The sequence below is a fragment of the Zonotrichia leucophrys genome, chromosome 3 (assembly GCF_028769735.1).
Source record: "Zonotrichia leucophrys gambelii isolate GWCS_2022_RI chromosome 3, RI_Zleu_2.0, whole genome shotgun sequence".
NCBI classification, from domain to species: domain Eukaryota; kingdom Metazoa; phylum Chordata; class Aves; order Passeriformes; family Passerellidae; genus Zonotrichia; species Zonotrichia leucophrys.
The window spans coordinates 108,005,774-108,582,489 of NC_088172.1; the positions used below are offsets into that span (position 1 = coordinate 108,005,774).

The window sequence follows — 576,716 nt, forward strand, 5'->3', positions numbered from 1 at the left end:
CTAAGGAGTCTTTGCTTAAGGATTGTCAAAGGCAAAAACTCTGAGTGTTTAACCCATAGACAGATTCAAAAGCGATTTCAAAGACCACATTGTTTTTTGCACTGGTTTGTTAAAATCTATGGGTCTCAGTTGGTTATTTCATGGTAGTAACTCAAAAACCAAGACAAAACTGAGTGCATGTACTCATTGATTTGGAAGCTGTCCCAGACTTGATGAGTATAAAAGATGAAAGCGACTTTTCTTCTTGCTTTCCCTCAGATTACTATTTCTACAAAAATTCCAGGTTCACTTATAAGTCCCAGAGATGTGGGGGCACTTCAGCTCAACAGACCCACATTGCATGGGCTGTGGCAGTATGCAGGAGGTGAGTGTTTTCTTTGTCTGGTTAGAAGTTACAGCTATGAGAATGATGGACAAATGCAAACTGCCAGCTACTGATTCTATGCCAGCTGTCTTCTCCAAGTGTGCAGGCTGTCACAATTTCATGTTTGCAGTCATTGCTTCAGCAAATAATTCAGGATATGAAAAAAGGAGTTAGAGTGACACTGGAGATGGAAGCCAGTCTTCCACTGGACATACTTAGATATACTTAGTCTTCTGAGTTTGGGAGGGTCTTATATAAGACAGAAAATGTGCCTGAATACACATTGATAAAGATGAATTTGAAAGTTATTTGACTCATGTTCAAACAAAAAAAAATATTTACTACATGGTTTGTTTCTTTGAAATGGATTTTATTTCATTAGAGTGAGTAACTGCAGTGCTTATGCATCTGTGAAGGCAATAAATTTCAGAATTTTGGGACTCCTGATAAGTGGGCACTCATACTTTTGATATTTATTGCTTTCCTTAGGAAATTAATCCTGAAGAAAGAGTGTCTGATTCTGAGCAATATCCTGAAGACCTCTATCTTCATATTCATTATTAGCAGGTGGCATCTGGCTCAAGACCACAGGAGAAGAATTTAGCAGGTGGTCATTGAGGGGACTCATATCAGTTCTGCTTTCTGTTTGTAAGAATAAGGAGGGAGGTTCAGCAGAAGAACAGCTCCTGCCAGGAGGGCTGTGCCAACAGGAAGCAGCACCAGTGCCTCAGTGGGTGGCACACTCTCCATCTGAGCTGGTGCTGCTCCCAGCCATCACCTCAACTGATGGCAGGAGAGGTTCAGAGGTACAGATAGCATCTTGCACACACAGATAGTAATCTGAGTCCTCATGAGCTGTTTTCCTCTCATTATGATTTTTCATCTTATTTTACAGTTAATTTTGGGAACTGATGCTTTCTAGACTTAGCAGATCACTGACAAAATAAAGTTTAGCTACATAAATCTAGCAGGCTACACTGTGAACACCAGAGTATCACAGGATGGTTTGGATTGGAAAGGTCCTTAAAGATCATCTTGTTCTACAACCCTGCCATGGGCAGGGACACCTTCCACTATCCCAGGTTGCTCCAAGTGCTGTCCAACCTGGCCTTGGACACTTCTATGGATGGGGCAGCCAGAGCTTCTCTGGGAAACTTGTTCCAGTGTCTAACTCCTATCACAGTAAAGAATTTCCTCCTAAATCTATTCTAAATTGTCCCTCTTTAAGTTTAGAGCCATTACTCCTTGTAGTGTCATGACAGGCCTTTGTAAATATCTTCAGCAAGACCATGTTCCTCAAAATCTCGTCCACTCTGACCTTGAATGTTTCGAGGCACAAGACATCCACCATCTCTCTGGGCAAGGTATTCACAGATATCCAGATATTCCTGTCTATTCAAGAGGCTTCTACATTGTACAAGAGGACTACATGTATCACAACACAATGGAAAAATAAAAATATATCCTTCAGACCCTTGTTGAGATCTCTTATGAGGAGATCATATTGAAATGTGTTCTTTTCTCCTGCTCTTTTATTCCATGAATGGCTTTTCAATACTTTAAGGGGGCTTTAAAGAAAGATGGGGGCAGTAGCAATACAAGGGGTAATGATTGTACAATAGAAGAGGGAAGATCCAAATTAGATATAAGAAAGAAATTTTTTATGAGAAGGGTTGTGAAACACCGAACAGGCTGTCCAGAGAGAGGGACAGTCCCTGGAAACACTGAAGGTTGGGTTGGAGAGGGCTCTGAGCAACCTGGTCTGTGTTAAGATTCTCTGTTCCTTGCAGGAGAAGAGTGAGTGTAAAAAATGCCTGAAGATGCAGCTGACAAAATAGATATTTACATGAACACAATACAATACAATATGTATATATATATATATATATATACACATATATCTATATATGACTCAATAAAAAAAAAATATACATGAATTATTGTGCTGGACTATACCCAAACAGTTTTTTCTTTCCAGAATGCATATCTGGGATATTTTTGTTCACATCTTTATAGTTTTTATTGGGCGATAATTTATAGGCCAGCTGATGTCAGCATAATCAGAGTTTAGTACAATTTCTTCTTCTTTTTGCTCAGCAGTGCTGTATTTATTGGTCTGTTAAGTTTCATTTCAGTGAGGTGCAGCCTGAGCCAATGGAACATAACTTTGAAAAACTCCTGAAAACAGGGTGTCTCCCTGCACTTATACTCCCCCTCATGCTTTATACTCTCATAGTATATTAAAGGATTCTAGTGTCACCTTCCAAGAAATATCCAACATTTGCTCATAAATAATTTTTAGCAGTTTTGACTTTTCTAAATATTTGTGGGTTTTATTTTTTTTTATTCCCACTTTGCCTGACAAAATGACAAGTTCAGGGGCAAAGCCTGATTGACTGCCCCACATTAGACATTTCACAACTGTCTAAGCAGAGTTCAGATGTCACCAAACCCAGCTGAGAGGCCTCTGCGGAGTTCAGCAGGTTATCATTTTTCTACTGTTTGATTTGTGGTTACTCTGCTTCAGTAACTGTAAAGAAATTAGTTCCCGGCTAGACAGGAACTGGTAAAACGAAAGTGGTGTTGATAGAGGTGTTACTGACATGGGCAGGACTTTTCCCCTGTAAGTGATATTTGTCCTGTCTTGTCCCAGTGCATTTTCTAAAATCATTACTTCTAATGTCTCCACTGGCTTTTTTTTTTTTTTTTAACATGCATAAGTAATCACTTTGCTTAGAAGCTTTTTTCAACCATTTCTTCTTTGCATTTTCATATCTATTTTCATGGTTTGCAGTCAGCTCTCAGTGAATACAGAGCTGGTTTGCTCTTCTCTTGCCTGAAGCTGCTCTTTCATTGTTAGACATCCCTGCATTCCCACACACACCTCGCACAGAGAGGAAATAGATGTGAACTGAGGCTGCAGAGATAAAAACTGCTGAGGCTGACGAAAAGAAAAACTAAATCCAGCTTGCACAAATGAAGTCTGTGTCAGAAAGTTACGCAGCTCCTCTAGCCTCATTCATGGTACACTGAATTTGTCTTATAACAGGACTATTATTTTTTCAAAACATGTGTTTTCAGGGCCATATTTAAACTAAGAGTAAATACAGGTTTTCCAGCAGTCACAGAAAAAAGGCCTTTCATTATCTTGCCTATATTTTCAACCAATTCCTGCTCAAACAATAAATAAGCCAAACAGGGAGGTATTTTTCTCTTCTATGGAAATGTTGATATTTTGAACTTTTTCAGGAGATAAAAATACTCAGACACAAAGCTCACTGTAGTTTGGGCATATTAAACCATTCTTCTGAGAGGAAAAAAGCATCAGCTCCCTGAATTATGGCAAGAGTTCTTTTTGATTTACTCTAATTAGTTAAAATTTGAAAAGACAGCCTGCTTTTAAACCAAAACAGACCAAACCAGCCCAAACCAAAACACCCTTATGATATTTCATTTTCTAAAATGGCAAAAGATGGCATTTGGAATGAGAACACCTTGACACTGGGTGACCTTGTAATGAAACTGGCCCTTCCTGCATAAATTTATGGCTGCCAGTGAATCAACTTTATTTTTTAAGAAGATTTATACAAAAACTTAGAAGAACTCCACCAGACCACTGATATTTAAACATACAGGATTCAAGGATAAGAATAATAATTCTTCCTCATTACTAGGAGTCACTTTTGCTTTGACCAAAGTAAACCCTTTCATAGCATTCAACTATTCCTTGGCTCATCCAGTCCAATTCAATTGGGAAAATGAGGACCTGAGAGTTCACTGTAAGCTGGTTTGTCATCTGAAGTTCAGCTTTTTGTTCTATAGTCTCCTGGTTTGGTGCTGGGTGTCTGCTACTGGGACAGCTGCCACATGGGCATCACCAGGTGTTCAGAAGATCCTCCTCTGTGTCAGGTTCCTGGGTAGCTTGAGCTTGTCTCTGAAGCAATTTAGTGATTTCTGAGCACAAAAAACTTTGTCATATAAGAGGAAGAAATCAGGGAGGAAAAAGACAAAGAAAACTGAAGTTGAGGAATGGAAAAGTCCAGTCAAAAATGACCTGAGTCCATGCTCCCTGTGGTCCCTGGGGTAGCCAAAGGTCCCAGCAAGAGCAGCCTATGCCTGGCAGACCTCAGTGAAACAGCCTGGAGGTCAGAGCTCTGCTGCCCTTTGCATCCTGAGGATTGGCTCTGTGGGAAGGGTTCCCAAGAGCACTGATGTGGCAGAGAACAGGAGTCATATACTCTACACCATATCCTTGCAGTCATTGAGTCAGAGAAATGAGAGATGGAAAATGCACTTAGGTCACTTGGTCCATTCCCCAACTGTTTAAAGGTTGCCCCCTACAATGTGTTCTTCATTGCTTTGTCTAGTCAGCTTCCCCCTTTTCCCTGGGGGTGCCATTCCACGCAGTAATAGACCTCGTTGTTAGGAAAATTTTCCTGATGTGCAGCCTAAATTTTCCTTGGCTCACGTTCATCCCACTACTTCAGTTAAAACCTCCTAGTCAGCTCTTAACTTCTCTCCACCTCAGGCCCTTTTCTTCTATCAGAGGGAACAAATGAGTCTGATGGAGTAAAGCCCTGTGTGTTTAAAAAATAATGACATCCTTACCTCCCAAGAGTGATAGTCCATACAGAATTAACATTAAATGTGCAAATTGCCTTGTTTTATGCAGAAGAAATGAATAGGCCCCTGGAAGCTTTAATCACATGTCTGTTGGCATGGCTTGAAAAGTCCAATGTCTACCAACATTTACTAAAACACATGGAGCCAGGTCCCACCTGGAACAGATCAATCTGCCCTGGTTGGTCAACTCAAGCTCAAAGCCCACTGGAAATTTGTATCACCCAAAGACCTGTGAGCTCCCTTCCCAGTCAAGGCTAGAATAGAACCATTTACCACCTCACTGGTGACACGGACTGTGGGACACCAGGCTGGTGTCACCAACACTTTCACTGTTTTGAAGAATCTGGAAGAAACTGTGGGGTTTGTATTTCCACTCACAGATAGCCAAGTTAAGCTAAGAATCCACTGTACTCTCCTAGCAGAGCCACATGTGCATCTGATGTTTTGATTCTGCTGACAGGGAGAAGAAATGCCATTTTCTATCGACCCAAAATAAATACTGTCCAAAAAATTTGAGGAAATGGGTAGAATAGCAATGCAGAGGAAGCAAAATGCTTCGTTTATTTCTTGAACTACTGGCATGGCTTGATATCTTTAATAAAATAAATATTTAGAAATAGAAACAGTCTTTGGCATTTTTCATACTTTTTCAGGACCCTCTTATTTTTGTTTTGTGACAAATACAATTTGTTACCATCACCATGAATCACCAAGGGCTTCAGCTGGTGGAAATCCACAATTTTCTGTTGAAAATATGTTTTGAATTACAGTTATAAGTAGCAAGCTCTTCCAGAGGGCTGTTTCAGTAAGACCTGTCTCTGAATAAAATGAGATTTCAGCCAAAGTTCAAGATAAATGGGAAACTAGACTGAGTGGTAGATGGGAACGATGTGGACCAAATCAGATGTTGACATTATACAATGTACAGCAATTGTCTGGGAACCACTTCCACAAGAAAAAGCAGTAGTGAGAAGTTACTGTTTCATGCTGTCTTATTTTAGAGAGTCTGCAGCAGAACCTGGCAAGGGGTTGTGGTGCACTTCTGTCTTCAACTTCTACATAACTGAATTCCTCTTTGTTGAGAGGAAGATTTCGGTTTCATACATCACTTGTTATTAATAATTACCTTGCGCTGTTACAGTGTTTAAAATCCCTTTCCACACTAAGTTTTGCATGATGGTGGAACAAAAACCTGCTCCTTGCTCTGAAAATGTAAAGGTTTGGTGTAAAATGGGGGTTACAGAGAGCAATCAGTGTTATAGAGGAGCAGATGGACTCTTTGCTCAGTGCTGCAGTCCTGGCATGCCCAGGCGAAAGAACAGTCTCATCTCTTCATGCCAGGCTGGATGGGGCTCTGAGCAACCTGATCTCATGAAAGGTGTCAGTGCCCATGACAGGGAATTGGAACTGGGTGATCTTTAAGGTCCCTTCCAAGCCAAATCATTCTGTGTTTCTGTGACATCTGAAAGCCCAGAGTATGTCACCTTTATTTCCCTAAATACCAGTACTAATTGCTTCATGTCCTACAGCCTAACTCTGGCTAAGCCAAGAGCAGGGTTTCAGTGTCTGTCAAGAGGAAGAAAAATTCCATGTGGAAGATGACCAGAAACACCTGACCAAGTACAAAATTTGCTGCCTTTTAGCATTCAAAATGAGCTGCCAGCTTGCAGCTGGGCTAATGGGAAGGAATGCACTCTCCCAGGGCAGCCATGGCTGGGAAAGCCCTTGGGTCCAGCTTTATTCAGCTTTTGTCATTCATATGAATAAATCCCCCCTCTATCAAACCACCCATCGCTCCAATCACTACCCCCTGAACCTGACCATGAACTTAAGCTTCTTCGACCAATTTTCAAGCCCATCCTTCCTAGGAATCCCACTAATTCTCATCTCAGTAATATTCCCTCTTACTCTTACTACCTCTTACTACCCTCTTACTACCCTCCCTAGACAATCAATTAATTACTAACTGACTCTCAACCCTCCAGCTATGATTTATCAACCTAGTCACAAAACAACTAAAAATACAACAAATAACAATAATGGGAGCAGTGCTGCCTGCCTAGGTTCTCCCCTGGCACAGTGGGCTCCAGAGCCAGCTGGGGCTGGGCAGACCCTGCATTTCTGTTGCATCCCTGGGTGATGTGAGCAGAGGCTCCCCAGCCCATGGGATGAGTATAGATGGTGTGGCTTTGGTCCCTGGCTGGGTGACTCAGTTGTCCCCTCCCAAGCACAGCCATGACCAGCACAAGCACTGCACACACAGCCCAGGACAGGGACAGCCAGGGCCACAGGGTATCCTTGCCCACACTGATGGTGCAGCATCCTCTGCCCCACGGACCCAAAGAGGATCTCTCACCAGGCTGGCAGCTGTGGCTCAGGATAAAGCCCTGTGGTTATGGGTGCAGCCAATCCCTGGCACAGGTGTCCTGGTTAGTTGTTCACTGAAACACTGAAGAGAAACCCAAAGAACTCTGCAAAATGCTGTAGTGGAAGGTCTGGGAGGAAGCTGCAGGCACAGTCCCTGTGGCTTTGTGGGCAGAGATGGGTGTCCACAGGGGCATCTGGCAGGGGGTACCTGCTTTGTGCTTCCCAGACAGAGCTCAGATGGAAAACCCTCTTGTCTGTAGGAGGGAGCTCATTCCTAGGCTCTGAGCTGCCAGCTTGCAGCTGGGCTAATGGGAAGGAATGCACTCCCCAGCAATGATTCTTTATAAATTATTTTTACTGGAAGATTTGAGTGTCGTTACTGTGAATGTGTGTACAAATATTGGAAGAACAATGTGTGCTAGAGAAAACAAAGTGAAAAACCACCCGGCTTCCTATTTCTCCTGGGTAAACCTGTGATTTCTCCCACCTTCTTGAGTTGCAGTCTAATACAATATTGTACAGCCTGCTGCCTCCTTAAATAATTCCTGCTGGAGCAGCAGACACTGAGTACATCACTCAAACCCCATGAAGTTGTTTAGCTTTCTGTTCCACATCCTCAGGAGTTAATTCTCTGGGAGAATGGAATGACTTGGATGTTCCTCTGGGTGCTCTCCTGGCACAGGATAACTCCTGGCATGGGGCTGGAGCTGGATACTTTGGGGGGCTTTCCAGTTTTACTGTCAGTCCTATTCTCCTGAGTTCCCATTTCCCCTCTTCCTGTTCCTCACACTGCTATTGTGATTCAAATAAATGTGATATATTAATGTTTCACCGGTTTAAAATGAACTGCAATTACTAACAGAGGATTTATTTCATTTACTTCCAGCCACCTAGAAGTCAAGCATCTGGTTTACAGGAGTCATCTATAGTCTGGGGAGAGCCATGGGCATTGCCAGAAGTCAAATGCCTTCCTACCTATTTAAAATACCTTTTTTAGGCTGAGATGAAAGCCCATGGCTGTAGAGGAACTACAAACCCAAGGTTTAGGTGATTCAGGTGTGGTGACTTAAAACCCACCTTCAATATTTGTTCAGAAACAAACTGTGAAAGATGAGATCAGTGTGTTTGGGATTTTGATAGGGAGGCCACAAGGGGTTGTGTTGATCACAATGCTGACTCTAACAACCTGGCCTCCAGCCTTTACATTTTCTCATCCAGAGTGTTTAAGGGTGTTTTAGTAGAAAAGCAAAGCAGCATCTGCCAATTTTAAAGTACATCTTTCCCCAAAAATTCCTGCCTTGGAAAATAACAAGGCTGTGGAAGAGGAAGAAGAAGGAACAACTGAAGATGTCACAAGAGATAAAAGGCCAGCAGGGGATTTTTAATATTTTAACAGCCTCTGGAGTGTGAGATGATGAGATATTTCTAACAGGACTTTGAACACTCACCAAGGCACTGTAACTTTCAGCCTCACACTTTGAGCTGAATCAAAATGAATAATTTAGGAAGAAAGTCTCTTGAACTCTTTGCCATGGGTTGTGTGGATCCGTCACATTGTCATTTCCACAGGTGCTGGGGAACTGTGGGGACACAGTGCCAGCTCTCCTGGGGTTTCAGTCTTTCTTCAGCCATTCTGCTGCCACTTTTAGGGGCTTTAGGAGACTTTTTTGTGGTAAGCGGCACTCTAGCTTTTGACTGGCAGCATAGCACATGTGGAGCAGCAGCTCAGCAGTGCCAGTAAAACTGCTGAGCACACACAGAACAGCAGTGGGGCTGGTAGCACCAAGCTGGATGGGGACAGATGAAAGCCAAGAAGAGCAAACAAACCCTGAGACAGAGTCAACTTTTGCCAGCAAGGTGATGCAGTCAGAACAAGCACTTGCTTCTAGTAGTGTTGAAGTGGTTTAATGAAGTTGAGGGAGTAATTCCCAAAGGACACAAGTAGACAAAACACTGAGTAGAGAAAAATGCACTTTGCTGCATGTGGGTAGGACCCCTTCTAGCATGGCAGAGAAGCCCTTTGTGGCCATGGTGGGGCTGCCCAGATGTACCTGAGCTGTGTTTTAACTCACATGGGCCGGGCACAAACCCTGCAGAAGGCTCTGCAGATGGGGACCTGCAGCATTAGAAGAGCCCTGGCTGGGCTCATGCTGGCTCAGGGTGCAGGGGCTGCCCCTGACCACAGACAACCTCTGTGTGCCCCACAGCCAGTTGCTGTGCCCTGTGAGGGCCAGCAGTGGTTACCAAGTCAATCCAAAAGCTGCTTCTTCTGGCTACAGGCTCTGGTCCTGCTCTGTTGTCAGGATGCTGCAGGACCAGACAGCTTGGAGCCTACACAGCAAAGGTGTTCAGCATCTAATATCTTTGGCTGTGACATCACAGAAATCTCATTCCTTTAGGAAGTGGCTCAGGAATGGCACTTTTCCCTCCCTGCCAGATGGATTACACTCAGCATCTTTGAGAATGAAGAACACTGCCTTCGCAGCTGAATATAGGCAACTTTTCCAGGCTTTTTGTGAATTTGCATGGCATGGAAACTGTTCCCAAATCCCTTAGACACCTAAATAAAGTCAGCTGTAACCTTGGTTTGTAAAGCATCAGCAGCTGCTTTACCAGTAATGCTTTCTGAATTTATAGCTGTATGCCTTGCATGGATCTAAAAAACTCCAGTGACCTTTTCATCAACATTAGGCCATGAAAGGTTACTGCTGGAAAATAACAGGATCAATCAAGCAAAACTATCAACAGTGGGGGAATATGCTATTTATTTACTACTTATGCTAAGATGAAAGAGGGAAAGATGGTAAAAATGAAAATGATTCCTTTTATTTTTTAATCTTGGAGCTCTCCCCTTTCTTTCCTGTCCTATATTTCATAACGAAAGGAGGAAAAGTGATAAACTTCCTCTATTTTTGCTTTTTTAGTCAAAGGAAACTGCAATGGACAAATCAAAAACCAGAATGTTTTAAAGATACTCCTTTTATATTCTTTTGTTAAAACACATATGTAAACACAAACTTAAAAGGTAGTGTAGGGAATCTATGAAATGATTGGGGTTTTTTTCACCTTTTTGCTAAACACAGCAGAGGAAAAAAAATGTCTGATCAGACTAGAAAAAACCCATGATTGAGCAGGACAATTCCTTTGTCTTTCAGGCATAGACTCAAAAAATATGGATAGGTTTATATATAAATACATATGCAGTAACCAAAACCTCAAATTCAAATACACCTGAGCTTTGGGGAAGTTTGTATATTGATTCAATCTTTGTGGCTTAGACTCATCTGTAACAGAAATATTTGCAAATAGACAGAATACTTCCTCTTTAATCTTATCTAGTGATCTGTCTGTCTGGGATTTTCCTAGAGATGGCCTCAGATCCTGATATCTGAGGGATGAGTAGCTAAATTATGGCAAGATCATACACAGCTTCACAGAGACCTTTACTTTCTTCTCTTTGCCATGAGCATGTGTTTTGTTTTAATCCACTGGGATGAAAGGCAGAGCAGCAGCACAGCCTGGCTCAGCAGCCACCAGAACTAAGCTTGGCCCACATTCGGGAAAAGATATTTGGACCACTGGTTCATAAAATCATATAATGATTTGGGTTGGAAGGGACCTTAAAGATCAGGGACACTGTGGACAGGGACAACCTGGTCTGGTTGTTTGTACTATGGGCAGACTTCAGCTGAGATGCACAAACCAGCTCTGCAAGAGCTTTTAGTTCTCTTTCCAGGGGCTCTTCCAGAGCTCCAAGCACATCCCAGTCTTCATCTCCAGCTCTGGTGCCTCCACCCGTCCAATCCTGCCCTCCACCAGCTGCTCTACAAGTCAGACATTTGGGAAGAGCAAATCCTGGATTCACGTCCAGGAGGTTTTTCTCCATCCACCAAGAGGATTGTTCAGGGTTTCACACCTCCAATGCCACTTTTAGGCAAGCTGCTGCACCCTGGCAATAGGGAAAGATTGTGAAATGTAGGATTTATCCACATGTGCCTGGCTGATTGTTGTAAATTAGCTTGGTCTGTTTATGCCCTTGAAGAACCCTGGGCACTGGCAAATAGGACAGATTGACTTGAGCTAAGCACCTTCCTTTTCTCTCTCTTGGAGGGCAGGAGGTGGATGAGGCTGTCTGGTAGCTGTTCAGCCCCACTGCTGCTTAGACAACTACCCTGCTTTATATTCTGAATAATTTATCATGGCTTGTACCTGTGCTGGTAGTTACAATTACCCCTGAGATTTAGTGCACTGGGAAGGGCTCCAACTTCAACAGAGCTGTGCCATTCAACATGGATGAGGATAAACATGGAAATTTTTCAGTTTCATTGTGTCCTTTCCTTTCTGTGTCCCCCCACATTGCCCAGAGTGGTTTTGTGACCGCCTTGAGCATTTTCTCGTGGGTAACTTCCCACCACTTCAGATTCCCAGCATTTTCAGTGTGTGAGACCTCACCGGCTCCTACCAGTGCTCGTGTGGTTAATGGGTGAGAGGAGGGGAGTGAGCGCATCCAAAAGGAACGCCAGAAACATAAACAATTTTATTAACAAGACCACAAAACTATTTTTTAATATATGCAGCCATTTACAAGGGGCAAACAAACAAACTGACAGAAAAACCCACTGGGGAGACGTGGTCAGCGTCTGCGACTGCAGCGAGCTTGCTCCAGTGGTGTGGGCAGGTTTGGGGAGGGTCCCTTTCCTCTGGGCAGCACCACTCCCTGTGAAACCTGGCACTAAGGAGGTGGGGTGCCACCAGCATCCTGCTGGGGTGCCAGGGATGATGCCAGCTGGGTGAGGGCTCGGGCAATGGTGGACAGGTGGCTGTTCATGGTCCGCAGCTCCGCCAGGATGTCGCTGACGTTCGCAGACGCCTCGGAGCCCGCAGGCACCGCTGGTGGTGGGGACGCAGCCCCCGGAGCGCTGCTTCCCAGAGCTGCTGCCTGGGGATTCTCCTCTTGGGAAGGGTGTGGGGCTGGGCTGCTGCAGGGCTTCATGCCTTCCAGGGAGCCTGTGCTTATGGGTGGCTGGTCTTCCTCCTTGCCTTGGATGGTGGCAAGCGTGGCTGAGGCGAGGAAGGGCAGCCAGTTGATGAGGTGGGTGGCACCACTGGGTGGGACAACGGGCAGATAAATCCCAGGGTGCAGGGATGGAGTAGAGGCAGGCGGGGCAGGGAGAGAAGGAAGTCCAGAGTGAACAGTGGCAGCAGAAGTGGATGGTGAAATAGGAGGTGGTTTTGGATGTAGGGCTGCAACACACGCGGGTAACGGTGGTGAAAATGATGCAGTGCCGGTGTCAGAGGAACAGGAGGGTGATGCTGGAGCTGTGAAAGGTCCAGGCTCTTCAGAAGTTGGTGGTGAAGTGGCAGCAGGTGGAGCATCAGGAGTGCAAGGATCTGAATCTGCAAGGAAGATACACCATGAGCCTTCATTCACACATACCCTTACATACAGACTGCTGTCTGCTGTGCCCTCAATGGGACCAAGCCTTCCTTGAGAAAAGGGGAAATTTCACCAGCTGGCAGTGATACTCTCTGTAGGCCCATTAGAAAAGAACAGGTGTAATCTAAGACAAGAGCCTATTGTAGGTTAGCATGAACTAAATATTATAAAACTAAATTATCTTTCCACTCTCATTCTTCATAAAATCTGTGGACAGGCCTGAACATTTTTCTGGTTGACATCTTGTAGCTATGAATTAGCTGGTGAATTACCTACTTGTTTTCCTGGCCAGCCATGGAACCATGGTAATGCCCTAAGTGACTCAGATGTCCTGTGTATATGGGAGGGCTGGACAGCTTCTGCTTGAGCTAAATTGCTGCTTTACAGAGGGTCCCAGTTTTCAGCATTTTGGTTTGAACAGACAGGTAAACACTAGACACAGTAAGGGCTACCTAGTGGCTTAGACCCTTCAATTTTTTTATAATGTGTGGAGACATGGCTGAGTTCACACAATCAAAGTTTGATGTATATCCCTGCCTAGATCCCCTCAGTAACTTCAGATATGGAAATCAAAAAGAAGAGACAGAAAGAAATTGTTGACACTGTGAATCCCTGACTGACATTTGTGCCCTCTTGTAAGTAGTTCACTGGACCTCATCTGATGTCCATTAAGGTCATTAGAAACTTGGATTGAGTCCCTTAGATACAGCATAGGAAGAAAGAGCAGCCTCTGGATGATATAAAGAGGCTTGGAGAGCTACATGACTGTCCAAGGTGCTCTACCCACTGTGCCCAGTTGCTAAATACCATATGGTAAGGATGATCCTGTTTCTACAATCATTCTGAAAGCCAGAAATATAATAGGAAATTTTACCTTTTCAACAGCCTCAAAGATTTGGATAGGTGGAATTACAATGTCACACTGTACATCTTTATTTTAGCATTGGGAACACATTATGCAAGAGGTGGTGAGATGCTACAGGAGTGGTCAGTGTAAAACAGATGTATTTTAAAACTACTTTTGCTGCAATTAAGTGCAAATTTTAAGGCACTGCTGTGGATAAAAAAGACACAAATTAATAAATTTATCTAGGTTAAAACAACCTAGAGAAAGCCAAGTACTGAGGTGTTAACACTATGCTATTATTATTTCTGGCATCTAAAAAATCTGATGTGAGAATATATTTTCATTGCTGGCTGCTTTGGTATTCCAGATAGCAAACTGAAATTCTGACTCAAAAACAAAGGTTTTTCCCTGTCATTCCTAATACCAAACCAGCTGGACATGCATGCAGAAAAAGTCCATCTTTGTCCCACATGGGACTACTATGTTGTTCTTAACTAGACACACATGTTGCTTGGAGGGGATTATGACACAAAATTGAGTTTCCCTTTATGTTCCTGAGATTTTATGGAGAGTTACTGCAGGTTCCTTGAAATGGTTTCCTTCCTTTGTGTATTGGCTTTCTTCCCAATACAAGGTCCCTGCCTACACAGGCACTCAACCCCTGTCCACTGGAGGTGGGCTGAGCATGCTGCATTTTGGGCTTCCAAAGTGCCCAAAATGCTCTTGATTTGCCTTGGGTTTCTCAAGACAAAAACAAAAATAAAGCACAGCTCAACTACAGGTTCCTTTTCCATCCAAACCACCGATGTTTGCAAGGACTGAGATGAAAGTTTCAGGTTTGGCTGCACTGTGGTGTTAACCAGAACAGTGTTTATGGTCCATATATAGTGTGGCTAATCCCTGTCCACACTGCCCAAGCAAATCAAATTAAGTGTAATGTTTTTCCATATATTAGAGAGCAGAGGAAGTTTGACAAACCTTAATGTAATCTGGTTTATAATCTGTGGAAATAACTGTCACAATTGATTCTTAAATAGTAAGAGAGATACTCGAGTTAATATACGAAGAGTAGCAACTTATACAGAAAAAAATAGAGGCAAAAATCTGGACACCAAAGGCTCTTCCATTTGGCTGAAACCTTTCCAAGCAGTGTGGTTTCCCTATCAGAAGCCACAGTTTTGCGATTCCCCTAAACCCCTTTTAAGATTTATTTATGCCATGTAGCCTTTAAACACAACTTGCTCAGCTTGATCAGGCTCCCACACTTCCATCTAAGAAATTCCACATGGGTATCTGGATACCTGCATGTGTATCCTTGTGTATCCAGGACATGTGGGAGCTGCTGCAATGCTCAGATCAGAGAACACAGAGTGACTGATGGCTGGGATGGGTCTGACTCAGCTGCTCAGCATCCAAAGACTGCAGAACCACAGCACCACTGAGCCTGGGAGGGACCTCTGCAGAGTGCCCAGTCACAAACCCTGCCCAAAGCAGTGTCAACAATTTTTTTTCTCCAAGGTCAAAATTGCTGGAGTGCGTTTGAGAGAGTCCAGTTATATGGGAGTTCTGAATAGGATGAAACATGGAGCAAGCAACTACTGTTGTGTATCAGATACAACAGGATGATTTATTTCCTTCCTCTTGAATGCTGTTTTTTTTTTCCCTCTCATTGCAACTCATCACAATTTTAGTGCCTGGTCATTACCACGTTTTTTTGTACAGCCCTTACAAAAAAAGAGTCTTAAACTGGAGCATCCAGGTGCACTGTCACTGCTGATGATGTTCAATCCACATCTAGACAGAGCTGGAGCTAAGTGGGGTTGGATGGATGCCTGCAGAGAGGAGAGATGTTGAACACAGAGTGCTCAGACAGGTACAGTTACCTTCCCTAAGGATATCAGCCACCTGCTCCTGGTCATTCAGCATCCCCCAGTACACCCAGTCCACAGAAGCTGGGTGGATGCTGCAGCCTACCCCCACATGCAGACACTGACTGTTCAAGGCAAGCTTGTAGCTTAGAAGAAAATTTAAATCATCAGCTGGGGGAGTGAATCCAGGGTTGGGATCAGCTTCATCTAAACAACTGAACTAAAAGTGCTTGGTGAAGAAATTCCTTGGAAGTTCCCGCACTTTCCATGCTGTGTATCAAGGGAAAGCCCCCTAAATGAAGGCCTAGACACATAAGGTTTATCTCTCTGAGCAATTTCAAGAGTCACTTCTTTTATATTGAGAGCACAGGCAGCTTTGCCTCATCCTTCAGGAGGACTGTTTTACTGAGATGGGATTCCAGTCATAGAATCACAGAATATCCAGAGTGGGAAGGGACCTGCAAGGCTCATGGAGTCCAAATCCCAAACGGGTCCACCCCCAAAATCACACCATGTCTCTGAGAGTGTGTTGTAGTTTTTCTTCAGCTCTACCAGGCTTGGTGCCATGACCACTTCCCTGGGGAGCCTGTTCCAGTGCCCAGCCACCCTCTGGGTGAAGAAACCTCTCCTAATATCCAACATAAACCTCCCATGACACAGCTTCATGCCATTCCATCAAGTCACCTTTGGCTTGTCTGTCTATACACAGTCACAGCCTACAGCATGGATGTCTACATCTTATCTAATTCCCAAGCCTTTCTTTGCATTCAGTGGATTAAATAGGTCGAGCATCACCTCTGTATTGCTAGAATGAGAGATTTATCTTCATCACTTTGATGGGAATAATGTTGGATAACTAAATTGGATGTGGATGTCATTATCTGAAAATGCCTACATTGCAAAAGGGTGCCATGTACCTGTGCATAAAAATGACTGCCTAGCTTAAAAACATTCCATATCCTCCTGATCTACTATGGCTCTCTCAAAGGGAAAGCCATTGCACATCCTTGTTTTACCTATTTGCAAGCAGGAGGAAACATTTCTGCTCTGCCACCTCCAAGAGGATCTCAGGGTGTCCAAAACTCATGAGACTGTAATGAGAGGGACCAGAGGAGCACCTCCAGGTGGGGATTTCCTAATATTTGTCCTGCTCATGGATGATGAATGTCACCAAAAGATTAATGATCTGCCCTGTGAGAATGGCCAACTAAAGTTATTTTAAATTAATTCAGCTGTATGAGAAGATAATGTACTTCACTTTAGAGTCAGCCTTGGCTATCTAAGCTGCTTTTGTTTGACTACTGATTTTATCTGCCTTGCAGCTAAATTGCTGCAAACTGATTTCTCAGTCTATTGTCAACTAACAAGGGAAAGGTCTGTGAAGAAGAAACCTTGAGGGAAAAGCAGGAGCATGACTTTCCACAGATTCAGCTCATCTAATATCAGCCCTTTAGCTGGCATCTAGCATGAGGCAGTCGTCTTGGCTCCAGTCAAGAAAGAAGCACCTCTGGGGCAAAGCCACTCCAAGCCATCCAGTCCCTAAGTGGGGTGAAGGATCATGCTCTGAAATGTCCCTGCCCTCCCACAACTACTGGTAAATCCACTACCTTAGATGGGCTGAGTATCTTCTAAATGGGTGAAGTTGTGTGAGCTGGATTTCCCACTTTATAGGTAGATGTAACGAGTAATTTCACAGAATCACAGACTGGATCAGGCTGGAAGGGACCACAGAGGGTCATTTTGTACATGCCCCCTGCTCAAGCAGGGCCATCCCGGAGCACAGGGCACGGGATTGTACCCTGATATTACTGGTATATCCCCAGTGAGGTAGACTCTCCATGATTTCTGGACAGACTGTTCCAGTGCTTGGTCACTGCCCAGGAAAGAAGTTCTTCCTCATGGTCAGGTGGAACTTCCTGGGCCCTCTTCCTGAGCTTCTGCCCTCTGCCACTTGTCCAATGGCTGGGCACCACAGGCTAGAGCTTGGCTCCATCCTCTTGGCACCATCAATTTCCTATCAAATCTCAATAGCAGATGGGTAATGCTGCTTCTGTGTTCCCATGGAAAGCACAAACCATAGAGACAAGGTTTAAGATACAGGAGAGTAGAACCTGAAGCCCCTAGAGTGCTTCAAGGAATGAACTTGTGATTAAGAAGGTGATAATCTTTCAAGTGAGTCAGGACTGAAAAAGCAATCTATTTCAATAGTGTCAGTACTTCATCTATTTAAATAACCAGTGCTTCAAGGGAGCTTGAAAAAGTGAGGGACAACAACTTTTAAAGAGGGAAGATAGTGATAGGAAAAGGGGGAAAGATTTTAAACTAAAAGAAGAGAGATTCAGACAGCATTAGAAGAAAGTTTGAGAGATTCAGACAGCATTAGAAGAAAGTTTTTCTCAGAAGGTGGTGAGGCACTGGAACAGGTTGCTCAGAGAAAATTTGCCTTCCCTGGAAGTGTTCAAAGCCAGATTGGATGTTGCTTTGAGCAACCTGGTCTGGTGGAAGGTGTCCCTGCAACGAGTAGAGAGGTTGGAATGAGAAAATCTTTAACATTCCTTCCATCCCAAACAGTTCTATGATCCTGTGATCCTGTGATTCAATGATAAGGATATTGAGATGCTGAAATGAGTCTCTTTGGAGAGACAGTGACCTGCAGGAGGCCTCTGTGCTGTGTCCTTTCTGCTCAGGTTGATGCAGCTGCTCTAAAGCTGTCGGTGTCTGTGTGTGCCCGCGGGACTGAGTGCGTGTGTGCTCCCCCTGCGCTTCACAGCTGCTTCCCAAGAAAGTCTAAATATACGCCTGCCTCCGCTTTCTGGTGAGAAGTGAAACTCCAGTCCCAACAGCTTGTGGTAAATGAGAGCCCAAGAGCAGCATGTGCGTCACTGAGGGCGGTGCTGCTTTTGCATGGACAAAATCCATCTCTGGGACCTGCATCTGAAGCCAACCCTCCTGCGCTGCTCAGGTGTGATTCAGATGGAGTGGAATTGCTTCCCACTGCCAGGCTAAGTCAAGTTTAGAAGAGTTTCAAGCAGGTTTAGAAGGGATTAAGTCACCAGCTTGGGTGAAGAGGCCACGGGACATGACGTGGTGTAGGTCTGAAGAGAAGCATCAGTGTGGGCACTCCAGGATTGGTATTTGCATACATGTGATTTCAGAAACAGAATTGTGCTCTAGATATTATTTTCGTTCTAGTCTAGCCTTTAATTAATTATTTAATGAATCAATCTAAACTAGCTCTGAATACTTGCTTTTCGGTTAGCAGCTTAGAAATGCATAGAAAATTCATAAAAGCATTTAGGCAAGCTTATTGTTAATTATTTTTTAGATAAAGCAAATCACAAACCTGTCCTAGGAACCCACTCCTCTCTTTATAGGTAGAAAAATCACAAAATATTTTATATATCACGATGCTGCTTCCTTTAATGATAGGAGTGGTTTTATGTATTTAAATATGTTTGTTCAAGCCAGGAATTTTGTGCAAAATACTGATTTGAACAAAAAAATAGATCAGAGTATTCCAAATCAACCCTATTCCTCTGGTTTGTGGCTTATTTTTAAAGGGATTTTGCAAATAATTGCAAATAATTGTAGTTTGCGAGAACAATGCTGTAATGGAGCACATGGCAAAGTCTCTTCCAGGGTCCATGGCATTTCACCAAAAACACCCCAATTCTATGCTGTCAAACTGGTTGAGTCATTTCAGGAAGGCTCCTTCCTCTGGCCTCTTGCTTTTTAAACAGCCTAATAACAATCCAAGACCTACTCTACATATTTTAACTCATTTAAAAATTTTTCTGACTTCATAAGCTTGTGCATCTCTTTGTAACTTGCTTTTATTTTTTTTTTTTTTGTTTCAACTGTGGTCTGTTTTGGGGTCTGTTCCTCTTCTTTCAGGTACAGTACACCAGGCTTAGCCGGACTGAGTTTTATGTGACTAATCCCATTATGACTCCTGTGGAGTTGTGCTCTTTCAAAATTTCTTGAGTAATAGTCTGTTATGAGTACATACTTATTCCCATGTCATGCGAACAAATTCGTTCTCACAGTTTGTCATGGGCCATCTGCTTTTTCATCTTTGTCCCTGGCTTAATTTCAGTGAGATTTTATTCACTTCCTGACAAAATGTGTGTTTTTACACTCATTTGGGACCAGATTTTCCAGGAACCTGAGGTCCTTCTTTGACACCTAAGGGACAGAGCCAGACTTTTTGAAGTGCTCTGCTACTCCTGTGATTTCTGAAAACAGAAGAGTCCCTGAGGGTGCCCTGACATCTCAGCGTGGGGAGGGAATGGGAAAAGAGGAGGTAGGCACGTTGGAGAGGTAATATTGTTGGGCAGCAGGCAATTCCTCATGACAGTGCTCATTGCCTAACACATTTGTCCTGCTGTGCTCAAAGCACTGCACAGACGAGTCCCACACTGGCTGCACTTTTTGGGGCCAGACCAAAGCACACAAAAAATTAAATGCCTCGACAGAAGTCCATCAAGGAGCCAGGAGCAAAGGCCACTCTCATCTTCCCCATCATTGCCAATGATGGCTCCTTTGCTCTAAGCCTCTCTTAACACAACTTCTTAAACTGGGGAAAGATTCTTTCCTTCCCCTTTGCAGTACAGAAAAAAGGCACAGCAGAAAAATCTGTTGTGCGTAAGAAGACTGCCAGCCCAGCCCTCCTGTGGCCACACAAGAACATCTCCTCCACCCACATATACTCCCTTCCCAGCAACTTAGTGAGGACAGCAAGTGGCTTGGGAGACATTTTAGGTCCTCTGAAACTAAAATAGGACTGACAACTGCTTCTGGAGAGCCAAAAGAAACAGGAAGAAGAAGAAAGTGGTATAATTGTTCAGACCATTTTGTACAGACTGCCTTGTATTTTGCTTTTATCAATGGTCAATCAACGCTGCCTCCAAGGAAATATCAAAAAAATGGACTAAGCTATACCTTAGTCCATTGTAGGAAATTTTCCTGATGTTCCATTAACGAATCAGGGTTTTGGCCCAGGACAGATGTTTGCACTATCAACAATCACTTTCGATGGAGGCCAACAGATTTGATTTAAGATCAGGCTCAAAATGAGCTGCAACTGCATGGACTGCAGCTGAAAGAGCTTGTGTGTAATTACCTATCTGGATCTGGCCATTAGGTACACCAAAGGGTTTTTCCTGTTTTGAAACAGACAGCTTTTCCAACATGGGTAATTCTTCTGAGACTCTTGTTTTCTTTTCCTAATAAGTACTATTGTCTTTCTAAATGCCCCTATTATGGTCTTATTGGCATTGTAAACAGCACATAATTTTTTTTGTTATTTTTCTTTTTCCTGTTTCTTTTTCCCTTTTATTTTCTCATCCTTTGGCAATGTTTTGGCAATTAACTCCTACAGCAATGGGTTTCTCAGTTTAGTTTTGCACCATGTGGGGAAATTTTTCCATTTATGAGGGAATTTTTGATAATGATAATGCCAAGAGCATTTTCTCTAAAACTACCTGTGTTCCTACTCTCTGGACTTTTCTCAATTCCCCTCCTGCCACACATGACCCTAGAATAAACCCATGATCCCACAACATTCAGCAGGTCCTAAGAGATACAAAAGAGAGTAGTCAAGATGTCTATCTTTTACCTTTAAACCAAAGGATCATAGAATGATTAAGGTTAGAAAAGATCTCCAAGATCATCAAGTCCAACCATTAACCTAAGAGTGTCTGGTCCATCCCTAAACCATGTCCCCAAGTGCCACATCTAAACATTTTTTTGAACACTTCCAGTGATGATGATTCCACTACTTCCCTGGGCAATGTTCCCATGCTGGACAACCCTTTCAGTGAAGAAATTTTTCATAATATCCAATGTAAACCTCCCCTAGCACAACTTGAGGCCATTTCCTCTAATGTTACTCCTTGTTACCTGGAAGAAGAGGTCAATCCTCATTTGGCTACACCTATTTCAGACAGTTGCAAAGAATGAGAAGGCCCCACAGAGCCTCCTATTCTCCTGGCTCAGACCCCCAGCTCCCTCAGCTGTTCTTCATCAGACTTGTGCTCCAGACCCCTCACCAGCTCTGTTGTCCTTCCCTGAACATACTTCAGCATCTCAGGATGAGGCAACCAGGAACATTTACAGAAACAAATCTTGATGGTCCAGATATTTTAGGTTTATTTTTCTTTGCTGGTTTGCGATTAGTTTAATTTCTTAACATATATTCTCTGAAGGCTTTAAAGCAGACTCAAATGTTAATTAACCAAAGATATATTTTCCTGCTGTCTTTTTCCCCAGGAAAAATTTGAGACACACCATGCAATCTTATGGTTTTAGTAGCCAGTGAGTCAAGTCTGGAAATTTGGTTCACATGAGTCAATGAGATTTCAGGTTGCTACAGAGAGTCCAGCAAGGACAATGTCCAGCCAGCAGTGGACAGGCCTCCTTTGCAGACATCATATGGCTTTTCTTGGGCTGATTAATGAAACAGTCCAGGCTTGAACCTCTTCCACACTCTGCTTTTGGATGGTTTGTCTCTCTCAAAGGCTTGGCACAGCTGTGCTCCCCACTGAAACACAGGAACTCTGTATTTTCCTCGTATACAACTGCCCCAGCACAAGGCTTCATAGCAGAGCAGTGGTCTAACAGTCCTTTATCTTGTATCATCTTTCAAGCTGTGTAAACTCATTACTTAAATGGAAGAGACAGTGAGAAAGAGTGTAGAAAGTCCCCTGTCCCATCCCCAGAGCAGAACAAGGATGTTTGTTCTCCTCAGTGAGCAACTTTTGGGTGAAATAAAGGCTGAGTAGGAGGCTATGATTAGACACACCACAAAAGACTGTCTGCCAGATGAGCTTGGCTGTTGTTCTGCCTAAGAGTTTGAAGGCCAAAACCTGCTTGTCAAGCTAAAAGTGGACACCTTGACTGTACAATAAAGAGCCCCTCAGTGATCTGAGGATGACAATGGAATGATCTTGCCATAAGTATGCAAGAAAAGTCGGAACTAACTCATGTAATTGATTAAATTTTCATATATTTCCAAGTATGTTTGATCCCCAGAGGCATGGTGCCATTTTTAGGAAAATAATCTTGTAACAAAAATCCCCTGAAACTGCACAGCCCGAGGTGATTTTTATCATCTTCATGCACCAAGGAACCACAGAGACCATATCTGTTCAGAGTTAATCTAGATGGGAGACAGCCATATCTGAGCACCTGAGCTATGCCAGTCAGGACATGAATTATTTCCCTGAATGACCCTATGACTCCTTTGCTGTTTGTGAACTTTCCCGAGTATACCAGGAGCTTCAGACTGGAGGAGGAATATCTCATGGTTTTTTGTGTTTAGATACTCTGGGATGCTTCCCAGTCTCTTGTGTCAGATGTGGGAGAACTTGTTTACTCCAAGGAAAGGCTTTCAGGAAAGCCCTGAAAGATTCAACTCACTTGTGATCAAATCTGAGTCCTTACTACAAAAAGGGTGAGTGCCAGCCCATGGCCAGACAGGACCCAGGCTGCTTATCCCCTCCCTCAGAGCTCCCAGCCTGGACTGAAACCACTTCCCAAGCCTGAAAGAAGTTTCAAACACCCATGGAGTCAATGCCTTGGAGATGTACCTTTTATCCTTTTTCACTTCAACTGCTCAATATGCCCAGGCAATCGTGGCAGGCATCATGGAAATGCTGTCTTCACAAAGACATTTTGTCTCCAATAACATTTTCATTTTACACCCAAGTCTAGCCGGAGGTGAATTCTTTTGTTTATTGAAGAGCCACAGCTCCTTTGGAACAAAATGTTCTCCTGTAAGCCGGGTGAGACGCTGGTTTTATTGAAGAACAGTCCTGCAGACCAAGACAATGCTGTACTTCACTACCCCTTTTGAATTACCACTCTGTCATTTCCCAGAGGAGCGTGATCGGCCGACCGCTAAACTCTGCTTTAAGATCTTATGCCCGATCTAAATGAGACAGAATGAAGCCCTGGAGAGATTTCAACCCTTGCTTTGTTGAAACAACATTGCTTTGTTTGGAATGTATTTGCCTTTGTACTGGGGAATGAAAATGTAGCCCAGTGCCCAGTTTTGAAATACATAAATACAATATTTTTGGTAACGTAGCGTATATAAAGAGATCCATAGCATATGCTTTTTCTTACGCATCCTTTTTCTGGGAGACCTTCAACCAGTTTTTAAACCATCAAATCCTGAGCTCTGTGACATCTCAGTGGAGGAGGAACATATAATGCCTGTGTTCCAGGCTAGCATGGTGACCCAGTTAGGAAATCTGTAGCAGACATGAAATGAAATCCAGACCTGTGCTTGCGACAATGAACTCAGCCTTCCCTTGTATCCAGTTGGATTACACAAGCTAGGAGCCACCCAAAAGTTCACGACACCCACTCAGAGCTCCAGTCAGTGGTCACCACCATTTGTCTTCCAGGTCTTTCCTGGGCTTTATTTTAGTACTCTTAGATTATAAAGAGATTTACAGTTATGATCCAAATCATCCAACCCAGGCTGAATCCTGAGCTGGAAACAGATGGACAACCAAGACAGTTGGACTTTTTCCTACCCCTTTCTACAAATTCACTGTTACTTCAGTGCATCTTGGGGCAGAGATTTCAGGAACACAGGCCCTTGCTGTACCATTAACTGGTGTACAAAACCACACCATCAGCAGCTATGGAACTGCAGTCAGAGAATTTCAGAGGTGTTGCATGTGATACGAACAGAAGAACTGCACTAGGGGGCTCCAAGTTCCTCATCCCTCCACTTATCCATCCTTCCCACCATGTGTCTTCCTGAACAACTTGATGGAGGAGGCATTTGGACACTCTGAGGGCAAACAAACACATCAGTCCTGCCCAAACAGAGGTGCTCTGTCTCTCCGAGCCCATGTCCTTTGATCACCATAGGCAGCAATTCCTGTCTGATATTTTGGGCTGTGCAGGGTGGGCTTGTTCACTCACTGGGCAGAGGGAAACACCTCGTTAGGATAGGAAGGAGTGATTCAGCCACTCGTCTCTCTGAGTCAATATTTACCCAGTGGCTCTGGGTTTGGGGGAGGGATGGTCTCTCTCCAGGGTCACATTCCCACCCTCCTGAGCGAGATGGCTGGAGCCACCAGTCTGAGGGTGCTAGCAGCCTTCTCCTGGGAGCAGAACTGCTTTTTCTAGGCTGCATTTGGATGCAAACTGGCATGCTGTGGCTATGTCTCTTTTTCTTGTTTTTTTTCTAATTGTAGTCTGAAGCTTTCCTTAATGGGACAGAGAAGTCTTTGAGACTGGAAATGTGCTCTTCTCTTTGTTTCTGGTAAGACATAACACTGTCCTCATGGGACCGCACTCCAACAGGGATATTTTAGTTCTGCCTGGCTCCACTTCTTGCTGGCCCGCGGTCTGATTGCTGTTTGTCACTGGGGCTGCGAGCGCTGGGGAACAGAGACTGCCCTCACTGCAGCTGCGCCACTAGGCTGGAGCCCTCAATTTGGCTGGGCTTCCCAACCATTTCCACGAGGCAAATAGTAACACTAATTTCAGCTGGACACTGTATTCCTTGGGCCCATTCCTAAGGGGCCGTGTTGTGCTGCCTTTGCCTTTTCTCCATGCTAAATGCATTGTAGATTTCACCCTGGGGTTGTTGTGTCCTGCTGGTGGATGATTATATTCCCCTGTTTGAGACATTGAAGATGAAAGAGCAGTTTGAGATCCCTTTTGATAGATGGAGATAGCCTTCTGCCCTAATATAATTTTGTGAAGATGTTGAATATGTCCCATCTTTCAGAACTTGGTCTCTTTTATACTGGTGTGAAACAGGAATAATTCCATTGGCACCAGTGTCATTTACACCAGTGTCATCATGGGAGAAGGAGAAGAAATAGGCCTGCAGGGATTTTTTGTTTCTTTTGGGGGGAACCATGCTGGCTGTAAAACCACAGCAAAATTATTTTTAAATGAGAAAAATTTCTTTAAGACAGATCAGCCTCTTAAAAAGAGAGACAAATGGAATGAAATGCTGCAGTTCAGAAAGTCCTGCGGTATTTGGGAAATGGGGCAGTTTGCTGTAAAGGGAGTAGTAAACAGCCAAAGCCAGGAGAGTTGCAAAAAGAGACAGACCCAGAAAATGTATCTGCCTATGAATTACATTATCAAAATTTCTCAGAGCACAAGAGATGAGATTGTAGAGGCAAGTTTATTCTCAGTACATGTGTGGAAAAAAGTAAACCTCAGTAAGAACCACTGAGTAAACCTGAGAAAAGAAAATGACTGTGCCTGGAAATGTTTAGGGGATGGTGTTTGTCAATTAATGAACTGAGAGGCCACCGTTTGCAGCTCACTACACAGTAAAGGCATGCACAAACTAAGCCCAAAGAAGGAGATTTTTTCTTTTTCCCCAATAAGAGCAATGCAGGGACATTTTGCTCTGTGCTTCATCTGCAATTCGTTTGTTTCCTTTCATAAAACCTGGTGATTATTGAGTAGAGAAAGTTTGCTCCAAGTGACTGGGCAAGGGGTAATGACTACTCACACCACCAGGTTCCCATTTGCCTTCAGGTTTGTTGATTTTGATGACAAGCCTTCACCACTCAGTTTCTCAGTTGTGTCAGCAGCTTCCCCAACAGCCCGGCAATGCTTTTTGTGTTAGGCTGTGCAGACAGGAGAGCGGCTCCAGCCAAAAGCACACATCGAGTTCCTACTCCCTGCTGTAAGGAACCTCAGAGCTTGACTAAGTTTAGATCCAGCCTCATGGCTTGTGCTCATCTCTAATAGAAATACAAAGATATCCCCAACAATATGTTTGAATGGGAAGAGGAAGTTTTCCAAGGACACAATACAAGTGCCTTGTTAGGGAACAGCTCTTCTCCAGGGCAAGAAGCTTCTCTCTCTCCTGAGGGAAACCTGGCAGCATTGGGAATCTTCAGCATGCCAATGGAAGAAATGCCAAAGGATCTGCTGCCTTGTAAAAGGAAAGCTGCTTGATTAACTTTATGGAAAGAAACTGAGCTGTAAAAAGACAGCATTTTGTCTTTAGCACAGACTGCAAGCTGGGAGCACAGCCAGCTGGGTAGTCTGAGCCACACCAGGACTATCAGGAGACCAAGGTCAGAAGGACCCTGGATGCCACCAGGAATGTGAGGAGAGAAAGGCTGGTGAAGGAGGGATGTGGAGGAGCCAAGCTGCTGAAATTTATAAATGACTCAACAGGGAAACAAACTCATACAGGATCCTGATTTACAAGGGAAAGCATTAAGTCTTGCGAGGAAAAAACCCAAAACAAACCAACACAAAACCACTGTGTATCCATCTATAGATCTGTTCCATAGGCTTAACTGAATCATCACAGACAAAGAAGCCCATTACAAGAAAGCATCTCTGCTCAGTCTTTCTGCACCTTGGTAAAGTGGTTATGCTATCAGAAATTACCCGAAGAACTCCAAATAGTCCCTGCATAGCTCAGACTACAGGTAATGCTCTCATTGTAACAGCAGCAGAGGTTTGGACTGAATTACACAGCCCAACACACTCTGTACAACATCAGAAAGAGGTACTGCACTTGGCCAGTCCTTGTGACATTATAGTTAGAGATGGGGTTTGAATCAGCACCCAAATGTGGAGTGGTGCTGTGAGTCAGTTGAGATATGTGCACCAACATTGTCATTATCCTGAATTCTGTCATTTGTAAAAAAATCCAAGCACTGCAGTCTTCAGGGCATTCACAATTTAGTGGAATAAATACCCCAAATTTGGTGCTCATCTCAGCTCTCCAAGGCCCAAAGTCAGTAAATTGTTAAAAAAATAGCTGGGACACATGAAATTTTGGAAGCTGTCCCTGTGAAAAAAGTTTTCTGAAATAAAGCTTTCCAGAATAGAATGGACCTTAATTTTTAGGACACCTGAAATGAGCACATGACCCTAATTAAAGCATCCCTAAGTTGTCCTTAATAAAAAATAATCAAAGGTCCATGTCTATATCTGAGTAGAATGGCTCTGATGAGAGAAGGAAAGTTAATGTGTCACAGAAAAAAAACAAACAGCCAAACAGCAAATAAAAATCTCAAAGAAGAAACTGCTTAAAGTGATTTAAAAATACATGACTGCAGCAGGACAGATGCCAGCAAAACCAAGCATTTTGAAGTAAGATCTGCCAGTCCTGTTGAGCACATCATGTATTAAGAACTCCCCTTTTCATGTTGGTGGAGTAATCCCCGAATAGCAGCATGAGTTAAAAGCGAGTTTTGAATTGTAATCTGAAATGTCCTGGTTCAAACTTCCCAGCTTGTTACTCCAGGTCGAGCCAATCTTTGGGTCTGATGCTTCTCAGTGTAAGCAGGTCCATCAGCATTTGGCCCTTGCACTTTATCCTGAATTTTGCCTCCTGCTTTGAACCCTCCAACTGGTGTTTTATGGACAAATTTGCAAGCAAAGTTTTACGAACTTTTGCCATTATAGAATCTGCACAGGAGATCAGGGGAGCACATATTCCCTCCTTCACTGTTAAGTTAGATTCATTTGAGAACTTCCAAGTCAATTAAAGTGCTTAGTAAAATCTATAAAAAGATAGTTTTTATCCACTGTACAGTAGGAGTGGGATCAGCTGTTAAAGTAACAAATTTTAAGAAAATCCTAAAAGATATGTTGATCAAAGGTGGACCCAAACAACTATCTTAGAACCAATAACCTGAAACAGTGGTGCTTCAAGGTTGTGGGGGCTAGTTTCTCCACTTACTAATGCTGTTAATAATCCTGACAATTCTATCATCATCTGCTGATTGATAAATAGCTCCATGGCCATACTTAGCCATCAACTACACTTGCAAGTTCAAAAAATGTGCTAGAAAATCAGAAAGGTCAAATTCAGCCAAGAGTCAATGAGAGACTGAGGGTAGCATTTGGCTTCAAGACGAAGGCAAAACATTTCCACAGAACACAGAGCATTGCCCAGGATTCATTCTCCCTGAAGAAGGAATGTGTGTTTCCATGAGTTTGAAGATAGACTCAGTTTCATCTTTCTGATGATGTGAAAATGCAGAAAGGTCATTTCTCTGTGTTGTATTTTCTACAGATTAAAAAAAAATCTTAAAATTTGCTGCTGATACTCTTTGCTATAACAGAGCCTCCTGCCCACTTGGAGTACACTTAACTATGGTACATCATAGAATTATAGAATGACAGAATAGTTTGAGTTGAAATGGGCTTTTTAAAGGTCATCTGGTCCAATTCCTCTGCAATGAGAGGGGACATCCTCACTAGATGAGGTTGCTCAGAGCCCTGTCCAACCTGACTTTGAATGCTTCAGAGAGGGGATGATGTTCATGCTATCTCACAGAAGAAACAGGATGTAGTATCCATTTATTCTGGAAGAAATAGTGAGGCTGAAAGATGGAAAATCTTGAGCTATTGTACACTTCAGTGCTTAAGAGGCAGATAAAAAGACAGTCAGGAACATTGATTTTAATTCCTGACTGTCTAATTGGTTTGGTTGGATGGTCTTGGATATCTCCATTGGAGCCAACATCCTCAAGCCACTAAGAGCTTTGTCTGAATGAGAATGGGGATTTGCTTCATAATTTCATTGTCTTTCAAATTCTTCCTCTCAAATACAGTAAGGATAATTGATAATTCTTCCCTCCTACTGATATCGCAATTCTTAAATCCATGTTTGCAAAACTCATTACAAGTTTTGGATGAAAGGTGTTGGAGGGGTGCAAAATAGACTTGACACCTTTTTTATATAGAGAGCTTTTGAGGTTTCCTGTGATTGTCCATGTTTTTGAAGATTAGTCAGCTTTTCTACGGGATTATGCAAAGTGAAAGCCTGCAGCAGCGGGAGGTTGGGATTAGTGACCCAGAAGGCCCTTCCAGTCCTGTGGAGGATTTTCCAAGCTGTACCAAAGATGTTAAACCCTACTTGTGTGGTCTGAATTTAACAACTTCAACACACAAGCCCAGTTGAAATTTTTTGTTGCATCCTTTTAGCAGAGTGGAAGCAGGGCTGGGGGGCCTCTGTGTGAAGGTAAGAGAAAGCACCTGCCATAACAACAATGATGGAGAGCACCATGCAAGCTCACTAACAGCTCAGGATAGGAGGGGTCAAGAAACACCTAAAGAGACACAAACAGCCTCATCTCTGTAGCCCTGAGATGTCACCTCTAGAACCACCACTTGTGTAACCACTGCCCAGACAGTGCTGGACCTCCCTTCTGAAACCCACAGCAGCTGGCAGCAGTTGTGACTGTGGTTTTGTGGTGCAGACACCTGTCCATGTGAAACTAATCTGGGACCACCAAGCTCATTTTCTTGGGGCAATTTACCAGCTTCCCATATGGTAATAATTTTTGGCAGTCATGGTCTTGGGCTGGAATAAAATCAGTGATTACAGTTGATGGAAGCTGCTTTGGTCATGCTCTTTGCCAAGACTGTATTTTACCTCACTGGAAGGTGGACAGTGGTGCTGCTTTCCTGTGTTGGGGCAGGTATGTGTTAGAGGTTAACTCAGATTGTCTCAACCCCCCACACCTCCAAGCCCTTCTGAGGAAACCAACAGTTTCTGATGTTCAAATGCGCTTTGCTAGCCAAATGTCAACCGCATGCCACCTGCAAGGCAGCCACAGTTCAGTGGTTTCACATCAGAGCCACTGGTCCATATTTATAAAGGGCTTTGATACCCCAGATGAAAGGACAGTATATAAATGCCCCATTCATTTGGGTGACATACAGTAGCAGCAAGCAGAAAAATCATTACCCACAGGTTTAGAAAGGCGTATTCCTGTTTATTAATTGAAGACCACATAAAGAATGCTTGGTTAAAGTGTTCCTCTTGGAGTGGACATTTCAGTGCTGGTCCAGTGAATGAAAATAATCCACATGGGCAAATGGCACAAATATCAAGTTTGCACAACTCAAAACAAAATTCTCTTTAGAAATACAGCGAAAATCTTTTTATATGGAACTATCCTTATGCCTACAGACCAACGGGAAGTGAGGCAATCAGTTTTTTTTTCAGGTCAGGACTACAGTGAAATTATTATCCTAGCAAAAAATAATCTAAATTAGAAAAGGAATAATCGTTACAATGTGAGCTGTGAGCACAAGCTGTTTTGCAGCTTAGTATGTGTCACATTAAACCACCTATGGGTTCACCAGTTCTCTCTCTTTTATACATATAACAGAGTCTTTGGATTTCTAGACCTGTATTCTTCACTCCTTTCTTTACCTTTGAGATACATGACCCCATTGCTTCATTTGGAATGTTATGTTAAATAAAACCTTTTCTGTCTGGCATCTCAATATTCAAGTGCTGAGCAGATACCCATTCACAGTCCCTGGGAGCATGCAGAGTCTTTCATATATCATAACCATAAAAATAAATAAATTACAAAGCAGAAAGGAGATAAGGCACAGGTTTAGGCTGCCTTTTGAAGATTTATTAAAACAAACCAATATTTCTTATAATGTGCATGTAACCAGAATATATAATTGACAATGATAATCATTAACAGGTACTAATGTTATTTCAGAACAGAGGATGGAACGAGACAGACTAAACCTCCATGCATGCAGTAGAGGAAATCCAAACTGTGATAATTAAATGCAAATAAAGCCTGGGGGCAAAAATTCCTGGTCTCTCTGAGATAAGAGAAATGTATTTCTACCATCTATAGTTCATTTATTTCTCTTGAAGACTCTAATTTGTTTTTAAGCTAATAGATCAAACATTCTTGTCACAGTTCGTACAACTGTCTCAAATATGTGAGAAGTACCCGCCAGGCGAGGACCACCAGCAATTTTTATGATTTCTTTACACTACAAATATTTGGCAGAACTGAAATCACCCAATAAAATAAACCTGCGGATTCATCTGCAGTTTTAGACTCTCTCCAAGTATTTTTTGGACTCCTTCCCAAAATAACTGATGCTCATGATATTCCAATATCAAATGAAAATATGTCCTAATTTTCATGTCTCACTACCACCATCTGTTATTAAAGAGAAAGTTGTCTTTTTCCTAGTGGGCCAGGTGGTTTGGAAACACCCATGCAGAGATGAGGAGAGCTCTCATCCAGCAGCTCTTCTGGTCCCACACATTGCTGGGTTGGTGAGATTTGGACATTAAAAAAGGGCAGAAGGATGGAGCACTGTTGGTGGAATATAATTTCGTCCAGTACCAGCATCATCTGTCAACTGGTTCCCAAGGAGCACCATGACTCTCCATGTCTCCAGGGGAGAGGAAGATTGAATTTAATTGTGTGCAAGAATGGTGTAAGGAAAAGGTTCAGGTTCCTCTTTGGGAAAACCTTTAACAAAAAGGAATAGATTAAAAATACCAGGTTTGAAAAGTTGGCTCAGCTGTACTGACATGGCAGACATCTTCAGTGAAAGCCACTCAGCAGTACACAAATTTTGAAGTCACTTCTGTGAGGCTGAGATCAGCTGATACTTCAGAAAATCACTGAGCTTTGTAGACATTCAGCCCTTCTTAACATTACATTCATGCTTCAAGTATAAAAGAAAAGTCTTTCTCCTCCAAAGATGAATTAAGTTATAAACCACCCAAACCTTCTGCCTGTACTGTTGCATTTGACAACCAAACCACATCACCGCTTATTCACCCCACCAAAGCATCCCAGAGAGACGTTCCTAAACAGCTGACACTGCTCTTCCCCATTCCTGCAGATATTTTTCTTTCCAGACATCTTGAGCCGTAGTTTTAGCAAGTGCTACTTGCAGTACGTCTTGTAAATCCTACAAACCACTATAAAATCACACAGTGTCAATTTCATGTGTCTTCCAACAGAAAGATCCGTGGATTTTGTTTCTACCAGTCTCTCAGCTGTACAGTGCCTGGTAAGTATTAATTTTTAGGGCCATCACCCACTCTGATTTTTGTAAAGCTCTCCAGTTTTACGAGGTTTGTCTCACACCACACTAGACTAGCTGTCAGCTGGCTAATATTGACTAGGTGGTGGAAGACAAACCTCTTTATTATTATAATGCTGAATTCAAAAACTGTTGTTTCTGTAGATTGAAATCATATTCTTTTAGATATAGTAGTGTAGCAAGTAGAGCCACTGAGAAATTTCCATTTTATTTGTTTCATTTTTAATACTAAGTTTGTTTTTTACAGAGACAGAGTTGCCCCCAGGAAAAGCTTGATTTTCCTGAATTGTTTCCATTTTCCCTCAGGAAAGCTGAAGCAAAGCACTCACTCAGGGTCAACACGATCTGAAAACTGTTCAGGTCAGGTCTAAACAAATTAAAACTCTTGTAGGTCAAGTCAGCCTGACATGGATCTGCTTTAGCTGGATTTACACATACATGTTGGGATCTGCATATCTGCTGTGAAGCAATGGAGATTCTCTCTAACTAGGAAAGCCAGCCAGCAAGAAAACGACAGGAAGAAAACAACTTCACAAGGTGAACAGAGAAAAACTGTAAATACAGCTGAGTGTTGAAACTGCCCAAAACCCCAAAATATTTCAAAATATTTCCCGCATGCACAATAAAATATTTTTCTACAAGTATCTCATTATACTGGAAGTTTCCAACAGCTTGGGATCCAAATCCAAGATGAAAATGAATCTTTAAAGGCAGGACACAAATCTAGATCTTTGTACGGACATGTCTGCTCAGAGACATAAAACTATTTTGTTAACTGGCAGAGAATACTGGATCACAGTGGGATTTGCTGTGTTTCACAATTCCATATGCATTAGAAGATATCATACACTATCATTCCTGTTCCACAGACAGGAAACTGGGACTGCATGAGCACTGCCACATGAGCAATACAGAAAACAGTGCGAGGACATGGGAGGGTATCTAACCATCAGAACTGAAAACCAATCAAGAAAACCTCCCTTTGAGGTAAGCTGTCCTCCAGGACAAGACCACAAAGGCACCACATGAATCTACAAAGTGGAAAATTAGGAAAAAAAAAAGAAAAGAAAAGGTTCTTCACAAAATATGTGGTCAGCTTGTGGGGCTTGTGCAGTGAGACGCTGCACAATAGAAAGTCTTACATGAGGTCAGAAAGTGATCAGTTATTGGCAGCTTGTGTAGGCAAGGGATGAAGAGGAAGGAAGACAATTTTTAAAACCAGGGTGTTCTTCATGATCCTCTGGCTGAACAAAGATCTCTTCAGAAAGGGGAAGACTGTCTGAGAATCCCATCTCTCTAGATCTGGCTGTCTCACCACTTTTGTGCTGTTCTTGACCCAGGCCACTTGAGTCTTGCTCTCCGTCTGTGACATGTTTCAGCTGCTAATCTTGATCTTTAATTACAGGTCTGTGGATGGCTGTAGGGGACTGTTGTGGCCTGAGCCACAAATGTTCTGCAGACACATTTGCACACCATATATTAGCCTGTGATATGGAGGACTGGAAGGGATGAAACACTCTTTTCCAAATTTATATTTCTACTCTCCTGACCGCCACAAATGCAATATTGTTACAGAGGTCTACACCAGGACAGCACTTGCTGAAAAAAGGGCCCTTCTCAGGCCTGGCTAAATGCTGAAGGACCTACTTCCAAGCGGGTGTTGTTTTTCAGGAAAAAAACAATCTCACTGTTCCCTCATCCACTGTCTACACAAGCTGTCTGTGTTTTCTTCCCCAAGTGACTCAAATAATATGTAACAGAAGTTTGACTCTGCTGTATGCAAAAGCAAATGGCTTTATGATAGAGGAAAAGCTCAGCCATGAAGGGACAGTGTAATAACACATGAAGAGCTGAGGAAAACTAAAAAGTGCAGAAAGGGACAGTACGAGCTGAGTATCCTGCAGGTCCAGAACAAAGCAAGCCTACACATTTCAAAACAACATCCCAGTTCTTCTACTGGTTTTTGAGGAACATCATTTGTTTCAGTGCCAGCACCAAGACAGACTTTTCTCCACAGCACAGACATCACAGGTGGAGATATACCCACCAAGTGCCCACCTGGACCAGCTCACTGAAGTCTGGTCTCCTGCAGATTATCTGAATAGAGAGAACCTGCCGAGTGGGAGTTGTCTTGAGTCTCATATCCTCGACAGGGCTCCAGTAACCCACTCACCATCGGGTTAAGCTCCAATTGAACATGAGCAGAGCTCCTTACATGTTGTGCAACACAATGGAAAATTGAGACCATACCATAGATGAGGACATAGGAGTTACGTGGTTTGCCTGAGGCCACACAGTGAGTCAGCGGCTAAATTATAAACTTGGGAGTCCCTGGCTCCAAGTCACTTATTCAATCTATGCTGCCTCTAAGGCATATTACATTGGGGGTATTGTATGGAAATGACATTAACTTTAAAGAGCAGTGTACAGTAGAAACAAGCAAAATAAGTGGTCTTTATTGTGGGCTGATTAAAAAAAAAAAAAGTATGAAAAAAGTGACACGAGCAGTTTTGCAAGCATGCAGTGTAAATTAATTTTGCACAATTTGATTTTGAAACCACCCTCCTGGATTAAAAACCTAAACACCAAGCTTCATCCCATAATGGACTCTTCTTTTCCACTCTTTTTAATTTTTTTTCTTTTTCTGGCAATTCTGTTAACCCCTGAAAATAGTGGTTTAATATGGAAATGCTGACAGCTCCTTAAAGCAGAGCATTGCATTTGCAACACTGTAATTATGCCTACTTCAAAATGCTCCAAAGAAAACAAGATTTTCCTGTTCAAACAAATCTTGAATGGCTGTAGCCCCAGAATTAAATCATTCAGACCAAAAAGGGCCGTGTTAAGCATGCTGAACCAGGGCTGTACCAAGGACATGTGGAAAGAGATAAATGCAAACTGATTTTACAATATTTATGTAATTAGATCCACATCCCTGCTTTTCTCTATTGAATGAGTAAAGACCAGATTAACCTTATTATTATGATGTTTATTTGATTGACTTAAGAATTCCATCTGGATAAAAGAGCGCCTAGATGTCTTTCTCCATGCATGCCCAGCATGAAGCCAATCAACATGCCTCTCTAAGTAACAAATTTGGTTTATGTCATCTATCAGCAAGATACTGTAATATTGGATATAGCTTTAGTTCAATGGATGACTGCTCCTTAAAGACCACGCAGCTTAGAGGTTTCCATCCTGCATTTTTGTGTCCCCACAGAAAATTACTTGTCAGATTTTCCACTCTTGTGATGAGGGTGGTAAGGAAATGTGTGGTGCAGAATGCGTGCATGGCACATTTAGACAAGAGCACAACCAATAGCTCAGCACTGCCTTTTGGTCGAGGATGTTTGCCTGTTTTGCAAGACTTCCTTGCATCCTTTTTCTGCCCTGTAGAACAAAGGCAAAGATGTGGTAGATACAGGATTCCTGTGCCAGTGAAGAGAGAGCAAGAGAAAAGGGAAAGGTTTCCTCTACTGCTCATCACTTCAATTGTTAAAACTGCTTCATGCAAATTCTCCTTCCTAACAATATTTAATACATCTCCATTTAGCATAAGTAATGTTAGACCAAAAACTGGGAGGAATTTGGTGTGAGTCTTATATGGGGAAAACAAAGTTTTGAGTTATTAGAAGTCCCTGCTGATGGATTCATTCTTCCTTTGAAAACTGTCCTACTGGCTAATTAAAAGCACTGTCAGGGACCTTCTCGTGGTAGGAAGCCTCACTTTCCAAACAGGAGAATAACACAGCAAGCTGAGGCTAGGACTGGTTGGATTTATTTTCCAGCTCTGTGTAACCAAGACAGACCCACACAGTCGATCTTTACCATCTCCAACCATCAAAACAAAAATACTAATTTATTCTCCATTTTGTATCAATCTTGTTTACTCAAGTTGCCATCATTTCTGGCCAGAGTCTTCTTTTGACTTCATGCAGGTACAACAGTTCAGGCTGCTCAGTGCAACTCAGGGGTGAGCAACTAATCCAAAGAGATCACGAAATCACAGAATCCCAGGATGGGTCAGATTGGAAGGAAACACAGTGAGTCATCTGGTCCAACATCCCTGCTCAAGCAGGGTCATCCCAGAGCCCATGGCACAGGATTGTGTCCAGACAGTTTGGAATATCCCCAGTGAGTGAAACTGCACACCCTCTCTGGACAATCTGGACACTTGAATCTGACCAAGAACCTTTCTGTTATCAAAGTGGCCATATTGTAACTGTAAATGGACATCTTGCAAATGTTTCTGTTTTATCTGATTTCTCACTTCTTGCTGTAATAGGCACACAGGAATTTGCCATCAGGCTGCAATCTGACACGGTTGGGGTACAGGAGACTCTGTTAACCCTGTTATCTCACCCAGACCACACAGACTTGCTCTTGACTTCCTCTCATGCATTATCACAACAGACTCCAACTTGTGCTTCGCTTTTCTGTTGGGAAAAGATTGTGCAACCTCCAGCACTCACCCAGAAACCCTTCCCCCACAGGGAAGGAAGCCTCCAGCCAAACGAAAGCTTTGATATTAAGAGCAGAGTGATGTGCAAACCCATAATAATGCGCTTGGATGGCAGCTCTCCTTCAGGAAAACAACAAAACAAAACACTTCTAATTTAGGTATTGGCTCAGAGGAGGTACCGAGTCCAAAATTATTTTGACTCCATATGGAATTTATACAGAATGCAACATGCAATAAAAACACTAGTGCGCCCAGATGTGGATGCTCCCCAGCTGTCTGTCTGCCCCCATTGATGGAAGCTACGAAGATCATTCCTGACACAGCCATCTCTGTGGGAAGCAAGAGGTGACTCCTCCATCCTCTCATATCAAATTGGGCAGTGGAAGGGAAATTTTAGAAAGGGAAGGTTTAAGTTTACAAATATAAGTTGCTCTCAGCTTTTCTTTTCTGTGTGTTCACAACAGGGGGCTCTTGGACTTGTGGGTGATGCTTGTGGGTCCCTTCCAGTTCAGAATATTCTGTGATTCTGTGGTTCCTCCCAAACTCAGGGATAGGTCACACAATGCCAAGGGAAATTTTTGGGAAGTGCAGCCTGGGGCTCCCCAGGGTTTCTGCTTGGGGCTGTGGATTAAGATGCTGTTTTCCCCTGCAGCTGTTGGGGGCAGTAGACAATCAATCCTGGGTTTCTGCAATCTGTATGACCTGGGTGTGGATCACATGAAGTCCTCCTGCCAAACAGATTTGCAAACCACCTGGCATGTCTGAGAATATAGGCAAAATGTTAAGACCAGCCTTGAGAAATGGCTGTTTTGGTGGTCCTTGAGACTATTGTGTTCCTGATTGGAGCCAAATTCTGCTATCATAAATTGCAGTATGATTTAGCAAATGCCAATTGATTTTGGCTAGAATTTTCCCATTTTCATGCCATGAGTATACTTATTTTAGATGTAGCTGAATTTCCAAACAAGTTCCAGGAAATGAGTAGTTTAAGCCTAAGAGTCAGTAAAACAGATTTTCTTTGTACAGAGGCAGGAGGCAGATTACAGGCAGAGGCCAGCAAGACAAAATTTTGGAGGTTTCTTTTACACTAATGGTTACCAAAGGTCATGTTTCACCCAAACAATACTTTCTACAGCCATAGGCATGCCAGGCATTGTTACTGCCACAGCCTGTACTGAGGTGCATTTGGGCTGCATGATGTGGGAAGGCCACAGCTCTGCTTGGAGCTAAATGATCTTTAGGGTCTCTTCCAGTCCCTGACATTCTGTGATTCTATGGCATGCAGCAGGAACAAGAGGCTGGGTTCAAATCAGCTATTAATTATTTCACATTTTAGCCCATTGTAGGATTCTCTTTTCTGCACTGATACTCATAACTTTTAAATCATCCAGAAGCCTGGAAGAAGAACCTCCACTTTAGGCCCCACAAATGAAGGGCCTTGTCTCCACCATAAACTCTCTGTAATCATGGGGAGGGAGGCAGCATCAGTGGACAGCTCAACATAAAATCTAATGTCAGAAAAAGAAGCTTCTTTTTTTGAAGGACACCAAGAAACTTAATTAAAAAAATTTCCCTGGAAGTTGCCCCAGGAGGTGTTAGAATCACTGCGTCTGGAATTTTTCAAGAGATGTCTGGATGTGGCACTTGGGGATGTTCCTTCAGGGGGATTATGGTGGTGATGGGTTGGCAGTTGAACTGGATGATCTCTAAGATCTCTTCCAACCTTGGCAGTTTAGTGATTCTGTGATTCTGTTTGTGATGTTTCAGGTGCTGCTTCTTGCAGCCAGCGAGCTTAACACAATGAACAGGGGAGATCTGCAGTGCAGCTGTAGCAGGCTCTAGTTCAGGTTTACACTCAGTCATGAGCATTTCGGGTACAACTCAACTTTCCTAAAAGAAATTGCTAAAGTAACACAGGTTTTGTGAAATTTTCATGGTTTTTAGAAAGCATTTAATCCATGTGCCTTGGCCTGACCTTCTGCACTCACTTCTATCAGAAAGCTCAAGGATGGGATTTTTATCTTTATCTCTAGGCTACTCTTATTCTGAAAAGAGACTGCTCTGTGGCACAGTGGTCCCTGTCATACTGGGGTCCTGCCAGAACATCTCCAGCTGCCTCTGCCCTGGGTAGGGACAGGGAGGTAGCTGGCACACACCAGGGTCTTTCCCCATATGAGACTGTGCCATGGTCAGGTAATTGTACATGTCTGGAACAACAGGTGCCAGAATGCTCCTTTAATAAAAATAAAGTAAGAATAAGAATAAGAATAAGAATAAGAATAAGAATAAGAATAAGAATAAGAATAAGAATAAGAATAAGAATAAGAATAAGAATAAGAATAAGGAGGAATGCCCAGTAGCTAAAAGGCTAAGCCTTGATCCTGAAAATACATGCTCACATGCACAATTATGTGCACTTAGCAGTCCTCCTGCAGTGCTCTGAGACCTTCAGAATGGGCTGCTCCAGTTCCCATGGGCTGTAGCAGGGACAGGACACTCGTGATGTCACCACTCAGGAAGTGACCAGTGCTCCTGGTGCACTGGGACCAGCCCCCCTGCCAAGCTGTACCTCAAATAAACCCCTTTTCAGCAGCAAAAAGGGAGTTCTGTGGGGGACAGATGCCCAAATCAGGATTTTATTAGTTAACAGGACGTGGTTCAAGCTTTTCAGATCCTGCAGCTTCCCAGGTTTCACTGACCTGTGTGATGCTGTGAGGATCGGCCGTTTCTCAGGATATTTAACAGGGATTAGTGGTTCCCATGTTAGACCTATAAACACAGTCCTGCCAATCACTTTCACCCTGCCTATTCATGCCAGGAGAATAATACAAGGTCCTGCTCACTTTCCTCTTAAATTTCACATTCTCATTTAGAATATTTTTCCTTTTTGAAAGATCATCCAGGGATAAGCAGATAGGGGATTATTTTAACAACTGAGCTCCAATACTGGACCACTTACACTGCTTGTTTCTCACTGGCCTTCTTGTTTACAACAGACTGAAATGGTTAATTAAAATTAGTAACATATGATATACCCAGGTGTTTCATACAGTGGCCATATTTTTTCCCCTGTAATTATTAGGTTACTACAAACAGCACTGAAATGGTTGAGTATCTGTATCAGAGAACTTTGAAGAATGGAGAGATTTGACTGAAGGAAAATACTCTAACAAAGGTTTTCCTGTACAGGCAGTTGCCCTCTGACACTAAGACAGCTCCTTATAACTTAACATTTTTAATGATGGTTTTGTGAGCAAAGCTAAGGAAATCTCCAGCCTGGAGAACTAATATTGCAGGGAAGCTCACAGGGTGGTTTCTCCATTCCACCCTGGAGGTAGCTGCTTTTCCACCCAGTGACTAAGTGGATGATACATATTCAGGGCTACATGGGTTTATTTTTCCCTCTTACAATGTCAGAGGAATTCCTCAGCCTGCAGTGGTTCCCAGTGAGTAAAGGACTTTTCTCTTGACGTATAATTATATATAGATACATATGCTGCTGCCTGGTCCTTTGTGGGATCTCAGGATCTGAGTCCTGAGATGCCGAGCCACCGAGACCACCCTTGGGGGGCCTGGGAGTCCTGGAATGTTGCCAGAAGTGTCTGGTGGCAGGACTTTGACCCTACACGGGAGACGACACCTGTATGAAGATAAGAGGACTTCGCCGGGGTGAATGGCGAAGAGATTAGTTAATTAGAGGGTGAGACACAGGGTTTAGGATTTATGTACAGGGGGGTTTAGAGAAGTAAGATGGAGGAATTGGGGTGTGTCCTGTCCTTCTTCTTCTTCTTCTTCTCCTCCATCTTCTTTGGTGATGGTGGCATTTTTGGATTGGTTATTACTGAAAGTGCACCCAGCAATAAGAATAAATGGTATTGGGGAAAAATGATAAATATTGTACACGTAACAATGGGTATAAAGATAGGTGTCTGTACGGAGGGTGGCACAGTGTGCTCATGGCTGACTGCTGAGCAGATCTCTGTCGGGCTGAAAGAACATCTTTTAGATAAACAATTAATAAACATAAAAACTGAAAGAAGAACTGAAGCCTCTTCTCGTCCTTCAATACGCGGGCTGTCCCAAGGCCACTCCGGGCCTTTCCAGGCCCTTCAAACAGCCGCAAAAACCCGACAGTCCTTCTGTTTCTCTGCTAAATAGGATATTTTCATCATTCTTCCTCAGTCCTCAGGATGGTGAAAAAATGGATGTGAGAACTTTTTGTGAGTTAAATGTACACATCCTCTTATTCTCCCAGCTTGCTTAATAATCAGCATTTGAAAGAAAAACAGAACAAAATAAACCAAAAATCTCCAAGATGTGACAGAGTCTGAGGGGTGTTTGTGTAAGTGCAGGATGTGAGTTCATGGATTCCACCTCTCTTTTTCCTTATGCCTCGGGTTGCTGAATGGTTAAGAGCAACCCAGATGGACTCCAGCACAGGAAGACAACCTTTCCACTAGGAATAATGCTGCTGGCCAAGTGTACAACCAATTCTCCTGCTAATTAGGGCCCAAAGTAGAAATTATCATATATTTTCATTACATAAAGCAGAAACTCCTGGCTTGTACCAGCTCTGCCAGCTCTGCAGCACTGACAGAGAATTTCCCTGAACAGGCAGCTCATAGTAGCCACATTTCTTACACACACACACACACACACACACACACACACACGCATACACACTTATCCATCTTATAATCAATACTAAGGACAAATTGCCACTTTAAATAATTTCACTCCTGTTTTCAGAGCTGCCCAGCATGAAGGATTTCTTAGGAGCAGCAGGCAGTGACCCCCATGGTTGCACTGCACTTGGAATCTCAGCAAGTGCTTTTGCAGCATCCCTTCCCCAGGGGACTAAGCTCTCACCAGTGAGGGATGTTTGCTCTCCAGCGAGTAGATTTGGGACAGATTTCCAGCTTGCTGCAGCTCCCTTTGTATTCATCACACCCTAGATGTCTGCACACACGTCAGCATCCTGCTGAATGGGTGACTGCAATGGCCACGTACTTTCAGGACCCTTCAGCACAAATCACTGCAGGAGAAGCCTTGATATTTAGTAATATTTTTGTTTGGTTAGTTCCACCTGAGGATTCCTGCAGTGTTTTTAAGGCCTTCTTTGGCAAATATCCACTTGCACATGTCACTGCCTATTAATTTCAATTTGTGCCAAGTGACACAAATATTACAGGTGTCAGAAATGGTACCTACAACTTAATCACATTGAGTGAAAGGAATAGGAATGGCCTCACTGCATTTCCATTATCTTGTTTGGATTTTTTATATAGAATAAGTCTTTGTCTCTCTACCCATTCATATAATTTAATTACAATTGCTCTTCTTCACATTTCTCTGCTCTTGGTGTCAAAATTACCATAAAAGAAGCTTTGGTTTACTTCCCAGCAGAGGTGTAGAAGGGTTGAGGAGAGAGGACAAGGAAGTGACACAGACCAGTATTTCTCCCTGAATATCAGGACTGAATATCTCCCCGAAGACTCAGGACTGGGTGGTTTAAGAAGATGCCCTCCAGGTCTTTGTTTCTGTGAAGAGCTAGCTATAAAGACATTTTTCTGCTCCTGGGCTTTACTCACAGATAAAGCCTGGAAGTAAGAACTCAAAGGGCTGTAGAAAGTCAGACCTACAAGGAGAGCCAAGCCCTTGTACCAGGGTCATTTTGTACTTTTGCATTTACTCCGCAAACTAAAAATGTCTTTTTCCACCATTTCACGGCACACAGCCATTGCCTAGTCACTCTTAACCATTACTGTTCACTCTTTTAGAACATCAGTGGGGTTTTTTTCAGATCTCTAACCCTCCTATTAAATGTCTGTGTTTTGGATTATTCTTCTCAGAATTATTAGTTTGCCTTTTCCCAGACAGAATCTCATTCTATTTCCTGCTCATATTTCTAACCCCTGGTTCCATTAGTGTTATTTCTCTGTCTTCACTTGGTTTACAGTTCTTTCCAGCACAGTGTCATGTGCAGATCTAGTTAATGTACTTGGTTACACCTCCTTCCAGACCATTAATAAAAGCATTAAATAATGTTGCTGCTAGTACAAATCCATGAAGCACCCTGCTGTTCACCTCCATCATCCTCAAGACCACAGCCATCCATCACAAGCACCATTTATCACGGGCAAACACTCTTTGCAAGCTAAAGCTGTTCTGTTTGAATTGTGACGCTAGCTCTGGGTGAGGAAAAAAGGGAAGCAATGTCAAGTGCTAGTGGTGGAAGGAGGTGGAACAAGGGCTGGTGGTGTCACTCAAAGTCACTCCTTTATCAAGGAATCCAAATGGACCAATGGAGAGAAATGTGATCCCTCTCTGCATCCTGCCATGTCCTGTAGCAGAGGTTTGCCTGATGTGTCGGTCTGGCAGTGCCAGAGACCACATACTTGAGGGAGGAACTATATATTATCCCAAGAGTTGCTCCACCAGCCAGTGCACAACAGGAATAGCAGCCACTGGCAGAGGGGAGATATCTTTGTTCCCACATAACTATGTCCGGTAAGAAATAATCCCCTATCCAGACATGAACTAAAACAAGGAGAATTTCAGAGCCCCTCTGCTTGCTGCTGGGATCTGTGACGAGCTGGTAAAGCTGAATACCAAAAAATCCTGGGCTGGAACAGGCAATTGACTGAGGGCTTCTGTCATTTCTGAGAAGAAGGTTGGAAGGAAGGCAGGAGAGGTTGTTTCCATCCAGGTTTCCTCCTTAGAAAAGCAATCTATTCTTTGTGTGCCTGTCTAGACATGTGGCATGTACGAGAACATAGATGTTGCCCCACCAAATTGAAGACCTGGGGTCCAAGAAGCTCAAAATCCTGCCTCAGAGGCGGCCAGCATCATGTACCTCTGGGATGGGGTGATGCTTTCCTGAAGCACACAGAGGTGGCCCAACCCTGAGAGCTGTCCCGTCCTCCTTGCAGGGATCCAAGAGGCTCCAAAAAGCAAAGACTGCTTTAATCCCTGAAGCATGAAGAGTTGCAAGAACTTGGAATTCACCAGCTAAACCAGAGAAATGTCCCAACCTCATGTGTAGGATAACAGGCCCCCAGAAGTCCTGACAAATGCAATGGGAACAATGGGGGTAAAGTGAGAAAATCCCATCCAATGACAACATGTGTTAACTGGGATGGCTGCTGTGGCCTGACCAGTCAGTTCACATCTTGACTCCTGCACAACATTCTTCTATTAGAAGAGATTTCTCTATTTCTCAAGTGGAATTCTGCTTAACTAAGAAATGGGCCCCAAAAAACCTGTTTCATTGAATGCAGTAGAAAAAAAGGAAAAGAAAGCATCTGTTTTGCTTTGAAATACCCAAACCTGCTCCTGCAGCAATATCTGTGTCCCCAAGCACATTTTACTCAAGAAATCATTTAACAAGTGCAAGTGAAATAAAGAAGTGTATTAGGTAATGGAATTAGGTAATGGAATTTCACTTTGTCTGGACAACAGGTAGCAAAAAGCACTTAAAGAGAATACCAAGTGAAATTATAGTTGAGTGTACACACATCTTTAGCTCTTAAGTTGAATACACTGATGAATTTTAAAGGAATTGGCTCAGCAGCTTACAAAAGCACAGGGAGTTCAGTTTTTTAGCAGTTATGGGCGCTAGACGTTGTAGAACATTCACAGGTGGAAATAGGAGGGAAAATATTGTATTTATTGTGTATTTTTAATTAAAAATAGGAGTTTGAACAACTTATAATTCACTGCTCAGATATTGTAATTATGGTTATAATAAACAAGTCTGAACAGAAAAGCAAAGAGTAGGATTGGTAGCAGAGCCTAAGGTTGAAAAGGGGACAATAAAAATATGAGCTATAGAGAATATAGTTTCAGACAGAGAACAAGAGAATTTCTTCACTAAAACTTCAGAACTGCTGAGTATAGAGCTACAGTGACTAGAGTAAATACAATGAATTTTAGCACAACAGTTTCAAAGAAATAGATCATTTCCTGCAGCAGGTCAGACTCTTCGATTTACATATGCACTCTTGAACCAGTTCTTTTTTCTTTCACAGTGTCAGGCCATCTGTCTGCTTGCAGATCCTGTGCTGTGATAACATCAGGTCCCAGGGACTGATGTGCCACACTACTCACACTTCACAAGAAATCTTTATCCCACACATGTATGAAGTGGCACTCATCCCCTGGAGTCTGCATGCAGCTTTTGCGCACCCCAGAATGCTTTTGGATTAGGCATGATGGCTTAATAACAAAATAATAATTTTTGTCTTTAAATATTTCCTTTGCTCACAGTACTGAGCAACAATAAAAAAAAAAAAAAGGTAAACAGTTTCTTTCATAATTTTTGGTACTGAAACTACCTGTGAGAGAAAAGTGTTAAGTCTGATGTGCTGCCCAAATTCCAGAGGCTCCTTCACCTGCCTGACAACTGCTTCCAATTGCCTTGGTTGAATGTGCCAAGGGAGCAAACCACTCACTCAGCCCACCCTGGGATGCTGAAACATGGAGTGCCAAGAGCAGAGAGAAACATTTTTTCTTGGTTTTGCATAACATGAGGCTGTGGCTACGGTTTGCTGGTGCTGCTATCGATGATGGGCACAACACCAGCTCTTCAGGAGTGAAACTGCTGTGGAGTTTAGATGCAAAAGTATTTGTTTGCATTAGGTCAGACACCAGGGCTGGGCAGGCAGGGCAAAATGAGTAAGCGCTTCCTGTGTTTTCTGGTGTTTTTCTCTGTTTAAACAGGCCAGTACACAGGTGTGACAAACAACAGTGTTTTAACCACTGGCAAAAGGAAGCATTCACTGCTGCCCATCTGCCAGGGGTATGGTTTTCTTTCATGCAAAATTGTTTGCAAAATGTGAATGTGTTGTGCAGGAAATCATGGATGAGTCCACTTCTTAGTTCAAGTCATGCAAAGTGAGGTACAGATGTGTGTGAAAGGGCCTGTGCAGTTGTGTGAAGAGGAGAGAAGGTAAAATAGCATTTCCTAAAGCCAGGAGAAAATCGCTGCTGTCCTCCAGCAAGGAAGCAGGGAAGCCAGGGACACCCTAATCATCCAAAATGAAAAGGTTGTTCAGACAGAAAGGTTGTGTCCTGTTCAATCAACAGCCCAAACAGAGGAAATTGGATTTCTTTAACCAGAAAGCTGTCTGGACCTCTTCTCACTGTTAGGAAATGTAAGGAAAGGTGTGAACATGCAATCTAATACAGAATTTCCTGCTCTTTTCTTTATTCCTGACTCATTTTGGCAAAAGGCAGGGTTAAAATTATAAACTGAGACACACCAAAATTTTACACTTTCTAGAGCAGCTGCAGCTGGCTTGCACTACTGTGCATAAAAATTCTCATTTGCACAACTCACGTTGAATTCACTGTGACGGTTCAGGAAAATTCATTAACAATGCATAAGATGCAAGATCTGGCTGCTGTGTAGGGTGTTTGCTCCAGCATGTTCCAGTAAGAGTTACACAAGGTTATTTACAAATACACATTATAATTTCTAATCTTAAGATATAATGCCTTTGAAGTTTCAGAAGCTGTGCAGGACCAGATCCAGAGTTATGTGGGCACCTAATTCCCATTTAGATCCCAATTGATATAACTGCAGCTCAATGCCTGGGTGCTACTAAGGTATGAACCTTAACAGTAGTATTAAAAATTTCATAGTAACAAATCATAGAATCACAGAGTCATTAAAGTTGGAAAAGCCCTCTAAGATCATCAAGTCCAACCATTAACCCAGACCCGTCTATCCACACCTAAACCATGTCCCCAGGTACCACATCTAAATAACTTTTTAATACCTCCAGGGATGGTGATTTGAACAGATCCCTGGACAGCCTGTGCCAGTGTCTAACCACCCTTTCCATAAGCACATTTTTCCTAATATGCAATTCAAACCCCTCCTGGTGCAACACAACGCCATTTTCTCTTATTTATTGCTTGTTACCTGGACGCAGAGCTCGACCTCCACCTGGCTGCACCCTTCAGTCAGGGAGTTGTAGAGGCTGATCAGGCACCCCTGAGCCTCCTTTTCTCTAGGCTGAGCCCCTCCCAGCTCCCTCAGCTGTTCCAGGTGCTCCAGACACGCCACCAGCTCCACTGCCCTTCTCTGGACACACTGGGAGTGTAGATGTCATCGCACTGCAGTGCAGTCTTTACCCCCAGTCATTTTAGACTCTTTTTTAGTGGAAAGAAGCTGGCAATGCCCCATTTACCTCATCTTTAAGCAGATACCTACACTAGGTAGAAAATTCTATCCAAAAGAGATTGCTTTGTTCCACAGAATATTCAGGCAGCTTGGGATCACCAGCTCAGCTGTGCCCACCTGGGCAGAGCCTCAACCTAACATTTCCAGTTTCATACCAACCCAGGACAGAAAAGCTGGTTTTGGGGGAACAACAATATCTTTAAATAGCTCCAGAAACAAACATGACACAAAAGTCTTCCAGAGTTATGTTTGCGGAAATGCAAGCATATGTTTCTGCATTTGTTTTCATATTAATGTTATTTTAGTATCTATTTCATTACTAGCATTCAAAAGGACTTAATGATACATTGATAGTGCACATTACAGTCCTCCCACGTCAATTGTTCCTGAACACAGAGATAATGCTCTTCCAGCACCATATGCATCAGAAATATTTATTCATTTGCCTTCATGGGAATAGAAGGCAAAGCCTATTAAATCAATAGCTATGCAGAGGGTTTTGTTTTTCCATTAAGTCTCCAAAATAAAACTGACAAACTGATTAAACGGATCACATCTTGCAGTTCCCAAAGTCTGCTTTATGGGCTGGGCCGTGATATTAATCAAAAGCTGAGCCAGAGGAAAACATTGATCAAACTCTTTTAGAGAATAATTGAGTCAGACCCTTCAGTGGTGTAAAAGGGAATAATTCAGTATCTCTATCTCAGTTTATATTGGCTGAATGTCTAGTCCACAGGCTTTACGCTGACAGCTATTTTGAAAAAATCTGTGTATTACACACTCGTATTTTCACTTTTCTATTCACATCATAGTAAAAGATTTAGACAGCAAGTTCTTTGAGGCAAAGATTTCCCCAGCTGTCTACCACAGGCTGTGTGAATATGTAACATCCATACATTGAAGGAGAAGGAGGTTTTCCCACCCCCAAAAGGGTCATTCTTCCTGAAGAGTCCCTGCACCTGTTTTCCATTGTGCTCTCAGCGCGATGTGCTCATCGCTGACTGTAAAAACACAACTTTGGGCTCCTCAGAATGAAACTCTGCATCAGAGCTGTGGCCAGGGAGGAATTTCCCAGAGGTCACAATGATGGGGCTTTTTATCTTTTCCTTTGTGGCAAGTGACATGGTCTGGTTTGAGGATCACCTGAGATTTTGCTGATCTCACCAGCTCACAGGCACCTGTGTTCACCCAGCTGCTGGTCCCACCACCCCTGGCTGTCCCAGACCACAGGGCATTTCCCCAAAGCCTAAAATACAGAATAAAACCCACAAATGCAATGCAACAACAGGAAGAAAATAAGAGATGCAAGGAGCCTAGCAGGTAGTTTTTTCAGTCATGCTTACTTTTATGCCATCTCATCAAACAGGATATCTATGTCCCTGAGAAGTGAGTTATGTATAAAACCACAATGAGAACCAAAAAGAGGTTTGGGCTGGAAGGGTCCTTAAAGATCATCCAGTTCCAACCCCTTTGCCATTGGCAGGGACACCTTCCACTAGACCAGGGCCTACTGGAACTGCTGGCTGGGACCTGGCAGAGCACAGACAAGGGCAGCAGCCACGGTGAGAAAAGATCCTTGTCACCTCAACTCAACATGGAATTTCAGGATGTGTGTAGCCTCATGCAGAAACCCAAATCAATTACTGCCTCAAAAGCGTCCTGTGAATAGTTTTACATAAACTGGTGCTTATTCTCTTATCTCAGCACAATAGGATACATCCAGCACAATAATTAGGAAGACAGATTCCCCTTGTAAACATTTTCTGCACTTGTGTATATTTTTTCCCTGTGGGACCATTAGCAACAGAGCAGTAAATCTACAAAATCTATTCCCCGTATGAGCACGAGCCTCTGCAGTTTGCCAGGTTACAAGAAATATAATTAGGACTCCTTTACCTGACAGATTAATGAGTTGAACAGCAAAGGCCAGATAGCAGTAAATTAAACACCTAAACACTGTGAACTCCACATGTAATAGAATGGTGAAATAGCACATCTTTTGTAATGGCCTTGGCCATTTCAACACATAAATTCCTTATAACATATCAGTTTTATGGTACTTTTTTATTGTACGTTGGTATAAATATTTATACTTTTAGCTTGCCTTGCCAGTAAATATTTAGCATTTTGTTCTAAATGGTGACAGCCTTGGGTTGGTCCACACAAAATGCTGCATGGACTTGTCACGTGAATGCATTTATTGAGCCACTGAGAATGTGCATTTGGCAATAATCACCTTTTAGAAGAACTAACAAATGCTCAACAAGCTGCTTGTTAAAGACAGAGCTTCCAATGTGGTGAGAAGACAGACGTCTGTCCGAGGCCAGCCTGTGTGATTAGATCAGATTAACACGTGCTTGGGGAGGAAAAAATAAGAGACAATGAAGAAACACATCTCTGCTAAAGTGTTTAATCCTGTTTCAACAAGAAGGAGTGGGATTATGTGATTTTAGAGGAAAATTAAATAATAAAAGCCTTGATCCAGCAATTTTCTACTTACAGTGAGGTTTTGCCTATTGATGCCATTAGCAAAACTTAACTATTTTATTTGGGATTAGATACAAAATTCTTGTTGCCTATAGAAGTTAGGAAGAAAAAAGGGTTATGGTTTAATTTTCATCATAATGATGCCAAAAGAACCATGTTAGAGCAGGAGGTGAAAAACTGAATTAGAGAACAAGTTGATTTCTCACATCTCTTAACATTCCCAAACATCTTACCATTCAGGTATAAAATGAGATGCAACAATCTGACTCAGATGACGAACAACCTCAAAGCTGGGTGGTATGGCTATAAGAATGAAAATACCAATAATACCAATACCAATAATAATAATAATAATAATAATTTTTTTTTAAAAAGACTTGCTTGTGGCAATCTGTTTTTCAGTCCTCATCACTCAGAGCGACCCAAAGAGACCCCAGTGTGGTCACGCTCTGTGCGGGCAAGCCCTGTGCAAACACACTCCAGCAACTCATTAGCTACCTTGATTTCCTCAGGGTGGGATTCATCTCACCTAATTAGCCATCCCCACGCCAGCAGTCTGCACAGACCCTTGTCTGCAGGCTCCCCCCAGCCACAGGAGAGCCGGGCACCTCAAGAGAGCGATTTGTTTTGCCCAAAGACGGAGCGAACGCCCCCGAGAAGGCGCCTCCATCTCCCCAGGGTCGTTAGTGGAAGGTCGAGTGATGGTTTTAGACCTGACACCTTGGCTTTAGACAGCTTAGGTTAGGTGAGAGAAACCCTACCCTGCACATGGGAGCTGATCCTGCTTCCCTGTGCGGCCACATTGTTCTGCTCAACAAAAGAGGCTTTCTTTGGGGTGAGGCTCAGAATGGACGTCCAAATGAAGGGAGGCCAGGAGCACTTCCACTGGAAATTGTTTACAGGAAAAAGACCTTTTCCAGATTTCTCACGGCAAAAATGTTCCCTTCAAACTTCTCCAAAAAAAAACCCCAAGCTCAAGGTCAGCATTTAATTTCCCATCCACTCAGAGTCAGGTCCTACAGAGGCCTGAAAGCCCCAAGGGCTCCATGAGAAAAAAAGTGAATTGATGTTCCTTCACATACAAAGTTTCGTGGTTTACTGAGGTTTTCATGCATGTGGTGACAGTGTGTGTTGGGTAGAGCAAAGCAGTCCTTCCAATCCTGCTGATACTATTACCATAGATCACAGAATTAAAATACAGCAATTCTGGTAAAAAGCAGGAGAGTTGCACTTGTGTCAGCCCAGCATGGTATGAACTAGCATAGAATGAAATCACCAAATGATCTGGGTTGGAAGAAACCTTTTAAAAGGTTGTCTTGTCCAACCTCCCTGGCCATGGGCAGGGACATCTTCCATAGATTGGGTGGTGCAGAGCCCCATCCAACCTGGCCTGGAACACTTCCGGGGATGGGGTATCCACAGCTTCTCTAGGCAACACTCAATGCTGTAATTGTACAACAATTTCTTCCTTATATCTAGTCTGAATCAACTCTCTTTCATTTTGGAGCCATTATTCCTTGTTTTATTTTTACAGGCCCTGCTAAAAAATCTGTTCTCATCTTTCTTATAAGCCCTTCAAGTAATGGAAGTCTGCAATAAGGTCTTCTCAGTCCCTTCTTTTTCCCAGGCGGAGCAACCTTAATTCTCTCCAACTGTTCTCACAGGAGAAGTGTTCAATTCCTCTGATCATTTTCTTGGCCATTGTGTTGGTCAGCTCCAACAGGACAATGTCCTTCCTGTGCTGAGACCCCAGAGCTGGATGCAGCCCTGCAGGTGGGGGACTGTCACCAGAGCAGAGCAGAGGAATAGAATCCCTTCCCTGGACCTGTTGCCCACTTTGGATGCAGCCTAGGAAACAACTGGCTTTCTGGGCAGTGCAACATGCACTGCCAACTCATATAATATTCATATTCATATTCATATTCATATCATCATATGATATCATATTCATATCACCAAGTGTTGTCAGCATAAAAACTCTGTAGGCCATTCTAAATCCAGGTTGCTACTAGCATAGCAGGCAGAGAGTGTCATCCCAACAGTTAAAATGACTGAAATAAAAGCCCAAACCAGTCGAGATAAAAATACAATTCAGCAGTACAAGGCCAAACCAGGAACTCCATAGTTTTCATATCTGAATTTCCATCCAGACTTAATTCAATGTAGAAGATGCCTTTCCTCTTATGGACATCAACTTTGGCCACTTTCTGCCCCCATGATTGGTATATCTCTGCAGGAAAAATAAATGAAACTTTATTTGCAAAGCTTATGAGGAACCTTTGAAATTGCCAGTGGAGGGGGATACTTAAAGTATATGTAATAAATGTTGTGGGGATTTTTTGCCATTTGGATATGAACTTCAGAGGATTGTCCCTGCCATGCATTTGGAGTCCATGAAGCACTGCAGAAATGCTTTGAGGCATGTGAGGGTGTGGAAAATGGATGGCTTGGAGCTGAATCCTCTCCAGTTCAGGGGTGGATGTGCCTCCATTCCCCACACAGCGAGGCACTGCACAGCCACCAGGGTGTTTGCAGCACCCTTTCAGCTATAACTGGCACTTTGCTGAAACCCAGAATTCCACTTTTGGAAGTGTTTAGGTGCCTGCTGAGGTTGTCTAGTACAGAAAACACCTGTCTCCCTTTGATGCCACTGGGGTTAGCTCCCCACCTCCACTAACACTGGGTTCTGAGGGCAGCCTGAGGGAAGTGGGTTCCTGTTCCTGCTGCTGTGGGAAGTTCACTAACCACGAGCTGAACCATCTGCTGGAGCCCTCCCAGAGCCAGCAACCACCACACCACAGGCCAGGAGCTGTAAATGGGGGTGAAAGGGGCCCCAAAGCCCTGGGAAGGGGGGAAAGAAGAGAAAAGTAAAACTGAAAGACAAACCCATTGTATATGTGAGCATTGGGGGTGGATGTCTCTAGGCAAGCATGTCTCCTGAGGAGCCCCTCAGGCAGGGAATGCTGGTGGGATGAGGCACCCTGCTGCCCAAGGGTGCTCCTGTGGCTGTGGCAATGCTGTGCTTCAATTTGCCTCCTCAGGGGAGTGCCAGTAGGGATGCATCCAGAGGGATTCAGAGATTCCATGCCATATCTTGGGGTACTCCCTAAGAGACACCACAGCAACTTGCACTGCAGTGCTCTGCTGCTCACTGGCACCAGCAATGTTTTTTGAGCAAAGTGGTTGGAAAAGGATTAGACTATCCTGAGGAAAGAACAGTGTGGGCACCAAACAGGACAGCATTGCTGCTGCACATCCCTCACCTGCACCCATGCACTGCAGAGTCTGCAACCAGCATCCTCTGGCACAAAGTCCATTGGACTCCCCCCAGACAAACAGGGGTGATTTTTATATCCATGACTGCTGTATATAAGGCTGGCTTTAAAAACAGCCTCTTTATCCAGCTGCTGAAAGAGCAAAGGGTGACCACCAGCATTTTAACAATCCTGCAAAACCAGGTGTAGATGGAGTGGGATTTATTCAGCATTTTGCTGAGTTTTTGTGAAATAAAAGCAACCAATCCCCAGACAGAGGCGTAAAGGCTGGCTTTGCCAGCAGCTCCTGGAGGAGGCCAGCCCTGCAAAACCCTGAGCAGCTCTGGTTGTGCTTTCCTCCCCTTTGATGCTGGGATGTTTGCAGGTCGTGGTGGCGGGGGGAGGACGTGTGAGACCTCGGGGCCCTGTTTTGGCTGTGCCCGCGTGGGCGGCCGTGGGTTTCGGTTTGTGTGAGCCCAGCCACACCGGGCCCTGCTGGGGCAGGGGCTCTGGGGAGCGTGGGTGGCACAGAGTGCCTGTGTGTGACAGACTGCGTGGGCTCTGTGGCTGCGGGACCGGCGAGCTTGTCTGCGAGCGCGTCCCGTAAATGCTTCCGCTGTTAAAGGGAACTGCTTCGTAACACCAAGAAAATGTAAATAATAATAATAATAATATGCATTGTCTGCTGGGACTTCAGGCTGGTGCCCAGGTTCTCCCCAGCCCAGACAGTGCTGCTGCAGAGGCAGAACATTCCCCAGCCATAAAGATGACCAGAACTTGCAGTTGTTCCTCCCCAAACCAAAAGCTTGTGTTTGGAAACAAGCAGTGCTTTGTTATATCATCTCACCTTCTGACCTCAGACAGTTTAAAAGCAAATTAGTTAGTGTGCCTTTTTTTCTTTTTTAAATGAAAAAAAAAAAACCAAGTCATTCCATCCTCATTTTCATGAATGTGAAGAAGAATATATTTTCCCCACTTTTGTCTGCTGTCATTTTCATGTAATTGTCAAAGCCAAGAGGGTTCCTTGGACATTCATCAGCACAATTGAGTGGTGAAGTTAAGCTTACTTCTCCTGGGCCTGAGGGCAATAAAACCTCTGCTGGCTCTGCTGAGCAAGGTGAAAGGGAGGAAATCTTTAATTTCACAGTGTGCCCAGATGTTGGGACGGGATTGAGATGAATAAGGAGAGGGGCAACACATCTGAGATGCAAGTGGGCATAGCAGGATTTTGAGGGATGGCTTATCCCTGACAAACCCTCCCAATGCTGGTCCCTTTATTCACCATGAATAAACTGGGAAACCAAGTTAATTCATAGGAGCTAATGCAGATCACTGAAAACCCGAGCACTGAAATACGCCTCATTAATCAGCCTATCTCTGTCTCTGTATGATCTACACGATAGGGATGAATATTAACTTCCTTTGAAGAAAATAAAGCGAAGCAGCCACATGTTTTACCTGGCAAACGTATGCAGGGGTGATTCATTCCAAGAACGCTCTGAAAAATCCCCACCTCACTTTTACCTCTAGGAAATTCCCTTTTCATGGGAATGAAAATCACAGCTCCCACGCCCACAGATCGCAGGGCTTTGGCACTTCGAAAGGCAAGAGATGCTTCACCACAGCCTTGCTCATTGAGACCTCTCTGCAATGAGCAAAGCACCAGCAATCCTTTCCCTTAACCAGATCACATATATATATATAGTTTTTAACCAGCACATTTTTATGGTGGTTTTAAGCAGCTTCCTATGCTCCTGTTGTTGCTTTTAATTTTTTTCATGATTTTGGGTGAAACCCCTGCAGGGGGATGAAAAAAAAAATAAAAAGAGAGAAAGAATAAATAAATAATGAAGAAAATGTTTCTCTTTCCCTCTCAATGTCAGGAATGTATGGAAAGCTTTAGGCTGCAGCAGTATTTTGACACTGCGCACAGTATTGCTCCCCTCCCCTATTCCTTTGAGGTTCATCTTTCAGACCACAGCTCTGTTCCGCTGCCAACTCGTTGGAAGTGTTTAGTGACTGGAGAACTGTTGCCTGCTCTCTTCAGAACTTCACACTTCATTTTTCCAGATCCCTGCGAGCAGCAGCAAATATTTCACCAGCCTGGTTTGCTGGCTACCACCATAAATCAGACTTAGGACCCAAAAAAATATCCAGGCCTGTCAAGGCATTAAGCTTTTATTTTCAGGCTGGATCCAGTGGTAAATGAGGGCTTGTATTTTCATTTAAAACTGTAAAGGGATTTTAAGGATTGTCGTTGGACAATAGCCAGATTCAAAAGATACAATGCAGAGTGTAACTGGTTAGAGGAGATTTTAAAAAGTTTTAAGTATGAAAAATGGCTTTTCTTAAAGGTTTTTCAATGAAATGTGAAGCCAGACTTGAATTTCATAAAGGCTTTGGCACAGGCTGTTTATGAGAAAATCAATTGGGAAAGGGAAGAGGATGATGCTCCTGAGCATTGGAGCGGGTATTTGTCCCAGCCTGCCCCTTCAGATTCACCAGGACGAGATCTGATGCAGATATGACAAGCACAACAGCTAGGAAAAATTTGTCTAATGCTTATTGCTTTGATATGAATCACTTAAAAAATTAGAAATAAAATAGCAGCCTGTATAACACTGTGCATTTGGGGATGTTTGCAAGGCAAAGACACTCAGAAAACTTGCATCTTCACTGCCCAGGCCAGAATTAGATTGCAGTAGGGTTTTTATAGCAGCCTCTCGAAGCAAACAACCCCAATGCCTCAGTCTGCTCTTCATTACCCTAAAGAAGCAATGAATAGGAACGAGGTGGGGAGCCAGCAGCGGGGCTGGACTGCCAGCATTGTCACGGCCCCGCTCCACGGCCTAGCGCCGCTGCGGTTCAGCGCGCCGGGAGCTGCGTACAAACCTCTGCTTTTTGCATGGTAATAACCACCAGACTCATTTACACAATTTAGCTTTAAAGCATGCCACAAAGCTCCGGGCAGAGCAAGGTGAACATCAGCAGAAATTACCAGCTGAGGAACCGACAAGAGGCCTGTGCCACAGTTTCCCTCACATCTAAGGAACAAGGAGAAGAATTGGTGCAGACAAAGTCGTGATGAGGGGAAATGTTGCTTTTCCTAATTGTTCCCATCCAAGACCACCTTCTGACCTGGGGAGAGCAGAAGGCTGCTCCTGTCTTTGCTGCTCCTATCTTTGCTGCATATTCCCAGAATTATCCATAGCAGGTTGGTTTGGTATTCCTGCCCTGGAGGGAGAGTTGTGTCTTTCCCCATGGCCAGGTATTTTAAGGACAAGTTGGTTGACTCCTGCTTGGTGGCGAAGCCACACAAAACTGTCATTAACTCAGCCCTATTTGGGGTTCTTTTTTCTCTACTGGGCAAGTATCCTTTTCCCAGCCTCAACATTAGCCTACACCATCCCATTTTGCACTTCCTGAGATAAAAACTCAGGCTCCTGGTCACAAATGAACCGAGGACAAGACAACAGGTTTTGTATATGGTGCTTCTTTGCCCCTCTTAGTACCTGCAGCATGGCTAAAGATGGGCACTGGCATTCACAAATATCAGCTACTCAAGCCCCAGAAATGCCTTTCCTCTGAGAAATGTCAGCATCCTGCCCATGGTGTGGGCAGAGAGGGTTCAGACATGTAGGGGAAGGACAGTGGCTTAACAAATCTCCCCTCTGTCAGCTGAGCCTCTGTAACTGTCTGTGCATGTGCCCCTGGGCCACCTTGGAGGGGAATTAATGGGATTTAGTGGGTTAACCTGAATTAATGTGAATTAATTTAGTCAATTAATTCACTGTGGGTTGAGGCTGAATCTCCTTGCCATACAAGCCAGGCCGGGTTTAAGCAAATTCAGGGATCATTCCCATCCTCCAGCCATGTGAATGGGAAGGGTTTGATGCCAGCACTGGATTGCATGTCTGAACCATCCCTCTGCACAACCAGGCTTACACAGAGAGAGGTCCTGAAGAGAGCTCCAAAGAAGGATTTTAGTAAGTAAGGAATTTCCTTGGGATGTCAGTCCCCAGATACTTTAGAAGAGTTGAACCACGATAGGTTAGGATAAAGTTTTGGCATAGTCTGACTACAGGCATACTCTGAGAGCTCTTTTTTATTCTGCAAAGATTCATAAAATGAGGGCAAAAGCTTCAAAGCTGTAGGAGAAAAGCCGTGATGGAGCTGTTCCCAGCCCTCTTTCCATTTTTTTCTCAAGGGACTGACTCCCAAGCAGATGGCATGCCTGAGATAAACTACATTATTTAAGATTTCTTTGCAGAGCAAAGATGTTGCTCTCTGCAGTCACAGGAGATGGTCCGTAGGGTGCTTTTTCATGTTCTGGCTCGAGGCAAGGGGCCCTTGGAGACCCCCACCTCCCACAGCGAGCCAGGGGCATTCCCAGCCACAGGCATTGCAGCTCCCCCAATAAATACCAAAGCCTCCCAAAGTCCCATTGCCTTGTCTCCCATGGCTGTGTCTAATCTGAATGGTTTCCTTTTACACTTCCCCACCAGCGCCCGTGTTCTGCTCTGCTTATTGCTCGCTACCTGTCTTGCAAAATTTCCCACCTCCTCTGACCTTGCTACCACTGCATCTTGGGTGTTCTGCATTTGACACTGCTTCAGCAGTAGGCTCTGAGTCAATTAATTTTCCAAATCACAGCTAACTCAGCAAGGCATTCATGAGTGGCAAGGTGGGGAGGCCAGCTGTACACCAGGGGGAAAAAAAAAAGTTTAGTTTCCCAATTTAGCCTGGTGTGTAGCAGGGGTGGCCAGGAACTGGTGCTGGCTGCAAAGCAGGATAATTTTCCAGGTATGTCACGAGCTCAGGCACCACACTCAGAGTAAAACAGAAACAAAAGCACCAGCCCTTTCCTCTGTGGCAGGATCAGACCCCCAGCAAAATTACTTCCTATTCTGGGAGCTGACATAAGACTCCACACTTCCAGGCAAATAAACACCTCTTCATTTCAGTGGCTATCTGACACGGGTGGAACAGAGGGCAGGGAAAGGCTTATGGCTCCTTTATATTTTTAATAGCTATGAACACACTGCTGGTGCTTAAGAAATGTGCTTGTTAATAAGTGATGAGCGTTAAAGGGAAGCTTGGTGGTTAAGGTTAGAGAACAGCTCCAGCCTTGCCTCTGCTGCAGCCTCCTAAAATAACCCAGGGGAAAGTCTCTGTGTACAAACAACTCCCCACAGGGTGGGCTATAAGGGGAGATGCCTTCTTTGCCATCCTAAGAGCATTCCTTGGCCTGCCAACTCCCTGGGAGCAGAGGGCATGAGGACATAGTCCTAAAAATGCCATCAGTACCTGGGGGTAACAAGCACGCACAGGTACAGATGGGGAGGAGAAAGATCACACCCTTGTTTGGCCTGCAGCAACTTTTTTGTGTGCCCACACTCCCAGATGAGCCCTGGTGTGGTTGTAGCATGGCTGGTGTGTCTGCACTGCTTAGCACAGGTCAGCCCCACAGTGAAGATGTGACAGCACTGCTGTCACACTGGGAAAATACAACCTGATTCAAGAAACCTGAAAACACCACAATCTCAAGGGCAATGCCTCATCTTCACAATGTTCAGCCTCAGTAACTTTCCTGGAGCTGGTTTGGTCCAATCATGCTGCTGTGTGCTGGAGTGCAGACACTTTCATCTACCTCCGTTCCTCTCCCTTCAATAATGTTAATGGCTCTCTCCTCCCTACCTGATGTGCTGCAAAGATAAACACATCACAGGTTGGGAAGCACGCAGACATGCTGAGGATAGGGTGCAGCTAAATGCTTTGGAAGGATAACAAAATGAATATACTTGGCCACAGGAAAAAAAAAATGACCAGGGCCCATTCTTTGGACAGAAAGTCAAGAGGCACGGCTTGGCCATGTCCACCATATTCAGTTTAGCCTCCAAATCACAATGATCACATCCAAACTGTCCACTGGGAACAGTCCCTTGCCTGTCCTACCTCCTGAGTGCTGCCAAGCATTTTATGGGGGAGCCTCAGCCAAAAGCTTGCCCAGGCCCCTCCCAACGATTCTGTCAGGGCAAGTCCATGCTAATAACAGTAATCAATGTTTACACTGAATTGTTCAATTTATTAGTATAAATGTCCCTTTTCAGACTGGCTTTCACTATTGAAATTCCTTTTCTTTGGATAACATCTTCATTGTCATCTTTTCACTGCCCATCACTGCTTTGTGCTATGAACATTTACAAGAAAGTGCAACTTTGTGCTAATATGGCATCAATTACTTCTTGCAACCTCCACCTTCTCTCTCAGATGGACCACCTCTTTTCCCCTTCTCCCCACCTCTTTCCCTGATCTAAGGAACGCAAGAATGATTTTTAGTAGAGGATCTGAGACCTGATCATGGTGAGATGGGGTATAAAACCAGAAGAATTGAGGACTGCTTTGAGAAAGTGGCAAAATCCTGTACCACTGTGGCCCGTGGGAGTGGTGAGGAGCTTTAACTCTGCCCTTCTGATTTTGGGAGCCTCAGCACTGAGCCAGTTCACAGCCCAGACCCAGAGCAAGTCAGGTCCTTCATATCTGCCCCATTCATGCCATTGTCACAGACCCCAAGTGGCTTGCTCAGGGACAAGACAAATTTTAACCTTATTAGCTCCAATTTTTGACACTGCAGAAAGCGCAAATGAGGTCGAGAGCTGGAATTTTGTTTCCTCCTAATTTTCTTTTAAATTGGTTTGCTTGTTGAATGTAAATGCATTGAGTTCCTTTCACACACCCTGTGCTAGACAGTCTGGTATAAATACTTGATTTGGAAGATTTTCCATTTGATTTCTGGGATGGGGTGGCATTGGTCAGCAGTTTTGTCATGGTAGTAGGAAGCCCTAAGGTAGAAGGAGATCTAAAACTGGAAAAGGATCCCCTGAAGATGTTTTCCTCTCAGAAACTGTGGTTTATATAGACTTGCACTTCTAAAAATTCCTCTGAAAAGACAGTTTCCTGAAACAAAAGAATTTATATCAGAAATGCCTTTTTCAGAAGGCAAAATAGAAGAATTTTATGTCATACTACATCTTTTCCTTTCTCAATAATGTATTTGAGTAACTGATTTCCTAGTGCCTAATGGTATAAATATAACAGAGCAGAGAGACAAAGTCATTTGATACTGTGACAAGATGTCAAATAAGACCTGGTAGAAGTAGATGAAATAGCCTATTTATTTGTTGTCTATAATTCCATTAAAACAAACAAACAAACAACTCCCCAAAACATAAGAAGCATAATGTTAGCATAAGTAGCAGAGCTTATCTCATTCCTTAAATCAAACTCTAGCCTTTTGGTGATGTCATACAACAGTTTGACTCTGACACGTAGTATTGGCATTTCCTGCTAAATGGAAATAATGAGTGTGGGTTTTGCTGAGCACTTCCTCCACACTCACGTAGACACATGTTTCTCCTCCTACATCCCCACTCTCTGCAATCACTGCCCCGATGAAGTGTGACCAATCTAGAAAAAAAAAATACAGTGTGGGATGGTGGGCTCAATGGAAAATCAAAATTTATTTTCTGCCCAGCAAAATCCTTTTTCTTCCTGTCCTTTGATAAGCCATGGTTTGTGTTCTCTTCAGAAGGCTCAACAATGGCAGACTGTGCCTTTTCATCACTCAAGCGCTTTTGCTTTCGGTCACTCTGCTATAAATAGGAAAGTCTTTGTTCTGGCCCTTTTGGATCACAGGCATGGCCCATGGTGGACACTCCAGCCTTTCCATGCGTCCCAGTTGTGCTCCCCGAGAAAGCAGCCGCACAAACAAACAGGCTGCTCTGTTTGGACTTTCTCTGAAGTCGCAATTTCTTCCCCTAAATGTTTACGCATTCCAAAGGCGAGTGACTGGCCTTGCATGTTGGGAACCCAGTGCTGGGGATTTGCACTGCTTTCAGGAAAATTTGGAGATGTGTATTTAATGGCTTCAGTTAACAAGTTAATTAGCATCCTCTTTATGGGGTTTTTTCTTGAGCTTCTGCTAAAATCAAAACACAGCTAACATTTATTTTGGTGCTAATGGGAACATTTTTATAAACTCCAAATTTAGAGCCAGAAGAAGGATCCTGGCTCAGCACATTTTCAAAGGAAGGACTTGATTCAAGGCTCTTTACAAAGTCATTTTCCCTCTGTTTCAGCAAGTTTGGAGTCAGCTGTCAGTTTAGGTGTAAATGTAGAAAAGAAGCCAATCTCCCACTTAGGGTCCCCAGTGCCCTCAAGCCTGACCTTGAGGGTCTTTCTGTAGGATTTAAGTCAACAACAACAATAATAATAATAATAATAATAATAATAATAATAATAATAATAATAATGGTACCTTCAGTCCCTGATATCCCAGAACTGGATGGTGTGCTGGGCATGAGCTACAGGCTGAGAGGAGAGGGAGCTCCTGAGTATCCTGATGCCTGGTCATGACTGGCTTGGCCCAAGATTGAACCACAGAGCAAGAGGCAAACAATCTGTTCTTCACAAGTGTCTTCCCAGCCTGGCCAACCTCATCAATTACTCATTTGTGAAGCTTCTCCTTTCCTTGCTTTTATTTCTCTGTCAGCTTAGCCTGTTTTGCTTCTATATATTTGTTTATATTTATTTTTTTGTAAAAATGAACTAAATTCTCCAAATTTATCTGCATTGATATCAGACATTGTTCTTTTAAAAAAACCTTGGCATCATTTCTGAAGGTTCTCTATGTACACTTTCCTGTTCTTGTATTTCCATCATCCAGGTATCATCACTCAATAACCATACTGAGGCTGTAATGCTTTTCACATGGAAGGAATTGTGTTTTATTGATGGCAAATGTTGTAATGCACTTTCATGTCAAGATGAAAATCTGAAAAAGAAACTTTTTATAGTGTATGCTACATGAAACCTCTACACTGAACCAGGCTGGAGAGAGGCTGTGTTCCAGTACACATATGCTATGACTATATATAGTAAATTAAACAGCCCTGGCATGCAGGAATGGGCACAGAACATATCCATGCTGCAAAACTTTCAGCATGGGCACAGTCAAGTAGCTCTCCCAAGCCAATTTCAGGCACAGATCATGTGTTAGCAAAGCCAAGAACACTCTGAAGAGGCATTTTGGATGTGGCTCTTCCTTTTTAGGGGCTCCAGGTATTTAGTGTTGTGTACCTAATGAAAAAAAAAAGCCAAGTGGCTTCAGGACAAGAGTGTGAACCCAGGTTTGGTTCGTGCAACCACAGTGATCAAACCTATCATGGCCATCTGGTTATGCCATTTTCTGACCTGCCACCTGATTTCTGTGATCCAGACTCCATGTGGGTCACTTTGATGATGGTTTTATTTGCAAAGGGATGGTTGGTGAAGACCCTGCACCTTACAGAGAGGAGGTTGGAGCAACCTGCTCCTCAGGGAGAAACCTGCTTCCACAGAAGGAACAAATGCTTGGTGTGCAGGGAGAGGAAAAGGGAAAGTAAAGCTAGAGCCTACATGTCTACTGCTAGGTTCTTAGACCAGGGAGAAATCAGGATAACACTACCAAAAATCTCCAATAAACAAACAAAAAGAAATCTGCAAGTAAAATAAGACGATTTTTGCTGGAGACTTCAGGAATCAGTGACTGCAGCATTTGGAGATGGGAGGAAATGCAAGGTCAGACAGGAGGCAGAGCCAGCTGTGAGGGTTTGCTGGTTCCCCAAAATCAGAGAGTTACCCCTTTCAACATTTCCACCAGCAGCACCTCAGCTCATTTCTGAGCTCAGACAAAGGAAAACTTTTCCTGGAAGGTGCATGCACTGCCCTGGGTGGTGGGGACAGGGGTGTGTGACACAGCCAGCCCATGCAGACACCTGCTTGGCAACCAGGGGCTGACTACACAACACAGCTGGGGACAGCAGTGCCTCCAGGTAGTCATTACCCACACCCAGAGGGGCCCTTTGCACAGCTGGGGGATGCCCTTCCCTACCAGTGCTGATGGAAACAAGCAGCCTGGCCAGAGCCCTTGGGTGGATGCCACCTGTACCACAGCTGTGGCTTTTACTGCTGCCAGCATTTCAATCTTTTTCTGGTTATTTTTTAGGTTCCCTCACTCTGGGGATGTTGTGGCTGAAATGCAGAAGACTCATCCTTAGATTGTTTTTGTCTCAGTTCATACCCTGCTGCCACCTGCCATTGGATGCCCTCCAATTCCACCAACATGAGTGAGAGCTAAAATCCTGGAGTGACTTTAGCCCCATGAGAGCAGGAAGGTCCAGACACCTCTTCAGAAAAGCTTGTTGGGTGGTTTCCAAATGATTTTTTTTTTGTAAGGCAAATTGTTTAGCTACACTTTGGGAAAGTATCCAAGTCCATGGCTCCCTGCCGGAAGGAGCCTTGAAGCTTTTTCAAGGTCAGGTTGTCTCCTCAGCTCAGTTGCCATGTGTGCAGTGATATTAGTGAATTTGCATCCAATTTATGTACCAGAGAAACAAGATTACCACCCATTCCAAACAGGGATGAAATGGTCTTCTCTTTCTTTCTCATTTGATTCTTGAAGCTTTTTTCTGTTTGCCACTAAGAGCAATACTAGAAAACCCAACTCCAAAGCCCAGCACCTTATGTATCAGGTCTCAGGTGTTGCTCACTTCTGTCAGTCACTGAGACCAATTCAAAGTCTTTCACTACTAACAGTGAGACTAGCTTCTGTGCTAGTGCATGGAGCTGACAACTTTTTGAAAAAAATCCAATTTTTTGTTCAAAAATAAAGTGCTCTCACTAATTTTGTGCACAACCTTCAATTTAAAGAACTGAAAAATTCAGACTTCCACACCCAGAACTATTTCCCAGCCATGAGGCGTATGAAATCTGCTGGGAAACTGGCTCTAGGGATACAGATTTTTGCACCTTTTCATGATCCAGATTTCAGGGCAGATGCTTCTGAGCTTCCTTCACAGGCAAGAAGGAGAAATATCTTTTTAAGGCATCTCACCCTAAAGTGGGCAACTCCACTGTTTCAGATCAAAGCACTATTTTCCCTCTATTGACCCTAAAGGGAGCAAACATAGGGTAACTATCCCAGATGTGGAAGTCTGGTTTAGATGAGGTAATGCCCATCCTGCTTCTCTGGGCTCCAGCACTGTTCCATTTGCAGCTGCTCTTCCCAAATAACTCCTGCCCCCCTTGGGCCAGGGTTTGGGTGGGATGGCTGATATGTGCAAGCATTAATTAGTCAGGTCCTAGAAAGATTCACACCTGGCAAAACCAAGATGAAAATCACATTCCTGCCTCTTTCCAAGGGCACATCACTGTTGGTATATCTGCTCTCTTTCCACCTTATTTTCTTCCAGGGTTTATAACTCATTATAAAGGAAAGTTATAACTCTCCTTTCTGCCATCTAGCATCAGGCGTGAATGCTCCCATTTTCTCAGCTGGAAGGGGAAAATCAGATTTACACAAGCTCAGCTTTGCTAAGGCAAAGGATCTCTGAAAGAGGAGGTCAGTGTACCAGGGTGGGGGTCCAGGTAGATGTCAAAAGTGCAAAGGACAGGCCAAAATAAGCCCAAAGTGTACAAACAACGAGACAGACAATCCTGATAAAGGAAAAGCCATCTGCAAGCAAGTAGCAGAGCCAGGAGAAAAGATCTGTTCTCACTCTGTATTATTTTCTTATCTAGAAGTCTGGGCTACAGCAAAACCCTTGAGAAAATAGCCAAGCATACGTTGCTGTCAGTTGCTTTTCGTGGATGGAAAAAGAGAACTCGACCTTTTCTGTGAAAACACCCCTCGCTCAGGGTTCCTAGAAGAGGCTGAAGTCTCTGGTTTCTACAGTGGCTGCCTCGGTAAGAGGGCTCAGGCTCATATGTGACTCCAGTTTTAGCTCTGGCCTGCAGAAGATCTGAGGCATAATCCCAGGAGCAGGGCAGGGTGCTCATGGATTCACCACGTGGCTGCTGCTGGTCCAGGAGTATCACATTCCCAAGGATATGGAAAGTGGGAACCCAAATTGTTTTAAATGGAGCATCTTCCTATCTTGCTTCCACGCTGCTGAGACTTTTAAAAATCTCAATTTTCTCCTTTTCTGGCTTCTAGGGCTTGAGTGAGAAGACTCGTCCTTCTATTTTTTAGATGTTTATGTTCAACATCCTGAGTTTATTCATAGAGCAACAAGACTGCCTTTAAAAATCAGGGCCAAATCTAGGTCAAATATGATAAACATTTCATACTTTGCTCTGCAGACTCAGAGGGCTCAGGCACTTGATTGTGTCACTGCAGGTCAGTGACTGACACCACATCACCAACAGGCCATGAAGACCAAAACCCAAAGGTGAGGCCAAAACACTTCAGCTTGAAACCTCTCTCACTGGCTTTTCAGTGCATTTTATGTCATATTTGCCAACAGTAACTGTTTGAGTTGCAGTATTTCAGTGTTTGTAAGACCAAAGGCTCTTCACAAACTCTTAGTTTTCTACACAAGAACATTTTTAGAAGTATTAAGAAGGGACTGCAGTGCAGCATGTCTTGGTTGTTCTCTTTGCTACACAATAAAGGCTCCATCCAAACCAATGCTTGGACAGAAACATCTCTGCTATCCATGGAGACATCATCCTGAAATGTATTCAGTCATTTGGGAATTCTGAAATTACTGTGCTTCACTCACTGACCATGTGACTGAAAAGCTACAGACAAACATTGCCCTTGTGTCCACGCACAGCACAATCCCAGTAGCGCTGTCCCATTCAAAAGGAGGCTGAAAATTAAAGTTAAATGCACCTAAAAGCCTAGGAAAATCCTTAAACTGAAAGAAAAACACTTGCAGTATCACTCACTTTGTCTGCCCTGGGGGTCATGTTCACAGAGCTTCCTTATCCATGCAACAGCTCCAAGCAGCTCAGAGGAGTTGCTCCTACATGAGTCAAACAAAGCAGACACGGGATGACAGAACTATGGAAGCATTAAGGTTGGAAGAGGACTCCAAGATCACTGAGTCCAGTCATTAATTCTGCTAACTCACCACTAAACCATGTCCTTCAGCACCACATCTACACAGCTTTTAAATCTCTCCAGGGATGGTGACCCTACCACTTCCAGGACTAGCCTGTTGCAATGCTTATGTTTCCAGTGAAAAAATTTTTCCCAATATCCAATCTAAACCTCCCCCTGTACAATTTGAGGCCATTTCCTCTCATCCTGACCCTTGTAATTCCAGAGAAAAGACCAAGCCCTACCTGGTTACAATCTGCTTTCAGGGACTTACAAAGAGCAAAAAAAAAGTCCATCCTGAGGCTCCTTTTCTTTACACTAACACCTCCAACTTCCTGAACTTGTGCTGTAGGACCTTCCCCAGCTCCGTTGCCCTTCTCTGGACACAGTCCAGCCCCTCAATGTCATTCTTACATGAGGGGTACAAAACTGAACTCAGGATTTGAGGTGTGGCCTCTCCAGTGTCCTCATGAGGCTGAAGGACAATCCCTGCCCTGGTCCTGCTGCCACACTACTGCTGGTACAAGCCAGGGACCATTGGCCTTCTGGGCCACCTGGGCACACTGCAATCAGGATGTGACAGCCTAGACCAAGTCAGAAAAAATTAAATGCAAATAATGAAACTAGATTCATGTGGTTCAACCCTTTTCCTCTGCAGGCTTCAGTATATTTGCCACACCATGGTGATGGCTGATAAGAAAACAGGGGGTCAAAATGTCAAGAAAACAGGGGTTGTTTCCTTTGCATTAAATTTGAAAAGCAACATCTCCCAGCTTTCTCATGGCTAAGCCCAAACCAGGGAGTGGCTAAACTTTATTCAGGTGCAGCTGAGAGGCGCTGGCTGCACAACATCAGTACAACAACACATCACACCCATTCATATGTTTCAAAGCCTGGGACATCTCATTTTCCCTGGATGCTTTTCTGCCTTGAGCAACAGCCCATGCACCATTTCCTTCACTCCAGTAAAAAAAATAAACAAAAAACAACCACTTGTCAATAATGATCAATGCGCCAGTTATGTCTTTGCAAGAAGAAGACTGATACAAGAGGAATTTGAGAACTGAAAATATTAACTGTACCAGAAACCAATCATTATGGGTACAATAGAAATATTGTTTTTATGGCACTTAATCTTCTCCCTCATCTCTTCCACTGCAAGGTCTCTCTCTGTTCTACTGTCTCAGATTATTTATAAGATTACAGGAAACTTAGAACAATTTTTCCTAGTTTCTCCAAGATGTTTTTTTTATTATTTATTTATAGTCTTAAAATTACTTGGCCAAGAACTTGTCATTTTTTCCAGCTGCGTTGGATGGTCTAGAAAAGATACTGCTTTGTCTCACTTAGATCCAGTGGATTATCTCCAGCAGCAGCACTGGAGTTACAGAGAGGGATCTGTTACAGCTTGAATGACCAAAGCACTGACTGAAGGAGAAGTCTTTCCCCATCTTCTGAAGATCTGAAAATTATATGAAAACCTTCAGTCCTATCACACACACAGTTTTGGGGCCAGGGAGTATGGTCTAGCTGGGGCTCTGCACACAGGAGCAACTCACTGAGCAACAAAGACTAAAAAAATAATAAAAACTGTCATCATTGCCACTACTTTATTATCCAGATGACCTTCAAGTCCAGAGACCAAAATTCTTGGTTTTCCAAAACAGAGATCCTTTCTGCACAGAGAATGGGTCTTCCCATGGCAAACGAGAGGCAAATCCCACCTTTTCAATGGCATTCTCTCATTTTCTGTTTTCCCTGGGAGGGCCAATTTGCCCTGGCTCACACACACAGCTCCACAAACACAGCCAGGTACAAGATGCTGATCCACTCACATGCTCAGAAAGCAAAGATCCCCAAAGCCAAAAAGTGTGTTTTAGAGTGCTTCTCCCAGCAAGGAAGCTGGAATTTCTTATGTTCCCCTTTTAAATATTTGAATATCATGTAATACAACAATAATGCATAAATATATATATATCAGGAATAAATAATAAAAAAAAAACAACCCAGAAAAAATCCTCTCAATAAACTATTTGCCCTAATCTTTAAATCTCAGGGAATTAGCTCCTGAGTTAGGGAGATCACCTTTGAGAACATCTTTGGCTGAACTGTTTTCTCTTGGTCATCTGCATGGTGGGGGGTATCCCTATCCAGCTTCACCTTCTGAATTAATTCTGTGTAACACTTCTTGCATAGTCTGTGAAGCCTTTTGATGACAATTTAGGCATTAAGTTCCTGCTTTTGGAAGGACTTAGCTGTTGTCCCTAGACCTTAACTCACTAGGAGCTATGAGGAGTCACCAGGTAAGAAGTCACAAGCCATGGCATTCAAGGCTCTGCTTCCCATTCTACCTTTGCCTCAAACATTCAGATGGCTTTAATGGCTACAAAAGGAAAACCAGCAGGATTAAATTCTACCATTTATTACCTGAAGCAAATAATTCTTTTGTATATCCTGCTAATAATGTCTTTTAAACCTTTACTATGAACCCAAAGAAAGCAAAGTAGAGTGCACATATACAACAGCTGTAGCAGAAAAAAATTTCTCAAACTGCATCCCTCCTTTTCCATTTAATTTCGATTGGTATTGACCTGCTAAGGAGAAATATGTTTACAGACAAGGTACTGGGCTTTTCTGGAAAAATGGCATCAGAGCCTTTCAATTCCTTGAAATTTTCCTCATCACTAATATTAACAAATGAGTACATATTTTACGAAGAAACACTGATTTCTTAACAACAACTGTAAAGCAGCCAAAAACCCTTGGAAGAAAAACAGTTACTCCATTTTAAGCTATAAAAAAGCAGCTAAATAAACCAGGAGCTACAGGATTCATAGCAAGATCAACTCCCTTGTTCCATGCATACTTTTACCCATTTCCAATACTATTTCCCATTGAATAATATTGATTCAACAAGGTGGCAAATACAGAGGAAAAATCATTTTTGCATTCACGTTCATATCCCATACTTTCACCATACTTTCAGTCTAAAGCCTGACACTAATTTTATTGAGTACCCATCTGCTCTGGACCCTTGAGAAGAGAGCAAGTTTAAGAAAAGATTCTCAGAAGTTAACTCTTTCTCATTCTGGGAGACAGCTGCAAATTTTGTTGTCCCTTTTCTCATATTGCACATGGGTGTGTATGTGTTTCTGAACTTCATGTCTTCCGTCTCTGAGGTTTGTTTTCTTATTTACAGTTGTTGTGGCAAAGAAGCACGGGAGAAATGACTTTGACACTTCATTTGCAAGGCCTGAGGTCTGTGGTCATTCTCATCTTTAGCACCAAACCTTTGCAAATTCAGTATTATCCTTGTCTCTGTTGGGTGCACCTTTTCACATGTCACCAGGACCAAGGGATGCCAGCCTGGCTGCTACAGTTTTCCCCGATTTTGGTCCACAATTCCAAGGTTCAAAGGATGCAGTGGGATGGTAGAAGCCATGCATGTACCAGTGATGATGCCACCTAGGGAAGGGATGGATCCCTTCATGCAGCACCTGTGGGTTTATGACTAATATTTTAACAGGACAGTAACTGAAATGCCAAAGGGCCAATAGTGGCATTAAACCTGGCAGCAAATCTACACTTCCTCAAACTGCAAACTGGTTCCAGTTTTAGCTCTGCTTTTTGACAGAGCTAAATGTAAGATCTGCACACTGACCCTACACATTCAATACTGCTTGGGGAGCTGGAAGAGGGGGAGGTTTCAGGGCCCTACTACTTCCAGTGTAAAGCCAGGATCTGAGCATGGTTGTGGGGTACCAGCAGTCAGTTTTTCTGGGTCTGGATTGAAGGCATTTGAGGCAGTAATTCATGTTCAGACTCAAGTGTTTAATATTTCTTGTCAGTCTCACTACTGTGAGTTGGGCAGCTTTTCATCAGAATGCACAAAATGGCCAACAATCTCTTGTTACAAGGTCTTTTAAGACTAAACTATCAAATTAAGAACTGACACCTAGATTATTTTCCCTTTTAACCCAATAACTGATACCACAGAGCCTGCAATGTGGACTTTTCTGCCCAATTACAAAATGCCACCCAAACCCATGAAGAAAAAGAAGGAAGAAGCATGAAGAAGAAACCCAGGATAACACCCTGTGCCCTCCATCTTGCTTCCATCCACAACATACTAAAAACCCAAAACCTAAATTTCTCACCAAGTGATACCCCTACACTACTCTCTGTAATCTATTTCACACTTTTGTGGATTCAAGTCTATCTTGAAGTCTAGGAAACTTTCTCCATGAATGAGGGTCAAAGTCAGTGCTCCCCTGGGGGTCAGGGCACCCCAGAGCAGACAGAGACATTGTGATTTGCATCTGAGATAACTTTTGTTTATGGTGTACATTCATTTGTCCATGAATGGACAGGGTTTCACCCCTCAGCCCCCAGCAATGGACAGATGCAAGTCCCCAGTGACCTCGCCTGGGCAGCCCTGGGGAGGTGTCACCCCCTGCACACCATGGTCAGTTCAAATACCAGTGGTTTGTGTTTCCTGTCTCTTGACTGTCACACTGCAGGTGACCTAAATTATCTCTGCCTATTTTAAATTTTGTCCAGATGGTGAGAGCTGGTACAGGCAGGTGTCTCTCAGCAGAACATGCCCTCAGCCATGGGCGGAGGATCCTCTTTCCATCCTTCACCAGGTGCTGCCGACACAGGGTGGGCACTGGGTCTGTCCCTCTGTGCCACACACACCTGGCTCTGTAAATCCACAATAATCAGGTAATGCTGCAGAACATCAGCACATTATCTGTTGGTGTTTTCTGGCATGGAGGAGCTCACGCACTGCAGATGCCCACAATAAAATGCCAGTCTTTACATGACCATCCCCAGAAAAACATTCTTTATAAACAAAAGCAGTGCACAGAGAAAAGTCACTGTGCCCCATAAAATGGAACAATCAAAATAAGTTCCTAGTTGTAAACTTATGAAAATAACAACTGGGGGGATCCTTTTGGTCAGGCAGAGACAGGGAGGTTTGAAATAGCACGTACCAAACCTACCCTTGCTGGCAAGGAAAAGGGTTGCACAAGTCTTCATAAACAATTTTATCTGCAGTCATTAGGCAGCAATCCTAAACACTGAATGAGTTTTTCCCATCATTTCACAATAGGTTTTTTTCTGGTTTCTAGGAACTGTTTGTGAGAACTGCCACTCAGCATCTGAGAAAAATGTGTGGCAATGATACACAGTTAATTAATTTTCTTGGGCATTGCCCCATCACAGAAATACAAAATATCACGTCACCATGAACTCTGCTTTTCCCTAACACTTTCAATCCAATACCTATGAGCACATTACAAACATGAGTGATTTTACTATGATTTCAAGTTCCTGTGCTGAACATAAGGAAAAAAGGATTGAAGGGGCAGTGTGAAGAAGAGAGGCACAGGCATCTTCCTTAATGCTCAATACAACGCCTTATGAAAGCCTAATCCTGTCTTTATCAAGTGCTTTGAATTAATGTCTTCCAGACAAATAAAAAATACTGAGAACAAAAACAGGGCAGAGGGGAAAGTACAAAAAAAAGATGGAACAAAAATGCCATTTTAAACCACTGGCCCCTACTCAGCATGGAACCATTTTCTATGGCAAGGAGCAAGTCAAGCAAATTCCTTGTTGAATTGGTATTTTCTACAGCTCCCCAAAAGCTGTGAATTTTGCAGCTCTGTAAAACAGAGGGTGAGATCCCTGCCAGCACTGATCCAAATCCCCAGACAGTGCAGGAATTCCTTCTCCACACAGAGTGACTGATCAGTGAAGGGACAGAAGCACAGGCTGGATATTCAGTCCTGACTTTAAGATCCAGCTGCCAAGTGGCATTGCAAAGACTGACCTCTGGAGATTTCTCATACTTTTTTTTGGCTCATTCTCCTGGTGTGCTCATCTTAACAGAAATCAGCTGTTTTCCTCACTTTTACAGTACTTGCAGAAGAGACTTTAGCATCTGGCCTGGCTATTATTAAAAGATGAGAGCACGTTGCTCTTTTAGGAGAACACTACTACTGGTAATAAATGGACAAAGAGCCTTTGCATCCAGGTTTCCCTAGATCTGTCTGGATTACTTAGGATTTTTATCCCTTCTGCTGAGGCCTGTTCTTCCTATTTCCTCACGTTTGCCAACCAGCCTCACACATCCTGGAGCAGGGATAAAAATTGTGTTTTCCTGGAAGAAGCTGTCTCAGAGTGTTTGGATGTAGCAGCATCATTTTCAGCTACCAAGGATTTTGGAAAACAAAAAGTAAACAAGCTGTGGGGGGTTGAGAAGCTTAGTGTTTAGGCTTTGATTTTATATTTAATAGTGCCCTAAAATCATAGTCTGGAGGAATAATCACAGCACCTTCCAGTACCTAAAGGGACTCCAAGAGAAGTGGAGAGGGACTTTGGAAAAGGGCATGGAATGACAGGACATGGGGGAGTGGCAACCCACTGCCAGAGGAGGGGTTAGATGAGATATTAGGAACAGATCCTTTGCTGTGGAGCAAGATGATCTTTAAGGTCTCTTCCAACACAAACCATTCTGTGATTCTGTGAATACAGCAGAGGGAAAAAGGAGAGGTCATTAAGCACTGGAACCCTATAGATGTGCTTCAAAACGAGGTTTTAAACCCTTATTGCACCTTGTGTGCCCAAGGTCAGAGGCAGGGACAAACCAAACCCTAATGCAGAGGCTGGTGAAAAAGTCACCAGCTGCACTTTGGAAGGTTGGAGGTGGACATCAGGAGAAGCTTGGGGATTAAATGCTCCACTGAAGCCTTGTCTTTATCTCCATGCTTAGAAGACACCAAGCCTTGCTGGGCACAGCCCTGCTGAGAGGATCTGGTGTCTGTGGTCCTGCATTGAACCTCCCTTGAGCCAGGAGAGCAATGGAGACTCCTTCACTTCACTCAACCAGCACTCCAGTGACCCTTCATTGATCACACCCACACTTACGGGTAGGAAAATGCTGTGTCCAAAACCACGGGACTATTATTAGAGGGACATCAGCTGACCTCTCCTGGCGTAATCACCATCTGAATTTGGTCTCGTGGCAAACATTAATCACTGGCAAGCTGCTGCGGTGTATCAACATTAACATGGGCTGTTTGCTTTTCTCTAAGTGTTGGGACATCCCACAAGATCCAGCTGCTCATCCCGAGCGAGCTGCCGGGAGGGAGCGGCCAAGGGCTGCAGGGATCCCTGCTTTTCCTCCTGCCCCACCACAAATCCTGAGTAAATCTGTTGAGGCAGCACAACTTGGCCTTAGCTCCACATTGTTATTTAACCAGATCAGCAGTCTGGAAACTGGGTCATTTTCTTTCTAAACATGTGGTTTAGAATTGTGCTGCTTCAAAGGACACTATCCAATGGTGTGAGACCAAACACTGGATTTGTAGTAAAAAAGCTAAACAACAACAACAACAGTAACAAGCAAAGTTCAAAGATCTTTGTAAACATGGAGCCCATAAGACACCCTGTCACAGTAGGGAAATAACAAAATCCCTGATCTGTATTTAGGGTAATTGAGGCATTAAAAGAGGAGTCTCAAGCTGTCTGGAGAATCACAGATGATGCTGAAATTTCTCAGCTGCAGAAGTAAAACTAATTTGTCTCATATTTGGAAGTTCTTACAAATATACTTATGGGATTTATAAAACTCTCACACAACTGGAGTAGGGAAATTCAAGTCTGCTTGTTATTTAGGTAATACAGTCAACATTTAAAATGCAGGTTGCATGTACATTAGGTAACATATATAATAAATGTGCACAGGAGTAGCAGGGCAGGCCTGAGAACTTCAATTTTAAATTATGTTGTACATCCCAAGTTATTTGTTTGCAGTGCATCAGATCACCAGAAGCTTTTGGAAGATTGGGGTTTGCTCTTTCTTCTATCTTATGGTTTTATCTGTTACTGGCGCCAACAGTTTCCTATTCCCAGAGGGATAAATGCTGAGATTTACCCCTCCAAAGTCATGCAAGTATCACCAAGAGTCCTCATGGGAACATCTCCACACATCCCAGACTGACATTGCACCAGTAGATTTTCTCTAAAGAGAAAAGATAATCACAGAAGGCCCAAGCTAAATATTTAATTTTTTGCTTCAAGCTTGTGCTAAAACTTTTCTTCAAGATGTTAAGAAGAAATGCTCAACCTACTCCCATAATTTGATGTCAGAGTTGTCCCCATCACTTGTCCAAGGATTATGCATTTCTAACAGATTTGTTTATATATTTTAACCCATCCAGCAAATATTTCTAGTGAATAATGTTCTTGGTCTGTGCTCTGCAAGCATCCATCCAAGTGGTGAGTGTCTGAGCTGGACACCCTCACTGCACCCCTACCCAATACATGTTCTAGTGTGACCCCCCACATGCTGCAGAACACTGCTCATCTGTGAGAGGTTACCCAGGGGAGTGCTTTCACCCCAAAATATCAACACATTTCCTCCCAATGATGCAGAAGGTAACTAGGCAGTTCATGTCAATCCTCGGGTATATAACTGAGGTTATTTCCTTCTTTCCACCAATAAACAGCTTGATGAATGTTTTATTTGGTGTCAGAACAAGGTTTGGTGCTGAACCATAAAGTCAGACCCTGCTTCTTCTCACCCCCACCTTCCAAGAGCTTGTTTTAGGCACAAAAAAGGCTGATTTAGGCCTGTGGCTGCTCTGAGCCCTTCCAGTGTTGCTCACAGCCACAGGAAATTAAAAAGTTAAAACTGAGGCCAGCAGGGAGAGGCGGCCTAGGACTGTGTGGGACCAGCAAGGCCAGACTCCAGCATTTCAGAGATGATGTTCAACCCTCACAACCTAAACCCAAGATGCTATTTATTGGCACTGAAAGATGGGGAAAACAACAATCACCACCCCTTGCAGGAAACATCTCTAGCTCTTGTCTCCTAAAGAAGTTTGAGTCTCATCTGCCCCCACCACTCCACATCTCTGTGCAAGGCTGTCCTCCATGTTCACCAGCAGTGGTAAGTTGCCTCCAAAGTGGTTTGGTTTCTTTGCTAAGGCAAAAGAGTTGCCTTCTTAAGCTGCAGGGTAAACAAATCCAAAAATCAAAATCAACATCCCTAGCATGGGGAAGTTCAGTGGGAACTACTGTACTGGATCAGAGGGATGGTTTGGCCCTATCAGGCCTTGTGCTGACCATATCTGCTGCAGATATCCCAGAGAAATGTGCAGAAACCAACAAAAACTGATCTTTAAGGTCTCTTTCAACCCAAATCATTCTATGATTCTATGAAAAGAGAGATCACTGTAACTCCTCAGTAACCTGCCTATGCATGAGTTTAATCTTCTCCAACCTCTTTGCTCAGATTTCATTTAGCTGAATATGTGTTCTCCAGACAGTCACACAAGCAGTTTTTATCTCAGACAACAACCTGCAGGCAGCTCCCAGCCTGCCTCACAGGCCCATGGGATAACTTGGAAAGAATTATGGGAGGTCTCCAGATCAACCTCCTGCTCAAGCAGCCTCAGCTTGGAGGTCAGACCAGGCTGTTCCACGCTTTACCATTTGGGCCCTGTAAATCTCCAGGAACAGAAGTGCCACAAACTCCCATGGCACCTGTTCCAGCACTTCACCATACAAAATTGAGAAAATTTTTTATTTCCATTGATGAGAATCTGGATTAAGTGACCATGAAAGCAAGACTATAATGAGGGTCCCTCTGGGCAGTGGGTAGCTGAGATGGGTTAATCTGTGTGGCCAGAGGGCAGCAGAAAGCCTTAGCACTAATCCTTGTAGCATGAGTTCCCCACAAAACAATTTCTATAGCAACTACACTACAGAACATTGGTTGGTTTGCTTGGTCCCTTACTCTTGGATCAAGCTCCCCTATAATCAGGACTTGGATTATGAGCTGGAGTGAAACAGCCCTTGAGTTTTAACCACCACACAAGAAATGTGTAGGTCCATGGTAAAGCCAACAAGAGCTCCTAAAATCTGTATCAGTGACATTTAAACTTCAGAGTAAAAGGTTTCTCTAAATGAATGGAACCTCACATCTGTCTGTGCTACTATTTCTCTTCGGCAGACTCAAGAAATATCTAAAAAGGATAAGAACTTACTATGAAACCAGGCACAAGCTTGCACACAACTCCTGTCCTCTCCTCCTGCAGACAGCCTAGGGTGAACTTAACCTCACCTTCATTAGCTGCATCTCCTCCTACACCTGACACTAAGCTGGAGGAAAAATAGCCTCCTCCCTCAGTCCCCTCCCAATCCATACATCTTCTGCTGCTTGAAAACTATTCTTGCCTCAGGCCATGCAAATCACAAGATTATCTGGAACTGCATTCCTCAGGTCTGACCAGGAAGAGGTGGGGATAGCTCAACCCCCATCATGGAAAAGCATCACAAATCCAAATCCCTCCCTCCCAGTTTAGAAATCTATCCCAGTTTTCCCTGGAATGTCCTGGGTAATGCCAGTTGTCCGGTTCTAGAGTTAGTGGCCTAGCAAGATGGACGAGAACAGTTTGCACTCCTCTAAGAAACACAATTTTCAATAATTTGCAGGCTCAGGAAAAGAAGCAACATTTGAGAACAGGTTTAGAAAGTGTCTTCCACTACCCAAGGGTCTGGAAACTTGCTTTGTATATTTAGTTGAAAACTGAAGTGCTGCAGAAATTGATGGGTCAGCCACAGATGGCCTGGTCCCATGTCCTACCATGTGCTTGCTTTACCCTTCCTGGTGCCAAGAAGAGACAAGGAAGAAAAAGAAGCGTAGAAGAATGTTAACAAAAAAAAAGCCATTTTATTGAAAATGAAATTAAAACTTCAAATTAATATTACAATCATGAGAAAATGCCAAACAATTCAATTTACAGTTGCAACATACAATACAAATAGTCCCTTTGAAGTTGAAGTAAACCGATCCACAATCATCGTCTGTGGCATAAAGCAGAGTGTTTGTACAATATGTGCATGAAAAGCAAATCTTGGGTGACAGCATTTGAAAAAATAAAAAAATTAAAGCTTGTATTTACACAAAATGCTACAAATATTTTGTTCCAGCGGAAATTCAAGATTGGTAAAGCATATTTAACAACAAAAAAAATTGGAATGTCACTCATATTACCTAAAGTTACTGTAAAAGTATGGTTTTGGCTGATATACTTAAAAGTACTGCATTAAAAAAAAGCAAAGAGTTATCTGTAAACATGGAAGTAAACAAACATCTAAAAAAAGTTCTCAGAAAATGTTAAACTGAAATGCATTCTATTTAAAAACAACAAGAAATTCAGGGGGGCAGAGAATGGGACTTCTTTGAGCTCATGGCTGATCCAGGTTTAATTATTGCTTTTGCTCATGGCTTGCTGCTGCTGCTGCAGCCCAGCATGGGACTGAGCCTTGCTTTGCTTAGGGTGAAAGTGCAAAAATTCTCCCCACTCCTGATGGTACCTGTGGAAACTGGTAAGTCTTTGCTCAGGGGACTGCTGGCAACAAAGGTTCAATGCTAAGAAAGACACAGCAGGTGGGTTTTTAAAGGAAATTATAAATGTCATGTGAATGATGCTGTTGGATAAATAATTTCCTTTACTTTTCTGTCCCAACCCACTGCACCCAATCTGGTTACCCTTAGAAGGAGGGAGAGGAGGATTTAATCCTTCGTTCAGCAAAAGGGACATTGTGCCTGTTGTGCTGTAAGAAAGTCTTTGGTAGGATATGAAGCTGGAAGGTAAAAAAAAAGGCAATTTTTTTTATTTAAGTCTATGACCGGTGCCGAAGATTGCCACTGCCCGAAGGGAAGGGCCGTTGTACCTTTGAGAAAACTCTGTTCTGCAATGCCAAGCACCTCAAAAAGCTCAGATAAATTGATATGATTCACTACATAGCACCGGCTTGGTCTGAAAATCTGATTCAAGAGCATTTCCAAGTGAACTTGAAAGCATTTTCTGAAAGCTCTGATGAGCATCTCTGCCTCAGCCTGTACGACTCCCTCCATGACCAGCCTGATGTACTGGGACATATTTTCTAAAGGCACCAGGAGGGTTCAGGAGCTTGGGGATCTACTGAAAGTCAAGGGGCTGGTGCTCCTCTGTCCACAGGTATTTAGGAAATCCTTTCCTTCCTATCTCAAGCAGGCAGAGCCAGGTCAGACTAGGGCACTGATCTACTTGATCAGGCACGCGTGCCTTGACTGGGCAGAGAAAACATTTTCAACGTTTGTCCCTAAAGGTCCAGTTGAAAAACCGCGGGGACACAAACAGAGTCCTGTTGGTATTGGGCAAAACAAAAGTCTGGTCTGTGCTGGATTTATCCAGAAACAAAAACCAAGTGCTTGAATTTTACAACAAAGTCTTAAGGAAAAAAAAAAAGCAAATCTGGGTTGCTGCCTGCAGCCACTCTTAACAACATTTCGACACAAAAGCACCCTAAAAATTACTTAATATGCATACAGTAAACCTTAAAAAGCCCTTCTCAGCAATAACAAATAATGTACAAATATAGTACCTTTTATTAAATAGGAAACAGCTTGCACTGGCAGTACATCTCTTTTTCTCTTGCTTACTAAACAAAAAACAAAACTGAAATGTGTAACCAGACACTGGTTTTTTAAGTGCTGCTGAGACTAACAAACGTTACTTTACAGTTACAAATAAATGGACAGTGGTATGCTTCAAGCTACCACAAACCAACAATAAATAGAATCAATTACAGCTTCCATCTTTGAAGGAAAACTAAGTATTAGAAGAAAAACAAAGTGTCTTACTTATACTTTAAGCATACTTGGTATACAACCTTTAGAAGGCAAAGATTTTATTAATTTATTATTTTTAAGAGCACGTCATCACGCAGATTGGAGGGCTGTACCATGCTAAGGGCAGCTCGTTAACAGCTTCGCTGCTAATGAGCAGTGGTGTCCGGCTCTGTGTGGCTGTGCCCAACGTTGATTTGCTGCCATACTTTGGAGGTAGCCAAAGATCACCCAAGGAGCAGCTTGGAGGAGGCTGCGGGCAGCGGTGACTGAGGCAGTGGAAGGAAGGAGCTTTGGCCAAGTCCACTGGCCTGTGCTGAACATCCCACTAAGCCAGGCTTAACACCTGCCTGGGAAGAGTGTGGGGAGGATGACTCAGCTCCCACCACGTCCAGCCAATGCCATGTCACTTCCCTGCATGCCATGGCAGCCTTGGGCTGGGCAAAACTGGGGCTTCTCTGCGGGGTAGTTTGGCCACAGACAGATTGGGGTTTGGGTGCTGCTGGCGCCACCCCTGGGAGCCCCAGGGTGGCTTTGAAGGTGAGTTTGTGTCTCCTGTGTGGGCAGAGGTGAGTATTGCTGCCCTTGTGCTCGTCCCTCTAACACGGCAACAGCCACATCAGCTTCGGAGCCACCACAGCATCTGCACGGCTCCCGCATTTAATGCTAACGGGTGGTGACTCGCTACCAGGCAGTTTCTGTCTCAAGTTTGAAAACTTTTAATTCCACTGAGTGGGCTGAAATTGCAAGGGGAGGGGAAAATGTTTCACCATTTCTCCCTTAATCCCACTTCTGAGATATTCAACAATTCATCATTTGCAAAATACGGGCTTTGAAACAGTTTTGATTTTTCTTTGGGAAAAAAAAAACCCTGTCGAAATCCAAATTATGCTGTCAAAATAGACTATTTTAAATATGAATCTTTTCAAATTTTGAAGTTCTGAGAAAAAATCTTTGGAGAAGAAGAAATTAGGGGAAGGGTGGAAAATATTTCATCCTTCCTACCATTTTTCCAGTGTCTCCACAACTACTGATTAAAAGGCAAGACTGTGTTGAAGGCAACCAGACAGCTAATAAAAATATTTTAAACACGATATTTCCTTCATAAGTTATATAAAAAGATCGTACATCCCAAATCATTTGATGTGGATGCATTTAGGTTGGGTTTGTTGTTTTTAAGTCACATTGTAAACTGGTTCACACTGGAACTGCTTTTCAGAGTTGGGTAAAGGTCTGAGGCTTACACTATTGCAGAAATGTAATAAAAAAAAAAACTAAACAAAACAAAAAACACTTTTAGAGACCGAAGTCAATATATCATTACATTAAGAAACGTTTAAAGGGTCCAAATGTCATTAAATAATTATAAATATTCTTTTAAACTTAAATGATGATTCATGTTAGCAAACAACCTCAAATTTTACACATTTATAATTTAAAAAATAATAAAAAAAGAACATAGCCGAACACAAATACTATGTATACCATTTTGGCTCTAGTAATATATATTGCCATTCTCATATTTTGCATAAGTAATAACATTTTGTTTTTTTGTTTTTCAAGGTTTTGGTTATTATTTTTGGTTTTTGGCTAATCGAAGGCAAAACGAACGGATACAAAAGCAAAACGGAAACCCCGGGGTTGGCTCACCTAACTTGAAAACTCATTCTCTTTAAGTACCCAAAAACAAACCAAGAAAGCAATGAACACAGAAATTCCAACCGTTACGCGCAGCAAGGCTCGGACAGAGTTTTTTGGGACAGCTGTTTTCGTCTGAATGGATCATAGCAAAACGAAAGCAACTTGCTCTTTGCTTTCCTTTTTATGTGCACCAATACAAACCAGGTGAATTGCACTACAGGTGTGGAGAGGGTCCCATACGTTGTATGATTGCAACTGTATCTGGAGTTCATGGCTAGTTTTGGTTTTCTATTAAAATAAAAGGGAATGCAGCCTTTGCCTTGCATCACCATGTTTCTCCTGATAGCCAGGGAGTCCGTTCTCTCCTTGTTGGCAAAAGTACTCACTAGTTATTACAAAACTCTAGGGGGAAAAAAAATAGAAGGAAAAATTCCAAAAAAAAAAAAAAAGAAAAAAAAAGGAGGGGGTGATTTTTTTTTTGTGTCTGTGTGTGTGTGTAGGAAGTACATTTTAAATATAAAACAAGGTAAAATGCTTCCAAGGGGAAAAAAGAAAAAGAAAATATGTGCTTTGATTCACATAATCTGAAACATGGGTTGTGGTATGTTGGTAACTCTTGTGTTATTTATGGCCATTATCATCCCATCTACACAGTTGCACATATTGGTAAAATCTGGGTTTTTTTAAAAAAGAAAGAAACAAAAAACAGGCACTTCGTAGTTAGTCGACCATTTGGTGGTTTGGTGGATTTTTTTTTTTGGCTTGCGGAGGTCGGGCCGGCTACGGAAGAAATCTCAGTACGGCCTCCAAACGGACTCATCCATCCTGCCACTAGAATTCAAGACGGTTGGGGAGCTGCTGTGGCTGCCATCCGCCTCCACCCCGTCACTCTGGGTGGGCAAGTTAGGGTTTAGCAGTGTGCTGCCGTTGGACGTGGTGGTGCACGGCGGGAGCATCCTGGAAGGGGAGCGGTCCCCTCCTGGCACCATGGGGAACTGGTATGATCCTGATGAAGTGCCATAGTAGAGATATGGAGTGCTGCTGGTCTGGAAAGGTCCACTTTGGTTTTGGGAAGAGCCAGGGTAGGGTGGTGGTAGGTAGGTGTGGTAGTGAGTGGTTGCGGACATACCCAGTGACATGCCTGAGGTGACTGGCGGTGTATAGGTAAAGGTGGCTGGATAGTGCATTCGTGGGTTGGAGAAGCGGCTCTCAGTGAGGGATGAAATGCTTGTGAACTGCCTGGGATCTGAAAATGGGCCCAGCTCTGAAGCACCTAAAAAATTATAACAAAAGACGGGGGAAAACAATTCTGTAAATACCATTTTTTGTATCACGTGATGATAGAATTTTATTTTTCTAAGATAACCCACTTCTTTTGGCCCCCAAGAGAACAGCAGATCATATCAAGCAACACATTGCAAGGAACAGAGTCACACATCTGTCTTCTGGAAGCGCTGGGCCAAATTCATCCCTGGTCTAACTCCACTGATGCCAATGGAGGGAGCAGCATTGCCATCCTGAAGTGCTCAACGGTCATGAGTCAGGTTGAAGGGAAAAAAAATCTCAAAAATCAAGAGATTGGAAAAGAGCCAAAAAATAAAGGGGACAAAAATTTGATAAAATATAGAGATTAAAAAAGAGCCAAAAAAGAAAGGTGGACTTGGAGTTGATTTGCCTTCTGGTTTCAGAGTTTTGAGGGTCATGTGTCTCTGTTTTTTTGCTCGAGCCTCTTGAGAAACTCAGGTCTGGTTGCACACGATAGCTGAGATTCCCACCTCAGCACAGGCTGTCAGGAGCTGGGGTTTCCAGAAAAGTAGAAATCACTTTGCAACTTGTAGTAAAGCTACAAGAGCTGGCAACACCAAGTTAACTGCACCACTGACACCAGGAGAGTTACACTGGGGGTGACTAAGACCCACTTCTTGCCTTAAAACAATTTATTTAGGTGAGAATCCACTCAGCTGCTTCCTTTGGCCAAAAAACAGTTTGCTGCATCTGAAGGACGGACAAGGCCATTAAGCTGATAGAAAAAATGCAGATTTTACTCTTCAGAGAAGTTGATGGAAAATTACAAGCCCAACACTCTTTTTGCCATTGAAAAAAAATTTGTTTTCGTATGTAGTCTCTGCAGTCTGGTTGAAAAAAAAAGACCACACAGTTTATGACTACTGTGAACGTCTGGATGGTAATGCTGTGAATTGGAGTCTAACGCAAAACAGGGATGGGTAAACTCATTTTGCCTAATTTCTAATCCCACATCAAACACCCAAAGCTTTGGAGCAGAACTGGAAAGCAAACGTTAGCTTGGTGATGTGCTTAGGAGATTGTGGGATGGACAGGAGCAGAAGACAAAGACGGTGAAAGCTCGTACTGAGACCCAGAAGAGTGGAAAACAAAGAGGGTGTGGGAAAAGGACAGAGGGAAAGAGGGAAAGCCTAATGAGGAAGTACAGAGCAGGAGGAGGCAAATGCAATGGCCAGTATGCAGCAGACACATACATATACATTTATAGAGAGCTGAAAAGAGCAGGGTGTAAATAAAGGGGGCAAATTATGAAATCAAATGGACCCTTCCTGCACTTCCTGCTGACACTCCTACAGCTTTACAGCCCTGCAGATCCAAGGGTTCACTCACCTCTTTGTCAGTCTGCTGAACCTGACTTAACTAAAAGGAAAATATGGCATCTTCTAGAGTCAAACTTATGTGCTAAACAGTGAAATGTTCTGTGTATCCTCAGTTTAAGATGAAACAATGATTTTCCTTGTAGACAGGCTTCAGATCTGCCCTGCTGACATTGCTTTGTAAAAGAAAGGTCTTTCCAGCTCTTCTGTTCCTGGTCCACTCTGCTGTAAGCAACAGACCCCACAGCCTCTCTGACCTTGTGTGGCACATTTTGGAATTTAGATCACTAAAGGCCTGTCCTCCCAGCTCAGTGAACCCATGCCTACAATGATATCTAAAAGCAGCAGTGGGGCAAAGCTCAGGAGCAGTTTGGGTTCAGACTGGAGGAACTGGCTCACAGCCAGCCAAGCCTCCAAATCAGCCTGAAACCTGGGGATTATAATCCTCCATCTCTAACAATATTAAGCACAGAACTATAAGTGGGCAGTAAAAGCCCATTCCAAACTCTGATGACAATGTGATTACTATTATCTTTATCTGGGGCTGGATCAGTGACCTATGGGTGAATGGGTCTGTCTCCATCATCAACCCCTCCAACCACAGCTCCCTGGAATGTAATATAACTTGTACCTTTATAGCAAACACTCTACTACTTGATGCAACTTCTTTCGTTCCCAACTGCAAACAATAGCCAGAGGCAATACCACCCAGATTCAAAGCTGTAATTTTGGAACACTATCCTTTATATTGTGAACAGGTCTGATACATATCTGGAAATATAAGGTTAGAACATAATTTCCCCAGCTGCTCAAAATACTGACTTTCAATCTGCTACTGCTTATTCTCTTTTTTTTATTTATTTATTGTTATTGCAACTCTCCCAGCATGAACAGAGTTGCTCTTGGTTTACCCTGATAGAAGCTAAACAAGGTTTTTACAATCAAAGGTGGAATTGGTGCGAGTCTAAGGGTGTAGAAGAGCATTGGTATTTTTGGTTTCTTTGCAACCAATACTCTTTTTTTTCTTAATACAAAGGTCTCCACATAGTTTTACACATTAAAAGGCAATCTCCCTTTCAGAGCTAGATCCAAACATTATCTGCATGGTGCTGCCAAGAGATTATGTCTGTGTGGAATGACTGGGAATGTGCACACCACACGTAGGCATTTCAAATGTGGGGCTGCAGACCTCCTTATGTACCCTAGTAAATCCACACTTGTTTGTTTTTACTGTTGCTTGTAAAGCACAATCGTATTTACCCAAAGGCCAAACAACCATAACCCTGTCTTATCTCACTCATGGCTGTGTCTGCACAGCTCCTTGCATGCTCACTTCTCCAACTCCCCTTTTGCCCAAGTGTCTTTTGCGGTCTCCATAACTCCCTGCACAGAGCTGCAATTTGTTCCCAGCCTTGTTGTATCTCCATTATGTAAAACAATTTTTAAAGATCAGAAAAAGTTCTCTGTTCTAAAGTCTCATTTCTAAGGGAAACCTACTAAAAAGTCATCTCTAAATCTCAGCTTCTTGCCACCCTCACTGATGTTCAATCTTGCTGATGCATTTTCACTCTCCTCCTTTCTCTGTGCTACCTCCTTATGTTAAGGTTGATTTTGGTTTGAACTTGGAAACCCCAGACTCCTATTCATTTATACATGTTAAGCTCTTTGCTGGGCTGGGAAGAGAAGTAGTTCTACTGGGTATGGCCCATCTTTGTATATCCAGCTGTGCACAAACAGTGATGTGGATCAGCAATATAGTAACATGACAGTGCAAGTATATAATAACTATAATATTATAATAATTTATTTATTCCTCCCCCCAGGAGGATTAAAGTTCTATGCTAATTTTTCCTTTGTCAGATCAAGAAAACCATTTGCATCTGTGAATTCCCACTCTCGTGATAGCTTGCACTAAATGGGTGAAGCACAGACCCTCTGCTCTACATCGTGGGCACCACATTGCAAAACAACACTTATATAAAGAGAATAGACTTTATTTTGTGCCACCAGAAAGAGGGACACATCAAAGGGCACAGCAATTGATCTTCTCCTTTACAGTCTCATCAGCTGACTGGGCTTAACAATAACAACAACAACAAAAAAATTAGAAAAAGGTGTATTTTTTAAAAAAACCTAAACATTTTATATCTGAATAAGTCCAGGTTCAACTATTTTTAAAATTTCCAGGCTGATTCCTTCCTAACACAGCCTGGCACTCCAGTTTTCTGAGAGCTAAATGTTTAGAACAGAAAAGTGGTCATGTTAATATGCCAATATATATGCTAACATCCCAGATTCAAGAATACTGCTCCAGTGTGTTTCATATTTAGAATAAGAACAATTAAAATTCCATGTGGCTTCACTTATTTTGATGCAGAAGCCTCATTAAAAACCCTAGACCTGGGCATTTGCCAGCAGCCAGCTCAAATTGTTTTGTGTTCGCGCTTAAAACCCAATTTTACCTGCTGCAGCTTTGCAGCTCCGCCATTCACAGCTGCATGTTTGCCAAGGTCATTTCTCTTTTGCAGCTTAGAGATGCAAGCTAGTGCCAATTAATGCTCAGGTCTCAATTAATAAGCTGCACTTGTGGTTTGCAGAAAATCAGGCAACAAATTTCTGTCAGGTTTACAGCACTTTGGTCAATCATTCCCAATTATTAAAGATCATAATGTACTGTGGACAGATTAACTCCTTGTAGGTACAGCCAGCTGACATATACTTTAAAGACTTACAGGATATTTTTACAACTTAAAAATATTACAATTTGTTTTGTTCTTTAATGCTATAAATGCTCACTAAAAAGAAAAAAAGTCCCCTTGAGTTATTACATATGTTTCATAGGGAAATTTCTAGCCCATCAAGTCAATGCAGAATCTTTCGATGCACAAAAACCAGAGTAATTCTGTATTCACTGAACAGTCTGTCTCCAGGAAATTCAGCAACATATAGTTAAATTTATTTACCAGTAGCTAAATGATTCCCTTGTGTTTCAGGGAAGTTCAGTGTTAAGACATTTGCCGAAGTCAAAACTAGGTTTTGTGGGGTTTTGTTCAACAGTTCAATTCAGGCTGGGACATTGTACTAATTGACCTATTAAAATAGTTTTTTCCTTCCCAACATCTACGTCTCTGAATTATAAGCACAGCCTGGATTACTTACAGCTGATAATATCGCCTTGGATGAAACATGCCACACACTTCACATGATGAGACGATTTCAGTCTCTTACAGCTTTGCCAAACTTTAAATGTTCTGGCTGAAATTGTCCATGCTGGGCGTCTGTCTCAGGCTAAATTTTGATTTATGCATTTATTTGTTTTTAAAATTTCAGCTGAAACTCTTCTGCTGGGAAAAATACATTGTTTTACGAATCTTAAACTCTGAGGAGCCTTCCTTTGAAAAGCTGTACCAGTTCAATGCTTTGAAGTAAGGACTTGAACTTTGGAATAGGAGTGGCTTTTGTGTGAGAGATGTTGTCATGAAAATCCAGCCAAATATGAACAAATCATAAGCACTCTGACTAAAAATGGGCAGAAAAGTCTGTGCCCCTATAAAGACACTTGTCTGGAGACTGGAATGAAATCCAGGAGTCACAAGTCCTAGCATTTTTTCTGCCAACATTGCTGAAACACAGGGACATTGCCACCTGTCCCCATGCCAGCCTAAGAAGGATCAATCCATTGACGGCTCCATTCTTTGGGATGGCAGACCCTGAGTGAAAGGAGACCATAAGGGTGTTCCTATAACATTGCAAAGTAAAATTTGGGAAGGTGGGGTTATTTGGGGTTTGCTTTTTTAAAAAAATCTGAGAAACTCTAAACATAACCAGAGGCAAACAAAGGGATATTATTAAGGTTACCATGTGAAGAGGGAGAAACTTTGGGAACACCAGTATTCAAGTTACTTCTCCAAATGCACTGTGACAAAGCATTCAGCTACACAAGATGCTATTCCTTTCTCATTAACCTGCCCAAGCTGGCCACCTCTGGAGATGCATCTGAGCTGAGGAAAAGAGAAGACCATTGTCTATATATTCCCCAGATCCACTGCTCCAAGAAATCAGAAGGGGTGAAATGAACAAGGCGAGAGAGACCCAATTATTTCCTGAGTTAACTGGATTTTATATGTTTCTGCCACATGGCTCCTACATGACTCAGTTGAAATGTCTCCAAATCCCATTTTCACTTCCCTCATTTTCTGTGTGCAGCTAAGATGTTGGCTTCTGATTTGCACGTGTGCTAAACATTCCCAGCTGCAGCTGAAGCCAACGGGATCACAGGTCTGAATGCAAGGACACAGACAGAACTGAAATTGTGCTGTAGGTGACACACAGAGGGGGCACTGAACGATATGAGACCTTAAGGTCAGTCTCACTTCTCTTTCTAAAGAGGATTCTTTTTTTCTTGGGAATATTGCACTGCAGTGAACTGTATACAAATGCTATGGCAGAAATATTAGAGCAAAGCCAAGCAAGAAATTAAGGATTCCTTCTTCAGAGCAGCACTTAATGCTCTGCAATAAGCAAGGCCTGAGGAAATGCAAAGAACAAGAAGCAAACAAAATATTGAAGAGCTGCTCATTAAGTTAGCACTGTCCATCCTGTGCACTGAATGAGACAGGAATCCCGTGGGAAAAGTATCATGTGATCCTGTAATTAAAATTTGTAATATAATGCATAAACAGAACGAGACTGATTTAAAGTTGCACAGGCAATGTAAGGACTGCGATTTTCTAATTTCTGAGCTCCTGGTTTTGCCAGTCTGAAGGATTCTTTGCAGTGTGTTTTAATGGGGGAGTGATTATTTTCCATCTGGATCTCTCTGGGTTTTCCCCCAGCATCCTTCTTTATCAGGGGGACAGTGTTACTTTGCTCTTCATTTTCTTAAATTCTTGTTCCCGGTTATAAGAGAACAAGACTAACACTTATTAGCAGACAAACTCTGCTAATAAGTGTTTATTGAATCACACACAGCATCATCCTCCAGCTTTCTTCCAGGCAAGCCTCTGTCTCTCCAAAGCTGCTGTACCTTCCCTCTGGAAGAATGGAGCTTGGGACTGCAATTCCCAGGGATCCCTAAAACACCTCCTCCTGTATCTACTCCTACCTGTAGCTATTAGGTTCTGATCTCACAAACCTACCCTGGTGCTCAGCTCCGTGCAGGAGCTCAGGGACATTCCTCCCCCACATCCAGCATCGAGTGTCTAAGTGCTGGGAGGGCAAGTGCTGTGATGCTGTAGCATCACAAAAATGATGCACCGGGCTTCTCCCTCCCTGGTTTGCTTTCCGGATGACCACGTGTCATCTGGATTTTTGGAACCAATTATCATAGGAAATGATATATTTTTAAATGCTCTTTTCCCTCCCTTTACTTCAGGAGAAAAGAAAGTAAAAAAGCATTGACATTATTTTTTTTCTCAATTTCCCCCCCCCCCCCCCCCCCCCCCCCGCGCTCCAGGTCACCCCAGAAAGGTCTCCTGGCAAACAATAGCTGCAGAAAAGAGAAAAGGTGTGAACTGCCCCCCCCCTCCTCTTTTCTTCACCTCAACAAGGTGTTAACTTCAAGGCCTAGTTGGGACCATTTAAAATGCAACATTATTAAGCACAGCAGCCTCACAAAAGTCAGAGGGAGGAAGGAACACTTTAACCCTTTCAGAGCCTCACACACAGCAGGCAAGACCCTAATTCCAGTGCATCACTTCTCACAGTCCCACAGTCCCTCAGTACCCCAGTTCACACAGTAAACTCACACTGGTGCCTCCTGGTATTTAGGTAACAGGTCTTTGGCACCTAAAATACCACAGATTAATTTGCAGATTGATGTTTTCATTGAATTTATGGTGCTGCACCTAAGCCCTTTGCTGGGAGAAACACCCCATAAATAACATAGTTAGTAGTGGCCATTAAAGTACCACTCCTGCAAATAAAGGAGAGCATTTCTCAAACAGAGATGTTATATTGCTTAACAACAAAATTTGAATTTCTCTGCATTTCTTCAGCCTGAGCTCTGTCATTACCTGTCCTGCTCCCTCACTTTTCTGCTGCATGAAGCTGCTTTCCTTCCTTAAGGCACTGAGATCTGCTGGGTGACCTAAAGCACTGAAACACAGGCGGCTGCTCTCTGCACTCCCAGAGATAACTCATCTAAAATTTAGGGAAACATCAATAGGTTGAAAAATGTAACAACCAACCCCTTCTAGATGGACTGTTGGGAGCAGAAATGAAGCTGTGGAAGCTTCAGCCACCGCCATCTCATTTATAGACGTTGCCTCACTTATTCAGGATTTATAAACCTTCCTAATGAGAACCACAGGAGGGGGACAAATGGTCACATTACAGAAATAGATCCTGGGTTGGTGGTTATGACCTGCCACCCGTGGATGCCCGTTGACCTGGTGTGATGGGGAGCCTCTGAACTTCTCAGCATTTGCTATCTCATCTCAGTGACTCCAGTCTGGAGCTGTCATGGGTGATTTGGGTGGAAAGGAACTGGCAGTGTATCAAAAGCCCCCTGCTTGTTTAAAGTCTCAGGCCATCTACGGGCTGCACTGGAACCAAAGAGTAAATAAAGTTTCCTGGAAATAAGTGCAGGAGCTCTGCAGCAATGCGTGGCACAAACACGCACACGAGCGCGCAGCGCTCTCTGCTCGCTCTTCCCCAACTTCTCCTGCCTGAATTTCAGTCACTGCTCTTCGCCAGCCGAAAGGCATCAGCAGGAGCACTTGAGGTTTTTCTTGGAGAGCAACCTCAGAGTGTTGTATACAGCAAGGGGGTGAAACCACAGAGCTGCGGAGTAGGCACAGCGATGGAGAGCTGCGGGACAGGAATCCTGAGTAAATCCAGTGAATGGGAAGATAATATACATCATGGCTCACAGGCTACTTTATTCCTCCTTTTTCTTTTTTTTCTTCTTTTCAGAAAAATGTGCCTTAACTGTCCAGTATAAATATTTGTTTCCAATGTTGTCATGAATTGTACTTTTCCACTGCATGCTACTAACTCAGAAATACCATCTGATCCTCTAGCAGACACAAAGGAACTATGTTTTGCAGGGACAGGGAAGGGGGGGAAACCCTTGGCGTTGCTCTGTTATTTCACCCCTTAAACCCCTCCTTTTCCCTCCCTATCCAAATTTTCCTTTCACATCTTACTCGACTAATGGACATCTCTCCCGAGGACTGAGGATTCCTTGCTGCTTCTTGATTAAGAGTTTTTAAGAAGCTGTGAAGGAAGATATTCTTTGAAACTGGATCTACTGTAGGATAGGAGCCAGCACACAGGACACCGTGTCTTTCAGAGAGGGCCACACACAGTGCCACTCCAGTCATATGACTTCTCTGTCACATCCTGAAGCCATTTCCAGCTCGTGTGCGAGTTTGTACTCCCATTTAGAAAAGGATGGGATATATTGGGAACACACATATGGAAACACTTTCAGGGAATCAGTTTCCATGAAATCCATAATAAGCCAAGTGGCTTCAGATGTGGCAGTGTGCCTCAGATTAGCCAAAAAAAAAAAAAAAAAAAAAGGGAAAAAAAAAGAAGGAAAATTCTTCCCTTTCAGTCCTTACTTCAGTCTCAAGGAGGGGAAAAAAAAGGAAAATTAAAACCAGCTAATGACTTATGGCTACCAAAACAGGGAGTCACAAAATAATATAACTAACAAGAGCACTCCTCCTCCCCCAAATAAGGACACTACTATCAGCATTCCTGCAGCTCCCAAAAAGCTCTCCTGGCATCTGCCAAGCTCACATGGGATCAGCAGAGCCGTGATCCTGCCTGTGCCAGCCTGCATGGGTTGGGCAGGTGCCCACTGTCTGGTAACCTGTGGGAGCAATTTTTTCCTTCCCTTACAAATTTTCCGTCCTTCCCTTTCCTTCCTGCCCTTCCAAAAGCTACAACTCAGTGATAAACTGTCCATTAAGTTAATCTCCTGGGAAATGCCGGATTCAGGAGAGGATATGCCATGGATGGGGTTGGCTGTACCCAAGCCATACTAAAAGCAGGGTTTATTGTGGGATGGTGTATTTGGTTTGCCAGGCAGGGAGTGGATATCACCTGCCTGCTGTCCTTGGAACCAAAGCTCAAGACCAACTGCCAGGTGCCCTCACTGATGGGTACCAGAGAGCAGAACAATCCCAAACAGAACAGAAAAGGATCAGAGGCAGGAGGAAAGAACCCAGCTCATCCAAGCTACTGTGGAATAATTGCACAGCTGAGGAAGTGGGAAGAAGCACAGATCAAGTGGCAGGAGTTCAAATGGGAACTGGAGACATGCTACGTGCATCTCTGCAACAGATACCCGCCTTTTTATCACGAGAAAATAACCAGGAATTTGGCTGCTAATTGGGGCCGTATCCTACAAACCCTACTTTTCCTGACAAACAAATGACTCCACAAATAGTCCCTCTGTTTCCAATAGGGTTATTTGCGGTGGGAGGGACCACCCAACATGCGAGGATCAGGCCCTCCATTCGCTCTCTTCAAACTTCCACAGCCAAATGTGAACACAAAAAAAATACCCACGAACTGCAAAGGCTTTTCCTCACTGCTGCTGGAAAAGCCCTGGACGAGGATGGCTGTGGAAAGGTCTCGTGTGCTATTAATATGATGCTCTTCCTGGCTTCCGCTGCCGAAACGCGGATTTGCCATTTGTTTCTCAGGCTGGTTCTTTCCACTCAAGCCCCAGCACAGTAACTAACTGAAAACTTCTGCATCAAGGAGAAGGTCTCTTTTAAAGTTTGGCTTGGCTTTGCTTTCAAAGAGTTGTCTGTATATTTTAGAATATGTAGAACTTGCCTTTGATTTAAACCTCGCTCTTAACAATAGACAAGAGACGATTTCTCTACTGAACGATTTAAACAAAAACAAACATATTTTGGTTACTCGGCCTTGTTTCTCAAAACGCTCTGTTTTCTTTTTTTTTTCCCAGAGAAAAATCAAACCCTACAAATCGTTACACTTCTGGCCAAAAAAAATTAAATTCACAAATGTAGATAATTCTTTTTTTTTTTTGCCCTGAACAATATCATACACAGAGAAAGAAGAGCACCTCCCCAGCCCCCAGACATCCATAAAACATGAAACCCCCTCATCTAAACAATTAAAGCCATACTTTTCTCCTCCAAAATATCCTCTGCCTTCAAAGGGTTTTTTCAGCCTCGGTCCCTGTCCACAAGCAGGGCCATGATATTGATTTCTGATCCTGCCCAGCACGCAGCCCCGTGTCCCCAGAGGGAGAGCAGCCGCCCCTGGTCCTGCGGAGGCAGCGGAAGGCGGCTGCCTGTGTTGGGAGCTGGGGCTCTGCAGGGGCAGCTGCTCTGAGGGGATGAGGGCACTGAGCCCATGGGACTTCTGGCTACTGGAGAAAGGAGAGGGGAGAAGATACCAAGGAGGCATTTCCATCTTAGGTTGAGAATTTTAGCAGCAGGCGCAATAATGCTGTTGGAGTGAAAACAGTGGAAAATAACCCAGTGACAGACAGAGTTTTTTCCATTATAGTGAGAATACATTTCCCCCAAGTAACACAAACAGTGTAGTGACATTGGGCCCTGTGATGAAATGGTCAAACACGTCAGCGTGACTCAAGGCTCACTGGCCAAGGAAGTTTCAGGAGGCTCAGGGTGAGAGGGAGCCCTGTGGGGAGAGCCATAGGTGAGCACCAAGCTGAATCCTGCTCCCATGTCATGGGGCAGAGTGAGAACAGCTCGGGGATGTCACAACCTTGGCATGGCAGGAGCGAAGCTGTGGCTCTATAGCCACAGAGCAGGACTTGCAGGACCATCACCATGAGCTTCAGGAAGATGGAGGAAAACCTTGCACACAACTGCTGGTCTTTTTTTGCTGGAGCTGCTGCTCTCATAGCTAAGAGTCAAAAATACTGAACTGTGAAGATCCACAGAGGTTTCAGTCCATGGATTTAGGCACTCAGTGCCTGTTTAGATACCAAGTTGCCACAAAATTCAGCAGAACACAGCTAAACATAGCTGTACAGCAGGGCTAGAGGCACTGTATCCCTTCCTATGTTCACTTTAACAACATACAATTTTCAATCTCATTTAATAAAAGCTGTGTAAATCCCTCTGTATATTTTTTTTCATTCCTTTCATACCTAACCTGAGCTTCCTACTAAATTAAGGCGAAATACTGTAAGCAAAGTTTCAATCCATTATAAGATGGTCTACACAGCATCCCCATTCATCAGCTGAGCTGAAGCTTAAACCAGCTAACTCTGAACACCTCTAAATAAATGCTTCTTCTCCATAGTGTAAAGTCTGAATATGGGTTTTATCCTCCCAGGAAGGTGGTGATGAGAAAAAGAAACAGACTTGAGTCTGTAACAGCTCACACCATAAACATGCTGGAGGCTGTTTGATGTACAGCCCCTTAGGCTATACCACTAGCAGCTCTTTAGACCATCAGTAGAGATTTATCTCAGATATGGTATCTTGGATTTTAAGTTCAGATCAGCACTAGTGATGGGGAATAAATAGAAAGCCCACTTAACCATTATAGCTGTTACAAGGGAAAATATGATACAATGCTTTCTGGCTTTTACTATTGATTTATTTTCTGAATTTGGGCAAATAATTTGATCTTTCCTATGTAAATTTTGCTTACTACACAATGTATATTTCAATACTTCATATTAGCCAAATGACAAAACTTAGTACTACAGTTTAATAAATACTATGAAATCCTTTGCTGGAAAATGTTGTAAAATTACAAAGATTAAAGGCAAAACCCAACAGACATTTTTTATAAACTCTTCAGTGGGTGAAGACACAAAAAAAGTGGAGGTCAGACAGAGCAAAGAGAACTTGACTTGAAATAAAATTTCATATGCAATCCTGATTTCTGAGATAAAAAAAGATGCATACAAACTCAGCCTGAATTAGTACCTTCAGTTGCCTTCATCTGCTGAGAAAGCAGCAGCAGAATTGCCTCAAACCAAGCCTCCAGTGCATCTGCAGCCCAGGCCAGTGAGAGCAGGAGCTGGCCCGGCTGAGCACCAGGCGCCGGCTCCAGCCCCACTGCGGCTGGAATGGCTTCCTCCACGGGCAAACAGCCTGCCCAAAAAACAGCTCCAAACCAGTCTGGCCCACCTACATGGGCCAGGCCAAATGAGGAACTGGTTGGGTTTGGACTACCCTTAAACCCAGCTTCCTATCTAATTTTGGAATCTAATACAGTGGCTCCCAATTCGGCTCCGGCGCTGCTTAGATCCTCCTTGCGCGCCTCTTCACCCATAAAAAAGAAAACAACACGGGTTGGCTTTTAGCAGGAATCAAAATGAAAACAAAAACAAACAAAAAAATAATCCTTTTGGAGGGAGATATTTGAGAGAGGAAGAGGGAGAAAGCGGGAAGAGAGGTGCCTTTTTCCCATTGCCAGGATTCCTCTGTGGCTCCTCCAGCCATGCCAGCATCCACATCACAGTTCCCGGGGACTTCCTCTGAGCAGCTTCTGTGAGATGCCTCTTCCAATGAGCCATTTCATCTTGGTCTTATGTTGCAGAGATTTCGGGTCAGCAGCCCTCCTGGTGTTTTGGAGGCACTTGCTTCCCTTCCTATTTGGCCAGCCAGTTACCTTTGCAGAAGGCCTGTTTTTTCAGTGGTCAGCCCCTAGATTGGATCCCAGGCCTTGAAATTTGCACATTTGAGAGTATCTAAATGTTTATGATCTTTTTCACAGAGGTCTCTATACTTTCAAGACTGACAAACCCTGTCCAGCTCTAGTCTTTTAACTGCACTCAAATTAGCTATTTCAACTGTAATTAATACTTCTGGCTGAGGTCCCTTCTTTGGAACATAGTTTTATTTTTGTTTTCAGTGGCAACAACACACATAACTAGTTGGCTCCACTCAACAGGAATCATCTGCAAATGTTTGATCCTATTTCTCCACACAGGAGTACAGATCATATGATCTCACAAGGTCGTTGTCAGTCCAATAAGACTGTGACACTACAGGCTATAGGAAATATAATTGATCCACCAGCTCCTTTGAGGTAATTCCCACCTACCTAAGGGTAAACAGATTCACAGAGCTGTGTCAACAGCTATTAAATACAGAATATATATATATTCTGATTTTGAGCTCCAGGGGAACTGAAGGGCCACTTCTGGCCAAGCTGAGAAGGTGATGGGTCCTGGATGGTCCCTTGGCCTGACCTGACTGACACAATTTGCTTCTCATTACAAGTGTGACAAGCAGCTTTTTCTTTCTTCCCTGCTTGTTCTGAAGCCTGGAAGGAGGTGAAGAGCCCCAGAGCTACCTCAGTACTCTCCTTACAATTTCATTTTTTGCAAAGAAACCAAAAACACCAATGCTGTTCTTTGCAACCCCTGCCACCACCTCGCGGATTCCCTTCATGTTCCAATTCCCTCTTGTACTCCATTGCATGTCTTGTAACCAAGCTGTACTGTACCTAAGAGTGCTAATTCATAGGGGACAGGCTGATTTCTCTTTTTTCCTCCTCCTCTTTCACTGTAGAGTCCTTAGCACAAGGGGGATGAGACCTCCCAACACCATCACAATAGAAACACTCTCTGCAGCCAGCAGTGATTCCAGCAGAGGTTCATTAGCTATTCCCAAATACAACTATTGCTTTGATCACTGAACTGCATTGCTTGCAGGAGCCAAACCTGGATGCCCCAGCTAAAGCCGAAACCTCAACTGATGCCTTGACAAGGGGACTGATCTCCAGTTTGTGGAAGGTTTTCAATCCCACAATCAGCTTTCAACACAACACAAAACATTATTTCAGTGCAAAATTAAATATGGCGAGCTGTGTTTTTACAGACATCTATCCAATAAAAATGATGTGCCTCATAGATTTGGTCCTGTACCTGTGCTTCAAACTGGTTTTCCAGGTAAGCCCATTGTGAAGCCTAATTATAAACTTAACCAAGATGGACATACCTTTAGGTGCTGGCTTTATAAAATTCTGCCAATTCTAAACAGTACCTGTTTAATAGGAAAGGGCATTAAAAAGCAGTGATGCCTATGGATCAGACAGTGATAGCCCAGTTAAACATTAAAAATAACCAGCGGAAACCACACATGTGGCATCACTAGAGCTTGTGTAGGGGCTTTTCATCTCAGCTAAATGAAAGAGGCTTTGTGGGTATTGCTCCTAACCCAAGCATACCACCTTTCACTGCTCACTGCCAGAGATTTGTAATGTTAAGAGATGGAAAGATTGCCATGAGATGCCCTACCCCTCCATTTTGTTTTCAGAATTGATCCTTGGTTTAAAACCTTCAGGCTGTTTTCTCTGCCAATCCTCTCCTATTGCTCCTCTTTCTCACTATTGCTCTTCTTTCTCACACAAGCCCAAGAGGCTTCTTCTAGCTGCCTATCCCAGCACTCCCAAATTACAAAATAACCTATTACAGCTAACACTCACGGCTACCACAGAATAAAAGATTAAATGGATGATTAGAGAGACTTTTGAGAACAGCTGGGAAGTTTGGAGATGACATGGCCCAGACAGGGCTGAGCACACAGCACACTGACTCCTCTCCTCCTCCAAATGCACCTTTAAACCACCACAAAATCCCCTCCATTAAGTGTATGATGATACCTCTCATGACAGAACTAAACTTCTTCACACAATGAGAACATTGCCTGGTCCAAGTAATCCCAAGAGATTAGCACAGATTCAACTGTCTATTTGCAAACTTGCCTGTGGAATAATTAGGATTGTGGAGAGCAAAGAGGCTGCTCTGGCTGGGTGTCTGCTCCCCAACAGGGCCACAGCCTCAGCTCTGAGCTTTGTTTTGACAATGGAAATGCAAACTAAACCTGGGAGGAAAAGCTCTCATGATTATGGTTTTGTTTCTTAAAATGGAAGATTGAACAGTGCAGGAAAACTAAGTGAGGACATGCATCCTACTGTTTTATTCCTTTATCTCCATCTAGAGTAGTGTCTGAGAAATTAAATTCATTTTGTGAGGACTTTGCAATTGGGCAAATACAAGGGCAGAAAAACTCCTAAAGGAATTGCAGAAGCCCACTAAGTCAGTGAAAAATGCTCACCCAGTCCATTTTTTCAGGTGGGTTGGAAAAGTAGAGTGCCACTAGTAATTCAACCAAAAATAACCTCTTGTCACAGATACAGTAGGAGTTTGGCTGATTAGGAAAGGGAACTTCCATGATTTGACAGGTTAGAGTGAAGCCACAGCAAACTGAATTGACCAAAATATTTTTTCACAGTTCCCCTTCAGATTCCTTGCAGGTCAAACCAGTTCTGCCCTGCACCAGCCAACCTGTGGCTTCTGCCACCTCCCTGAGACCACCACAGCCTCCTGTCCTACCCACCTCTCTGTGCCTGTCACCAGCACAGGAACACATGAGACCCTCAGAAATCAAAATCAGTGCTACGTTCTGGCAGACAAAGTTATAGCAAAGTTGTAGCAAGTTCAAATGAGTAGAAGCTAAAGTTAGACAAATTCAGACTGATAGTAAGACCCAAATTTCAAAGTGAGGTCAATTAGCATCTGCAACCAAAGGCTATGATGGGTTTTCCTTCCCTGGAAATTTTTTAATTAAGCCCAACTGAGTGTTTGGGCTTTCTTTTTTTCTCAAAGGCTGCCCTCAAATTCAAATGACAAGTATTATGGGGAAATCTTACGCTTGGGTTCAAAGCAGATGTTCACATGGGTTTCCCTGTACAATAATCAATGAATTTATACATCTGTGGAGATTGGTTTATGTCAAATTATTCTTCCCTGTGCCTCACAGATGAAGCTTCACCATTCCAAAAAATCCTCACACTCCACAAAACTCCTTGCACACAGGAGTACCATCAAGCACCACCTGGGTACAGGGTTGGGTTCTCCCTGAGGGACCACTCCACCACCCGCACACTGCTCCTGCAGACATGGGGAAACTGTCCCAAGCTCAGGAAGGCATCTCCTGCTTTTGATCCCTTCCCTCACTCTCTTTTGAGTCAGTCTGAAAGCAAACATTAAGAGATTTCCAGATTAGTGTCCCCAAATACACTCCCTTTATGCATATGAAGCAGTTCCTTCTCCCTTAATAACATCCTTCGTGCCCCACGTGAAGGTGTGCTCCCGCGTTTTATCTCATCCATCTTCATCTTCTTCACTGCCTACATTGTTTGCTTTTGTACAACCACAGAAAAGCTGAGCCACTTGCATGGCTCTTGCCTTCCCCTTTGTACCAATATCAGCCCAGTATCACCAGTATCAAAGCTCTTTGAAATATGACAGCCAAGCTGGCAGGACACCAGGTTCTTTTCTGCTAAAACATCCATCAAGAGAGGAAGAGATTTGGTCATGAGTAAAATGGGGCCAGCAACCATTACTAAACCACTTCAAAAAGGTGTTTTTGAAGCTCTGCTGGGATCTAACACTCCCTTGCTGACCAAATTCAGTGTGGTCAAATTCTGAATGGCCAGAAATGAGAGGAAATTTCAATGAAAACCAAAGCAGCTCCAGCTATTTCTACCAGCAGCAGTTTTTACCTCTTGAATTGTACTTTTTAGTGTAAAATCTGCAGAATTTAAACCATTCAGCTCCTGAAAGGCATATGATACTCCTTTACCTTACCTTCTACCAAACACAGTCACAGTCTGAGAAGGACCAAATTCTCCAGCATTTTATGGAACCATTTAGTAAATTCATATTGGCCAATTAATCAAACTCAATTCAATGCAACAAAGATACAAGGCCACAAAGACTTAAGGGCAACCTCATAGAATCATAGAATGGTTTGGGTTGGAAACGACCTTTTAAAAGTCACCTTTTCTAACCCTCCTGCCAAGGGCAGCAGCATTCTCAACTGGATCAGGATGCTCAGAGTTCCATTCAACCTGGCCTTGAATTTTTCCAGAGATGGGTCATCCACCCCCTTTCTGGGCAGCCTGTGTCAGTATTTTACCATCCTCACAGAGATGATTTCTTCATGTCTGATCTAAATCAACTCTTTCAGTTTAGAGCCATTCCCCCCTTGCACTGTTCACTACATGCTCTTGTCAGAAGCCTCTCCCCAGTTTTCTTGTGGGCCCGTGAGGGGAGAGCAGTAAATAAGTGGATCTGACCACCCTGTATGTACCAGAGAGCTTCACACATGAAGATCCATTTCCTCTCCACATCAACACACATGTGAGCCTGCCTCAGCTGCCATCGCTGGCTCCATCCTAGGTAGAAAATTAACAGCAATTCCAGAAAGGGAAGGGAGGAATCATCAAACGCCTTTGCAGAAGGATGAAACAAAGAGCTTGATCCCACAGCCTTCCTGTTAGAGGCTTATTGACTTTATTTGGAACACACATCTAGGTAGTGGCTCAGGATCTGTCCCTTTGGAAGTCTGGAATTGAGGACCCGGTTGCCCCACTAACAATTAGCATTCTGTTTACAAAACCCAGCAGAGTCAGTAAGAATAATCATTACAAAACATGCTCAGACTGTGATTCCGGTTTAAGTTAATATAATTTTAATGAGTTCTTCAGAAAAAGCCTGGCACTTATGGAAAATTTCCTTAATTAATATCAGACCCTAAATTAGTAATAAAAAAAAGCCCTGAATATCATTTGGTCTCAAGCTGGAACTAAAGTATGTTTTGGCATCATTACTAACTGTTAGCAGCAAGTTCTGGAAACAGATGCAAATCTTGATATGTGTCCTAAATATAAAACACATTGCAAAAAAAGCCCAGATAAAAATATATCTATACATCCACATATATTTGAGTGTGCTATTTCCTGCCTGTATCAGCAACAAATTTATTCCATTTCAAAACATTCCACTTGTTTCTTTTCAGTACTTTTTAAAATCCCTTATTTCAGGAATAAAACTCCTTCCCTCTGCCTTCATTTTTCCTGTTTATTTCCTCTCCCAACAGCCATTTAAAGTAAATGAAAAGGGCTTAAAGACACGCATTGTAACATTCAAACATCTGAAAATCAGCCCACTTGTTTTACCACCTAAATATGGGCATAGGTGCCTAATTTGAGGCCACCCACGCTAGAAAAATTTGAGGTAGGGATCATGCAACGCATCTTCTGGACAATTACTCCAATGAGAGATTCAGCCCAGTGGAGAGGCTGCTACTGAAAGCCCACAGACGAGTGCCAAGGTGCTGAGATTCCCAGGTGGCACCAAGTGGGCAGGAGACTAAAAATGGAAAACCTGCGGTAAACAAAATAAATAGAACCACTGAAAAATAATGAAAAAAAAAAGGAAAAAGGAAGGCGAGTTACAAGTTTAGGGAAGGCAGCAAAATGAGCGGGTTGTTTCTGAAGACCTGAGCTCCCCCAAGTTCTTTACTTTGCCTTGACTCAGTTTCACCTTGCAGGGAAAGCATTGAACATTAGCAAGGCAAAATGGAGACAGAGACGACCTTCAGTCTTTCGGCTTCCATTTAATTTAAAAAAAAAAAAAGAAGAAGAAGAAGAAGACAGAGTGAAAATTGTTACAGTCACCAAGAAAAACATCCCAGCATAGCAAGCACACCAGAAACCGAGCTGGGTTCTTGGGTTTGCCAAGAGCCTGAGACAATATTGCTGAAGCGTGAACTGCTCATTCATGGCAGGGGCTGCTCACACCAGGGCCATGCTGGCAATAGCCACAGCATTAACTGTTTCTCTGCTTCCCACAGCACATAAAGAAGAATAGAATTGTATTTTGGAGACAGCACTAGTGCCTTCCCTTATGGAAGGTGTTGTCCTGAAATTTTCTTATTGCCCACAACATTTAATCAAGTTAGTGGAATTAAGGGATGAAAGCACAGCTACGTCCATGGCCACAGTTTCTACTTAGTTGCTGTAAAGTTTTCTGAGCTCCTTAGGAGAAGACAAAAAACCTTTATTTCTAAAAGTTGCTTCAAAGACCAAATTCCCCCCAAAAAGGAAAAATCCTATTTAAAAAAAATCTTATGAGTACATGACACTAGCAAAATTCACGGTAATTCACACACATGGTGAGAAACCCAAGATGACAACCAGTCCAGGACCCCAAGAAAAAAAGCCCATCACAGTTAGCCTCTTTCTCATTGACATACAAATACTAAATCCAGAGGTTCAGCTGGAGCTGCTTCCATTGCATGTGGTTTTTTTATTATATGATTTTTAGGCTAACAAGAATGAAAATTAAATTGTGTAAAAAACCAGTATTGTCCCTGATTAAGTCGTGCCTGGCATTGCATTTACACTTGCCAGACATCAGTGAGCTGGGAGAACAGGAAGGTTTCTTAAATTTCAATTTGAAATGAGGGTCCAGGATAGCCCAGAACATTGTGGTGATTTATCTACAGGGCGAGACGAATTAATGGGAAAGTTTGGCTATACACGAACTAGCAAATAGGGTCAGGGCACATTCTCTGGCTCTAAATCCAGTCAGGATGGTCTGGCCACAGAGGTAATGTTAAATCCTGACTCCATAATGGGGTGGCTGACTCTGAGCTGCCCACAGAGGCAGGTTCAGGACTCTGCTCATTTCCAAACCACAGCTGGGACCTGTTTGAGACCATGCTGGCCAACCCCACTCAACACCAGCCTTGCTGACAGCTTAACAGTACTGGTATTTAACAGTCCAGCCCTACCACTGTGTGATTTATTGGTGAAGATACCCCTTTCTGGCCATTTTAGTGCAGAGGGATGGGGCTGCAGACTTCTTTTGTTTAGAGCCTGATCCCAGAATCTCCCTCATCTATCTCAGCATGCCCCTACTCAATAACACAGTAAATATAAAGACAGCAAAGTCCACCCTGCATCCTCTGGGGACTCCAGCTCGTGGGACAGCAATATCTGGGCTTGGTGGCACATCCCCAACTGACAAATGTCTCGGAAGGGTCCTGCCCAGGCCTGGAAAAGGCGGGTTTGGTAATTTGTCCTGCTATTTAGATTCAGTTCTAATTTTCTCATTTGTCATATGGAACCTGTCAAACACAGACAGGATTTTCCACAGTCAGCACGGAACGTGTTTGTGGTACACCTGCAGGACAGGTCCTCCAGCATCTGGAGATCTTGACCCCACAAGTCTCTCTCAATGGTGAAGCAAAAAGAGACTTTTTTAGTCTCTATGTTAACACAGAAGGGTGAGTAGGTCCAGAAAAAGTGTAGAGGAAGAAGAAGTCTTCTCACCTTTCCGTTCTCATGATTCTCAAAAAAATTAAAATCCAGCTCATACCCTTAAACAGTGGAGAAGGTCGAGGTCAGGGTGAGGTAGGGTTAAATCAGGACTAGAGTGTAATTAGGCTGTGATATGGATATGTTTATGGGACAGTTAAACTGTCTCTTAAATCACCTCAGCAAAGGCAGACTATCAGATCATACGTGCCTGTACTTGAGTTACTCACCTAGGCTCGCTTCAGAGACAAACAGGTTCTTCCCAGGCACTGCCAGGGACCAGCAGAGATCACCTGCAGACCAGTCAAGTCCTGAAAATGCCAGTTTGTCCCCTCTGATTCAAAAGGGAGTTGGGGGTGAGCGCCTCAGGAATGGATGTCTGCCCTGTGGACATCAATACCCATCCCTCCTTCCCCTGCCTGGGAGCAGCCCTCTTTTGACTGCAAGAACAACCCGACCTGTACTCCCTGCTCTGAACCTTCCATGTGGGGAGGACTTGCTGGATCAGCCCCAAAGTGTTATGTAAAATGGCTGTGATGTGTATATTTATATGAATCATATACATTAATTACATAATAGTCACCCATGCTCTCCATCCCACATGCACTTTGGTTATGCATAGGACACAAAGACTGAGTGCATTCACTATGAATCATGCAATAAGACTACATCCCTCAGGCAAACTCTCTCTAAAATGACCCTTTTCTTATATTCCCATGGCTTCCACTACAATATTATTTAATTAAGAATATTAATCTGCTGGGCCACCAACTTTCACTGTCTTCTGGGGAAGTCTGAACAGACAGACATTTTAATAAAATATGGGGAATTCTGCTCATTTTATTATTGGAACATTAAGGTAAGGCAATTTCATGGCCTTATGAACTTGTTTCTTTATTTGTTCTTGATATTAATGTGAAACTTCTGGACCAGAAAGATCATTGGTTCAAAAGTTGCATGAGCGATGGCAGATAACATTTTTTTTGCTTTGCTTTTCAGCTCATGCTATTGAATACTGCCCAAATACCTGGGATATATAATTGATTAGCTGTCGGTGCAAACAGAGCACTGACCCCCAGTTGGAGAATATAGAAGATGAACACTTGCAGTTTGGCAGCCATGGGCACACACGTGCACGTGCCTGCAGCATGCATGCAAACCTGCCAGCAGTGCAAGGAAACCCTCTGAGACACTGACACAACCAGTTCAGCTGCATTGCAGCAGCTGCCTGAGGAGCTCCCTGGGGTTGCAGCCTACTGCCCTTTGCTCCTCTCCCATGGGATGAGGAACTGCATGCACTGCTGTGGCAGCACCCCACCACATCCTGTCCTGCAGCCCAAAACCTCTTCTGATGCTCAGCCTAATCTGGGGTTTAAACACAGGCAACCTCATCACCAAAATTCATGGAATCATTAAGGTTGGAAAACACCATTGTGTCCAACCCAGCATCACCATGTTCAACATTAAACCATGTACCTAAAGAAACCATGTACCTAAAGGCCACATCCATGTGCCTTCTGAACATTGCCAGGGGTGGTGACTCCACCACTGCCTTGGACAGCCTATTCCAATGCCTTACCACCATTTCGGTGAAGAATTTTTTCCTAGTATTCAATCTAAACCTCCTCTGGTGCAACTTGAGTCCATTTCCTCTCATCCTGTCACTTGTTACTTGGGAGCAGAGCCTGACCCTCACCTGCTTCACCCTCCTGTCAGGGAGTCGTAGAGAGTGAGAAGGTCCCCTCTGAGCCTCTTCTTCCCCAGGCTGAGCCCCTCCAGCTCCCTCAGCTGCTCCTCCTCAGACCTTGGGAAAGGGTGCTCCAGATCCTTTCCCAGCTCTGTTCCCTTCTCTTGGACACACTCCAGCCCCTCGATGTCTTTCTTGTTATGAGGGTCCCAAAACTGAGCAGAGAATTCAAGGTGTGGCCTCACCAATGCTCAGCACAGGGGGATGGTCCATGTCCTGGTCCTGCTGCCACTGCTGATACAGGCCAGGTGCCTTTGGCCTTCTTGTCCACCTCGGCACACTGCTGGCTCATGTATCCATCCCAAGATGGGGAAGAACACCACCACTTGGCCATAGGATGAGTGTGGTTTTTGTCAAAGGAAAATGATTAAAAGTAGCTCCTGAGGGCTGCCACTGACAATAAACCCAGGAGCCACTTCTGCCTTATTGGATGGAATATTTTCAACATCTGGGTGAGAACAACTTTAGCAGTTGTCCAGGTGAAGCCATGGAGGCTCGTGGAAAAGGGTGGGTGTTGTGAAATTACGGCAGATAGGAAGTTCTGTGCCTGTAGGTGTGACAGCCAAGGCTAGGGGGGAGGTTTTGCTCAGTTTTCCTCCTGCATGATGTTAAGCAACAGGCAGTAAATATGGCATTCATTAACATGACCTTGTATACTTTTAACAGCCTTGATAATCAGATTTCTGCCACTGTATCGGAAAGTGACTTTTTTATTCAAGGCCTTATAAAACTCTAATTTCTCCCTCATGCTTTAAAAACGCCTGAAGTTTTCTAAGGATTTTAGTGTTTCTTTGCAGTAATTTTCTACCCTCTTCAAAGTTCTGTTCTCTTCCTAAATATGCATTAAGCAACTGAATGGAGATTTGCATTTCTTTGAGTGTGAGTGGTAAGCTGCTTGCTGTACGGGGCAACTTAAAACTTGCATTTCTCTCTCTCTTTAGATATAGGAGGTGTTGGATGCTGCCCTCCATCCCTGTGGCACTACCAGTGAAACCCTTGAGAGGCACTGTCAGGTTTGCAGCTGAGGCTGCTAAGTGCCTGCTTGCATCCTGAACACCTGAGTGGGTCCTTCAGCCAGGAATGCCTCTCTTTAATTCTGAATAGATCGTTTCTATTCTGAATTTCTATTTCTGTCAGCAAACACTGCACACAACCTCTGGCACTTGTGGAGGATCGAAGTCCCCTTGTTCACTCTGGAATATAACTAGAAGCAAGATCCCCACGCTGGGAAAGGTCAGGGCATTGCAGAGGCATCTCTCGAGCCCTGGAAAGATGAAGGACAAGAAGCGCGAAGGCAACTGGCCATAGAGCATGGCAGGAAAGTTCAGTCCAGGGCCACACAACGAACACAGCCAGGTCTTTTAGTCACTCCCTGCCTGTGCCCACATGCCAGGCGCTCACGTCTGAATACACACAGACAAGCAAGGGCTGCAGGGCAAGCATGCGGCGTGCAGCTGCCAGGTCCCAGCCGAGCCTCTCCTTCAGGTATTGCCGCGGGCACGATTGCAAAAATAACCCATTCGACAGCACAGAGCATCAGGAGGCTCTGACTCAAAGGGAACCTGTTTCAGGCCAAACAAAGCATTTCCTCAGCATCAAGCCGATCGAGTTTTTTGACCCAAGCCAGAGTGTTGCATGGAGAGCCCGCAGGAACCTGCTCCAAAACCCTCCAGCCCTCGGCCTGCATGGAGATCTTTGGCATCTCTGTGAAGGCAGAGTGCACTAGGGCTGCAGAGGGGTTTGCAGCTGGCTGTTTGAGAAACAAAGCTTCCCTCCTCCAAGATGAAAGAAATCAAGGAGTCTATGCTAATCAAATCCTCCACGCCTGCTGGCTGCAGTTCAGCTTGTCAGGGATGCAGCTCAGTGGAGGAATCAACATTTCCAGCGCTATGAGCTTGGTGGAAGGGGAAAACACAACAGCAAGAAATTCACCTGGCTGGGAATCAAACAGGTGTATGGCAGCAGCATCCAAGATTATAATAATATCTTGCAAACATGCAAAAAATAGATGTAATAAGACTGATTCTTTGGTTTTCATTAATGAATCATAAAGGCTCTCTTTACATTACACATGCTTTTTTGGCATACGCTGCTAATATTTCCACACTTGCAAGGTTGGAGTTTTAAGACTGAGCCTCCCTCCCCTAAGGTTCCTCATTTTTGGCAAGAGGTACAAGGTGACTGTGTGCCATGACAGGCTCTCTCTTACTTTGGGGCAATCAGATTACTTTACACAGATGGTTTTATCACTGAGACCATTGGAGGTGAATTGTGCAATACATAAATGTGCATTTGTTTGGTAAAAAAAAGTCTCAGTTCCTCACTCCTGTCTCGTCTATGTTCCTAAATGTATTTCCTCTCTCCTGCATCATTCCAAAGCACAATTTGGCCAATCTTTGCCTTTAAGTGACTCAGCTTATTTCTGATAGGCTCCTTAAGTACATATTAACTAAGGAAACAGTCTTTCTTGAGCTACTGGATTGAAATACAGGAGAGTGAACCTCAGCCATAACTACTGAAGAAATAAAGGCATCTATTTGTCAGGATGCCTAACAACACTCATACCACAAAGATAAAGCACCAAAAAATAGACAGCATAACATTTGCTTTAAAACACAGAATCATGGAATGGTTTAGGTTGGAAGGGATCTTAAAATCATCTTGTTCCAACCCCCCTGCCATATGCAGGGACACTTTCTACTAGACCAATTTGCTCCAAGCTCCATCCAACCTGGCCTTGTATACTTCCAGGGATGGGGCAGCCACAGCTTTTCTGGGAAACCTGTGCCAGTACCTAATTACATGCAAGTGAACATCCTTTTGTAGAGGAAATAAAAAAAAAAAAGAGAGAGAATTTGTTCAAAGAATCGGGTTCACAATTTAAAAATAATCTAATCCAAAATGGACCTAAAGTTATTCGAGAAAGACATGCTCAGAGCAACATAACAGCTCTTCCATATCGGAAAAAAAAAAGGGATTTTGAGTCCTGCCTGTCATGCAGGAACCCTGGTACCACTGCTGAGGTTTGCTCTCCTTGCCAAGGTTTGTCTGAGGCCACGGAGGCAGCCTCTGCCAGTCCTGTTCCTCTCTACATAATTGTTTTAGGCAAAAGAGGGTCTTTACCTGAGAGGCGTCTGGGCACATCGGTAATGGCTGGAAGTCCCGTGCCTCGAGTGGAGGACAGGGGAGTTGTGGAGTGAATGGACGGTGAAGTCATCTGGCTCAAGTAGGATGGGTAAGACTGGTCATAGGACCATGGCGGGGATGACTGCGCCTGCCTGGGGTCTAGGGGGAAAATAAAAACAAACAAAAAAAAAAGAGATTTTTTTTTTTTTTAAGGAAGAAAAATTTTAGGGTATCAACAGCCTAATTGAAAGAAGTGGGATTACTGAACATACACACATCAGTACTACCAAGAGTAAGAATGTGATGAAACACAACTTGCTCCTCAACACTCAGCCCTTTCACGTCCTGGTCTGTGCTTTTCCCTCCCCAGAACAATTTCTGTGCGAAATGAACAGACCAGAGAGCAGAGTTTTAAAAGGTCTAGAAGCTGGGATGCAAATTCCTGGTGTCTCTCTTCCAACATATTATACTAAGAGATGCCAATCCTCCAGGAATCAGAAACAGAAGCACACAACAAGAATGAGCCCCAGTCTGATCTTAGGAAGTGGACTTCATGGAATCATGGAGTCATTACAGTTGGAAAAGACCTCTAAGACCACTGAGTCCAGCACTTCCAGGTCCACTGCTAAACCATGTCCCTAAACATCATAGCTACAAGTTTTTTAAACACTTCCAGGGATGGTGACTCCGCCACTTTCCTGGGCAGCCTGTTCCAAAGCCTGAGCAACCTTTGAGTGAAGAAAATTTTCGTAACATCCAATCTAAATCTGCCCTGGCACAACCTAAGGCCGTTTCCTTCAGAGGTGGGCAGACTCTACAGTCAGCACTTGGCACGCCTGTCAAGCTGTTATCCAGTTCAAACATCACACAATAGTGTTTTCAGTGCTGAAAATACTAGCCAAGCTGAAAAATGTCATAAATCTTAAAGCGTCTGTCAAAAAAAGTCACATTTGGATGCTGGCCCAATTACTTACAGTACCCTCAATTACAAAATACGAAACCAAATGGTTTGGGATAACTATTGGAAGATAATGATACCTGCTGATATATTTGCAACAGCACACTATGGAGGAAATTATCTTTAGGATAAACACAGATCAATTTTTGCTGAAGCACTGGTAGAAGGAGACCTAGTTTTACCCACTGATGTTTGGATTTATAAACCGTTCACTCTCAGTTAATATGTGATGATAAAGATACCATTGAATACCTCATAAATTATGCTTTTTATTTCCTTACATTGACAAAACTAAAGCACTTTCAGCCCCAAAGTTTGTTTGGGGCACTGCATAATAAACAGAAAACTATCTCTGGACTAGCTCACAGAAATTGTAACACATCCCTTCAAATCCTGCCCACTATTTTCAGGGAAGCTCATCAAGTATACTTGATTTGGAGAACTTGCTCTATCAGAACACTGTGGTAAAGTATTCCTTTGCAGACAGCAATGTGACAGCCACATGGCATAAGCAAAGGCTCTTTTTCAGGAAATTCAACTTTTTTTTTTCTTTTTTTAACTCCTTTCCCTGCTCTTCCACACAGCAAAACCTTGTAGCTTCAGCTACTTCTTGTTTATTATTTCTCTTCAGACATGATTTGTTTGAAGAAATGTCTGGAAAGCAGATACTTCCTTGAAGCAAAATAACTATATAGATATATACATGTAAAAAAAACCACCTTCCAATTTAATTTTAAGAGGATTTTCCTGGAGTTTGCCATTTATATTAGAACTGAGTAATTTAAATGGTTAACATAAACTTCTCAGAAATCCAAAGGACACTTGATCATTAAATGTAATGAACTTCTTTGTTTTAACAATTTCAAGACCAGGGTTGTATAGATTGGCACAGGTTCAAATCTGACTGACTGCTCATTGTTACAGCTGATATTGACATATTTCTCTGCCTCATTCCACTACGATAATTCACCATACAGTCAATGGTAAATGATCTTTGAATGGCCACAGAAAGCCTAGGCTTGCTGGAAAAACAATCTTAAAATTAATGGTGTGTTAGAGCACAATCTCAAATCCAAGATCCTTCAAACTCCAAGACCTTTTCAATCTCTGCTTCTGAATCGAAAACAGGGCCCCTAAAGTTTTGGGGTTAGGTCAGCTTCAGTGTTAGGAGGAAATAACACAGCAGGTAAAGGCTGCAAAAAAAAGTCATAGTACAGGATGTTTTTACATCATTTTGGTCTAAGATGGTGGAAAGCTCAGAAAAAGAGGCACCTTTCTGGAGGCTCATGCCACTCCTGATAGTGTAATCCTCATGGCACAAGAACTTCTTGGGCATCTCTGGCACTCTCATCACTTTGAACACCCATGCCAGACTTGGTTTTATACTTAACACCCGTAATCTAGCAACTGTGAATGTCTGTGTGGGCACAGGAATGACAAATAGCAAAGTGGTCTTTCAAAGGTTCATGTGTTATTTCAAAACAGTATCTCATACTGCATTGCCAGAAGCAGGATATAGGGCTGGATGGACGATTACTTGACCCCAAAAACATAACCACATATTCTTTCAACATCTACCTCAAATACATCAGTCTTCCCAGGGAAGAGGAAATAATGAAGAGGAAGATCTTTAACCAAATTGAACATTAGATGATTCATCAGAGCTCAGTGACTGAGGAGGAGGTCACAGAACCTCAGGGCAGAGGGTTACTGCGGATTCCTCCACACCAAGGCATGGCTGAGGTCATGGTCGAGGCAGGGTGGGAAATATTGCCCTGCGGATGACTGGTTCAAGGTATCTGTGACCCGTTAGGAAACCAGAAAGTGAAAATACAAGTTTCACCAGATCCCAGAGCAAATGCCCTAAAGCCAGCCCTTGCTGCCTGATGGTGGTCAAGGTTTGCAGGGACGTGAGAGAAGAGAGGTGAAACACTGTCACCCTGCCAAGTCAAAGGTGACCTGTGAGACCACAGGGCAAACATCACTGCTCAGCAGCATTGCCCAATTCACAGTGAAAAATGCCACCAGGCAGAGCCCAAAGCTTCCCCAGATAGTCCCTGGAGGTGGACATGCAGATCATGTGGTACCCTCTGGTTCACATGGAGATGGTCCTTGCAATGGTGCTGGAGCACTGACTTCGGCCACTGAGGCCCACCAGACCATCTCTTCTGGTCCCACACACCATCAAACCTCCTGGGGGAAGGAGGGTGCTGGGGGCACCACAGGGATGTGCCAGCTGCCACAGCAGCACTTCCAGGGCAGACCCACACAGATGCTTCTGAGGCAAACATGAGGCCCTTAAGAGGTTCACCTCCTGTTGTCCTCCTCGCTGCTCTGGCCCAGAAGAGGTAGGATGACTCTTTAATACCTACTATTGGGGAAGAAGCTGTGAGGTGATTTGTGAGAGGTTTTCCCTGGCCTCCTACACCACAGGCCAGCTTCCCTGTCTCTGGCTGGTGGGCTCCCAGAGGATCCCTGATAACCAGGGACTTTGCACCATCACCCAAAGCACCACATGCTCTGCAGGTACGGCACATCCTCCCATCACAAAAAAGCCCAGAACAGATGAGAAACCTTAAAGCTCTGAGTGCATGTGGATTCCTCTCTAACAGAATCCCTCCCAACGAAGGAAAAATACTTAATATAAAAATAAAATGAACTGCCCAGGAGAAAGCCACCCTCATTTACATATGGCAGCCATGGGGAAGGGCTAACTGAGCATTCAAAAACAGTGAAGGAGTCAGAGGGCCACTCTGAGCTGGCATTTACACTCGAAAACTTTGGAGTGATTACTAAGAGCAGTCCTCCTTTTGTAAACATTTCTGTTATGCCTGCGTGGGTGTGAGGGGAAGTGCAGCTCTCAGCGTATTCCTTCACAGCAGGGCACATTGTGGGTATGCTGAGACAGCCTGGGCACCGTTCAGCTGAAACAAATCAGCGGGGCGAGGCCTAAACTGATGTGCAAACAGCTCCATCCTGTTTGCACTTCCAGGTGAACCTCCACAAAGCAGGAAACACTGAGTATTGCATATTATTTTGTGTCTAGGTTTTGCTGTCACATTTGTAGTCATGGGACATGCACAGGGTTCTTGACTTTTGTTGTCTCTGACTGACTGCATTAAATGGACAGTTGATATTGATGCTTAATGGACAATAAGAGTCTTTAAAAATTAGTCCAAGAGGAGATGCACCACAAAAAACTAAAATTATAAAGGAAATAAAGAAAGAAAGAGCCCATCCAGTGACTCCTTCTCCCACCAGTAACCCCAGTATCACAACTGGGGTTTGACTTTCCAGTATCTCAACTTCCAGTATGGAAGTGGCTTTCCAGTATCACAACTTCTCTTCTTCCAACAGAAATCATCATAGGATCATACAACAGTTTGGGTTGGAAGGAGCCTTAAAGATCATCTAGTTCCAAACGCCCTGACATGGGAAAGGACACCTTCTATATTCTGAAGTGTCATTGGAGAGAAGCAAAAACCTGCAAATATCCCTGAAGAACAACTTTTTTTCACTTTGGCATTGGATTGTGAAGCACACTAATTTTCTATAGGAAAAAAAAACCAATTCCCCCTTTTCCAAGATGAGTTACGTGACCAGAGCATGATCAAAGATTGGCAGCTCCTCGGTGTATTGTCTCTACTACCCAGACATCACATGCATCATACTCTCATTTAAACCCAGCCATCAGCTCTAGCTCTGGCTGCTGCTGGTTGGATTAGTGCTACTGCCAATAGTAAAAAACAAGCTGTCTGGAGCTATCTTTGGTAAACACTTAGAGCAAATATCCTCACTTCTGATCTTAACAAAGCCAAGATGACTTTCTGCATGAGTAACCCAACTATTGTTGTAACACTAATCCCCTCAGCAAAACAACAACAGCAAAACACAACCTTCTTCCCTTCTCTAACTCTTTTTTAGGCATCTTTAAAAGGCCAGGGCTTCATCTGGATTGCCCAGTTCAATCAACAAAGTCAAATCCATTGGAGTTACACCCCAATGTACAGAAAAGTAATTGAGACCAGATTTTGGCCTGAAGAACCTCTAAATCCATTTCTCCTCCCACCCCTCCAAGAGTCACATTTTTGAAATTAAAAAAAAAAAAAAAGATAAACTCAATGAATCATGCCAGTGGGCATCTAAGTTTTAAAAGGGGGTAGAGGGAAATAAAAGTCAAAAGAATAACAGGAGGGGAGCAAGCTTTATGAAATGGAGGTCCACAGTGGCAACTTGTCAGTCAACCAGAGGATGAAATCAATTTGCATAAAATCTGCAGGCTGCAGATTCCGTTTGCACTGTCCCTGAAATCAGTCCCTGTCTTCAGTGAAGATGTATCCTCTCACTACCTTCCTGCTAAGCTGGCTCTGAAGACTTTAAATCTGCTTTAAAATTATGAGAAATGGAAGCATAACATCCCTGACCTGCATGGAGAAGGGGAAGAGGAAAAGGAGAGAAAGTGAAGGTTTCACAGGACTTGCCTGTGAGGGCTGTTATTTCAGTGATGAAAGTCAGAGGTTGCCTATAGATCAGCCAGTGCCACAGTGGTGATGGAGCATGAAACCTCACTTAACTCCCACTTTGCTGTCCCCACAGCCCAGCCCATGGGCTCCTCACACCAACCACATTCCTGACATTACACCTGTGGCTTTTCCTGGCCTACAGAAGCTAATCCTCACCAGTTGCATCTTAAAAAAAACCCAGGCTTTCCTCGTCTCATACTGGAACACTGATGCAACAGCTCAGTGTCTGAACGGGAATGTAATTGGATACATGAACAAGTTGCACGAGCCCGTTAGGGAAAGGGGAAAAAAATAAAAAAAGCAAATATACCAGTGAACAAATGTGAATGGACAGGATTCCTGATTTACGGGCAGCAAGCAGGGTTCAAATTGGATCTGCACTGCCTCAGCAAAGGCAGCTGCTTATTGGACCATTTGTTTTTTAATCACCCTTCGATGTAGCTTTTGCTGAATCCTAGTTAAAATGCCATGTTGAATAAGGGCAACTCTGTGCCTTGTCCTGCCACAGCCCAGTCCTGTGGTAGGGTAAGGACTGTGCTGTGATTTGTACAACCTGTACTCTGATACTCCAGGAAAATAAACACAACCTAGACAGAGAAAAGAAATATAAGAGTGAACCCTAAAGTGCTGAGTTCTTTCAGACTCAGGTGTGGGTCAGCCAGGCTTTAAATAATATGTCTGTTTAATCATGCAATAGCTATGCAAGGCCTCAAGTGGAATGAAGCAAAATGTGCTTACTAGCAATAATATGGATTTTTTTTTTGTAGGAAATCAGTATTTACTGTTCCAGTTATTAAAAATTTATTATTTTCCCTAAATGATAACTAGGCAAAGAGATAATGAAAGCATGGTATTTCTAAAGGAATGCTTGGTTAATTCCAAGGAAGGTAATTTAAAAATCCTGGTTTTCAGACAGAAGGGTCTATTCCCCTTTTAACATATACCCAAGGCAGTGCTTATGTTAAGAAGCCAGTGGCATTCTGAGTATTCCACCAGAACAGGGAAACTGGTGTTGAAGGACAGCACAAGCACCTCACTCCCTACCACCACAACAAGCAGAGGCATGTTCACCAATTTCCCACTCAGCACCCGACCAAAGGGTGCCTCGTCCATGGCATCACCTTCATCTCTCCTTGGCATGGTTTGTGCAGCAAAGAGTACCCATCCATCCCACAGGAGAGATCCTAGAATAGGAACTGTCTGCAAAAAAGCATCCCAGCACTTTGGTGGAACATCAGAGCACGCTGAGCTTTACAGATTACAGTCAAGGTCCTGAAGAGCACCCAAAAGCCTGGTGGAGAGCCAGTGTAATTCCCAGAGCTTGCACCCATGTAACATGCTCACACCAATCACCCAACTGAATGGGATGACCACCAGCAACCAAATGTAGAGCTGGCTGTTGGACTTTTCTGAGGGTGGGAAACAACATCAGAAATACCATACCAGACCACTTATTCACTAGAGATTCCTACCATTATGGGGGAAATCAGAGCAACTTGGGGTTCTAATGTATCCCATAACCTTGAATTTATCCAACAATAAAAGCACATAATCCACCAGAGATGGGAAATCCAGTCTGCATCCCTCAGCTCACTTCTCTCTGCTTTACCAGCACTGCATCTTCCCTCTCTTGATGAAGTCTCAGCTGGTGCTGCCTTAAATTTGCAGAGAAGGCAGGGAATGCCACACAACTTTGTTTCCAGTCAGGCTTATTGAAAGCTCATCTGAAGCTTTCATCTCCCAGATCTGTAAATGCTGCTGCTGCCTCATAACGAGGCAGAGAAGTAGTCTATTAATCAAAGCCAGCAGAACATTTTCTACAGGAGGCATTTATGTGAAGGGGAGCAGCATATGAGGTTACACTTAGTTAGGAAGAAAATTACAAGGGGATCTCAGTTCTTGTGCTTCAGGGCATAAGCTGATCACCAGATGGGGTCAGGAAGAATTTCAGCCTCTTTCGTTCCTAGATATAGTGTTGCACAATAGGTAAACTATGGAGGCACAAGGAAGAAGGAAAAAAACTGCTAATAGCCTGGATTTCCCCCCTGCTTTCTTGGGAACTACATCTACAAACATTGCTGGACAGAAGACTTGGTTAGAAAAAAATATTGTGTTTTAATTCAGCAGTTCTTACCCAGATAATGATATGCACAAGAGCCCTGACTTCACATGTCCAATGAACAAATCATGAAGCCTAGCCAAAAAAACCTGCTCTGGGAAGCTGGGGAGCAGCAGGTACCATGTAATGGGTATAATCAACATATTTAATATATTATAAACATTTTACACTAGTTAAAGTTAGACTTCTAGATCTGGGAGAACTTTGCCACAGCTCATGGGAATGATTTTTTTTTGCAATTCCTTGAGTGCTTTGGGTTCAAATTAACTCACTTCTCTTTCTTACTGCAAATTAATAAACTGGTTAAACTTAAAAAAAGAAGGAAAAGAGAGAAGAAGAAAGCCACAACACTTTGTTAAAACCACTGAGTTTCAGCTGGTATCATGTCAAAACCACTTGAAACATGAAACTAGAAATCTTCCTAGGTTGACTCAAAGACTATGTCTATACTAGGAGTGCTTTACCAGGAAAGGAATGCTGGTGTAAAATGCTGGCAAAGGACTCTGCTGTGGATACAACTGTCACAGCAGAAGTGAGTATTAAATCTGTCTAGGGAATTGAGCCAAGAGCTTTGTTGACAGACTGGCATTTAGGTGAAGTTCTCCAACAATTCTAGCAATTGGTCAGGGGTAACACCTCTTTACATCCTGGATAGACAAAAACATGTCAGCACAAATTTAGAATCTAGAAATGTCCAAAGTTAGATAGAAGTTGTTTTGAATCTCTTTTGAAAAATTTAACCAGCTCTGACTTTAGAAAAAACAATGTTGGTTTATTTGGTAGGCTTCACAGTTTTGCTGCAAACTTCTGGCATAGCTGCAGTTAAACATCTTATTTCAGCCTTCTAATCTGTGACACATGGTGGGTGCTTTATGATTTCTCTCAGCACAATGAAATCTGTCTCTCAGCATGCAATCATAAATGTTGCATACAACCCTCACGAGCAACCTTTGAATATTTCTCCATAACCCAGTTCATTTATTGTAACCGTGGTCAGCACTGGCGGTGGAAGGAAACCACCATGTGAGAAGATTGTATTATTATTCTGATAAAAAGACCATCAAGTGCTGGCTGCTTCCCTCAACAAGACTGCAAAATAACAAGGCTGAATAAAAATGTTCATTCTATCGTACACTGAAGGTACTATTGCAACACAGAGAAGACAGAGCAACGTGGCAGTTAGAATTTCACCATATCCCTACTCAAATGACCTGGACTGACTATTTTAGATTTATGGCAAAAATATATTAAAAAGAAAAAAAATAACATTTTCAGCTTCAAGCACTATAGAAAAATCCACTTCCCACCTAGCTTTGCTTGGAGAACATCCCCCACTCTGTAACAGCCTCTTTGACTGCAGCTGAGACACAAATATCCATAAGCAATTACTACCAATGCCTGTGCAAGTCAAACCTATGGTTCTGTCTCTTACCTGTAATCTGACTCTGTCCTTGTGGATTAAAAGGACTTGGTGCAGAGTTCAGAGAGGGCCGTGGGCTCTGGGTCGGGACCCCTACTCTCATACTGGGATGAGGAATGCGCCCTAAATCACTGAGGCGCTCAGAGAACAAACTAGGTTTAGAGTCATCAAGCTTCTGTCTGTGCCCTGGAAACAGCAAATCATAAAATAAAAGTGTTAATAACAAGATTTAGTAATTTAACACACCCCCAAAATAACCCCAAAATGGTCTCTAAGGACCTGTTACTAGATTTAATGGATTTACAGGTATCTCAGATACCCCCAGTAACACAGAAATGTTGTGAGGGGGTTGTGTTTTGGACATGGTTGTGCTGGTGAAAGCCTTAACAAGCACAGCTGTGCCCATACACATGTACCATATTACAATTCAAAATAAGCACTTATCAGGACACCCACACAAGGTCTTTTTTGTCTTTTTTTTTTTTTAATTTTTTCTCCTTTAACTACCCAAGGTAGTTAAACAGGCAAGCTTTCCCGTCCAAAAGCAAGCCTCATATGTACCTACAACTTATCAACTGGGACAATTACTCCATGCCTGGTTTAGATGTTGTGGATTTTTGCTAAGAAAATGCAAGCTTTTCTTCTCCCCTTAATTTTTTTCTTTAACTCTGTTATAGTCAGTCATTAGCTTACATTCCTCTGGGAGATTTTCCAGAAAGTAATTAGTCCCTGTCAGTTGAGAAGAGCAGTATCCAAGGGAAATCTCCAAAGCTGCCAGCCAGGACTGGGTCCTACACTCTCTTGCATGGTCAGCCTTCCTCAGTGCTCCTACTGCAGTCACCCAAAACAGGCCAGCTGCCCCTGGATATATTTGGAACACTCATTTAGGGGTGTTTTGCTGATAAAATATGAAGGGGGGAAAATGGCAAAAGCACTGGGATGCCCCTAATGGTCCTGCTTATGTTGTCATTGTGATGTTTCAAGAGCAAGGGCTTTGCTTCTCTAATGGTTGTATTTTTGCTCCTAGGTTTAATTTCTTTCCAAAGGATGCTCCTTGTCCAATGGTGCCTTTGAATGTGAGGTGCAGAGGGTGTTATTTCTATCATTCAGCACAGGGAGAAAAAGGCATGCATAGAGATTAAGGACAGGACTAATTTTACTTAACTTTAGCCATTCATAAATCAGGCATCTAGTCTAAACTCTTCTAATGTAGACTTCCTCTTCGGTTAATGGAAAGAAATAGCTACTTCCAGAGGGCAATTCATCTCATTTGTCTCTGACACTCGCCTTAAAACAGCATGATTCACCTCCTGAATTTGCTTTCTCTTCCTTCTCTGATCAGAGAGGGAGCACACATGACTGGTTTAATTAGACACCCTCGCCATTAGTCAACGTTAAATGGAATGAAGCCTACCCTAAGTTACAGATCAAGGTCATGCAAAAAGCCTCTGGCAGAGCTGAAAGGGGGGCCCAGACTCCTTGATTTCAACCCAGAACCACATCTGCCTCCATCCCTATAAGCAGTGCCGGGGCCCTGGCACAAACAATAATTGGGGGGGATATTTTAATGCTTTTAACAATAGGAAGGGCCTCTGGTATGGTTTGAGCTTGAATCCTTCCAAATAATCACCAGTGGCTTGAGATAATTCGTGCTGTCCCTCAGCAGTATGAATACAGCCATCTGTCTGGAGTCTACAAGAGTTCAGCTCTGCAGACATGGGAAGATTGTCCCATGACAGTCATTGGGCCATAGAACCAATTCCAATGCTGTTTAATTTATTTTAGAAGCAGAAATGAGGCCACTGAATCTTGAGATTGAACTATCAGGCTGCCACTGCTAAAAAAAAAAAATGCTTTTTAATAGTAATTCTCACCACAGTACTGAGTACACAGGTTCCCACCATCAAATTGGTACCATGGTGCCAACAGGACACATAGGCAATGCAATATCCAAACTAAATAAGCCCAGGCTGGATTCAGAGAAATCACAGCTCTAGACAGACAAAGATTCAGGTTGGGAGATGAGGGGAAACTTGATGGGATTTAACTTTGGAGAAGCTTCTCTAGCAATTTAAAAAAATTAATTAGCTGACCCATAATTTGGTACTTTGAAGTCTGGGTTTTCTCCCCCATAATGACTCAGTCTGAAAGCACGGGGTAGGCAGGAGCCTTCTCCTTAGGGAGAAAGTGCTGCTCCATGTTGGAGCTGCCATGGGTGCCTACTCTTCTCTTGAGAAAATATCAACCATTTTAAATAGGGAATAATTTTGAGCTTGTAAAAACTCCATAATAGCAGCTTAATTAGCAGGGTCACATCCAAACTCTACTCTTCAGCATTATATTCTCAATCCATTTAAACTAAGATTTGTACAAGTTGGGTGCTGCCAAATCTGAAGAAATTACTTTTACATACATATGCAGTCAGTGTTCTCTTGGGATTTCTCCCACTTCTTTTCCTCAACAATTTTTATGCATTTGCTTTTCCTTTTGCTAGTTCATATTTTCCACTCTGTTTTCTATAGACATCTCCTTCTCCTCTGTTTTTCTCTTCTGCTCATTCCTGATAATCCTTTGGCAAATCGAGGAACCTGGGATTGTGGAGGTGTCCCTGCCCATGGCAGGGGTTTAGAGTGAGATGATCTTTAAGTCCCCTGTCAACGTAAATCATTCTGGGATTTTGTGAAATTCAAGAGGTCTCAAAATAAGGCAAATGTTATAAGCCCATCTCCAGTCTCACACACGAGAGTCTATTTTAGCTGGGAACAAATTTACCCCCAAAGTGAATTTTATTTAGAATTTCTGTAGAAAAAACCCTGTGCTATGTTCATGTAGTGACCTTTTAACTAAAGAACCACTAACAAACTGGTGCATAATCTATTTCAATTGTCCTCAGGTAACTCAATGAATAATTTATTACACAGGTCACCATCACTCCTGGACTAACCTGTGCCAGACAACCCTCAGCCTTGTTTTCATCACATTCTGTTTGGTTATACATAGCTTTGTTAGAAGAGACTTTATACTTAATTATGTGTGTTATAGCAGAGCTCTGGCTAACGGAGCACTTTAGAATAGGTGGGGGGGGGGGGAAGAAAAAAAAGAGAGGAGAAAAAAGAATGGGCATACAGGAAGAATAAAAAATATTTCCACATCTGGTTGAATTGAAATGATCTATAGACGTGTGGGTTTGGGTGTTGCCGCTTCCCCCCCCCACCCCCACAAGAAAAAAAAAAAAAAAAAAAAAAGTAGGGAAGAGAGAGCTCTATGCACATCTGGAAGACCCCAGGCATCAATGGAACTGCAAGTCCCCAGAAACCAGCAAGGGGCCAAAGGCAGACTTGCCTTCCCCTTCTGGACATTTAAAATTTAGGGTTGTAACACGGAGTCATGTTGTGACAAAGGGATCCACAGAAGGAGCCACAGTCCCTGAGTGAAATATCCCAGGGAGACAAGATGACATTGCAGCTTTGCACATTATGGGTTTCTCTGCTTTGATAAAGGCTGAGACGTGCTCACACTGAAAGTAAGCAGGAAACTCAACAAAACCTTTGTATTCAGGAGGTGCTCACAAAGGCTTGTGGGCAATTTAAATAAATGTCTTGCCTTGATTTCTGTGCAGGAAAAAAAAAAACCCTGTTAAGTATGGAGGAGCCATGAGGTATGGGCTGAAAACACACTAAAAAGACCTTCTGCGTAGCACATAAGCAGCAGGAATGAAATATGTGATACATGTTTAAAACTCATTCCACAAGCTGCTTTTCATCTCTCATTGATATATGTGTCCGTTGACAGAGAAATTCCTGATCCCAGGGGAGTGTGCTAAGAAAAGCTGTATTCCTCAGTCTCAGGACTGAGGCGTAATTTTATTTCAGGAAAAAAGATTAGGGTAGCAAGTGTGGATAGCTGAGGGAGAATCCATGGCCTGCTGCAGCAGTGAGTACATCAAAAAGCAATATAGAAACTATGTGAAGAGTAGAATAAAATAGTGTTATAGCTACCCCAATGGCTGCAACACTTCATTTAGTGCCTGTTGCTCTGTTGTAAGGATGGATTTGTAGAATGGATTTGGCTTGGAGGGGAGAAAAAGTGCTTGTGGACTTAAGCAGACTTGGATGTGAAATGTTGTCAAAAATAAATGGAAGCTGGCCCATCAGTCTCTGACTCAGGATGGGACCCAGAAGCCACTGGAAAAGAACAGGTCACCAGTGAGGAGATGGGAAAGAGATGAGAAAAACTGAGAGTTCATAGTCAAGAGCTAAACAAGCGGTTCTGATTTGTCTGCTGGCACAGTACAAAACACGCTGAATATCAGAAATCCAGTGTTTGCTCCAAAATAACAAGAAATATTCTGATCTTTCACCACTACTCAGCTCTTTCAAGTCAAACACCAACCTGAGTATAAATTTCTGGAGACAGAAACATTGTCATTAATCCTCTCCAGTGCCAATTTTGGTCATTTTACATGAATCAAATCAGTACTCAGAGTGCTATAAGGTCAGTGAAAACTGCAGCCAGCCAGTCAGTGCCTGTGCTGCTGCTTCTGCTCGCCAGCCCAGCACAGCCTCAGAACATGTTCGTGTGGCCCAGGGAAGCTGATGTTCAATTATCACATCCCAGGCATGGCAGAAGATGTGAGGAGTCTTCATCTCCAGCTTAATCATTTCAGTTTAAACTAAGCACAGGACTGTCTTCCAGATCAAAGCTAGGCAATCTCGAGTCTGCTGGATGTGGTAACTGGAAAGGGACGTGAGCTCGTCTCTCATCACTGAACTTCCACCACTCTGCTGGAGGAGGCAAGATGTAAATCGGTCTGTGGAAGAGGCTGACTTGCAGAATGTAAATGTGGTGTTGATGCTTGAAGATTTTTACCTCCTCAGGGAGGAGGGGTGTGCGTTTTTATCTTTCAGCTTGTGGGTGTGGAACTGAAAACTAATCAGATTATGCTACACGTGGCCTTGCCAGATGCTGACACTCAGGGACTCCCTTTCTTTGTACCGTGTACACCACCCACCAGCTTTTTTGTGTGGTTTTTTTTTTCCTGGTACCCAGGAGATCTGGTTACCAGATTTTCAGCATATGCTTTTATCACTCTCCACTGGGCTAGCTATTTTCAGTCATCACCCAGTTCTATCTTTTTCTGCTTTTGCCTTAGCAAGAAGTACTGTGGGAGTCAGGTGTCTCCATAAAAGAGGCAAGGGATGGCAGAAGGGTCATGGCAGTAAGAGCCTGGGTTGTCACCTGCTGGAGACACATTTTCTGGGACATCCCAAGCAGAATGGAGGGTAATGACCCATTGTGAAATGCCACCATGGCTTCTGTTAGCTCTATGTCACGAATATGGCTCAGCACCAGATAGTGAAGTTTGGAGTCATTTCATGGAGTGACTACAGCTGGAAAAAGTAGACAAAAATTATTTGAGCTCAAGAGCTAGTAACCAAGGATTTCTACAGCTCTAGGTTCAGTGAACCAACAGGAAAAGGGACTTTTCTTCAGGTTAAGGGGTGGCAGAAAGTAGAAGAATCACCCAGTTCATGACCTGTGAATTTATATGGACCTCTGTCTCTTGACTCCAAGAGAAATGCAACAGAGATCAAGAACCCAAGTTCTTATTATTCCCACTGTTCTCCAACGGTGAAGTGCTTTAAAAAGGTAAAGAGTGGGCACATTTTTTCCTACTAACTCTACATGTCTTTGACACAAGCCCTCTGATTTTTTCTCTTTTAACCCTGGAACATCAGCAGCATTCCAGTGCACCTTGTAGTGTCTACTTTTCTGCACACACATCGTAGAACACAATTTCACACCACAAAAAAGACAAGTTACATGTCCTCTGAATTTTGCCACAAATTTTCCTTAAATTCTCTCTGCAGGTCTACCTGCATTTCATTCTGTTTGGTTTCGTGAAACCTTCCAGGGGTAACTGGAAGGTGCTGATATGGGCTTGACTGAATTCAGCTAAGGCTGAAGTCAAGGGACCCAGATTTATGTCACAGCAAAGGAGTTGAGACCTGAGCCTAAGGCTTCCTAACAGCTGTTGTGCAGGGACTGAACAATGCTGAGCATTCACCATGAAGCAAAAATATTCACTGTTCTGTTACAAATTTCAGACAATACCTTACTGCAGCAAGATGTCACTCCAAAGCAGTGTCAATGTATGCACTGGAGGTAAACATAAGGGAGCCATAAACCAGAAGACCAAAAGATTCACATTAGCTCTTTGCAAGGAAAAAATCTATGAAGAAAGTCATGAGGATCCCTCTTGTGTCCCTTGTCTTGTGACAAACTGTCATTGGGCTGGTTTCTCCTCACCCAAATCCTACTGAATGCACCCAATCCAAAGTTCATGGAAAAAAACCCAAAACACGAGAGCCAAACAATTTTTGCCCAGGAAAGGAGAAAGCTTGGAACCCTTCCAGTCTCTTAGGTAAAGACAAAATTATGAGAAGAAAAATATAATCCACCCAAGAGACATAATTACATAATTAGGCCATAGGCTGTGCATAGGAAAGGTTCTTATAGTTCATAAAACAAGGAGCTACATAGGTGCAGTAACTGTAGTTAATTCACTCAATGAAGAAAAAAAAAAGTTTGTTTTTTAAATAGCTAAGGGCACCAGTTTGCATTAGACTGGGAGTTTAGTCTTCTGACTGTACACAGAGCCCTGTTCGTGCCAACAGGAGTCACTCAGGCGCAGGCAGAAAACAAGACCCTGTCTCTTTTTGTTCTTAAAAAAGGCATATTTTTACCCAAAGCAGCTAAGACCTGTACCTGAAACTACTGCAGAGAAAAGGAAATAATAAAGACAGACAACTGCGCACTGTGGAGGGGCTCAGTTCCTGTGAAACAGATCTAATGTGTATCCATTTGCCAAAATCCTAATGAGCCCCTCCTCCCTGACTCCTGCTCTGCAGACTCCTGGTATGGGTCCAAAAGGGCCAGGTCCAGATCCTGGGGGAACCAGGGACATTTCCATCTTCCCAGAGCTGTGGCTCCTACCCTGGGTGAGCAGAGGCAGAGGGAGGTTGGAACCTCAGCACTGAGGACAAGCCTATGGAGCTTCCCTGGTGTCACTGGTCGTGTTTCCACTGATTTACTGGGAGCAAAGGAAATTTGCTCTCCTCTCAGCTCATCCCACCAGGACAAAAAGAGTAGTTGGAGGGAGGAAGGGGCAGGAAGGGTGAGAAGAAATGACCCATGGGGGTGTAACCTGTGCCCCTTTGTACACGTGGGAATGACTCTAAAGCTTTGAGGACACTAAGAGCTTTCTAAACTTCAGCTGGGATTCATGAATAGCACAAACCAAGCTGAAGGGTAGACCAAGAGGCTGGGGGTTTTCAGCGAACTGCAACAGCTGCAAAGGAACCTGCTGCTCACAGAATTTCTCTACACAGAGAGGTGAAAAATGCCTCTTTGGAGCAGGGCTCCAGGCTGCTCGTCTGGCAGCTGAGGGACTGATGGGGGCAGGTGGCAGGGGCCAAGCTGGTCAGGCACTGCAAACGGAAGGGTGTGTTAAAGCAGCAAAATTGGAAGATTTAACATATAAAACCAAAATGGTGCTTTGAGAAAAAGGACAGACTGAGCAGAAAAGGGCTCGAGTGGGCTCACTTTAGCACCAGTTCTCTCCTACCTTTCAACTTATCCAGAGCTGAAGGACTTGTGCAGCCCTCTGCTCTGACTCTATACTCAAGGTGAATGAGCCAGGTCTGCCCTTGCTGCAGTGCTGGGGTTATTCCTTTCTCTTTTCTTGAAAAACTTTCTAATTCTAATTAGGTTTTGAGGCTTGATTTGAGCAACACACTGTAGGATAATCAGCTCAAACAGGCCAGGTCAGGGAAGGAGCAGGTGGGACCCCCTTGCTCCACAATGCTGCCTTCACCTTTATCCATCCTTGATGAACATTAAGGAATCTGTGCTCACGTGAGCCAGGAAACCAGCTACACATTGCTGGTATGGCTGCTTGTAGACATTAAAGACAACTCATATAAACAGAGACTGTCACGCAAGTCTCGGTCCCTGCCTTAGCTCCCTTTGCATGCTGGTATCTGTTACACTCCCCCCTCCTCCTCCCCCTTTTTTCATCAGAAGCAGGGACGAGGGAAAACAAGGGCAGTCCCAAAAAGCTCAAGAGCTCCTCATTCTGATTTATTATCCTCATGAACGCAGCAAAGTCTTTGAGGAGCAAAGTTTTCCTCCCACCCCCCTCCAAGAAGGTAGCTATTCTGTAAATATCTCACCAATTTCTGCTGCTTGTTTGCTGCAGCACCAGGCAGTAAAGATCATAGTGAAGAAGGGGGTAAAGGAGGGGGAGAGAAAAAAAATCTCCTTGAACTGGCTTCCCTCCAGCTGGCAGGAGGGGATGGTTTTCTAAATGCTTGTGAAACCTGATTACTTTAAAAGAATAAGAAGGGGGGGGCAATGATGTAAACACAGCCATTAAACCAGACTTAAGGCGCTTAGTTTAAATCTAGTGTAGAGCTCTCGGATGCTGCACTGCTCTCTGGACATCAATAGGTGCATTTTCATTTCTGGCTTTGTTTTCCACCCCCAAAACCAGGAGCACACTACACGCTGAACGCTGCGGTTACAGTGGGAATTCAGGCATAGAAGACACAACAGTTAAGCAATAATGGATGGATGTGTGTGTGTTTGCTATCTTTCAACAGATTGTTTTGCTGTGTTAGAAAACTACTGTGTTTATATCCATGCAGCAGGTTTTAAGCAGACAGTTTAAACTTGAATAAAGCGGAATATTTCTAAAATAACCTTGCTAACACAAGTCAGATGGCTAAAGAAACCTGAAAATGTGGTTAAAAAGAAAAAAAAGAAGCAGTTTCAATCTATACTGGTGGGTAACATGATCTAAACTCTGAAAGAAAACAGTCTTTACAAGTTCAGCTTGAAGGATTATCTTGTGTATCAGCACCCTCTGTGGCAGAGTAGCATTTATCCACGTATCCACCCATGTTAATGCTGTTGCACAATTTACTACAGCCGTGATAGACAGATAATTGCTTTATCCACCCAAGTGTAATAAACGGAGTCTGCTATGTTAATCCTTGTGTTCTTATTGTCGGCAAATGCCAAGTAAGGGAGAGACGTACACTGAAAACTCTGTCCTCTCCTTCCAAAACTACTGGAGTTTACTCACCCTCAGACCTGCTAAAGTGTTCTTACTGCATTCCACTCCCCTGCTTGCAGCGCCAAGTATTTTGAGTAGTATCAAGTTATTGTTATATAAAGGGCACCTACACTCAGGCTATATGGAGGCAGAAGCCAGGATGTAGCAGCCTTTAGGAAAAAAAAGAAAAAAAAAACCACCCAACCAACCACCCTCAAACATCTTTTCCTACTCAGTAAGTAAAACAGGCCAAGTATTTTCTGTTCCTGGGCATAGCACAGAAAGTAATTACCTGTCCTTCTAAAACTGGACATCTATTCAGTTTGTGTGGAGTCTGTCTGACTGCTGAAAAATGTCATTTAGCTGCTGGCTGATCGGTGTTTCCACAAAAATCTATAAAGATTTTTTATTTTGAATGTCAAAAACAGGCGTATCCTTTAAAAGGTTTACAGATTCCTGGCGGCTCCATGAGCTTAGGTTTGTGGCATCAAATTTGTAATGACAGTTTGATGGATGCCTCCCTTTCTTCCTCCTGAAAGGTATAAGGAATTGGTGGTTTCCCAATAAAAATTACACTCAACACTATTCTTTGCTCTTATTTTTACTTGCAAATGCATAAAATGTCTGGTGCTGCTGGCAGTGAGTGGGTTCATGGGGCAACTTTCATGCTACATGAGGCATTCAACTTTCTGTGTACTCAGAGCTCTTGCACAAGCACCTACATGATGTGCAAGTTCTGAGGAAGGACAGCCTTAAGCAGCACATAAACACTGCAGCTGGGCTTAAGAGAAGAAACATTGGCCCGAAGAAGTTGCCAACAATCCTGCAGGTGAGTCGCAGTTTTTAACCCTTGTTATGCTTCACCTCTCCCTGCCAATGCCAGCAGGGGCATTTCTGGCTCAGGTGGAGGCTGAGATGAATTAACTTCTGCTTTAAAGTCTTTGAGAGAAAGAAAAAGAGTAGGTTTAGATTAGATATTAAGAAGAAATTCTTTACTGTGAGGGTGGTGAGGTACTAGAAAATGTTGCCCAGAGAAGCTGTGGCTGCCCCAACCCTGGAAGTGTTCAAAACCAGGATGGATGGGTCTTGGAGCAACCTGGGATAGTGGAATGTGTCCCTGCCCATAGGGGCAGGGGCTGTTGGAATGAGATTTTTTTAAGGTTTTTAAGGTCCTATTGAACCAGAACCATTCTATGATTCTATGATATAAAAGATAAAACACAGCCATAGAGGTTGAATGGATGGGGGCTGGGTGTGACAAAGTTGCCCACTGACTATCACTACTGATATTGAAATGGAAGGTGTTTTATGCATCTTCAGCCAATTAATAGCTGATACTTCCTTTAATAACTTGGATGATGCAGTACAAAGCACAATTAGAAAATCTTTAGAAGGCTTCCAGTAAGGTGGAGTCTTCAGACTTGGAGAAATAGCTCAGAATTCAGAATGAGCTTAGCAAGGAAGAGAAATTGTGCTTGACATGTCATTAGTAAGATGACATGCAGCAAAAGTTAAGTGCTTTGTGTTACACTTTGGAGCAAGAAGCCAAATGCACCACAATGACAAACCTACAAACCAGCAGCCCTGCAGAGGAGATCCGGGGGTGGCAGGGAGTTGCACGTTGAATATGAGTCAATAATGGCATTCTGTTTCTTTTTTTTCTAAAAAATGAAGTAAATGCATTTCTGGGAAAGATTAATGGTCATGTTGCATACAAGACATCTACATACAAGGTATCTATTACAGGCTGCTCAGAAGTGGTGAGACATCAGCTGGACTGCTTTATCCAGTGTGGGACACCACCCTCTAAGAAAGATGCAGACAGATGAGAGAGAATCCAGAGAAGAGCAACAGGAGTGATAACAGATTCAGAAGGCATGAGCAACACAGAAAAGTTGAAGGAAATACATTTGTTTAGTCTAGAAAAGAGACGAGCAGGAAAGGACATGATAAGAGTAAATTGTTTTCTACAGAAAATGGTAATCGATTGATCTCTGTGTCAGCTGAGAACAGCACAAGAAAAAGCTGCCTTCAGCTGAGGTAGAGGAGATTTAAGAGATTAATGTACAGTATTAGCAAATTCCGTTTTAAGTATAAAGGGAAAAAAAAACCACCACAAACTCCAGACTTGGTAAGTAAGTGGAAGGCTCAGTACTGGAGGATTTAAAAATTTGGACAGAAGTCAGTGATGATCTAAGTATATCTAATACTTCCTCTGAGGAAAAATGGACTAGGCCGCCTGAGGTTTCTTTTTAGCCCTACTGTTCTGGGGCTGAGTGATTGTCTGTGCTTGGTGAAGTCACGTACACAATACTTGGAACATGAGTCCATGCAGTCAGCAGCTCCTGCTAACTGAGGGCCTGATGCTGCAAAGAGCTCAGGACCTTGAGCTGCCATGAAAGGGAGAGCAAAATGCAGGCAATGTCTGCTCAGCTCTTCCTGACTACAGAGTGGGGGTTTGGAAATGCTCTTAAACCCTCTGTTCCAGGGTTTCCTACAGCTCTAACTTCAGAACAATTATAATTTCTTTGCCTCAGAGTAGATATTACAAGATTGACTTCATCATTAATTTAGAGAGAAGGACTCTGAGCGTCCACTAGTTTTGAGGAACACACAACAAACTAAAACTAGAATTTTGCACCCAATTTTTGAGAATATTCTTGCAACTCCCAGGGAAGGTCCAGATCCTAATCCATGATTGATTTTGGATTTTGCTTTCTTATCTGTGTGTCTGCTGGTAACTCTTAAGAGAGATTGTCCCACAAAGAGTAGCCCTGGCCATTCTCTTTTAAAATTTCCCTCCATGCCAGTGTGAAGAACAAGAGACACCAAAATGACAAATTTCTTGGGGAAAAATCCCAAACACTAACCCCACAAGCAAAGGTTTTGGACAAGCTATGCCTTCTATGAGAGTGCAGAGAGCTCCTCAATGCAGTGAACTATAAAATCCTGGGATTTTCCAACAAGACAGCCTCATTATTTACATTATTTCGTCCTGAAAGTGTTTAATTCATAATTAGTTCTGTGGGGCTTTGGGTTTTTTGTGGGTTTTTTTTTTTTTTTTTGGTGGAAAGGAAAGAAAAGCTCCTTTCTGCTGTGAGCTACACAAACCCAACTCCCACCCTTGCTACAGAAACTCCATCCCTGCTTACACTCATCTCACACCAACCCCTGAGCCCTAAGAACCTAAGAACGGCTGTGTCACCCCAGACCAGCTGTTTATTAGCACCGTGTCCAAAAATCATGAGATGCACAATGCAGACAAAATCCTGTCCTGATAGGCTCTGCAGGTTGCTAATTCAGTGCCTCAGCCAGGTGTTCAACCTGCTCTGGGGTGATGCCTCCTAGAAAAGCCCCAGGAGGGACAGAGGGGAGGGAGGGGAGTGACACAAACCGCATTTGGCGGCGAGGAATGTGAGATTTTTGTGAAGGGCTCTGACAGGGGGCTGACCCTTCTGCCGACAGTTGTTAAAGTTTGTTTAGTGACGGGGAGCCTCCCATGAACTTAAAAACAATAGGAAAACAGAGTCCTGGAGAATAAATCTCACCCCCTGCGCGGGCTGCCTGCGCGCTTAGCTACCAGAAGGTAACAAATCCCCAGGAATGCGGGGGGATGCGCCCGTCAGGCGCAGCTGGAGGGTGGCCAACACAAGCAGAGGGTGATGCCATTCACAGAGCCCAGAACAGAGCAGATGAACACCGGGAAAAGCCTGGGAAAGGCTGCGGGTACTGCAGGAACCATGTGCCCTCCGGCTGCTCCTGCAGGGAGCTCCTCAGCAGCTCATCCCAAAGAAACCCCAAATAGCTCTTCTACAGCCTCCAGATTTATCAGACTGGGTAGAAAGTGGGGGTGTCCTCAAAGGAGATCAGGCCAAGAAGGACCTGGGGTTTATTTATGAATTCATGAATCTCCCTTGCCCACACACCAGGAGAACTCAGAGGGTTTTAACTTTTGGTCACCAGACAGGACACAGCATATGAGACAAGGAAACCACTGACTTGTCACTAGGACCCTGACCTGCACAATCCTCAACTGGATTTTTAAAGTAGATTATAGTTCATTGGTTCTACTTTTATCCTGCTATAACTTCTTCATTGTTTCACTTATAAACAGGATTTTGCTTGGGCATGACTGGAAAGGGACTTCAGACAAAGGCCTGGAGTGGTAGGACATGGGGAGATGGCTTTAAACTGAAAGAGAGGAGAATTAAATTATATTTTAGGGAGAAATTCTTTCCTGTGAGGGTAGTGAGGCCCTGGCCCAGTGAAGCTGTGGCTGCCCCATCCCTGAAGTGTCCAAGGCCACATTGGTAGGGTTTGGAGCAACTGTTCTGGTGGAAGCTGCCCCTGCCCATGGCAGGGGCTTGGAATGAGATGATCTTTAAGTTCCCTTCCAACCCAAAACGTTCTGTGATTCTATGATGCTGTGGGTGCAATCCACTGGAAAAAAAAAAAAAAAGAAAATCCAAGAAACACAAGCTGTAAAAAACCACAAGTTGTCCAAATGGGCAGCTGTGTAGTTGAAGGCTTTTAAAGATGTACACAAGCATATACATACAGCTGTGTGTGTGTATATATATGTATATATATACATGCCTGCTTCCAGCTTGGAAAGATGTTAGAACATATTGGATCATCACTGTCAGGTGTTTTGAATCATTTCTTTTTTATTAATATTCTTGTGCGTCATTCAGTTTGGACGCCTGCTACAGAGCACCAGTGGAAACCATCCCTGCAATGCAAGAGTGGCAAGGATATTTTATTCTGCTCTACTAAAGCAGGCAGAAATAACATTGAAGTACTTAAATTCTGGAAATACTCATTATCCCCATGCTATTAATATCACCTCAATAGCTCGTTCTATTTAAAGCAAGTTTCTTTCTTTGTGTTTTATTGTGTGGGTGGCAAATCCTTATTTAATTCAGAGGATAAAAATGTATGACCCTACAATTGGAAAAATAGGATTGTCTGGGGCCCAAGCCATCTGCCAGAGCTGTGAACAGAGGCTTTGCCACCATCTTCAGTGGGAGACAGCCTGGCCTTAGAGGCTTTACAGCTTGTACAGATTCAAATTTTAGTACTTGCTTTGATTTTAATGTCATATGACTCATTTTAAAGAATAATATAGCTGCTTCCACTGTAATGGTTACAGTTCTGTGTCTCTGCAGGACCAAAACTTGATCCCTCAGTTATGGAATTTAGGTACAAGGTCTCCAGTCTACCTTTTAGCCCCACTGTTTGCTTTTTTTACACAAAGAAAATAAGGCACACTCCAGCTATTGGCTCCATGGATTAGAGGACAAGGCTTACATAGGAGAGTTTCCTTCTTCTGTAAGTACAACCCTGATTTAATTCCATCAAAGAATGATGGAAAATAGAAGGCAAAGTGTTCTTCCCTTTTGTCCAAGAAAAGTAAAATGAGCAACCCTGGTGATGCTGAAGAAATTGGATATCTTCTACTGGTGCCTTGCCTTGGTTTTTTTAATAAGCAAAACTCATCTGTCTTAACCAATTTAAATGAAGTAAAAAGGCAACAACAGAAAAGAGGGATGGAAAACTTTTTCCAGCTTCAACACAAACTCTGAGGAAGTCAAAGCTTAAAAAAAGAAAGTGATTTTTTCACCAAAAGTCTGCAGAGAGCTCAGCACTATGAAAAAGGAAGAAATCTGGTTTTTAACTCTTCTCCAATGGTAGGATGGGCCATTCCTTGTCCTTTCACTCCAGCTTCCCACAAGGTCCATGGGATTATTCTCCTTTTGGCAGCACAAGGGATTTTGGTTGTCAGTGTCCCCATCCTTGATCACTTTTGAAATCAAAATAAGTTATTCCTTCCTTGACAAAAGGTTCCAACAAAACCCTTTCATCAAACAAATCCCCTTTCATCAAAGGACTGACATTAGACTAGGACTGAACCCAGTTTCTAATGCCTGATGGATTTAGATGGCCAAACTACTGCTAAGGGTATTTGCTGTCAAGTGTAACTCCCAGAAACAGGCAGCTTTTCTGACATGATACTGGTTTAAAATTACATGTCTTGTAGTATGCACTCCCTTCTCCATGATGCTGATATTTCATGGCATCATTTGGACAGGACATCCATCCCTCACTCTCATCAGGTGTGGGGGTAATTTGCTTCCAGCACATCACTCGGATTTGAGACTGAAAAGTGGTTTATCCTGTTTTGCTTTTCTGTGATAAAGTTTCTTGATATGCATCTGAGAATGGCTGGTATTACTGTTTTTTATAATTTTGATTATATTTCTTGCTTTTTTGTTCATTGGGGTATAAATCCTCACAAAAATAAATGCGCACCGCTGCTGGTGAACTTAAAGTGAAGGTCATGGCTTGTTCACTTGACAGTTACAACAACTAAACTGCTACAAACTCTGAGATTTTCACACCTTGGCATTTACAGAATCACAGAATCAACTCAGTTGGAAAAGATCTTTGAGATCATCAAGTCCAAACTATGACCTAGCACCACCTTGTCAACCAGACCATGACACTGAGAGCCACATCCAGTCTTTCCTTAAACAGTGAGAGTGACTTCATCACCTCCCTGGGCATCCCATTCCAATGCCCAATCACCCTTTCTGTGAAGAACTTCTTCCCAATGTCCAGCCTAAACCTCTCCGGGCACAGCTTAAGACCGTGTCCTCTTGTCCTGTCTCTGGTTGCCTGGGAGAAAAGACTGATCCCCATCTGGCTGCACTCTCCTGTCAGGGGCTTATAGAGAGAAATAAGGGCCCCCCGAGCTCCTTTTCTCCAGGCTGAGCCTCTTTCCCAGCTCCCTCAGCCCAAGGTGCGCTGTAATTAAAACCTGCCCTTTGCATTTCCCTTCATGTGTGCATTAAGTGGCCTCATTTAAAGCCAGGTAACATCCTTTCCATTGCTTGTTGTCTCTCAAAATCCCGTTGCCTCTCCCAAGTTTAAGCCTAACTCATTCTGTCTGGTTTCTCAGTGAAGCAGGTCTGCTGTGTACACATGACTGTTGTACATTCCTTCCATGGCTCTGAGTTTGTTCCGAGGCAGCCCCAATTCTTGCTACTTCACTACTCTGAAAGCAAGAGTGTGTGTGTGTGTATGCAAACAAACACACCAGCACCCTCACATGTGCTAAAAATGACATTTTTGTGTCTGCTCACAAGGAAAAAGAAGGATTAATTATGCACAAACATAACAACTTTCTCCAGCTCTGCCTAGAGATGTGAAAGAGAAGTGGCCCTGTACTCACGTCTCTTCTGAGAATTCTGCCATATGGTTTTAACAGAGGTTTATTTCCTGCAGCAAGAGAGGGCTGCAGATTCTCAATCCAACCAAAATAATTATGCAGACAATTTCACTCCATTACTTGCAGTGGAACCCAAGCTGTGTGGTCCTCACATGCTTGCTGACACCTTTAAAGAGACATTAAACCATTTTTACATAAAATTCCCTTAATGGGTGGGATGTAGGATGAATTTCCTGGAAGATTAGCACCTGTCGTGTTGCATAAGGCTTGCATCTGACTGCTGCAGGAATTCCTTTGGTTGGTAGACAGCAAAAATGTGATTGAAGCCTCCAGAATACAGCAAAGAATCAACCAAATCTCTACGGAGGGAAATTTCTCCCCTCGCTGAGGTTTCCTGCACAATTTTTTTACCTCCCACATTTGACCCTGAAATAGCACAGGACATAAGTACAATTGGGTGCCTCACATTAAGTACAAGGAAATGGAAATATAGCTTTACATTTCAGTGTTAGGTTGTGCTGCAAGCACAATACAATGAGTTTTCTGAGAATGTTTTTTTCAGAGCCACCCTGGGATGCAGATCTTTTCCCTCAACTAGTGAGATCGCAGTACAAAACTTCCAATCTTTCAATCAACAGTAGGTAAAGAATCCAGGGAAAATGAAACTGCTTTGACTCGAAACAATAAAATGTGTATTAAAACACCACCTATCCAGCTCTGAATGTAAACCACAGGAATACTGTAAAAACAGGGATGTTAACCAAGACACATAGTGATTAAAGAACATTTTAAAGGGAGAAGGGAGACCACCCTTAAAGCATGGAAATATCCCTTTTGGACTAAAATGCAATCTGTTGTTTTTTGGTTTGTTTTTTTTTTTTTCTTTTGGGCAACTGGGTCTGATTTTCGTTACAGTAGCTCGTTTATGGAATTAGCAAACATACTACATTTCAGACAAGCAAATCCAATTAAATCAGAAGAAAGCACACACATACTTGTGCTGTGCCAATCCGTCTATGGTGTCAGAAAGACACAATTCCAGGCAGCAAGGGGGGTGAGGGAAGTGAAACGGGTTTTTCACTGGATTGCAGAATTTTTCATGGTGTAAAATGCTGATTGCTTCAGATCAAAAAGGTAAATGCAACGATATAAACAACCAGGGCAATGAGAACAGAGCAGGTCAGGTAAATAGCAGCAGCAAACCACAGGGCACGACTGAATGGTGCAGGAGGTTGTTTCCTTGATGGTTTGTAAATCTTGCTGCTGCTGGAGGCCACTGCACGAGCACCTTCCTGTGCCGGGCACGGGAGCTCGGCAACGGTTAATGGCACACGCTGCATGTGTGTGGCCTGAGCAGCGAGGAAACCCAGCAGGAAACATGGTTCTAATCTTTTTCTAGTGGCAATTTCAACATTATGCTACAGATAAATTATGGTAATGTAAATAGCAAAATCCATTTCTCAGTTCTTCGGCTCGGCGCCTGCAACTGCCTCAGGTTTCTGCAGGCAGGACGGGCAGAGGACGCTCTGCTGTGGGGCAGAGGTTTTGGCTCAGGTCTTGACAGCGCCATGGGTAGGGCAGTCTCCTCTCTGCTTTCCCTGCCATGTTTTATCCCCTTGTGTTGTAAGCTCTAGGGAATTTTCTCCTATTTCAAGTCTGGGGATCATGGTAATGAAAAATCCCTTCCTAGCCATGGAGTCACAGAATCACAGGATGGTTTGACTTGGAAGGGACCTTAAAAATCACCCAGTTCCAACCCCCCTGCCATGGGCAGGGATACCTTCCACTAGACCAGGTTACTCCAAGCCTTATCCAGCCTGGTCTTGAACACTTCCAGGGATGGGACAGCCACAGCTTCTCTGGACCACCTGTGGCAGTGCCTCACCAACTTCTGATTAAAGAATTTCTTCCTAACATACAATCTACATCTCTTTTCTTTCACTTTAGAATTGCTCTCCCTTGTCCTATCACTCTGTGCTTGGGTAAAATAGACCCTCTCCCTCTTTTTTACAACTCCCCTTTAAATGCTAGGTTGCAGTAAAGTCTCCCTGGCGTCTTCTCTTCTCCAGGATGAACAACCCATCCTATCCTCACAGCAGATGTGCTCCAGCCCTCTGAGTGCCCTCAACATGTGCATGCCCTTCTTATGATGTGCATCCCAGAGCTGGATGCAGTGTCCCAGGCAGTGTCTCACAAGAGCAGAGTAAAGAATGCTCTCCCTCATCTGCTGCCCACTCCTCCCCAGGACACAGCTGGATTTCTGGGTGTGAGTGCACACATGTCCAGCTGTTTGTCCACCAGAGTCACACACCTTACTACAAAGCTACTGCAGCTCTGATAAAATTACAGAAGTACTGACCATTATCAAACAGTCCTTGCTAATACAACCAAATAAGGTTAGTTTGTTAAGCTCACAGACTTTCTAGGTCCCACATCTGAGCAAAATGCTCTGACTGAGCCTCTCAGCACTGTGAAGAACCACTGAAGATGTCAGTGACGCCGCAGTCTTTCTGTGGCACACTAAAAAAAGCTACAAACGTATTTTGATCCAAGCTGGATTTAACAATGCTCTCTCTCCCCCAAATCCTCTGTTTTCAAAACAAAACTGAAATTTCAGGCCAACGTTTCCTGTGGTGATCATTGTGGTTAAACACTATTTGTCAGTTTTTCATGCTTGATAAGGTCTCTCGGCTCCGTAGCGGAAGAATTGCTGTCAACTGAGCTGTGGCAACTGGAGACAGAGCTTTCACCCAGCAGGAAGGGCCAGATCCAGTTCTCCTCTGAGTTTATGGCAAAACTCCCACTTCAAGAGAAGCAAGATTTAGGCTGATACAGCCATTCCAGTTGGCCTTTGGTTTTGTGGGGAGAAGGGCAGCAGCTTGTGTTATTCGCCAAAACAGGAGGAAAATGTTTGAAAGGATAAGAGTGCCGGGGTTTGGCCAGCTGCACCTACTCTTCACACTACACACCACAAATGTCTAAAGTGGATCTTGGAGGAATTACCCATAGCGGTTTTGAGGTTTTAAGGAAGGACAAAAAGAAAAAAAAAAGAAAAAAATTTGAAAAGAAAAAAAATAAAAAGTACACTCAAAAAGTGCACTGATTCTTGATATAAATTGATTCAACTTTCTGACAGGTTAATAGAAAGTTCAAAGATGCAACCTGGCTTATCAAGATGCAGCTCTGCTTTGAAATCATTTAGCCAAAACAGGTCCCTTCTAACAACAGCCATGATTCTATGAAATATCACCTTCTTTCTTGAGAAAATTTTAGCTCTCTAAAAGCATTACTCATTACTTTTGGAGTATAATGAGTTAATGTATTTAATGCAGTTTCTCTCAGTCTGACATAGAGAAGTAAGACAAAACCTGCACAGAAACCTGTTCAATAGGCAAGACCATGACTATCTAAAGAAATTCAATCTTAGTTTGGCACAAAACACAAACACTCGTGATTTAAAAACCACCAGCAAGAATTGTTGTCCTCACCAATGAATCACATCAGGTAATTTGGGGACTTTGCATGAAAATCAGGAACTCATCAATCAGATCAAAAGGTACTAATCACACGAAGCAGCAGTGAAAATTCTTCCATGTAAGGTTGTACTGGCTGGCATTCACCACCCAATGTGAACATGCTGGTGAAAGTACAATGAGATCTCTGACCACAAATGATAACAGCCTTAGCTTTTGCCATGCCCTGTAGGCAAAACTCTGGGAAATGCCAGTGTTCCCTCTGTCTTTTGTGTAATGGCACAGTCCGTTGTTCCTTATCTTGATGGGGATTTCCACTCATCCTGGTTCTTTAAGATGGAACTTCTGAAGCTTTTTTCCCATGCTTGAACACACTGGATGCCTGTTTACCTGTGGTATTTATATGCAGGTTTGGACCTTCTTGTCCATGCCAGATCCTAAAGAAAGTGTGTTAAAGACACAGAATCATGGAATGGTTTATGTTGGAAGGGACCTTAAGGACCATCTTGTTCCAACACCCTGCCATGGGCAGAGACAGCTTCCACTATCCCAGGTTGCTCCAAGCCCCACCCAGACTGGCCTGGAACACTTCAGGGATGGGGCAGCCACAGTTCCTCTGGGAAACCTCTGCCAGGGCCTCACCACCCTCACTGGGAAGAATTTCTTCTTACATCACAGAACCACAGGATGATCTGAGTTGGAAGTGACCCACAAGGATCACAAGTCCAATTCCTGGCCCTGAACAGGACCAAGAGTCACACCATCTGCCAAAAAGCATTGTGTGAACGCTTCTGGAGCTCTGTCATGAACTGCATGACTTGTAGCACTTCAAAATTACTTGTTAATGCTTCTGGAAAGCCAGAATCCTCTCAAGCAGGGAAAAGTGTTTATCTGTTCTGTACTGAGGTCTACAGAAAATTATCAGCACTGAAAAAAACAATTTAATTGAACATTTCATGAACTAATCTTGAAATGATGGGCTTGTTAGATGTAAGTCTCTTTCCATCACCACTGCTCAGAATTTATTGGCAGGTTCTAGAGCACTTCAGGTTCTGCTCTGTCCCACGTCTTAGATGACTGAACTTAAATCAATGTGGTCAAAACATTCAAAACATGCTGGATCCTGCCCTAACAGCACTAGACACTTAAGTCTACTTTCTCAAAGATTGCAATTTTAATAATTTGCTCTACTTTTCTGTGAACTGTAAGTCTTTAGAGATGGGGATGTGGAGACATCAGTTACTGCTTGGCTGTACCAGGTACTCTTTATGGTTGCACCCTGGCCAACATATATGGAGCAGCCGGAGAGAACTCCCCATTTCCACATTTTTCTCTTCAATGTGAGCTTTTCAACACAATTTGAGTGAACAGGAGGGACGTTCTGGACAGTAACACAGAGAAAGCAGCACACCTGGCATCCCAAATTACTCCCATGTGTTCACTGCTGCTAATGAATGACGAGGTTAGCAAATATGAGAGGCTCCAATTCAGAAATATTTATATAGGCAGCATAGAGAAGTGACAGAAAACGAAGCTATTAATTACAAAAGACAACAAAAAAGGTCATTGCAATACTGTGAGCCACAGTGAAATGGGATTTCACAGTAACTGCACTGGTACCTTGCATTTAGAAATGCATCAAGCCAAACTTTTCACAAACAACTTGACAATTTATTGCTGTCTGTAATGTAGAAATGAAGTGGCCAAATACTGGCTAAAAAAAAAAAAGTTTTTCTCATTAATGTCAGGCTGCAGAATTCCAGATTAAAACAGCCTGGAGGCTTTCTGCCCTCTAATAGATCTCAATTATTTTTCCCCCGTAAGGGAGAAATGCCCAGCAAGGTCTTGAAGCCCCAGGTTTATGGCCAGTACACTGTCAACTTTTCCAAGAACAGCCTCTGTTTTCTGAGATTTCTGACACTGTAGTAGAGCTCACTCAGACTAAAATTTTTCTTTGCCTAACAAACCCTATAAATTTTTAAATAACGCTTTAAAAAATAAATCTTGCTTAGGCACTCAGCTAATGGGAACTGACTTTTTTGGAGCTCACTTTCCATTCCCAAAGCAGAAGCCGATCTCAGCAGGATGTTTAATGGAAACCTGGTCAGTGTCCACTCCACAGCCCCTGCTATCCATCACACAGCTCGGACTTTCTGTCACCTGGGGGGGGTAACGGAGTCCAGCACAGGCAGGGCGGTGTTCACGTGGCCTCTCCAGGCTGCAGCTGTGCCAGCTGCCAGGGTTATCACACCCTGCCTCTCACTCACTCATCGTCCAACACAGCTACTGCTGATTTGGAGCAGCACTCTGCTAAGCCAGCTTGTTTTGACTGATGCTGATAGGGGGGCCCTGGGAAGTGGTGAGATGCTGATGAGCACAGGGAGTGTTGTCCTCCACAGACAGCACAGCTGTGGCTGGAAGAAAACACCCAAGCAGCCCTCGTGTCCCCCAGCCCCTGGGATTCCTGCTGCTCGAGGATGTGCAAGGCAAAGCCATGTGCCTTCCCCCAGCACAGATTTACTGTCATGCCAGTCTACAGGGCTCACAAATTTTCCAAATCCCCTGGAGAGGTGAAGTGGGGACCCTGAGGCACTTATGGCAGATGCCTCCACTGTGACCCTCTCTGCCTTTCCTGTTGTATTCGCATTAAGTTCCAATGTCAGCTTCTCCCACTAGGCATGGCCTTGAGAAATCCTGAATGCAAAGTCCACCTGAGCTCAGGAAGGAGCTGGCCTACCTTCTTCTCTTTTTTCTCCTTTACAAACATCTCATCTTCACCCACAGGAAAAAGTTGGGAGCTTTCCCATGGACATGCATATTTATAAACAACCATGGACTGCCCATATCTACATATAACAAGAACCAAATGTCATTCAGGACACCAAAAATCACTACAGGGACAGACACCACTTGCTAGACAACCACAGAGTAGAGAAAATACCCTGAGGATTAGGAGTTAAGGAACTGGAAATCCTGGCTGTTCAAAGGGGCTGCACAAAGGGCAGAAAGCCATGGTAGAGGGCCTGGAGCTAGATGATCTTTAGGGATGCTTCCAACCCAAACAATCCCATCAGTGGAAATTCTAAGTGGAAAATCCAAACTCACTACTTTCTCAAATCCATTGTCTAAGGAGAGTCATAACCTGTTAAAGAACAGCAGCTTAAGGGTATAAATCCAGAGGTTGCTATAAATCCAGAGGTGCCAGTTTAAATAACTCGCTCTGAGTTGAAACAACTGAATGAGTTCTCATTCACACCAGAAGTCAGGAGCCAGGTCCACAGTCTGCCCTTACACACAGAGCTCAGATCCTGCTCATTGCCTATGTCCTGGAGAAGTGTTGCAACTTCACCCTACTCAGTAAGCAAAATAGGCCACAGGGAATTGAAAAGAAAATGTCTTAAATCAGCTGTGGGTTGCTCTATACTCAATATTATATACAGTGGGAATTATAGAGCTGAATTTAACCAAATGAAGGCTATTTTTTTTGTATCCAGAATATCTAAGCAGTAAAGACTGGTAAAATTTAGGGTCTTAAATACCTGCTAAAGTCTCTTTAAATAGGTCTGTTCCCAAGCAGGCTGAGAAATAAAATAATTTCTGTTTCAAATGAGACCCTCAAAACACCCTTTCATGTGAGTAACAGTGTTGTAGGCTGCAGAGAGAACTAACAAACTGGGTTCATGCAAACAAGAAACCCAGGGATTAAGAGGATTCAACAGGTAATTTTTACAAGAGAATGTTAATATAAGTAAAAAACATTGGCTTGGCAATCACCAGTATAGGGCCATACATGCACACACGGCCACTTCTCAGAGTGGAATGGGTTACCAAGTCCTGATCCTGGATGGTGAAGATCTGCACATGTACTCCCTGCCTTGGTGAATGTGCAGTGATTCCACTTATATGAAGCCTCTTTTATTGAGGGCTAAGATAAATCAAATCAACTTACATTTCTGGGGGCCAAGAACACCTTCCAGGCAGCTGCTGCAGCTCAGCTGACACGGAAACAGAGACATCCCGTGTAACTCAATCGTGCGACTAAGCCCTGAAATTTTCTTGGTATGGGCTCAACTGGAAGCTGAAATTAACTGCAATTTCAGATCTGCTTTCTTGCAGACTGAAGTGAGGCACAGGTCTAGTGTTAACACTTCACAGCAGGGCAAATTCCATGCATACATACCAAAGTTATAATGATTCTGTAAGTTAAATATAATACAAACTGCTTTGTTTGTGTTGAAATACTTGAACATCTATCTACAGGTTAGGAGCCTAAATAAAAAAAGCACACTACTGTACAGGAATGAAAGGATGATAATCATGGAATGGACAACAAAAACTGGTGATACAGTATGCTTTACTCTTATGTATATATATGCATATGTAGGAAAATAATTTAAGAAAAGAAAATGCAAAAAACTCAATAGAACTCCAATAAGAAAAATTTAAATGTTAAAAGTCTGTCTCATTGAATAAGTGAGACTGTGGCTGGAAGTACAGCAAGAGGCATTTATACAAGCCTTCAACATTTCAACCCTCTTTGCAACATGAAAACCAGGAAAAAAAAAGGCATTTTCACGAAAAGGCCAAATTCAAAGTGCAGAGAGTGCTTCTCCCCATCAGGCAGTGCATTCATTATTATTTCACATGTGCTGTGTCTAAAAAGATATTAAAATATTTCAGCATTGTGTGCATCTTTTAATTCTGCATATACTCATCTTATTGTTCCATCAAGCACTAGATCAAAGGTTTTCTTGATGTGCAGGTGTGAAAGGTGTGTACAAATGAAGGAATATCTTCCTGGCTATTCAGTCTGTAGGAGTACATGAAAGAACCCAATTATGACAATCTAGGTGATTCATTTTTACTCTCAACTGGGATCCCTGGGCCACAGAGCTGCTTCTTCCTTCTTTGAATGGCCAAGACTCACAACGATTTCTGCAGGGTGGAAGTGATCTGTTCAAATTTATGAATTTTTTTCATTTCAGGCGGGAAAATTGCCTTTCCCTGCAGTGTGACGTTTGCCAAGGTTCATGCCCTCCCAGCTCCATATGGCAAAGACTTCAGGCAGATATTCTGGCCAGTAGTCTCAAGGCTGGGGTTAAACAAGCAGTTTGTTCCTCTCTTACATAAGCACCGAAAGACAATACTACATTCGAGCTCATAAAAATATTTTAATTGGTGATGATTTCCAGACAACTATGTCAAAATTAACTCAGAGTTGATGCCCACTTGCTTAAATTTCATTCATCTGGGTTCAAATTATTTGCTTAAAAGAAGAAACATTTCCTTTTATACACACTTTGGTTTCAACCTCCAAAACCATTGCTAGAAATTAGTCCCAACCACCCAGTCAGCTGCCTCAGAAACCAAGCTCAAATCCATCACTTTAATGACATCAATAACAAATACACAACTTTAAACCCTATTGTGAACAGTGGCATACCAAGAAGCATGTGTAGCTGTCATCTCGTTAGTCACTAGAAAAACACCAACGAAACCAAAAGAGCCTAACCATGACAAATTATTCAAGAGTTTAACCTGAGACATTAATGAGTGCTAAATAGCTTGTTTTCATGCTTGCTTAAGGAGATTTGTTTAAAATCCCACCAACCTCCCCTGAATGTCGCTTGGCGAAGCCGTTCATTCTTGTCAAGCTGGTTTTCCTATTCCAGCTAAAACAGCAGGTTCCAAATGTTTGGTTAGGGATGGCTGCCTTCCCCACCCCTCAAGACACGCGCACGCCGGCGCCACCGCACCGGCTGTGGAGCTTCCTCCCCTCAGCTGCACAAACGCGGCCGATCCACTTCCCCAAAGTCACAAAACACTCGCTTGGTAAAGGCTTGTGCACCTGAGAGCAGTCATTCACCAGTCAGTGGTATGAGACAAATGCAAGAAGGGTATCCATCCATCCAGGAGTTTCAGCTTTCCAGACTTTCTATCTTGTCTGGTTTTCACCTCTCTGGGCTGGAAAGCTCCTAAGGAGGCACTACAGGAGCCTGGTACCTGCCATTCTCTGAGAGCAGCACCAGGTATTTAACTCTGATTAAGGGCTGGTTTAATGACAGATTTGCTCCTACAAGCCACCTTTACCTCCAGCAATGCCTCCAAGGAGTTAAAGGAAGTAGGATCTGGAGCCTAAGAAAACTACCTTGTTCTGACACAGCAATATGGAGCAGCAGTGTATGGTGAGAACTCACAGCTAACAGAAGAGGAAAAACAAAACCCATTTCTTCCCATCTATGAAATGAAAAACATATATGTAAAGATGTTTCCATTTATGAAAGGAAAGTGAAGATTTCTGACTCATATTTTGATGTACTTTGGACGGGAATATGCCTAAAAACACAAGTTGAGTAAACAAACACCTTGATCTTCACCATGTTCTCATATTCATGTCATTCCTGGAGTAGGGTTGTGTCATTATTCATATTTCACACAGAACTGAAGCCAAGAGAAAGAGGTACCCAGTTTCCTCTGATATCAGCAAGTTTGGAAGGATTTTCAAATGCACTAACATCACAAAGACGTCAGAGACAACAGATGACAGACTTAAAGAACTTGTGTCCAAATGTGTCAGCCACTGAACCACCCTCCTACATCCCTGCCTTACTCATGTGGCCGTGGAGAGCTGGTCTTCCAAATTTCCTGACATGAGACGAAAGGATAGAAAACTGGCAAAAGTTAGGATTGTTTTGTTCTTTTTAAAAAGAAACATTTATTCTAACAAAGAGCCTTTATGCTGATGGTCCAAATATGCTAACATTGCTTTTTGCTACATACACCCTAAATCATCATTCCAAGAAGAACTGAGCAGGCTTCCAAAACAGGAGCAGTCTCAGATGCACTCCAAAACAGTGTACTGTGCTCCAATGTAAAACTGTTCTTCAGTCCATATGGGAGATCTCAAGCATTTGCTGAGTCTGACTTTACATTTAATGGAATTTATGTTGGAGGAACAATTTTATTTTGATCAGTGCAACTTTTATGCCGAATTTTTGGGGGTTTTTTATTTTGAATTTTGGGCCAAATTTCACTTTCCTCTTTGAACAGATGACCAAGTAGACACAATTGTTGCATGTTGCACATGAGCCCTAAAATCTAATCTCTCCCCAGACTGGTGTCCTTATGGAAATGTGAAGCCTTCCCATAACTGTAAGTTGTTCAGTATACTGACTGTCAATTAAGTGAGGGATTTTGGAATTTTTTTAACAACTCATAAAGCTTGGAAATTTTCAGCATGGATTCTGCAACCAAAGATTGGGACAAGCTGAACTAATTTAAAAATGTAAATGTAAAAAAGCTACGACACATAAGTGACAAATTAAAGGGGGACCAGGAGTAGCTTTCAGAGCTCACTGCCCTCCACCACTGAGTGCTTGTACAGCCCAGCTACTCCGGGGTCAGCATTTTCTGGCAGCATCAGACAATAAAAAACGCATAAACTCGCAGTGCAGGGTAAAGCTACTGTGTCTGACATAACACTAACACAGGGGCCCAGGGAGGTGACTGAACCCTGGCTCCCAGCTGCATCAATCCCTGCTTTAATCACCCTCCTGACAACACTTCTCTTTCAGCTCTCAAGCTGCTTGGCTCCCAAGGATGGGAACACCATGAGAGTAAAAGGCATAGGGAAAAGCTTAAATTAAGTTGCAGTGGTGAGGGGAATAAAACTGTGAAAGTGCCTTTTGCTCAGCGCTCAAATCTGTCTCCAAAGAAAATTTTTTTCAACTTAATAAAAACCCAGGCAGCAGAACACTCATCCCTGAGTCAAATTCCAGTGAATGGTTAAGGAGTCAACAAGGAAAACAGTCCCTGTAGCCTCATTTTAGGGGGCAGAGTCAAATAAGAGAGTGTGTGTTTCACAGAGAAGGAGGGAAAGATTTCTGTGCAGGAGCACATCTCAGGTGAAACTTGCAACACTGCCAACAGTGTTATGAACAGCTTTCAGACCTGTTAAAACTCTGGTTGCTGGTTTTTAATGGATCCAACACCTTGGGTCAAGCATTGGAACAGGATGCCCAGGAAAGTGGTGAGATCACCGTTCCTGGAAGCATTTGAAAAACATATGGATATGGCACTTGAGGATATAGTTTGGGGGTGGGGCTGGCAGTGCTGGGTAAACCATTAGGCTTTATGATCTCAGAGGTCTTTTCCAATTTTAATGTTTCTGTGATTCTTCAGCAGCTCTGAGCCATGCAAAAGAGGAGAAGGTAACAAGCAAGTGTTTTTCTGCTGGCTGACATCAGAATACCTGAACATCCCCAGAAGGTGCACCTGGGTCACCTTCACCCAGTCCATTTTTGCAGAAGGTCACAGGTTTTACAGAGCTCCACACCCTTGCCAGAAGGTTTTTAGGAGACTGAAGAGCCTTTTTCTACCCTTCTACCATCAGTGACTCCAGCTGCAGCTCAGCAATGAGATTGGGTCAGGATGGTGCCCACCATGAGGTTTGGACGGTGCCTGGCACAGGCTGTGGGTGCTTCTCCCCTGAGCTGAAAAGAACTCAAGCAGGGTGCAAAGCCAACCCAGGGAGCTTTCAGGGTACAGTTTGGGGTGGTTTTATCAATGCTTATTTCCTGTGGTTGTGGCTCCTAAACACTTGGGGGTGTTTTGCCTAAAAATACTCCTTTTCAGCAGCAGCACTGCCCTCACTGGCTCTGTCAGTGAGACAAAGGGGTGCTGAGGTGCAGAAGGGTTGGCAGTGAGGAGGCTCCACATCTTGGACATATTGAACAGTCCCAAAATACATCTCAAACCTCTCTGGGCTCACACCCCATGTGTGTGTGGGTGTGTTAGAGCCTGCAGTGCCTGTGCAGACCATGCCAATTCAGTTGGAGAGTACGCACCCCAAATTACCCCTCTGGAGAGGCTGAGGGTGGGGAAGCAGAGCCCTGCCAAGCATTGGTGCCCGGGGTCACGCTGCCTTCTAACCCACAACGCCTCCAGAGGCCCTGCTGGCTGCTGTGGCCCCAGTTTCATCTTCTACAAAGGTTGTTGCCTCCTCCAGCACGTCCCTGGTGCACAGGCAGGAGTCACGTCCTGATCTCCAGGGCTGCTGGAGATGGCACCTCACTCATCCCCTGCCTGTCACCAGCCTGACCTGTTGACTCCAGAGCTGCCCACGAGGAGCCCCTGTCAGCTGCCAACTTAATTTCCTACGCAGGATTTCCACTGAAGCTCATGGGTTATTTTTCAATTCAAATTAATAACACATTAGATTGAATATGTTTCAGTTGGAGCTGGTAGAACAGCCCATCATTCCTGTTACCCAACACTTCCCATTACAAAACCCAGTTTTCAGTTGCTCCCAACTTTACTGAACTTTGACTGTTTGCATTCCATTTTTTCTTGCATGAGTATGGAACACACTTCTTCAATTTCAACCAAAATGGTCCGACATTCCTGGAAATGAGTTAGCTCAGGGAAAACCTAGCACCTCGAAAAACATTTCTGGCAATCTTTTCTTGAAGGAGCTTTTTTTGTCACTCTCTTTTGGAGTGGAGTTTTCTAACTTGGCACAGCAGATTGGCTCTTTTTTTTAGAACCTCCATGGAAATTCATCCAGATTTGGTAAAATTATGCAACTTTGAAAACTAAAATTTCATCAAATAAAAATTCCTTAGATTTTATCAGTTAAAAGCTTTGTTTACAGCTTGGCAAAGGTAGCTGATGGCTGACCCAGATTTATGCTTCTGCCACACAATTTTTTGTAGTTGCTGTAGTTAAGTCACTTAAAACAAGGTGCTCTTAGATAATATTCTCTGTGTGAAAAATAAGAGTAAGTGGGTGGATTCCACCCCACAGGATGTTGCTGTCCTATGGATAAACCAGCACACACTCCTACAGTGAAGGACTTTTTCTGTCTCTCTCACACAACAGGCATGAATTAAAGCATTGGCATGTCCCAGTTCTGAGTGCTCATATGTGGACTTTTCCTACTATAAATTTTGTCTGCAGCATATGCACAAACTAAGATGCAGAGCTCGAGGTACCTGCTCTTTAATTTAAAAAAAAATCTTTTTGTTTTAAGTCAACAAGTTATTATATATCTGATGTGTAAGTATCCCCTTTGTCACAGACCTTAAATCTACTGGTTATTCCCTTTTACACCAAGTCACCAGAGGAAAACAGTTCTCATTTAATTTGCATGACATGTATGCAGTTAGTGAGGTGTTTACTTTGCATCCCACATGGATGTAAACACACTTCCCAAAAAACTTCCTTCTTCTTTGAGCTGGGACTAAAAAACAGTCACTGTTATCTGGATTTTGGAAGCACCAAGTCCTTCCTGCTCTCTCCTATAATAAAGACTATCTCTACAAGCCAACTGTTATCAGGTTTCTCTTTTGCTGCCATCTTTCAGGAATAGCAAACATGAAGAACAGTGAAACTAATAACGCAGATCAGTGAGTCTGCAGAGATGCAAAGAGCAGACCCTGCCCAAACACTGAGCTGGAGTGTCCTTGGTGTGCTGGAATCCTGCTGCCCTGATTCCCAGGGAAGTTTATGGCAGTGTTCACACCGCGGGCGATGAATATTGCTGTGTGAGCCTTCTTCAGGGCACTCACAGACATCCCCTGGGCTCACTCTGGCACAGCAGAAGATAAAGGCTCATTAAACTGTCTGACTCTGCCGTGGAGCTGATGAGCATCACGTATGAGAGCTGCTGAGCTGCAGGGGACACAGCTCGTGGGAGAGGAGGGCACCATCAGTGTGGGGAAAGGTGTTTTAAAGCAGGGCAGACACCTCTGCACTGAGTGCCTGTGAGCTTTACCCAAGCAGGCACAGAAGGGGAAAACAAGAAATTTTTAAACCGCATGGTGGTTATTTATGTCTCACAAGGAGGGGTTCACCAAACCCTAAATTCTAATGTGTTTCAGAGAGCAGCCCTTCAATGTGGCTGTTGAGAAAGCAGACACCAAAGCTCCCTTTTAAAAGGTTTAAATAACAATTAGAAGGAGTATGAAGAAGTTCTTCAGAGCTGTGTGCTACTGCTGGTGGTGGTAAGCCAGGCAGTTTGCTTAAACCCAGCTCAAGCACCTGCAGAGCACCCAGTGCCAGTGCAGTGGTCTGGGCTGCTTCACGTCCCCCTCCCTCACTCACATCCACTGACACCTATGGAGGCCTAGGGTGGGATAAACCAGCTTCTAACTCACGCATACAACCCTTCCTTGACCACAGTGGACAGGAGCTGAGTCACTGAGTCACCATATCAAACTTTTAGGCAGCTACAGTTAAGGAGAGTTAATCCATATGTCCCTTTACAAAAAGGATTTTTATTTGGACAGCTTAGCTGATGAACTGAAACACTGAATTATTTACATTCACTGCTCTATTGCTGAGCCCTCTTCTGTAGTCAACAATTCTGTCTACAGAGGTGATGATTTTACTGCAGTGCTGGTTTTACAAACTATTGTCCAAAGACATCAAAAAAGGCCAAAAGTGGAATGGGGGGGGGGACATAGTGCAGATCATCAAAGCCAAAAAGTGTCCAGAATGAAAGAAAAATTCTGTTCCACCAATCTAGAGTCTATGGTGATAAGAGACCCAAGAAATGAAACACAAAATTATTACATTAAATTATTATTGATTTAATTGGTATTCTAGAAATGTGGAACCAACTCTTTTAAACTTCACATATCTACAGTGCTTTATAAATTCACTAGATAACTGAATTATTGAAGCATTTCTTATTGCTTTATAAGAATCTGAATCTGGGTCCTTGATTACACATGTACACAGGCAAAAAACTCCTAAAAGTATTCCATGTGTAATTCCCTCTGAATTGCTAACGTGTGGTTTGTATCACACAGCAACCCTGCATTGTATTTCCAGGTCTCTATTCCCTTCCAGCTTCCAATGATTGTGAACACCATCCCTTTTCAAAGAGTAATCTCTGGCTTTCTGATCCATTTTAATACAATAATTTAAAATCGGGCTTCTTTGAAAATCTAATCTGGGATTTCACATACAGAAACAAAACCAGACCAGAGACTACAATGATGCCTGCATGTGCCTGCTTCTTTCCAAGAAAAAGCTGCACCAATGTGAAACTGCTGAAACTGAAAAAATAATTGTCTACTTGTTTCATGACATCTGAAGTGATACTCCAGAATAAAATTAGTAGGATCCCTGTGTCTAGCAAATTAAAGTATAAATGCAAGAGCTGGAATCATGCATTTCTTCCCCAGCACACTTCTGTGGTGCTTCAGAGGTGATGATTTTCCTGTTGAGCTCTAAGAGCAATGAAACAAAACACCACCAAGTGCCTCTGACTGCACTGACACTGAAGACCATGTCTACTGCTGCAGGAATGCAAGAATGAGAAAGTGCATGAGGATTTAAGGAAGCAGACAACTAATTGGCATTACTCACATGGATTACAGACAGGCAGGAAGCAGATTCTGCTCTTGTAAGCACCCTGATTAATACCTCCTTTGGCACCCTGAATTTAAATGAGCAGGGCTACTAAAGAAGCAGGGCATTATGAAGTGGGAGTAAAGTTCACAAAATACAGTGGGAGAGTTTGAAGAGGGATGGAAGCATGAAACATTTATGCTGGCAATAATCAGGTGAAAGGGTTTGTCTTCCCACGCTGTGGGAAAGATTACATCTCAGAACCACAGGAGAATGGGCAGCATGTTCAGTTTGGATAAGTGAGGAACAATTAATATGTTCTGCTGTGAAGAAGAAACATTGGAATCATGGAGTACTTCCCAGTGCTAGGAAAATCTTCAAATATATTCCCCAATATTCTTCACCTTTAGGCAATATCTGTAAAGTGAATTGTCACCTTTGTAACATTTCTTATGGAGCTGCAACTGCAGTGTGAGAACCTTACTCTGCCTACAGCTAAATAACAGGAGTTTTAACTCAGCAGTTCACACAGCCCAAGCTGAGTGGGGCCTGAGCAGTACTTGACTACTGAAATCCTGCAGGAGGTGATAATGATGCCTTAGTAGATAGCATCATTTCTAAGGTATGTACACTGCACTCATTATGACAGCTGCAGACACACTTCAAAGTCAGCTTTAAACAATTCCTTAAGCTGTCAGAAAAGCAGCAGGGACTGTTCAACACCAGACAAAGCCCCCACCCAAGAAGGTGAGTGAACAGTGGGTTAATCCAACACTGAGCTCCTGCTCCCTGTGACTGCACCCTGGGCTACCTGCCTTACAGCTCACTCGGGCTGTCTGAGCTACACCAGGCTTAGCACACTTTGGGACTACAATATCTGCAAATCTCATCTGATTCCAGCCATCTCCAAACCAGAGTGTCTAGTCTAGGCTAGTCATCAAGCCTCCATTCAGTATCAATGGCAAGGGATGAGAGTCCAAAAGGCACTTCACTGCTCTCTAAGACAAGCATTAACATATGAATCACTCTCTGCAAGGGCCTGTGTCTCTTCATTCATGTCAGAGGAAACCTACTCTACAGGTCTGATTTTTGGAGAGCTGAAAGCCACCCACAGCACACAGCAAGCCACCATAGTGCTGAATAAGCTGGTTTACTGTAGATGAGATTCATAATAGGGGATCTGAGCAGATACAGGCACTAAGGAACCCAGTTCCTCATCTGAGTAGGGATTCTGGCGTCCCAAATATACTGCAGCATGAGATCATTACTCAGTTTCTTCCCCTGAAGTTTCAATTAAGTATGATATTCATCCTCATTTCCTCTTCTGCATTCCTTGTCTGGTTAAATCAGCATCTGTGTTTCACGTCTGGGATGACCATGTTTCAGTGGAGAATGAAGTTTGTATGGAAAATAAAAATAAGTTCTATAAAAACTTTAAACAGAGATTTGGAATAGACAGTAAGCAAGTGCTACCTAAGTACTTCACTTACACTATTCTGATGCAGAGTTTCCAAATATATTCACCCTGTTCCTTATTTCCCAAACCACTTTGGAAAGTGAAGGGAGATGTATAAGAGGTGCTACACTGAAGAGTAAGAAAAAAAAGCTGATATTAGTAGCTACAAGCTAAATGGATTTCAAAAGTGACAATGTCCAACAGTTCCCTTAGGAGAAAATTATGGAACAAAATGGTCTGTGGAAAAGCTACTCTAATGCCTTTTTTAATACCATCTTCCTCCATAGGACCAACATGGAGTAGAGTCACAAAGTTATAAAAAGTCACTGTCCCTGGAGGTGTTTAAGGAAAGACTGGATGTGGCACTCAGTGCCATGGTCTGGCTGACATGGAGCTGGTTGCTTATGGACTGCACTTGATGATCTCAGAGGTCTTTCCCAACCTAATTGACTTTATGATTCTGTGAAATGGTCACCCCTTTTCCTCTCCTCCTAGTCATGCCCTGTGGAGATACAGAATGAACTCACTTCCACTATTACTTCATTTGTTTGATTATAACCCCATTTCCACATCTGTATATAAATGGAGATTACAAGCAAAACTCTCTTATCGTAGAACTAAGCAGCACAACTACACAGAGGGGCCATGATTTTATTTGTAGCTTGGAGGGACACTTTGGATACAAACAGCAATAGCTGGAATATGAAAAAATCCCTGGGATGGCCAAATTACATGCCAAATGTACTAGGAATAGATTTGCTTGGAAGCAAGTGTTCCCTCTACAATGGGATGGAAACAATCTGTTCTGTTGACAAATACAAACCAAAACTGCATTGCTGTTGGTGAGGACATCTTATGGAATGGTTTTATGCTCAGACTGGTGCATTTGTTTTACATAATCGTGTCACCATAACAGTGAATACATGGTCACTCTGTCACCTCTCTGGGCAGCAGTGTCCTCCTATGGAGAGAGTCCCAGTGCTGTCACATAGATTGCTGAGATTTCAGAACTCAGCAATTCTGAGTTCTTACAGTGCATGAATTCAAGCCATCAGTGAACTAAGCAGATTTTGCTTTTGACTCACTCTATGCACTAAATAAGCAGAAAAAGGTAACAACCACCAGAAATTATTTTGTCTCACAGTCTGCTTCTCAGACAATGAGATTTTATGCACAAGCCCCTCTCTAGCCACAGTGGAAGAACTAAGAATGAGCTTGTCCTTGGGATGCAGCTACCACCCCAACAGTCCCAGGTCACCTTGTCACAGCACTATGCATCATGGAGTCATGGAATCATAGAATTGTAGAATCATAGAATAGTTTGGGTTGGGAGAGACCTTAAAAATCATCTGTTTCCAAAGCCCCTGCCATGGGCAGAGAGACTTTCCACTATCCCAGGTCACTCCAAGCCCCATCCAACCTGGCCTTGAACACTTCCAGGGATGGGGCAAACACAGCTTCTCTGTGAAACCTGTGCCTGTGCCTCACTGCTGGTTGAGGTAACTGTAGGGAGCCCTGCTCTGTGGGTTGCACACTCATCTCAAAAGTAACCCTAAACCACTGGCATATGCAGTGTCTGTCACCTTTGGTGGGGAACACTTGAATCATCACACCCAGCTCTTACAACCTCCGGGAACACTCAGGACCTCCAGTACCCAGCTAGAACAGTTCTGTGAAATTACACATGTGCAAAAAATAAACCAGCAGCAAATGATGGTGAGTGAAACTCTGTCTTGCCTTTTAGACTGCAGTGAGGAACTGATGTTGTACCACTGGAAACAGAAACACTGCACTCCTTACTGGGGACCTGGTGACAAGGAAGTCAGGTCCCAGTCTGTAAGTGGACTGTGCTCATACATTAATGATAATCATACATTAATGATGGTCACAGAAAAGAGTCTAAACCTCTCTAAACTATGGCCCTGCTGAACGTCTCTCTGGCTGTACAATCACATTTTGCCTCGTTTCTTACAAAGAAGCATTAGATTGCATACATTAAGCTCTACAAAGTCATTTAGAGCAACTTTCAAACCCCAGACCGCCCACTCTGCCTTCCTCTGCTCCCACAGCCACTGGGATAAACCCAGACCTACCCAGCCAAGCTCAGCAGAGATCTGTCACTCTGAAAGACACCAGAGAGAGCCACGGATTTTCTAACTTGGGTTTGGATGAAACCCCAAGACTCCTCATCACATCTCGGGGTATTTAGCATTGACTTTAATTAAAAACCTCCCCATGCCAAACCACATGCAGATGCAAACCGACGCCTTCAGCGTCTGCAGCGCATCGCCCAAAAAAGCTGCGCTGCTCCACTCACTCTGAGGTAGATGCATGAAGGAGGAACCTGCCTGTAAAATTTCCTCTTGTTCTGCAAAGTCTCTCTCTCTCTCTGCACTGCCCCAGTTTACCACAGTGCAAAAAAAACCCCACAGTCAAATAAATATATCCTTGGGAAGGAAGGGGAGCTGGTAGAGTGGTTTTTGAAGGCAGGCCAGAGACTATTCAGAACGGGGGACACACAGAGTGTTTTAAGTGCTGTGATAATTCTGCATAAAGAGATGGTAAGGCTCTAACTCCTTGCTGTAGCATGCCATGTGTCCCTGAATAAAATTACTGCCATGCAGGCTGTTAGCAGAGGAATGCGTAAACAGACAATGTATCCTTGCATCAGTTCCACAAAATGTTGCACAACACAAATGCCTCTCGATGTGTCATTTCCTGCTTGGCCACCGGCCCAGCTCCTGACAGGCAGTCAACAAAAAAAAAGTGAAAAAAAAGAAGAAAAAAGAAAAAAGAAAGAAAAAAGAAGAGGGAAAAAAAAGGAAAGAAAAAAAAAAAAGGAGAAAAATTAAATAAAGAAAGGCAAACTGAAAGATTTAAAGCTGTTCCACTCCAAAGCACATTCCACTCGCCTCAGACTTATCCCTCCACCCTCTCAGCCTTTGAAAGTAAAGAGGGAGAACTTCCTAAAAACTGTTATGGTTTTAAGTCGAGGAATCTCAAAAATCTCAATCACTTATCTGCTTTTTATAAGCCGGGTCGGCCAAACAGTTAATGTGGGGGCTGAGCAGAACCCCTGGCTGGCTCTCTCTGCCTTTTGCAGCGTGCACAGACAAAAGGGCGATGTGATGTTTGCTCATACCTTTCATCACGTGTGCACCTTGCAAGCAGAGAAACGCTCGGGAGCTGAATGAAGCACAGCACTTTTCTGCCCTGAAACGCTTCAGCTCAAAGCTCAGAGCTGCTTTTCCACTCACACTGATAAAGAAAGTTGGGGTCGGTGACTTTGGAGCCTACCTTTGATTAGAGATAAACTAAAGTTTCTGGAAGTCAGGCAAAATATAAAAAAATACAGACTTCTCCTCCCTCCTTCCTCATGATTCCCCCATGACTGGGTTTGTCCCAGGAGTGGCCAGAAGGGAGGATGTGCCTCCTATTCTAAGGGTATCACTATGGAAGGGCAAATCATTATTTCTGTAGTTGTAATGAGGTAAGGCAAAGGCATTAAAGGGGGCCTTAGGTAAAGATTTGGGTGGTTTCTTTGCTCTTTTTTTTCTTCTCCTTTGACTTCCTTTACAGTAATCTCTGGCTATCTGTCGGTCAGTTATGACCTCATGAAAACTTCTCTGGAAAACTTCTTTCAGCCCTCCCAGCTGGAAGGCAGCTCTGCTGGCTAAGATCTGCATATGGCAGAGGTTTTATCCTGGTTATGAGGAGAGAAAAATATCTGCAGGATTTCCTAATGATTCCCAAAGATCATATACAACCCTGTCTCTAGACTGCATCACTCAGAGTGCAAAGCACTGTCTCAATCCAGCATAGAAACTGCAACACAGAAGATGTCCCTGGACAGTAATCTGGATAGACTGGAAGAGGTTAGGTAAAATGAAATAAATCTTTTCTGAGAAAAAAATCATCAGAAGACCTTTTTTCCTATAGAAACTGGCAAGTTTTCCTAACAGAGCAACCTGACATCACTGTCTCTATTAAAATATTTTCAAATAATAACAGAGAGGCAAGGCAGCAAGCTTCTACAAGCAGATGTTTAATACGACTAAATGGCACTTACATTTAAGAACCCGACTTTCTGAAGTGCTGAGCATCCAAAACACCAACTGGAGTCCCTGCATGCCATGACTGTTCAGCACTCCTGAAGTCAGGCTCTAAATGTCTGTGATGGCTTTGCTGCTGCTGCTGCTGGGAACCTCACAGCTTTCGATTGCTCGAGTCAACTTGCCAACAGAAGGTCAGAGTGCCTTGCCTATAAACAAGCCTTACAAATTCATGATCTAAAGCATGATGTCATGTCTTAAAATGATAAGCTGGCAACAAAGTAAATGACATTTTGTAAAGATGTGCATAATTTTATGTTTACACTCCTCAGAATGAAGGTTCTAATAAGTCATTGGTTGTGTTCCTTTAAAGGGAAGTTTTATAACTGAGATGAATCACAACTGCAAAAGATCAAAGTTAAAAAACATCAATGATGCCATGGGGTACTTTTTAATCTTGTAATGAATGATGATCATGTGCTCTTATGAAGTTGCTCCAACTGCCAACGCCAGATGTGTATATTAAGAAAAAAGTTGTTTGTGATGTGACAGCTCTGGTTGAGCTGCCAGAGAGAGGAAAACTAGGATAACTAGCTTGAAACATTGGAGTGAAATACAGATCCTGGCAGAGAGGGGCACTATTTGCCGATACATAACTTTTAATTCAAACACATTTGCTATCAGAGCTGCTCCTTGAATTCCTTATTGCCCCCAACCACCTAATATTCCTTATGCCACATAGATACCAGGTACATTCACTGAATGATTGCTACCAAACTAATGTATCTACACAAGTGCAGGGTCTCTAAGAAGGAAGGAAAACTTCAGTGAAACTCTCACAGCTCACTGGAACTACTCTTTCCCTACAAATTCAAGTTTAATGATGAACCATTCCAGAGATTTATGAATCCTTTCAGAATTAATTGAAAGGGTAAGATTGCAGTATTCCACCAAAACACTAAAGTACAAATAGACATTCAAGTTCAAATTCTACTTTCTTGATAAAAAAAAAAAAAGAAAAAAAAGGGAAAAAGGAAAGAAAAGAAAAAGATGAAGAAGGACACAATAACTCCATGCAGGCCATAAGAACTCAGTTACTGAGCATTTCTAGGCTCAGCTATTCAAAGACACCAGCAAACAGGTATCCACATACAGAGACATCTGAGGTGAAAAGTAAAAAATTCCAGCAGAACTAGGAGATCTTGTTAAATTCTATGAACACAGACTCACTTTCAATCCACGGATCACCAAAACATCCCCATGCCAGGAGGATCCCTTTCTGTGCTGCACACGGTAATCCACACTACTCTCCACACATCACTTTCAAACCTCTCTGCTCTTTCACCACGGTTGTGTCCTCTGCCAGGAAATTTCCTCTTTTGTAGATGCATCAAAACATGGATGGATCAATACATAGCCTCCAGATGGGAATGGCTAACTGGTATATAACTTACTCCCTGCTTTTTACTCCATGAGTGCAGCTTCCCCAGTGTCCTCCAAGTAAGTTACATGGAGCACCGGCTGCAAGTGAAAATTAAAAATGGGAACTGACTCACAGAGAGAAGACAGAACAAAAATCCCCCTGCTGTGACATCAGAGCACCTCAGCTGTGAGCAGGTAGCACCACAAGTATGTACCTAAAGAAATGTATCCAGAGCTATTTGCTTTTTCTTAGCTGTTCTTCAAAGTGAAACTCTCCCGCCTGGACAGTTCTTACAGGAGCATTTGAGTTCCCACCTCGGTGTAAGAGGAGGTGACTCTGCAGCGTGTGTTGGCACGAGAAACACTTAACTGCATGAATTCTGTCTACATCTTTCTACTTCTGTCTTTGTGGTATTTTAAACTAAACACCATGAAAGCTCCTTGAAGGTCGTGTTTGTATGTGCAGATCAAAGGCAAAATAATTATTTGAGATGCTTCCATTATAAGGATTCTTTTAATGTGGTTATTCATCAAATAATTCTTAATCTCTAGGTGTAATTTAAATAATGCTATACCTAGCTAATCCAATCAATTTAGAGTAATTTCTAGTTAGATTAAGAAAAAACTCCAGAAGTGGCTCATCAGTGATACCCATATGATGTGAGACTGGTTACGAGCAAAATGTGCTAGACAGAGAGACAGCCAGATAAATCCTGATGGATTAAACAGACTTGACTGTATCTAAAAATAAGTGCTACCCATAAAACTGCTAGGACATGACAAAAAACAATTGTCATAAAAGTACAGCCATTGCAAAATAGATAAATCATGGCAAATAGATTCTTAGTGAGCTTGCATGGCTAGAAGATAAATGTGCTGGGTGAAAATCTGCTGGACTATGTTTTAAAAAAATATATTTTCTGTACACAAATAAGAAACAAAGACTATGCTGTTGATATACTGGGTTTTTTATCTTTCTTTGGCCCTGGGGGTCTATGATAAGTCCATAGCTGAAAACCAACTTCAGGTATGATGAGATTAACCAGGTGCATTAATTATCTGATGGCAAAAGAATTTAAGGGCAAACAAAAAGGCACTATATTATATGTTTCCTCTCTATGCTAGGACTGATCCTGAAAGATCACGCTCCTGTTTTGTTCTAAACGTCTTCAGCTGGAAGCTTACAGTAGTTCAGGAAATGCAGCACGTTGCAGGATTGTATCTACTGTGTCTAAATCAGATTATATATAAATACACTGGGTTTAGTTCTCATTTACACTGGCAGATAATGTATCAAGACCTTGATGTGAATGAGAATCAGGTTTGGGATTGCCCAAATTCAGCCAAGCACTTAAGTGAGTGTTTAATGCAAGTATGTGTGTGGTCCAATAGACTCCAAATTAACCATGCACTCATATATTTTACTGAGCAAAAACCAGTGTTTGACAAAGATATACATATTTCATTTACAGGTTTCTATTAAGCAAAATTAAGCAGGCATAAGAGCAAAAAGAAGGATATAATACTCACTTCTTGGCTCTCTTGGCCCATCCACTGTAACCTTTATAGCTCTGTGGTATGTAGCGACTTGGGGAGGATTTGTCAGGACAGTTATTGTCAAAGTAAAGCTCTTCCCTACAAAGAGAAAAAACAACAAGGAATGAGTGATTACAACATGAAAACAGTCACATGCATGTTCAGTAAAGAATCAGTTTAAAATTATTCCCTGTCGTTACCACAATCGTGAAAATTAAAAACATAACTGACCATAGGAGTTTTCCTCCCGTTCAGTTTTACTCTATGTCAAGAATACGTCCATGTGTTGACAATCTAAATGTTTCTTATTTAATAATGGGTCATCATACAATGACAGAACAAAAGTGATTCACTGCTGAGGACAAGCCAAATTCTTTGCTGCATTGAAAGTGGTGTAAATCCAAAGCAAGTCAAATAATTTAAAAATTTACTCCAGTTTCGCAGCTGTGTGACAGAGGGCAGAATGTGACCACATGTTATTTACTTCACACAGTTTTATCATTTCATTTGTTTGACTTGACTACAATAAGATGAGGGAAGAATATATTTTCCTTCTGGGAGATGTTTTAACAAGGAGTCAGTGTCTCTGTCCTTCATATGCCAAGGCTAATATGATGATATCATCATTATGGAACACGCCTTTTTTCCCTACACATTTTCCATCTATGAAATACCAAGAAAGCCCCCAGCTTTCCTTTGAGGGTGAGCAATGTCTGTGTGCACGTACTTTGCTATCGTCAGTCTTCATTGTTGGGCTCTTTTTTTGGTTTTGGGTTGTTTTTTTTTTTAACTTTTCAAAGCTTGAATTCAGGCAGAGATTGCACAAGACCATCTACAGCCTTCAGCTGAATGAAAACGTTAAAAAGAAATAAATAAAGGGAGCTGCCTGCTTCTGAGCACACATTCTCACAGGCCTGGCCCCCGTTTGGGAGACTCACTGACAGTTGTAATCTGTTAGATATGCAACGGTTACTCATGTCAGATAGTCAAAACTGAAAACTGTTTCAAGACAGGAAAAGGTGGGCGTACAACAGTGACTCAATAAAACAGTCAGCAATCTTTGGCCTTCATGCTCATTTAAGCTGCTACTTTACCAGACACTTAAAGCTCTTTTTTTTTTTTTTCCCCTCCTCCCTGGGTGTATTTGTGCATTTTTGCAGCTAGGGCTTTTCCTCTCGCTGAACTCTGAAGGCATTCAATCAAGGCACAAATCTTAAATGCTATGTAACAGCACAAACTTAATGCAGTTTTTTCAGGCCTAATACAGAACAGCTTATATATAAGGCATAATACAGAACAGAGCTTTGTCTGTCAAATCTAGTAATTGGTCTTTCTTTCTGGTCCAAGTCGTATATCCCCAAACCTGCCTGAGACATGCATCATTTATTATCAGGAGTGCAACTTCAAACTGTCCTGGCTATAATTTTCATGAACTAGAATGTGACATGGATTTTTTTTAAAGGAAATACAACTGTCATTTAGAGTAAAATGATTTTCCAGGTGAAGCTGTGCTCCAGCTGTGCCCAGCTCTCTGGGAGATGCTGGTTAGAGGGAAGGTCAGGACCCTGGCAAATAGAATTATAGAATGGTTTGGGTTGGAAGGGACCTTAAAATCATCTTGTTCCAATCCCCCTGCCATGGACAGGGACACCTTCCACTAGACAAGATTGTTCCAAGCACCATCCAAGCCTGCCTTAAACACTTTCAGAGATGGAGCATCCAGAGCTCCTCTGGGCAACCCGTGCCAGTGAGTCACCACCCTCACTATTTCTTTCTAATATCCAATTTAAACCTTCCCTCTGTCAGTTTAAGCATGCAAAAATCTCAGGATGCTGAATTCTGTCCCACTGGCATGGCTGAAGGCGGCTTTCCCATTTTCACTGGAGAAAGGAATATTTCCTAAATCATCACAGGAGCAGAGTTAGGTGTATTTTGGATGTCCAGTCTTTGTCCAGTCCTGCCCACCTGCTGTGCCAGAGGTGAACTGTGTGTCCTGTCAGCACAGGGTGTGGGCAGCCTTCACACACACAGCAGCAGCCCTGCAATGCCTCCACACTGCTTGTCCAGGGCTGAGAAGTGTCTGTGCCTTTTATCCCTCTCCAAAGAGGAATTCAGCCCACTGCACAAATATAAATATATTTATATATATAGTTCTCCAGGCTCAGGTTTAAGGCTTCCTTTGGCGCCAACTTACCATGCCAAAAAGTTGTGACTTTTAAATTGTATGGTGATGACATTCAGATCACAGCAACCCTTAGATGATCACTAGAATATTACTGGTAACAAAGACACTAAAAGGGGCTTTTCTATACACCTCTGAGTGAAGAGTTTGGCCTTCTATGCTATTGTTCTCTTTATACAGCAAATCCCTATAAATCTCTCTTATGACAAAAAAAATTAACTCAACAAAGTATACTATTTGTAAGAACCTTCAAAATCATTCCGTGGAAAAGCACTGCAATATTTTCTACATTAAATATATCTCAACAGGATACAGTGGCTAGAAAAAATGCATTCCTTAATAAAAAGAGCTACATTTGGACTTTGAAAGTGAGAATTTCTGAATTGTCACCTCCCGGCCAGCCTGAGCTAAAGAGGTAAGCAGCTAATTTGAGAGGGAAATTGGTTTTGTCCCCTATCTGGTATTTTACAAACCCAAGTGTGGATGAAGTAACACTGACGAAGCCCCCTCACACTCCATAAACCACAGAGCCCTTCATTGTGGGGAGCTGCACGGCCCTGCCAGGGCACTCCAGAGCTTTCAAGAGATGATTTACATATTACAGGATTAAGAATGAAATAAATTTTTAAGGTCCCCTGTTTCAGTGATGCTGATACCTTCCACAGCTATTTCACAGCTATCCCTTCTCAGCTACAAAAATCCTTTAATGCACTTTTTATCACCTTTCTTTATTGCCTTTAGTCATTTCAACTATCCACTTTCAGAGGTTACAGACTAATTGTAGCTCTCTTTTATTAAATTCCCCAGCCAAGCAGTCATCTGGCACTATTGCTTCAGTGTGTCTAAACTGTGCATTCTTTGTTATTCACACATGTGAGCCGAGCTGACACAGAGGAGGATAAGATGGACATATGCTGAAGTACAAGGCAAACCCCAGAAAGGAGCTTGAAAGGAGACTCAGCAGCTTGTGTGTGCGTGTTGCATATTTTTTCAGTTAGATGCTAATGTGATTAAAGTATCGGGACACAACAAAATTAAGGTTATGATCCTTTGCTTATTGAAGACAGGAATTCTTTCTTCTCTGCGTTGTGGATCAGGCTTGTAAAAGTGAGCTACCGCCTGAAAACCACATACAAACAACTGCTGCATTTGCATCAAACACTCCAGTTACTAACTCTCATGAATCCAAAAAAGGTGTTTAAGAGAAATTATGCAAACAGAAACGTGAAGCTTCTGTCAGGCAAACAAAATGAATATGTATAAAAATCGGGTTTCTCCATTGAGCCATGGGAAGCAAGTAAAAACGTGGGAGAGGAGGTGAAGTGGTAAGTTGATGATTCAGACTTCACAATCAAATTTAGAGATACAGAGATCAAAGCACGAGCTGCTTAGAAAGATGTAAATCTCAAGTCAGGAACAGGTGTGGATTAGTTTCTTGCCACCGAAAAATAACTTCTTTATTAGTTTATTTTTTCCTGTTCTACTTCAGGACTTGTATTTACTGACATTTGTCTATGTAAGGAGCTTTCTCACTTCTGTTTGCAACTACTGATTTTCTTTTCCTTCTGTTTTAAGCAGAGTTCTAAAAATCCATCATCAATGATAACTCTCCTTCTCTCCTTCTCTCTTGCTCTCTCTCTCTCTCCCCCCCTCTCTGTTCTAAGTCTGGAAGACAAGTCTGGACCAATTTCTCCATCCTGCCTCTGGCAGGAGAATGCAGCATTTCAGATCCTCCACCGAGTCCCGGCTGCTTCAAAGGAAAAGCCCTACTTTCTTCCGTTAAGATCATAAGAAATATAGGGGGAGGGGGTCAGCTCTGTTTGGACATAATTACACTTCATCAAAAGAAGCTTTCTTCATCTTCCATGCGTGAAAAGTCTGCAAGCAGTTAAGTCTGTCTTTTTTCTTCCTTTTTTTTTTTTTACTTTTTCTTTTTTTTTTTTTTAAATATAAAAATTGCTACTTGGGAAACTAGCCAAAACTCAGAAAGCCAATATAGTAAAACAGTGCACACCCTTTGTTTTTCTTTGAAGTCTCTTAAATAAATATGTTGAGGGTTTGAAAAGTATACTATCACTTTTCCATAGATTCTACCCAGATTGATCAGAGAAAAAGTCTATTCCAAGTCTGCTAGATAAAAATATAAATTAAACTACTGGAACCAAATTTTAGGAGCTCTGTGTTTGTGTCTGTATCTGTATCTACTGAGGCTTTAGGCCGTCTATTTCATTTCCTATGCTTTAATAAAAAGTATATATCATAGGTTTGAAATGAAATCCTCAGATCAGAGGTAGTGCATCACATTTCAGTCCTTTTTCAGCACTACTAAAAGGCTAATACACTACTGAACTTCTACTGTAAAGCAGTAGAGATGGAGCCAGAGAACTTTCAAACCTAATCCATCAGCAGAATAACAAAGCAAACTGATTATTTAAAGAAGACAAATGGAAGAGATAGGCAGCACCTTATTCACAGGGGGAATAAACTCCATATTTATGTTGTATTACTGTCGGCAAAATTATTCTTTCTTTCAAGTTATTATCTATTATTAATTCTTTTTAAATTCTAAAATGATAAAGAGAATTTTTGGCTTGCTAATTAAAATAAAGAATAGTCACTGTAAGTCATGCTTATGGACTTATTTTCACAAAGCACTTGTAAAAATGTGCTGACTGGTTTGGACTATCTGGGCCTCTGTCATATGTTTAAATGTTTTTTGGACAAAAACTCTTCTGTAGGATGAAGTGCAACTGCTTTCTAAAGAATATCACTGTAAAATTTGCCTTATTGCTAATTTTCCAGCACAATTATTCTGCATATTTTGCTTTGTTTTGTCCCATGCAGGGCTAATTTAAAAAAAAAAGAATAATTACTTCAAACACATAAGGGAAAAAAATATCTCAGTTGGATCAATGTCTGATACAACACTACTCCTGCAACAAGAACTGCAGCACCAGCTTCCTTTGAGCTATCCTTTCAATCATTACCTGAAGTTTGAAAGCTGCTGTGCAACCCTTAAAGAGGAATTTTCACAAATTTGCAATGATTACAACAGCTTTCTATAAGTGCAGTGCAGTTTTCAGATTATAGGAATCTCCTAAAGAGCTGGAAGACAATGACAGCACTCTACATCTTAAAAAAAGAAAAAAAGAAAAAAAATTGAAAGTTACCCTGTCATTTAAAGTAAAGGTTGAAGGTTGAATTTAGTTCATGCCCAAGCTTACCAGCAATTCATAAAAAGTCAACTAGCTTACTCAAAAGAAAAGTGGGGGTGATTTTCACAGGTTATCAACAGTTTGGTTTAAAGGGCAGAAAAGCCACTAGCAAGTTTTCTACCAACAGCTGCTAAGGCTTGAAAGATTTAAGTCCCTAAAGAATACAACCCATAGAACATGTGATATGCAAAATCCCCCTAATTACAGGTCTTCTACAACAACTTCAGAAGTGGCTCTGCTGCTAAAGGGAATTCTCCACCTCTCACTGCCATGGCCCAAAATACACTCCCTGACTCTGCATAACCTGGATCACAGATATTCCCTTTTCCTTCCATCCTTCCTGTGTGATTCAAACAGGGAAGCAGGTACACCCTGAATTGTTTTTCAAAACCTGTCTGATAAAAAGCTACAGAGACTCCTGACCTGCTTTGTGCAACTGCTGAAATTTGACAATAAAATGTGTACATCATTACAAAAAAGAAAAGACTGATAATTTGAAAAACGTGGCCTAGTGGAAGGTGTCTCTGCTTATGGCAAGGAGTTGAGCTTTAAGGTCCCTTACAAACCATTTTTTCCTGTGATTCTATGAACGATGGATTTGTAGGTTAATCAATATTTCATCGTGAAGTTTGACATCTTGGCACCATTTTCACACCATTACCAACACGTAAAAGGCAGCAGCCTACCTCTTCCACTTCTGCCCACAAATCGTAAGTCATTAAATCTGGCCACCTGGTTCTTCATCACGGCAGAAGCGTTTCGCAGCTCTGCAGAGTAGTTCTCATCGTTTCCAGCCATGACAGTCACCACCGTCCCATCAGGCACTTCTCCTAAGGCCACCACCTGCAACAACAGGGAGACAATCACGGCTGGTGAAGCCACACTTTGGAGGTGTGTGCTCCCCTCCCCGCTCTGCAGGCTGCCACGCTCGGGAAGAAGCTCTGTGGTGAGGAGCTGTGCACAGAACAAAGTGCCACATCAAACACAGAGACGTCGTGTGTTGTCTCCGTTTCTCAGAGCTTCTTCACTGTTGCATTTCTTCAGAAACGCTCAACATCCTCGTGTTGAGTGCACGCTTTAATGCTTGCTGAACGACAACTTTGTTCTTAGCAAGCAGGGAGCAGTGTGAGAACACGAGGCAAGGCTTGTATCTGTGAATAATGCACGGGAAAGCATTTAAAGAGAGCATTTAAAATGGAAAGCTAGAAATTAGTATTAGCAGTCTTGTCACCTAGATTCAGTTCTGTTCTGGTTCCACCCATCACCCTGACCTCTGAGCTCCTCAGACTTCAAGCCAGAGGGATCCATGCATCCACCTATCCCAGGAGTGGCACTCGGGGCCCAGCAGGCAAAGCTCTACGCCCAACACGCTCCACAATGGAGCACTTTATGGCTGGAATTCAAACTCTTCATGTGCTATATAAAAGAAAGCTGTATTTCCTTGCAGGCATGTAAATTTTCATAGTGCTTGCAAGAGTTGCATGTGGTTAGTGCTGATACCTCCCTCAAATTCCAGGATGGGTGAACAGAAGATATCAAAGTATTTCATTTCTCCTTGCGTTCCAGCTACCTGATAGTCTCCCTTTCATGCTTCAGTGGTTGTGCAGTGCTCCAACATCTGATTAAATAAATGTCATGAAACAGACAGCTTCTGATTTGAAAACATCAGGAATACCTACAGTGTTAGTGCTCTGTGGCTTCTTAAAGCAAAAAAAAAGTTACAAAGGAATGCTAAGTTACTAGGAAGAAAATATACACACAGGGAAAAAATGTCCACAAAAGTATTAATAAAATAACCTGATCTTCCCCTGCTGGCTAATTCTGATGCTGAAAATAAATTTATAACAAGAAGAAATTCAGAAACATTGCACAGCTGAGCCAGAACTTGAAAAAATATCTTAAGCTACGAAGTGTCCCCGCTTGTAGTTATTACCATTTCACATGGTGAGATATGAGTTTTTATATTATTCAGAGTAATTTATTCTGTCTCCTGTAATATACATTACATTTTATCACATAGCCTTCCTGAAATGTCTTTTCCATAAATGATCACGGCTGAAACTAATAATTGCAGGTTGCAGGTGATATTAATTCAGCGGAAAGAATGAGGAGTTCTGGATATGTAGGGAGAGCATTATGTGGTCCAGTGAACTGTACAATGTTTCTGTAAAACAATAAAGAGGAATTACAATAATATATAAATAGGCCATATTACTGAAAACTATAGCTTATTTTATTTAAAAGAAATATTGAAGAGAAAGAAGCAAGTGAAGCTTAAACCCTGTTTGAAAAGAATTTACCTGCTTTTCTATTTTTGCATAAAATAGCAGTTAATACCACCCAAAACTAAAAACTAAAATTCGCCACAAACTACTGTGAGGTATTCGTGTATCAAAAAAGATTTTACTTTCAAGTCCTATGAAAGTCCCTGAACAGAAAAACAAAGGAACCACCATCGTGGCTAAGATGGGGTCTGGCAGCAACTAGGTCTAACAGCTTCAAAGCCAGGTGTAAGGAATAATAAATAATAATCAAATAACAAATAATAATCTGGTGAACAGATTACAGAGCTGACTCTAACCATTAACAAATGGATACTGGCTTAAACTGTGAAACATGGAGCTTGAGACTACTTATAAACCACTCCCTTCCCAATCTGCAGCAGGTCGCGTTATCTCTGGACTGTCTTGTCATGCCCATCAGCATCCCAGGGAGTTGCACCCTACGCCTTTTATACCTCACAAAACAACAACAAAAAATCACATTAACTACAGAAATGCAAAGCACCTGAGAGTGCAGCAGGAAGCACAAGGCTGCCAGGGGCCTGGGAAGAGGGAGGGAGGTGCCTGAAGCCTCACCTCTTTCTCCCCAGGTACCCACAGAGCATGGACAGGGAGTGCCATCATAGCCCCCTCTCGGTCCCAAACCCAGGTACAGTTTATAACACCTGGCAGGAGGGAGCAAAATCCCTTAAAAGGCTCCCCTCTGTCCTCTGTTGCTTTTCAGAGCTTTCCTTCCTGCCCTTTCCACTCGGTGTCAGTTCAATTTGTCAGCTTAGCCATCAGCCCAGAGCTGCACGTGCCGCTGCTGTCACCGAGCGATCGCAGCTGATCAAGAGCTGCATCGTTCCTGAGAAGCCTTGGATGCAGCATCACTGTTCATCTCCTTCAGAGAGGACCAAAGGGTAAGACAAACAGAAGTCAGAGATGAAAATAAAAACTTTGGCTCCTAAAATAAAGCCCTGTAACATGGGAAGCTCCCTGCCACGCAGCAGGAGTAAAAGGCTTATTTTTTTCTTACTTTGATACTTTCTTACCACAAAACAGCCTAAGACTATTGCACAGGTAGGTAGAAAAAAGATCCACAAAACAAGTCTGAAACCTAGAGAAGCACCCATCATTCTGAGAGTTTTCAAAAGTAATTGTACAAACTGAACGACTATTAGCATACACCCTGATTTGGCAATTTTATGCCACGTATCAATACAAAATTAATTACATATTCTTAGAAAGAGGATTGTAAATGCACTGTGAAATGAGTAAGGATTGTGTTAAAAACGAAAGACTAGAAGTAGCCACAGTGCACATTCCTTACCTATCCTTTAAAACTCAATCTCTCTACTATTTCAAAATCTTTATTTTCCATAGTAAGCTCCCTAGACATTTTGATGATTAAAAGTAGATTTTGCTCTTTTTTTTTTTTCTCTTTTCCTTTCAACTAGAGCTCAGAAAAGTACATGAATCCCCAAAATAAAACTAAAGCAATTCTTATGAGTTGAAAATAACTATGTGTTTTTTGCATAAGACAATTCTGGTTAGGCAACCTGTTTGCCCAGTTTCGGTCCAGCGGGATTTGAACTGGCCAAAGTATGTAGCCTGAAGACGGAAGTTATAAGCACAAAGCAAAACTCCTATACAACAGCAGGTACTCAGACTTTCTGCAGAGTAAAATGCTTGTCTGAAAAAAAAATGGCCAACATTAGTGTACATGCTAACTAGTTCCTCTCAAACATTGATATCTGCCACTTCAAAAGCTTTCTTGCAAAACACTGAATTCAAACAGCCTCTGAATGTAAAATCTTCTGTATTGAGAATGCTTTTCCCAGACATTGCCAAAAGAGCATCTGATACTATTAAAAACATTTCAGTGTCCTGTAACTTAAAACAGAATAACTGATTCGTGCTACTTTTTGTTTCAAATCTACATCTGGGCTGAAAATTTATACAGCAGGTTTCAGCTTGAAGCTATTTAAAACAGCTGAGTTATAAACTCCGAAAATTGGGGTTTGGAGGGAAATGCTGACAGACCCTGAACTACTGTGGTGCTACTGGGGAGATGTTTTAGACTCCACAACCCATTTTTTCCCCAGCCTTTACGTCCACTAAGACTCTCTGCTGCTACTAGCATCATACAGAAGTCACTTCTAACCTCTAACGTGGCAATCTGGGTTTTTATGACTTGCAGTAAAAACTTCCACAGATGGGCCAAATTCTGATGACTCGCTCAAATAAAGTATTGCTGGCTACTGAGATTAAGAAGTGAATACGATGTGGACCTGGGTGAACAATATCCATTTATTTTATTCTGGAATACTAACAGCTAGAGCTGTATTAACAAGTACTCATCAAATACTCTTCCCCACAGAACCAGTCTGCATTAACAACCTCCTTAGTGAGCACACGACAGGGACTCCCTCCCCAGTGTGTGCAAATATTAATACATAAAATTCAAACCTAATGGTAAGCCAACACTATTTCAAAAAATTATAATCAAACCCAGCACTGTTTATAACAGACTTCCTCTCCTGCATATGATTTATATCTGTTTTTTTAAATTAAAACAGTGCTATATCCAGCGTACGTTTTTTGCTTGAGATCGCTGCGAGAGAATTATGACACACTTAACACACCACTCAAAACATTATCATCAACATATTATTTATTGCCAATAAAACTCCACAAAGTGTGTTGTCTGTGAGCTATTTCATTTTCAAGTTATTGTTTAGCTGAGGTTTCTATAGCTCAAATCTCTCTCTTTTTTCCCTTTCAGAGCTGATTCCCATTCTGCTGTAACACAACCAAGTGTTTCACTGTATGACACATGCAGCTCCTTTGGTCTAAAACTACTGGGCAGCTGCATGCAAGTTGCATTTGAAAAATAAAATAGACTTTTTTTAAGGGTCAGAAGTATTTCAAGTGAGTTTCAAATTAATAAACAGGTAAAGAAGGGCATATATAATTTTGGCATATTTTAAAAAGTACATATTGCATATGAAAACACAGCTGCACCCACAGCAGCCTGGTGCAAGGGGCAACGTGTGCCTCTGATGCATCTGAAAATCGGTCAGATCTGCACACAAGACCCACATGTAAGACACATATAAATACATATATATGAACACAAAAAGATTGGGGAACAGTCTGATCCTTTGTCTACCTTTTTATCACATGTAAGCATTCTTATTGTAATAATATTCTAAATACTTCAATATTTTGTTTAGATCTTTCCCTTATTCTAATGAGATGCGACCGCATCCTTTGAATTGCTGTGAGGTAGGAGAAGGCTCAGACACCTCAAATGAGAACAGCAACATGAGCACGATAATGCAACAGCTCCTGCATCTCTGCTTTAAAGAGTAACTATAACACCAACTGAATCTAGTGCTCAATTAAATTATAATCACAATTCTCTGAAAGCTCCTCCTCCTTACCCCACAGCCCCTCTGAATCAGAACCACTGTGATCCACATGTAGAGAGCATCTGAGTGCTACACCAAGCAAGACACCCCACTTTCTGCCATTTCTGCTCAGTCTGACCATCGTGTCCTGCACAAGCAGGCCCTGTGCAAAGGCTTCCTCCCGCAATTCCAGCCTCTCCAGGCTGTTCCCACACACAGGAGCACTTTAGCCAATCCTCACCCGCACACCCGCAACATCTTCAAAGCAAACCTCCATCGTTATCACTGCTCACTTTACCACGGGCTCATTTAACCACTTTCACTATTTCTTCCCAAACAAACGGCCGTGATAACACGGCTGGCACTCAGGAAACACAAGAAAAAGGCGATGTTCTGGAACGCACTGCGTGAGACTGTTTCCAAACTTTTCTGTCTTTTCGGGGATTTCCAGGTGTGTTATTTTTCACAGGAAAATGTGGGTATGTTGAGACCCTCGAAGGGCCACCCCATCTCACTCTGACCCATGCCCTGCTCAGGAAGGCACCTGGGGACACCCCAGCCATTGCCCCCTCCCTACCAAAAGCCACGAGAAGGAAAACTCCAGGGGGAACACTTGGAAATATTGCTAGAGGAGGAAAAGGGCTTGCTTTAAAGCCCGCAATTATTGTTGTTATTATTACAGGTTTTTTTTCTAAAATCGTTTCCTCTCATTAGCGCGCCGTGGGGATGGAGACAGAAAATTAAAAGCAGCATCCCCAGTGCAGAGCGGGGTGGGATTTATTATGGAAATGTGCGACCCTGCCAAGGAGAGCCTCTCTGGGCAGCCACTTCCTCGGTTGTCCACCAGGAGAAGTGAAGGGGCCCCGTGTCCCCCCCTCCAGGTGCTCTGTGTCCCCCTTTCCCAGCCCCATCTCTGTCCGGGGCAAAGCCCCGATCCCACTCTGCCTCTCCAGCCTGACCCTCGCACTCCCCCCGCACGCCTCAGAGCCACCCCAAATGCCCCAGTCCCACTCCCGGGAGCGGAGAGGAGGAAGGGGCACCCCCGTGGGTCAGGGATGGTTTCTCGAGGCGGAGGGGTGTCACACTGAGCTCCGGCCCAGGGCTGAATCCCTCCTTCCCCAGGGCGGGAAAGCAGATTTCTCCAAAAAAAAGCCCATGGGGAGAGTCTGTGGGGAGCAGGGGGTGTCTCCCGTGGGGATGCCGAAGGGGACACAGGGTACTCCTGGGCTGCGGGGGGAACACGCCGGCAGCGCCCCGCGGGGATGGAGATAACGGGATGGCTCCGGGGCTGCGGGCAGAGCATGGGGGGCACCGGGGGCGCAGCGAGGGTGGCAGAGGGGGCAGAGCTGGAGCACGGCGGGCACGGGAAGCGCGGCAGGGCCGGGGGCACGGCGGCCACTGCAGGACCGGGAGAGGGGGGCAAGAGGCACTGCGGGGGCTACACTCCGAGACACCGCGGCACGGGGGCACAGGAGGCACAGCAGGACGGTGACAGGATACAGAAGGCACTGCAGGACTTGGACACTTGGAGGGGAGGGCGGGAACACAGGAGGCATTGCAGGACTGGGGGTCACAGAAGCCCCCCGGGCTGCGGGAGCACAGAAGGCGTTGCAGGATGGGGGTGCAGGGGAGGCATTGCGGGGCTGGGGGCGTCAGGGGGGGCACTGCATCCCGGGGACCACCGGAGACATCGCGGGGGCAGGGGGGACACAGAAGTCCCTGCGGGCCGGTGGGGCACAGAAGGCACTGAAGGACCGGGCTAGGGGGATGGAACTGCGGGACACATCGAGAGAAATCCTTGCGGGCCGCGGGGCACAGACGCTCCTGCAGGACGGGGATCACCGGAGACACTGCGGCCGGGGAGTGGGGGCACAGAAGCCCCCGCCAGCGGAAGGAAGGGCAGGGGGCGCGGGGGGAGCATCCCGGGCCGCGGCGGCGGCGGGAGGGGGGTGTCTCACCTTGAACGCCACCGGGAGGGTCTTGTTGCAGCGCCAGTGCGAGGGCAGCACGGAGCAGAGGAAGTTGGGGCTGTCGGTACGGACCAGCTCGGCGGGGTGGTCAGCGATGATCTCCACCATGGTGCGGTTATCGTGGGGGCGCAGCCGGGGCACGGCGGCCGCCGCGTCCTGTTGCTGCTGCTGCTGCTGCTGCTGCTGGGCTACCACCACCGGGCTGACCTCGCTCATCTTGCCGGGCTGCAGGCTGCTGGAGGGGGGGCTGAACCTCCGGCTGGTGCTGGGATCTACGGGAATACGCATCACAACAGCCACAAGTTAGCGAATTGGGGGGCGGGGGGGGGGAGCGGTAGGGGGATCGCTGGTAGAGGAGGCGTGTAGTGGGGGGTGGGGGTTGTAAAAAAAAATATATATCTAGCGAAAAAAGGGGTGAATGAAAAAGTGGAGGGGTGAGGATAAGGGGCAAAAAAGCAAACCAGACAAAAAACAGAAAAAAAAAATAGGAGCGGATTAAACGCACGAAGAAAAAAAAATCGCAGTCTGTTTTTGGTTTGTTTTGTTTGGGTTTTGGTTTTTTTTTTTTTTTTTTTTTTAAAGAAAGATGGACGGGGCGAGGGGTGATGCCAGTCTGGGGGCGCCTGCAGCCTGGAGCAGCGAGGAGGAGGCAGAGGCTGGCGGCGGGTCCGGGGCTGCCCCTCTCAGCACAGCCCGGCTGGAAACTGCATGGTCCCGGCTTCTGCCCAGCTGCAAAGCGCTGCCGCTTCTCCTCCTCCTTCCTTCCTTCCTTCTCGCACAGTCTCTCTGCTCTTTTCCCTCCTTCTAGCCACCGCTTCTTCCCTCAAGTGCTCGAGTTTCTTCTCTTTTTTCTTCCCCTCCCTCCACGTCTTCTTTTCCTTTTCGGATTTTCCAAAAATTGTCTTGGGAGAAGTAGAACTCGCTGCTGGTTCAGCTTCCTGGGCTGCTGCTGCTGGTGGCCGCCAGAATCGTAGCGTAACTCAGCCCCGGAGAGGAGCGGAGAGGAGAGGGGGGGTTCAGGGGAACGTCCCGGTTGCCTCCGAAGAAATCTTCCTCCTCCGGACACACACGCAGAAAAAAAAAAAAAAAAAAAAAAGAAAGAAAAAAAACAAGGAGCAAACAAAAAGCTCCGCCGGGACAGAGGCGAGGAGCCGCTGGGTTCCCCCGCTTATTGCCTTTGGCTTCAGGAAGCGGGAGCTCGGGTAGGGGCTTGAGAAAAGTGGCTCCCCCCCTCCAGAAAAAAAAGGCGCTCCCGAAGCGATTTCGGCGGGGAAACAAAATTACTGGGGTTGTCGGGGTGAAGAGGAAAGTCACAGGGCTGATAATTAAAAGAGACTTTTTAGCTTGTTCCTTTCGGAGGATCAGGACTTAAAAAAAGTTGAACTTTCGGATTCTCAGGGAAAAAGAAGCGGGGATCATAGCTGAGGAAAAAAAAAACAATCAACACAACAATAAAACACCCCTCCTTAGGCTGATTTCTAAAATATGACCAAGCAAATTCTAGGAAAAGGCAGCCTCGGTGCAGCCCGGTCCTTCACATGAAGTCGCTGCTGGATCCAAGTCCGTTGAGTTGAATAGGCGAACAAAAATCTTGCTGCTTTTTTTTTTTTTCCGCCCTTGATGAACAACAGCAGCAAAAAAAAAAAAAAAATCATTAAAATGTCGCTTTCTTTGAGTTATTTTTCTTTCTGGAAAATCGGGTTAAAAATAATAATTATGAAAAAAAGCAACCAAAAGTTACAAACTTCTTTTGGGTCCCAAGAAGTTGAGGTCGGGGAAGATGAAGGAGCCGGAAAAAAAATAACAAACCCACGCCACAGTTTTTTTGTCCTGAATGTGGTTTTTGGAGGCTGGGATTTCTAATGATTAGGTTTTTGTGGTTTATATATACAGGACTCTCTGGCTAAGGCGATCATTATGCTGATGAGAGTCAGCAGCACGTGGTGCTTCAGTCCTCAGACTTTTGCAGCCTTCAAAATAAATAAACCAATGTGCATCTCCCCCAGGAGGAGAAACTCTCACCCACGGGGAGAGGGACGGGGAAGGGGGGGAGCAGGAGACGGTCTCCGATCTCCACTTCTCTCCGGGTTTTTTCCATTAACACTTTTGGGATTGTTTGCTTAAATTAAAAAAAAAAAAAGTAATGAAAAATCTTGTTTGCAAAAAAAAAAAAAAAACAAGAAGAAAAAAAAAAAAAAGAAAAAAAGTAAGAATAATCTGGTGCCAAAGAGTTTTTTGCTAAGTCTCCGGTAGTCTAAAGCCTAAACCATTTCCTTGAATGAATGAAAGCTATAAAACCCCCTTCAGACTATTAAGGTAAAGGGAGTCTGGTTTGTTTTCTCCCTTAAAAAAAAAAAAAAAGAAAAAAAGGGCAGATCTTACTAAAAACCATTTACATACCCAATGGTATGAAAGTGTCACCGCCTCCCCGCGCAGATAACAGCCTATCACAACCCGCCCTCTAATTTCTAAGGCTTTACTCCGACTTGCTACTTCCACCTTCTTGTAAAAAGTCGGCGCTGCGTGTGTGCTCCTTGCTCGCCGCCTGTGTGTGACTCGGGGCGCTGTGTGTGTCTGTCTGCGCTGGGGGTGCGGGGACGTGGCCCTTCCAGGAGCCGTTCCGAGCGCCCCGACCCAGCCGGGTTTGTTTTCCCGGACCCTGCGGCAAAACCGGGCAGAGCAGCCCCGGCAGAGCAGCCCCGGCGGAGCAGCCCCGCGTTCCGGGCTCGGGGTGCCCGTGTGCGGCTGCCGGGGCCGGGGGCACCTCGGGGGCTGTTTCTGCACCCGCGGAGCCTCCGCGCCTCCTCCTGCCGGGCGGCACCGCTGCCCCCGCGCCTTCCTGCCCCGCTACCCCCAATTTTTGTCCCTCCGTCCGGGGCAAACCCCGGCTGTGCCCGGGGAAGGTGCGTGCAGAGGCGGCGGCGGCGGCGGCTCCTGCCCCGCTCGGCTCCGGAGCAGAGAACAGCCCGCAAGCTCCGCCGATCGGTCACAGGGGAGAGCTCTCGCTCCGCGCACCGCGGCTGCGGCTCCGCGCCCCCCCAGCCCCGCTCCGCAGCCGTACCCCCATCCATTCATCCATGCATCCATCCATGCATCCATCCTGCCTCCCTCCTTCCGCGGCTTTCCCACGCTGGCCGCGGCACCCCGACCCACTGCCTCGCAGGGAGCTGTGCCCTCCGCTCGTTCATTTCCTCCACCGTTGGTTTTTTTGTTTTTGTTTTTGTTTTTTGTTGGGTTTTTTTTTTTTTTTTTTTCTTTCCTTTTCTTTTCCCGGCCCAAGGTTGGAAGGGCTCTGGAAGTTTTCTGTCCTGTTGAGAAGAGGCGATCCATGTGGGTAACGCTGCAAACCCCTCCTGAGCTCGCCCTGCTACTTCCGGCAACCACAGGGATCTGCTGTTCCCCAGAAGTGGCCACAAGTGTTTCCAAGGCACAATTACTCATCACCTACACGGATTAGTATATATGCAGAAGCCCTGGGTTGCTGCGTTTGTGATACAGAAAATAATTTTTTTCATACTTATTTTGGCAAAATATTTATGTCCATAGATTCTTTTGGCTTCCTTCCTCCCTTCTTTAGCTGGCTCTAATACATTCCCAAAGAGCTATTCCAACGACGCTAGAAAGAAGGCAAAGAGTTGTTTTATATCCAAATGCTATATAAGCCTGACAATCGTGATTTATTTCATTTCAAACAAGAAGATACCTTTCCAGTTTTAATTAGTCGCACTAAAAATTTTACAGTCACCTCTCTTCCTACTAAAATAAAATAAAAAGTTAATTAGGATAAACTAAAATAAGTCATTGGAAGCTACCAGTTTAAGGTCACTTAAAATAGTCCAGAGTTATTTATAATGTCAAAATAAAATTTTCCACTGAGTGCCCTAACAAAGTTTCAGGTATCTGGCACAGCTGATTTTCAGTCTCCGTGCAAAAATATCTTTCTGCTGAACATTTACACATTTAACAGGAACATGCTACAGTCTGGAACAGATCACAGCTCAGAGTTCTAGAATTTTATTTAAATGGTTATGGACAAATTAATAAAAGCACCAGTAATGTTTATGGACCTACATAAAAGCTGGATGGGATTTTTCAGAAGAAGTCATTCATGTTATGATATATATAATCTGGAACGTTGGCTTAGATTTGGCTGGAATGGAGAGCAACCCTGCTGCTCGGCTTTCCTCGGGTTTTATTTCAGAACTTCTCGGAATTTTAGCACTGGTTGCAAAATGGGTCATATTTTAAGATCTTAGAGAATTGTAGGAGGTTGGTGAAAAAATGTGCTTGCGCTGCAAGTTGTATCTTAACAAACACCTTCAGATCCACTTTATAATATTGAATTTTCATTAGTAGGGCTGTGCTTGCTGCAATTTATATTGTCTTTTAGCTTTTTCACTTTTAACTGTGTTATGAATACAGCCATAATTAGACTGCTTTTGGACAAAAAGGTAATGTTTTAAAGAGCACTGAGTTTGTTTACCATCACATTTCTAAAACACAGGCCCAGTATGCTCCTGTTGTAAGTACTGAGTGCTAAAGATGAAAAATAATTATCAGATATGAAAGATTCTAACCTGGATGATGTTCCCTAAATAAATAGTTTCGATGCCAGTTTGCTGAGCTGGAATGTGCTGCAAAATATGATGAATACAGAATTTATTTTGAGCCTCTCTGTGTATGTAAATAGCCTTTGTGAAACAGGAATAAATGAATGGGTTCACTGGGTTTGTTGTTGTATTTGATATTTTTAGCCAGGGCGACTACAGCAATGTCAGCAATTATTACTATAGTGAAAGAATTGCCAATATTCTTGTTTCCAACATCTACCTTCCTCAAGTTTTTTATTCACTCATGAAAGTGTGTATCGAGCCAAAATATGTGAACTTAAGTAAACTTAATGCTAGAGCAGGTTTTGCCCGAACTTCCATTCATTTCAATAGGGGCAAGATAAGCTCCAGTGTCTCTTGGCAGCGCTTTACTTTCGCTTTGGTTGGAAGTTGACTGTTTGCCCAGCTATTCTTTGCTTTTTCTTAAGTATGACAAATAGTAACTCCAGATTAGCACGTTATTCGGTCTGCTAAGTAGGCGTGTGGTAATGAGTTCTGTAACTGCAGCATTCTTACTCAGACTGTGGACTGCCATGGTTTGTTTAACTACTGTATCCCTGCCCCACTGGTTTGCAGCCCAGATAAAAGAAGATTCTTTGTGTCCTGAAATTAGTTGAAGCATTTAATATTTCAGCATCATGCACTGCTTTTTTAGCATTTATAGTCCCTGATACAAACAAAAGCATAAAGATTTGATAGGCCGGCTACAAAATGACTGCATTAAAAAAAAAAAAAAAAAAGAACTAGTGAATTTTACTTTCCCTCCAGCATTTTCAGTAGGAAATGAGGGCTGAGAGCTGAGACTCTTGTGCTCTGTCTCATGATCTGATGCTGAATGTTCTGGGATCTCAGACAAGACTTGTAGCAAGTTTTCCTTCAGTATAGAATGCAGCCCTAACTGCTACCCTTATACATTTTGAGATAGGAAAATATGTATATAAATTCTGAGAGGTCCAAAGATGAGCAGGGCTTGGCACCCAATAATACCAAGAAAAAAAATTTGGAAATCTGGTAGGAAACCTGCCTTGTCCCTGCTGAAAAACTGTTGGCTTTTCCACAGCATACAGCAAAACACGGGCTGTACAAACAACAAAGTTTACTGCTTCTGAATTTTTCCTAAATTATATATTTTCTGCTTCTCTTAAGCAGGGACTGCAAGCCCATGGTGTGGGTCTCATTGTAGAGTTCTCCCATTTCCCTCCCTGTCTGCAGCCTCTTATGCCCCATTGGGATTGCACGTATTTCAGAGAGGTTTAAAGCAGCAAATGACAATGTCATCATCATGAGGAGCAAGAAATGTTGGCCTGCTTGTCATCTTGTAACGGTGTTGGAAAGAGAAAGTATGACCTGTGCTTTCTGGCACTAAAAACCTGAATGTGTAGTAGGATTAGAAAAATGTATGGCTTGTCTTTCTCAAATTTTTTTTTTTTTTGATTGCAAAATGCAAACTAAAAATTAGCTTTAGGAAGTTGCTAGGGTTCTCATAGTCAGGGGAAAATTGTCATTTTTCACAGAAAGACCAACTTTGTCTCTTTCCATTAATTGTCCTTCCAGCTTCGGTTTAACTAATTTCAGAGTGAGGAAAAGGTTTTGTTATTTTTCCCCTTGGATGAATTCAGGTGAAATCAGTATAGTGTGTTAGAGATATAAAGGCTAAAAAGTGATAACTTATTTTTTTTTTCCTTATTTCAGCATTTGCAAAAGCAGCATGAGCCAGAAACTGGTTATTTATTCTGTTGACCTTAGTGAAAACTGGTTCTCTTGACTAACTGTGGGGAAAGTGGGTGGTATAGCTGTAATTAAAAAGTGTTTATACCTCTGGAACCTTGCAGAGTCCCTAAATTTGCATGCTGTATTTTAAAAGTCTAATGAAGTGCTCTCTGGCCAGATACAAGCTCCATAAAGCTCACGCAGGAGATACTGCAAGATGTAAATCAGTCTTAAGTGGGAGAGTGGTTTTTAGTGTTTCTAACCACAAGCACAGCACCAGGTCCTTGCATTTACTCTCTCAGTGTTGCAATGGTGACAATTCCCATTGTAAATCTATTTTCAATAGCATGGATGGTGGGAAAAAAAATTCTTTGTTAATAACACAAGACTCAAAGCTGAAGTATTAGAAAAACACTGAATAGTGACAGGCTTGTTCTAAAAAGGATAAAAACAGACAACTATGAAAGAGATAGTGCAGTCTACAGGAGTGAAATAGAAGGAAGCATATGGTAAGGGCAAATATTAAACAAGCATAATGGGAAAAGAAAACCAACATTTTAAGGACCATAACAACTTTTTTTTGCCTTTTCTATCCTGAAAATTCACTCAGGCCAGACCAAGGCATCAAGAATAATCATGGTGTGACATAATGTAATCCTGAAAATGCTGAGCATACATCTTAGCAGAAATATGAGTGTGCCCCACATCAGGTGTGGCTTCAGCCCTTGAGTGTGGGGCAATCCCTCAAGTCAATTGTGGAATTGGCAGCCAAGTCACAGGAGACAACAGTGCCAGTCCCAAAACAAGCCATAAGGACAGGTGACAAAACATTAGACATCACAGAAATTATTCTCTCTAGTAATAGAAGACAAAGATCTGGCAGAAAAAATGTTATAGGTGAAGCTGCCAGCGGTATCTGCAGCTAAACTTGTCTACCACTTTCCAGTATAAGACCTTGTTTTCACTCACATAATGTTGCCAATTTTTAGCTGTTCAGGATGATCTTTTCAATCCTCAGTCTGCCTCAAGCTGAATTTTTTGGAAACTTGCAGCAGAAATACTTTTGCTACTTCTATGATCGGCATTAAGAGAAAACACATTGTTTCACAACATTTTAAGATTTCAGCCCACTATCTATTTCAGAGCTGGGATGGGAAGCTTTACTGAGTAGGAGAGGAATAAAGAGGAAAAAGCAGATAAGTTCCTTTTGTTGTCCCTGACCAAAAGGATCCACCCGAACTTGGCTGAGTTAGAAGCTGCTGAAAATTGTTGAGGTTTTTCTCGCGCGTGCTCAGTACAGATGGAGGAGCTGGCGGCTGAATTTTGCAAAGCCTCCATGGCAGCACTGGGCTTGCTAGACTGGATTGGATCTGTAGTCAGTCAAGTCTGACCAATATTGCCCCTGACAGTAGGCTGCACTGTTTTAGAGGAAAGGATAAGAAACTCTTGAGTCAGCAGATAGAGATGGGATCTATTCCTCCTTTAAGGTCTCATCCTAGTTAATAGTAGATTAGAAAAAATATAATCAGAATGACTGTCAGCAGTTCAGTTTTAAATTGTGTCTTTTAGAAGTCTATAATTCAACCATAAAAATTCCTTACAGGCTGAAATCTGGCTTATACTATTAGTTCAGAAGTCAAAGTTCTCCACAGATTTTTTTCAGTAGTCTGTTTTGAAGTGATAGAAAAAATAGTTATGTACAAATTCTAGACATTTCTTTCACAACACACTTCATCATTCAGCTATGATAAGCATGGTAAGTTCTAAACTATTTGTTTCAAATGCTTGTCTGGCCCTAGAAAGATCAAGAATAATTAAAATCTTCACCTTTAACAGTAGACATTCAAATGTGAACAAGGTTCTCTGACCTTGGGATATTAGGAGCATTATGATATTAGGAGCTTATGTGATGTAATACCAAAACCTGTTATTCTAGTTTACTATATAAATATTTATATAGTTTATTAAATGCACATATTGAAAAGCAAGGGAGAATCCTCTGTCTTCTCACAAAACTCCACACACTCACTAAGATGTTCTTCGATCTGAAATGTAAGAACGACATAACCTGGAAGTATTCAGGAGGAACAAGCAAGAGGTCCTCAGAGGGAGCAAAGCAGATGCAACACCTTTCTTGGAAGACCACAGCAGCTCCCATTACTACCAAGCTTCCCTTTGTAGTAGAGAAGATAGAGGAGCTCTTCCCATCCCTGGAATGCTTTCAAAGATCCTGTGCTTGGCACCCTGAGGTTAGCGCGATTTTTTGAGCAGATAAAAGCCCATTACATGAAAAGGCAGATTCCACCCTCCTTTTTTTCTTTCTTTCTTTCTTTTTTTTTTCTTTAAAAAAAATTGTTAAGAAAAGAGAGAAAATGCTTATTCTGTCTGCAGTTCCACTGATTTCAATGGGAGCCTTCATGGAATAAGGTACTGCTTCCTGTAAGAGAAGCAGAGGCAAGATTTCAGCTGACTTGCTGCTTCCAGTCACTCACCTTATCCTTTCGTATTTCCATATTCAAATGTCCATCTTGGTGAAGAGCATGTTAAGTCTTTCAGATCATTATTTCCACTACATTTTAGAGAGCTGGAATAATTTGTATTTTTAGGCATGAAAAAACCATCTTCCACTCTTTCTGACAATTGAAGAACATGGACTGAGGGAAGCAGAGGAAAGCTCTATTTACTAAACACCACATGTAGATCACCACTGATAGTTTTTCTAACGAAATTTATGACCTGTGTGGAGTAAATAAACTCCGTTTTGGTGAAGAATCTGCAGCCAATCATTCATGCTTTCTTAGAGACATTACTGTTCATGTTGCTTTTATGTGGAAGCCTACAGTAAAGGGTGATGTTATGTCTAAAATAGACAGCTAGCAGCTAAAAATGTAAAAAAAAAGCTATTTATAACATTACTTATCATGAGATTCTTGCTAGATTATGGCACATTTACTCTGGTTCAGGAAAGAAAGAAAAGATAATGATAGGACAATTATAATTCTTGTAACTAATATGTTATCTTCATGCATGCACTTGCATGCCCGGCTTCATTTACTGGCAAGTTATGGCATTTTACACATCTGAAATAAACAGAGAGTTCTCAGTGTGTTCAGAATATTTAGTAAGTCTAAAAGCTGTTTGCTCTGTATCTCAGGGTAAATGAGAATGGGACAGACACTGCTTCTCCTGGTTGCCCATCCTGTATTCCCATCATCATGCTCCTTTCATGCTGCCCTTCCTCTCCCCATTTTATGTTCTGCATCCAATAGAGACAATTTATTGTAACTATTTAAGGCAGTCATGAAAACTAAGTGAGAAGAAGAAGTGAGAAGAAGAAGTAAGAAGAAGGTTTACCACGTTTACAGAAATATGTGTTTCTCGTGTACAAGTAACTCAGGGGCCTTCAGCTCTCCCCCTCTTGATTTACATTGGTGTGAAAGGGGAACTGGGCTGTTATTTAGTCTACCTGATTTAATAGATACACACAATGTGTTTGCTTATTTTCTTCTATCATATGTGAAATTATCAATGCAAACTTCATTAATTCCACATTCCACAGCAAAAGTATTTTGAATTTAACATGAATAAGTGCCTTTCTGAGTGATAATCCTTTGTCCTTAGCTCACCTCACTGTACTTCAGCATGTGGGGCCTGTAATGTTACTGGGGCTCTGCCTTCTCTAGAAGAATGCCCTGTTTTTGATGAGGGGTGTCAAAAATAGTTTTCCACCCTCAAATCCATTCAAGCACTAGTAAAAGTAGCTGCCTCACTGGTGTGGATAAGGTCAGTTAAGTTTATTGCTAACATAGCCCTGTTGAAGCCTGCATGGGATTTGCCTTGGAGTGTACAGAAGGATTTGTTACAATAGGTGTTGAACTCACTGACTTTGCCCACGGTGGATGAGCAGTTGTTTTCAACCCTGCTCCAAGATGTTTGGAGAGTGTGTGGGCGTTTTGACAGCAGTTGTCAAAAACACATTGTTTCTCTGGGGCAGGTACATGCCTACCAAAATATCCATGCTCTGAAAGGCCTGAATCACTAAACCTGGGGTAGTGCAAAGTCCCCTCTGACAGCTTGGCCTGAAAATTTCTGTGCTGATGCACACTTGCAGGATGTCAGATGATGAGCAGGACTTTTAATGTGCAGTCCCTTATCATCTATAGCAATACAGAATTGAAGGCTACAAGCCAATTGCCAAAGATTATGCTAATTTAAAGAACAGTCAGTGGAAGAAAATACCCATGCTGTAAGTAAGTGATCAGAGCTCTCACCATGTGAGGCTGCTGACGTAATAAATAATGCTGAATTTTGCAGGCTCTTCACACACTGTGTACACTTCTGGGCCCATGTGAAAAAAATATAAGAAACTTTTTTGCCAAACTAGACTGGGTCAGGTATCTCTATTTCTTTGATGTTCATTAATAATTGACCAGTTCTGTGGAAGCATCATGGTAAAATCCATAAGAAGTGGATTGTACGAGAGGTTTTCTTTTTCTATGGCATTTATTTTTGCAATTATGCAAAGAATAAGCTGGCATTTGAGGAAGGAAACTGAAGCAGAAGTTATTTTTCAAGTGGATAAAAGAAGATGCTGTTTTGTACAGAACAACTTCTAGTTGACCTTTGCAATAAATGCCATAAAATACTATTTTGGCCACAAATGGAGCAACATTTTTAGAAGGATTAATGTTTAATCTGTCTGTCTGTCTGTGCAGGATTTAAAAAAGGCTGGAGGAAGCTAGCAGTCCACTTTCACTTAAAATTGCATCTGAAAATCTTTAAAACTGTGCAAGATCTTTCTCTGCTGTGCTGGATGCCATTAGCATTAGCATATTACCACAGAAAAGGAATCAAAGGTAGACAGTGAAATTCATAAGAAATCTTCCAAGAGCCTTCTATCCCTCAAAAACTTTAATTCCCAACAAGATCCTGACTGTCACAAAACCCACTAAAATATATGAACTGTTCAGTAGGCTCACAGAGGTGAGTGTTTTTTGATAATGATAAAATGCAAAGATATGTTAGACTGGAGAGAGCAATTTTTGAAGAATTTTGAAATCCTGAAGAAATTTCAGAGGGGTCAATTACTACACTTGTGGGATTTTTATCTTTCTTTTGAGTCGAGATTTTTTTAGTCATTGTCACTTTTTTTTGGCATTGGTAGAGGTTTCTATCACACTGCATGTCCTGTCACACAATATTGCATGAGTACCATGCGGCCATTTCATGTCTTTCCTAGCCCTGGATGGTAGATGAATGTAAACCTTAAAAACAAACAAATAAAAATCCAAAAACAAACCCTCAAAAATCTAAATACTTTACAAATACTTTTAAAAGGAGGGATAAAAGAGGCAGCAAGCATAGAGAAAGAATCTCTCCTATTCAAGAGCTCTGTTTGGCACTCTGTAGACATTTCCCAGTAAAAATGCTTTAGCTGATCCCAGCTGTAATACTGGCTCATTGGAAAGGTTGACTGGGTATGTCCTTTGGCTGATCTGAACACACTGTGTATAGTTAAAATCAACATCCTGACTTTTTCATAATTTAAAAACCGTATCTAAATCATTAGTGTAAGTGTATTTTAAAATGGCTCTGTATTTTCCATCATAATACTGAGTTGAAGCTGGCAGAATGGAAATTGGAGAGAAGTTGCAAAGAAATAAAAAAGTATCCTGCTTCTCAGCTACAGGAATGACCACAGCTGCCAGAGAAGCACCTTATACAAAAGGAAGACTGTCTGAGGAAGAGGTAAGGATATCCTCAGGACCTCTGTTGAAAGCAGTAGTTCTTATCCAAAAGAAAGATGGAAATATGTAATTGTACCCTTCCTTTAAAACCAGGTCTTGCTGCTTTCCTGTGTGTTACAGATCACACGTTATTTTACATTGGAAGCTTGGTGCTAAAATCTAAAACCTAAGGGCCAAGTTCTGCCCTTAGATACACATGCACCAGTCCAATGAGCTCAAAGAGAGCTGTGTTCATATGTTTAGCAATGGAATTTGGCCCTAAATATTTAAATATTTATCCAGAGGGGAAAAAAAAAAGCTTCTCTGATATATTTGTATCTCATATCTAATGTACACAGATTACCACCACTGGGCACCCACCCTGAGAAGTAAGAAGTGTTAGAGAACCATAAACTCAGCATTCTACCTGCTCTGCCTGGTCAAATAACATGAATTTGTTTCAGAACATTAAGGAAATTAAATCTTTAGCAACCTGTGGCTGATGTTATTTATTCTGCAGCCCAGTAGTAATTTGATGCAAATTGCTGGCACTATTCCTACATCTCAAGAAATTACTGTTTTGAATGGACTGATTCTGGAAACTTTCATTATAGGTATATGCAATCCAGAAGGAACTAATGTCCTCTGCTTGTATTTTTTTCTGCAGAAGAAAGCTCAGTGTTCTGTCTAATTCTCACCTTCCAAAGGCTTATGATTGGAGTCCATAATAATCTAACCATGTCATATGGAAATGGTTAATCTGAGATCCCACCTGCTCTCCCTGGCAAATGACCCAGACGTGTTTTTGCTAAGGATACAAAGGATTCAGAAACCTGCAAATTTTCCTCAAGCAATATAATACTCCAAATTGTATATCTCATGTTAAAGTGAAAAGTAACTATATATAACTGCTATTTTCCTTGGACAAATGACAGCTGAAGGAGAGCTGAGTTCCAGGTTCAGACACCTAAATTTGGTTGACTAAAAGTAACTGTTTATATTTATGCTAGCTATTTAAGCTACCATGATACTCAATAGTGACCTAAGGCTCAATTCACTTGCCTAAAATTAAGCTTCCAATGCCATTACAGCTGCCTTGGGCTACCTAAAAAATCGCCATGGATCTGGCACATCTGAGTCAGGATCTGTGTGAGGTGCTTTGGAAAGGCAGGTGGAGAGAAACAACACAGCCCAGAGGACTTGAGCTGAGCTCAGCCCTCACAAATGCAGTCAGTGTCTTCTACAGAGCACATCTCATGACCAAACAAAGAGCTCTGCTTTTGGAGGAACTGTTTTTTTGCCTGCATTGACCATGGGGACTGGGTTCCATTTAAACTTACTCCTGATATGGTAGTTGCCAGAGTAAATCCTGGTTTTAGGGTAATCAGTGTGCTGCCAGTTCAGTCTGGCTTGCCCTACCTTGGTTGTGCATTTTGTGCAGTGGTTCCAGTGAGATGCTGGCAGGCAGGACAGCCAGAGTGATGGGCAGGTGTGATTATAGGGGTGGTGAGTTTCTCTTAATGTTGTGCTTCAGGGAGCTCCTTGAGATCCATTTGGACATCTAGCCAACCCTGCTACCTGCCCCTTAGCTAGAGAAGTCTTTGGCTACTAAGAGTTGGCTCTTTACATTGCCTGGGAGAATTGGCACTTAATCTGCTTTTATTGCTGTCATTTTTAGGTGACAAGGATATCCAGCATACTGCTGGAGATCTCTTTTCAAAGCTGCATTTTTTTTTGGGCACAGTCAGTTTCATAGGAAAGACTCTTCACCAAATCTCACTTTCTTTTAGAATCTTTTTTTTCTGGAGCTCTCTAACCAGAGACGTCATACTTGAATATCTCTGGCTATAGAGGTGCAATGCATGATGTTGCCAAAATGCTGTGACCTCTATGGTAAGAACAAAAGCATTAATAATAATTAATAATCATGGCCAGTTGGGCCTTCTACCCAGGTCTTGCCTCAGTACTAACAAGGTGAGTTAAAAGTGATGCAGGAGGCAGAAATTCGCTGCTACAAATCATGTTTTTGGTTTGCTCTGTGGTTATCTTGGTTGAGATCAAACCTCAAGCATTACATCAGATAACATACAACTATTAGCGTGTGCTTCCTTGATTATGTGTGGCAACTCCCAGCCCCATTTGTGGAAGCCATGGTTTTGAAAAGGGCACAGCAAACAAGTACTATTTAAGGCATAGTCTTAGTTAGGGCAGCTGACTGGACAGGCTGGAGGAGTCAGTGGCTGGGAAAAGGGCCCCTCTCAAGTAGTTTTTCTTCAAGTGCATTGATTCAGATCAGTTGGGAACAAAACCATGCTTTTATCTTGTTTTATGTTTAATTCATATGCTGATTACTTAAGGGTGTGCCTATGGGGCTGGCTTCTGAGAGAACTGTTAATGCATGTCCAAAATGGCTACTACAGATTGAAGGTCTTGGTCACAACTGGATTACACAAAACAAAGCTCTGTCCTCAAGATCACGGTGCTGCCTAATTCTGTCTCTCCAGGTCCTTAACTTCCAGCCATTGGAATTGCCTCAAATCCGTTCTGGCACAGAATACATAATTATTTTCATATTGTGCTAGTCTACTCTCCTGCTTTCATCCCCACGAGCCAGGAGTGAACAAGAGTTGACAACTTTATACTCAAATATTATATTGCAGAGTACACTTTAATCAGCACCCTAATAAATAGCACACCCAATTAATTGGGATATTTGCCAGCAAACCAGTTCCTTTCCCTGTGCTTCAGTGGCTGTAAATGATGGATAAATAGCATTCTTGCTGTTGTCTGCAAACATTTTTATTGTAATTAACAGGTACAAGTTGGTCTCTTCTGGCATGTGTTCCCTCAGTAAGTTGCTCCCTTTTTAGTAGGCTCCCTGCTCCATGCAGTTACTAAAAATAAATAACAGATTTCCCTTTCAGTATTTGCTTAAATCAAGGCAGCTCTTTTGTATTTTAAACAAAAATAAAAGTAATCTATCCATTACATTGCTATATGGTTTTGACATTAATGGTAATAATTTAATTAGCATATTTCTTCTTTAGTTAGTATGGTAAAGAAGTCTTATCCACACCATGGAATAATTTACAATAAAGGAGGGATTTCTGCTGCAGCTCTCTACCTTTTCTGACCAGGGGTTGCACGGTGGTTGGCTTTAAACTGGTATTTCCTTGAGAAGGATCCTCAGAAGTACAATCTATTTTAATAAACTGGTATATGCTATGATTTTCAGTAGACATGTGACAATTTCTCTTATTTGGACATCCTTTGCCAAAAAAGCAAATAAAAATGAACATGGTAAACTTTTTTAATCCCTGCATTCCTCACAGATTGCTTTAGTGGCAACTGAAAAAAAATTGGAAGTAAATGAATATGAAAAGGGAAATGGTACTGGAGAAATCTCAACAAGGGATCTTAAAAACCAGGATGGCTATGGATCAGCAAAGGGTAGAAACATTCGTGTAATTGAAGGAGAACATAATTTGTGGGTTATCTGAAAAAAAAAAAATTGTCAGGGTTGGTATTTACTTTGACTTGTTGGCAGGAGGAAAAGAAACCGCCCTGTACCGCTGCATAAGGTTCCTTATTAGTTGTGGCTTCTGCAGAGGCTCCGTCTCCTCTTTGGAGCATGGAGGATTTCTTTCATTACATAATCTGGAATTTTCATTTTTTTTTTACATAGATTGAATTTTTTTTTCTCCTGTGTGTGCAAATTCTCTTTGCCCCAATGCTTCTATACTGAGGTTATTATGCTGAAGGAATGCAAGCGTCTAGAGTAACAATGGTTCATTTTCCTTTAATGACTTTGTCGACAGGATGGAGACATTTTTGTGGTGTGATGAATTCACTCAGTCTCCCGTTGTGTTTTCTCCACATGCTTTGGAAACTCTCTCTCTCCCTGAGAATTGTGGCCATCCACTCCAGCAAGAGCTTCATTACTTTATATTCATTGTATTTAAATGACACCCCAGTGGTACTGACCTCCTGGGATGACTGATGTAAATTATATGCTATGTAGGGGGAAAATAAAATCTTTTTCTGACTTTTTATGTTCTGCAGAGAAATAAAAAGTGAAAACAAATGACAGAGAAAATCAGGCCTATTCAAAGTGAAACTTTGTAAGCATTATGGTTTGAGCAGACTCCAGTTTGTGAAAGTGCTGAGACAGTTCATAATGACCTCATGATCTGAAAGGTGACCTGAGAAGGGAGAAACAATTTTGTATGTGACCTTTTTCAGTTCTGTATAATACATAACAAAAACTTAATCATGTTTTATTTTTTTTTTCCTCTTTGCAAGTATTTTAAGAATTCAGACCTAAGCAGAGAAGAGCCTCCGCATTTTTACCAGCTAGACAAAGGCACAGTACTAGAAGCAACACCTCAGTGCTCTTTCCTCTTCTCTTCCAGCAGATTTTCTTGTATTGACTTTTTGTACCCAGTAGGTATCTGTCTTGTTCAATTATTCTGCCAGAAGTTATTACCTATAGAGGTGGCAACAGGGGGAATGTTCTCTCATCAGCCCAGCTCATCATTGGGCAGGAGCTTCAATCCCTCATGAACAGGTAACCTGCTGTGCAGGCGAAAGGGTTCTGCACAGCAACACAATTTGTCAGGAAATGTTTCTGTCAGTGCTTTTTCAGGCACCTCACCAAGTCACACTGCCTCTATCCAAGCTCCTGGAAGTTATGCAGCTCACACTGGACATGCTCAACCATATTATCCCAGAAATTCTGGTATTAAAATTACCATATGGAACTGGTATAGTAATTTCTGTTTTTTCTATGTTCTTATATTATTCTGTTCTATCAATTCTGAGATATGTAAAGATATGCATAGAAATGTCAGTAATATGCTGCCTTGCCTCCCTCAGTTTAATGTAAGGTTCTGACAAATCACAGAATTTGGCTACAAACTCGAGTTGCCTCGAGTTTTTCTGCAGTACTTTTCATAACCTGACAGAATGTTTTGATTCTCTTTTTTGCCAGGAAAATGCTTATTGATAATCCCACTTTGGCTGGGGTTGCCCAGATATTTTAAAATGTATAACAGGAAGGAACTGTTCGGGCCATCCTCCTCACAGCAACAACTTAAAACTTTGCTGTGCAGGCAAGAATCAGCAGAGTGAGGCCTCTCATTCTCCAGGATAATATCTTGGTGTTTTGCCCTGTTGCTGTCAGTGCTCAGGCTGGTATCAGCTTTGCTTCCATAATGGTAAGCAGCAGCAGCAGGAGGGAGAGGGGCTGGCAGCACTCAGCAGTGAGTTGAAGAATCACCTCGTCTTTCTGAGGCTGATGTGGGAGGTGGGAACAGGGAGGAAGCAATGCAGAGGGGACTGACAGAATGTTTATATGAAGTAGCAAGAAGGACGGAGAGTGAGTGGTAGCCAAAAAAAAAAAAAAAAAAAAAAAGAAGTAAGGGCAGCAGAAGTCAGCTAAGGGAAAAAGAAAATAAGATTACTTTCTACTAAACTGGAATTCAGATGGTCCCTAGAGTGTTAAGATCACTGAAGTGGTTGCCAGAGCTTTCTTCTTCCTCCCTTTCTTATCCAGACCCCCAAAGAAGTAAAATGCTGATATTTACATAAAATTACAAAGTCTCTAAGCTGTCAGTTTCTTAGAATGAGTCCTAGTAAAATGATATGAATACTGCTTGGTGTGTAGGCAGGAATTTGAAATAAAAAAGGACTAAGGAGGGCAAAGTAAAAGAGCATAACTTTTGAAGTTAAACACCCCACAAACTTTTGAGAAAAGTAAGATTTTTTTTTCAAAGCACAAATAATTACTCCATTTACCTCTGTTGGTCTCATTTATTAGTTCTACTTTATACCATGGCACACATCAGCCTGTCTCCCAACAAACCTGCATGTGACGAGCAGAATGACAAAACTAAACTCACAGAAGCCTACGATTAGGAGGTGTCCAAGGAAGGAAAGGTTGAAAGGAAGAAAGGAAAGGTGGGTTAATGCTCCAGCTCACCTAGTCATGCCCTTCCCCATCAACCTGTTGAGCTGGCAAGATATAGGAAGAGGAAAGTCACCATTGCCAGGAATTAAGAGGAAAACATGGGTATGTAACCACACCAATGCACTGAATCAACTCAGCAAAGAACAGAATATTTCAGCTGGAAGTAACCTACAACTATCATCCAGTCCGACTGCCTGACAAAGTCAGGACTGACCCAAAGTTAATGATATTGTCCCAATGCCCCTTATACACTGAGAGAGGCCATCAACCACCTCTCCATAAGCCTGTTCCAATCTGACCACCCGCTCACTAAAGGGATGTTTCCTAATGTCCAGCCTAAATCTCCCTGGTTTAGCTTTGAACTATTAATGCCATGGCTGAAATAGTACAACTGGGTATTGCTGTAGCAGGATCCATTGGTGTTTCCAATAAAGATGAGAACAGGTCGGTTGTTTGCGCTGCTATTTCTGAACACCTGTACAGGGATGTGGCTGCAGAGACGAGGGTGTGCTGGCACCTGTGCTGAGACCAGACACCTGTGTACGCCCACAGCTGTCTCTCCCAAAAATCCCCTGGCTTTTTGGACTCACACCAGCCCTGAAGATCCTTCCTGCTGCCCTCCAGCAATGCCTGGGGATGAAGGGGAAGGAAAAGGTGGTCATGGCCTATGAGGCAGCACTTGCAACACCATTCCTGGAGGTGTTTAAGGGAAGACTGGATGTGGTGCTGAGGGAAATGGCCTGGCTCACAAGGTAGTGACTGGTGCATAGGTTGGACTTGACAGCCTCAGAGGTCTTTTCCAACCTAACTGATTGGTTATTCACAGGACCACAAAATTGTTAGGGTTGGAAGAGACCTATGGAGACCATCCAGCCCCTGGAGCAGGTGACACACGAACGCGTCCAATTGGGTTTGGAATGTCTCCAGAGAGGGGCAATCCACAAAATCCCCAGGCAGCCCGCTCCACTGCTGTGTCACCCTCAACGCAAATAAGTTCTTACTCATGTCTAGGTGGAACTTGTGTTTCATTTTACAGCCACTTCTCCTCGTCCTGTGGCTGGGTACCACTGTAAAGGGCCTGGCACCATCCTCATGGCAGCCGCCTTTGAGATATTCACACGCACTAACACGAATTCCCAGCGAACGGCGGGCCGAGGGGCACGGCAGTGGCGGGGGCGGGAGGAAGCGGCGGCAGCGGCGGCAGCCCCGCCTCGCCCCGGCTCCTCCCCGCGCCCTGGGAGGCGCCGCCGCCCCCGCCTCCATCTGCGGGGCGGCCGTTGTGGCGGAACCGGCTCCTCCCCGGCGCGGGCGGCGCCATTTTACCCCCCCTCCCTCCCTCAGCGGCCGTGGCGGTGGAGGCGGGCGGGGGGAACAGCGCGAAGCCGTCGCCGCTTTTCCGTCCCCCTCGTTTCTCGCCTCGGTCCAGGCAGCGCGTGGAGGGGAAGGACCGAGGTTCAGTGCCTGCCCCTCGCTTTCCCCTCTCGGCTGTCCGCACACGGGGTGGGGGGACCGGGCACCACAAGCTGCTCCCACCTTCCTTCCATCCTTCCTCCCCTGCACATCTCAGCCTCTTCATCTATCCATCCATCCATCCCCAGGGGTGAGCCTTTGAGTGAGTCACCAGAGAGAGCACGCAATTAGAGAGTGTGTTGCTATTAATTAACTTAGCGAGGCTGCTCGTTGTTGGGGCCTTCAGGAGCATTAGCGGGGCGGTTCCTGCCCGCGGTACCTGCGGGGCGGGGGCGCGGGGGGCCCGGGGGCGCGGCGTTTGCTGGTGGCCTTCAGTGTTACCTTGGACCGTGCCCCATGCTGTTCGTTTTGTCGTCTTGCAACTAATCCAGGAGGTGTTCCTAGGACTTTTTAAATATAATTTTTAAAAATACTCTTTAAAATGATGTGACAGCTTGCCCTGCAGTACACTGTGCACTGCTGGGTGTTGTTAATTTCTTCGTGTCACTCTGATGTTGTGAAATATGACTAGTTTGTAAATTTCACCTGGAGGAAATGGATTTTGTTTGTTTTGCCTGAATAGGTGTGGTAATTCCCTAACTGGAATCCTGTGATACTCCTTATTTGGAGTCCTATGCATTTGGCTGCTCATTCTTGATGAGAAATTTTGGATGCATACATTGCTGCCATAGTTTAATGGTGTTCCTGATATGCCAGAATATTCTCATAGGGTCTATAGTGTTCCTTATAGAAAGTATTAGTCCTTACAGAAATTACTGGTAAATGCTAAAAGCTTAGGAGTGACAGTCCAGAAGATTATTTCTCTGTGTTAGCTGTAAGTGATTTTTCCACTTTAGAATATTTTTATATTTCCTGTTTACTGATCAACTTCTTCTAAGTTCCAAGAAATTGCACAAATGGATGATTTGCAGTCAATGACTGCAAAGCACATATACATGCAAAATATATATTACTGTGTTTGTGGAGTGGGAGCAGGAACCTGGTGTTGCAGACAGTGCAAGTTTGCTGTATGGCATTAGTGTTAGTGATTTATTATGAGACACTTGATTTCCTACTAGTGAATCTGCTTCAAGGTTTGCAGCCGTGTTGGTGTTTTGCTAAAATTTTCTTTTGAAGTGTTTTATGTAACTCCCACATCAATCTCTTCCTTGATACAGGCCTGGCTTTCCCTTTGGTATAAGGCAGCAGTGCTTACTTGGCAGGATGCAGTGCAGCCACCCTCTCTCCCTTTTTGCATATCTTTCTTCACTATTGGCCAGGTCCAAGTGGTGTGCAAGGCAGTGTCAGTCCTTTTGTTGACTTTGGTGGACTTTACAGAGGCTCCTATTTGCATGTTACTTATATACAAATCATATTTGTTTTTAGTTTGGTTCCTTTTTATCCTGTGTGTTGTTGCTCTGTAGGTGCGAATGTTGATGGCCAGAAGTAGCATTTCCAACTGTAACAGGATAAAATTAAGTGTTTCTGAAAGCTCTATCTCTGCTTGTGGAAGTTTAAAAAAGTTAGTTTTCAGTTAGATAAAGAGATTCTTAGTTATGATGATTCTGAAGAAAAGCTTGAGGTCTAACCAGAATCTGCTGAAACTGCAGGAGGAAAAGCTCAAAGTTTTGTCTCTGAGAAGTAAACAAGAAATCCTTTAGTGGCACTTAACTTGTGATTTTTAAATCTATGGATTTGAAGACATTTCTTAAGGTTTCTGTGTCCTTTAGAGCCTGTGACTGTCATAACCTCCTGGGCTCAGTTCTGGGTAGCACAAAACTGTTTGAGAGTTGATTAGTAGCTTGTCAGCATAAGCAAACTGTAATTTAGCAGGCTACAAGCGTTTTAAGAATTGCCTATACACAACAGAGTAGAGCAGCATTGTTCAGGTCGTTGGTGCTGTTCTGCTGTGATGCCCCCGGGCAGTGAGACCAGCTAGACGGTGTCTTTCTAGGTCATCACTCACTGCAAGGGTGTTCTAAGGCAGCAGGCCAAACCCAGGCAGCCTAATTATACCGTAGAAAATAACTGAGTTAATGCTCTTGTTGCAGTTGTGAAATACCCAAATGTGCAGATAGACAAGCATGTAAAGAAAAGGAAATTAGTTAGGCCTATGTTCTCATGGAACCATGCAGTGGTGACTCAGAGTACAAGCTTATCTGGAGCTGATCAAAAAAATCTGCCTGTCAAAGGTACTGAAAATGGTATTGATTTGATCTGCTATCTGTGTTTCAGGGACTTGGCATTCATAGTACTATGTGGAGTCATTATTAATTTTAAGTAATTGTAGTAAGTTCTTTTGCAAGCTATCACAGGTGAAATTTCTATTTATAAATAATCCTTGGCTTTTCTCTAGCCCTGTATTTTGCATATGTTTGAAGTATCGTGTTTGATTACAATCAGACTTTCACAGTCAGCTGCAAAGTTTCTAGTTCACACAGCTCCTTAAGCCATCACAGTAGTAGCAGTAATGGATAAAAGGGGCCAAGAGCTTGTTTGGAAGATGTGATTTCCAATAGACTTTTGCTGAAATGTAGGCTTTTTTACTTGAACTGTCACTCAAACATATGATTTTTTAAAGCATTTAACAGTGAAGAGCTATATTGATAATTCTTCTGATTTCTCCCAGGTATACCTCAGTACTGGGCTTAATGTTTATTTCTGAGTAAACAAGAATGCATTTTAGCAGGAACTTACTGGATATCATGTGTAAGATCTGTGAAAGGGGTTGGGTGGCCTGAATGTTACTGACATGTTTTTAGACCAACTTCTAAAGATCTAATTTTCATGCTTTGGCCTTAAATTAAAGCCATGGCTGTTTTTCCTGTAGTTTTAATTGAATTTGTTGAATAGAGGAACAACAATGGAAGTAGACGTTTTCTCCTCCAGAGAATTTATACTTATAGTGGCAAGCACTGATTTCTGCAACAAGAACAGCCCTACAACAAGAATTTGGAATTTTTTTTTATAATCTTAGCTATAGATTTGGCTGCTCGTTCCTGATGAGGAATTTTAGGTACATATGTTAATGCCATAGCTTGATCATATTCCTGATATGCAGGAATATTCAATTAAGGTCAGGGTGGACCTACATTATGAAATGATTTTAATTATATATCACATGGGGAATCAAACACAGCTCAGGGTGATATGAGAGGAGAAGGGTTGATGTAATCAGTGTGATAGGTTGGGAAGATGCCATTTTAAAAGGAGGTGAAGGTTTAGACAGAAAGTTATAACAAGGAAAATACAGTTTAAAGGTAATGAAAACTTGGTTATGCTTCACAGAAAATCCACCTCTGTTAGTAAACCCTTAAATTTTAATTTACTTTAAATAGAGCTAAAGACAGATGGAGACCCATGCTCACTGAAGGAGTTGCTTGCTGGCCAAAGAGCAGTGAAACATATTGATGGGGCTAACCTGACCTCTGCATATTAATACAGGAATGCTTTACTTGTCAGAAAAAGCAAAATACTGAGCAAGTCATTATTGGGCCTTGTTCATCCTTACATGCTGACCTGTGAATATACCTTGGATTTGCTTCACTGAAAATGACCAGTGGTTCCCATGGGGAGGTCATGACCACTGAATTGTGTCTCTGTACAATTATTAAATCATTCATATAGAAGGTTTGTTATACCAGTGTATTAAGAAAAAAAAACTGTAAGTTGAAATAAATTCAGGGTTATAGGAGTCAGATTCTGGAAGCTGTGAGAACTTGGCTGTTAGTTTCAGGTTGTTTGGTCTTTACACTGTTTTCTTAAATCAGTTTTAGGCAGGAAGGAAAAAGTCATTTGTGCTTAATTTACAATGCTATTAACTGCCAGTGTGGCACAAAGCTCTACAAAAAAAGTGTGCACATTCAGTTCAGAGTGAGGTGGGTGTATATATTAGATTCATTTTGCCTGCTTCCTTGTTAAAAACAAATGTATCACTTCTGGAGAAGGACAGAGCTCTGATGAGACTGGAGTTGAAACTCTGGGAAGTGTTTGTAAACACCTCCAGATGGGAAGGCAGAGCTCTCATGTAAAATTCTTCTCTGTATTTCCCAGTCTCAAATAGAACAGTCACATCTGTGTATTAGTATTCTTTCAGCAGTCCAGACCATTCTGTGGTCTGGTTCAGAAGAAGCTTTAAGTAATTGTCATGTCTGACATGGGGATGGACAAATAATAGCTTGAAGTATGAAGACATGCAGAGTCATTTTGAGTAAAACACAGCAGTTGTTGCACACAGTGGAGTCAGAAGGTTTTATTTTAATCTGAGGTTGGTTTAGTGACTTTTCTTTCCTTGCTAAGTCAATGAGAAAGTTGTGCTTGTTTACTGCTTCCATGTAGGCTTTTCAGTAAAAATAATGCACAAGGACACCAGGAAGGATTGTTTTCTTAAGGGATGTTGAACAGGACAGTTCTAAAGATAAAATCATCAGGATATGTGTTATTCTTTGGATGAAAATCCACACCTACGTGTATTAGAAGATTTTTTTTACCTGTTGCTATCAGCCATGCATGTTTCTTCTCTAACTTCTACATGGTAATGAATGATTTAATTGCTTTTAAATGGACTGGGGAAATTATGTTCAGTTGTGTTCCTTGTATTCGTGTGGGCTTTCCAAGCATGTTCTGTTCCAAGAGGGTGTCATGGTTAAAGATGAGATGCTTATTTGTCTGGGTGGTGAAAGCTGGGCTGTGCATTGACAGGTATAAGATGAATTTTTCTTTCTGGTATTCAGTTTAAAATAAAACTACCCTAAGAATCTGGTCTATCAAGTAATAAATGGAAGCAGCTGCAGCAGATGTAATGTGTTATCCTTAGAATGAATAGTGCATGCATTCTGCTTTGTGGTACTTTGTTAATTAATTAAAAATGAAAGAAAGCTGAGATTGCAGCCCGAGCTTTGAACAATATTCTTGTGTGCAGACCTGGTGCAGATGTGTCCCTGCCTGCCCACAGGTTGTTTCTAATCCTGTATTTGGCCTGGCTGTTCCCTGGAAGTTTGTGTCTTTATCTGCTTGGCTTTTTAAGATGCTGTGCTTAGACAATATCAAAGTTATTCATCCTATTTCCTGTAAGCAAAAACATTTCTTATTTGTTGCCCATAAAGCTGGTAGTTTTGACCTGAACAGGTTAGAGGATGATACAGTAATTTCACTGTATACTATCAGTCATTATTTTGTTATTCCTAGATCACACATGCACTGTGCTTATCTGAGACCCTTTAGAGTGTTTCTAGTTCCAGCCTGCTTGAACAGCTCAGGAGTACTTAAGGACTTCACACTTTGTGTTTTAATTTTCAGTTAATTTGTGCTGCTGGGAGAGTGGGTGACAAGCAAAACAAAGTATATGTGCTCTTGCATTTAGTTATGGGGTATTGGGTGTTTTTTAACTTTATTTTTTATAAGAGTTTTGAGCATACGCTCAGCCAGTCTTGCATGTGTTCAGCAGGGTTATGGTGTGTTTTTGTTTTTTAAAAGAAGAGCAGTATCAAAAATCTGTATTTCCTGTAGTTAATTAAGTTCTTACATCTCCAGTCCTAGAAGACTTATCCTATGCCCTCTTGTCAGCTGGTGAGGCCATGAAATACTCATTGGTAACAGACTAGTTAATCTAATTACTCTGAAGTAAAGGGTGTGGAAACAAAAGCATTAATTTTGATTTTGTGTTAATTCATAGTTATATTGGTTTTTCGTCCTGTTTTGTTTGAGTTTATAGAAATGAAAATTTGTCAGTCTTTAAATTTTTGCATGGTTTTGGGTTATATGGAAATGTATTTATGAAAAGACTGATGTGATAACCATGTTAGATATATGCTTGATGAATTAAATCATTGTAGTGGTAACTTCTACTCTGTGTTATTTAATGTAAAAATTTTTGCAGAGATGCTGCTATTCTGTTGTAATCCTGCACCTTCTTTAGCCTATAAACAGACATCAGAGAGAATCCACAAATTCATATTTGTTTTAAACTGACCCAGTGCAAATTTAGATATTTTTTTTTTCCTATGGTGAAGTGAAAACTGTATTACTATTAACTTTTGCTCTTCCTGAGTGCGTTTAGATCAGTTTAGATCAGCTGTCATTCTGTCTGTTAGAGGACTGTCCTGTGGTGACTCTTTGGGTGCATCTTTCTCCTTGATCTTCAGTGACATTTCAGCAGTGGGGATTGGCGGAGGTGTCTGAGTAGAGTCTCAAAAGCCTTGACTGAGTCTCTGCTGTGCAGCCTGGAGAAGGGGAGACCTCACAGCACCTTCCAGTACCTAAAGGGGCTCCAAGAGAGCTGGAGAGAGTGTGCAGTGATGGGACCGGGAGGAATGGCTTGAAGCTGCCACAGGGAGGTTAAGATCAGACAAAGAGAAGCTCTTTGTTGTGAGGGTGGTGAGGCACTGGAACAGAGGAGTGGTGTCAGCCCTGTCTCTGGAAGTGTCCAAGGCCAGCTTGGATGGGGCACTCAGCAACCTGGTGTGAAGGAAGATGTCCCTGTACAAGGCAGGGGGTTTTTATATATGCATTTACATGTTAATACAGGATATTGCCTGAATGTATAACCCTTACATCATCTTTTAGGAGCACTGGAATTCCAATTTTTATGTCTCTGAGCTGGATCTTGAAGAAATACATGAGTTATACAGATCACTTATTAATTGTAGGAAAATTAGTGTAAATTAATATTGCTTGGTAATTTCAGAGTGGATATGAATATGAAGGAGGGTTATGAAACAGAAATCTACCCAGGTATCTTACTGTGGTGAGAGGGATGGGCTTAAACCTGATGAGAAATGACTTAAAATTTGTTTCCCTCCACTGATAGCTTATGTTCTGCTGATTCATATGGAACAAATGTTTTCTGTTATGACTCTTCAGTGTAAAAGAGATAGAGATTACAGTAGATGCTTTTAAACATTTATGTTAGTGTTTATATATACCTTTGAATGTGTGTATTTTACTATGCATTTGGTTGCAATGTTTTACTTAGGAGAAAAGTATTTATAAAAGCTGAGCCTACTTGCGTAGGAACTCAAAATTACCAGTCCAAATAGTGTTAATCAGAAGTTATCTTCTTGCTAGAGTTCATGATTAAAATGCAGCACATTGAAATAATCTGTGACTTAATCTGGACATCTGAATTCATTTTATAGAATATGGCAAACAGCTGCATTTCAGTTTGGAGCTAAAACAAATACAGTGTATCGACCCATTGAAGATCACTGTAGGCTTTTCAGTTTCATGATAGCTGTACTTACTGAAGAAAATTTGTTTGAGAGTGCTTCTGCTTTTGAATTATCTTTTATTTTATTTTTTTTTAATGTCCGGAAGAAAGGAAATAGAACATACGGAGGATGGGGCTTTGATGTGTAAAGAAGTTAATTATCTAAACCATCAAACAAAATGTGGGCTGTGGAAGTAATTATTGTAAAGGGTCTGATGAAGCCTGACAAGCTGTTGGTTTTTTATGTCAAGAAAATGCTGTACACCTGCTTGATTTGAAAGTTAAATTGTTTGGTTGCAGTAGGAGGACTCAAGTTTGTACTGAAGCAGTAGCTGATAAGCTTTCAAGCCACTGAGATGTAAAGTCTTCACATTTTTTTAAATTGAACTGTTCTTGTCTACTTGGAAGGCAGGAAGCTAAGAAAGGATTTGCTCTAGAATAGGACATGCACAAATCACAGGTCGTATGCTGTGAGGAGGCAGCTGTGGAATTGGGCCCCATGTTTTTTGGGAATTTTGGGAGAATGTTTCATAAATTAGCAGAACAGAACCTCATAGATAAAGCACAATCTCTGTCATGGATGTTCAGAGAAAATAGTTATATGCTTCAAATGATGTAATAAGTTTTTAAAAGCTCTAAATTAAAAAAAAAAAACCTTCCTTAAATCTTTGAACATTATTCTTTTTTTAATGGATACACTGTTAATTCTCTATTTAGGAATATTGATACTGTGGCATTGAATATAAAAATATTCAAAAATTAAAATTTTAGCTACTAAAATTAATCCTAATTGCTCCCAATGAAGTGATGGGCAATCAAATACATATAAATTTCTAAATCTTTAGGCTGTTTCTGCTATGGTGGGTACAAAGGCAGCTTCATCTTAATTCTCTTCCATGGATATATGGAGCTTTCCTATAAATACTGGTACCTTTCTTTGTTAAATAGGGTTTTTACTTGTTTTTTATTTTTTAAATTCATTCACTAATTTACTGACTGTTTAGGTTAGATGACTGGTAACTGCTGATTATGGCAGGATCCTGACAACAGTTAGGCCTTGTGTGTAACTACTCATGTGATTAAAATCAGACTTGAGTGGGAGTAAACTTGTGATTCAAGTTACACATGTGCATAAGTGCTTGCAGGATGGGGACCTAAATTAGAATCTGCCTGAAGATGAACTGAAGTCTGATAATCTACATGAAAGCATTAATAAAAAAATTAAACTTATGACACCAAGCTGGGTGGGGTAGGGAGGCTGTACAAAGGGATCTGGAAGGGCTGGATTAATTGACCAAGGCCAGTTTTATGAGGTTCAACAAGTTCAAGTGCTGGATGCTGTATTAAGTAACAATAAGCTGGTGCAGTGCTGCATGCAGGGTGGCTGAAAAGCTGCTCAGTAGGAAAGGACCTGGGTGTGCTGGGGACAGCAGCTGAACATGGCCCAGCTGTGCCCAGGTGGCCAAGAAGGCCAAAGGCCCCTGGGCTGTAGCAGCAATGCAGTGGCAGCAGGGCCAGGGCAGGGACTGTCCCCTGCGCTGGGCACTGCTCAGGTCACCTCCAGGGCTGGGCCCAGTTCTGGGCCCCTCAGTTCAGGAAGGACATTGAGGGGCTGGAGCGTGTCAGGGAAGGGAACAGAGCTGGGGAAGGCTCTGGAGCACAGGTCTGAGGAGGAGCAGCTGAGGGAGCTGGAAAGGGGCTCAGCCTGGAGAAAAGGAGGCTCAGAGGGGACATTCTGGCTTTGCACAACTCCCTTACAGGATGGGACAGCCAGGTGGGGTTCTGCTTTTCTCATGTGTACAAAGCTATAGGAGGAGAGGAAACAGCCTCAAATTGTGCCAAGAGAGATTCAGATATTGGGAAAAGCTTCTTTCTTCACAGAAAGGGTGGTCAAACATTGGAAAAGACTGCCCTGGGAAGTGGTAGAGTGGATTTCTATTCTAAAAAACAATCTTACCCTTTGAAATTTGAAATGGAGAGAGATAAATCTCTTACAGAACAGCAAGCTATAGCAGTATAAAGTTTTTATGGTTGCTGCTACTAATAGTGCAGGAAATGAGCAGTGCAACTCAATTGTTACTAGTGTGTAGCAAACTGGAAGACTAACAGATATAGTGAGAATAAATCTTGTTTATATGGGGACTTGCACAATATGCAATTTTGTATTAATTTTTTAAGGGAAAAATGAGACTCCCTTGTCCATATTAATGGAGTTTTCCATAATAAAATTTTGCTTAGTCAGTCCTTTAGTAAATGAAATTATTTTTTCAAATTAAATGGCTCAAGGCCATTTGATGTAGAAACCCTGTAGCCGCATGCTGCTACAATTTGACTTGCATATTGTTAAAGAGCAAAATATAGATTTATTAATTACTTCATAGAATATAAGGAAAATTGTCCTGGATTTGCTTTGGAGTCCTTGAATGAAATATTTATATGGAAAAGCTGTAAAATACTTTGTGTAGAGATACTACCTTCAGAGCTATGAGTATTGTGATGGTGGTTGGGTCTCACTCTTTTAGTGCATTTCTGTTTTAAGAATTTGTGTGTGTGAAGGAGGTGTTTTATAATGGAAGTTTCTGATCTCTGTGTTCATAAAATTTTAGCTGGCTTTTTGTGAGAATCACTTTGGCCTTGTTGGAGATGGTGTAGGTATGATTTACTGGTGGTTAGGATATGCAGGAATATAAGAGGATGATTGGGCAGCAGAGATTCGATGTCTGGGAATACCATCTATTCCAGAGAAGTGGTGTTTTTATCTTAATGCTTGTAAACATTGGTACTTTTTAGGATACTTCTAAATCGTTATTTTAGAAATAGTACGTTTCCAATACTTTGGTTACAGTAAACATCAACTCAAGCTTTCTGTTGCCTCACATAGTCTTCTTTTTTTGCATGCAGACCCTTTACCTTCCATATTACTCCAAGTATCTTTTCTTCCTTTTAAATACCTAGTGTGAAGCATACATCTCTTAGATGTGTGCTCTCTTGGAAATGAAATACAAGTATTGTAAGTGCTGTTATTTCTTTGTTTACCCAGATGAGCAGCACCGTGGCCAGCCCCATGTCGGCAGTTGCCTCTTCAAGCAGTGGAAGAAGATCAACGAGCTTTGCACTTGAATTGCAGAGTATGATGTGAGTACTCAGTCAAACTATCTGGCAGCATCTGCATTGTGTATTCATCTTTTAGCTGATGTCTTAGAATGTGTGAGTAAGGGTGATGGAGGGAAGAAGAACAGGTGTTAGTGATGGAGCTGTTAGTATTTTACTTCTGATTTGTAAAACATTCAGAGATGACTTGAGTAAATAAAACCCACATCCTCTATTGAAAGGAGAGTAAATGCTGCTGAGTAAAGAAATGTGTCTTTAATATTTACTTTAGAAGTCTTTGGAGTCCTGTATTTCTCAGCTCTTCATCAAAGAAAGCTAAATTTCCTTTTGTCATAAATATGTTTTTAAATAAATACTTTTTATTAACATCCTTCAGTGCTAATACAGAGAGATAAATTGCTGAGGTCATAATATTGATGATGAAATTATGATATGGAATGCTTATAAATAACTGGGGTTTGCCAGACAGGAAGTAAATTTGTTAGAAAAAGAAGTTATTCTTTCAAATGAACACTGGATTCTCAGAAACACAGGTTCGAGCTGTGATATTATATGATTTTGTAATTTGGTAGTGAGAGTAAAAGCTGTGCTGCTTCTAGTCATGTGTTGTAGGTTTGCCTTCGCTGTTGTATAACAATTTCTCACGTGATTTACTACGTGGGCAGTAGCTGCATAAGGAGTTACTTGTCTCCATTTAAATTCTACAAAGAGTTCCCTTTGCAAAAGTGGAAGATGCAATTTGTTTTCATATGTGTCCTTATGAGATTACTAGATTGTTGTCTAATGGATAATGGGATACCTTCCACTGAGAGTATTTTTCAGTATAATGTAAATAAGAGTGTTGCCTTGAGCATTGAATCTTGTAATATAGATGAGTACATTGTGACAGACCCAGTGTTCTACTGCATTGAGTTTCCTTTGGATAGAATAATATTACTGCTCTCCTTCAAGAGACTTCTGTTCACATCTATCAAGGTAATCTATTCTGAAAAATAAAACTATTGTTCTTGGTTGAGAAAAATAACTGTAACTGTATTTAAAAAACAAAACTTCAGAGTCAAGTCCTGTGCATCAATTTGAATCAGTATCTGGGGAGCCTGCATTTTATTGGATTGTGGACTTCCTGATAAAGTGTTTTGAAACTCCCCTTCCCCGCCAGTGTACACACGATTCTGTCAGAATGTAGAAGTTATTGTTGGCCATATAAATGGAAGGAATAGATATTTTCCTTTTGCTTCAGAACTGGTGCAGTTATCCTTTGAAAGCTGTGCAAACAGATCATCTGTGCTCCAGAGTAACATATTTCACAGCTTCATTAAACTAGTAGGAGCTGAGGAAATTCCTTGACTGCAGTGAGCACATTGAAACTTAAATTTTTATTGTTTGCTGTGGAAAAAAAAAGGAGACTTTTGAAAATGATAGAGTGCCAGGGATGAACCATGCAGAAAAAAAAGACAACTGTTTCTTTTGGCCAGGGCCATAAAATGAAGTTATGCCTTTAAAAGAACTTTCTGTGCTCTGACAGAAGCTGACATTTTTTATAAACGATGTGATTTAGGAAGTTACGGATTCTCCTGTTTAGGCGATTTATAAAAAATTCTTGCTGACATCTTAAGATCCTGGGAAATAGCTAAGACTGGAGCAATGCAGTGCAAAAATGGTAACATCTTCTTAAAGAAAAGAAAATAGAGGCTATTTCTGCCTAATTTCTTATTGTCAAGAGATAGGTTAGCTATTTGCTATAGTTTTCATGGAGTAATATGAAGAGTTTAAATTCAATTGGCCCTGCCTTTCTCAACAAAACATGTGCAGCAAGAAAATGAACTTTTGAGAAATAAGTAAAATAGAAACATTAAGTGCTAATCCAGAATGTCATGTAGTAGTTTATGTTGCTTTTAAAAATGTGCTGTTGGATTTTAGGCATGTAAAAAGCAGAAAGAAGAGAAAGTCTATTTGGAGTAAAACATCAAATCCTGTTGTAATCCAGTGGCAAGATCTGGAAATCTCTGGATAAGAATACTCATGGTCTGAAGATGGTATCTTTGATTAGTGTATAATTTACAGCACAGAAGTGTTGAGCCAGTGTTTGATTCCATGGAATGCTTAAATTTACATGTAAGGTTAAGCTTGTGAGTAATCACATTTAATGTGTGGAGGTTATTCATATGATAAATCTGTTACATACACTACACCTATTTCTGAACCATGGCACTGGAAGGGAATGAACTGAATCGTGTTGTAGAATTGTGTTTTTATTATAAGCTCAGAAGGGTTTTTCTGATTTATTTGAGAAGGCAAGAAATACGTAGGAGTCTTTAAATCATAGAATACTGCAAAAAAAGCTGTGTCAAAATGTGTACAACTTTTTCACTGTATACATAGATACTTTTCTAATGAAATGATTCTGTTTGTGCTTTAAGAATATTTAAGATATGTCCTTGGATTTGAAGAAATTTCTGTGTTTGAGAAAAGAATCTGTTTTGTATGATGCCTAAAATAGTACTGTGTAATTGGTGATACTGCATGTGCTGATTACCTTATGAAGAATGCTTCTTAATCAGATTGTCACAGATCATTCAAACACAAGTCAATTCGCAGTGCACTACCTTTTGCATAGTTGCATATACCTTTGAATTGTTTAGACCTTGGAATTAAATTATATTTATGTTATACTAATTTAAAAGAGAAAAGTGCCATGTAGAGCTTACTTCAACTTCTACATCCTTTATTTGTATTTGGATTTTTTGTTATGGTACCATGGAGTATAAAGCAGTAGGTGTTAATAATTTCAAAGAAGAGTTTTCAGAACATCTAGTGCATTTTGCTGAGGTTTGTTTTACTTAACTTTGGCTGATCTACAGCCTGTTTCTAAACTAACTGCTCATGTTAGGTGGGTTGCACTTAAATTACAGTTTTGCCCAGTAGATTCACAACCATGTTGATTTCACTGTAGCCATTAAAATTCATAATTTGGTAGAGATCATCTATTTTCCAGTATAAGCACTACTTGCAGAGTGAATTTCTGGAAACCATGACAGTCTAAAGACTTATCTTGAGCAATTTGCAGCTATACAGGGAGGTTTTTATCTCCCCTCAGTAAGTTATCTTAGCTATTTACAAAAAATTTAATTACTGTGATCTGAAGTTTCTTAATTAGCTTTTGTGGTATGCTTCATACCAAAAATCAAAATTTGATGGTATAAGATTATAAGGATAAATTGCAATGGTGAAAGTATTGAGGAAAACAATGCTTTAATTTGGTTTAAGTCTTTCTGGTTATTGACTGTATTTGCTTATTAAAACAATAATGTGCATTGCTATGATATCAAATTACTGCTCCTTATTGATTGTGTCTTTCTAGACAATAAGAATGTGTTCAGGTATTTCAAATGCAGTTCCTACTCATCTTCCTCTAGCTTGTAGGTTACACTCACCTCTGTTACACTTCTGTGTTGTGTTAGTGTGTAATAGAGATGCTAATAAATTCTTCATATTCCCTTTTTCTTTATGAATATATTATTTACAATACAGTTATCTTTTTTTTTAACAGCGAATTATGGGAGAGACTTGGTAAGAATTTGGGCCAGTTCTTAAATCTTAAGTTTATTATGACTCTTTGAACCTATCTCCTTGACTCTTGGGATAGTTACATGACCTCTTTTACTAAAGCATTTGAATAGTTTTATAATATTGTCAATAATATTTCCTATTTTAGACTGGGCAGTAATTAGTGGTTCTAGACCTCTGGTCACTTAAGGAGTATCTGGAATAAACATATTTTTATTTCAGGCTTGCAAACACTGCATGGTATTTTTTTTTTCTGTATACAGCATGAGCCATGAAATACACTATTTATTACCTGTTGCAACCTTGAAAATTTGTCAATAAATAAATTGTCTTTGGGGGTTTTACTTATTTAGGATTTCTCATCCATTCTGAGATGACAACATCTTAGGGAATATCATCCTAAATTTTTGAATGTGCAATGAAATAACAGGAAGCATGGCCTCTGAACTGATGTGTCCTCCTGCCAATGTATTTGGATAACCTCTGCTAGCTTGAGTAGGATTACAGTTTGTTCACCACTGAATCCCTGGAAGAGCTCATTGATTTCTTCTAGTATCTGATGCTAAAGTTATTTTCATGTGCAGAAATGAAAATTCTGTTTGATAACAATAGTTCTTATGTGCGGTAAAACAATGTTTTCTTATCAGCTAGAAAGTTCAGGGAACTTGTTGCTCAGTGCTGAAGAAATGCCCACTCCATGTAGCAGTAAAGAAATGCTGTGATTGAGGAGCTGTGCCTTCCTAGACAGGTTTGTGTTTGTGTGTTAATCCAGTTGTGAATACAATAATCACCCAAATACTTCCAGTTACTCCCATTACATGCTAGCTAAAAAAATATAGGCAATATGCATTTCTGGCTGTTTACATTGAACGTTTTACCCAAAGGGTTTCACTGTGTGACTAAAATACATTCTCTGATTTCGAGATACTATACAAAATCTTTGCCATTCTTGCTAGCTGTTAAGGTCAGCTGCCTACTGGGTTTTTGATAAACATCTAAGTTTGTTATCTACTCATCAAAACACAAATGGCTTTCTTGCATCTCTTTGTGACAATGGGTTTGTTGCTGCAAGTCCAGTTTACATTTCTTAAACTATGACCTTGTTTATTTTGTGGTTTTATTCTTTTATTTTTGTCTTACATCTAAATGTGTCAGCTTGACTCGCTCTGTGAGGCAGATACGAATGTGGGAACTGTCATTTCCCTCATGCCAGGTTCCTCATGAGGTTTCACCTCATGCCAGGTTCAGTTCTTCCCCAGAAAAGTTTTTAGAGTGTTGGCTTTTGTATGTCTTAGGTTTCATGGAATGCTGAGCTCATGCAGACCTTGATTCTGCTTGAAACAAGTAAATGATTATAGAGACTAGGAAGTTATGCTGAATAGACAGTCTAGATGATTGTTTTTAATAAAATAGTCCAGAATTTATCTAGCACAAAAGGAGCATGTGCTTGAGCTGAAGTTAGTAATTATTTATTATATCACGCTGTATGATGAGATATGGTAGTATTCACACTGCCCTGCTGTGACTGATACCTTATGGCTTCTTTTGGTTGTTTGTTTATCCATCTTTGCTTTGAAGTTGATCAGTAAAATCATCTGACTTTGGATAGTTCGTTTGGCATGATGATGGAAGAAAACATCAGTAATGACCTGGCTGAGGGAGCGCTTTGGTTAACCAACTGTAATTTGGGACTGCAAAGAATTTCTCTATTCTGTCCCATACTTGTTTACCATATTTGAATCCAGAATTGTGCTGAGATTGCACTGTTTAAAAATAAATAACAAGTTTAGCCTACTGAGCTGAAACCCTTCCCTGCAAATACGCAGGGAGCACTTTTCCCCTTGGGTAGAGGTGATGGAAGGGTAGTGGCAGCAGATGTGGTACGTGGTTATCAGATCATGTGTGGCTGTTCCTATCTACCTCGTTAAATACATGAGGCAAGAGTGGTATGAGATAGAAAACTAGGGCCAGAACTAAGTTTTCCTTTTATAGGTAGGATGAAATACAGGAAGGAAATTCATTAGAGAGAAATTACTACAGCTTTTTCTGATGCGGATGTGGTATTTTGAAGCTTTTAAAAGCAGAGTCTCCTCTTTGCACAGCACTTAGCTCAACAGGATTTTGCTGAGGAGGCCTGATAGGGTTGGCAGAACTGTTAATAAAAGATGTAAGAGCTGAAATGGAGTGAGTTTTAAGAAAGCTAAAAATTCATTTTTCAGGCTTCCATATTTCAGTACTGCATTTAAAGTGTAGTTATTTTAGGCCTCTCTTTTGTAATAGCAGAGTTTCATTTTACCTTTTAGTAGCAGAGTTCACTTGAAATACAACCTGAACTTGACCTTATTACTGTCAAACAGTCTGAAAAACACTCATTTTATCTCTTGCTTCTTTCTCTTTGTTTTTGCTGAGTATCCTGTCCCTATTTATGAAAAAGCAAGAGGTGATGGAGGATCTTAATTAACTGATGGAGGATCTTAATTAACATCTTGAGCAGTACACACACATAGAGCAAAGAAATTGTTGAGTGTCTCTGCAGAATTGTGAAGGAATGTTTCTGCGAATAATTTAAAAATTACATTTGTACTCAGTCTGAAAAAGAAACACAAGAAGGATGTTTTTATGAGGGAAGACTGGAGATATTAATCTGGGTAACAGCTTTTTCTATAAACAGAATTAGCTGAAGTTTAGCATTAGTCTGGGTTATGTGTGTCTTGTGTTTCTGCTCTACTAGTACTTTATTTTTCTCTTGTCAGTTCAAAGTTAATGTAAGTTTTGCAGTTCATTTGTGAAATAAGTTTTGCTAAGTATGAGAACAGTTTCTCTAAATTTACTGTGTCCTCAGTTCTGCTCAGTTTGTTGTGAGTTGAATACAGCTTCTCAAGCTTCCTGTGTTTGAAATTTTGTTTTGAATTGAAATATTTTAAGATATATGGTTCCAGGATTTTGAGCTTAGATTCCTGAAACTTTCTGGGTTCAGGTTTTGACAGGTTGCTTTAAGGTATCATCTAGTACCTAAGTTAAAGATTATAAAATTTGGAAACGATTACCATACTTGAGTGAAGACATATATGTTGTAAGCAAATACTGATTAAGCCATAAATTAATATGATAATTAAATTCAGCATTTTAAAACTTTTTTTATTTCCCTAGTGTAATAAATTATAATACATTAGTTCTAGCAGACTGAACCTGAAAATCCAGTTTAGCTGTAGCTGTGACCCTAACTGGCAAATGCTGCTGAAATCTTTAAATTGCAGCTTCTTGCATCATTTTCAATCTGTTTGTTTTAGTCACATTAATTTGACACTACTGATTGTATGTAGCATGCAATATTGTTACAGGACACAATTCATCTGTAGAGAGCAGGAGCAAGGTGGACGTTATTCATCTATAGAGAACAGCCAAGCTGTGCTTGACTTTTTCATTCTTCTGAAGTCATCCCGCCCCATACAATTATTTCCAGTTGGATTAGGTAATTAATTGGAAATGAACAGTTTGGGTGTCCGTAGGTGACCGGAGTTAGAAGGAAAGTGACAGTTGCTCCATGTCCCAGGTGACTGACTCAGACTGACTTCCCCATAGGAGCTATTTCTGGCTCATTCAGCTCTCAGCTCTGTGGCATTGGAAGCCACTGCTTGTCTTTTTAATTATATATTTTTTCACTTTTTTTCTTAAAGCACAAAAACTGTATTATCCTCCCCAGATTTTGCTGGAGTGATGCTGAAGTCTGTCCCCCTGGTACGTGTCCGTCCTTTTGGAGGTATCTGACAGCCCTGAGCAGTTACAGAAATGTGCTTGTTTTTCTCTATCATTGTGAGCTCAACATAGTAATTTAGACTATGACATTTTCCCTAAATTGGTCTGGAAGGTGATTAGTTTATCCTTGGATCCCACACTGGCTCTGGGACTTACAATGAGCCAGCTAAATAATGGTAGATGGAATATTTATCCTGCATAGATTCTAGTACTTTGAGTACATAACACCATCAGTTTTTTAAAATGTAAATAAATAGCTTTATTGTACTTTTCATTTTCATCATGTTAATCCTACTCTATTATTAGACTTTGTTACATGTATAAGAGATATGTAAAACAAAATCTATATAATATACTACATATTAAATGTCACTGTCTCTTTATATGATGTTTGATTTTAAATCCCACAGACCAATATTTGATCTTTTCATGTGTTCCTGTAGGACCCTTTTTAATGACACATGCAGGCATTGCAGTGATTAGAAAGGAACCCACCTTCCCCTCCACAGCCCCCAGGGCTGTGAAGTAACTGAATAGTAGCTGAAATTATTAGTTACCATTTCTAGAGTCAAGCTGCAAGAAATTGCAGCTTGATTCTAGAAATGGTAACTAATAATTTCACAGTGGTGATAAAACTGGATGGCAGAAGCCACAGTAAGGACAGTGGCAAAGTGGGAAGTGGGTGGAGAAAGGACAAGAAGGAAAATGGTCTAATGATGTGCTAATTTATTATACAAAATAATATTGGCTGTTTCTTTAAGATGTTAACTATGACCTGGTTTTAGTTTTAAAAAACACTACCAAGGACATGTAGTTTGTGATTAAAGTTATTTTTGTTTTTGTAGAAAATGCTGAGCAAACAATTTATGTGCTCTCTTGACTTGGTGACTTCTTTTGCTTCTTCAGTTTTTGGACAAAAAGCTCTCAGGACTTTCTGGTGTTAAAAAGCAGCAGTTTCTGACCTAATGTACCCTTCTCTGAATGATAATGTTTCTTTGTTACTTATTTTTAGCTCAGATTGTTTTTCTCCCCTTTCCCCCAACATGATTTGTACAACCTTTAGAAAATTGAGTAGTTGTGGTTTTGAATCATCCTCCGTTTCTAGACTGAATGAGTATTTCTGAAGAAGCACAGGATTGCTTATGAGTGGGCCTTTTTCTTACTTAAAAAGGCAACAGCCATGACAGTTTTACCCCCTGAAAAAAAGCACAAAATCTATAGACCCTTAATAGACTGCATTGTGACCCTGGAAAGGACAGCGTGTTAAGTACTTGCTTAATTTTGTACCAATGGTATATTGCTAGCAGATGTCCTTTGTTTTGTTTTTACTGTGATTCAGAGCCATTTGGATAAAACATTTAGGGGGAGTATATTTTGGTCCTGAAATAAAGCATGACTATCCATTTAGAAGCTACAGTAATAGTTCATTGTGTATCAGTCTATATTTGACTCCTTGTTTGGGTTTAAAGCCTTTAGGATATCAAGTACAAGTCTAAGTACTGTTATCTTGCTGTGCTTTTGGTGAAGCACAGCAAGATAGCATGAACAGCTGATATGTAAATACAGATTTAAAAAAGACTTACAGGAATAAATTTGAATTCCACAAAGTATAAATAAATGTTTTTGGCTTTTTTAAGTGTGGGAGAAAGCTAATGAATTTGATGGCAAATTATTTTTTTCCTCTTAAAGAAGTTAGTACTTTTGTATTAAAAATCCCTGCTAATTCTGCAAGTAAGATAGCTCCCTTCTAATCCAATCTTGTAGCTTTTATATTCTGAATTACTCAGAGGCAGTCAACCTGAGGGGTCAGCCTGTGCTCCTTATGTTGTATGGATTTTCATTTAAATGGGTGCATACACACTCATTCCCAGTGCCTTGACAGTATTCCTGCACCAGTTAAATAGTAATCCCATCAAATGGAATCATAGAAAAATTAAGGTTGGAAGGGATGTCTGGAGGTCATTTGGTCCAACCTACCAGATTCAAATGTTAGGTCTCATTGCTCCACAACTATGTGAGAGAAATGCACTTTTATTTTATAGTCTACCTGGTTTAACTGCTGTAGCTACAGTAAGAGACTGCTTTTTCCAATGTAGCCAAGCTACTGTAATTATTCTGGAAATACTTTTAAATGTAGACTAGACTTTAATATTAAAGTAGCGTCTAAAATTACTAAATAAAATTAGATTTTGATTTTCTGGGAAGTGCCTTTCACTAGCCAAGTTAAGAGGAGAAAATACATGGTCTTTATGGAAGGTATGTATCAATGTGGTTTAATATGTGACTCCATACCTATGACTACTTTTTCTGTTAGACTGCAAAACTCCTGCTATTATGAATTTAAAAATGTAGACATTGGAATAATTCTGCATATTTCCCTGAAAAAATATAATGCAATGTTAAATACCTCCCCACTCTCCTCTCCCCACAAACACACTATCTGTTTCTAATTTTTTGGAGAGCCTGCACAAAACAAGAGATAGTTATTATTGTACAGTTGTGCTTCTCAGTTTTGGTAAAATGTTTTGTGTTACTTTTAAAACCTGGGTATGTTTTGTATGGCTACTATACTGCTAAAGGTTACTTTGAAAGAATTTTTTAAAGTAAGGAGTATGAGCAAACCTGGAGACTTGATAAAGTATTGGAAAGGATGAAAAAATATCCCTCTACTCCTCTCTTGTTTTCTTTTGTAGGAAAACAAGGTATTCATGTTTTCTTTAAAATAAATTTTGTCTATTTCTTTCTCTGCATGTGTGCATGTGTATATATAGGCTTATGTAGAAGCATTGCACTTTGCTGTTTTCCAATGAATCTACTTGGCTATCTGCGAGGAAACATGGGAGTAAACATGTTAGGAGGCAGGAAGAAGGTGATCTGTGGAAATACATTTTCTTAACATCCTTCTACTCCTCTGCTGCTTAGTAACTTCCAGTTGAATGTGTATGTGGATAGTTGGCAGATCCACTACAATCAGATCTTTCTCCTACATTTTATCTAATAATTTGGTAAGTCAGTTCAATCCATAACAGTGAAGGCAGACAAATAACTTTGTCTCTTTATTTAGAGTCTCAGTAATTCTAGTTTTGCTTTTGATAGATTAGTTGTAGAAATCAACATTTGTGTAGGTCTGAAACAGTTAATAAAATGCCATTAAAATTAGCTGTATGTAAGTTTGCTTTGAAAACTGTAGAGTATAAATGCTGATTGTCATTGACTGGGGTGTGTTGGGAGAGTTGCAGAAATAGTGTTGGTCCTGGACTAGGCCCTTCTAGGTCTGTTTGTGCCGACTGCGATGGAATTACAAGGAAATAGCCCTATGCAGTGAAAACTGAAATCTGCTCAACTGAACCAGCTTTAATGCAAGTTAAACAGGGCTCGATGCATATCTGGTGACTTCAAGAGAAAAGCTCTGTAGAGGTTGGCAAACTTCTCTATTCTCTGTTTCCCTGTTAAATGCCAGTTTTATTTCTTCAAGAATGAAACTCTCTTTTGGAAAGCAATATATTAAAACAAGCTCTGCCTGTGAGTTTGCACTGGCAGGATCTGCTGCTTTGCCTGCCCAGGTACGCTCACATACTGCTGCAGTTGTGTGCCCAGTGCTGACTTTAAAGTGACAACTCGGTGTCTGTTGTGTCCTGTTATGGTTCAGATGACTGAAAAGATAAGTGATCAAGTTATAGAAGCAGAGATGAAACTCTAGGGGGTTCTTTCTAATGAATTATAGAATTATTTTTGAAAAAGCAGTGCAGTGTTTGAATAATCAAGTAAAGTATTTTTCTGGAGCCAGGATTGCGATGGTAATATTTATCTTTGAATTCTTAAGACAGATAAAAATCAAAAGTCCAAACCACCAGCTATTTTTCTTTAATGTTTAGATTAATCCAGAAAAACAGACCAAAATTTTGAAAATGGCTTATTTAAACACAGATTGATTGAACAGTTTAAGGGGCATTTAATTTCTTTCACAAAAAGACTTCTCTCTATAGCATCATAGAGTTTTAGGGAAAGTTATTAATTGATTTATCATTATGATCCTTTTGAAAGAGGGAAGTTGTAACGCTTATTTTGTAAATTGCAAATTAAGGCCCTGGGCAGAAACTTCTGGACATCATTTAGTTTTAAATGGAGCCCTTTGTCTTCTCATCTGTTTTACTAAAGCTTTTCTAGTCTGATTGAAGTAGGTGATAGGGAAACGTGTTTGCTATCTGTAAGGACGTCTGATTTTTCTGTTGGCAATGCTGTTTCCTCCGTTCACACACAAGTGAAGATAGTTGTCTTAATAAAAATAAAGTAGGAATTAGACTTTTTTTTCTATCATTCTTTGGTACATGTTAGCTTGCCATGTGGCTTTCCATGTGTGCCACATGTTTCTTGTATAAGCATCTACTATTAAACACAAGTGTTGGTAGCTCTATCACTAACAGTTCACATGCCCTACACTGAAAAGCCAACATCCTCTCCAGCTGATGAGAGCTGTTGCTGCTATTTTGGTAGTCTTTTGTTGCTTTAAATGTGGGGTGATGAAAGCATGAAGAACAGCTGCTGCTACTTTAATCCTATAAGAGAGGTAATATTCATGTGTTTTTATTTGTGGTTGGTGAAAGACTCATTTCTTTCTTGTTGGAGCTGTAAACAAAGATGTTGGGGATGTTTCAGTGCTGATTATAAGAATATAGCTGCCACTCCTGGAGTTGAGATATTCAAAAAGTAGTACACCTATTATAGTCAAGGGTGGGGAAAAATTTATTACAGTGAGTTTTAAACTTCAAAAAGCTTTCAGTGTGTTTTGACCGAAGGAATAAGTGTCAGCACGCTTTTAAACCTCTGCATTTCAGGTTTTGCCTAGTACAGTAGTTAAAATTTGAATTACTGAAGTTATTCTGATATGCTTCCTTATAATTAATGTAACAACATATATGTAGTCTTTATTTTTTGCTGAATGGAAAGGTCAAACGTATTTTTCATAAGGGTAGTCATGAGTTTCACCAGTATGTCTCAGGTCTGGTCTCTTGAGACTACTGGTAGAAGGAACTGTGTGACTGTCTTGATATCTTCTTAACCTTAGGACTTGGTATGATCAGTCTTGGATTAAGAATTTGAATCACTTCTATGTCTAGGTCAGGACCTCTACCCTTAAGTCACTCACTTGAATTGTCATCCAAAGTAAGGTGGTCTAAATTCAAATCTATTTAGGGTTGAAATACTAGAAAGCAATTTACCTGTAAAGGTGTCACTTTTCAGAAATCTGAGCTACTTTGTCAACATTTTAAAGGAGTCCTTTACCAAAGATGAAGCATACTTTTTTACGAGTTTTTAAATTTATTTGAACCAGAACAAAACACTTTACAGCAACGACCATTAGTTGAGTCTTGTAGCCACTTTTGACATCTGACTGTAAAAAACTAGCCATAAACATGACTTACCTAGTTAGTTAAACTGACAGTTCAGTTGTTTTGTTACTGAAGCAGGACTGAGCCTAGCAGGTAATTCAGTTGAGGTTTTGAATTTTCTTATTTAGTCAAAATATTAGTGTATTCTTACAACTAGGATGTGCAATTTTTAATTTTTTAAATTTATCTTTGCCTGTACTTTAGTTTGTGGAATCAACATTTGTCAGCTCTACATCTTGACTGAAGTTATCTATCAGGCATTTCAATATTACTCTCAACAAGAAAAATAATAGTGGAACTGATTGCTATTGTTTGACTTATTTGAAAACTAATGGTTGAAATCAAACTTGGGTCTTTTCCAACCTAAATGCTTCTATGATTCTATGACTTTTTTTGTTGCAATTGCAAATTAAAAATGAGTTGTTACCAAATTCAGTAATAGAAACTGGAAACATTTTATATGTGCTTTGCATGGCGAGAACAGTGTCAGCAGATTATTTCAGATTTTGAAAAGGATAATAGCCCTGACTTTGCTGGGAATGAGATAGAAATAACTGTGCATTTACTTAAGCATTTTGCTGCATTAAGGCCCCTTTCTTTATAAATAAAACCTGTCACTGAAGCCTAGAGATAACGAGACTCATACTTGTTATTGCCAGATTTTGGGCATACAGATTCCCTGTAGATAAACTGGGATGTGAGCTTGTACTGCTTTGTTCACCTGTCACACTTGGATTTATACCTGCTTTTCCCCATACTAAATGGAAAGTTGTTCATTCCTTTTTCATTCAAGGATATTACAACCAGTTGAGTGAATTAGTGCACCTGAGCACATTGCTCACAGCAGCTTGAGTCACTGCAAGATTTCCATCCTACATTTTCATGTGGGAAGTTGATTATGTACCATAGCCCTTACCTTTATCAGTGAGTGTCACGTGTTAGTTACTGAATACAAGAGGTGTAGGACTTGGTGGGAACTGAAAGAATCCATTTATTCCTGTCTGAGTCACTGAGGCAGGATTCTGTTCTACCCAAACCTTCCTGACAGCTAGCTGTCTCATCTGATCCAAAATCTGTAGTGAAGGAGATTTTGGGGCAATTTTCACTGAACTTACTTGGTTTTCGGATAGTTACTCCTTTGTTTCTCTAGAGAAATGATGGCTGTAAAAAATGTCTGTGCTGTACAAGACTGTAAACAGAGTAGGACCATTGAGTGACTCTGGATATAATGTAAAATCAGATTGGATGTGGAGGATGCATTTTATCAATTCATAATAGTTTAAAAAGAAAAAAGGTAAATATCTGCGGACACAAACAGGCTTTAGAAGATACATAGGTAGAGTACAGACCCAACAGGCACACAGATAATTCAGGATGGGAACTTTGGTTTTGGCATACATGCCATAACTAAAATCTGTCATGGAATACTGAACTCCTTTGTTTCTGATTTGTTTTTGTCTCTTACCACAATACTGAGGAAGGAAGAGTTGGTCACCATTCACTTTACAGTGATTTATTCAGTTCCTTCAGCCTTTTCACCTTGATCATGGTTTCTAAAACTGTTGCTAACATCTTCTCTGCCAAAAATTCTGTGATTGGAATTTTCCACCTCCTCCCCACACCTTCTCCCTTGAAAGGTGGTGTCCAACAGGAAGAAAAACCTAAAAAGTTCTTTTTGAGCTTTCATCATTGAGATGGGCAGAAACTGTCTATTTATTTATGTATATGGCAGGCCTGATAGTATCTGTGAGAGTGAACTGAACACTTTTCACCAGTTTGATCTGTAAGTATTCTTAATTAATCAATTTTAGTTGTCTTTTCACCTTTACACTGCATCTTCACAGGTTGACTATTTCAGCCTGGCAGTGGTTTCAGTAAGGAGTGTAGATGTATCAGGACCAGATAAAGGACAATACCATGCCTACCATGTAAGCTCTGCTTTTCAGAAGCTGACTGAGAAAGAGCACAGTGGTAAACTCTTTTTGTTCAGAATCCTGTATAGTACTGTTGCTATAACCAAGGCAGTTGGTGAGTTTTTTAAAATGCTGTGAATTTAAAAAAAAATTTAGTTGCAGCCAAAACCAGTTTTTTAGTTGAAATACCTTTAGGTTCCAACCCAAAATAGGGAGCAGCTATATTTGGTGATGGCACAATTGTTAGGATTGCTTTTTTCAGATTTAAAATATGCTTACACAAAGAAAATGGAAGCGTTTTGCTGACAAAATTTGCTAAGCATTTTCCCAGCAAGAACCAAAATTACCAAGTCCTGATATTGTGAGTCATAAGTAAGACTTTTTAATATTTATTTTTTTAAGAACAGTCTTCTCAATTATACATCAAAATAAGTTAACCTTGGAGACAACTTTACTTGAATAAACACATACTCAGCAAGACTGAACTGATGATGCTGTTTGTAAACATTCTGCTATTGTGACTGATCTGTGTTGTCTTATAAATGTCACACCTATGGATCAGTATTTTGTGGTAGGCACTGAGCAAATGTATGACAAAATCATAATCTTCAGAATTCCTGTAAAAGAAGTAAGGGATTCAGGTTTTAGGATGTCTGGAATTTTCAGGCCAGGAACTTTAAAAGCCATACTAGATAACCATTGCCATGCAAAAATTAGACAGTTGCAAAATTTTTAGTAAGGTGCTCATATTCTTTTTGATGATTTTTGAAAGTAGAAGAATCATATCTATGATCATTACAAGAGCTTCAAGTGAGTTTGCAATCAGCTTCTTGTGGGAGCTGTGCCCTGTTCTATCAGAAAATGGATGAGATAGTGGGACAGTAGACAAGCATGGTGATGCTGAAAAGCACCCTTGAAAGAGAAGACCAATGGCCAAGAACTGGCATTTGAAAATGGGACCAGACCTATGCTTCTTATTTTCAAGACCTGAGCCTGAGAAGATCTGAAGTGTGAGAGATGAATGGCAGAGTGCTGTAAGGACAAGTTTGCCAGAGTCAAATATTTGGCTGTGAAATGACATTCTCCTACTACTTTTACCATTACAAAATGTGTGAGAATCTTTAAACCAAACAAATTTACAGGGAAATGTGAAAGAAGCATTAGAATTGCCATGAAAACAAGCTGTGTTACATGAATTACACATTGACAAAACGTGTGCATTGCCTGAGCCTTAGTGCTCCTGCCACCCTTGAGCCTCTGTCCATGTTATCAAGGACAAGAATTTTCTGGTGTTCCTCTCTTTGATGCATAATCCCAGTCTAAACTAGCTTTTCCTGTGTGTTAGTTTTCCTGCTGGAGTCCCTTATAAAACAGTCTTGCAAAATCTGTTACCAGAGGCTGCTGTCTCCTAACTTAGTTTTCCCTTATTCCAAACACTGAAATCAAGTTAGAGGTTCCTGAAGTATCACAGTTGCTTCTCTAATAGCATGCAGACTGGAGTAGTCAAGTTTGCTGCTTTTTACAGATGTGTATGGATATATGCTTGTGTATATATAAAACTGTAATGAAGTGAAAATCTGGAGGCAATTTTTCTGTGGCAGACCTGTGCAGACAGAGTTACTCAGAGAGCAGCCACGGAGGGCAGCGCTCCTGAGGTGAACGTGCACAAGTTCTGTTCCATTGGAACAGAGCGAAAGGTTCCCTACGTGAGTTCTTGGAAAAGCTGTGGATCTCCCCTGCTAGGACATTTGTTAGTAGTCAGGAAAGGAAAGAGTTTACAGGTTAAGAGTATGAAGTAAGTTTTCCACCATCTGACCTTTCTCACATGCTAGCACAGAGCAGCTTTTCTGTAGCATCAAAAGATGTTATTGTTTGTTATAATAACTCTGCTAATAAACCCTCTTGTACAATTGTATCTATTATGTTATAAAACGTGCTGGTATAAGCAGTTGTGTTGGTGTAACTGCATTTAGCTAGGCCTCCTTCCATCATCACTGTCTGTAAAAATTTGCATTTCTAACATACTTCAATGCTTTTCAGCATTACCTGGGTCCTTCCTTAAGGTGCACCAGAAAAGCAAGTGACAACAGTTCTGTAAGGGGCCAGTGGAAGAGGGGTACAGCTCTAGGCCCTAGGTTACTTACAAAGACATTGGGATGTATCATCCAATGGGTTTTTTTAAATTTTTCTAGAATCTGTAAGTTTTTGTGTTTTCCTCTTGCTCCATGAACTGTTATTCTACATGTAATGCAGCTGAAATCAAGTAAGTATGATATGATGTGCATCAATGAACTTTCTGGGGTCTGGTCTGGAGTTATTATTTATTTATGGATATTGTCCCTGCTCTGTGTGTGGTAACTGCTAGAATGCTCTCAGGCTGTGGTAGTACAAACTGAGTTTGTGTGGATGCAGGCACTTACCTGTCACGTTCATCATGTGCACCATGAATGAAGGTAGAACTACTCTGCCCTTGGAGAAGTCACTGCTGCACCTCACATTAAAGGCTTGATTTCATCTGGTTAAGGAAGTGTAAGGCTCCTGCCAGGGGATATTTTATGTGGGGTTTTTGTGTGTTTTGGATACAGATTAATCTTTAGAATATTTCTTAGAAAAAGTGGATGAAGAAACAAACAGTGATGTAAAACTTTGCAATCAAATTAGTGATGTAATAATCAAAAGCCAGACTCTTATTGAGAAGAGACAAAACCAGTCTGTGAGAATTGGCAGATACATGTTTTTTCCATATGCCATGCATTATTTACAGTTCACAGCTTTGATATTAGTACTTTTTGTACTAAGTTGTCCACCTTATTCCTTCTCACAAAGGAATTGATTTTTTCTTTCTTTGTAGGATTAATTCATATTTGTTCATAGATAAGAGAGTATATCACTGATATCTAGGCATTCATGTTTCCAGAAAAAATGTGGAACTCAATCTTCCTAAACTTGGTGATTTGTGTTACAGCATATTGCCTGCTGAAACTGTGCCTGGCTGGGATTTTTGCTGTTGTGAAGAATAATGTACTAGGATTTCATGCTAGGAGCTATTGCTGTTTGTTTCTGCTTGAGTTTTGTTTTTGTTATTTGTTTTTTCCTTTTTTAACCAAACACCTCTCACATAATTTTCTTTATAAGTAGTGTAATGAATGTGTTTTGTAGCATAAATATATTTGCTGTTTTTTGACTGACTCTTCAGTCACTGTATTCACTTCTTTACACTAAAGTTTACCATAATGAGCAGCTTGGAACAGTTTACTTTCTGAAAAACAAGTGACTACTGGTAATGCTCAAGTGTGGTTTGTAGCATTCCAGAACCAGCAAATACTAAAATACACTATTTTTTCCAACCTGAACTTCAAAATAATAGAATATGGATGTGGCATTGAGAAATACTGGTTTGAAATGTGTATGAAATAGATTTCTGATGAAGAGGGAATTTGAGAAATACTTCTTTAAGAATTCTGGTGAGATACACAAACCACCTTCTGTAAGCTCTCTGAACATAACTAACATGCTGCTCAGTTTATTCAAAAAAGGACTGTAAATTCTGAAAGTTTTAACTTGATATGTTTGCAGGTAACATGATTGATGTGTAACTCTAGAATGAAAGGAGTATTTAGAGTCTTGGCTATCAGTTCACCAGTTCTTATTCCTTAAATAAAGACAGGTCAGATATTAGTCTTGTCCTCTGTAAGTGTTAGTTTCTGGCTTCATTTTATGAATACAGACATATGTAAACTCAGAAAATACCCTAACACTTGAGTGTCTATTGATTACTAAATTGGAAAAAACAGAATAGTGGAGAGGGGCTAGCCTATGTCACAAGATTTTTTTTGTAGCTTCTCAGAGTTATATCATATTATAAATGCATTAGAAATGTTTTGCTCTGAGGATATGTAGCATTCCTATAAAGGTTAAATCAATAAAAATGATTTGGCCACATTCCTAAGCATGGCTAGAACAGGTAGCCCGTTGTTTAAGGTACCCTTGAATTTCTGGATCAGATTATTATGGTGCAGCAAAAAGGCTTACTAAAGGCTTCTTACTGTCTGCAGACGTTCTGTGTTTCTATGTGAAGATATCGTCAGCCTAAAAAAACCTTCAGATTTTCTTTGCTACTGAAAAAAAAGAGCATTTTTATGTCTAGAGGTCTCAAACGTTGTGCTGTGTGTGCTGTAAGTTTTAAAGGAAGTTTTGCAACAAGAAGGGGTGAAGACACATCAGTAATTGGTAACAACCAGGTACGTAAAGAAGAGAAAGAGACATCTTTTAAATCAGTGTTAAGACTAGTAAAACTGCTGCCCATTTAAGTGTCTTTTTTAGTTTGTTTAGATTATTCTTCTTTTATGCATATCTGCTGAAGGGGAATAGCCAATATATGATGCATATTTACTGTATCTAGCCAGTTCAGTAAGCAAATAAGATTATGAAATGTAATTGTAGAAGACTTCAAACTTTTACTTCAAATTTGTCTAACTTTATACAAAGCTGATAAAAATTTAGTAGCTATTAAATAGTGTTTATTCCATACATCTGGTTGATTTAGTAGACAGACCTGAAGTCTGACAGTAGACTGTTTTTATAGATTTAGTGCATTTTAAAATCTTTCAGGCACGTTGAAGAGCTACTGTATATTATTGTTACAGGGCAGATTTGTGTCTTACGGTGAGTGCATGTGCTATGCATCTACGCTTCTGACATTTTTATATAGGTTTTATGGAGCACAAGCTTACTGTAAGAACATGTCACTAAGATTAGAGTTCAGATTCTTATGGGTATTTTAAATTTATTTCTCTCACTCTCATTGTGCCCTTTAAGAATGCTGGAACTAAAAGCAATGCCTTTTTATCTTTGCTTCTTCCTTTTAATTTTTTTTTAAAGTGTGCGAGAGATTATATTATTTTTGAATTATATAATAAAATGTGAAATTGTGAAGAGTGTTTCTGATGATAAAGCACAGAGCCCACAGTTCTGGTAACTGGGACTTTATGTCTCAAGATGTTTTTCAGTTGTGAAAATTTGATCAGTGAATTAACCGCACATCCGGCTACACACATCTTTGATCGGAATTGGAACATTCCAGCTCGTGTGTGTGTCTATGTGAGCTGGCTCCCTCGAGTAGATTTTACACATGTGCAGTACACATGTGCCTTGAAATTAGTTAGTAAATTAATATTATAATTCAAAGTACTAAAATTACACTTTTTCAAGCCTTTGTTTTGTACTTAATGAGTATTATTATAATTTATCTTTTTATCTGGGCAAGCTCAAGTCTTCATTTCTTTTAAGATGGATTAATACACAGTTAGCTCAGCTGTAATTAAGATATTGCTTTTGCTTTTAAAGGTAATATTAAAATTTTACTTTAATGAGCATAGAACTCCAAATTATTACAAGGTCATGACTGAGTTAATTGCCATCCAGAATAACAGAGCATGATTTTAGGTCCTATTCCTGAAACGCTCTGAAATTAAAAGTTGTTCTAGCATTTGCATATGCAATACAAAGTGGTGCACTAGAATGAAACCGTTCTAGCTCCAGTATGAAAATTATTTGCACTGTGGAAGATAACTTTCTTCCCATTTGATGCTAAATTAATTTTTTTTTTGTTACTTAGATGCTATTTTTTTTCCAGAGATGACTGCACTTTTTCTGAATGTTGATTTCTTTAATAAAATATAAAGAGTGTACCTTCTGAATTTTAGTGTTTCTGTTTATGCCGTCTAATCAGAAAGGGGGGAAATAAAAATATACTGAATAGCAAGAAAAATATAGCACTTAGTTTTGAATGTACAGAGTTGGATGTAAGAGGGGTGGGAAGGAAGCAAAGTGAATGCCCTTTTTGCAGAAAATCCTTTTGGGAAAAGAGAACATTTTTACTGGTGTACACTAAGGTACGGCGCCTAAGTAAATAGCTGCTGCTTTCTGGTCCTGTCAGTTTTAAATAAACCATTCATTGTTATGGATTGGTTATTCCACAAATACCCAAACGCAGTGGAGTTAAACTTTGATACCACTGATTGGAAAAATGCAGATGATGAACTCTCCTAGTGTGAATTTATATGGATGGTCTTACTTAGAGGAAATAAGTTCTGCAGATTGTGTTAGGAAGTAAATATACAGCGGGCTGTAAGTACTCTGTCACAAAGCTGCTCCTGTGCTCGAGTATTGTACGATAGCTGGTAGAATTAATTCATCAAACTCTTATTAATATTGAGTCACTAAGCTAGACCAGATGTGTCCCTTCAGTGTTACCGAGCAAATGTGACACATCTTTTTTTTCCTGAAAGCTTTCTATTTAAAGGTGAATAGATGATGCATTTGAGTGGAAGTTACTCCTGGAATTTATACAGAAAATGCTGCAAGGACAAATATCACGGCAGTTCAGTGTTATAGCTCACCTGAAAGGCTTTTGGAGACATGTTAAATTCAAATAGCAAATTCTGACACTATGGTCCTCAAATTTTTTTTTTCTTTAAGTCGTATCTTAAAATGCCTTTTGATTTCCATTGAATCCTGTTTAATTAATGTAAAATTATTTTTGCTGATTCTAGATGAAGATTTGTGCTCGTAGTAAATTTTTAATATATTGTATTATTACAAAAATGCAGTTGTGGATGATTATCAGCTCTTGGCAGAAAAACTCTGTGTTTGCATTAGGGATCTTTCCATGTCAATGTGGTTGTGCTGTTTTTTTTTTTTTGTGAGCCCCTTCAGTGGAAATGTATTGCACTGTGTCAAATACACCAGCTGACCTACAAATAAGACTACTTTGGCTAAAATGTGTTTTAATTTTGAAAGTTGAGGTGAGTTAAGAGTGGCCGGTCTGATGCCCATAAAAACAGTTTCTCTTGTCATTGAAGGAGTAAGAGGGTACGAAGGGACTGACACCAGACATGTCTCTCATAATTTTTACCAAGTATTCTAAAACCAGTACTTCTGGCATGTTATTTCACTACAAACACTAACACTTAAAATTTATCTAGGGCACTGTGGTAGCATTAATAAGCATAGTTTTTAACAAGTATCAGTACAGGACCCTGGCAAGTTCCTCCGCGGCATGCTAGCAAGATACGTGAAGAGTGTCAAATATTCTTGGGGTACTGCTGGCAAATCTGAATGCAGTAGCACATTATCCTTTATGGCTTCAGTGCTAGGGTGGAAAATATTGTACCGATAGAGAAGTCTCCTAAATTTATGCTATTGCTAGTTTGACTTCTTTAACTTGAATTTCATGATTTTAGAAGTGTAAGTTAGTAGGAATTAGAGGCTTGAACTGTATATATGTGTGTGTTTGCACATACACAGCTCATTAACATTTGTTAAAAGAAAGAATACCCTGTTCTAATACCACACACAGATGCATTAAAATATTGTGTGTTTTTAAGTCTGTCTTTTCTGATTTGTAATTATATGAATTACAGGTCTTTTGAGGGATTAACACTATCTGGTATTCAATGTAGTTAGGCATAATTATTTATCTATATTGTTTTTTCTTAATGAAATCGTAAGCAACCCTTTCTTTTGCTTGTGTGTATAGCGTCAGAAATATTAAATGTGTCTGACAGAGAAATTAAGTTCAGTAATTACTAATGACTTGTAACATCCCCCTGCTCCGATTTGTTCCAGCAGAGCCACTGCACACAGCATATGGTGCTTGATATACATGTGTGTCTGTGCATATAGATGCAAATGCATCTCGTTAGTGTTAATTTTCATTGTGATCAAGGCCGGATCCTGTTTCTCTGAACAGTATTATATTATGTAACTGGCAGTGGCTCTGTCTTTCTGTTTCAGTAAACCACAGAGTAGATTTAGATCTAAGATATCTGACCATGAGGGATAAGTAAACAATGGTTTGGCACACTTACGGTTCAAATAAATTCTGGGGAAAATAAATGTATGTAAGGTCATCAGCTTTTAGCTTTCCTTAATCAAGAAAATGAATGATAATAAATTTTAAGTCATTATGAAATGCTAGCAATTCGGAGGAAATATAATATGTAAAATAAGCTGTCTATCAGAAATATAGTAATCATATTTGAATGAATTCCTGCCAAAAAATTTTGCCATGGGGTTTTTAGCTATAGCATCTTAAAACTGTTGTTAATTCCAGAACTGCCTGACCTTAATGAATATGGCATTTTTAAGAGACAGACAGCAGAAGAAACTGTTTCTACGATTCGCGGTAAAAATAAAGGTAGTTTTGTTGGAGATGAAAAAATATTATTAAGGAAAACTATTATGAATACAGTGGATAATGTGCAGAAATACTTTTTAAAGCATCCTATGCACTTAAAGGAGAATGTAGCCTTTTTGCTTTAATCTTTTGCTGTTCTAAAGTTAATTTTTATAAATAAAAACATTTAATAAGGAGTAGGTTGTGCAGAATAATTTAATTGCTTTGATTAAAATGACTTCAGGAGAAAACCTATGGAGTTCTCCCTCCTGGGGCAAGTTCCTACATGAAATAGGAAACTTAAGCTACACAGAGAAGGCTAGAACAGTATAGAGTATGGTAACAAGCAGAATAAAAAATATATACAGGAAACAGATGCATGAATAATGGATTTTTTTTTTTTTCAGTTCGAGGTGTTAAACTGCTTTATGATACAGTAACCTGAGTTTATTTTGTCTTTATTCTCATCTTTAAAATATTCTCTTTAGGGTGTGCTTTTCAGTATGTTAAGTGGCAGGTCTTATATTTATTTGTAGAAGAGAGCATGTTTGTGTAAGGAAACGTGCTCTTAGATTTAGGCTTTATTAACTTAAAAACAAAAACACCTGAGAGCAGAAGATAGACCTCCTTAGCCTGTTTCCCATAAGAATTTAGAAGGCACTTTGGAGTGAAGATATATAATAGAAATGAAAGCTATTGTATGTAATGTGAGCACAAATGAATTTTGTTGATAGGAGTAGATATTTGTGGGGTTCTGTGGTGGAGGAAGTAGATGTTTTGTGGGTCACTTTTATCCTCCTCATGAAAATCTGTGGATAATTCCTAAGTCTGGCAAAATTTCCAAGGAAAATCTCATTGAAATGGCACACAGTCCATTAATTTACTTCTGTGTATGCTTATCAGAATATATATTACATTTATTCTATTTAGGCAAATTAATTTTTTATCCTGAAAATAACAGTTGTATGTTTTCTTGTTGCAGTTTCTTAACTGCTTGTATGAAACTTGGATTCTCCCAGTGCTGAATTTAAGACCCCAAATGCTTCAGGTTTTACCATCTTAAACTCACTATTTATCTTGAGGCTGACTTAATTAAAATATTATATACTTTGGGGCATATTAAACATGGCAATTTATTGTAATTCTTATTAATGGAGTGTATTTAATGAGTTTTCAGAACCAACTCCTTCCCCTGCAACACACAATGTTGATTTTTATTGGGTACATAGAGGGAAACATGCAGATAGTTTGATTTTCAGGAGGTGCCCAGCACTGACAGCTGCCCTTGGCTCCTGCAGTATTCAGGCAGAGAAATGCTGCACCTTTGCAGCTTGGCAAGCACAGGGTAATTCCTCCCTTCCCTGTCTGCTTCAATTTCCACAGAAGTGTTCTGGACTTGAGCATAACATAATGCCAGATTCTGCTTGTAGCTTCAGCTTTTTGCATTGTTAGAGTTCTAGCACGTATTTCTTCAGCGTTTTTGCATTGATAGAGTTCTAGCAAGTATTTCTTAGTTGTTATTAATGTTATTCATTGATGGTATCTGCCACAAGGTGTGACAGTACATAAACACATTTATTATCTGTCTCTCTTGAACTGTCTGCACTGCCTAGTTAGCGTCTCTTGCCACAATTGTTAGCTGCTTTTTTCCCCCCTTTTTACTTTAATGAGTGCAGTATTAGATTTTTGTTAGTTACTTGTGGCTGCTCTGAACTTCTTGTTACTCAGTAAAAAGTACGACTCTCTTCTGAAAGCAATTGGGAAAATAAAGCTGTAAGGTGCAATTTTAAGATTAATATTAGTCTGACCATGACCAAGAAATCACACAGCTTGAGAGGAATTTCAGTATTATTGTTATACTCTTAATGTGGGGTGGCAGAGCCTTTAAATATTTCTGGTAGAGTAGTTAATACAGCATGGAAGTTTGATATTTGTACAGTTTGTAAAGGAATTTGAGGTGTTACCCTATTTTGACTTCAGTTTTCAAGTATGCACTGGTGCATCATTAATCATAGGAAATGCAAAAATAAATAATATAGTCCCTTTGGATTTTTCATGTGAATACTTACCTTTTCCTTTTTTTGTATATACAGTTGAGGTATTTAGGTAACCCCTAACCTTTTGCTTCAACAAGGAGGTACAGTATAAAAATATTACCACAGTCTTCATATGAGCAGTTCTCTCTAAGAAAACCTCTAGATGAATATTTATTGAAAAAAAGCAAAGTTGCAACACAGAATGACTTAGCTTGGCCTGAATATTATATTTTAGACCACCAGTGAATAAAATTAAAAGCACATGGATTTTGAATAACTAGAAAAGGTTGTAATTGATTAGCACTGCATGAAAGTATTGAAGTGGAGTGAGTTTTGATTTGTGAATGGTCCTATTCAATAGAGATTAATCCTGTATGTTTGATAAAATCTTAGTGCCCCTAATGAGATAGGATTTTTTTTTTCCTCTCCCAGTTTATTTAACCACCAGATACTATGATATTCTCCTAACAACCTGGAACATTTTCATCTTACTGAATTTTACATTGGTGTAGTTGATTTAAAGAATGTTGGCTATTTATAGTTCATTTGAGGCAGCTAATTAAACAGATCAGTGCATTTTGCTGCCTACAAACCTTGTAAGTGATGAAGAGCAATCCTACAGGGTTTGGGGCTTTCAGATAACAGCAGCCTCCGTGCGAAGCTGCAGCTTTTTTAATGCACGTGAGAATACTCATTCTTGCATAGTTTTCAGTATTATTATTACTGTTATTTAAAAATCCTGGTGTTTTAAATTATATTTTATGCAAAGAGCAGTGATTCCTGAGATTTTGCTTAGCATTCACAATAGTATGAATACGTTAAACAGAGCTGGAACATACAGAAAACTGCTTTCTATACACAGATAATGCAAAAGGATTTGTTTCTCTCTTTATCAGTCTCCTAATTAAAATTAAACAAACCCTTTGAGATTGCCTACCGAACAGTAAAGCAGCTGAGAATTGAAATTTACAAAAGGTTTGGCACTTTTTGATGAAGTTTCTGAGGAGTATTTTAATATAAGCGGAACTTGAAGACTTTAGATTTACTATATCTCCACTGGGATCAGCTTCTAGAAATTACGTGTGAAGTAATTGATTGAATTATCAGCTAAACAGGGATCCTATTTCCTTCTTTCATTGGATTCTTCTGCACAGAATATAGTTGAAGATGCCTTTTCGTATTTCAAAATTTTAATTGTTTTTGGAGGCATTTGAGAATGTTTTCAGTCTCTGAAATACTTTGAGTTAACAATATTTTTCAAATTTTATACCAAATATGCTGGGTTTTTTTTTAAATTTTTTTTTTTGCATAGTGTTTATTTTGAGCCTTTTTTTTTCCCTTCAGATGTTATGGATGTAAAAATATAATAGCCTTTGCTGAAATGAATCCTGTTAGATTTAAAAGCCTGAGAAGGTTTACACAGGCTCAATGCAGTCAAAACCTGTGTATAAGTGGCACAAGGTAGAGAAAATCTGGATGTGAAACCCAGAATGTAGTTAATTAAAATGTACCAAATTGGAAAGGAATATTTGTGTTTGCATGAACTAGGAAAGGATCCTTCCACTATGCTAGTCTTGTTTTTCCCTTTCATATGAAGTCAAAAACATATAGATAAAAATGAGTGGAATAAAAGCTTTCAGGCATATGTTAATGGCACAGATTAGCAGCCATGCGGGTTAATCATAGCTCTGTTTTCCTGCCCTGTTATAACTTGTCATTATGTTTCATCAGTTCAGTTTTGAAAAGAAACAATTAAACTCAACAGTTCTGAAAGGAATAAGGTAGAGATGGGAAGAGAATGATAGTACAGAAAGGAAGAACAGATCTTGCATTCTGAGGTGCTGCTGCATCACTGAACGGCAAATTCATGAGCAGCTTGGGTATTCTGGCTTTTTTTTAAAAAAATAAATTCTGCCTCCTTTTTATGAAAGTGGGTTTTCCAAAATTTGGTTTTAGCTCAGGTTACACTGCTTACACATTGACAGAGCCGATGAGATTTTGTAGTTTCTTGCATCTATTGTTTGTGTGAAAGTGAAATTCAGGTATCCAACCCTATTTAGTGAAGTTCAGGAAAAGTATTAAGCACAGTATCACAGTATTTCCCAGTGGCTTTAAGAATTATCAGAAGTAGGTGAATTAAGCAGTCAGACTTCGTGTTTTGATAATTTTAGCCAACTAAATTTCTTCTAATCTCTTTTGGAAGTAAAAGCAAAAGAAAGTCCCTATACATGTAAACTGTATTTCCTGTTGTAAACACTGGGATAATGTGGTCTGGCTATGCTTCTGCTGTGCTTTGCTCCGACACCAGTTTGGGTAGAAAAGCTGCTTTGCTGGGTCTGTGTTTGCATTTCAGCTCAATGTTCAGGGTATTACAGCTGCATGACTGGCCACAGGTCATGTTATCTCATCTGGTATCTATAGGTCATATATTAAATTGGTCACCCTCCTGCAAAAAGCAATTTCTTCATTTCTGTTTCTATGCCTGGTCTCAGAGCTTCATGTGCTTAACTGGGAACCAGTCAAAGTGTGTGAAGTAGGAGGGGTAAAAGGCACCCCAGTCACTGCAATAATAGGGATGTATGTACTGGAAATGCTTCTAGCACTGTTGTTTTTCATAGGAGGGGGGCAAGGGAGGGAAAGAAATAGGTTTAGCTACGGTCCCAACATAATTTCAACATGACGGACACCGTTAAGAAAATCTTGTAAGTTTTTTTTTTTTTTTCCGCTAAAGCTTTCAGAATTTTCAGTTAGTCTGTCTGAACTGCCTCAGTAAAAGATGCTTTGAAAAAATTTTGTTACTATACTTCTTGCAGTTCATCAAGTGTGATGGTAATAAAGCATTTTCCAGTACACTTTAAAATATAACTTCATTTACTTGCAGATAAATCAGTTGAAGGCTTATTTGATTCTATTTACTACTTGTTAGTGAGATGCTCTCTACTGATTTTAAGTCTCTGAGAGCATGAAGCTTTTCAAAGTAAGCAAAGACAGAGGTGCAATTTTATAGTGTATTTATGAGTTTTATGAGCATTTATATGTACAGTGCATATAAATAATTACTTCAGTATATACATATATGATTTCTTAAAGGAATCTGTGTTTACAGTTCAGAATATTGAAGTAAATATTTGGCAGTGCTCTTCTACAGAGTTTTTTACATCCCACTTTGAATTAAACTTAAAATTCAGCAGCATGTTAGATCATGTATTTTTTATTTCATAGCTTAGTATTTTAATGCGTGAATGTTTTGCCTTGTTCATAATAAGTGTAATGAGAAGAATTTGCTTTTACAATTGAATATATTATCAAACAAGCTTTGCTGTGAAATGAGGGCAACTGAGGACTAGAAAACTGCAGATTTGCAGTGATAACTTCATCTGAGATATATGTGTAAAAATGAGATGCCTGGAACAGTGATAGGGCAGTTTTGGGTAGGATAGGCTGCAGTATGCTACACACTGCTCATTTTCATCAGGTTTAGAGAGCAAGCAGTCTGAACCCTGTGATTTAAGTCTTTTGTAGTGTCTTTCGTTAACCACTCATAGTGGATATATCTAAAAGTGTTACCAGAGTTCTTAATGAGATTTTCTGAGCTGCTGTTGATTAACTCACTAATTACTTTATCTTTTGCCCTGAGATAATATTAAACATTTTGCTAGATCCCATTAGGCTCTTTCAAATTCATGCAGCTACACCTTGACCCCGGTGACAGCTGAGCACACCTGCTGTCAAACTCTAAGGACTCAGCCACCAACTTCCCTTTGCTCAGCTTCCCAGCTAACAAATTTGTTCTTATATCTGCAGAAGCTATTTACAGTTACTTTCCCCCCCCACAAAAAAACCCCAAACAACCAGGTATACTATTTCAATATTCTGACATCCCATTCAGCATTTTTTTTGCTTAGATAACTACAACCAGTATTGTTCAAAGTAAGAAAACTCTCGACAGTGAAAAACAGAAGCTCAAATATTGCAGCACTTACCCCAAAAGAAGTTTTGCTGACATGGTGTCACTGAACTGAACAGGCTGTTTGATGCCATAGTCCCTCTCGGTTCACGCAGAGCTTTCACCTTCTGGTGCAAATACTTCTTGGATCCTCAAACTGAAAACACAAACCATAGCCAAACCTTGTTTTAGTTTTACTGTGTCCCTGGATTGCAAAGACTCTATAGTTGGTTTTTTCTCTGTCAAAAAATTGTGTAGTGCTGGTAGCATGTGAAAAGGAAGGCAACAAAACAAAAAAAAAGAGAATGAGCAAATATTTGAAGGACCTACTATTACTGCATAGACTGTGGTTAGAGAGCACTTACTGACTCTGTTGGTCTCAGTGGCTGGTAGTGACCTGCGGAGATTAACCATTTAAAAACCAGAGACTCCTTTCTGTCCTCCTGGAGAAAGTTTGCACCGCACTTGTGGTTCTGTGGTTGTTTGTGAGGCGAATGAAGCATTCACACAATCCAAAAAAGCAAAAGCTTTAAAACTCCTTTTTTTTGCAAGCACTGTTACTGGAGCGAGCGAGTCATGTGGCTGTGACATCAGAGGACTCCAAGTAGGACTGCCTACACTGTGGCTTTTTCTTTCTCTCTCTCCTTTTTTTGCCTTTTCTTCTTTTTTTTTCCTTTTTAAATTTTTTTAATTTTTTTTTTTTTATATTTTGACAAAAGGCTCGTGTAAGGCCCTTCCTGGCATTCAGAGGGACATAGCTTTTTAATTTTTGTGACTCATGAGGCTTTGGAGAGAGTACAAAATGCTGTAAGAGCCCAAACTTCTGTACAGTTAAAGCATATGGACAGCAGAACTTTATTTGTACTCTCAGTTCAGGTTCCCCCCACTCTTCTTCCCCCTCCTTTTTTTTTTTCTTTTTTTTTTCTCCTCCCATTCCCTCTCCCTCCTTTATTATTGTGTCTGTGGAAAAGTGAGCAAAATTGGCACAAGTGGCTGTGTGAAATTCTGAACAACAGTGATGATTTACAATAATTTACATCTTTGGATTGTATCACGATCTTGGGTCTGCTTCATATTTGCTGGGTGGCTGGATTCCTTCTGTTTTACTTTTTCTCCTTGTCGTCTTATACTTGTGAATCTGTAACTCATTGTAAGAAACTTTACCTTTCCTAAGGTCTAGTAGCAGGCTGCTTGTTGGGGTTGTGTTTTTCACTGTAATTGGCTGTCACAGAAGTGTTAGTCTGGGGATTCCTTTGCAAATCTTAAATCATGTGTGCCTTGCTTTGCATGCCTTCAAAACTACTTGGCAGTTTTATGTGATGCAAATTAAGGGCAATTATGTTTCTTTTATATTTGGGGCAAAATATGTCATTTGGATATCATAACTGCTTGTGTGCTGCAGCCTGGGAGTGATGCTTTGGAACTCCGGCGTTGGGAGGATTTAACGTGGATGTTGTGTAACAGAGTGAGCTGGGAGGGTTTGGTTGTGCTTACATTGATTCCTTATTATAGTTCTGGTGTTTAAGGGAAATAGAACAGTCTTAAACTTTTGGGGAGACTATAAATAACTTCATTCACCAGTTAATGTTAACACTTAGTTTTAAAATGAAACGTAAATTTGATGCATATGTAAGGCTCAGATACTTAATATCATCTGTGTGCATGTGTGTGTGATATTTTTTTATATGCTTAATGTATTGTAACTTTGATTATGTAACATAAGCCCTGACTGTACTGGTACAGAGTGGGTTAACAAAAGCAGTATTTTTTTGTTTATAATAGAGGCTTTGAAATAAATTGCAAAATGCTGTGTGTAGTAAGGAGTAATGTGCACAGACAGTGTGTATTAGTAGTCTTGATTTGCTCACTCAGATTCAGAACAAAATTGGAAACATCTTTGAGAAAGTATCTCATTTTTTGCCTCTTTGGACATTATATCTAGAACTTTTCATATTATCCTGATTGTACCACAGATGCACTGTAATTTTAAGTTTTAGCTGAATGAATTTAATGTTTTTCCTTTTTTTTGGTCATTTTTTGAGGGGAGCAAAAGAACCATGTAAAAGATTTTCTAGATATCATTTGGCTTTTATTTGTAAAATAAAATACATATCTTTGATGCTGCCATCCCTCCTTTTTTGTTTTCCTCTTTGTCCTGAGCTTTCTTGGTTAGAAATTGGCCAGGAATTGTGTGGTATGAATAGCTGGAGGTGTGGGTGGGGGAACCAGGTTCTCTGTTTTTTTGGGATGAGACAAATGAGAAGACTTTTTCAGTAAAAAATAAATTGTTTTGATTTTTGTTACATAATTATAAAAAAATCATAGATCTTTCTTCATAAAAACTTATTTCATAATAATTATTGTGAGGTAAACTGCATTGTTCTTCATTCAATACTTTGAGAGTTATTACATGTTGCCAAACTTAGAGAATTCTACCATAAAATGAAAAAGAAAGGTTCTACAAAAAACCTATTCTGCTTTAAAATAAGGGTTATATTTAATTCTCCTATTTATGAATTGCTTTTATTATTGTTTACTCTGTAGGGTTAAAAGCATCAATGAAGAAATATTAAGGATATCAAAATAATGGAAAGAATACTAATATTTTCATATACAGATTATATTTGTATGCATTAAATTTTTAATCAACTTTTGATGCAGCAAAAGCTTTTGGAGGTTGCTGCCTCTTATTTGGGGAACTCTTAAATTCTAAGTTTGGAGTTTTCAGCTGCAGTTACACATTGAAGGTATTGATCAACTCCTATTTGATGGCAGGTATGTGCAGTATTTTTAAATAGTAGGTAAACTGTTGTCCTGACCTTAAATACTTTTTTCCATTGATAGGAAAAAAAGTTGTTTGATTTTCAAAACTCTGCCCTTTATTTTTAGTCATACCTTTAGTATTACAATATTGAGCTTCCTACAGAATTCTGAATATAAAAATTTATTGCATTGAAAGGCTGTTCTCACGCTTTCTCCAGAATGGCTTTTTCATGCTTTCACTTGTGTATGCAGAGTTATTCTCTAACTTTGGATCTGATACCTTTATGATTTTTTTTAAACTTTTTAACCTGTTCAAATCAAGAACACTACAAAGAAGTCTTCATCTAATAAAAAAAAAGCCATTATAAACAAAAAAGCAAATACTATAACTGAGTAATCGAGATGTAGTTTGTAAAAACTGGTACTGATAAAAATGCAGGTTTTTTTAAATATAGAAACATTATAAAGCAAAACTTTGAGACCAAATACCTGTGAAACTGGTGGTTGGTGGTTGCTTTTGGTATAGTTTGCACTTCTGATGACGCAGATGCAAGAATCTTGAAAATCCACTGTGTAAATCAGTGTCTTGATTGTAGACTAATGCTTGACAGGCTCTTGTTTAAAGGTAGATCTACAAAAATGGAAGTTCACTTCTGAGTTCCACAGGGGATGCTTTGAGTCCCAGTTACACTTACAAAGGAAGTATTATGCTAAGGAATTTCTCTGGTAAACTTTGAGCTTGATCTTTGATGACAAATGAAATCTAAAAGTCAATTGTAATGCAACACTAAAAGATAATTACATCTTCCACTGTTCTTTAAACGTGTTTTGGAACTTTTAAGCTATGCTCTATTTCCAAACATTTTGCCTTATGTCACTCAAAAGTTCATCCAGTGTATAAACAGTGTGATGCCCTGCTGAAAGTTTATTTGTACTTAAATGTTTGCTTCTATGCTACAACTGGAATGATATAAATACTCTGCCTAGAGCAGTGTGATGACAAACTTGTTAGATTGCGTTTCATTGCAAGTTTTACAATATATACAATAACAAGATGCTGATTTTTATAATTCAGAAAGTCCTGGTGCAGTTTCCCCTGATGCAGGTATTCTCTGTAGGTGTTGTTAACGTATCTGTTTCCACGAGAGCAGGTTTTTTTTGCTGTAAGTGAAACCTCTTTCCTTGACTGTGTTTTTCAAACTGAGGAGTAATTATAAATTTTAGAGGAAGAAAATCGTGTTTTCTGTAGGTTTCCAGCCAGTACATTTGAAATACTGTTTGTTTTCAAACACTTGCGTATTTTGGGAAGCTTCTGTTGTTAGACTTGGGTATTTTGTAGACTTCTCATTTCCATTATCTCTGCAAGAGTAGAGTATGTTGATACCATTTTATACTAACCTTTTAAAGCAAAGACTAAAACTTCCAGTTGATTAAAAAAATTGCAACAGCAAGGATATTTCAGCATTCCTTCATTTTAAAATGGTTCTTATTGCAAGGGTAGCAGTGAGCATGTGAGTGTTACTGATGCCTTTCTCTAGGTAAGATATGGTTTGAAGTGGATGGTGCCTGGGACCATTAATGTAGAAGGGGAAAAAGTACTGTTACCTTTCTAGGGTAAATAAGTGTTGTCTGTTTTTTCTACAGTGCAGTCAGGCTACTGAAGATCACATTAAACCTTAAACGGAACTGTTGTTTAAATTAAAAAGATGGTAGTCTCTTAACCAGTGAGTACATCGTGGCATAGCAAGTAGTCAAAAATTGTTTTCATTCACTTTGTGTTGCCACTTCTCTCACTTCTTCATATCATAGCAAAGTTGTTCTCCAGTGAAATAATCTAGCCCCTGATCAGGCTTTGAATAAGGGGCTGCATCTTAATGATCAGATGTGTCTCATCTTGATTCTTCCTGCTCAGGCTTTTTTTTTGTGACAAGCATTTTTTTCCTTGTGTTCCTAGGTCTTGTGGACTGCACAGGAACTGAGAAAAATGTCCTTTTGATTAGATGCACCCATTCTAAACACTCAATATATGGTGCTTAAGATCATCCTAACTTCCTAGTTATTTTCTCCTGTCTGTATTTTTTTCCTTTTTTTTTTTTTAAAGTCAACTTGCAGAAAATATGGGAAACTTGTCTCATATAACAGCTGAGGATGTGGCTAGGTTAAGGCAGGAAACTGCTACCCACAATGCAATGTTACATACACTACCACTTAATAAAATTTATTTCAAACATGCTACTGACAAAACCAAAGAAAAATAATATCCTAACTATGCTAGTTAGTACACTAAATATATCTAGGGAAAAGTGAAAGTAATCTCTCTAGAGCCTTTCCTGCTTCTAGGATACAATGCTACTAGTAGTTAAATCAGAGCAGATCCCAGCAGTTAAAAGCAGTGACCTATTTTTAGAAAATATTCATATTTCTCTGGAAATTTATTATTATGTGCCTTCTAGTAGCAGTCAAAGTTATTTTATATGAACAGAATTCAGATAAAGTCTCTTCTTAGTTTTTCTGGTCGGCAAAATATCCCCTTAGGTCATTTTAAAACTTGCAACTTTTCGTGCTTCATCCCATTTTCACTGAATCTTACATTTACTGTAGCCAAGCAGCCTTTTACCTCTCCTTCCCACTTTTAATCTCTTTGTAGCTTGGTGTGAAAATTTTCCATGTCATTCATGGGAAAGGAACTGAAAAGAGGAAAATTCACTTTCCTGAACCCTGAAGATTTAGGAGTTCCAGTTATTTTATTTGATTGCCTGCAATTTGAACAGTGTAGCAATTTGTGAGAGGTAAATAATTAGGTTAAATTCTAAGATAAATTTAATAGACTCAAATCTTCTGTGAATATTTCCAAATATCAGACAGAGATGCATATGAGGTCACTGAAGCTGTGCCACAAATGTCTCGAAAGTCTTGTTCTGGATATATTCTTGTTTCTGTTTGTTTTTAAATGCATGTATATGAAGGGCGATCCTCTTACAGAAGGGTTTTGAAGCGCTTGCCTCTCTAGTTAGAGAACACTTATCAAGAACAGCTGCTGTAGTGCTGTGGATCCTATCCATGGACTCATGGTGGTCTGCTGAACAACGTTCTTCAAGTTTGACAGGTGAGACAGAGACTCTCCAGTGCCACTGCTTTTGGATGAATCTAGCTGTGGTTGGAGAAAGTGCATCTTGCCAAAATATATGGGTAAGACCACACACAGTCTTTAAAATAGTTATTGTAAGCTTATTTTTAGGCAGTATGTCTTGACAGTTCTTTTATTTGCATGCTGGTTTCACTGCTGCTTATAGATTTTTCATTTATTTTAGTAATGGCAATTGCAGATTTAGATCTATGTTTGTAAAGCTTTTGCACAACATTTACACTGGAAAAATACAGACTTGCTACTTTCAAACCTCAGTCAAGATTAGAGAACAGATTTTAAAAGATATTAAGACTGAGTATTTACGCTCTTCAGATTTGGTGTCATTGTTTTTATATTCAACCCCATTTTCAGGGGCATAGTTCAGCAATAAAACTTTGCTTCTGGTTTTAAAGTTATACCAATTTTAGTAGCTTCTGTGCTTGTATAAGTCTGCAGCAATGTCGATTTAGGACATGAAATGAGTTCAGTAAGTAATAAAACCGAAATGTTATTTTTTTTTAATTGCATACTTACTAAATACTGAATTTAGAATCTGTACTTTATATGTTATAACTACTGAACAGTATTTTTCATATATACTTTAATATGTAGAATATTCTTTGCATTCTAAGTGCCTGCTTCAACAATTGGCTCGATAATGTGTATTTAAAATATTGTGTGTTTAACTGACAGTGTGGAAGGGGGTTGCACCCTGTAGAATTTCTGAGTAAACAATACCCATTTGCTAACTTTCAGAGCAGATGTTTTTTAAATACTCCAAGAGAAATTAAATATAATACTGAAAAGTAATACCATAAATCATTCATTGGGTAGTGATGCTTAAAAGTTATGGATTCAGAACATGTTTTTTTCCCTAGTTCTGTATTTTCCAGATAATCTTGCATAATTAATGCATGACTATTTCTCAACAAAACATTACTCATTTTTTATTACTTAACATTGCATAGGACCATTGTTTATAGCACTGGACTTTACAGACAATTAAGGAAATAGTCCCTGCCCTCAGGAATATACAATTAAATATATTCAGCCAGCCATTTAAGAAAAGTATGAAAAAGAGGGAGGGGAAAACCCCATTATAATGAACAGCAGTAAAAAATAAGTGAAGAACTTCATGAGGAAGGGCGAGCAGTTAGTTGTAATTTTATTATTAACTTTCTCCACATATTCTGCTATAAAGAGTATTAGTTATTTGTATTCAATTGATTGGTCTTGTTTTCTGCTTGAACTTGACCATGATGGCTGATCATCATGGTTCCTTCTCTATATTTTGAAAAAAACCCCAACCCCAAAACAATTACTTATGCAGTGATTCCACAGGGAAATATTTCTCTGCTATTTATGATTCTCACTTAAGTTTGAGATCCTCAGTACTGTACACAGTATTTTTTAGGAAAAAAAAAAAAAAGCAAAATCAGGTACTTCCATCTCGTCTCCTGTTTCTCTTCATGTGCTTTTTTTTTCCTTCTTTTCTTTAAAGTATTTAATACCTGGATTTGCTACTTTTTCACAGGTTGTCAACAGTCTAAGCTTTCCCTTGTAATTAAAAATGTATTGTGGTTTTGTATTGGAGGAGAGATCTGAGTATCATTCATGAGAGAAGAGAATTGAAAAGAGGTTGAGAAAAGAATGGAAAGAATAAAATTGGAAGGAGGAGATTTAAAAAGAAAACCTTGGGTTTTAATCAGCTTTAACAGTATGGCTCCCCTTTTGTAGTGAAAGAGTACTGGAGGTGAGGAGACAGGAAGATACTAGAACAGGATGAAGAACCAGAAGATGAAGCCCTTTTCCTGGGGACAGCAAACATAGGAGAAAATTGCCCTCTGGTTCCAAGGCCATGTGTACCCCAGTTTGTTCTGAAATAGCCAGTTCAGAAGTGCCCAGCTGTGCTCAGTGTGGTTCCTTTGAAGGGAATTGGATTGTCTTTTTATGCCACTTAAAATGGTCTGTGGAGGTGTGCCTGAAGAATTCTAGAACCTGAGGGATGTTGGGAAGATTATGGGAGATGTTTGTATGAGATTTCCAGTGCCTGATGTGTTGTGTCCATGTGTGATGTGGAGAGTTGGTTGATTTTTCACTCGAGGAGGAGAAAGTAGACAGCATTTATAGACAGTCTGTTCAATGTTGGCCAGATAAGCAGGTGTCAGTTCTTTTTAATACCCTTTTTTTGTCATGCCTTGAGTAACAGACTGCTTTGTAACTGAAGGGTGGTAATGGAGAAGAAAAATAAAAAATGAATTGCAATCATTCCTTCCACTCATACCTCTTCCTCCTCTGACCTTCCAGCCTCAAAAGTGAGGAAGCTGGGCTGTTTTTGGAGAGACCCTGTGGTTTGGTTGCCAGAATCCAGACCTGTAGCTTGTAAGATAAATAATGCAAGCTTTGAGGAAATATTCTGTGTGGATAGGACAGTATATGTGTTGCTTGTTAATACTTAGCTGTTTTATCACTTTAACTATTCATTTCTGTTCTCTTTAGATGGATAAATAATCATTTGTTTTTAGAAGATAAATCACTGTCTGTATTTGTTGTCTCCATGAGGGAAGTTCCTAGGAAGCAATCAAAGGAATCGGTGCTATGGAATACTGACAGTGGGCTAAACAGGGTTCTTTTAATGTGGAGCCCCAGCCCATAATGAAAGTAAATTGTTACATTTCCATTTCAGAACGCACAGGTTCTGGGTCTGCTGTTTGTCTGTATGTAGTCTGAGGGGTCAGAGATGCTAAGTAGAATGAAATTCTGTGTTTTGGCACAAAATGACGCAGATGGGCTGTTGGTGTTGCCTATCTGAGGATAGGCTGCAGCTTTGAACAGGCACGGAGCACCTCAGTTCTTTTTGGAGCTGAATGGCCAAACTCCATTGGTGAGTGGAATGGGAGAATGTTGGAACAGGAGCACTAAAACACAGTGATGTTGGAAAATTCTGCAGTGTAGTCACAAGTTGATCCAGCCTGAAAAATAGGTAGTGTTTGCTTGTATTTTCTAAATTCTCTCCTGCAATCATTCTGCTTTTGGAATGGTGTTTCAGTTGTTCCAGGCCTAAAAAGACTCTGCAATCAAGGTTATTACTGTCTGAAGATTAGTTCAAGAAACAAAGCAATCTCTGTTTCATGTACCTGCATATCAGACATCATGTTAATTGGTTATTTTTTGGATGGAATAATTTGACATTTGAAAGAAATCTTTATCTGAGGCATATGGGATCTGCATTCTAGATTATTTCAGATAACACTTAGTTTGTACTAAAATCCATTAGATGAGGTTGGCTGCAAGAGTTCTGTCCTCTGTGGCACTTGTCTCCTCTGGATTCCATAGTCTGTAATTGTGATGCCAGAGCAGCTCCCTGTAGCCAGACTCTTGGTGTATTTTGGGAACCCGTGGGGATGCAAGGCTTGATGCTACCAGACTGTTGTTTAAGCTCAAGCAGTGCTCTGGGCAGTTGTGGCTTTGCCAGAACCAATGCTGAAGGAAATGTGGCTTTTTGTGAGCCGGAGTTCATTCCCATGACATGGGTTTTGGGGTTGGGGCCCTCAGAAATAACTGTAATCTCTGAAAACTGTAAAATGTAAAACATTTATCTTTCACAGTTTGTGCCTTTATGTCTACAGAGTAGAGTATATCTAATTTTAAGAATAAACCTCTATAATTGGGATTTGGAAATACCACACAATATTAAATTTATTTTGTCATCATTATCCTGTTCATTTGGTAAAATTACTGATTTTCCTTTCTTCAAAGTCTTTTAAATTACCCTTTTTTTTTTTTTTAACAAACATCTAAATGTTTTGTTGCTTTTTAAGTCCAGTTGTGCCCAGTGTAAGTTCGAAGCAGCTTTGCAGCTGAATGTTTATATTTCAGTTTTGGGAAAAATTATACCAGTCTGTTCAGAAATGGAGTATTTGCAGTAGTAAGTGGCATCTTTACAAGCTAAACATAATGATCAAAGAGCTGAAGAAATAACAAATTTAGTTGTCTTTTGGACAAAATTATAATGGAATAGCCTTTGGTTTGTCATTTAGCTTTAGCATGATTTATTTTTCTTCTCTTTTAATTGAAGAACAAATCCAATTCATAACTGAATGCAATTCAATCTTCTCATTTTCTGATGTGGGTAGAAAATATCCGTTTTATCTGTGCATAGAAGCTACAGTAATTCAAGCTTTATTTTTCCTTTTGAATAACTGAAATAAACTTAAAGAGCCAGACTTGAGCTCATGCCCAATTTTTTTAGAATTCATGAATTTTACAGAACAGTTACTTTTTGAGTGCTTTTCTGTTCTGCTCTCATCAGTAGCTATTCCTTGATTGGACATGTGACAGATACACAGTGAAAATAATAAAGATTTTCTGTAAGACCGCCTCATTGTTTAGTGGCAGATTCTGAAGAACTTACAAATAGAACTATTCCCATCTAATAGGGTGGATTTGGGTCTTTTCCTTGTTTGTTTTGTTTACCTGTTTTTCCTTGTATTTGTCTTCCTCTGCTAAAACAGTAAGCTTAGCTGAATTCTAGATGAAGAATAAATTGAAGTTAACACAGAAAGTCTCAAATTAGGGTTTCCAGTGACCATCCTTACAGCCCAGCTGTATTTGGTGCATTATAATGGTGTAAATTGATTGCAATTTTTTTTGTCATCTCTGGAACTCCTGACTTATTGCATGGAAGGAATGCTGCTCACTTCAGAGTTGGTTACTCAGAGATTTTCTCGTTACTGATTGCTCATTCTGTGGCTGTTTGCCATCTTTCCTGCACAGCATTCAAACTGCAGTATGGAGAATTACTAACTTTCATGTGCTCTGCTGGCTCATGTCACACTATGAGAATACTTAACAAATGTTAATTATGTTATTCTCTTCACAGTACTCTGGGGAGAAATATGTTGCTGTCTGTGTCAGATATATAGCTTGGTGGGGGTATGCAGAGAATAAAATTAAAGAAAGTAAAAGACAAATATAACCCCAAACTTCTCAGTCATTGTACAGCTAGAGGGTACTTGTTATGAAAATGCTTAGCTTTGTCTCTACATCTTTTTAAGTTTAACCAGTTCCTTTTCTCAGTGATGGATGTGTGAACTGCTAAAATCCAATACCATGGCTTAAACAAGGAGTGGATCACCTCTGAAAGGGGGCACAGCTGAATGGGGTGTTCTGGTCTACTGTGATGTTTCTGTTTTCTTGCACATAGATGAGCTTCATTGCTTGTGTGTTCCAAACATAAAATTGGCAGTTTGGAACTCAGCATGTCCACTATTACCACCAAGAGCCTGTGCAACCTTTTATAGATTCCAGTGGAGACCAGATTTCATCACAATACTGGGAATGATTGATTGAGGCTGCAAGTCTCCTGCACCTGAATACCAGAGTATTATGTGTCCTTAACACCTGACACATTGACAATATAGTTGTTGGGTAAGTTCCTGTTGAAAATACATGGTTTTGTTCAGCTCTTCACGTGCTCTCAATCTTATTTAAGTCATTGGTACACTCTAACTCCATTTTATGTAAATATTAAAAAAAAAACCCACAAAAAAACCAAAAAAAACCTGTGTTGATAGGAACAGGCCTTATGTAGCATTAATAAATAAAGACCTTTCTTAATTGTCTAAACTTAGAATCAGAGAAATTTAAATCCAGCCTCTGACCCGTGGTTTGGTGGTTTTCGTTGGCTTTGGGTAGTCACTTGAACTTGGCACGCCTCTATTCTGGCTTGATTATTTCCTTCATTTACCATAAATCAGGAATTATTGTGCTAAAGTTATTGCAATTTTATGAAAGTAAGAGCTGTAAAAAACCAGAGACTGCTGTAGAGATAAAGGGCTGTGATCTGGTGCCTGAGAGATGAGATTAGGCTCCTATTTGAACCTTCAGGCCTTGAGGTAAATTGTTCTGTCTTTCATTTGGTCATCTGTAAAAAAGTTTTGTTTTTTCCTTAAACATCAACAAATTTATTTTTGAGGGCTGTTCAGATGCCACTGATGAGGATCACAGGAGCAGCAAGATTAACTGAGTTTGCCTCTGCTGCATTTGATAGAATTTTTAGTCCCTTGTACCTCTGAGGAACAGAGAAGGCTGGATGACATGCCATGCCAACACTTTGCCATGAAAGTGAGATTTACACTACTCAAACAGGTGAAAAGCAAAGTAATACTATGGGGTTTTTTAAAAAATTTTCTCCACAATCAGCATTGAGAAGCATTTGTTTTGTAGGATATTAGTGTCTTTCAATTGGTTTCAACCCCTTAATGGAATCTCACAAGTTTTCTGATGCATTTCTTCCCACTATCAGTCTTCATATCCTGGGAAATGCTGTGTCTGTGTCTCTAGGGGGCTTTTCAAATTTAAGAAGGGTGCAGAACATAAGCAAGTGTTCTACTTAACCCTGTCAATTAAGCATCACCATGGAGTCATCAGGGTGCAGACACTGCCTGTCCCTCATGCATCTCTCAGTATAACTCATTTCTTTGTTAAGAAAAAAAAAATTGGGGCACTTACAAATCTTGTGTAAAACTAGACATTTCAACCGAGATCAACATTTTGTTGTTCAAAACAGGATAACAGCTGTGACTTTGTAAGCTACTGTTAGTGGTTTTTAGAAGCTAATTTGTCAGCTTGCTGGCACGCTGAGCTCATTTGCTGAAAGAAGTTGATGTCATCTCCCATCTCGTTCTTTGTCAGAGATCAGCGTCTCCTCTGCTTTAACCAGTGAATCCCAAATAGAACATTACAGACCAGGGCTGTTTGCCAGTGGCATTAGTTTCTGTTTATGTAACTTCAATGTAGAGCTTTCATGACTAAACACAAAATTCAACTGTCATATGAGAGTTGATCACTGCTTTTATCAGTATCCTCCATCCACGATATATGGCTCCTTTCTGTGTACTTTGAATTTAAAAAATATGCAAAGAGCAGAAATGTTTATTATTTTCAAGTATTGCCACTTCATTTATTCAAACAGCATTCAATGTGGTTTATTACTGCTTGTTCCTTATCTAGCACAAAGTCAGGACTTATTAATGACCACAGCTATTGACTAAAAATAAGGTTTCTTGGAAGAATGAGTAACTGTCTAAATCAGTGCTTATCAATAAAATGTCAATACAGGACATTGTTTCAACACAAAAGTGTTTATAATTACTGTTGAACATCCTTGTCAAACTGCAAACTGACATATTTTCAGGTTCTGTCTTACTGCTAAGAAACAATTGCAGCACTGTCAGGGAATTTTTAATGTCAGTTTTAATCTTCTGATAAATTACTCAGTGGCTATTTAGTAGCCTCAGTAGCCTTGCAATATGTAGTGGGATATAAAGAAGAGATCCTCTTTTGTTAGACACTGGCCAAATAAAAGGTGAGATGTGTAAGGGTAGGAATATTTAATTTTTGCACTAGAGCAAAGTCACTTGCAAGGTCTGCTAAGGATCTTCATAGAATCATACAATATCCTGAGCTGAATGGGACCCATGAGGATCATCAAGTCCAACTGCTGGCCCTGTACAGGACAGCCCCAAGAAATCCTCACTTCTCCATCCTGCAGAAGCCAAAAAGCTAATGGCAAAGTATTTTAGAGAGTGAAATGATGATTGTGTGGAGTCACCCAAAGATTGCACAGAATTGAGTGGGTGACAAAACAGGTGAAATCCAATGCTGATAAGCCCACGTGAGCTCTGTGCTGTTAATTGTCATAGAAAAAGATTCATTGAGAGCTCTAAAAGAGAACCTTAGTAGTTCCAAAAAATTGATTGGGTAAATTGATGAATTGGATTTTAGAGAAACTGAGAGTATCTGAGCATAACAGTGTTACTAATAGTTCTGCTGTTGTATTCATCCAGTTATTAAAAGCAATATTCTAGAACTGAATGAATTCTGTACAAGGAGGAGAAACTAAACTGGCAGGGTGCCTAAAAGCCTGGGAAGACACAACTGGGAGGGGAATGTGATAGAAATCTGGAATTATGAGGAATGCAGCGAAAGTGAATGGGAACAATTATTTCCCTTTTTCATAACAAAAAGTAGGGGCACCTAATTAAATTATCAGATGGCAGGCTTAAAATGAGTACAAGGAAGTAGTTTTTTAACAGTGCATTATTAAAGTGTTGAATTCGTCAACAAGGCACGGAAGCAGCCAAAAATTACTGTAGTTTGCAAAGGATTAAGAGGAGATCATGGAGGTGAAGTTTATCTATAGCTATAAAACACAGTTGTTTAGTCATAACCTCAGGCAACACTTTAGGTCTGTTGGAGAGAAAACCAAGGAGGGGTTTTCCCTGAGCATTCAGTATTGGCCTTTATGGAGGGAACTTGATCTCTGTGCAGATCCCTGTTCTAAAGAGTTTGTGTATAGATGAGCTGATAACAGCGCTGACATTACAGTGCTACATACTGTGTACCAGGGTATTACCGTGGGGAAAGTCACCAAATCTTCAAAGACCTGATCTAAGTGTGTAAATGAGGAAGTGCTGTAAAATCAGAATGCAGGAACTGAAAACTTTAAGTGCATATGCCTATAAAGGTAAGTGGATTATGCTTCTGTGGAAGTATTTTCAAAAGTGTTTAACCTCAGTAGTATTCACCAGCTTTGTAATTTATTGATCACCCACACGTTAATATTTCACAGTGAATTTTAAAACAGTAAAGTGCTTCCCAGTTCTGTTTTATCAGGTTGGTCACTTTGATCCATTCTGTTTTTCGCATCTAAACTCATCTTTATTTTCTTAACATTTTTAAGCCCGTTTCTTTGGTGATAGTTTGTGCTCCAGTTGTTGATCTTTCACTGATTTTTCCCGGTCTTCCTGGAAGAATTGGCCTAATCAAACCTGTATGACTGTCCTCAGTGCAACTATCCTCTATGTGTTCTAAACCCAAGGATTCATATGTGACAAATTACTACTTCAAAAAGTCTGGAAAATGCTGGTGTTAAATAATCTGAACCTTAATCTTACAGAATCATGGAATGGTTTGGGTTATAAGGGAAAAAAAGGGCTTTTTCCAGCCCCTGCTGGAGGCACGGATACTTTCCACTAGACTGAGTTGCTCCAAGCCAAGTCCAATTTGGCCTTGAGCTCTTCCAGGCATGGGGCAGACCCAGCTTCTCAGGGCAACCTCTGCCACTCCTTTTCTGCAGGATATAGCTCCACTGAAAGATGTGTCAATACCTATGGTAGTAAGGTTACTAAAATTCTATTAATTCATCTAAAATGATTGACTTTTGGGAAGATAATTTGGTTAATTTAGTGTATCCTACTTTTTTTTTTTCCTAAAAGTGTGCTTTGATGAATCTCTTTGGGCATAAATTTGGTTCCATGTCATCCTTGTGTATGAAAGAAATTTAAGCCTTAAGGTGTGCTTAAAAATGAGAAAACTCCAGTAGCATTTCAAAACACAACATCGTAGATGTTAGTTTGTAATGTCTTAACATGCTGGACAGACAAAATGTACTGAAATCAAAATGTGCATATCTGGTTTTGAGCACCTAATTTGAGATTTTTTGTTTCTTTTGGTTTTACATCCAGTATTTATCATCTTAGATTTCAACCACACACTTTTATATATGCCTGAGGGTGGACTTTGTACATCTCTTTATGGAGTAGCAACACAAAAAATGATGACATTGCCACCTGGACTGATTTATCCTCATATTGTCACAGATGTGTGATGATACTATTCAAACACTTAGTATTTGCTTTGTCAGACATTTCAACACAGTAAACTAATAAATCTAGTTGAACTTCTTCTGTAAGATTGATCGGTGCAAATATATCTAATCTTATCTAAAACACATTCAGAACTCCGTTCAAAAATGTTGGTGCCATGTTTGGGGGTTGCAGAAGGACCACACATCTTGTCAGTGCTTCTTTATTTGTTGCATACAAAGCAGACCTGTTTTCCCTGAATCTTGATTATTTCTAGTGTTAGGAGGTAGAAGTTTCTGACTTCCTCTTTCTCATCCATTAAAGAGTAGCAGTTTTGTGGTCTGACTGATTTCTGCAGCACCAGGTGACCATGTAAAAAGCCTTGTACTTGTCACTTGCTAATGAGGTGCTGAGCTGCTTTTCCTTTCTGTTCTTAGATGAAAAATATCTGTAGTAAACCAGGCTTACTTGTAAGCTCTTCCTTCTTCTCCTCCTGCCTATGAATGACCCCATCCCCAAAGAAGTTTTGAATATGGTCCATTGATTTTTTTTTTCCAGTTTTTTTTTCGCCAAGGGACATGGAAAATTCAGATCAGCACAAATGTATTTTTATATTTTAATAAAGGCTCTGGGATTGGATAATAGGGTCAAATTTGCTGTATGATTACTTGTCTACTCAGTGTACAATGCATGTTTATCTGTGAAGGTGGTGGAGGAGGACAGTAGAAATGAAATTGTTATTTGTTTTTTCTTGGTGAAAAGGAAAATGACATTTATTTTGATGCCTAGACTTTATGGGCTTTCTCAGTGTCTGATGTTACTGTAGTATATGAACTAATAGCATATATAATCCTCTCTTAAACAGCAAATGAATTTTGATTTTGCCAGAAGTTGTTACATTTTTCATTTACTTAATTGTTGCAGCACTGTGAATATTTTGAAAGAATGTAAAACTGAAACCACTTCATCCAGATGTGCCTGCTGATTGCTGGAAAAGCCTGGAGTATGGGTTGAGCAAACAATTAGCATAATATTGGCATATGTGGAGCATCATTAGTAGTTCCAAATAAGTGTCATGCAAATATGTGTTTGGGGTTTTTCTCCCTAGAAGTAGCAAGTAAATAACTTTGTTAAAATGTAAGCAAAGTGTTTAATTGGGAGGAATTTGTCATGTTATAACAAACCCATATTGAGGCTCTTGTTCATGTATTTCAATATTTTGCCTATAGCAGGACCAGAACTGGTTACTTAGGAAGAAACTAATTGTTTCTTAGCAAGGAGACAGCTGTGCAATTGCCATCTCATATGAGGGGAAAAACCCCACCTGATCATCAGTCAGTGATTTGGGTTTCTGACATCCAAACATATTTCATAAGTTACATATAACAGGAGTTTAGGAATTCTTTAATTCAAGTCTGTGAAGTCTTTCTGCTTTCCAGGGCCAGGGCATGCAGCTGATGTACAACAAAACTGTATCTCGTGGGTTTGATGCTATCACCAAAAGCTTCCGCAGTGGCAGAGGGAATAGTTCTGTAACGCTTCGACTTATGGCCCTTCCATCATCTCATGTTGACTGAATGATTTTGTATTTTATTCACCACACTGTTGATTCACATTGATATCAACAAGGAGAGATTTGTTTTTAATGCCTGTGCTGTGTTCAATGTTTGAGAATACCCACAGATCAATGGTTTTTGCTGTGAATGCCAACAGAAGTGTCTCCTTTGCAAAACTGAATGCAGTCTTTCCACTGGATGAAGAGGAGCATTTAGTGTGTTTTGCCTCTGAAACCTTCTGTTACTTATAATATTTTTTAACCTCATAAAGTTGGATAGGGTTTTAAAAACACTGGGGCAGTTCTAGTTCCAAAACCTTTTGGGTCTGATGCTGAGGGCTGCTCACTGCCTTCAGTTCCAGGACAGTGGATGTCTGAACCTTGCTGGTTTTCATTACAGTCTTCCCTGGACCAGAGGATGGCTCTTGTTAAAGCCCATGTCCCTCCTCGGTGGTAAATCTCTCAGTGATGGCAAAAACTTCTGTTGTAACTCTTAAGTACATTTTATTTCTGGTGTTAACCAGGCATGAATCTCCTCTTCCTGTTCACTTATGGCTGAATAGTTGTAAGAGGGATTCATTTCATTAACTTTACATTTCTGCTTGTCAGCATATGCACCTGAGCGAGTAAGCATAACCTTCTTTCTATAGCCAGCAGCGAGAAACAAGCAATTTTACGTAGTGATTCCCTTGAAAAGAAGGGTCTAAAATCAGTCAGATGAATCATAACATGTTTCTCTCCAGTGCCCTGGAAGGAAGCAGAGGCTGACTCAGGTATTTTGCCCCCCACCCAGAAACATCACCCACAGTGTCTGTGTTCCACCCTGAAACTGAGGGAGAGCTGGACCAGGAAGTGCAGGTTGGTACTTGGATTTTACCATCAGACTTTTTGCCATAAATGTGTGGTGCTGTACTTTTCACATGGTGTTTATCTCTGGAGTGGGTATTTGAGTAGTTTTTCCACTCTTTTGTGTGACTGGTACATAATAGTGTTATTGACTTCAAACCTTCTTTTGTAAAGTGTAGCTAGATCTTAATCTCAGTTATGCTTTTTTCCTTCTTTTTAAATGTGCTGACTTAATTTTTTTTCTTAGGGTATGAACACTTTTCTTATAGTTTAGTTAAAATTGAATTTATTCCTCTGTTCCATTTCCATACCACGTTTGTAGCATTAAAGCTTCTTAAATAAATACAGCTAAGAATTTTGAATTTTGTTAGGGTAATCTGTGTCATCTTTCTTTTTCTTTTGGTAATTAAAAAAACCCCAAAGAAATGAAAATAATTCATCAGTCAATCCTAGGGCCTTAAGACATTCATCATGTTTCATCTCTGAAACAGATTCTGCAGCAACTTTTGTAAATGAGCATCGTTGCTTGTGGAAGCAATTCAGTGAGGCTTGGCTGGGGAAGGAACATCTCCTGAGGTATTGCAAATGTAAGAGCAGCCCATTGAAGACACTCTTTCCCCAAGAGAGAAACTACACCCAGCTTACAGCACTTTTTTAGTTTATTGGAACTTCTGACTTTGTGATCAGACATTGGGTTTTTGATGTCGTCAGAGAATCTAATATTAGTGATGATTTTAGTGACTGCAGCTTCAGTTTAACTGAGTTCTGAGCTAAGGGAATAGCTTACCTTTCCTTGTAAGCCTCTCCTCTCTTTCTGCCTGTGGATGGTGCGTTCCCCCTTTACCAAGCTTGTGATTTAGATGTCATCCTCAATTTCTCAAAGATTTACCTCAGAACAATTATGGCATATCTTGCTGCTAAACAATTTGCAAGATAACAGTATTTTCTTCAAACTTTTAAGTCAGAGTTTAATGTCTTGTGATTTATTTTAATTAACTCTGAAAGAAGTTGATTATTTTAGATTTTTTTTTTTCCTTTGGCATGTGAACTCCTTTGGAAATGTGTCTGTGCAGTTTCTTTGTACTCTGTGATTGGGGCATGAAAGTAATCTTGTGATAATAAAAATTAAAGGCCATTCCAAGAAGAATGAAACTAGTTTTTAAAATATTTTTTTTGTGGGCAGATTATAGTTAAGATGAGAAATTATTTTAATGCAGATACTTATTTTTTTTTTGAGTTACTGTTTTAGGTTGATTTTCATTGAAATTGCATTGTTGCCCTCAGTAGCAATTGATATTATCACTTCTGTTAATTTTAGAAAGTTTATTTCCTCTGAGAAGAAAGTAGGTGATGTTAAACATTTTGTCATTTCAGGTTGAAGCAAAATAAAAATATAAGCAAATCTGAGCTCTTAAACTCTGAATAATATTGTTTAAAAGCAGAAAATTCACATTGAGACAGCTCTAATCAGCAGAGCTACCTTCTGTTTAATGAAAAGGCTCTGAGTCCGGCTCAACCAAAGCTGAGAGCAATCACTACAGTCTGTGCTGCTTAAAAGGATGGTTTTCTTTCTTGCCTTTTTTTTTCCTTCTCTAAAGAGGAGGTTCATGTGGACTGAATTCCCTTGTACAAAATGGGCATGTTTCCCAGGAAAAACATGATACTTCACTAATCAGGATGGAGCCTTATCCTGCAATGGGACCTACATTTTGGTATTTTCACCACATCATTGCTGTTTTCTACATGGACAAAAATAGATATAGAGTAAACCAACCCAAAAAGTCAATTATAGGGTTTTATAGTGATGTACTGTGAAAAATTTGGTCATGTTTTTCATTATACAGAATGTTCTTTCCGAAGACATAAACAGAAAAAAGCACATATGTTTGATTTTAAAAATAACTGTGCTTAGCTGTTTAAAAATGCTGGAGACATTTTGGATAGTTCTAAATTATCAGCATCATAATTATATGATAAAACTTCTGTGTAAAGAACTATCTGGTTTGTAATTATTTAACTGTTGGGATTTTGGGGCTCAAGAGGTATACTTTAAAAATACTTCTCGTACATATCTGAAAAGTCTGACTTATTCATCTTCCTCTCCTTTCTAATCAGGAAGTAACTGTTAAATCTGTGATGTCAGCTTAGGGGGAATGATTTAATTTAGAAAGTATTAACATGTGAAAGGAATATTGGAATGAATGAAAACAATTTGGTCCACTGACATTTAAACCAGTTATTATCCTAAGAAAGCGTAGTGCAGGAGAGATGCTGAGGTAATGACTACAATTACAGTATCAAAGCAATAAAAAATTAATATATAATAATAGAATTATAAATAAAAGCCCCATTTTTTCAGTTGTGGGTGCCAGAAATTCAAGAGATAAATCCATATTTGGTTATCCACAGGAATGTGGTAAGACTTCCATAGGTGTGGAGCTCTGGCAATGTCACGTGTCTCATGGCAAAGTGCAAATGCTCAGCACTTCTGCAAATGAGACCAAGTCCATTGAGTTTTCTAAACATGGGCACTAATATTTGAAAGATCAGGATTACAGATATTGAGAGTTAGGTGAATGAGAATAACTACTTTCTGAAGAATAGTGGCTGTTGGGTTTTTTAGAAAGCTTAATTTGTTATATTTAATTCTTGCTGAATTTAGAATCCTTGAATGATAGAATGGTTTGGGTTGAGGGGATCTTAAAGACCATCAAGTTTCAACCCCTTGCCATGGACAGGGACACCTTCCACTAGACCAGGTTGCTCCAAGCCCCATCCAGCCTGGCCTTGAACACAGGGATAGGGCAGACAAGACTTCTCAACCCACTACATAGATTTATTTCATTGTCTCACCACCCTCACAGTTAATAATAATCTAAATCTAATATATAATCTAAATCTTGCCTCCTCCAGCTTTACTCTGTGCCCTTGTAAAATGTTGCTCCCCAGTGTTCTTTTAGGCCCCATTTTGGTACTGGAAGATACTTTAAGGTCTCTCTGAATCCTTTTAGATTGAGTCTGATACAGTTTCTAATAAATGTATGGGGAACTTCAGAAACTTTTATTTATGTGTATATTGCTAATATGTTTTCTTACTAAATTTGCTCATTGTTTTGCTTCACACTGAAGCTCTGTATGAGGTTGCTTGCTTTGATCTATGAGAATACCCTTCAATCTTAGGCTTTAAGGAAAATAATTTATAGAAATTGCTGTTTCTTGAGATTTTTCCATATGCCAAAACCACCAAATGTATCATTTAATAATAGAGATACTACTATGTTGGTTACTAATTTTTTAATGATTTCTAAGCAGTCTGTTTCCTGTTTGCAAATACTTTGTGTTTCCAGTACAGTAAATAGTCACAAACCCTGTTGCTTGTACAGTGTCCTCCTATTCCTCCCATTACCAGTCTGTATAATCTTTTATTTCTCCACAGAAAGCAAAACTTGCCACACCTTTTCATTGAGGTGCCATTGTTTATGAGAAGGACTTTCATTAGAATGTTAAGTCATCTCTTGATGTTTTTTGCCAAGCTGGAAAAGTTGAATTCTTCCTTTTTTGCTTTATTTTCTAGTCACTAACTTATTTATCTGTCTGTTCCCAAGATGGATCTTGGGACTGGGACAATGATTTTAATATCCACTGCATGAATGGGGAGTAGAGAAGTGAAATAACTTTCCACTCTTACAGCTGATGACCACAAACATTTTTGACTTTCTGTGGTGGAGGGCGCTCCTAATAAACTGAATTATCTGCATTAAATCTTAACTTCTGTTCAATGTTACCCATTTTGCAGGTGTGATGTGTATTTTTCTCTGAAATATGTGGCTCCACTGTGAGATCTGTATCCAGCTGGTTTTGTTTTAGTGCCCTCCTCATTTCCAGGTAATCTACATTGTTTTTAATGACTTTGTTTTCCTGGATGATGCAGGAACAGAAGCATCCCATTGTGGAGGCAGTGTGGACACGGGGGAAGGTCAGGCAGTGAGCAGCTGTGTGAATGTTTAGCTGCCAGCTGAGATCAACCTACTACATCTTATCTTCAGGTATTCCTGAAGTCTCCCAACTTTCAAGCCTTGGCAAAGGCTGAAACAGATGCATAGATGTGTGTAGATGGAACAGTGAAGGGTGAGAGTGAAGTTAAAGAAAGGAAGAGGCTGATGAGAGAATGGAAGAATGGGGAAGGAAGGCTGGATGGAAACGAAGAGGTGGATTAAATGTCAAGGGAATAGAAGGTGAAAAAGAAGAGGTGGAGAAGGAAGTTCCAAGAACAGCCATTACTCATTTTGCCTCATTTCTCAGCAAAACCAGACCAGAATGTGATGAGGTCTCAGTTTCAGCATTCCTCAAAACTCTGATGTGAACAGAGATATTGGGAAAAACTCCTTTTCTTCTTTTAGCTAGGCTAAGTTGTCTCAGAAGTAGAACTGCATGAGAGGTCCTTGGGGTCAAGGTGGTGCAGGAATTCCAAAGACAAAGTAAATTATTCAGATGTATGCCCATATGTATCGCTTCTGGGCTTAATAGAATCAAACTGTGGTTACTATAAAGGGAACTTTGTTTACATTCTCTGGATCCATTTTATGTAGTTAAATCTAAGTAATGTTTCTTCTTAGGGATCATCACATACTTCAAACCAGGGCCCAGCAATGGAATGCAACAGAAAAAAAGAGTGTGATTAAAGTATCTGTGAAATTCACTGTTAAGTTTCTTGTCAACTCCTTTTAATTTCCATAAAAATCAAGCCTGCATTCACTCATACCATAAGTTATCCTGGCCACCTGCCTTAATATCAAAAACTTTCTGTCAGGAAAAGATTTAATTTTCATATTTCTCATTGCTACAGAAGATCAAAAATTTTTTTTAAATGGAAATAAATGTGTTTCTTTGTGATCAGAAAGTAGGCTTCAGGCAGTGTACAGACTAAATTAAATTATTCCATTTTTATTTTGTACAAGTGAGAGGATGCTTTCTGGCACTGCATTTGAAAAGGGTAAGACATTATTTTCTAGAGGTGATTGCCTTTGTTTCTAGCTGTTTAAAATATTTTGTTCTTGATATGATGAAAGATTTTGTCTGTAGATTAACATGGAAATGAATTTCAGACTGACACTTGCAGTTGCATGTGCTCACATTTCTGTGTAAAGGCATGTGGGGACTATTAATGGAACGTTGGAGCAAAAGCAAGGGGCAAACCAAACTCTTAGAGAGGACATTTTGGGTGGCCTCTTGCTGTGAGAAAATGTGATAGAGATAAATCTGCTGAAAAAAGGACTCTAAGCATGACTTTCTTTTCCTTGTTGTAGGGAATTGCTCTTTTCTGATGCTTCCTGAGCAACATAATCTTCAGGCATCATCTCCTCCAATATTTTCTGAACATCAGGGTTTTTTTGGCCTAATTTTGAAATTCCTCTATAATGCCCAAATTAGTTCTTGTAACTTGTTTTCTAGTTTGGCTAATTTTTTTTGTGGCTTTATAAGTAGATGCTGTGTATTAGCACTACTGGCCTTGTTTTATTCTGACACCATGGATTGGGAACTCAGAGGAGTTTGGGAAAGGAGGTGATCATCTGAACCAGCAGCATGTTCCCTGAATGAAGCATCCTCCTTTCTGGGGATAGCTGCCCTAGCCAAGTGCCATCAGACTGTAAACAGAACTGTTTGTGAAAGGAAATCCATTTGGAGTAACCCATGAGTTACATTTTAATTTTTCACTGATGGCAAGCTCTATAGAAATTTGTTTAGATCAATTTAGCCATGAAGTTGCTGTTTACCTCCTTTCAGAGCAGTGTGGGTTATGGTAGCAGAAAGCAGCTTCATCCCCAGAAACTGCATTGGAAATACAGTTCTTCAAGTAATAAGTTTCTCCCTTCATTTGAGTTTTTATTCTGAGATGCTGCTTGGTGCAGCTCAGTGTTTGTTAACATTGTTAATTTGCCTTCAAATAAATTGAAATAAATTGGCAGATTTTGATGCTGATTGTAGCATTCTGAGGTTCAGCAGACACCAGAGCGGTTTTATGGCAGGGATTCTTTACTACTGTAATAATCTTTCAGTCTGTAAGGATTAATCATGCAGGGATTGGAAGAGAATGAAACTGAAGACATGGATAAAAATATGCTTTTTCTTTGGTTATGATTTAAAGTTTCAGAGTTGCACATGTGTTGCTTAGGATGTTTGCCAGTGAGTGGCCTTAGACTTGATAAGAAACTGGCCCATGAATGGTACTATGGGTCAGTTAATGTTGACACCTTTTGGTGCTAGCATCAGATGATCAAAATGTCTGTTATGACTTGATTTGAATAAAACTCAGATAATGTCTCAGATGAATAAATAGAACAGCTTGTTATGTTTTGCCAAGAAATGAGCTACTGAATAGCAGTTACATACAGGAGTGGAAGACAAGAAGGAAAGTGCTTATAGGACTTTTTGTAATGACAACCTGTGATATTTTACAAGTAAGGGACAGAGCAAGAAACAGTGACATTCATCCATCTTTGTTCACACTGTGTCATTTTATTTCTTCTAATCTGGATACTTTAATCCTTCTCTGTACCTGAGGAGTGTTTTGAGGTGTTTATTCACTTGGGGAATGATCTGGTTCCCTTGAATGTTATCATGGCTTTGGCTTTGTGATTTTCCAAGGACTACCCAGTCTTCGTTTTCCATGGAGCTCTGAAATAGTCTGTGCGTAGTATTATTGTATTTGTTGTATTCCATGGAAATGGAATTTGTTACTTCCATGGAAATGGAAGCAAGCTTGCTGGACATGTTCTTTTTTGAAATGTTTTTGATTCTTTGATGATTCTAAGTCATTTAACTCTGAGTGAAACAGTGGAAAGGCACATGATTATGTTTATACTCAATTTGCATTCTTTCTGCTGCATGTGTGGGGTGCAGGTTAATTGAAGCCAAACCCTTGGAGGCCAGTTGGTGACCACTGGCTTTGTAACACACTGATTGGGAAAAAAGAGCTTGAGGGAAGGAGAAAAACCTGTAAAGAAGGAATTCTTAGGTCCCAGCAGAATAAAGGAAGGAGCATCCAATTCCATCTTTAGGTTTTCTTTAGACTTTTTATTTTTTTTTCATAAACCAAACAATTACAGCTACAAATAATTTCTTTGCCAAAATGTTAACTCTATAAAATCCATACTAAAAAATGTCAAAGTTTGTATGTGTGGTGTCTGTACCTTTGGACTGACAGCAACATGAATTAGTGATTTTAGAGTAGGCAGATCTATGGGCCCATCCAGTGGATTTTGAATGCAGAATTTGGAGAGAAAAAATCACTTATAGAAAGAACAGTATAAACTGCTGAGATTTATCTGCCATACCAATAAATACATTTTAGTCTTTGATATTTTGGGATCACCAGGCTGAGCAAAAGGAGTGAGCTTTTCCCTGTAAAGCAAATGTATCTTTGTGTTTTGTCCCAAAATGGTACTACCAGTTGATGTTAATGTTTTTCCATTTGGTTTTCTGCATTCATAGGTGAAACTTTTTGGGTTAACTCTTGCCCTAACACTTTCAGAAAGTTTATGGTGGTAGTTGCTGCTAATTTCAGGAAGGCAGTATTAAATATTTATATTTATCCTGAAGAGCTTTTGATCACAGCTCCATCCCACTCCATCTCTGAAGCCAGCATTTTTCTCCCGTCTGTATCAACAGTCCCAACTTCTTAGAAGTTGGAGATCATAAATAAGTATTTAAAGATACCTGAAATCTATTTAGTTCCACAGATTCCTCTCTATTACCCGCCTCCGTGCCACACACATACATGCAGAGGCAGAGCCTGGTGGCCCCATAAAAGCTCAATATTGACCCTAAGGCCCTCTGAAAATCTGCTTTGAAATCTTGGTTTTATTTTCTTCAAGTTTTTAATGGGTAGAGTTCATATTCACAAGTATTTAAAAGGTGTGGATCAGCACCTTATTTGCAGTGTTATTTAAAGTTCTTGGTGTTCTCAAATCTGCTCTGAGGTTTTGATTTTTTTTTCAATTGGGATAATTATAGTGGGATTTTTTTCTTTTAATTGAAAAGTATTTCTTTGTCCTTATGCCTAAATCTTGAAAATTCCCATGAGAGAAATTCTCACATTCTGGAGTTTAGGACAGAGTTTTTCAAGACGCCTACCGTGTTTGGCTATTTCCATCTTAATAAGAAGGGCTTTATGTCTACTAAACCACTATTTCTGCATTTTTATGGAATTGGGCAGTGCCCATTTCCATAAAAAGCCATTGTACCATAGCTGCAGCAGCAGCATTTCTGCTGATCTGCTACATGATGGAGTTTGTAGTCATAGTAAAAGAAGTTAAAAATTGAATACATAAACTTCAGGAAAAACAACTTTTCTTGGACATGAAGAAAACCTAGAATTGGTTTGGTTTGTTTATGTGATTTAACTGCAGTATTTTTCACAGTCACTTTCACATCTGAGAGAAGATAAAGGGGAGAGGACAAAATTGCCTACTTGGAGCTGTGAATTGCTTCAGTATTTTCTGAATCAGTATTGAAATACTGAGGAGTGTATTTGTGTTCGTGTAAATTTTTGCTTTACATTCAACAATAGCATCCTGAAGCTTAAATCTGTGGCTTTAAAGGTCGTTCTTCCCCCATAATTTAATAGCTTCTTTTGTTTATACTGCTTTTATCCTGAACATTTTAGTTAAGACTAAAGTAATAAAAAAGGACTTTTTGATTGTATTTCAGTGCTAGGAAGTGGTAGTCAGGTAGAGCTTGATGTCTTAGGAGTCCCTTTCACATCTGTCAAATCAAAACTCTTCGGTGCTTAAAAACCTAAACTCAGTAGCATAGATGACTACCAATATTGCTGATATGTATGCTTAACTTACAGCAATACAGAAGATATTTAAAACTCATATGATCAAATAGATTTCACTCTGAATAATCTAAAGATTTCTGAGATGTTTTAAACTTCTCAATATAAATTAGATGAATTAATATGAAAAAAATATTATAACAAGTGATTCTTTTTCAGCAGTTTTGTGTTCACTTTATAGTGCCCAGAAGAGTGTCAGTCTATGGACAGAAAATACTCATGTATCAATGCAGTGGTTTTAAAAATATAATAGAAATGAGTCTGTTAAGACAAATTTGTTCTTTTGCAGGATTTTTGTACATTACACATGTAATTTTGCAAGAAAGAAATTCTTGTAAAATCTGTTTTATGGAAGTTGGTTTCCTTTAAAAAATGTTTTTGATCTGGTTTTATAAATGGTGTTAGGTATAAATGCAATGTGTAGGACTGAAACATGAGGGTTTCAGGAAGATTTTGGGTTTGAAATACTGCTTAATAGTGTTTCAAATTCTCCATGTGAATTTATCTGCAAGTCTGTAGCAAAGTACAGGCTCAGATAAACTTAGAGTGGCTGTAGGGAGAATTGGCTGTGCTTGGTTCATATCCATGTCCTGGGAGTGGTCTGTTACACCTCTGGTGTCTTGTGGTGTGACCTGAGCAGGAGCTGGGCTTTCCAAGAGCTCTGGACAGGGACTGGTGTCTGTATGGCCATGCACAGCTGAGACACCCTCGGTATGTTCAGTGACTTTACTGTCTCTTTAATGCACACTGAGCACCTGAGCTCCAGGCAGAAATTGCAAGCTTGGGCAGAGGGAGTTTGTATCAGGAACCAAATACACATTGCTAAAGATTAGTTTCTTAACTTCATTGTGTTTTCCATTGAATTCTTTGGTTTTTGTTAGGGATCATCCATTCAGGATCTTTTAAATACTGTTTGCTGGATGAAATAACAGAACTGAACTCATTTTTCATGCCTTAACTTTGCGTGGCATTTCTTATTAACAAAGGCTGATACCAAATGCCATTTTCTTGTTTTAAAAAACCTACCATATTCAAATGTGCATTTGGTGAAAAACAGATGATCACACATTATTTTTTTTATTTCCACTACTTGAGATGATATCAGACAGACCTGCTGTAGCAGTTAGCCTGGAGAAAGTTATGGGTACTTGCTGAAATGATCCATGGTGTTGTTATTTTTGTTGGGGTTTTTTGTTTGTTTGTTTGTTTTTTATTTTGTTTTGTTTTAAACTCACAATCCTCTAACCATTGCTATTTTTTGAACTTAGATAAGATGGAATGCATTTTTTTTTATAATGTATTTTCTTCTGGGGTATGAAAGTATTTTCCTACATACAACAACGTAGTGATGCAGACATTCTGAAAGGGTCTAGTTGAGCTTAATGTATTGGAGGGCATATAATGAACTTTGTCATTCTGGTGAATTTACCTACTGTTTTTCTGTCAACTTAAATATTACTTAATTATTGCAAATCTGAGAAGAGAAATTGATGAAGATGACAGCTTTTATGTATTAATGTCATTGGAGTGGGAGTGATACATTTCTGCATTTTTTATGTTCACCTGCATTTTTAACTTTCGAGGTTGCTGCTGTTGAACAGGGTCAAGGCTGTGTAAAGTTATTTTAGACTTTCTAGATCGAAGGTAACCTAACACCAAATGTGCTGTATTTTTTTTCTCCTCTTTTATTTGTGTCATAGGTAGTTGATAAATATCTGTGCTAATCAATGGGATTTACAGCATTTGGAAAAATCAGAACACCTTTTAAATATGTGAAAGGTGTAACTCTTACTCCATTACTTTTATTGCAAGTTTATACACATATGTTAATAAGTGTTTCTTGGGGACTGGTGGGTTATTGCAATTCTTGCAGACAGAAATGATTTTTGTACATATTTGAATTCGCTGGGCCATTTTTCACTCAACTGTTGGGACAGGAATATATTTTGGTCTGGTCTTCTTTTTTAAATATTACTTTCTGTGCCTAGTAGGAGACTCAATGGGCTGTATTCTGGTTTTTTCCCTACAAAGATTTCTGTGCTTTATAAAGCTTAGTAAGTAAAAGTTTTTTTTTTTTTTTTTTTTTTTTTACCTTGTTGATAGAAATTAGGGTTATTAATAACCCTAACTACTACTTGTTAAATTTGTGAGAACATTGCAAATAGTTATTGCCCAGTATATAGGATATAGAGTGTGATGAATAATTATTTGGGGGGGGGGGGGAAAGACCAACAAGCTAAAAATCCACCATTTTTATGGCATGTTCAAGGGGGATCACAAGGAAGTTGAAGTTGGGAAGAATCTCCAGAGATCATTTGGCCCAAACAGCCTGTTCAGAGCAGGGCTGGCTCCAGTGAGTTTCTCAGGACTGTGTCCAGTTGTGTTTTTCAGTATCATCAAGGATGGACATTGCATCCTTAGCAATCTTTTAGAGAAGTTGACTACCCTCAAAGTAAAAAAGATCTGTTTTCCTTATGTTTAAGTGAAATTTCTTGTTTGTCAGCCCATGCCCACTGTGAGAGCAGATGGCTCCAACTGGGCTTTGCCTTTTTGATTGAGCAATATCTCTCTGTTCCTCCTGGGTTGCCTCTCCCTACTTCCAACTCTTTTGTGCTTTGGACAACGTAGTCTACTGGAAGGTGCCCATGGCAGGAGGGTTGGAATTAAATTATCTTCCCAAGCCATTCTGTAATTCTTATTCTTCCTTCCTTTCTTTGCCTTAAGTTAGGAGCTCCTTGCTCATCTAAACAGGTTTTTTGCCTCCTTTGCTTGATTAGCTGTGTGATAAGATGGGCCATTTTCTTGAACTTCGAGGAAGGAGATCAGCCAGCTCTCCTGGACACCCCTGTACACATCTTTCCAGATCTGTACCCCTTGGATACCTCTGTAGCCTTGTGTTCTTGAAAACACTTTGTCATCATTGTCCTCACATTCTGTTCTTTGTCCCCAGTATACTTTTAGTGTTTCAGTTGTAATTGGCAAGGTTTAAGCTTTCCTTGAATTTTTTTTCAATCACGAATAAGTTTTGTCTTGTTAAATTCATATTGTAAAAGTAATGCTGTTTCCCAAGCCTTGGGGATATCCTGCCTGTGTAATTACAGATTTATACTGCAGCTATGCAGACGTGATTATTACCAATAGTCCGAATAATTGCTCTGCTTGGCTGGTTTGTGGTCAGGCACTGTCTCGTACCTTGGTGTGGAACAGTTAAAACAAAAAATAAAGCAGAAAATTGCCAAAATGCTCATAAGCAATGCTTCTGATTGACAGTTTTGTTTCCTGCAGTTGTGCTGGTGTGACGAGATTTAGTTGACAATAAATCCTGCAAAACCCTACCACTGGGTTTTGTCTTCATTACTGGAGAGATGATGATGTGAAGGGAGCATTATGCAGCTACATTAATAATTTGGAAGCAATTCTTTGCCACCCCTTCTAGAAATACTGATTCAGGTAAACAGAGGTAAATAGAGAGCAGCTTGTGCTATGTTTGAAGTTAGTTCTGATTAAGAAAATACTTGGGACTAGAACTGATGATTAGATGAACATTAACATGTTTTGTTGCCTTATATTGTTTCAGGCTTTTTCTTATTTTAAAGAGGTGACCCAATATTTTTACCCATTCTTCTGACAGAACTTGACTTCATGGGCTTGGAACTGGATGTTGTGTTCTCCTCCTCCCCAGCTGTGACTCTGTAATGATCTATCACCAGCACATGCCTGGAAAACTTTAACTTTTGAGGTTTCCTTCACAGTCAGAAACTTCGTGAATGTAGGGAATTAGCTGAAAGTAGGAATAATACTAGTTAGGAAAGCTGTTGACTGTTAGTATGTCATATAAAGTTTTTTTATTGATAATTTTAATTTATAAATAATACTTGGATGCCATTTAAACCTAGGTAATTGCTATAATGGGGTAAATGATGTTTTGGAACATTATTTGTTTCCATGTAAATCATATGTTTAAATCCCACTTAGTACTGTGCTTATTGGCTAAGCAGGTAGTCACATCTCTCTGTGGCCAGGAGAGAAATGGCATTCCCAGTGTGGGAGAGTTAGTGATAAAAGCAAAGTTAAGATGCCTTTCTAACAGAAGTAATTTTTATTAAATAATAGGATTGAGAGGAGGTGTTCAAAAAGAGAAGCAAAGGAAATGAATCTGTACAAATACAAGCCCAGGATCTTGGGATCTTTATAAACTGTTGCTTGACCACATAAATTGAGAGAAACTTTTTGAGCAAAAATAAGAAACATTTATATGCTTGTCTTTCCTTTCTTTTTGGTTCCTCTATTTATTTAATTTTCAAGTTCCCTTCCTGTATTTAGTTTCTTCAGGGTAAATGGTAAAACCAGCACACACCCATGGATCCTGTTGCTGTAGGTCTCATGATCATGGTGAGATGGATACCAGTGTAAATGGAGAGCAGTGCCTGGTCTCCTGGTTATGTTGCTCTCAGGATGTTGGGATATCCATTCAAAGAATATTGAGTGTTTTCCCACTTCACTGCACAGTTCAGTGATGAAATGAACAGTTCAGAATCCTACATGAGGAAAGTTTCTGATGGCTAGAATTATTCATTCAAACTTCCTTGGAGGTTCAGCCTGTTGGGGAAAATACTTGAATTCAAAACATTGCCAGAAAATGTGGCACTATATGGAAAGTCAGATGTGAAAATCATTATGTGATAAGGAAGAGAAATGGGGTTAAGAATGAGAAGAGCAAAGGTAACTTAGTTACTGTACAGCTTCAATAACTTGGAGTCAGCTTGATTCTGGAATAGTTTCACTCCATGGAAAACAGACCTGTATTCTTTTTCAAGCATTTGCTTTTTGTAGTGAATTCTGCCGATGTAGCTCAACCAAGAGCAACAGAAGGACCTTTATTTATGAACTTCTGGAAGATGTTTCTTGTTTGTATCTCTTATTATTACAGAGTTTACCCTTGGTAAGGGAATTCACTGTTTCTAAGAGGATTTGAGGACAGGAAACTGAGATGGAAAATGATTTCATAGATAATCGGGAAGGGAAGAACGCAGCTCGTAAACTAAATGTGATGGTCTTGTGAAAATAAATGTAGTAACAAGTAGCCATCTTTTAATCTTCATTTTTGTGGTGTTATACTAGTCAGTGTTTTAAAAGTAATGTGAAAATCTCAGTTACACATGAATATTTAACTGATATGTGAGCTCTAAAGCTTTGGTTTGTGATTTGTCTCCAAAAATGGTACTTTGAAAGAAAGTATTCTGAAGTGGCAGCTCCCAAGTATGAGTTGAAGCTTAAAATGTTTTTCTTTGCCCTTAGTGGTGTTTTCTCATCAGCTTTATATATATCATTAGTTGTTTTTGCTAGGGTTAATTCAATTTAACTTCAGGAGAGAACAGTTCTCTCAGAAATAACAGCCACTTTCTCAGGGCTCAATTTTTTTTCTTATTTTAAAAGCAATTTTAAGATTCTGTGACATGTTGGTGCCACGTGAGAGCAGAGACTGCTGTTTTGCAGGTTCATGTGAGCACAAGGGAGAGGCAAAATGAGGTCAATCACATCAACATGCTCCTGCTGTAGTTGGCATAACCTGCTCCACAAGTATGGAGAATAAGGAGAAATAGTTTAGTTAGACTAAATATGAATTAATAATAATTTAGTTAGACTAAATATGGATTTTTCAGTTTTATTTTTCAGTCTCTCACTTTTAAACTCTATATTGATACAACGGAGCACTAACTGTTATTAACAGCTTTTCTGATACATAGAATGATTTTTGTATTTAGAATGAAGAAGTCAGTTTAAACTATTTTTCCAGAACTGGAGTGTAAATACTGTGAACTGCTGGCATTGGAATTAATTCCTTGTTTGACTCTGTAGCAGCTTTCAGACCTGCAGAGTGCCCCTCAATGTGATGCTCCTTCAGCCCACCTTTATCTGGCTCATCCCTGCCAGCTGGGGATCAGCCTCTGGGTGCAGCAGTGCTGTCACTTCTCCTTTGCCCTCAGGCTGACACACAGGATCATGCACTGAAGGAAAAGTGTCAGTTTGGCACCTTTTCCAGCCATTGATATCACACCACAGTCCTTTCCTGGCTGTCAGCTACACATGAATTGTGTGAGTGGGTGTCCTGACCCTGGTGTTGTGATGTGCTGGCACGTGTTTTACAGACTTCACAGCATGGCTGGGGTTGGAAGGGAACTCTGGAGAAGCTTTACCTGAAGAAGATTCTACAGGATCATGTTCAGGCAAGTTTTGGATATCTCCAGAGGAGACTCCACAGCCTCTGTGGCCAGTCAGTTCTGGTGCTCTGTCACCTGCAAAGCCATTTTCCCTCATTTCACATGGAGCTTCCTGTACTGCACTTTGTGCCTGTTGCCCCTTTTCATGTTGGTGGGCACCACTGAGAGATTCTGGCCCAGTCCTCTGCAAGGAGGATACCTGCCCTTCAAGGAGTATCTTTTCTCTTTCTCCCAACCTATATGGGAAAGAAGCTCATATCCATAAGGATCCTAGATTTTGAGCAGGCAGATGCACCTGTAATCCTCAAAGGTCACTTTCTGGCATCTGCTGGCTTTTGTTTTTTAGCACTAGAGCACGCCTTAAAATTGAGCAATGCCTTTGATTCAGATTCATTAAATGCTCATCGCATTTGAGTTTATTTAATAAATAGAAGATTCAATAGTGTATTGGAAATAGAGAGTTTGAAAGTATTTTAACAAATTGGTTTACAGTACAAAAGTGGTTTTGATGCTGCTTTATGAAGTTTGATTACTTTTATGTTAGCTTCCAAAAGAACTTTTAACTTTTTTCTTTGTGTAGTGTATTAGATTCTTCAAATGCTCAGTAAAGTATTTACTGGAAGTATTAAATGTAAAGTTAAAGTTTTGTTTGAGAAGAGAAGGCTCTGGTTTTGTGCTCTCACTTGAACAATTCGCTTGATCATGCAGTAGTTCAAAACTGAGTGTTTTTAGGACATTTGAGAATCTTAGCCGGTTTCCTTGCATTATTTGGGTATCAAAGCAGTGTAAACTGGGAGACCTAAAGATACCTTGGGACAAAAAGCTTCAAATCTGGGCTCCAAATTTTATCTGTATTAATGAAAGTACATGTTCCGCCAAGTTGGAAAATGTATGCAAATCAGGTTTAAGACTTGGCTTCAGTGCTTTCATAATTTATTTTAAAAAGATGATAAGTACAAGTCAAGGACTAAATTACAAGACAAAACATAATGATAAATGAGCTCAAGTACACTAAGCTAAATCAAACACTGACTTATTCCTGTTTAGAATATCACTAAATACCATAAAACAGTAATGACCAATTACACAATTTTGGGAAAGCCTGTCAGCTAGCTTATACCCTGTGAGAAAAAAAATATACCTTAATGAAAGATTTTAATCCTACCTTAAAAAGTAGAATTAGAAATTTAAAGCTTTATTCCCGAGGCATCTACACTATTAAACTTTGTAATGGGATTAGACCAAAGCCTCATTTAACCTGTTATCATCTCTAGTACTGGCTAACAGTGGACCTTAAAGAAGGTCTATAAGAAAAGGGGAAAAATATAGGGATATTTCCACAGGATGCTTTCCTAACCTCTTGCTATGCGTAGTTCAGGCTTCCTGAGCTAGAGCTGTCTTTGTTTTTCGTAGCTGTCAGTGAATGTTTCTTCAGTGAGTTTACCCAGCTGCTGTTTGAACCTATTTAAAGTTTGAGGAGTAGCTTGCAGCAAGCCCTTTAATTCTGTAGGTCTTCTCTTTCTGCTTATACAGCATGGCTTGCAACAATTATAAAAATTCCATAATCTTTGGATAGGGGGAATGGTTGGAAGAGCTGATAGGTTTTATCTGTTATTTCTGTAAGACAGTCTAGAAACCGTAGTTCGTCTGTTTGGTGTGTGATAAATAAAGCAACCAGAACTTGAGTGGGACAAAGAAAAAAAAATCAATTTTTCTTTGATTGATTGCATCAGTGGCTGATGAGTTGCAGAATCCCAGTCAAATTATTTCACTTTTCCATGAGTGTAATATCCTGGTACTGACTCTGTGTGATGATGCTGGGAAGTGTTTTCTGGACCAGGACTGACTCATACCCACCTGCTTTGAGCATAGTAAGTGCATAACTTCCTACTCTTGTTCACGTATATATGACTTTATTTCTTTTTTTTTTTTTTAATAATGAAAAGGTCATCAGGCTCACACTGAGTAGGCTAAATCCAGAGGAGTTAACTCTGACAACTATGAATGAAAGTGTTCTGAGAGCTACTCAGTGTTTTTGGACTATGTGAAGAAACAGTATGACTCTCACAGTGGGTCTGTGGGTCATCTAATAGATATCTTAAATTATGCAAATTGCATGAACACTTGAGTCATGTTTTTAAAAATTGGAGGATGCTGGCAGTACGCCAAGAAAAAGAGCTTTATACTTTACACTTAGGATATGTTCTTCTTACCTTCTTATTGTATAAATTCCCTGAAAATACCTGTAATGCTCTAAAGCTCAGTGTTTATTTTCAAAATGCAATTGGCATGAGAAAATATATCTTTTTAACCTGTTCCTTAAACCTCATGTGCACACAAGAAAGTACCACTGTAAGCACAAAGTAAAATCTTTTACCAATGCTGTATAAAGTTCAGTGTCCATCTACTTCCCCAAATGAAATTTAAGATGCTGTCTTATCAGTGGTTGACTTTATGGAATTTGGCTGAATTTTGAGCAAATTAAGTTAATGCTAATTGCTCATATGGCACAGAATTCCACTTACTTAAGCTTTGAAGGCAGTGAAATGGAGCAAATTTCTAATTGACTGGGTTAAATGTTTAGTATATGCAAAGAGCAAAAGCTTTTGGAAACAAGTTGGATTTTTTTCAGCAGAACTTTCCAATTTTTATTTTTAAGGCAGTGAAATAGGGCCTCTTACAGACTTAATCCAGTCACCTGGGCTAGTGAGAGGTGTTCCTACCCTTGGCAGGAGGTTGGAACTTGATGATTCTGTGAGGTTCTTTCCAACCCAAACCATCTTGTGCTTCTATGTAAGCTCTAATTTTCATTACTAAAATTCAGGTAAGTAATTTAATTCATGTATCTCCTGCTCTATTGGATGACACTTGTTTTTAAGTGAAATAATAGGAGTTTTCTTTTCAGCAGAGTATTTAGTGTGGAGGCCAGAAATACCTAAAAGGAAACAGAATTTGAAGTGCTTTGCCATTTAGTAGGAATGGCTACATAAAATGCACAATGGAAGAGCAACAAACTGCCAAATACAGGAGTGTCAGGCCTTTGGACTGCTATGAACAATGGGTTCTAAGTTTTGTACCTTGATAAGCTTTTCTCGCCTTCATTCTTGGACAGTAGAAATGATGATTAAAAGAGAAAGGAATAAATTGATTACTGGGGCATCTCCATTAATGAATATGGAAATAAGATTAGTTCTTAGTCTCAATACTTCTTTGCTTTCTTTTTAATAGTAGAAGATCCTTTAAAAAATCCATAGAAAACTTCAGAAGTAATGAAAGATCTTTCATTTTTATATGCAGCTGCATTAAATCATTGATAGGTGATAATTTTTTGGCTCTAAAGATTCCCAAATTGCTCATGATTTATGCACACAGTAGTTTTTTGCCTTGAGATTAACATGTGTGTTTATTGCTTTAATTTTGGAAAGAAAAGTTCTAAATAGGTTTTTATGCTGTGTTAAAAGAACATCAGTTTTGCAGAATGAAGCACAAACATTAGGAAATAATACAGTAAAGGTTATCTCTGTAATGGTGGTTTATATCCTTGTGCAGTGAAGAATGAGCTGGCACTAATTGCTGCTTTATTTTGTGGGGATGATGCCCTGCAAAGCTGGAGCAGTTCTTTAGCACTGGTAATTCCTTCTCACTGAATGACTTACCCAGACATCAGGCCTTTGCTAAGGCCATTTATGGGATCAGTCACACTGTTGATAAGCTCGATATGTGGCTTCCTCTCTCAAAGGATTTTGTGAATTATCTTCAAGCAGTCAGTTGCTGGAATCATGTTTCATGTAGTTCTGCCAAATCTGGCACATAAAATTAAAGTGTTGTGCCAAACAGTGAAATGCACTTGTTCTTATTATCTCATAGCATGCAAACTGTGAGGATTTATTCTAGTTCTCCAGACTGAACTTTTGCCAGAAATAGCTACCAAGAATAATGATGGGAATGGGATTTTTTTGATTTTTTTTTTAAGGAACAATGCTGCCCTTCTTGTATCTGACTTGCCATCTCTCCCACTTTCTGACTTCAGAAAACTACCTTTTATTCTGGTAATACTTAATAACTTGTATTTAATACTTAACTACTAGTGCAGATAAATCTGCCCCTGACCATTTTACTCTTTCAGTCCCAGAGGTGCTGGTAGCAGTTTTCCAAGTTCCTATTCCAGTTTTGGTTGTGCTTGGTTGTTTTTCTCTGCTCAGCATCTATTGACAAGAAATCACCATCCATGGCCACAGCAAATTCTTCTGAAGCTGCAGAGTTCTTACATTGTAGAGACAGACTGGTCTGGCAAAGCATGTCCCAAATTCTCTGCTAACTGGAATCCATAACCCTGATTCTTTTTAATGGGGAAGACCATAAAAGAAATAACGGTTGCTGTATCTTTACCACATCACTGATAAAGAGGCTGTGTTGTATCAGGTGAAAACCACAAATGAAGATGCAGAATTGATAATTATGTAAGGTAAAGGCCTTCAGTCCTTCCATATATGACAGAATGATGTGGGGGATTTGTTGTTTTGTCATAAGTGGTCCATGTTCTCAATATTTGAATGAAAATTCCTGTTTGTGATTATCTATTCTTATCACACACTCTCTAGAAATGTTTATATTGTGCAGTTATTCGGTAGAGGAGTTGCTACAAAACTTTAAGCTTGATTGAACTTTCTAACCAGACATTGTTTATTTGAAAAAGTCTGAATAAAAGATCCTTTCTTGCAATGCTTCCCTTTGAAGGCTGTGTAAAATTTGTTTTGCTTACTTCGGAGGCTTTATTTAGCATAGCTTGATTACGTTTTTCCATTCTTTTTGTACTGGCTGTTAGAGACCATTATATTTTATACATATCAACATGTTGGTATTTAAAGGCTTATTCAAAATTTCCATTCTTGGATCATTATGTGGAAAACCATTGCTGCATTTCAGTTATTTACATTTTCCTATTCCTTAAATTTGGCATTCAATAAAGTCTTAACTAACCTGTAAATAGTCCTCATCAGGATATTTGGAAACCACCCTGTAAGCGCTTTCAATCTTTCTGTTCATTCTGCTTGTCTGAGATAATCAAGAGTGCTACTTTCATTTTTATGGTAGAGTTGCCTGTTTCTAGGCTGGAGTTTAAGTGGATAATAGTACACCACAGGTTGTTAGTTTTTCCCTTTCAGATGCTGAACACAGGAATATGTTGGTCAATAGCTGAGGGAAAGACCTCTTTGATCAAATTGTGTGTGTGGTGAATTTTAAGACAGAGACAATATCCTAAAGTAAGAGATTTTTCTTTCCCAAAAGGTTTCCTAAAAGGTGTGAAATGAGTCTTGCTGATGAATTGCATGGTAATATTTAGTTTTTAATGTATAGCCTCCTCTGTGACAGAAATACAATGCTCCATGACAGAGAGTATTATACAGTAATTGGCAGTTCTGTGGCATGTTTGGGAAGACCAGAGATGGTTTTGATTAAGTATTTAATTAAGCAAACACTTAAGTGATCTGAAATAATAGTTTTTATTTTCAGCAAGTTTACCACAAAGTGAGGATGAGTATGAATACCTGCTTGAATTAAAAATCAGTATTTAACAGTGTTGATTGGTGGGGTTTTTTAATTAAATGAATCAGCATTGGCAGACTTGAGAAAATGATAAGTAAAAAATGAATTATGGCAGGTTTGCTTCTGTAAAACATTAAATAGGAAATGCTCCCCTTTTTCAATACATTAATGCAGTTTCATGGGTGAAAGCTAAGTATCCATAGTATTTTTTAATTGTTGCTATCTTTTGTGACACTTGCATTTCTAGTGGTTTTATTGAGGGCACTGTCCTATGAAGGTAAAAAAGATTTTTTCATTGTAGCCTAATTTTTATTAACACTTAAAGATATTGAGACAATGCTGACAAAACCAGGGTATCTTTACACACTTTCTGAGGGTCTTGGCCTATCCAGAAATGATATGTGAGCCACAGTAGTAGAAGTGTATTTTTGGTGTATTTTAATGTGTACTGCAGGTAATACAAGACATTTCTGTGTATTATAAAATCAGTTCTAAACTAGAAACATATTTTTATGCGCTTAAAATATAAATAAAATTATTCGCTTGCATGTAGTTAGTGTAATATTGTTATAGGAAATATATATGGATGAAGAAGAAAATAAATATAGTCCTAACTTTCAAATTGCAAGTCTCAACAAAGAAAAAAGTCATCTGCATATGTGCAGTTAAAGTATTAGTAAATTCCAACTTTGTATTTTGTAGTAGACTTACAGTACCATATTTTGGAAACAAATAGTATCCAATGTATATAATATGGATGTATTTTGTTTCATAGTATTATGTAAAAGTATAACAAAATTTGAGTACTTAATTTATGCACTAAAATAGCTGAAGAATATGATTATATGTTCTAGCAGGGATGTATAGTGTATGTTAGATTTAGAGTTTGCTAAAGACTTCTTGTTTAATCATAGTATGTATAAAATAATTTAATCTCTAGTGTCTTCATACTCCCCTTCAATTTTACTTGTTTGCTCCTGTCACATAGATATTTGTATTTAATGTAATACATTGATTTTAACATTGGAGAAATAAAGACTGCTATACAGTATTGGCCATTAAGTGCTTGGCATCCCATGAAAAGGAAGGAAGATAAAGTGTGATCACAACAGTCAATGAAATTGTGGTTCTCCAAGAACCTTATTTCTACATAATGAAAGAACTGTAGATAGAGGAACAGAAGTGTTTTGTGAAACAGAAATGTTCCAAGATGTGCAGCCCAAAAGAAAATCTGTCTTTTGAAGTGCTAGAAAGCAGCAAAAAAGGTGAGGAGCATGCATCTTTCTAAGTACAGCTCTTAGGGAATTTAAATTTCTTTTATTGTTCTAGCTGTAATGCCTACAGGCCACTGCTGAAAGTAATTAGGCAGGTAACAAGATGTGATCCCTTCTTGATATTAACAAATCTGCCTCTTTTACAATCATTCTCATCTACCAGTCTATGATATTTTATGGATGTTTCCTGTTATGATTTATCCTAAGCCTCAGTTTGCCTTTGTTCTTTGAGCTTGCTGCTGTAGCCCCGCAGCCTGGAAGGCCAGGTGTACCCTGGGCTGCTCCGAGTGGGCAGGAGGGTGAGGGAGGGGATTCAGCCTCTCCACCCCACCTGGGGTGCTGTGTCCAGCTCTGGGCTCCTCAGCACAGACTGACATGGACCTGTTGGAGCAACTCCAGACAAGGCCACCAAGATGCTCAGTTGGCTGGAGAACCTCTCCTTTGAAGACAGGCTGAGAGAGTTGGGTGTGTTCAACCTGGAGAAGAGAAAGCTCCAGAAAAACCTTATTTGTGGCCTTTCAGTGTATAAGGGGGACTAATAAGGAAGGTGAGAACAGACTTTAGTAGGACTTTTTGTGATAGCTCAAGGGGTAGTGTTTTTAAACTGAAAAAGAGTTGATTTAGATTGGATATGAGGAAGAAGATTGATATGATGAGGGTGGTGAGGTCCTAGCACAGGTTGTTCAGGGAATTTCTGGATGCCCTATCCCTGAAGTGTTGAGGCTTGGAGCAACCTGCTCTAGTAAAAGGTGTCCTGTGGCAGTGGGACCGTAAAGAGATGACCTTTAAGATTCCTTCCATTTCAAACATTCTATGATTCCATGGCTGAAAGCTCCCTTCTAACACCGACTGTTTTGATTTTATGATTGCTTTAAGTCTTTGTGTTCTTATTCTAATAGAAAAAAATTATTGCAGATGCTCTTTTGGGTCTCTCATGTAACAGATTTTCAACTGTGTATATTCTGTGTATGGTACCTCTACCTGTGTAGCATTATTTCAGTGAACTTTGAAGTTGATCTGCCTGACGTATAGTTAGAATGCATATAATAACTGCAGATTTTAATTTCACTTGTAATTAAATTTCATCATAACATTCCAGTACTTTCAGTGAATATTTCAATAAAAAGTGAGAAATGGGTTTTGTCGCCCCCATGTTAATGTCACTTTCCTAGGTGGCTTTTTCTACTCATATTTCAGGCTCTTGAATGTTATCAATTAGGATTTTTTAATAAAACACATTTATAAACTTCCATTTGCTTAAATTTTTAGACTATTTTTCTTAATATTTTTATTTTTTTTGCCACACAGCCTGTGTGTGGCCAGAAAGCTTTTAGGTTGTTGTAGGAAATACTTTACATGCTTCTCAACTCCCCTGTACTTGGGTGATTGTTGAGTGGCCAGATACTGTCACCCTGAGCCATGCTGCTCATTTATACCATAGCATTACTGATTGAAATCTCTTCCTGTCGATAAGTGATCTCGTTATATTGACATTTTTTCTCATTTACAGAGGTTCAGTTTTTTAGGTTAATAAAGTTTCTTGCAGTATGTTCTTGTCGTTCTTAAATTTGTTAAAGTACAGAGGAATGATGTTAAGTTGTATGGGTGGAAGGACGGTTTCCATTCATCTTTTTGCAGCATCTTTTTATCGACCATGCTTTTCAAGTGATTAGCAGGCTTCAGAAAAATGTTGCACTGCTGTTTAGGACAGCAGTAGATCAGATTGGTATTTTAAACACATTTTTTTCCTGCTTGTAGTTCTGTGGTCTAAAAACCAGTCTGAAAAGACCTTGACTTGCCTGCAAACTGCATTCCCTGCTAGGATGGATGTGGATGGTCTGGGACACCTTGGCTGGTGTTTGAATTTTTGAATTTTCTCTGAAAGACAGATATATTGGCTTTTCTAAACACTTTGAAATTTTTGGTAGGATCTTCCTTGTGGTATATGATGTAGGGCTTTCAGTTTAGCACATGTTGGGATGTTTTTATATATGAACCTCTTTGGTAAGGTAAGGATCATCCTTTTCTATTAGTTTTAAGCCCCAGAATAAAGTTAAAAGAAAACAAAGTAAAAAGTTTTGGATACTATCATGATTTTCATGGAGTATTCTGTCTTACAGCTTTGGTTATTTATTACTGTTACTCATGTAGTTATTTCAAATAGTTAACTAGCAAAAATTGTCCAAAACAAGTGATAAAACCTAAGAGGAAGTATCTGAGTAAGTCCACCATTCACAGGAAGTGTAACATTCTATGGGGAGGGGATTGCAATTTCTAAGTTTAGCTGAATCATCTGTACTTGGCCTTCCAAATACAATTTAAAAAATTATTTTCATGAACAGGCAGTTTGAACTTTAGGGTATTGTGTAGGAGTTGTCATGGAAATTGTGAGGTGAAAATGGACTAGGGAAGGAAGTGATAAAAAATGAAGTACTGGAGAAAGAATAGGGCAGAAGAAAGGTATTGAGCAGGAGGAAATGAGTAGCAAATTTCTGCATGAGCGTTGTTACAGTGTGAGAGTCAATTAAAGGAAATTTGGATGTGAAGATGAGTGTAAATCATTGCTGAAAAGTTGCAATACCTGTGATGCTTTGAAATGATAGAAACGTACAGTGATTTCATCAGCACTTGTAAAACTTGGATGAAGAGACCCAGCCAGAAAAACATAAGGCGTTTAGGTGGATAATGAACTGCATATGGTTTGCTAGTAGGGATAAAGACAGATGGATTTTGGAATATACAAGTTGTTTCTATGCTCTATTAGAAATGAAGTTAGAGCATTTCAAATTGCAGCTGGCTTTATGGTTGATGTTTATTTGCAATGGCAAGACACCCAAGTGTGCAAGTAAGAAGGTTTCCATTAATGGCCTTCATAAAGAATGCTTAAGGCAGAAAAAGGGAAATTTCAATGTATCTGAACTTATGGATTTCATTAATGAAAAATTAAGCTCAGTATTAGAATTTAATCAGCCTGAACTGAGAATTGGACTCTGAAATCTACCTAAGGCTCAGACAGCAAAAAAGTCCTATAAGCTTTTGAAGACTTCCTGGTCTTTTTTTTTTTTAAGTTACGTATTTTTTTCTTCCCCTGTGGAAATTTACACTGAATGATGATCAGAGGTCCCTTCCTACTCAAACTGTGCTATGGTTGTATTTAGTTTGATGGTTTATAGCATACTTAGCTTCACTTCCTTAACATGTGCTTAAAAATGCCTGTTCTGGAAGGTGAGCATCTGTCTCCCACCTGTCTCCTACCTACAAACAAGTTTAGGAAGAGACACCTGAATTCTGGCCCTCTATTCCAGATAAAAGTTCAATGTAGAACAGACTATTTCGTTAATAATGCCCATTTGTTTCAAGAGTGCTCTCATGGAGTTCTGGGAGGAGTTGCAGCCTGGACTGCAGCCCCCTGGATGGGTCTTGCATCCACAGAAGGGATCAGGCTCCAGAGGCTGTTAAGGATTGCTCTGTTCCCTGATCCTGCAGAGCTCGACCAAGGTGCCACCAGGGACGTAAGTCCTCAGTACCAACTGAGAACCTGACCCTTCATGGCATGTGTGTTTGTGGAGAAATGATGGAATTCTGGAGTTGTGGTACCTATTCACAGAGATCTTTTTTATCCAACTGTGGTTTGAAAGTGAATATTCTTAGATTTGGTAGGAGGTGGTTTGGAACCAGTTTGTGACCCCCTGCCAGAATGTCCCACACATCTATGGTGGCATGAGTTGAGAGTAGTATTAATTTACTGGTGTGGAATCATCAGAGGAAAGAAAATTATTAGAGGCAAAGACAGAATAAATTTAATGAGTCAGTTTGACACTGGAAGACAGGAGGCCACTGTGAAGAATAAAGATTTTTTTTTTTTTAGTGGTTTAATTCTCCATAGAGTACTGGCTCCCTCTAAAAGTTGCTCTGTTGTTGTTAACTCAAATTTCTTTTGAGATGCTACAATTTAAAAATCATTAGGTAGTGTGTTTCAAACATACTGTAATTAATGCCTTTAGTCTGATTTATAACAGCATGTATTTTTCATTTAATTTTAAGAGTTTACCTTGTGCATGATATCTCTTTTTTCCTTTTCTCTTTAAATACATGTTTCATTTAGTGTCTGCAGATCTTACTTCAGTGCTGACTATGTGAAATCTTACGTGCTGTGATTTGAATTGTGGCATCATAAATTAAAGTACTGAGAGGTTACCAATTCTATTTTCCTGTCTGGGCAATGTACTGCTGAGAAAGTAAAACAAATTTAACAAATACAGAAATTTAAAATGCATAGGTTTCTGGGCTGTTAACATAATTTTTGAATGTGAGTATTGAAGTTGAGACCTTCTCTTCAGAATATTGATGTTGGAAAATGAAGAGACTGTGTGGTGGCTGAATTTCCATTGACACTTTTTTTGCCATTTCTAGCAGTACTTACTTTAAACATTGAACGTTTCGCCCCTGTTATTTCAACTGTTCCTTGAAAATGGCCATTTCAAATCAATATTAAAACTACATGTCTCATGCTGGCCTGTCACGTGATAATGTCATTTATTTTCACTTTTAAAGTTGCTGATCGCAGTGGAAAATAACTTTAAATACATTTTTAGCTACTTTATTATATCTGTAGGTATTTTTACAGCTTAACTCTCTTAAGAGGTGCAAAAGAAGAAACTGGTTTTTCATGTAGTATTTTATTCCTTGCTTTCAAGTACTATTTTCCCCTTTGCTGTTTATTTAAATAATAATGTTTAGTTCAGAAATGCTACTTCTGGGTTTTGTGTATTTGTAGATAATAAGCATTTAAAGAAGACTTCATAACAAAACCAAATTTTTTGTTTCATGATAAAAACATAGATTAAGGATGGGTTATAAATAGAACCCATATAGATCCAAATTGAAAAATGTAATAGTTACAACTTTGTTTTTGTAGCTCATGGAGGAGAAAAATGTTTAGTGACTATTACGAGATAGTCAGCATTAAGATGTAGCTTTTCTTTCTGTTGCTTAACTGTGAATTTATATATTAATTAATGTTATAATTTAGTAAATTCTAGGGAATTATTGTATGCTTAAAATTACTGGAAAAAAAAAGGGTCCTTCTTGGAATAACTCCTTGGAATTTCAGTGTTTAAGCAATGTGGAATTTTCTGTGATTTGACTTTGTTTAATTTATCTCAGCAAAGTACCCATGAAATAATTTTTAATAAATCAAATTCAAACATATACTGGAACATTTGCCAAGATTATAGGGTAGTATGAGCTACCGCTACCTTAGACATAATGCTAAAATTCAGAAAAGAAATTTTATATTATTATTATTACAGCAGGAAAATATTTTTGTGGAAAATTAGTACTTAAGCAGCCTATTTTTCATTTTCTCCAAATGTTGTCATGAGGGAGAGATGTGGACTCACTGATCCTTCCATCATCATTCCCCTGTTCTCACCCTTCCTACTCAGAAATTGATGCCATCTTAGGTTATTCTTACAGAATTCCAAGTATTAAATGCTATTGCATGGATACTGTGGGTCAAAAGCTGTTGATTCTGTTGCTGAAAGGAGTAGAGTTACTCTAAAATACCATTTTATTGGAAATATATGAAGCTGAATATCTGAAAACACTATTAGGGTATTACGCTGGTTTTGTTGTGGATTCTGAGATGCAGGATCCGTCTGTTATTTCAAATGTAACTGGACAGGAGTCACTGCCTAATGCATAGCCCTTGTTCTCGTATCTAAACAGCAGCTTAATGTGTGTTCTGTTGCTTAAAAGTTATACAGAAAGTGGTATGGCTAATTGAAATTAGAAATAAATTTAGCAAATAAAATTTTATAAAGATTCTATGGGTGCAATATCAGAAAAAGGTGAACGGATAAAATAATTTTAAAATGTGATTCTCTAAGGGCATTTTCCAATCACAACATAGTAACAAAAGTTTAAGTTCTAACATTATTGAACTTTGTAAATGGTTATGAAATTTTTCAGATCAGAAATCAAAGGACTGAAGTGACTCCAGGCAGCTGCAGCTGTTTGGGGGAGTGTCCTTTGGTGCAGCGAGAAGCAGCACAGGAGTGTGTATGAAATAGCAGAGGAAGCAACTCTGTTATTTTAGAGTTAATCTTAAAATAAGGTCACCTCAGAAATAATTTTAGTCTTGTGCTTTAATTAGGTTTTTGGGTTGATTTTGGTTTTGTTTTCTTTTTTTTTTTTTTTTTTTGGAGTAGGCTAGAGGTGTAAATAATAGGAAATTGATAATATTTTAAAAACTAAAATAATCATCTAATATAGATGAAGAGCCCTAGAAAAAAATCACTGTTCAGGTCTGCATCTTTAATATTTCCTGGGATTGTTTATTATACTTTATGTGTTTTAATATGATATTCAAACACTATTTTCAATTTAACACTATTCAAACACTATTTTCCTTGTTGTTATAAAATTTAAAATGTGACTTTTGAAATAATAATTTTTGTTATGAAGCTGAATGTCAGAACAGCAGAACTAAATTAGAACTTCTTTGAAATCTGAGGGCAATAAAGCTGCTTTTAGGGCAGTTGATTCCTCCTCTGGGGTTTCTGAGAGGCTGGGTGCTATGAGTAGGCATTTTTAGTCTGGGCACGGTGAGCTCAAACAGCTTTCAGAGTAAAGTGTGCATTTTGAGGTATGGGAGGAATAGTTCATTTTCCATTGTGAGCTGGAGGCAAGTCAAATTCTGAAATAAGAGTGTTATAAGTTACACGTAATTTTAAAGTAGTCTGAAAAGCAGCAGCACATTTACATGATCTAGATGTGAGTATAAGTGTATGGCTTTAAGCAGTGCCCTTTTCTGAACCGAATTAAACCACGAACCTGTAATCTGTTGTAAGTTCAGCTCAAAGCAGCTTGCTAGAATTTAAATAACATTAATGTTTTAGTTGGAGCTCGTGTAGAAGAGGTATTATTTTAAACAAAAATGAAGTCTACAGCTATCTGGTTGTGAATGTCTCTCAATTACAGTGGCGTCCGTGGATCTTGGAGCTGAATGAAGATTTGGCTAGAAATTCTCCACATCCTCAGTCTGTGTTTTCCTCTGACTAAGAAACAGCATGTGTGAATTACATTTGCTATAATCCACTCCATGCAGGAGGCTAAAAATTTCTGTGAAAAATGATTATGCATGGTTGAAAACAATTCTGATGGAGGCAGATAGGTGCCTTTTTAGTTTAGTTCATTAGGAGGTAGAGATATTTTGAGAGGTGCTGCCGAATGGCCAGCATTTTAATATTCAGCTAAACACAAACCTATGAATACGAAGTAACTCTGCCGTTGCAGACAATCACATTCCAACGGTGGTGTAACTTCCTGCATTTAACCGAACTTGAAACATTATTCAGTGAAAAGGAAAAATACTCTTTTTCCTGAGTGTGCTACCCAAGCAATTAGAATGAATTGCTACTACTGTAAAGTGGGGAGTTACTGAATGAGATAATCTGTATTTAAGCTTTCCATTATACAAGCCTACGGAATAAAAACATGTTCAGTTCTGCATCAACTTAAAATATTTTTACAGTTGTAGCTACCAAGTTTATAAAGAGGTTTCTCCTGCTTTCACAAAAACGGAACATTTTTGTGTGTTATGGAAATAAATTTCAGTTTAACTGCTGAAAGTGCTGCGATGCTCACAGGATTTTTGAAGGAGCTACGAGCTCCAAAGACATACCCAGGTCCTCACTTCCCTTTTCAGTCAAAACAAAGAAACTTTTCCCCGTTGCTGCACAAGTATGAAAACTACCAAACTGAAATGATGGCCACGGGGGCTTTTTCAGGGAAAAAAAGTAAAGCTCAGTGGAAAATTATAGATTTGTAAAACTTCTGAACTATGAGTAGTTTTGTAAAATGAAACAACATTAGGAACTTTCAATACATTACTGATAGACTGGAGGCAGAGTATAGTTAAGACAAAAAATTAATGCTACATGTTTAGTGCCTCATTTCCAATTTCTCGTTTGACCTTAATGGGGAAATTCAGTCAACTATTGTAATTAAAAGTGACATTTTCTTGATTTCTCATTTGGAACTGAGAGAAGGGACTGACTGCATCTTATGGAAAATAAGTAATGTTCTGTGTGCACAAAGTTTAGTTTAGTTTTATTCTTTAAATTAGCATTATGAAAAAACTAATGGAATTATACTCTATTCACAATTCATATTAAAAAATAATAAAAGAAGTGAATTTGTCTTCATTCGTATGAAACCACTTATGAGAAAGTTGAAATCCAGTTTGAAAATGTCCAGTTTGGGTTGTTAGCTGAAGAAAATCCTGAAGGAAAAGAAAGTACTGTTTAGCTTCAGATTCTAATTCATGCAGAAATGTTCCTTCTCAAATGTTCCTTTTGAATTAAAAAGGTTAAATTGCAGCTTTGACTGCAATTATCGGTACATCTTGGCTACTACATCAATGAAGGCTGTCATGGGTGAGAGACCACTATCTAAGAATTGGAAAACCTGTTGTGAATGAATCCTACACAAACTCATGTAAAAGAAATGCAGAGAGAAAATATTCATCCTAGTGAAAAAATATAATTTTCGAGGTGCTGTTTCCCTGTCTTCCAGCAAATTAGAGAGGTCAAACTGCTGGCAGCTTGTAAAACAGAACCAGTTAGCCTATGTCCTCACATAAAAATACAGCAAGTTATTGGTTATATCCCAATATAAAACCTTTGCGTTTAAACCTTTACCTTTAAACCAAGAACTAACTGCTGTTTGTGTTTTTAAAAATAGAATTCTGTTTACTTTGATTAAGCAATCTTGTGAGCTGCAAGTATTTTTGACCCTCCCACACCTCTCCCATGTTTTTTTTTTTCTTTTGTGTTGGGTAGAAGTAATGAATCTCATGGATTGTATCTGGACTGTCAGTGGGATATAATATAATTTACTTTACTGACTGATTCCCTTCCAGACGTCTACATGGTTTGAAAACTGGATTATGGTGTTTAAGATACAAACTGTCTGCCCTTACTTGTCACAGAAAAATACTTGTCAGTTAAGCCACAAACTCATATAAATAAGACTTTGGTCTTAAAGCAACATATTTTTTAACAGATCTTTGAAAGTATGAGTTCAGAAGCTCAGTTTTGCAGAAGTTCTGGCTTACATAAGCTCTATATGCCTAATAGGAAAAAGTATTTTTTTAATGGAATTTGTAAAGACAAATAGGAAAAGGGAAATGGGAGATGTGTTATTTCATTACTGAAAGAACAACTCTAGTGTAAGTGAGAAGAAATAAGAAATGAGTAAATGCATGAGGAATTAGTTGAGTAGAGATTTTAGTATAGATGACATCGTTCCTAGTATTTAGTCAAAGTAGAGTTTACTTAACATGTACTACATTAAAGCTGTGACTTTAATGTGACTTTTAACTAATAAAAAATATAGTCATACCTTATCTAAGCATTTCTTTAAGTGTTTTGTAAAAACAGACAGAACTAGTACAGTTAAGTGACTGCATGTCTTTTTCACTCTTTTAGCTCTTTTTATTTTTAAATACTAACTTCTGCTTGATTAGAACTGATTTATACTTTAACAGTGCATTAGGCATTAAATATGCCCTGCAATTTCTGCCACCCTCAAGAAAGCAACACACCCACCAGTTTGCTGACTACCAACATTTTAACAGAATACCTATTTTGGAGTGTTTCTGCCATTGCATTTACTCCATCTCTCCATGGTGCTCTCTCCTGTGTGGCAGAAAGATGGCTATGATTAAAAAACCAAGAAAATCAGTCAAACATTAATTTTGCTTCATCCTGTGAAGGTTTTCTTGTCATTCACATTGGATATTCTGGCATGTTCTTACTGACCTAAAAAATACGTGATTCAACCTCACTTAGGAAATTTATTGTGTTTCTTTAGTGATCTAAAATAGCAGGAATACATCCATGTGTTAAACTAAATAACCCAGCCATGGTGTCAGGAAGACTTGGATCAGCGCTGTTCCCTGAATTAAGGTCCCTTGACCTGCTGTGGTTCCCTTGGTTCAGGAGCTCTGCCACCCTCCAAGCATTCGAGTTGATATTTCCCATATAAAGAGATGTCCTGAAGAGCATCTGATTGCACCCGCCCAGTGGAAGTGTTTCAGCTGGGCAGTGCAATGCTCAGTGTTTGATCGCTGTGGAGGTTCTTGAGCTTAAGGTCCTTGGGGTGTTGCAGGGGCTTTTTCTGGCAGCTCAGAGATTCTGTAAGTGACACCTCTTGGTTCTCCAGGACCAGGGAGGGAAGTTAAAATGGTTACCTTGATTAAAACAGGGACAATATTAAAAGGAAATGAGGGAAGACATCTGCTGTATGACAAATGGGACTGTGCTAAAGCACATATAGACCATAGTCCACACAGACCATATATGAAGTTGCTGGACTAAAAAAAAATTGTTTTCAGCAGAACATACTTCCCTCCATGTCATGAAGGAATAACCCAGAATTTTGGCTTAACCCTGCATTCTTAGAATTTTTTTTTTTTGCTGGAAGTGATTATTAGTGAAAGCTGGAGAGTGCCTGGAAAGGGTGAGGCATGGGTTGGTGGGGCAAGGACCACACTTTGCTGGTTGAGGGGGGTAAAAAACCAAGATGGGAAGATAATGGCATGGCATCAAGGCCTTGTTGACCAGCTGACACAGAGAGCATTGAAAGAGGAAAATATACATGTGATCTTAAAACAAGCAGCCCATCTTCAGATTCACATTTCCAAAGTTATAAATGCAGGCCTTTGTGACTCTAAATGTTGTTTAATGCAGTTTTTGTGTGTAGTTTTATTTGTTTGTGTTGTGGTAGCACTCAGGGAGCCCAGTTATGGACATGGTGGCTTTATGCAGGTGGGAAGAGAGACCCTGTTCCACAAGGTTTGTTCTCTGAGCCCTGGCATGGACCAAACATTATGTGCAAAAGAAGTTCCTTTTTGAGAGGGTGGGTGAGCTCGCGTGGCTCACATTGAGCAAAATCAGATGAGATAGCAGGGATTCGTCCCTAAGAACAACCTGAACTTCAACCCTTGGAGCTGTGGCAGTAAATTCTAACAGGCTTCTCCTTATTTCCACATTACAGACCTGTGCTGGCTTCGAAGGACTGGAGCCTAAATTATTTTGCATCCAAGTTTGCTAGTGAGGAAGAGGTTTTTCATTTTTAGGATAGCATCTTGTTGAAATTAGGAAACCCATGCCTGCTGCCTGTTGTTAGTGGCAGTGCTGTTTCCTGTCATACATCATGAATGCAGGGAATGCACATTCAAGTGCATCAAATTAAGGAAATAATTTTTAAGGTAGAAGTTACGGTGATGTTCAGCACTGAAGAGCTCTTCAGTGCAATGTATGAATTTCATTTATTCAGCTTTTTTAGATTTAGCTGCAGAACTGTCCTGCTGCATCTCAAGAATTTGCTCAGGAAATTTGAAAAGTGTTCAAGGAAAACTATGCAGCTTACTTTCTTAAACTGTAAATATTGCTGAGATACTGCATCTGGAAAAAGAACCAATTCCTGGTTTTAAACACGTGTATTTCTTGAAGCCAAATGTCTGACTTCTTATGCAAATTAAGATATCTCTTGACTTTTTTTTTTTTAATTGTTTAGGGTGATTTGAAGAAAGTAAAAGAATTAAATATTTTCCTTCTTAAACAAACAAACAAGACTGAGGTTGTAAAATACGTTTTTCATTAAGAACCCCCCCTAGAAATATGGACTGTGAAAGCTAATGGCTACAGTGGTCCTACAACATATTTTCTCCTCAATTTCCCACTAAGAAATAATGCAGACTTGAAACATTTTCCTTACTCTATAATATTTCCAGTGGCATCTCACCTCTTTACCCTTCTGCTGCGTTATTTCTTCTAAATAAAATTTTTGTAGTTAAGATAAAGGTTTGATGCTTCTTACATGAATCCTCACATTGTATTCTGTGAGTTGTATAAATTTTTGCACTGTGCAGAGTGTATAATTTATTTAAATACTTATTGCAGACTAAAACATTTTGTTGTTCAGTACATTATGATTAGAAGGATCAAACATTTCTCTCTCTGGGTTTGGTGGGCTTAGGCTGTATCTTTCACTCTCTCCATTTTTTAAAATATGATGTACAAGGTTGTGGTTTACAAATACAGTTCATCTTTTAAACTCATATTAATGGATGAGCAAACCATTGATTCTGTGTTAAATTTACTTTTGTGTGCCTTAGCCCTGAAGATAACCTTCATGAAAACCATCTATTTAAATATTATTCTTAATGTAAGTGCAAAAGGCACTTAAATTCAGAACAGATAGATATTAGTAAGTTGGTTGGAGGATATATGTAAAAAGAAAATTAAAATATTCCTTTAAATAAATGCAATGAAACATTTATTAGTACTCCTGCTATTATTTGCATCTCTCAAATAATTCTTTTTCCTTTAAAGTCTGTGCATAATATTGCAAAACGCTTTTGGGTGGCAGGTGCAGTTAACCACATCACAGAATTCCAGTTCTATATTTACAGCAGGAGTTTTCCTAGTTAAAATTATACTTTGCAAACAGTTTAAATATTAAACTAATATTTTTCTTCTAATGAGCAGTTGGGAAACTTTTCCATCACAAAGCATACTATCCAGTGAAAAATACCTGTGTAACACAATGTTTCTGAAGCAAAGCAATTGCCAAATGTCCCTGCTGCACCTCCAAGCAAAGAAATTGCTAATACTACAGGTAGTTCTATAGAATTGCAGTGTGATGTGTACACCAGCTTTTTCTTAGTCATTCAGAAAAGGTTCTATAATTTATTTTAATTTATGCAGGACATAATTTTTGGTTGAAAATATTAGATAGTTTAAAAAAACCCAACAAACTAGCCTTCATAGTTCAACACGAAAAAATAAAATAAACTGTATAAGGTTCTCTTAGTATAAAAGACCTTCAGGCTAAATAACAGACATAAGTGCCAATTGGTGATTTCATTTTAAATTGATTTAAACCAAGAGTAGAAAATTGCTGTGGTGCCTTCTCAAAGTAAGGGTTGTGAGCTGCCCCCATGGCTGTAGCCAGGAGCCTTCACAGGCTCATGATCCCAATTTTGCTTTTGTTTCCTCCTGAGCCTTCATCTCCAAGCCTGGGAATTCTTACTTGTGTCCCGTAGCACTGGGGAATGCAGTACAAGAGCACGCTTACCCATTTCCAGGATTTTTGGGGCTGAAAAAATTCATCCTGGCTCTGCTTTAATCTATCCTACTGACAGAAACATGCAGTATTTTAAATCTAGTAAATTGGAGCGAAAAATTTTACCAAGTCAACAGCAAAAATGTATCTAAGACAGTATTTAAAATGTAGTTTTCATCCAGTGTGTCATGGCCTGTTGGACAAATTTTCATTTCATGGACTGGCTGGGTTTGTCTTATTCCCAGTTTGTTTTTCTATAACATACATTATAAAATCATGTATATATGTACATATATGTCTGTGATTCACTCAGGGTTATTAGGAAATACAGAAAGGCAGATGAAACTACAGAAATATGTGGAACTGTTGTAAAAAAAATATAAATAGAAGTTTTACATATAAATATATGTAAATATATTTATTTGTATATAATTTAGAATATTGTTTGTATTTTATACATGCATAATATTATTTATATTTTATAAATACATGTAAAAGTAAATATAGGCCCATGGTGTCTCCAAACTGTGTGGTTAATAAAGCTTGTAGTAAGTTAGCTGTGTACCAAAAAAAATTAATCCCAAACTGAGTTGTATATATCCCAAAACAAGTTGTATGTAGTTCCAGCTTTTTTAGCTGCAAGGGAAAGAAAAGATAAAGTATTTTTTCTCTCTGTCCTGTGTCCTTTATAAAATATTTACACATTTTAAAAAATTATGTGAATTCATGGACTACTGATTTGTTATTATTTTTTTTAAGGCTTTTGCATGGGAAGGTTCAGGTTTCTAGTGTTAAGCCACTGATAGAAGCAGTCTATTGCTGTGGACCACATTTGATCAAAAGGAATTATTACCTGTTTCTACTTTTAGTTGCATTTATGTCAGGATAAAATAGTTCACAAATACCACTTGAAATAGATATTTTTCTTAGTGAGCTCACTTGAATTTACACAGGCCAGGGCTGAAAACTCAGCTACAGTGACTTTAAACTCCCATCAAATTCCTTGGGATCCAGAATTCTTTCAAGAAGTGAACTTCAGGCGAAAAAATATTGACATTTCCTTCAGGTTTCCAGGCTTTTGATGTTCATTGAAAAAAAGTGTAATCACATTTACTACCATGTCTACTGTTACCTTAAACTAGATTATACTTTGTCATTATGTCCTGTGTTTCTTGAAAGAAATCCATGTAAAAATATGATATTTTCAGACTGTTGTAGCTTTTAATAGAAATATGTGCATAAAGCTTCAAATATGCGAAAGTAGAATTGTGAAGGGTTGGATTATTTTGAAATGACCTGTGAAAATAGGGGGAGGGAAGGAATAATTTGTACATCTCATTTGCTGATCGCCATTAAAATAATTTTGTCCAAAGGTAATGTGCCTTGGAGTATTTGAAATGAAACACACTAATGCAAGAGGATATCTAAGGTGAAAGATGTTTGTGTAATGCTAAACATAACCAAAGAAGCTGTGGTTTCAGCAAAGGTACCATGCTCTATTTTATCAAGTGCCAGAAGTTGCATAATGAAAGTCTTTCAGTTAAAAAAAAAATGTAAGTAAAGAAAACACAAAAATGCCACCCAGCTGGTAGAGATCTTCCTAATTTTTACCTGATTGTATTTCTGAAGAAATATGGCAGGGCCCTCGTAAATTTTCAACATGAACTGCATTTTTGTTGCCAATTTCCATATCCTTTTAAAAGTGCTGAAGCGTGCATTTGCTATTTATGTTTGCAGTAGACTGAGTACACTTTTACTATTTGTGGTTTCAGAAATTGGAAACAACCAAACAGTGGTGCTATGGTCTAAAAAAATAAATTTTAAACAGCTGTGGGACAGTATTTTTAGAATGGTAGGAGTCCTTCTGAAGACAGACTGGTAACTGTGTCTCTGCACACAGGAAGGCTGCAGAGGGGATGGCAGCAAATCCAAATTGTGTTGACTTCACACCTTTGGCAGCATTGTCTGGGATAATCAGACTCTGGGACAAATAGAGTTACTTGCAGGGATAACTTCATCATTGTATTTTCATGTTACCACCATGGAGTGATTTTAAACAGTTCTTGTATCATATTGTGTATATCCAGTTAACTGTTCCTTGTAAGTGTTACACGGGATAAATAATTAACTATAATCTTATCTGTAGAGGTAATAAAAGGTTGTAGAGGACAGAAAATCAGTGTTATAATTCTTGTTAATATTGGCATGCCAGTTCTATTTGTTCCCTAAATATCCTGTATAGTGAATTATTTATCCAGCTATAGCAATGTTTAATACTTTTAGTAATTTATTAAAATAGATATGTGTAGTTTCTTTGCCACTTGAATGGTGAATGTGGTCCTGCCACAGATGATACCATTCTACTCTTTGGATATAGTGCTCTGGAAACAACAGTCATTCCTGTTTTCCTAGTTTACAAAAAACCCTCCACCTTTTAATATTTTTGTATTGCAACATTTCAGAAATAGCAGATGTTTTGCTTTTACTCATTCCAAGTAATTAATTAAATTTCATAATTAGTTTAGATTATAAATCTGGAAAGTATCCAAAATGATCTCGTGGTTTAACCCTCTGTATAAGTGTGTCCTTGTAATGTGGCAGCTCCTTTGTGGAGGCTGATGAATTTGGTAACTTAAATCATAATGTGTACCATGGTTTGCTAATTTAATTAATTGCTACTTTTGATTTTAGCTGCAGCCAGTTGTTGATCCTGGAGCTTTTGATCTAGCCTTTCATTGATGTTAAGTGTAATTAATATAAATTTAAAATCAAAGGAATTCTGACTTACAACAGGTTTTTTAAGTTCAATTCTTCCTAGAACTCAAATTATATAACCATTTCAAATGTTGCAAAATCATTTTCTAATGAACTGAAGAAATACAGTTACACTTCCAATCTCAGTGATGACACTGAGTTCTGTTCCTGTCATTGTCTGTTCTGGCTGCTGGGAGCACTTTTTGCCCTCATCTTTCAGCCTCAGGGGTCATTTACGTTTTTGTTTGTAGTGCTGAGTCCTGTGAAGCTGTTGGCTTTTGGATCCAGCCTTCCTGCTTTGATTTCAGGTGAACATTCCAGGATGGTTTGGGTTGAAAGGGACCTTGGAGATCACTTTATCCAACCCCCTGTCTTGGGCAGGGACATCTTCCCCTGGACCAGGTTGTTCCAAGGCCCCATCCAGCCTGGCCTTGGACACTCCCAGGGGTGGGATATTTGCATTTCAATGCAAGTTCTACACAAATAATTTATCTGAACATATGATGTTTTTGTTGTATTTTGGGATCCACCAGTAATTGTAGTAGTTTTTATGGCATAATTATATTTAAATATACAAGTAGCAAGTTGTGATTGTGTTGAAATGGTCATGTGCATGATTACACCCAGCCAGGAATAAAAATAAAGCATATGACACTTACTCTGTGAGGTTGTGAATTACCTTATTGTAATAAAATACAAAATACTTTGATTAAAAAAATAATTATATGTCTTCTTAAAAATGTGCAGGTAAATTTAATATTAGTTTCAAATTCAGACTATGAATGGCACTTCATCTCAGGTCCAGGAAATACACTGTGTTTAATGAATATTTGCTGTCTGTTCATGATCAGTGAATTTTTTTACTTTTTCTCTGTAAGAAATAGAGGAAGATACAGTACTCCCTCATCTGTTACAGCACTTTGATAAAGTTACTTTTCTGAAAAGTTTCTCTGAGTATTTTCTTGGAGTTACAATTCTATATTCCAAAGTGTTTTAGATGAAAAGGGATAAACTGGGAGTAGGGTTAGGTAGTGTCTCGTTTCCATCATAGTTTTATTACCCACATCTCCACTAAACACTGATAAAATAGTTTCTTTCTACATGGCCCTCAGACAGTGCAAGCATTCTTTGCATCTTCAGCCTATCAAAGAACTCTGCTGCCAAAAATAATATTTGAGACATAAAATTGACAGTTTTGTGTTGTATTTGCTTTTTCAATGAACCTTCTGATTCAGGTGCATTAAATCTTTATTGTTTTCCCAAAATGATTAAAATTAAAAAAGCCCTAATTTTTTTAAAATTATGTTATCTATCACAAGATTATGTATGTATGTCTATATATCTGTGCAAATACACATAGACATGCTACTGAGATGTAAATAATTTTAAATGAAAGGTGTTGTAACAGTGTGTTAGAAATAAAACATAAGGAATGCTTTAGTTAAAAGGGAATATTAATTATTCACAAATAGAAAATAAGTAATGAAAAGGATCCATAAAATATTCTTGATAGTAGTTAATGTCAATAATGATTTTCCATTAAAGTGAAAACCATATTTAGTATCAAGCAGGTATTTGCTGTACCAGCCCTAGAGCTGGTTTTGACAAAATGTTTTCGCTGCCTTTTCAGGAAGTTTTGTTAATGCAATTTTCATGACCTTTCAGATGGTCAAATATAAAAATATAGATTTTGGGGAGATTAATTTCAGAACAGCTGTGTTTTGGCTGCTCTTTGAATTATGTTAATTTGTGCTCAGACTTGAATGCCAAAATCCAGACATTCTTGAATTTTGTGGACCGACAACTCAAGTTAGATCTTGAGTTAGAAACATCTTTTAAAAATAGCAATGCTCCTCCTGTGTGAAAGGAATAGCTGTTAATAGATACTTTAAAGAAATAACTAACTGTATTTTTCAGTAAATTGGTATATGCCCTAGTTTAGAAGAAAAATTAAAAATTAAATATACTCAAATATAGCAAAACAAACTTTACTGTTGATGTGGCATTCCTGTTGTGTTTGTTTCTATTTGACAAGGTTTAAGTCATCTTATACAGTGATTGTTTTATCATGTCACTGCTTCAAAAGAAAGATTTACACTAACTCAGCAGAAACTCTAGTACTGTTTATATAATATATTCTCTACTCCTAATTATAATTGCCAATTAGTTGCATAGTTCATATTTAGATTTCTGTCAGACAAAAGTGGTATTTTACTAGGATGTGTATATTTTAGATTAATGTATGAATATCAGTTATCATTCAAGGTAATGGGTATGAAAAATGGATTTTATCCCATAATTACAGATAAGACAGAACTGCAGCAGTTTGCCAGATGTGTGATATTCTGACAGTGAGTCTTTACTTGGATTAGGTGTCAAAATTTGACTCCCTGTGTTTGCCAATGGGGTGTTCTGATCCTAAAACTTAGCTCACCTGATTTGGTCTGGGTCTGCCTTCAGTTTAGGCACAAAGCTGACCCCTACTTCTCTCTTTGTAAAGATAAGAATTGTTACAATGACTGAAAATTGATCATCCCATATTATGTTATATTCACATGGTTTTCAGTATTGAAGCAAATCGTATCCCACATCCTGGTTTCGGTCCTAAGAGAGAAATTGCTTCTTTTTAGGGAGTGTAATGATAAAAATATAAATATATAATTGGTTTTTTTTCATGGAATATTAAGTTCGAATCTAGCAAGTTATGGTGATTTTAAAGTGGACCTTATTTGTGATCTGTGATCTGTGGTATGACTTTTGTCCTATTCAAATGGGTAGGTTCATAAATGTGTTTATTTTTGGCACAATCTGATGAGTGCTAATCTGTAGGGGAGTTAACCAGTTTTTTAAGGGCCCTATGTTGGTCCCTACTCATTAAATACAAAGCATTCTATGAAGTCAATAAACTTATCTCGAAATTCTGAAAGATATCTTAATCTTGCATCTTAGGAAGGGTCTCAGCTTTAAGGACCTCAGTTAGACCCACCATCGTTTCTTCTGGAAAGAGTGCTGTTTTCTTTGGTCCAGAGGACTTCCTCTTTAAATTTCTGAGCTTTGACCAGTTAAAATGTCTTTGTGTGGTCTGATGCCTGAGGGTTTGGAGAAAAAAAAAAAACAAAACCCAAAAAAACCCCAAACCTTTGCCCTTTTTTTTTCCCCATAGAAATAGCAACTATAGAAATTGCTTTATCATTCCCATCTTTTTAGTTACTTGTAATTTTTACCCAGATACCTGATCATAAATGGGAGTTTCAGGATCATTTTTCATAGCAAGCATCTCTTCTTGGCTTAAATGAGTACCTGGTGTGATAACAGCAAAAATGGGAGAAACCTTTAAAGCGCAGCAGTGTTTCTATAGTTACATAGAGCCTTGTTTGAAACCAAGTTGAAATTTGATTTGTGATCAGATTGGGTCCTGTCTTCCTCAGTTCTAAAAGGCAGATGAACCAACCTCCCTGCCCAGCTCTCCCTCCTCCAAACATCTCCGTGGTGAACACCCTGAGCATGGCTTGTGGTTTGGTACTGGAGTGCCGGAGCAGAAATCACAGAATCTTTTAGCTTGGAAAAACCTTTAAATCTCCAAGTCCAACCTGTAACCCAGCACTGCCAACGTTGTCACTGATGTCCCCAAGTGCCTTGTGCAGGCATGGTGACCAAGCTGCAGCCTTACACAGGTAGTAATTGATACTGAGATAATTAGTGACAAAGGACAAGGTGGAACAAATAAAAGAAGTCCATATTCCCATGGGAAAGAAGAGATTTGGGTCCCTGATCTTGGTCTTTGAATATTTTCCCTACTAGGATTTTCAAATAAAGTAGAAATTGTGTGCTTCAGATCTCAGGTTAAGATGTCTGCATTTATCTGTCCTTGAGTAGGTGTCCCTATGTCAGCATTGCTGATGATTTTTGTAATTTTGACTAAATCTTTCAGCTGTGCTTGTCATACTTTGTATCTCTGAAGTAACTTTATATGTATATGAAAAGCACTGCTTAAAAATTAGATGGTGTGTGACACTCAAGCTTTATAACTTACAGAAAGCATCAAAGTGTGATTAAGAGACATAATTATTTACTTTGATTACTGAACACTGAAATTGTCTTTCATACAGTGTGGTTGTAACTAAGGTTTTCCATTCTGCATGGTGTGCTAGGAGGTGGAGATTATGCAGCTGCACTGTCTTACTAATGGGAACTAAGATCATTGACATATTTTAACCATATTTTAATGGTGCTAAGGAGAGAGGATAGCACTTGGAAAAGTACAAATATTGGGTCTTGCTTTGGATCTTTGAGAAGATCTTTATGGCAACAGATACTCCTGGGCACTAGAGCTGACAAGATGGGAATCACTTTCATCTGCTTTGTAGCAGTGATGGTTTTAATCAGAACATTACTGAAGGTGAAAAAATAAAAAAAAAGAATGGTTACATAGGAAGAATGTAAAAGGAATCTTAAGAATAGTTTGTGATTTTATACTGAATTTTGTGCCTTTTTACATCCCCTAATAGCCATACTAATTAGTCACATGGCTCATTTCCAAAACTGTGATTGAAATAAATTAGGTGACTTGAGTGATCATTGAGTACTTAGAGGGGTTGATTTAGGTGAAGCAGGATTTGTACAGAGAAGTGATTTATTACAGATATACAGCTGATTACAAATGAGAAGCTTTTGAATGTTTAAGTTCTTCAGGCCTTCTCTGGGTGATGATACATGATGAGTGATGCAGATTATGGGCTGAGGATAAAGATCTCCTTGAAGAACTGTTCTGAGTTTATCAGTCTGGGATCAGGAATGTGAGCAACAGACTTCTATCCTTCTTTTCTCCCTTTCCCCCTTTAAAAATTTTGATGCTCTAATATTTTTCATTCCTTCAGGCTGCAGCAGGTTTTACGGATCAGCATGTACAAGATGAACTTCTAACAAATCAAGGGTTACCATAAACAGTTATGCAAAATTGCTCCAAATCTACATCTCTGAACTAAATCTCAGAGGCTCTTTAGGGCAGCTCTCAGAGCTGAGGCTCCTGTGCTGCTCTGGCTGTGCTTGTGTGCCTGGAACAGCTCACCAGCACTTTCTTTATGACCCTCCCCATAGACCCTGGCTTTGCTTCCTACCCTGCCACTGTTCCAGCTCTGCTGCTTTCCCTGCTTGGGAGGAGTTCTGCTTTCACAGCAGTGATTTGCTCCAGATATGGAAATGGATCTGAGATGGCTGATATATGAGAGCTTCAACTGAGTAATTTGTTGCCACCCTTGTAGCAATCAGAGTCAACGATGATGGTTGTGGACAAGCTTGGAAATTTTGTGTTTTGATGCATATGGGCATTTGATTGGGATAAGTACTCTCAAGCAGTATTTTGTATTTTTATGATTTTTTTTTATGATTTTGCCTCAACTGGAAATTATTTAATTAATATTTTTAGCGTCTGTGTGACTTAATGGAAATGTCCTTCAAAACTTGACTCCTTGGAAGTCTTGCAATGGCTTCTGAAATAGTCCAGGGAAAAACTTACTTCACAGAAATCAGCAGCCTTAGTAACTATTACTTCAAAAGACATTAAAAGAGGGAGAAAAGGGAGATTAGCTCTAAGCTGTGCACAGATAACACTTTTAGCTTTGAAAAGACTTTGCTGCTCAGGTAAAGTTTAATACAAAAGCATTGCCAATATGAAATTTAGAATGGTCACCCATTGCTGGAGATATACAGAGTCATTTTCAGGCAACCAATGCACCACCAAGAGTACAATCAACACATCTCTCTAAGTATGGGGTTGCTTTGGGTGATTACATGGTTCCTATTGAAAGTTTACTTAGAGAAGAAAATATTGAAATACACTTAAAATACATTTAAATTTAAAGACACTGTCAGATAAAAAAATATGCAGAGCGGATGGATCTGAAACAATAGCATTGGAAATGTTATTTGAGAAAAGATAATTCTTGAGGCTGGGGTAGACACAGTGGTTTTGAGGAACACCAAAACGTCTCATCTGTAGTAAATCACACCTCTGATATTAGTCCCAAACTTAAATGCTCACCATTGTGATTTATTTTTATTTCCTCTGCTTAAAAAATAGTACATTGATTATTGATTGGTTTTTAGAACGTTAATGGCTCTCTGTGTTCTCTGAAATAGTGTCTTCATCAGAAAAGGAAATTGAATCCAACTTTCAGTCAAGCTTTTTACTGCATTTTGTGTATGAACTTTTCCACCAAGAGTTCTCAAGTCTTGGAGACGGTACAGAACCTCCCCTTTTGATTTGTAAATCTGTGATATTTATTAAGTACCAGTAGAAGTTTGCAATTAAGGAGCTTATAAGATGCAACTGTGGGGATAGAGTGAATTTCCTTCTGCCAGTGCTGGTGCCTCTCATGGGCAGCAGTGCAATGTGAACAGTTCTATTGCCAGTCATCAGTTGACCTATTGAGAGGAGAGAGGGGTCTAATGAGTTCTTCTGTTCTCGTGAGCAATTATGGATCACAAACTCTTTTGCTGAAAATAAGAGTGTGAAAAAGGCCACTAAAATCTTGTTGGTCTTGCATGATCTATATTTGGCAAAAGGAAAATGTTTTGGAAAGTTGATGTTGCTTCTAATTTATTCTCTCTTCCTTATTTTTACATGATTGTTGAAAAATAATTTCATTTAATTTTACAGTACTTATACTATTGCTCACCTCTAATAAGTGATTATCTTGTTAAAAAAACTGCAATTGAAATATTAGATACAATCATTACTATTTCCTACTCTTCTATAAAATGGGAAATAAATTATTTTCAGTACATAATCTTTTCAGTAAGAGGTAGTAGCTGCCAAGAATAGTGAATTTAAAAAACCCTTTTCTATAATGACAGACGGGCAATATAAAAATAAGAATAGTAGCATCATTTAAAAACTGCAGAATTCATAATAGTTCACCCATAGGCTGGTTCAGTTGAAATATCTGAAAGTTCTGTGCAGTGTACTTTGAACTTTAGAAATCTGTGGAAATCAAACAATTAAATGTGGGATAGGGTTTGTAATAAAGACACGCTTGGCTTGGTTTTCTACAGCAGCATTTCCATAGCTTCTGTGCTGAAAAGGAATAAATTATTTTATCAGTAGTTGTTTTTCAGATAATTTGTCTTTTTCAGATAATTTTCAACCTCTCAGTTGACTTCTAAGAAATGTTGAAATCCCCTCTTCCCCAGGGGAAAAGAAGCACAACGCAGAAAGACCCAAAAAGCTGTTCATTACTGAAACTAAATTACAGGCAACAGGAAAACCCACCATAATTCACTTACATATGCAAAAAGTTTTGTTTTCACCACCTAAAATAATATTTTTAGTTTCCAGTTCTGCTATGCTCTGCAAAACCCACCAATTTTGTTCTCATCCATTTTATAGAAATGCTTTCCATCAAGACTTTTGTTTATAGAAATCTGATTTTAGAGTAGTTTGAAAGCGCATTCTTGGATATGTGAGTTTGCTCTCCTTTTTTTTCATTTGGTTTAGAACATTTGGTCTATGCTAAAAATGTAAAATTAGTTTAATTTTAAGTATACCAAGAACTGAATTTGTGCTAACCAGATCGTTCTTGGTAAGGGAATCAAAGCTTAGCACAGGGATAAATAACTAACAGGCCTGTACAGTTTATTATTTAAAACTAAAACCACAGACAAAAAAATCTTCATATTTATTTAGATTTACAACATTTTTAGCATTGAATAATTGGGGTTTTTAAAGTGCAGTTTTTCAAATAAATTTCTACAAGTATTTCCAATTTCTAGTAAGTTTTGATTTTCAAGCTCAAATTAATGTTCTTCCAAACCTTCAGTTTACAGAGAAAATTTTTAAAAATTAGGCTGGTTAGGAAGTGATAGATATCATCTCTAGTGTGTACTTCTGCCAAGGAGAAGTCTCATTCTTGAGAGATTTTACAGCTTCTCAGAAGGCAAATATAAAAATGAAAGGCCTGTAGAGGCCAAGTAAGAAAGTTACTTGATAACATGAAACAAATACATCCATTTAATTGTTGTTATTACTAAATTATTATTTGCTCTTTGACCCAAAAGACCTGAAGTAAAATAAAATTCAACCTTTCTTTGATTTCCTGAATGGCTTGGAAACTGATTCTTTGACTGTGTAACAAGGCGTGACACTTTGCCACGTATTGTTTTTGCAAGGAAGTTAACAAAATACTATATATTTTTCAGTAAAATGTGTGAGAGCTGACAGAATTTGCCACCATGAAAACTATTTTTGGCAACTTCTGCTTATAGCCCTCAAAGTAAGAACTAATAACATACTTTATTTACAGAAGTTCTTCAATCAAGCTGATTAAAAACAGATTTCTTACTACTTACTTACCCTGTGCATTATTGACTGAAGGAAGATACAATTCTACATCTTTATAGCAGTGATTTTAATTTTTTTTTTGTCTTCTCAGGAGCAAGGAAGTAAATTCAGAAGTTACAGAACAGTTAAAAATCAGCTACTTCAGTAGCAGACATGTTTAACTTTGCAGAAGATTGTTATGTCATTTTTCAAGCTAGGTATGAAGAATAATTTGTAATCACTCATTAGTGCTCCTAGTAGTAAATTTCACTGATGTATGTAAGGGTGGAAGGAAATAATAATTTGTATTTCCTCTTTTAAATACCCTTTTATCATGCATGGACATTCAAAGTCGTCTTGTCCCTTAGCTGTGTAAGCAGAGTTGGATGAAGAGAATAAAAAATGAACTTAAAGACTATCTTGTTCCACCCCTGCCATGGGCAGGGAAACCTTCCACTATTCCAGATTGCTCGAAGCCTCATCCATCCTGGCCTTGGACACTTCCAGGGATGGGGCAGCCACAGCCTCTCTGGGCACCCTGAGCTGGGGCCTCACCACCCTCACAGCCAAGAATTTCTCCTTCATATCTAAACCTGTTCTCTTTCAGTTTGATGCCATTCCCCCTTGTCCTGTCACTCCATCCCTTTTCCAGAGTCCCTTCCCAGCTCTCTTGTACCCCCTTTAGGTACTGGAAGGTGCTCTGAGGTCACCATGGAGCCTTCCCTTCTCCATGCTGAACAACCAAACTCTCTCAGCCTATCCTAATAGGAAAGAGGTTCCCTTTAGTCATCTCCATGGCCTCCTCTGGCCTTGCTTTAGAGCATCATGGAGTTTTAAGAATATGTAGAGATTGAGAAGTGACACCATGAAGTGGTCATTTATCTTCATTAAATCTATGCTGAAGCAGAGTACGCAAAACTTGTGCCTTTACCCCCCTTGAAAGTTTCCTTTTTCAAATTTGATGGTGAGGGCTGGGGAAGGAGCCGCTCCATTTTTTGCATTGCTGTTGTTGTAGGAAAGGCCAGGAAGGATGTAGTAATTTTATTATTTAAAAACACTATCCAAATTTTGAGGATATCCACCTGACATGGGTGAATTTAAAGCCCTTTGTCACCCTTGTGAAGAGTTCTCCCAGGTGCCTGCCAGCCTGCGGCTTAGGATGTGGGATATGAGGCAGGGGAAGCAGGCAGGCTATGCAAAATGGGCAGGCACTGGGGCTGCTTGTTGTCACCCTGTGGTCCTTGCATACATTTTGGGTGGGTGACCTCTGTGGCTTGTCCTCCAGTGACATGGCAACTCAATATTGTCAGTGCTGCTGGTGGCCAAAAGTAAATTCTCTAGGCCGGGTTATAGGAGAAGGTATAAAGTCTTGGGTTTGAGGCATTTCTAAAGGTCTTTCATCAGGTTTAGTCTTAGGAGTAGGAACCTCTTGGTTTTTTTGTGCTTTTTCTTTTCTTTCACATTTAAGGTAGTTCTCTCTCAAGAGTCTCTTATTAACAATTAATTAGTAGTAACTGTATTACAAAAGGCATATGCTTCTATGCTTCTATAACATCTTCAAAAGGCTTTTCCTAAAATTTTAGTGACTTTTCCAGAATATAAGATAATAGGGCAAAACTGGTAGTAGATATCTAGTCACTTGCCATTTCAGCAGTTTGATATTTGAAGGTAGTTTTATTTTGATTATTCCTCAGTAATTACTCTTTACTAAAGTACTTTAGAGTGGAAGAACTTAAATGTAGTAAGGAAAAAACTGGTTTTTGTCCTAGTCAGGGTGTAAGCCTCTTAATGATCATTAAAAGGTTTTGAGCATTTGTAGTGGCATTTTCATGTTTGTTTTTTTTTTTTTTTTTTCACCATATGCCATGTAATTGGATTTGTGGAGAAGGTGCTTGTGAAAACAATTAAATTTCTGAACATTGTTTCAGGTGAAAAGGGAGAAGGTTGAAAGGAAAATAAAAAAAAAGATAATGAGTTTTACTTTGCCTGAAAGCTGATTTTGAAGAGTTTAATCCTTGCAGGCAGTGTGAGCCCTGCTGGCTGGTTGATTTTCTTCTGAGAGTGGTGTCTGAGTCCCAGCAGTGCAAGGGGGTGTTTTGGTGACAGGATTGCAGCCTGTAGCTCTGGCTGGCACACAGAGGTCTTTCCAGTGGCATTTCCCACTTCCTTTCCCAAACTACAAATTTTCTCCTGCATTTCCTGAGAGGACAGCACAGACTCTGTTGTCTCACCCCCAGTGATACCATTGCCCAAAAATCCTGTTACAGCTCATTTATTTTAGCAGTGAGCATTCTGCAAATGAACATGTGTGACACCACATGAGTTCCTCTTTGCAAAGGTTGTATTTTAAAGCAAAACAAAAATTTTGAATAATCTTAGGAGTCTTCAGAAAGCTGAAAGGGGCAGGGGAAGTTTCTTGTGCTGAGTAAAGACCAACCACACACAAATGGTCTTCAGGGCATCTGAACTTATTGTGTTCTTCACTGAGGGCTTTAAAAAAAGTTTCTCAAGAACTTTTAACAAACCCTCTGAATCATATTTGCCGTGAAGCTTTGTAACAGTGCCCGCTCCTCCCTGGAACTCCAGCAGAGCTCAGGCCTGTGGGTTGTCAGTGTGTTTTCCTCTGGTGAAGTGATTATAGGCATTTACACTCTGTATTGAATATCTGTTCTTTATGGCTTTGGCCAGCAAGTTGGGATGGTTCTTTTACAACCAGTGCCAGGCAAGGGAACAAGGTGCTCATATGTTATAAACTCAAAATGATACAGTATTTTTTGCCAAGATTTACTTTGTTAGGGCTTGTTGGTTTCTCATATCAAGCTTTTCAACTCATAGCACATGAAAGCATCCCAGATATTCTAAACACCCTAGATCTCTGTAGAGATGCTAATGAGACAGGTAGTTAAGAGATTAAAGGCCTTTGGAGTGTACCAGCTGGATGAAAACCAAGTCAAGAGAGGAGCTGAAACAGTCCCCTTTGTATCCTCACCTAACCTGATTTGATTTTGCCTGTTGTAAAGGTCTGTGTGATATTTGGAGCTCATGCCTGCCTCGTTCCTGATAAGCATGAGAAGCCACAACAGCAATTGCAAAACTTCAATAACTGAGGCAGTTTTTTCTCCTCCCCGTATTCATTTTAGTAAAGTATATTTCTGGCAATGTTTGATGATTTCTGTGATTTTGCATTTTTGAATCTAGATTAATGCTGCTATTCCAGTTTTTCCAAGTTGTGTGCAAACATCTAACACTCAAGTATGACTACAGCAAGTTAATACATATTTTAATATCACTGGATTTATACATGCATGGATTGAAGTTGCAGTGGAGGTCATATTCTTGATGTATTTTCAAACTAAATCTGTTTTTTGAGTTGTAGAAACTCATCCCACTTAGATTGCAAGCACTGAGAGAAGGATCTCTAGTATTTGAAGTGACTGACTTAAAGGGGTACCCTCAATGTTAAGAATAGCTGACACAATTGAGGAAAGAGAACTTAAATTATATGACAGCTGAGAAATTGGAAGAAATAGGAAGTAGAGGAAAAATTTTAGAACTATCGCTATACCAGCTAAAAAAACAGTATAATACGCTTCATTGTTTGTAAAAACATAATCTCTAGTGATTAAAAAAAAACAAACCTTATATGTGAGAGCTTTAATTGGGGATTCAAAACATTCTGTTATTGAACCGACATATCAGAGTTCCCTACATTCAACATGATAATCCATGCCAATCTTTCCTTTGGGTTTTTTGTCTTACCTGTGTGGCTGTTCCATTAATTGGAATATAAGAATGCAATAGAAATACAGGGATGTGATTATATATTAATTGTGCTTGCACGTTAATCAATCTCACCAGCAGTTCTCTTGTGGTTTTTTAGCTGGTGAAAAGCCATCTGAAGTCATATAACCATATTTCCTACATGGTGTTTTCCCAAGCAAAGTGCCCCCGCTTGTTTTATTATACAAAGAAATTCAGAATCAAAATCATATGTAAGGACAGTAAAGACTAAAAGCTGTTAGTTTTTGTTGAGTGTAGTAGCTTAAAGTATAAGTAACAGACTAATTACATGAGATTTATTTTGAATCAAAAGTAATGGCAGGGGCAGTAGCAGATCTTGATTGTTTGATGGGTGGACTCGTGTGAACTGTGTTTTAATCTAAATACTCCTGTCTGGCTTTTGGGAGTAGAGGGGTATTGTGAAAACAGTGGCTGGAATGATTCCAAATCATACATAATTTCTTTTTATTCTCTCACTGTGTGTTTTATGAAAGAGAATGTCAGAAGGTGCTTGGCCACCATTAACATGGAAAGGTCAGGTCTGTAATCTCACAGAAAAAGGATTTGAAAACAATGTCCAATTCTCATACTGTAGAGGTCTAAAATCCTTCAGGAGTTTGTGCAGCTTAAAGATGTGGTCATTTAACTCTGGTGTGGACCCTATCCATATTGGTTGAGTTGCTGTCAGGATTCCAGTGGCTGCACTGACCGAACCTCTTGATGAGTCACACAGTCTCCCACAAGTAGGATAAATACTGATTGGAAACTGAAGCAAGGTAAATTAATATTAAAACCACAGCATATTTTTAACAGTGAGATAGTCAATGGAATAGTTTAACAGAGAAGCAGTGGTGGCCTCTTCATCTGCTTAACCTTTGTGGTCAAATATGTCTAAGTCTTTATGAAGCAGAGTTCAAAAATTGCTGCCTGTGAGTATGGGTTGATGTACTTCATGTGAAACTTCTGCCTTTACCAGCTGGAGGTTATGTTGTTAGCTAGAAGTGTTCCTGATTTTTGCTGGTCTTTCTGCCTTATCTGTGTTACCAGGAAAAGAGGAAGGATGAGTATGAAGGCCTCAAAGTCATGATGCAGGGTTTTTATTTGGTCTCAGATGAACAGTTTCAATATTATCAGTAATCTGGGCAAGGAGATCAAGTGCACAGCCAGCAAATTTTCAGACAGCTGAAGTTGTATGGGACTGTTGATCTTAAGGAGGGCAGGAAGAATCTGCAGAGGGATCTAGACCAGCTGGATCGACAGGCTGAGGCCAATTATATGAGGTTAAACAAGGCCAAATGTCACGTCCTACACTTGGGTCACAGCAACCCCTCACAGTGCTGCCGAGTGGGGGAAGAGTGGGTGGACAGTGTCCAGTGGAAAAGGAGCTGGGGGTGCTGGGGACAGCAGCTGAACATGACCCAGGTGTGCCCAGGTGGGCAAGAAAGCCCAAGGCACCTGGCCTGTATCAGCCATGGTGTGGGAACAGGACCAGGGCAGTGACTGTCCCCTGTGCTGGGCACTGGTAAAGCCACACCTGGAATCCAGGATTCAGTTCTGGGCCCCTTGTGACAAGACAGACATTGAGGGCATGTCCAGAGAAGGCATTGGAGCTGGGGAGGTGTCTGGAGCACAGGTCTGGTAAGAGCACCTGAGGGAGCTGGGAAAGGGGCTCAGCCTGGAGAAAAGGAGGCTTAAAGAGCTTCTTTCTCTCTGCATCTCCCTGTGAAAGGAGGTTGGAGTCATGTGGGAGTTATCTCTTCTCCCATGTGAGTGATAGAACAAGAAAAAATGACCTTAACTTTTGCTGGGGGAGGTTTAGATTGGATCTTAGGGAAAAATTTCTTCACAGAAGCGGTTGTCAAGCATTGCAACAGGCTGCCCAGGGCAGTGATTGAATCACCATCCCTGGGGGGTTTAAAAGATAAGTGGATGTGGCACTTGGAGACATGGTTTAGTGGTGGACTTGGCAGTGCTGGGTTAATGGTTGGACTCAATCTTTCCAACCTAAATGATTTCATGTTTCTAAATGGTGTCAGCAAGAGGAGAACAGCAACCTTGCTATTACCGTTCAAATTTATGACATCAAACCATGGAAAGACTTCAGGATAAAGAAAAACAGCTCCTTGATAAGGAGGCTCCATTCAGGTGTAGGTGTTCACATAACTCTATTAGGCAGTTTCAGTGTAAGCCTCCACTGTAAAGATAAACTGTGGCATTTTACAGTCTTCTGTCTTTGACAAGCCCATAAAAGAATCATGGTTTTGTCAGTGCAGAGTGTGGGAGGTTGTCTGTTTCTGATAGTGTTAAAGCCTGCAATTTTTGGCAGATATCTGTGTGTTTTTATAAGCACCCCATTTCCTTACAAATCCTTTTGAGCTTCCCTTGCTTATCAGCAACTCAATCAGACTCCTAGAAAACAAACCCTAAGTCTCCCATTCCATCCCCACCCAAACAGGAGCAGAAAACCTTCTGCTGTCATTTGATGAAGTGTCTGCAATACCAGTAGCCCAAATCTCGACGCTGCTTTGTGATAACATGAGCTCTGCAATGCTGCATAATGCACTTTTCCTTCACCCTCCTTGCTTGAGCTTCTGTTTCCTTGGCTGGGCTTAGAGAAAAAGAGAAAGGATGCCAGGATTTGGCTAGAAAACTTGCTGATAGAAATCAGGAGCTGGAGAACTTGAGGAATTATGTATTTTTATTTTTCCTTTTATCCTTAAGACATGATGTTCATTTACTCTTGTGCCTTATGGTTCCAATTCATTTGAATACTTGCATCCAATGGAAGTTTAAGCAGATAGTTTTCTACAGAAGAGGAGGACCTACTTGTGTAATGTGGAGATCTTTCTGCTTCCATAAAAAAGATTTTGGGGGCTGTGGTTTACATACACAAGCCATTCACACTCATGCAGGAAGTTTTCTTGACTTCTGCTAACGACAGTAAAGTCAATGAAATTAGAGAATAAATGATTCGTTGTAAATATTTAGTGAACCGTGACTAAGCACCTTTTAATAGAAAGTGTCAGTGTTTTTTAGTTCCAGAGGCTAGACTGTTTATGAATAGTTATATTTTATAAGGTACTTTGTCATGGCTTGTGAGATATTTACAGCAAATCTTTTTTTTTTTTTTTTTTTTTTCATTTCGAAAACTCATGAGAATTTCCTGAACATACAAAGCAGGCTCATGGTCGCACAGTATGTCCCTGAAAGCAGCTTTCCATGCAGTTTGCATTTCCTTCTATCTTAATGGGCTGAGGTTTCAAGACTGGTGTTATTCCACACCTACTTTTTAGATAATGCCTTTATGGGAAAGGAGAGGGGAAAAAGGACAAAGAACTCTTCGTGTACTTCTAAAATCATATTTACACTCCTTACTTTCCTTTAACTGTCTGGACAGATGCCAGAAAAAGTTCCTGCCAGTCAGGATATACATATACAAGTCAGTGGGGTTATTTTGAAAAGAATGAAAAGCACCCCACCTTATTATTTTTGTTGCTTAATTCTTAAGCATTATGGTCTGCTCCCTGTCAAAGTGATGGAAGAACACCAACCACTAGATGATGATTAAGCTTCTGGGGAAGAGAAGGGAGGAAAACCCTCATACATGGAAGTGATTTTCCATTCAGTTTCATGCAATTTTGTGTTTTATTCTGTCAGCCATTGATGAGCAAATTTAGTCTCTGTAAATCCTTCTTAAGCTGAGGTTTAGGAAGGCGCTCAGTTGCAAAGTCTTGGAAAGAGATTCAGAGAGACTGCTCAGAAATCTTACAGACATCTAAAGCCAATAAGGGATTTGGTGTTTTCCAGGCATCAGGCAAACGCTCTTGAGAATTGTAAAAAATTCCCATCTTACTTGGAGGAGGTGAGAGATGCAAGGAGCCTGAACTCTGCTGCATTTCAAAGGGAGGCAAGAACACCTTTGAATACATAAAATCCCTGTCTCCAGGGACTGTTTCCCTAAATAAGAGTCACTCATTCATGATCATCGTTGTTAGCAGAATTCAGAAGCTGACTAACTTTAATTTGTAACTTCTCAACATTTGAATTCTTTTTTTCCTTAAAGGAAATGTAAACTATGCTTGCATGGTTAGGGAGTGACTGCTCTCAGCTGGACCTTCATGGGCAAATTGAATTCAGTGTAGTTTCATGGATAATTAAATAAGAATGAAAATTCTAAAAGTATACAAAGAGACTTTTCTTTGTTCATCAAATGTTCACCACTGAATATAGTATTATTATTATTGTCTCCAACTGATTTGATGAGTCTCTTTTGATTAGTCAAAGGCAAGATGAAAGTAAGTAAATGTGAATTAAGGCAGTGGAGGCTAACAGGGTAATATATTTAAATACTAGAATCTTTTCCATTTTTTTTCAAAAATGTACAATAAAATAGCACAATTCTGCTGGGTCATGGCCAAATCTATTTTGGAAGACATTTTTCTGCTTTTTAGATTGGTGAATTAACTGCAGAAATTTGTACTTTACCTCCACGTGCTGAGACTTTAAACAAATGTATGAATTGCAAAATTCAAGGTCAGAAATGCCACATAGTTTTAAAACCCATTTATACCTTGTCTCTTTTGTAAGACTAAAAAGTGCAACTTGTTGGTTTGTTCTTTTCTCCTCAGTGATATTAATTAATGTGTCAGCAGAATTTTCTGAAAAAAGAACTATTAAATTGTTCACTTCAGTGAATGGAGAAATGGAGGTGTTGAGACCTCTTGGGTGGGTTCCCCCCACCTCCTAAGAAGGACTTTGTGCTTCTCCTCCTGTGCCCAGCTGAAGGACCACCTCTTCTCCCCTTGGCAACCAAATACCACTTCTGCTGCCATCCCTGGTAACCACACTAATTGCTTACATGGAAAAGGAATATTAGGAAAATATTAAGTTAGGCTAAAAATACATCAAATATGATATAGCAGCTGGAAAGAGGGAAAGCCAGCACCTTCCACTGGCCAGATCTCCGTGGACCACCAGCAGAGTGCTCTTGGGGCTGCTGCAGCCATGGACCACATAACATGTGCTGGAACATTCATATCAAATATCACCTCCTGCTTCTTACCTTGACCTCAGAAGACTTCCCCAGCAAGGGATAAACAATAAACTTACATAGTGTGCCCGAGAGACTGGGGCTCTAAATAAACTCTGTTGGATGCCACATTTCCGAGGAAGCAGAGCTTCCCCAGACCACACAGATCCCGACCACGAGCACCCTCGCTGGGCTCCTGAGCCATGCCAAGCTGCAGCTCTGAGAAGCAACGACTGTGCCTTGATAGAGAAGCACAGTCAGGGTGTTTTAAAGAGGAAAACTACCAGGGAATAGCTCAGTGTTTTGTGGCTGCCTCTTTTGTGGCACCTGGGATACCCTGGAATGCAGCTCGTACTCTTTCCTCTCTGAAAGTGAAAGGAGGGAAATAAGGAGTGCTCAATAATTGCAGGATGGAGACATTAATTAATCTCCTGTAACAGATTGTTCTGATACCAAAGATTGCATTTGCTGTTGCCTCTGTAGTGTCTGATTCAGTGAAACCACAGGTTCTCTTGGAGAATTTTTCCCCTAAATCCAGTCACTGCTTCCTTGGCTCCTAAGGAAGAAGAGGAAGGGGGAGATGGGATGCTGAACATCATTCCTTTGAGGATGTCAACTCCTCACTTTTGTCCATAGAGATTAATTCTTGTTTTGGAAGTTTGGTTCTTTTTAAAAGCTGCTTGATACTGACCATCCATCTGTGGGTTTTCTTTAGGATGCTGTATTGAATATTTTCAAAGATTTTGTCTTCTGCAGTCATACAAACGTGCAATAAGTAATTAAAAGTGTTACTTCGAATGACTTTTGGACTGTGGTATGGTTTTTTTTAAAAACGTTTTTTAGCCTGGTTTGTCTGTTTTTATAAATAAGGGATTTAGGATTTTACCTGTTATCATTTCACATTGTGTTTTGCAGATACAGATAAGAAAGCAAAATACAATATCTGTGGTAATGATTTACTTTAACTCATTTACTGGGCATAATGCTGGCTGAACTGTATATTAAAAAATGAAGAAAAAAAATCCAAACAAAAAGCCCCAGCTTTTTAAATGCCTATATTTGATTGCTGATTTTGCCTCTATTTCAGTAGCCTGGAATTTTTAAATTAATAATTTGTCTATTAATATTAATTCAATCCACCTGTAATGTTAGAGTAAATTCTCTCCAGATTTTCAGTTATTTAAATGTTTGTCAATAAACACCAAGTCACGCATGTTTCATGTGAATAAACACACCTCATGTTTGTCTTTCTAATTGAAGAAGCTCAGAAAATACTCTTTTTCAAAAGGAAAATTTAAAGGGATGCCAGCTTCTGCTTTATATTGACCCCTTTTAAACTACTATCAGTAAAGTGAATTAATTAACTGTGGATTTCTTCCCTGGGACATTCCTTTGAGGCCCACTTGTTCCCCTGTCTTGTCTTTTATTCTTGACTCATGTCAAACTGGGACTATAACTTCACATCCTTCTTTTTAGTGTTATTGTATTTTTAATAAATTGTATTATTATTAAATAAGCTATTAAATTAAATCTTTAAAGTGTATTATTATTAAGCTGTTAATATTTGGTACTTTCAGATTGGCTTCTTTACTTTGTAAAAAAATGCTTTTCATATATTTGAGCATGAAATTTTTTTGTGAAGATTGTGAAAAGCGCTCACTTCAGTCCTAATTTGCTTATCCAAAATATATTTCTAAAGCCAATATATTGTCATCTTCCCCTTCCTACTTTCTACTGGGCCACTTTTCATTGAAATAAAGAAAAACTATTTATTTTGAGAAGCTCAAGAAATTTTTGTATTTCCTTTTGTTCATCCCTGCACTCAAAGTGATTATTTAATAATTTTAGTGCAAAATAGGGCAGTCAGTGCAGACTATTGTGTCTGTGTTTGTCCCTTTCTTGAACCCATGGGGGGAACCTGGGGTGAAAGCAGAGAGGACAAACATCTGCACTGTCCTTTGGACATAGGGGAAAAAAGTTTGATCTATACCTTGTGTGTACAGGAGTATCCTTTGTCAGTATTCCCATTTGGGTTTGTATTTTGTGGTGTTTTTTTGGTTTTTTTTTTTTTAATATCACATGCATTTATTTTAAAAATATATTGTGCCAATAACAAAATGAGAACAATAACTTGTGTTTTTAGTGAGACATTAGTTGTCTGTGTGATGATTTAGTGTCTTCTCAGTCTAGCTGCTAGACAGCTCATTTTGGACAAAATAAAAAACTAAAGTGTAATTAGTAGACACGGATGTGATCATCTTCCAAAGTCCTTGCATTTGTTTTTGTAGCAAGTAGATTGAGACTAGGGTGACTGTAAAACATCAATATTTTATAAATCTCTTCTTTTCTCGTTCCAAAAATTCTGCCAAATTGTGCTTAAATGAAGTCTTCGGAGGAAAAAGCCTGTAAGAGTTCTTTACTATAAATACATTTTTGTGATTTTAAGAAGAATGGGGTATTTATAATGGATTGAGCCAGAGCTTCTCTGCTCTGTGTTATCTTTATAATGTTTGCCATAAAGTGCTTCCAGGCGACATCTTGACTTCTGTAATTTTTTTCTTCCTTTTCGTTGGTGCCTGGAACAGATTATTGTGGGTTATAACATTTTAAAACATCTAAGTAATCCATTTGAAAGCAGGAAAAAGAGCACACCATTGATATGAAATTGCCTTGACTTTCCAGAAAAGATTTTATCAGAGAACTTCCAGTTTCTTACTCTAGGGAGAAGGTTGCATAGTTTGATTTCTGAAATAAAATACGTTTTTAAAGCATTGTCCTATCCAGTAAAATTGATTTATCTTATGGTAGAATTTTACTCTCAGAAAAGTAAGATTATTGGTTTGTTCAGTACTTCCTGAAGTTAAACCTAAATTCCTGAAGTTAAACATAAATAAAACACAAATATTTGAAAGAATCATTCTATATTTTAATTATTGTGTCTCTTTTCTTAGTGGATGTGTTTTACCTGTGCCTAGTGGGGAAATAGTTTCTGTTTTGGAGTCACAGGTTCACTTGTAACACAGAGTAGCCCCTGTAACAGCTCACAGTGGGTTTGATTTTCCATAACTGAGGGGTTGTGGCACTTCATAGCTGTAGAAGGCTCTGCCCCACACTTATTATGTGTAATTTAGAGCACAGATTTCCAAGCTAAGATCTCTGAATACTGTTGATTCAGAAGTTGCATAAAGTATTTTAAAGTGGCTTTATTTACATAATAGATTTTTAAAATGTAAGTGTAGAATACTGTGATTATTGATACCATAGTTTGCCTTTACAGTGTTCATGAGAAATGCTGATATTTTTAAGCCTTTTCTGGTCTCAAAAATTTACATATTTTTGTGATAGGTTATGTTTTTTGATACCTTTTTGTATTCCTCCTCACCATTACAGTGAGTACTGCAACAGTTCTCTCACACAAGTACTGCAAAGCTGAATAATGAAAGTACAGGCTTCCTACATACATGGATGGACTTTTCATGGCATTTTGTTTTACTATTAAAATTAAATTTAATTTGCTAATTTACTATTAAAATAACTCTAATTTGCAAAGCCTGATTTGTCAGTAGAGCACTTGTTACCTCCCTGGCAATGGGAGGCCCAGGGGGAAAACTTGCTTTTTCTGACACCGACCACGGTGGACAAGTTGCTTCCCTTCTCCAGGCACTGACTTCAGGAAGGGTAGTAAAATATGAAGACTGATGTTATAAAACATGTTACCATCTGATAAGGAAATGTGTTGTTTGAGAATAGGATATAATTATCATCATTCAACACCCACACATCTCATTCATAAAATCATGACATGAATTTTTAAAACAATGAAAAATGGCCTTGATGTTTTGGAGAATATAAAAAAGAAGAATATTATTTCTCTAAAAATTAGCATAAAGTATTCATCCTCATTTATGTTTTGTATCTTGTGGATTAGTTTAAATTGTCTTGTGGTTTTAATCTAGATTTAAAATAGCAAGGGATTTCCACATTTGGTTAACACTTATAATATATATATATACAGTGAAATTGTGTTTTGACTTCCTGCTCTCCTCATCACCTATTTGCCCTGTCCTCTTGAGAGCAGGCTGAGAAGTCATCTCCCTTGGCTTTGTTGAATTTCAGTTGTGTTTGGGTATTTTGTTGAGATGAACTTTTTCCTAGAGCACAAGTGTCTGATCATAGTCCAGTCTGCATGGTTGAGAAAGACAATTGTCTCATGTGTTTCCTGAAAATCTGAAAACCTTTGTGAGTGAGGAAATGGAACATACTATGTTATACAACTAGAGTAAATTATATCTTTTTCCTTTGCCAGTCATAAGGATTTGTGAAATTAATTTAAGACACTTAACTGTTAGTTTGATACATTTTGATGAGTAAACAATGGCGCTGAAACGGACTCTTGCCACAGTTTTGTGTTGGGACAAATCTGCAGATTTCCAGCAGTTAGAAAGTATTTACTATAATATAACAGAAAAAACCCCCAAAGGGTGAAGTCTATTGTTTTTCATTAATAACGGGACTTCTAAAAACACGTACATTATGTGATTGTCCAAATTTCAGCATTTACCTATTTTACAAAATCACACTGCTCCTCAGCCAGTGGATATTGTACATCCCACTTTACAAAGAGTAAACAAGTGAGTTCAGTGTGAAGACCATATGTAGAAAGATTATTCTGCAGAGCTTTTAGCAAAACTTAGAAAATTAGGCCTGGATGGAATTTATCCATCTTCACTCTGAAACATATTTACCTATAAATAGTCTGTTGAAAGCAGACCTCTATAGCATCTTGCATCAAAATTGGCAACATTTTGCATATTGACCACAGGGAAGGAAAAAGTACTTAAAAAACCTTTTACTCAAATATATCTCTTAAGTTGTGTTTTTATATACACAAAATCATTTTTCATGTCTTAACAGTAGTCATAAAAGTTTAAGCACAGATAATCTTTCTGCACTTTCTGATTGAAATCAGACTTTAATTTACATATTTGCTCTTCCAAAGACATAATATATGGGATTCTGCTTTGATTTTATGTATGATATTGCTTGTGAAGAGAAGTCATGGCAGCTGGGAGAAGTTCATTCCTGAGGTGTGGAAGGAAGAAAATTCCATTTCTGTGCCCAAAATGAATAAGAAGGAGGATGTGGGAAATGACAGACCAGTCATTCTCACACTGACCCCTGGGCAGGTCATCCTAGAAATCATTCCTGAGCCTGATAAGGATTCAAAAGTGATTTAGAATTGTCAGATTTATGAAGGGGAAATCATCTGTGACCAACCCAACAGCCTTCTAAGATGAAATAACAGAGCAGTGCATGAGGGGTGAGCAGGGAGTGCTGTTTGCCTTTACTTGAGCAAGGCTTTTGTCCCTCTCCTGTAACATCCTCTTGTGCAAGCTGATGAAAAAGATGCAGGGATGGACAGAGGGCTGTGTTCAGAGGGTTGTTACTGGCAGTGTGAAGTCCCTCTGGAGGGCTGTTGCTTCTGATGATCCCAGGGGTTGATCCTGGACTCTGTGTAATATCTGTGTAATATGTCTGTGTAAGCGCTGTGTAATATCTTCATTATTGACCTGGGTTATGGGACACAAGTGCACATGGGCTCAGCACTCTGTAATGTCTTCATTATTGACCTGGGTTATGGGACACGAGTGCACCCACAGCAGTTTGATGGGGATGCAAAATTAGGAGTGGCTGATGGACCCTGTCATGATGCTGTCATTGTCACCAGGCTGGAGAAATGTGCCAACAGAAGCCTCATGAATGTTATAAAGGGGAAGATTTCTCTCCCCGAGCACCTGAACAGGCTGGAGGCAGCAGTATGCTCTTGGACAGCACCCTGGGCTGCATGAGGCAGGTGAGGGATGTGATCCTTCCCTTCTGCACTGGACAGACCCATCTGGATCTCTGGGGCCACTGCTGGACTTCCCAGTACAAGAGAGACATGGAAATACTGGAACACGTCCAGTGAGGGGCCACTCAGATGCTTAAGGGACTGGAGCATCTCATACAAGAGAGGCTTGAGACAGCTGGGTCAGTTCTTCCTGGAGGAGAGAAGGATCATGGAAATCCTATCAATGTCTATAAATACCTGATGGGAGGGAGTAAAGCAGACAAAGCCAGGCTTCCTTCAGTGGTGGACAGTGACTGCACAGGAGCCACTGAACACAGATTGAAATATGGGAGATTCCAGTTAAATATAAAACAGTTTTTTTACTGTGGGGGGGGCCAAGCATGTGGGAACCTTGTGCAGAGAGGTTGTGGAGTATCCATCACTGGAAAAGGTCAAAACTTGAGTGGGTGCAGCCCTGAGGAAATTATTGATTGGGGGAATTGAACTGGGTGTCTCCACACATCCAACCTCAGCTGGTCTGTAATTCATGGAGTAGAAATGATGGAGTGGTATCTTCCTTTTTTCCCCTTTCTCCTCTCTTCTGGCCTGCAGGAGTGTGATTTTGCAGTCATGAAGATGAGTTTATTAAGGAAAAAACTGGATAGACATTTCTTACTGCCTACTTTATAGTGTATGTAAGGGAACACTAACAAAAGTTGCCCTTTCTAAAGGGAAAATGTAGGATGTTGTTTCTGCAAGTTATTTAAGCATTCAAAATCAGCCTAAGAATATAATTCAGGGGATTCATGCTTAAAACACTTTGTTGAGTCAAAACAGAATGACCTCCCATGGAGCTGGGAGACTTCAGCGTCTCTGAAACTTATCCCTGAGGATTTTGTGTTATTCTTGATTTATGGTGGCGTAACTGAGGGCAGGGTTTGTCTTTTTGTGAGAAGAATTGGACTTTTCATTTGGCAGGATGTTAGGCATTGTTAATCCTGCTGCCTGGCAGACCTCACCATTTAAAAACTCAGGGTGTCAACAAACTACTTCTATTTTCAGGTAAACAAAGTTGCTCTAACAAAGGTCTTGCCTTGTTTAGGTCTTAACTCAGGGGAACAATGATTCGTTTGGATGGTGCTTTCCATCCTGGTAATCAAGAACTACCTGGTAATCAAGAACTATCTGCAGGGAACCATTAAGAAAGCATTATGAAGTTTTCAGTAGGCTCAAAATAATTATTCATCATGTAGTCCTTTATTGGTTTCAGAATTTTAATTATTACAAGCATCAATGAACTTTATTTCAGACTCTAAACATAGAGTTGAAATTGATGTACTGTAATAGGATGGGGTTGTATCTATTTTAAAATTATTTTTATTTACATAATCAAGATTTCCTTTGTGTACTTGTTTAGCATCACAAGACCACTCCCCTGTTCTTGGCTAAGCTTAGTTTTTGTGTCTCCTGCAGTGAAGATTTTCTTCCTTCTGTGATGATTTCAGAAGGTTTTAATTTTTGTTTTCAGATGTTTTCTCTCTAATTTGTTCTAAATGTTCCTTTTCTAAATTTTATCCCTTTACGTGTCACTATGTACTTTTGAATAATTAAATGGTATTATGTAACGTTTCTTTTCTTGTTGTTTATGCTTTTCCAATATTTGCAGACATCACCACAGCTTAATTTTAGAGTGAAAAAGCCTCATTTTGTATTTGACATTTCAAGTTCTTCCTGTACTTGCCCTTGTCATTGCCATACACATTTGAGAAGTGTTTTCCTTTAGCTGAGTTTCTTGTAGTAAAGATTCAATAGTTTAATAATCAAATTCTTTGAATTAAAATTATAGCATTTAAATAAGGCAGTAGGATGTCTCCACTTGCTGCATAAATAGGTGGTAATTAGTTTTTGTAACTTCCTGTAGCATCTCTAGTCTTTGTAGAAGTAGGAAAGTGGGGAGTTACTGCTGTTCACATCATCAGGGTAGTGAGATGTTTGACTCTACATATCATACTTGAACTAAATCCTGGTAAAGAACTATGCTCAGCATATTGTGGGAAACCTCTGCATACTTGTTTTCATTAATCCAAGCAGGTAAATATATTAGCTATGAACTCTGATGGAATTATTACCTTTTCTTTCTAAAAGGGCTTTAGTGGAAGTTACCTGATAAGCAGACAAACATATAAATAACAATATAAACTCCAGTGCTTTTTCAGTATTGCTGTAGACATAGGTGGTTAGTTAGCATAACTCAGTGCTTTAGATTGTTCTCTTTTGTCTTTAGCTTAGGCAATATAGCAAGCAAGATAATTTGCTTTTTAAAATAATGTCTCAGTAAGTTTACAGACAGTATTAGGAGGGAAAGAAGTTAAAAAACAGCAATCTCACCTCTCTCTGATATAAAGTATCTTAACATAAAATGGAAATTATTTTGAGACTTGATTATTTATCTCTTTTTCCCCTATTGAAACCATCCTTTTACTCAGGGAAGTTCCTTCCTCCTGGATTTTTTCTTTCCTTTTCTGCTCTCTGTACAGTGTGTCCTTCTCTGGTTTGGCACCAGTCATCTCTTTCCTTTCAGTCTTTACTTCTGCCTAATTTGTTCAGCAGCAGCCACAGCAAAAAAAAAAAAAAAAAAAAAAAAAAAAAAAAAAAAAAAAAAAAAAAGGCAGAGACAGGCGTTATCTTTAGATTTTGAGACTTTGAAAAAGGTACTATCCTTATGCTATTTTCTCTGGGTTGTCTGTTGCAATGGCAGGCTCCTTCTCATGCTCATCAGAGGAATCTCCTAATTTTCTGTCATCTAAGGGACCTGATCTCCACATTTTTATCTTTGTCTTCACAGTTGGCATTGTCTGGTATGTAAGTGAATTACTTCAAGGTACTGTATTACTGATTTTCCAAGACTTCTTTTACCTGTTTTACAGTCATTTGCAGTTCTTATCCTTCAGATGTTCAAATTGCTGGAAGTCTTCGTGACTTTTTTGTGCCCAGTACTGTGAAACTGATTTTCTTTATCATGAACTGGCTGTCAGATTTCCAATATTTCATATATTTCAGAGAACAGTTCCTTATAATATGGAAACATCTGTAAGAATTAATATGTTGCATATTCCAGGTACATTTCTGCCAAACAACTGACAAAAGACAAATTTGCTGTATGTTCTTACGATACTGAGGAGATGTGAGCCCACATATTACCCAGTCCAAATGTATCTGGTAGCTGCTTTATCCTATGTGATTTTATGGGATCCTTGCCTGGTTTTAGGTTTGATAACAGTGAATCAGCTGGTTCTGTACATGATGAGCACTCACACCTTGGTCATTGCTAAATCCAATAGTCTCGAGCTCAGTCCTCCCCTGCAGAGACACACAAAGCAAGTGGGTCTCACGAGCAAACCCCACAGCCTCCCCAGCAGCTGCTGTGGCCCTCCTGGTCCCTCCAGTAACCAACACAAGCCCTCTGGTCTCTCCAACATGCAGCCCAGATTTATGTCCAGGTTGTTATGTGGATCCCAAACCCCTCATCCAGGTCATGGCCTGCATTCCCACATACACAGTGTGCACCCTCTCAGTCACTGTGGCATGGCAGGCACAGGGATCCCTGTGATCCACAGTCCTAGTCCTGGTAGGCAGGAGCAGGTAAGTCCCTCTGTGTTGAGGACAGAAGTATTTGCTTGCCCTATGGCAGTTTGGATCATGGAATCATGGATTTATTCAGATTGGAAAACACCCTCTAGCATCGAGTCCAAAAAATTAACCCAGCTCTCCCAGGTCAGCCACTAAACCATGTCCCTCAGAAACAGTTCTATAAATCGTTTATATCTCTCCAGGACTGGTAATTCCACCCCTGCCCTGAGCAGCCTGTTCCAGTGCCTCACTAACCTTTCTGTGAAGAAAATTATTCTAATAGCCTTATCTAAACCTCCCCTGACACAGGTTGAGGCTGTTTACTCTCATCCTGTCCCTTGTTACCTGGGAGAACAGACTGACTCTCTCTTGGCTGTCCCCTCCTGTCAGGGAGTTGTAGAGGGTGAGAAGGTCCCCCCTGAGCCTCTTTTTCTCCAGGCTGAGCCCCTTTCCCAGCTCCCTCAGCTGCTCCCCCTCAGACCTGTGCTCCAGAGCCTTCCCCAGCTCCTTTGTCCTTCTCTGGACGTGTTCCTGCCCCTCAGTGTCTTTCTGGTCTTTCTGAGAGGCCCAGAACTGGACACAGCCTTTGAGGTGTGGCCTCAGCAGTGTCCAGCACAGGGACAATCACTGCTCTGGTCCTGCTGCCCCCGCTGCTGCTGACAGAGGCCAGGTGCCATTGGCCTGCTTGCCCACCTGGGCACGTGCTCATCCTTTATGTAGGAACAGAAAAGAAGAGTTGTTGGGGATTTCTAGAAGAGGTAAAAAAAAAGCAGCACATATTTCCCACCAGACTACCTGGCTGCTTTTATACTTTCCCTAGGCTGGATTCATCACATTTATTTGAGGTGGTAAATTCTGAATGCGTTGGGGCAGCCTTGTTAGGGTGTGAACTCAGTAGAAACCCCAGTGAGGGAAACTGTTTATTCTAGCTCAGTGCACTCCCAGCCACCCTGGTTATAGTTCCTTTCTGGCCAGGACAGCTTTTCGGGGCTGTGGAGGACGGGAGCTCTCTGTCTCCACAGTCAGCTCTCCTGGTGGTCTGGCCACCTGGAGAGCTCTGCATCAGGGGCTTTGAACCAAGCCTGTGCCTTGCCTGCCCCAATACCTTTCTCAGGCACTTAAACCCCTAAAAATATAGCAAAAAGTGCTTTATCTATTTCTGTAGCTGCCCATTTTGAAGTTCTTATAAATGTCAGTCCCTGCACCACGAGCAGCAGTGGGACCTTAGCATGTGCCAAGTATAAGCATGTTTACACGTAGTACCATGATACTTCATGTAGGCACTTAGTGGCTTGGACATTTACCCTTTTGAAGAGGCTGGAAACATCATTACAGGAACTTAAATAAATTAGAAATAGAAGCTAAAAGTAAACAATAAAAGCGCTGCAGCAGTCTTTTCTTTCTCCATGCTACTATTTTAATCCTCCTGTGAAAATCTGGGTAAGTTGATCCCCCCCTTGTAAAAATGTTTCCTTAAAACAGACAAACCTTTGAAATAGGATCTTCTAAGAAGGCTTTGTTATTGTAGGACATGTCTAATGGGTTGATGCTTCTATTACCAGGACTGTCTTCCATAATACTTTGCTGCTTTGATGCTCTGCTAACATTGTATTTTGATATATTTCCTCTTCAGTATTTACCTGCAGAGAAACAGCTCTTTTTTTATTTTCAACAGAATTTTTATGTGTTTCATAGGAAGACTTATTAATATATCTAGTAAATGGAAGGTTCTTTAAAAGACTCTCATGAACCATAAAAGCAAAGCACATGTGAAATGAAATTCATAACTTATATTAAAGCATCAAGTTCAGCTTCACTTCCCAGAAGCAAGGGCACCAAATTTGGGGGTCTTTTTTTTGAAAGTGTTTTCTTTTAGTTCTTAAACTTCTTTGTATTCTGCCACTTGGTAAAATCTGAGCCATCTGACTTGTAGTTTAGCCTTTATTCTGCTGTGGAGAGGTACAGTGCAAAAGTGAAGGGAAAAAAATGAAAGAGTTAAAGTAATAAGCTACTTGTGCATTTCTAAATATTACCTCTGGTAGCAGAAAGACACAAAAAAGGCTGTGTTTGGTGTCTTGTCCTAAAAGCATGTTAGAATCAAGAACCATATCAAATGCTATACAAATACAATTAACGAATAAAGAAGCTTTACTTTTATTTTAGTGTCTGAAAATCCTGGATCCATTGCAAAGGAAAAGGAAGCGGCTGTGGGTGGGTGTGGTGGTTTTTGCTTTTTGCTGAAACCACCATGCCAGTATCTAGTTTTCTGTGTGTGGGAAAGAAGCTGGCAGAAGTTACGTGGGAAAACAGTGAAGGCAAACTGAGATAGAAATAGCTTTGGAAGGTAGAAAGGATGGAAGTGACGGAGGAAGAAAGTAGGTGCATCTGGAACTTGATTTTCTATTAAGTCAAGAAGTGCAGTTGACATTAACCTTTCTTCACATCTCAGCATCAACTCTGTCTATCACAGAACCACAGGATGGTTTGGGTTGGAAGGGGCCATAATGATCATCTTGTTCCAAGCCCTTGCCATGGCCAGGGACACCTTCCACCATCCCAGGTTGCTCCAAGCTCTGTCCAGCCTGGCCTCAGACACTTCCAGGGCTGAGGCAACCACAGCTTCTCAGGGCAATCTGTGCCAGAGCCTCACCATCCTCACAGGGAAGAATTCCCTCTTGGTACCTTTCTAAATCTGTCCTCTTTCAGTTTGAACCCATTGCCCCTTACCCTGAGTGGTCCATCAAAATGGACCAAAAAAGATTTGATGTTTGTCTCCTTTTGGATCAATGTGTAGCATCATGATTGCAACCCCTCTGCCCCTCCTTCTATATGGGGAACTGTGAAATACTTGTGAGAGAGATTTCTGAATGCAGATGAGGAGGGCAGCTCAATGTAGAGGCAGCATTCTGCCTCAGAAACAAATTTTGGTTCTTGCACTTTGCTGTCTTTGGAAAAGAAACCCAAAACCCTTTAATTTGTATATTTGGGGTGCTGAGTAAAACTGTGAATGTGAGAAATGTATATCTAAGCTGATACTGTTGGATACCAGGTGTTTACTACTGTCTTGCATAGTTGATTTGTTCTGTATTTGAAGCCTTAAAAAGAAAGAATAATTACCTTTAAAAAATAGACCAGCAGTTAAGAATAAACAGTATATTATATTTGTAAGAACTCTTCTGTTTGATTTGATATGCCCTGTGTGATTAAAACCAACTATTAATTGTCATTTTCATTTACTTACAAACCTTATGTTAAAAAAAGGGAAAAAAAAATTTGAGCTTTATCCTGTATGAGCACCCTTTTGGAATCTCTGATGGTTTAAATACTGTTTAATCTTCCAATCTACTATGATAATAAATATTTCTCTTTATATGTATTTCCTATATCATATCCATGTATTTGCAGTTTATAAGATATTTAATAGTCTCTGGGTACATTGCTGTACTGTCCTTATAGTCCTAGGAGGTGCCTGACATTCTAATCCAGGTGCATGTGCAGCCCTGCATAATGGAGAAAAAAAATATTTGGGTTGTGCTCATTTTAGAAATGTAAAGCATGTTATAAAACATAACTGTGTCTCTGAGACGCTGATAGTCCCAACAGGAGAGACAAATTATAAGGGACAAATACAGAGTGTGATTTCCTCATGCTATGACCAGTGCTGTGCAGTGGATTATGCTCAGATTTTGCCTGAGTAGCTCTTGTTGGGCTCTTACACGTATCAGGCTGATATTTATTTATTTATTTATTTATTAGAATTTGGAATGCTGCTTCCCGAACACTGGAAATAATTTCATTATTAGATAAAGGAAAAGAACCCTATTATAGAGCTCTTTCGTTGTTTATAGATTAAATAGTGTTTTACTATATTGCAAGGTAGACTAATACTTTTGTGAAGAAATAATTTATATATTCAGTCACCTATAAAGATTTGAGTCTTGCTTGTAAATAAAATGTCACTCTTTTTATAAGAATATATAGTGTTATTGTTGGCCTGTGCTATTTAATTTACAATGAATGTATTTTACTGTGCAAGTTTTTGTATTCTAAAAACTCAGCTTTAAGAGAAGAGAAAGTGTTTTATTCTCAGGAATGTTCTGAGGAAATACTAAACAGCGTAGGAATTGTCTTTCTCTAGAATGATGTAAGATTGGTGTTTCTTAGAGAAGAAGAAATAGCAGAAAAAGAAGTATGAGAAAAGTAGGAAGAGGAAAAACTGCCTTCCAAAGTCCATTGTCACAATTCCTCATTTTATGTTCCTTGCTGGCCTCACCTTGGCTTTTGTTTGTGATATTACATGAACACTATAATCTCTTTATGATCTTCTGCCATTTCATGTTGCAGTGTAGACTTTTAGGAGTCTCATGTATATTATTATGTATAAAAATGTTTACTCTTCATTTGTTTCTTCCACATCTTAGCACTAGCATTTAGATTTGGCTAAAAAACCTGTTGGCATTTTACCTTTTCGAATCGTTATTTGGTAATTCTGTAAGTAAAGGGAGCTTCAAAATCAGAGTTAGTAGTGCACATGCTGCAGTTTTGCTTGCTCTTTTCTCACAGAATTATAGAATTTATTGGGCTGGAAAGGACATTAAAGATCATCCAGAGAAGTGTGTGAAGAGAGGTTGTCAGTGGAGACTGAGGCAAAAATCTTGTCATCCATTGTTACAGGTTTTCCAGTGTTATTCATTGATGAGAGGTGTACAAAAATGCTCCTACAAACTGGATTTTCCTGTTTCCTCAGTCTTTCAGTACGTGCTTTAGTGTACATCGTGCAGCTCTTTTGTTCCACTAATCCCATGATTATGGTTTATAATCCTTGCACCAGGCTGAGTGATCCATTTCCATACATACAAGTGTATTAACCATATTGTTATTATTAATATTTTCTTCTTTTTATCTTTCAGGAGACCAATACTTCTTTTCTCTTTAACTAATTTCCATAACCTTGCAATAAACCTCTTTGTTTCAGGTTTTCCCTGGGAGATGCTCGCAGGCCACTCCATGAAACTGCAATTCTGGTGGAAGACATTGTTCACACTCAGCTGATAAATTTGGTAAGAACATAACTGGCAAAATAGCCTGCACTCTAAAATTCTTTAAATCCACATGATATTTTTGTGAGCTAATGGCTAATAACGGATTGTCCAGAGTTTAGGAACAAATAGTACACAGAAACTGAGGATGATTCTCTGGTCTCAGTGATCTGTAGAACCAGATATGCAACCCCACCTAACCCTGGGAAAAAAGCTGATGGGATTTTGTTAAAAAAACTTTAGATTGTTAGAAGAAATGGCTATTTTTCTAAAGGCTGCCTTGCTGTCTTTTTTAAAAAATTTATGTTCTATTATTTGTGTTAATGCATTATTTACTTAGAATTTATGTCTTAATATTCCTTCCATCAGATGTTTTGATTTCTGTCAAAAATATGCCAAAATATGGAGTATTTTAATATATTGAAAGCCAATGAAAGTGCTATACAAATGAGGTTGTTTTGAATCACATCTGTCACAAACAACTCTAAATTTGAACTGCTCTGTATTTTAGTAAATAAATCTCCTCTTAATAAATCACGGTATTTTACACCATGGCATGAATTTGCTATCTTACAAATGACTATACTTTTGTATAGAAATGTATAATCTCACGTGCCACCTGTAACTTCATAAAAAGTGTGATTTTCTTATCATAGCCCTGAAAAGACATGTAGATGTGGCACTGAGGGACAGGGTTTACTGCTCTTAGCAGTGCTGGGTTAATGGTTTGACTTGATAATCTCAGAGGTCTTTTCCAACCTTAATGATTCTGTGATTGGAATGAAATTACCAGCACCTGTGGGAATGGACATGATATGGAACTAATGTATATAGATTATACTAATACATATTATAACTAATATTTACATCTGGTGAGTCCTTGGATAAGCTAGAGCTTTGAGCTGCAAGTTCCTACACCTCTTTTTTGTAATGAGCCCTTTCAGCAATGACAAGGCTTTTTAAGTTTCAAGGTAGATTCTGGTACTACATTTAACTAGATTTAAATGCTTCTGTAAAATGATGAAATTCAGAATGGGATACAGCACATATTATAAATATTTATGTGTGTATAAAAATACATTTAATATATATTTCTACATATTCATGCATATAAGACATTTATGTTTTTAATAGAAATATACTAAAATCAGACTTCCCCTTGCCCACTGTGTGCCTGCAACAGGTGTTTTCCTTCAGCTTTGCACCTAATCCAGCAGCCGTTCAGTAGTTTCCTGCATCTCAGCAAATGCCTTGGCATCCCTTCCAACTCCAGGCACTTTCTTTCTGCTCATACTTCTACAGGCCAACAGTGTATCCCTGTCTCCACAGTCTCCTGGCATCTTTGTGGATTCTTTCCTTATTACACTCCGCTTGGGCTGTCCTGAACATGCCCCGTGGCTCCTTGGAGGGGACAACGTCTCTCCCCTCTCTGTAGGTTTCCCGCTGGTTAAACACTCTGTGCTGGGCATGTATTTGTAGTTCTTATTCCAGCTTTAGCTCTGACAAAGTAACATTTTCTCTTTGTTAATGACCCCTGTAATTTATGCAAACTGGTGGCTGCGGCTTCGCTCTTCTCTCAGCAGTAACAGGCTGGAGTCTGGGCTGTTCTGTCCTGCTGAGCTGAGCTGAGCTTTACCAAACCCTGCAGCTGAGAAAGTGCAACCTGTGGCCATGTGGTCTTTGCACTTTAATCAAAGCCGGGAACTTACTCGGGGGCTGGATGTGACCCAGGGTTAACCCTGCGTGGGGTGCAGGAGCTTGTAGGATTTCCTGACAGAAGGAAGAATGGGAATGGAGCGGCAGATAAACAGCTTTTCTAACCTTTCCCCTCCCAGCCCAAGACAGCACTTTATTCCTGAGGAAGTGAAAGTATCTTTAATAGCTCATTGCTTTGACCTCTGACATTCACATGCCGGAACTCTTAAATCAGTAGCGTTTTACATGCCCCAGGCTTCTGATAGGGAATTTTGCACATTTGTCATCCTCAATTGCACATCCTTATTGAGCTTCTGTGCAGTTATGTGAATTTTTCACTTTACTTGTAGGTGTTTTTGCTGGTATTTACCCAGTACTAGAAAAATGCTATTTTTATAAATGAAGCTGACTGCAGAAGTAAATTTATTGCTTACCACCTGGATTTTGTCATATTGCTCATGTTAATGGACTACTTAGTTCTCACTATGTAATTTAATGATTTCTTGTTTAATTCATGTCCATTTTTCCATCCATAATACAGGTATAAAGCGAAACTGTAGAAATTACTTTTATACCTGCAATAAAGCTGGCATGTTGCACACATCTTTCATAGTAAGCATTTGTAAGAAGAGCTTGTTTTTGTTGATTAAGTCCAGGTTTGAGCCTCTGCATTAAAAAATAAGTTTCCAGCATGATTACCTTTGATTGGTTAACTTCTGATATCTTGCAGCTTTATAGTTCCAGCTTCCTATTTTCAGAGTTGATCTGAACTCTATTAAATCAAGGTCTGGTTTGAGCAGATTTATACAGTCACTGCTTCAAACCACTGTGCACTTCATGAGGTCCGGCTGCTGTAGCAGATGAGTGCACTAACAAGGCAAATTCCTGGAAAGCAGAGTTTTAAGAGTCTTCATCACATTTTATGATCCATTCTTGGGTGTATTTTGCATAACATGCACACTGCTTTGCATAAAGGAAAATTCTACTAAAAGTATATAGCAATGTATAGGAGGAAATGAGCATCTCCAGAGGAAGATTCATTTCATCCTAAAATTACTATCTGAGTTGAATGGGTTTGTATCTGTCTAGGAATTTGTATTCTCAGCTGACTAAGAAATTAATCCTTTGACAGCTGGCTTAGGTTTGAATGTCTAGGAGACAGGCATGAAAGGTGAGAGATAAATTCCATTATATTTGTGTCATGAGTTTGAATTTTTTATGCTTATATTGTAATTATTAAACCTTTTGGTTTTTATATATCAAGCAACAGAAAATCATAAAGCCCCTACACTAGAAAGTTCTGTACATTTTTTGGTCAAGCACAATGTATTTGATAAGCACAATGAATTTAAGTTTTAATTTTAAATCAAGTTCACTGTTGACTAATAGTATTTGGTAACAGATCTAAATGTTCATTTACAGGTAATTGTTTAAGGAATTTATAGATGCCTTCATCTTACCCTTAAACTGTACTTCTTTATGTGGGCTGTGACTAGAGGTTCCAATCAAAGCTGTATTTTCTTTATGGTTAGGCATAAGTAATACAAGGAAAGTTGTGCCTGCAAAAACAGTTCAACAGGGAGTGCAAAAGGTGTTAATCAGAAGGGGACAAGCCTTTAAATTTTACTGACCATTTGAAGTGGAAAAAGACCTCTTGTGTTTCATTCTTCCATCATATCTGGTACAATCTTCACGTGCACTAAAAAGTTTTTGAAGCATGATCTTGTGCAATAACTTACTCATATCTATTTAAACCCTTAGAAAGGAAACTTGAAGATCCTCCTTTAGGACAAATGTATATTATTCAGCACTTTGTGTAAAAAAACAAAAACAAAAACAAACCTGTAATTAAAGGAATGGAATAGGAATTTTTGCTCATCATTAAGCTACTGTTTAGAGGTTTGCCATGAAAATAGCCTAAATCTTGCACATATTCAGATATAAAACAAATTGGAAATTGTTTTATATAATATTTATGAAAAAGTCCATCTTCACCTTCACCATCTCTCTCCAAAATTTTTATCATTTTGGGCTGATTCATAAGAAAATGTAATATTATTAGACTAATACTAAAAGTGAAATATTATTAGTATCTTCTCTTGATAGGGCCATAGCTCCTTGTTCATGCTTCAGATGTCACATTCAAAGGCAAATGGACAATAAGATCACTATGCACTTGTTAAATCAGAAGAGCTGGTAACGAAGTCTTTCCTTCTGCTGACAATGTATTAGCTGGGTGTTTGTTATCAGAATGAAATACCAACAGTTTATCCTCTAGGCGCACTATGGCAGGGGTAGTACAGGCACCTGTTTTCACAGAGTTTAGTTATTCAGTGTAGCACTAGATTTAAAGTTCAGTCCTTTACATTTTGTTTCAGAGATATCAAATAGCTTTTGGGAAGAGATTAGATTTGTTTGTAAAAAATGGAAGCTATTTTAGCAGTAGGACACAGTTCAACAAAGGAATAGGTAAATTACACACAACCACACCAAAAAATGCAGGTAAGTAACCCTGTCTGTTCCTGAAAGAGTGGTTGTCAGAGGCATGCCAACAGAACATCACAATAGCCTTGGACTGCATCCTTTAAATGTTTTATCTGCTGTAATTCTTTGTAATGTGTGGTAAGTCCTTATGAAGATGGTCATGAATGGTAGAATTCATGTTAATAGAATTGTGGTTTGCTCCCTGTCATCCAATGTGTGTCTCCTGGAAGGTAGACTCTGTTCTCTCCAATTGATGTCAAATGATTGAAGTCAGACAAACTTGGCTGCCTTTTTTTAGAGTTCAGTAGTGTCAACTTAAAGGAACTTCAATTGCCAAAAATCATATTGTACGTGATACTTTTTGGAATTTCTTTTGTCATTTACTTTTATCTTCCCATGGTTTTTAATTTCATACAACTTGTGCTGATACCTAAAGCTATTAATATTCCACTCTTTCTTTCTTTTTAGGAACATGATTTGGGCCCTGAGTTATATATATGTATAAATGAACATTCGCATGGATAATTCTTGTTGTTGTTGTTTTTACTATTTGAAATAAATTTTCTCTTATACACACAACATTTAATTCAGAATCAGTCCTTTGGTATCAACCAAAACACAAAGCACAGGTCAGCAGGTGAATAGTCTATACTGGCATGTGTAGATTATATTAAAATGAAGCAGTAATTCATAGGTAGAAAAGTTAGAGTGAGAGGCAGAGATTCAGCAGTGTGCCTGAGTCCTGAATAGATCTGTGGTAAATCCATCCTGTGGAATAAATGGCTTTTTATAGTGAGTTTAGTAAAGATTGGGTAGTCATTTGCCACTTTTCCGAGGAGAAGGAATGGTGAAAGTACAGAGACAAGCATAAGTTTACTGATACAAAATACAGTTATTTATCATAAGCAGTGTGAATTTTATGTTTTCAAAGGGCTGTATATTTTCTGGATCACGGTGTACTTTCTTCTCTTCCTAGCCTTATTCCTACAGCTGTTACTCTTTCATTGCAGTTTAAAACAAAAGAAGAAGGGAAAACTCACCTTCACTTGCCCTTCCAGAGAAAATGACTGTGACAATGGGAGAGGCTAATAGGAAGAATGAGATTTAAACAGAGGCAAGGATAAAGCTTTCTTGGTCCTTTACAGGTTTTTTGCTTGTAGAGGTTCTTGGGTTTTTAAAATTAAATCACAGTAGTTATTTGTTCACAAACTGGATCAGTCACTTTAGTATATGTAACCTCACACAGCTCCAGGTTTATTTACTACATTTTGGAACTGTTCGACTTGTAACCTTTATATACATAATTGTAACATTTCTGATGTTGCTTTTAAGAAGGAAATAATTGAAATCAGTTCCTTCATGGGCAGGAATTGCCCACTGATATCCCAAAGTTACGTGGAACTGTCACTTACACCACCCCAGCAACAGGAAAAGTCCTTGTTTTATGAGTCTGTTTTAAAACAGTTATAAAGTTTCCTGTGCAGGACATTAATTAAAAGGGTTATCAAAATAAGACAAACTAATATAATTTGTGATTGTACAAAATAAAGGAAGTCGAGGGTACCATAGGGACCTAATGAATCACAGGATGGAAACAATCTTCTGGCTAACTAAACATTCAGACTTTGTACTAAGTCACAGGGTGGATGTACAGCCCAGCAAGCTGGAACATGCTGTGTGTTTACATGGATGGGATAAAGGGATTTCACAAAAACCATCTGGGAGAAATCCTTCCCCTAATCATTCTATTCCTACTGTAGAGTTGAAAAAACAACATGCATACATTTGCAGCAAACGCATGGCACACCTGCCCTGTAGAAATCAAACTGGAAAATAAGTCTGTAGTATAAAAATTTCACTGGGTACCAGCCCTGTGAGTTTGTCTTCATTTCCCCATGTAGGATGGAAAAGGAGAGATGGGGCTTTTTATCTAGCAAGTGGTTAATTGCTCCCTGTGCAATTGAAGCATTTAAATGTGGTCAGTATTTAGATTTATATGATAGATTTATATGGTAATGTATATGAAAATACGTGTCCTGAGTTTTCTAGTTTGTAGAATGTTTTCAAATATTGTTTGCCCCTTGCTCACCATATTCAGATCTATTCTCAAGGATGGAATTTACTTCAGGAGATGATTCAGGAGTCCCAGTTAGGGATTCTGGGCTCTCTCTCTGCTTTCTCTTGAGACTGAGAATTTAGTGACTTGGTCAGATTTTTTCTTTTCCCATGGATCTCTGTGCAGGGTCAGCATGTGCTCTAACACAGGGCTGCTGCTTTTTGCCTGGTCATCTAGAGATGCTGCTCAGCATCCAGTGGTGATGAACTTCACTGATCTTACAAGTGGAAAGAGACTAGGATATTGTTATTAAAACCCTAAATTATCAAACAAGGGAATGAATAATTGTACCTAAAAAGTTGTACTAGCATGTTCAATAGTGAAGAAAAAGATCCAAAGCATTGACTAGATTAAATGGAAAACAAAAAGTCATCAGTGCTTAAAAGATCGTGTTGTAACATATAAAATATAAAGACTGAAGGTAGTGCAGGCAGCAATAATCCCAGTATTTCCTGGCTTTCTGTATCAGACTGGGCCTTTAATAACAATGTCATGGATTTATGTGCTCTGTAAATGTATAGGAATATATGTCTCTATATTTACATGGTTGTTTTTACCACCCTTCACACATCAAATTCCTGTTCAGGATGTTGGACTAGAGGAATGAAGTAGGTATGAAATTTCACTCATGGGGGCTTTGGAATCTGTGGCATTCCTAAATATATATGTACTCAATTCCCTTGGCTTCTGGGGCTTCTTATGAAACAGTTGATAAGCTGAACCCAGCCCATGTTTCCAAAACACAGATGGATCCTTTATTTAATTTTTATGTAAAATTTTAGGAGAATGGAAGAGATTAACAGCTGTTGAGGCCTTGGATGAGCTGAGCTGAGCAGGGACAGTCAGTGTACAGATGCAGTGTTTAGGGTCTTTGCCTACTTCTACTGATGTCACTTACGAACAAACAAGAATTTAAGAATTTAAGAGTAATCATTAGATTTGTATTGCTCAATATGGTGAACTCTGGTAAATCAATATTCTGATTATGATTTTGAGGAACATAATTAGATTCCAAGCTCCAGAAGCCAAATGGAAAGTTGATGTTCAGGGTTTCATTCTTTCTTTAACTTCTTTGTGTGGTATAAATGGAATATTATGTGAAAATGTGTGTAAAGTCCATCCTGCACACAAAGACCCATCTTGCCTAGTATTCTGATTCTGACAGAAATTAGTACATTAAATGAAAAGCATCAGAAATTTATCAATGGTAAAACATAGAAGTAAACAAATATGACAAACGTGTTTTTCTAAATCTGAGGTAGTGACACCAGATCATCTTTTGTGTCACGAGAGATAAATGGGCACTTCAAACGTGTGATTCTTCATGTCCTAACATAGTTATTTAAAATTCTGGCAGTGCATTTAAAATCTGGGCTTCTTAAGTGAAGTGAGAGACATCTCACCTCTGTGACTTCAGGCATTAGCTGTATTTCTGGTATAGATATGTAGTTTTTCATTGATTCTGCGGGGGATAAAAAAGGAAAAAAAGCAGGCAACCTGTAAACTTTTAGTTGTGAAGGACACAAATTGATTTATGGATATCTGTGGTGGAACAAGAGTAATGAAAACTCTTCATGTCTTGAAGTGTAACTCATAAACCTTAAAGGTCATCTCAGAGTGGTTAACAGAGCAAATTCATTGTAATTTTTAGATCACCTTATCTGATTTGAAGCAAAACTGATAGTTTCAGAATAACATTTTTTAGGAAGATTGGCTTGTTAACAGTGTTACGGAGTTACAAGGAAGTGTGGTCACAGCTGCTTCTGGTTTCTTAGCTAATCCACCTGATTGGAAACAACAGGTTTTTGATATTTTTCCATTTCTTACACTGACACCTAGTGTTCAGAGGTCCTGAGTTTCTAATACTGCACTTGGTTATTAATAAGACAGCTGTTGATACCAAAGTTCTCCACCTTTTCCAACATCTTCCAGTTCGGTTCTTCTGCAAAAGGAAACAGTAGCTGAAGGCAAAGGTGTTACCATCTTTCAAAACAATTTTATTTTGGAAATACAAATAGTGAGCAAGTACTGCAAAACTTGGCAGAAGCTGTTTTACTTCTTGAAGCGCTGCAAAATCTGTTTTCTTAAAATTTAAGTGCTTTAGTTTTGGCAAATGCAGCCCTTTTGTGTCTGTAAGTGTCACTGGCCAAGAAAAACAGCGATAAAAGCAGAAACCCTTAGATCAGTATTTATTTAATTGTGGGAGATGTCGATGCTTTTTATTTCTGTGTTCTTTTATCTTCAAGCCACGAGTTCTACCTGATAGGAGTGTTGATGGCTGCACAGTCCTTGAGTAGACAGAAAATAACTTACACACAAAAACTTGCACAAACAGTCTTTTATCTCAGACTTGCAAATAAACAGAGCAAAGCAAGTATGGGCTGTAACCCATTCCTGACAAAGATGACAACAGAGTAAAATTAACTCTCTGCCTTACCTGAGATTTTGCTGTATGTTGGCAGAAGAACTTTCCATTGTGTAAAGTAATATATTAGGAATTTTGTACAACTGTATCCAAAAGTATAATTTTTTTTTTTTACTCATGTGTTCCATAGAAAAATGAAAGCTATACAGGCAAAGAAAATGCATATTAAACTTCACTTTAATTTGAGGGTTCTTCCCTTTTTGGTTTTAAGTCTTTTCTGGTAAATGCACCAAAAAGTCACCTTTTCAATGGCTCACCATTCTCACAGTAAAGAATTTATTTCCAGTACCTAATCTAAACCCACCTCTTTCCATTTAAAGCCATTCCCTCTTGTCCTGTCACTATGTCCCCAGACTGCCCATTTTGTTATATCTTGGGTAAAGGCATTGTACCTCTGTGAGGGAACATGGCATAGGAAGTACTTCAGTAAATTATTGGTTATCAGTTGTTGATATTCCTGTGAATCAGAGTCTGCTTATTGGAGAAATAATGAGCAACAATAGAGAGAAATGTTACTTGTATTATAGTATTTATTTGGCTTCTCTCAGGCATTTAAATGTGAGGGTGGTGAGGCCCTGGCACAGGTTGCCCTGAGAAGCTGTGGCTGTCCCACCCCTGGAAGTGTCCAAGGCCAGGCTGGACAGGGCTTGGAGCCACCTGGCGTGGTCAGAGGTTTCCCTGCCCATGGCAAGGTGTTGGAACTTGGTGATCTTTAAGGCCCTTTCCAACCCAAACCAATTATGGTTTCTGTGATTTATTTCAGGGTGAGGTGAATTTGGACCCAGAAGGGTGATTTTTGTCTAGTGAGTATAAATTATGCCTTGGGTGACCAGCTCAGATGTAGATTTCTATGTTTAGTCAGAGCTCCCAACTGAGAGAGAACTCCCCCAAGGCAGAAGTCTTAAAGCAATGCAAGAGGAAAGGAGGTAAACAGGAATTTCTCTGATGGCAGAAGATGTTAACAAAGTTAAAAGCAGTAGAAAAGTCAGAGAAAATAAAGACATACTTCAGGCCCAGGTTTCTGGCTAGGGAGAGGCACACAGTGTCTCCAAAATGAACAGTTTTAAGGGATGGGATTTCTTAAAAGTCACCTTGGAGCTGATCCAAGACAGAGTTAGAAGTCTGTGCATTAGCTGAAAACTTCATAGTATATGTTTTTTAATAGATGAAGAGAAAGAAACAAATCAGAAAAGATTTGGGGCTGGATTGAGATACAGTTTCTTTAAAGGAGAGGATAGACTGAGGTCATCTCTACATAGTGAGGGAAAGTACCAGAGAGCAAAGAAAAATTGAAAACTCAGTGGGCAGGATATGATGCAGCTTCTGAGGTGGGTCAGAGTTGGGAAAAAGGCCAAAGATTTATGACAAGAGAAGATGTTTAGGAACAAAAACTGAGAGCTGCTTTGTGGGAATGCTTATTTTCTCTCCTGTAGCAGAAGAATTATCAAGCTTGAACTGGAACCCAGGTTGTGAATAAGGAATGCAAAGCCTGAGATGCAGCAAGGGGTTGTTTAAAGCAGTGGGATAAAAGAAGATGAAAACAACCTTGTAGTGGAAAAGAGTTTGGAAGAGCTTCCCATGACACTTTCTCAAAACGTTCAGTAGCAAGAGAATGGGAATAATTGAAATAAGAGGCAGAGGAGTTTGAAAGAGAAGCTGTGGCTGGTGCATTGGAGCTTGCAGAAGGTCTGATCTGGAGAATGAGTTTGGGAAGTAGCTTTACAGGACATTAAGTGCTGATGACAGAGAAGTCATCAAGAAGTAGTAAATGGAATGAGAATCAGCAGATGTGTTACTTCCAAATTGAATTTCAGATGAGGCCAGAGAAACTTAAGTGGATAATGATGGAACAGGTGGAATGAGGCTGTTGGTGTCTGTGTGTAAAGGAGAGCACAAGATGGGAAAGAAAGGGAAGAGACAGATTCCACATTTTAGGAAAGAATTCATGGTAACCAGAAAGTCTTGTGACAAATGCTTCTTCTGTGGACAGTATCATACACATGGGGATGTGAATGCTGGCATTTCTGCACCATAACAAACAAGCAAACATATGTCTTATATATAGATCCATAATGAGCACTTGTGTAGTGACACACAGCCTGATGCCAGTATATCAACTTCAATATGCTCAGCAGATATTGTTACTAACAATCATTCTCACAATACTCAGCAACTACTTTTTTATCATCTCTAATTCTTGAATGTGTTTTTAGGTTGTTTACCATTTTTGTCTTTGATGATCTTGTGCCAACATCAGCATTCCAAATTTGGGAATAAAAATGGATCACTTTACTGATGCAAAATGAAAGTACAAAGAAGACAAAGTGGATTTTCCTCAAGTAATGAAACAAATTAATGACAGAGCTGAAAAGAATTGACTGGTTGTAGCAAGAGGGAAGCTGTGCAAAGCTATTTTATATTGACGGTCCGTGTCTCAGCCAATTGAATTTTTATTTGACAGTCCAAAGGTGTAATAACTTTTATTGTAAGAGGAAGAAAAATACATCAAGGCTAATATATAATGGAGGACCTACTAGGGATATGCATAAATGCATATCCTGTTCCTTGTGTATACAAGCTTAATTGTGTCTCTTTTAATTTTGCTGTTTGATTCAACAGGGTTGTCAGGTAATCGTCCTATTGAAAGTACAGAGGAGGATAAAATTTCAAATACCTTTGTTAATCTCTTTTGGCTGTTAAAAGAAAAGATTTATTGGTATCAAATTTTATTGCATTCTTAGAATTTAGGGATTGATTGGCTGCTAGTTTAGCTTACTTGTCTCTTCCAGTTAGAAACCCAAACACAACAGAAGAAAGACATTGCATTGAAGCTGACGTGCAACAAGTGAGTGAAAGTTCACTTGGCTTTTCCTCTCAGCACCAGGTGCAAAAGTTGGCTAAAAGTGCTGTGGCAGGCAGTTATTTGAAAGCAGTTTCTGGTTTAGTGTTTTATCAAGCCCAGGAGTGAAATATTCTGCAACTACTGCAGTTTCACAAAGCTGCTTTTTAAGGTAGAACTCTGAATTGTTTCACTAATTAAAATGGCCCAGTACAAACATTAATCACACAGTAACCATTAATGGGAAGGGTTTGGGGATTTATGGAGGGCTATGGATGATATTTTAAAAGCGTGGATCATTTCTTTTTTAATACACAATACACTTGCAATCTCTAACTGTAGCAAAGGTTCTTGAAGTCTCGAGGAGTATTTGTGAGTTTCTACATCCCCTCTTATAAATGCTGGAAGAGGCGTATTCATTTCTGGTGTAAAACAGTTTAACAGTGTCCCAGTTAGTGACTTGACTAAATAGGATAGTTTTTTCTTGAATAGCTGCCTCCTTGACACCTTATATATGCTTTAAAATAGAAGTTCTCTAAACTGCAGCTTTCTCAGAGTGTAAGGTGGAGGCTCAATGATGACATAAGCTCCAGAAGTGTAAAATTCAAGTGCTTCGCATGTGGGATTGCCAAATAACACGAGTTGGTTTGTTTTCATTTTATTACACCGATACTCCTCCCCAGATGTCTTGGATTTCTTGCTTTAGAATCTTGCTCCTTGTAACTAACCATTTTTATTAGTCATCCCACTAATACACAGCATTTTTACTCAGCACCTGTTTTCTTCAAAACCCTTTGTAATAATAACTGGTTAATCCTCACATTGGTTCTGAATTTCACTGTCATTCCTGCTCACAGGTCAAAAGTGAGCTTCATGACATCCCAAAAATTGTGAAATGGCTGTGACACCTCTATTAGGACTTTGCCTGTTCTGTGTCCCCACTAACCAGGCTGGTCCTTGGCCTCTCCACACACTGAGTTTGTGGCATGCCAGTTATAAATTGAGCATTTCCTTTTGGTTAATGACACATTTTTTTACCCTGATTGCTCTGGAATTTCCATTCTGAACTGTGGAAGAACTATGCTGGAAGGAGCCTCAAGAGGTCATCTGAGCCATATCTCAAACTAATTTTGGCCTTTGTTCAGGAAAGCTCTTAAATATATACATATAAATGGGTGTGTATCCATGTGTATATATACAATTACTTATTAAATTAAGCCCTGTTTTTGAAGAATTAAGGGTAACTGCCTAATCAAAGTTTGATGCAAACTACCAGAAGTTGCTTTAAAATACTTGCACAGAATATCATGATTGATAGTGCTGTGGGAAGTAAAACAGAGTGATTTATACTGGAAAGGGCAACTTTTGTTAAATCTAGTGCTGTGCCTTCTGCAAGTATTGCTTCCTTTGTTTTTATCTTCCTTTTTTCCTTTCTTCTATTAGTTTTTCCTATTTTTTATGGACCTGTAGCAAAAAAATCCATTCATACCCAAGTAAGGTGGTGATTTTGCTGCTATAATAAACCCTCAGCTAGTTTGACTGTTCTTGGCCTGTCCATCTGAGAGCTACAACTTTATGGAAACAGAATGAAATAAAGTGTTCTCTAATATGTCACAAATCATAGTTAAAACTGGAAATCCAGTCTGACACTGTGGTCTTGATTTGTATGGTTTGCCTATCCCTTTTTGTTTCTGCAAGGCAATGTATGTATTTGAAGGCTGGAGCTCCAGCCAGGATTTTCAGTCTTAACTGTGAATTTCCTTCCTTTAACAGGTTTAAAGCAAGCCTTTCAGATTGCTCCGGTATAGCTTTTAGGACTTGAATTTCCTTTGTGTTCATTTTGGGCCTTTTCCAATATTTATCCATACATTTGAAACTCCTTCAAATCTGTGAGTATGTGAGCAGTTACAATAGGAGGTGGTGGCATTTCTATTATATTCCTGTTAGTCTTGATTCAAATGCTGCTTGATTTTCAGCTCAAGTACTGCAAGCCTAAAATTCAGACGCTTGCTCAAGCATTGCAGGGTTTGTGTCCAGCTCAGAGGTCTCTGTAATTACTGTGTTTGGCTGGAAAATAAAAATTCCATTTCCTTGAAAAATTTAGAGGTTTCAACATTTGCTTTATTTTTTCATCAGAACAAAACTAAAAGCTTATTTTTTGAAAGTGTAACAATCTACTGAGATGAAGAGGAATCTTGTCTAGCTGGTAGTCCTGTGTATAGGACAACAGCCCTGGAGAGGAGAGACCAATATTCAAGTTTCTACTTGCTGGAAGAATGTAAAGTTGAACCTGAGAGCTCCTCGTGCTGAGTGAGTGCCATAAAATAAGACTGTTGAATACATCTTTTGATGTTATTATTTTTCTATATGATCATTGAAATATTGCTTAGTACTTACATGCAAAATTGTTTATTTCAAGTGATATGATTTTCCCAATAGAAATACCTATTTTCGAGGTTGTGTCCAGCATTCATGATTAAAGTATTAATATATTTCACATGTGCATTTAATCCAAATTAATCCTTAATAGTGATTATTTGTGGTTAAAAAATTCAGCTTACATTTTATAAATCTATTTCTTCAGCTATAGCTGCAGGGTCTCATAAAAGCTTGACTGGTTTTGTTTATTCATTTTTAATGGTAATTAATTCATATTAGTGGTGAACTTCATTATTTACAAAAAGTGATTTTAAATGTTTTGCAGGTTTAGCTCTGTTTCATTATTATAATACAGCACCAAATGTGGCCTAGTGAACAAATTCAACGTTAGATATATCCATCTATAATCTGATTTAGTGATGGATTTTTTTTTCCAGAGATCCCTCCTAACTCAAACCATTCTGTGATTCAGTGAATTTAATTCGAAGGGAAAAACAAGTTTTTTATTAAAAAAAAAAAGAAAAAAAGAAACACCCAAGCTTTAAAGACAGTGGACTTGTTGCATTATTGCTACACATTTGCATTTTTGTCACAATTCTCTGCTATATTGTTTCATAGAATTCTACAACATCCTGAGTTGGAAGTGACCCACGAGGGTCATGAAGATCCAACTCCTGGTGGGTTCGTGGCATCCATTAAAAAAATTATGTCAATCCTCCCTGTTAGAATAAAGTCAATATTTTAAACTTTATTCTCTCCTATACATTCTTATGAAGAGAAGGCACTTACTTTAATTTCAGAAACAAATACTATCTTCTTCCAAATTCCAATTGCACTTCCCATTTATTTTGATATCTGCAAAAATGCTCATACCAGTTGAATTTTTGAGACTATTACTGTCCACATTGCATGTTTTGTTTGTGTGTTTGTCATTGGCTATCTCTCAGCCTGGTGTGACAATGTCCTTTTTTCCTGACTGTATGGTGGCAAACACTGTAGTTTCATGACTCACCATTGTCAATAGCATATAGCTGGATGCTAGAAATAACAAAAAACCAGAATAGATATATAGCAAAAATAAATAATCAAGTGAAAAGGAGACTGACTGTATAATTTAATGTCTCTGAGGATAATAGAATTTCGAGTTAAGGACCTCAAATGACTCCATGCCCTCGTTGGGATGTTTTGGCATAACTATGGTCTAGTAAAACTGAGCTGCCAAAGCTGCTTCAGACTCTGTCTTGCAAGACTGTATATGTTTGAATCAGCAGTTCAGGATCATGGAAGTGAAAGGTTTACACCTCACCATTATCCGTTTTGTGTGTAAAACGTGTTCTTGCAGTCGTGAAAACGTACAAACACCTCTTTTGGAGACCAGGATTGGGATATTCTTTGTTCATAGACCTAATTAGTTATTTTGGTCTTCCTTGCAGCTACAGGGCCTGCAGCCCTTTTTACCCCATACACACAAGTGATGGGTAGGAGTTATGTCTGACTGGATTTCCATCTTAAGTTGTTCTTCATGACATAATTTTGGGGGTGTTTTTTGGAGGTGGTGGGGTTTTTTTATGAGCCGTTAGGCCCTCCAGCAGTTAACTTAACAAAGACTTAATGTTATACAGAAGTTGTAGCTCTGGTGGATTTCTGGAGGATGGTTAAGGCAGAGTTTGCATTTCATATTCTGAGGGAAATGTAGTGCCGTTCCGCCGCCGTATGCCGTGTGTTTCATTAGTGCTGGAGACAGCAGGAGGCTATTTTGTGGAAATGTTTCTGTCACTGTCAGTAGAAACATGCCTGTCTGGTTGAAATATAGTCTGTGTCTTGCCAGTTCCTTGCTTCTAAGCATTTGCAGTAGGAGGATGTTAATCTTAACCTGTCACAAGCCATTTAAAATCCAAATTTTTATTAAACTTCCAAATGCTTCAGTAATACAAGTATAGGAGACAGGGCTGTGCTCATATGCAAGAGTTGCTGCCCTTCTCAGGGGCAGGAAACACTTTAATTAGTGTTTATTGGTGCTTAGTAGTTAGATGTGCTGGAACTCCCAGCCAGGCTCTGCCAAGGGATGTAATCCCTCTAAGGCAGGCAGGAGTCAGCTCTGGAGCACTGGATTGTGGATTTCACTTCTGTTTTGCTGACTGTAGACCAGGAATTTGGTGCACTCAAGGAAGGGATCTATAGCATATTAGTTGTAGATATCCATGTCTTTCTGCAGCCACCCTGAACACAGCTGCTCTTACAGTGACGCTAGGATCATTTTTGGGAAGATCTGATTGCCTGATGGAAAATATAGTTTCTTATGTCCTTGGTTGTTCTTTGAAAATGTATTTTTGTGTCAGAGGATTGTACTCTTTTTTTTTTTTTTTTTTTTTTTTTTTTTTTTTTTTTTTTGCTGTGCAAGCCTGGACTGATGGTTATACATGTGTTTGGTGGGTGGGCAGTTGAAAAAAATATAAAAATACTTAGAATTAGATACTTTATGTCCTGGTTGACAAGAGAGGTTGTGCATTTATGTGGAATTTGAGGAATCTGCCTCAGTTCCCCCCATGTTCTACCTGACAGCTCCTGAGATGTTTTTGGGTGTGGGCTAAGTCCTTACACTGGACAAATGATGGTCCCTGCCTGCGTTGTCTCTCTGGAGGGCTAAAGGAAGATTTTGTTTCCTTCCTTCACTCAGATCACCAGAAAAATGGGCTCCAGGGTGCACTCCTGCAAGCATCCCTGGAGTTCTCTGGAATTTCAGGGCTTTTCCCTTTCTAAGTCAGTAGTACCTGGACGAGGCATTGAGGTAATGTTCAGCAGATGCATCAAGTGGTCTAACACAAAAATCATCTAATCTGTCTCAGCTAGAGACCTCCTCCCTCAGTCACTGCTGTTAACCCATGAAAGAAGAATGAATTTAAGGAGCTGGGATATTTTGCTCTTCCCTGCCAACCAGCATCCAGGCAAGGGAAGCTCATTCCTTGTTGCCAAGAAAGACATGCTTGCACCATTCATTGCAGGAGTGTCTTCCTGATGAAATTGGTGTATCCAGAGAAAATTCAGTATAGGATAGGACTGCAGGAATATTCTAGAGACCCAACAGCTGGGAAGTTGTACAATTTAACCAAAGGAAGAAGTTAAGAATTAAGATGCTATCACTACTGTATTTAGTATTTGCTAGAGCCCAGCAATCAACATAAAGCTGTCCGAACCCAAGACGTTTTTATGCTGTATGTTTTGGGAGTTTTCCACAAGAAGTACTTCAGGCAAGCTGGAAAAGATGTGTCGTGGCACTGTATCCAAAATGACATTAGAAATGCTTTGCCAAGATGCTTTTTCTTCACAGCATATCCCTTATGTTATTCCTTATTCCTTGTGTTAGTGAGCACGATGTTCAGGGAAAACATCCCATCTGGAGAGCATTACCTGTAGGATGTGCAGCTTGTATGTATCTTCTGGAGGTTAGCTCTAATGTTAAACAAAGGAAGCTGATTAGAAACATCTGTAAAACATTTCCATAGTTCAGATTTTATACAGTGGGTATTGAATTACCTTGCACATGACTGCATGTCTGAACTAAAAATAATAAGGTAAATCTTTTCCTTTTATTAAAATTAGTATAATATTAATTTTATAGTTAAACTACATTTAACTGTTTCCCTCCTTGGCACTAGAATTTAATGCTGCTGACATCACTATGTATTTTACATGCCACTGAGAAATAATTGTTCATTTATTGATGCAGTATGCTACAATAAATACATTTTTAGGTGCAGTCAAAATATAAACATTAGATTGAAATACATTTTCTTATGTAAAAGTGTGGCATTTATTGAATGCTAAAGGAGAGACTTGCCAGCTAAATGTGTAATGTTTCTGACCATTAAATATGTTATGTGAAATAGTTATATAGAATATATAAAATTATTGTCGTACTGCCCACTTAGGTATTATGTTGATTTATGAATTTAGTTAGAGTTCCTAATAAATACCAAAATTGCTGATTCTAGGTCAGTATTTATTAGGTTGGTAAATTTTATGGAGAGGAAGGATTTGTGCATCCCAGAACTTACAGAGAAAGGTGTTATTTATGCAGTTAGAGTGAGAATGCCATTGTAATTTCAGAGCTGAGCTAAAAAAGGTTATCTAGTTTCTTCATATTCTAAATTACTTTCTAAAATAGTTTATAAAGCCATGCATATAACAATAGTAAATATTATTTAAAGATCTAAGAGTCTAATACTCAAGATTTACTGTTCAATATCATAAGCAAAAAATTCTTACCTTTCCACAGTTTCCTGCAACAGCCTGACTCCAAGGCACGTATCAAAACAGAGAGAGGCAAACATTATTCTCTGGGAAAATATTTTGAAATTCAGCAAGTGTTTTGAAAACTGTTATCATTATTGTTTATTGTAAGTGTTCTAAGATTGTGAAAATGAAGTGTTGCTCATAAATACCACGCAGGCTGAATGGCCAAGGGCAGTTCTCATCTCTAACACGCAGACTCCTACCCAAAGCAGTTTCATCCAGTATGAGTACTTGCTTTTATAATGTTTTTACCCAAGTTCATAAAAACTGCTAGTGGAACAAACACTTTGGTATGTATATGCAGTTATTTTTATTCAAGGAGACTGGATCAGCACAAAAACATCTTTTAGAGCAACATAACATGAACAGTTTCCATTTAATCAATTAGTGCCCTTATCCATCCTGAGAGGTGTCAGTATCTTATCTGTGTGCTGAAAAGGCAATGAGGTGTTTTATCTTTTGAAAAATAAAAAGACATGTTGTGCCATGGTAGTGAAATTTGCAGAGTTTCTCTCACTATCCCACTTGGAAATGTATGTTTCAGCACTGATAGTGTGGCTTAATAAATAGCTGAAAACAAATAATGTTCTATTTTAAATGTATCTTAAGAAAAAAATGGCTTGTGATCATTTCTTTTGCTCACTGAAAGCTTAATGGTTTTGCCTGTGCTGTTGCTTGAAGAGTTTGGAGTTGATCTGGTAGCCTGAGAGGAAGCAGCTGCACATCCCCAGATCCTGCCTGTCCTGTTGTGTGATTCTGTGATTAAGCACTAGATCCCTCTATCAGCTTGGTTTACCTGGTCTCATGATTTTGGAATGCACTAACAGGAGTGTAAGCAGATACTTGCTTTTAGAAAATACAGTTGTCAAAGTTGTGATTAGATAGTTATTGCATTTAGGGTTTGAAATTGTCTCACATTCCTGTCCTGTGAAGGCTTCAAAGGAAGGACTTTGGGGGTAGGTGAAGAAAAGCAATTTTTAGAGTGTTCGGAAGTGTATCAGTTCACCAAGTGTGTGTCTCTGCTGTGTAAATGATATTCCTCATCACATGCTGTACGGGTTGATTACTTCAGTCGGCGTTTTTACGGCCAAAACCAGCAGCCTGGGGTTTCTGTGTCTTTATCACCAACTGTACTCTGTGAAGTACAAAGCTGCAAAGTTTACTCGACAGTTTGAAGCCAGAGTAATTTACTTGTCTGAGACCTTAATGCAGTTCCTTGCAGTCCATCATCGCTGCTTGAACAGGAGGATGTGCTTTAAAACAGGATCGGAGCCGTTTGCCAGACGGGGCTCCAAACCAAATTCAAAATGAAGAATTGCTGTTGCTGGGTTTGCTTACTTTGAAATTGCAATGCATTGGGGATACTGGAGGAACTGTTTGAGAATGTTGGAACACCTGCATATGGCACAGCACCTTTATTTTAACAACCCTATAGGTGCTCATGCAGCAAATTATCACCCCAATGCATTCCCTTCATTTTGAGTTGAGTCTTTGCCAAAAAAAAGACTCAGCTGATAGAAAGCTGGCTAAGGCACAATTGATTTTGGATTAGAACCCTGAATTTAACAGCATGGGTCAATGGATGATTTTTTTTTTCTTGAAAGATGCCATTTAATAGCTTACAAACCTGTTAAAACTGAATTAATTTAAGTTCAGATTTTGTTTATCAGATCTTTTGGAACTGGACTAGACTGATTCCACTCTTTTGTGACTTCATTGTCAGGCTGAAAATAGTATAAAAATAGTAATGTATGTTTTCTGTACATGACTTTCATATTATACTTTAGCTGTGGATGGGTTGCCTTATTTCTTCATTCACAGGGCATTTTTATTTCTTTGTTTCTGAACTGTATAGGAGCTAAATCACACATAAATCCAGCTGGATAGTCTGGAGTCATTGCTCTATCTATTTTTCAAAGATAGCATCACTTACAAATCATGAGTGCTAATTAAAATGAATAATGCTTTTAATTAAAAATAAAATCTGTGCAGGCCCCAATAGAGAAAAGATATTACACATATGCCATGCGTCATCCTCACTGTCAGGTTTTTTTCACTTTTTTTTCCTTTGTCATGAAATTCCCCATTATTTTCACACTTCTTGCCATTGGCCATTGTCCCTCCTCATTATTTCTGGACTGGCTGGCAGTCTGATCTCTCAAGATGCTTGACTAAGTGTTGGCTGATGAAGAGACTTTGGTTTTGTCTCAAAATGCTGCATGAAAATTCTCAGATTTTAAATTCTTAAGGTAGGATTTTTTTGTGCTTTATTTTTCCTCGGAAGTTCTATATCTTTGGAACAATTGAATTCTTAAAAAAGAACCACCAGCAAAACTATTTGAGCTATAATGGAGGGTGGAGGCAAGTCGCCTGCCTATTGAAGTGCTTCTTTCATCATCAGAACAATAGCTGGTTCTTTTCCCTTGTCAACTGACCATCTTTTTCCTTCCATTAATTAGCTGAAGTCTTGAACAATTCATCCTTGGCCTTCCACTGCCTGTTCTGATAATCCCTCAGGATACTCAGGATAGGATGACAAATCTCAAGAAAAGATGTTCTGATTTTTGTTGCTTTGCTGATAGGAAGGTGCTGTGTCTCCTATGTGTGGAGACAGAACCAATTTCCTGAAGTTTGCACTGGGTTTTGTGATTTATTGATTGTGTGAGTCCATGAGTTAGCCAGTGCCTCTGGGCTGCATTTCATGTTCTTTGAAGAGGAATATTTCTATGTCTTTAAAACCATAAATAAGATCTATATAAGTGCTAATTGGAAAGCCTCCATGTGGGAGGAGACACCTAGCAGGTTTCTCCCACCAGCCTTGTCACTCTCGTGGCTGCTCTGGAGGTGGAAGAGGAGGCATTCAGGGCATAAGAAAAAAACCCTCATTCCCTTTTCATTTCATATGGGCAGTTCTGCACAGAGCTGTCAGGGACATCTTTTAGGAGAAGAAATTGTAGGGAAAATTCTGTTCAATTTCCAGCCCTCTGGCTGCTGCAGATGGAAACTTTGTAGATTTTGCTTCTGAATTCCAAACAATTATCCATTGGCATGTGCAAATACAATTTGTTTCATAAGTCCAATCAACCACATCTGGTGCCTGATTTTTCTCAGGTATTGCAAAACCCTTTTAATGAGTGCAACATTTTTTTCAGCAGAATAAAGATGTTTATAATTCTTCAAAAATGAATACAAAGGTTTTAAATATTTGCCAATTTTTTTCACTTAAACAATACTAGTAAAGTACTAAGCTATTTTAGCTGCACTTTATCTCAAGTTTTTTTTTAAAGGAATCAAAATTGCAGAAAGGAAATCAGACCTATGCTTAACTGCAGACATCCCTACCTCCATAGCCTGTAATTTTAACAGATGACAGATGATCCTTTTTGGGATGTCAATTCAATGATTCATCATTCACATCTCTGCAACTGGAGGTGGTGAAGATCTTGAGAAAATAAAATTGAAGGTGGCAGTTATTTCTAAGAACCCAAGGAAGGTTTTGAGAACTTTCCAACCCATGCTGGTAAATCGGGGGGATTTGGGACATGTGCCTATGGGTGTCATTTGTTTCCGAGTACCAGATTTGCTGAATGTGCATTTGATGACTCTTAGTGGGGAAAGATGATGCAGAAAAACTTCAGACAGGCTGAATGTGGGTGCATTGCTTATATATGGCATTGTCTTAGCTCTGAAGACTTACAGCCTGATTTATGAATCTTATCAGGCAAAATACTGCATTGCCTGTGGTATCTGTGTTGTCTTGGACTATGGCAATGTTCATTTTTGACTAAACTGACTGTAGGAAAATTTTTTATTTTCTGTGAATTACCCAAGAGAAATTAATTAATCCTCTGGCACTCAGTGACCATCAGACCTGAAGTTTATATTACAAGGTTTCCAGAACAATAATTATTATAAAGCTTGAAAAGAGATCCTTCTTGTATTTGAATGACACTAAAATATTTTGAAGATTTCTTTGAAATACAAAAGAAAACCTCTTCTGCACCAGGCTTCTGGAGTAGCTGCCTGGAGTACACAGGAGGTTGATACTTCAGTTCCTGCCCAGTTCAGGCTGGGGAATTTAACTCAGGATTTCTCTCTTTTAGATGAGAGCCATAAAAGCCTCATCCTCCTTTGTTGTTTCTTTTTTGTTTGTTTGTTCGTTTTTGTTGTTTGGTTTTTTTTTTTGAACCTGTGTGAATAGTTTCACTTTTTTGTGAAGAATCAAATAAATGTCTATTGGCCAATCATGTATGATATGCTTTAAAAAATAAAAAAAGATTTTTTCTGAGAAAAAAAAAATTAAGAAGGGACTAATACAAACGTGTCCTTCAAAGAGAGAGTGAGAAAGATTGCTGGTGCTCCATGGTTAGGTTTTGGCATTTGACAGTGATGGCTGCTATCAATCTCTGATAAGTATTTCCTCTAAAATAGTTTTATAGCAGAAGTATTTTCAAAACAAAATGCATTTTGTCAGAAAATTGGTAACAAATTCAACTTAATGTGACATGTGGCCTTTCTGCTTCCAAGTGTCACTTGTGCAAAGCTCTTGGTTGCTGCAATTTTCCAGAGCATCATGAGCCCAGCTGGGAACAGGCACTGGTGTGGTACATGGGCTTATCCATGGTGCCCCCATTCTTTATAAGTTCATCAAAGCCTTGCATTTGGCTTTACATTCCTTCTTACTGACATGCCCTGGAGAGAGATCTCTATTTGTAGACAATTCTGAATTGAAGGTCACAGAAGCAAAGAATATCCTGATTTGGAAGGGAGCCACAAGGATCGAGTCCAACTCCTGGCCCAGCACAGGACAACTGGAACACTCCCACCCTGTGCCAAGTGTTTGGAACATGTCCAAACACTTCTTGAGCTCTGCCAGGATTGGTCCTGTGATCACTTCCCTGGGGGACCTGTTCCAGTGGGTGAAGAACCTTTTCCTTATAGCCAACCTAAACTTCCTCTGAGTCAGCTCCAGCTGTTTCCTCAGGTCCTGTCTCTGGTCCCATCTCATGCTCTTCCCCTCGTGAGGATGTTAAAGACCCCAGTGAGGTCTCCCCTCAGTGTCTTCTTTTCCAGACTGAGCAAACCAAATCACCTCAGCTGCCCTTCATGAGGCTTCCCTTCCAGCCCCTTCACCATCTCCATGTCCCTCCTTCAGATGCTTTTTATTAGCTTCATATCCTTATATTGTGGCACCCAGAACTGCATACGGCACTTGAGGTGAGGCCACAAAGTTAATTGAGAAGAGAATTGGTCATGCAGAAGCATTAGGAAAATGTCCACTCCTGAATGGATAGGAGATGGAGGTGCTTGAACCCAGTAGCTGTGTGATTAAAAGAGTTAAGCATTATTTTACTAAAGAAGTACTGCTGTTTCTCTAAAAAAAAGAAGACGTTTTCACATGCATCTCTGTGATTTATGCATCTCTCTGCCTGGTTGTTTAACACTCAAAATCCTGTGAATGGCGTGAGAGCTTTTCCTATTTTCTTGCCTTATTCTTTCCACAAGTGGGCAAGGGTGGTGTATGTCATTTCTCCAGAGTGCCATATTTCACACTTCAATTTAATTTGGCTGATAATGATTTGTTAAACAAATATAAATATGTAGAGCACAGGCTGGGTCTCACACATAAAGTGTTCAACCACTTCAGCAGTTCCTTTAAAATCCCACTCCAGCCTTATAAAAGCTGCAGGTGCAAAACAGTTTGCCTCTGTACTACTTAACAGAAGATAAAGGTAATGTGGAACTTTATATTCAGTACAACTCTTTGACAAGTGTAACATTGTAAGAAGGGGAGTGGGTTGGTGGTTTCCATCAGAAATACACATACTCATGAATGGGCTTACTCTTACTCTTTTAGTGTTAAAGAGAAAGGAAAACTGACCAGGGAGTGCATCAAGTCTGGGACAAATACTGTGCATTAGAAATGGAAAACATGGCTCTTCTTGCATTTGGAGAAAAGAACTATTTTTGAGGCTCTTTTGATCTCCAGTCCTCTAACTATGAAGTGATTCTCCTCACAGTGGTTACATCATTTTTAAATCTAACTTTAAAGCGAAGGGGTTTTTTCAGCCCGAAGAGAAACACCATATTCTTCTAATCTTCCTCTCCCTCCACTATGTAATTCAATGTATCTTTCAACAGAATTTTCTTACTTTCTTTGGGCATCCCACAAATTTCTGTTCTTACCCTGTTTCCTTTTCATCAGCGGGCTTTCAAGCCTCATCTGCTTTCAAGGATTCAATATCATCTTAGCACTGGTGTTTTGAATATTTCTCTCTCCACTCTCGACTCGTCTGTGTTTACTCAGGACTGCATTTTGGCATGTTTCCCTAAAAATACTTTTTTATCCACTGAAATTCAGGGAGGACTAAACCAAGCTCCTTATCTTTCCTCCCTTAATCTGAGAGTTGCTAAAAGCCCTAATGGTCCCTGAGACCTTCTGCCCATTTTTTCTCTGTATCGTCCTTTGTGCCATCCCTAACCTCTGCTGATTTTTAGAGTCACAGAATCATTCAGGTTGGAAGAGTCCTCTAAGATCATTGAGTCCAGCTGTTAACCCAGCACTGCCAAGTCCATTCACCACTACACCATGACCCTCAGCACCACATCCACTTGTTTCTGGATACTTCAGGGGGGCAATCCTACCTCTTCTCTGGGATGGTTCCCCTTTATATGTTTTGAGTAGGATTTGAATCTTTTGAAGTTCAGGGAAAATATTAGTGTTAGGTGATTAACACTGTACTTTCAGCTTAAAAATATTTGACATTTATTCTGCAACCGTTTTCTAACCTCTTGACAAAACCAGGAAAACAGGAAAAAGTAAAATGGTAGAAAAGCCCTTTTAAATTTGGATTAATCCTTGCTTATTTCTAACTTCATGGAACATTTATTAGATATTTGTGATGATTTTTCACTGAAGATTGACTTTTTTCAAAAGTCATTATTTGAGTACATAAATACTCCAGGCTTATGCCTTTTGAAGTAAGAAATTTATTTTTGTCTTGTCTAACTTGAAAATTACCAAGTACATTTTCCTCACATATTCAAATCAGAATGTTATTCTTAAGTGAAATGGGGCATAGAACATGGCAAAACAAAGGCTAATTACAGATAAACAATAGAAAGTGAGAAAGGAATTTATAGTAAAATTTGCTTTTAAAAACTTAGCAGTACGTTTTAAAAAGTAAGAGTTTTAGAATGCTGAAAAAACCCAACTTGACAGAACATTCAAGTTCAGCTATCACAAATCCAGTCACGCATGGCTGGGTTGTTTCTTTTTTCCTTTAAAAAGCAGGAGTATGAGATTATATTGAATAGAGATTATGTTTTACTAGCCAGCACTGGTGTCCCTGGAAGTGATGTGTGGAGGACATACTAAAAGTATTTGAGAACACTGTAAAACACAGATGAACTTGAGAAAATTAGGATCTCTGCTTTGTGGAAACTTTGTGTTAGAAACCTGAAGAGCAAGAGGTGCAACTTAGGCTTGGTTATTTCTGCTGTGCTTGTCTGCTCCCGAGCCCAGGCAGCCACTGATGTTCACCTGCTGTGGACAGGGCATTTTGTGAGATTGATGGCAGCTAAAGATCCACTGCTGATGTGAATCAGAACTTTAGATCAGGTTTGAATTGTGGTCCCAGTGATGGAAAGGAAGTGTGCCCCTCAGTTTTCCCCAACCCTGCTCAGTGCTGAAACAGCCACTGATGTGGGAGGTGGGAACACGGGTAGGAAAGAAAAGAGCATACATTCAAATATTTTGAAGGGGGGGTACTGTGATTTCCTATTCCCTCATTGAAGTGAACACTGTTTATATTATTTTCCATGACAGAGAGCTAAACTGTGACACATTATTATTCTGGATTAGATGGGTGGTGAGAGTGGCACACTTGGAATTACAACATGTAGTTATTAAGTGGGTGTTCCAGCACACTGCTGGCTACACCATTATTACAAAATGTGAACTTGCACTGAACCATGAATTTTCAGAAATAACACCTCTGTAAAATATTAGGGCAGAAAATAAATAGAAATTGGAGTGTCAGGACAAGAAATTATTTCAGTCTTTAGCTGTGCTGGGACCAAGGAGATTCAATTTGTACTCAGTAAGAGTGAGTTCAAATGTTTTGCTCTTGCTGGTTTGTAGGAAGCTCCTTCTGATCTAAATATAAAGCCCAAAAATGAAAGTAGTATTTCTAGACTTACTTTAACACTTGGCATTCACAGAAGCAGGAGTGCAGGGAAATTTTGAGAATGAACACATTTATTTTCTAGGACTCACATACACATCATTGTACTGCAGCCAGAAATGCCACTGTATGTGCTCAATGAATAATTTGCTGTTAGTAGAACCTACTTATTAATATTTATGTGTGGAATTTGTCACTGTCCATCTAAGATAATATTACTTATATGATCAGATGCACTGCTTTACTCTCTGGATCATATAACACAAAACAATTTCTACTTAATTAAAACCCCTATCATTATAAGAAGCTCTTAACAAAAGTCTGTCTTTTAGGCATATAAATGCACTGAAATTAAGCTGGATTTTCAAACTAGAGACTATTTCATCCCATGTTGGGATATAATGTATTTCAAAAGAATTGCCCATTACTGCCACAGCACTTAACTTTGTGTTTGGCCAAATCTATCAAATGATCCTTCAGCCTTGCTGTGACTTTTTTTAATAAAGTCTTCTAGAGAATGAATGCAAATTCATTAGGCAATCTGATGTGCATCTCAGACCAGTATCACGATGGATGATGCGTTTCCTGGAGCCACAGCAGGTGAATTCTCCTGGTGATTTTGTTTGCATTGACTGTGGAAGCCTGAACTTCTACAACTGACTGAAGGCTGAAGAAATGGGAAGCACCCAGATGCATTTTGTTTGCATTGTGAGATGGGAAATCTGCTCAACAAATTATCTTTTTATATCTAGCTTCTGACATTAAATGTTATTTTACAGAACATTCACTGCTCATCAGCTGACATTAGATATCACTGAAATTACCATAGGACAACCAAACATGGACATCACAGATTGCCATTGTACTGATTAGATTGCAGATGATTGGAGGGATGTATCAAAAATACAGTTTTTCCCTCACATGGACAAGTTGTGGATAAAAGTTATAAGTATTCCCTACTGGGTCATGCTCAAGAAAGGGTCAAATAGTGAAGTGATGACCTAGAATCAATAACATGTAAAGTGACCATAGATTAATTGTTTTTTGTTTCTGTGCATCAAGTATTAAATTTAAAAAATGGGTATAATGTTCCTTATAAAGTACTTCCGGAATTGAATCTTGGAGGGCACTGCAATATATACTTTTGTGGTGTTGTCTGTTTATTTACTACCTGAAATCTGTCCTGATGGGGGGATTTCTGTGTCAGTTCCACTGTCTCTGCCACCAGAGCATTTCATGCAAGCATCTCTAAAAGGAGGAACACTCTCTATGATGCTGCCATCTCATGAGACTCATCTGTTTCATTCATTAGCTGATGCATTACAGTTTATTACATCTGTAAGTTATAAAGGGAAACCTATCTAAAGAGAGTGTAAAAACTCCAGCAGCCTTAAGTTTATTAACAATAGTAATTCGACCCTAAATCACTGTGTACATGAATCCATTAAAAAGGCCTTGGGCATTAGATCTTTAGGCTTTAGCTTACAGGGTTTTAAGAAGGCAAATCTTAACTAGATGAAATTCTGAAGGTTACTGTGAGGCACGAGCTCAACCACTCTGCATTTTATTGTTGGTTGCAGCATGTGGTGAGTACCCAGCACAGAGATACTCACATCTGTAACAAATAACCATTTTTTTTCTCCTAAGTGAAGCTCAAACACATATTAGCACAGCCTATTTATCTGAATGAACCAAGGCTGTAAATAATTAAGGAGTCTACTCTGGGAATACTTACACCATCATAGAAGCTGATTTTCATTCAAGTTGTATCAAAAGAATCCCCAATAACTTTGCTCAACTCATTTTACACACAACTGCCATTCTCAGCCTCAATGACTTGCTGTGACTAAGCCTGTTATTTTTATGTATTTATTTGTTCTTACTGAAGGAAGCACCAAATTTCATTCTGTCCTACCTCTTGTCCAGTGCACAGTGGGATGCCTGGGGTGAAGGAGCAGATCGTTGGCTTCTTATTAACAGTGCCATTGCAGACTTTTCCTCCTGGTAGATACTGGGGATATTGACAATTGTAACAGCAATTCAAAAATGTTGTGAGGTTGCTCTCACCTCCATCTGTGTTGTCTCTTGCAGAGCCCTCTGGCTCTCTGCATTTTGACTTTGTTGACACACAATTTTTGATCAGAATTTTAATTTTTGTTTAGCAGTAGATAGGGAACTCTAACACAGGAGAGGGTGGTGGTTGTGCTGGAACCCGTAGGAACAGAAGTAATTTTCTCTACTCAAAATCTCTGCAAGAATGTACAAAATGCAGCGAGGCCCCTGGAGATATCTGACCCAACCCACTCAAATGAGGACCATCACCAGTACCAGACCTGCTCAGCCATGGCCTTGTCCAGCTCATGCTTTGGCAAGTCCACCAAGGAATTTTTTCAGAGTTTCTCCTGTTTAACTGTTGCAGAGCTTCTCTGTCCTTCCATGAGAGAGGCATTCCCAACATCCTTCTCGATCCTTCCAAATTGCAGTTTGTGGCTGTCATCCCTCATTAAATCATCTGACATTAACAAGAAGAATTTGAATCTGTCATCTTTTTAATTGCTTTTCAATTATTCATAGGCAGCAGCCTATAATTATTTGATCCCTTCAGCTTCCCCAAACAAAGCTGATTTATTTGAATATTAATGCCAGCAGACATTGTTATGTTTACAGTTCATTCACATCAGAGATATCCGGTGCTGATGACTGGAGTGAATTAAAATCTTTGAGTTTTACTTCCATTCAGTACAGTCGAAATCATTTATCCAATACATCTCTTCCATGAGTTGTGCAGCCCTTCTCCTATGCTCAAAACCTCAGTTCTTCTCAATGCTCAGTGAAAATGATTCTCCTGTTTTGGAACAATGTTTAGATTTTCCATCTCTATTTCATTCAGCACAAATTATCTTTTTTTATTCTGGTTTATGTCTGAAGCCTCCTTTGCTTTGCTTCTTAATTTCACTTGCAAACCTAATTAAGCTTTACTTTTGACAGTCCTTCATTCCTATACTTCTTGACTTCTAATAGTGTGGCTTTCTTGCATGCTACAGATCCTATTCCTTCTCAAAAAGCCACTGATTGAAAAGTGACTTGTTATGAATATGAGTTTACTTTTCTAGTGTTCCAGGTACAGGTTTTGAACTGCAAAGTAGTTACTGTGTTGACATTGTTTATGCTACTGTCTCGTAGCTTTATATTTAAATGATTGATACTGTTTGTAAAGCTTTATGGAGGTTTGCAGGTTTTTAGTTAAAATGTTTAGTTAGTTTTTGGTTTAAATGTCACTGAGAATTACGATTCTATATGATATAAGACTGGCCCACTTACTCTAAATTAGAAGAGAAATGTATCAGGCACAGTTTTTATGGTTTCCATGTCTGCTAAATCACCTCTGCATTTCACAGTTTTAGCTTCTGGGAAGTATTTATAGTTTTTGCTTAGGAGTGCATACAAGTTTAGATACAACAAACTCTAAATTTAAGCTCAGTAGAAGTTTGGTTGGTTTGGGGGTTTTTAATATATATTTCTGCATTATTTTGCAGTTGTTTCCTATTGCATGAGAGGTGAATTGTTAGCAGTGAAGGAGTGCTGCTAATTGGATGGAGAGGGAGGCAAATGAAGGCAAATACCTGTCCATGTGTGGGGTGTGGTTCTCTGACTCCTTTGGCCTGTTTGTAAAGTGGATGTAGAGCAGATATCACTGTCATGTAAAATTCACATAGGTATCCTATCTTTTTCCCAATACAGGAACCAGCCTTGACAGCAACCCTAAAGGGGAATGACCTGTATTAATGGACAATTTTGTCTTGAGTGTTAAAAATCTTATCCCCACTTTCTTGATCTGTTAAATCCCCTCAATGATCAATATTCCTTCTAAAATTTTACCTAGGCTTCATCTTTTATATGCTACCTCTTGATCAACACTCTGAATTTCCCTTTGGATCACTCCTTCCTCAAGTCCTTCACAGGAGCATCATTCACTCTGTCATTGTGAGAACAGAGACTTCTTTCTGTCTTTGTGATACCTGTACTGGTTTCACTCACTCCTCTTTTCACTCTTTTTGGTAAACACAGTTAACAGTTTGTGACTAATATTTGAGTTCACCTTTTTATAAATGCATGAGAGAAATGGAATTGTCCTGTTGTTTTTCAAGAATTAACGTATTTTTCCATTTATTTGTCATGTGTTTTTGTGGGTTGGTTTTGTTTTGTTTTTGTTTTATGTCTTTTTTGTTTGTTGCATTTTACCATCTATAGTCTTCCCTCTATTTCCATAAACACTGCAGGGAATATCTCTAATAAATAGAGAAAAATGTCCTTTTTTACCTCTTTAAACTGTGCACTTTTGCAGAAACATAAAGATCTCCTCTTGTAGAAACCTGGGTTGCAATTTTTCTAGGAGATAAACATCATAACCCTGGTAGTTGTGCTCAGGCTCAACCCTTACCATGGACAAAACCACAGAATGAAGATGTTACTTTGCATCCTTGCTTTTTTGCCCTGAGACTCTCATCTTCTGTTGAGGATTTCAGTGATGTTTCTCTGGAACTAAGACCTGCTGGCACTTTCCTTTGTGCCTCCCCAGGGGTCAAGATAAAGGCTGGAAGCACTAATTTTCCTCCTCCCCACTGGCATCACAGGCACTATCTTCTGACTCCTCTGGCACCAGTATTGGATATCCTGGCTTTGGGCTCAGCCTTCGTAACTTAACACGTGAGCAGTTTCAGTGGAGCTGCACTTAATTACAGGGCTGCAAAGCTGGATTCCCAAAGCAGAGTTCTCCTCAGGGTAGGGGAAATTATTTGTCTTCTCTGCTTGGACCTGTTGCCAGTTTCCAGAGCTTTTTGCAAAATACTGAATACTTTTGTCCCTTGACATGAATCTCTGCTCCCTCTGTTTAATCAGACTCCTGGGTCAGTCAGCTGGCGGTGCTTTGGATTGACTGGGCTGACTGTATGCCAGAGCCTTCCCAGTTCATACCCAGTTACAGAATATGCAAACTGTGAAGCGTTGGTAGGTGAAATATTCCAAAATTCATTAAATGTGACCAAATTTCTCCACAATCAGTTCAAGTCTGACAATAGCCAATAACCTGAATTTCAATAGAAGAATAAGAAATACACACAATGTTCAAGGAGGTTCATGGCCCGTTTTCTGTTTTCCTACATTCAACAGGTAAAGGCCAAGTTCTACCCACTAAGAGCAAGTAAGCTCCTAAATTTTCCATTCAAGATTAAATTTCTTTAAATGATACAAGAGTCATGGGGTTCCGTAGTACTCTGTGTGACTAAAAGGGCTTTTTTCATGACCACTTTGACGCACTGTTAGAAATTTGGAAGTAGACCATGGAGCAAATACCAGGAGGACTCCATGGATGTGTTTGATCTAGAAAATTTTTGCAAAGAGGTTTTTCTATCTTGTTTCCTTTATCTGTCTCAAAACCTCTCTTCATCTTTCCTTAAAAACTGTCATGTTTTACAATCATCCCTTTCATGTCATTCACCCTGTACTCCTGAAAAGTCAATCCAGTCTCTGAACCAGGAAATCAATCTCTGCTACCTCCAGGAAAACTTTTTTAAAGAAATATCTCTCTCCCATACCACCCTTGGGTTTAGGAGGAACTTTTCTGAACAACTTCAAAGATACTTTCCATTGTTCTTCAAATTATTTGTGAAATGCCCTCATATTTTAGTGTATTCTGATACTGAAAAAGAGTGTATCCAGGAAAGGTAATTTCAGAGCATCTCCACCCAAGTCAAAGTGAATTTAAATTATATTGAAGATCACAGCATTTGCACATTCATATCCCAGCTGTGGGCTCTTCATCAGTTGCCAGGTGAACTATTCCAAGATTTTAGAATTCAGTCTATCTGTTCATTAGACTTTAAAGCCCTCACAAATTTTTATGTCAAGAACCTACTTAAGAAATAAAATGTTTTAACTATTCCAACAGTTGCATTCAATTTGAAGGATCTAGTAAACATTATGAAGCAGAGCTAAGGAAAATCCCACATGGCTAATAAAGTTTTGGTAGTAATAGGAGATAAAGTTTGAAGTTTTCATAATAGATAATCTACATATCTCCAATGCAAAGCATTAAACAAAGCAGGCCCAGAAGCTGTTGTATAGTTTTTAAACTCTCTTCAGAACCTGAATAAATGTAATAATTTTCAAACTATTGATGTTCTGGCAGAAATGTTACTACTCTTCCCCTGTGTTGTTATCGCTATTTCTGTTCAGATTTTCAGAGTGCATTTTATGTGTTTTTTATGTTAGCAAGGTCCTTCTACCTCCCAGTAATTTGATTTTAACCATTTTCACATTTTCATTAAAACTGTCTTTTAGTAAGAGGAAGTGTAGTAATTTATCCTTACAGGGATGTTGTGACTCAAACACTCCCTTCCCTTCCTGTTGCTTGATCCAATGTAATTAAATAATAGATTTCATTTCATAACTTTGCAGTAGCAATAAAGAGGAAATTATGTTCTGAAGGCATGTTTATTTTTTTTCCTCAGCCTTTTCATGGCTTAAAAGTGATTCTTTCTCTTCGTGCTAAAGTAATGTGAAACAGCCTTTTCAAACTTATGTCCTTGGGAAATGAATGTTAATTAAAGAATGAACATTAAGTAGGAGTTAGGAAATCAGGGCCTTTTTTAGACACAAATATCTGTTATTCAGATTTTGCATTTATGCTCCTCCATGGTGCTTTCTTTTTTCTCTCTCAGCAAAGCTCCCTCCTTTTTTTTTCTTCGATTTTCCCAAGACAAAATTTGTCACATTGATGCTATTGATACTTAGAGAGGCTGCCTGAAACAGAGGCTAGACAAAGTTAAAGAATAAAATAAGTATTTATTGAACAGCCTGCAAAGGATACACCTTGGGCAGCGTAAGAGCCTGGCCATGGCTCTATCCAAGATGGACCCAAAGTGGACCCAAAATGGATGACTGGTCACGAGTTTTACCACTTGTATAAGTTTTGGTCCATTTACATATTGGAATTAATTGTCCAATTACAGCTCCAGGTTCTGGAGTCCCATCCTCCCAGATTGCTCTCCTTGATTCACTGTTGTTTTACTTTTTGGGCCTGAAGCTGCAATGGTGTCCTTGGTTCTCAGGCTGGAAAATGATTGTTTTGTCTGAGTGAACTTTGAACTTAGTAAATTTTATATGACATTCAGAGTCACACACCAGTACAGTACAGAATCTGAAAAATATAAAAGCTAAAACTTAAGGTATCACTCTTACCTGCACAATTTACTTTGTTTGGTTTTTTGTAAGCTCTGATAATTATAATTCATACCAATGAGTAAGAAAATACAGCAACACATACAAAAATTTCTACTTCATTTCCTCATTTTTACATGAAAATGGTTATGCCTTGGACTGGGACTATTGTTTTTCCTCTATTTTTTCCTTTCTGTTGAATTAGAACATTCTTGGAAGAAAGTAGTTACAGATTTAGAATATTGGAACAATTTTGAAATGTCCTGGAAAGACATTTCTTGACATAAGACAAAATAGCTCACAGAGCTGCCTATGTTGAGATGCATTCTGATTATACCTTGTCCTCATTGACATTAAAGATTTCAGGACAGGGTGATCCTTTCTCCAGTGTCATAATGTACACTGTATATCTTGTGATTAAAAAAATATTAAAACTAAATTGTTTTGATTTTTTTTTCTACTAATAATTTGCATGCTTTTTTGGATAGAATTTTTCTACAATAATTTGGATACATCTTGCAAGGTGACACCTGAGTGTCAAAATTCTGCAGACAATATAATGTACCTGGAGTCAAGACACCTGTGTGGTCTCTCTGGCATCCAAAACCATTTAAACCCATAGTACTCTACATCTGGTGATCTCACATCTTACATGTCTTACTGTTTAATCTGAGATCCTGCAGCATTTGCTTGAAGTCCCCATCCACACTGAGAAGCTCTCACTTGGTTGACATGTGCATTTGAGTAGATGAGAATTAAAAAGTAAGAAGTCCAGTGTGAATAATTTCAGGTAAAATCCTTTAACATTCAAAGTCTTCCATCATTACCATGGTATTTCCTAGCATGAACATGATTGCATCTCTCTCCAGGGCTGTGAAAACTTCTAGAGCTAAGAGATGATGTTGGTATTTTTGAATTTTGTATTTTTGATGTTTGTATTTTAGTTTGAACATTAATCCTTTTTTTCTCCTTTTGTCTCCAACTCTAAATCTTCAGAGCATTGTCTTGTGTATGTTCTGAGATTTGAATTTTTAAAATATATTTTTATCCTTCATTTCTGGGCCCTGGAGCAGAGCCTGGGCCTGCTCTGCCCCTCCCTGCACACAGGGACACCCAGGGCTGAGGGCCCCTCTCAGCTGTGCCTCCTCTCCAGGCTGAACAGCCCCAGCTCCCTCAGCCTTTCCTCCTCAGGGAGATGCTCCAGTCCCTCCATCATCTTTGCCACCCAGCACTGGACCCACTCCAGGAGCTCCATGTCTCTCTTGTCCTGAGGAGCCCAGAACTGGGCACAGATGTGCCTCAGCAGAGCTGAGCAGAGGGGCAGGATTCCCTTCCTGATCTGCTGGGAATGCTCTTCCTGATGCCCCCAGGACACCATTGGCCTTGGCCTCATGGACAGTTTGTTGTCCCCCAGGACCGGATCCAGGTCCTTCCATGCAGAGCTGCTTTCAGCAGGTCACTCCCAGCCTGTACCACTTCCAGGGGTTTTTCCTCCTTCCTGCATTTGCCTTTGTTGAATTTCAGACAGTTCTTCTCTGCCCATCTCTCCAACCTGTCAAGGTTCCCTACATTCAGAGCACTAATGGTTGCCAGCTCTTCATAGCAATACTTCATTACCCTGAGGCTTCCTCTAAAAGCACTTTATCTCTGGGCTTGGGGTGGGTAAATAAATGTCTTCTTTTCCCTGTGTCAGACAGTGACGCCTGATTCCAATTTGCTGTCATATGGAAAGGAAGAGTATTTATTTAGTGTTCTGGTGAAACTAATACAGGGCAATGATTATTTTCCTGTGTGAGCAGTGTAAGGATACATGATTTAAACAAATGGTGTTCTCAACAGCAATGGGAGAAAGGAACCTGTTTATATTAGATGGTCTCTCAATCAACAGAGAACAGGGGGTTTTCTACTTGCAGTCTTGGAAGCTGCGTAAGAATAATCCTGAGTGGTGGTTTCTTCTGGGATTTGAAACCAAAGGACAGGAAGCTGAGGGATAATATAAACCTCTGCTGGTTTGCATGCCACAGTAATATTAGAGAAAGAAAAGAAATAGAAATAATTGATGGATAATAAATAAATCTGAGTTAATAAACTAAATATTCAAAAATAATGTTATCTTCAGTTCTTAAAAATAGTAAATTCTAATAGATTTTTTTTACTAGAGAAAATGTGAATGCATTTATTGATAAATAGTTTGCATGTTCTTTTTTTTTTTTAAAGTACCATTTAGTAGCATAAAGGCTTTCAAAGATGTAACTTAGATGGAAATAGTAGTTATTGTTGAGATTCTCCACTTGGAATATCTATAGTAATAGTTCTGTGAAAAAGAAGCAGCCCTTTGGGAAAATTTCAGACCAAATCTTGTTAGTTTTATTTTAATTTGGACTACATGACCTTTAAAGGTCCCTTCCAGCTCCAACTATTCAATGATTCTACAATAATTTCCTCCAAAACTTCATAATTTATATAGTTTAGATACAGGAAAAATTAATGCCAGTGATTTACAATGGAATGGATCCACTTACCTCAGCATATTTAGAATATCCTGACAATCCTAGAACAGGGACAATCAATAACAGGGGACATCTACACTCATCTTCAGAAGTGAGGAAATCTGTTTGCAGAGGTTGGAGGCCTTTTGGCTGTGAGAATTTTTCAGTTTCATGTTGGCTAATGAATCTTTCATATCTGTAAAGTTCACACTTCACAAAGCTTTTTTCACAGTCTCTTGCTCATTCTAAAGAACACTACTCTATCATTTCCACTTGAATTATATTTTTCAAGCTTTTTTTTCCTCCCTTGTAATAATAATAGATGCAGTAGAAGTTTCCAAGTTTGTTTTCTTGCCTGCTGTTACCACCAGCAGCAGGAGAGAACATCAGCTGTGGCCATCCCCAGTGACACACCAAATCTTGAATTAACACCTATGTAGCCAGTGAATAATTTGACTACATTAAAACTGAGTTCAGTGAGTCTGAATACTTTTCTGTACCTAGAGACTTTATGGTTTTAACACTGTTAGTATAAGCTCACCTAGTTTGGTCAGTGTTACCTGCTACAAATGTCAGGTGCGCAATAGGGTTTCTTTTGTTTCCTGGAGAGTAGAAGAATTAGAGCTATAAAATGTTGGTCAAAAATGTTGATTTTGGAATTTGAATTGAAAGAAGGAAAAAGAGAAAAAAGTCACGCCTGAAGCTAAAGTTGAAATATGGTGATTGTTCATAAATGCATTAAATTATTTTCCTTGTGTGTCAGAAAATGGGGAAAAAAGCCTCCAATTTAAGAAGTTAAGCTTAAATTATTTATAAAGAAGAGATTTTTTAAAAAGTACTTTGATTCAAGCTTATTTTTTGCAATATAGAGATATTAATTTTGCTGTTTACTTGATTTTTTTCCCTTAGTAATCTAATATAATTTCAAAGGAATCATTCTGTCTCCAATAGATAACAGAGCCCAGGAGCATGGTGCATTTTCCAGTTGGCCCACTACATTACATAGGCTGGCTCCATGTAGTTTTCTGAAGACTCTTACATATCTCTAATTCCTTTTCTTCTTTGGTATTTTTAGAAAGATCTTGTTTGTAACATGAAAAATATAAACAAGCTGTCCATGTTCTTCCTTTGCTGCTTTTGCTCCCTCTGAATGTATAGCTTCTTTTTTGTATTTTTTTTTACTCTGATTGAATTGAATATGTTGTTAAAAACCATGAAAAACAAACCAAGAAAAACCCTCTGACCTTTTCTGTGATTAGAAGTATGTGAGGTGTGAGTCAAATGAAAAGAGATGCTGATGTCTAAATTAATATTAAATGTTCAATTTAATATGATGGGAATATTCAGAAAATACATTCATCATAGTGATCTGTGGGGCTCTTGGATAGCAGTAGTGATAAAAACCCTGTAAGGAGAGGTGTGGGGCTTTTATCTGGAGCTCCTGGGACTGACTTTCACCCAGTTTCAGTCTGAAGGCAGCTGAAGGAAGGGCTGCTCTCTCCTGTGGCTGGAAAAACCTGTGTTCTTAATTTTATATCAGCTGCTTGTCACCCCTGACATTGAAACCATTGAGTATTGAACACATAGATGTGTTCTTTATGCTTTTTAACCTGCATATTGCTAAAGATGCTTTTGGGTTAATTTTGGGTTAATTCTTCTCCAGCTATGAGGAGCTGGCTGCAGACTTCATATCTGTATCCAGATCCAGCTCTCTGGGCTGCCTGGACTGGAAGTCAAGGGAAGGGGAGGTGAAGCAGTCAGTCTTGCTTCAGGGACTTGAGAGTACAGTTTTCATAAGGGAGAAATATAGTAAATTATGCCTTGAAACCAAGATCTCAGTAGGTGGCAGGGGTTGTGGGGTATGAACTCGTGTTTTCTTATTCTCATGATCTGTATGGACTGAGATTCACTATATGTCCAACATAAAATAATGCTCTTATCAGTCTCTACAGCTCCCTGAAAGGAGGTTGAGGCCAGGTGGGGATTGGTCTCCTCTCCCAGGTAACAAGTGATAGAACAAAAGAAAATGGCCTCACGTTGTGCCAAAGTAGGTTTGGATTGGATATTAGGAAAAATTTCTGCAGTGAAAGGGTGATCAAACATTGGAACAGACTGTACAGGGAAATGGTGAAGTTACCATCCCTGGAGGGATGTAGCAGATGTGTGGATGTGACACCTGGGGACACATGGCTTAGTGGTGGCATTGCAGTGCTGGGGGAAGGGTCGGACTCAATGATCCTAAAGATATTTTCCAACCTAAACAATTCTATGTTTTCTAAAGCCTCAAAATGTGGTACAGAGCTTCATCTTCTAGTGGTTGCATATAATCAACTGGTGTTATATTAAATAGTCTTCAGTAAAAAATACTTACATTTGAAACTAATTACCTATTACAAGAAAATTTTTTGTCTTTTAATCTGCAGATGGATGTTTTTTTGTTTTAAACAACTTGTGATGATTCAGTCATGCTGGTGAACCCTTGAGCAGTGATCCTGAATCCTTACCTGTGAGGGTGCTCTAATGGGCTCCATAACGTAATTATCTCCCCAGGATGTGCTAAAGTGAATAAAGCACATCCCTTTGCTGAGTTTTGGAAACAAATTCAGTGTTTTCCCTCTCTGAGTGTTAGAATAAGAAGATCAGGTGTCACCATTAGTATCATGTGAAATATTACATGGAAAGATTGACGTGAAAACCTGTATTTACCTTTTCTATTTAGTTGCCTTCATGAAAGTATCAGGATGCTCTGGAATGTATTTACAGGACTCTATCTTAATTCAGAATATTATTTGGTAATTTTATAGGAGTGTGGTTTTTACCTAGGAAAGGTGAGAAAATAGGACATTTTAATGCATATTTAATAACACAACAACCTTCCCTGCCTCTGAAAAAAAATTTACCCAGGTGAATTTTCTTGTGTAATGAAAACAAAATCGTAGCTCCTGCAGCATTATTCTTGGCTCCTAGCAGTTCCAAGGCATGCAAACATCACCATTCCAGGTCTGTCCTGCAGTTTAACTGGAAGGATTATGTCACAACACGGTATGTTTGTTTTCCAACTTTTTGTCTGTTTGTCCATCAAGACGGTTTTGTAGAAGAAGTATCGGTGATTGTTGACTTTGGAGGTAGTGGAAGAAAAAATAATTCTGGAAGAAAGAAAAAAAGCAGACAGTCCCATTGAAGTAACTGTGCTTCTGTCACAGGAGAATGAATACTCCTTTCAACAAATCTATAATTTGCAGAAGTTGCAAAAAGAAAATAGCCGTAAGGTGACTGTTAACATAGTTCAGTTCATCCTGCCAAGAAAGTTAACTTCATAAAGTCATTAAACCCATGATTACATTTTAAAATATTATTCCCCAGCCATTTCTTCTTAGGCTTTAAAATATAGTTACTGTATATACTACCTTCTTTGTAATGGGAAAAATTGTAAAATACGCTTATTTTTCATAAACTCCTAATTATTAACAGAGCTATTTGCGCTCCTACAGTTAAAATCATTTCAACACTTCCGTTATTTAAACTTCACTTTTAGGGGTTCATAACTCTGCTGTAATAAAAAATAGATTCAGACTCTGACGTCTCAGACATTGTTTGCAGGTATTAGGGAATTTAGTCTGTTTTTCTTAAAAGAGCTGAGTAATTTAGATTGTTTGCTGTTCTTTAATATCATCCCAAATAAAATATTTTGCAATATGGACCTAACTTCAAAACTAAAAAATTAAGAGAAGTGGGTGTGTTGGAACTGCTGCAGCCCCAAATTCTGTGACTGGCACCGAGGCTTGGAGAAGGAGATGGTGGGAAATTCTTGCCATAACTGCTCCGTTGCCGTGTGGTAACCTCCTGTAGGAACAGTTCCTGCAGGATTTTCTATCCCACCCCTCATCTGGAGTCATGGGCAGTGCTGCTCCCTGAATGAAACCCTCCATGCTCCCGCTGCAGCCAGGGCTGAGGCACCTCCTGATTTCAGAGAGCTGAGAAGGCTTTTCTGGAATGACAAATGCTCGGGTGCACCGAGATGGATGGGTTCTTTGGCACGGCTTCCTGAAATCCCCCTTCATCACGTAATGACTCAACCGGGCCTTCAGCTCGAGAAATTCAGGAATCGGGCTTATTGCATATTAATGGCAACTCTGGGACAGTCAAATAAGACAGTTTGTTATAATACTAATTATAGCAAAGCACTCACGTTGTGGTTTGAATGAGTCAATTATGTGTGTGTTAAACTATAAATACATCTTCCCCCAGCCTCGGTGGTGTGGGACGTAATTTTTATTTAATTGCTTGGATACATATTTACCTGAGCACACCCTGGTTTCCCAGGTAAATACTTTACCAATGCATAACTCATTATGGTCTGTTTGAATAAATAATCCATATTTTATAACTGTACAGGAAGTAATTATTTTCGTACTTTGCTTTCTTAAAGCCAAAGAAATTAAATGCTGTGTGTCCATTCCTTAAAATAAAATAGATGCAGAAGTCGAGGCAATATGAGAATAAAGTTTTCATTGTTTTGGTAGAAACTGAGAATATTATTCCATATTTTGATCTGTGTTTAGCCCAGAATAACTCCATTTAAGTAAACAGTGTTATTCAGGATTTACTTAGATGCAAATGGAACATGAATTTGGCCTTTGCTCCTCACTCTCCCTTCCTTCATCACAAGACTCCTGCAAGCAGCTCACACACAACCATTGCTATAAATGTCATTGTCACATGTTTATAATTTGGAAAAATAAGGTATTTCAGCTACACATGGAAATTAACATACCTGAACTTTATGTCTTAGAGAGTCATGGAATGGTTTGGATTGGAAGGGGCCAAGAGATCATCCTTGTGCATGTTTGGGAACTAGAGCATGCTTTCCCTTTGGATATTTCTGCCATTGTTTTACATGATATTTGGGAAAGCTGTGTTGTGTTATCACCATGCTAAGGTCAGGTTTTCTAACACTTTTAAGCTCAGTGGGGCCAAAGTCAGCGTTGGCATAAATCCATTAGCTGCAATAGATTTACACCAGAGAGGAATATTGGCTCGTTCTTGGTATTTTTTTTTTTTTATCCAACTCTTTATATTTTATGTTAGAAACATAAGTAGCTTGCGTGCCCTCAGACTAATCAGAATAAGAAGCTGTTTTGCTTATGCCAAAAAATAGAGCTATCGTTTTTCACATTCTTACATTTTTCAAGTGAGATTATGTTACTGTGACTTCTGAATTCCTGAAATCTCTCTGGTCTCGGTGACTGCAAGAGCAAGAGAGGGTTGCAAGCGGAAAATCTAAACCTCTTCATGCAGTATTTTTTGTGTTGTGCGTACCAGATACAGTTAATGTTTTGTGTTCATGTGATTAGTGTGGAAAAAAATTAATGCAGTCCAGTATTATGATTTATGGACTGAATCTTTTGCCTACTGAACACTTGCCAAAATGAAAGCTCCCCCCCCCCCCCTTTCCTCTTCTTTGGATATTAGAAACAGCTACTGTTTTTGTTGATCTTTTTAACTTCTCAATAGGCCTATTTCAAGTCATAGCAGCATGGGAGCTCAGATTAATAATATACTTATTCAGCCAGTGATACTGAGTGAAACCATTGCTGGTGTGAGTATGAAGGATAGGATTTCTTTAAATTATTTTCAGGTGCATTCATGCATTTCTAAAGAAGAATACAAAGCTATTTGAACATAAATTAAATAGTTGTGTATTGATCATGTTACAAGTGTATATGAATTTTAATATCTAGTATTTTTGAAGGTGTCTCTTCTTTTGATGACTTTTGTGCTGTGCTCACTGTCAGTTTTCCATCAGAGAGTTAACAAGGCTAAGGGCAAAAAAACTTACAATTAAATCTTGCTTTTTGAATTATGTTTTTTAATTCAGAGGATAAAGTCTGAAGCATCCCTTCTATCTCAGTCTACAGCACTATGTTTTGTGCTGAAATTGCTTGTCCACAGAGGTGGTGGATTCCCCATCCCTGAAAAAATTCAAGGTCAGACTGGATGGGGCTCTGAGCAGCCTGGTCTTGCTGAAGGTCCCTGCTTGTTCCTGGGGTTGGACTAGATGACCTTTAAAGATTCTTTCCAGCCCATTCTGTGATTCCGTGATGATAATGGGATTTGCTCCTTTCACCTCACAAGTCAGAAGCAAAGGCTCATGAGGTGAAAGGAGCAAATCCCACTGACTCTTTTTGCGCATTTGGGTTGAACCTCCTTAGTGATAAGCATCAGCTGTGCAGATAACCCAGTTACCAGGTTTCTAACCCTGTTCTGGTTTTGTGTAAAAACCCCAATTTCCTGCACCTACTGAAAGCTGATGTACTTAGTCCTTTACAAAGAAGTGTTTTGCTCTTCACAGCACAATTTGAGGTGTTCGGGGCCTTAGGCTATGTCACAATAGATGTGAGGGCAGTCCATTGCTTCGCACTCCTGTGGCCCCCTCTTATGGGTTTTTGTGTCATTCCTTGCTCAGTCCCATCTTTATTACTTTCACAGCTGAATGGCCTGTTCTGTTCAATAAGGTTTTTCAATTCCTTCATTAACGGAGTCAATGTTGCCTATCAATTCATTTTCTTTCTCCCAAATGAAATAAGAGCATTTCTAAAAAAGTTCTTCATGTGAGTCTGCTTTGTACTAATGCTAAGTCAAGTAGAAGTAGAGTTTCTTTCAAAAAATACTTAGGTAAGCTGTTTAAAATTAATATTTGTTATTCTAAAAAATTGGGAGAGCGATCAGCTGCCTTTCCACAGTTGCAGATAAAGTGCTATGGCAAGAATTTGGCATTTTTACATTGCCTGAGAGAATTATATGTTCATTTTCTGTGCTAAGAGAAGAAAAAAAAAAAAGGCAGCAGGACTTTTTAAAAGCAATCATTTTAAATATAAACAAAAAAGCTTTTTCTCGAGATTTGTCAAAAAAGCCTGGAAGACTTTTCATAAAATTGTTATTCACTTTTTGGCAAGCAAGACTCAAGTGAGTGACACCTTTGAGAGTCCCAGCTTGTGTTTTAGTGCACAGCTTGTATTTTGCTATGGACAACCATGCAAAATATTATCTGAATTTATTTAAAACAAACCCCAGTGAATAAAGTTTTTAACACTGAAAAGGCCATCTAATTTATTCATTTATTTTAGTTGCAGCAAGCAGCTGAAGTTTCTCAGATGAGAGGAGCTCGAGTCATCTCTGCTGAAGATCTCCTGTTCTTAATGCGCAAAGATAAGGTACAGTAATTAGACAGAAATTTCTTATTTTATGTAGTCAGCTGCTTTTGTGTTTTCAAGTGCTTTCTTAGCCTTTGTAAAGGAATCCATCATCATGAATACCTTTATTTTAAAAGTATAGCTGCTCTGCAATTATATGTGATTGAGCATGTTATAATCACAGTAATATCTGAAATAAAAATTGTTTTTTTTCCTATAGCTTCAATTATCAATTGATTTTTTTTTCCTAAAGCTTTAGGGTAGATTATATGCCTAAGAGCTCAAAATAATTTCTTAATAAGATATAAATATTAATCCCTATAATTTATGTCCCTTTAATAAAAATCAATAATTCTGATTTTCCCCTGCTTATGAAGGGTATCAATGTCATGTTTGAGAATGTAATCATTATAGTTTTGTTTTCAGACTGTCTATAAATCATCTTTATTTTATTTTATAATATTTTTCCTGTGTTTTATCCCACTAAAATCTCCAAATTTAGGTATGGCCTTGCTTTCTCTGGATAGTAAGTAGAGCCGGTCAACAAGGGAAGAAAATAATTTTCTCTTCTCACATTTAATAATTATTTAAAAAATTGTCAACTACTTTTAATTACATTATTTATTCTTCCTTTATGTTCTTTTCTTCCTCAGTTTCCCTTTTTCTCTCACCCTTTTCTTTTTTTTTTCTTTCCTCATTTGACAGGTGAAACCTAATGAACAGAACTATTTCAAAATTAAACCCCACTAAAACATGAAAATAAATTGTAGTTTCTTTATCTGATAAAAGCTGTAAGGCTGTTCTGAAAACAGCAATTGATATGGAGTCAAAGTTCATGGAAATGTGCATTTCTAGCCTAGAGTTTTCAAAGTAAGCAAACACTTTGGAGTTCCACAAAGAAGCCCGATATCTGAATTTCTCCTTTCTGAAAGTCAAACTCATTTCTGTCTCACAGCAAAGTACCAAGGAGCTCAAACAATTAATATTTAATATGGATTTGCTACTGTCCTGAGGTACTTTCTATGTATCGATTTTCTGCAGAATTTAATATGAAAAATATTTTAAAAACTATATTTACTGAGTAATGTGCTACACATTTGTATGTTTGTGTGTTACAAAGTTTATTAAATAAGAAATAACTATGTAATAGTCATTAATATAAATGTATTTTTTTCTTATAGAAGAAGCTTCGAAGGCTACTCAAATACATGTTTTTTCGAGACTACAAATCTAAAATTGTCAAAGGAATAGAAGAAGATGACATCCTCGAAGGTAGAAAAATAGAAATTATTTAATTTGGGAGAGGCTTGATGTCTTGTAAGAATACTGAACAGCTCAATGCATAGTATTAATGTCTTGCTTGATAGAGACACAAAAATAATCTCTTTAGACGAATTTTGCTGAAAATCTTTGCTTTTCCATTTGAGATATGTGAGCATTTGCATCTACCATCCAGATGCACAGTACAACTTTAATGTCAGAGCTCTGTTGAAGTAAGAAACTGGTCCTGATTAAAGGGCTTATTGATTTCAGCATCTGTATTTTAAATGCACCACCTGCAATTGAATGGACATTTGTTAAATTATTATCAAAAGGTTTTGATATTGATATTTTTGACATGCTTTAAAAAAAAAATCCTTATAATCTGAAGTTACTGAACACTAATATATGATGTGTGTGGTTTTTTCAGTGTGGTTTAACATTTTATACTTTAAATCTCTAGTTTAAATAATGGGAAACACTTTTGTTTCTGCATTCCATGAGGAAGTCACAGTTTTTATTACCAATGCATTTAAAGGAAAAGCACTTTGAATTAAAAATATATTAATTTATGCCATATAGTTTCCTGGTTTAAAGTTTTGTTGATTTATATTGATATTAGAACTAACATTTCCGTTGTAAAAAGTTAAGTTAAAACTTATCATGGCAAATCTAAACCTTACCATACTGTTATAACATTTAGCAATGTCCACACACAACTTTCTGTATTAAACTTTCTTTCTCAGAGCCTTTTATTATTTTTTCCCATACAATGAATTCCCTGTGTTTGGTTCCTCTGAGCATCCACATTGATGCTGCATAAACATTGTACTTCTTGCTTTGACTTCATCAAGCAGTGATGAAGTTTTTGTCAGCTCATCTGAGATTTAATTTGCCTGTGGCATTTTATTTTCATATTTCGTGTGTGCAAGCAGTGTGGCAGTACAGCTTCTTACCTGGCAGCTTTGGGCTTTTAATACTTTAGCTTGTGTCACTACTTAAAGCAAATAAACAATTCCCTTTAGCCTTTTAGATGTTCATGAAAAGCTTCCTAAATGCAGTTTATCCTGGAATTAAAGAATGCCTTTTCTAGTAGGCTTTGATAATTAAAGCCAGTAATTTTCTTTTGTGAATTTACTGCCTTTATAGGTGCTCTGCTGTTTAGAACAACAGGGATCATCTTGCCAGCATTCTTCGAGGTTTTACTGCAGAGGAATGGTCCATCACCTCTAGAATTGCATGTTAGTGGTCGTGTTAGAGTTTGCTTGAGGCTGTATACAATGAGGATGTTCTGCATGTGTTCAGGGAAGAACATTTCCTCAATATATTCTGCTCTGTGACTCAAGTTCTTTCTACCAGAGAGGGGTTGTTTCCTCTTGAGCTGTGTCCACTGTGGATTCTTTGGTGAGAAGTAATGATATATGGGCAGCAGATCAGTTTTCTCTAGATTATGAAAAACTACATGGTTATACTAAAAAATACTAAAGATGATGTTTTGCTGTTACTGGAGCAGAGCAGTGACATCACCTTGTTCAGGTAGCATAGCTTGTGTGAGGGGCACAATAAAGAGCAGGACTTTTCTGCTCAGTGCTGGCTCTAAATCTTGTCACTCTGAGTGGTGTTTGGAAAAGCCAAATAGGTTAAGTTTGTTGCTCTTTGCTTGTCTTTGTGAAGACAAATTCAACAGCAATAACACCAACAAGCGGCAGAAGCTGGCCCAGGACTTCCTCAACTCCATTGACCAGACTGGAGAGCTCTTGGCCATGTTTGAGGATGATGAGATTGATGATGTCAAGCAGGAGCGCATGGAGGTAATTCTTTCCTTTTACTGATACCCAGCAGAGAAACTGTGAAACATTTAATACATCATGCTGCTCTGATGCCTTTTTTATGCTACACATTAAATCGTTGTTACATGTATTTTCTTTTGCCCAGATGGTCTAAAGAAATCTTATTTCCATGTTTTTCTTATTCCTTCAAATGTTCCTTCATATCCAAGCACACATGCTGAGAAGGAAGATTACAGAAGGGTAGTTATGGATCTTTCTGTCTGCTGTGTACTTGTATTTCCTTCCTGTAGAAAGCAAATTCTATTTATAAACATTCCATGCACATTTTTCGCAACAGTATTTTCCTTTCTCATTATTTATCTTCTTATCAAATGGTTTCAATAGCATTTGAGAATTTTCATATAACACAGTTTACAGATTAAGTTAAAATATTGTGTGCAAACATGCTTGAGTATAAACTCTTCTCTCCATCCTTTTGAGTCCTCTTTTCTATACTATGTAGTTAAGAAAAATTTTGTTTGCATTAAAAAATGCAGTGCTACATGACCTCCATAAAGCTAGGTGGGATTGAGAAGCAGTGTAGCTGTGTCAGCATGGAAGTCTGTGGTTTTGACTAATTTTCTGTGGATGGGCAGGACTACCCTGCTTTTTTGGTAATCTGATCCACAGCGAATGCAGAGAAGAGTCCTTCATCCTTCTTCATGCTCAGTTGCTCAATTCTTCCTGATGTTTTCTGTAGGCAACTGGATATCAAGGGCAAAATTGTGCTGTGAGCATACTCACCATTCCAGAGAATATTTGAACCAAATTCCATCCATTTTCAGACATCAACTTAGTGGACAGGACTGTTGGAAATTTGATATTTGTAGAGTGAGTTCTATACCCTTTCAGTACTGGAAGCTGGGGGCTTTGGTTTGAGTCCCCTTTCAATGCTGAGGTGGCTCATGTGTTTGGTAATATTTTTATATTTATTTTTTTATTTTTATATTTAATATTTGACTATTAGGGCTTCATTTCCCTTTGGGGATTTCATAGAAGATTATAAGAAATAATGGAATTTTTATCCCATGCTAGTTGTAATTCTACTTTCTTTCTTCTTAATGGAGCCTCTTTTCAGAACTCTGGCTTTTCCAATCTGCTTTCTGCTCCTTTCTGCCCTGCAGTGGGAAGAAATCAAAACCTAATGAAGAACCGCTTCTCTCTAAGAATTTGGTTAGGAACAAGTCCCATTTCACCCAACTGAGAATTTGTGTCATTGAACAGTTGTATCCAACCACTGTTTGTATTTTGGAAACTGGTAGTTTCTCTTCTTCAACCTCTTATTTATTTATGCAAAATGTTGTGTTTTACATAAAGGCAGGCAAATCCTTTGAGCTTGTGCACACAGAAATAGATAACAGCATTCTTCTGAATGAATGGGTTATGTGTTTAAGTTTGCACTCTCTTCTGTTCTTACAGTATAGTATGTTTCAGGTCTAAAGAACTTCGCAAATTGATCAAAGTATGAAGTTCTCTGTTGTAGACAATGGCAAATCTGAATCTATGTTTGTCAGGGAATGTGTCTGTTATCAAATATTTTCCCTTGATCTGACTATATGTTTTGGATTTTGTCACTAGACTGTAATCCATGAACTGTAGTGTGTGTGTGTGCATTAAATTTAAAAAGTAATTATTCTCTCTTTTACTTGACTTCATTACATTTTGTGAACTCTTGACCTGTTTCTATGTTAAAAAAAAAATAAAATCGAGGTCTTATTTTAGAATACATTAAGGAATTATATACAGGTATGAAGCCAGTACTATCTACTTCCTTTCTTATTAGTCTCTAAATCTAATGACAAAACATGAAAGACTGTTTGAAACATGCTACTCAAAATGTTTAATGTATTTTTGGCTTTGTTTTGTTTGGGATTTTCTTGTCACTTTGAGGTGAGTGGAAAGGAAGCAAAGATAGTAGGAAATGTGATCCATTCCTAAAGGAAGAGTTGTTAGTGGATGGGCTAATCTCCTGTATCACATTTTCTTTCTTCAGTAGATTGTTAATCCACACTAAATTCTGGAGGAAATCCAATAGACAATTTAACAGTGTTTTTTAAGGAATTAGTGTACTTAAATCATGAACTTCAATCTAAGCCAATCTTCCTTTTAGGTATCAGTTACCTTAGAAATGTGTGGTTATCTTAGTTTGGACAACTGTAAATGATTTCAGTTCCACTTTGCCTTGGGCCAAAATCATGCTAAGCTGTCCAGAATGGATGATAAACATGTATTTCTGATGTCATTATGGGCTAAACAGGATATGATTGTTTAGCAGTATGGTTTCAGTTATGATACAAAATGCAAATATTGTTTATACTTATTCTTTCTAAAGCATTTCATAAAACTAGAGCTAAGCCTTCATGTTTTTTAAGGAATTAGTTGCCTGCAGTGCTATGGGGTCCATTCCATATCTGCACCACAGAGGAGTCAGGAAAGCTCTGAGCCACTTTGGGACATTACCAAAGGAGAACAAAAAATTCTACACTTCTTTGACTGAAATACAGCCACCAGCACTGCCATATTAAAAGCAAAGGACACTCATCTAGGATTGTGTATAGAATTTACTGATGTATCCTATGATTTTAACTTGAAGCAAAGGGAATGTCTCTGGAACAGTAATACCAGCAATGTGCACAGGGACATTGATCCAAGGTGGAATACTCTTAAAATCCTCTTTTTACAGGCAGAAATTAAGAATAGATTTCACACTACTTTGTCATAACACAGATTATTTTATTAATACATTGTGATAAGATGACGTTTTTATAAAAACTGCAATATTAGCATTAAGTGGAGGCAAACCAGCCAACTGTATTGGCAAAATCAAAACAAAATAAAAACTGGAATAGCACCTTTGTCTCACTTCATAACAGTTCCTATCCTGCTCTCCTGAGACAGCAGTAAAGCACCAGTGACATGCTGCTCCTCAGAGTAAGAGCATTTATAGATGGAAAAAGTGATTCTCATTCCTGGATGTAACTGAACTGTGCATGTGTAGGAGAGATGGATCACAGAACTGGTCGGCATAGTGTGTGCCAGTCTCTTGAGAATAACACATGTGATGGCAATCTACCCACACTCCTTTTTTATTGCACAGGTTGGGCTGTGGAATAGCCAGAGCTGGTGGTGCTCGGGAATTCAACTTCCCTTCCTTTGCCCGTTCTATGGCAGAATCCACAGTAACTGACACCTTGCAAGAGGATGGCTATTTGGCTTTCCTCTGTCTCTTAAGAATCATTTAGAGAGGAGAGGAGGTATTCCTGTGGTATGTGGCTTAATTGGTGGGGCAAAAATGTCCCTGTTGATTTAAAATCTTTGACTTTTTCCTTATTTTGCAGTTTGAGACTTGGAGTTTTAGGTGGTTTTGTCCTTATGTTGCTCCTCTGAACCTCTCAGGTTCCTCACCATAGTTAAACCAACTGCAGGTTTGGCTGTGATTTTGTGAATGGTAACTTCAGTTCTGCTGCTTTCTTTCTGTGAGAACCACTATCACATTCTCCATGTCATGTCATTAGATCAAGTGTAGCTAATTAAAAACTTCAATGTCACTGCAAAGCTGACATCTCTCTCATTCTGTAAATGCCCATTTTTTATAATTTGTTTTATAGCTTTAATGCTCTCTCACCCCCAAGAAAAAGTCAGAAGTCTGGGCTGACACACAAAAGAATTCATAGAGCATCATGCTGTGAGTGCTCTGTTTCGCTTGTGTTCCCATAGGATTAGGGGAAACACCATTCATCTGTCACTCTGGCTGCTAGTTTAAGGATACATTTCCAACACTCACTTGTTATATGGCAATAATTCAGTTGCAGTAGCTACCATAATGCTTCATTGGACATTGCAAGTTTGAATGGACAGTTGAGGGAAGATAACTTCCCTACAAGAAGAGACTACCTTAAAGCATGATTGAAGCCAGCAAAATGGTAAAAAACTAAGTTAAATCCCTACTTTCTGATTATTTTGCAAGGGGTCAGAGCTAAATGATCTTTAAGGTTCTTTCCAACTCAAAATATCCTATGATTCTATGATTTAAGGTCTACTGTCCTATGAATTTATGAATTGATATTTAAATATAAATTCAGTTGCTGAAGTGATATTTAAAAAGTACAGATACCTATTTTTATTCTAGGAGGTTCATTGTGGATGTCATTTTTTAGTGCTGCTCACCAGTATTCTTGTCTTAGTGAGAAATCTCTAAAGTTCACAGCAATGCAATGGGCTCTGTGCAAAAGTTGGTAGATCACATTAAAGTGTAGGTAGAATATATAGTTTTTTACATTTTTTCATAACTCCTGTTTAGTTTTTTCTTTTTTGAGACAGAGTTAATTTGTATTTGCACAAGACCTCAGAACACACCTAACTGCGTATTGAGATACAAGGAATTGTGCTCTGGGAGTTCACTCTGTTTCAGTCTTAGAAATGTGTTGGACTTACAGTAAATTACTAAACTACACAGTGACCAAGAGAATTCCTTTCTGCTGGAGTATCATCATCAGCTTTTGAGTGATCACACTTTGACCTGAGCCAGGACATGTTATCCCAAACAATGTCCAACTCTGGGGCCCTCAACACAGGAAAACAAGGAGCTGTTGGAGCAGGTCCAGAGGAGACCATGAAGATGCTCAGAGGGCTGGAGCACCTTTCCTATGGAGCCAGGCTGGGAGAGCTGGGGGTGTCCAGCCTGGAGAAGGCTCCAGGGGGACCTTAAAGCCCCTTCCAGAGCCTGAAGGAGCTTCAGGAGAGCTGGAGAAGGACTTGGGAAGTGCTGGGACAAGGGGGAATGGCTTTAAAGTAAAGGAGGGTTGATTTAGTTTAGACATAAAGAAGAAGCTTTATACAACACAGATTGCCCAGAACCATTCAGTGTGAGGTTGGAAGGGGTTCTGAGCAATCTGACCTGCTGGAAAAGATCCCTTTTCTCTGCAGGGCAGAGGGACTAGGTGGCCTTTAAAGGTCCCTTCCAACCCAAAACATTCTATGACTGTAAACTCCTGGGAGGCAGCAGAGTCCAGGAGCTCTCCCCACCACACGGTTTGGGTGTGACCACTCTCTTAGGAGAGCATCAGCATGGACAGAGGTTGCTCTGTGGTGATTGCCCTGGGACACAGGGCATGGACTTGCGGTCTTTCAATTGAGAGAGTGAAAATTGGAGGGCATAAATGCATAAATCAGAAAAAAGTAAACAACTGTGAGCTCTTCTTTTCAGGGTGGATCTGAAAGATCGTGTTGAAGTTCTCAAATTCATCATACAAATTTGGAAAAGATGTACAGAGAAAATAATCAGGAAGTGATTTAGGAAGAGCTCTGAAACCTTTTAGTATCACTATGCTCTTTTCACTGGCCAAAATTATGCCAGTGTGGGAGGGCAGGTCATTAGTCTTTAAGGAGTATCTGATTTAAAGCCCATATGGAAAGTAGAGAGAGCACACACTTAATAGAAACTGCATGCTGGAAGACAGACTAAGAAGTTTTCTTTTACTAAGCATCAATTCTTAGTGCATATCTCTTTTGTTCTCCAATTTTGATAATATATCTATTTTTATTTTCAAAGAATTATTTTTGATTTCCTTGCTGAAATCAGATTCATGTTGACAGAATCTATATTTTGGAACAGGATCTTTGGATTTAGTTGAGTGCTGACTTCTGTTGTCTCACAATATTGTGCCCAAATCAAATAAATTATTACGTTTTAGAATCACAGTTTATTGACCATAAACCTTCTTTGATTTTAACAGCTACACCTTAGGAAATAATGCATCCTTGGGTAAGATTTGATAATGTAATCCCTGCGGGTTTTTTGTGCTGTTCTTTACCAAACATTGTCAAAAATGGGCAAAGGGATGCCAGTGGCAGGACAGAAGGACAAGCCATAACATTAAATCCCAAGTAAGAGTAGAAAAGGATTTATAGTGGCTAAATGACAGATTCAAAGTTCCTGTCCAAGGACACAAGAGTCCTGGTACAGTGAGGAAAGCAAGACCAGGATCTCATTTTCCCGCTCCCTTAAGCTGTTTAGAGAGCTCCGTTCATCACTTCCACAAGTTGGGCTGAATTTCACTTAATGGTACCTGCCTAAAAGTTTAAACATCCCAGAAACTTAGGCTGACTTCTGTACTCAGAAATGAGAGGAAAACAATCCAGAGGGAAGTTATTTTTTTAGATCAGAGGTAAAAATAATTTTATTTTTTCCAATTTTTATTCCTAGAAACATCTAAGTTACATTTAAGTGTACTTCATCAGATGTTATGGAAAGTACTTCCAGGATGATTCTCTTTGGAGACTCAAGATCTGTGTGTGTTGTGGGACCTTGATATAAAAATGATGTAAATGATGATATAAAATAGACTTTAGGGTCACACCAGCTCTCTATATACTGTCTACTGCTTTTCATTTACAGATGCCAAGATTAAAAAGAACTTAGATGAAAGATCAATCAACAAAAAAAACTTTATTCTCTGGGCAATGGGTTTTTTTTTTCAATACTGCAAAATGGAAGTTAGGAATGCAAATATAGAAGGAATTGATTCCACTGCATCAGTCCACCCAGTGTTTCCAGATGAGTGCAAAGCACAACTGGTAGCAACTCAACTCTAAATTTGCTGTTTTGGCATCAAAGTATCTGTAAGCATTATCTGGTGTAAAAATAAGTCTGGTGGTATTAATGGTTTCTCTGATTACACATTGCTTGGGAATGTTTGGGATAGTGGGAAAGCACTGTTTCTCTTGGGCAGTGATTGAATTGGTTAAAAGTAAACAGAAAATAAACAGGAACAGTTTTTCATTATTATCTATATGGCTGTAAATGTTGTGTCATTCTCTTTGGAATGGGAAAAAGCCCCTGAGTGGGAAAGATTTCTTGTCACAGCCAGTATCAATCAGCTTTTTCCACTGCTAAATCTAACATTATTGGCTTTTTCTCACATTGGGGTTGCTTGCTATGGTTACATAGCCTGGTTGTTTGGATCTTCAGTCTGGGGGTTTTAGAGCATTTTAGTGAATGTTGCTCATACTGCAAATCTAGGCAGCTTTGCTGAGAGGACAAGGTGTTATTTGCTTTTCTGTCTTTTAGTTCTTTGAGTGTTTTTTTGCCACTGTTTGCTTTCTCTGGGGAAGATTTGGGGCTGTTGTAGTTTTGACACCCAAATGACTATGTCTCAAATTTTGGAAGGAAACTTTATATATATATATATTATTTATATCTGTGATTAGATGTAGACACATATGCTTATAAACAGTATTTCCATGGAGCATTTGATTACAAGCCAAATACAAGACTAACAAAGCATTCTTCTTCTGAGTGTATTTTAACATGTTTAACATGTTGCTTAGCTCTGCTAATCACCCTGTATTGGTACTCACAACAGAGTTATTTTTTATGTAAACTTTGGAGAATTGGGAGCAAGGATTGATGCTGAAGTCTGACAAAGGTCCCATTGGTAGGGGGTTATTGAAACTCCTGTTGTAATTTAAAGTAATTAAATTTGTGCTAATAGCGATTTGTATTTTTGAGGTTGTTTAGCGGTGCAATAATGCAAATCTTGTCTACAAGACCGGCTGTAACTCAGATAATTTAGAGTGGAAGTTATTTTTTCCCATCTTTGAACCTTTATGTAGCAAATTACTGTGTTTTAAGTTCCACTAATAAGCCTAATATTGAGGTTTTTTCTAAATGAAGAGGAAACAACAACTGTTAATTTCTTATGGTAAGATGTCAACCAGGTCTACACTGAGAACAGTTCTGTCCTCTCAAGTTTTTCAGAAAGAACTCATCACTTACATAAAACCATTTTTGAGCTATTTTGCACAGGATTCACAAAACTCAGAAGCCCATGGAGTTGTAACACAAGTTAAAATTATATAAGAATTTCAGACACAGTATAATTCTGTAAGATTCCTATTTGTTGCAAGGAAGAGATTTTCTGACGCTGTTGTGAAGAGTGAGACTGAAATCTCAGCACAGAGACCCTGTATTTTTGGCAGAAATCTTCACAAACACTTGCTCCTCTCACTCCCATCTGGAAAAACTCCATAGGCAGGACCACCTTTGGTTGTCAGCCACTGTGTGACCAAGCTCAGGACACCCCTGAATTTCTCTTTCCTTCCATTTAAAGTTTCCAATCACAAAAATCTGTCTGTGGAAGAAATTAATACCTTCTAACAAATGAATACAATAGAGGAAGGCTCTCTATGGCATGAAATAGAGGGAGTTGAGGGTATTCTTCTGTTTCATCTGCTGCAGGAAAGAAGGGTCTGAGGTGTAACAGAGGATAGAGAACACTCACAAGCCAATATAAAGCAAAGGAGTTTTTCTGCTTCATCCATAGGAGGCTGATGCAAGAGCCTTGGCCTAAGGCTGTGCCAGGCTCATTTATGTGAAGGTTCATTTGTCTGCTATTTCTAGACATCACAGGTAGAGCAGAGAAGCCTTTTTCCCTTTCCTTACCCTGTATATCCACTGAGGGATTAGCGGTGTCTTTCCCAGTATTAAACTCCAGCCAGGAAGTAAAACCTGCTTTGAATCATGCCCATGGATTTACCCTGCAAATACCTCCCAGAAAATAACTGAGAATCCTTTTCTTTCTCACTGGAATTTGCCCTCTTACAGCAGACTGAGCAAACTGTGTGTCATCAGAGCCTCTCCAGCCAGTCTGCAGCACACAGACAGTACAGAGGAGCATTGGAAGTAGTTTTCAGGCTGGACTCCAACTAAATATAGCCAAAATGAGCTCAGATCTATTGAATTGCACCACTTAAAGGGGGGAGTAATCCATAGAGGGTTATTGAATACAAAGATGTGCCATTTGGTTAAAGAAGTACTTGAGCCACAGATCACTGGGTGCTGTATGGCTGTTGAAGAAAATAATTATCATAAGCTAGTTTTGTATTATACTGATCATACCTTGCTACTGCTGGAACTTGGGCAAAACAGAGATTTGTTCTGTCTCTCCTTTTGTATATTTAATTCTTCTTTTTCTGCTTTTAATTTTAGTTTGGCATTTTATTTTTTTTGTTTTTCAATCTGACCACAGGATTAGCCAAGACTAGTGCAGTTTTTCTCCTCAGAAATAAAGAGGTCAGTTTGCTGGTTCCTGGGCTATGTTGTCCATAGTATTTGATTTCTTTCACATAGGATTTTGTGAATGTTACTATTTCATTGAAGTCAGAGAGGATTTAATGAACCACAGGCATTTAAGCAAAAAATTGAGAATCACTTGATTCACCCAATAGTCTCTATCTCCATATTGTCATCTTCCTTTCAGTGAATTCCAGACCAAAATCCAGCATTTCACAAGGTTTGATTACCTATTACCCAGTTACTATGGTCAAATGTTGTCATTTTTTTTCACATTTGCAAAACAACAAGGGGCTAAACTTTCCCACTTATATTCACACTCAAGTTCAGATATCATGAGGAAAGTCAAAGGGTCTGTTGCTAAGGTGAAGGTCATTAAGGTAATCCAATAGTTTCCTAGGGATTGAGATCCACATAGTTTCCTAGGGAATGAGAATTACCAGCATTTTGTTTTGTTTTAAAGCTCATTCTGGTAGGACTTGTAACTACAAGCTGCACTTGTAACCTGACAGACTATCCCTAGGATAGGACCCTCTGGCAGATTTTTTCACAGGGGATGTGATTTTAGTATTGAGAGTAAGAATACGAACGCAAGTTCAATGAAGAATAGAAGGTATGCAGGTTAATGGGATTTTACTTTCATCAATTTTCTATATAAATTAACAGGAAGGAACTAAAGTAAGCACAGGACGTTTCAGAACCAGAGTAGTTGCCTCCCCTTGTACTGCATTTTCTTGAAGCACAAACTGACAGAGGTGAAATAAGTTTAGATATGAGAAAGAAAATTCTTTACTGTGAGGGTGGTGAAACACTGGCGCAGGTGTTTCAGAGAAGTCATCCCTATCCCTGGAAGTGTCCAAGGCCAGGTTGCATGGGGCTCTGAGCAGCCTGGGATAGTGGAAGGTGTCCCTGCCCATGGCAGGGGTTTGGAACCACAGATCTTTTAAGGTCCCTTTCAATGCAGACTATTCTGTAATTCTGTGATTCTCTTTATGCATTCAACTCAGACATGATTAGCTGCTGGATCTTATAAACTAAATAAAAGCAGTAATTCATGGCATGGCAAATAAATACTGAGTCACGATCCAGAGCAGTGAAATGTGTGGAAAGCAGGCCTGGCATTCACAAGGACCTTGTTGACAGGCTGGAGAAATAGGCTGACACGAAGGTCAGCAATAGTAAATGTGGATGCTGTAACCCCATGCAAGGGTGCGGCGTGTGGGGCAGCCACGTGCTGGGCTGTGTCAGCAGAGGTTACCAGCAGGTCAGGGAAACAATGATTCCCCGTGATCTGGCACTTGTGAGACCACATCTGGAATCTGTGGCCTATTTTGTGCTGCCAAGTACAAGCAGGACTTTGAAATACTGAAGCAGAGGGTCACCAAGAAATAGAAATATAGGGGGTACATATGATGAAAGACTGAGAGACAAAAGCTTCTCAGCCTGAAAAAGGGGAGGCAAAAGGCAAATTTCATTGCTGTTTCCAGCTAAAGACAGGAGGAGATGGAGCCAGACCCTGCTTGGATGTGCATGGTAAAGGACAGAACTTGAACTGATACCTAATGGGATAAAAATTGCTCTGATCAAAGATTGGAACTGGTTGGTCAGAGAGGATGAGGAAGTCTCCATCTTTGGAGGTACCTCAAACTTGGCTGGTCAAGGTGCTGAGCCACTTGATCTAATTGGACCTTTTTTGAGCAGAGTCAAACTAGAGATCTCTGAAAGGCCCAAAAATTTTCTGGATTAAATTATTCTACCATCCTGTGATCCTGCACTGAAGTTTCCCTTTCATATATTAAAATGGCCGGTGGGTTGGAAATAGAAGAGCTTTTTTAAAGAGAATAGATGACAAACCATCTCAGATTTCTAAGAACTGTTTAAAAATCTAGGTAGCATATAATTGGACTTTCCAGCTTCTGCACTTTCTGTAATCTGTAGCTGCTGGTATTTCCTGGAATAGATGTTTTATGTACATAAGGAACAGTGTTTTCTGTCTTTCATTTTGTCTCGGTCGCTGTGGTTTATTTTATCTATAATGTTGCTTGCTGTATTCTTCCGTAAGAATATGATCTGGCTGCTGTGCAAAATTGCACTTGGGGAGAGCTTCACACATCTGGTGCAGCAAAGGAACCAGGAGCAGCAAGATTTAAGCTTCCTAAGTGTCTGTTGAAATGGTAAAATAAAATTAAGCTCTGCATGTTGCAAAATTGGAGATGCATCCTCTCCCAATCCACCAGAAAAAGGACCCACAACATTCCTACAGAACAGCACAGGTAATATGCTGCCATAGTTTATGCACTTGATAAAGGGAGCATTATTCCATTTGGGTCTTTGGCCCCTCAAACTTTAAATTTTGTCTTCTCTCTTCTTTCTTTCTGCTCTCCCATCTTTGTAAAAATTGAAGATACCTAGTCAGGTATACACTTTCATTAAATGGGTCAGAAAAGGCTATTTTAATTTGTATAATCAGGAAAAACAGTAGCAGATCTCATTTTCAGGTAGTTATCTTACATAAAGTCCTCATGGAGTGCATATGCAGAGTTTATTCTTACAGACATTCTTGTGATCAGCATTTGGGCCTTTTAATAATCTGGGATTTGCATTAAAATAACTTTAAACCTTGACAAAAATTAGCCACTGCTGCCTCTTTGGCTTGACAAAGCACATCTACAACGAGACCTAAATTTTCATGGAGTGCAAGACCATAATATACTGTCACTAGCAAAAATACTGAATTTGGACAGAGATGAAATTTTAGATAATATTTCATGTGAATTCAGTAAGATCTTGGTGAAGTACGGGGCCACAGTTGAATGTGTGGTTTTATGTGTTCAGAGATAGCTCTTTTAACTTTTTTATGCAGGTAGTGGCAGGCTTTTGGAATTTCTTTGGCATGAGGAAGAACACAAAATCTTCTCTGGTGTCTGTATTGTGCGTGCTGCACTCCTGGTGTGCTATAAGACATTTCTACAAGAGCAGTGGCAAGAAAGCAGTGCAAAGTGGTCATACAAAAATTACACCGATGCATGTATTTTATTCTCAGATAATTCCTTAACATCTTTTCCACACTCTGCTTTTGAGTGGCACATGTGAGGGGCAGGGACAGGGACTCCTTGGTAGCAGTGTTTAAGTGCTGTTGAAACTTTGCCTCCGGCACTTCGGAAGCAATCATTAAGTTTGGGTTTCCATTTGATCAAACAAAAGAAGGACGGGTAGTCTCTGTCAGGGGGCTGGATTTTATTTCCCAAGGCTAACAGCCATTTCCAGGACTTTGTCAGACCTACTGAGAGTTTTTTCTCCCCCATTGTCAGATGGTATTATTTAAAATCAGTTCATCCACTTGTGTGGGATCCATATCCTATATCATACAGCGACTCTGACAAGAAGATGCTTTTACTGGGGGTGTTATTCAAAGCACTGTTGAATTTCTCAGGCTGCAGACATCTGCAGAAAAAGCTTGTAGAACATCCAGCATCTGGTATTGAGCCCTCACTCCTTACACAGACCATATCAAACAGTCTGGAAACGGAACACGTTCCCTACATCCGCTTGGAAATAACTTTTTTTTGTGTTTATTGTAGATGTATTAGCTGTCAGCTCGTATCATCAGCCAATTATTTTATATCTGAAAATTGTAATGGCATCCTCAGATGTACTGAAGTCAGGCAGATTTCCAGCTACTAATCACACTCTTCTTTAAAGGGGAGTTAACTCTTGACATACCTCAAGGTTGGAGATCTGGTTTCCGCTTCCAGAATTTAGAGGAATGCATTGGTGAGATGGCTCTCGTGCCTTGCCAGCCCTGGTACCCTGATCTGTATTTTAAAAGAAGAGACAAAAATGCTGCAGAGGCATTGGCATGTTTGAGAGACGCTAAACTTGACTAAAAAAAGTCAGAAAAATTCAGAAACCATGAGAAATTCAAGATTCCACCATTGAAGAGTAATTTTTCTCCAGGATGTGTGATAGTATGAGAGTCTATAGGAGCTTCTAACAGCACAGTCAAGTAATTGATGCCAGACCATGGCTGTTTGTGTTGCTACACCTTTAATTCTAAATACACTTCAACCTTCCAAGCTGTGCCTCAGAATCTTGGTATTAAAGATACTGTTCTTTACATCCTTATGATGTTTAATTTTTAATTGTAATATTTTGAACTGAAAACAGTTTTGCGTTCTTCTGAGTAGGGCTATGTTGCTATTTAATTTTTTCTTTTTTTCATAGATCTTTGATTCACTTTGGAACCTCTCCACCTCCCCTAAAACTCCCTAATCCTCCATTTCAGTTAGCTCAGATATCCAGGAAAAATCTAAATAGATGTCAGAAACCCCTAGAAATGTGAACAGGTTTTGACATCTCAAAAACTAAATAATTTTCGTTTTCACATTAAATTTACAAAGCTTTCAGTGACCATCAATGGAAATATCAATCTTAACTGTTGCATATATTTAATATTTATATAGCTGATTTTGAAGAGGAATTAAAGCCAGGGCTTTTTTGAGGAGGAACTCTTGCAAAGTTCTTGATTTCAAAGCTTTCTACTTTTAAAAAGCCAACTGTAGCATTAAAGTAGAACCAAAAAATAAAAAAGAAGAATTCTTTCTATATGGGATCTCTTTTCCCCTTCTGGAATTGACTAAATATTTTGCATGCTGAAGTGAAAGGTGCTAACTCCTTTGGAAGGGATTCTTTTCGCTGTAAGCAATTTTAAGAATGTGTGCAGGGAATTGTGTCCTGATGTTTATTTCTGTAACAGACTGATTGAATGAATATTATATTCAAGAGCCATTATTAATGCAGCATAAAAATGTGTATCAGACACTGCAAATTAGAAAGAAGAAAACTAAAATTCCCCAAATTTCCTTTTTTTTTTCTGACAGTCTGAATAGTCTTTATGACACTTTTAATTGATGATTAGAAATAAAGCTGTGACTTCACTCCTATGATGGGGCTCCGAGGGACTGTGCTGATTTAGGAAAACTGAAAATCCCAGCAGTTAGTTTAATAGCTCATAATTAAATTTACAAATCAGTTTTCATTTAAATGAATAATTTTAAAGTGATTTAAATTTATGTAATTCTACAGTGTGCAACTACACTGAAGACTGGGGCTGTTGCTCTGAGTTTTATAATATTATGGCAATTTAAAAATATTTCAAGATATTTTTTAATTATGCTTGTGCCTCCAAATGTGGTAAAATTAGGCAAAGCTTTTTCTTAAATTATGGAGTCATAGATGGAATAAATGACAGGAATAGAATAAACTGCAGAATCATAAATAAATATTTTTAAATACTCTTAGTAAATCAGAATATTCTACCTGAAATTTCATAATTATAGTTGTGATGCATTGGTAAAAGTTTTTGTGGGTATGTGCAGCTAATATGAATTCAGATTTAGAAAAAGGAAAGTCCAGTAGTTGTATATTTAGACAGTACATCAAAATCCTTACTTTTGGAACTAAAACAAGCATCCCATAGCAAGCTCAATTTATTAGTTAGTGCTACGTTATTGAGTGTATTTGAGAATTTCAGAGATCATTGGCATTTCTGAGGGATATGAAGATCTGTCTTCACTGAATCAAGTCTTGTTGCAAACTAAGGGATGTTTAAAATAATCACACACATGTATGGAACAGTCGAAGTCTGCTGTAGGGTTGAGCTGAGGTGGTGTTAACATTAGCTCATTATATCAATATTTGTAAAATTCAGATTCTCCAGGGTTGTTTCTTTGGAAAGCTGCATAGATTCATTATCAGTTTATGCCATCAGCACAAGAACTGCCTTTGTCTTGGAAATATAAATAAAAACTTGTCAGTGGAAGACAAGGACTCTTTCCCGCCTTACAAGTGAAGGGAGTGTGTAACAAAGGCTGCAGAAGGCTGAAATTTCAGCTGAAAGTATTATTTTCATGGCATGTGCAATGCTAAAAAACTTTAAAATATTTCACAAAAATGTTACTTCTAATGTAACATTGGTTTAAATTCTATATTACTTAAGCAAATATTTAAATATTATATTAGTTTTTCTGCATACTTGACATGAATATAATTCTACCTTCCTGCCAAGTATGTCAAAACCCAAATTCACTTCCATTTGCCAGGGTAAATGTTTATTTTGTTTGCCCACATAATGTGCTCTTTAAAGTGTCACCAGGATACCAAATCTGATGGCTTTTTAATAGAGACACGGTGGGGGTTTTTTGCTTTCATTAGGAAACAGGATAAACTATCAGTGAAGCTAATGGTAATGAACCCATATACAGCAGATGCTCTTTGCTCTCCTTCCCCTCACCTCAGAACTTTAAAAAAAAGAGATTTGCATCAAAACTATTGTCATGGTACCTCATTTTAATAAATGCATGAAGGGTCTGTAGTAGGAAGTGATGCTGGGGGGGCAGAGCAAGAGTCCAGGATATGCAGAACCATTTATTCTCTCAAAGGTGAGTTGGGATGCCTTCAATGAGGTTCCCCAAACAACTTTTTGGTTTGTTTTGCCATGAAATGGGTGAGATTATTTAAGAGAAAATTCATTGGGAGATCACTATTAAAAAACTGTGTTTGCTACTTTACTATTTGTGTTACAGAATATCAGCCTACACTTGTGTATTTTTTCTCCAGTCAGTGAGTTTTACTTTGACTTTCATCTTCCAATCTTAGCCAAACTAACAAAATCTGTGTTCACTAATTAAAATCTTGAATTTTCTGCTTTTAAATAATATGTCAGTAAAGCTTCATTGAAAGGCTTCAGTTCTGCTTCTGATGCAAAATGGAATGTAACGGGTTTAGGTATTGCTGTGAAAGTTACATGCATTATTTTTTTTTTCTTTTAGTTTTTCTGGTTATTTTCCAAAGAAGGGAACAAGGATGTTTAATAAGAGAACTCCTCTAGTAGCTTTGGATGGTGGGGATTGTTTTGAATTAATGAGAGCATATGTTTCTTTGGTTTTATGTAAATGCTTAATAATCTTGTGGTATATTTATCAATGGGCACGGTATAAGAGACTAACTAAATAGATTGTTCCAAATTAGTCAAATTAGCTGATGGTTTAAATTAGCTAACTCCAAATGCCAAATCATGTTGTTAAACCCCAGAATCTTCATATTTTCCTTTTTTCTCTCTAACATTAGAAAGAGAAAAGAGAAAGTAGGGTGAAAAAAAGAAGCATTTGCCAATTAAACAAACTGCCTTTGGGAAAATGATGTTATTATGATTTTATTTCTCATGTATATAGTGGAGATAATTCTCATAAGGCTACTATGAAGACAAATTTGTATTTAAAGAAATTAAGCAACAATAATGAATAGCAGCATAGAATTTTCTGCATAGTTAAAAAAATAACAATATTCAATATTTCAATTAACTATTGACAAAGGAAATATTCATGTCGGATCAAGTTCTGTTCTCAGTGATGGGAGCCCCAATTAAAAGCAAAAAGAGCATAATGCTTTTGTTCAAAGTGCATCACTTCAGACAGCAATTTTTAGTGTCTCCTTTCCTTACTCATCATACCTGGCACATTGTGAGGTTTGACTGTGCTTTTTTTCTCCCCCAGCCTGTGCAAGATGGGAACACACAGCTATGGTGCATCGTGGCATCACCACACACAAGCTTTGTGCTACTTTATGATCAATCAAATAAAATGTCATCTTTGAAATGAGCCTTAAATATTATTAATTCAGCCTTCATTTGCACTCAGCCATGCTTGGATGTCAAATTAGTAGCAGAACCCAGGAAGGAGTTCTGAATTTTGAGTCTGGTTCTCTTTTATGTCAGGAAGTGTGGACTGTTCAAAAGGCTGTTCAAAGAGCAGCCAGTTTCATCCAGTAGAGCTGAGACATTTCTCTGTTATAAATTGCTTTGAGAAATCACAGAATCACAAAGATCTTCCATTTCCAACCTCCTGCTATGGCAGAGACGCCTTCCACTATCCCAGGTTACTCCAAGTCCCATCCAGCCTGGTCTTGGACACTTCCATGGATGGGGCAGCCACAGCTTCTCTGCACAGCCTCTGACAGTTGCCTCACCACTCTCACAGGAAAGAATTCCATGCTAATATCCCATCTTACCCTTAACTCTGTCTGTAGGAAGCCATTCCCCCTCGTCCTGTCCCTCCATCCCTTGTCCCAAGTCCCTCTCCAGCTCTCTTGGATCCCCTTTAGACTCTGAAGAGGCTCTCCCTGGAGCCTTCTCTTCTCCAGACTGGATGCCCCCATCTCTCCCAGCCTGGCTCCATAGGAAATGTGCTCCAGCCCTCTGAGCATCTTCATCTCTTCCTCTGGAACTGTTCCAGCAAGTCCACATCCTCCTTTTATTGGAGACATGCACATCTCAAGCAATTCCTCCTGGTCACTGTTTTTCTAAGGGAAGCATTTCCTCTTTAGCTCAGTGTATGACTCACTTATTCCCTGAATTTCGTGATGTGATTTTTATCTGGAGTTCCATGTCTTTCAATTATCAAATTAGAAAGGCTTTTCCAAAGGACTCAAGCCCCAACCACAGAATTAGAGTCAGTGGTGTAAATACCACAAGTTGAAAAATGTCTCTGTGCTTCTGGTGTTAAGGAAGCAATACATTTTGGAGTACCACTCTGTATTGTTCTCTGGTTACAGCAGACTCTACCACACAAAATAAATCCGAGTAATTTTGCATTCTCCAGTCATATGCCAAGGAGAGAACATCTATGAGTATTTAGTACCATGTGTTTTAAGTTTAATTAATTAATTTTCATGTTTTCCTCTCAGACATTCATGAATACACTTACACAATTTCATTATAAATGTTGATAGACTTGGACTTGTCATGGAAAAAACTGAGCTAAACTGTTTATTCATGTATTCTACGTGCAACCTTAAATTGGGGAGGTGTTTGTAGGGTGGCACCCTACAGATATTGATGTTAAATGTAGGGGACACTATAGAAGCAGGACTTCACCTCTAAGTTGTAGGACCCAATCTTGCCTTAACAAGTGGATTGCTGTACTGCACACCAAATTACTTATAAATATAGCAAAAACTTTGTGTCTTTTTGTGTGTGTATATTTTGCTATTATTTTGGAAATTAGTCTTTAAAAAAAAATTGAAGAAGCAACCTAACTCAAAAAAAAAACCCCATTAATTATAAACCTTTTTCATTCTCTGAAAGAGCATCACCTGCCAACCATGCCTGCATGGATATGCCTGTAGCATTATATTGCTTGTGAATCTCCTGCACAAGAATAATTACAATTATTCTTGTGAAGGATGACAAAAGAAAGGCAGGCACTGTGAGAACTGGTTGTTCAGCTGGGAATGAATACAAGTCTATTTTATTAAGACCAAGGGAAAAGACAGAATTATAATTATTAAAAATAAGATTATTCAAAAAGGATATGTATATTTCATATGGTCTGAAACTTATTCCTCTTTCTTCCAGTCAAAATTTTCCTTAATCTTCTTATGATCCTCTTTTTAAAGTGAAGTTTCAGGAGGGCATTTCACAGTCTCTGTCAACAGACCTGATTAACAGAGTTAACCTTAGAGGACAATGAATTTCATCACAAATGCTTCTTACTAATATGTACCTTGGGTTCACTTCCTTTTCAACTTAAAGGGTGTGAGAAAATTCTCTTAAAGACTTCCTTTCATTTCTAATGTAACATTAGTGAAACAATCAGAAGTCTTTTTAGAAAGATGTATTGATGGTGGCTATTAACAGGGTAGAGTTTTGCCATGCATTTTTTTTTAAACTGGGTTTATTCTTTGATTTGCATTTACCAGTTAAAGCCAGTGAGGGAGAGAGGGCTGGTCCCCAGCTGTTCCCAAACTTCCCTACTGCTCAGTTTACAAACTTTACTGAATGTGTTTCTGAACAAGTCGTGGCTCTAAATTGGGTAATTCTGGCTATGTTGTAGCTGGGTGAACAGATAGAATATTTCTGAGAATTGAGTTTCACTTGAAGTGAGTATGTCTAGGATTGATTGCCAGGTTAACTTGGTGCTGAAATAACCCCCTTCACCTCCTGCCATTCCATTTGGATCTGTAAGAGCAGGACTGGATCTCACAGATCTCTCCCACACCCAGGATGGTGAGGAAGTGTGTGAGGTGTGTTTTGCCTGTATTTTGCCCCATAAATAGCCTTGGGGCAAAGGCACTCCTTGAGTTTCTGGCCACAACTCCAAACAGTGTGTCAGCTAAAGGAAATATTAAAAAAATAGAATGTGATGGCTGATTTTGGCTGCCATTAAGACAAAACAATTAAAGTTCAAGATGCAAAAGAGGCTGCTCTGCTGTCTGTGTCTCCAGCGCCTTGCAGCGATCCCTGTTTTGGTGACTGCAAGATTTACTGGTGAGGTGCTTTATATGAACCTCATTCATGAATGGATACAGAGGCAGGGTAAGGTTTCAGAGGAATGCTATCCAGAAGATATAAAGGTATCCTCATATTAAGATGGTATGTGAAGTTTTTGATGTACAGCCAGATGGAAACCACAGGAAAGTGCTACAATGTCCTCAACCAGAAAAGTGAGGGAAGTCAGTAGTCTTGATATATTAATATATCAATATCTCCCACATAACTTTTTTCATTTGGTAGCATAGTTTATCCAAAATTATTTTATGTTTTTTGGAAAGCACTGACAGAAGATAGCCATAAATTTAACACATAGTTTTACAAAATTCATGATGATGCATATTATAGCAGAAAAAAATATTTTTCTGTAGAAATCAAAGGTATTCCATGAAATGGAAATGTTTTGTTTCCAGGTTCCTGCCCCACATTTCAGACTATCACTAATAAATTTAGACAAGGAATTTGGATATGATATGGAACTGGTTCAAATAAATACTGTATGTGTAGATTTTGCGTATGTTCAAGGGGAGAGTATTATAGGGGCAGTGAGTCCCTATCAGGAGGTCAGTTTTATTTATTCCTTAAGCAATGAGATCATGACTGCTGGGAATGAATCCATTCATTTTGTTATTGTCTGCGCAATTTCATTTGCTTTCTTTCTTCATAATTCCCTTGAAATTTTTACATAATCTTAAACAGTCCTGCCAGCTCCCTTCCCCCCACTTATTTGCAGATACTTTGCTGGATTACGTGTTCCATAGTTCCAGGGAGATGAATGGAGTTAACTTTTAGCTGGGCATAAAGTTGCCCTTGTTTATTCTTGAATTGCTTGGAGATCAGAGCAGGAACTGAATTTACTGAGTCATTCTTTACTCTTGGCCCTTGCTTGGCCCTCAAATGGAAGTTGTTTCCTTATTGGTGCTGGTGGTGCTCACCCCTCACTCATCACAGGTGGATTCATTTGGCTTTCTGAGGATGCCTGAGCTGTGCAGAGTAGAGCTAATCCAGCATCCCTTGGGCTCCATTGCTGATGGCCACAGCTGATGGACTTCAGACAAATTCATAGATGTCATTCTTTTCCACATTTTAAACACTGAGTTCAGGATTAAGTTACTCACTGAATGAGTCTAATGTCTTTTTTACAATAAAAAGACTTTCGATGACTAATTAGGTCTTCAGTTCTTCAAGTAAATTCCATATTTTGTCTCTGGACAGAAATTCTATAAGGAAGATTATAATTTAAAAGTATATTTCAATTAATATTTAATATTTATTAATTCACCCTTTTCTTCTTGTCATTTACAGTTGTAGATCCTTAAAATCTCTGTAAAATTTAAGAATTTTAAGGTTTTAAGTTCTTAAACTCTGTTTATTGTAGGGAATTTTACTAGTAATACTGTGAAGAAAAAAAGCAAAGCTATTTTTATTGTAAAAATGCATTAAAATTGAGATCAGCTTGGTCTACCAGAAAAACACCTAATCTTTTCTTCTAATATTGGGAACATTGTTCTAATCACATGGGCACTCAAAGACTTTATGAAACCAAAGCCCCTAAGTTGCTATGCAGACTTGTTCAGTTTAATGGCTGCTACAGAATGTATGATATGTTCTGTAAGAGATGGGTAAAAAACCCCTGGATGTGTGTACTTTGTAGCCAAATCAAGTATTACATTACAACACCTATTGATCTTTCCCCAAAGGACATTTGTATTTTCTGTATAAAACTCTGAGAAAGCTTAGACTTCAAAAATGCTTACTCTTTAACCTCCCTTTTTTATTCTTTACTTACCAATTCAAGGGATTCTCAGAAAAGTAAATGCCCTTTTTCCTCTATGTAACAGAAGCCTTCAGACAGTGATAATCCTCAGATAATGTCAAAATTCAGAAGACTAAAAATGTGTTTTCAGCATATTTCTTAAATACTTCAATGTTGAGCTACCTTTTGCTTGTTTTTTCAGGTTTTGGGTTTGCGTTTTTTGGGGTTTTTTGGTTGTTTTTTTGGTTTGGTTTGGTTTTGTTCTTTTTTTTTTTTTTAATCTAGGTAATTTTTCACAGAATCACAGAATGGTTTGGGTTGGAAGAGGCCTTAAAATATCATCTCATTCCAACCTCCTGCCATGGCCAGGGACCTCTTCCCAGGCTGCTCTACCTGGCCTTTGATACTTCCAAGGATGGGGCAGCCACAGCTTCTCTGGGCACCCTGTGCCAGGGCCTCCCCACCCTCACAGGGATGAATTCCTTCCCAATATCCCATCTAACCCTTCCCTGTGTCAGTGTGAACCATTCCCCCTTGTCCTGTGACTCCATCCCTTGTCCCAAGTCATTCTCCAGCTCTCTTGGAGCCCCTTTAGGTACTGGAGAGGGCTCTAAGGTCTCCCTGGATCCTTCTCTTCTCCAGGCTGAGCACCCCCAGCTCTCCCAGCCTGGCCCCAGAGCAGAGGGGCTCCAACCCTTGGAGCATCTCCATTGCCCTACAACAGTCCAGGCCTTGACCACCCTGCAGTTTTTGTCCTCCCACCCCAGAGCTGTCAGGCACAGCACACAGTGCCCTGTTATTCTCCAGTCCAAATAATAATAATAAAAAAATATTTACCATTCTATTCTGGCAATATCAGCCCTTACAGTGCTGTGGTGTGTTCTTAAGTTCGTTAGTTTGCTCCCCCCATTTTCTGTATTACTTCCTGCTGCTACCCTGCCAGTTAGGTTGCTATGGAAATGAAACTGCTCCTCCCTTGGTTTCTCTTATAAAGTGAAAGTTGTTTCCTCCTTGGGGTCAGTCAATCACTCTTTTTCTCCTCCCAGGTTTCGAGAATTTTCTTTTCTCTGGGAGGTATGGTTGGCTGTAGCCCCGGAGCCCCTCCTATGATTTATAACAGTTGGTTACTTTAGTATATCAGTTATGTTTCCTACCTCCAAATATGTATTTCTATTGGATAGCCGGGTTTCCCTGCCTTCTTCCCCCCTTTTCCCTTAAAACCCTCTCCTGCCCCTTGTTCGGGGCCATTTGCTGGGTGTTTCCCCTCCTTGTTGGTTCTTCTGTAATAAACCGACAGTTTACCCCCAGCAAGTGGTCGCCTCCTAATTCGTCTCTCACCGCGCTGCTCCGAGCTATCACCCAGCTCAGCCCGAGGCCAAAGACGCCGAGGGGGGCTGTTTTCTGATGCGCAGGGGCCCTGGCCTTCGCCCCTCACCAGATAGCCGGATTCCAGGGCCGTTCACGCCCCCGCGCATTACAGGGCAGCTTTGGTTTTCCCTGGGGTAGCGACCTGGCTCCTTTGGAACCGTGATTGGGCCACAATGAGAGTTCTTAAGCAGAGGGAAATAGGAATCACTCCACAAGATGAGTGTGTGAGGGTTTGGGAAGCCAGCATCTTCCTCCCAACACTGCTGCCAAGCACAGGGGTGTCCAGCCGTGCCACATATGTTTTTCAAATGTTCCAGTTTAGCAGCTCCTGGGCACAATTCCTCCAAACACAGAGCAGTCGGTGAGCATGTTAACATTTGGCCTTCTGCCTTCTTCCCCCCACACAAAGAGCTTTGTATGTCAAGTGTGAAAGCTTCAAAACGGAATAAAAATAAGATTATTTTTCATCCTGGATGGTAGGTGACAAAGTGCAACTCTTTACCTTTTTCTTTCCTTTCCCTTTTTAGTTCTTTATGCTGAAAGAAAGATATAATGCACCACATTTTTGGAAGACTAAGCAGACGTTTACTGTGCCAGGTCCTATCTCCTGCATCCTTCAGCATGTTCCAAGGAAAGCATGCAAAGTATTTTAACTCTGCAGTACAGCACATAACTCAGCCTCTTAACTGCTTAGAGTGACTAGTACTACTAGAGAGGGAGTTAAAACTATCTATTGTTAATTCTTTTGATAAACCAGCTGAGCAGTGTCATTGCTGCCGTTTGTCGTATCTGCTTAATTTTTCGAAGCAGGGATGATATAGGAGAAAAAAAATAAAATACTGCTTGTGGTCTTGAGAAATGAAGAGGAAAAAGATCTTGTCTTTGGGTTGGTGTTTCCTAAAAGATGACCCAGCTGTGCCACTCATCTGTTCATTTCTGCTGAATTTGATGGTCATTTAGAGACCATTCTAAAACTGGGAGGACTGAAAGAATGTCTGTCTTTATCCTGCAAACTGGGAGGTTCCATGACATCATGTGAGGGTTCTTTTGTTAAAGTGAATTAGGAAAAAAAGTAAAGTCTAGTTATTTATGACAAACACGATTTTATTTGGTGGCGATTTAGAGCATCATACTGGAATCCACCTTTAAGAAAGAATTATTTTAAAGAGAGAATTGAAGGAAGAAAAGAATTTTATTTCACATATATGAAAGTAATTTTGCTAAATAAAAATATTTTTACAGAGAGAAAGCAATTGAAAGTATTTAATTAATATATACGAACATCATTAAATCCAGTGTTTAGACAACTACTGTATACAATTTGTAGAGAGAAATGACGTTCCTGTTGGAAAAATCCCTCAGCAGCACCTTTCTTTTAACAAAACTTTGAGATTCTTCACTTAAAAAGAAATTTGTAATACTTATAATGAAACCTGTAGCCTTTGACAGTCTGCTTTTTCAGAGCATTGAGGTCTATTTGCTGAGAGTAGCCATTGCTGAATCATTTAATTTGACATAACTGCTTTTGGGATTAATCTGGTTTTGCTGTTTCCATATTACATTATGGGATGCCTGTGAAAGTTAAAGTATCCTTGCCAAATTTCTACATGTTGGGGTTTTTTTATCATCTCAGGTAGGACTTTAAAGAATAATTCCTCACATTACCATGTCATATGATTTTGTTTTTCCATGCCTTCATTATTGTTTCAAGGGGTTTTAAATCCCTGAGAGGGCTGGATGTGAAGGGTAATAGCCAATGGTTTAACATGTAGGTGGCAACAGGAAAAAAAAGGATTACAGAATTTAAACGACATTGCAAAAAACCTAGCTTTTAAAATTAATTAAAGAAGATATCTCTTAAATATGTGAAAAATTAAACCCCAAATTAGAGGCTTTTATAAAGCATAAAGTAAATTACATGAAGAATTCTAGGACTGCTGTTTGTAGGATATATTATGTGAGAAGTGTCCTGTGCTATGCAGAAGTTCAGATTAGATTATCTCTGTGATTTCTTCTGTTTTCAAAAGTATAGCTGAATTAATTCAGGGGCAAAGTTGAGTTCTGTAATGGGTTGAAGTTACAGCATGGATTGTGAAAATTATTTTTAAAGGAATAAAAACTCAGTTTATACTTAACATCTTGTTGGAATGGATTAACTGAAAATTTTTAGTAATATGAAATGGCAGCTCCTAAAAATGTAGTCAGTTTGCCAGAGCCATGCATAGGAGAAGTGGAAAATGCCTGAGTAGAAAAATTTCTACCATGTTGACTAAAGACTCAAATATAGTTGAAATTATTGACTGGGTAGAGAAGAAATGAAAGGACAATCCAGGTGTATTCCTGGTTTTTATTCAGCTTGGGGTTTAGTTTACAGCTAAACTGAATATGTTGACTGTGAAGCCAGTCTCATAAGTGAAGGATTGGATGGTTGTAGGAGAGTGACCTAAAAGGCATAGAATAAAGAGAGAAACTGTGAATTTTAAGTGCTAATTTTATTTAATTGCTTTTTCCCCTGATTTGGGAGCTGCCAGGTTGTATAGCATGGAGCCATATATATATATACACACTTGCTTACCAATAGCCCTATTGTCTTCTATTAAATCAGATTGAAGAACTCAGAACTCTGTGATTTTTGATTTCATCAGATGTAAAATTGTTCAGAGTGTGAAATTTCGTGTCTCTATGTGTGGTTTTTCCCTTGTGTTTTTGTCCTGGGTGTGAGCACACCTGTACTTTTCATTCTTTGTTCGTGGTTTCTTGAGCTTCTTGGGCTCACTGCACAAGCAGAGTCTCAGTGCCATCAACCCCTCCTGACACCACTTTGTAGTGATAGCTCAGGTGTCATAATTTATTAATTGAATTACTTTGGAAGATACTTTTATTCCTTTCCTTGTTGTTTAAAATGATCTGCTGGATTGAGAGACTGGACTAAGCTCTCTGCTTCTGAAAGGGACAATCCTTCTTTTTAATCTTAACTAAAGCTTCCCCTCTCTGATGCATGAAGGGTTTAATCTCTTGTGAAGACCAGATCTTTACCTTGTGAAAATCACCCCTGAACTCAAGCACCTGCTCAGACCTAACCATGGACTTCAGATCTGCTTCAACCATGATTCAATTACAGCATCCTGTATATGTGGAGGGGATGTTGTGCATAGTATTTTTGGTTTTGTAACTTGACTCTTTTGAGATGCATTCTTTTGCTTGTCACTGAACTCCATGTGAAATACATTCTTAAGTGCAGTAGTAAACATTTGAAGATATTTTTTCTCCCACGAGCTCTAATTCAATCTAATTTCCTTTCTTTTCCTGAAATGTTCAGAAGTATAAAAATTGAAGTGTAAATTGAGAGTGAAAAAAAAAGAAACAGATACATTACTGTGTATTGAGGGTGGGAAGGGACACTTCAATGCCCCTCTCTGTCTGAAGCATCATTGTGATGGAATTTTTTAATTTCACAATTTAGAATCACACAGATTCAGTTCTGCTCAGTGCAGAACGTGTTGGCCTCGGTCCAGGAGAACATTTTACTTTTCTGGTCATCTGTAAACACACAGGCAGAATACTTGCGTGCTTCAGTTTAAATGTGCATCTTGATCAGGGCAGCAGTGCTCAGTACCTCTCTCCTCTCAGCCCTCACCACTGGGCTGGGTGAGCAGTGTGCAGGCAGGTTTTGAAAATAGCAATTGACACTCTCCTCTGGGAAATTTAACTCACAAGACTAATAACCCATCTGTGGTTTATATTTCTGCATCTTGACTTGTTCAATGCATGTTTAATTTGGGAGGGTTGCTTCAAGGTTGTGGCAAGGGCTCTTTGGTGCTATAATTTCTGTTGTGGAATGCAGTCCTGTTGGAATAAGGTACATCATGTACTTTTACTCTTTTGTCAGAGAGCAGAAAGACAAACACGAGCCATGGACTCAGTCCAGTACGCAGAATTCTGTGAAAGTCGGCAATTGAGTTTTTGTAAGTATTATAATGGCTGCACTATATTAAGATGTTTGATTATTATTTCATTTAATAGTGAGCACACCAGAACCTCATGTTTTTTGAAAGCGCTTTTGTTTCATCCACAGTAATAAAACTTTAAATTCTTTGTCTGTGTAACTCCTGGGAACAGTTAATTTAGCACAGTTTCAGGCCGTCAGGCAGAGTATTTTATTTGAATATTTACCAAGCTTTCTATGTGCTCAGATACTGAGCTGGTGGGGATGACTGCAAAGACAGGACTGGTGAGGAGCTAATGGATTAAAACCACACTTGCCCAAAGTCTGTCATGGTGGTGCTAAAGTCAGCACATTAGCAAAGTTTCATGGCTGCAGGTTTTTTGGAATGCCTCTAAAATTAGAGAAGAGCAGCAAGTTTTGCTTTTATTTCCCGATCCGCAGAGACACAAAGAACTCACTAAAGAGTCTTTTCTATTTTAAGCTGTAAGCTCCTGCTGTGGAATTTATTCACCATTAGCCATTCCAACACTAATAACATGATGACAGAATTAGGGCTTTACTAGCACTGAAAACCAACTTACTAGAAGTACTTGTGGGCCACAACTATAATGAGCTGTAAATTAATGGGCTTGATCCTGTAGTAAAACATCATTACAGAAGTGGTTAAGTGATGACTAAGGTTTTAGGTCAAATGTCAGAGAAAAGGAGGTGAATGAGCCAGTAAAAATCATGACAAAACAGCACATGATCCTACAACACAGACTTGAGCACAGTGGTGTCATTAAAGGAGACCTTATCTTGTTCTTCCTTTTAAATTCAAAGAAAAAGTGTCTCATTTATGGCGAATAAATGACGCATTTGAGATACTGTTCTCCATCAGCAAACGTCAGCAAACGTAGGAAAACATGTTTTGTAAGCATTTCTTTTTCTAATTCAGTATGTTTTTTATGTTTAGTTATAATTTGGCATCACACATCTGTGAACCATTAAATAAATGATACTTCAGATTAGGGTGACTTCAGGAAATGAGAGGTTTGTGATAAAGTCATTTTTAAAACCCCAAAATTGCCATCTGGAGACAAAACAAATAAAAATCTTACATTTTCAAAATAAAATAGAATGTTGCTGACCAAGAGATTGTGATCTATAAAAATATCTCGGTGTTATTTTCACAGTGTCTTTAAATGACCATGTCTATATGGTTCTTTTTCACTGACATTTAATGTCATTAAAGAAAAAGAGAATTACAGTGGTTAGAAAATAGTACCAAGAGAGACATGGGCACAAATTCAATTCCACAAAATGAGCTCAATTAGACAGAACATACTGAAGGCCATGGAGAATATTTGTCCAAAGGCTTTTTTTACTTGTTTATTTCAGTAAAAATTGATTGTGTTACTACATTTAACAAAGTGTATTGCTGTAATACAAGCCCATTGTATTGGGCTTGTATTACAGCCCAATTCTCTCTGTCACAAGAGAATGAACCTGGAAGGGACTTCAAGAAACCTGTTCTAAAAAAATATATATAAATAATCACAGCTCCAGATATTTCTGCAGTTTTAAAGACAGGCAAAAGAAAAGGTCCCTCAAAGGATCAAGTACTATAGAATTGCAAACTTAAATTCTAGGGAACATTTTTTGATCGTTTTATCATCTTCACACTTCTCGTGTTTCTTCCTTTTTATTTTTGTTTGTTTGTTTGTTTTCCTTTTGTTAATTATGCAACGTTGCCTTCCATTGACCTTTTTTCTGTTTAACACCTGACTTATCTGTAGCTTTTTAGCCCTGATTGAAAATTCTTTTTCAAAGAGTTGTTTCCTGTTCCTGCAGATAATTTTTCCACCTTGTATTTACTTTGTTTTGGTTGTCTTGTCTCACAAACAGCCCTCATTAAGATCTCTGTCTCAGTAGCTCCTTTATGTCCACAGATTTCTATGATCATCTTGTCCACCACTGACCTAAGCAAGATCTTCTTTATCCTTCCTCTTACTCTCCAAGCAAATACTGAATTTCAGTATCCTGTGTATTTTGCTGCCCTTTTTCTGAATCAATCTCACCCATTACCAGTGTGAAGTTCTTGAATGAATGTTAATTTTATATCTATTCTTATTTATGTGTATCCGAAGCACACTTACAAAACACTCTTGTACAAATAATTTTGGCTCACTTGTGAGCATCTCAGCCCTGTAAAGTTAACACCAGGACTTCCAAGTTCTTCTGTCCTTCATGTGTCTTTGCTATATTTAATACAATTATGTCAATTTTATCTGGACTCACATTTGTGTTGATTTCTTGTAGTGTTTTTTAATTCATCAAAGATGTGATGCAATAATTTTATTTATTTTACAGTAATATATTCTAAAGCAAGTTTGTCTGGTCCATGCTTCTCTGTGGTTGACCCTTCCTTGTTCTGAAATCTCCTGTGTGATCGATTATCTTGTTTTTTTCTCTTTATTCCATGTGCTTATGGGTCTCCAAAATGTATGAAATAGCAGTCTTTCCCCACTGGTTCCATTTTGAGAATTCCTTCTTTGGCCAATCAAATCACACTAATTGCTAGAGTTTTGCAGTATTTCTGTGACCCTAAAAAATGGATTATTTTGGCCTATCTATCATTAACTTTTCTTTTTCCCCTATGGTTTTGACTTTTGACAGCAAAGAAAGCATCCAAGTTCCGTGACTGGCTGGACTGTAGCAGTATGGAAATAAAGCCAAATGCAGTTGCAATGGAGATTTTAGCATATTTAGCATATGAGACTGTGGCCCAGGTAAGGGACTGATGGAACTCTAGTGAAACTGAATTAATTACTCTTGGAGGAGTCATGGGGTGGTTTGGGTTGGAAGGGACCTTAAGGCTCATCCAGTTCCAGCCCCCAGCTATGGGCAGGGACACCTTCCATGAGACCAGCTCAAAAATCCAGGCTGTCTTTCAGTTTGCTGTGTGACAGATGTGTGCTGTGCTGTGTTCATCCATCTCATGCACAAACAGAAATGTTTTATAATGGCTGCAGGAGAGAGGGGAGTCCAGCACGAACCTTTTTCAAGTCCAAACTGAAACCACACACTTTGCTATGTGACCTTTGGCAGTGCACTGAGGCTCATTCAATCCCATTGCACAACTGGATTAGAAAGAAGGATTTCCTGGAAAACAAAATGTTACCTTAGTGCCAAGCCGAGCCCTCTTGGGTAGATAGATTGCTCCATGTATTTACAGAAGTGGAAGAGAAAGGCTCTTTAGGCTGAAATATGTGAATAACTTTATTTTCATCTGAGAAACATTGAGAATATTCTGCTTCAACCCACAACCCTCACTCTCCCATTGTTACAATGTAATTTTAGTACCATGTCAGTAACTCCACCTGTTTTACCCCTCCAGCTGGTGGACTTGGCCCTTTTGGTTAAACAGGACATGATTCCCAAAGCTGGTGACCCATTCAGTCATGCCATATCTGCCACCTTCATACAGTACCACAACTCTACTGAGGTAAACTTGCTTTTTCATATATTAATGCATTTTATGTTTTGCTTGTAAATGTATTTTCTTCCAAAGCTGTCATTATTGGATGTGATATTGGTACAGACTTCTGTCATGGAGTTTATGAACTTTGAAGTTATGGATTTAGATGGAAAGATATTAAATTATAATTCTAAATGTTAAATTCTCAGTAGTGCCTTTATAATCAAATAAAAATCCTTTTTTCTTGGGTGAAAATTTCTTCTCTCTGTGTTCAAGGCTCTGTTGCAGATTTGGAGATTAAAGTTTTCAAAACTGGCAAATGCACTAAGTACTATGTTGCACGCATTAATAATACACAGATATCATAGTAACTTCTAGAATGAAAAAACCAAATTCTGTATTGCATCTCTTCCAGCAGGGAATCTGAGAAGGAAATAGATGGGGTGAGGTTTGTTTGTGATTTGATTATGTTGTGGCTGTTTGACATTTTGCTTTTACAGCCCCACCTCTTAGGGCAGTCTGCGAGTGTGAAGACCAGTCTTGACTCCCCTGAGAACACACCACCCCCTACACCCACCCCACCAGCATCAGCAGGGCAGCAACACCTTGGGAAAACCCCCTCAGGAGCCTTGGGGAACGGTGGAATTGGACAGGACTCCACCAAATCCAAACAAAGGAAAAGAAAAAAGGTATTTGGTGCACAATCCCAGGGAAAAAAAAATAAAAAAGAAAAAAACCCCAAAACATTCTCAGGAAATCATCACAGAATCACAGAATGTTTGGGTTGGAAGGGACCTTAAAGATGATCCAGTTCCCACCCCCTACCATGGGCAGGGACACCTTCCACTAGACCTGGTTGCTCCAAGCTCCATCCAGCCTGGCCTTGGACACTTCCGGGGATGGATCTCCACAGCTTCTCTGGGCAGCCTCTGCCAGGGCCTCACCATCCTCACAGCAAATAATGTGTGTTGTCTTAAATATTAATTTAAACCTATATCACATATTGATGGCCATTGCTATTGTACGGCCAAATGTGTGGATTGGTGTTTTTTTCTATCAGAATTATGCTAAATTTTTCTAATAATGTCTGCAAACTGAATTTTGTCAAGGTGACAACTGCTGCTTCTAAGATAACCTGCTCCTCTACAGGCACAGCAGTTGTCACCACCACAGATGATCATCCCCTTCTCTGACAGGGGCAGCAAGCTCAGGTTTTAAGGGCCAAAATAAAAGCAAAATAGGCAAAGAGGTGCTTGTGATCTTCCTGATCTCAGCAGCCTGAGGTGACTGCCACCCTTGCTTTTAACAACTTCGCCTGACTTGCTTCTTTTTTATACCAGTTGTTTGCATTCAAGCTAAATATTTGTTAGCTTTGTATAAAACAGAGATGTCTCATATTCAGAGTATGCAATATGTGTTACAATTCTTGTCTGTTGTTGCAGAGTCTAGGTGTATTGAGAGGGATATATGTACTTAAACTCACAAGAGAAATCAATGTGATTAAATAAACTGTAGAGAAAAACTTGTGCTGGTCACTTGGGGATGTTTTGAAGAAATGTGATGGCAGTGCTCATTTTGGTGAAAAGCAGTGAAACTACTTGGGATTTTATCAAGTGTTTTATTAAAAAAATACTCACTTTTCAGGGTAAAACTGGTGATTTCTACAGTGATAAGGTAGAAAAAATGTATTTTCTCCTTCTGATGTCATCAATGCTGTGGATAGTTCTGAAGCGTTCAGCTTCCTCCTGGCCTTATTATACAGTGGTTGGAAAGCTTTTAGTGAATCCTGGAAGGACTTCTGCTTTTTAGTCTTCCTTTTTTATATTATAATTTATTATGTTTTGTTCCTGTGGCTGATTTTCATTATAATACCTAGGAACAGAAATTTAGCTGGAGTTGTAGTTTTTGATGCATTATATTTTATTGATGCTGAAAGTTTAAGTTCTTAGTATTTGACTAAATGCCTTTCAAAGTAATTATATTCCAAAAAGTGCACAGTTTTAATTAAATATTCTCATTAGTGACTTAATTTGCTTAGGTATCTACTGGATATAAATGTAGCAAACAAGTTAACCTGGTGAAAAATACTATTTTTAGGCCATGAAGGTCTAGTCCAACAGAAAATATTTGAGTTTCATGTTCCCTTTATGGATGTCAATCAGCAGGAGAAAAATCTGCCATCATATAATGAATAATTCTTTGTGTACTCACAGGCTCCAGTGGACTCAGTGCTCTTGAAAATAAAACATTTTGTAAAAAACATCCCAAGTTTGAGAGCATTAGTATATGATGTGAATGTATGAGGGGGCCATGGATGTGTGTATATTAAACTTCAGTGTATAATTAAAGTTTTTGTCATTCTCAGTGCACTCACTAATACAATTTTCAGTCATTTATTGCCAAGCAGCCATCATTAGATAAATCATCTGAATTCTGGCAAGCAGATGTGTCTTGGTGGAGCCTAAATCAATATTTCAAGTTGGCTAGCAAGGAGAAAAGAGTAACTTTTTCTTCTAAAATCCCAGGAAAATTATTATACAATCTGCCAATAGCAGTGAATTCTTATTTTTACATATTCAGGGTCCATAATCAAAAAAGTCACTTTGAGGTAATTAAATTTTTTTTGTATCCTTCTAACACCCTTACATCATGTGTTGCAGCTTCAAATTTCAAGTTGATACTCTTCAATGGTGATTTTGGTGTCAGATTGCTTTCCACTTCAGGTGTTTGTTCAATATTTTCCCCACCCCTTGACATCATAATAAGAGCCTGAAATGTTTTAAAAATAGTTTCTGTGGTTATTGAAGTACGACTTATATGACCCTTTCATTTGAGTTTGAACATTTTCTGCTCTTTGCAATTGCAACACAGAGCAGCACTAGGTGAAAGATTTAAAAGGACTAACATGGTGTTCTTTGGGTCTCTTAAGCAAAGTTCATGTAAAAGTCCTCTTTGATTTGTTAATAGCTTTTTTTTCTCTGATGTAGTGTGTGGCACCAATGATGTGTATCCTCAGGAAAAAAAAATCGGTCCATTTTATAAAGGTTTATTTTCATACTTTATGCACTGTAGGTCTGTTGTGTGTTTTTGATTTAGTAACAATTTATGTGTTTTTCTGTTGCAGAGCACTGCAGCCTGTGGGATGGAGGCTCAAAGTGATGCCATCCAGCCCAGCCACATCAGAGAGGCCATTCGGCGCTACGGCCACAAGATTGGCCCCCTTTCCCCATTCACAGTACGTAATAACAGAGTTATAAAAAGTTATATTTATAATCTTAAAGAACTCTGATTTTCAAGTGGTCAAATGAAGAAGCTTTGGAATTGTTGAGAGCAATTTGTGGTGACTGTAATTTTCTTTATAAAAGTGGCATAATTCTCTTGGGAAATAAAACTTAGTAATTTCTGTCTCTTTTTGGAAAGACAAAAAAAAAAGGTTTTTTTCCTTTCAAATATTATTTTCTTTCAATTACAAATTATGCTTTTTTGTTAGTGCTTGAATTTTCTGTTTTTCCAAAGTTTAGGTTTACAGTTATTTTAAATTATATGTATTCCAATATGGTGAAGAGCACTTTATATTCTAAAATTAGTTTGGTGTCAGATACTGCTCCAATTGGATGCTGAACTCTCAAGTGACACATTTACAGTTGGGGAAAGAAGAGAATGGGTTTTTTTAGACAACTTTGAACCTCCACTGAAATGTAATAGAACTGATCTTGTGGTAAAACACTGATGGGTTCTGAGGTTTTGCCATCATTTTTTCTATGCAAATTGCAAATCCATTGTTCAGAGCAGCCAAATAAATTCTTTATTCTCAGCTGATGAAAATGCAAAAGCAGTCCATCTCCAATGTCATAAATTGGGGTCATTTTCTTCTCATCTGCAGTTCTGTTTGGCTTTTATCCTGCTTACCTCAGAATATCTGCATTTAGAAAATAGTAAATGTCAAAGAAACAGTTATAGAAAAAAAACAAACAAAATCCACCAAACAGGACTTCAGCTTCTAAAAATCAGGATGAAATTGTCCAATTTCTGAGAGATTTTAGGAAAGGAAATTTCTTCTGAATTTGGATTAATTAATATACATAAAAGCAATGCAGAAGTATATGAAGGCCATAAGTATAAAGGAAATAGTGGGATTTCAGAAGCAAGGAACAAGAGAAGAGAAAAGCTATAATGTTATTAGTTATAATTTTCCTAGTGCCAAAACTAATCAGTGGTTTATAGATGGCAGTGAAAGTTTGATTTATTAATGATGGTCAATACACAATTGCAATGAATTGTCTTTATGTAACATTGCTTTTTTCTTTTGCCACACAGAAATGCGAGATTAATATCATGTAAAGTGTTGGATAGAATTTCCAGTCCAAAACAGAAAAATGTCTTTAGCAGAAGTTTGCTAAAAAGTAGTAGTGGTAGTTAAGAATATGGCAATAGCTTCTGAAAGCAGAGAATGTATTTAACTTTATTTTTAAAAAGTAAAGCACTCACATAAACAGCTGCAGAAAGGTGAATCTTCCCTCCCTGACCCTCACTAAAAGTGCTTTGGTCAATTATTAACCAAAGTTCAAATTTTTTCTTCAACCACAAGGTATAATAAAACACCCTGGTTTGTGTTGGGGTTTTTTTATGTCCTCCACTCTTGAACTTCCCAAGCAGTGCAACTGAACAATTTAATTTGTTAACATTACCTACAGTCAACGTGGTTGATGAGAGGAGCAGATCTTGTTCCCTCTGAACAAGCCAAGAATAAGAGGGAATCTTAGGTCAGCTTCTGGATGCCTACAGATGTTGTAGAGCTGTAACGTGATTCTGCTTTTAATGAAAAGGCTCAGGAAAAGTATTTTGAGAGATATTGCAGAGTCTGCATTTAGGTCCTTTCCCCTGTGAGTTCCCTCGTTGGAGTTTTGGGAGAGACCTGGCAATGACAATTGTCCATGCAGCAAACAGAAACCCTGGGTCTTAATTTGGCACAAATGTGGATGGAGCACTGAGTACCCTCTGCAATCTGCATTATTGCAGATTTCCAGGACAAATACAATTTAATGATGGCCACATCTGGTGGTGTGTGTGTAATCAAACCTGAGGAAATGAATTAACAGAAGTGATGCAGATTTTTATGTAATCAGGCGTGGCCATTTCCTCAGATCTCAGCAGCAGGGCCTGTGTGACAGAACCCATGTAGGCAGTGCAAAACCTTGGTAAAATATTATAAGTCTGAGCTGCTCTCTGCAGTGTCTGAGGGGAAAATTATATCAGAAGGATCTAAACCCTTCCTGGACTCTTTGAAGCAGCTAGAAGGGATATTTTTATGGATCAGTGCAATAACCAACAGACTGGCAGTTGTCAAGGGGCTGCTGCATTCAGAAAGTTCATAACTGAACCCAAACCACCAGGGGATGAGTTTCTAACAGGAAAAATGCAATTTAACCGTTGTGTTGTCCTACACAAGGATGGATGATGTGGAAAGCGAGCTGCCAGTTGCTTCCCAGCAGTTCTTATGGAAAGCCACTTTTTAAAAAAGACAGTTGAGGAGTGAAAAAGCTTCATGCTTTTTCCAGCTAGTGAATAGCTCAGCCCCAAACATAGAATTTAGATTTCATTTTTGTAAGAAGAAAATATAGGATAATGTTTTGTTTTTAAAAAAGTACATATACTTCTGTTTACTTAAGAGAATAATTATGTATTTGTAGAGCACAAACAGTGACTTTTTTTTGCATCTTTCCCTGTTTTGCTGTTTCATCATGATTGTCACTCTCTTCCATCTGATTTGGTGATAAGTGTTCCTAAGGAGTTGGTTTTGGAAGAAGAGTTAGCTATACAATTTATTCTTTAGCAACATTTGATGAATGTTGGTTTGCATGGAAACAACACTTTGAAAGTTTTATAATCATATGGTAAATGAAAACTAACATTAAACCAGTGAAAATGATCCCTTTGCATTTATTTTGACCTTGATAGTTATGTCAGAATGACTAACATAATTAGAGCATTTAGGTTCTGTCTCCAAGTGCAAGCCACAATGGAAAGCAGCAAGTGTACTCTGGATCCTTCTGCATTGTATCATGTCTAAGGTAATTTAGATATGTGTTTTATCTAAATATTTTCTACAAACAGTGTTGGGTGGTGCTCAGTGTTACCTACTTTAAAGCATGGTCTAGACTTGTGAAAATCAGAGAAATATTAAGCAATAGCACCATGTAATTTTGCAATATAGGAGTGGGAAGTATGGAACTCTCCATCATATGGAATAATGCAATTCCATGTGCTGGACCTGTGTGTATTTCTATGCACATTTAAGTTAAGGAAGTGCATAGTGAAATGATGTCCAGCCTTAACTGGGCCTGTAGGAATAATCCCAATAGTCTTCCAAATAGTAGTATTTATTTTGCCAAGGTGTTCACAAAAATATTAGGTGGCATGAACACAAGCATACTGTCTCTAGAGAAATTGTTTTAAGTTACTTAATTTGATTGTATTTCAGACAGTTGGGGTAGCAAAAAAATAATTCTTTAAAGAGTATTTATTCTGTGAACAGCACATAGTACTTACCTGGAGTCTTGATAGGAGCAGCTGTGAGTGGAGCATGAACAGCCTGTAAGCAGTGCTTGTGACCACAAGAACAGCTGTAGCAAAGAGAGCAGCTCCAGCAAAAAGGACAGCTGAGATCCTTTACTCTGAAATGAAAAGCAAAGTGGTCTGCTACAGTAGTGGAAGACCACAGGCAAAAAGAACAAGGAAATGTTTCCAAAGCAGATTCTTTGTCTTTAGTTTATGGCAACTTTGAAATGAAGTGCTTCAGATGTTTAGTTAAGAGAAAATGAGTTCACAAATGTGAATTGTAATCCTGCACAGGCTCATGGCAGACCATGGCCATTATTCAGCAGCTTGTACATGTGTAAATGGGGTGTATTGAATTAACAGGGGTATAACCAACATTTCCTTGGGTATTTATGTTTTGGGGAAAATGTTTCTTCAGCCTCCCAGGCATTTCAGTATGAAAAGGCTTGCTAGTCTAAACCTTCTCTTGTTAAATATTTCAGTCTCATAAAATTGCCTATGCAGCATAAAAAAATGAGTATTTACAAACCTGTGTTTATAATATTGCTTGTGACATTCCCTGCATGAAGAGCATGTAATAGCAGAGAATGTGATTTGGCAGAGACTTGAATTATTTGGGCCTTACAGAGCCCTGCCCATACTCTTAGGGGTTCTTAAATAATAAATGCAAGTATCCCATGTGGACTTCAGTAGGGTACATGTACATGGTAATCATAGTTTCACAATGAAGTTATGCATTTAGTCAAGGTCTTTTACTTCTGATGTTTTTAAAGTGCTTTTTATTGGTCCTGATTGAGCTCAGCTTTTATGCAAATGCTTAAATCAATTTCTGTAGTGAAAAACATTGAAGTTCATCAAGGATCTTGAATAATTTCAACATAATAAAGATGGTTTTAACTCTATTAATTTCCCCTAAAAACTAAATCTGTGGAATAGCAGCTGATGACCTGGCAAAGTTTATGAGAGACTAAACCAGCAGATTCAGGGAGTAGAAAGAAGAGAGGGAAGCCTTTAAAATACAAAGGATAATGTGGCAATATGATATTTCTCTAAGAGGACGTTTTGGAAAGCAAGTATGGTTTAGGTGCTTTAAAAGGTGCTTCAAGAAGAATTCAGCTTTACATTCACTGAATCACAGAATGGGTCAATTGGAAGGGACCACTGAAGGTCTTCTGGTCCAAGCTCCCTGCTCAAGCTGGGTCCCTCAGAGCCCAGGGCACAGGCTCCTGTCCATGAGCCTTTTGAGTATCTCCAGAGAAGGAGGCTCCACAACCTGGAATTGTCACCCAGAGGATTTGGTCTCCAACTTAGTCCTCTTAACTGAAAGAAATTTCTTTTTGCATGTTTCACATCAAAGTAGTAGTGAGAAGAAATTCTGGAATATAATCCTCAATAATTGCTTCAATAGACACAATGTGGATGCAGTACAGCTGAATTTTTCTAAAGCACTTGAATGATAAAAAGTTTTGAATGCTGTTTCCGAAAGAAATTAGTTACATGGAAACCAAATAAAATATCTCTGATACTTAGGGTCCTGTAAAATATAGACTGCCCATATTGATATTCTGAATCAATTGATACTGATTTTGAAGAAGTCAGGATTTCATTCTTAATCACTTCTCAAAAATGAAATGTATGTATTTATGTCAAAAGGCATTTGAAAACTTTCCCTTCTGTTACACATTCAGTTTCTGATATAGAAAGAGTCACATTGACATTTTCATGCTTTCTTCTCATTTTGAAAGCAAAAAAAGGGCATTTTATTTCATTAAACAGTTACATATTTATGATGTCTTTGTCTATACTTCAAGCTGTTGTCTGCAGTTATTTGTAATTCTACAGTGTTAACACTTTGTGTTTGAAAAAGATGAGTTATTACTCTATAAAACCAGTAGGAAGTCAAATCTCAGTTTGGAAATCTTGGTTCCCTTCTCTACCAACCCCCATCCCAAGGTTCCTCCTTTCAGATTTATGAAAGAAAACATTTCTTTCTGTAAAAGGTTTTTGTATGCCAGCATCTGGAAGTGTTTATTTCAGTGGCGTGTAATCTATCTGTGGATTTAGTTAGCACCAGACCCCCTTTTTTGTACTCCTGACTTAAAATTTTTATAAATGATCTTGTTGAATTTGTGCCAGTGTGCACATGGTTTGGCTGATTGCTGCATATATCCTTTACCTGCCAGTCACCTTTGATTTATATTCCTTCTCTTCTGCTTTTGCCTCCAAAAATGGTGCCACTGAACTGTCCTCTAAATCATCTTATTGGATAAATTGCTCCAAGATGAGATGGCACAGTTTTGGCTGACTCCTCAACAGAAGGCATTCCTATAATCCGTGCTTGCCTGCTCTCTGTAGGGCCATTCAAAAAAGAGAAGGAACAGGGAAATGGGGCTCCCTCTTTGATTCCAGCACTATTTCTTCCAGTGCTGTTCAGAAATGTAAAATGGGGCATTTGATTTATATGGCTCTTAATACCATCTGAAGACCCATAAACTGATGGAGAATCTTTCTCATCTCTCCTGAGCTGAACTTCTTCATTAGATAAATTTTAACCCTGAAAATATGTTTAATAGGGTTTTCTCCCAGAAAGATTAAAATGTTAAAGAATAGCATATTCAAGAATATATTAAAGCATTTCATTTGGAATAGATTATATAATATATATGACAGTTCTTTCCATTATAAAAATCCCTGTTGGTTTCCTTAAGCTAAACAGCTAATACTGCTTCAGAATAACAACAGTTCTGTAAGCTTTACTTAATGACATTACTAATTTGGAGAGTTTTATGAAGTTTCTTGGAGAAAAGCAGGTGGCTTGGCAATAATTTAAAAGGTTCCCAATTTGTGGTAGCAGTTTCAGGGGGTTTCATGTTTCTAAAGAGGGAGACCAAGCTGCATAATACTTAAGAGTGTTCTGACACAATGATGTATCATTTTAGAGTAAGTTTCCAGAAGTTCATTGGTCATTAAATGTGCTGCTTGACTTTATATTGCAGTTTCCCAGCTGTCCCTACTGGGGGTAATCTTAACGCTCCAACAGAATTTATTAATGAGGGCACAAGCTCACAGGACTGATGAAGCAGTAAGTTGCCCAGATGATTTTATTGAACAGGAACATAGATTTTTAGATAAGACAAAAATGTCATTGAAGTAGATTTGAAAAGAACTGACTCTCTTTCTACAGAGCACTAGGAAAGTATTTACAAATGGTCTGGATAGTATTTGATATCCTGTGGGGATATTTAAAATTCTTGGATAGCACATACATCAGTGTCCTACTACACAACACAGTGCATGAATTGTTGCAAGCAGCACGTGAGGCTTTCAGGCAGCATAGATGTGGTTCTGTTGAGGCAGGAGACACTGGCATGGAGTGACTCTGCTAATGCAGTTTGTACAGCCACACAGAGGGTTGTGTAAATTGTGTCACTGCCTGTTCAGACCTGCTGTGCTGGAAGTGCTGAACAATGTCTTGCTCAACATAGGAGCTCACACTGCAAAATTTTATGATTTTTTCATATCTAATGCTTAAAAAAATCTTATTTGTCAAACAAATAGCTAGCTCTGTTAGTGAGAAGATAAGTGAACTATAAGGTTTGCAATCACCTGAATCTGTCATATAAACTAAAGAAACTCCTAGTCTCATTAACCGTATTTTAAAATTTTTTTTTCTAACTGTATGGCCAGATTCAAACACATACTAGCATTTCAAGCACAGTTGTACTGATGTACAAGAATCTGAGGGTTAGAATATGTTACTTTCCAAAAGTGTATGTTCTTATGTGCCTCCTGAGAGGCTTAAAAAACTTTATATGGATGAGAATCTGACTTCTGGTACTCTGCTCAAGGCAATCTAACGTGTAATACATAAATATGAATTTCAAAGGTAAGGTGAGAATTATAATTCTAGAGCAGAGACTGGGACAGAAAGGTTACGTAATTTAGTGCTCCAGGATATTTATTTACAAAAATAAATATGTCTTTCTTCAATAATTTGCAGTAATTTTTGTAAAGACATAGGCATTGCATCTATGCAGCAGGTATATTCTGGTTACTAAAAGAAAGTTACTAAATAGTTAAAAGTTACTAAATAGAAACTTGGTTGTTGAGGAATCCTAAGAACAAAATGGAAGAATCTTAAAAGGGATGTGTATTTTTTTACTTGTCTTTGCACAGAATTACAGTGCAGCTCCCTGCAAGATTCCTGCTTTTGTGATTTTGTTAGATAATAGACAATATCATGTACTTATACCATTATATAATGAAAGATCAGTTGCAGTTGTATCTTATACAATTCTTTCAGATTTCGCTTGAATGTGAGCATTCATTCACATTTTTCTCCTTGAAAGATTTGAAGTGCTTTATGAGCTGGAGCTGCTTGTAGCTGTCAGTTCACTCTCAGTGCTGCTCTGAGCCAGCCCAGACTGAGATGCAGCAGCTGTGATTCAGCAGCTCTGTAGCACAGGATGTGAGCCGTCTGGACGTAACTTTATGAGAACTTTAGGATCATGTAATAAGGCTGTTTGACTTGGAATTAACCTACAGTTGGAGAAAAATTGCATGAAATGTAATTTCTTGTGAGCAGGATCTTCATTTTAGGTGCTGCTTGTACGACTGATGCTTGACAGATGTGTCCTGTTGTATTGAGCTTGGATAGAAGGACAGGCTGGATGGGACTTGGAGCAGACTGGTCTGGTGGCTGGTCATCCTGCCTGTGGGGATGGAACCAGATGGTCTCAAAGGTCCCTTCTAACACAAACCATTCTGGGATTCTGAGATTCCATGATAGAAGCTCTTACCCATGGACATCTCTGGCATCCCTGACTTGTCACTTTGCAAATAAAGAATGTAGAACCTCTAGAATAGCAGAGTAAATCTGGAAAGGGGCAGATAATAATATGGGAGCACCAAAACCAAGTGGAGATATTTTTTTGTAACTCTTATCATCTGTTATTTTCCATTTTAGTTGCCTACTCTTGTCCCTTAAGTCCTACAATAGTACTCAAACTCAATTACTTGTTCAGCTTGGCACAGGAAAAGACAAAAGATTTCTGAATAAAAGCTGTGATTTTGTGCTTTGTTTCACTCCATTTATCATGTCCCACTCAGTGAGGTGTCACTTCTCATTTAAATCTTTGATACCACTAACAACAAAAGAAGTTACTGAATGTGCAGCAGTACAAATTATGTTTGATTGCCTCTCATTTCTGTCCCCTGTCCTCTGCATGCCCTGGGGCAAAGGTGGTCATTCTCCTCTCATCCTTCTGAGACATCTCCAGGCATCTGAAGGCAACGTTGATTTGATTGCTAGAAAATCTCTTTAACATTTAACTTTTACTTTACTTTACTTTCTCTAAACCAGACCCATTTCAGGGAGCCTGGCTGCACACTTGGTACTGCTTGGAAATATTTCTCTAGGAAAATCAAGTGAAAACACCAGCCTTGAGGCAACCAAACACATTTTATTAATTTTATTTTGGGGTTTTTGTGTTTCTTCCCTGAGGTTTTGTATTATTCCAGCTTTCTGACTTTAGCTTCAAGGTTGTGTAAACCTCAATTCAGCAAAGCAGTCATCTGCTTAATTTTTTACTATACCTACAGTCGGACAAAGGCATGGGCTAAATTGAGGCTTCTGGTATTATTAGTAATGTAAGTTTTGATTCATCTATTATTTCAGTTTTGTTTTTTGGGGTTTTTTTAAAATTTATTTTGCATAGGAGAAAAGGAGATACTTGTAGGACATTAAATGGGATGAAATTAAGATCATATTCTTTTTCTCACCTTGTAATATTTGCTCACTGGGACGTTTTGGAAGATAAAGACTTTAAACTTAAGATACAGCACTTGTCAATATTTTGGAGTTAGCAGAGCTAAGAAAAAAAAATCACAAAATGAAGGAAAATTCTAGAAAGGGATATCAGACTTCAGAAAAGGAAAACAGCAAAACAAGTACCAGTCATGTTTTAGTGCTGTGTGCTGCTGTACTTATATTTGTGACTGTGGTTTCCAGTTTAGGATTAAGCTTCAACCAGGGCTTTCTGGTACATCTCTTGTTATCTGCTGTTCTACAGTGACAAAATTGCACAACCAAGATGGTTTTCCTGCATTTAAGCCAAACCTCTTCCTCCCAGTTATATCCCTCTGGATAATTCAGTTCCCTTCACAGCAATTAAATTCTTTAGCTGCTTATTGGTAGAAGTTACACCCTTTCTTCCATGACAATCTCAGGAGAGGGGATATGAGAAGGGATTTTGCCTTGATAAGACAATTTTCTGTCTCTGGAGGTATTTATGACACTGAATATGCACATGGATGAAAATATATTGGGCTTTCATAAAGACCCTGAGCTTTTCTGCAAAGCCCTGAGAACATGTTTGAAATAAGTGGTTTCCTTCAGGCCTCAGTTGCAGAATGACCATGGAATCTGGAGTGTACCTGAGTGATTAAAACACATCTAGTTCTGTTTTACTAATTTGGAATGCATTCCACAGGCTGGAGCTGCCTAAGAATTATATGCCTCTAATTTCACATAATTTAAATTCCAATAATGCTAGGAGAAAAATAAGTAACAGTGAGAAATAATAAGGGAAAAAACCCAATAAAAATAAGAAGAAAAATCACATAATAAATATTTGCATAGGGTCCTAACACTGGCTGATGGGGGAAAGGTTGGGGAGGAATTGTACTAATGCAATATTCCAGGCTATGTACTGGCACAGGTCAGTCTTAAAATGTGTTGATGTGCTGACAGGATTGTCATTTTTGATGGCAAAGAATTGGGACAACAGGAAAAAAATAAGACTCTCCAGAGATCCACATGTGTTAGTTTTACTGCAGAAGGTGCTAAAACTGCTGGAAGCAAGCAGTCTCCGTGCAGAATTATTGCAATGCAAATGGCCTGGAAGTGAGAAACAGTAATTTCATGAGGTAATTTTGTCAGTGGTGAAGGGTTTGGGGTTTGGGTATTTTTTTTTCCTTGCAAGAAGGACAGGTTATTAACATTTACCATCAAGAAAACTCTAGTTCTAATTGGTGTTTAGATATGATGCTTAAATTACCCTCAGAAGATATAGTGGAGGTTTGGGGTGTGGATTAAGTGCTTCTGAGAAAAAGCATTCAGCTGTTTCTGCATCTGTTAACAAGAAAGTTAAAACAATCCACCATTGTGCATGGAGGGTTTTATTTTTTTTTACAAAAAAGGAGCAGATGGTACAGAAGGAAGGTATATGCTTGTTGCCACGTTAGGAAGCTTGGGATTTTATATCCCATGGGGTAGATGAGGCCCATCTTCATCCATAATTTATTACAATCATATTTAGATGATAAAAATAGTTAGCTAGGTACAAAAGAGAGAAATTAAATAACTCAACAAATAGATTAAAAGCTACTAATTATGGCTCTTTAGAATATGTTGAAAGCCTTTCATGTGATCAAGCAAGACTAATTTTGAGACAATTTTATAGCCAGTTCTAAATCATCTGAAGTAATGAGACATTTTGAATGCTAAATCTGAAATACATAAAAGAATACTGTGTTTATTGTAGTTTTTTAAAGGTGTGTGATACCATTTATTTAAAATGGGATTTTTTTTCTGGAGTCTCAACTTCCATAACAGAAGTACACTGTCATTTATCTTTAAAAATGGGGGAAAACAATCTCATTAGTAATGCTTTTCAGTGTAAGAACATGGGGCAAGATCCAGGATTCATCTGTATTTCTGTATTATTCATCTTACATGAATGCAGAACAGAAGTTAATGATGGCTCAATAGATTTTGCAATATAGAGACATGACAAATTATAAGATTTGATAAGATAAACAGAAGAGTGAAAGGAGATAGTGTTGTTCAGCTGGTGAGGAAGTGGTCTCAGTATATAAATTACCCAGTCAGTAAGAGATTTTTTCCTGTACGAGTCACAGCACAGAAGAGATTTAAGAATGAAGTGACAGTGGGTGATGAGGTTCATCTGCTGTTGGATTTTTCCTACCAAAAAGATGCTGCAGGAGATGTGCTGGCATGAATGTTTGGTGTGTGCACAGCAAAGAGTGGCAAGTGAGGTGATCCAGGTTGGAATGTGACATTTGATGGGAGATGTGCTGCTGCACAGGAGGAGGCTGTGTCATGAGGGGAAATGGAAAGCAGCTTCTGACGCATGTGGCTGAGAGGAAAATCAAAGTGATGGGTGGGAGAAATGAGCTTGGCAGGATTCAGATGACTTGGTACAAACAAGAAAATGTTTTTTGAAGCTAGATTCCTCAGAATTTCTGTGACTTCTGCAGATTGGAATCTGGACGGAGGGTAAGGAGGGCTGTTATGTGCCACTAGGATTGTTATTAGGGAATAAAAATACAAAATGCAGCTGAAATCCCAGAGTGAACAGAGTACTCAATCTCAGAGATAAAACCCATGTTACACCTTGATGATGGTGGGGTACACGGGGTTATTGATGAACAGAAATGGAGGATTTGGACTAGGTGGGAGATGAGAAATTCCAGTTTATCCACATTCAGCCTGAGCTGGCAGCTTGACATGAGAGCTCTCAGAGGGACATAAAAATCTACCTAGTCCTGAGTTATTTGTCCTGGAACCTTTATCAGTTGTACTTTGGGGTAAGGAACACCTTACAGCCATGTCTGCAAGCAAAGGTTACAATGCAGAGGTTTATTTGCTTCCCCTAATTTATTGCATACTTCCCAATTCATCAAAGAACAATTTCCTTTTAGGTTGCTGAAGCAAACCCTTATATTTCTTATGTTTTCATGGAAAGAATTCATTCCCAGCTTCATAAAGTTTATTTTCAAGAAATTATGGGTTAAAATTTTCTACTAATGCCTTTTTCCAAAAAAAAAGTAATATTTTACCTTAAAGTGATGTGGCACCATTCAGCTGCCTGAAGTCAGCAGCAACTGTTTGGCTTTAGTACTTACTGACATAAATCCCAAGAAAAGCCCTAGATACTGGGAAGTTCTGCCTGTCACCATTTTAACTGAGGCTGCCTTTGTAACACCAATGGAAAGGTAATAAAGGGGGACCCTTGCCCCTCTCTAAAATTCCCTGAAAGGAGTTTGTGGCCAGGTGGAGGTTGGGGCCTTCTCCCAGGTAACAAGTGACAGGACAAAAGGAAATGGCCTCAAAGTACACCAGGGGAGGTTGAGGTTGAACATTGGAAAAATTCTTTTGCGGAAGGGTGGTCAAGGCTGCTCAGGGTAGTGGTGGAATCACCATCCCTGGAAGTGTTGAATAAATGTGTGGATGTGGCATTTGGGGACATGGTTCAGTGGTGAGTGCTGGGTTAATGGTTGGGCACGATGATCTCAGAGGTCTTTTCCAGCCTAAATAACTCCTAGATTGTATGAATGAGGCTTTGCTGGTTGCTCTGAGAAATCCTCTATGCTGCTGTATTTTATGGTATAGGCAGAGTTGCTGGAGCTCTGCTTTCATAGTGAGTCTTGCAGGTTTGGAAAATTTACATTGCAAACTCTTCAACTTTCCATTTTTCCAAAAATAGTTTACTCAGAGTCTAGTTTCCTTGTCAAATATTTTTAGAGTGAAGTTAATTGAGGATTGTAAAATAATGAAGAGGACAAGGTAGTGACAAAGAGTTACTGAGTTACCATTTGATAAATGAAGTGTAAGCAAGTCCTTTTCGTTCCAGAGGAGCCAGATGTTAAGTATTTCATCTGCAAATTAAGCAAGTGGGCAACGTTTACAGTCTCTGGGGCTGCATCTTGCAAAGTAGGGATTTTAAGACAGTGTCCTGGAGTCTTGGGGAGTCACTTGAATGCAATGGGGCCAATCCAGTGCTGTAGCTGAAGGGGCTCAGGCAGTCCTCAGGCAGTCCTTGGGTGGGCAGGAAGGGGAATAGGAAATAGAAGAGTTTTCTGCTATCCTGGGGCAAGCACAGCTAGAATGTGTGCTTGTGTTTTAGTGAGAACCTCAACAATTGGGTAAAACACTAGAAAATGCCAACACAGAGACAAGAGGGCATCAAACTGGAGAATGTGTTGTGTAGCCAGTCATTAAGGACCCATAAAAAAGAAAAATGTAATGTCTTAGGGGTTTTGAGTCCTTCCATATCCACAAACCTTTGTGGATATGCAGGGTGGGATTCCTCTGGAAAGATACAGATATTTGTATCTGAGCACAGTGACAAACACCTGTGAGCACAACTAGACAGGTTGCCCAGAAAAGCTGTGGCTGCCCCATCCCTGGCATTGTTCAAGGCCAGCTTGGACAGGGCTTGGAGCAAATTGGGATAGCAGAAGGTGTCCCTGCCAGTGGCAGAGGTTGGAATGAGATGGTTTTTAAGATCCCTTCCAATGCAAACCACTCCATGATTCTCTGATTTCCTTCATAGTCAATTGAGAGGAACAAGCATTTCTGGGCTGTAATTTATCTCTTCCTAAGGTAGCTGTTTAAGAGGGGTCAAATGGACCATGCTGTGGAAGTGCCTTTTTCTCTACCTTGACAGGATGATGTGTGTGAGGAGTTCTTCTAGTGCAGCTTGACATTTAAGCAAGACAAATTCAAGCTAGAAATAAGGCATATATATTTATAACAACATAACTAAGTGCTGAAATAACTTAGCCAATGATTGTGACAGATTATCCATGACTGGAAAATTTAAAATCAAGAGGAGATGTTTCTGTAAAAGCCATGCTTAAGTTCAACCACAGCTATTGGTTCTGGAGAGCCAATTCAAGAAAATTGTGTGGGCTGTGTTATGAGCACAGTGAGGTTAGATGGTCCTTTCCATCTCTAAGAGCTATGAATCATCCTTTGCTGGTGCTTTGGTAAACTGTAAATGTGAAAATCCACTTTGAACGAAGGTCAGCAGCTTATTTGGTTTGAATTCCTGATGTTCACATTAATAGTTTCAAAGGAAATAAGTTGAAATTTGCCTTCCTAAATATAGCAATTTCACTTCAGAGTTACAATTTTCAATATCTTTTCATTAGTTTCGTGTTACACAGCATAGTCAGATCTTTCTTCTAAAAGGAAAAATAAACATACCAACAACGTAACATAAGGTTTTGGAAAGTAGATATTAATTTTATAATTTTATAATTTTTGACATTTGTTTTTAGAAGTAAAGTTTTGGTAATTAATTATTAAAACAGGTAGATTAGAAAGAGAAAAATCACAATAGCTTTTAAAAGCCAATGGAGTTGCCCTTTTTTAGAACCCTCCAAAAGTTTGGGTCATTATTTCTGTATGTGGCATCTCTATACATTCTTATAAATATTCATATTACTCCTATAGTATGAATAAAATGGGCTAAATACACCACCTTAATTAGAGTAGTGGAAATAACAAGTTATTTCCATTCTTTGAATGTCTTTGGCAAATTTCCATTTTGTCAACATAATTAAGATATATTAATATTAATCTGGTAAGTACTGTAACTTTACATAGTGGAAAAATAAAATAAAATGGACCATGAGAACATTTTTCAATATCAGTTTAAATTTTAATACTTTATATTCTTGTGAAAAGTTATAAAAATGTGTTATTAGTTTATTACCCCATTAAGAAAACAATGCAGCAACAGATGCTTGTTACCCTGATTTTCTCAGTCTGTTTATGGGGATGTTTTATCAAAATGGGTCTTTTAAAAGTTATAAAGATGTAATACTCTCCTAAATTAGGTCATAAATGCCTAATGTGGAAAACTAATACATTTTATTATTTTTCAAGTATGAGTTTATGTATATTAAAATATGCAGCTGTTAGGAAGTCTGGAGTGTGCATAACAGAAACATATTGCATTACAAGATGTTAGTGTCTCTCTGATTATGTACATTCTTTGTGCACATGCCCACACGAGTTTTTGGCACATGGAAGAGACTACATGAACATTTGGCTCAGTATTATTTTCTAATATACATTATTATTTTATTAATAGATGTAAATGCTGAATAAACTGAGCATGTACATTCATTTTTACTGTGATAAAAAATCCAAATCCTGACAGCAGCCACGTACAGAAATTGAGGAGGTGGATCTAAAGTGCAGATATGAAAAACATTCAGTTGCAACATGAGCAATTATATGCTGTGTTTCTATACAAATCATAGGAATTTCTCTACAAGGAGCAGTATCAAGACAATGTCTCTCTTTAAACCTCATTTTGTCATCATGCTGGAATGGATTCGTAGTAGCAGAGGAGAAGGAGAAATTCAAGTACCTGATTTTTGAAGGTAGCATAGTGATCATGGCTGCTTTAGGAATCACAGAATCTCAGAATGGTTCAGGTTGGAGGGAGCACAGTGGATCATCTGTTCCCTTGTCCCTGATCAAGCAGAATTACCCAGAGCACATGGCACATATGGCATGGGATTGTGTCCAGACAGGTCTGGAATATCCCCACTGAGGAGACTCCACAGCCTCTCTGGTCTCTGTTCTGTGCTCAGTCACTGCACAGGAAAGAAGTTCTGCCTCCTGTCCAGGTGGAACTTGCTGGGCTCAGTCCCTGCCCGTGGCTCTGGTGCCATTGCTGGGCCCTGGAGCAGAGCCTGGGCCCTGCTCTGCCCCTCCCTGCACACAGGGACACCCAGGGCTGAGGGCCCCTCTCAGCTGTGCCTCCTCTCCAGGCTGAACAGCCCCAGCTCCCTCAGCCTTTCCTCCTCAGGGAGATGCTACAGTCCCATCACCTTTGTCACCCTCTGCTAAACCCATTCCAGTACCTCCATATCTCTTTTGCCTTGAGATCCCTAGAAATCATAAAACTAGAAGGATTTTTCCAACCTAAATGATTCTGTGATTCTGTGATTTGCAAAATTTCCCATAATTTGAGGTGGATAGACCAGTTGTCAATGATGTTGCTGAACCTCAGACTCCATGTCTCCTTTGATGGAAGCCTTTAATGATCACAAAAATGTTCATAAAGTGTAAACCAGATGTGTGGCAATGATGGGAGTGAATTAATAGAGACCTCTTTCACACACACACACAACCCTCCTTTAATAATTTATCTATGTAGGAAATTCTATGTATGGTATTATTTTGTTATATAAGGGAGACAGGATTGCATAGTTTTGTGTGTTTTATTCTGGCAATTACTGTGGCATTGTTTGGCCATTTGTCTGAGTGGACACATCCCTCAGCAACCTGCTCAGGTGGGCTTAGACAATCTCTAGAGGGGCCTTCCAGATCCAGAGTCTGAGATTCACAGTGCTGTTGGGTGCCTATTTAGGGATTGTGTAAATTCAGGTTTTCTGTCTTCTCACCATTCCCTGGATTCAAGATCTGCATTCCAAAGGCTTTATGGATGTACCCATTATAGTCAAAATCAAGCTGTGGCATATTTGTCTCCCTTCTAACCATGTTAGGAATTGCACATGGAGCCTGCATGCCATGTAGTTTTAATTAACCTAATTGCTCCCAGTGGCTGTGCTGCCAGCCTCCAAAGTGTTGATAGGACTTCTCCAGAAGCTCAGCCAGTCTGTCATCATCTGGTCTCAAAATGTACTAAAGATGATCCTCCCCTTCCAGAACTGTAGGTTTTTATGAAGCCTGAAATTCAAACCAATGTGCAAGAGGCTGAATTTGCTGTCATATTCTACTTTTCAAGTCACTGGAGTGTCCTGGATGTCATTCATGTTTATGAAGTAGATTCTGTAGAGACAGCACAAAATATACCATGATTTCAATATCAGGGATCCAAAGGCAGTGAGGAGTTTAGTTGTCCTTTCTGCAGGAGTTTGTGCTTCAGAAAAGGTCAGTCAGAAAGAAGCCTTTACAAAACTAAAAGCCATAAATGTTTTTTTCTGAGAGTGTTTTATAGGAAAAAAAGCCTTTACAAAACTAAAAGCTGGAGACATGTTTTTCTGAGAGGGTTTCGTATGAGGTTGTTGTTCCTGGTGGCAAGATATGCCTGTTTTTGCCCTAAAACCCGATAACGTATCTTATGGACTGTGCCTTGTTGAGGCGCTTTCTTAATTTAGCACCAACTCAAAGTGTTCATAACAAAGTGGAGCAAGCCCTGGTAAACAGTTATTTTATGGCTTCAAGGTTATTTTTTGAGATACAATTCCAGGATTAAGTATTTCAGGACCAATTTGGTTATCTGCTTGTCGCTTCTTTCTAAGCCAAACTAAAAGGCTTTAACACTTAGTTGTGCATTTTTCTGGGCAGAGTGCTTGTTAATGAAATGTGTGTTGTGTGTCTACTCTTCCCAGAAAATGTTAAAAAAAAATAATAATGTCTCCATATTACTATTACTATCACTATTATTATTATTGATTCTGTCTGAACATTGCTTTTCTCCGCTGCAATGCCAGGTTAATTTTTTCCCTTTACTAATGCCAGTGCTAGGACTGGCAGAGGAGAATGCTGAAAATGGGATTTTAAGGTGTTATTTGTCCTGCAAAGGCCCAAGACACATCCCCAGCTGGTGCAGAGAGGAGTGTCCCAAGCTGGACCAGGCTGCAGGGCCACCCGGCTGCTGTCACCCAGCAGGGACCCAGGTGGCTGGACTTGATGTCTCCTGGTGTAGGAGGGCACCTCATGCTGCAGCTCATTTAAATCTTAAATATGTTTATAAATACAGCAGTATTTGAGATCTGGTGAGTATTGTGGGATGCACTTGCAGAGGATTCAGTCCAGTGCCTCAGCTTTAATATACTGTGGTGTTGGGGTCTAAGCAAGTCACAAGGATGATTCTCTGAATCCTTGTTATAGCCTCAGATTTTATAAATGTAATGATTTTGTCATCCTACATATGAATGAAAGGTGTTTGCTTTTCTGAACAGTTCACTTTCCAGTTTGTAAGGAGTATAAATTCAGAACAGTTGATACTTTGGGACCTGAATTCCTCCTGTTTGTAAAAATAGATCAGTGCAGTCTTGCTGCCATATAAGGAACTCCTGTCTTTAAGGTGCAGCAAGCTACAAGGGCTGCTTCTAAAGTCTAGAATTACAGAGTAATGTAATGGTTTGGGTTTGAAGGGACCTTAAAGACCATCTCATTCCACCCCCCCCTGCCATGGGCAGGGACACCTTCCCCCATCCCAGATTGTTCCAAGGCCCATCCAACCTGGCCTTGAACATTTCCAGGGATGGGACAGCCACAGCTTCTCTGAGCAACCTGTGCCAGGGACTCACCACCCTCCCAGGGAAGGATTTCTGTCTAATGCCTAAACTAAACCTGCCCTCTGTCAGTGACTGAAAAAACAGGAACTGCAATTCCAGTTTCCATTAACATTCTGATTTGCTGACAACTGGCTTGATATTTAAAGGAAAACAGTAATAATGTATCATTTGAGGAAAGTGTTCATGATTAGCCACTCTTTTTTTCAGGAAGCTCAACTTCATAGGGTTAACAGGGTTCAAATAATATCTATAACCAAATAAATTGTGGAGTTTCACGTGATTAAAATGAAGAAGTTTAGATTTTCTAGAAAAAGGGGTTTGGATTTCATCTTGCCAAATGCAGGCATGTAGGAGAGGAGATCTGAATACGGAGAGCATCTGTATTCAGATCTGCATATCCTTCTAAACAAGATGTTTCTCAGCACTAATTGTAAATGGAGGGGGGTGATTTAGCTCAGACTGAGAGATGCCTGTGGTCAAAACTGAAAAAAGTTAATTTATATCAATGCACATTAAATAAGTGAAAAAGATTTTGGAATGCCTTAATTTTATTTGATATAGAAGGTGATGTTAGACAGCTCTGTAAGATGTTAGTGACAGGATACTAGACACAATATAAATTTTGTTTTACAAAGCCTGAAATACTTATAAAGCAAGTAATTTTTATATTTAAAATACTATGTTCTGATTTTTTGTTTCATATATCAGTGATTGTAAGTCAGTTGAAAAGTGAGTTTGGTATCTGTCCTGGTTCTGCATTTCCTTACCAATTTTATAATCCTATTTTGTTACTTACAAATATGAACATATTTTCTTTCTTTCAATTGCAGTTATGGGAGCTCTCACTTATAAAAGCAATTAGAAAAAATACTTTTAGGTAAAAGTTGATTTTCTTCTGTTGGTCTTTTCCATCTCATGTTAGTAGTAACTGTTGAAAACTCTACACAGACAGAATATTTTATTTCTAAATATTTTGTATGGATTCTTTTAATATTTTTTACGTAATGTTAAAAGATCCTAGGTCTTTAAACAAGATATGTGTCAAGAATTATACAGAATAAATAAAAATTAGACAGAAAAATTAGTATGTTGTATAGGAATTGGATTCAGTGCTATGGATTGACAGTTATTTACTTGCACGGCAACTTCCCAAATATAGGAAAATGTAGTGCTTGAAAATCCATATTACTGTTGGTGATTTCTCTCATTTGTTGTCACATTTGTCAAAATCACACCCCAAGGCCCGTGCTTACAATGTGAAGCCTCACTGAGCTGAGCAGAGTGTGAATGCAGCTTTCATCTGAGGTGTATGAAGTTAAAAGGGTTAAAAGGAGAAATATTTGGTTGGAGCTGCCAAGGACGGTGATGGAGAGGGAGGCTCAGGCAGAAGAGAGGAGTGAGCACTCTGAAGACAGGTGTAAGTGCTATTGATACACATGTCACTAGCTAAAGCCAGCACAGAAACTACATAAAAATAGATAAATAGAAGAAGAATTAATTGTTGTAGACCCCAGGGACAAAAAAAAAAAAACCCAAAAAATGAAGAAGCAAGTTTTTTAAAGGGAAGTCCTAAAGTGATGACAAGAAGTGGATCATAAGTGGAGGAGAGGAGACAGTCACAGCTGCTAAAGGAGCCTGGGGATTTAAGAATATATAATTATAGAATGGTTTTGTGTGGAAAGGAACCTTTAAAGGTTATCTAGTCCAAACTTCTGCAATGAGCAGGGACACCTTCCCCTGTATCAGGTTGCTCTGAGTCCTTTGACTCCTGACCCTGGGTGTTTACAAGGATGGATCATCCAAACCTATGACATTGTTTTATTACCTTCATTGTGAAAAACTTCTACTTATATCTAATCTAAATCCATCCCCTTTTACTTTGAAACAAATAGATGTTTGTTTTGTCCTATCACTTCTCCTGTCACAACAGGCTCTCATAAAGTTTCTTCCATATATAACTGACCATATCCAAAGCAGCCAAATACTGTGAGTAAAACTTACTAAAAGCACAGCCAAACTTTTGGGTTTTATACACATAATATAAGTATGACATTGTGTAGTAGCTGTAAGACAATCCTGAGCATTTCCAAGGCATTGTTGCACATCTCAGGTATTTCAACTGATCCAGCCTTTTGGCTTCATGCCTTAAAATGCTACCAGAGACATGTTATAATTGTCCAGAAATACCCTGCCTGTTGTGAATTACAGCTTAAACCAAAATATTCAGTACATTACACATATACTCAAAATAGACAATTTAACCAGGTTATGTGATGTGCATGTTTAAAAAGAAAAAAAAATCTAGAGTTCAATATGCTCTTCCACAAACCAGAGAGAGAATTTGCCGCTTATCCAAAAAGTCCTTAGTAGCTTGCAATGTCATTTGCTTCTGTGTTTAGTGATCTTATTATCATGATCTTTGACTTTTCTCCTCTTTTTGGAATTGATTATTCAGCACAGTTGCTGAAGTATTCCAGAAGTGCCTCTTATGTTTTGAGACACTCAAATAGGGGATGTGAATATAACAGTGAAGAATGTCACTCATAGCATTTGAGACTGAACAGAGAAAATGGAAGAATAAATAATGACTAAAAGTCTACCATCATCACCATGATTTTTCTCTTAAGTTATGCTTCCCAGGAAGAGGTTTTCCTGTAACAGAACTCTATGTGATCTAAGTATTCATGTATTAAACTTTCTCAGTGATAGCATTAAGTAATTAATTCAAAGATGCAAGGGGTCTGGAACATCTCTTATGAGGAGAGACTGCAGGAGCTGGGGCTGATTGGTCTGGAGAAGAAAAGACTTAGAGGGATCTCAGCAATCCATATAAATACTTCCAAGGAGGGTGTCAGAGGGTGGTGTCAGACACTTTTCAGTGGTGCCCAGTAACAGGATGGGGAGCAATTGCCATCAAGTGAAACACAAGAAGTTTAGCTTCCAACCTGAGGAAAAGTTTCTTTCCAGTGAGGGTGGCAGAGTACTGGGACAGCTGCCCAGGGAGGTCATGGAGTGCCCGTTTGGAAACATTCCAAACACACCTGGACGAGTTCTGTGTCACCTGCTCCAGGTGTTGGAGGGGTTCCTTGGCAAGGGTATTGGACTGGATGTTCCCCAGAGGTTCCTTTCATCCCTTACAACTCTGTGATTCTGTGAAATGTTATTATCTATTTTTTTCCCTGTCTTCTCTTACATGAGAGATGAAACAATAGATCCCTGTTTACCTTCTCTTTAACTTTTGGTGCTATTCCCTCTAGACTCTGCCATGCTGGGCTCTTCTCTGTCTCATCCTGATGAACAGCTATTTTAGCCCAGTGTTTTTGTTGTTCCTCTCCTTATCAGCCCTGTAATAGTTTGCTGTGAATCAAGCAGAGCATTCCCTGCTAGACAGGCCAAAGGAGTAGCCAACAGTCAGGCACACCTTCTGTTGTTTCTTTTTCCTCAGCTGCTTTGTTTTTGTCAGATAAAATTGCAAGCAAAAAGCAAATTACAGTGTTTTCTGATATGAATTGTAATATTATGTCTTCTGCCTTGTAGGCAGTTTAGCCCAAGCTGGCTGGCTGCCCATCCTGAGGCACAAGGACACTGCTTTCCTGGGAGGCTGTGTCAGATAAAGCCCTTAGCTTTTCTGGAAATGCAGGCTATTTTTTTCCCCATCATTAGTGAAACAAGACCTTATCAGCATAGAAACACAGCCTGCATGGCAACACAAAGATACCTGTTTTGCCTCACATTCAGCTCCTGCTCCAAAGCATATTTCTAGTATGGCTATTAAAATAAAAGCTTTTAAGGTAGAAAGTCTGCTGGCTGACACTGTGATTATTAGCTACTCAATTAGGACACTTCTCCAGCTGTCTGGGCTGAGGTTTTTCAGAGGAGCTGACTGCATAAAGCTATGTCTGTGCCAGGTGATTAACTGTGTCTGTACCTTCCGACACTCAGGGTAACAAGCATGGCATTACCCATGCTCCTATTATTCAATTTTCTTATTTTCCAAAATAGGGTGGCCATCTCCAGGCTGGCTTTTGAGAATGGTTTCTGGCCTCCAAATATCTCTGAGCTGTGTCCTGGCACTGGGAAATGGTAGTTGCATTCCTGGGGCTAGTAAAGTGGTTTAAGTGTAAAGGGTTTTTTTGAGGGTCCAGGAATATATCCCTGAGTCTGTTTGAACTTGAGGTCAAGTCTTAATATGTTGACTGCTCTAAAGTTGAAGTCTTAAACCCTGGCCCTCAGAGAAGCCACAGACATGGTTTCATGGGGTTACCACGTGCTGTTTGAGCTATAAAAAAGGTACCTTTGCTTCAATGGCTTTATGGGGTCGATTCTATTTTATAAATAAGTCATTCTTAACTACTGAAATATAGAAATTCCAGTTGTATTGAAGAACTAGCATGTCATACATATCCTCTTCACCAGCATTTAATATCTAATGCATCTTGTTAGAATCACAGAACTGCTGATGTTAGAAAAAGTTTTATCATCAAATCCAACTGTCCACCTACCAGCATGACCATTTTCAACATTAAACCATGTCCTGAAGTGCCATAACCACATATTTTTTGAAAACTTACAGGGATGGTAACTGCATCACTTCCCTGAGCAGCATCTTCTGCAACCCTGTCTGTGAAGAGTTTTTTCCTAGTGTCAAAACTTCTCCTGGCATCCTGGCACAATTTGAGTCTGTTTCTACATGATGTTTATTAATAATAGTAGTTACTGCACACTTCAGACATCAGGACTGCTTAACTCAAGGTTCTCTGAGCTAGAGATGTTGATGATATATTTTTTTTCCATTTTGCTTTCTGGTAAGAACATCTTTTGTCTTCTTTAATTTCATTAAAGGCCATGTTGATGGGGCCCTGAGAAACCTGATCTAGTGGAAGGTGTCTCTGTCCATGGCAGAGGTTGGAAATAGATGACCTTAAAGGTCCCTCCCAACCCAAACCATTCTGTGAATCCATGATTGATGTCAAACCATGCTTTGAGACCCTCTGATCAAAAACTGTGTGCAACTGGCTGCAATGGATGTTCTTGTGTGCCCCAGTGTGGTCTCTGTGATTGTTATATGTTCCTGATGGCCAGAGGTCTGCTCCAAAGCTCCTGTTGGCTTTTGGTCCAGGCACTTGATATCTCTTGTGTGAACTTGTAATATTTTCACACAGTCCTTCTGTGGTCTGGATACCTACAGTGAAGTCACAGCACTTGCTGTTGGACATCAAAGTCTGTCCCAGTGAGAATGAACATAACGAGCAAATAATGATCTCATTGTGTGTGTGCACAAGGAAAAGAGAAGGGAAGTTATGAAGCAGAACCACTTTCATTTGTGCAGCAGTGTTTTAATAACCAGCAGATTTTGGGGAAAGGGCTGGAAAAATAGTAAAATGTTAAATGGACTTATGTTTCGAAGTTGAGATTTTTTTAACAAGTACAGAAGTTCATTTAGACATATTAAAATAAAAAAATACCCTTGATTTTTAGGCAAGATCCTGAGAGAGCTATCAGGATTCCCAATCAATGCTTGTCATGATATTTTCTTTTTTCTTTTCCCCTCAATCCTTCCATGGTACTACTAATATGAACCTCCTAGCTGCACACTTGGAGCAGCCCAGTGTGATAGCTTTACCACAAAGGGCTCCTGTGTATTCCAGGAGTCAGGATGTAGCACTCTTCTAACAGAAAATGCCCTGTAATGAAGGTGAAGCTCAGACATTATTTATTCCAAATACAGGATCTTTCCATCTGCGAGTTTATAGAGGCTGAGAAATTGTTGAATTTGGAGATTTGCAAATAGAAATTACAAACTCAGCTCTGAAAATATTCCCTCCTGGAAAACAAGTCCTATTCCCTCTTGTGAGCATTATCCTCATGCAGCATTAGATTGGTTCAGAAGGAATTTTGAAGGAGGACAGTTGTGCTCATAAAGACACAGAACCGTCCACTCCTGGAACGAAGGAGCTGATCCTGAGCTCGGGTACGTGGAGAGAACAGACCATCACCTGTGTAGAATTATGTGGAATATTTTTTTGTGTGTTTCTTCACCAGGTCCACTTTTTAGGCTGCAGCAGGTTAAAGTTAGAGCTGTGCAAATTTTGAGAAGCCTACATCCAAATTAAGACTGGCTCGCTTCCAGAAATGGCTGGAGCTGGCAAATTTAAATAATTTTCAAGTTGGAGCTGGATTTTTTCTGGGTTTTATGTCATCACTTATGAGTTAAAACTGAGGAAAAACCTGGCATGTGACTGATTTAACCTCTTTTTGCCTCCTGCCTTGGTCTAGAGTATTTTTTCTGTATGTGTGACTTGTTTGTTGAGAACTAACCACTGATGGGATTATACAGTGTGTCAAGTCTCTGGAATTGCCCTTCTAATAAAGCAGGAGATTTTTTAAAACTCTTATTTTACATCTTTACAGAGCATCAGTTGCTGACATATCTAGTGGTTCTTAAAAGATTTTCTTAAAAAAAATTATTTTTCCACTCTATATTTTTATGCAATTCAGATATTGAATGACAGTTTTAAAATCAACTGACATTAGCAACACCTTGGGATGTGGCACTTCTGCTTCAGTAATGAATTAAAAGTTTCTTAGCATGTAGTTTTTCTGAATTATTTTTATGGCAGAGGGATAATTTATATGCATGACTTTACAGGTGAGATCACTCTTAAGTCCTAGATCAGTGCATAACTTTGTCTCTGCCCATGACAGAGTGACTGGAATGAGACGATCTCCAAGGTCCCTTCCAACCAAAACCATTCTGTGATTTATGCATGTGGATGGGTATGAACGTGGATGGTTATTCTGACGTGATCTGAGAAGCTCTGGAGAAGGTGCCGTGATCATATCATGGGAATCTGAGGAAACAGTTTACTTCAGTAAAATACAGGTGCCTGGTTAGAACTTGACCTTTTGAAGAGCTGTCCAAACATTTACTCACTCTCACAACACCCTCGTGAAGTAGAGGATAAATATTATCTCAATTTTATGGACAAGAAGGTGAGCACCAAGAGAGTCTGGATTAAAATTTAGGAATTTGTGGCATGCAGTTGCTTGCTTAGTCCATTAGACCATGATGTTTGGTTTGTCAATAGTCCCATGCTTTATAAACTGGACAAAACCTTTAAAATACCAACTAGTTTAGGTAGGCAGGAGTTCAGTTCTCCCTGCATAAAAAAGAGATGAAGCCATGTCACATCATCATAGCCAGACTTGGGGATTTTTTTCCATACTTTTCCATGTTTGTCTGAAAGTGCTCTTGAGGTGGTAGTGTACTCAGAAAACCTTCTGGAGGAAGGGCAGCTCAAAAAAAAAAAAAAAAAAAAAAAAGGATGGTATTTCCCTGTTACATTAAATTGATCATCTCTTTAATCTGAATTTACCAAAGCACGTTGATAGGGAAGCAATGCTGTACCTGTAATTATCTCGGTGAATGGTGCTACCATGTTTGCATACAATGAATTCACATTTGGTTTATGCAAAGTAGAATTTATAAAGCATTTTTGTCATCTGTGCCAAGTCCTTGGGATGTTTCCTGTCACCCACCCATTGAAACAAGGCTGAAAGGCACAGTAGAAATGACAAAGGCTGCCATCATCATCTCTTTCAAACTGCCATGGAACTGAAATGATACAGGACAAGAGGGCAAATGTTGAGAACTGGAAAAACAGAAAAACAGAGCAGCATAAAATGTCAAACCACATTTTTAAGGCGCTTTTTACTATATTTCCATAAATGCATGAGGGAATTATGTTGCGAATACTTGAAACTGTTTATTTTCATTTTTGGCTTGATTTTCTAGCATTGAAAAAACCATGTCTAATGATCTTGAGTATTCTTAAAGAAAAAAATTATATTTTACATAATGGTTTGCATGTGTGAGTTCCCTCTGGCAGGAGGGCTATAATTAGCCTGTCGTCTCTCAGAGAAGAGACTATCTGTCTTAAAGATGCAACAGTGAGTCTTGGCTGCTAGAGCTAGGAGCAGAACATTGTGATTTTGTTAAAAGATAAACATTATCCCTTTTCACTTATTCATCTTTCTCCTCTTCCTGCTTCTTTGGCTCAAAGTTAGCCTGGAGAGGCAAAGGACAACTGAGCACAAACAGTTTCTTCCTTCCTCATTCAGCAAGGCGTGGCGAAAGATCTTGGCTTCTTGACATCAATAACTTTGCTTCAACTCAACTTGGAACTGTTTGGGCAGTCTTTCAAAAATAAAAAGGTATGATAAAAGGGGACTGAACTTCCTGTTTTAGTCATAAAGAGGCAGATTCAGCTAATGCACACTTTCCTTTGGAATTGTCCATGTACTGCCTGGGAGAGTCAAAAAATCATTTCCATTAGAAAAGACCCCCAAAATAATCAAGTCCAACCAGGAGCCCAGCACTGTCAATCCATCACTAAACCATGTTCCTCAGTGCCACATCTACACGTCTTTTAAATACATCCAAGGATGGTGGCTCCACCACAGCCCTGGGTAGCCTGCTCCAGTACTTTGCACTTTCCATGACGAAATTTTTGCTAATGTCCAAGCTAAATCTCCCCTGGTGCAACTCGAGGCCATTTCCTTTTGTCCTGTCACTTATTACCTGGGAGAAGAGCCCAACCCTCACCTGGCTCCACTCTCCTGTCAGGGAGTTGTAGAGAGTGAGAAGGTCCCCCCTGAGCCTCCTTTTCTCCAGGCTGAGCCCCCCCAGCTCCCTCAGCTGCTCCTCATCAGACCTGTGCTCCAGAGCCTTCCCCAGTGAGTTGAGGATGGGGAATATTATTCCTTTGCACAATGTTATTGCAGCTATTAAAAGACAATCAGGCAGAGTAGGGTGGTGGCAGACAGTGTTGTGTGTGTTTCAGCCTTTTGTGGTCTCGTTACTAAAGGAGAGTAATTTTGGTAGAAAGGCTTTGCTTCTTTTTGGTATTCATGTGTGTCCTTGATCAGAGGAGGTGGAAGGAGAGAAGGAAAACTCAAAACCACCACAGAATCAGAAAAATGAAAATGGTTTGAGCTGGCATGGATGTGCTGGTGTGTGTTAACTCTTGGTATTATCATGCCTGAGGTTTCATTTCCAGCATTAACAAAGAAAGCTGTAATGCAGGAGATGATCACACATGGCATCCTTCCAGACCAACTGGTTGCATTAGCAGGGACTGGGTTAGAAGGTGAAGTTTCCAGTGGCAACAGGAGTATATTGAATTTCATTTTGAAGACTGCCATTACATGTGCCAGTCCGTCAATGTGTTGATCTGCTGGTAAAAATGTAACTGCAGTGGCAGAGACATCTCTCCATGGGTAATGATGTGTGGATCAGGATCCCTGAATGTCCCTGTTGTCAAATTAATTGATTTGTGCCACATCCATTTATTCCTGAGCTTTCTTTTTAATTCTTCTGCTGCTGCTGTTCTTCTGCCCCTCTTCTCTTCTATTTTGTTTAATTAGTCTGAACAGTATAATTTTCTTTTCTTATTCTATGCGACCTTTATTCTCCACCCTTCTGCTTTCCTGATACTTTTCTTTGCCAAATAGTCAGAGATTTCTCTCAGTTCTGAGTTCCTATGTAAGCTATAATTTTATTCTATTATGAGTGAGCACTGCTACTGCAGGCCTGGAACTGATTACTGTTTGCATATATCCAGCATCACCAGCCAAAGAGTCAAAGACCAAAGAGACTTCTCGGAACCTTACAAGGATTTCAAAATCACCTTGTTATTCTTTTCAGATTCCCCATTTTGTTGGGAAATTCTTTTTTCTTTCAGTTGTATCAGTATTCAAAGGCCAAGTTTATATTTTGAAAAGTAGTTGTAGATGTTAATTACCTTCACAGACAGTCCACAACATAAAATCTCATTTTAAATTAGCACCTATTTCCTGTCCTGGATATCCAAAAAAGTCCTTGATTAGATCAGCATGAACTCTATTTGCACTTTTCTGAAGTGTATTTCAGACTTGGGGATTGACAGACCTTTGCTGGGAGGCTGAGAGCAAAGCTTTTGTGTGTTTTGTCTTGGTACTTGGCCTTAGCTGGAACAAGTACTTTCATTGGTTTTGGAATACTTCAATGCTTTATTTCTTCATCCCAGAAAGGAGAAATCCCAAAAATAAAAGAAATGAGAAAGAGATCAATTATTTGGAAAATTAAAAATATTAGAAGAAAGTAAAAGATTTTCCTTCTTTAATTAAGCTAATGAGAGGTTGTGCTCTTCTGAAAATGCAAGCTGAAATTTCTATTGATTTCCTTTATAGAAGTTATATAGTATTATTTTGTTCTGAAAAGATGGGATAATTAGGGATAATAAAAGGGTAAAAAATTAGGATAATAAAAGGGATTGTACTGGCCAATCTGTGCCTCTCTGCCTTTTAATTCTTGCAAAGAAATTCTTACAGGAATTGTAATTTGGAACATGGAGAAAACTGTGGTGAACTAAGACTTACTTCTGCTGTGCCAATCACTTCCCTCAAGAGCTCCATAATAAATTTTGGGTTGCCATGGTCACTCATGCATTGGCTTTTTTACTCTCTCCAGCATGTTTCATCAACAAAAATTTAAAAAAAATATTTTGAAGGCCATTGATCTGTCCATCTTCTTGCTGCTCTTAGGTCATTTCTTGGTAGTTTCTGCCCCATACAGGAACACTTACTGCTGACAATAGCACTGCTGGTCTGGCAGACACAAAAAACAACTTCTTTAAGTGGTCTTGTGTGGAATTGCATGACTCATTTTAAGCCTCCCTTAGCATAAAATGCTTAATTAGCCTGTGTCTCTGGACTGGGTAAATGAATGCAAGTTCTGAAGATGTTACTTTGTTCTTCCCTCAGAGAGTATATTGAAGGTAATTGACTGGTAACAAGAAGTTAGAACAACTAGCCAAATTATCTCTAAAATATTATGGAATAGCCATTTCTGAATCATGAATTCTTTGATTTATTAGGTCAGATTTGTTACCCTCTTTCCATGTCAGTGTCTCCCATTCTCTTTTCCTGGTGGTACTCCTAGAATTCCTTAGTTTTTTACTTGATCTTTTCAGGATAAGCCAGGTGAATTTATCAACAATATTTGTTATTTTCTAGAAGTAAGGATACTACTGGAAAAATTAGAAGAAACTCTGTTGACTGTAGTACCTTTTGATCTCTGCCATTGTTCTTCAGATTATGGATTAATACCCAGCTATTGTTCAGCAAAATCAATTCCACCAATTACTGTTCTGAAATTATTTGCTAAATCTTGATTTTCTATTTTCTGCTGCTACTGGCATGAGGTTCCTTAAAGCTGAGGGGAATTAGATTTTGACTGCTTTAGGAATTTCAGGAATCAGGCTGTTACTGAGTGATCTGATCTAGTGGAAAGTATTCTTGCCTGTGGCAGAGGAGTTGGAACTTAAAGGTCATTTCCAACCCAAGCCAGTCTGTGGTTCCATGATTCTATGCTTTTACCAGCAGTACAAGTAGGAGCAGATGTGTAAAAGACAAATAGTTGGTGCTCACCCTCCATGCACACAGTGAGCATTTCAGTGGGGGATACTTTCAGTCTAGCACTAGGTCCAGTCTGGCCTCATTGACTGAATGCCTGTTTGGAGTGCATCTTTTGATTTGCTTTTACCCAAAAAAAGACCAGGTAGCATGCTCTGAAATCATTCTACAGTACAAAATAATGTGCAGTAAGTGAGGGTGAATGGGAGATTTGTTTCAAAAGCACTCCCCTGATCCAAACTAAAGCATTCCCACACATGGATCCTTTTGTACTTGGTTCAGACATCTCAGTAAATCCAATAATGGGCTCATCTGTATCAGCTGGTACTTAAAGATGTCTGTGTATGTGGCCAAAATGCTTCTTAGCATCCCACTTGGGCATGCTCTTTTCACATTAATGTCACCATTATTGGGGAGGCAGTTGTAATTGCTGTACTTGCAACTTGTATTTATGTAGAAAAGTAATACCAGAGAAATTCAGCTTAGAAATAAGGCTCGAGCCAATTAACAGTGGAACAAAGTACCAAGTGAAGTTCTGCATTGTCTCGTTCTTGATGACTCCAAGTGGAGGTCAAATGAATTGCTGGAAAATATGCTTTTGTTAAACTGGTTACTGGCCCAAAATAAGGGCAACTGACTGAAATTCTGTGGTCTGTGGTATGTGGGAGGTCAGACTAGATGATCTAATTTTCCCTTCTGACTTTAAACTATATGAACTGAATGTGAGCAATTCCCCTGACTACAAGACACTTCTGGCCTTTGAAATCTGCAGGATCTGTCAGTTACCAGTAAAGAACATTTGTTACTTTGCCATCAAATCAAGGAATTAATTTTAGGATATCAAATTTTTGTATCCTGCTTTATGATGTGTATAAGTAAAAAAAAATCCCGCCCACCTATAGCATGATTTAGATTAGGGCAAAGGTGTATTATAAATTTAGCCTTTGGTATTGCTTATCACAGCTGAGATTCAAAATCAGAGCTGAAATAGGACTTGGTTTTAGAGTTTCAGTGCCAGGAAGGTTAACAGGATATTGACAGCTTTAGGAATGAAATGTCAGGGAGGAAATTAGAGCAAGCATGCATCCTGAGCCAGCACACACAGCACACAGCATGGCTGGTTTCAATAGAGGCTGCAGATCCTCTGTAGTAACGCCCCCACTAATAGTGGCATTATCACTGCTTCCAGATGGCGTCAACAGAAACACACAGAGCTCTTGCAGGGACCTATAATTTATCCTGATCCCTTCCTCCTCTGGAATCACCAAAAGGAAGGCAACTGGTACCACAGCCAACCCCAACTGTTTTTTTTTTTTCTTGCCAGGAAGTGTGGGGTGGGGCAGGATCACATCTGGGGGTCCCTGAGCCCACCAACATTGACTGCTCTGAGTCTTGGAATGGGTGCATCCATGGCTCTTCTTACCCACTTCCTTCTGATTTCACTCTGTCACTTGTATTGGGCTGGCCCATGCCCCGAATCAGAAGGCAAATTGCAGCTCCTCTACCCTTCTTTTAGATCCTCAATCTGCCCCTTCATCTTTTCTTTTTATTAAATCAACAAGCAACGTAGTCTGGTGGAAGGTGTCCCTGCCCATGGCAAGGGGCTGGAATGAGATCGGCTTTAAGGTCCTTTTCAACCCAAACCATTCAATGATTCTATGATTTTATTACCTAACTGCATGTGCATTCTAAATGAATTTTACTCAACCACTGAAAAATCATCGTTTTATCACAGATAAAAACTTAGAAAACTGAGAAATGGAAGATGTTTCTAACTGTATACTTGAAAAAGCATATTCCTTGAAAAAATGGATAAAACTGTGTTAGTCTTCACAGTAAATATGAATTCAAACACATTTGAGAAGTTGATAAATAAGGTGTTTCTCCTGAAGAAGAAAACTGCAGCAAAATTAGTATCCGTGTACTAATATAAAGATGCAACACTGTGAAAAAGAATGTCTCAAAATATACTGAGGTGATGCAAGGTTATTTTCAGAAAGCTCAGATCTTAATGTTTCTCGAAAGCAGAAGATACAGATGCCAATTCTAAAAAATTTCTTCTTCACAAAATGCATTAACAACTTTTGCACTTCTCAGTTTAAATCTCTGGATTACCTCAGCAGACATGTATGTTTAAAAAGGTACCTACTTTTCACATTTAAGTGGATAAAAAAGGAACAGCAGGCATTACCAGTGTATTTCTTTGCCACGTCTGTCTTACACATTTTGGAGGAAGAAGTGGGAAAAGAAAGAAGGATCCAGTTGCTGCTAAACTCTGTTTGGTTTTGAACTGTTTGGGTATTTCCAAAAGCTAACTCTGGCGCCTTAAATTTTGCTTTCATCAAGAACATGGTCATTCAAAATAGCTAGCTGAGTTTTGGTTAGTGTAGCAGCAGGTCTCTTCATGTCTTTTTTTTTTCTCTCTCTCTTTTTTTTTTATGTAAACACCCATGATTTATAGAATATTTTGTTTCAATTATTTTGACTTTGCCTTTCACCTCTTTGACCTAGAAAATTGAGAGTGCTTTAATAACCAGTGTCCTTGTTAGAAACTTATTATGTGGCTCTTTCTGGAACAGCAAGTCAAGTATGTGGCACAGTATAAGGAATTTCAATGTAATTTGTTTAGAGAGGCTGTTGCTTGACAAACCTTTTCTGAACAGGCTGCATGGTAAATGAGAAGTTGGAAGTCTCAGGGCTGAGAAGGATAATGGACAATAGATGCTTTCACTTTTGGTGCCTGTTCAAGTCCAATCTGTCAAAGACTGAAAATTGTTCCTTTTTCAAACTGGGCAAGTGGCCTCTGAGTAAGTGGTTGGTTGACTCTGCCTGGTGCCTGATAAAATTTGCCCACAATTCAAAATTGTCCCCCTCTTTGGCTCCCTGGCCCGGTCATTTCAAAAGCCAAAGCTGAATCTGCAGCTGCCTTTTCTATCCAGATCAGATGTTTTTCTCATCTATCTTTTTATCTATTAATTTGCTTATTTGTTATATTTTGTTGTCCCCTTATTTTCCTCTGTAACACCTGTTGGAAGGTACCGCATGGAACACAGCAAAAAAAGGATAGTTTTATTGAGGATGAAAGAATTTCCTCCCCCAACAGAGATAAGTGGTTCACAGTGGGTCAGGATCAATGATTCACCCATGGACAGCACCCCTGGAGTAATAAATAACACCCCAAAACATTCTCTGCTGCAATATCTCTTCATTTGCTAAGGGCTCTGTGAGACTCAGTCATGCTTTCCAGGTGAATCATGCCCAGCTAAAGACAGGTGAAGGAAATATGGAGCAATTAAGTGACACTAAGTGACACCAATTTATCAAGAATAAATATAAGTTTGGTGGTAAAGATGGTTTGCCAGTTCATCCAGTCTCAGAAAACCTCATGTCACCATTTCTAGGATAGAGAGCCCAGCCTTTCAGCAGGAGAATATTCCCACATAGATGAAGTGCTTTTGAGCAATTTCTTCAATGGACTGGACACCAGTCGCTTCTCTCTGACACCAAGATGGCGAGTGGCCTTTTCTTTTCCTCTTTCTTTCTTACTTTTTTCTCTTAAGCAAACTGAATAATTACAGGAAAGAAAAAAAAAAAGGATTGGAGTTTAGTTGTGGGAATTATGAAAGCTGCCCTAAGCTTTTGAGGGCTCTGTTGTGCCCTGAGTGACAACTGCTGACTGTTCCAAATTGTGTTTAGGATTCTCCTACTCCTATTCCTAAGCACTGAGTTTCTCTCTTGTGTGGACAATGCCCTCTTTGTTAATGACAAAATTCTTCATGTGCCCTACAAGAAGTAGATCTCGTTTTTTACAGTTTCTGCAACCACTGCAGATATATTCGTAGACCCCTAATGTGGTTGGGAGAGGATGAAGTAAATTTTGGATGGAATTATTTTAAGACACAGAAGCCCTTAGGTTCTGTACAGTGGAGATGATGTTGGTAAGAGACAAGGATCTGCAGAAATCAGGTTGGAAAGAAAAACAGCAGAGACGGAGATAGGCTGGTCAAAAGGGAGTGGAAATAATGAGTTATGGAAAGATGGGAGAATAGGCTGGAAACCGAAGGGTGGATAAGCTGAACTGGAGGACAAAGACAAATACATAGAAGGATAGATTTAATTAAAGTTAGGCAGAGTTGGTAATAAAGAACTAGGAAACATGCTGTTGGGAGGAACAGGAAAAGGTGAACAGGAAAATATGATGAGAGAAAAAAATGAAAATTTTTCCGTTTAGTGGGGAATATCTTGCAGTTTGTGCAAAATTATTTAATACTGGTGCATCTTTTAGAAAGCTGAGAAGGAAGTAATAGTGAAAAAGCAATGAAGAAACATTTAAGTAGGTATTATTTAAAGTTTATTTCTTAGTCTATGTAAGTTTTTAGCCACATAGCTACTGGTGAAATGGCCAGCTAAGATCAGTAGCTGGTTTTAAATATCTTGGTATTAGAGTTTAATTTGTAGAAATGCTCGATATTATGTTACTATTGTGAAATAATACATAATAACCAATGGCAAAATATACCAACTAGTATGTATGTGTATTACTAAGATTGGTTGGCATGAAAAAACAATGGTCCATTATAAATTAAATGTAGACTTACCCAGATGGTCCCATACCTTCTCTAAAACCAAAGGCATAGGGAAATAGGCAAAAAGGATTTTTTTTTATCACAAACTCCATCTGTGTTCAGGTTCTTATTTACTTTGAAGTTTACTTTTGAAATAAGATAACTTAATGGGAAATGAGTGGATGAGAAGACAAAATGTCTCAATTACACATTAAACTCTTAGGACGTCACACCTGCATTCAAGACTTGAGTGTTAGAATAGCTCCAGTATCAAAAAAAGTATTGGGATTTATGCACATCTTAAGTACAGCTAGGGTGATGGTTTCTTTGGCAAAAATATGAGGCAACAGGCCAGTTCTCTACCCAATGGTTGTTTTCAAGAACTACCTACGAACCTGTGTGTGCAGCCATGTCCCAGTGTCCAAAAAATGGGTCCCCACTGAAGAGCCCCAGATTCTTCTTTCCTAAAAATCATAATCTTATGTTAGAAAGAAGTTTTCTTCCCACCCATTAGGATTTGAGGGAGAAGGTGTTGAGCCCACCAGTTGATACAGGATGATAATCTGCAGTAATCTCTATTGGTTTAATCTATCATCTCCATTTCATCATTTTAGCATCTGAAAGCTAGTCTGGTTTCTCTTATCCACTTACTCCAGGGTTTTTGTGCCATGCACTGGTGAAGCAGGAAACTGAGGAGTCAAAATGCTCCCCATCAGTGGGTGCAGTGGAATGTATTCGTGCCCTGACCATGAAAATCTGCTCTTTCCCTGGCAGTACGTGCTGCTGGAGGCTTCTGTGTGGTGTCATTTACAGCCATGTTGTCTTCGTAGATTCCTGCTACGATGTGAGAACACTGATGAGTGGAGGGGGAAGGGACCAACCTTCCCTTTGCCATATGGGAAACATCTGTAATGGGCAGCAGGGCTCTCTTTAAAGACATGTGTTGTCATTTCATAGTTTCTTCAAAGTGTTACATAGACAAAAGGTATCAGCTTGAATTTTTACCAGCCTTGACTGTCCCAGCCTCTGGACCAAGGCATTCACAGTAAAGCCAAAGTATTCTTTTAAATGAGACAGTCAGTAATGTTTTAAGCTGTCTCACCCAAAAAAAATGTAACATCCACTGGAAAAGTATAGAGTAGTCAAAGTGCTCCAAAAATAAAACAAAAGAAACAATATCATGCTCTTTTATTGTGGCCCCTTAACTCTAGTCCTCTGAGAGCAGCGCTGATTGATGTTAGTGATGCAACCTAAAAATTCATGTCAGTTACCCAAAACAAAATGCACATAAGTGACTTCAGGGTCTGATTTCAGTCCGCAAAAGCCAGAAAATTCAGAGCTACTGGAGAGACGAAAACCTGGATTTCACATTTCCATCTTGCCAACAGCCATTCTGCTGGGGGGAAAAGGAGAAACAAAGGAAAAAAGAGTTACACCATTACAATAAATAATGTGATGGAGACAACATTTCTCTCTTTGCCAAAGCCTGAATCCACTGGGTCCCATTAGCTTTAAATCCAGGAACTGCAATGTGTTCTAGGTTTGGGGTTCAGTTACTTCCCTGCCACCTTTCTGCTTTTTAAAATATAAACTCCTTTGTTGTTTTAGCTAGCAATAACATTTAACGAGACCTAACTAAATCTTCATTTACATAATTATTTAGTGTTCTTTCATTTCCAGCCACTGGAAGTGGGAATGTTGCTGTAGCCCATGGTATCTATTTGATGCAAAAATTGCACATCCAAATGGGATCAACCTTGCACTCTCTGGTAAATGAACATGGAGTAATCGAGATGTTCTGGTGTCAGCATGCAAACAAATCAAAATGTTCTAACATCAAAGAAGTATGAAAAAGCTTCCATACAGAATTTAAATATTCCTCGATGTTATTAAAAAAATATGGGCTGTGATAAAATGAAATGCCCATGGTGGGGTTGCAAGCGAGTAATCCATCTCCCTATTCCTAAACCCATATTTAGTGACTCAACTAAATGGCAATCAGCCAGAAGAATCTCGTGGCCTGGCCACTTTGTTTTTAGACAAGTATCACTTTTATAGATGTGCATATATATGCGTGTCTCTTCAACTGGATACGAGGGAAAAAGATGAGATGTGGTAAAGAAGAAAAAAAGAGTTTGATATGATGAGTCAGACCACTGAGATATTGCTGATGGCATTGGTCTGTCCTTGCATTTCAAAATAAGTTTCATCTAAGTAACATATGCCATAGGAAGTGACATGTGAAAATTAGGTCTGTAGAGGGGAGTGTGCAGCATGAAGGTTCTGAGTCCGCTGAGTTATTTCATTTGCATCACAAAGTAAATATTATTTGCCCAGTCCTCACCCACAACCAATCAGTCAGAAAACCAAAAGGAATTTTTAGTCACTTCTCAGAAAGACATTTTGGAATCTTGTTATTCTCAGCAACCATCCAGTGTCCCTGGGATCTCCCATTTGCCCAAGATGTTAGGCAGGTAAGAAACAGATGAACAGAAAGACATTTAGAAAGATTAAAGATAATTTGAGCTGTACATTAGAGAGACTTGAAGTCTATGTTCACTTGTGAACCAGCTTTTCCAACATATGATTGTGAATGTAATGTCATTTAAAAAGTATAATGTAATGAAAAGCTTTTCTTTCCTTGGGATCCCAAGTTCCTTGGCTCATTCTTGCAACTCTTAACTTGCCCACAGCTCTCTGAAAGTGCAGTGAGGGCTCTCCTCTGTGCAGGCTGCCCAGCTCAGGAGCCTGTGAGGCTTTGGGCAGTGTTCCCACACTCCCAGTGTGCCACTGGCATGGTTTGTGTTCTTCAGACCCTGCTAAACACAGGAAGGAGTTTGTCTGTCCTGCAGGTAGGAAGTGCTGAGCAGAGCAGGACCAGGCCATGCAGCGTGAGTGGTGGCCAGGAGGGGACTGCTCTCTTCACTTGTCCCGACTCACTGCTTTACAAACAAAGCCATCCCCAAGTGCAGCTCCTCATGTGCTCAGCATATTTCAGCACTGAGATCAATTTGCAGGAGATAGTGAGCAGGGCTACCATCACCCAGACCCAGTCAGGATCTGGTGTTTCTCACAAATCATAGAATCCTTTAGGTTGGAAAAGCTAAGATCATTGAATCCAATTGAATCCATTAACCCAGCACTGCCAAGCCCAGCACTAGAACCAGTCCCCAAGTGCCACATCTACATTTTGACTTCTTAATTCTTGTTACCCATTTTTTCTGCTTCTGTTTGCTTTGCATATATTGAAGAAATCAGTCATTCATACTCCTTTCTTTTCCAAATCCTCGTGCTTAAGTCTGGCTTGAATGGGATAAATATGTCATTACTTTGCTGAGACTGGCCCAATGCTTAAATGGGTTGTGACTTAAGGGAGAATCATCCTTCTGTGATTATCACCAATTACTAATGAAGTATTAACTGTCCAAAGCAATTCACTACTCTGCTTTGTAATTTTTACAGGCACATTGCATTCTTTGCATAAGGAGTAGGACATCCTGCATGTGATTAAAGAATAAGCTTTAATTTCCTAAATTATAAATGCTTGCCACCATCAAAAATCAAATATCTGTATCAATACATGCCTGGAATAATGTTTTAATGAAGGATGGAGCTTTGTTTTGAAGGATAGGGGCATTTCGCTTTCATACTTAGTGAACCATTTTTTAAGTTTGGATTTGATCCCGATTTTCAGAAGTTCAGGAGGGACCAGGAAACCTATTTTGATTCAGGGCTATTTCTAATATAAATGTCATAAAACCTGGTAGCGTGTAATAATTTATTCTGCTGCTAAAATATTGGTTTAACTGGTTAAACTGCCTCAGCACTTGGATTTTTTTCTCCAGTCTGTTGCAAAAATACATGCGAAAGATCGATTGGATGCCATTCTGCAGCCTAATCCTAGGTAATTTATTCAGTTTTACCTGAGAGAAAGGTCCAAATATATATATTCTTCTGGTTTTAATCAGTCTAACTACAATTGATTCAACTTTTGCCTGAATAAGGAGTGAGTAAAAACTGAGCAAGAACCTCAAGATTTGGCTCTTATTCATTAACCTCAGGGCAGACTTCATTTTGTGTGATTTTTAAGCTATTAAAATGTTGGTTGGCTTCCATTTGAGCTCAAATTCCTAATATCACCAAATAATTATGTGTAGATGATGAAATGAAAAAACAGGCATGTAGTCTCCAAACACGTTTCAGTCTGGGTGGCTGAAATGGCTCATAACATTCAATGCATGAAAATGGGGTGGATTGAATAAATTAGCAGAATCACAAAAGGAAACCACTATAGGAAATAGTTTTACATGTGTAATCACTGAAATACTCTAGTGAATGTGTCAATCTGGACTAAATAAATATATTTGTTTATAGACATGTTCTGTATTAGCTTCCACTCTTGCACAGCACTTTGCCAAGCAAAATCCCACTAGAAGTAGGATGTTCGCACCCGAGTAGGAGTTTCTTGGATAAATATTTTTTCTATATTGAGACCAAAACCACTTCTACAAATTTCAGACTTTGATTGAAATAGTATATTTCTTTTGCCTCTTTTTTTTCTCTTCCCCCCCCCCCCCTTCCCATCTCCTTCACTGACAACCACTGATGCATTACCTTAATTCCTCTTACCTCCCACTGCTCCGGTGCGCCAGCGCCCCTCTGCAGACAGAGCACATCAGTCAGGGCTGAGCAGGGCAACAAGTGGCCACACCCCAGTGCTGCCACCAGCAAAGGGCCTCAGAGCCTGAGAAAATTCCTCTCTTCACAGACCTGAGCTGTTGGTTGGGCTCTTGTTTCCCCACTGAAATGCTCTGTTGAATCAGAGAGAGCAGGGGCGCTGTGCCCTCTGCAGAGAGCGTTTGCAAGATGGTTTCAGGAGGTGGGGGAGAAGTGTGTTGCAAAATGTCATTAGATGCTGCTTTTTGTTACAATTTCAACAGTTTTAAGGGAAAAATGTAGATGAACTCTGTTGGTTTGCCCAAATAATTTAATTTCAATGTAATGTCCACTCCTCCTATGCAATAGCTGCCAAATTCAGCATCCTTTTCTATACATCTAGTATTTTAGCCATTACAATGGAAGATAAAATGCAATGAAGATAATAATTGCGGCATAGTATACAATTCAAAGTGTTGTGCATTAGCTCTGTAATCAAGCAATCCTCAAAAAAAGATTTTTAGTGAGTGATAGTATTTCTGTTTCAAAGGCAGGGGAAATGGAAGCTCAGAGGCACTAAGTGGTTTGTCTGAGGCCACACAGCAAGTAAGTGTCAGAGCTGGGAGCAGAGCCAGCCCTGGCTCCTGCCCTTGTACTCAGACTGTACCACACCATATTGTTTCCAAATAAATTTGCTCTTTAGCTCCTATGCTGAGGTCATGAGCAGTGGTGACACAGAGGGGGAATTTAACCTCTTCTGTAACTTCCTACAGAAAAAACCCTGAGCTTCTACAGCAGTAGAAGTGAACCTTAAAAGATCAAATAAAGTCATCCTTGGAGACAGGGAGCCATCCAGGTTGGTTGGTGCTGAATTGCTCTCAGGCTGAATGAGTTTTTATTGTTAGTGGTATATTTTCACATGGGAGTGCTGTGACTGTGCAGTGCCCTGAGTCATAAACCAGAGGTTTCAGTGTCCAGTCATACCTGAAGTCTCAAGATTCCAGTTTTAATTTAATTCTCAGACATAATAAAGTTCCCTGTGTACATTATTGTTGCCATGCAGCTAAAGCAGCGAGTTGAGGCACATCAGGAAAGGAGAGTTTGACCCTTGAGCAACTCCAGGTGTTTTGACCGGTTTGACGTGAGGCAGTAAAAGTACAAGTGAACTAATTGCACTGCTCATGAGGAGATCTGGGACTCTCAGGAGCCACTGCATTTGCAGTGGGTGAGGGGATTGAGCTCTCCTAATTATGCTGGATTCCAACAGGTCATATCCACTGAGGTCTGGTGCCTCGAGGAGACCTGCTGTGTGCTTTTCCAGCAGTGTGTCCTGGGCATACAGTTAGGACAATAGTCCTGGGCTATTAGACCCACAGCAAGAGGAACTTGCTGGATTTCAACTTTCTTCACAGGAGAAGCAGCTGATGCTGTCCAGGGAAGAGGGGTGATGGAGTCCTGCTACAGGTTGTGCAGCCTGGGGAAAGGGATTCCTCTCCCTGACTGTGAGTGGAGAGCAGTGTGTGGTTGAAGCAGAGCTCAGAACAGGAATTTCTATCAGTGAGCAAAGCAGCATCGCCTTTCCTCTAACAATTAAAAAGGGTTTCTTGCTCTCAGACAAATGCAGCCCATTAAAGCTGGTGGCAGTGATGGGAAAGACTTTGTGAAAATATGTTTGTTTTGCAAAGCTGGCTGCCAAGTATTGTTTTATAGTTCCGGTTTTTCCTTCTTTCTCCACTGTTTACAGTACCCTCTGAGAGACTTAAAATGATCCCTCTCTCCCCACCAATTTTGTTCTTTTTTCTCTTGGCAGACATTGGTACCCCACTCCCACACCCCAGTTCTTGCTGCAACAGAAGCCATGATCCTTTTGCCTTGTTTTTCTTTTTTACAATACCAGTCCTGCCCTGAGAGCAGCATTTTCTCGGTAACTGCAGCATTGCAGTTTTGGCCAAATTTACTGGAGGACAGCAATACAAGCCCTACATTTTGTTCTCCAACCACTGGTGGTACTGCACAGGGTGTCTGAGAAATTAATCTGGTCCTTTTTTCCAGTAATTCTACATTTCCATCAGCCTTGAGAATCTAATTTATCCCAGAAGCAGAAAACAGCAATAAAAAGTTGGGTAGTTGAGATCTAGACTATGTTCTTTAACAGACTTGGATGATATGTCCTGGATATGTCCCATTTCTGTACACAGCAGTCCAGTGTTACAAAATTATTTTAAAAGTGTATGCCACTGGCAGATAAAAGGTCAACCAAAGCCCAGACCTGACTTTTCTGGGAAGCACTTTGTTGATGGTTGGTTTATTGGAGTAGTGCTTTCATCAATTTATGATGTTCATTGGCATTTACATGAAGTGTTCTTGTGATCTCCGACCCCTTCCTGAGGCAGGGACTCTTGGCATGGACACTGCTGCTGTCCCTGGTGTGTCACCAGGCTGAGGACTCAGGGAACAGACCAAGGAATGCAGCTGTTGGTGTTTCTCACACCTGGTACAGTGAAAGCTGAGGGACAGATAGGCTCAAGGCAAGAACAGAAGTGAAGACATCATCTGGTCACTCCGACCATTCTGACAAAGGAAGATGAAGCAATGACTTTGCTGCAGAAGGAGATAACAGAGGACATTACTAGTGTAAGAAGAATAATCAGAATAATGTGTTTCTAAAGGGGACCAGGACAAAGGGATCAGAGTGGAAAATTTTGTTTGAATGTAGTGACCTATAAATACTGGTAAACTGGTGTCATAAACTGGGTCTGCTTTGCTGGCATAAGTGGAGTCCGTGTCACTCAGCCCTCACAAATGGTTTCCCACAAATGGGATCTAGTGAAGCACCAATGTGGTTGTGCTTCCAGGGGGACTGTTATGGTGTGGATAAATGGATGCTGTAGCTCTCAGCACATAGGTCTGGCTTCATCATAAATGAAATCCATGAGATTTCATGGTGACAGCAGGGCAGATCAGCCAGAGCATCACACAAGTAAGTCTGTAATGTGCTAAACCTGGGTGTCCATAGATACATATTTGGGGTGTGTTATTCATTACTGACCATGTACAAGATATTGCTTATATAACACGCTCCTTCATCCTTTGAATTATATCAGATGTCAGTGCTTTGGCTACTGATTAAAGATGGGTTTGCGAAATTAGAGCCTTCAGTGCTATTGTTCTAAATTGGAGGGAGAATTATCCATTATATTTCTTTTGTAACATGGATGCACTTTTGATAAAGAGACTTTATATCCACACAAATTTATTTAAACTTAAACAGAAGCAATTCATTCTAAACAACACATGGATTTTCTTTTTCAAACAATGTTGCTTATACTTTGCCTCTTAAACTAATTATTATTTTAATCTCTAAATAAGTTGACACTTTGCATGTGGTCTGTCTCTTCAGGCTGGGATAAATTAGAGGAGCAACCTTTTAATCATAGGCGTTTTAATCTGAATGTTTTTATGTACAAAGAGTTATGAATCTGTCCAGGGTGACCTGTTTGATATTATGGCAAGCTAATGAAATTTCAAAGTTAACATTTCCCAAATAAAATGGAAAGAAGAGACAGGGAGAAATGGAGCAGATTCAAAATTAGAGAATATTGGTAGTTTATGGGTTCCAGGTTATTTGGAATGGAATGAAAGTTGATGCTACATCCTTTTTTCCATCCTGCCAGCCAGTGTCTGATCCAAGAATGTCTCTTATTTAAAGAGCAGGGCTCCCTCCACTGTTCTTAAATAAAGGCTCCCACTGTCTGAGATCCAACTCTCCCCAGTTTTCACAGTAACATTGTAAGGCTGCATGAAGAGAATTATTTAATGGAAAGAAGTTTTGCATATGATTCCCTTATCACAAACCTGCTCAAGTCATATGGTTTGATTTACATTTATGCAAATGTCAGAGAATACAGTAAAATTACCCAAGGCAGAAAGGACTGTGGCATGTCCCAAACAAGATGTGCCTATTTGCATTTATGTTTGCTAATGAAGTTCAGCCAGGGCTTGCTCTTTGATTTGGGTGTCTCTGTCTGCCATTCCATTTTATGCACTGTAATTAAACCACTTGCCCACACACATACAAGGAGGACACCAAGAAAGGAGACTTCAAGTTTTATAAATGCTGTTCTGTAACTCTCTTACACAGGGCTTATAATTCAGGATTTAACATCTCTAAGTGGTACAACAGGCCTGCAGTGTGACATTGTGCGTAACTTTAATGCAAGGAGAACTGCAGACTTAAACCAATGTAGGATTTGGCCCAATAAACTTTGGTGTCTCCGGTGCCTGCTGGAGATGTTTTACCCCAGACTTTCCAGATTTTATCCCAAATAAAAATTAAGCCTCAGCCCACTCAAAAATCACAGCTGTTTCTTTCTCCTGCCAAAATTATTCTTTCTCATCATGCTACAGCTGTGAAATCATGCACTAGTGTAAATTGTTAACTGGAAACCATTTCTAGCTGAGGTGCCTATTCAGAAGTCTTGGTATTCTACTCTGCTCTGATCTCTCATTGAGGAGCACTCACACATCTTCATGTTTGGCTGGGACTTGTTTCTGCAAATCATAGAATCGCAGGCTGGTGTGGTTTGGAAGGGACCTTAAATATCATCCAGTTTCCATCCCCTACCATGGTCAGGGACACCTTCCACTGTCCCAGATTGCTCCAAGCCACATCCACCCTGGCCTTGGACACTTCCAGGGATGGAGCAACCACTACATCAGTAGTGGTTGGATGGTGGGCAACCTGTGCCAGGGCCTCACCACCCTCACAGGGAACAATGTCTTCCTAATATCCAATCTAAACTTAATCTCTTTCAGTTTAAAGCAATCCTCCTAGTCCTAAATTGCTAATAAACACAATTATCTGTCCCTTAAATTGTCCTATAAACTCTTGAGTAAGCTGTCCCATTTCATGAGACCTACTGTGAAGACAGGAATTTTGCTTCCCTTTTCTTGGAGTGGTTCTTTTTGGTCCTTCATAATGACACTACAGGACTACCACTACAGGAGAGAAATGGGACCAAAAACAGAGTAGAAAATGAATGATTTTTCATGAAATTTGAGGATTTGCTTTGCCAAGTTCCCTTGTTCCATGCTGGCTTTTTAAGCTGTTAGTTTTTCCTTCTTTCACCAAACTAAGGGCAAAGCAAGATGTTGCTTTTAGGCAACTGATAGCAGTGAACACTGTCCATCTTTTCTTGCTTCATTGTGCCTCCTTTCAGATTGCTGGAAAAAAGTCTGCCTTCATTGATTAAATAATGGTAGTGTTGCCAGAGAGATCCGGTGTTAGAATCCAAAGTGCTTTGACAACTTGAAGGAGCAACATTTCCATGGGACCATTCCTATATAGAGGATGCCTGAGCAGGTTCTTGGGGTAGAATTGTAGAATGATTTGGGTTAGAAGAGGTGTTAAAGATCTGCCATGGGCAGGGATGGACCCGCTGGGTCAGGGTAGGAGTGGGAAGTGAGGACCAAGAAGCAAAATCATCACAAGTCTGCCCTAAATAGGAGCAGGTGGTAAGAGAGGTCTGGACAAGATGAAGGTCTTGTTTCTGCTTTCACATTGACACAGTCTGTGCAGCCTCTAGCTCTGGTTGGCAGCAATCTGTCCTTCTACCTTCAAGGAGTTCAGAGAAAAGGAAGAAAAATCTTGTCATGTGATATCAAGGAGCAGGAAGAGTTTCTGTGAGAGTTAGATTAGCCAAATAAAGTCAGATCAACTTTTCAGGGCATGGAAGCCATTCTGGGAAGGCAAACTGTTTAATTTGTGCCAGGTTAGGTGATTCCCCATGTCTGAAAGTTGGTCGCTTGACCACTTCTGCACATATTGGGCACAGCAAGAGTCTTAAAGAACTTCAACCACAGCATGAAAAGTCAAAGCACAGCCTGATAGTAAATTTTAAGAGAGAACACACAGAAAATTTGGATGCAGTAGACACTTTTCCAAAAAGAGCTCCAGGAGGAACCATGGGCTTATGTTGTCTCTTTACAGCAAGACATATCCAGCAAAATGGATACAGCTATTTTAATCCCACATCAAGAGCCTGCATCATCCTCTATCTGTAATTCTGAGCCAAATAATCATATTTTTAAAAAAATTAAATGTGGATGCTGCCAAAGTGGCATAAAGCACCCAGAAGTGTCATCCAAACCCTCTAAATTATCTCCAACCACATTAAATGTCTGCCACATACATCTAAACTCTTGCAGGGGCACATGCACATGTGAGTTTTATGAAAAACATCTTGCTGCTTCTCTTCATGATTGTTGGCATGTAAAGATCTGTCTTTCAGTATCACAAATTCAGCTGTATAGATCTTAAAGATATCTGGTATAACTCAGAAAGATGGGATGTCTGTAAAATATTTTTGCTCTGCATAAAAGCATTTTGGAGGTTAACCTTTATTATCTAGTAGTGTATCAAAATGAGAACGAGGTGTTATCTTGTTATGGAATGGGATGAATCAAACTCCCTCCTGAAATACTGATTTTCAAATCACTTACCTTTATGCTGAAGTTGAAGGTATGAATGGTTTCTGGGTAAAATGGTTCAATTTATGGCTAAATTCCATAATGAAACATACATATATCAGAATCACTTTGTCTGGCTTGGGAAGGAAAAAAATGTGTTGTTTTCATTATTGCTGAACTTCATAATGGCTTCAGGAATTTTTTTTGGTCGTTTCCAAAGAAAGTGAACTTCAGGCAGAGATTAAAGCAGAGGAAATTTCAGCCCAAGGGCAAATGTTTCAGAAAGTTTAAAGTATGTGAAAGGGGGAGTGAAGTAGGAAATAGTTTTCAATCCTAACTATAGCCACACTTGTTATAATATATCACTAAATATCGACCAGTGGGTGTGCCCAACTCTCCAAAGGTGTTATCCTGCCTGCCATGAACTGGCTTCTGAAATGACCTTTGCAGGGATGTAACTGGCTGTACAACACTGCCCATGTTGGAAAATGTTAAACTTCATTCTTTCCCAGGTGAACCCAGCCAAGCCCAAGTTTGCTTCACAACAAAAATTCCTTTCACAAAATTCAGTCTTTTATCTTTCATGTAGCTCCAGGTTTGTAGTCAGAATCATTTGTCTCCAAGCAAACTGCACAGTAGTCCTGAATGTTTTGTTTATGTGTTAAAGGTTGTCACTTGGGTTATAAAGCCCTGTGAAACTTTTGGGGTCAAGCAGCTAAAAGCATTGCTTTTGCATCGACTTCCAAATGCCAGCCATAATGGTTTGGGCAGGCTGGACATCCAAACTGCCTTGGACTTTCTGCTTGTGGTTGTGGGAATATGTTGGATCCTTTCAAAATTATTGGCTAGTCTGTCTTGGGCATGTCATGTTTGGGTATAGAGTCTTTGGATTTATTTTGTGTTTTGTTTGTGGTGATACTGTCATGTCTTGGCTGTATATCCCAGAGTTGATGTTCTGCTCTTTGACTTCGATGCCATATGCTGCCTGATCTCCAGACTGAAGTGTGGTGCTAATGTAAAGGATGCTGTAATGAACATCTTGTACATATTTCCTTTTGCATATTCACTGTCTGTAAAATGTCTCTCTGAATACATCCTTGCTGGTTTTGAAATGGTTTCTTTACAGTTCAGTATAAATGCTATTTATATCCAAAGTTGTTTGAGGTTATCCTTTACTCCTAATGTTACTGTAATTCTAGTTTAAGAGAGGAGAAATTGATCTGGCTGAAATTAATTAGGAAATTGGTAGAGCCACTAAAAATGGTGGTTATATATGGCACTTCCTAAATACTTTGACTGAAGAGGTACAAAATAAATCTGACGAAGCACTAACTGTAATGAAATAGATGAATACATTTTCATTTTTAAAACAGGATGGCTGCTGAAGGTGAACCAAATAAAGCAAAACTATTTAAATTCCTTTGCTTTCTAAAAGATATTGTTAATAGAAAAAAAAGGTATTTTTTTAAACTGAGAATATCTCCTTACATTATAGGGGTTTTAGTGGCATTAAAAGGTATAGTTTCCTATATTGATTTGGAAAGAGCTGTTAAAAATGCATGAAAGATATTTTAGGGAAACAGTGTCACAGGATATTTTAAAATTATTTTCTCAAGTACCACTTAACTCTTGTGCTTCTTTACCATTGGAAACACATCATCCTAGGTTACAATATATGGGATATCTAATTATTTCCTACTAACTAGAGAGTCTTTAAGATTAGCTTGATTTGGAGTGTTGGGGATTATACTAGTGTCTGTTTATATAACTTTAGACTCAGACTATAAATTTGGAAAACTGTAATTATTCAATAATTTAAATAGTATTCAGGCAGTTTAGAAATGTTTCTTGAACACAGTGAATAGAGAATACGTGCTTATAAAGGACAAATAAATTCAGCATAATGGTGTATTTTGGCCTCATCTATTTTGCAGGCAATTAACAAAGGAGGATGTTGCATTTTTGCCTTTCTCTTGCTCTCCTGAAATAGTCACTAACCACTTGTTAACCACACTGATTTTTTAATAGACAAAGTGGTTGCTTATAGCTTCCCCACCAGAAATGTTCAGATTAAGCACACTATTAGATTGCAGCCAGAATAGCCTACAAGACAGGAAGAAAGCCCTGCCTTTCTCTCTGCCTCCTTCCCTTGTTTAAGCTGATGTGATAATTCACTGCAGATTTTCTCTTTCCCTGACAGAGTGCCTACCGCAGGAACGGGATGACTTTTCTGGCCTGCTGATGTGGATGTGGATGCAGCAACAGGAAAGACAGTGTTGTATTAAGGTGATTTTCTTTTCCCCTCCATGGAAGGAAAAAAATACAAGCTCCAATGTCTCCATGTACCAGTGAGTGGGCTGGTTTGTTGTGACTATCTGCTGGCTGTCTCTGTCTCTTTTTCCAGCCCCCTCAATCGTTATTCTTGTTTACTAGCTGGAACATTTAGCTAATTAATGGCAGGATGTTTGGGATAGGGTGTAGGTGGACAAGAATGCAGCTCAGACAATGCTGGAGTTTGCAGGGGACTTTCTGACTGCCATGTCATTTTTATTTAAGTGTCTGGAAGTCTGTATGTTCTCCAAAAAATGTTTTTTATAAAGCAGCATAGGGCAGGAAGAGGCCAGAGATAGACTGGATTGTGTTGGTCTATTAGGTTGTATAAAGGTTATGTAGTTTTCTTTGCAATTTTTACAAAAAGAAAAAAATTTTCCCTCTATTTTCTACTAATTCACACTTGTTTATCTCAAATAACATAAGTGTTCACAGAGTACAAGCCAATTTAATCCAGTGAGGTGATTTTGATGACAGGCATACCAAGTTTGGATGCAAATATACTCAGGAAAAGTTCAGATCAACTAAACTTCACCAGTGAGCGACTTGGTTTTTAGCAGGCCCAAAGATGACCTAAGTCACACCCAAATTTTCAATATTGACATCTCCTAAGGTTTGAGCCATCATTGTGCAATATCAAAGAAAGCCTTTGCAGTGACTTGGCACTGGATTGGGCCCATATTTGGAAAAATACATTCTAAAGTGTTTCAATAACTGTGTCTGTCTCGGTGGTTGTAGGCAAAGGCTTAATGTTGTGTACTTGCTCAGCGTTTGCTGCAGGAAGCAGATGTTGTCCCTGTTGTGGACAAAGGCAGCGTTACTGTTGGATTTGGTTAAAGAAGAAACCAGATCTTTTTGCCTTTTTTTTTAATATATTTTAGCTAACGTTGTTTGTTTTCAAGATTTTTTTTTTTTTTTGTAAATCTCAGTCCCTGCCTCTATGCTTATTCCCATCCCTTTGCTACTCCAGCCTTTGCTGGCCTCACAAACACATTCATTTCTTCCCATGAAAACTGTACAAATATAAGAGCTAACCACGATGATGCTTGAGCAGAGAAAAGGGCTCCTGCTTCAGCCTGTCACCAGGATCTGCTGGCACATCCTGCTGGTGTCCCTGTGGTACCCACAGCTCAGGGGTCCTCTTCAGCTGCCCAGAGCTCAGGCTTGGCATCCAAATTATGCCTCAAGTTAATACCGAACACTCAAGGGATCAAGAGAACAGCAAAATATTTTATATAGTGCAGCCATCCTCCTCCTTTGGTCTTAGTATGTGAGGTCTTAATTTTCACTCCTGCTCTGTGCTCTTATGGTGATTTGTAGGGGGTTTTGATGTCCTGCTCTCCTGGACCTGCTTGCAAAAACTTTAAATATATGTATATTTTTTAAATAATTGGAAAAAATGTCTCTTTGCCACCAAAATATTGTAAAAGTGAACGTCGTATGTCCAATATTGCTGCCGTTCATAAATGGCTTTTTTCTTCTATCTGCTTACGCTTTTGTTTTCTGGAAATTTTCTGTGTGTATAGGACTAAAAGCAATGTGTAAAATGTATTAAATGAGGGAAAGGGGAAGTTTTCTGATGTTCCATTTGTGCTTTTTGAAATATATGATTAAACTTTTCTTTTTATCATCACTCTTTATTTTTGTTGGCATCCTTAATCATGGAAAATTATATGCTCGCTGTAAACCTCCAGACTTTTTTAAAAGGACACCAGCATTTATTGTATTTAGTTTCGATCTGCAGGGATACAGGCAGAAGAAACCATTTCAGGCACTGGGTACTGGAATCAAAATTCCTTCTGTTGCTGTCTCTCTCCCAGATTTTACATTTTAAAATATGCATAAGCAGGAAAAATACTGGCACTTATTTTTTACTGGTCTCCTTAAAGTCCCAGAGAATGAAGACTCAACATACATTTCTCTCAGAAATATGACAGATCATGTTTTTGTTGGTCTGCTGTGTGTTTGTCTATCTTGAACAGCCTGACAGGCAATTATTTATAAAATCTGGGTTTGCCCAGTAAACCCATATAAAAACCTTTCACTTCTCTGCACAAGTCAGGGAGCTGAATTTAGAGTCAAACAAGGTATGTTATGTCTCCCTATCTTGGTTTAACCCAGTTTATTCTTATTTTTGGGAAGTAATCACTTTTTTTCTCATCTTCAGAGTTTTTCTTAACTCTGTTTAAAACACAAATGCAACCAGTAATGCTTGTGTTGCACTTGGAGTGTGTCTTAACTCCACTTCCCATGCTGCAGAAACAGAGATGTATGCTTAGGCTGGTACTACACATTTTATTATATATATAAAATTCAGCTTGAGATTCAGTTAATTGCTGCATATGAATAATAGCCTTACACATCTGTAATTTCAACTTGCAGATCATTTCTATTCTTAGCCAGGATTTATAGGTACTGAATCAGATTGTGTTGATTATTTCACGTTAGTTATCTGAAGAAGGGAAACTTCAGTTTCAATAGGAATATGACTGTATGTCATATAAGGAAGTGTGACTTTTGCTGTCAGCTCAGTGCCTGCCTTGTTCTGTGGTTATACTACCTGGTTTTTCAGTTTTTCTTCCAGCCCTCCACAAAACAGGGATAATAACTCAGCTTAAAATTTGTCAGAGGTGAGGGAGCCACAACACAAATTTCTAGTTGAGCTTCGTCTCATTTCCAGGTCCATTGTCTGTCAGTCTTTCCTCTGAGAAAATCAAATGCTTTAAAAGACTTTTGTCTTTGTCTGGAAATGGGAAGAAGCTGACAGTGCTCCAGATGTTTCTCCAGAGACACTCAGGACCCTCCAAAATGTGTCCCCCCTGGTTTTTCAGGGCACCTTTCTCTTTGTCAAGTGTCCATCTCACTGAGGGGGGAAATACAAAAAATGTGTTTTGGCATTCCTTGGGTGTGGATGAACCTTTGTGTTGCATTAAGGTTCTGCCATCAGGCATGTGTAGATCTCATAAAATGGTTTATAGTTTCCCGTCCAGCTCACAGAGAATGTTTCATGGTACATAAACACTTGTAATCATAAATTCAGAATAAATAGATAATGACATTAGTCACAAGTCCAGCTCTAACTGAAACTTAAACAGTTACAGGGTTGGGGGTGTTCTTGCCTGAATGAATCATCTTGTCCAAAGTTGGGCTTTTTATACCTCTACTTTTTATACCTCTGCTATATATCTACCCCAGGCAGCAGTGCAGCCAGGGAAATGCAGTGGTGGCATGCATTAAATCCAGGTTTATTCAGAGGGCACGAAGCCAGCACAAAGCAGCAAAGCCATCCCTGAAGGAATTGAATGTAAATTTGATGGTTTAAATAAGGCCAGATGCCTCAAAAATTATTTTGAAAGATGTATCTTTAATGTAGCTCAACTTTTTTCTTTTTTTTTTCTTGAGATAATGATGTTGCCCTTACAAAATAATAAGAAAAAGTAGTTCTCATCTCTTGTGGGGAGACAAAAATCAGATACTTTGGTTTCTATAAATCACCGAAATCTTGGCAATACTGAAACAAAGTTTTAGAAGGCAGATGGCTGCAAATTTGAAAGAAATCTTCATATTTTACTGTTAAAAGCTTTTCAACTGTCTAGAGAGTGCTCTGAGACACTACATTGATAGTCATTCTCAGTAATCAAGCTCCACTATACTTATATACTATTTTTCTTAAACAAGATAAATTAGTAGTGAGAGATGGAAAGATAAATAAGGAAAATAAAGAACTAAAATTATAATAATATGGTTTCATTTTACATTTTATAGCTCTCTTCAATATTTCTGATTGATAATTCATCTTAATTCCTATTGGACAAAAATATTGGCACAAGAATCTTATATTAATGTGTATTTCTGGACTTGTCTTCATCCAGATGCTTTGCAAATTTTTCTTACTGATTTGGTGAATATGTGATCTGTCAATCTTTGGTCCTCGTATGACTTTGATTATTGTAATATCTGAGTGCCTCACAGGTTTCCATGTATTTATGTCTACATCACATCTTTAAAATAATGTGTTGTTAGCTCCATTTCTTCTGGGGAAAGGCTTAGTGATGGGCCACATGTTGGGAAACCTGGAATGGTTCAGAAACCTGGATTTCTCAAATCTGATATATAAGATTTAAAATGCTAAAATAATGTTGCTTTCAGTTCTGAAATATCTCCCCTCTGCAGTGAAAGCAGTAGGTGTGTCAGAGAGCACATAACCCAGCAGGCTGAGGGAGAAAGGGACAAAGATCCAACTGGATCCATGAGAGGAACCGGACACAGAAAAATGCAACCACTCAATCTGGATCCAATCCAGGGTTCAAGACACTGAAAACTTCTGGCTGAGATGTGCCATGGGCACATGGTGACCCCCTACTCAAATACAGAAGTTAAGTTTTCACCATAACATGGACTGTGGGACACCTTCCTTCCTCCAGACTATGCTGGACTTCTGAAATCACCATGAGGGACATATTATTACAGAAATCATGCTTTGGCAGTGCCAGAGCATTCTCACCTTCATCTCCTCCCAACCTGCCTTTGCAGAGTGCATCAGAGCACAAAGAAATGAGAGGAGAAACACAATTAAGAAACATAAATGCCCTCTTTTAAATGGGACAGCAGCTGATGGGTGTTGACAAAGATAAAGTAAAATGCTAATTTTTAGTAGATTAACTGTGTCTGAACCCCATAAAATGCCACTGAAGTGTGGTGGCTGATCCTCATTCTGTAACCAGACCTGGGAAGAAGAGAAGGTGTAAGATATCAGATGCTGTAGTGAGATTCAGATAGTCAGCAGTCAATAACTGGCTCAAACCAGTTCTGTTTACCTCTCATTTCCATAAGTATTTAATTAATCTACAAAACAAAAAAACTCCAAAGAAACGATTGCCTGTCTTGTACTGACACGATTTCTTCAGATCTGCAAATGAAATGGCAGCAACTGCATGTCAAGCTGAGGTGAAAACAAATCTGAAACATCACTGCAGGAGGAGAAGGAAGGTGTTTAGAGGAGAGAGGTTCCATCTGAGCTTCCCCCTGAACTCCATTGCTCAGATCAGCAAGGGAGCCTAAATTTGCTGCTTGTGCACAAATTTTGTTGTAGCTTCAACTGAACAATTTTAGCAAACTAGACATGATCTGTCTAGTGTTCTCCATGTCAGCTTGCCCTTACTTTAATATAAAAAGAATTTACACTCTTCTGTTTTGGAATGGTATTACCATAGTCCTAAATTTTCACTACTCAGAAAGATTTTTGTGTAGACAAAACACTAATAAATGGAAAGAATTATTAAGGAATGCTTTGAGCACCTGGGAGGGGGTCTTTGACAGTCAGTTTCTCCATGGAAGGTGCTGCTTTTATTCATCTTCTCTGGGATGGTGGCAAAACTGATACACATGGCTCCTGTAGGGCTTGAACTTCCACAACAAACATTGAGCTCAACCTTGAGGTCTCTCTCAAACTCATGAGCATCCCACTTGTCTCCTCACTGTGTAAATCAGGCACAAGCACAAGAGGGAAAACATGACAGATTCTTCCACTGGAAGATCAAGAACCACAACACTGAATATTCCAAGGTAAGGCAGAATAAAATAACCTTGGTCTGACTGGCCTTGGCAGCAGGTCGCTTAGGAGAAATCTTCTTTTTTTTCCTGTTTGACAATTACATCATGATTATTTCCACACTTTGGTGATCAGAATTTAGTCAGTGAAATATCTGAGAATAGTCAATTCTCATGTGCAGTCAACTTTGAGAGCTCATACAATGGTAAACAGCTCTCTGTCCTTTTGCAGCTGTTGTTTTTGACTAGTGGGTTAAAAACACATTTTAAGGGCGCATGTATTTTGGGGCAGAGTCTGAGTTGGTTGCTTTTATTAACAATACCAAAATAAATAAGTGTAGCCATCTAAGCTAGTCCACCTTGCTCCATTGGCCACCCTTGCAGATACAGTCTTCCCAAAATTATGGTAGTGAACATAAAGTTTGGTATAAGCAGCCAAATTTTTGAATTTCTGGCCAATGTCCAAACTTCCCCAGTTTTCACCCCAACTGGTTTTTATAGGTGCTTTTTTTACAGTGTTGAAGTTGGGCTTGTAGATGATGCTGGATTCATTTTTATTTTGTTGAGGCTTGTTTTATTTGCACTTAGGTATGTAGTTGTGGTGCATGCTCTGAAGGGATTTTGCATCTTATTTGGTTTCTTTGGTGGTCTTGAAGGAAGGGAAAAATTAATGCAGCACTTAAAGAGGCTGTTATTAAAACTTTATTCATAGGTGAGCAGGAGGAGCATAGAAAATGTCGTAATTTATATGCATATATATTAAATAAATATGAATATATATGTAGTAATATTTTTCATGATGACTGAATTCCAAAAATCAACTCTACTTTTTAAATCCTAACGCAAACATAACCCTTTTGAGGAGGTCCTGATACCTCCCTCTCTCTGCAATAAAAGTGGTTTATCCTTGTAAAAATAAAAGATTTTTACTTTGTGGAAGTAATTTGATTGTAACCTTTGGTTTCTTTGCTGTCTGTCATTTTTCTCTTGCCCAAAGTTTAATGTTATACTGTGAATCTTTAAGAAATTGTGAAACCTCCTGAAGTTTTAGAAAAAACCCCACCTTTGACATGTATGAAAAAGGCATTTTTGAATCTGCAAATTGTTGGATTTTTTTTTTCCTTTGATAATAATTTGTTGGGGATTTTTAAAGTCCATCAGAATGTGGTTTTAGAGGGAGAGATCTCAAGGAGCTGGGACAGAGTTGTCAGAGCCAGACACTGCAGAGATACCTCTTGCTCCCTTAAATTGTTCTGAAATGTCCTTATATTTTACAGTACATGAGTTGTGCTCTTGGCTGCCATTTCCTCCCTGCAGCCTCCCAAAGGTAAGTGGATTGTGCCCTCTGGGGGCTCTCCACTGCTTTAACTTAGATTTAAATGTGGTGTGTTTTTTTTCTTTTCTTTCTCTTATTCTTTCTTTTTCTCTTTCTTTCTTTAGCTTTAAATGTCACATTGATTTTCCCCCTCTCCTTATGTCTTATGAGAGAAGAAATTTATGGCCTTTTTACATCAGGAAGTCTAGCTTTTCCTGACGTTTTATTGCTTTGAATATTTGAAACATTTCAATCCCAGACAATAAATATTACATGATTATTGTTTTCATATGGATAGGCTATTTCTCCCTGTTTTTCCTGTCCAACATTTTACTAGCAAGTGACACCCAAAAATTTATGGATACTAAAACCATTACTATTCAACTTTGCTGGGAAGGTCAGAGATAGTCCCTCAATTTGCATGTAGTGTATATATATTTTTTTAAAAAAATAAAAAGTTTAAATCATCTCATATGTTTTGAATCTTATAATGATACAAACTTTTATCAGAAAAGAAGGTATGATTTTTTTCCTTAAAAAAATTAGTCATGGGTCAAACCTTGTTCTCACTGAATTAAATGACAGCTCTTGAAGCTTAGGTGGGAAAAGCAGTGAGCTCCAGTGGAACATTTCCCAGGATAGCAACTGGCAGCCTGCAGGTGCAGAGCTGGGGAGTTTTGGGGAGTTGATGGGATGGTTTGTTCCAGTCTGTAACTCAGAGTGTAGGTTTTCTGCTCACCCAGGTTGGTAAAATTTGTTCTCGTGGTAGAAAGGATTCCTTGCCAAGTGGGGCCCACAGAACCCAGTCTGAGGTTACACTTTTCAATGCTCTGTTTGGAGAAGGCAGCTGGCTCCTCACTGTGTGTGTGCTGCACCAATTCTGCAGCACCAGCTGTGGCAACCAAGTGCATCTTGAAGCCCCAGGTTTGATCTGACAGCCAGCAGATAAAGCAGTGTAGGAAATCTCTGGTCAAGTAACTAAGACATATTAAAAGAGGCACAGGTTCTGCTCAAAAGCTCTAGTTGGCTAATTTTAATTTTGTCTCTATATTGACTTTTTTCCATGGATACCATGCAGGACCCTGCTGCTTGTGTTCCATTAACTATCACAGAATCACAGAATGGCTTGGTTGGGAAGGGACTTCAATGATCATCTCATTCCACCCCTTGCCATGGGCAGGGACACCTTCCACTATCCCAGGTTGCTCCAAGCCCCATCCAACCTGGCTTTGAGCACTTCCAGGGATGGGGCAGCCACAGCTTCTCTGGGAAACCTGTGCCAGGGCTTCACCACCCACCTGTGCCACCCACCTCACCACAGGGAAAAATTTCTTCCTAATCTCTGATCTAACTCTACCCTCTTTCAGTTTAAAGACATTCCCCTTTGTCCCATTACTCCATGCAATTGTAAAAAGTCCCTCTCCAATTCTCTTCTTGATTAGAAGGGAATTTCTCCCAGGAGCCTTCTCTTCTCCAGGCAGAAAACCCCAAATTCCTTCAGCCTGTCAAGAGAATTATTATATTTCAATGATTTTGTATTGATCTAGCTTGCAGAACTGTATCCTAGATAACCAAGAAATCTCCCTCTTTCTGTCAGTTCCCAATAAATTGTTTTGTCCCAATTCAGCCTGTCTATATAACTATGAGAAGAGGAATCCTACTCTGTTTTCAGAGGAGGAAAACTGTCAGGTTGTGGGGACAGTAAAGCTAAGTACATGTCTTTGGGACACAAGCAAGATCAGACCCCTCTCAGGCTGGGTAAAGGTTTGCAACAGGGATAAGAAAAAATACAAAACCTGTCAAAAATTTTCCACTGCAACAACATCCATGGTGGCTTTTTTTTCTTCTTGCCTTGTGTAGATAAAGGGAGCCAGAGTCTAAATCCATTCAAAAAGAAACACTAGTAAGTACTTGTTTAAAGTCTTTTTTAAGTGTTGTTGTGTCTTTACCCTCTGTCCTGTCTCATCCTCTTTTGGGAATGTTGAAAATAACATTCAGCTCTGTGCTGCCTTTGTCTGTCCTTTTCCATGTGGTAAACATGGACTTTTCCCTCCCTTTTCCTTACAGACTTTCAGCCAACTCAGCTTTTCCTGTTTACCTCCTTGTCAAAGGTGTCATTGGTGATATCACTCCAATTCTAGAAATGAGGAGTTTTGCTGCTTTTCCTAACTAGCTGCTGCTCCCTTTGGTATTACATTGATTTTGCATCATATCAGATTTGACACATTTACCAATTCATTTTTGTTTTAAGGAAAGCAGATGCTTCCCTCACCCACCCCTTACCAACCCATGCTGAAGGTGAAGGCACTGAAATGGTTTTCTGGAAACCTGGGCTCCCATCCAGACCTCTCAGTGCCTCAGTTCATTATCACTGTACAAATGAATTTATAGACCCAGTCTTTTAAAAATAATACTGGTTATAATGGTAAGAGGGACTGTAGGTCCTTAAATTTAAATTAAAAATGGTGGTAGGGAAGCTGCAGTAGCTCTGTGGCTGAAAAACTGACCACAACAGCTTTGCAAAATCAGTTTTGTTCTAGCAAAGAGAGAGATGAGTCCAGCACAGCAGCTGCTTTATCAAGTGCAGTGTTTGTTTCTTCTGATTTGGAAACCCCACACATTTTAGTGCCTCAGGAAGACACTGAGTCCTGATAAAGGCAGCTGCTGGCTTAGAGTTCCCACTGTGGTTTGGACACAATTCTTCTATTCTACACAATAGAAAACCAAAAAATTGAAGTGTGATGTCGTGTGAACCCTTGGTAATTATCAAAACGGACCCTGGTTTAATCCCTCCAGATATGTAATCTTCTGCTGAACAGTAAAGGCACCACACATAAGGAAATACTTGAGTTTTCTTGACTAATGATATTTGTAAATGTACAACAACCTCTTCATGGAAGTAGCAGCTTCATAGCTGAAATCAGAATTTCAGGCTTTCATTAAAGAAAAGAAGGTGCTGCTTTCAGAGCACCACTTAAACCTGTACATGACTAATTCACTGAGGTCCGCCTTACACCATTGTCATCTTGGAACATCTCTGAGGGAAGAAAGTGATCCATTTTTCCACCTACATCTCCATGAAGCCTACTCAGAAGAACCCTTACACTGCTAAGTATGCAGAGTCATAGAATCATGGAATTATTTGGGTTGGAAGTGACCTTAAAGATCATCCAGTTCCAGCCCCCTGCCATGGACAGGGAACCTTCCACTATCCCAGGTTGCTCCAAGCCCCATCCAGCCTCACCTTGGACACTTCCAGGGATGGGGCATTTGTCACCATTGCTGCATTTTCAAGGACCAGCAGCAGCATCTGCCCCCCACCTGACCTGAAACTGTCTTGATATTTGGTGTGATTAGAGCACGCTCTGAAAGGAAGACTGGAAATAATAATGTTCTGCTGAATTGAAATCTGTGTAATAATTAGGAAAAAAAAAAAAAGCCTGTGGACATCTAGGAAGGACAATAAGTTTGAGGTCTGTTGTGTGGTGCAGAAGGTGCAGCTGCACTGTTGGGAGGGTGATCTGCAGCCGCCAGCGAGTCATGCCCTCAGCTAATACCTGTACCCTGGGGTCCCTCACCATTTTATTGCTGCTCTGGAACAGGATGTGCAACTGCTCTGCATTAATACCTTATTACAGGTTAGCCAGTGTAAACTCCAGGTGTTGAGAACATGATTTATTCCATTAGTATAAAAAGGTGTTTTCTATGGCCGTATTAAAAATTATACTAACTGTTGGGCTTGCCACTGCACTGTGTGTGGCACATGCCAATTTAAACCTGTCATTTCCTCCAATTTAAGGACATGTCCTCAGAAGATCATTAATTGGGGGTGGGGTTGGGGATCACAGTACAGCTGTGGCCTGTTAACCCCCATCTGGCTGTTAATCCCTGCAAAGCACCTTCCCCAAAGATGTCAGCTGCTACCATGCGGTCACCAAAGCAGAGACCAAAGAAATTACATTTTGGGGTCTATTTTATATTTAAATCTATTTTACATTACAACTTTAATTTAGGGTGAATTGTGCCTGTAGTGTGATGTATGAACCCAGTAGCTTTATTTGTAATCAGTTCACTGTTGAGTGGAACACATAATTCCAAAGAGCAGTAGCAGAGCTGACAATGTTTCCTGTGCTCCTCTGGGCTTATCCCAAAGGAGCACCAGCCCTGAGCACTGCTGGGATGAGCAGTCACAGGCTGATGTTCCTCCTCACTGGGCTCCCCTCTGCCAGTGCTAGACTCAAGGTCCTGGTCACTCACTGGACTGAGCAGATGGAGATCCAGTCTGAGGCTTCATTGTTTTGTGTGTGTGTGAAGGCAGTGCAGTGGTTTCAGTCCCATATGGTTGCAAAATTCTGAGTTTACCCAGCTGAAAACCCCCAAACCATGAGGGTGGTGAGGCTGTGGCACAGGGTGCCCAGAGCAGCTGTGGCTGCCCCATCCCTGGAAGTGTCCAAGGCCAGGTTGGACAGGGCTTGGAGCAACCTTGGATACTGGAATGTGTCCGTGTCATGACAGGGTGTGGAAAGAGATGATCTTTAGGTCCCTTCCAACACAAATCACTCAATGATTCTCTGATTCTATGATTTCTGTGCTATCTTCCCTCTGAGTCTTTCTTGGGTGGATTTTTCCATTTTCCTTTTCTACTCTCCAATGGTGCTAGCTTAGCTGGGCATTACACTCAGGCTCAGTAAGCCAAACACCCAACTTAAATTCCTAATACAGCCCAGCAAAGGTCAAAATCACTCTTTTGCAGTAATCCACATCAGCTGACCTGCCTAAAGAGAGAACAGAGAGAGTGGATCAGGAATGTGACATCAGACACAGGGTGGGTTGCAATATTTGGTGCTTTTTATGTGTTTTTCCAGTCCTTCATGCCTCATGTCCACACAGCTTAGATCCAAGTTCTGGTTCCAGAGCTGGTTTGAGATAACCTTGCGGAAATCCCAGAGAAAAGGCTCAGGTCTGCACATGACCCAGGCTCATGCCCTTGGCTAAACTGCAGCTTTTTTCCTGGCTGCCATTTCAGCAGCATCACACAACCACAGCATCTCCTAGAAAAGCTCCAATCTTGCCTGATGTAAAATAAGCTTCTATTTTTTAGGCAACTTGAGAGTGGATTTTCTCTGTATGCTGCACTGAGCTACCAGCAACCTGTACCCAAGGGAGGCTGGTGCACAAAGCCTGGCCAGAAGCACATCAAGCCTCAGGGCATTATTCAAATGCACACAGCAAGCCCTTAGCAGCCCTGCCTATTTCAAGCAGAGTCCCTTAAACCTGTTTTTCCTGGCAAAGGTTTATCTAGCCTGTGTTTAAAGACCCCCAAGGATGGAGATTTCACAGTCTTGAGTCTACCAATGTTATAGATCCTCATAAATTTTCTTCCTATCTGGTTTGAATTTTTTTCTCCTTTTTTTTTTGCCGCATTGTAAAGGCTTTCCTTATCCTAACAGTGAGGACAGATTGTAGCAGTGTGCTCTGGAACAGCCTTTTCTGTGCTCAAAGGCACTTACATCCGACCAAGGCTCTCTTTTGGCTAATAAATGTAACTCGATCAGCCTGTCCTCCCAGGCTGCACTTTCTGGCTCTCCAGCACAGCTTTCTGCTTTGACAATGAGCCATTGATAACTGCTCTCTGGGTGCTCATATCTGCAGCCTTGTCCCCACTCTCCAGCAACTTTATCTAGACCCATGTTTCCCTCACCTGATTAGGAAAGTGAATATGAGACAGTGTCAGAAGTCTGCAAGTGCCAATGATGAATCTATTGCCTTTTTCCTTCACCCTAAAGCTTGTCACCTGTCACAGACATCCCACAACAAGGGTTCAAATGGCCACCAAAAGTCACACTTGGTGTAGAGTCAAAGAGTAGACAAAGGATTAGTTAAAAGCAGGAATTGTTCAGCCTGGTGGGGAGCTGGGCAACAGAAGCACTGAGGTGCTGGAGTCATGGAGAGGGGCACCCTGACCTGTAAGAGGTGGACCATGTCTTTCCAGTATCCCATTTTCCCATTTTCACACCTGTGACAGGTCAGCATTTGCACTTGCAGCATCTGACTTCCTGATTCCTGTGAATGACCTGCTTTTGTCATGCTGATAACCAGGTATTTTCCCTGACTTTGCCCAGCAGGTGAACTGGAAAAAATATCACTGACAGAGAGGTTAAATTAATTTATAGTGATTATCTCATGGCGTTTTAATATTTAACACAGGTTTTCAGCTTTGAGTGTGTTGTAACACAGGTTTTCATCTTTGAGTGTGTTGTTAAAACATGCATGGAGAGAGCCAGAGTGCCCTCATCATTTGATCCTCCTCCTGACCCATATAAAAGAGCTTCATCAGTTTTATTTCCAGGTTTTAATTTCTTGCATCCTACTCCTCAAAAGGCCAGGGACTAAAAGTAGTTCCATCCCTCACAGCACATATGGGAATGGGATTTGTGGCTCCTGGGCTTCTTTTCCAGCTCTCTCTCCAACTTCATCAGTGTTACATTCACCTCTGCTCTCCTCAGTGACCCCACCTGGAATCTTACCATCTTGCTTGGCTCATCCCTTGCTCTCAAGGCAGCTTTCAAATGGTGAAGAAATCATCATCCCAATTTGATAGATGGAGAAACTGAGGCCCAGCCAAGGGAAATTACTGCCATTCTTGTCTCCATGCTCAAGGGCTTGTCCACCAGACCAGACAAGTGCTGGGGTGGAAATAAATATTCCTCCTGATGACTGTGGTCTCTGTGGTCAGGGCTGAGGGTCGAAACGTTCGCACAAGGCCTGCACACAGAAACCACAGAATCCCCCACAGCTCCCCTGCACTTTATTAAAAGTCACTGCTTCTGTGAAAAATGGGGTTTATAAGAGTTGGGTGCCTTAATTATAAAGTCATGTGTGTTTGAATGACTTCTTCCCTGCTAACCATTTGTGACAGCCTACAAATGTGAAAAGTATTACCAAGCCTATTTTTAACGTGGCTATGGAGAGGCTGTAGTGGGGGAAAACCAAATCCTACAGGATCCTAGTGAGAAAGACAAGTGATTCCTTAAATAAGCTTAAGCTTGCCTGGGTTTAGCACTGATGCTGATACTATCCAAAAGACAGGAGATGTGGGAGTCCTGTGGAAGCAACTGGGTGTTAAATAGGAGATAGGAGTAAGGGATAAATCTAACTGGGTGCAAAATAGGTGATGGGAGCAAGGGATAAATTTTCCCTTTGGAAGTGGCTGAATGGTCAGTGTATGAAGATAAAAAAATCTATTCAGAGGGGTGCTTTCCCATGTCACAGTGTGCAGGTTCTACATGTGTTTCCTGCAGAGCTGTCACCTGTAAGAATTTATTCCATCCTGTTCTTTATCTGATAATTTGCCACTAATGGGGGACACAAATTGCTCAGTGCTTTGTAGAACTGATTCCTTAACGCTGCTTCTCCCAGGGTTGTGGCAAACTCGAGCCCTGGAGCATCATGTTTGTCACCAACCTTTAGCCACAGGCTCCTCAGGGGAAGAAGAAAACACAAGATCCCTCTGGCAGACTCATTCCTGCATCCATTACAAGGGTTTCACCTTCCTATAACAGGGAGAGGCACTGGAGAAGGAGAGCAGGCCAAAAGCAACATTAATGTTGGAGCAGTAAGTGTCACACTTGGTTGGAAAGGAAATGAAAGTGATGGAAAGGAAATATTCCACACAGGAGGGGACAGAGAGAATGATGTTCTTTGTTGGTTGAAAGGTAAAGAGAGGTGTGGAAGATGGATAAAAAGATGACATACCTGTGGATAAAAGTTTTATTGTGAGTTAGGTTTAAGGTTGATGGACACCATTGTGGGAATTTCCTCTGATCAAATATATAATTAGTTTTAACTCCAGGCCTATGATTCTTTCTCCTTCCATGATTTTGTATGGGATTATACAGATCTTAATCTTGGTGTAAGGTCTGCAAAAAATACTTCATGCCTGGATAAATAATCCAAGTGCTATGCAGCAATACAAAATTTACACCTTCCTTTAACTGTGTTATATCCCCATTTCTCCACCACTGTATTTTGTCAATTTTGAGTGATAAATAATTTATGCCCCCCTACCACAGTATCATCTATTACAGTATTCTGTGATATAGCCTGTAATTTAGTTGCTTCTTTACCATTTTTAAATAAATTAAATTCTCTATTTCCTAGGCCAAGGCAGATTTTACAGACTTAACTGTCACATTATTTAAAATACTTCAAAGATAAGGATTGAATCTGATGGTCATGAGATACTTCACACCACAGAACTAGGACCAGAAATAGAAAGAAAAAATGTGGCTTGTTTTGTTCAAGAGTTTTCAATTTCTTTAGTTGGGTACCATGAATGTGCATCTGAAAAGAACTTTTCCTCTTTGTAATGCAGACCTAGCATGAAGTACATCTTATTCCTTGAAATAGCCATTGTTACCAAGCTGTCATGGCACTACCTGCAGCCAGACGGAGCAAAATTAAAATGTTAGAACTTCATGTTACATTTCTCCAGGTGAGGTTTTGCCAGAGCTCAGTAGCTACAATGTAATTTCCACCTAAACATTGTTTTTGACAAAAACATGGGATAATTTTCTCATTGTTATATTGAAATGTACTTATATTGTGATTAAACCAAGCCCAGTCATGAGACTCTGACATGTTAAGGCTTAATACTGAAGTCTGGAGTAATATTTTCTCTTTTCTTTCATGACAAATGTTGAACCCAGATCTTCACTGTAATCACACTTGTCTGAGTCAGGAGTCTGAGTCAACAGTTTGATATCTTTGTCATGGCAAAATCTACAATGCATCTGGCGACCTGAGGGCTCAGGGAGATTGCATGCTTAAGGAGTTGTAGTTAGAAAAAAGGGAAATTTGGAAAAGGGGATAGGAAATCATATTTTTTCTGATACATTGCTTCCCTGATTGTGTATCTGTAGATTTTTTGTTGTTTCTTTGGTTTTTTTAAACCTAATAGAAATTACTTTCCAGTCTTAACTGTGGATGAGACAGAAAAAAACCTTCTCTGTGTAGATGAATCACTGGTCATAAACAGTGTTGTCTGACTTAGAAACCAAGTCTGTGATTATAAGGTTGTGTTTACTATGGAGGAGTCTAATTCAAGTTGGTTGTGGGTCTTCACTGGAGATGTCACTCTCTAGAGTGACTTTTACATTTGAGAGATTGACCTGGAAATCTTAAATCTGGCTCCCTCCTCCCTATGAAGCTGCAACAAAGAGACACAACTGCCTTTCCCTGCATTCAAACACATCAGGAAAGGACTTGTGGTTCAGGCAAAATTATGTCAAAAGTAATTTGGCAAAATTATTTTTGCAGAGAATGTGTCTGGTTGCAGAAACCAGCAAGGATTTGGCAGTACAGTTATTTACACTTCCTTACCTGTTTGCCTGCCACAATCTGCAGCTCCTGTGGGGAGTAAGAGGATTTCAGTGTGTCCCCAGTGTATATTTTGACCACCTAAGACAATAGTAGGGTGCTGAGGGTTTTTTGTCAGAGGAGGACAGACTGTGAATCCATGTTGCTCCTCAGTCCCTCGCTTTTTGCAAGACGTGTTTGTTGTCACAGGGTCAGCTCTAGATAAACACGAGAGAGGAGCCCACAGAGAGAGGTGCCACACAGGCAAGGCAAGGAAAGAAGCAGGAGACAAAGAGCCTGGATTGAGGCAGGCAGAACAGGGGCACCAGGCTGGGACAGGCTGGGAGTCACGTTCCCTGACTTGTCACACTCTGTGCCGTCTTCAGTGATGCAACACTTCCTGTGGCTCTTTCTGAAAATATTTTCATAAGCTTTGGGTGCTGTGCACTCTGCTAAGGAGTTGCCTAATACTGTGATCCCCTGAGGTTTTGGGGCTTTAGTGTTTTAAATCGCTTCTAGCTGGATTAATTTCCTCAGATTCATATCACACAGGATCAGCTATTATTGGTTTTATTCTCATTACAGCTTCTACAACTGCACATTCTTACCTGGCTAAATATCAGAGGGATTTGTTTTATTAGCTTTAGCTAATGGTTGTGTACTGATCCCCAGGTAAGATGATATTACTGCAGAAGTGGAGGGGTTTGTGCTGAGCTGGTTCACATGCACCTGTGTTTTCCCAAGAAATCTTGGAAAAATTTTGGTTGTTCCACACTGCTCAGGCTTCGTCACATCATGAGCTTTCTAATTTTTGGCTACTTCTGGTTCCTTATTCCAATCAAAATGAAGGAATAGATGAACTTTTAGTGTGGAGTTCATCCCATCCAACATTCACACCTCAGCTCCTTGTCAGACTCCCTTTCCAGCCAGTGTAAATCAGATGCTTTCAGGGAGTGATCAATCTGACCTATTTTAATTGTCTGCTCTAATATTAGATTAATTACACCCTAAAGACAGCTGTTTCTGTGTACTGAGTACAAAAGGAGAGTAAATGTAGTAGTCAACGTTGCAGCTGTCTGCACTTGATCAGATGAATGCTGCCTGCCCTTCAAGCCATGTTTAAACTTATTTATGATGGGATGCATCTGGCAGATGATGCACATATAGCTGTAAACTGGTGTAAAATCTCTTCAAAGCCAGAGCAAATAAATAGCATGGACTTTTAGCATGGAATCTATCCCACATGTTGGTAAATATCTGAAGCAGCTAACTTGCACTGTTATTGACTACAGGAGGGAGCCCAGGATGACTGGAATTTAATTCTGTGGTTGATAGGTACACCTATAAAGACTCATGAGACTAAATCCAGCCCAAAGAAGGATACCTAACCTTTTTTTTATAGTGCAGAGCATCCCACAACCCTGTCTGCATGTTGGATAAACATGTTGCTCATTTGCATGTGTAAAGATTGAGTCAGGATTCTACCTGGGCGCTCACACCAGGGTATCTGGGCTTTCAGTCATGTTTTTATCATCTGTTCTTGTTTGCAGTGCCATTGGTATTCATGTCAAAATCTAGGAAAAAATAAAGAAAATTTGAAAAAATATAGGTCTCCATCCCCTTAAGATTTGTTTCTCAGAGCCTTGACTCATGGAGAAGGTTGTGAGGTCAGTGTGTTACCAAATAGAACTAGAAATACAAATAGAAATATATCTTCACACATGTTATAATTTGCAGGATTTTTCATCCCAGGGCATTATTAACACAGTCATAAGAAGAATAAAAAATGGGGGAGTGAAGAATGAAGGGAAGAGTAAAACCTTTGGCATTAACCAAGGATCATCACCAGATTGATTCCTCCCTTCATTACATCCAGGTTTGTGCAAAAGAAACTGGGGAAATTCTACCATATAATATGGAGATTATCGCAAATTGCAGCTGCATCCAACCAAGTGTCTGGGACAAACCTGCTGTACCTTTCTCTCTAGAAGACTGTGCCAGACTTACTTAAAGCCAAGGAAATGGACATGCTGTTTCCAGTTACTCTCCTTGTGATGATTCCATTAGGATCTGGTTTGGGTCTGCTGTGATGATTTTTATTTTTTTTTCACAGCTATAGGCCAAAATGCAGCTGGGCCAGTTTATGGCTACAGGGGAGCACTGTGCAAAACCTGGAACCAGGCAGAGCACGCTGACTTCGGCTTTGCTGAGAGTTACAGTGTTTGCAGGAAACCAAAACCCATAAGGGGATAAGCCCACACAGCCCAAAGCAAGAGCAGGGATTTGCATGAGAGCCTTCAGGCTGAACCTGCCCTGTGGGTGAGACACCTCACACCTCAGCTCAGGCTTTCCCAGCCCTGGGGTGGCTTTCTGGGTGTGCCATACAAGTGTTCCCCACTTTGAGCTTTCATTTGCTTGGACAAAAGAATACAACAAGCCTCTCCAGAGGTGAAATGCCTTTTTGAGTCTCATTTTGCTCTGTGTCTCTGTTTCTCCTCTGATCTTTGTAGCGCTGGATTCCTTGACTCTGGTCTGACACATGGATCCAGAAGCTGTAGAAAGGCTCCTGCATTCTCTCAGCATTGCTGTGCCAGCATGTGGCAAAGGCATTTGTGTCTAAACTTCCACACAAGCCTGCTTTAAAGAGCTCAGAAAATAAATGCCCCTTTCAAGGCCAGGCTGGATGTGGCTTCAAAGAACCTGATCTGCTGAAAGGTGTCCCTGCCCATGGTGGGAGGCTGGAATGAGATGATCTTTAAAGGTCCCTTCCACCCCAAACCTTTCTGTGATTCTTTGAAAATTGCTGCAGACTGATGCTCTGTTAAGTTCTTATATTCCACAAGATAACAAATCACAAAACTCTTCTAATAGTGATGAGCCTAAATCACCATAGTGCTATTCCTTGTATTTCTGGTTTTTCCCACAGAGCTATTCATGAATAAGTTTAAAAATATTTTTCATTATTCAATTTCACTGTAAGATTTGCTTTTGTTTGCAGCATCTCTGGAGCAAACATTAGCTACGATCTGCATTTGTCAAATAATCATAGTCATTAAAAATAACGTTTAATTGTTGTTTCCAGTCACAGCAAATTAAGTGAAGATACAGTATGGAAAAGAGAATTTTCTTATGTATGCTACATAAAAATCAGGATGGAATTATGATGACTACAGCTAATGGAATAATTAACCACAAATAATTTATTCAAATGTAGCCTTTTTTCCTGCTGAGGGAATAGCTCTGAGCTAAGTGCAGTTTCTTACGCTGTACTTGCTTGGACAAATATCATTATGAACTTTGTTGCCCTCTGGCTTATTCATAAATAACAAAATTTGAGATGTGTTGGTCAAGCCAGTGACATGCTGCTTTTCATGCCTCAGTCATTGAAATATTGCTACAAGTGTCTTCCAGTACAAACATCCAGGTGCACACATCTAAGGTTCTGTTCCTCTCCATGCTCTTCCATTCAGCCCTGAAATGTCCTATCCTTGCATGTTTAGGCCTCTGAAATTCACTCAAGGGATTGTCCAGATGGAAGCTGAACCCAGTTCCTTAGAAAAAAACGTAAGAAATATTCACTTAATAAAAAATATGATCCAAACTCAGCAACTTATAAATGTGGGAGCTGCCACACCTGATACTTGTCATTGAACCAAAGCATGTGATGTCAAGTCAATCACCGGTGCCCAAATTTTACTCCTTACTTTAACAGGAGAGTTGAATTCCATCCTTAATTCATTTTGTTGTGATGGACATAGTCTGATGTTGTACACACAGACCAGATGGGCTTTAACACCGACCTTTGCCAGGGAGGAATTAATGGTGCTGCAGCCACTCAACTGTGAAATTTCCAGTCTGATATCATCCATCACCAGCGTGTTACAATGCAGGCTGCAGACAGGCCTGCTTCCCTATTGTTGAGGTTGTCTGACACTTCCCATTACCAGAGCCTGTGTTCAGTTGCTCAGAGCTTTGCCAAGCTTTAACCATTTGGATTTAAATTCTTCATGCTGAGTGTGTGCCTCAGGCTGAATTCATTTTAGAAAATGTCAGCCAAAATCAGAAAATGTATGCATGAAAAAATCTGACAACCTGTATGTGAATGGTTCTTTTGCCCCCTGTACTTTGCAGGAAGGGTTTGACATCTGGCAGGCTGACCTTTGTGTCAGGGATGAACACGCACTGAAAGTCTGTAGGAAAACTCCCAGAAGCCCAAACTTGCTAAAATCTCCAGCCTTTGGCCAAGGTGCAAGGCCCAAATGAGGCTTTGGTGTCGCCCACAATGGATGTGCTTTTGCCTGAGAGGCTTCTGCTGCCATGGAGTCCAAGAATGTTCTTCATCATCACCACTGAAAACAAAAGGAAAACCCTAATAACCTATTAATCCTAATAACCTTCAGTCATTCCCTGGTCTGTCTGTACTTCATATTTTCTCTATTTAATTTATCCGGAGTTTAAGAAGTGCTTGGAAAATGTTTTCAAGGACATGATGGGATTTTTGGAGTTGTTCTATGCATGGTCTGGAGTTGGATGCCAATGATCTTTGTGGGTCCCTTCCAACTCAGGATATTCTCTACAATTCTCTCTACAATTCTATCGTTGTTCTCTCTTCATCCATGTGGCTAGAGAGAAGCATTTTTATTATCTGTAGTATTAATCATTCGAGATGACCCACATCTCACTTCCACATCTCACTTTATTATATATGCATTTCTGGATTATTAATCTACAGCTACTTCCACTCCATTCTGCTCCATACTAACTCCTAATAGTCAAGGCTGATGATCTAAGTTCACTCCTGGCAATGCAATTCCGTTTTCAGTCCTGACAGTGAAACTCAGTGGAGTAGAATCCACTAAGGGGACCCCTGTATTAATTAGCATAGCACTTCCTAAAATGCTTAAAGTATAATTTGTATTAATTGTCCTGAAGGCACTTGAGATAAATGGGATAAAGAGCAAGAAGTTGTAGTGCTAACCAGCTTAAGTGGCCTTCTTGTAAGTGGTATTTTGGCTGAAGAAAGGATTTCATTTTTTGCCATGTCCAAAATTGTTGTACTCCAGAGATACTCTTTGATATTCCAGATCATGCATTTCCTCGTGAAGTTCAATATTGAGTTCAACATTTTCATGTAAATCTCTGAGCTGGACAAATTGCAAGTGAAGGAGGTAAAAGACTCCCAGGAATCTGTTGTGAAAGGCTGATGATTACAGCTGAGATTCCTCCTGGATGAGGAAACCATCCCTTGGCTGATGGCGTGGCTGCATCTTGGAACATCAAGCGAGGTCTTTATGTAAATCTGAGTGTTCTTCTGCTTGTTCTGCTGCAAAAGCCAATCTCACTGGGACACAGAAGGAAATCCAGTGAGACAAAGTAATAGAGATGGAAGGATGCTAATGGAAAGATTAGGTCTCTAGGCTGTCAGACTTGTCTCTCCTAAGCACATGTTTATGCTTTAAGTTAAATAATACAGCATGTTTATGTATGTGAGTATATATATGCTGCATATGTATCCGAATGTATGAATGGTAAGATGCTTTCTGTGCAAGAAAGTCGTGGCAGAGACTAGCTCCACATTTATATATATTAAATTACATTTCATTACATCTATAATACAATGTAAAAGGTTTCTCCCTTTCCCTGGAGAGCCCCATCTTAAAATTCATGTACTTGTGTACAACAAGCCTGCACACATACAGGATCGTGGAGGGCAAGCTGGTTTGGATGTTACTAGAATTTTCTTAGAGCTCTTTGGAGACACCTTATAATATTTGAACATAATGGAAAGGGAGGGGACAGAGTTAATTTTGCTTCATCTTCTTCCTCATTGTTCTCCCACTTTTTTTCCACCTTGAGGAGAAGAGAGGATGCTGATGGGAGAGTCCATGCCTTCCACTGAAGCCTTTACCTGAAATGTGCCACATCTGGTGGGTATTTGTGGAAGCAAAGCGCGTCAGCAGTTTGCAAGATCACAGTCCTGAGAGGAAATGGGCTGAGTTTAGATGTCCTGATTTTATTGTCTGTTTTGGATAAGATGATAAATACTGACACAAGAAGCCAGCAAGTCAATTTATTGATTTCCATTCTGCTTGTTGCTCTTTTCAGCCCTTCATGTGTATTTTTGGATGATGAAGCAGAGTTGGAGACAAAAGTGAAATTCCTCCTCTGCTTTTGGCAGAATGGAACTAACTAAAAAGCTGCTTGAAAAATATACAGGAAATGTCCAACTCAATATGTGCTGTTTTTAGATTTAAGGATCCCTGCGGTTGTTGCTGCCAGCTGGGGGCAAAAATTGTCTGTTTTGCTGCTTCCTCCAGCAGTGCAATGCACTTCTCACTCCAGCACTGCCAATCCTGTCTCCCTGGCAGCAAACCTGAGGCTAAACTCCATCAGACTAATGATAGGAATTGATAGGTAAAGGGACAACTTTCCTTGACATTTGTATTGACTATAAGTGAATTAATCACAGTCAACACTGTCCAACAGTGTCAAAGGCTTAAAAAAAAGACTACAAACTTCATCAGAAAACAGTTTACATGTGAGTAATTACTGCTTTGATACTACTGTCATTACTTGTGGTATTACAGTGAGCAGTATTTTGACTTTCAGAGGTTGCTGGCTGACTGAGGCACGTGGGGATTCAATGTGGGCAGGATAACCCAGTTGGGAATCCATCAATCAGAGCACAGCAAAGCCCAGGAGCTCTAAAAGAGCTCCAAATTGGCCTGCTCAACGCCCAGCAGTGTTTTTACAAAGGAAGGTGAAGTTGGGGAGTTTAGAGGAGCCCAGTTTGCCTTTGTATTTGAGGAGAAAAATAACTGGGATTGTGCTTGGGAGTGGTGAAAGAAAGCTCCACAGGGATTGTGGGTTCATTCTTGCTGGAAATAAAGTTTTTTTAGAAAAGTGAGGGATGCAATCAAAGTCAGGGGTTGGGTTTGTTCCACTAAAATTGGGTTGCAATCCCTGCTTGCTTGAGGAACTTTATTGATGTGAGTAGTCCCATTGAGAGTATGAGTATTTATGTAGCTGAGAGAAGCTAATGAAATGAATTCAAGTGAAAAAGGGATTGTTCACATGCCCAAGAATTGTATGACAGGGGCCCTAATCCAACCATTGTGGTTTAGGGATTTGCAAAATTACTTATTTTTGCTATGAATCTGTGTCAGTTTTGCTAACTCTTCACACATTCCAGGCTCTCTCCTGAAATCTACCTTGTTTGCTCTGAATTTCTCATTCCAGGACAGACATAGCAACGTACTGACCTAATTCTTCAGGTTGTGCAGCTGTGTACTCACTATTTTAAGAGATAAATGAATAACAGTCTCTCCCTTCTCCAGTGTAAATTGACCAAAGCCTCCTCATGTCAGTGAAGCCACATGAAGTTGTGAAAACTGAGTGCCTGGGACTGAATGTTAGCTGGAGAAAGAAAAGGTAGCCACTGCATCATACTTCTGAAAATTATTGTGGCCATACAACATTTTCAGGTAAAAATGGTGATCTAGTAAAAAAAAAGGAAAAACAACAACAAAACAAGCAAACAAAAAACCTGTATCTGTGATGAAAGGACTTTGTTGATGTTCACTGGGGTATTACAACACAGATCTTATGGTGCCCAAGGTTATCACATTGTTCAAACTGATTTTTCTCAGAAGGGATGTTTTCTGCCTTTACAGCTATTATTTTTTGTCTTTTTTTTTTTAATCAGGATTATATTTTTGAAGGTGTCTGCTCTCTTGTTGGCTGCTGGACAGCTGTATCACAAGGATTTCCCTCTGGTATAAAACACAGAGCTCTTCTGTATCAGTGTGGAATGCAGTAGCAAATCACTGTACAGTGGCCCATAAGGATACCAGCTACCCTTATAAACTTTTTATAACTTAGGAAAATAAACATGTGGTTTCAGGCCTCTGCATAGTCAGTACTAGCTGACTTGGAGCTTGCTTTACAAAACTAAGAAAGAAAATATTGGTAGAGCTAATAAATTTCTGAGGGAATCAGCAAATAGTATTCTGAAAGGCCTGAAACATTTGATGGTTTATGGATAACTTTGTATTTTATCTCTCAAAACATCATCCAAGTTGAGCACTAAAGTGCAGTGTTCTCCATAATGAGTGCTGTGATCTGGGAGCTCCTGTGGGACGCCAGCCTCACGTCAAGTTATCCATGGAAAGACCTGCTAATCCAGGGGATCTGATGTGCTCTCTGCAAGGCCAGCAGATGTGTCTCTCTCACTTAGGGAGAAAATAACTGGTTGCTGCAGCAGCAAGATAGCAACCAGCTCTGTGTAGCTACCTGGTCACTCCTTTTATTTTAAATAACCTCATTTCTTTTAAAAAATTGATCAGAATTGAGATACAGCTTATGATAATGGCTATCTTTCCATCAGGCTGTGTTCACTGTTGTTTTCCAGCTCCTCAACCTCTCTTTACGTGCTGTGTGAGCCAGTTCCTCCTGCAGGAGAAGAGAGGGATCTTTGAAGCACAGAGAGCAGAAAACAGAAGTGTAAGAACTGAGGCCCAGGTTCCATGGCACCAACTCCCCAGTTTCTAATAGTAAAATAAATAGAGAAAAAATTAAACAGGTGTTGAGCTGAATGAAGATATGGGAGACTCCAGTTCCTCTCCTTTCCATGGGCTATGGACAGACAGACACTTGCAGTGCCTGGTGCCAGGTGGGTTTCAAACACAGCCTCCACACATGGCAGAAATTTCATGTGACAAACCTGTTACGTTTTCTCTGTTCTGGGCACAGGACAAGCCATGCTCTGGCTTTTGGGAGCCTTTCCTGGTGCTGCCTTCACTCTGTGTCTCAGATAAAGGTTGCAGTGTGTCCTGCTGTGACCAGCCCCTGTAAATTGGTGGTGAACTTCACACAGAAGGAAGAATTTTGCTTTAGGGTGCCCAACTGTCCATTGTCTTCATGTGAACTGCTGGCTCTGGTGCTCATTTGAACAGCCTGGCCTTGAACCGTGCCAGGAATGGGTATCTTGCCCCAGAGACAAGAATGGCAAGGAACTAATAAATAAAATATTTTTATTTATTCCATCAGATGGGAAACTGAGGCAGAGAAGGATTAAGTGACTTGCATACAGGCAGACAATGCCAGAGCATGGAATAAATCACAGATGTCTGACTCCCCTTAACCACAAAATCACACCTTCCTCACATCAGAGCATCCTTTGTCACCACAAGCTGAGGGTCACAAGTGGTGGGGACAGAAGAGATGGAGGTCACAGGAGTAAGAACATACATTTAGGTAAATTCACTTCCTGATAAGACCATTCAGGATATCAGTGTTTTCACCTGAATGTGAAAGGTTCTGCATTGTCACTGTCAGTCCCTTGGGTGTCTGTATAATTCCTTTAAAAAGGCAAAGCAGGAGAGTTACAAGAAAAGTAACATTCATTAAAAAACAATAATAATAGAGCTACAGTACAAGAAGGAGGTGAAATTAAGTCTGGATTTGTAGCCTGCAAATGGCTGTGTGAATGCTAAAACATTAACTCTGTTGTTTAGCTCAGATAAAATTGTTTTGGTGCCAGTAGAAAATACCTTTCTTTGGGAAAGTCTTCTGGGCTCTAATTTGGAAATTCCAAAAGGCTCATATGTATCCAGTTGTGCACTTGTAAAGAGGTGAGAGACCTGCCAATAAGTGATTTACAGTATGTTTTCCCATGTTTTACATTTTGGTAATTTCATGTTGCAACTCAATACCTAATAATGTAAAATCCAGCTCCTCCAACTAAGCCAGGAATGAACTCATGGAGGAGTGTCCCACAGGGAAGGGCATATTCTACATTTCGTGTCCCCGTGCCAGCACCGGAGCTGCAGAAACAGCTCTGTGGAGATTTGTCTTGCAAGGCCAACATCCAGAGCTGAAAGGGTTGGCTGAATTCACCTCTTGCTACTGACTGACATCAATTCCCAAGGCTCAGACATCAGCACAGAGCTGCTGAGGTTGGGATGCTGAGCCCTGGGCTCAGATGTGCTTTTAGATGAAACTACCCGTGAACCACAGCTCAAGAGAAACCTGATGGAAATTTGGAGAAATGCACAATTGCTATGTCAGCATGGTCTGCAGAGCACAGATCCAGGTCTGAATCATGAGGTGGGATGTGAATTGACATCTTGGGCTGAATATCCCCGAGATGATGGATCTGCCCAGTGACTTGTGCCGTGCTGTGAGACAGGAGATCCTGTTTCAGGCACACCTTTTATTTTAAGGTGCACAAAGTGGCAAAAAAAAAGAAAAAATTAAGGGCCAGAGAAAATGTGCTGCAGTGGAAAACTTAGAAGAGCTTGGCCTGTATTGGTGAAAAGCAATGTTGTGAGGTGGTTTGGTTATGCCAGATGAAACATCTTCATAAACAGCAGCAGTAGAGACCTCATGGTCAACTACACAAAGACATATCAAGGGTTGGAAGCAAAAGCAGAACCTCAGCTCAAATCCTGACAAGAAACAAGGGACACATTTTAACTATAGGAGTGACTAATAATTAACAATTATGGAGACAAGTGGGGGATTTTTCATCTCTGGTCTTTTTAATCAGGCTGTGTATCATCCTGAACAAATGGTTTATTTGAGCACAAGGCATTGAAGTCACAGCAAGAGGAGGGGAGGGTCATCTTTGAAGGTCTGTGTTAGGTAAATAGTTTGTTCTGGCCTTAGACTGTGTGGACATAGTCCTCTTTCAGAAGTCCAAGAGACATAAACCAGAAGTTTCTTATCAAAATCTGTAGGATGTGAAGGATGCAATTCCTCTACCTTTCATGCTCTCTGAAATTCTCCAAAACTCACTGCCTCTTCTGCTGTCCAACTTTCCTGTCTTTTTCCAAAATACTGAGGCCTCTGAAGCTGATGACATTTTTGTGAAATCCAATATATTGCTATCAGGACAGAACCAAAATGAGAACAACTAGATTTTTGGCAAAAATTTTTGAAACACAGCAATACTTATGTTTTTGGTAAAACATTTTTGGCTGCTAGGATAAGAACTGTATAAGCAGACTGCAATGTTTCAGCAAGGAGAGAAAACAAGTCAGATGTGGGGCATTACTCTGAGTCTGCCACAACCTTATTGCAACATCATCTGTTTGACCAATCCAACCTGAATTGAGACAAATTCCTCAAAGCACAGGAATTTGCACTAGTTCCAGGGTTTTCAGCCAGCCTGGGTCAAGGCTATAAAGAAAGAAAGAAAATAAGGAAAGACCTGGAGCTATGATTAAATTTATCATTCAAGGGGCAGAGAAGAAAAATCAGTTTTGTTTTCAATGACTGCTAAATATTTTTCTTTATCTGGGGAAATTTCCAATCAACCTCTGGCCCTTCCAGATCCTGACATGGCTTGTGCTGTTGCCATAGTTCTGTCATGCTGGAAGCAGCCATCAAATGAATGTAAAATTTGGCTGGCTTTCCCAAGCTGTTGAGTGCTGTGGCCCCCCTGTGTGACAGCACTGTGCCAAGCAGCTGCCCTGCCAATCTGGAATACAAAAGCATTATTAGACAGCACTTGTTCATCAGGTTCTGTTTACATCTCTCAGAGAACATTTCAGGCAGGTTCGTATCATTTATCCCTGTTTTGCAGGGGACAAATCCAAATTGCAGTGACTCGTCCAAGGCTGTATTGTAAATCAGAGAGAAGGAGAGACTGAGATTTATCAGCTCCTGTATCCAGTAGTTTTTGGCTTAGCCATATCAGACAGTCACATAGCTTAATGTAAACTCCTGAAGCTACTCCTTGCTACTTCTGGTTCATCCCTGCAGTGAGGTTGCTGTTCCTCTTCCCTGTCACCCAGAGAATTCCCATCCATTAGACAACAATCCAGCATTGCCAAAGAGCTCAAGCACATGTGACAATGGAGCAGAGATCGTTTTGGGATGCATTTTTCATACAAGGTGGGGTGCTCAGTCTCCAGATCCCTCTATCTCCAGGTCCCTGACTTGGAGCCACAATGCAGATGGAGCCTCTGCTCTGCTGAAGGCTCTGGCTATGCAGTTAAATAAAACAGATTGGGTTGAATGTGCTTTGCATCCTTACATCCATCCTCTTCCTGCTAGACAGCTCAACAGGGTGGCAATGGCAAAATTTTACTCACAGAGCCTTGCTCATGAGCTATGATGGACTGTGGTATCATCCTGAACAATGGAGGTGCTCCTGGCAGGATTTGGAGCTCAGTGTTCTATCGACAATGGACTGCTTTCTTTGTTGGGGTACACCTTGCCTGTTTGACTCTGTGAAATAAGGATTGCAGCACTGTCTCTTTCCCATTTTGCAGCACTGCCTCTTTCCCATTTTCCTGTCTTTTCAACTGCCCTGCCAAGCCCTCTGGAGGGAGGGTCTCCCAGGCACCAGGTTTACACACAACACTCAGCTGTGGTTTCATCTGCCTCCTGTGGCAGGTGCTGTCAGAGGATGTTTCTATCCCAGCAGCTGAACACCAGAAGGAGAATTAAACAATTCCACCTTGGGCTCCAGGAGCTCTCAGTGGAGTTCAGAATCTGGGCAGAGCTTACTCAGCAAGGGAGTTTAAAATTGCCTCTTGGCTAAGAAAGCAAATCCTTCAGCGTCAATTGGAAAATTGTATTTTTGATTTATTTTGTTTAGATAAGGGTTAAGACGACCAATTCAGAGCCCCTTTATGCTGTGATGTGGGTGGAAGTTTGTTCAGACACTGAGATAGACCAGTTGCTCCCTTCCCTTCCCCTCACCACTTCACCCCCACAACTTGCCCTCACTGTGTTTTTCTGTAACATATGGGCCTAATTCAGGCTGAAGACTAAAAAAAAGTTTGCAGAGCGCTGGTTAAAAATTATGGCTTCTTATAATGAAATCTTTGTCAATGGAAACTTGAAATAGCAGCTTGGCTTGTGACTTATGGGGAGTCTGATGATGGAAATCAATTAATCATCCCGTTTCCCAAAATCTGAACAGGAGGGCACACTTGAATCAGAAAGGGGGTCCAGTTTATGAGCTGCTTGGACAGCTTCAAGACTTCCATTGAAAACCCCAGGAGCGTGAGTGGGAACAAATATATTCAGGCTGAATGTTTTCCTTAGGAATGAAGGACAGCAATAGAGATCCTCTGTTGAGGAACATTTGGTTTTGTTTGGTGGGGCTTTTGTTGCTCAAGAGGTGAGCACTTTGCAGTCTTGAGCAAAAAGGGTTTTAATTTTTAATAGAGGCCCATGGGGTAATTTTATTGAGATCTGCTAATTCTTACCAGGGGATGGTCAGCAGGGAGCTGTGAGCTGGGCCAAGCTCAGCCTGGTGATGCACAGCACCAAAAGGAGAGCCAAAAGGAGTGCCAAAAGGAGTGCCAAAAGGAATGGCAAAACCCATGGGATCTCCTTCTCGAGATGTCAGATGTCTGGGACCTTGGCAGGGCACGGAGCAGATTTATGTGAGGTCCAGGTCCAGGCTGGAGTCCACCATTTCGTGGCCTGGGGCCATGATTATACAGCTCCACATGTGATCATTAAAAGAAACCAGACCATAATTAGAGCAGTGCATGTAATGGGGTCTCTGGTTCAAAGGGTGAACTAGAGTGTTGGGGGGACAATGGCACTGGGTTGGAGAGGACCAAATTTGGAAGGGGGAGGACCTGTCCAGGTCATCTTAAAATGTTTTGTTTGACCTGAAATGACATGTTTTGCTTTTCTGCATTGCTTAAACTCCCCTTTTCTTTATGTATAGGACCATGAAAAATTTAGTTTAAATAATTTAAAAAAAAAGCCATCCACATGCCCTAAAACAGCAAAACAAGAAACCTTGTAATAGACACTCCCAAAACAATTTCATTAACATCCCATTCATATTTTATATTCTGTCTTGCCAGGAAGGGATACTCACCCATATGATTATGCTGTGAATGTCCAAACTGATTTGAAGCAAACACATTAATCTTTTTCAGAATATCTGAATATTTTTAGCTGCTGCAGAGGAGTTCAGTCCCCCTAGCTTTGCTTTTAAGTGAAACAGCTTGCCCCAGGTGCCCCCCTCATTTGAAAGAAACAAGGCAGGTGACTGGGGCAGTCAAGACAAGGGAGGTACAAGGAACCAGAGGAGCACTGGAGCAAAGGACCCTGAGGAAATCTCACCATTTGGCACAGGGAGGATTTCCTTTGTCAGCCCACTTGCTTCCTGCCAGTGTGTTGGCCTTAATGAATAATGGGAGATAATAATTTTGGGTTTTGCCTGGAGTGGAAACAACTGACAAAGCGTTTAATGGAAGCTGACAGTTAAGTACTCAGCCACAGCAGTAAAGTGTCAGACAAAGCATATGAAAATAAACAGCCCAAATGAAAGCTATTTCTGAGCAGATTGCTGGCACACTTTCCCAACCCCAGGCAGGTTATCTGAGATGGTAATTGCTGCCAAAAAATTCCTCCTTGTCCTTTTTTTCCTTTTTAAATACCTTATGAGACTTACCTCAAGGGACCATAGAGCATATTTATGGATATGCTTAACTTCAAAATAAGCAAAATCAATACCAGAAAAAGCAGAGCTGTTTTACAGACCTTATACTAAGCTTGTTTGCATGTTTAAAAAAGTTAGTTGCCTCATAGCAGCTCAAATATAGTATTTGCTTATATATATATATATATATATTTATATATGTATTTATGTATTTAAGAGGGAGAGACTGGGGTTAGCTAAAAACCTGAAGGAAGCTACAGAGCCCAGTTGTCAGTGCCTTTCTGTAAGAGCCTTGGCCAAAATGTTCTGGGGACATGATGAACTGCTTCAGAAGGGTCAGCCTGAGCTGCACAGCCAAGGTTCCCATCCAGAATTTCTGCACTAAAACCTTGCCATCATGAGCTGTGCTTTTGATGTCTTTTCTGCCCACTGTGCACGTTAGTTCTGCTTGTGTTGCTTTCAATCTTGCAGAACAGTTAATCAAAGCTGATGTAGGTTATTGAATGTTGCCTCATGTTTAAAAATGGGTTCACTGGCTTTGTGGTCAGCAGGGACTTCTGTTCATCTCCTCTGACCTCCTGTGTATAACACAAGCATGGGATAAGTACTGTTATATGAGGGTTAATGTACACAGTGCCTTCATTTATTAGCTTTCTACCCTATTTATTAGTTCACTTGTGAAGGCAGGTGATCGAGAGTCAGCATTCCTTGACCCATTCTTGGCCAAAATGGGCTGTAAAATGGTTACAATAATATTTCTCTATCTGTGATGCTTAACTGATTCCTGCACTGAAAAGGCAACAAGCTTGTGGCGACTTAACAGTCACTGAAAAGGATAATCCTGTTACAGCAAAAATAATAATCTAAATACCATTACCAGTCCCCTCCCCAAATCCAGGCTTAAACAAAGATTTAAAAAAATACTTGAAATTCTGAAATCTTGGCTGCATTAAACCTTTAAAACGCTGGATTAGGCATTTTCCATTTCCAAGCTTGGCTCTGACACCACATCCTTGTGTTCCCTTGGTGTGATTCATCTGCAGATACCAGAACTGCATAATTCATCACAGATCTTTATTCCAGATATAATTACACTAAATCCTGTGGCCTGAGCAGTGTGAAGCCTTCTCTAAGGTAAGCACAAAAGGTGGTGCTGCTCTGGGGTGGTTTGCAGGGTGGTGGGTGCATGTTTTGAGGTGACATCTGCAATGGGAAAACCCAACTGCTGTGGAATAGATGAAAGGACAGAGAAGAAGCAAATTGGGGCATCACTGTCTTGAGGGAAGGTGCTTGTGTGGGCTGGTGGGCTGAAAGTGAGAGGTTGGACTTGGTTTACCAGCCAGGTATAAGTCATCTCTACTTTTCCCATTTGCATTGGAAATCAAGACACAACATGAAATTGCAGATCTCTGGGTTGCTGTAAAAATATTGGGGACTAGAGGAATATAAACTGTGTTTTTACCTCTGTAAATTGATTTTCCAGTGTGATGTTCTAGTGTTTTATTGCATTTACTTTATGTTAGGCTGATCTTTGAAAGCTTCACTTTTAGCTATTTTTGTGGGGAGTTTCCTAAAAAGGAGAAGATTTTAATAAACCCAGTCCTGTCCATACCTGATCACCCTCAACTCTGCAGATCCACTTCTGCAGGAGTTAAAGCTGGTAAAGATAATGGTCTGAAAGGACAACAAGATAATTTAACCTCAGTTCTGGAATATATGGAGCCCTTGAATTGCATCCAGACCTCCAGAACTGAGCACAGTATTTTGTGCTGCAGGAAGACACCCTCTTCTTCTTTGAAGACATTAAGAGATGGAGAATCCTCCACTTCCCTTTTCTGGTTTGTTCCAGTGGTTAACCACAATCCCTGTTAGAAATGTGCACCTCATTTCTAAGTAGAATTTCCCTGGCTTTCAGGTCTTGTGCTTTCCCATTTTTAACTATGAAGCCTGGTAGTAACTGGTATTTCTTTGCTCATAAGCATTAATGATTAATAGCACGTTAATCATCTCTTTCAGTCTCCTTGTCACCGAGCTCAACAGCCTGGGTTCTTGGGATGGAATTCACTCTGAGTGGATTGGCTCTTCGCTTTCTAATGCTGGAGGCATCTCTGGGTTTGTCTTGGAGTTTCTTCAAAGCTCCAGGCACACCATTGCTCAGGAGTGCCTGTTCTGGCACTGGGCACTATGCCAGCAGTGGGAATTCTGGAGAAGACCAGCACAATTAAAGATGAGCTCAGTGCCCCCCTTTGGCACAGCAGTTTTAAGAGGTAAAGCACATACCATGAAAATAGGAAACCTGGATGCTGGTCCTGTGGGGATGAAACCTCTCTGTGTCATGGAGATGCATTGGGCTGTGGAGGTGTTGAAGAATAGATGTTCCTCTTTTGAATGAATAACAGGAGGAGCATGGTTTGGCAGAGAGCAAGCAGAGCAGACTGTGCTAAGCACATACTGACACTTCCCCAGGTTGCTCTTCCAAAATCCAACAATTTATGGTTCAGGAGATTGCTCTCTTTTTCTTTTTAGTAATGCAGATGGGATTCCTTTCCCATGAATTTGTCCAGTCTCTCCTTGATGTGAATTCTCAGCATCCACAGCATCCTCTTGGCAAGTCCTACATGTTGTCTCTCTGAAAAAAAATAAAAATCTTTCTTTTGGACTTGCCAACTGCTAACTTGGATATTCCATAATTTTTGCATCAGAATAGATGGGGAACAATGAATCCTACCATTTTTTCCACATCATTCATCTTATACAACTGTAGAAATCTCCCCTTTTGCTTTTCTCTTTGGACAAGTTTTTCTTTTGGAAAACACTCTGTCATCAGCAAATGTGAACACTTATAATTTCAATATCATTTACAAATTTGTTGTCATCACATCTCCATGGCAATCACTGGTTACACTCCTCCCAGTGAAAATTACTAAAATTCATTCATATCCATTATCCATTCCTCCTGCCATTATCCGTACAAGGACCTTTGACTGATTATTTTCCTGAAAGCCCTGGGCTGAGAAGGGCCTCAGGTTCTCGCTCTCTGCTGTTCCTTGCCCAGAGCAGATCTGAGCAGTTGTGCCCTACATTTTCCCTGGGGCTCCGTGCTGAAAGGGGAAACACTTGGCACTTGAGCAGAGCCAAATGCTGCAATTCCTGGTGTCACTGGCACACCAAGGCAGAAAAGGCTCTCTCACTGGGGGACTCTGCAGGTGCTCAGTGGTGACATGGAGCTCTTTCCATCCCAACCCCGTGGGGAGTTGAGGCCACGATGACATTCACCGTCTCTCTGCCCAACAGCGAAACACCTGCAGCTCCTGTAGGCAGGCTCTTAATGAAGGCTTTACCTGGGACAGGAGATAAACCCCACTTGAAAACATGGTCTCTATTCTTTGTTCCTGAACCTTTGCATTCCCATTCAGCTAATTTTGAACATTTTCCCTGAACCAGACCTGATTAAGTTGTTTGTCGTACTCCTGTTTTCTCTTAGTTTGCCCTGTACTGATCCCTAAACTCATTTTCTTAGCAGTGATGCAAAATATATTTCCAAAGCTCATAGACAAAAATGCTGACCCTGGAGCCCTCCCTTAGAGCCTCAGTGGGTGCCCCCAGAGACTGAGGGGTCCCCATTAATGACCCATTTCATCTCTTTACACTCCACTGATATTGAGTCGTGCTAATCTTAAATCAGGATTTCAGTCCTGTGCCCTCAGGAACACAAACAACCTATCTCTGCTTTGACACTGAATTATTTCTAATTTCAATTCTTCTCTCTGCCTCTGTTGGCTGAAACTCTTGCAACTTTTACCCAAAGTCAATGTTCTCCTATATTTCCCCACAGTGGTGACACACACTTTGATGAAGCTGGATCTTATTTTCACTCACATCCCTTTATAATGTGGGAAATTTGACATTCCTGTACCTGCAGGAAGGGTAGTTTATACTACAGAAAAAGGAAAAAAAAAGGCTGTAGTGTAAATGCACATCAGGTCTGAGGGCTTTTCTGCTTTAGTTTTTTTACAGACAAGTGAGTCAGAGATGTGGGAACTACTAACTTTTTCACTGGGGAGGATTGTTAGTGACCTGCGCAAAAAGCCAGAAAACTGTTATTACTTGAAATGTAAAATTAAAGAAAAAATTTGCTCTCTTTCTCATTCCTCTGAATTGGACCACGTGCTTCCCTGGAGGAAAATCAGTGTTGGAAAAAAGGTTGACTGCAAAATTCTCTGTTAATCTGAATATTCTTCTGTTGCTCTGAGCTGCGGGACGCAGGCACAGACCTGTCCCATCTGCTGTGCAGTGATCTGTGCCAGCTGCAAGGAGGACCCTGCTGGAGATGATGGATGGCCCAGCACGTGTGCCCTCCTGCTGGGGGATTGCACTGGTGGGACAGGGTGGAGCAGAGCACAAACCCTGTCCAGGATCAGCCAGAGGGGTCACCCTGCCTGGGACGCTGTGGGGGCACCAGTTCCACAGCTCTGACAGCTGCTCCTGAACTCTGGGAGCTCTCCTTGATGTTGGGCGAGTTGTGGCCCGACAAGCCTTCTCATTCCCAGATTTATGCCAGATTTCTTCATCAAGTGTAGGGTGCCGAGGACGATCTCACAAGTGTTAATTCTGGTCCTGGCACTCATCCCTGAAGAGATTAAAGCACCCCTGAGAGAGCATCCCTTTCATTTTTGCTCAATCCTTATTACTTACAGAGCTCTGATGTATTCCCCTTCTCCTGCTCTCTGTCTCTCTCACCATATGTTAAAGATTTTTGGGAATGTACCTTTTCTGCAGCATCTTTCTCTTCTAGATTTTAACACAGTCCTGATGAATTTACCATAAATCTCTGGAAATATAGCAAAAAACCTGTTGGAAGCAGGACCTCATTGGGAGCAAGTTTTACATATGTGTACCATCTTCCTTGTCTGGGTGCAAGAGCTGTATGATTAACTGGATTAAAAGAAAATTTTTCTATACCCAATGTCAGCAAAATTCTTGACTGAAGATATTTTTACTCTAACAAGCACTCAGTGTCTACTGTATTCAGTGTAAAGGAGGATCACAGCAAGGAGCAGACTGGAAGAAATGTGCTAATTTGAAAAATCTGGAGGTTTTTATCTATGGGGAAAAATGGTTTCTATGATGGTGATAGGAAAAATAGAGAACAATTTTGCGAAGATTTTTGTTTCTGTGAAAGTCTTTATCTGCTTTGCACTAGTTCCATCACCTGGCAAATATTTTTCAGCACCTTTTCCCCATTCACAGTTTTCTTTTAAATCTCACATTTCCCCTTTACAAAGCTCTACCCTCTGGCTCTGAAATCCACATTTTGTCACCTTTTCCTGTTGTGTCCTGTGGAGTGATCAGTTCATGTTGTGGCTCCAGCAGAAGAGAAATCCCAACACAAGTTGCCTGGCATAGGAATGTGTCCTGCAGAGGTTCCTGGGAGGGAACAAGAGATATGCAGGAGGAGGACATCAGAGTTAACATCCTAATAACTCCTGGTTTTTCTGCTTTTGGTCCAGAGCAGTGCCCAGGGAGCCCCATAATCCTGTTAATCCAGAGCACAGGAGAGACAGAACTGGGCAGTGAGACAGAGATTCACTTCAGTCCTTTCTCTGCACAATTTCCAGTTCTCAGCACTCTTCCAAGGCAGTCTGCCTGGCAGGCATGCTTAGTCAGGACAGACAGGAATACACACAGATTTCTACCACGAGATAATGAGGTTTTCTGATTTGTTCTCAGTTTTCCTTCTAATAATTCATTGTGTTTTATCAGCCTCTTTGATGATTGTTGAGCACTGGGTTAATGTTTTCAGAGCATTAGCCACAAACCCCATTTTCCCTGTGAACAGTCACAGCTAATTAAGAATATTGTGACATACGTATAATTAGGGTTATTTTTAGCCCATAGTTCTTGCATCTATCAACACTGGATTTCTTTCAGTGCCATGATATCTCATCAACAACAAGAATCACTCAGTGTCATGAGATTCTAATGAGATCCTATAATCTCCAACCTCTGTTATCTCATGAGTCACTGTTTCCCAGATTTCATGAATATGTTGAACAACACTCATCTGTGTGGAACTTCATGTGACCTCTCTCTATTACATAAGCTGACTCTTAGTTCTGTTTTTACTCAGTTATTAAGATGAGATCTCAGTTTCTTTTTTTAAGCCTTTTGTAATATAAATACACTGAATTAACCCATCTTAATATCACTCTATTTCCTTCAAAATGCTCAGCAACATACATGAAATATGACTTCCTTATGAATATCAGCCTCATTAGGAGAAGAACAAAATTATAAGAAAGAAGTCCTACATTTCTCAATATATCCCTCTTACTTGTGGCTTTGGGGTCTGTGGAAGCACCTCCTTATTAAATAGACTTGGGCATCACAGCTTAAATCTGTTAAAATTTGAGATGTGACAGCGTAAAGTTAAAAAAGTAAAAACAGTATATTAAAAATTAGAAAAGTGAAAAATTCATTTTAAAATGAAGACTTGTAGTGAAAATAAGCAGTGCTTCAACACACTGATTTTCAGAAGATGAAATTTCTGGGCATATAATGCACAAATAAAACAAAAGTCTGGTCTAGGGTGTTATTTCAGAAAGTGGATGTCAGGCTGTATCCTGGCTGGACTCTCCTGTTAAAAAGCAGCCTCTTGTTAGCACAGTGCTGAGAGTGATTGCACAGCCAAAGCTGAGGCACAGACCGGCCGTTCGTAAATTATTTCTTTTAATATGTCACTGGAATTCCTAGAGGGAAACAGCTCCTTTTTAAAAAATAATTTTATTTAATTCTGTTTCTCGTTTATTTCTAGAAGCTCTGGTTATGCAACAGAGCAGCTCAGAGTGGAGAGGGACTCTCTTACCCTCAGCCCAGACTAATCCAAGTGCTGAGCTCTTCCTCTTTCCAGAAACACTGGCGAAGTTTCTATTCTCTTTTGTGCAGTCGGTGAATTCCCCGTGGGGATCTCCATCTATCTGGCAGGTCACATTACAGCCCTGCTCTGTAACTGATCTGCCCATTGGTTTCTACAGGAGAAGTGTTGTTGATGAATGACTGCACATGGCGCTGAGAATTATGTTGCAGAGTTGTTACTTTTCAACCAGGGAGCTTTCCTGGGAACTTTCCATGATGTGCTGGACAGCTAAAGAGCTCTGGACAGTCTGTAGGATACAGCTGCCATAACTCATTGTGACCAATGAGCAGAGAGAGCAAAATGGATAGAGAAGCTGAGGATCAAAGAGGCCGGCAGGACACGCATATCTGTGATTGGTGATGAATTTTGCTGCATTAGGGGAAGCTGGCTGACTTAAAAAGATGCTAAACCTGCTGGCAAGGCATAGCAATAACCCCCAAAGTCAGCGTGCTGTGACAACTGCAGTTTCCTTCAATGTGAGACAGCACCGAGTGCAATGCCAAATGTCAGCTCAGCAGATTTATTTTCTCTGAGACCACTTTTTCTTGCCCTTAAAGCCTTCCCTGTGCTTTCCTCTGAGGTGTAGTTATAAAGCAGAGTTGGTAGCACTGCCCTAGAGTAGGTCCATATTACAGCTGTGCAGAAAATAATTTTGCTGTTCTGTTACAATATTTGACACGGCAGTACAGAACCCTAACAAAGATACAAACACCCAGGATTTTAATAAAAAACCCTAAACCCTGAGAAAATAAAATTAATATTTTTATAGAAACGTGGAATTGCTCCACTTGGAAAGGACCTTAAATTTAATCCAGCTCCAATTTCCCTGCCTCAAAGATAATCCAGTTCCACCTTCCACTATCCCAGGTCACTACAAGTCCCATCCAACCTGGCCTTGGATGCTTCCAGGGATGGGACAGCCACAGCTTCTCTGGACAAAATTTTAAAGGTTGCTTTGCACTAAATTAAATATTTGATCCCACTAATTATAAATCTTATTTTATTTTATTTTTGGCAATTTTTAATTTTTTTCTCTATTTAGTCAAATTTTCTCAAAACAACCTCCTTAATTTTTCTGTAATGTCACAATAAGGCACTTAAGTGATTTTTTTTACAACATATGTTGAGTCAGGAGATTGACTGAAACCAATGTTTTCCTGTAGTGTTTTGGTTACTAAGAATTGTGGTTTTGCTATGAAAAAATATTTTAAAATTTCCAACTCTAGTATTTATGAAAAATGGTTCACAGCAATGTCCTGTGAATTCTTAAAGTAAAGATAGCATCAACAGCAGTTAAACACTACAGATAAGAGTTGGGTGATGAAATGAAATGTCCAATATTTTCATTATTTAATTTAGTCACACAAAGCTTTGTAAAAAAGGAGGATATTGGAAAAGATGATAGCTAGCTTTTCAGTAGATTGCAGTAAAATGAGAGCATAATCCATAGAGACATGGCTGGATCCAGTCTTTGGGATACTGTTTGTCTTCTGTCCTCTGGAAAAATCCTGTGGAGGATGATGATGAGAGAGCCCTTGTTACCAAAATAAGGAGGGAGGAAGGTTTTCCTCCCCGCTGAAATGGCTTAGGGGGAGTGTTAACCCCAGAAGAGTAATGGACCTTGGCTCTGATTCCCAGCTTCCATAAACTGCAAAGATGAATATTAGATTTTGAGCTTGGATTCAGACAGTTTCAAGAGAATTATCCATCCATGCTCTGTAACTCAGTTATGAACTGTTCTTCAAACTCTCCTCGCATTAAGGTCTGAGGTTTTATTTATTTGGATTTCAAAGTCCATTTCTACTGTTGCTGTCTTGCCTTTGCCTCACACTGCAAGCATCCAAGAGGCCTGGAGGTGCTGGGAAAAGGGGCTCGATCCAATGTCTTCTTTATTTAAGACGGGAAGCGTGCAAGCAGATGATCTATTAATACAGCATTTATTAATACCCTTCTCACACACAGGAACCAAAAATCACAAGGCTTGCTTTGAAGCTGGGACTCTCTCACATGAATGGAAACGAGTTTCCAGCTAAGTGCAGGTGCCTGCCATATGAGCAGAACAAGCCCTGGGACCACGAGGAGCAATTTGATGACTGCTGTGTGCTCCGTGCCCACAGTAGATTCATGTCAAGGTGACACTTCCCTGGCTCAGGTCTCCCCTTGTCTCTTCCCAAAGAGCTGTAGATATTTTAGTCCTTTTCTTACTTTTTTAGTGCCTGATAAATGTTGTTCCTAAACACTTTTGCAGGTGATTACTGTGGGGAATTAGTAAGCTTCTTATTCACACCTTTCTGTCCAGCTCCTCTTGACTTGCATATTTCATTAATCCAGAGGAAACGAGGGATCTCACAAAGCCCCAGCCAGCCCCAGAGGGGCTCTTCAATGTTTTAATTTCATGATGGTTGTGGGAAATGCCTGTGTAGCTGTTAAGCACTTTGAGTCCCCTCCCATTCTTTCCCCTGTTAATATAGGTGGTTGTGCTACTGAGACATTCCCCAGGAGGACCCTTAATGTGAGGTATGAGTTGACATGCTGGCCAATAGGGATGACACATCACACTTAAAATCCCAGGAGTGCCTAAACTTTTGTGGTTTTCAAGTACTATAAGTTTTTCTTTCCAGCACAGGTGAGGTTTGAATCCCTACCTGGAAAAATTCGTGGTGTCCCAGGTGTCCCTTTTTGGTAGTGGGGCCATTGGTAAAGGAAAATACAGACGTGAAAGAAGCCCTGAGGCCTTCAGACCTGCCAAGATCCAGCTGATTTCCCATCACCTCCCCAAAGTGGATGTGTGGAGTCAAGACATGAATGAAGCAGCAAAGCTCCCTGGCTAAATGACACAGGTCCAGTGATGCTGCCCCAAGGCATGACATCAATTTCTTGGGCAATGTCCACAGTTTGCAGTTTGCAAAGGAGCATTCCCAGGTGCTTTAATTTGCTTTTGGTCCTCAGACTGGTCCCTTGCTCACTTTTGGCCTCAGCTCTCTAACATCCATCCAAACAGTTTCCAGGCACCGTCCGGCAGCCGGCACAGCCAGGGCCCATTCCCAGTTGGCAGCTTGGATACAGCTGCTCTGTTTTGGAAAGTGGGAGAGTTTAATGAATGGATGCAAGCATTTCTGTGCCAGTTGGCCCCGAGGCCAGAGAATGGTCCAGGCCGCATTTAATTTTCTAAAAGAGACACAACCCCAGGTCTCCTTATCTTTGCCATTAACTTCCTGGGTAGTGAGGGCTTGGCTGTTTACCTATGAAAACGCCTTTGTGAAAATGGAGTATGCATGAAAGAATGGTTTCAAAGATTATTTATTATGAATATGGTTCTTTTTAACCTAACAAGTCATTCACAAACTGATCTAGGCTTCCTTGGACAGAGTTAGTGTTCGGAGACATTCACTGATCATTTACAGCAAGAAACATTCAGCCTCCAGTTTGTTTTCTTTGCTTCCTTTTTGCAGTGGGGACCAGCCAGCTGAGAGATCTGCTTTTGTTTTTCCTGTCCTTGATTTGATGATTGAAGCTTTTCAAACAGAACTACAACACACAGCAAGCATCCACGATGAATTTCTAGATAAATAAACACTTGGGCTGAGGTTATTTTGAAGAACGGCAGCGTCAGTGCCTCTCAATGGCAAATAATAGAGTGAACTAAGCCCAGCCTTTTTTTTTTTTTTCTGGAACTGGAGAGCTGCTATCCCTCCTGTTAACCTGTGCCTCTCTGTTTCATGGATTTTCTTGGGGCTGCTGAAGCACTGGCAAAGACCCAGTTAGGGCTGGCTGAGGGTCAGTCCAGGTCCACCCTGTGGGAAAGGAGACTCTTCCCATTGCCATGTTGCCCAGAACTGGGGTGAGGGTCGCTCCAGGTCTGGCTGCTGGTGGGAAGGTCAGTGCCTTGAGGGATGTCCATGCCAGGCGACTGCTCAGCTTTCCCAGCTGGGGATGGCTCAGGAGACGTGCTGGAGGCAGGCTTGTGTTGCCTAAGCTTAGCTCTTGGCTCCATTGCTTGCTCATCTGTGGCTTTGCCTTCCCTCACTTGTTTCCTTAGATGAGTTCCTCTGCCTGCTTATTTGTGTTAGGAAAATTATCATTCTTGTATTTCGGTCTGTGTCGCTTCCTCTGGGCCTGTTTTGTTATTGCACAGAGGGATGTCTCTAATGAAGTGGACGGAAGGAGGAGGACTCGGGGCTTATTTTTATCCTATACATAGGAAGTTGGCCAGAACAGGGGAAAACAGAGCAGAAAGCCCTCAGAGCATTCCCACCCCTCGGGGCTGGAGACAGCAATCTCCATAGACCTTGCTCAAATGTTCCACCGCTGCCCGGGGGAACTTTCTCCGCAGTTTTGCTTGTTTGTTTTTGAAAGGAAAAACGTGTGTTGCTTCCTGCCACAGGGCTGGGGCTTGCTGCTCTGCCATTGCTGCCATCCAAGCTTCTTTTATTAATGAATTAAACCTCAGACCACCAGACTGACTGGAAGAAAAAAAAAAAAGGATTTTTTTATATGTCTGTTGGTAATGTGACAGCACCTGGGGCCCTGATGGGGCTGGCACTGACATCACACTTCTGTAAAGATGTGAGGGCTGGTCAGAGGAGCCTCAAACCCAAACCAAACAGACAGGACAGCAACACAGGGCAGAAATGCAGAAAAATGTTGTGGTTTTGCTGGTACCGTGAAGGGAAGGCAATGGATTAACCCAGACATTGTGGTTTTTAGTTTCACAGGACAAGAGATGATGGCTTGAAGTTGAAGTAGGGTGGTTTTAGGTTAGATATTAGGAAGAAACTCTTTACTTTGAGGGTGGTGGGGCCCTGGCACAGAGAAGCTGTGACTGCTCCATCCTTGGAAGTGTCCAAGGCCAGGTTGGATGGGGCTTGGAGCAACCTGGGATCGTGAAAGGTTCAAACCCATGACAGGAGCCTTTGAACTAGACAATCTTTATGGTCCATTCCTAACCAAACCATTCTGTGATTCTGTGATTCTATGATTCTGCAATCAGTGTCTATAATTAGATCATGCCATTATCCTAGAAATTTTGAGGAAGCCAAGGCACGTGTTTTAAGGCAAGGTATTTTCTTTGCATTCCAGTTTTCTTTGTCCCATTTAATCCCCTTTCCAGGAGACAGAGGGCTGTGTTTTCACTTTTTTTGGTTTTTTTCAGTGGTGCTACCCAAGGATAGGACCAGCAGAGCAGACAGCTGGAGCTCTCCCACACAACTTCCCTGGCGCAGCCTGTGCAAGGAGGATCTCCCTGCTCTGCTGCTGCTCCTGTCACACAGCTGGGCTTCAAAAGAGGATGCTCCTCTCCCACGTGCTTCAAAGGGAAACCAGGAGCCACAGAACAATTTACTCCCACTCACAGGGTGAGGGGAAATCCTCTTCTAACAGGGGATCATCCTGTTACAGCGAGGATGCCTGGTGATTTATGGCATGCAGCTTTAAACCCTCTTTCCCCTCTAAAGAAACACAGGAGACAGCAGAGCTGGAGGGAGATAGGAGAGAGCTGACATTGGCAATGATTGAAATATGGTGTGAGAGCTGGGAAAACCCTTCCTTGCTGTCTTCATTAGCATGACTTAATTAACAGTTATAATCTTATCAAGCAGAGGTTGCCATGCAGGAGGGATGTGCAGGCTGAAAATCAAAGCTTTAATAAATAGATATTTTAAGACCAAAAAGCACCACTGTAGTTTTGTCTGGCTTCCTGTGTAATTGATGCCAGAAACAGACCTTTCCAACTAAAAAAAAAAAAAAAAAAAAGTGGATTTAATAGGAAGGTATTAGTATTGTGATATTTTTGGGTAATAGTTTTAACAATCAAAATTTGAGTAGCTTATTTTGCAAGAATCCAACCTATCTGTACTTGATTGGCTTTCATTTTCATTTTCTGCTCTTAATGCTCTGTAAATCCCAAAGATTGTATGCTCTGCAGGGCTTATGCATTGATTTATGCTTATGATTATTTTCTTAATCTTTTATTCTACCATTGAATCCAAACTTAAAAAGAATGTTCTCAACCTGGGACAAAGAAAATTTTCCCTTTTTGAGACCAAAAAGTATTAATATCTGTACCATCAGTTCTGTTACTGTCTCTGACATTTTTGTAGATCTCCCTTCCCATTTTCTTTGTGTTAGCCTTGGCTGGGTCTTGGATGTGGTGGCACCTCTTAATAATCTCAGAAATATTTTGATATCTTGAGGTCTGATGTGGCAGTAAGGGAGGCTGTCCTCACAGGAATCAAGAATAAACAGAATAAAGTGTCATCCATGGAAGCTGAATGGCTGGACAGCTTGAGTCAGGACCCAAAAAAAGGAAAAAAATTATCCATTTATTGCAGGTGTGAAGTGGAGAAGAGAAATCCACCTGAGGACCCACAGGGAAGTAAAGACAAAGAAGATTCAGTCCATGGTGTGGGCAGTGCAGCACAGGGCAGCCCAGAGAGAGAGTCAGAAGCAGGAGAGATTATCCAAATTTCAATCATACATGGAGCAACTCATACAAATGTGAGCTTGCCCACATCCAGATTAGATTATTCCACAGTCATTCATGTCCTAGGTATTTCTTAAACAGCACCACAGCCTGTGAGAGCTCATGCTTATTCAAAATATCTTTCAAATATAGAGGAAATAATGATTTTGTTCCAGACCAAGTCCATCAATCTCAAAGGATTTTACTCCAGCACCACTGAGATCTGAATTTGCACCAGAATGTCAAGCACAGGCCATTAACAGAAGAGATTTCTCAATGGTAGAGAGAGAGTAACTGTGAATTGTAAAGCCACATCCTTACTGTTGGCCATAAATTTGGGTAAACCTCCTCCCCCAGTGATCTGGATTCTCACATCTGTCTCATCAGGCCATTTCCCTCTCACTTGTGAAATATATTACAGTAGCCAAATTACCAAATGACCTCAATAAATTCAGTCATTCTGCTCTAGGAGAAAATACCATGCTGTGGAGAACAGAGTGAGAATGTTTGGTTTTTTTCTCTCCAGACTTGCAATTGTTCCCATTGTGTGTCAATTTTATTGGCAGGTGATTTTTTTTTTCTCCCTTGCTTGGCCCCAGTTTGAATTTTTGCATTTTGCTTCCCCTGCAAATGCCTTTTCCAATCACTACATTTTAGCTCATATCAATGAAGTCTGTATGGGAGAAGAGAATAAAGCAGGACAGATCCTCATCTGGTTTATATCTGCCTTGCTCAACACATTCAAAGAACCTCCCTGCTGCTCTGCCCAGCTCAGTGCTGTGAACACTGGGCATAATCCTACTTTATATTTTTGTAGACAGATTCGCTAAACTGTTTATGCATGAAAGAAATTCCTCCCTAAGTTGTTAGAGGAAAAGCTGAATTTAAATTTGTTGTTGTTGATTGTTTTGTTTTATTTTTTTGTAAGAGAATAATAAAATCATAGAATGGTTTGCATTTGAAGGGACCTCAAAATCATCTAATTCCAATCCCAATGCCATGAACAGGGACATCTTTCACATCTTTCAGTAGAGGTGTCCAATCTGAAAAAAGGAAATGTTTATTTCTGGGGAAAAGTTTTATACAGATTCAAAACCAGCCCATCTTCACCTAAAATTCAGCAAATAATTTTCATTCTCCTGGCATCTTGACTCAGTGCTCTAAGCAAAGAGCCTGGGGCAATGGCATCTGAGAGGCTCCCAACAGCACTAGAAGTTCAAACCTCTCTGGGCAAAATGTCCTTAAGTTCCCTGAGGAAAGGCTCAGAATGGCAGCAGGGACAGAAAACAGATAAGAAATTCCCTACCTCAAATCCCCAAGCTTGTGGGGTTTGCATGAAACTTTCTCAATGTTAATGTAGCTTCTCTTCCAACTGTGAGCAAAACAGAAAAGACTAAAGGTTTGTTTCAGCATCCATCCAGACAGCTCCAACTTTTCTGAGGAAACAGATGCACAAACCCTGTGCTGGCTGAGAATAGAAGAGATGCAATTTCCATGGAAGAAACAAACCAAAAAACTGTAAATGAAAATGAAATGAATTAATTTTATAATCAGCTCCTAGGCAAGCCAAAACAAAAGAAAACCAAAAAAAACCACAAAAACCAAACCATCAACCATGAGTAGCATCTGTAAAGATCACTGGAATACAGAATAATAGAATGGTTTGTGTTGTGTTGGAAGACACCTAAAGATCTTCCAGCTCCAGCCATCTCTGCTCTGGTTAACACCAGGTGAATCATCCCCATGCCTGGAACTTGCCTCACCCACTGAACCAAGTTAAAAATGAACATTTGGTCTGAACTGCTTGGGGATTCTGCTCCTGAAGCTGCAGCAAGACTGACTCTTGTTCTTGGGGGATGCTCTCACACCATTCCCAAATAGTCAAAATGCCAAAGGATGTGATGAAGAACAGCAGCCATAGGAGCTGGAGAGGGGCCCTCAGCCCTGGGTGTCCCTGTGTGCAGGGAGGGGCAGAGCAGGGCCCAGGCTCTGCTCCAGGGCCCAGCAATGGCACCAGAGCCACGAGCAGGGACTGAGCCCAGCAAGTTCCACCTGGACAGGAGGCAGAACTTCTTTCCTGTGCAGTGACTGAGCACAGAACAGAGACCAGAGAGGGAGTGGAGTCTCCTCACTGGGGATATTCCAGAACTGTCTGGATGCAATCCTGCACTCTGGGATGATCCTGCTTGATCAGGGAGGTGGGACCAGATGATCAATCTGACCCATTCTGTTAATCTGGGATGACTTTAAAAGTTCGCTGAGAAGGCAAAAGGCAAATTGGGAATTGTGCTGCTGTGGCAAGGAAAGAAAAGGTCACTGATTAGGATTCCTCTAAGAGTTGTTTCACCTTGAATTGTCACAGTTAAAAGAGAGTAGTGTTTTCCTTTTTTCTTCACTCTTATGGCATCTAAAGTTTAGGAGAAAATGGCATACAAGAGTAATAAAAATTTAAAGCATTGCCTAAAAGCCAAATCCTTTCATAATGTCCTTAAAATCTCAGTGATTGCAAACTTTGCAGGAGAGGGTAATATCTGCTCTTCACTGATTTAATCTGATAAAGTTGTGGGGAGAGAGAAAAAGTGCTTTGGGGCATGTGAGTCCTTCAAATCTCTGTAGATTATGAAATGTCATTGTTCTCTGATTTACTTCATGAAACATAAACTTTACTAAACATGGTACATTAACAACAAGGTGTGCAATGTGCCTTTTAAACCCCAAAACAAAGTTGCTTCTGTTCCAGACAGAGCTACCTCTTTGGACCCAAGATGACAAATAATTCAAGTTTAAACATATGCACTTGTTTGTAGGCCCCAAGACATTTCATGGCAAATTTGTTCCAGCTCCTTTTCTCAATGTCCCCATACAAGTAGGACCTAAATATCAATGCCAGGAACAAGAGAGGAGACAGTTGTGTACAGTCTGAGGATGAAGCCACAGTGACTTTTGTATATACATAGACACATGTATATATCTATGTGTGTATATATTATATATATACATGTTATATATATATACATATTATATATATATACATATTATATATATACATATTATATAAATACATATATAAATTAGGAACCCTGAAACTTAAATCCATATGCAGGCAAGCCAGCAAACAGACAGAAAGCTGAAGGCATTTTGGAAGAAAAAAGATATTGCTGCCTGCCAGTGTGAATGCAAACTGCATATAGGGTTAGTATCTGATAGGGGGTTTTCAGGTGGTTAGTTTTCCTCTAAATAGAAGTCAGGTGTTTTTCAAAAGGCTTTTTTTTTTTCCTCCTTTTAATGCATCAAAGTATTTTTCCAACAGAAAAGGACTGGCTTTCAAACCAGTATGGAAATTTTTAATTCAATCTGAAATTTTGTTTATTTTAGGGGGAAAAAAAAGTAAAAACCAACCATGGAAACATTCTTACTAAAAATTCTGGCTTTAGATAAAAACTCTTGTTGAGATTTTTTCAAATTAAATATTTCCCTTTAACACTTCAGTTTTAAAAAGAACCTGCCTATTTTTCTGCGAGTTTTTAATTGGGAAGGAAGAAAATACTAAAATGTAATAAGCAGAACCAAGTTAGAAAACTTTTGAGAGGAAAACAAACAATAAAAGGCATATGTTAAAATGATGATATCTTCAATTAAAAATAATATCCATATTTTGATCACCCAGTAGAATGTCTGGCCACATCTGATGGGGCAGCAGTGCTGTGTAGGTGGCTCCAGGAGCTGCACCGTGCTTGGGAAAATTTGCACTGCCAATAAAACCAGCCATGGGTTGTTCCTTTCCTACCTTCCCATATGCTGGGCTCATTAATGGAACATCAAATCTACAAATGTGGACATAAAGTCAGCCCATACATGCCTAACTTCTGATACGAGCATCCGACCACTGCTTGGGGGCTGTGTTTGAAAAGCAGGGCCATGTCCTGAGGGCTGTAAATCCATTCTTTCTTGACAGAAGACAAATCTCAGTGGGATTCTTTTTTATTTTTTTCCTTTTCCACAAAAGAGTCTTGTGTTCCGGGTTGCAAGGGAGGGGGAAGCTGCAAATCCAGCTCGAGGCTTGAAAGATTTCCACTGTCATTGCCGGAGCTGCGCGGAGTCAGAGCCCCTCGGTGCCAAGAACAAACACATCATCACCACCGCGTAATGCAAACACCATGCTCGTGTAATCTGCTCTGGGACACTGGGAATCTGCCTCCTGGGAGGGGAGGCAGGCAGGGAAAGCCCTGGAAATCTTTTTTGGTGACTAAAACCGTGCTTTATTGCAAAGTGCGCAAAGGGCCGTCTCTCCTTTCCAGGCTGACTTCCCACCTGCAGCGCCTTGCTGATTTAATAAGGGCTGAAAGGGATTATCAAGTTGTGAAGTTGTTTGCATCCTACTGGGCTGTAATGAATGAAGGGTTTTGTTCAGCTCAGCCTGACTGAATGCTTCTTGGAGTGATCAGAGCTGAAGAAAGGCTGGAAGGGAGCGGCGTTTTTGGTACATGGTTAATGTTAGAACATTACGTGGCAAAATGGTGGGAGCATCAACTCCTTGTTAGTTTTGTAACTTCTTTTCCTATCCCAACACTTGCCTCAGGCTAAGTCCTTGCAATGGTTTTTTGTTTGGTTTTTTCTTTTTTAAAGTCTGCTTTAGTAGCTCAGCAATCAGTCTCTTCAGCTCCTGTAATTCATGAGAAAACTGAAAGTTCCCTTACAGGTTTCTGCCTTCACCATACTCCTGTAACTGCCCAGGTTGCCCCACCCTTGGGGAGTTTGTATCAATTGCAGTTCTGCTCACAAAACTAATGACAAGACTGATGCTCATTCCCTGCCAATTCCCTGCAAGCCACTTGCATTCCCTGCTGGGAGGGACAAAGAGTGCCACAGGCTGAAGTAAAAGTCTCTTAATGCATCTCATTTTCAACCCAATAAAAGAGCAGAGCACCTCCAGCCAATTAGCAGACACCAAACCCTCCTGTCCCTTTGGAGGCAGAGCTGCCTGAGTGACAAGCATTTAAAACTCACTTCTTTCGTCTTTCAGGTGTTTCTATGAATTTGGCACCTGCATCAGGAGCAGGTCCTCTCCTGGACACCTTCTCTCCCTCTGGAGAGGTCAGGCCTGCCCTGTTAGAATCCTCTCCTCACTGTAGGTGGGTTTTGCTTCCTCCCTCTATTCCAGTGGACTGTAGCTGTTCTCAGTCCCTCTCCTGAGCACCAGTGGACTCTGTGAGGAGATGTTGACCCAAAAGGTGAGGCTTCCTTTTGGCCATTCTCTGTGACAAAGCTCAGCAAACACAGTGGTACAAACACCAGCTTTACCAGGTCAGGAGGAGAAGATGCAGAGCCCCCGATTTCCTCATCTAAAAGAGGCTTGCAAGGGGAAACTGTCCCAGTGTTCATGCTCTTACTTGAAATTTCCTTCACCATTCAAGAGTCTAGCTAATTCCAGATCAGCCAATAACAAAAGTTTGGTATTTTCCTAAACCTTCTCTGTGCTTCAAGAAAATTACAAATGTGGCCATCTGTGTCATATCTGTAGTTTTTTGTCTTTATACCCCCATATTTTTTTCTATTCATGTTTTTCCACTGCCTCCCTCCACCAGCTCTCCTAGTCAGATGTTTTCTCATTTTGTTTTCCCACTCCTGCCTGTGAGCCCTTCTTCCTCCTTGCAGATAATTTTTGGAAAAGGAGCTCAGCAAATTTAATCAAGTAAAACCTCTTCCCTACCCAATTTTAGTCTCCCAAGTCAGCCAACAGGTCATTCCATACTGCTTCTGCTTCTGCAGTTAACAGAAACTCCTCTAAGGGCTGATGGATCGTCTTTAAGCCATACTCCTTCTCTGAAACCTTCAGAAGAGCCTGAATCTGTTCCTTGGGAGCCCAGGAAGCATTGTGAAGCTGTCTGGCAGACGGATGACCCTGAAAGTGGTGTGGCTGTATCACAAAGACATCACCTTCTCCTGTTTCAGGTGCTGCCTAAGGGCTCATTTCTCTTGTGATATTGTAAGAAATGTGTGTGACAGCCACAGGGAGACAAAGAAAAGTCAGGAGTTCATGGTGGCTCTGGGACTCTCTAGTCAACAACAAAAGAAAAGGGCTATCCAGGTCGGATTATCTATATCATAAATAATTGCAGTGGGAAGGGACCTCAATAAATCTCCTCAGAGTAGGGCCAGCCATGAGGTAAGACAAGATCACACAAGGTTTCATATTAGAAAAGCTCAGTGTTTCAGGTGCTCCATTTGGAGGAAGATGATGAAGAAGAAGGAAACGTGTGCAGTTTCCACTGCAATTCCCAGCTCCTATTTGTGGGAAATATAGAAAAATAGGCAGGTGGGGTGGGATGGGGTAGCTATACTGTAGGTATGTGGTCCACAATGAAGTCCAGGCTTCTTTGGCTGCCAGCAGATGAAAAGGTCACCACTCAGGGTGTTACTTGAGTGGTCAGAGTTGGACTGATGGGTTTTCATCAGCCGCTTTCCAGGAGCGACTGCTCTGCAAAGTCACAGGTAACATCAACTACCATAGACTGAGCTTTCCTTGACATTTATCTGCTTGAAGAGGTCCTGTTTTAGAGGGAGCTGGTTTCTAAGCAGCCAGTTCTTCCCTCCCCCAGAAACAAACCCTGACTCATGTTTACCAGCTGGAGGAAACATGACCAAATAGTGAAAAAAAAAAAATCTGCTTTGAGCATTAAACTTCATTGCTGAAAGACTAGAAACTACTGTTTGGCCTGCCAAGGCTTTAATTGTCAACTTATGTAAGAAAGGCTCTTTTTCAGTCCCTGTTTGCATTCACCAGGGGGTTCATAAAACAATTATAAGAATCTAGTGATAATCTTCTTTCAGCCTTTATACTCCAGGCAGCCCAAAATGTCAATCCAGTTGATGATTGCTCCTATGTGAGGTCACTGAGCCACTGACTGGCTCTCTGACTTTATTATTATTAATTGTTTTTATTAGTTACTGCTACTATATGGCATGTGGGTCACTCACCCTGTCCTCAGCCTTTAATAGCTCCATTGTGTTGTCCTGATCAAAGCTGGTCCTTTCTGTGTCCCTTTCATGTGATCTTCAAAGTCATCTTTGGATGACTTCAGATGGGCTGAAAAATAAAAATCTCAAATGCGTCCTGAGGCTGAAACAAAAACTGACAGCCCCAAGTTTTTGATAGTTCAAATATTAATATCTTATGGTGTTAGACTGTCATCTTGTGAACAATCTAAGACAGGCATGAGACAACCACAGACCCTGGCTGGAAGCAAATCAATGGGCTCTCCCCATCTCACTGAGGGGCCCAAAGACAGGGAATGACAGATCCTACTGCTTCAGGTTGACTTGAAATCATTACACACACTGGATATTAAATTATACACTTTAGTGATAACTGATTGCTGAAAACCCTGCTTTGTGTGTGAATGAAAAATAAGACTTCACAACTGTTTTATATTCTTTTCTTTCAGCCTTCATTGTGCTTGAATGCAAGTTGTGTTGCACACAATATCCCTGTCACTTTAGTGACAAACTGCTGGAGATCAAATCTTTACATAAAATATTGGTTTAGACCTGAAATTGGAAAGATACAGATCTTACAGGACAGTGCAATATTTCATGCTTTGATTTTGACAGCTGCACCAGCAGGGGAAAAAGGAGCATCTCTATAATGCTATATTATTTACTAAAGAATTAAAACACATTAAACTCTCGAAGGCCAGGTCAATCTAGAAATCCTGACGTCTCAATGGAAGCATGTGCTTAAATATTTTATAAATGTGGTGGTCTGCCTGGCCTCTAAGTTGGTGCTGGTATGAAATTCATGCCACAGAGACAAAGCAGCCAGAATTCTTCCTCACAGTCTTGTGCACCTGACTTGTAGGCAGCACTCATCAAAATGGGTTCAGGCTAAATTTCTACACCACTCTCATTTAAATCCAGTGTCATAACAAGTTTAGAACAGAGGGATTCCAACAAAAAAGACCAGATAACAGGAAAAGTCAGATAAAATTTCATTTTTGTCCTGTGGATTGTCCTTTCAGTATAAGTCTGGATATGAATATGAGCATCACGTGGGATTTAACTATGTAATAACAAATAAATAAACTTAATTAAAAGTACGAATCAGGCTCAAATATTTCTAGAGGACAAAGTCTGGAATTTAGGGCTTTTTGTCTAAAGACAAAATTAGCCTGGAAAATAAAAAATTATATTTTATATCAAGAAACTGGTAGAACATTGAATCACTCATTGCTTCAACATCAAAAAATTTTCCTCTGCTGTGAGAGAGGAGTAGTTTATACCTTTTATGTAGTGGTGAGAGAATATGGCTTAATACAGTGGTAATAAGATAAGCTGCTAAAAGTTTTTCCATAGGAACCATCAACCTGGAATGGGATTTTCCCCACTGCTAGTGAGATTGGGCCCATATTTTAAGGGTATCTTTGCCAGAGGCCTGCATATATTATAAGTTGAACAGAACCAATGTTTTTTGCTTCAAAATTTTCGCTCAGGCTTAATACTGGTCCATTTGTGAGGTGTCCTGACAATAACAACAAAACAACACCCAAGAACCTTAAATATGATTTTTGTCATGTTTTCCTTTAAAGTACAATAAAGCACAGGGAGGGAGATGGCACAAGGAGGTGGAAGGACACTCTAAAAGGGATGCAGAACTTTTCCATAAGAGCACAGGACACTGAATTCTCTTCTGCACTCCAGATTTCCCCTTTAGGTGGCTAAACTCCAGCTGAGTTCAATGAGAGTTGAGCCACTGAAATCCCTCTATGAACTGGACACCAAGTTATCACCTTATGGCTTAGATGAATTAGGTATTTCAGTGCTCATGAGGAGTGTTCCAAATTGGCTTTTTTTCTTTTTTGCTGATTTCACTGGAGGTGCAGGAATGGTCTGAGCCTAGAGAGAGGAGCTACTGGCAGCTGTAACTATTGAAGACTGGGATTTCACAAGGCTGGAACAAAGGAGCTGTAGAGCATCATCTCCTGGTTAGGATTTGGCAGATTTAAGGACTGTGGGAAGAGGTGTTCTCAATAACTGAGCAGAATTGCTAACATAGGCTTTGCACATTGCAGCTCAAGGATCAATTTGGCTTTGGCCTTTGCCAAAGCTACTTCTGAACAACTGACTTGAAAACTGCAAAGATGAACTGTCTTTTTTCCTCCCTATGGGGCAACCACATTTTGACATTGTGGTTCCTAAATGACCAGCAAATAATTTTGTATGCTGGAAATGAAGAAAGGGAAGGAAAGAAAATAAAAGATTCAATCTTTTCTTCCCCCCCAAGTTAATGAATTTTTTATAAATGTGTAAGCATGTCACTATTCCAAGCCACATCAAATCAACTTTTAAAATCTGTATTTTAAAAACAGGAATGTGTATAATATGAATGGCTTAAGGAATAAAATGCAAAAAGATGTTGATGATGCTGGATTAGCAGCCAGCTGGAGGATTAAAAAAGATGAAGAGAAGAACAAAAACCCCCGTGTTTCACCAGCCAAGTCAACAGCCGTGTTTTTTCAATCACCCCTCATTATGGAAAAGTGTACTCAGGTTGTCCTAGAACCAGAGTTCACTGTTTTTAAGGAGTCACATCAGGAAAAAAAACTCTTGATGCAGAGCAGAGTGTATGACAGGGAACATCTGGACACCAAACTACTGGAGCTGCCATTTTTGCAGAGGAATGGCTCTGAGGATGAATTGGAATGATCTGTAACAAATATGGGATTTTGCTGGCAGCTTTATTTTATTTAAATGCATCCCTGGCTTTTGAGATTTTTCTTTGTTTTGGATAATATTTAAACATGTCAAAAATCCTCTCTCCTTCCTGCCCTTCATTACACATGACAGGGAGTGGATTGCTCTGGCCATCTGTGGAGTGGGAATGAATGGAGCTGCATCTGGATGGGCTGGGATCACATGAACGCTCACAGCAAGCCCCAAGCAGTTAACGTGAAACCTGCCTTTCCCGGAGTGACCTGAGACACTATCACAATTTTTGCCAGGATTGTGTGAAGCAGGGTTGGAGCCTTGCAGCTAAACATGTCCAGAGCCTGCTTGGGGGCCCTCCCTAAAGTCAAGCACCTCTGCCAACCCTGCATGTGCCTAGGAGTTGAGTTTGATAAGAACATCTGGCATTTATTCTGTGGCATCTTGTGCTTATGAAGCCATTCCCAAGGCTTCCCTGCAGCCCTGCTGTGGAAAGCTTCAAGGGGGAATGCAAAAGCACATGTGGCAAAGTCTTGGAAGAAGGGAGAGCTAATAAAGGAGCAACCTGTAGGTCCAGACACACACACGGCTTGTGCCAAAGCTGTGTCACTCTGGCAAGTTCTGAAGCTCAGCCTGGCAAGAAACAAGGCAAGGACTGGGATTCTGAGGCTCCTCTCCTCTCCTCTCCTCTCCTCTCCTCTCCTCTCCTCTCCTCTCCTCTCCTCTCCTCTCCTCTCCTCTCCTCTCTCTCCTCTCCTCTCCTCTCCTCTCCTCTCCTCTCCTCTCCTCTCCTCTCCTCTCCTCTCCTCTCCTCTCCTCTCCTCTCCTCTCTCCTCTCCTCTCCTCTCCTCTCCTCCTCCTCTCCTCTCCTCTCCTCTCCTCTCCTCTCCTCTCCTCTCCTCTCCTCTCCTCTCCTCTCCTCTCCTCTCCTCTCCTCTCCTCTCCTCTCCTCTCCTCTCCCTTTTCTTTTATTCCTTTTTCTTCTGTTGCACTTGGGCTGTAGGATTTATGGTGTGTGATCTGACAGCAATGTCTGACAGATGAGACACTGACCCTTTGGCCTGAACTGCCCTGCCTTGTGGACATCATCCCTTTCTCCACACCTGAACACACAGACTTGGACCCATCAGCTGAGCCTGTTTAGGGAGGTGCCCATTGGTTGTAAAGGCTGGTTTTCATTTAGGGGATTGTTTTTTCTTCTGCAGTGAGCCCCAGACAGGCTCAGCTTGCAGCATTTATGGATAATTTCACTCTGTATTCAGTGGGCAGCAGTGCCCCTCATTGCAGCAGGGGGGATGGAAAGCCCTCTCTGGTGCCCTGACTCATGGTTTGCACACCCTTGATCTTGTCCTGAGCTGATTTTCACCAAGGGAGAGGAAACTCATAGCTCAATATAGGTCAGGCTTGACTTCCAAACAGCACCATGGTGGTGAGGAGAGCAGGTGGGTGCCATGGCCGATGTTCTGATGGCAGCAGGGTGACCCACAGTGAGCGAGCCACTGATGGACAGTGGGATGGATGGAGTCAGACAGCCCTGACTCTGCTGTGGGGAGAGATCAGCATCTCCAAAAGAGTTGTGATCACTGCTAAAACTGCCCAGCACCGAGTCATGGCTGTGCTGGAGTTCTGAGCATCCCAGCCCAGGAGCTGCTGCTTTTGGGGGTCTTGCCAGGGGCTTACCCATCATGGCTGGGCAGGCAGACTGATATGCCACAGCTCTCTGGCTCCTCACTGCTCTTATCTGCACCCTGTCTAGCACCCACAGCTATTCCTGAGTCAGGAAAATTTCTGAATGCAAAAATTACACAGAAAGAGTTTCATTAAAAAAAAAAAAAAAAAAAAAAAAAATCAGAGCTCTTCCTCTGCTGTTGTCAGCTTCAAGAAAATGTTTTTTCTTTGTGCTTGGACAGTTTTGCAGATTTATTTCCCTTCCCCTTCTTGGATGAAGGTTGCAAGGATTTCCAAAAAATAGGTTTGGAGGAACCAAGCCTTCAACACCAGCAGTTTTCAGTCAGAGTGTTGGAATGATCAATAAATCGGCACCGACTGATCTCAGAGTCTGAGGATGTCTATGAGGCACAAGCAGCTCTTTTAGGTAGGCTGGAGCAAGTGAGTAAATCCAGTAGCTCTGGAGCCAAACCCAAAAGTGGATGCAAAATCTTATGGGGAGCCAGTGCTGTGATTTTCAGTACAAGGGTGATGTAATGATTGAGTACAGTTCAAGTCAGTAATCTACTCATCTGTTCACAATTTTGAGTTATGGCTGATGCAGTCGCTCCCTGTGAGCCAGCAAAAAGAGAGTGAGAACTGCACTGACTGAGTCAGGCCAGAGGCAGGGGTGGCACCAGTGTGGGGATGGGGTGGGACATGTGTGGGTTGCACAATTTGAAATGTGACTTGGGGTCTAGGCTGAGCCTGAATTTTGGAGCAGTTGGGATCTGACCAAAGGATGGTGGATGGATGGTGCGTGAGATGTCGAGACACCCACATGTGATCACTGCCCCAAAGAGGAGGAGGAGCAACTCTCCTCAGTCCCAAATCTGAATCCATACCACCCAAGACAGCTACTTTGAACACATCCTCATCTGCGGTGTTTGAATTCCACTTTAGAAAATTTAGAGCCATCCAGGGCCTGACCTTTAGCAAACCACAAAGGCAATCCATAAACCACAGGTCTGGAATCAGCTTGAGAGGACAAGCAATTCCAACATATTAGCACAGGTTTCCAGCACAGCTGGTAACCAGGGATGTTACAAATGGGAGACACACCAGTAGCATTTCTGTGAGATCTGAGAGTGTGAAGCTGGGTTTGGTCAGGGCTCCACTGAGGTCATCACCCAAAAAGGGGAATAACGCAGCACGACATTTAATAATAGTAAGTGGCTGACTTCACCGCCAGGCGGAAGCAAAATATTTATAAGTGTCAGAAATCGTAAAAACATGACATGATTCATCCTAAAGCAAACAGTTGTTCATGTGAATCTAAGAGCAGAGGATACATGGAAAGTCCCAAGATGTGACCATCTCCAGAGTGATGTTTTTTGGGCAAAAGTCACATATTGCAAGCTAAGCAATGTAGGGCCTGAACAGCTGAAGACCTATTGGGACTGGGATACTAAAGAATTCACTGGTAATTGCTAAAATAAATCCCTCTCCTGAAAATCAATGCCCGAGCAGATGTTTTTGACAAGATGAATGCCATCCCCATACAGTGTATAAGTGAGGGATTTTCCACTAATCATGGGAAATCTTTGGGCATTGAACAAAACTTCAACAAGTAACCCATTGCACCAGTCATTTCTATCAAACCTTCTCCACTGAAAGTTATCATTTTCCCTCTGTGAGTTCTAAGCTGAATGCAAAGAATAAACATACATCTCTTGAAATTTCTGTACAGAAACACTATGTTCTAAATGTTTCAACTATTTGCCAAATAGAGTCATGCACAACTCAGCCCTGCCTGAGTTTCCTTTCTTCCATGGGAGAAATGATGCATGACACCTTCTGAATGCGTGTCTGGTGACCTCTTATTCATGCCAGGGAGGAAGTGATTTCTCAAAGCTGCAATGTGTTTCTAATGATCTTCAGTGTTTGCTGTGGCTACTTTATCTGGCTCATCAGAAAATTATCTGTGTCTTCATCTCACAGTTATTCAGTGAAATTATTATTTTAAATATTGTGACTTTATAGTCATATGTGTGTATTTTGAGGGTGTTTGAGTCAATACATTTTAGACCAGCTGAGGTATTTAACCCATAACTGAGTTCAACAGAAATAATATTCCTGAAAATCATCTTGATTGTTTTGCAAATGTTATTCCTCTCTGCCATGGGTTTTTTATATTTCTGAAGACTTGCTAGGAATAATAATTATCATCTATCTGTCCAATTATTTGCATTAAGGCTAGACACCCACAAGTATATGCCCTGGTTACTCCTGCTTTCTGAAGTGTTTTTATCTCACATTGGTTGGCTTTTAAACTCAATGACTCTGAGGGTGCATGTAAATTAACCCTGCATTAGACGTCAGAGAATCCACATTGCAACAAACCAGTGATGTGGGATGCAGGTTTTCTGATATCAAATTCAATATTCAATATCAGGAATGCTGGCTGAAGCCTCTGCACATTTGGCATTTCTGCACCTACCATCCCCTACATGGAGTCTCAGGTATCTAATAACAACTGAACTCGCAGTGAATTATTTTCTTCTCTGGAAGAATTAAAAAGCCTTTCCTTCTCCAGTTAGCCGCCTATTTTTATTTTTTAAAACTTCAAGAATGTAATGCATCCAAGACCTCTAATTTGTTATAAAGTTTGATTGGAATGGTTAAAACCCCTCAATATGAAGATTGTCAGTAGGGAAACACAGACAATGACTCAGTGTGTCTGAGTGAGCCTCTTCCCACAAGGGAGGATTGTTTTTGTCTGAGGAAAACTCTCATAGCATAAGTTATGACATTTTGCAGCCTGCTGAGCCCAAGTCTGGAAGGTTTCTATGGAAATTGCAGGTACCTGTATCCAGGCCCCAGTTTTGAGCTAGACACTCACACAAATTTCTGCCTTGCACTTTCAGACTTTTGGTATCTGAAATGTGGCAGCCCTCACCCCTTTTTGCCCCTCTAATTTTAACCCCTCTAAAATCTTTGTTTTTTCCTAATCCCCATTATGAAAGCTCTGGACATTCTGTTTATCATGCTGCACTCTTGGTCTCACTGCAATTGGCTCCTCATCCAGAGCCTAAGCAAAACAAGCTTAAAAGAGCCGCCGAATATCTCAGGGGTTGAATCTTCCCTGCTCTGACATAAGCCAGGAGTGACTCTGTTCAACATCAGTTTCAAAGAGTTCTTGGTAAGAACATGCAATCTAAAAATCCCAGGGTTGGAGATAAACCTGGACAGCTTTTAATTGGGATCAGGATGGAGTGGCTGCAGCCTCTCTGGTAGTGCAGAGGAGGAGGAGGTTTAAGACTCCAGCTTGTCCACTTGATGTGATCTGGAACATTATTTACACCGCCAGGGATCAAAAACATCCCTGATATTTTCATCTGTCCTCTCCAGGCATTTATACTCTGTTCATTCCCATTATCTGAGTGTTAATAGTGTGGCTCCTGTGAGTTCTGCTTCCTTCAGGAGCAGATCTGGGCTGCTTGTCTTTCCCTGGAGACAGATGGGTTGAAGTTCATGTTGATATGCAGCTGCCAAATAACACCTTGATGAAACAATACTTGTAAGAAAAGTCGCTTTTTCACTTAAAAAGAAGATAATTTCTGAAAGAGTAACACTGACAGAAGAGTGTTGCTGTACCAGGTTGTGCAGACCAGCTCCTCCAAGCACTTTCCCCGAATATCAGCTGGGATCTCTGTAGTGAGCTTAAATTATGCCTTGGAAAAAGGGAACATTCAATGTTACTTTACAGGCATTGGTTACTTTGGTTTTTCTCAGTATTTAAATCTTGGTCCTGTCATATTTGAGTGACTCTTTCAGGAGTTTTTTGGCTCAAGGGACTCAGCTATATTGACAATTCTCTCTCCCTTTCCCTCCAGATACCCCATTGAAAGAAAACCCCAATTTCCCCACAGCAAACCTCACTGTCATCATGTTATGATTGTTCTCCTTCAGGGTGACCAAAAAACAAGTCAGAGGCAAATCTGACTAATCTCCCCTGAAACTGTGAAACCAGTGAAAAAAGAATTTCTCTTGGGTACAATTCCAGCATTGTACCCAAGGGCCAGCCACAGATTTCAGAAGCGCCTTCAGAGCTACCCAAAGATTGTGTTGCGGTCATTAACGTCACTGATATTGTTGCCTGAAATAGTTGCTTTGTGCTGCACTGGACAAAGAATTCCTTCTTATCCCATTGTTTTCAGAGCTTCTGTGTTTGGGACGTTCCAGGACTGCTGTAAATTAGTTCAATTCAACTCACTGAATGTTCAGGGAGCGTTTCTCTAATCCTGTCCAGATGAGCTGTGGATTCCAAGAGGTTTCTATTTTGGGATGCAGGCTTCTGCCTATATGCTACTGTTGGGCTCAAGTTCATTCAGAGGAATCCTATTAGTGGCTATGCAGATTTATTTCTTTGCTTCTGCAGAATGTGAGCTGAAATTATTTGGTTTTGTTGATTGTTTTTACTGAGGGGTGGTGGGTGGAGGGGGAATCAATGTCTTCCTTTGCATTTTTCACAAACTGGAGTTCCATTCAGATGAATCAGGGTTTGATTTTCTTTACTTTTCCATAGGGGTTTCTTCTTCCTTCTACCAACTTAATTCAGTGGGATTTTTTTTATCCCCTTTGACAGCACCTTATTGGGACTCCAGAAAGGACTGAAAATTCTGTGTTCACAGGGAAACACACTGGGTTCATAACCAACCATGATCCACTTCTGGATCACTAAATGCAAACTGAATCAAACTTAAATGAAAATATCAGACACTGAAGTTCATGTAATCAACATGCTCTAACACAATACCTGCCCCCAGCTGTGTATATAACATCACTGGTTTCTTTCCATAAGCAGAATTCTTTTGCAACATTTTAGCTAAATTTATTCTTATTGTCAGAGGAAAAAAAATATTTTTAGGTTGTCCTGAAAAAAACAAAAACAAAGCAAATTTTTGGTTAAGCTTCCAGTAGATTAGGTCTGTGAAGCAAAGATTTGAAATGGGATGTGTGGGATTCTCTGAAGTCATTTTGGATTTGGCAGTTCTAGAGCAAATACATCCAGACCTGGCAAATGTCTCAGAAAATCTCATCCAAGGGCTGCTTGTTAGGATTGAGGCCGTTGATTTTCCCAGAATGTGTCTGCATTCACCATCATCCATCTCAGAATTATCATGGAAGACCCTGATTTTCTCACCTCCCATGTGGATCCATTTCAGTGACATGTGGAATAGCTGAAAGATTGTAATTATCATGCTTTAATTACTCACCATCCCAGTATCACATAGAGCACAGAAGGAAGCAGCCTTGCAGTAATTCTCCTTAATCTGATGGTGAGGATCCTGACAGCATAATGAAGGAAGAGATTGACTGGAGAATTTGCAGGGAGTGTGGAAAATTTGTGTGGTGCACAATGAGATGGAGCTCCAGGCTTTGAGATAGGAGTGGCAACCAGAAAAAGTGAGGGTGACAGGGGTGACAAGTCTGATGGCATCAATGGAAGGCTCTGTGCTTGGTGTTACAGAGGAGAAAAAAGCCTGTAGTGGATACAACTGTCCCTGAATTATTCAGGGTGTTTTGGCTGCTCCTATTGACAGGTTTCCTCTGATGTTCAACATCTCTATTTATTTCAGGGTCGGGGAGTGAATACTTCACACTCTTGTAGAACCTTCCATGGTATCCCTCACACTGGTACCCACATACTTATTTAGCATTAAAGTATTTTATGGTATTTTACAATGTTCCTGTGAAGAGAGTAAAGGTAAAACCTGTCTCAAATTAGACCATCATTTCAGATGCCCAGTTACTGATACCTGTGGCCTGATTTAGCAGGGACTACAAGATGTCAATTTAAGTTTAAATTAATTAAATTGAAACAATAAATAATTTCAGCAGCTTCAGAAAATCTCTTAAAGTTTTGAGGAGTTAATAATAGTTTTGAGTACTTTTAAAGTTACTCAAATTTTATTTTATATTAGTACATAAAATACATTTATTTATGAAAACATACATTTATCTTAGTACATACAAACCTACAATATATGTATAGGCAATACTAGTCCAAATCAAGGACTGGAACAAATTACAGTGATTTTTGTTCATCAGTCTGGAGTCTGAGGAGTAAGAATGAGAATCCCAGCATATTCCTCCTGTACATACTGGATGTTTCACCTAAATCATCAGGCAAAAATGTACAGAAAGGGAGAGTGAGGAAAGATGACCCAGATTCCTTCTCATTTCCCTCATGGCTCTGATGTAATTTCAAGGTGTTCCAGGAAAGGGAGGGGAAAAGAGTATTTTTTCATTACAGCAATAGTTTTAATACCAAATGAATCTTTCATGGGCTGCTGTCTGTTCTGGCTGAGAAAACCTCAAGAGACAATTGTCAAGGAATAAAGCCGTGAATTAGGAAGAAATCTGGAAGGAAATTAGAAGGCAGAGGACAGTGAGGTAGAGAATGTGGCCCAGAAATGAGAATCTGACACTGAGTTCTGTATCAGGTCTCCCAGATACAGATAGGCATATCACTTTCCTTCCTTCCTTCAGTTCCCAGATCTCATATAGAATAACTATGGAATAAGAATGTAAATAGTGTCTGGGAATAATGAAAAGAAAAAAACAATCCAAGCTTGAAAAACAGTTCAAACGTGGGTGAAACTTCATTATCAGAACTTTTTTTTGAGACCAGGAAGTCATACTCAGATAGATGATCATGTATTCGTTGCATTAACTGTATCAGAAACAAGGCTTTTTATTTTACCATGACAGATAGCCTCAGGAACTCTTTTCTCTGTTAACACAGATAACTCAGAGATGTCTTGTTGCTGCTCATCATCAATTAATATGAAGTCAACTCCCCACTGCAGAAGACCACCATTAATCAACATTTTAAGTGAATGAGGTAGGAAAAAGTTACTGATTTCTTTTTCTTCCACTCAAAGTGAATTTGTAAAAGCAGCAAAGGTTCATTTGAATTCTGACACTAAATATTTGTGAAGAATAAGAACTGCAGTAAGTTCCACACAGCTTTAGGATAGAAAAAGAAGGTTGGAGGAAGGGTGGGAATTAGACAAATGCACGTGCGCCAGCGATGCCTTTCTGGAGGAACTGTAGTCCTCAGCGTGAGACAAGTTTGTTCTTCTCCATCAGCAGTTTCTCTTCCCCTTTGCTTAGTTTAGAAAATGAGTCTCCAATGTTTTTTTGATGTCCAGAGATCAGACAATGAAATCATAAGCACATGGTCCATGAAAAGAGTTGCTGACATGCAAGTACAGATGGATGGGCTGCAGCTCCATCCTTGGACCTGCCTTACAGAGTGCTCCAGTGGGACCTACTGAAATATTTTGGCTGTGGCCTGATGAGCTACTCCAGTATTAAGGCCTGGTCCTAGGGCTTGGCTGGTTCTACTGCTGAATTACTAGAAGGGTCCCAGCAGGGTTTAGGCCAGCTGTTACTCACACAGAGAGTTCCTGGACACAGTTCAAGACTTGCCAAAGGCTGAGGTGCTCTCCCAGTCACCTTCTCTATGTCCACAGCTGCTTTCAGACTGTTCAACATCTGGGATGGCACACACAGGAGCAGCACAGAGATCACATCTACAAGGCTTTTAGAACCCACCTTCCTTGGGTCCTCAGATCAAAGAGATGAGATCACACTCAGACCCCAGACTTTCTCTGGGATGATTTCTACCCCTCACACAACTCCCAAGCTACTTCCTTGGCTGGAAGTTGGCTCCCAGACCTGCACTTCCATCATGTCACTGACTGTAGTTATGAGGTGAGAGGAATTTGTTTAAATCCATAAGGATGCAGATCTCCCTGTCACATAGTGTAAAAGAGGTACTTTTAGAAAGCAGGTGTTGAAACTTGGTGCTCAGCTTCATCCTTGGAAGCACGTGTTTGTCTTGTCTTGGATGACAGGGACAGTTTATGAAAGAAAACCACCTGAAACACACAGTGACAGAAGACACTTTTTACTGTTTCCAAAACGTGTGTTTGGGGAGAGTGAAGCTCAGTACATCTCCTGGTGACTGGTCTGTAGCAGATGTGGTACTTCCTCTGTTTGGTGCACACCAACAGGACGAGAAATCCTTGGAAGTGTTTATGGCCAGGTTGGATGGGGCCTGAGCAGCCTTATCTGTGCTTGACCCTGGGAGGGTAGAACCAAATGGTCTTTAAAGTTCCTTCCAACCCAAGCCTTTCCATGCTTCTATACAAAAAATTAATTGTAAATGATCTCGTTCTAGGATGGAGGGCTATTAAATGAATGGTAGTTCAAGCCTATTTTTTCAGTGAAGGCTTGAATGTCTGCCAGTTCATACCATTTGAGAATTTGGCCTGTTCCCCCTTACTTTGTACATTAGCTTTACTTAACTGGTAGATTTTCCATGCTTAATAATTATAAATACATAAGCAGGAGTGTTTGTTTATGCTTGTTTAACCAGGGAAGGAAGCATTTCAAAGAAAAAATATTTTAAGAGGGGCCTAACTTCACTTCCCATGTGAAGTCAGCTTGGTGTCAACTGGTGGAGCACACAGGAGCTGAGTATTCAAGAGCAGTCAGGCATCATCTGCAGCTTGTGCATGGGTGGGAGATGAGGCCAGGTCTCTCCACATTGTACCTACACCTTTTTCCTCATGCCACATCTGACTCTGTCTGACCAGAAGTGAACTGAGGTAGGAATAAGCCATAGAGAAAATGTTGAGACCGAGAAATAAGTCAGTCCCATCCCTGAGCCAATGTCTATGTGTGGGCTGTGTGTTGCTTATGTATTTTCTGTGGCAGACTTGGATTCCTTTGAGCTTGGCACATTCTGGTTAAGATGAACTCAGCATCCAAATGTTGACACAAAAGCTGACTGCACCATAGACCATGGCCCCCTGCCACCTCTGGCTGGCCCAGAGCCGGGCTGGCATTGCCTTTGGTTGCTCAAATTAAGGCAGCTATAGGAGAGGGAAGGAAAAAGAGAGCCTGAGGTGGGATCCCAGCTGGAGGAAATAGCCTGTGTTCTTCTGCAGAATGAGGGGAGAGGGATGAGCAGAGGGAAACAGAATAAATAAATCAGGCCAATGGTGTCATTAAAAAGAGGATGTATCACGTTTACTGTGAGAGCATGTGATTCAGACATCCAGACATGAACATTCCTGCAAAGCCCTGAATGCACACATGGAGCTGAATTTTTTGGCTTCCCAGAATGGTTTAATTTTATGATTCTGTGACTCATTAGAAAAAGCAAAGTCCCTAGACATGCTGCATCATGGCCCAGTAAACACCAGCTACTGCTGGGGACACACAGGGACAAAGGAGCAAGTGAGGGATGGATGGAGGGGAGACCAAAGAAACAAGATGTTCAGCTTCTTGCTCCCCCTTTACTCTTCTAGTGGTTTGTAAACATGTTTCCCTCTCTGACCTTTTTTTTTTATTATTTTTTTTTTTCAAGATTGGAGTGGAGGGGTTAACAGAGGTCATGTTAGTTTAAAAAATTATGGTTAACCTTACAAGCTGGGTTGCCTTAGGTCACGGCGATACAATTCCCCTCCCTTCTCCTGTGCAGCGGTGGTTCACAGGCATTCCTCCAACGTGGGGAAGGACAGGGCCTGCCAAGGCTATGAGCAACGCAGAACAGACTTACCTGTTTTTATGCACTGCTTAACTAATTATTTTAAAAAGAAACAGCCAAGTTGGAACAACTACCTTTTTCTTCGAGGAGGAACATTTTCCCCCTTTCCTTTTTCCCCACATCCCCTTCTTCCCTCCTCCCTCCCCTTGTTTTTTTTTTCCCCTCCGTTGCTTGACTTGGCATTTGAAACAGGTTCTGGATATCTGACACCTCTTGAAAGTGTAGTTTGGCAAACAGGAATCGAGCTGGGCTCCAAAAGGGCCCTGCACAGGGCTCGCTGTGAAAACACCTGGGTGTCTCTTATGCCTCTAAGAACCAGTCCTGCTTCTGTAGAAATAACAGCCGCCCTCTCCCTTCCCCCAGCCCCTGCCCTCCCTTCCAAAAATTAAAAAATAAATTGAAATGCTGGCACTGTTTTTGTAAAAAAACAGGTGGTTGGAAGGCTCTGTGGAAGGGGGTGAAGGACGTCTCCACACCGAGGCACAAAGATCCTGTGCAGAGAGGGTTTTGATTGCAGCACATACATCTGCAATTCGTTTTCCCAAGCTCAGGACAAATTAAGAATCTTCTAGCAATTAGGGGAGAAAAGCTTCAAAGTGCAATCAGCAGTTCTTAAAAGAATTTGTGCTGGGCTTTGAGGGAGGCTAATCCTGCTGCCCGCGCCGGGCTCCTCTCTGCAGTGTGCATTTTCCAAGGCCAGAATTTTGGCCTGCTTTTCAGTCACACCATATAAAATAACAAACACGCAGTCTAAGGAAAACAATTTTTAAGACACAGTGGAACCCACTTTAATGAAGAAAACTGTTAAATGCATAAAACCCCCATGTGCCAATGGATAAATGTGCTGGAAGTGTGAACTGTTAAACCAACAAAATTGTTAACACATCATACTGCTGGGCAAAAAAATAAAATAAAAAAAAAGTATAAAAAGGGAGTGAAACGGTTTTCTAACATGCAACCCACTTTGCCTTTATTGTTCACATTCCTGCTGACATAAAGTTTCCTGATTTGTCCCCTGGGCCCAGAAATATGGCAAAAGTGGGAGCATTAATTGTATTTGCCCCCTTCAAACTGCCCTCCCTGCTTTTCAGCTCGCAGTGGCCAAGAATAGCTTCATGGAATGGGGAGGGTTTGCCCTTTTTTATTCAAGGTGATGAGTGAACAAGTTCACATGGGTTTTGTTGGACATTTTTTTGCTCTTGTTTTTTATTTTTTTTTTAACTGGTAAAAAACTTTGAACTATGCCTGAACGTCTTTTCCCTATATCCATGGGGAAAACAAGGACTGGTTTTCTGCCTGCCATTTCTTAAAGCTCTGAAGTCCCTCCATTCCCCTGGTTTTCCTTGGGGTCAATGCTGAAATGAGGCTGTTCCTGTGGCCTTCCTGCTCCCTTCAAAGACATGGAGCTCTCACTGAGTAAAATCCTGATCTCGTGAGAGCCCCAAAGGCGACTGCTTTGATAAGAGTCCAACCCTGTGGCTGTGCTGGCATGGAGGGGCTGGATCCCTGCCCCGCTCCGAAACATGAGAAACTAAAAATCAGTTTATCTTCAGCTGACTCCTAAATTACACGTCGGTTGCAGATTTCTTTTCTGCAGGTGGTCAAAAGTTTTCCACCAAAGCTTGATTTTGACAAAAAGTTGGGCTTCTGTCACAAATGAAGATTTTCCCTGGGAAAAAAAAGGATTTCAAAGAATGCACTGACTTTATTTACTGAGCACTGAAAGCTTTTTATCCAAAAACTTTTCCAAAAGGTGAAAAATTATCTGCAGAATGGAAGAGGTTGGTGTTTATTGTTTTTATATTTCCTTATTTGGGAAAACAAGAAAATTTGGATGAAAATTAAAAGGTCATTAAAAATACTTTCATTATTGTAAAAAAGATTTTGAAATAATTTCCATCTCGTATAATTGATCTTAAAATCATGACATCTGAATGGAGCAGCTGTTCAGCTAAGATCTGTTCTGCTGTTTGACTTTCCCAGAGGCCTTTTGGGCGCTGGTCTGTGCATACAGGTATGGAAGCACATGATGACTAAGCTCCAACGCTGAATGATGTCAATGAGGAGTTTATTCCTGCAGTTCAGAATGTTCTCATTTCTCATCACCTTTCTGTGTCCCTTGCAAAAGAACACGATGTCGTGCTTGGCTTGAGAATGCTCCTCTTTTTGTTGGCACTTGCTGGTTTTGCTTCTTAGACTGATGTTTACAAAGAAATTCCAGTCCCCTGAGGGCCACTAAATGTGTATTGCTCTGCAGAGTGACAGGGTTGGTTTGCACCTTCAATGTGCTTGGATCTCTTGCTCCTAAAAATGCTCAGCGGCCATGTCACCACTCTACACACTAGATAAACTTAAACTAGAGTCAAGTTTTGTTGTAGCTAAGCAAAAGAGTTAAGAATTAAGTTCTTTGTTGGGGAAAAAAATTAAAAATAAACAAACAAAACACCCAAAAAACAAAACAAAAAAAAAAACAAAACAAAAAAAAAACCAAAAAACACACCAAAACAAAAAAAAAAATTAAAAAAACACACAAAAACCTGCAACAGAATAGTATAATCCATTCAACACTTTAAAAAAACATTGAATTTTTTACTGTGAGACATTTGGGGAATCTCTGGGATGCTTTCACAGCAGCTCTGAGGTCAGTCCAGCTGCTCCTCACCTGGAAGATGCAGTTTTCTGGAGCACATTGAGATCTTTTATTCCAGTTGCAGCCAGAGATCACCAGGCTGTCACTGTAACAAAACCATCATCAGCAATGCACAGGCTGCTGTCATTATCTCCATTCTGCCACTGCTAAGGTGCATTTTCTAAATTCCTCTGCTAACTAATTTCTGTGACAGCAGTTTTGGCCTCTCCTGATGTTTATGAGAATGCAGGTAAAGTGTTGTTTCAGAGTCACTGTGATGCCTGGGTGCTCATGGGAGCTCTCTTTCTGCAAAGGAAACATGAGAGTATCCTGCTCACCCTTCCCAGGCTGGTTTTGATGTCTCTTATCTATCTTCAGCAACCAAAAAGTCAAGTGTGCAGTCTAGTTATTTGTCCCAGCTTCCCTTTGTTAGAAGAGAGAGATGGGGAACTGTCTATCCCCATCCTGAAGGATGAATTCTACTTTTGCCATTTCCAAAAGCCTTCTTCAAGGCTCCCTCACAACATCTGGTTTCCTACCACTGGAAATGTTATCTTTTTATAATTGCCCAATCTGAGGTATTCTGGTGTATTTCCACAGAGACCACCCACAATTGCTGGGCACAGTGTTTGGGTGGGGAGGGCTTCAATTGTTTTACCATTTATGATATCTTGAGCTGCCATGGGGGCTTGAAAGCAGCATCTGTGTTATCCACAGAGGTCACCTTGTTGCTGCATAAGTTACTGTCCTCTCTATACAAAATGGGGGAAATCATGGAAATTCTGGGCTGGAAAGAGCGTAGAAATATTCCACTGCTTTGTGGCAGGGTCAGGAAATCTGGTTTATTCCTGACAGATGTCTGTATAATCTGTTCTTAAAGCCCTCCAAAGCCTTCCATAGTAAATCACTTCAAGATCTAAAGGTGAAAAATGCTATGTAAGACCTGAATATTGTTATTATTATTAACAGTGTTGTTGTTCAGAGGACAGCTTAGCAGCATGGTCCCAGCTGGCACTTTAAAAAAGAGTCCAGAAGGAATGAGTTAGAGCGACTTGCGCCAGTCCTGGTGGAAGTGCTGAGCCAGCACTGCTGGTACTCCTGCCTGCTGCTGGATCAGGCTGAAATTAAACTCCACAGCCTTTGCCTGTGTCCAAGTACTGCCAAAGGTTACCATATTACAGGGCTGGATTGCTGTGCCATTCCTGAGTGATCCTCATTGTGAAGAGAATCACAGAATCCCAGTGCCATTCCTGAGTGATCCTCAGAATCAGAATGTGCTGAGCTGGAAAGGACTCACCAGGATCATTGAGTCTAGCTCCTGGCCCTGCTCTGCACCATCCCCAAGAATCCCACCCTGTGCCTGGGAGCTCACTGAGGTTGTCACACTTGGTGACCATTCCCTGGGGAGCCTGTTCCAGTGCTCACCCACCCTCTGAATGAAGAACCTTTTTCTAATATCCAAACTAAACCTCTGCTGACACAACTTCAAACCATTGCCTCAGGTCCTGTACCACAGAGAAGAGATCAATGGCTGCCCCTCCTCTTCCCCTCATGAAGAAATTGTAATTGCCATGAGGTGTCCCCTCAGTCTCTCCTTCTCCAGGCTGAACAGACCAAAGGCCCTCAGCTGCTCCTCACACAGCTTCTCCTCAAGGCCCTTCACCATCTTTGTTTCCCTCCTTTGGATGCTTTCCAACAGTTTAATATCTCTTTTCTATTTCAGTGCCCAAAACTGGTCCCAGAGCTCAAGGTGAGGCTGCCCCAGCCCAGAGCAGACCAGGACAATCCCCTCGCTTGTCTGGCTGGGGATGCTGTGCCTCGTGCACCCCAGGACAGGGAGGTCCCCTCTGGCTGCCAAGGCACTGCTGACTCTTATTTGGTCCCCTTTGCAGAGGCCATGTACACCATGCAGAGAGTGCCAGGTGATCCTCCCTTAGAAACAAAGGCCATGATGCTCATTTGGTCTGGTGTGAACAGGAAAGCTGCTGTTGAGTAAATCCACTGACCCTGCACTCCCCCCAGTGCTGGCCCCAAAAAGGGGTCCTGGAATGCAATTGCCCCCCAGCTCCCAACCAGACTGATCCCTTACTCCTTTAGTTTTTGACATTTTACAGAAAACCATATATATATTCAAGTAAGAGTCTATCAGAAAAAGTGTCCTGGGCAGGAAATGAGCTATTGGCCCTTCTTTGTCTTCTTCCTACAAAATTCCTTGTTTAACCTCATGGTTCCCCTCTTCCCCCATTGCTCCTGGTGCTACCCCAACCAAATCCAGTTCTGTTTAGAAAAAAAAATTAATTCTCATATACTAACATTGGCCAGCACGTGGACCAAGCTTAAGGATTTTCAGCAGAAGACATTAAATACAGTCTCAGGGAATTTTCCTTTCTAGCTGGTAAATCTAACACTGCCCAAAAAGAGGTTTGGGCATTGAGAGCCAGGTGCAGTCCCTGGCATATGCAGTGGATACCTAATACCTCCTAAAGTTTTCACAATTCACAGACTGTTCCTGATGCATGGTTTGGGCCAAATGACTCTCCAATGCCCAGCTCCCCTGTCTACTATGGGGCTGTGCACTGCTAGGAAGTTGGGCTGTCAGTGTTCTTGCACAAATTGTGCAGTAACTGGTTTAGAAGATGCACATGTATCTGAAAAAATCATACACATGGCAGAATCCTCTAAAACAATGGCCTAGTGTCTGTTGCCTTCACATTTCTATACATGAAATCACAGGTTTTTTAGAGCTGGTGTAACTACTCCCCAGGCATCCAGTCTGTGCCCTCCATTCTTTGGCTGGAGAGTGTTGTACCTCAGTTACCAACCTTCGAAGAGGAAAAAAAAATTGGAGCTTAATTCCTCCCTGTCTTAAACCTTTGTATTTTTTTGGCTGCAGATTTCTGTTCCAAGAACTTGGATTTACATAAAGACGTATCTATTTGCACATAATTTGCAAGAGTTTCTTTTAGCCTATAATTGTGCTAAATACAGTTGTGGAGGCCACAGCATACCTAAAGTATTGCCGAATGGATTTTTAAAAGCAATTTTTTTCAGAAGTGTGCTAAAATGGAAAGATTGGGGAGGGGCAGGGAAGGAAAGAGAGAGAGAGAGACGAAAGATGGCCTTGTGGTTACAATCCTGGCCTGCAATTCAAGAAATCTGGGTTCAATTTCCAGCTCTGCCACTTACTTCCTGCGTGACCTTGGGCAAGTTGGATAATCTGAGTGTGCCTCAGTTCATGGGCACGGTAATAATATTGCCTTTGTCTCTTTCTGCCTGGAGCATGAATGCCCCCCGTGTTTGTTTGCACAGCCCTGACACGGCTGGGACCTGGGCTTGGCACAGCCCTCTTGCTCCACTGTAATGGCAACAATCACAGCAGCCGTGTTTTCTATCAGGATTGTGTGCTGAAAGGATGGAGTGGGTAGTGTGAGGGGGCTTCTTTTAGGGTCTTCAGTGGGTGCAATCAAAAGGAAGGAGCTTAATTTCTTCTGCTGTGGGACCATGAACATGCTGAACATGAGAACCCAGCAGAGGCTATTGGGTACCAGTCTGTCGTAACACCTTGTTGAAGGTTGCAATAGATTTTAAGAGACAAGGGTAGTCTATAAAATCCTATAAAATAATATGGAGCTACAAAATAATAGAGCTGTGTGTTGCAAGGGCAGCTGTGACTTCAGCCCCATCTCTTGGAGGGTCACTGTTGTTCTCTCTCCACCCAAGCAGGTCTAACCGTGTCCAGAATAAAACAGCCTAGGTGTTTTACTTCCCAGGGTAAACAAGTTAAAAACATTGGGGCCTAATATGGCTGTTAGCTTGGAATACCTTATCCAGATGTGACTGGTTAAACTCTGTGGTGCCAAATTATGAGATTAGTGTCGTGGATTTAGATCAGTGGCTGATTAGTCTAAGAATAACTTCAGTTTCTGAGCTCCGTCTTGGTTACCTGAGTTTTTGGAATAAGTGTCAGGGATCTGGAAATAACCTTAAAATAACAAATAAAAATCTCACTTAAAGAAAACATGTGCTGTGTCCTGACAATCTGTCATCTGTCTAGCCTGTGTCGTTAGGAAAATCACTTTTCTTGTGAAGGAGAGGAAGGAGACCAGTCAAAATCCCTGTGTAAAGAAAAGGAGCTGAACGAAATTGAGCAGCTCCTGTGAGCTACTGTGGGCACGCACTGCTACAAAATGAGGCCAAGACTGTGAAAAGTCTCTGAAAACTTCCAGCTAATGAAGAAGAACTGATTTTTTTGGGATTGGATTCTCAGCACCATGTGCAGAGCAAGGCAAGGTGTATAACCCAGACAAGAGGGATTGTGACAGGCCTGATGGACGGCTTTTAGCAAAATGGCTTTTCATTGTGAACACAATTATGCATATTTATACTCCCTCTTCCATCCCGTTTCTGTGGATAAGTGAAAGCTGACTTTTGGTTTGCTGAATGCCATTTTGGAGTCTGGTTAGAGGGTACCCACCACTCATGGAGGCCTGGGAGGATGAACAGCTTGGCCTGGGCTTTAAAAATTATTGCAGTAATCACTTTCTACAGTCGTACAGAGAAAGCTGTGAGAGGTTTTGGGCAGCCCTTGCCCCAGACTGTGGCGGGTGTAAGGCTTCACTTGAGCCTCCACAAAGACATTTGACTTAACATGGACAGGGTACAGTTCATAAGATCTTTCCAAACATTTTTCAGCATTTCAATTCACAACATTTCCTTCCCCTCCAAAATGTCTTTCCAAGATTTTTTCAGACATTCAGGAAAAATATTTTTGCCTCACTCAAAAGCTTTTGAAATTTATTTTTGGTTAAATATAACCTGGAACATATTGTCAATGCACATATATCCTGCTCCACTTAATTTAGAAGGGAAATCCTCATATTTTTTATTAAGTATACAAATTTCAAACAAAACTATCTGCTACTAAACTTTGCCACTATTTTGAAGAGCAGAAATACAGCATAATTTTAAAAGCTTTCAGCCTTTCCATCTTTATAGAAAAATTTTATATCCACCAATCTTCTGGTTGCTGCACAGATATAAACACAATATAATTTATACCCAGAAAATTTACAGTGGACTATTATGTCAAGTATATACCTCTCCCTGTTATGTATGAAAAAGAAGGGATTACTTTATGAGATAAAGATGGAAAGACTTTGATGGTGCATTGAAAGTCCTTTTTTCCCCTTCAGTCCTACTTTCTCTTAACAGTCTTGTGGGGAGAGACAAGGTAAAAAAAACTCACAAAACTTTCAAGGGAGATGTGCTGGTTTTCAGCTTTCCAGCATCTCGTTAAATCTCTGTCCTAGTTTAGGGCAAATTTTGGGAGGAAATTCTCAAAATTAAGAATTAAATGATTGGCTACTCATTCACTGCTCTTTCAAGGAAATTACTTTTAGGATTATTCATGTATGTAGTTTTTGCTAATTTTCGTGTCCAAATCTTCAGGATCATATCTATGTGTAATTTTTACTTATTTCCATGTCCAAACTTTTTGCAAACTCATTAAACTTTAGTTCTTTCGCAGGTATGGAAAAAATATCATGCTCAGGAATTCTTCTTAATAACCTTAACTTTGTAACTCATGCAGTTTTGGGACTTAGAAAGTTTCTTCACCTGAAGTTTTTGTTTATTATTCCAAATTTACTGCCAGAAACTTGACACTTACTCTAGAAACGTTTGTCCAAGATGGGTTCCAGAGATTAAAGACTGAATTTACTTGAGCAGTGTGAATTTAGGACTATGAACAACTTTTTCTGTTAAATACTTATTTGCAAGCTCAATTTATGCTCATGGACTTGATTTCCAGCAGGAGTAAATTTAAAAAAAAATAATAAAAAAGGGTTCATTAAGTAATACAAAAAGAAAGAAAGAAGCATGGTATAATCTTAATTTCGGTGCTAAGAGATACAAGATCAATCTCCATCACAGTCTTCATAACAACTCTGAAATTGTATCATATTGGTATGAAAATGTGGTGAAATCCAGATTATCAGTGGTTGTTAATTGTGGCTTTTAATGAGAGTTAGGGGAAAGGTAGCAGCAGTTTTGGGGTACAGGCACCATAACAAATAAAGTAGTAAATTTCTTATTTAATGTTAGGTGGTTGCAAAGTAGACATGTGGAGTTGAGCTAGCATTGCATAGGCTATTGGGAAGTCAGTAACACTGGAAATATATTTTTAAGACAACTTTTCTAGATGCCCACTTTGAGATGAGAACCACATGTTAAAGTAACATCCTTTTGTTAAATACGACTGGAGTCACTGAGCTGGTTAAAAAATATTCAGATTAATTTTCCCTTCAGAAAATTGCAAAATTCTGCTATGAATATTGACATGATCCTTGATATAGAAAATGTGAAGGTATGGAAAATAAAAATACAGTGGGGAGATGCTTAATATAGAGATAATTGTAGGTACAGCTGTTTATAACTGAGACTGTTCATACATAGATGAGCAGAAATTAAAACGAAAGATGAATGACAGAAGCTCAGTGCTTTGATTGAGCTGATGTAATTAGAGGGCAGAAGGAAAAATGGCATTGCAGAGAAAGGATTTGCTGAGTGGAAATCCTGACATTTGATCTCCTTTTGTAAGGAGATGCCCAAGCTGTGTTGGCATGGACACCCTGTTTCCCTTGTCTGCCTAAATCCCACTTCTGCCTGCAACTTGATGGATGATTTGATTTTGGAAGTAGCAGTCTTAAAAATGTAAAAAATTTAAAAAACTCTTTTCTGTATGTTTTCTGGGCCATCAGTTTTGGTCCACATTCGAGATGGAATACCCCAAAGCAAGCAAAAGTGATTTTTGTTCACCTCCTTCTTTTGGTCTCACTTTACTTACAGAGATACCAGCCCTGGCCAATAATGATCCTTTGTGTCCTGTATGCACACAGTCTATTATCATTATTGCTATAAAAATAATAAAAAAAATTCTCCCAGAGCAAGAGTATTTGTCCAACTTCCCTTCCAGCAGCTCAAAATCCTCTCCAGCCCTGGAGTAAGAAAGAATTATGTCTGGAATATTTCACTCCAGCTTTGAGAGAACAACTCTATGTATTCCTCAGTGTGTGAGCCCTGGATGAATGGCAACAGCAGTTCAAAATGTTTATTCCTTTCTTAGCAATAATGTTTAGGTTCATGAAAGCCTTCCAAGATATATAGAATTCCTCATGCTGAGTAAGGGCTCCTTCACTTATTGCTGCTGCTACACACTATGGACCATTCTTATTATACCTCCCTCCCCATTCATACCACTATAGTTAGGGGACCTTCAATGTTGTCATTATAAGCCCCTTATTTTTCAGGGCTTATAATTCAGCTGTAAAAAATTTGCCCTGGGCTGAAACTTGGCACATGAAGGCCAGAGAGAGGATTTTTGTGTTGATTATTTTTTCAAACCAAGTTTATAAAATAAAATAAAATAAAATAAAATAAAATAAAATAAAATAAAATAAAATCCTTTCACCTATATTATGTTGTAAAAGTGCAGGAAAAAATAGAAGTTAGTGGTTTCAGATGCTTTTTTTTCAGGCCTCTCCTGTGTAACTCAAAGCCAGCTTTGTTTTTTGAACTGAAATTTTCCAGGCTATTAGTCCATAATATGAATTTGTGCCTTTCAGGTTTCTCTTTAAACACAGGCACACACAAAAAGAAGAGCTGAGTTATTTCAATTAGGAATGGGGGCTGCTGACTGCTGCAATTTAGTTTATGTGCACTTTTTCACAAGGATTTTTTTTTTTTTTTACTGCTCCCCTGAATCCTTCCCCACACTGAAAAAATGTTAAGGTGGGACTGGGATTCCCAAGGGGTGGTTTCCCCAAGACTCAAGAAATTTAACCTTCAGGTTAAACCTTCAGGTCTCTTGGAAGCCAATCCATTGTCTTGGCCACAGATCCTGTTCCTGAGGTGGGCTGGATGATATTTGATGTAAATATGGGTTGGCAAAGCCGTGAAAGTGAAGGTTTCAAGACTGTTGACTCTTGAGGAAACTGTGGCCTGGAATTCAGACCCTGTATTAAATCACAAGTTAAAATGCACTTTTAACACGGGTACATGGAGCATCTCTGGTTGGTTACAGGTTACCAAACCTCAGCAGGGTCACAGACATCCTCATGGATGGATGGGGCAGGATTAGCAATGGAGAAAGGCTACTCAGAGGCAAAATTGCTGCAAACATTCCCAACCTAGTCAGGGTCAATTCCACATGTTCTTAAATGTTCTGCTTCCCCAGTACTTTTTGTTTCTCAAGGAAAAGAACGTCCCTAAGATATAGAAGGCTTGGTGACAGCTGGTCTTATTTCATTCAAAGCAAAACAGAAAAGAGTTCTGGTTTTCTTTCAATTTTTAAAAAATGCATGGATTTCTCAAAGAAAACTGTAGACTGGTTCCTTAATTTTAATTTTTATTTGATTTTTACATTAAAATTCTATCTTTATGGAAATCCCTAGGCTTTTAATGCTAATAATAATTATTATTAGTGAAGCCTTTTGTAAATTATCTGTATGATAAAAAAAAAAGTAAAATGGACTCCATTTTCCAAGATAAAGGTTTGAAATGATGCAGTACTCCAGGTAACCCCACCAGATTTTCTTCCAGGTGGCAAAGTGTCTGTCAGGGAGTGAATGAGGGGATGTTTACCAAGGTGAGCAACTTGAGGTAACTGTAAGGAGTGAGGCAAAATGGCAAACACCCCATCACTGCCAAGGCCACCACTAAAACATGTCCCTAAGCACCACATCCACTCAGTTATTGAGCACTTCCAGGGATGGTGGCTCCATCACTTCCCTGGGCAATGTTCCAATGCCTGACCACCCCTTCAGTAAAAAAATTTTTCTACACCTAATTTAAACCTCTCCTGGCAGAACTTGGGGCTGTTTCCTGTTGTTATCCAGAAGAAGAGACCAATCCCCACATTGCTACAGCCTTCTTTCAGGTCATTAAAATTGCCCTCTTTTTCTCCAATAAAGAAAGCCAACTCTCTGCACTATCAGTAGCTCTGAGATCAGGATGCAGGATGAACCAACACTTTTTTTTGTCACAGCTAGCGGAACTCAGGTGACCTTCTCAAAGGCAGAAAGTAGGAAATGGCAGGGATTGATAGATGTAATCTTTTTTATTTGTGTGTTCATGTGTGTGTGTGTGTGTGTGTGTGTGTGTGTGTGTGTAGGGGGGTGGGGAGGAATTGATCTCTCTTGCCTTTCAGCATGTTGGAATCCCCCAGCCAGGCCCTCGTGGCTCCCATCAAAGCCCACAGTTCCTTATGTTACCACAAATTTTGGGTTTGCAAGCCAGACGTGACTGTGAAATTCCACAGGGTGGAAGGCGGTTATCCTTCACCCTCCTCTCACCTGGTGGCATGGTCTGCACATGGGGTTTTCTGTTCATGCTGGGTGGCCACAGGAGGAGAAATCTGGACACACCAGCCCTACGATTTTTCAGCGTGGAATTTTAACATTCCTGGAGTAAAAATTTGCTCGCTTTTATTTCTTTTAGCCAATTAACAGTGGCTCCAGGCAGGGTATGCAGGGGTTTTGTTTGGGCTTTTTTTTTTTGAGGGGGGAAGTGTGTGTTTGGGTTTTTTTCCCCCCTGGTTAATTCCATGCTCCTACTGGGGGCTCGTAGGCAGGGAATGCCACACACAGAGGCACGAGCTCCTCCTCACACCCCGTGTTGCAGCCACCATTCCTGCAGACAGGGAAGGCAAAATGAAGCTGCCTGGAAAGCCTGTCATCACTGCTGCTAAACCAGCTGGGAGCCATCCTGCTGAGCAGGGGAAGAGCCACCCCAGGCAGGGTGGGAGCCCAGCCCCAGCCCGTCCTTGCAGGGAGGACCTGGAGGCCTTTCCTGGTGTGTGACGGCACTCAGGACCCAAGCCATAACAGCAGCACTTTGAAAACAGAAAAGAAACCAAAGTGTCTAATATTGGGTCAAGCCAACGCCTATAAATCAACGTCTGTGAATTTATAAACTGTTCGTAAATTTAAGTGCTTTTTGGAGAGCTGTTTGTTATTATGTCAGGGCTGGGAAAGGGGGGGTGAGGGAAAGTACTTATATTCACTCACTGTCTCCTGCTCCGGACCTGCTCCTACATTGTCTGTGCAGGGAGAAGGATCAGAAGATTTTGGGCACAGGGAGAGTTAGAGGGATGGTGCTGTTGTGCCCTAGAAGCATTTGATGCAAAACGAGCAGAAAGGATGAACCAGATTGAAACCATATTTGTGCCTTTCAAATTCCCCATCTGCCTTTGCTCTGGTTTAACCCTCCACCAGCTAACAGAGCTTTAAAACAGCCAGAGAGACTTTAGGCAGGAGGGCCTCAGTCATTACCTCCCCTTTCTGTCCCCCAGAGCCTCCAGGAGGGAGCAGAGGCACAAAACCATCTCAGCAGCTCTGCAGTCCCTTTGGCCCCACTCTCAGAGATGTGGTGACAGTCCTCTGGTTCTTCCTGCGTAAAATTATGTGGTCAAGAGGAACAAGAAGCCACTGCTGTGGTTGGGAATTGATAACCAACTTTCTAGGGAGAAAAAGAAAAAAAAAGTCTTTTCAATTTCACTCCACCCCTGTCGGAAGCATCTTCTGAGGTTCCATGATGTTTGGATAACTTTTCCTCCCACCTCTACTCATTTTTGTTCCATTCACCACCTCCTGTTTCCATAGCCAGGATAGGGCACATAAGCGTCCTGAAAGGAGTTGTCCCAGCCTGGTGGGAAGCAGGAAGTATTGGAAGGCTTAAGAGGGTGTGAAAAGTTTTGGATGTTGTATTGACAAAATAAGACATTGTTCTGGTACGATGCTGTTCATTCAAGTATCTCAACACTTTGCACACATGAATGAGTTAAACTTTATAAAACACCTGTGGAGAAATGGTGTCCTCCATTTCATGGGTGATGAAATAGAAGTACTGAGAGAGCTGTGGGCAGATTTCAAACCTGAATGCTGCCAGTTAAGCTTCTGAATACAAAACAAGGCATTAAAATAAGCATTCACAATCTATCAAGTCAAGCTGATGTGAAGGGAATGGACCTGTGCTTAACCAAATCCAGACTTCCTGTTGAGCAATCTATCTTTTATAAATATAATATAATTAATATAATATTAATTAAAACATATATATGTAAAGTATTATAAAATATGTACTCTACGATGACCTTGCTTGAGCAGGGAGGTTGGACTGGGTGACCCACTGAGGTCCCTCCCAACCCCACCCATTCTGTTATTCTGTAATTATATTTTGTATAACCTATATTATTGATATATTGATCTCACCAGGCTGGAGAGATGGACTGAGACCAGCAGTATGAAGTTCAGTGAGGCCAAGTGTCGGGTGCTGCAGTGATGCAGGCTGGGCCAGAGTGGCTGGAAAGTGCCCAGTGGAAAAGGACCTGGGGATGCTGGTGACAGCATGACCCAGCTGTGCCCAGGTGTCCAAGGTGACCAGTGGCACCTGGGCTGTACCAGGAACAGGGTGGCAGCAGGGCCAGGGCAGTGACTGTCCCCTGCACTGGGCACTGCTGAGGCCACACCTCAAATCCAGGGTTCAATTCTGGGCCCCTCAGTTCCACAGGGACATTGAGGGTCTGGAGCGTGTCCAGGGATGGGAACGGAGTTGGGGAAGGCTCTGGAGCACAGGTCTGAGGAGGAGCAGCTGAGGGAGCTGGAAAGGGGCTCAGCCTGGAGAAAAGGAGGCTCAGGGGAGACCTTGTGACTCTGCACAGCTCCTGACAGGAGGGGACAGCCAGGGGGGTCAGGCTCTGCTCCCAGGGAACAAGGACAGGACAAGAAGGTGTAACCTCAAGTTGCACCAGGAGAGGGTCAGGCTGGACATCAGAAAGAACTTCTTCACAGAAAGGGTTGTTAACAATCAGTGCACTCAAATGGACTGCCCACGGAAGCAGTGGAGTCACCATCCCTAGAAATGGTCAAGCAATGACTGGACATGGCACTCTGTGCTCTGCTCTAGTTGGCATAGCAGTGTTCAGTAAAAGGCTGGACTTAATGATCTTGGTGGTCTTTTCCAACCTCAATTATTCTGTGATTCCATGATTATATAAATCAGTGCAGACAAGCACTAGATACCAAGCATTTGAATTCTAGTACACAAATGTGTGTTTGTAGTTTCTCTGTTCACATGATTTAGAGAACCTCTGAAATAAAAATTCCCTTGGAATCTCACCTTGCTTCTGAACTGTGTAGAAATACCTAGGAAGAATAATTTTCCTGGGAGCCCAGAGCTCAATGACAGGCATGGTAGATATCAGTGTGTTTTCTGAAGACTGAGGGAAGTTTATCAAAACATTTTAAGAGCTTTAAAAAAATGGGATTGCCATCATTTAAGTAGCTCTGGGCAAAGATTTGTAGATAGTTATATACTTCACTTGAACATAACTTGAGTTGAAGATGCTCATTTCTATATTTCATGTCCTGAATTGACTTCCATGGCTTCTGAGCTACTCCAAAGCATAACAATTTTTCCTGCTCATGCATGTTGCAGGCATAACTTGTCATGGCCTGTTTTTGCCAGTGTTTACATTTTTTTATGTTATAATGACTGTGTGATCTGGTGAATTTGCTTTTTTTCATTTCTGCAGCACATATTGTCAGCCTTTCAGAAAATTATCTTTCTTCACGTGAAGGGACAAATCCATTTCAAGGTTTTAAACATTTTACAGGACCAGCTCTAATAATTTGGGACATTTGAGGGTTTGAAGTGCCCTCAAAAGAGCCTGTGCTTACTCACAGAGAGGTTTGTGAGCGTCCAGAGGCAGCTCATCATAGGGAACAGGTATTTTGTGAAATACACCTACTTTTATCTGCCTGTAATACTCTCACTGGTGAGTTAGTGATCCATTATATATACATAATAATGGAATTCTAGAATCTGTAAGACTGAAAAGACTTCCAGTATCACCAAGTCCAACTGCTAACTAACTTAGCAGTGCCAATATACACCAATTATACACTAAATATATCAGGACTGACAGACCTGCCCTGGATCAAAGCTCCCAGCCCTGTCACAGGATGCAGGGCACCCTGAGCAGTGCCAACCATCAGTCATCTATCACTGCAGTTCTGGCTTATCCAGTGACTTTTCTCTGGGAAGTAGCAAAGGCTGCTCACAGAAGAATAATCCCTTCTGCTTTCAGAATCAGTTAAAGTGGAGATGACCCTGACTGTAGAGATTGTTATGTAGAGCCTGTCTTTGTAAAGCTCAGAAGACAGCAGGTAAGGGATCCACACGCTCAGAGGTCTGTGATGAAATTATGTTGTTGGGGACGCACCCAGTTTTGGGGACTTACCCAGAATTCTGACTTGCTGATGTCAAATGGAGTCCAGATGAGATGGAAGGGGGTGGTTTGGAACACAATTTGCTCAATTTGGAGCACACTGCTTGCAGATCTGAATATTTGGGGCTGCTTTACCAGAGCTGTATCTTCTCTTAACCAGGAAGATGCAGAACACTATTATTACTTGAATTAAAGAAAAGGAAAGGGATAAATTCTGGCATGGTTGTTTAACTCATGGTACTGTGGAGTCACTGGGGCCATGTCTCCATCTGTTTCAAGATGCAGGAGCAAAGCACTGCTTGGACACCATCTAAGGAAAGGCTGGCTGGTGCATAGCAGAGGCAGAGCTGCAGCCCTGATGGCTGCAATTCAACCTTCCTGACAGACTCAGAACAGACCTTGCTGCTGACTTAACCAGCAGCACATGACAGCGCATGAATTTTCATGGAAGAGACACTCAGACACTGAGTAGGAAGTGGCTCAAAGAGGAGTCAGGGAGACAGCTATTTGCAGGGATTTCCTCCTGACAGCATCACCCAGTGAACCCAGCCAAAGGACTTCACATAAGCAAAAAAAAGCATCCAAGTCCTGTCTGCACAGAGTTCTGTGCAGCCCCATTTGCTTGGCACACTTGGTCCCAGCTTCTGCTGGAATAAAAGGTGAGTCAAAGGAAAATGGTGTCCAGAAGTTCAGAGCAACCCAGACAGCCCTAACCACATGACAGGCCCAGAGGGAAGTTTTAAACCACCCACACAACAGCTTGCACAGCTTGCCAAAAAGGCAGATCCTTCGGCTGGGGGAAAAATAGCTTGCATCTGGATTCTGTGTTTGAAGCCTGTGGTAGAGGAAGAAGAGAATGAGGAGGAGGAGTGGGAAATGTGTTCTGCACAGGCCAGATTGAAGTTTGATTTGAAGCATAAAAGGAAGGAGTTTATTATCCTGATACTAATAAGTCATTTCTCCCTATAAGCGTAAAACAACCTTCTACGAGTGGCAGTTCAGCCAAGAGCAGAATTAGGGCCATTCCTACCATGGTTTCAGTCCAGCCTGTCTTTGTTTATTTTAAAAATAAAACACAGCTCTGTGTTTATTTCAATGGGTAGAGAACAGAAGGAGAAGTTCATCAGCTTCTAATCATGTGGCCTAAAAGCAAATCCTTGGCAGCTGGGCCCATCATAAAGGGGCTGGATGTAAAACAAGCTGGTGTGCTCAGGTTAATGGTCAGGTACCTGTGCTTTGGAAAGGAAAAGCTGATAAAATAATCTGGTCTTGAATTTTGGGCCGGTGGGTCCAAACGGGGCTTATGTCTGTGGCACCAGCATAGTGCATTATCCTGACTAAATCATGACTCAGTCTTTGGGGTTTTGAGTTTTTGTCTGTATGGTGACAGCTGAGAGATGGTGAAACTTGTCTTGGGAAATCCTTGAGGACAAGGTATCCACATTGCTGACTCTAGCTGTACTTTGGCCACATGGACTATAAAATTGAATGTCATCAAGCCTTGGCCTAAGCACTAGACTTGGTTGGCTGGGCCATTAAAGTGTTGAAATTGCCTCTGGCAAACTTTTTTGGCCTAGAAGAAAAGTACTATCAGCAATTTTCAGACATGGTTAGGGAGCTAGCCCAGGCTGGGGACTACTCCCCATGGGCATTTTGGATAGGGTCACCATGTTCATTCATTTAGACTGGAAAAGGCTCCAAGGAAACCTTATTTTGTGTCCTTTCAGTACTTAAAGGGAGATTATAAAGAAGAGTGAAAGAGACTTTTCTACATGGGCAGATAGCAATAGGACAAGAGAGAACAGTTTTAAACAAAAAACAAAACCTAGATTAGATATTAGGAATAAATTCTGTACTCAGAGGGTGGGGAGGCCCTGGCACAGGGTGCCCAGAGAAGCTGTGGCTGCCCCATCCCTGGAAGTGTCCAAGGGTTGGATGGGGCCTGGAGCAATCTGGGATAGTGGAAGATGTTTCTTCCCATGTCAGGGAGTGGAACAAAATGATCTTAAAGTCCCTTCCAATGCAAACCACTTTGAGATTCTCTGATTCTATAACTTAGGAGTTGAGACTTGAAGCAAAGGTATATACCCACTGGTTTCAATTGTAGGTTTAGTTATTAGAAATAATGTAGCCAAAATGTCCACAGACTGGTTAAAAAGAGGGAATGTGGGCCATTAGGTGGTAGGATGATCTGAGATATGCCTGGCTTAAGGGCCACTAGGTCTAGAGGACATGAGGGGAAGGCTTAGGCCTCTGTTGACTTAGGAGGCTGCACCAGTAACTTTATCCTAAAAATTGACCTATGCTGGTGGTATTTTATGAAATGTGACACCTAAGCTGGTACACATGAAGGCTTGGTGGCACAGCCAGAGCCTGTGGGGATGCAAGACAAAATGTAATTTCTCACCCTTTTCCTGGTACCTGTCTCGGGCTCACATAGCCCAAACCAGAGCCAGAGCTGTGGGAGGAGGGTGCACAGTGGAGCAGAGGATGAGGCGTTCTGCCTGTGGCTTCATCAGCAGCTCCCTCTGACCTCAGGCAAATTACTTAACCTCACTGCTTCCATTTCCCCTGCTGCCACATGGGTCTAATAATACCATCACAGGATGGTTGTGAGCATTAATTAGCATATGTAGAGCACTTTGAAGATAAAAAGGTTTTAATGACTGCTGAGGATTATTAACACTGTTCACGTTCAGTAAGTGTTATTAAAAAGAAACCAAATCTGAATGCTCTGCACTGAACCTCATCAGTTCCTGGGGCTTGGATGCTGGTGGAAGGACACGATGTAATTCCTCAGTAAATTGCCCAGGGGCTGAATTTATGGCTGAAAACCGCAATCCTGAGAGCTGGCCAGAGGAGCTGAGCAGCATCTGCTGTGACTCACCACACCTTGCCAAGGGGAAAAGAGGCAGGGGCATGGCTGCAACTGGGTGGCACATGCTTCTGAGCACTCCTGAGCTCATTGAGGAGATTGGGGATTATCTGTGGGCTGGTTAAAGTAGAAGCATCTGCTGCTCTTGGAGACAACTGAGATGCGCTTGGTGCTGCCTGACTGAGATGTAGGAACTGGTTTGGGGTTGTGCAGATGAGGATGGTGTGCTGTGGGCAAGTTTCTTGGAGTGGTATAGCATGAGTGAAAGCCTTTGAGAGGCCAAGCTGAAAAAAAAAAAACAAAACAGGCAGAGGGATTTCATATAAATATGTGGTAAAATACTGAAACACAGACAAACATATGTTAATCGAACGGGCAAGAAGAAAAAAATTAATCATTTCAATCTTCCTACGCTTGCCTTTACAGATGAAATGGAATATCTGAAAGGCTGTCTTTTGCTTTTGATCTCTTGTTTTTACTTGGAAATGCTGCTGTGCATGAGGAGTGATGCTTGTGCAGTAAGGGCTGGTGCTGGAAGTGTGCAGGTCTGAGTGCTGTGGATTTGTAGTGTGATTGCAATGCACAACTCAGTTCTGCCTCAGTTTCCTCCCCTGCCTGATGAATTTACAACGCATGTCAGCCTTGCACTGCCCTTGACTTTCTAGTGTGTCCAAATGCTTCCATGCAGCCTGTGGGTGGTGCCAAAAATAGCTTTTCTCTTCTAAGTGCTTAATTACTGAGGACAAGATGTTGGCATTCCATAGTGACTCAAGGTAGGACCATTTAATGGATTTAATTCCATTAAACTTAGCCAGCAGCTTTCCATGCAGGTTATCAGTGAGAATGATTTGCTGGCTGATTGCTTGTTATGGGTTTTCTCAATTTGAGGTGCAATTGAAATAATATTATTATTACTACTATTATAATTACCATTATCTGTATTATGATTTATATTATTATTGCTGGCACTGATATTAATATTACTGTGGCTATGAGAACTCTTTGTTTTCTCCTAAAAAACCATTTTCTTTATCACAAAAGAGAGACATAGCAGTTGTTGCATGTGGATTTTTGCAGACCTATTTCATTAAATCTATTCATTTTACACAGCTGTATTAATTTCCCTTTACAGAACAGGAACAAATAAGTCTAATCATTGCAGTGATTTTTTTTTTCCACATCCCTTGGTTTTTATACTGTATCTCATGGCTTTTCTTGTGGCTCTGCAAGGAAGATTGGCCCTGCCATCTGCATCACAGAGATGCTGATGCATGGGGCAGAGCCCATCACCAGTGCCCAACATCAATGCACAAGTGCTTCCGTTTGCCATAAACCAAATTAAACAGATTCTGTGCCTCTGCAAGGTTCACAGACACAGAAAGTAGGAGAGGGTCCAACTTCATTTTGGTACACTTGGAGAATACTCCCAGATAACTTAGCAAGAGCCACCACTTGGAAAACCACACCACACTTTACTAAATAATTCAAGATTCCATGAGCCCGCACTGCTGCCATAGGCAGCAGATGCACAAACATCCCTCAAACTGAAAATTCTCCCAGAAATCTGACCTCATTGAGAAAAAAATAAGAAACCTGACCTCAATTAATAATATCAGAAGAGCAGATAGGAGACATTCTAGAGTCAGTCCTGAAAGTCAGGTGGTTTTTCCAGCTTTAAAGTGAAAATGGCACAGGATGGCCGTTGTGATGTTGTGTAGAATGATAGTATGACCCTCCTGGAAGGGGTTTTTGAAAATCTGTGGACTAACACAAATATTTTAATGGACAGTTCTTTTAAATTCCATTTGATTTCCCAAATGTCTTGTTCTCCTTGTCCCAGTTTGATCCCATCCCTCTGGAACAGCCTTTTTTTTTCCACCCAAGACCCAAACAGCCCCTTGAAAGTATTTATTTTTCTTCACTAGTGGTGCAGGAAACCTTGGCATTATACCACCAACAAAGATTTCTCAGTTGAATGCCAACTGTGTTGTGGGATCCCACTGAAGCCAGTAGTTCCACATTTGTGGAAAATGGATTTAAGACCTGTTGGGTTGTCATCAAGGGCTTCCTTTTTTCTTCCTTGGCTCTCAATGTGGTGGGAGCTTCTTGAACAAGATAGTGTCAAACTGCCCTTACCATCCTGTGGGTGCCATGCCTACAGAAGCACAGCTCCTGATGGACATTAAATCTCATGGTAAGTTTATTCCTATCCTTGGAGACACCAAAAAATGAAGGCTCTCTGCCAGCTGCTCTCATCTGCTTTCATGGTGGGACAAGAATGAGATTTCTCAGCTATTCTGAGTGCAGTCCTTTAGAGAAAAGCCTTGGAAAATCTGGTGGTGTGAGTGGTGTCTCCCCCTGGACACCTGCTTTACTTTTCTGAATCCTCACAGGGATGTGAAGAGGGGTGCAAGACTGGGGCTGGAGCTCTCAACAAGGGACATGGAATCAAAGAATGGTTTAGGTAAGAAGTGACCTTCACAATCCTGTTCTAACCCCCACCATGGGCAGGGATACCTTACACTAAACCAGGCTGCTCCAAACCCTGTCCAACCTTGTCTTGGACACTCCCTGGAATGGAATATCCACAAGTCCTCTGTCAAGCCCAGTGACCCAGTGCCTCAGAGATGGGCTGCTGCTTCTCCTCCTGCAGTCAGCCCATGGTCACATAATATCTGAAGCTTACTCTTGTTGGCAGCAACCAAGGTGCTTTCTGCCACCCTCAAAGACTGTGGCACTAAGTCTGTTGGAGTTCATATATGTCCTTTTCTTTTTTCATTCTTTTGGTATATTTTATCCTCTCTCCCATCCCACCTGAGGGTGACTTTTGAAAAGTTCCTGTCTCTGAAGCTTGCTGCTTTCCCATGAGAAGGAACCATATTACACCAAGGGTTGCTGTTTTCAGCAGGTGAGTTGCAGAATGGAAACAAGCTGCCAGAGGAGATGGAGGGAGGCTGATGTTAAACTGAATGGGAATGATTCTGAGCTCACACTGCCTTTCCACTGCTCTAAGACAACTTGAATGGAGTGTTTTTCTTGATTCATAATGATGTCAGTGAGAGGAGAAAGCAAACAGACTCTAATTTAATCCCAGGCTTTGTCAAGAGCCTCCATCTCCCTTTAATGAGTGGAGGTTCTTTTCATTAGGCTCCCAAAGACCCCAGTGCTGGGTGCCAGTGCAGAACCCGAGATAGGCAGACGTTTATGTAATGGCAGCAGGCAGAGTGTCTTAGAGAAATGGAAAAGGCATTTTAATCGTGGTATTAGGTTAGATTCCACAAGACAGTATGGAAGGCATCAAGATGCGAATGCCATAACAATCTGGAGTGTGTTACCACTGCATTGATCTAATATTGTGATGTAGTAATAGTAATTTCAGGGATATCTTGCAAAAATGCACTCTGAGTTACAATGGAAAAAAAATGGGGGGGAGGAGAGGAGGAAGAAAGGAAAAGTTAAAGCCTGTGCAGCTGCTAACAGGGGAGCAGCTTTGTATCAGCACTCTGAGCTCCAATCTGTGCTGCTAATCAAGAACAGTGTCCTAGGTTTCCTTGGAAAAACCAGGGCTGTAAAAAATAAGAGCTGAGTTGCCCTCTCTAGTTACAAATTTATACACAAATCAAATGAGTGTCCATTATTAAGGCATCTCTGGGCCCAGCAGCCCAACTAAAAACAAACATATGGTTGCTCTCCATGGAATAGTGGAGAAACTTGGTTTGGGAAGAGACAGGCACAGCCAAAGGAAAGCCCCCACTCCCAGTCCACTTCTGAGCAGCAGGAGACTTGGTGCTTGCAGAGGGGTTGATGAAAGACACAGTCTGCACTCAGCTCTCATCTCAGGGGTGTATCAGCAGCAATGATCTGTAGAGAGGTGGAAATATTTCACCAGCACCAGGCCTGATACTGCCAACAATGCTTTGGAATAAGCCTGGCAGTGTGTTTGGAAGGGTCATTCTCACACTTGGAGCCTATATCCACAATAACCCTCATCTCTGAATACATTATGCACACATTTGCCACATTGCTCTGTAGAGGCAGTGCCATGCACGGTGGAAATACAGAATGGTTTGGGCTAGGAGGGACGTTAAAGTTCATCTAGTTCCAAACACTCCTGAGAAGCATGAAAGCAACTTGAGTTTTGCTTGCCCATTGATCCCATTTGCCTTGGTAGCAGAGAACAGGGTGTAACTTTGGGGAACAACTGTTCTAAGTGTGCCTGATACCGTGGTGGCAAGGGCAGCTGGGAGCAATGCAGTGTGCACAGAGGTGGCGAGACACGTTCATTTGGCTCTACAGGTGGCCAGGAAGGTGCCCTGAAGTAGTGGAGTATCCAGAGCTGGATAACATGGGTCTCAAGACATCTCCTGAGATGCTCTAGTGCAGACACACTCAAAGAGATTGAAGAGCTCCTAAAAGAAAGGGCTGCTGATGCAGTAGGCAGGGAGCATGGTTGGAAAGTTGCAGGAGCCTTGCCTGGATCCACAGCTGAAGTAGATACAAGGTGGTGAAGTCACAGGATCATAGAACCATGGAATCATCAAGGTTGGAAAACTCCCAGCTCCCTCAGTTGTTCCCCATCAGACCTGTGCTCCTGACCCTTCCCCAGCTCTGTTCCCTTCTCTGGGCACCCTCCAGCCCCTCAATGTTCTTCCTGAACTGAGGGGCCAGAACTGGACACAACATTTGAGGTGTGGCCTCAGCAGTGCCCAGCACAGGGGACAGCCACTGGTCTGGTTCTCTTGGCCACACTAATGCTGGTGCTAGCCAGGTGACACTGGCCTTCTTGGCCACCTGGGCACACCATTTTCATTATGGTAGGACCCTTGGATTGACTCTCCTGGTCTTCACCAACTGATGATACCCAGAATGGCCACAAATCATTTTCCTTATGATCTGGGGAACTAATAGGATGTTAGGTACACATGGCAAATTATTCAAACCCTTTATTTCAGAGCTGGCATGATCCAGAGTGGGACAAAAAGGGCCTTGAACTTCACAGCATCCATTGTCTTTTGTTTTATATTTCATCTCTGTCATGATTTTATGCCCTTATTACTGTGCAGACAAAGCAGAGGGGGCAAGATAAATTTTTTAGAAAGATAGGATTCTTTGATTCCCTTTCAACTTCCACAGAAGAAATAGCCATGCAGCCATTAGTGAAATGCAGAGGTGCTGTTTAAGACAGCAGAACTAATTGTTTAGTAAAATAAGTAGGGGTTAGGAACATAGGAAGGAGAAATGAAATTATAGTCTGTAAGACACAGAGTTTGATTCTAAGTTACTTAAATGTAAAGTTAAACTCTGCCTAAAAATGCTGAATAAAATTTGGTTCCTTATCAACCTTGAAGATCAAAGTTTGGCTTTATTCCATTTCTTATTTTGTCCATTTTTATTTAAGATTTGAGTCTTCGCTCAATGTAAGAGTGTTAAACCAGCCTTTCCCTGTGCTGAGATGTAAAGAAAGTGATAAAGCAAATGGGATCCTATAGGTAATACACACAGTAAAATGTACAAAAGTTGGTAGATATTATTTTATAACACATGTTTAGAAAACATAAAGATGGTGAAAATTATAACAATGGGGTTTTTTTACCTCCTTAATTTTAAATTGTCCAAAAGAACATGTTTGAAATAGCTGAAAAGTTAGGAAATTTCTCACTCTGCACCCTGCAGGATGCTGCAAGCTCTGAAGCGATGTTGCCACCTTGTGGAACAGGAAAGAACTTTGTTCCTTTACAGGAAAAAAAAATTTACCATCTTTCCCTCCTTGTACTTTCCGCCAAATCAGAAAGAACAGTCCTGTGCCTTAGGAGGAAAGGGGCCGATGGGCTGAGGATGTGCTGGGAAGGAGCTGGAATTGGAGTCCTCACATCTCCACTGCTCATTCTCAGAAATAAGTATATTGTCTTTAATTTTCTTCTTTTTATTTCCCATTGCCTGCACTCAGTGTTTGGTTTTGTATTTTGTTTTTCTTTCTCAAGGTCTTGTCATCTGCCCTCTGTCTTGCAAGTAAAACTCATAATTTTCATAAAGTTCCATGGATCCCGTAAGAAGCAAAAGAAATATCCTCTGGCTTTTATGCTCTGTGGTCCTGAGTCCTTGCACAAGAAAAGCTCCCACTGGCTTAGGGCAGACTTTTGTCTGGTTTCTGAAGCTACACTTCTCCGTGAGATTCATAAAGGAAACCTTCAAAGCCTGTGGGTACATGCCCAGCTTGTGTGGGCCAGCACTTTGGAGAACACACATCACTTTTATGCTCAGGAAATCAAACCTGGGCACAGGGAAACGATCACTTTAGCTTTCAGAAAGAGCGAGTGCCTGACCTGGAATTCACAGTATTTCATTTCAGTGTGGAACAGCACGATGGAGAGATTTGGCTGTGTTTGGCAGGAGGATGCAAACCAGAATCAGCACGGGCAGCTGCTCCATCACGGATGCTCTCGCTGGCTGAAGAGCAAAATCCAGATTCTTCATACCTTTACCTTCTTTCTTTCTTTTATGGCATTCAGGGCTGACGTGCAGAGTGGGGAATTGAAGGGAGGTTCTCAGAAAATGTTCATGCACAGAGGGGTTATCCTACTTTTTCTAATAATTTTCACTTTCCTGAGCTACTCTGTCTCTCCAGGGAAATGGGACATTAGGTTTTGTATCTACCAGTGGGCCCTAAACACCCAGAAATTATTACTATCAGGAATTCTAAAACCTTTTTTTTTCTTAATAACAATTTTTTTTTTCTCTGACAAAATGGGAGTTTTAATTTGAAGCCATTTAAAAATGGGAAATTGAGTTTTCAACATATGCCCAGATGCAAGGATCTACCTGCATGCCATTATTTCTTTTTTCTTCTATTTTCTCCTGCCCTTGCTGCTTTTTTTGCAGCTGCAAAACAAGGTAAAATAGAATACAAAATAAAATATTAAAATAAAAGAAGACAATTTAAAAATAAAATTAAGCAAAATAAATTAAACCACCAAACAAAATTATAAGACGGTTACAAAAGTGTTGAGAGGGGAAAAGAGAAAATATCAACAAAAGCATGTCTTCACTCCACACTCCTGAAATAAAATGAAAAAAAAGTCAAGACTTTTTTCTTCTTTTTTTTTTTTAAATGAAAACTCAGCACTGTTTCTGTTTCTGGTCAGCACTATTTATAAGTGATCACCGCTGAATCGTTCAGCCTCTGGCAACGCCGGCATCTGACCAGCGGTGGGTAAACAGCAGAACCCGTCATACAATGTGAGTCACAAACTTCCATTTACAAAATATGTTTACCCCACTATGTGCTTGGCCATGAATGCTACCTTCTTTTTTGTCTCCAGGTCTGGATTTCCCCTCCAAAGGGTCCTGGAGAGCCCCGGGAGCTCCAGCGCTTCCCGCGTACGTGCGTGCACGCACACACACACAAACGTGGATACAGAGCCTCCCACCTTCCCACTGGGACCTGGGTTAGCAAGTTATAAATCCAAACCCATCCCAAGGAAGGAGGTCTGGGCAGCATGGCAGTCCAGCTTCGTGCTGCCTATGGCTCCGAGACTTTGGCATTAAAGCAGCAAGGGGGGATCGGTGGTTTGGGTTTATTCTTTAAAAAACCAGTTGGTTTTAAAACAGGTTTATTCTTTCAAATTAAACAGTTGAACACCAAGGTCTGGACCACCCCAACAAGTTAAAGGCTGATCCAGCTGATGAAAACACAATGCCCTGATAATCTCCTCTTTTGTGGCACTCAGGTGTGTTGAGGTCTGAAACTGAAGGTTTTCTGCTGATGCCCACTCCTCTCCTGCCAGCACAACCCCAAAATCCTCATTTCCACCTGACACATTGCAAAAACCTCTGGGTTACTCCCATCCTAGCAAGTGGCCAGGATGGGAACTCCAAATGTGCCCCCTCCCTGCCCCCCATATATTTGCCCACCCTGAACCACCTTGAAGTGACGTGGATACTTCCAACAGAATTGAAGCTGGGCTCCTGTCCACACCAATCCAGCACTGGAATAGACACATCCCTTGAATGGAGTCAGATTTGTCTAGAAAAGGTAATGAAAGAAGGAACCTTCAAGGCTATATAACTTTTATGTGTCCCTCTCTCTTAGATCACAGGAAAACAAATTTATCTCCGGAGCCCCTATGGAAAGAAATGGATTCACAAAAATTTTGACCTGGAGTGTAGTTTAATAGTAATGATAATTTCTTGTAAGATCATATTTTACCTGGAATCAAGTCAATGTCTATTAAAATGCTATAATGAATCAACAAAATGATTCCTGGAATTTTTTTTTCTGCTGTTTTTCTTCTACAAAGCAATTTTGGTTTGCAAAGACAGATGCAAGTCCTGGCAACTCAAGTGCCGAAGCATTGAAAGGCACAGTAGGCAATTTCATGGTCAGTGACATACTTTTATTTTAAAATCATGCTGGAGAACTGAGAAAAACACAGGGACAAGGTTTGCAGATTAGTGTAGAAAAAGGCTTGTGGGCAGCTAAGGGAGCCTAAAAGGTGAACTCGTGCCTTGAGACATTAACTCTCCAACAGGTGCAATAGGGTGCAAAGGGGTGACCACTTTTACCACTCCCAGTCTCTGGTGCTACTGGGACCTGCATGAAATTCCCCCAAAAACTGTGTGAGTGTCAATAACCTGCAGTTTCAGCAGTGATTCTGCAGATTTTAGGGTTTCCCTTTCTCCCTCCCACCCCAGCCCCATCGTTTCCCTGCAAGCACGACAACCCTTTTCTGAAAAAAGGACTGAAAATGCCAGAGTTTGGACTATCAGATTTTTCATTTGGACCAGTGAAGTATAAGGAAGAAAAAGAAAACACCACTTACCAGACAGGAAAAATTTAAATCATCAAAATGAAATAAAACAGAAGCTGGGGAAAGCTGTTTTTAATGAAGACCATTGCAGAGAGAGGTGGTGTTTTCCTTCCCTCTGTGTTTGTGTGTGTGCAAACCGTTTTCTATCCAGTCACAATCAGGGAGCTGAAAAATCTGTCTTTAATTGCAGATGTTGTAAAAATAATCACATAGGAGACTAAACTAGCATTAAAAATGTGAATTCTTGACTTGTTGCCTTGGCGTGGAACATCTTTCTATAGAACTGCTTATAAAGCAGTAAACTATGAGTCAAAATTTCTTCAAGAAGATGCCTTTTCTTGTTATGGTTATTTTACTTCAGAGGGTGTTTCTTGGCTTTGCCAGAAAAAGGAGATGGTGGGGAATGTGTGCTCTGTCTTAAAAGACGGCTTTGTTTTTAATTATCCTTGCTGCAAAATGCAGCGAGATCTTTCTGCTTCCATTTTTTTTTAGCTCAGATAAAATTCTCTGCATTTCAGCATTTTTTTTTCTCCTCTGCAGCTTTTTCCCATTTGAACTGTTATTTATTACTTCTTTACTACCTTTCATGCAGTTAAATGAAAATCTTGATGCTTAATGGTGAAAACACCCGAAAGGAATTTAATTTTATTTTCGGGGTAATGTTGCCCTCAAAAGAACAATCTACCTCCAAACAATGAGAAATTGTTTCTCCAATCCCACCTACCCTCCTCCTCCTTCCCTGAGTCTTCTGTTGAGTTTCGATCCCGCTAAGGGAAAAGGGGTATTTTGTTAGTTTGAAATCAGATTGCTGTTGCCTTTTTAGTACCTTTATAAATCCAGGAACATTAGCTGAAATGAAGTCTGGTGCAAAATGTTTCCTTTCTATGGGACCTAACACATTGAAGGGTGCCAGTAGGTGGTCACTGTTCATAGACTTTAAAATGCAGATTAAGTCCAGCTGAACTGTGCCAAACCTTGTTCAACCCTGTTGAAGTCCAAAATAAATTCACACCTCCTCATTTCTGTCCTATTAATCAATCAATTCAAGAAACTGCAGTCTGTGGTGGGTATCAGTCAGAGACTTGTCTGTTCACTTGGGCTGATGCACAGAATAAATGTTTTCATATATTTTAAAATTAATTTTATTTCCTGTGTCTATATTTTTAATTTTGTTTTCTTTTGCAAGAATGCAACTGTGACTACCTGTTGTCAGGAAGACCATAAATTTCAAAGTTAAAATAACATTATATTCCAGTATTTGTTTTTCAGGGGAAAAAATCAAAATAGCAATCTAAAAAAAATAAAGAGGAAACTGTGAACCCTGCTTAGTATAAATGTACAATAATAAGATTTATTTTTACTTTGGCTGTTTGAAACTTGTCTAAGTTTATGCCAACAAACATAACTAGAGTCCTAGAATGATCATAATCCATCCACACCAAGTACAAAGAAGGGCTTCTCTTTTTTATGTAGACTTGACTTTCCAAAGTCAAATTGTTACGTGCGGAGAAGGCAGTATTAGCTGATATTAATGAGCTCTAATGCTTTGCACTTTTACTATTCAGATTTACAACAGCTTTACACAGATCAATGAGATAAGGAGCCCCAAGGAAAAGGAAGAAATGTTCTCTCCATTTTGTACCCTGAAACTAAGGCACAGAGAATTTTAAGCAAAATCTAGTGCTGAGGGAATGGGAAAACAAGCAACAAGATTCAGATGCATTCGCATTTCACCCACATGGAAAAATTCTTTCCCCATTAAAAAAAAAAAAAAAAAAAAAAAAAAAAAAAAAAAAAGAGAAAGAAAAAAGTAAGGAAACAAACAAAAAAACTCCACCATACTTAATTTCAACTTTTCAGCCATTAATGTGTGTCAAGATACTTTGCATTGCACTGTGAAATGTTAATTTCTTAAAAATACTCTGCTGGGGAATTTTGTTGACTTTTTGAACGATCTGAGTGGTCCAACTGGCTTCCCAAACTCTACATCCCTTTTTATTCCTTTAGAGGTTTCTAATAAATTTATGACTCCTGACCTTTGAGAAATATGGATCTGTGTTCCTTTTATCAGATCTACTGTCTGCTAATCCTGCTTTTTCACAGAATCACAAAATTATTTGAGTTGGAAGGGACATTTAAACATCACCCAGTCCAAACCCCCTGTGATGAACGGGAACACCTTCCACAGGATCAGGTTCTTCAGAGCCCTGTCCAACCTGACCCTGAATGTTTCCAGGGAAATTTAATACAATGCCTACCAAGCTGCATTAAAGAGAAGTTGGAATATTATTTGGCATTCCAAATATGATGTTTGGAGCTTCTGGAGATATCTTTATGGCTGCTGTAGTCTTCTCCAGCATGGGGTCTTATGTAAGTGTTGGATCCCATATCACAATTAAAAAGTTTTATGTTTTGTATGTGAATTTCTTCAGAATTCATGAGTGAATGACATCTGGTCCTGGCCATTTCTTACTGCTAAATTTTATTGGCTTGTTCTAAAATTTCTGCTAATAACACTTCATCTTGACACAGTTCTTGAGCTTAATTTAACGTTTTGTTGCAAGAACTTTTCACTGCTTCTTGACCAAGAAGTGTTGAGCTTTTCTGCTGTGTCTTATCTTGTCTGAGAACTGCCTTTTCTTTGAATCAATTGTTATTCCTTTTTGCTCTCTGACAGGCTGGTTTTCAAATAAAAGTATTTAGAACATTTTAAGCTGTTTTTTATTGGTTTTGGCAGAGGTTTGCTCAAATTATTTCTTGTCCTGCTTTATTAATGTATTAATATTTAACCTAATATGGTATGCTCTTCTCTTTTTCTTCCCTTTTATTTTAAAAAACCCTTCTGATCTTTTAAAAGGAGATAAAATCAGAGGAAATTTTAGGGAGAATTTTAGTTGATCAATATTGTAAATCATTACGGTACTTCATTTTTAAAAGTCTCCATAGCAACTGCTGTCATCTGAGCCTTTTAGCTGTGCCTTTTTATTTCTTAAAAATCTCCTGACCTCCTCATTTTCAAGTGGTTTCGTTCCTAAAGTTAAACATTTCAGTGGCAGGAACCTTTACCCTTGCATTTTTGCATTATGGATGCTCTGTCTTGCTGAGACTTAAACAAACATATTCAGTTGTTCCTGTTAGTCCCACTGTTTTTATAGCAGTACTGCAGAAGTTTTTGAAAATGCAACACCATCTATAATTTTTTAAGACAGAAAGAAAAGCTGATTATTAGAGGATCTATTTGGGAAAAAGAAATATTTTTAAGAAGAAAGGATTGAAAAACTACTTTTTTTTCCTCTTTCTTCAGAGAAGAATGAAAAAAGAGAAAAGAAAAAAATATTCAGGTATGAAACCCCTCTCTTAGCCTTCTCAGTTAAATTGAAAGACAGCTTTCCCAGCTGCACCAGGAGAGGTTTCGATTAGATATTAGAAGAATTCTTCACTGAAAGACTGGTCAGTCACTGGAATGGGCTGCCCAGGGAACTGCTGGAATCACCATCAATGAAGGTGTTCAAAAAGTGGTGAATGTGGTACTTGAGGACATGGTTTAGTGGTGAATATGGTGGTGAATAAAGTTCCATATTTTAGAGGTCTTTTCCAACCTAATGACTTTGTGAAGCCTGGAATTGTATGTGGAAACCTCTGTGGGAAAGAAATGACAAATCATGGGTGATTTTTGTGGCTACAACCTGTCCCTTGGTGTCCTCAGTTGCCTGGACACAGAGATGTATATAAATGTGTGATGGCCTTAGCAAACCTGGGCTGGCTGCTTGGACAGATTTCTGTGCTTGGCTAAAGCCTAAACTGAGAAATCTGTCAAGCCTTCATTGATACTTTCCTGTCATGACATGTGAGCAGATGCCAGCTCAGGTGGAGGAATTTGGACAGGAAAAGTGATGGGGAGATAACTGAATACTGCAAAAGGAACTGCTGGGCCAGGACAGGGTTATCAGTGAGGTTCCTTAGGGAGTAGTCAGCATTTCCTGGTGGCCTGTGTACATATGGGAGGAGAATGCCATGGCTGGCCACTGAGAGAAACTGGAGGAGAGCCAGCATCAGGCAAGGAAATATAAAAGTCACTGAGTTATGAACATGCTGCTGGCCTTCAGCTGGGATGGAGCACTGCTCTGGTCATGGGTGGAAGGAAATGGAGTCTCTGTTTTATCACCTGCTCTCCTGTACTAGGGGGGGTCCCTCTGGCTATGCAATGCTGAAAGCCAGGGTGAAACCAGTGGGGTGGCTTCCAGAGCCATTCTTGCATGCCACGAGTGTGAGGAAACCCTCCCACCTGGAGTCACAGAGCACCAAACCTGCTGCTTTAGTCATCACAGAGAGCCACTGACTCCACTGGCCCCAGGTGCCCTCAATACCTGTAACAAAGTGGTTAATGCCTGTTAACCTGTGGTTTCACTGAGAAATTGCTTGCACTGTGTGTTGAAATGGTCAGGCTAAAAATGGAGGGAAGAAGCTGAAAGGTTATTTAGGGGCAGCAGTCCCATCAAACCAGTGATTTCCTACGTGGTGGTGATCACGAGTATCAGCTTATTTTATGGGTATGTGTGAGGAAAATGTAGTTGTTGCAGTGTGTTATCAGCAAGAGCTGCTCAGACATGCTTGTGGTTGGGCTGGGGGATCGATGCTAATAATTCAAGTTATCCCCATTCAAGCTTTAAAAGCCTTCTATTGTGGTGAAACTGAAAGCCTCAGGAAATGTTTGCACAAACTCAGCAAGAAGGGAAGTTATCACCAGTTTCAACTCTCCGTATAACTCCTGTGCTAAAAATGACTAATGCTTGTAGATACATGGGGGTCTTATTCAAGGACACTTATCTGTTACACAATTCTTATCCTGCTGCCAACCAAGGAAACTCTGTCACTGATTTGAGTGGTAGAATAATCTAAACTGTTCAAATAATTTACTAAAATCTCAAAGCCTGTGAGGTCCTATCTACTGGTTATTTATGTCTATTGGTACCAAATTGCCACCAACTTCCATTATCTTGAGTGGCAGCTGAAAGCCCTCAGTGCATTTGTTTTAAATCACATCAATTAAGGAGGACAGCACCATTAGCCCCACTATTCAGGTGGAATAGGAAGCTGATTCAAAGCTATATTAGGGACCTCAAAGCTATATTAGGAACCTCATGCTTGCTGGGTGGAGAGGAGGAGTGCAAACAAAGAAACAAAAAGTCCTTGTGCAAGTCCTCGTGGAAATTTCCTACAAAGCAGAGCAGCAATGAATCAAACATAGTCCTACATCTCTGAGAGCTGTGATCCCTGAATCCTTTGGTGCAGGATCTCAGCCCCTGTGAATTGTCCAAGTCTACTGCTAAGTAGACTTGAATCTGCACCATCAGACTCTTAGTGACCCCAATGACTCAAAAGCCTCTTTTCTTGAGAGAACAGAACAATGACAAAGAGAGTGGAACTACCTATGTGTGACTAAAAGCTTGGAGGGAGGAATTCAGGTTTTGTTAAATAGAGTCCTTGAATGTTAAAAATATTTATAGTCCCTCATTGTGAGGCAATCTCCCTACCTTTAACTTGCTCATCTTTGGAACCACAGGAAAGATGCTAAATCCAGTCCATGAAGAACTAAACCCTACAGTTAGTTAAGGAAAAGATATAGAGAAAACAAGAGCTTTGTGCAGATCCTTGGCTCCTGTTTAGGCAAGGATCCCTGCACCCAGTCAAACCATTTTCAAAGCACAAAGCCTCTGTTTGGCTTGATGAAAAGGGGTTCTTGCCTGATCTGAAGAATTTTAAGGCTACTCAAAAACTAGACTGTCAGCTTTTGGCTTTAAAATGAGATTTTATTTTCTCTATTAAAAAAATAGTAAGTTTTATGCAACTGTAACTATGTTTCTTAAAAGTGCCCATAATATTAAAATAGAAATAAATCTTGTCCACAAAATTTGACAGGATGAGTTACAAATGGGCAATACAATTTGTTAAATGTTAGGCATTTTTGAAGTTGTCATGTATACCCCTGGGTTTGACTATTTTGATATTCTGCAAGATGTTTCAGAAGTGAGTGACATCATTAGGGTATCCTAGAGGACTGCAGGGTGCCTGGACTCAAATCACTCCTCCAGGTCAGGACTGGCCCAAATCTTTTCACCTCCCTGATGAGAAGAGGAAATGTTTCGGTGCAAATCTGTTGTTCCCTTTCCTCATGGGTCTGGACACATTCATGGTGGAAATATTAGCTCATTTTCAGCTACTGAACCCCTTAAGTGTGACCATTTCATCCACATGAACACATTCTGCCAACACACAGAACTTCTAAACAATCTGCCAGGTCTGATATTCCAGATAAAAATTTCACTAAACTGAGCAGTTTTTTCACTGGCACATAAAACAGTAAGAAGACACCTGATATTCATTATCTTTTATCACTACCAGTCTTGTCTGGACATAAAAAGCTCTATAAACAATGGTCAGCCTGTGGATTGTCTTAGCTAATGTATCATCATTACTTCAGCCTTAGTCCTCTACCATCAGTGATAAGTAGGTCTCCAGGAAGAAACAAAATACAGTGCCAGAAATTAAAACAAAAGATTCTGAAAGACAAGGCAATCTGAGGATCAATCTTAAAAAAAAGAAAAAAGAAAAAGAAAAAAATTAAAAATCACCAGGAAGAAGAGACAGTTGTTGGGCTCAGCTGGTCACACCTGAATCTCATGAAAGAGATGATGGAAGTGGATACTGGTCAGCTAAAGAAAATTTAGGAGCTTATTGTAACAGGAAAGAGTACTAAGGGACAAGAACAATGCAAATGTAAAAACCCATTCCATACAAAGGTGAAATCAGGGAGTTGCAGGCTTGCAATAAAATTAGATTTTGACAGTAGGCAAGGTCTTGGAGACATTAGCAGTGGATGAGATCACAAAACATCTGGAAAAATATTAGCTGATATAAAGGAATTGGGAGAGTTTCTGGAACAGAAAGTAATGTCTGACAAAACACATGGAATTTTTGGAGGCAGATGAGAAGTGACATGATGAGTTCTAAGCTCTTCACAATTTTGTGATGGTCCTTAGCACTTTGCCAGCCAGTGGATGTAGCTGTGTATGATCAACAGTGGTGCACATCTTCATTAAATAAATAGAAGCTTTACACCATGATCTGGAGTAGATCAAAGTGGAAAAAGGGACAGATTACAAAGGAAAAGTTTTTTATGGAACAACCCCGTTTGACTATGCTCCTTCCTGGATCTTGTTCCTGAATAATGCTCAGGCAGCAAAGTTGTCAGAGGAAAACTGGAGAGCAATGACCAAAGGCCAAATCTGATCTGAATGGTCTTTTCCATTATATTTTGTACATTCATGCTTTTGAATTAGATCATGATCCTTTCTTTTTTATTTCTAACAGGTGTCAGTTTTCTTGTTGTGCAGGCCCAGGACACTGTTGCTTTGAGCTGGGGAGCTGGGGTCTCTAAGTAGCCTGAAAACAACCTTTTTTTTTGTCTTCTTTCTTTTTCCAGGGGCCATTTAAACCACAGACAATGCTCCGCTGTGGAGAGAGTTGCTGAGCTATTTAGAGACAAAAGCTCAAATTCAGGAACCTGTAGGACTTGGGAAGTGGGGAACCCAAAATTCTGCCTGCTCAGTCTGTGTTTCCTGCTGAAAAATTCCAGTGCCTTCCTGCAAAAGGTGTGCATAGCTTAACCACAGAGAGAGAGCTGCTTCTAGGACTGCAGCTTTTAAATTCTTAGGAGGAGGACACTACCTCATCTTTGTTACCTCTGACTCTAAAGCCCTCTTGAGAAAACTTTGGTGAAAACAAAGCCATATAGACTTGGGAAAGGCTAGAACTTGGATCACAACAGAATTTGAGTGGTACGTATAAGAGTCCAGAAAAGTTTCTGATTAAATAAAGGTGCATTTAACAAACTTATAGGCTGCATGATGAGCAGTTCAGGAAAATATATGGACTGGCTTGTTGTCTGTCACAGAATTGGGATCTAAGTGAGCTGGGTCCTGTTCCAGAATGACTAATTCTAGACAACTGTCCTGGGCTAATACAGTTACAATGCCTTAATTTCTGAAACCAGCTTATTTGATTATTTACCATGTATTTCTCCTCTGTGCTGCTTTGCCTGCCACTGACATACTTTGAATTGTGCATTAATTCTTGTGCTCATTCCCTGTGTATAACATGTAAGTCTGGCACAAGTTGCTGAGGGTCTAGGTAAGCAAAATAAAAATAGGTATTCCTGAGTAATACCTATTTTTGGTAATACCAAAATCTTACAGAGGGTGTTAATGAATGCATGCATGAAACCACATGGACTATTTTTCTTTTACCTTATCTTTCCATTTTATTGTCTGTAATGTCACAAAATCAGCTTTTCCTGTGGTATTCCAATTACTTTATTTGTCTAAGGTAGAAATAACACAATAGAGGGCTCTAGCTGCAAAGTGAAAGCATTTTTACTCTCAATATTCCATACAGAAAGTACAAAGGGCATTTGAAAATTGAATTCCAAAATTTTTCAGAGGTAGCCTGAATGGAGCCTTGAGGATAAACCAATTCAGCCACATGCTACCTCAGCCTCCCACGTAACATAATCTGTCCATAAATTTGGTGTGTTCCCTCATAAAAGGGGTTAGGTTTCATGCCATAACTACTCCTATGGGAAAGCTGCTTCAAACCCTCACTCTTCTGACAGTTTGAAACTCTTTTCTAATGTCCATCTGAAATTTATTCATGGACAGTTTGTACCCATTTGTCCTCGTGCCAAAATTGTCCTGTAGTTTAAATAGTCAGATCAACTTTCAGCTTCTGTTCTGATACTTAAAACAAGCATCTTCTCCTGTGTATGAAGTTCCACATTCCTTAGATGATCCCACTGCCCTTCTCTGCACCATCCTGATTTCCACTTCATCTTTCTTGGTCACAGATGACCTGACCTGTGACTATTATTCCAGAAGTTAATAGTTTTGTAGTTGTGCAACGGTTGTCACCAAACCCACAGTTTCCAATTTGGCTCACCAAAGTGAAGACATGTCAATAAGATTTTGATTTTAGCCAGGCTGGTTTGTGTAATGAATGCAATTCCCAGTATGCTTCCACAGTGCTTTCAGCTCCATCTAGACAAGAGACAGGCTTAAAAAAACGGTAATAAAAACCTTCTCCATCCACCAAGTTCTTATCAACCTACAAACATTAGAATTTGAGTGTCTTTGAATTGGTGAGAATACAAATTTCATATTTGCGTCTGAGCTGTTTAAGGGTTGTGGCTCAGGGACTCAAGCAAATTATGATGATTTTGCAAGCTGACCTGCCACAGTTGTCTGTGTTTGTTGCAAATGTGATGTAATGCAGCACAGAGGCTGATGCTGTGCTGCAGAAGCTGTTGAATGCTGTGGATGAGGATTGGAACTCATCTCCTTAAAATTGCTAACTTTGATAGGCTCCAGGCTAAGACACCGACATTTAGTGCTCACATGCACTCAAGCTTCTGTTTACAGCCAGTGGGTGTCTGGACAATCATGAAGGGATGGAATAGAGAATGTCTTCAGCTGGACCTTTGTCTCTGAGGCAGGGGCGCTCTCCCCGCTCTCTATTGTCAATAGTCAATAGAGAGAGGGGGTCACTTGCAAATAACATTTTTATGTCAAACTGGGTTACAATCTGCCCCATAACTTGGAACAATGTAAGAATTCAGATAAGCCTTCATGTGTTTTTGATGAAGCCGAGCCTGATCTATGGATCAAGGGTCATCTGCAGTAATAACTTCTGCAAGTATTTTTAATGTGTGCTGTGTCAGTGTAGTGGGTGCAGGAAAAAACACTGTGCTCCTTTCTCCTGCTTCTTGAGACCAAGGAATTGGAGTGGTTCTTTGACTGTGTGGTTCCTGATGCAGAGTGCTGGATGGATGAAGGCTCTGGGTAATTTAGGCAGCTGGATGGAGATGTCTGAGTTCTCACTGTAGGTAGAGGGCACAAAGTTGTTGTGGAAACACTGATGTGTCCAGGATGTTCTCCAATTATTAGTAAATATAAGTATTGTGTGATTTAGCTGCTTAGTGCTACTTGAGGTATCCTACCCATGGCAGTGGGCTGGAAATTGATTTAGGTCCCTTCCAACCCAAACCATTTCATGATTCTCTGAAGCATCTCAGCAGTACCTTCCTGATGTCCTTCAGGAACCAGATCCTGTGTGCTTTTCTTGTTTAGCCAATCCATTTCATGACTGTGAAAGCAGAATTTCATTACCCATAATGTGATCCTGTGACTGATTAATAGGTGTTTGTGTTTATCTTCACCTCAGAATTAGTGTCACCCTGTGGATTATTCAGTGTTCACCACAAGCAGCCTTTGATGAGTAGGACCTTCCCCCAGCCAGGGGCTTTGGAGTAAACCCCAGGAAGGATTGTCTGGAAAGAGACAGTCATGCATCTCTCCATGTCTGGATGGATCATGCTCAAGCAATTCCTCTGTCAAATAGTGCAGCTAAACAAGCCCATATTCTTTTTTAAGCAGCAGAGATCCCATCTGCTCCCAGAGTTTCCAGCCATTCACATCACCTTGCACCAAATAATAAGGACATACTGATGGATTTTGTCCCTCAGAGTGATTTCTAAGCAGGTGTTGTGGGCAAACATTCTTTTTCTTTGCTGTCCCTTGAAAGAGTCATCCAAAGCCTCCAATCCAAGCCACGGGTCAGAGTTGAGAAATGGTTTATAGCTGCAATATTTTTTCCCTATGTACTTCAAATAAAGAAAAAAGCAAACTCTAGAAAATGCTCTTCTACCTTCCCACCCCTTCCTATTAATTCTTTTGTCATTTTCAAAATGGGTTGATTTGATTTCCTTGAAATATTGCAACACACATACAAAAATTGCTCCCCAGCTGAGAAGTTTTTATATCAAGTTTCATCCCTTCTGCTGTTCCTTTATTTTTTTCTTCAGGAAAAGTTACAAACCCATGAAAACAGGAGGGTTTACAAATGAAAGTGCTGGCAGGGCCTTAGTGTAGCATTTCCAGATGTGCTGGTGCAATTAGGGCTGGTCAAATACAGTTGGATGAAATCAGAAGTGACCCAAAGTCGTTGTCAAAGTCTTGAACTGACCCTTGAGGGAGGTGAAAGAATTTACTTGAGTTTTTCTCTGTTTTGGAAAGGGCTACTATATCCCGTTTTAAGAGGGAATTGAATGCGAAGAACATCTTAGAGCATTTCTGCCTCCAGTCACAGGTAAAATGGGAAGTCCAGAGGCAAATAAAAACCTCCAGACCTTGGAAACCTTCTAGCAGCTTTCTAACTGTGAATTAGCCAAAGGAAAAAATTGTTGTACTTGGATAATTTGATGGTTTGAGTCCAAAACTGGCTCTGGATTAAAGCTCTTCAGTGCAAGCTTTACATCTCACAACAACTGAAGGATCCAGATATGCACAAACACACATCCCACTTCAGCCTAGGGGAGTCCCAAGTGTGTACCCACAGCAAGGCTGACTGATTTTTATATTTTCCTTGGTTTTTCACTTCCTTGCTTGAGTCTGGAGAGGAAATGGATAATAGGAAAAATCAATATCTTCCCAAAAGGTGCTTTGGGGTTACTGCAGTGGATTTGCTGTTCTGCAGCGTCTGTGGACACACAGCAAGAGGATTTGAGAGAGGCAAGAATAACAGGAAGCAGAGCTTCTCCTTTGGGATAGAGGCACTGTCTCTCATATCAAGCTCTGAAGGAAGCCAGAAAATCAAACTAATTCATGTCAGAGGCTGGGGAGAGCCAAGGTATCTTCAAACCTGTAGCTGAAAACAGAGGAGGTTTCTCATACCTGGGTTTGTTTTTCCATGCTGTCCCCTTGACTTGAAGTTGGAATCCCCTGCTTAGACTTCCTGCAGGACTCTCCCTCCATGTCACATAATTTACTCAGAGAGGAAAACAAATCCCAGCAGGGTTTGAGTTTTGTGAGCCTTGTGTGAATCTCTGGATATCCATTCTGAAGCCACATCTCTGCTCAGCTAAAGTTTCTTATTTTCTTATTTTCTTCCCAGACCCAGCAGCCCTCTCTACCATTATTGAATAGCAGTATATATTAAAAACCAAATTAGTAAGTTTAGAGCTCTCCAAGAACACCCAGGTGCTGAGGAAGTTGTATCTGTGCCTCCAGAGGTGGCACGTTCTCCCCCTCAGATGATACCTGATCCAGTGTTATGGTTCTGTGTTAAATGAGCATTTTCGTGCTCAGAAGAGCCAGAGCTCAGATGAGGCATAAATTTGAGACCCTGCTTGCCTGCAGTGAGCACTTTAACCAGGGAGGAATTTGTGGGAAGGCAGGAGGGATGATGAGGAATGGAGGGGAACAGGGATTTCTCTTGCTGTAGGCTGCCCTTTACCAGGATTCATCCAGAAGGGCTTTTTCCCCCATTTTTACAAAAATAAAATTAGTGCTGCCCACCTTCATGCTTAAAACCTGCCCTAAACATAAAATTTTCTTGCTGCTTCTTTATCATATCTGTTGTGATCATGAGGATATGAAAGTGAGTGACAGCTGGAGGCCACCAGACCTCTCCACTTCCCTGCATGTGGAAAATGTGAGAGCATGATTGGTGTCTGACCATCTCTTGTGGCAAGCAGACAGAGGGACAGGGCTCTGCTACCTCCAGTCCATCACAGTCACAGGGCTCTATCTTGGGTTGCTGTTGATAATTGCTGCCCTGAGATTCATAAGATGTCTCTGCTTTGGCCCGCGCAACTGAAGAATGAATCTGGACTCTTCACTTTTCGGTCTTGTTTATTAATTCTTATCTATAAAATTTTCTTTCTGCCCAGCCAAGATCTGCCCAGCAAGGCAGCCACAGGCACTCTGACCGCCCCTGAGGTGGTGTTGTCCTTTTATTCTACAAACTACGTGTAACATATTTACACTTAATTCCCAATACCTATCACCTATGTTAGACAGTGCACTTCTACTCTAAACCAATCTCAAAGTACCAAGATCACAGCAGAAAATGGAGAACAAGAAGAAGAAGGAGAAAGGCTAGACATGCCCAGATTCCTCCATCTTGTCCCCATAACCCCCATACCAAAAATCCTAAAATCCACATTTCACCCTGTGATCATTTTGTTATTACACCATTCAAACCTGTGTGACTTTCAGGTCCTCATACAAAGTTGGCCACTTGCTCCAAGGGTCAAAATCAAATCCCCAGGTGTTCTGGGCAGCATGTCAGGGTCTCTGAGACCCCTGGTGGGGTCCTTGACAGCTCTGGACACCCAGAGGGATGTACTGAGTTCCGACAGCCCTACGCTCCACCTCTCCAAAGATGCCCACTCTCCAGCCTTAGTGCTTTTGCTAGAAGCTGACAAAGATGTTGAATACCTCTAGATATGTGAGAAGCACACAAATCCTCCAGGATTTACTTCAGGGCAGCATTTATCAAACCAAGGAGAAAGCTGGATCCTTGGATCCCTGCCATTTTAAAGCTCTGAAGATTATTTCTGGTTACTGAAGTTTGACCTCTGCATTTCAAGCTGGGGCCTGGACTCCCTGGCCTAAATCTAAACCAGTCTGTGGCAAAACTGTGGTTTTCCTCCAGGGTCAGCAATGGCTTAAATCCATGCCCAGCTCAGTAAATTGGAAATGGCAGAAGAAGATTCCAGAGTGGTGGCCTGAGAGGAAGATGAATACATCAATTCCAGATAATTACTGCTCTTTTAAAAAAAATTGGGATGTCTTGAACCTGTTTCTCATGCATTCATCTATTTCATGTGTTAGGCTGGAGATAAGGCTGCATAATTAAAATGGTTCCCTTCAGCTTTAAAAATCTGTTAAGGGTTTGCAAAACTGCTTGGCTCTGAAGAGTGCCCTGTAAATCCCAGGGGAAAAGTATTGCAGCATAGAAAACCAGTTGTGTTTATTCAGGATATAACAAATGGACAGAACAAATGCTTTGCAGAATAAGCCTCAAACCCTGCATTTGGGTAGCATTACATACTCTATTTAAAGTACATTTATTTTAATTTTTTTTTTTTTACCTAGCCATAATCATCTGGGTTGTATTACAGTAAAGAGATGAATAGCAATGATTAGCAAGCTGGTCATCTGTCCACTCCTAAATTCAACCCAGGATTAACTACAAACTTTCTAGCAATTACAAGCCTGGTTCAGGACTCAGGTCATTAATGAATACATTGTACAGAGCCAGATCAGATACTTGAGGAAAACTACTGGATATCTTTTTCCACTTTGACTGTGACAGTTACTAACTGCTTTGTGATTATGAACAGCAGCAGAACCACTTTACTGTAGTTCTGTCCATGTTACTTTAAGTTATACATGAGAAACTCAGATAAAACACTGTCAAAAATTTATTAAACTGGAAATGACAAACAGATATTTAATTTGTTTTGATTTGTTCTTGCAAATTCTTCTCTGATAGGGATTGTACTTTTATGTGAATTTCCAAATTTAGGTACAACCACTCTTAGGCTTCATTTAAATGAAGAAAAAAATGTTAAAGATTTTAGGGGTTGTCCCAGAATTTTATGTTGAGCTTAAATCAAGTGTCAAAGACTTCTTTTTCCCCCTATTTTCAGAGATAGTCTCTGAATTTGATATAGTGGTCCATAAGCTCACCTGGGTCTCAGGAGTTATTGGAGATAATGCCTGATAGCTGTTGTCTCACATTTTGCTGCTCTTGAACTTTCCAGAATGAACTGGTCAAACTGCCATTTTTATCTGTGCTTTTAAATTTCATTTCCTGGGGATCAAATCCAAAATTAATACCTATATAATAAAATAATAATAGCAACAGCAGATAGCATTGCCAATGTTTTCTGCTTTTCCTGTTCTTTATATATTTTAGTAGATTATTATACTAATAGTGCTTTGCTAAGTGGAAAAGTAGTATCATCAAACAATGTTCTGATTTGTTCCTTGTCACAGGAAGGGATGAAGCCTAGAATAGGTTTCCAAAGTGCTTGATTTTTGTGCCTGCATTTTCTCCCAAAATAGTTGTATCGAGCTGTTTTATTTGAGGCAGAAGTGCTCAGCATTAAGTTAATGGCCCTTGCTGAAGTCAGCTGCATCATCAGCAATGCTGGGTGCATCCAAAGCCTTGACTCTTGATTTTAGATGTTTTATATTTGTATAAAATGTACATACAGATGTACCATGTGAAAAAGAAAGATTTATGCCTTTTTACTTCTCTTGACTCACAACATTTGTGTCTGTGATCCATTTCCAATGGGAAAGATGAGGCAACAACCCTGTCTTATAGTGATGGGAATTTAGCAGTAGGGGTGTGACCAGAGTGTGCCAGTCAATCTCAGGGTCACAGAGTGTCCCCTGGCAGTGTTTGGGTTACAGAGATGAACCCCCAGTGCTGTTAGTTCAGCAGGAGGAAAAGTGGATCCAGGCTTTTTCTGTTGCAAAATGATAGGGAAATCCCACAGACCTTGATCTTTGGATTTAACTAAGCAAAGGACATTGTCCCAAGCTGCATTTTGGACTTGGAGCATCATGTTTTCTGACCAAAGGACTCTTGGAATGACTTCTTTCATGACTTCTTTCATGACTTCTTTCTGCAGTACTCCCCAGAACTCTCCCTTGGACTGAAAAAAGTGCAGAGCAGCTTTCTTCTGGCACAACTCACTGCCAGCCTTGAGACTGACAGGTATGAAAATATGAGCTAATGCTTATCAGATGCACATCTGGAATCACAAAAGAAAACTCCAGAAGTAAAGACACCCCAAGTCATCTAAAGCCAGCTCCTGACTTCCTAGGATGGCAAGCATCTTTACAGCAGGCGAAGTTGATAGCTTCTGATGCCTCAGAAGACTGGATGTGAGCTGAAACAACTGCTTTGTTTTACCCGAGAGCTCTGTTTTCCAGTTTCCCTAAAGCAACACAAAAATTGGGAACAAATGGGAGCAGTGACACTGTGGTGAGATGACTGTGAGTTCAGAGAGATGTGAACTGGGTGGATGGGCTGAAAATTTGGTGGGAAAACTGGACCACTGAGGTTGTGGAACAATGGGCATCAGCAGGATGTGCAACTGGGGACCAGCTGCTGGCACTTTTCTTCTGGGATCAATAGTGGGACTGATACTGCTCAACATTGTCAATAATGGCTTTAAATGGGACAGGGAGCACCTCAGCAAGGTCATGGATAGTGTTAAAATGGGGAAAATTACTGGAAAGTAGAAGGTAGGGATGACATTCAGTTGGAATCAGCCTAAAGGAATGTTTGGATATGGAATTTATTGTTTCATGAGAGTTTGGCTCCAAATATTTATTGAAGCTGAGAGATGACAGCATGCTTCTTCCACACTGTCTCTTTCCTGTGGAAATCCTGAGGAATAGCTCAGCATAAAGGATCTTCAGGACTTTGCTTAATTATTCCTGCACTGAGCCCAAACATTTGTGCTCGTGAAGAATTTATCAGTAGGAGTCATGGGCTCCTGGAAATGAGAAAGGAAGATGGAATGACAGAGCCTGTGGACAGAAAAATGGTTTCTTAACAGTTCAGTGCAAAGATTAATCTGGAAACAAGAGCAGTTCATAATTTCTAGTCCTGCTGGACAGAGTTTTTACTTGAAGCGTGGATAAATTAATATATTTTTCAGATTTTAATGGCTTCTAAGGTATGGGGACATTAGTGACCCGAACAAGACAATAAAAATAGTACAAAGGTATGATAAAAAATTAATGTTTGTGAAGGCAATTTTTTTTAATATGAGTGAAGAATTTAATACTTGTATATGGAGTCACAGCACATGGAGATTGTAAATATGGAGATTGGAATTTTCAGCAGAAGTCTCACCTGAAATACACTTTGAAGACCTGCCTGAGTAGCTCCTCATATTCCCCACCCCACTAGCCCAGACTGGATTCAATTGTGTCCATTAACTCAACAACTACTTTGCTGAAGGGGAAATATGATGAAGCCTGAGTTTCAAATGGTTTCAAGGTGCTGTTGACTTTTACAAACTGCAAAGACACCTTTTAGTGGTTAAAGGACGTGTTTATTTCTTGCATTATTGGTCTGATTAAAACAGTTCCTCTTGCAAGTGTGTAAAAGGTGGCTTTAAAACAGTGCCTGAACACCTGCAGGACAAGAGGCAGTCAGGTTGTTTTCAGCCACCTTTTCTAAGCCTGTTGAGCAAAGCCAGGCTCTGTGTATGTGTGTTACAATCCTTAGGGATGCATTAGTCAAGATAAATATGACTAAACACGACTCCTAAGCTGACTGATCTTCATGGCCTTGCTTTATGGTGCTTCTTTCATGCTTCACCTCTTGAAATTCTGAAATCTCTATATTAAGTTTTGTCAAAGATATTTTTTGTATTTCTGAAAGTAAATAGAGAAGAAGCGGAAGTAAAGAGGGGAATTGTTTTGTTTTTGTGAAATTCAGGGTTAGCAAGGAGGCTATCATGTAAAAGTGAAAAGAGAACATAATCTAGGGACAAACGAAGAGATGAAGAACAAATTAGTACAGGAATTTTAGATATGGAAAACACTGAGTTTGAGATCCAGTGGGGATCTCACATGAAGACAGGGTAGGAATGAGCATTTCAGGTGTAAAAAAAACCCAAACCAAATATATATAGGTAGAGGAGCTCAGAGAAGAGAAATTCAGAACTTTACTGATTGAGAATATTTAGGACATCCAAGGAACAAAACTTGAATACTTGAACATGGTGAGGCCCTGGCACAGGTTGCCCAGAGAAGCTGTGGCTGCCCCATCCCTGGAAATGTTCAAGGACAGGTTGGGCAGGGCTTGGAGCAGCTTGGGATAGTGGAAGGTATCCCTGCCCATGGCAGGGTATTGGAAAGAGATGATTTTTAAGGTCCCTTCCAACTCAAGCATTTCACTTATGACTTCCAGAAAAATGGGACCAAGAGCCCTGAAAGGAATTAGGAATGGCTTGAGCCTGAGGCATAAACTGTTGAGAGTGTAGACTAGGACTGTGCACAGGAGATATATTGAAAATGTACCCAGGCATGAGAAAGGGGCAGGCTTGGTTGTGGCAGGAGGATACAGCTCTGCTGAGTGTGCTGAGGAGCTTGTGAATCCATCAGAGAATATCATGGGTTCATAGGGGCCACATTGCCATGGCTGGTGACTCTCAGCCTTCAGGGGCCTCTCAGGGCTGCTCATGACAAACAGTGAGACAGCCTGACCCTGATCCTGGAATTAATTTCATCTCTTTAGCTCCACAGTGGGAGTGTTGGCATCTGAGCCAAGTTCCCATTGCAGCCCCAGGAGATAAAATAGGTGCTTGAAAGGCATAATCTCATCTGAAGTTACTCTTCAGCCACTGTAAGTCTTTCTCCTTGTTAGGTGGAGATTTTTTGTGGTTTTTGCTATCAACTGTTGCTGCAGACCACAAGTATGGTTCCAGATTTCCAACATACCAACATCTCCAAATGACACCATGTGTCATATTTCTGGTTTTTATCTAGCTGCTAAATAGCTTTGAGAATTACAGACAGCAGCTTTCTATGTTGAAAAACTCCCCAAAACCTGAAGTCACAAATTCTAACAGAATACATTTAAGTCCAGTTTTAAAATGTGAATAAAACCAGTTAGTGATGGTGAGCTGAACTGGATTTCTAGCTGACCTCTTCAGAAGAGATCAGTTTGATTTCATAGTTGAAATGCCTCCTGCCAACAGATAAATATTATAAAATTGGTACCTGGGAAAAGTATAAAAGAAACTGAGTTCATGACAATTGCTCAGGTGCTGACAACCCTTTTGATGTAGAAATATTCTGTTCTGCCTCCATCAATTGCATCACCCCTGTAGGTACTGGATTGCACAACATTGGCCTTTATCCTGGAAAAATTAAACAGTCTGGTCTTTATAAATCTTTGATGCAAGACCAGGGCTGGCGCTGCAGAATGCTGAGGAATTACCAAATATGTCCACAATGTCCATTAGGTTACTCTGTGAGTTCACATTGCATTAAGTAAATGTGTTACAGGATTGTGTGCTGTCATATACCTTCTATGAGGGTTTTATTTTTGCTGTTGTGTGAGGGACAATGTTTAGGCTGTAAATTAATAATGCATTACAAAGGGAATAATAAATGCATATTAGCTCTTTGATCCGTGAAGCAATTGCACAATTGTGTCTGGCCCAGAAGTCTTTGAAATGTTCCAACTGTGCAAAAGGACTTGGGTTAGGGATGTCTGGGTTGCAACAAAACTACAGAATGCCGTGAACAGGCAGAAGTACCAGGTAGGGCAAAACACCATGGGAATGTATATGAGTATTCCCAAACTTCCTAAAGGATATCAGCAAGAACTGGAAACTGAAATAGCATCGGGCAGGTCATGGTTCAGGGCTCAGCCCACTGCTTCACTCTCAGATTGTGTCCACAGGATTAAACCAGCAATTTTTCAGTTGTCCTGACAGGGCAGCTTTCCCCCTCTACCCAGCCCAAAAGAAGACCAGGAATATCAGCAGTGGAGCCAGAAGGATCTGCTGCAGCACCTTTTGCTGCTGAAACCTCTCACCTTCCTGCCTGTGCAGAATCCCATGTCCTGGAGCTGACTGGAAACACATGGCACAGCCCCACGTACACATGAGTTCAGCACAAGAATAAAGAGCACAAATAAGGCCAGGCTGTCTGTCTTATCCACTTGCATACCTTTCACTTAGAAACTTGCTGAAAGCCTCCCCAGATCTGCAGGCAGAGCAGAGCTGATGCTTGGAGCTGTGTGGATGGTGGAAAGGGAGAGTCCCTGTCACAGAGGTCTGCTAGGGGAAAGAAACCAGACAGAAAAAGAAGGTGACATTGGAGTCCCCCTAATTTCATCTCATTTAGGCGACCAACTGTTCCCCATGTCTCTGAACTTTCCCTGTTAGTCTCTTGCATAAGATTATGTGCTATCTGGGACAAAGACTACTTTTCTGCTCAGTTTTTGCCCAACTCTCATTGTCGCAGCTTTCTCATTGTAACTGTGAGGCTGCTAAGAACAGTAACAACATCACCAATAGAAATAATTATCCTATTTTTCAAATATAAGCTTTAAACTTGGACTCATCTGGGTTCAGCTCTTATTAATGCATGCTCAGTTATTTTTTAAAAAAATTAATTCCAGACAAAGTGGCCCTTATCCTATTTGCTCCAAACAGACAAATCACTTGGTCAGACAACCTGCTTCACAAATTCAAGAAGAGTCAAGATCCAGCGAACTTATTATAGGTGTAAACACCATTCCCACCATTAATTCATGGTGATGGGCAAGCTGGAAATTTTTTTCGTTCTTGTATTGACAGCTTGAGGGTAACCATAAAAAACAACATAATTTTCATCAGATTCCAGAACTCCAGCATCTGCAGAAAAACTCATTTGGCCAAGCTGCAAAAAGGAAAAGGGTGTGGGGAGAGGAAATAATAATTGCCCCAGCTATCAATGTCTCTATCATTTGCCTGCTGGAGCTGCTCCAAATAACTCTGCCTGCTTTGGAAGTCGCTGTTTACTCCAGTTGCTTTGTGCTGGGCAAACGGCTCCAATAAATTCCGTGCTATTCCTGTGGCTCAGGGTGGCTGTCATCTGAGTTTATGAATGTGAGATTTGTTTGGCTCTCCCTCCCCCCCATGAGTGATTTGGGTTAGAAAGTGTGATTATATTTGGGCAGAGGGAGAGAGATGCTGCGAGAAGGCAAACTGAACAGACATTGTGAATATTTATTTTTTTTTAGATGGAAGGCAGTTGTATTTATGTGCAGTTGTAAAACAGAAAAGATATTGGTTTCTGCTGCAGGAATTATATACTAACTCCAAAAAATGTACACAGTGAGAGCTTATAATAGAAACTTATTCCAGCAGAATCTTTTTTTTTTCAACAAACGTAGATTGGCATGTGGAGCATGCTGTGCTGAAGAGATCGAAGCTTGATTGTGGTTTCATATCTGGCATTCCTGAGTGAACAGAGAACTGTGGTCCTTATTCATAGTGTTTTGGGCTGGGGGTAAGACACAGGACCCTGCCATGCAGAATGGTTCTGTTTTTGCATGGAATGGGAAGCCAGAGGGGCTGCCAGTTCCGCTGTCCTTCATTTTAACTCCTCTGCCCTCCATGAGCCTTATAGATGTGGCAGCATGTCTGTAAAATGCCAAAAGAAAGTGGAAAACTTTGTCTTTCTAAGTCATATCAAATAAATTAATTTGCTTAAGCACGCTTAACAAATGTAATTCATTATGAAAACACAGGAGGAGGCTTTTCTATTTCCATGGCCTGCTTGGGCTTCACATGAGGAAATCAGGAAGGCAATTTGGTTTTCCATGCTGGACCAGTGCATAATGTTATATACTTAGGGATTTCAGGAGAACCAGGCATTTCCAGCTTTGCCTTTCCAGTGTGTGCAAGGCTGAGGCCTTATGAAAGAGGTGGTGCTTCCAATCTGTCCTGTAAGACTCTTTCATGCCAATACACTCTTCTGATGAGACTTATGGTCTGTCAGCTGCTGGAGAGCCATGAAGACATCATCCAAGTCAGGCTGGCACCACCATAAATACAGGAATTTGTGTGGTTATGTGAAGTGCTATCTCCTTCTTGTGCCAGGGTGAGGGTTTTATTTTGTGAAGTTCATCACCATGAAGAGCTGGAGATGTACTGGAGAGATGTCACGTAACTTCACTCTCCAAACAGGCACTGCTGTGAGTCCTACCCAAGGAACTGAGGGTGAAGTTTTAAGTTTAGTTCAGGGCTCTTCAATCTTTCAGTGGCTCAGGGTCTCACATTGCTGAAATTTTCCATTTTTACTTTCTAAGGAACTGATGGTGAACGTGGTGAGTTTTTTATATTTTACCTATTCAAATGTAGTTTGAAATGATTTTAAACTCTCCCCTTTATTGTTAATTAAGACTTTGGATCACTAAACATGCTCTTGCATTGAAAATCTGTCCCTGATCTCCTCACATTTTAGCATTTTTAAATAATAAGATTTCAGGCTAATTTCTATTTTCTTATCCTTTCAATGACCTTATTTCAGCCCTGCTCACACAGCTCATAGAGGCAATAGAAGATCCTCACTGGGATGGGATTCAAGAGCATATACAAAAAAATGACACTTGTTTTCCTGTTTTCCTATTGGATTTGCTGAGTGATGTGCTGCTGAGGAAAAGCTGGCCAGCTCTGCAAGCCAGGGACCTGGGGTACGTGCTCTGCAGGACACCTTGGGAGGTATTTGGGAACTGAAGGAAAGCAGGATAGAAAAGCCCAAAGCAGAACTGATGAATTTGATATATTTCAGTGATCTTCAGACAAGTTAAGACACATTTTCCTCTGTAATACATGCAATACATGATCTTCAGTTCTACTTTTTACTCCAGAATCCCTGAAAAAATTCCTGGAGTTTTTCTCCAATTTTAGATTTGGATAAAAAGTTGATATGTCCAATAGAGAGAAATTAAATATTGTCTCATTGATAGGACTCAGATCCTCTAACTCCTCTGGCATAGCTCTGTCCATCTAACCAAGACACACTGTGATCACTTGAGAGACCGTGGAAGGAAACTGGTGTGTCCAAGAAATGATTTCTGAGGCCTGGTTTAACATCTCTTTAGGCTGGGATGACCAGCTAGAGAAGCTCCTTCACTCCCATGGACCAGCTAGAGGAGTTCCCTCACTCCCATGGAGCACCTGGAGGAGCTCCCTCACTCCCATGGACCTCATAAGGAGGCACTTGGGGTACAGAGTTTCAGGGATTCTCTTCCTTCTGTCAAGATGAGTCTTAATCCCTTAATAAAATGATTTTCCTCTCCCTTAAAACCACCAAGATATTTTGCTACCACTCGCACTGTAAGATGATTTCAGCTCAGCTATCTGAAAAATTGAAAAATATATATAGTTTTTATAGAAAATATACTCCAGGCCAAGAGAAGCCTATTCACACTTGAACCTCCTCTTTCACTCATTAGCTCTTTTTCCTTGATGAGAAGGACTGATCTTCATTGCCAGAATTCAAATGCTTTTAGACTCCTTTCAAGAGGAGATTTTAGTTAGATTTCTTTTTTCAAATTTTCTTAATGGAACCCAAGATGAGCATGAACACTGAACCTTTCAGCTAGAAGTATTTGAGCAATGCCTGGAAATATAGGAAGGATCTATCCAGTGCCCTAGATTAACATGCAACTAAAAGAGTTTTTGTCTCCTCTTACTTTTATTCAGAATTTACTTAAGAACTTGGTCAGGCTCTGAAGCAACCCATATTGCGATTGAAATATGGAAGTTTGTGGGAATATCTCACAACACAATGGTGACTGTCATGCCTTATTTTTCTTAAAGAAATGATTTCTTATTGTACAGTGCATCAAAATAGAGTGCTGTGTTTTAACTTAGCCTTCTGAAAGACAATATGGGCCTGCATATCCAAAATCACAGAACTGACATATTTAAAGGGGTAAATGATATTGAGTCTTTAGAGGGGGAAAAAAAAAACTACAGAAAAATTAAAGCAGTCTGTTTGAGTTGCCATTGAACATATGGATGCCAGATTGCAATGGTGAAAGCCCTTGCATGATTTGAATGCTTTGACTTTTCACAGTGGCTTAATTATGATTAAGAACTGCCCTCTGCAACAATGTGCAAATCAATAACTCGTTTCCCTGCACAACGAGGAGAGAGCTCTTTGGGCTGCTTGGCTGGACAGCGATCAAGGACGTTGTTCTTGAGCACTGACTGCCCTTCATGGCAAGTTATTATTCATGGAAATAGTGCTTCCCACTCCTCTAATGGTGACATCATGAAATCAGTGAAGACAAGCCCCCTTTCTCAGCAGGACAGGCGCCAGCATGGGATGGAGACATGACTGACTGGTCCCAAGGCAGATGCTTTCTGGTTTCTCACTGCCCCTGGAGGGGGCTGGTTGTTGAGCTCACCAACAAGCTCAAGTTGTACAGGACTAATCTTAACAACTCATTTTAATAATACACTTATCTGTTCTCTTCCCATGAACTTGCTTTCACTATCTTTTTGAGAGTGAATTTGTGGAGAAAAAAAAAGCCCCACAAAGCAAGAATATGTGGCTGACCTGCAGTGTATTTGACCTTATAGTAATGGAGAATTTTAATTCTCAGTTCTTTCAAGGAAGCCACCCAGATAGATAAAGCAGATTTGATAAACCAATACTGTCCCACACAAAAATTACAGTTGGATTTGATAACAGAGGTTAAACTGGATTTGGTCAGAGTAAGGAAAGGGTTAGGCTGGATCTAGAGCATTAATGAAGTAAAGATGATGATTGGAGAAGAAGTGAAAATAAGTCCAAGTATTTAAGAGAGACGAATCTCTAAAGAAATAGCCCAGAGCATCCAAGATGTACTTTCTGACAAGGCTGAGGAAATTCAAGAAGGCTGAAATGAGGAACGATCACAGAAAGATCATTCAAAATGCTCCACTGTAGAAGAAGAGAGTGTAAACCTCCAGCCCAGTTGAGTCAGATCACCTCTGCCTGTGTTTGTCTCTTCAATTAGACAGGAGCTGAAGGCAATTATGGTGCTAATTTTTGTGGCTCCACTGTGAGCCTAAAGTTAGGCAGGGCATATATAGGTTTTGGAACTATATTCAGATTACTTATTTCCAAAATTTTTTAATAACGTATTAATCTGTTAATAATGAGCTCAGCCTGCCAAGCTGTTTCATGTCTCTCTCCTGACTGCATGGTAAATGTTCTGAAAGGCAAAGCTGAGTTTGCTCAGGGCCAGGCTAGAAGCCAAGTGCCTGGGGCAGATAGGAAGCAGTCTGGACATGAAGGTCAGGAGAATTGGATTATGAGAATTCCTGTAGATTTGCAGTGTCCTGAGGAGTCATTCCCTCTGTTTTGCTGATGAAATGTGTCTGCCTCTCCATCCCTCTAGCTTTCTTAAGAAGACAAGACTGATTTCAGCTTGCATGGAATCATAGAACCACCAAGACTGGAAATTGCCTCCAGTACCATCAAGGTCTACTGTCAAACCAGCACCACCATCATGTCCACCATTAAACCACATCCTAAAGGGCCACATCTATGCTTTTTTTTCACAGAATCACAGAATAGTCTGAGTTGGAAGGGACCCACAAGGACCATTGAGTCAAACTCTTAGGTGAATATATTCCCATGGAGGAATTACACCCATACATTGGTGTTATCAGCACAATGCTCTGACCAACCAAGCCAGTCTCAGGGCCTACACTTCCAGGGATGGTGACTCCACCACTGCCTTGTGCAGCCCTTTCCAATGCTTTTCAACCCTTTGTATGAAGAATTTTCTCCTGTTATTTAATCTAAGCCTCCCCTGGTGCAGCTTGAGACCATTTCCTCTCATCTTGTCCCTTGTTACTGGGGAGAAGAGACTGATCCTCAGTACACCCTCCTTTCAGGGAGCTGCAGAGAGCAATGAAGTCTCCCCTCAGCCTCTTTTTCTCCAGGCTGAGCTCCCCCAGCTCTCAATGCCATCCCCAAGTCCTGTCTGATGCCATGCACCAGATACTCCTGAGTGCTCTCACTGAGCACTGTGCCCTTTACAGAAAGGGTTTTTCTCCCCCCAGTTTTGCTCACGAGATGCTGCCTCGAGACACAGATGGATTATTGCACTTATGCTGAGCCTGTAGCTATGTGTGCACCATTTGTAAGAATCAGAGCTTTGTAGCTCCTTGGGAAGGAGGTGTCATGGTGTGAAAGGTCCTGAGCAGCTACACAGGAATAGCTGACTTTACACTTTAATCTCCAATCCACTTGCACCATTGTTTTCTCTGCATCTGCTGCCTGAGCTCCTCAGATGTGCCTTGCCATGGGTGCTGAGGCAGCGTCTCAGAGCCTGTTCTGTGGTTCCAAGGACAAATTTTAGTTTGGAGCAGCCTCTCAGGGGTGCAAAACTCTGAGCAGCCAGTTGTCTCAGCCAACATTTTCATAGATCCAGTCCCCGAGGGGCTACCTCTGTGCCTTTGACCTTGAGCATCTGGCTATGTGTAAATATAGATATATATTTATACACACACACACACACACAAACACACACTCTGGACAGTTTGCTCTGTGCTGCTTACAGTGCAGCTTCATTGAAGCTCTGTGTTTTAAATGCTTCCCAAGAGCCATGGTTTAAATTGAGTGGAGTTGACTACTTGTATGAAAAGTCATCTTCTCATGAATCCCATCCATATTCTGGCAAGTGTCTGCCAAAAACCTAATTCCCACCTTCTCTTCTCATGAATAATGAATATAAAATGTCTCCTGAATGGTACCTAAAGAATTCAGGGTTCCTGACCACATTATAGTGCTGGAACCTAGCAGTGTAAAAGATGCCTTGTGTCTCCTACAGAGATGATGCCCTATTCAGGAAACTAATCTACAGGAGAAGCTAAGCACACAGGCAAGATACATATATATTATCCTGCAAGGGCTATTCATGTGTTTGGAAAGAATGCTGTAGCTGTTCTCATTTACAATGTTTAGTGTGCTTGACAAATATTTGCAATTCAGAGTATATAAGTTTATCAGTATAGGTACAGACATGCATGGAAATATACACACCTTCTACTATAGAATCAGGATCACAGAATCACAGAATGGTTTAGGTTGCAAGGGACTTTAAAGACCGTTCCATTTCCCCCCACTGCCATGGGCAGGGACACCTTCCACCATCCCAGGTTGCTCCAAGCCCTGTCCAGCCTGGCCTTGGACACTTCCAAGGATGGGCCAGCCACAGCTTCTCTGGGCAACCTGTACCAGAGCCTAACCACCCTCACAGGGAAGAATTTCTCCCCAATATCTCATCTAACCCTGCCCTCTGTCAGCTGAAAGCCATTCCCCCTTTTTCTCCATGCCATTGCAAAAGTCCCTCTCCAGCTCTCTTGGAGCCCTTTTAGGCACTGGAAGGGGCGAAGGGGCTCCAAGATCTCCCTCAACCCTTTCTCTCCAGTCTGAATTTTGCCAAATCTCTGTGTCCCTCCAGACCAGGGGTGCCCCAGCCCTCAGAGCATGTTCATGGCCTTCTCTGTATGTCCTGCATGCTTTGGGGGCCCCAGAGCTGGATGCAGAACTCCATGTGGAATCTCACCAGGCAAATAGAGGGGCAGAATCCCCTTCCTTGACCTGCTGCTTTTGACACAGCCCAGGAGAGGATGAACTCTTTGGGTTGCCCGGGCACATTCCAGTTCATGTTGAGCTTCTCAACCACCAACACCAGCAAGTCCTTCTTGGCAGGGCTGGTTTCAATCCATCCTCTGCCCAGCCTGCATTGAGAGGTTAGAGACTTCAAATAGCATTTCTGTTAATCACAATCTCATTGAGTAATAGGAGAGTAGCCTAGTGGCTAGGCTAAGGATACTATGAAGAAAATTAATTAATAAAAAAATGACCCATGTTTGACCAGATTAAGAATTTGTAAATATTTCTCAACAAAAAAAAAATAATTGAACGACTGGAAAAAACACTTCACCCTCTCATTCTGACTTTGCTGGGAACCTGGGAGAAATGCTTGACTTTTTTTTGTTTTGAAATACAAAGAAGAAAATCAGTTAGTAAGAGCTTTGCAACAGAGATTTATGGTTAATTCTCATAAATTCCACAGGGGATTGGGAACTGGGAAACTGTAATTTGTTCTTGCTGTCCAGTTTTCGATCTCTGAATTGGAGACAATTGTCTTTCTTTCTGTAGGGAGCTGAATTGACATTCCTGTCCTGGCATGCTCTGATTTTTAAACCTTCAAAAAGTTTTCAGCTTTCAGGAAAGGTCAGTTTTTCCCTTATTTATTATCCATAATAACCTGCTAAGGGAGTTTGGGGGTAAATGACTCATTATTACAGTAGCACTCAGGAATCTTCCCTGAGTCCACAACCTGTTGGGGAAGGCCCTGCATCAATGTGTAACAGGAGACACAGGCTGCTCCAAGGAGTCTTGCAGGCTAAATTGAAGAGAGGAAGGAAGTCTGCAATTTGTTTTTCTCATTTACCAGGAGAACAGAAGCACAGAGGTATGGGATGAATGGTTAGGGATCATACAGACAGGTTGAAGGAGAGCCAGAACCTGAATGAACATCTCCTGCCTCCTGCTATTGTGTTTGTCCCACAAGATCTCCTTTCTTTTCTGCTGGTGGAGTCTGCATTTCCATTAAATATACAATTTTTTCAGTGTGGTGTATACCTGTCAAAGAGCAGGAGGGAAAAATTTCTAAATAGAAAAACATGAAGGGAAGCCTGCCCTGCCCACCTTGCATTAGACACTACCATTAATCCCTCCCTGCTGAGTGAAGGGAAGAGTTCCCAGACCCATAGAGAACTTATCAGGGAACGACTCACCTTATCTCAAAGGCACTTTTTGCAGCTTGCTGAGCACTGTGTCCACACAGCAACGTGTCAGAGCCAATGCAGCAAGAGGAGAGAGTGTGAACACATCCACTCATCAAATGAATACACACTGCTCTGTGTGAGTGAGACTTCAGGGGGTGTCAGTCCCAAGGGCAGCTGTCACCACTGGCAGGGGTTTCTAAAACTCCAGCTTGTTGCATCTCTGACTCCTCTAACCACTGCTCTGTGGCCAGAGTGATATCAGAGCTCCAAGAGGCCAAATCAATGCCTGGCTTCCCTCCCAAACCTTAGTAAGCTGACTAGAGCTGTTTGCATGTAATTTTCTCGAGAAGTGATTTGAATTTGTGATTAGTCAAAATAAATTATTCTTTTTGTCACTTTTTTTTTTCCTAGTAAAGTCTAATAAAGCAGGGACTGTAGTTGTGAATAATTTAGCTGGTGGGTTTTGCACTCATTCTTGAATAACTTGCTTTGAGGAAACCCTGCCAGAAGTCAGTGGAACTGGACTCACACACTGGTGAGGAACCCAGCCCACATTTCTGTCTTTGGATTGCTAGATCAGTTCATTTAGAAACAAGTAAGGGAAAAAGCTGTTTTGCTCAAATTAGTCAATTCCTTCCATCAATGCCTAGAGCAGATACTGTTCTGGCAAAAGGTAATATTTCAAAATTTTAGGGATTTTTTTTTCTCTTTTTCAATTCCAACTTTTATTTATTTATCTTTTAAATTTGATTTCCAGCTAAGCTGGACATAACTCAGAGAGTATTTTGAAATTCTAATACATTCTGCTTGCAACGCTCCCGAAACGTGATGGTTCTGAACAAAAATGGGATTTTTTTGGCACAGAGATTTTCCTTGTCCCAGCAAGTGATGAGAGCTTGAAGCCCTGCTACAACAGTCATCATCCTGCTGGCATGCAGCTCCCGAAGTCATGATCTGGTCCAGCTAGGCCCAGATGAGGACAACAGGCATTTGGGATGATTCCCCACCCTTAGAGCCTGTCTCCCTTGCTCGGGCTCTGAGTCACAGCCTTTCAGCAAGGAACCAGCGTGCTTGGAGAGCTCTGGCTCTGGCCAGGCCTCTCTGAGCTTCCAGGTTCCCTGCTGTGGACCTGGGAGCTGAGCCCAGATTATATCCACTCTTCCAGGCTCTTGGCTCCAGGAGAAACTGTCTGGAAATTTTGGCATCACTCCCTGCTCTGCAGCTACAGACTCTGTAAAGCTGAAGGCCTTGGCTTCAGGGAAATCTTCCTGGTGGGTCTGTCCAGGGGCTGTCCTACCTGGAAAGCTTTCCAGGAGTATTTGGTCTTGGTGGGTCTGTGTGGGGGCTGTCCCTCTTGGAAAGCTCCCTGGATGAATTTGAACAGATCTTTAGTGCCAGAAGAGCCAGTGCATGAAACGTTGGGCAGTCTCTTGTAGGGTAGAACTCTGTGGCTCAGGTCTGTGGCATGGTGCAGATGAGGGCCTGCAGGCCAGAGATTTGTTCTGGGAGGTGGGATGGGTGGGTGTGAAGCTCTGAAGGCTGAGATTGTAGGTGGATCCAGATATCCCACTCCACAGGTGGGAAACATCGCGCTACCAACTGCACACTGCACCCCACTTTTGTTACAAACCAGGGGAAAGGCAAATTTCTGCAGATCCAGAAACACACTTGGGGTGAGTGGACCTTGGCCCACCAAGCTGCCCTGTCACTCCCCTTCCCAGCTGGATAGGGGAGAGATAATAAGATGAAAAACGTCTTGGAGGTTGAGATAAGGCAGTTTACTGAAAAAAAAAAAGCAAAATTTTGAGCATGTACAAGCAAAGAGAAACCCCAAAAGTTTTATTCTCTACTTCCCGTCAGTGGGTGAAGTTCAGGCACTTCCTGGGAAGCAGAGCTTCAGCACATGGAGCAGGTGGAGCAGTTGCTCTGGAAGGCAAACATTGTAAAAATGAATATCCCCCCTTCCTCCTCATTTTAGCCTTTATATCTGAGCTGATGTGCTATGGAATGGAATATCCCTTTGGATAATTTGGGTCTGCTGGCCTGGCTGTGCTCCCCCAGCATCTTGATGGGAGGAGTGCTGGGGATGCAGAGCTGATGCTGAGCCAGTGTTCTCAGTACCCTTCCAGCTCACAAGGCAAAGCCCAGCACTGCAGTTCATTTTCCCATTTTGCTGTGGGAAAATGAACTGCAGCTCAGCCAGACCCAAAACAACACCGTAAAGATTTCATCCTAATTCCCGATGGACTGCATGAAGTCTCTGCTTCTTTCTCATCAAACAGGCTCACTAATTTCATCCAAAAAATCCTGGAAACTTCAACACTGTTTCTAGTGGTGTAAATTTTCATTGCCATTTTTGTGATGAGGTAGAAAACCATCATCAAACTAACAAGGCAATAACTGATCTTTCATTCCACTGTCTCATAAAACTATTTCCAGCCACAAAAGAAAAAGCTGGGGCAGCAATGAGAAGTCTTTTCCTTCTCTCCAAGTTCTCTTCAAGTGGTGAGGATTGATGCCTAATCAGGGTAAGGTATTGACTGAAGTATTATTTACCATAAGAAATGCCTCATTTTCTCTTTATTGTTTAGAACAGTCTAGGAAACTAAATGCAAGACAACTTGATTTAATTCCAGGTAAACACTCCTAGCTCCCAGAAAAGTAAGAAAACATCCTTGCTTCACAATGGCATGGCTTTGCCTCCAAATTAGAAAAAAGAGTATTTTGGAAATGTGGAGGCCAATGTTAAGGAAGAGCAAGGTGGGGGAGGATCTCCTGGCATTCTCAAAGCAGCAAATAGAGAAGAGCACTGGACCTCTGCAGTCAGGGGATGTATTAACAGTGTGTTTAGAGGTAGTTTCAGACAGTACATTGATGACTTTGGGGGTGATTTTGGAACTCTGTAACATTACCCTGTTTCCAGACACTTGCCTTGATTTGTTTTGCATATCTCTGAGCATGAGGAAAATTTCAGGAAGAGGGAGTGTCGTGTATTTAACTGAGAGTAGTCTGGGTTTTGCAAGCTTCCCGAAAAAATCTTCTCAGAAAAAAATATATCAATTCCCAGCCCCTGTGTAGCAAAGCCATGGGACTGTTGAAAAGCTGGTGGATGACTTTGTTTCAAAATTTCCAAGATGAGAAGACCCTCTCAGCACCTCTGAGGGCTGATGAATGGCAGTCTAGTCCCACTTGCTGAGGAGCCAACATGGAAAATCCACAGGGGGGACGTGAGTGATGGAGTTTGTAGTTTGATGCTTGTTTGAATAACAGTCTGATGAGAAAGAGAGAAGGAACAGCCAATACAAACTGTCCTCATCCTGTTCTTCCAGCAGTCTAAAGCCTTGCTTGGAGGTGAGCACACTGGAAATACTATTATTACTCAACTCCTGCTACTGTGAGACCGCCAGCGACTTGTGCTGGAGGAGCCAACTTAAATGACAATAAAGCAAAACCCTTGGCAGCTGGGAGTGTTTGCTTCCCGGTGTCTGCAAAGGGAGCTCTGGCCTCTGCTCTGCCCTCATGCTGTTTTGGAAACCTGAAGTTGTCCAAAAGGCATCTCCTGTGCAGAGGCCCTATCGCCAAGCAGCAGGAGATGTTGTCCTTAGCTGTGAAAAATGATTGCCAGCGGTGATTTTGGGGAAGAAAGAGCAGCTTTCAGATCCACCCCATCTTGCAAGCTGTGGAACGTGGCTGAGCTGCAAGAACCCCTGTTCCTGCAAACACCATGGTGCCACTGGGATGGGCCAGGGCCTGAGAGCATCCAGGGACTCCTGTGGGTGGTAGGATTTGGCTTGGTGCTCCCCCTGTCACATGGCATTCCAGATATTACAGGGCCAGCTCCTGTGGAGCTGCCCTGCTCTGGCCAAGCTGGAGCTCTCTAATTGCAGGGAGATTTCCATAAGGTCTGGGCTGCTCCTGGTCTGGCTGATCCTGCTCAACACAGCCCTCCTCATGCCACTGTGCTTCCCACACCTGGCCTGAGGGGGTGATGGACAGCTTCCTGTGGGGGCTCATTGTTTTTCTGAATTAATCTGGGAAGGTCTGATCCAGTTTTCAGACAAATGTGGAGAGTCTTTCCATTGATTTCAGTGGCTTTTGGAATGGTCCCTTATTGCATAAACTCAGATCTCTGTATTTTACACTTCATTTCCTTCTATACCCTTGGGTGAAGATCATCAACTCCCGTTGATTTACTGCCCTTAACTTCTCAGGTTTCTCCAGTTTTTTATTTTTTTTTTAAACTTGGAGTTTCTTTCAAGACCACATTCAGGTTTCTCCATAAAAATTCCCTGGGAGGAGGAATTTCCCTATTATTTTTTATAGTTGAAGAATAATGCACCAAAAGGAACAGAAAAAAAGGCCTTTGACTTCTCTGTGTCTCTGCTAGTGTCTCTAACTCACACTAGCCTCACTTTGCTCTGCATTGTCTCCTGTATTTTTTAAATTTTATTAAGATTTATCTGGAAACACCACACTTCTGTTGTGCATAAATATAGGGGTACCTAAACCCAGATCCTGACTATAGCAGTACCTGCTGAATTCTCCTTCACAAATTTAAAACCATGCATTCTTGATCACTGTCTGGGCACTGGGAGACACATTTAGCTGGCTTTAATATACATTTTTATATAACCTGTTCTTTCTCCATACCCAGCATCCCAGATTCACAGCTCGGATTCATTTAAAGTTCCAATGGAATTCTTTCTGCTGATTTAGAGGCAGATATTTTTCTCCCATGCTGTGATTCTTACACTGAAAAGCTAATAGGAAATGGCATTTTCTTAGCCTGAATTCCTCCCCCTGTACGTATTCAGAGCCTCTGGTTTCCAGTCTTCCAAGGCTTGCAGAACAAGCATATTTAAGACAGATTCCGCTGCCTCTCACTCCCTGTGCAGTCAATAAAATTATTAATTTTCCCTTCACTTGTTTCAAATCAAATCCGCTGGAGTTTAATGACTTGGACACATCCCTGAATGTTTCATTCCATGGCTGTAAGGTACATAGAAAATTAAGGGTGTCATTTATTCTATAGGATCACTTTTGAAAATAATGTTACAGGAAAGGAAACAACTCCTTGCAGGGATGTTGGATGGAAAATTAAAAAATCATTGTGCATAGTGTGTGTATGTGATTGGAGCCTGCAGCTGAATGAACAGGTAATTCTGTGACCCCTTTGCTGCTTGGTGGTTTTTCAGATCACAATCAAGTTTAGATTGGCTATTAGGAAGAATTATTTTTTGTGAGGGTAATGAAGCACTGAAACAGGCTGTCCAGAGAAGCTGTGGATGCTCCATCCCTGGAAGTGTCCAAGGCCAGGCAGAGAAGGATGACACTGTCCTCCAGGGATGGTATGAATCACTGCATCCTCAGAGGTGATGGGGAATGGACACAGCTTTTCCATATATCAAATTTCACTGTGAATCTATTATATTACCAAGAAATTTGCTGATCTTCTCTGTGCAATAAGGCACAGATCCCAGCAGCCCAGCTCAGACCCACACCTTGTGGTTATACCTCCCTGCAGTCTTGGCATCTGGTATCAGCTGTGCCCTGGAATAGAGCACAGAGACACAAAAGATGAAGAAAAGGGAAATCCTCATCCTCCTTCCCTGTATTTCTAGGTCTTGGTGTCACCACTAAAGCTGGGCCCTGAGAACAGGTCAAATGGAGAGAAGATCATTTCCTTTTCTCTCCCCATCATTCCTGGATCTTGATATCAGCTGAGGGACAGCAGCCAAGAAATAATTAGCAGCAGCTTCCCACACCCCTCTCAGCTGTAATGCACCTGTGCTTTAAACTAAACATGAGAAGCAAGTCAGTTTTCCCAAGGGCTTGAGGGTTTCACAGCCTAGGTAGGGACCCATTACAGTGTGGATTTAGGATTTCCACAGTCTGATCAGTACCCAGATTTGAATTTGGATCCAGAGAAGATGTGTAGTTTAAGCATATAAGAAATCTCTATTGAGATGTCTCCAAGCATATCCTAATATTTATTTCCATAGTCTCTTGATCTTCCTAAAGTTTATTCAGCTCCTGAAGAAATTCTGCTTCTGGCACCCTATTTAAACTCTGTAGAGATTCTAGTGGGGGTACATGATCACTCAAATATCAATGATTGCATTCACTATGGAAGTTCCTGAGGAGACAGTTCCTGTCCCAAGGTGCCATCCAAGCCAGCCACCCTTCTACACCACCTCCACAGTGCACCCACAGACATGGGAAATGTTTGTGCTGGTCATAGAATCATAGAATCACAGAACATCCTGGCTTGGATAGGAATCACAAGGATCATCCCGTCCAGCTCCTGGCCCTGCACAGGACAACCCTAGAAATCCTCCCCTGTGCCTGAGACTCCAAGCAGTTTCTGAACTCTGGCAGTTTTGGGGCTATGACCACTGTCCTGGGGAGCCTGTTCAGTGCCCCATCACCCTCAGGTTGAAGAAACTTTTCCTGATTTCCAACCTACACCTTCCCTGACACAGCTTCATGTCCTTCTCTCAGGTTCAATCTCCATAAATCTGTGGAAAACCAGTCAGGACCTAAGGGTGAAATCTGTGCTAAGTCAACAGATAGTGCTCAAATCCAGCACGAAAATCCTGGCAAGCCTTTCCCTTGATTTCTTACTTTCATGCAAATCCTGATCAGCTCCTGGGGAAACCTCAGAGGGATCTGGATGTCGAGACTGATGTGCCTCTTAGTGAGGGCCTGTCCACACCTCTGATGCCGAGGAAGCTTTGCTCTGGATGCCCACTTTGAAGTTGAGCTGCACTTTCATTCGAAACAGAGCAGGGCGGCTCAGCTGTGGAGCAGAAGGAATTGCTGCTCCATGGCTGGTGGACAACCTCAGGGAGACGTGTTAACAGCTGCTAATGTGCTGCAGCTCTGATTTCAATTTCGGGGCATTGTGTTTTTAAAAAAAAAAAAATCTTTTTCTTCTAAAAAATCAGACATTAACAGTTAATAACAAGGGAGTGTTTCACCGGTTTCGCTTTTGACGTAATGGAGCAGGAGGCTTGGTGAACCAGGAAAGGCTCCATAATGCAACATCCTGGTGCTGACATGGAGCAGAGAGCAGATGAAAAAGCCCCTACTCTGCCTTTAATTTATAGCATATTTTATTACGTGACCCAGATTTAATAAGTGAAAATATAAACATCAGGGTAACAATTACAGAGGAAGCAAAACTTGGAACTAACATTAACGTACAAGGCCCCAAGATTGTATCCAGAACCTCTTATTTCTTCTGGCACTCTCCTCTCTGGGTCTCAAGTGCATTCTCCCCACCAGAATCATGAGTTTGGGTGGTGGAGGAAAGCACTGGGATTGCTTCATCTCCTTTCTGTTGGGAGAGGCAACACGTGCAGGGGAACCTATGGGGACACTCACTTGTACGGTGAAGGGTTGGAGTAAATTAGACTCCAGCACCAATCAAAAAGGTTTTGAAACAGGTGATTTGATTAACTTCAATTAACTTCTTAATTAACTTCGATGGAATAATGGAAGAATGATTCCATCCACACATTATATATGTTGCCTGGATAGTGAGCATCAATTGAAATGCCACAGATGAACAAAGTGCCTGCAGCCACCAGGAAAAATTCTCAGCATTAAACAGGAAAATAGTGTATAGGAGATGGCTTTGCATCTGTATTTGTATTAGAGGAGCTGTTGCTGCCTTTCAGATCTGGTGAACTTCAAGGGACTCACAGAGTAAATAGATTCAGAAAACATTTATATAAGTCATTCAGGATCTGAAAAATGGATCTGATAGTGAAGCTGCTTACTTTGGGTAAACTAGGGAGAGATTTAAACTGTGTCTGCATGGTGAAGCTGGCCTGTCTCCCCCATGGCTTTGCCAGGTGTCCTCTGTGAGACCCCTGTGCCTGTAGCCAGCCTTGGGAACCCCTCTAAGATTCACCCAGAAGGTTCAGCTGCTGCCCTGAGCTCCAACATGAGACATGGGCCATGGCTTCTGAGCTCACAGCCAGCCTGGGAAGTGACTCCACTGCTCTGCTTCTTTCAGCTTTTCCCAGCTGTGATTCCTGATGGGAATGGTGCTGTTGGCTGAGGCTGGGTTAAAATCACATACTCCTCCCTTTGAGCAGGAGTAAGGTGGGAAAGGCTTTCATGTAGAGAAGCACCAGGAACTCTCCTGTTTCTCCTCTGAAACTAGAGTCTGACTCTGCAGTTTCTGCCTCTGTGCACAGTTCTGGGATATTTCTGTCAGCTGGTCTGGCTGCAGACTTTGGTCTCACACAAAGGTAGCATCTGCTGGTGATTGCTGTGTCCCTGTGAGCCAATGCCACCTGCCTCTCAGCTGGCATTTGTGGATTCTTAGGATAACAGGCCAGATCAAATGTTTTCTCAAATGAAATTTGGGAGCCCCAGCCATGGTCTGCAGGTACCACTCAGGACAAGCACATCACAAAGTATCTGCTGAAGTTATGGCAAGCTAGAATGTCTTGAACTGGCACATGAAAGTGTTCTAGGCAAAAACTTGGCTCATCTTTAGGGGTGAGACTTACCCCTTATGTCTGTATGCCCAAGGCTGTGATGGCTCCTGCAGGACTGGATGCTTGGGTGGTTTCCCAGAAAGTGTTTTCCAGTCCCCATAAAAAATGGACAAATCACTGCATGAAATTCTATGGTCTGTGGTGTCCAGCAATCTAAATAGATGGTCCAAATGGCTCATTCCATCTGGTCTTCAAAACTGCCACTAGTCTAAAAATAAAAAGCCTTGAATTTCCCCCTTTCTATTCTGCAGTGAATGCTTGGAAGGGAGAAGGAGACTGGATCTGATTTGGATCCAAGGGACAGGTTAGAAACAAAATAATAAGAAGCATTAAAGTGAAAATGAAGAGTAGCCAGATCACTGAATTTTAAAAGAAAAACAAACACACAATAAAGCAATACCTCCATTCCTTGGCCCAGCTCCTACTCCAAACCACCTATCACATCTCATTAGAACAATGTTGAGCTCTTTGGAAAAGAGGTGCCTGCCTAGGATCCACTTTCAAAGAAAACTGCTGGGAGTTTACTTAGAGATGAAGAAAAAAAAATTAGAGCTTTTATAAGAACCAGAGAGAGTAGAATTCCTCACTCCAAAGCAATTGTTATATTTTAAATATTCTATTAAAGAATCCATTTTCTTCTCTTTCCTTAAATGGCTGGGGATAGGTTTCAATGTACATCTTGAATTGGACTTTGCAGTGTTAGGATTTCCAGTGGCATTTGGTTTTGATAAACCTTTTTTTTCCCCTTTTTTGTTTTTTTTTTTTTTTCTTTTTGCCTTGAAGCAGTTTGTTCTCTTGGCAAGAATACAGAGACTGGCAATTGTAACTCACTTCTTGTTGCCAGCAGTAAGGAAAGCTTGAGGTCCTCTTTTTCAGCTGTAGCACGTTTGGATGTTTGGAACTAGGGCAGTGAATAGAGGGGGAAAGGAGGAGGGGGAAGGAGGGGAGAAAAAAAAAGGACCCTAAATCTGTTCTTTTCTCTACTGTAAATTATAACCCTGCTTTTTTAATTTCCTTTTCCAGCACAATGTTATTCATTCACCTCCAAAATAAACAGGGGACTTAGGGAGCGAACAGTTTGGGAGAACAAACTGTCCTCTTTTCACAGTCCTTACCTGTCAAGAGCCTGATTAAACACATATATGCTGATGCAAGTATGGCAGGGTGGGAAGCTTCTGCAACTCAAGGGTGGACACAAGCCTAATCCTGAAGCTCTGAAGTCTTCAGAGAACTGATGGGTTCTTGTTCAGCTGAGCTACTGAGTGAGGCTAAAAATATTTTTTTTTCTTCTGTAAAGGCCCTGATTTTCAAACACAAAACCTTTGAGACCAGCTTGGAAGAGATTGTGAAAAAGACTTCCCAGTTGCTAAGCCTTTTGAAATCCCTGATTTGGGATGATGGACATTTTCCTTCATGAAAGGTGAATTGGGAATTAGCAGTTCTTTACTAAACCCCAGTCCATTCTAAGTCTATAACTGTGTGTTTACTGTTTCTGTTTGGCACAACAGGCCAAGTCCTCTCCAACACAACTTCATGGATCTTCCAGAGTGATCCCATGGAGGGATATGATTATATGTTTCCTGATGAGGAAGTCAGATGTTCCTGCTTCGTAATTTTTATTTCCTCAGTAGATTTCCAGCATTTCCTTTAAGGAGTCTCTGTGGTTTGGACTAAAACTAAAAGCTTTAGTAAAAGTAAAGCAGGACTCATTTCCCACAGGTCTTTTCCCAGCCATTCCCTAGCCCATCTCCCACCCATCCAATGCTCTCTCACCCACCTACTGACTTTAGAGTACCTACAGAAGTAAAATTCATTGTTAATCACAATTAGCCACAAGACTTACAGAGCAGGCTGAGGTGGAGGTTGTCAGCTCTGTTTATGACTCCACTGCTGAACAATTTATTAACCTTTTTGACCATCTTGACATGAAAATACATCGCAGAGCTGGGCTACAGAGCTCTCCCTAAGCCTGGTACTCCAGCAGAAACCTCACTTTATATAAGCAGGCTGTTGTTGGTGGTGTTTCTTTTTTCTTCTTATGTTTATAAATAAATAATGATACAATACAAAATAATAACTGGTTTGTGGAAAAACCATTGGGAAGTTTCTCTGTATCCATCCCCATAAAACAAAAAACAGAGGAGTTTGCAGGGTCCATTTCACAGGCAAAAAAGTCAAAATGCAAAGAAATATTTCTGTTTACAGCATATAATCACCCTAAGGTGAATAAGGTGCCCCAGGAAATTACTGAGGTAGGGTGGAAGAAGGTCAGAGAGATATTTTTAAAGGCTTGAATGTTCATGCAAAGAAGCAACACACATTATATACTTTTTCTCACTGGCTAAGAAGATTGGTCAAATACTATGGGAATTCTAAGTAAACGGCTACCTACCATGCAAAACCTGTAGTGTATAAATGTGACAATTTTCACACTGTGGTTCACCATGCAGCATTTAAAAAAGAACTGGCACCCTAATCAAGGTGCATTAACATCTAGAAATGTACATTTTAAAGATCAACAAGTTCCAGAGTGATACAATGGTACTTTAGTTTTATGCCAATGTGTGTAAGAATTTGTAGTGTCTTTTCAGAGATTTAGCCTTAACTCGTCTCACTTCTTTTAGTATATTTTTACAAACAATAGTAGTTCGCCCTCTTTTCTTTCTCCTTATTTGTGGAATACTGACTTAACCTGTTCAAGGTCACCATGCAGGTGTGCTATCACAGCCACTCATTCTGTACTTGAAAACTACAAAACATTTGGAGGCACGCCTGTAGCTGAGGTTTTCAAGAGTGATTTTGAGTGTTGCAGTTTGTTGGAGGCCAAACCCATTTCCCAGGCATCCAAACTCAGGGCACTGAGCACACTTTCCTTGAAATTTGCCTCCTCTGCTTTATCTCCAGCACAGACCCTAGAAATGATGCACTAAAAAGGAACTCATCACTTCAGGAGAGTCCTATTTCCTCACATAGGATTGTCCACAGAAGTGATTTGCTTTGATTTTTATTAGCCCTCAGGGCAATGTGGAGCATGCAGAGTGGGTATTCCACACCACAGACTGCACAGCCCGGTGTCCCAAAGGTACCAGCCATCCAAAAGGCACCTGGGAGTGCAATCATCTCCTCATTGCACTGCTGGAACTCACCCTGCCTGCTCTTGGTTGGGACCAATGACTGCCCAAACAGTGTCCCTCCATGGCCTGGAATCAGGAACTTGCAGGCACCCTGTCCAACAGATGGGATACATCCAGCATCCCTTTGAGAAGGTTGGGAGGTCATGCTACAGACAGGCAACTGTCAACTTGGCCAGGGTTTAGATTAGACAGGATATTGGGAAGAAATTATTCCCTGTGAGAGTGATGAGGCCCTGGCACAGGTTGTCCAGAGAAACTGTGACTGCCCTAACCCTGGAAATGTCCAAAGTCGTGTTGGATGGGGCTTGGAGCAACCTGGGATAGTGGAAGGTGACCCTACCATGGCAGGGGAGTGGAACTGGATGATCCTTAAGGTTCCTTCTAAGCCAAACCATTCCATGATTCCATGATTCCATTCTTATCCATCATTTAATTGCAGAAAAGGGGCACAGTGGGCTCAGCATCTCATGTCCTTCAACCATGTGTCCAGGTTGCTTTTCTGGTACAAACTTGCTGTGAGAGGGGAAATGAGAGGTTTGGGATGTTTCTCTGGTGGGGGTGTTGTGTAGGTAAAGAGTTCAGAAAGGACTCAGACACCCCCTCAAGTCTTGCAGCACAGAGACAGTGACAAACATCTCACCTTATTCACACTTCTCAAGGGAAGGCAGCAGCTCTTTTTATGGCCAGATGGAACAGAACTTAAGACAAATTAAGTAAACAAAGTTGTCTTTCAGACAAGAGCTTTTAACTGTTGCCAAGATAGAGAAAGATGACTTTTTCAAAAGTGCCAATTAAGTCTGGACAAGATGTTTTGAAGTAAAAATTAACTTTCCTTGTCTTTTCTTCATCTCACTTCTCATCTGCTGTCATTTTGATGTTTTTCATTCTGGTCAGCAATGCAAGTAGAAGGCTGAAGAACAAATAGACTTCACTTTTACCAGCTCTTTCCTCATAAATTAGGAAAAAAAGAAAAAGAGGAAGATATCATACCTCCACAACTGAGAGATCTATGGCAAACAATTCTTCCCAGTGCCTGTTGCTAGGAATTCCTATGAATCACTTGAAAGAAATACTGACTTTACACTGGGGCAGAAGAGGTCTAAGCACCATCATGAACCTGCCACCCATTACCTCCCTTCCTAGGCAACCTCACCCTCATCAGGGTTAAACATTCTGGTGGTTGTGAGTAACTTATTTGAATACTGAATGTTTGATCTCACTGCTGCTCCCACCAGGGGCAGCACAAGTGGGTATTTTAACAGACAAAGCCCAGCAGAGAAAGACTCAGACTGGAGTCAATTAAAGACTGCAGTGGACTGGAGCCACCAGACGTCATCCTCCATCACCACATTTCTATTGGTACTTTACATTTCAGGAATTAATTTAGGAAACCCAAACAATAATATTCTCTTTAAGGATAAGTTGGCTGCAGTCCTGCATATCTTGTGGGCTGACCCAAAATGTGGCCTACAGCTCATACAATGTCTCATCCTCTTGGTCTGTGTCTGAATCAACTTCCCCACATAAAAGCATTTGCAAAGGAGACTGCACCTCTGGGTTTATGGTGGGAGATGTCCTTG

General features: G+C 40.4%; 2 protein-coding genes across 9 annotated transcripts; one reads left to right on the top strand and one right to left on the bottom strand.

Annotated features, from left to right (window-relative positions):
- Positions 1-11,992: 11,992 nt before the first annotated feature.
- Positions 11,993-169,601, bottom strand: RUNX2 (RUNX family transcription factor 2). 6 transcript variants are annotated; one of them, XM_064709899.1, is made up of 6 exons: positions 169,287-169,601; positions 162,338-162,494; positions 156,249-156,353; positions 115,622-115,795; positions 106,587-106,748; positions 11,993-12,751 (listed from the first exon to the last, which is right to left on the bottom strand). In XM_064709899.1, the coding sequence occupies exons 1-6, from the start codon at positions 169,584-169,586 to the stop codon at positions 12,087-12,089; spliced, it is 1,563 nt and encodes a 520-aa protein (XP_064565969.1). In that variant the 5' UTR covers positions 169,587-169,601; the 3' UTR covers positions 11,993-12,086. The 6 variants fall into 6 exon arrangements, with proteins under 6 accessions (XP_064565969.1, XP_064565971.1, XP_064565970.1 ...); XM_064709903.1 differs by lacking the exon at positions 11,993-12,751 and adding an exon at positions 80,552-81,276; XM_064709901.1 differs by lacking the exon at positions 115,622-115,795.
- Positions 169,602-188,634: 19,033 nt separating this feature from the next.
- Positions 188,635-444,298, top strand: SUPT3H (SPT3 homolog, SAGA and STAGA complex component). Of its 3 annotated transcripts, none has more exons than XM_064709906.1 (12): positions 188,635-188,912; positions 199,009-199,103; positions 315,141-315,225; positions 358,456-358,542; positions 359,703-359,793; positions 361,456-361,592; positions 388,024-388,099; positions 390,739-390,851; positions 391,460-391,567; positions 392,041-392,229; positions 394,665-394,775; positions 442,535-444,298. In XM_064709906.1, exons 2-12 carry the CDS (start codon positions 199,009-199,011, stop codon positions 442,574-442,576), a joined length of 1,134 nt encoding a protein of 377 aa, XP_064565976.1. In that variant the 5' UTR covers positions 188,635-188,912; the 3' UTR covers positions 442,577-444,298. The 3 variants fall into 3 exon arrangements, with proteins under 3 accessions (XP_064565976.1, XP_064565977.1, XP_064565978.1); XM_064709907.1 differs by having other exon boundaries at positions 188,651-188,924; XM_064709908.1 differs by having other exon boundaries at positions 188,661-188,764.
- Positions 444,299-576,716: the final 132,418 nt, after the last annotated feature.

Excerpts from the sequence above, each read along its gene's own strand:
- RUNX2 (XM_064709899.1), bottom strand. The coding sequence starts at position 169,586 with ATGCGTATTCCCGTAGATCCCAGCACCAGCCGGAGGTTCAGCCCCCCC. Across the intron at positions 115,796-156,248 it reads TGGGCCAAGAGAGCCAAGAA|GGCACAGACAGAAGCTTGAT; the intron begins GTGAGTATTATA and ends TGCTGTTTCCAG. Across the intron at positions 12,752-106,586 it reads TGTGCCCAGACGCCTCTCAG|ATTCAGATCCTTGCACTCCT; the intron begins GTAAAGACCCTC and ends TCTTCCTTGCAG.
- SUPT3H (XM_064709906.1), top strand. The coding sequence starts at position 199,009 with ATGAGCAGCACCGTGGCCAGCCCCATGTCGGCAGTTGCCTCTTCAAGC. Across the intron at positions 315,226-358,455 it reads ACACTCAGCTGATAAATTTG|TTGCAGCAAGCAGCTGAAGT; the intron begins GTAAGAACATAA and ends CATTTATTTTAG. Across the intron at positions 394,776-442,534 it reads GCCCCCTTTCCCCATTCACA|AGTGCCTACCGCAGGAACGG; the intron begins GTACGTAATAAC and ends TTTCCCTGACAG.